Source organism: Rhineura floridana, chromosome 12 (assembly GCF_030035675.1).
Source record: "Rhineura floridana isolate rRhiFlo1 chromosome 12, rRhiFlo1.hap2, whole genome shotgun sequence".
Taxonomy (NCBI): Eukaryota; Metazoa; Chordata; class Lepidosauria; order Squamata; family Rhineuridae; genus Rhineura; species Rhineura floridana.
The window spans coordinates 12,884,295-13,404,137 of NC_084491.1; the positions used below are offsets into that span (position 1 = coordinate 12,884,295).

At 44.0% G+C, this 519,843-nt stretch overlaps 5 protein-coding genes and 1 pseudogene across 26 annotated transcripts; 3 read left to right on the forward strand and 3 right to left on the reverse strand.

Annotated features, from left to right (window-relative positions):
- Positions 1-17,350: 17,350 nt before the first annotated feature.
- PDLIM2 (PDZ and LIM domain 2) lies at positions 17,351-113,330 on the forward strand. 2 transcript variants are annotated; one of them, XM_061593038.1, is made up of 10 exons: positions 17,351-17,668; positions 46,775-46,913; positions 60,951-61,102; positions 78,049-78,118; positions 82,213-82,406; positions 85,620-85,701; positions 96,337-96,491; positions 101,467-101,612; positions 105,829-105,949; positions 112,359-113,330. In XM_061593038.1, exons 2-10 carry the CDS (start codon positions 46,821-46,823, stop codon positions 112,552-112,554), a joined length of 1,209 nt encoding a protein of 402 aa, XP_061449022.1. In that variant the 5' UTR covers positions 17,351-17,668; positions 46,775-46,820; the 3' UTR covers positions 112,555-113,330. The 2 variants fall into 2 exon arrangements, with proteins under 2 accessions (XP_061449022.1, XP_061449023.1); XM_061593039.1 differs by lacking the exon at positions 17,351-17,668 and adding an exon at positions 44,128-44,221.
- Positions 113,331-141,274: 27,944 nt separating this feature from the next.
- C12H8orf58 (chromosome 12 C8orf58 homolog) lies at positions 141,275-180,997 on the forward strand. Of its 6 annotated transcripts, none has more exons than XM_061592992.1 (7): positions 141,275-141,344; positions 157,268-157,929; positions 162,719-162,895; positions 169,402-169,594; positions 172,589-172,701; positions 174,456-174,574; positions 179,698-180,996. In XM_061592992.1, exons 1-7 carry the CDS (start codon positions 141,290-141,292, stop codon positions 179,798-179,800), a joined length of 1,422 nt encoding a protein of 473 aa, XP_061448976.1. In that variant the 5' UTR covers positions 141,275-141,289; the 3' UTR covers positions 179,801-180,996. The 6 variants fall into 6 exon arrangements, with proteins under 6 accessions (XP_061448976.1, XP_061448977.1, XP_061448974.1 ...); XM_061592993.1 differs by lacking the exon at positions 141,275-141,344 and adding an exon at positions 141,747-142,041; XM_061592990.1 differs by lacking the exon at positions 141,275-141,344 and adding an exon at positions 147,872-147,980 and having other exon boundaries at positions 179,698-180,997.
- Positions 180,998-191,863: 10,866 nt separating this feature from the next.
- On the forward strand, positions 191,864-233,918 carry CCAR2 (cell cycle and apoptosis regulator 2). 5 transcript variants are annotated; one of them, XM_061593404.1, is made up of 22 exons: positions 191,865-192,033; positions 192,596-192,722; positions 192,904-192,986; positions 193,459-193,550; positions 195,816-195,907; positions 196,483-196,597; positions 199,057-199,183; positions 199,600-199,696; positions 201,166-201,282; positions 207,380-207,614; positions 215,554-215,667; positions 216,947-217,110; positions 223,526-223,700; positions 224,334-224,597; positions 225,387-225,617; positions 226,082-226,262; positions 226,674-226,753; positions 227,817-227,963; positions 228,112-228,223; positions 228,763-228,960; positions 230,321-230,526; positions 232,790-233,918. In XM_061593404.1, the coding sequence occupies exons 3-22, from the start codon at positions 192,920-192,922 to the stop codon at positions 232,844-232,846; spliced, it is 2,871 nt and encodes a 956-aa protein (XP_061449388.1). In that variant the 5' UTR covers positions 191,865-192,033; positions 192,596-192,722; positions 192,904-192,919; the 3' UTR covers positions 232,847-233,918. The 5 variants fall into 5 exon arrangements, with proteins under 5 accessions (XP_061449393.1, XP_061449388.1, XP_061449390.1 ...); XM_061593405.1 differs by lacking the exon at positions 191,865-192,033 and adding an exon at positions 192,066-192,365; XM_061593406.1 differs by lacking the exon at positions 192,596-192,722.
- Positions 233,667-407,607, reverse strand: BIN3 (bridging integrator 3). 11 transcript variants are annotated; one of them, XR_009758752.1, is made up of 11 exons: positions 382,293-382,431; positions 355,074-355,122; positions 349,285-349,446; positions 322,228-322,268; positions 317,191-317,252; positions 305,780-305,916; positions 305,003-305,043; positions 259,175-259,316; positions 256,681-256,815; positions 244,863-244,991; positions 235,623-235,706 (listed from the first exon to the last, which is right to left on the reverse strand). XR_009758752.1 is itself a non-coding variant. In XM_061593412.1 (10 exons), the coding sequence occupies exons 1-10, from the start codon at positions 407,522-407,524 to the stop codon at positions 235,560-235,562; spliced, it is 924 nt and encodes a 307-aa protein (XP_061449396.1). In that variant the 5' UTR covers positions 407,525-407,607; the 3' UTR covers positions 233,667-235,559. The 11 variants fall into 11 exon arrangements, 9 of the variants coding, with proteins under 9 accessions (XP_061449396.1, XP_061449401.1, XP_061449395.1 ...); XM_061593412.1 differs by lacking the exons at positions 244,863-244,991; positions 382,293-382,431 and adding an exon at positions 407,517-407,607 and having other exon boundaries at positions 233,667-235,706; XM_061593417.1 differs by lacking the exons at positions 244,863-244,991; positions 382,293-382,431 and adding an exon at positions 407,494-407,603 and having other exon boundaries at positions 233,667-235,706.
- Positions 407,608-433,412: 25,805 nt separating this feature from the next.
- LOC133368850 (5S ribosomal RNA) lies at positions 433,413-433,530 on the reverse strand (annotated as a pseudogene).
- A 24,102-nt stretch (positions 433,531-457,632) lies between these two features.
- Positions 457,633-464,226, reverse strand: EGR3 (early growth response 3). Of its 2 annotated transcripts, XM_061593100.1 has the most exons (3): positions 463,468-463,558; positions 462,239-462,372; positions 457,633-461,232 (listed from the first exon to the last, which is right to left on the reverse strand). In XM_061593100.1, the coding sequence occupies exon 3, from the start codon at positions 461,222-461,224 to the stop codon at positions 460,169-460,171; it is 1,056 nt and encodes a 351-aa protein (XP_061449084.1). In that variant the 5' UTR covers positions 461,225-461,232; positions 462,239-462,372; positions 463,468-463,558; the 3' UTR covers positions 457,633-460,168. The 2 variants fall into 2 exon arrangements, with proteins under 2 accessions (XP_061449084.1, XP_061449083.1); XM_061593099.1 differs by lacking the exon at positions 462,239-462,372 and having other exon boundaries at positions 463,468-464,226.
- Positions 464,227-519,843: the final 55,617 nt, after the last annotated feature.

Below are 519,843 nucleotides of genomic sequence, written 5' to 3' on the forward strand. Positions count from 1 at the left end.
AATGACCCTTTTTATGGGGGATATTACTCAGACATGGCTGCATGATGAGTTTTAAATTCTGTATGTTTTACATTTATAACTATTTACGTTGGTGCCCAGTGACTTTCAACATAATTACAAAAACCCTGCCCCTACCAGAGTGGTGGAGTGGTCAAAGTCTTGGGTCACATCTGCACTACACATTGAAAGCACTATGATACTACATTAAACAGTCATGGCTTCCCCCGGAGCATCTTGGGAACTGTACATAAGAGAAGTCTGCTAGATCAGGCCAGTGGCCCATCTAGTCCATCATTCTGTTCTCACAGTGGCCAACCAGAAGCCTATAGGAAACTCGCAAGCTGGACTTGAGTGTAACAGTGCTCTCCCCACTTGTGATTCCAAGCAACAAATGTTCAGAGGCATATTGCTTTTGACACTGGGGATAGAATGTAGCCATTGTGGGTAGTAGCCACTGATGACCTTATCGTCCATGAATTTGTTTAATCTTCTAAAGCCATCCAAGCTGGTAGCCATAACTACATTTTGTGAGAATGAATCCCATAGTTTAATTATGCACTGTGCAAAGAAGTATTTCTTTTTGTCTGTCCTGAACCTTCCAACATTCATCTTTATTGGATGGCCCCACTGGGTTCTAGTGTTATGAGAATGAGAGAAAGAGAGAGAGAGATTCCTGCATTGAGCAGGGGGTTGGACTCAATGGCCTTGTTGGCCCCTTCCAACTCTACTATTCTATGATTTTATGAAACTTCCCCTTACTCACTTGCTCTGCACCATGCATAATTTTATACACTTCTAACACTAACCTACCTCGCAGAGTTGTTGTGAGGATAAAATGGAGAGGGGGAAAGCATGTTTGGCACCTTAAGCTTCTTGGAGGAAAGGTGGAATATAAATGTAATAATAAAATAAAATAAAATAAATGTCTCAATAATGTCTTCTCTTATTTGTCTTTTTTCCTTCTAAACTAAAAAGCCCAAAATGAAACCTTTTGTCATAGGGGAGTTTCAACCCCTTGATCAAGTTCTACAATATCCTGTTTGAGGTGTAACACCCTGGACTGTACACAGCATTCCATGAGTTTTCTCACATAGATTAGAATCCTATGCCTGTTTACTCAGAAGTACACCCCACTGTATTCAATGGGACTAAAAGTGGATAAGGTTGGTAGCTTTAAACATGTGCGCACGCATGCACCCATTGGAACACTCCTTTGTCACTCTTCAAAGTCAGCCTCCCCCCCATTAGTATTTTTTCCTCCTCTCTCCCTAGCTTTTGTGCTCTTAAAGCAGCCAAAATTAAGCAGGTAAAGTTTTTTTCCCCTGGAATGCAGGTGCTATGATGGGAACAGCTTGACTTGCCTAATTTCCATGCAGCGTGCTGCTGTTACATGCATGTGAACAGAGCCAAAAAAAAAGCCAAGATGTCAACCTCACCCCCATGGGTGCTATTTAATATGGCCTAATTATTTTGCTTTTGGTCTTCACCCAAGTCAACACCATGTTCCTGAGTCTGTCAACCAGAGGCAGAATTTCTCTGAAATGCAAACTGGAGCTTGGCTCAAAAGTTTCCCTAGAGAGGGACATGGCAACAGGACAGGCTTGGTTCTTTTAACTGGTGGGTAGGCCAGCTAGCCACAATAGCCAATGAAAGAGATTTATCTTCTATATACCTCCTCACACATGCTGCTGGTTTTGTCTGATGATTGGGGAGGGAGATAAAACTCCTTGGCTTTAATTCCTGTGCAGCCTGCTGAAGTGGAAATTCTTGTCTGTGGTGAGAGAAAGAATAGGGAGGGTGGGTGGCTGGGCCTTAGCAGCCCTGCAGGCATACTACTGGAAACTCTCCCCAGTGGTAGAGGTGCTCCACACAGGAAGGATTATACCTTGACACTTAGTGGAAGGTGATCCGTTAGGGAGAATGAGGCACTGCCTCATCAACCTCAGTCTACCCTGTTGTTGTTGTTGTTGTTACTACCCATCCTTCACCAATAGGTCCCAGGGCAAGTCACAACCATATAAAATACACTAATCTCAGTCTTATATTTGTAGAACTCAGTAGGGAGTACAGTGAGGTACAAAACCAGAATTAGTTGGCTCTGCCTCTCATTGCCTCTGGTTCCATCTGCTGTTGGCTTCTCTGCCTTCCGCCTTACCAGTCCCAATGGGCACCAGCCACCACTGTTGACACTTCTTGCCAACAATTCCTGCAAATCTGTGGCCACCAAGATGGGATGCTGGTGGCGTACCTGGTTCTCTCCCTCTCTGTTTTATCCTCACAGCAACCCTGTGAAGTAGGTTTGGCTGAGAGATAGTAAGGTCACCCAGCAAGCTTCATGGCTGAGTAGGGATTTGATCCATGTTTCCCAGATCCTATTACGAGGCCACATCCATGCTATACATTTAAAGCACTGTAATACCACTTTAACAGTCACAGCTTCCTCCAAAGAATCCTGGGAACAATAATTTGTTAAGGGCTCTGAGAGTCATTAGGAGACCCCTATGCCTCTCACAGAACTATGGTTTCCATAGTGGCTTAAGCAATCCCCTCTTCTCAGGGAACTCTGCGAATTGCAGCTCTGTGAGGGGAATAGGGTGTCTCCTAACAAAACTCAGCACCCTTAATAAACTACAAATAAAACTGCCAATATCATAATACCATTATATAAATCTATGGCGCAACGCTATTTGGAGTACAGTTTTGGTCACCTGACCTCAAAAAGAGTATTATAGAGTTGGGAAAGGTTCAGGAAAAGTCAACGAGGAAAGGTTGCAGCATTTAGAGCATTTTATCTTAGTGAAAAGACGAGTCAGAGGTGTCATGATAGACATGGATAAAATTATACATGGCATGGAGAAAGTGGATAAACGTTTTTCTCCTCTCATAACACTAGAATTCTTTGACGTCCAATGAAGATGAATGTTGGAAGATTCAGGGCAGACAAAATAAAGTATTTCTTCACACAGCACATAGTTGAGCTGTGGAATTTGCTCCCAGAGGAGGCAGTGATGGCCACCAACTTGGAGGGCTTTAAAAGAGGATTAGACAAATTCATGGAGGAGAAGGCTATCCATGGCTACTAGCACTGATGACTATGCTGTGCCTCCATAGTAGGAGGCAGCATACCTCTGAACACCAGTTGCTGGAAACCACAGGAGGGGACAGTGTTCTTGCACTCATGTCCTGCTTGCAGGCTTCCCATGGGCATGTGCTTGGCCACAGTGAGAACAGGATGCTGGACTAGATGGGCCACTGGTCTGATCCAGCAGGCTCTTCTTATGTACTAGATGTGACCCAACACTTTGACCACTCCACCACTCTATGCTGCAGGGGCAGTATTGGCTTCAGATTTTGGAGTCTGCCTCCTCACTGCAATTACTGTGCCTCCTCTTCCTCATTGTTGATACCACCTTCTTATTTGCCTGGCAGAGGTCCGGTAAGCCAGCAGGCAGTGGCTTTTACTATTACTCCTCCCCATCATACAACTGGGGCAGAGCAAGAGGAGGGTGAATAAGCAGAAGAGGTGGAGTGGGCTCTTGTCTATGGGCCTGCAGCAGGGGTGTGGGACCTTTAGCAGATGCCCAAATATGCCAACACTGGATGCTGGCTTTGCGCAGGGATTGGTTTAGATTAACATGAGCTCAATCAGAGGCTTTTCTACATTTCTGTTTCTAGGCCCACTGCTGATGGCTATCCTGTCCTAGCACTCTGAGCAGCTGGGTCTTGCTGCCATCTTATTTTCCCCCAAAGCCCCCCAATGTAGCATTTCAATGGCGGGCCTCCACCTCCAAGGCCTGCTTGGAGCACTGTTGCCAGGTAAGCCTGTCAGGATCTACTAACACAGCAGGAACCCGCTATAGGGCTCTGGGCCCTGGAACCAGCCCTAGCTTCTGGGATGGGGCTTCAGGGTCCTGTCAGAAGAAAGAGCTTTTCAGCAATTTGTGTGTGGCAATAATGCTAGGACTGGCTCCAGGTTCAAGGAGGCTGTTGGCCAAATGCTGTCTTGTATGCCCCTTCCTTTGTCCTTGGGCTCCTGAGGGCTTACTTAGTAGTGACAGTAATGCTGTGATTAGGACCTGGCAGGAACCACCATTTTATTTCCCACAATGCCGTTGATGTCACATTACTCCAGGACATTGTGGGAAATTAAAATGGCAGCTCCTGGACCCAGCCATGGAGGGCTCATCTACACAATAGTTTACTGTGTGTTTGGTGCTACTCACATCTTTTAATTTGCATGGTTCACATGAATTTACCAGCAAACACAAGCTATCATGCAGTTTCCCCCCTGTAAATCTGTACTAACCCAATCTGCTGATATTAGGACAAGTGGAGGAAAAACCATATCCACTGTGCTGCGCTCCTCCTTGCAGATGCTTTGCTCCAATGCTTTTAGGTGGGTGTGTCAATTGTTCCCCTCTCCATGCCCACTATCTCCTCCTCTCTTCTTTCATTTTGATTCCTGTGGGCTGACAAGCAACTTCCAGCTGCTCTCCTCCATTCTGCTGGCCTTTTTTATGATACAGCAAATGGTGCTGTTATTTTTCTTTCCCCCAAAACTTGTGTGCAAAAGCATAACACTGCTCAAAGATTTGTATTTCACCTGTATTGTACCAATAAAAATATATATAATCACACTTCTAGTTGTTGTTTTTAATGGAACCTACTGCAGCTGATAGAACAAAGTGAGTATGCTCGGTTGCCAAACAACCAGAGGGATCGGAAATGTTAAATTAGAGGGTGTGGTCATTAGGAAACTATGTAAGTGATCCTTCCCCTCAGTGTAAACAGAAAACATCGTGTTTGCAGCCAGCATTGATCCTTTACTGTGGACGGTGCAAACAGAAAATGGAGGTAAAAACAGTGTCTTTAGTATGAGGTAATGCTCCCATGTGGATAAGCCCCTGGTGTGCAATCAGGGCCTGCACCAGGCATGACTGGGCCCTTGGGCACCAGCTTGCCCCGGCCCTGTCGCACTGTAGCCCAACACCCCCCAATACAGGTGGCTTGGGGATAATAAGCCCGCCCTACATCCCACCTACCTGTTGTATTGTGTGAATGACATGCACGCATAGTGCAAATGCCTGCCATCAATCAAGATGGTGGCAGGGGCATTATGCATGGTATTCACATTGATGGGAGAAGTAGGTGGGGCATGTGTGTGGGCTTATTGAAGCCCGCATCTTCTGTATTGGAGAGGGTGCCTGGGAGCTTCTTCTTCGTGATAAGGTTGGGTTGCAGGACCCAATGCTGCTGTGGATCACAGAACGGGAGCACCACTCTAAGAAGGGGCCCTTCAGGAGCCCCTCGGCCAGGGCCCATCCTGGCCACCCTCTGGCGCCAGCCCTGTGTGCAATGCCCAGGGCAGACAGCAGTCCCAGTGGCTCTGCCACCATGCTGGAACCCTGGCAGCTGCCCAAAGGTGCCCAATACTGGCACCAGCCAAGAGTAACTCTTGAACTCTGCCATCTGCTTTGCTATCTAGTTTAAATAATTTTTCATGCCCTTTAGCCAAACAAGCTCCCAGAATGACTTAACAAAGATTAATAGTAAGGCCATCTCTGCCCTCAGGCTTACTATGTAGTATATGACACACAAGGGAAAGGGATTGGGGAGGGAGGAGGATATAAAACAAGCTCAGGCACAAGTTTTTAAAGTTACAGGTCAGGTGGTCTACCCTATCCCCTGCCTTTGGAAGTCTTTTAAGAAGTTGCTGCAGGAGAGAGTGTATGAGTAGTATCATGGGAGGGGTGTTTCTAGGACCAAGATGAAACTGTCAGACTCCATTGTTAAGTTTCCTGTTGCCAGGAGGTGTAAGGTTGTAACTTATATAGTATTTAAATGCTGCCTTTCTGTGCTGTTATATTTGCTTTGATGTTGCTGTTTTATTATTCCTGTTATTGTGAAATTGTTCTATTGTTGATTATGAGATGTATTGGTGTAAACCACTCTTTGCTGTAAACCACTATGAGCATGGTGTGTGTGTAAAGATGGCATACAAACAAAATTATGATGATGAGTCTCATCTGGTTATCCACATTGCAGGATGGTCTTGTGAAAAGGCCAAACTACCTGATAAGTGGCCTGTTTCACTTCAGTCTGCCCATGTGCTGAGGTCATCCTTGGAGACCTTCTTTCAGGTCCCTGCACCATCATAAATATGGTGGGCTGCAAACAATGGAAGGACCTTCTCATTGATGGTGCCCCATTGTAAAATACTCTCCCCAGGGAGGTTTGCTTGATGCCTGCTCAGATGTCTTTTCAGTGCTAAGTGAAGACCTTTTAATTCTCTGGTGCATTTTGAATTTTATGCTTGTTAATGGACTTTTATGTTGCTCTGCCATCTGCTTTTTTAAGATTTTGTTGTTTTTTGTTCAATACCTTTTTATTAATTTTCTTTGCTCCTTAAGAAGCCCTTCTTGGACCCACAGCGCTGTGACAACGACTACCCAGTTGCAAATGTCCCTTCCTTAAGGATGGTGTTCAAACAGATAGTGACCAATTAGCTCCAGGTGCTCTTGAAGAAAACATATTATCTGGACCCATTTCAGTCTGGGTTCGGGACCAAAATGGTCTGATTAATTACCTTCACCAGGAGGGGGCAGAAGGAGTGTGACTCTGTTAGATCTTCTTGATCTCTCAGCAGCTTTTGATATCATGGTATGCTACTTGACCAGCTTTGCAGGTTGGGATTCAGAGGCATGGTGATACAATGGTTCCACTCCTGCTTGCAGGACTAGTTCCAGAAAATAGCATTGGGGGACTATCGCTCAGCCCCGCAGCACTTGAACTATTAGGTCCCACAAGACTCTGCCTCATCTTGCATCCTGTTGAACATCTACATGAAGCATTGGGTTATTTCATCAGGGGATTTGGAGCAAGCTGCCATTCATATGCTGATGGTACCCATTTTTATTTCTCATCTAAGTCAGATGAGGCTGTGCTGATCCTGGACTTGTGTCTGGATGCAGTGGTGGACTGGGTGAGGGCCAATAAACTGAAATGCATCCCTGACAGGAAGGAGATCCTTTGGGTAGATAGCTGTCAGGTCTGGGGAATTAGGTAGATGAGCTCTTCTATATGGGGCTGTGTTCCCCTTGAAAGAGCAGAGATGAAGTGTGGGGGTACTCCTAGATCTAGCACTGTCTTTGCAGGTGCAACAGACCTCAGTAGCAATGAGCACCTTTTGCCAGCTTCAAATGTTCTATCAGCTACAGCTGTTTCTGGATAGGGGGATCACCTTGTCACAGTGACCCATGCTGTGGTAACCTCCCAGTTGGATTACTGTGATGTGCTCTCTGTGGATCTGCCCTTGAAAATGGTCTGGAAGCTAGTGCACGGTGTAGTAGCAAGGCTGTTGAGTGGCCAGCCCAGGCTTTTGGGCTACAGCTCCCATGATCCCTTGACCAATGGCTAAGCTGGCTGGGAATGATGGGAGTTGTAGTCCAAGAACATCTGGGGACCCAAGGTTGAAGAACAGTGGTGTAGTAGCCTACCAGGATATGGTGTAGCACCAGTTCTGAAACAGCTGCCTGCCAACGTGCTATTGAGCCAAATTAAAGGTGCAGGTAGTGATCTGCAAAGCACTACACAGCTTAGGCCCTACATACCTGAAAAAGCATCTCCTCCCATATTGACTGTGTGTTGACCTCATTGGAGGAGGCCCTTTTTGGTTGTACTGCAGCCATCTACAGGGCTGTCCCAAGACATTTTGCTACCTCAAGCAAAGGACAAAATGGCACCCTCTCCCAATTCCATAGACGGAAGTTGACTGGCAAGTGAATCTTACTTACTTCAACACTAGCAATCAGACAGAGTCCTCCGGCGAACTAAAGGGCATCAGGCTAATTTAGGAGGTGTATGATTGGCCTATGGTGCACACAGCTCTGATCTCCAAGAGAGGGGAATAGCCATGGATGCAGTGGGAACCGCTGGAGGAGCTGCCACTCCTGCCTCCCAGCCTCTGCCATCTGAAATGACTCACTCACTCTGCCTAATGGTAGGGCTGGCCTGGCCAGGTGAGATCTATAATGGTGGTGCTAGTGGTTACATAGGAAAGGGCCTCCTCAGTGGTGGCATCCCATTTAGGGAATGTTCTCCCTTCTGAGATATCTCTTTGGTGCTGAATCTTCTCTGTTTTTGTCACTAGCTGAAGATCTGCTTATTTGTCCAGGCTTTTTCAGGGTATTAGTGCCTTGTCTGGGTTTGATACTGTTGTTGCAGTACTGGTTGCTGTTTTGATATGTTCTTTTATGATTACTGTTTGTACTGTGTTTCATTTTAATTGTTCCCTACCCTGAGATCCCTTTGCAATGGAAGGCAGGCTAAAAATATTTTTTAATAAATCCAATATTTTAAATTTTATTTATTTCTATTTTTTATTGTAAAACCCCATTCTGGCTGGAATAACTTTAATTACTATGTAATCCTCTTCATGCCTACTCAGTCGTAAGCCCTACTGAGTTCAGTGGGACTTACTCCCTGGTAAGTGTAGCCTTAAATAACTAAAACTGAATACAAATCCTGTTGGGTTCCCTTGCCAGTTGCGATCCCGCCTGCCCTTCAAACATAAATCTAGAAATTATGCAAGTGCTTAACATACGCACAGTGATCACTTTAGCACACATCCTATGATAGGTAATATTCTCCCAGTGTTCACATAGAAATGCTGCTGCATTAATTTTTGAACTGGACCACATACCTATCCATGGTGGACTGTCTACCTATGAACTGAAGCTACAATCCAATGCACTCTTACGTGGGATGACATGAGCTCCATTAAACACAGAGGGACTGGCCTGAGAGTTAATATTTACCTGATCCACATTCCTTCCCATTTTGAAATTTCTAATTATTATTTGATTTATTTATTGATTCCCAACCCTACCTTACCCCGCCCTAGGGAAAAAAACCTTCCCAATGTGGCCTCCAAACAGATAAAAAGAAAGCAGTACAAAGAATACAGTTCATAGAGTATGTGGGGATTTAGGAATACTGAGTCAGACCCTTGGTCCATATAACTCATCATTGCCCACACTGGCTGGCAGCAGCTACCCAGGGTTTCAGACTGGGGACATTCCCAGCTCTGTCTGGAGATGCTGAGGACTGAAGTAGTATGGGTCGCACTGTTGTAGCCCCTTTAATGCAGAATTACCTACCATTTAAGGCATCCTCTAACAATCTACTCGTCCCAATGCATGGTTAAGATCTTTTTTTCTGCCTGATGTTTTTAATTACGGCTTGCTGATCATCTTTGGTGTTATACTGTTATTTTATCTGTATTATTATTGGTGTGTAATTTAAACTTATTTCTGAGGCTGAGTGTCCACCATTCTGATAATTTATGTAGTGTGAGGGGTAGTCTTATTAAACGTTTAAAATAATAAAACAAATCTGGGTCCTGAAGTCTGTGCTAAGCCACATCCTTCCCTTAAGCACTGGAAACAAAGCATATTTGCTTTTGTTCCACTATTGCTAGGCTGAAATGCAACAAAATATTTATTTCTTTAAAAAATGTTTTTAGTAATTAAAGTAAGCTTTTTTCAGAGAGGTTTGCTAAAATCCTTTCATAGCATATGCCTCAGACAATGAAATGAGAGAGATTATGTAGCTAGTACTAAAAATCTTGTTATTCTAAACCCTTTTTAGGGGGATAAATTATAAGATAAAATTATAAGAATGGAGCCTGAATACTTCTCATCTTGCCTTCTATAATTTAAGACAATCCTGTTTTTTCCTGCTTAAAACTTGAAAGTATGGGACCAACACAATGAGATCTGCATTTTCATTTATAGCACAAATATTCTTACTGGGATAAGTGATTAAATTTGGTGGGAGTAAGACATTCCCCAACTCACCTCTGTTTTGATTTCACTTTTTTGAGGTCAGTTATCTAAGGCTACATGGCTAAATTCATGCTTAGTAGTGAGGAACCAAGTCCCATTGAACTAAATGGAGCTTACTTCTGAATAAACGTACATAGGATTATTTTAACTAAAATACGGTGCCAAAAGTCTCCCAAGGCAAATTCAAACTTTGCTGAACTAGAAAGGGCAGAGGAAAGAAGACCAGTGTGGCGTGAGTTCGTTCATTTTTATGTGGAAGTAAGCTCCACTGGGGGCAATGGGACAGTGGTGCTGCCAGGACCGGACTTTGGGGCAGAAGTCCAGGGCTCCACTTACCAGCATGAACAAGGGGCCCCCAAAAGGGGGCAGGGCTGGCTTGACACATTTTGAAGTAAGTGATGTAGTATACATTACTATTTAAAGAAAGGAAGACCATTAAGTCCAAAGCCTGAAATGAACCGGCTGTTCACTCCCAAGTAACTGCAGACAGGACCTGGGCTAGTGCTAGGGGCTGGTATGATCAGGCAACTGTCGAGGTCCAAGTTCCAGCAAAGGGCCCGCTGCCAATTCCTAGAGCACCCTGACTGCTCCTGCTGCTTGCTTTCTCTGCCTGGGGTGGGGAACCTCAGACCCGGGGGCCAAATACTGCCCCCTCCAGGCCTCTACATCTGGCCCTCGGGACCCCTCCCAGGACACACCCCTCCCCAGGCCAAACCCCTCCTGTCCAGTGGAGGCTGATCCATTAGGGCAAATGGCATGCTGCCCCACCAACCTCAGTCTTGATTCCTCCAAGCTGGTCTGCTTCCTAACTTCCCACCAGTCCAGAGGATGGCCCTGGCTGTTCTCTTCCTCTTCTGTAGTATCCCTTTTGTCCTTGTGGAACTTGGCAGGGCAAAACAAGGTCAGCTGTGACTATCCTGGGCTCTTGCTCTGCCTACTGCTTGGGCTCTCTGCATTCTGCCCTGCCGATCCCAATGGGCATCAGCCACCATTGCCTGTATCCCTCCCCAGGCTATATCCCTCTCTGGTTCTGCTCCCAGCAGTGTTGTGGCAAATTCAGAAGTGCAGGGTCCCTTCATATTAGTCACAGTAAAACACACCCTTGCCTTTTTTGTTGTGGGGTTGAGAATGAGATCCTTGTTAATGCCTTCTCCCACAACAACAGACATCCCTAGGAGCCAATAAGCATTAAAAAGGAGAGTGTTAGCTGTTGAGAAGACTCCTCCTAGTAGCTAAGTAATCTCCTTTCACTCTGATTGGTTCCAACCTGCAGGAAAGCACAAGGAAACATGTTAGAAGACTCTGGCCACCACACTCCCATTTCATGCTGATTGGTTCATAGGATGCTGAAGACATAGGGACCCTGCTGGGACTCTGCTCCCAAAAAAGTAAGGGGTCTAAGAAGACTACACCCCTGCCTGCTCCCTATACTCTTTGAGTGCTTTTGCCTGGCTGGAACATGTCCTTGAACTATGGTGCCTCTTGTTTGACTGGATGGAGGACAGAGAAAAGTGTGTGTCCCTCTCTGCTGGTGTGGGTGCAATAGGAGCACATCTCTCCACATGTGGTGGGACAATCATCATCTGCACAATGATGCTGTGGTGAGGGAGATTAGTCTTATTGTTGGGCAGGAAATGAGGGTGGGCTCTAGATTATGCCTTCTGTCAATTTTTGCTGATCAAAATAGTGATTTACCCTGCTGCACATTTGATTATTGCTCAAGGATGGAAAAATGCCTTACCATCTGGACAATTGGTTAAAAACCCCTCTCTGTCCTGCTGTCTCAGAGAAAGTGACTCACTACCTTTGGGTGATCAGGGCTGCTGCAGACCCATTGGACTTTACTGCTATTTGGTGGATCTATGTGACATACATTAATGAACAGACTCATGGTTGGTGAATCCCATCTAAATATGATTTGGGGGGGCATTTTTAGAACCAGTGTAATATTAATTTGCCCCACAAATATTCACTTCACTTTTCTCTTTGCTTCCTCCCTATGCGTGATTGTTATTCTTATGCATTTGTACTCATTTTTCTCCCTGCTGTTCCTGCTTCTTATCTGATGCCTTTTCTGTTTCTTTATCTTTGCAATATGGTCTTTGGATGTAATAAATTTTAAAACAACAACAAAAGATGTGTGCGTGTAGAAACCTCTGCTTATTCCTCTCCAAAGGAAAGAGTTGCACCTGTTGCTGTGCCCAGTTTTGCCTCTGGCCCTGCTCACCACTGGTATGAGGTCCTCAGAAGGTTTCCCATGAAGGAATGTGGCCCTTGGCCTGAAGAAAGTTCCCCACCCCTCTTCTAGGCCCAGAGTGGGTCCAGAGGAGAGAGAGGAAGTGAACCGGAAGGGGTGACCACAGCAAGAAGAGGGAGAAGGTCACAGAGGAGATTCCTTTGAGAGAGTCTTGCTCCAAATCTGGACTGGCCAGTGTAAAGGACTCCAGCCTCACAAACAGTGGTACAGTTAGGTGCAGGGATGGCTGGTGCCCTTTGGAACTGGTGGGGCAGAGGTCAAGGAGCCCAATAGTAGGTGGAGCCAGAACCAGTGACAGGCACTGCAGAGCCAACTAATTCTGGTTTTATCCCCATCCTCCTCCCTGCTGAGTTCTACAAGGGCAACACTAAGACTAAGGAGCAGGAGGAAGATGGCAAGCAGTGCCGCCCTGGACTGGTTGTAAGTAAGGAGGTAGGCAGGTGGGCGCTGGCTGAGGGCAGGCTGAGCTTGGTGGGGCGGTGCTCCACTTCCTCTAACAGGAACATAGGAAGCTGCCTTATACTGAGTCAGACCATTGGTCTAGCTCAGTGCTGTTTGTGCTGACTGGCAGCGGCCCTCTAAGGTTTCAAACAGGGGTCTCTCCCAGTCCTACCTGGAGATGCTGGGGATTATTGGACCTGGGACCTTCTGCATGTAAGGCACATGCTCTGCCACTGAACTGTGGCACTTTCCCACTAATACTACTAGACTCTGTTCTTGCAGTGGGGAATTCTGTAGATGGTGATGTCTGTTACGTCACATTTCAAAATGTGGTAAGTCAGCTCTTCTGTGTTTGGGGCTCTCGTTTGCCATACTGAGTGGGGCCCCAAACTCCTGTCCTGACCAGAGCTTGGAAGTAATTTGTTACAAGTAACAAACTACTTGTAATTCATTACTTTTTTGAGGAACGAGTGGGTAATTCCTTTACATTTTGATTGTAATAGAACTAGGAGTAATTTTATTACTTTTGTGGAGTAACTGTAATATTTCCAGCATTACCTTTGGGCATTACTTTTTTGGCGGGGAGCAAGGGAAGTCTTCTGCTCCTCTGCTTTGTGGATGAAAATCATGTGCCTCAAACTGGGCTTCTGTGCAGCGTTGCTCTTCCCTCATGCTCTGTGGGTGGGTAGGAGGCGACAAGGGAGGAGGTGGAGAGTGAGACGGGGTGGAGTGGAGAAAACAGTTGTTTTAAAAAATAGATGGTGGTGGTGAATGGAGTGGAGGGGAAAAGCAGCTGGAGGGCAAGAGAATGGATAAAGGAGAAGGAGGCAGCAGCAGAATGGACATAAAGAACTGTGGAGATGAAAGATGATGTTTGTGTGTGTGTGTGTGTTTGCACTTGGCACACAAAGTGGCCTCCACCACCCTCTCTGGCTACTGTGCTACATTTGCAGTATTTTAACTTTTTTTGCATCTCAAGGGAAAATGTTTGCTTGGGTGAGTGTCCCTTAGTTGGTGGCAGGGCAGGGTTTGGGAGGTGGTTAAGTGAGAGAGATTATGCTGGCTGGCTGAGTGGGGGTTGCACTTGGCTTGATGTGCAAAGATCTGAGTAATGGCCTCTGCCTCCCTCCCCACCTTCCTTACCAGCTGAGAGACCACCACTGCTATCTTACGGATAAAAAGAATTATTCTACTACCTCTGTATGTGTGTGTTTATTTTTAATGTTGTTTTAGGCTACTTAGATGTGCAGCAGCCAAGGCCAGCACCTTGTAGATGTTATTTTTTATTAGTTACAAATGTAATTGTAGTGATTACTTTTGAGAAAAAGTAATCAGTTACTTTTAGAGCAATTGCAATTGTAACAGTAATTACTACTATTTTGGGCCATGTAATTGTAACTGTAATTTATTACTTTTAAAAAGTAATCTTCCAAGCTCTGGTTCTGATGGCACCACTGCTTGCCATGCAACCCAATGCTATGCGCATGTACTGAGAAGTGAGACCCACTGTGTACAAGGGGTGTTTACTCCCACAAACATATTTTTAGGATTGCAGCTTTAGCTGATTTGCTCAGATATTGAGCTGAACTGTTATTGGAGAACAGGTGCAACTTGGGAGAGCTCTTGCCTTCACCTTAGGGGTGGAGCCTGTCCTCTTCTAGATGTTGTTGGACTCCTGGCTTGCATCATCCCCAGCCCACATACCTAGTGGTCAGGGATAGTGAGTACATTAACATGGGGAGGGCCACAAGGTTCTTCATCATTATGGGCTTTTTGGAAATATCTAGCTCAAGGCTTGACTTCCGGGAAGGGTGACTTAGCCTGTGCCTGCTTTTGAGACGGGCTCCTGCCTCAAAAGAAGCTTATTCAGATATATCAGTCAGATTTTTTCTTTTTTTGACTGATTAAACTTCTCCCGGGTAGGGAGAAACGAAGAGATTAACCTCAAAGCCTATTTTTGTTGGGACGACCAGATCTCATTAATTTATGGGACGAGGTCCAGCCGACGAAGGTGGGACGGATTTTTAACAACAAGCTCTATCTGGAAAAGCGAACGTTCATCTTATCTTCTAAGAGAGAACGCACTAACAGGCAAGCACCCTTCTTTCTATATTTTTCTTTTACTTGACTTAAATTGTTGCTGTTTAAAAGAGATTTGCCAGATTGATCGGTTTTTGACATCTCACTGGGGAGCCATAACTTCTCTCTGCTACTCACTAATTAATAGCTTATCTCTGTTTTTGTTGCAAAAAGCTGTCCTGGATTTGCATTCTAAAGATATACACAGAAGAGGGATTTCTATTCCAGATTTTTATTTTGAAGAATATTATATTGTCTGAGACTACTCTCTTTTTGGTTTATTTTATTTTGACGAATCTGTTTTCTGACGACCGCCATTAATTGTTTCGATCCTGGGAACTGCATTTTGTTTACTTTAGCATGGAGAGATAAGGCTGTCTGCTCTGTTTATACTGTGATGTCACCAAGTTTGGAGTATTAACCCAATTGTTGCTGAAATAAGAAGTGGTTTTCCTATATTTTTCTTTTAAAATGGCAATTAAGAAAGTGGCTGAGAAGCTGGAAATAACTATGTTTCAGAAAATAATGGATGAGATTGAGATAACGAAACAAAACCTGCGACAGGGTTGTAAGGAGCTGAAAATTGAATTGAGTAAAATGAAGCAGGAGATTAAAGATATAGGGGTCCCTGTGAGAGAGGTGACCCTGGAAGGGGTCCCTGTGAGAGAGGAGACCCCGGAGATTGGAACAAACGTGGAACAGGAAAAAGATTTGGAGTCTATGGACTTTAGAAACAAAATTTATTGTTTGGAGACACAGGAGATTAAAGACATAGGGGTCCTTGTGAGAGAGGAGACCCTGGAGACTGGAACAGGGGTCCCTGTGAGAGAGGAGACCCTGGAGACTGGAACAGGGGTCCCTGTGAGAGAGGAGATCCCGGAGATTGGAACAAACGTGGAACAGGAACAAGATTTGGAGTCTATGGACTTTAGAAATAAAATCTATTGTTTGGAACTCAATGTTATCTCTGAAGAAATTAATGAAGATTCTAGAGATAAAGTTATCAATGGCATGGATAATCTTCTGGACTGGAATGATGTGATGGAGCCCAATATAGAGAAAATCTATGGAATTAACTGCAGCCATGTGACAATGGAAAAACTTTCAAGAGATGACCCAGTGTATTTTGAAAAAAAGAACAGAGATATGATTTTACAGCAGTATTTCAGCAACCTATTCAGAATGGATGGCAAGAAAATATTTGGGATAGAGGTAATTCCCATCAGACTCTTACTATATGACTATGGCTTTGACAGCAAGATTATTATGGAATACTGATAATGGAAGATTGGATACTGAAATTACTGGACTTAACAAGACTACTGAAGATGGAAGATGGAAAATGGAACTAATAGGGATAATAGAACAATGGCTACTGAAATTATTGAACCTAACAGATTCTGATGTGATGGATTAATTGAAATGTTTATTTTGACTATGGTTATGACAACAAGATTATCATAATTAGTAATGAGATGGATTAATCGATATGCTTATCTGGAAAAAAAAATTGATAGATATATTTCTTAAAGAATTGAAACCTCTCTTTGACTTTTTGTGGAAAGAATAAAGTAATGTTTATGAGATTTGATGATTAAGTAAGATAACTACTGGAGGAAAGTGATTTTATAATATGACTTAAGAGACAGGATTGTTATATATTATAGACTTATAACTGATTTGATCTTTGACAAATGGGAAGTCAATATTTTACTCTTTATTTTTTATTTTTGTTTTTTTTTTTCTTTTTTTCTTTTTGTTTAACTATTTTTGATTTTGTTTTTTGTCTTTGAATGTTTTATGATTTTGTCTTGTATGTTTTATGAAAATCTGAATAAAAATTATTGAAAAAAAAAAAAAAAAGAAATATCTAGCTCAAGGCTGAGGAACCTTTGGCCCTCCAGATCCTGCTGGACTACAATTCCCATCATCCCTAAACATTGGTTATGCTGGCTGGGCCAAAGGTCCCCCAGAGCTGGATCTAGCTGGCAACTGTTGGAAATAACTTGTTGGACTAGGCAGCTCAGGATTCTGAGCCAGCAAAGCCAGTATGGCTAAGTGGTTAGAATGTTGGACTAGGACCTTAGTGACTTGGGTTCAAATCTTCACACTGCCATGAAGCTCACTGGGCAACCTTGGGCCAATCACTGTAGCTCTCAGCCTAACCTACCTCACAGGGTTGTTGTGAGGATAAAATGGAGGCAGGAAGAACTATGTATGCCACCTCTAGCTCCTTGAAGGAAAGGTGGGTTTTAAATGCTGTAATGATGATGATCATGATGCTAGTCATGCCCTTAAGAGTGTTGGACTAGAGTTAGAGAGAGCCAGGTTCAAAGCCCCACTCACGACTCAGCGATGAAGTTCGCTGGATGAACTTTAGCCAGGCACTACCTTTCAGCCTAACCTACCGCACAGAGTTGTTGTGAGAGGGAAAAAATGGGGAGGGGGCACAGCCATGCTCTCCGCTTTGAACTCCTTGGGGTTGGGGATATGGGTGTAATAAATAAATGCTATTGTGTCCTCCAGCAAGGGAAAAACACAGCAGCAGAGGGGGGGAATTTTTCCTCTCCGTCTGACTGTCTCATTGCCTCGGGGCGTGGTAACAAATAACAATGGAAAAGCCTATCTTTTCCGGAGCCTGCAAGGTCGCGGCTGCGCCTGGAGGCGGCGCTCGCGTCCGCTGCCTTCCTCAAACTTGCCCATGCCGTTTTAATCTCGTCCAATTAGGGAGCAGCCCGCCCGCCAGCCCCTTGGCTGTGGGTGAAGTGGAAGACGCGCCGCGGCCGCAAGAGTGCCTCCTGTTCCCCCGCGGCCAGCTTTTTTCTTCGTCTTCTTGGGCATCGAGCTCCGGCTGCTCTCCGTAGCCGCGCTGACTTCTCCGCTTTACCAGCCCCGGGATCTCCTGTGCGCCTCTTCCAGCATCTCCTCCTTCCCTCCCTCCCTCCCTCCGGCACCATCGGAGTGCCAAACAGCAAAGAGCGGCAGATTCTGGACAGGCGAGGGTTCTTTTGCAAGCTAGAAGTTCTTGGTCCGGGGGAGAATCAGGGTAAGGATGCTTGCTTCCGGGGTAAAGCGCCGCTTCTGTTCCGAAGTGGGGTCACTTGACAGCGCGACCCTGTGACCTGTCTGCTCAGTGAATTAAAGCCCACTGAGTGCCTTAGGCCTGAAGGCTTAGGAATCTTTGTCTCCTCTCCTTTCTCCCTGGATAGTTAGGAACAGAGGAAGCTGCCTTATACCGAGTCAGACCGTGGCTCCCTTTAGTTGCAATATTGGCTACACTGACTGGCAAGCGGCCCTCTGGGGTTTCAGGCAGGGGTCTTTCCCGGCCCTGCGTGGAGAAGCCGGGGATTGAACTTGGGACTTTCTGCATGGAAAGGGGTTGCTCTATCACTGAGCGACGGCCTTTCCCCCAGTTCCCGGTAGCCCGTCTCCTCCCGGGGTGGGCGAACTCGAACAAGTAACGAGAGAGGAAGTTCTAAGCTTAATGGACAATATAAAAACTGACAAATCACCGGGCCAGGATGGCATCCATCCGAGAGTTCTCAAAGAACTCAAAGGTGAAATTGCTGATCTGCTAACTAAAATATGTAACTTGTCCCTTGGGTCCTCCTCCGTGCCTGAGGACTGGAAAGTGGCAAATGTAACGCCAATCTTCAAAAAGGGATCCAGAGGGGATCCCGGAAATTACAGGCCAGTTAGCTTAACTTCTGTCCCTGGAAAACTGGTAGAAAGTATAATTAAAGCTAGATTAACTAAGCACATAGAAGAACAAGCCTTGCTGAAGCAGAGCCAGCATGGCTTCTGCAAGGGAAAGTCCTGTCTCAGTAACCTATTAGAATTCTTTGAGAGTGTCAACAAGCATATAGATAGAGGTGATCCAGTGGACATAGTGTACTTAGACTTTCAAAAAGCGTTTGACAAGGTACCTCACCAAAGGCTTCTGAGGAAGCTTAGCAGTCATGGAATAAGAGGAGAGGTCCTCTTGTGGATAAGGAATTGGTTAAGAAGCAGAAAGCAGAGAGTAGGAATAAACGGACAGTTCTCCCAATGGAGGGCTGTAGAAAGTGGAGTCCCTCAAGGATCGGTATTGGGACCTGTACTTTTCAACTTGTTCATTAATGACCTAGAATTAGGAGTGAGCAGTGAAGTGGCCAAGTTTGCTGACGACACTAAATTGTTCAGGGTTGTTAAAACAAAAAGGGATTGCGAAGAGCTCCAAAAAGACCTCTCCAAACTGAGTGAATGGGCGGAAAAATGGCAAATGCAGTTCAATATAAACAAGTGTAAAATTATGCATATTGGAGCAAAAAATCTGAATTTCACATATACACTCATGGGGTCTGAACTGGCGGTGACCGACCAGGAGAGAGACCTCGGGGTTGTAGTGGACAGCACGATGAAAATGTCGACCCAGTGTGCGGCAGCTGTGAAAAAGGCAAATTCCATGCTAGGGATAATTAGGAAAGGTATTGAAAATAAAACAGCCGATATCATAATGCCGTTGTATAAATCTATGGTGCGGCCGCATTTGGAATACTGTGTACAGTTCTGGTCGCCTCATCTCAAAAAGGATATTATAGAGTTGGAAAAGGTTCAGAAGAGGGCAACCAGAATGATCAAGGGGATGGAGCGACTCCCTTACGAGGGAAGGTTGCAGCATTTGGGGCTTTTTAGTTTAGAGAAAAGGCGGGTCAGAGGAGACATGATAGAAGTGTATAAAATTATGCATGGCATTGAGAAAGTGGATAGAGGAAAGTTCTTCTCCCTCTCTCATAATACTAGAACTCGTGGACATTCAAAGAAGCTGAATGTTGGAAGATTCAGGACAGACAAAAGGAAGTACTTCTTTACTCAGCGCATAGTTAAACTATGGAATTTGCTCCCACAAGATGCAGTAATGGCCACCAGCTTGGATGGCTTTAAAAGAAGATTAGACAAATTCATGGAGGACAGGGCTATCAATGGCTACTAGCCATGATGGCTGTGCTCTGCCACCCTAGTCAGAGGCAGCATGCTCTGAAAACCAGTTGCCGGAAGCCTCAGGAGGGGAGAGTGTTCTTGCACTCAGGTCCTGCTTGCGGGCTTCCCCCAGGCACCTGGTTGGCCACTGTGAGAACAGGATGCTGGACTAGATGGGCCACTGGCCCGATCCAGCAGGCTCTTCTTATGTTCTTATGTTCTTAAGTAGCGAATGGCAGTGCGTCTGTGCGTGCGTTATCGCTACCCCCCGCCCTTTGCAAAAAACAATAATAAAATAAATAAAAATGGTAGTAATCAAATGAGATCCCTGCGTTACTTCTCCTTGAAGGTTTGGCGCGCAACATGCAATCTTTTTCCTTTCTGTATTTGGGGGAAAGCGAACACTTAAATATTCCGTTTTCACCTTCAGCAATTCAATTCCTCACGTTCTTTTTTGCTGCCGGTTTGCTTATTCTGGAGAGGACTGTTGGTTTTAATTACTCTGTTCTTGCTGTTGTGGGGTTAGGCTTTTTTTGCTTTTTTATGTTTAGACTTGAATTTTAATAGTGCTGTTTTGGGGAGGGGGAGGAGGTAAAGTTGCTGCAAATGAGAGGTCTGTAAAGAAGAGTCAACAACTGAGTAGGGTGGCTGCTTAGAAGTTCAAAGATGAGACACATCCTGGCATTTCAGGGGACATCTGCAGTGCTTTACAATGCTGTGGACTGGGTGAAATGGGCTGTCTTTAAGGAGACATCTGGTGGGAAGAAGGTGCTTAATCTTTTCTCTGCACTCAGTCTGCTAATCTGTGCTCTCCCTTTCTGTAATGTAAGTGGTCCTTGTCTTAAATTTGCTACAGGGAATGCAACTGAGGAACGAAGGAAGATGGAAGGCAGAGGTGAACAGGTGTGCCCGTGTTAGTTGCACATGTATATAGTATGGAGATTAGCAGGGTTTAAGGACACTCCCCTTAAATCAGGAACCTGTGGCCCTCCAGCTATCTATCCACCTTAGCTAGTATGGCTGATGGGGATCGTGGGGGCTGGTGCCCATTCAGGCCAGTAGGGCGGAAAGCCAGGAGCCCAAACAGTTGGCAGAACCAGAGCCAATGACAGGCTGAGCCAGCTCATGCTAGTTTTGTCCTCATCCGCCTCTCTGCTGAGTCTACAAGGACATCACTGAGGAGGAGGAAGCTTCACAGGCAAGGCCACCCCCTGGACTGGATGTGAGTAAGCAGGCAGGCAGGCAGGGGCTGGCAGACTGAGGTTGGTGGGGCAGTGCCCCAGGTGCCCTAACAGACCAACCTCTGCTGGTCGTGAATAATGGGAATTGTAGCCCAGCAACATCTGGAGGGCCACAGGTTCCCCTGCTCCTGACTGGCTTGCAGAATGAAGCCCTTTGGTACAGTTCCGGTGTGACAAGATTATACTGTACTGGGATGGGGACAGAGGAGCAATCCTGATTTCCCCCTTGGGTATGTATGCAAAAGAGCAGTTGTGTGGCACCTCAAATGCTAACAGATTACAATCAACTTCAACAGATACATAAAAGCTTATGCCACAATTAAACTTGTTAGTCTTTAAGGGGGTGAAAGGATCCCTTTTTGTTCTGCTTTTTTGCTGTAAGAGTCTTTAGAATCTGGTCATCTTGTCTGGGTGTTGTCTCTGAGAGTGTCCAAGGAGGCCAGTCTCTGGTGGGCTTGCTGATTCAGTTGCTCCTGCCAAGGGTTTGCCCTTGAAGCTGTCCTCATTATCAGGTCCCAGCCTCGTAACACAATAAAGAATAGCGTGTCCTTGAGCACACGTAGAGTGACTTCCTCTTGCTCCATTGAATAACTACATAGCCAGCAGCCCCCACGTATTTGAGAGAAGTAAGATCGTAAGAAGAGCCCTGCCAGATCAGACCACAGTCCCATCTAGTGTCCAGCATCCTGTTCTCACGGTAGCCAACCAGTTGCCTGTTGGATTATGATTGTTTTAATATGTGTATGTATTTTATATTGTTGTACGTCGCCTAGAGTGTCCGTTAACTCGGACAGATAGGCGACCCACAAATAAAATTATTATTATTATTATTATTATTATTATTATTATTATTGGTAGCCCACAAGCAGATCTGGACGCAACAGCGCTCTCCCCACTTTTGATTCCAAGTAACTGGTGTATAGAGGCATATTGCCTCTGACAGTGGAGGCAGAACAGAGCTGCTGTGGCTTGTATCCATTGATTGCCTTCTCCATGAATTTGTCTAGTCTTCTTCTGAAGCCATTCAAGTTGGTGGCCATCGCTACATCTTGTTGGAGTGAATTCTAAAGTTTCGCTATGCGCTGTGTGAAGAACTTCCTTTTGTCTGTCCTGGATCTCACAACGTTTGGTTTATTGGATGATCCCACAATCTAATATTATGAGAGAGGGAGAAAATCCTGTATCTTAAGTAACAAAAAATAAGTTTCTGGGCCAGAGGGCAGGCCATCCAGACACACTTGAGCATCCCTAATTTTAGCATTCAAGCCTGTCTCCCGCACCCCACATTTCCAGGCTCTGACCTGTGTGTTTGCTGTGCCAAAGACTTGGCAAGCTCACACTAATCTTTATGGCTGCATGGTAATGACATAGGCCCTGGAGTGACTTGGCTGGGTGCTGCGTATCAGCAGGGGGGGGGCAGGAGGTAGAGCCAGCATCAGGAGCTATTTTTGGTTGAGTGAGAGAAAACCTCCTGGGAGCCTCCTGTTCCCTCTTCTCATTGGGGTTTTGCTCTAGGACTTTTCTGATCCTCCTGTATCGGTCACATTTTTGCATGCATTCTGTGAGTGCTTACAGTCTGATTCAGAACCTGCAGAGTTTCCCAGTTGCAGGGCCTTGTGGCATCTGTGCTTGTTTGCTCACATTTTTTTCCCACAAGTTTGGAGCAGGTAAGGCTAAGAGTGTAGAGCTTTCTTGCCAAGCCACAAAAAGGCCCATCTATTCTAGCATTCTAATTAGAACAGCAACCACCCAGGTGCCTCCAAGACCCTCCCAAGGAAGTTTTCCTCTTTGGTATTCTGTCCCCAGTGGTATACTGCCTTTGGACATGGAGGCTTCATTTCCCTGTTAGAAATCTAAATATTTTCGTGAATGTAACCCTTGAATCCCTTAAGGCTGCAAAGATAGACTTGAAAGTTACTGAAGATGCAGGGTGAAATCTTAGGAGACCAAGCCGGCTTTCCAGAAGTCAAAAGGTGAGGCTTCAGAGCACCACAAAATTCCTTGCCCCTCCCTGTGTTTAGTAAAAGCAGCATGAAGTGTGCAAAATAAGCAAACTGAATCCAAATTTGCTTATATTGATTTGCACAGTTCTCAGAGTTAATTTTCTTAGGCAGAGAATTTACATCATATACGTCATAAATAATGTAACATTTAGTTCAGAGAATATTTATTGCTTTCCTGTCTTCCATTGATCTGTTCAGTATCTGTCCCCCCACCCTTGTGTTTTGGAGGAAGCTGTGCCGCAGGGGATTGGGGAGAGATTTTACTTTGGATCAGCTGCCAAGCGCTGTGCAAATCCACCCCACCATTTGATCCAGCCCAACAGGGGAAGCAGTAAACTCAGTCCCACTGCAATTATACATAGTGCCAAGGTTTGTGGCTGGGCTGCTCTAAACCCAATTCTCCTTCCTTCTTTCTTTCCAGATGAAGTGTTAACTATTTGCTCACAGTGTCTATTGCTATTTTTCAGTGCTAAGATAACCTATTGTCAAGATAGATCTGGCCAAACTATGGGTTGCATTCAGACTGCGTTAATGTAGGGAGTTCAGGAGCTTTTCCTATCCTAGCTATTGAGAAGTGTTGGGGACTGGGGACTGTGCTTCTGGGAAGCCATGTGAATAACAGACTTGTGTGGACTGCTGATTCTCTGCAATGAGTGTAGGGGTGTCAAGAGGGAAAATTCAGCCTTTCTGTAGGACACTTGGCTCAATTGGAGGCTGTTGTTGCTGTCTAGACATGCCTAAAATAGCCAGTATTATAAGGTATGAGCCTCTCTCATAAATAAGACTCCACCTGCCACTTGTTTGCTGCTGTCCTTCCCTCTGGGTTCTTTTTGATCTCTGTAAAATCTATTGGCTAATATGGTTCAATGCAGCTTTTCTTGTTTTAGTCATTTAAAAAGGCCAAGAAAACTTACATTGCAACCACATGATAGTTAACTTAAAATACACCCAGACTTCTGTGCATTCCATAGCTTGATGTCTGCATGTTGGAAACTACGCTTGGCTTTCTGGAGTACGTAGGCTGTCAATCTAGTTAGAGACCTTCCATGATCAGAATTCCTGATTGGGTGGAGAGCTTCCACCTGTATGCACTTGTGCTGTTCTTTAAAGCAGGGGTGGGGAACCTGTGGTCCTCCAGGCTATTACTATAGGAAAAGCCAAAGCTCAGTGGTAGAGCATCTGCTTTGCATGTAGAGGGTCTCAGGTTCAGTCCCTGATATCTCCAGGTAGGGCCCCGGGAAGTCCCTGGACTAAAACCATGGAGAGGTGCTGCCAGTTAGTATCAGCCATACTGAACTAGACAGACCAGTGGTCTGACTCGGTCATCATTCATTGGCGATCACTTGTGGCCGAGTAAGTTTGTCTTCCAAGATAAGGTCTTTAATGGTGGGTCCATAAGTGACTGTGGAGGCCAATTCTGGATCCACACAGCCTCCCACAGTTTCCAGATGGAAGATGGTTGTGATGAGGATTTGTTTGACGTGCCTTCTGCTTAGCTCGTTTGTCCTGTTCGCCCTGTATTCATGCTTCTTCGAAGTCCATAGCACCTTTGATAATACCTGACCTCCATTTGGGATGTTCATAGGCCAAGACTTCCTAGTTCTCGATGTTCATGTAGATTTGCTTTAAGAACATCTTTAAACCTCTTTTGCTGTCCACCGATATTCCATTTTCCATCCTTAAGTTGGGAGTAAAGTAGCTGCTTTGGAATACTGTGATCAGACATTCAAATAACATGGCTGGTCCAGCGAAGTTGATGTTGAAGGATCATTGTTTCAACACTGGTGGTCTTTGCTTCTTCCAAAATGCTAACATTAGGCCGTCTGTCTTCCTAAGTAATTTGCAGAATTTTCTGGAGGCGGTGTTGGTGGAATCTTTCAAGAAGTTGGGAGTGGCATTTATAGATGGTCCATGTTTCACAGGCGTACAGTAAGGTCGGTAGTACAATGGCTTTGTAAATAAGCATTTTGATCTCCCTGCAAATATCCTGATCCTCGAAAACTACGCTTCATTCGGGAGAATGTGGCACTCGCAGAGCTCAAACGATGTTGAATTTCAGCATCGATGTCAGCTTTTACAGAGAGATTGCTGCCAAGATAGGGGAAATGATCAACATTCTCCAGCATCACACCATTAAGCTGGATTGATGGTGCTACATAGGGACTAGTTCCCACCTGTTGATGAAGCACTTTGGTTTTTTTAATATTAAGTGGGAACTCAAGCTTTCCATATGCTTCTGCAAAGACATTTAGGATACAGTAGGGTCCTGCTTTTCAGCGTTCTGCTAATACAGCTACGCCAGGGGGCAATAGGCTGTAGCGTGGGGAGCTCGCGTGCTCCAGCTGATCGTGCGCTACAGCTGATAGCGATCAGCTGTAGCGTACAAGATCACTGCACTCCAGCTGATTGCACGCTACAGCTCATCACTGTCAGCTGGAGTGCGGTAGCTGGAATACAGTAAGGCCCCACTTTCCAGCGGTTTTCACTTTTCAGCGGGGGCCTGGAACGTAACCCTGCCATATGAGTGGGGCCCTACTGTAGTTTGAAGATCTTTCTCTGACTGTGCGGAGACTACATTATCATCGGCATATTGAAGTTCTATGATAGAGGTTGACATTACCTTACTTTATGCTTTCAGCCTACTGAGATTAAAAAGCTTTCCATCTGTTCGATATATGATTTCCACACCAGTAGAGAATTCCCCTCAAAAAGGTGTAGAATCATAGCAATGAAAATAGCAAATAAGTTTGGAGCAATGACACATCCCTGTTTTACGCCTGATTCGACTGTAAATGGATCACTCTGAAAGCCATAGTTATCCAAAATTGTCACTGTCATGTTGTCATGAAGGAGTCGCAAATATTCACAAATTTATTAGGGCATCCAGTTTTCAGAAGGATGGTCCAGAGAGCGGTTCGAATCACAGTATCAAAGGCCTTAGTCAGATCAATAAACACCATAAATAAAGGTCGATTCTGTTCCCAGCATTTTTCTTGACAATGTTGTGCAGTGAAGATCATGTCCCCTTGGAAGGGCAGAAGCCATTTTGAGATTTGGGGAGGACATCCTCTGAGATAGGTAGGAGGCGATTTGCGAGGATCCTTGCAAGGATTTTACCTGCGGTAGTAAGAAGAGAGATATCTCGATCATCCCCACAATCTGTTCTATCACCCTTCTTTAAAAAGGTGATAATTATGGAGTCCCTAAAGTCTTCCGGGATCTCCTCCCTCATTCAGATTTTTTCGATGAGCTTATGAAGTTGTTGTGTAGGTGCAGACCCACTTTCTTTAAAGACTTCAGCAGGAATCCCATCAGGTCCACTAGCTTTGTTGTTCTTCATTTGATTGATGGCTTTACTGACTTCATCCAAATTAGGGGATACTGCAAGCTCGTTTCTACTTGGTTGTTGTGGAATTTGCCTACGTTCTTAGAAATTGCTGTACTACAGCTTCCATCATCTTTGACCATTGACTGTGCTGGCTGGGGTTGATGGGAGCTGGAGTCCAATGACATCTGCAGGGCTGTAGGCTCCCAATCCCTGCTTTAAAGCCTTGGACTTAATGGACAAACATTGGAAGGAGGGCAACACTGGAGGTAGAGCCCAGAGCCTGGTCACACTGTCCCTCCATGCATTAGATATATATGCCTGCACAGAAATACAGGAAGATGAGCTTGGTAGCTCCACCGAGAGTATCTGGACTAAAATAAATGGGGCAAGTAATAAAAGGAATGTGGTGGTTGGAGTCTACTACCAACCACCCAATCAAGGAGAAGATGAGAATGTAACTTTTGAAAAGCAAATTGCCAATGTTTTGAGGAGTCATGATGTAGTAGTAATGGGGGACTTCAATTATCCCGATATCTGTTGGGAGACAAATTCTGCCGAACACAGCCCCTCCAAGAAATTTCTGACTTGTATTGGAGATAACTTTCTCCTACAGAAAGTAGAGGATGCAACCAGAGGATCAGCTATCCTGGACTTGATTCTAACCAATAGAGATGATTTGGTGGATGAAGTGGCAGTTATGGGAACTCTGGGGGAAGTGACCACACCGTACTGGAATTCTTGATTTTAACAGAAGCAAAAGCTGAGAGTAGCCATACGTGCACCCTGGACTTCAGGAAAGCTGAATTTAATAAACTCAGAACAATTGTTAGTACAGTTCCATGGCAAGCCACCTTAATGAGAAAAGGAGTCGAAGATGGGTGGGAGTTTCTAAAAAAGGAAATTCTAAAAGCGCAATGGCAAGCAATTCCAACAAGGAAAAAAAGGAGGGAAACAGCAGAAGAAGCCAATGTGGCTTCACAAAAAGCTTAGAGATGACCTGAAAATAAAAAAGGACACATACAGGAAGTGGAAAGAAGGCCAGGCCACAAAGGAAGAGTACAGGCAGGTATCATGGAAGTGCAGGGACGGTGTCAGGAAGGCTAAAGCTGAGAACAAGCTGAGGCTAGCGAGGGATGCTAAAAGCAACAAAAAAGCTTTCTTCAGGTACATCCATAGTAAAAGACAGAGAAAAGAAATGGTTGCACAGCTACTCAATGAGGATGGCAAAATGATATCAGATGACAAAGATAAGGCAGAAGTGCTCAATTCCTACTTTGGCTCAGTCTTCTCCCAAAAAAGGGTCTATGACCCTCCCAGGAAACATGAAGTAGAAGGGTCAGGATTGGAGCTTGAGCTTGACAGACAAACGGTCAAGGAATACCTTATCACTTTGAACGAGTTCAAATCGGCAGGGCCCGAGAAACTGCATCCTAGAGTATTGAAGGAACTGGCTGAAGAACTCTCAGAACTGCTGTCTATTATCTTGGCAAAATCATGGAGGACTAGTGAAGTGCTGGATGATTGGAGGAGAGCTAATGTTGTCTTCAAAAACGACAAAAAGGAGGAACCTGGGAACTACAGACCAGTCAGTCTAACATCAATCCCTGGAAAAATTCTGGAGCAGATTATAAAGCAGTCAATCTGTAAGCACCTTGAAAGCAATGCAGTGATTACGAGGAGCCAACATGGATTTATGAAGAACAAATCCTGCCAAACTAATCTCATTTTTTGATTGGGTAACCTCCCTTGTAGACTGTGGGAATGCTGTGGACATAATATATCTCAACTTCAGCAAAGCTTTTGACAAAGTGCCTCATGATATTCTGATTAGCAAGTTAGCTAAATGTGGACTGGATGAAACAACTATCAGATGGATCCACAGTTGGCTCCAGAATCGTACTCAAAGAGTGCTTATCAATGGTTCCTTCTCAAACTGGGTGGAAGTAACTAGTGGGGTACCACAGGGCTCGGTCCTGGGCCCAGTGCTCTTCAACATTTTTATTAACAACTTGGATGAGGAGGTACAAAGCATGCTTATCATATTTGCAGATGATACAAAGTTGGGGGGCATACCTAATACCGTGGAACACAGAAACAAAATTCAAAGGAACCTTGATAGGCTAGTGAGGGATGCATTGGGCTGAAAACAACAGAATGAAATTCAACAGGGATAAATGCAAAGTTCTACACTTAGGAAAAAGAAACCAAATTCACAGTTATAAGATGAGGGATACTTGGCTCAGCAGTACAACATGTGAGAAGGATCTTGGAATTGTCGTTGATCACAAGCTGAATATGAGCCAACAGTGTGATGTGGCTGCAAAAAAGGCAAATGCTATATTAGGCTGCATTAACAGAAGTATAGTTTCCAGATCGAGTGAAGTACTAGTTCCCCTCTATTCAGCACTGGTTAGGCCTCATCTTGAATACTGCGTCCAGTTCTGGTCTCCGCACTTCAAGAAGGATGCAGACAAACTGGAACGGGTTCAGAGGAGGGCAACAAGAATGAACAGGAGACTGGAAACAAAGCCCTATGAGGAGAGACTGAAAGAACTGGGCATATTTAGCCTGGAGAAGAGAAGACTGAGGGGAGATATGATAGCACTCTTCAAGTACATGAAAGGTTGTCACATAGAGGAGGGCCGGGATCTCTTCTCAATCATCCCAGAGTGCAGGACACGGAATAATGGGCTGAAGTTGCAGGAAGCCAGATTTCGACTGGACATCAGGAAAAACTTCCTGTTAGAGAAATACTACAATGGAACCAATTACCTAGAGAGGTAGTGGGCTCTCCTACACTGGAGACATTCAAGAGGCAGCTGGACAACCATCTGTCGGGAATGCTTTGATTTGGATTCCTGCATTGTGCAGGGGTTGGACTCGATGGCTTTATAGGCCCCTTCCAACTCTACTATTCTATGATTCTAAGGAAGGGTAATTTAAACACCCCTTTAGTGAGCAATTGGGAAATAATATGGCCTACACACTTTCCCCTTATTATATCTCACTAAGTAGAAGGACTAGAAGATCCTCTGTGGCGCAGAGTGGTAAGCGGCGGTAACGCAGCCGAAAGCTCTGCTCACGGCCGGAGTTCGATTCCAACGAAAGGAGGAAGTCGAATCTCTGGTAAAAGGGGTCGAGGTCCACTCAGGCTTCCATCCAGCTGTGGTCGGTAGAATGAGTAACCGGCATATGCTGGGGGGTAAAGAAAGGCCTGGGACGGAACTGGCAATCCCACCCCATATATACAGTCTGCCTAGTAAACGTCGCAAGACATCACCCTAAGAGTTGGAAACGACTTGCACTACAAGTGCGGGGACACCTTTACCTTTACTTTAGAAGGACTAGAGCCATTTGTAGTAGTCACCTTTATGAATGAATCTTTGAGTAGAGACTCACATAACTGTTCTGCCGGTTCCAGTGCATCTCCACCTCTCTTTTCTGAAAACAGGAGCACACAATGCAAGTCAAATCCTTTTTATTGTAAAACCTGGTGGGATCAGCTCAAGTGCTGTTTTTTTAAAAAAGATTCAGCTTTAGACAGATTTCTCAACTGATTGGCAGATCAACCTGTTGCCCCTCCAAGTGTAACCAATGGAAACACTTTGCTGTAGGCGACTAGGGTGCTCACAGCCTTTTACTCTAAGCATAGTAACTGAGGGTGCACACCAGCAAATTCAGGTTGTGCAATTAAACTGGATTTGTCACTTTTGTACAACAGACCCACCTCACCCACCTCCCAATTGGACTTATGAAATAACGTTTGCTTGGCTGACAACATCCTATAACCTTCCCATAAACAAATCAGAGTGAATGCTCAATAAACCACCACTGTCATGTAATCTCCCTTCAAACTTTGTGCAAACAAATCAGAATGAATGCTCAATAAACAGGTTGTGTGCAAGCGACCTTAGATGCTTCCATGTCCTTAAATTGCAGTGGTGGCAGCTGGTGCTCATTGGGGGTAGTAGGGCAGAAGGCAGGGAGGCCAACAGTAGGTGGAGCCAGAGCCAGTGGTAGGCAGAGCCGAGTGATTCTAGTTTTGTCTCTTTCATCCTCCCTACTGAGTTCTGAAAGGACTAAGGAGGAGGAAGCTGACAGGCAAGGCCACCCCCTGGGCTGGCTATGAGTAAGGAGGCAGTTGGGGGCTAGCTGAAAAGATGGGGTAGTGCCCCATTCACCCACGTAGACCCACCTCCACTGATTTACAGACCTCTCTTTCTGTCTCCCTAAACCGATGCTTTCCCCATATCTTTTGAGAAATCGTGGTGATCTTTCTTTTGAGGAAGTATCTGTCTTTCCCTCCTCCATCCAATATTTGTGGTTTTGGAGTAAAGAATGCATCAGAAACTCCTAGTCCTTTCCAACACAATCTCTCTTCCCCCGTCACTCATATCTAATATCTCACAATTTCCACCTTGGATTAGTTTCTTTCTTGCTTTCGTTAATATCCCACATTTCCTCCAAATGGCTCAAAGTGGCATATGTGGTCCTCCATGCTCTGCCCCGTATTCTGTCCTCGCAACAACTCTGTGAGGTAGGTTAGGTTGAAAAATAGTGACTGGCCCAAGCTCACTTAGTGAACATCATGGCTGAGTGAGGATTCAAATCCTGGCCTGTCAAGTTTGACAGTCTAACCACTACATCACCCTGGATCTCATCTGATCGCTTTATTCTCTTTTTGGTGGTAGGTTAGTTCTGGCCTCCAGGCTGACCGACAGAGCTGTTAACCAACTTTTCAGTTACTGCATTCTCTGAGGGGATGCGCGATGGCCCTGGTGACAGTTGCCCCCGCAGATCACCACTTGGTGTTGATATGTATGTCTGAGCTAGTCCCCCAGAGACATAAAAATCACATGGGGGGCTCCTTTTGCAGTAGGCCTGGAATGTGGCCCTCCAGCCCTCACTATGTGGCCCTCAGGACTCTTCCAGGTCATGCTCCTCACTGGTTTGCTCCTCTCCCTCTTGCTTTATTTTGCCTGCCTTGGGTGTGTCCTTGAACAGTAATAAGGACCCTTACTTTCTTGAATGGAGCGATGTGCTTGTGTAGAAACCATGAACCTTTGTGTGACTGGAAGTGTAGCCTACCGTAAAAAGATAAGAGTCACATCCGTTGCCCACCCACCGCTGGTATGTGAGTCCCGGGAGGTTGCCTATGAAGAATGCAGCCCTCGGGCTGAAAAAGGTGCCCCATCCCACCCCTGCTTTCAGTGTTATCTTTAGGATTTCAACCACCTTGACCGACTGAACTTAAGTTGTGCACATTTCTATTCTTTTGTTTTGACAAATTTGTAAACTGTTTAATAAAAAACATCCTTTAGTGTGCATAAAACAATATTAAAAAATTATCAATACCATATAAAATAAAGCCATTAAAATTTAAGAACAGTTATGCAAAACTAAATTATATTCCTGGATAGGCTTGCTGAAATGAAAACATTTTAGCAGACGTCTGAAATGGCTTGTGGCAGGGACCTGCCTAATGCTCATTAGGCAGGGAATTCCAAAGCACAGGTGACTAAAAGCCTGACTGGCAGAAATAGCACACGGCACTTGTAAAAGTGCAGGTTCTGCAGATTAAAGTGGTTGAAACAGTGTGTAGTGGGCAAGGTTCCAAGCTGTTGAGGGCTTTATATACTAATAGTAAGACCTTGAACCTGGTCTGGTAGCAAATTGGCAGCCAGTGCAGATCCTTGAGCAGAGGTATCATATGCAGCTGGATCTAACTCCTGTCAGCAGTTGTGCTGCAACATTCTGTGCTAGCTGCAACTTCCAGAAAACTACAAGGGGAGCCCTCCCATGTGGTTTTTATAGCCCTGGGGGACTAGTTCAGACATGTATCAACACCAGGTGGTGATCTGCAGGTGCCACTGGGGCCATCACAGATTTAATCCCACAGATGCACTTCCATAATTCTCTCCTCTTCAAGTGCAGTGCTTTACCGTGGTGTCAGGTCACACATTCAGCTGCCAGTTGTTGAGTGTGCACAAATCAAGATGGATGTTGAGTGTGCAGAAATCAAGGTGGACAGTTGTTGAGTGTGCAGAAATCAAGGCAGACACACAGCGTATTACCACAGGGGTCACAGTAGGTTCTTCATCTGAACTGAGCCCAACTTTCCCACCAGCCTTGCACACGTTATTCATGGCAAAATGAATGCTGGCTGAGCCACCAGTCTTATCCTGCCACTCATCCTTCAGACAGTGGCCACCTTAGAAAAATGAAAGTGGCACCTGTACATGATTGATTGCATTTATAATCCTCCCTTCAACAGGAAGGTTTCCAGGGCAGTTACAACATTTGATTAAGATATAATACAGTGAACTTAACATTAAAAAAAATCAATCGACATCATCAGCATCCTAAAGCAATGAATACAGTAAGGCAGCAGCGAAGGAACTGATTCTTAAATCAGTTATCTTTCTAGGCTTAAATAAAACAGTACAACTGTCTTAAATAGATGTCTAAGAGTTGTTACTGCTAGGAGGGAATTCCACATCTAGAGTGCCATGACAAAGAAGGCTCTGTCTTGTGTGTTCTTCATTCATTTTTTAAAGTAAATATTAAAAACAAAAGCAGTTACAAAACTTGCTCCAGGGATTGGGAAAGGTTGTGTCACATGCACTAGCTAATTGGCACTGTCTGTAGTAACTTCTCCCTCCGTTCAGACTGAAAAGCTGTGGAACGCTTTCACATACTCTCAAGAACTTGCCTTGAGAGAGGTATGTTTGGACTGAATGTAGTGAAAGCTCTTCCACATCAGCCCATGGTTCTACAGATGTTATGTGTCTCTGTGTCCTGAGTGATGCCTACATGCATGCACAAACTACCCATGAGGGTGCATTTGTATGAACAAAAGCACCCCCTTAACTATGCTTGCCAGGGTTTGCATTTTCAAACCAGTCTCTAGCACTACACAGGAACATAGGGAGCTGCCTTACACTGAATCAGACTGTCTGTCCATCTAGCTCAGTATTGTCTTCGCTGACCGGCAGCAGCTCTTCAGTCTTTCAGGCAGGAACTCTCTCCCAGCCATACCTGAAGATGGCGTTAGGGATTGAACCTGGGACCTTATGTATGCAAAGCAGATGCTCTGCCACTAAGCTGTGGCCCATCCCGCACTACCTGCCACCAGACATTTTGTTGCATGAGGCTACAAGACAAGATGGATCCCCCCTCCCGCCCATTCTGTCTGCAGAAGCTGACTGGCCTGGCAGATGAATCCTTCTTCAATACTGGCAGCAGCATAGCATCCTTCACAACTCCTAAGGACAGCAAGTTAGTTCAGGCTGCCTGCCATTCACAGTTATTTCCTCCAATAGGGGGAACATGTGGGAGCACAGGGGGAAAAGGTGGGGGCTGTGACCATTGTCCTCCTACATCTGCCATCTGAGGCTCTTGTTGCACTCTGTCTAATGGTAGAGCCAGCCCTTCCTGCTGCATCTAAATGGGTAAGAAGTCATGGGGGAAGTTTTCCTTGAAAGAAGAATGTGTTCACTTCCCGAGGAACTGCCTTTCATGGGTGCAAAAGCAGGATGAAAGCAATTCAGAACTGATGTTTGTGACCACTTAGTACACCTGCATGATCCTGTCCTGATGCTAATAGAGGTCTTCTTCCTAACCATCCCACAATGTGTGTGTGTGTGTTGAAAATTTTATAAGCAGCAGTAACGCAGCCGAAGCTCTGCTCACGGCCGGAGTTTGATTCCAACGGAAGGAGGAAGTCGAATCTCTGGCAAAAGGGGTCGAGGTCCACTCAGCCTTCCATCCATCCGTGTTCGGTAAAATGAGTACCCGGCATATGCTGGGGGGTAAAGAAAGGCCGGGGAAGGAACTGGCAATCCCACCCCATATATACGGTCTGCCTAGTAAACGTCGCAAGACGTCACCCTAAGAGTCGGAAACGACTCGCACTACAAGTGTGGGGACACTTTTACTTTTTTAAAGTTTAAAAGATTACAAATTGGTGTACAAAAGATAAGAACCCTGCATAATAACATAGTATAAAAACGTAATATACAATAATTTCACATGCACCTACAATAACCAGCAATATACTTTATTTATTAAATTTATATCTCGGCCTTCTTCCCAAAAGGATCCCAGGGCGGCAAACAGGTGATAAAACACTAAAAAAAATCTATAAACTATCTTTAAAAATAAAAAAAAACTTTTAAAAAACATATTTGAAAACAATTCCAACATAGATACAGACTGAGATAAGGTCTCTACTTAAAAGGTTTGACCTGCAGGCTAATCTCAGATAGTCTGGGTGAATAAAGAGAGACGTTTTTAGCTTATGCCAAGAGCACATAATTGCTGGCGTCTCCCTCGCCCCCATCAGAAGGTTTTGTGGTAGAAAATCTCTCCCTACCTCAGCAAGTGACAGAAGCTATTTGTACTGCTGGCATAAAACATGTAAATGCAGGAAATTCTTCCCCTGAAGACTTCCTTTGTATGTCAGAGGCTGGGGGGGGGGTTCTTGGCTGTTCATGGTGAAGGTGTTGGGTCTGGAAAGTAACTACCACAAAGACAAAGTGGACAAAGTGGAAATTTTCTACGTGCACAATATGCCATTAAAGCACATTCATTAAAGCAGATTCCTCCCCCCCCCGCAGCTGCCCAGAATCCTGGGAACTGTAGTTTGTTAATGGTGCTGGAAATTTCAGCTCTCTGAGGGGTACACTCTGCCAATGCGGTGTAGTGGTTGGAGAGTTGGACTGGGACCTGGGAGACCAGGGTTCAAATCTAAGGAGGCTGCACTTGCCCCATATTATGGAGGACAGTCCTCTGTTTCAAGGGCTCTCAAAGGTTAGTCTTCTATTTGAAGGCTCCCTCTGTTTTAGGGGTGGAGAAATGTGTCCCCCCATATGTAGCTGGACAGCATCTCCCGTCATCTGACTATTGGCTATACTGTCTGCAGCTGATGGGAGCCCAACAACATCTGGAGGGTCTTTGGGTCCCCATCCCTGCTGTATTTGAATGGTTGTCTGGTCCAAAGATTTTAAAAAAGAGTAATCAGAGTTAGCACTTGGACAGCAGAATGAGCAGATGGAAGTCACGGTCTCTGCACTATGGTGAGATTACTATGTTTCTATTTAAATTATAGTAATTATTTCTAAATTTGCATTTAATACTTAAAAATTAGGACATGCAAATATTAAGCAAACCTCTCTCCTTTTGGGGCGGGTGGCTGAGAAATGCATTTTTCTCTCTTTGGGTGATGTATTATAAGTGATGCCCACCATTGTACCAGCATCTGTGATTTGTGTCACAGAGCAGATATGAGTGTGGTAATGGTGGGGGAGCGTCTGAGGGTGGTCTCTCTTGTATAGAAGAGCATCTGGACTACCCGAGGAACAAATGCAAAAAGTGAAAGCAGCTTTCTTCTTCTCTTTTCCTCCCTGGCTGTCTTCCCTCACCCTCCCACCCTAAAAAAGCCACAATAGAGAGACTTGGGACGGGAGAAATTCGATACAGTTCACATTTAAAGGCAAATCTACGTAACCTTTGTTTCTGTTTTGTTTTGAGATTGTGGTGTACTGTATGTTTTTATTTTAGTGCTGATGTAGTGACTGTAATGAATTGAATTGTAATCCTCACTTTTTGAATCAATAAGCACACCAAAACATAGCCATCCTTCAAAATTTGCACTTCTCCAGATTTTGCAATACAGTCAGTAGTGTAGTGGCAAATTCAAAAGTGCAGGGTCCCTTCATGATAGTCATGCCACAGCCATGCCCCCCTTTCCACGTTCTCTCATCTCCTTGTCTCCCTTTCTCTCCCTGTTGTCTTGTGATTCCACACTCCACTACAACAGACGCCCCTAGAAGCCAATCAGCATGAAAAGGGAGGCAGCGTGTTAGCTGTTGAGAAGGGTATTCTCAATGGCTGGCTGACCTCCTTTAACTCCGATTGGCTCCAATCAGCAGGAAAAAAGAAGAACTGTTCTCAGTGGCTAACACATTCTCCTATCATGCTGATTGGCTTATACATAGGGATCTGCCTGGGACTCTGCTCCCACAAAAGCAAGGGGTCTATGACCCCCTGCGACCCTGGATGACTACACACCTGAATACAGTTGCAAGTGTGCATATATATTAGTGAAAATGGCATACAAAAATGCATTGTATTAGGGAAAATATAAATAATAGGGAAGTTATGCTTTGCAAAAATTTGTATATTAGGCAGTTTCATCCAAATGTGTGTATTTTAGGAGATTTTCACACTAAAATGCTGATGAATTTTCAGGAGGACTTTTTTTTTAATGCAAACTGATGTGGAAATGTGGAAAAATGAAGGTGGGAAAAATGAGATACCAGAATTGACTCATTTGCCCACCTTTGCCCCTAGAGACATCACTTGGGCTCTGGGCCTTTGCCAGCAAGGTCTGTCTTTCCCTCCCCCACCACGCTGCACTGTTGCAGGAACAGGTGGCAGCATGCTGAGTGAGGTGCCAGCCCAGCATCCTCTCCTGGGGGACTTTTGCTGAGCTGCAAATCTTCCAGCTTCGACCGCAAAACATATGAATCAGGCCTGTGGCTGTGAGCTTCCTGCCCAATCTCCTGGTGCTTTTTGCCTCGCTTCTACTCCTCCCACTCCTCACCTTGCCCATCCCCTGGCCCAGCCCAGCCTCCCCATTCCTCCTTCCTGATCAGAGGGAAGCAGTGTGATGTGGCCTACGGCACCAAATGTCTGATGCTGACAATTGCTCACGTGTCTGGGGACTCCCTTCCTCTCCCAGATCGAGGATCCCCTCCCAGCCCCTAATGAGCCCCTTCTTGCTCCTCAAGGCAAAGGGACCATCTGCTTTGCTGTCTCTCTCAATTCTTGCTCCATGGCATAGTCAAGGGGGAAGATGGGAAGACCTTCTCCCCTTACAAGCATGTTCTGCCTCCTTCCTGCTGCTTCATTCACACACCCCTCCCGTCCCCTGCCCTTGACACTTCTCCATCCCTGTCTTCAAGCAGCAAGGCACAACCTGGCTGGGGAATATGACGTCTCGACCATCTTTTGAAGAAAGACAAAGAGGCCAGCAGAAAGAGGGGTGAAGAAATATATATGTTAAAAAATTGCAGTGGCTCCCAAACTTTTTTTCCTATGGACCACTTCAAAATTGCTGAAAGTCTTGACCATTTTTTTTTGGTCTCTTGTAGCAATTGTAAAGCGCTGTGCAAGATGCTGTATTTTTTAAATGGTATTATTATTGCTTCTTTTATTTCTTAGGTATTGCATTTTATTGAATTCACTAACAGGCAAAAAACCTTGTGGTTTAAGAATGTACCTATAGCCCACAGATATTTCTATCAAACTTTAAAAAGCAGGGAAATTGGGCAGCTATAGTGAATGTACCAGGGGAGCAGGAGACCTGAACTCCTCTCTGAGATATTGGACTGCCCTACAAAGTTGTCAAAATGCAAACACAATTTGGGTTGGTCTTTCACCATCCAATCCACTTGTTCAAGTTCGTCCTGCTTGTTTCCCATGCTCTGCGCATTAGTACACAGACATCGAAGACCATGTGATTTATGGCTTGGCTTCCTTACTACATTTTTCTGAGGACTGTTACTGGGCCCTATTAGAGCCGATCTCCCTGTTCCCATTACTGTGCACAAGCCTTCATCAGTCGTTACCACCAAGTTTATGTCTCCCTCCCTCTTAGGATTCACTTTAAAGCCCTCCTGATGAATTTCTCCATGCAATGGCCAGTGTATCTCCAATGCATCACCAGTTCCCTCAAAGCAACAGCAAACCCTGTTTGTCTCCCACATGGCTCCTCCTTGCCCACAGGCTATAAAAAGCTTGACTTCTGTCTCCTTTTGCAGGCTGCATTCAAAAGTCCCAAATGGTTTCCTTCAGCTTCCACCTAGGCAAGTGAGATGCTGCTGTTAGTTTGATGCCAGCCATCAAGCTGTACAAAAGCCTGGAAAAATGGGTACCTCGCCACTTGACACGAAAGAGTGGCATTCCCCATTTCATCCGATTGGTGCCTTTTTGTCCTGGTCCTACTATGTTCCTGACTCTGAAGCCCACCCAGCTTGGCTTTAAGGACGTAGAAAGCTGCCTTATACCAAGTCAGACCCATTGGTCCATCTAGCACAGGATTGTCTACACCAGTGGTTCCCAAACTGCGGCCCATGGATGATTCCTGGTCCACGTGCTTCATTCAAGTGGTCCAGAGAGTGTCTGTAAAAATACACTTGAAAATCATACAGCATGTAGCACAATGGCACTGCAATTGCTACAACAGGCACAAAAATCATTAAAAGGTCAGCCAAGACCCTCAGCAATATTATACTAGTCCAGGGGGAGTGGGATTTGGGAACCACTGGTCTACACTGATGGTCAGTGGCTTTCAGACAGGACAATTCCTAGCCTAGCCTGGAGCTGCTAAGGATTGAATTTGAGACTTTCTGCATGCAAAGCAGATGCTCTACCACTGAACTATGGCTTTTCCCCAAATGATTAAAAACTGCTTTATACAGGAATACCTTGCATTAACATACTCAATGGGACCAGAGCGAGAACGTAAACCAAAAATGTCCTTAAAGTGAAGCACTACCTTTTTAAACTTTTTTAACCTCTCCTTCATGCGGAGCCTCAAAGCCCTGCGCTAAAGCCTCTGCTGCCACGCGCCTCTCAGCTGATCACGACCGCGCCTCCCAGCTGATTTGCGGTGGCGTGATCGCGTCTTTTTCCACCCCCACGCACCGTTAAGTGTCCGTAAGTGTGAAGCAAGCATACGTAAACAGGGGCATAGTGGAGTATGGGGTATGTCTGTAAAAGTGAGTGTACGTTAAGTGAAGGTCCGTATAGTGGGGTATTCCTGTACTGTGTCGGGACATTGGTCCATCTAGTTCAGTATTGTACTAGTACACTAACTGGCAGCGGCTCTCCAGGGTTTCAGGCAGTGGATATTCCCAGCATTACGTGGATATGGCTGGGATCGAACTTGGGGCCTTTGCGTGCAGAGTAAATGCTCTACCATTGGCCTGTTCCCCTTTCTGTTGGCATTAGCTAGTCCAGCACCTGCTGACCATCTGTGCCTCCCTAGTTACTTACTCACACATTTCATTCCCATTTTGTCTTTGGCTTCCTGCTGCCGTGCCATAACTGACCTAAATATGACTACTTAGCATGGAAGATTTGTGGCCAAATTGGAAGTCACATGGAAGTCTTGGGGCTCCTTGATGGCATGTTTTGTCGAGAAAGAAAAACCACATTGCATCAGTATGGTTTCTCCTCCATGGATAAAAGTAGCTTCAGGAGGAGGAGATTTGCATTTTGGAATTTTAGGGATGTCAGAGAATTCCAACAGAAACGGAAGTGGAAATTGTGTCCCTTGATTGCAGAACAGAAATCACACCTGTGAATATGATTGATATTTGCTGTTGATGTTGCTTTCAGTCTGCAAACATGGCATAACTGCTTATGGGTCACCCCCACACGCTCATTAGTATTGTGTTTCCTTTGCATGAAATGAATGTTGTGGAATAGAATGACAATGTAACTTACATCTTTTATGTAATTTCACCACAGCACACAGTCAAATAATGTAGCTTTTGGTGCAAGGCTAACTGCAGTCGAAGGGAAACAATGCTGCACTCAACGCATATAGGGCAGACTGAAAAATGATGCCATCTTACATCCCTAGGGAATTGGCACAAGGAGAGGAAAGGTTAACCCTTCTGTGTCACAACTCCAATCCAAGGTTGCTTTTTGAACAAGAAAAAGATGTGGGAAGCTTCAGTAATGGAATTCCGACATCACACAGGCCCAGCGTGGGCAATACAATACCCTTTGGCACCTTGGGGCCCCTTCCAGATAGGTTTTGCCCTGGTGCATTCTGATTGTATCAGGCGATTGGCTTTGTCCACTGTTTTAGTTTCCCAGTGCAGCATCACATCAATGCAGTTTCAGGGATCGCAGTTTAAATTTCCTTGCATGCCCCAGAGCACTGTTTTGGTTTGGTTAAAAAAATGAGGTGCTAGTACTCAAACCTTGCTAAAAATGCTGTGATTGCCAGCACAAAATGGTTGCCATGGGCAGCAAAAAAAAGACATGGCAGAAATCCGTACTGTTCACAAACACAAATCCGTTCCATCACAAGAAAAGCACCGTCCCAGAATGATGCTACATCAGGGGCATTGTGAAAAATTTAAATGGCTGACAGACCCAGCTGCCCAGTGGTGCTTACGGTGCTTCTGATTCTTGCTGCTCTTGCCAGATAAAGCTATAGAAGGGAACCCAGCAGAGGGAACATTGCCAAACCTGGAGTTGGCTCTGCATCACATATAGTATGGTCCTTAGCCTATGTTGGGAGCAGCAGCAGGCCTTGTGGCTTCTTGGGACTGGTTCATGTATGCATGCCACATCAAGTGGTGACATGCATGTGTGAACAGCTACCTACAGATGTGAGAGAATGGATGAGATGACACCACAGAGAGGTGCTGGTATGACCTCAAGTACAATGTGCATCAATTAGGGATGAGCTAGAATTCAACCCAATTTGGATTTAGTACCAAATTTTCCGTTAATTTGCTTATTCTCAATCACCAAGGATTCGATTTTAATGTAGCGGATTTCTGCAGCTATTTTTAAGTAAACAGACTTTTTTAAAAAAAATCCACCTCCAAAACATTGATTGTAAGAATAATTTATCGATCTTTTAAAATATTGATATTAATATCAATATTTTTTCCGAATGGAAAAAAGTCACGGATTGGTATAAGCAGCGGCTAGTGGATACAGAACGAACTTGAATTCATCCTAGTCTGTTAGGTTGACGTAATGCCTTAGAACTGGCACCAGCCAATGGATTCCATCCTAGTGTCAATGGAGTTGGTTCATACACTTACAGCACAATCCTAGGCATGTCTGCTCAGAAGTAAGCCCCTCTGAGTTCAGTGGAACTTAATTCCAGGAAACTGTGTGTAGGATTACAGCCTCAGCTGCCATATTGTAGCTTAGAGCAGCCTTCACCAGCCTGGGACCCTCCTCCAGATGTTTTGGCCTACAATTTCCATTTCTCCCATCCAACCTGGCCATGCTTGCTTCAGCCCCAGCTTCATATGACTGAGCTGCCAGGGGCTGATAGCAAATACAGTCCAAAACATCTGGAGGGTGCCAGTTGGGGGTGGCTGCCCTAGAGAAACCAAGTGGCAATAATGAATGTATGAACCAGTTTTTTGTGTTTCCCGAGATGTCTTGTAAAGCAGACTATTTAACAACATATTTTATTGGTGTCCACTTATTCAGCCTTTATGTGCAGGGCTGGGAATATGTTACTGTTGTTGCATGTTTAGCAATTTTGATTGTCATTTCTTGTTGGTTTTCTATGGTCACTATTGTTGTTCCTTTTTTACAGCTGGGAATCATGCTTAGGAGTTAACATGCCCAAGGCAAAGCACAGCTAATAAACCATCATCCTGACTGTAAGGGAAAGCGGAAAACAAAAGTCAGATTTAGAACTCTTATTACAGTACTGTGATGTTTACTTATAACAGGGGTGGGCAAACTTTTTCAGCCCAAGGGCCACATTACCTTCTGGGCAACCTTCTGAGGGCCACATAACAGTGGTGGGCAGGGCCAGAGAGAAATGTGGGCAGAGCAATTAATCTCCATTTTACCTTTTTTAACAGCAGGTTACTTTCCAAACACAATCACACACCCCTCTCTGTCCTCCATTCAGATAAGCAAGAGTCATTATCAGAGGTCAAGGACATTTTCCAGCCAGGCAAAAACTCATAAGAAGGATTCAAACCAGGGCCAGTGAGGAGTATGGCCTCGTGAGAGTTCCAAGGGCCAGACAGAGAGGCCTGGAGGGCCGCATTCAACTCCCAGGCCTGAGGTTCCCCACCCCTAATATGATCTATACCTAGTATGGACAAGAGGCCTTTTGCCCTTATTTATTCTTTGCTGGCACCAGTTCAATATATTTATCGTTGTTAGACCTGTTACCTGATTAAATCAATCTGTTTTTTGTTTTGCTATGTTCATTTTTATGTAGTGTTACTTAATAATAAAAATGATTTAAATAAATAAATCTTCATCAATTAACTGATTAATGTCACCTATGAGAACCATATTTCTCTCTAAAAAAAAGATTTTGGGCATGTCCACACCATACATTTAAAGCACATCTGATCCACATTTAAAGCACATGACTTCCCCCAAAGAATCCTGGGAACTGTAATTAAGGGTGCTGGAAATTTGTAGCTCTTTGAGGGGAAAACCACAGTTCCCGGGATTCTTTTTTTTGGGGGGGGGAAGTCATGTGCTTTAAATGTATGGTGTGGATCTATCCTTTGTTTTAGGATAATCAATGCATATGTGTTTGGTGTATAACACTGTGATTTTTCTTACGAGTTGAGGGTCTATAAATAAAATAAATAAAAGCACAAATGGCATTATCCTAAAATAGGGATGGGGACCTGTGGCCCTTGAGATGTTGTTGGGCTCTAGCTCTTATCAGACCCAGCCAGCATGTCCAATGGTCAGGGATGGTGAACCTAGAAGGCCATAGGTTCTTCATCCCTGTCAGAAAAGCCCCCTTCTCACTTGCACACAGAGGAAGGCATTTTGTCTTCAATTTATAAACAAGTATTTGCAGTTTTAAAATATTAATAAAATAATCAGGGCATCTTTTAAAATCTCTTAATCTAACTGATTGAGGTTGCAGGCCTGTTTATCTAGTGCTAAACCCCATTGACTTCAGCAGGACTTACTTCTGAGTAGATATGGTTAGGATTGAGCTTTAAAAATATGTCTATTTCTAAAATGAACATGTCATATTACTAGCACATATCACTGCAGGCTCTTTAAGTGGCCCAGTAAAACTGAGAACCAAAAAGAATATCATTTCAGTAAAATATTATTAATCCAGCATAAAACATCCAGAATTGAGAAATAGAAAAAGGAGAACTAAATAAAGCCAATGTCAGTTGTGTCCTCCTTGCCCAGGGAGCAGGGGGAGAGTGTATGTGGAGAGGATAACAATTCTTATATACTGTAGGCTCATTTGTGAATGCATTTCCTGACATTTCACACGGGTTCAGGGACGGTAACAATAGATTGGGATGCAGTGGTAAATTCTAAAGTGCAGGTGCTCTCTGTGGTGTCCCCAATAGCCATGCTTCTAAAATTATGCAACAAAATTGGACTTTTGAACAATGCAAATCAAGGATCCCACCTGGGTCACCTTTTGGAAATAGCTGGATTATTATGCCCAGGTTTTAGCCCTGTGCGTCAATACCAGGGATAGATGAATTTGTCCATTTTGGTTCTCTACGGTTCTAATTTTGCCAGTCTTAAATTCAGTTCTTCTTATTTCCATAACAATTTGTGATTTAAAAAAAAATCCTAATGTAAATTAATCAGCCTTTCTTCTAATAAACACATCTGTGTGTAGTTTTGATTACACTTTTGCAAGCAGTTTCCCCTCATATAATGCATTTTATGTCATTTTCAATTGTATGTGTTTTTATGCACATTTCAGCCTAATTTTTTAATAAACATTTTCCCTAATATGTCAATTTTTGTACATATTGTTTGGTTGGAGAACTATATCCCAAAATTTGCAGATGTGCTAGTTTCAAAGGATAACTCTGTTTTGGTTTGCATATTGGTTTGAGAAGTGCACATTAGATAGTTTCTCATTCAAGTGCAAACAAAATAGTATTTCTCCTCCATCCTTAGTCAATGCCCCGTAGGATATTGTCCAGATTGCCTCAGATGGAGAGCATCTCTGTGGATACTCCTGCAGGTGACTTATGCGGTTAGGTCTGCAAGTTGTTCTGTGCCCTTCTCTGCTTAGTGCTCCTTTCCTCATCAGGTGCTTGCGGTTGGCAAGGAGGAACTTGCAGGCTGAGTGGGGTGGCGGATGTGAGTTCTGTGACAGGAAGGCAAATGTCAGTCACACTATGTGGTGGAGGAACCAACTAATTTTCAGCCTTCTAGTTCCCCTTCTGGGGAGAGAGTGTGCAGACTATGCCTGAAAGAAGCAGGACCTTGGAATGTGTTAAATGGTCTCTTTGAGGACAGTTGCTGCACCTCAGTTTGGAAAAGAGGTAGGTCTGGGAATTGGGGTCTTTTGAAATGTGTGTGAACTGCAATTGCATGGAGAGTTTCATGGGTTGGGGGGGGTCCACTCCTGACAAAAACTGGGAAGTGGGCTTCTAGAGTGTTTGAGTGTACAGCCTCGATATTATAGATTCAGGATTGTATTTCTGCCTCTGCTAGGGAAATTACAACAGAGACACTATTTTGTGGAAATTTCTCAGAATATAATGTTGTTTTTCCCCTTCATTTTATAAAATGTTTTAATAGAGAAAATAATATAACATACAAGATAAACAGGAAAAACAATTAAATGTAAGAACAATAACATTGACAATGTTCTCAATCCATTGAGTTGAGTGCGAATCAAATAAAGGGGAGGAAGAACCACTCAGAGGGGATTCTAAGAGGTGAGAGATCCGAAAAATAGAACTATGGAGGAGAGGGAGAAAAGACATCCAAGTGTGTGTGTGTGTGTGTGTGTGTGTGTGTTTTATAAACTGTGCCAAATAAAATCTTGGTTAACAGGGATCAGGGTATGGAGAGGGCGATCATCAACATAGGTTATAAAAGGCACCAAACTGTGGCATAATCATCTGGTTTGGCTTTGCTCTGTAAAACCTTAAGAAGGTGAGCAAGTTTTTCCGATAAAGCTATATAGAATAATTTCTTGTACCAACATTCTAATGTGAAATTTGAAGCATCATTGCATCCTTGGGATATAACCAACCTGGTGGCCTATTGTATTAAAGACTTTAAATTGAGATCCAACAATAAACAAAGAGCAGGATCTAAGCCTATTGCTTGACCTGTAATAGCACTGATTGCAGATATTACTGAAGACCAAAATTGATGAGCTTGGGGAGAAAAGAATATTCTGATGTACTGTATAAAAACATTGTTTTGGGAGGATTCCCATTGAACTGTTGGGAAATTTCACCATTGCCCTGGCAAATATGTGGTGAAATTTCCTTCTTGTGTGCAATTTCATGAATAAGATGGAGAACTGTAAGCACAACTCTGAATTCAGTTTTGTTGTTATTTTCATATTATTGAATGCAGCAATGGACTGGTCCCCTACTGCTTCCAGTCTTCCTCTCTTAGCCTGCTGCTTCCTTTATCCAGCTGTATGAACCAACAATACAGTTTAATTTGATAGCAACTCAGCTGAAATTTCTCAGAAGATACTTTTCTTAGAATTTTCTTCTCACTCTCCCCATAAACTGTTGGAAAATTTCTGTCCTCCCAGCAGAGAATATTTGGCAAAATGGAGGTGGTGAAACTGAGGCGGCCAAGTAGGACAGAGAACTGGGGGTGGGGATTTCGCTCTGTGGCACCTGTAAGCACAGCTAGATGTCAAATGTTTGTTATATTTGTTTTGCAAATGTTCTTTTTGTTGTTTATTCATATGGTCATCTTGTTTTCAAATTCAGTCCCACTTCTGATACTTACCATGATTGTTCACTCATGGAGCTCCTTCCAGGAAGAATGAATGAATGAATGAATGAATGAATAAATAAGGATTTGATTGCATGCACTGGCAACTTGCTAGATCCAGTGACAACAGCCTCTGCCATCAGCAAAGCCACCTTTGGGTTTCTGAGGAGTTGGTGTGCCTGATGTCTGTGGCTCCCCAGCCTCAAAAAAAAGCCACACTGCATATCTGAACCTGATGCCAATTGTCACCTAGTGGTAGCCGTTCCATCAAGCTGCAGGGCAGGGAGAAACAAGGGGTGCAGGGCTATTCCATTTCCTCTGCTGAGAGACCAGCTGCCTTTGGCCCACTCTCTACTGTCGACTGTTTCCATCCCGGCCAGTCATTTACAAGAACTGTTACTGGTGCCTGAGTTTGCTTTCCCCCCCTCCTCCCTCCACATGACTTTTTCTTCATGTGTTATGTCTTTCTAGTTTTTTTAAAGAAAGTTGATTTATCTTATGTAACTTATGTTACAAAAACTTTATATTACAGAAAAATTGAAGGGGGGAAGAATAAAAAAAATGAAATAAAGAAAAAAAAACTCTGAAAGGAACAAATGTGTATGTTGTTGTTTTTTACTTTCATGTGTCATGTCTTTTAGATTTATAAGACTGAAGGCAGGGATTATATTTCTATTGATCTTTGTAAGTCACTTTGGGAGCCTTTTCACCTAAACAGCATGGTAAAAAAAATGCTTCACATAACTAAATAGTGCACGAATGATTGAATAGATTACTCCCTGCAATTCAGGAAGGGTCGCAGGCCAATGGTAGAGCAACTGCTTTGCATGCAGAAGACCCCAGGTTCAATCACCGGCATATCTAGGTAGGGTTGGAAGGGATCTCTGCCTGAAACCCTGGAGAACCACTGCCAGTCAGTGTAGAAAATACTGAGCTAGATGGATCAATCGGTCCACCTTGGCACACAACAGCTTCCTGTGTTCTTGGGCCAAAAAGCTTCCTTGTCTTCTCCTTCCTGCAACTTGCAGGCACCCATTCATACTATTAATCAGCATTTCTGTTGTGTGCTCTTCATAGAATTCTTATCCTTCCGCAACGACTCATGCCACCGTCTTTTTGTTTTTCAGGCCCACCAGGTGCCGTGGTTGCCTTCTCACTGCTAGTGGAACTGCCATGTCGGTGACTGTGAACCTTATTGGCCTGGCTCCCTGGGGCTTCCGCATAACAGGGGGCAGGGACTTCAGGAAGCCCATCATAGTATCTAAGGTGGGTATCCCTGTCTCCTATCACTTCCACTGACTGCCTGTATAGTGTAGCAGAGTTCATCTTATGGCCTGTGCACTACGTGATGCATGTCATTGGTAGGGGAGAGGCTTACATGGAAAGTGATCTGCTGCTTCTTAATAATTTCTTGGAAAATTGCACAGTGGGAGAGTCATGCACAAGAAGGATTCTTGAGGCCCCTTCAGACGTCCTTTTAATTATGCATGCATGCATGATTTGTGCTCATGAGCCAGTAATACACAATCCCACTTTCAGTAGTGATTCCACCTGCAAATGTTTCAGATAGACATACTGCTTTGTTTCCAGTCACTGCATGTCCCATAGCTTCCTACTGAAATCCTGTAACTTTCTATACCATAAATGTTCTGTGTTGTGTTGTTGTCATCGTCCCACTGTTGTTATGCCATTGCACAATTGTGTCTCTCCAGACAGCAACAATGTGGTAACATTAGAGAAGCATCATAGAATAACCAATAATGTGGAATGATGTGTGGATACTCCATTGTAAATCCACCACTAATGCACTCTTGTGTCAGACTTCTTGCAGAATACACCTGCCCTCCCCAAACAAAACCTAGTATGGAGGGTCCCTTAGACTCCAAGAAAACATTGTGAGTGGTGTTTAGCAACTGGCTGATTTATGTCTGGCTTCTTGAAAGGAACAATCTGCTCCCCAGTTGCCAACCCAAAGGCAAAAAGAGTGTGGGTAGAGCAGCAAATGGAACATTCTCCAGACCTCCATGAAGTTGGCCTCTACACCCCATGTTGCTTCTCAAATTGATCAGTCCTTATTGAACTGTTTTTGTGATGGGAGGGCTTGGGTGGACACACTGGTGGTACCCACTCTCCATTATATTAAACTCTAGGCTTTCTTTATCGATTTCCATAGCCAAATCACAGTTTATTATTTATTTATTTATTATTTGATTTATATCCAGCCTTTGCTTATAGCAGGAGCCCAGGGTGGCAAACAAAAGCACTAAAAACACTTTAAAACATCATAAAAAGAGATTTTAAAATACATTAAAACAAAACATATTTAAAAACATTTTTTTAAAGCTTTCAAAACATTTTTTTTTAAAAAAAATGAGGTTTAAAAACATATTAAAAAGCAATTCCAACGCAGATGCAGACTGGGATAAGGTCTCAACTTAAAAGGCTTGTTGAAAGAGGAAGGTCTTCAATAGGCGCTGAAAAGGTAACAGAGATGGCGCCTGTCTAATATTTAAGGGGAGGGAATTCCACAGGGTAGGTGCAGCCACACTAAAGGTCCATTTCTTACGTTGTGCAGAATGGACCTCCTGATAAGATGGTATTTGCAGGAGGCCCTCACCTGCAGAGCACAATGATTGACTGGGCATATAAGGAATAAGTCGGTCTTTCAGGTATCCTGGTCCCAAGCTATATAGGGCTTTGTATACCAAAAGTAGAACCTTGAAATTGACCCGGTAGCAAATGGGCAGTGGGGTGACACGTTGGCGATACCCTGCTGCAGTGAGCAGTCTCGCCGTCACATTCTGCACCAGCTGCAGCTTCCAGACCAACCTCAAGGGCAGCCCCACATAGAGCGTATTACAGTAATCCAGCCTGGAGGTTACCAGTGCATAGACAACAGTGGTCAGGTTATCCCAGTCCAGGAATGGCCACAGCTGTCTTACGAGCCAAAGCTGATAAAAGGCACTCCTAGCCACTGAGGTCACCTAGGCTTCTAGTAACAAAGAAGGATCCAGGAGCACCCCCGGACTACGGACCTGCTGTTTCAGAGGCAGTACAACCCCATCCAAAGCAGGCAACTGACCAATTATCTGAACTCAGGAACCACCAACCCACAGCTCCTCCGTCTTGCTAGGATTCAGACTCAGTTTATTCAGTTGCATCCTTAGAGACATTTAAAAATAGCTTCTCAATGTGGACCAGGAAAGGACCTAACCAAACACTGAGAGACTTCTCTGTATTATTATTTTTATCTGTATATCTCTTCCAGACATTCTGTTCCATCACCCTCCTACCTTGTGTTCAGTGGTTTTTCCTTCCAATAGTCGGTCAGCATTCTGTGGGTACTGAGTATGTGCCATTCTCACTGAGCTGTTCTTAGGATCCTCCATTAACTTTTTCTAAAGATTTTCTTTTTGTGCTTCTGCAAACTTTGGATTTACATCTTTGCGTGTTTTGGCACATTAGCAGCCAATGCCATTAGTAGAGGGCTAGATGCACTGGACTAGATCACAGCTGGAAGCTACAACAGGCTCTTGAACAAGGTAGCACATTGCATTCCCACTAAATATGCTCTATTTCACTGAAAGCTTTGCTCTCTGTGGAATTTCCTATGGAGAGGCTGGAGTGTAGAAATTGGTTGGCCTGGCTGTTCCTGCATTGAATGTCTGTGGAGTCTTGCAGGACATCCTGGAATGCTGAGCATTTTTATTTTTTTTGGTGCTGCCTTAGAGGGCTCTGAAGTTGCTTGGGACAGAGGCTCTAAAGGAAGCTGCCTGTTTTTCTGGGTGGGGTGGTGAGCTAAGTGTGACCCTTTCAGTCTATAATGAGGCAGACAGATCCTGTTTACCATTTTTTCTAGAGACCTATTCCCTGGGAACTTACTCTAAGCCCCAGTCGTGCTGCACGCACAGACTACAAGAGGTAGGGATCTAATATACTTCTTCCTGATTCTAGTCTCTGGTGTTGATCGAGGGAATTTCCCTGCTTTCCATCCCTGCTCGGTTAGAAGGAAGCAGGATGTGTTCTGCCTGTGCAGCTTGCCCTACTGCTGGCCAGATTGGAATTACAGTGGAGTGTATTGCATAGCATTGCTACAGAAATACAAATTTCTTGAAATAAAATAACAACTATTGCCAGAATCTATTAAAGTCACATGATGTAGTGAGCAACCTTGCTGAATAGGATGGCCACTTGACCACAAATGAGAGGAAAAACATAATCAAAAAAGAAGAACTCTGCATAAAGTCTACATAAACTAATTTATACGTATTGATGCAGTTGTAGAAATAATTACTGTAATTTAACTAAACAACTACAATGAGTGGTATTTGATGCTAATCCTACTCAGACTAGACCCACTGACATTAATAGACAACTACATAACTACGATTCGATTATTTATTGTTACGGTCAATAACCAGTGTAAAACTCTAATATACAAGTACTCTTGGATGAAACAGGTTCAGGCCTGATTATGGTTCCAGCCACCTTGAAAGAGGTGGTGATTTGACCGATCCTGAAAAAGCCCACTCTGGACTCATTGTGACACCTACCGACTGGTCGCAAACACCCCCTTTTTAGGGAATGTGATTGACAGGGTTGTGGCACAGCAATTGCAAGTACTCTTGGATGAAACAGATTATCTTGACCCATGCCAGTCTGGGTTCAGGCCTGGTTATGGGACTGAATCATCCTTGGTCGCCCTGATGGATGACCTTTACTGGGAGGACAGGGGGAGTGTGACCCTGTTATTCTTACTTGATCTCTCAGTGGCTTTTGATACCATTAACCATGGTATCCTCCTTGGCCGACTTGGTGAGATAGGTATTGGAGGCAGTGTTTTACAGTGGTTCTGATCCTATCTCCAAGGTCGCTCTCAGAAAATAGCATTGGGTGACTGTCTTTCAGCCCCCTGACAGTTGCGCTGTGGGGTGCCACAGGGTACCATCTTGTTCCCCATGCTGTTTAACATCTATATGAAGCCCTTGGGAGCAGTCGTCAGAAGCTTTGGGGTGAGGTGTCAGCAGTATGCTGATGATACTCAGCTCTATTTCTCTGTAACATCTGAATCAGGATTACTGTAATGCGCTCTTTGAGGTGGGACTGCCTTTGAGGACTGCCTTTGAGGTTGGTTCGGAAGTTGCAGCTGGTGCAAAATGTGGCAGTGAGACTGCTCACTGGGGCAGGGTTTTGCCAACATGTCATCCCACTGCTGAAAGAATTGCACTGGCTGCCCATTTGCTACCAGGCCAAGTTCAAGGTTCTAGTTTTAGTGTACAAAGCCCTATACAGCTTGGGACCAGGATACCTGAAAGACTGTCTTACCCCTTATATACCCAGTCGATCACTAGGCTCTGTAGGTGCGGGTCTCCTTCAGATACCATCTTATCAGGAGGTTCATTCTGCACAATATAGGAAACGAACCTTTAGTGTGGCGGCACCTACCCTGTGGAATTCCCTCCCCTTGAATATTAGGCAGGTGCCATCTCTGCTATCTTTTCGGCGCCTTTTGAAGACTTTCCTCTTTCAACAAACCTTTTAAGTTGAGACATATCCCAGTCTGCATCTGTGTTTAAATTGCTTGTTAATATGTTTTTTTAATAATTAACCCTTTTTTAAAAGATATTTTAAAAGTTTTTTTAAAACAATTGTTTTCAATGTTGTTTTGTTTTAATGTATTTTAAGGTCGGCTACTAGCCATGATGGCTGTGCTCTGCCACCCGAGTCAGAGGCAGCATGCTTCTGAAAACCAGTTGCCGGAAGCCTCAGGAGGGGAGAGTGTTCTTGTACTCGGGTCCTGCTTGCGGGCTTCCCCCAGGCACCTGGTTGGCCACTGTGAGAACAGGATGCTGGACTAGATGGGCCACTGGCCTGATCCAGCAGGCTCTTCTTATGTTCTTATGTTCTTATGATGTTTTAAAGTGTTTTTAGCGCTTCTGTTTGCCCCCTGGGCTCCTGCTGGGAGGAAGGGCTGAATATTAAATAAATAAATAAATAAATAAATAAATAAATAAATAAGAACATAAGACTCTCAAAAGTGAAGATTATCCAAATATACAGAAGAATAAAATGCAGTAACACAGGATAAAATAAAATAAGAACAAATTGTTAGAGCATCAATTATAAAATTCCAAGAGGAAAAATTTACAAGATGTCTAGTATTAATTCCTGGCGAGTTTGGCTCACTGCAGCACAAAATTTGGCAACACTAAGAGTAGTAGAGAACAGCTGCAGCACTAGGGGACTGAAGAAGACCTGCCCTGGGAGTGAGTACCTGAGCATCTGGGTGCTTGCTGCTTGCTCCTTTGGGATGCTGTCCCTTGAGACAGCTGAAGTCCCTGGTAAGTGCTGCAAGGACTGGGACACCCTGCCTGACCCTGGCTCCAGAGAGAGGCTGCAGTCAATCTTGCAGCCTCTTGCATCAGCTGCTGGCTGGGGCAGGAGGCATAAAAGCCCAGCTGCCCTTGGGCGGTGGGGTTGCCACTGAAGGGGTGACACCAGTCCTGAGGGTGAGGGTGCTACCCCCCTTCTATTACTTTTTTAAAAAATTGTTTTATTATTTTTCTGTTAAACCAATCTAGAGGAGATTGATGGTGGGAAGGTTGTGGGGTGAGAGTCTGTGCAGTGAACTGAATGATAGGAGAAAGTCGCCAGATGCCTACAGAGTGAGAGTCTGTAACTGGCAGAAGGCTGGCCCTCCCTGGGTGTGAGACAGGAGGGGAGTAGATGGGCCCGGTGGGAAAAAGTTTGAATGGGTATGACTGTTCCCAATTATCTCAGAGGCCTACTGGGTTAATTGGCTCAAGCAGGTGTTGTTGGTGGGCTTGTCTTGGGTCCGTATCAGGTATTTAAGAGGAGTCTTGGTACAGAGAAACATGGGTGATGCCACCCCAATTTCAGTGATCACGGGTAGAGGGAAATATAGCCATGGGGATGTGGTGAATTATCACAGAAGACTGGAAAAAAATTTGTCCCATGTTACAGCCTGTGTTGCATGTTATCATGTACATGTAAGGAGAGATGCATGCACCCATTTCTCCATTACATATTTAGGATCCTTGTCTAGAGATGTAAAATTTCCAGAAATTTTGAAGCGCTCTACGTTGGGCTGCCCTTGAAGATAGTTCGGAAACTACAGCTAGTCCAGAATGCAGCGGCCAGACTACTGACGCGGACCAGAAGGTCCGCTCATATAACACCTGTTCTGGCCCGTCTGCACTGGCTTCCTATTTGTTTCCTGGCTAAATTCAAACTGCTGGTTTTGACCTATAAAGCCCTACACGGCATGGGGCCGCAATACCTGGTGGAACGCCTCTCCCAATACGAACCTACCCGTACACTGCGCTCGACATCTAAGGCCCTCCTCCGAGTCCCATCCCATCGAGAAGCTCGGAGGGTGGTGACCAGAACCAGGGCCTTCTCAGTGGTGGCCCCCGAATTGTGGAATAGTCTCCCCGATGAGGTACGCCTGGCGCCGATGCTGCTATCTTTTTGGCGCCAGGTGAAAACCTTTTTATTCTCCCAGGCATTTTAAAATGTATTTTAATAATTGTTTTTATAGTGTATTTTAAACAGTATCTTATTATTGTTATATTTTGATGTTGCTTGGTTTTTGTTCCTTTTGATTTTTGATTTTGTTATATTTACTGTATTTATATATTTTGCTTGTTTTATCTTTTATGTACACTGCCCAGAGAGCCTTTTTGGCTTAGGGCGGTATATAAATTAAATAAAAATAAAAAAATAAATATCTGCGTCTTGTTCCTTGCTGCTACTCCTGTCATGGATGGGTTCCTCGTTGCTCATCTGCTGTGTCCACTGGCCTGTATGTGTTGTTGTTTAATGCCAGATCGGTAACAATAAGACCACTCTCATCCGTGATTTGATTGTGGATGAAGGTGCCAGTTTGGTGTGCATTGCCAAAACGTAGGTGGGAGGAGTTGATCTGACCCAGCTTTGCCCACCTGGATCAGTGCAACACCAGCACAGGCTGCAGGATGGGGCGGAGGAGTTGCTGCGGTCTTCAGAACGTCCATCTCTGTCACCAGGAAACCACTTTGTCTTGGAACTGGCTGTGAGGACCTGTATCTGGTGTCGGGCCAAGGACACAGTAGGCTAGGGTTGCTGCTGGTGTACCGTCCACCCTGCTGCCCAGCAACTTCTCTGACCGAGCTGGCGGAGGCCGTCTCAGCTGTGGTGTTGGAGAAGCCCAGAACGATAGTGCTGGGTGATTTCAATGTCCATGTGGAGGCTGCCTCTAGTGTTCCAGTTTGGGACTTCATGGCCTCCATGATGACCATGGGGCTGTCTCAAGTTGTCACTGGCCCGACTCATAGGGCAGGGCACACCCTCAACTTTGTTTTTGCTCCAGATGGAGGAAGGGGTGGTCTGGAGATGGGGGGTTGTGGATGTCACCCTATTGTCATGGTCAGACCACTTCCTGGTAAAGTTTAGACTTATGTCTCCAATCCTTCCCTGCAGGGGGGTGGACAGATTAAGATGGTCTGCCCCTGGAGCCTAATGGAATCCACAGGATTCCTGAATGCCTTGGGGGAATTTCCAGTAGATAGAGCAGGTGACCCTGTTGAAGCCCTTGTCACACTGTGGAACAGCGAGGCCCGTTGGGCTCTTGACACAGTTGCCCCCGAGTGCCCTCTCCGGCATTGTGGAGCCTGGTTTGCACCTTGGTACACCAGTGAGCTACGGGCAATGAAACAGGCTGGATGAAGGCTAGAGCGCAAGTGGTGAAAGACGTGCTATGAGGCTGATCAGGCACAAGTACAACATCATAACCGTGCCTACTGTGTGGCGATGAGGGTGGCAAAGAAGGCCCACTTCTCTGCCTCCATCACATCCTCAAGTAGCTGTCCAGTGGAGCTTTTCCGTATTATCGGGTCTGTTGACATCAACTCCAGGAAATGGTGTTTTAGACCCTTTGGAGGCCCAACGTGAATTGTTTGCAAGGCATTTTGAAGTTAAAGTTGCTCGCCTCCATAGCAGTCTTGATGCCCCCTCCACATCTACTGTAGTCCCCAATGAGGTGTCCAGTGCAATGTCTGCTGCAACTTCTTGGGAACGGTTTCAGTTGATGCGCCCTAATGATGCAGACAAGATGCTTACATTGAAGTGGCCAGCAACATGTTGTCTCGACCCTTGCCCTTCTTGGCTTATTAAAGGTTGCCGAGGAGGTTTGACCCAGTGGATCCCTCATTGCGGGAGGGAGTGGTTCCAGCCACCTTGAAAGAGGCAGTGATCTGACCAATCCTGAAAAAGCCCACTCTGGACCCATTGGCTTGTGACACCTACTGACTGGTCGCAAATACCCCCTTTTTAGGGAAGGTGATTGAGAGGGTTGTGGCGCAGCAATTGCAAGTACTCTTGGATGAAACAGATTATCTTGACCCATGCCAGTCTGGGTTCAGGCCTGGTTATGGGACTGAATCGTCCTTGGTTGCCCTGATGGATGACCTTTATCAGGAGGAGGACAGGGGGAGTGTGACCCTGTTATTCTTACTTGATCTCTCAGTGGCTTTTGATACCATTAACCATGGTATCTTCCTAGGCTGACTTGGTGAGATAGGTATTGGAGGCACTGTTTTACAGTGGTTCTGATCCTATCTCCAAGGTCGCTCTCAGAGAATAGCATTGGGTGACTGTCTTTCAGCCCCCTGGCAGTTGTGCTGTGGGGTGCCGCAGGGTACCATCTTGTTCCCAGTGCTATTTAACATCTACAGGAAGCCCTTGGGAGTGGTCATCAGGAAATTTGGGGTGAGGTCTCAGCAGTATGCTGATGATACCCAGCTCTATTTCTCCGTAACATCTGAATCGGGAGAGGCCATGCAAGCCCTTGACTGCTGCCTGGACTTGGTGGTGGGCTGGATGAGGGCCAATAAACTGAGTCTGAATCCTAGCAAGATGGAGGCACTGTGTGTTGGTGGTTCCTGAGTTCGGATAATTAGTCAGTTCCCTGCTTTGAATGGGGTCGCATGCCCTCTGAAATAGCAGGTTGGTAGCCTGGGGGTGTTCCTGGATCCATCTTTGTCACTAGAGGCCCAGGTGACCTCCGTGGCTAGGAGTGCCTTTTACCAGCTTTGGCTGGTAAGATAGCTGTGGCTGTTTCTGGACCGGAATAACCTGACCACTGTTGTCCATGCACTGGTAACCTCCAGGCTGGATTACTGTAATACGCTCTATGTGGGGCTGCCCTTGAAGTTGGTTCAGAAGTTGCAGCTGGTGCAAAATGCGGTGGCAAGACTGCTCACTGGGGCAGGGTATCGCCAACATGTCACCCCGCTGCTGAAAGAATTGCTCTGGCTGCCCATTTGCTACCGGGCCAAGTTCAATGTTCTAGTTTTGGTGTACAAAGCCCTATACAGCTTGGGACCAGGATACCTGAAAGACCGTCTTATCCCTTATATACCCAGTCGATCACTGCGCTCTGCAGGTGAGGGCCTCCTGCAAATACCATCTTATCAGGAGGTCCGTTCTGCACACATAGGAAACGGACCTTTAGTGTGGCGTCACCTACCCTGTGGAATTCCCTCCCCTTAAATATTAGACAGGCGCCATCTCTGTTACCTTTTCAGCGCCTACTGAAGCCCTTCCTCTTTCAACAAGCCTTTAAAATTGAGACCTTATCCCAGTCTGCTTCTGTGTTGGAATTGCTTTTTAATATATTTTAAAAATATAAAATATTTTAAATATTTTAAAATATAAAATGTTTAATATATTTTAATATATTTTAAAAACTTTTTTAAAAAACCAATTTTTTAAAAAAAGTCTTGAAATCTTTTTAAAAAAATGTTTTTAAAAATGTTTTAATGTATTTTAAAGTCTGTTTTTATGATGTTTTAAAGTGTTTTTAGTGCTTTTGTTTGCTGCCCTGGGCTCCTGCTCGGAGGATGGGCGGGATATAAATCAAATAATAAATATATTAAATAAATATATTAAATAAATAAATAAATAAATAAATAAAGTGTTTTGGTCAGCTTAACGTAGGTTCATTAGTATCAATGCGCCTATTCTGAGTAGGATTTAGTTGAATATAGCCTAGTACATTTCCTCCTAATGTGGAATACTGTGGCCAGGTGAGCTGTGCACCTGCTAGGGAGGAGATCTGTTGGCTGGTGCCAGTTCGAAAGCATTCTGTCAAATTAACAAGCTGGTATTGATTCGAGTTCATTCTTTGTCTGCAAGCCGCTGCTTTTACAACCCATGTTTTTTCCCCTCAGAAAACATATTGATATTAATATTAATATTTTGAAAAGAAGTACTGATATTTTGAAAGGAAATGTAGATAGATGGAATCAGTAAATTGGAGGAAGTATTAATAAAATATCAATATCAAAATTTTAGGCAGATTTTTTTAAAAAAAATCAATTTCTGAAAAGAGCTGCGGAAAATCACCATAGAAAATCACTACACCCCTTTAAAGGGCTCCGTCATATATATCACTAAATGCAGCCATTATATCACTAAATGCAATACAAAGAATTGCATCGTACACAAAAGCGTGAAATACATACAGATTAGTATAAAAAACTGAATTTACGATTAAAAATATTTTTTAAAAATACATAGTGGCTAGAATAAAATATTTAACCAAGATCCATTACCATTTTCCTACATTTGATAGCTGCCGTGCAAAATCTGGCTACATTCCTAGTGACCCATGGGATTTTATCCGCTAACAGAAAGGAGGGATAATCAGATTCCGAAACCAGAGGGAATGCTTGTAAGATTGGGGTGATGAAAGCAAGGCAGATGTCCCTGTAAAAGGAACAATGTAAGAGGACATGCCCAATTGACTCCACCTCCCCGTTATCACATGGGCAGACTCGATCACCAAGGGGGACTCCGTTGTATCTTCCCTCCAGGAGAGCAGAAGGCAAGACATTGTGCCTGGCTAGGGTAAATGCCTTTCTATATTTTACAACAGTTAAATCTGCAAGGTAATTTGCTGGTAGAAATACCCTTCGGGTCAGGCCTGGATTAGGGTATGCCGCCAGCAAACTCAGGTTAGTTTGAAGTTCAATGTCCTTTACCCGTTGGGAGATAAGCAGTTTGGCCTTAGTTAGCCCGAATTTAATAAGCGTCTCCGGAGAGAAACCTAAGGCGTATATTTTCTTATACACCATCCGCTTCCATTTTGACTGGAAGGGATCTTCTAGTGTGAGAGGGGCTAGTCCCCCAGGGGTAAAGATCAGCTTTAGCCAATAATTGATCCTGAGGGTCCACACCCGAGACTCTATCAGAGGAAGTCCGACCTCTAGACGGCAGGCCACATTAGGAATACAAGGGGGGAGCCCCAAAATGGCTCTAAGAAATTTGGCTTGTATAGCTTCCAGACACCCGAAATTACTGTAGGCGCAAAATTGTGCTCCATATATCAGTTGTGCTATTATCTTGGCGCTGAATACCTGTAGCGCGGCGGGGATGTATTGTCCCCCTTTGCTATAAGGAGAGCAATGCCCTCTATAATGTAGGATACCCTATTGCTGCAGCTTTATTAGATTTGGGAACTGGTTAGTGCCTGGATGGGTGACCACCTGAGGATCCCATATGCTGCCTTGGGTTCTATGGAAGAAATCTGGGATGTAATTACATAAATTGGCTGTAATGGTTGTGTGGATTAATCATTTGGAACACGACCTGTGGCCATGCTACCCCAACACATGCTTTTTTTCTGCTGGACTTTATAGGGACTTGTTTACATCATCAGGACTGCTTCAGATAGTTTCAGAGGTTGCTATTTCCCCAAATCATCCAACCCATTTGCATTGCGAATAAGTTTTTGAGTAGTTCAGCCTCACCTCTTGGGGTCACTGTGTGAATAGGGAACTCTGTATACCCTCCCTCTAGGTGTGGATAAAGAGAGCCCTGCTTTTCTTACACAGCCTTGTGTGGTTATGTATCTGGGAGAACTTGAGCAAGCAAGGTGAGTCAAGGCCTACATGTTTTCATTAGGGTCACTTTTCTCACTTGCTATTCACTTTAGTCTTTGGTGCATGCGACTTGTGCATTTGGAAATGAGTTAAAGATTGAAATGAGTTTAGGAATGGGCCAGTATGTCAATTTTGGTTTCTCTCAATTTCTTATTCTTCCAGTCTTAAGTTTGGTTCTCCACATTTCCACATCAGTTCACGGTTTTTATTTTTGAAAGTCCTCAGAAAAAGTTATCAGCATTTTAGTGTGAATTTCTCCTAATATACACATTTTTGGAAAGCCATTTCCCTTAATATAATGCATTTTTGTATGTTGTTCTCAGGAATATATGCATTTTTGTACACATTACTTGGCTGAAGAACTGCACTGCAAAATTCAGAGAAGTGCAAATTTTGAAGGATGGCTGCCTTTTGGTTTTGGTTTGTGCATTCTTTTGGAAAATTAGAATTCTGTAAGTTCGCCTTTGTATGCGAACTGAATTGAATTTCTCCCCCATTCGTAGTTAAGACTGACTTGCTGCAGGCCAACCAACTGTGTAAACAAGCTCCTGTCTTGTGGCTTGCAGGCCGGTCTTTGTGGATCCATGTTAAGAAACAGAGCCCTGTCTTAACTCTAGGGAAATATATCCTCTTGCTCCCTGGGGCTACCAGGTGAACATCTTCGCCTTGGCAACAGCCTTATTAATTCCCTAAATTATAAACAAAATATTAATTGCCGTTTTCTGGGAGGAAAAAGTCAGAAGGGTGAGCAAACTTAGTATAAGATACTTGATTGCTGATAGTGGCTTGATTGATAATTGTGTTTTACTGCAAACAAATTAACTAGGAGTTACAGATGTTGTAAGGCAGATGTGGGAAACCTTTGGCTCTGGATGTTGCTAGACTACAGCTCCCAGTAGGCATAGCAAATGGCCAGGCTGATGGGAATTGTACTTCAGCAACATTTGAAGGGCCAAAGGTTCTCCGCACCTGTGGTAAGGGATCAGGGTTTTTTGTCTCTTTATTGGTATTTCAACTGAGTGGTATGTCACAATAATGAATTTTAAACATCCAGATGCTTCTGGAATACAGTACAACTCTAGTGTTGAGAGTGAATCTTTAACAGAAACTGCAGTTGGAGTACAAAGATGTTTAAAATATTATGATATATTTTATCTACATTATATAATTGTTTGCAATAATTAATAAAAAGTAACTCCAACATTGCTTGAAACTTTAGTGCTATCTCCTTCCTTCTATAGGTTTTCCCATTTCTACAAGTTTTCCAAATGTTGCTAAACCAGTCACTAGCCCGGCACCAGAAATACCAGCAGCATATGCCATTCAGAGGCCATCAAAATCTTTGTGGCTGTCAAAAGGTTTTATATAAAGAGTGTGCCACCCCTTCGTTTTCAGAATTATCAATAACACCCCAACAGTGTTAGTTTTGGATTGAAGGGGATATCGTAATTACATAATAAACTCAGTTGCATAAACAATTTCTAACCGTCCCAAGTAAGCATTCATTTCTGGACAAATGGATTTTGCTGTTCCATAAATCGGGGGTATTTGAAGTAGGGAATAAGCGCTTTTTTATTTTAAGCTCTTTTTCAAAGTGACTAGTATTATACAGTAGAGAGATCTTTTCTGAGGAGTTCTGTGTAATTTTGTAGCTGGCATTTCCCCTTCCCTCGATAGCATTGTTAAAAAGATACTGATTGTCTTGCCAATTTTATATTTTGCTTTTTTTTTACCATAATGGCAGTAACTTGATTATTCCATAATAAGGTGTTTTAGCATAAATGCATAGCAGGTTAATTTTTTTCCTCTCCAATTTCTGAATGTATGTGGTGAAGACAGTACATTAGAAAAGTTAATGTCACAGTACACTTATTAGCCTTTATTGTGCAACAGTAATCTTTTGATGTTTTTGCTATAGCAGATTTAACTCTGTCACTCTTCTGGAAAGCCTTCAGTCGGGTTTAATTAACTTTTTCTTTTAAGCATAACACGTTGGAAATCCACTTTTAATCTTCAATATGGGCGGTGCTCTTAATAGGGGTTAATTTAGCCCATGTTATTATCTAATCCAGATAAATCCTTTGTGCACAGATGTTTGGATGTAAAGATACAGGTAGTGCAGACAAACTGTACAAATGCCACAGCATGCCTTCACCACTTCCAAAGGAATGTATGTAAACTGCTTAGAGATTTTATTACACTACGTGGTATATAAATGTTAAATAAAGGAGCTAGTGGCATAGAATACCTGCTCTTCATCTTCCCCAGTGCCGTCTTAGCTTTGGTGCAGTTGAAGATCGGTTGTTGCAGGCAATCATATTAAAGTCTGATGTCTCTTCATTTCTCCTTATGGGCCCAGGTGACTGAGCATGGCAAAGCAGCCCAAGGTGACCTTCGACCTGGTGATGTCATAATCTCCATCAATGGAGAGAGCACTGCTGAGATGCTCAACGTGGAGGCACAGAACAAGATTAAGCAGAGCTCTGGGCATCTGCAGCTGCTGGTGGACAGGTGATGTTGCTGAATTAATCATAGACAATTTTAGCAAGCCCAATCAGAGTATCCGTTCCTTCATGGCGCCTTTAATCATGGCAATCTTGAAAGTAAAATAAAGTAATAGCTAACAGTAACAGATTAGCGAGGAACAAAACAGGAATGAGCAATGTCAATAGTAGTTTGGTGCATTGAATGGTCATTACAGTCCTTCTCTCCATTTTCATTTGTTTTGGCTGTTGTGCGAGGCTGTCAGTCTTAAACCCTGCTGCTTTGGGAAGCACCAGCAGTTGCTCTCATGTCTTGGTTGGGGCAGGCTTGGTTGGTCTGCTGACTTTTAAGAACTGCTGTTTTAGCTGTTTTAATGCTATTGGAGTATGGACAATGCAGGTAGGAAGGGTCCTTTTAGCTCTTGTGCCTTAGTTCTGCTGCAGATGGCTGTCTTCTTTCACTGGTAGCAGATGGCAAGTGTGGCACTCTCTACCAGCTGCTTGGTTCTTCCTCCAAAATGTCTTTTAATCCAAGGTCTTAAATCCACAGTTTGTTTCAAGAAGTCATGGTTGGTTTCAAGGAACTGCATTTCAATGTTGAGCAAAGTGTCATGGATGCGCCTACATTTAAAGTGAGGGATATTATACAGAGGGGAGAAGGAGGAACTAATCCCATTAAAAGGGTGAATTGTGCTGACAGACACGCATAGGATGCTTTCACAGGAAAGGCTGTAGCTTCTGTTTACAGTAAACTCTTTCAAAATACAGGTATCCATGAAGGGCCAGGTTGAATAATAGTAGGGCAGAAGACTGGAATAGCAACAGCTTAAAAGGCTTCTCACCTCCATCACTGAATTAGACTGCTAAAACATTTGGGGAAGGGAGAAACCTCCCCAATTTGGGGTGTGACTGTGATCTCAGCTCCGGTATTGAAAACAAATTCATGAGTTTAACATGTGCTTGGAAGCATTTTGTTCCTTAATCCTAAGTGAATCCTTCCCACCCTACTGGCTTGCGTCTGGATTTGATTGGTAGGTTCAAAACAAAACAAAACAAAAACAAACAAAGCAAACAACAAAGCAGGTTGTGCAAGTCTGAAGTTTACCCACTCTGGAGATAAGGGACTTCGTTTAAGACATGAAGAGTAAATGGATGAGATGCTGATCCAAAGTGAAAACTGACTGTTTGGTCTAAGGGGGATGGGTATAGCATGGAACCTTCAGTCTGGGAGGTGTCCTGAGGTTCCAGTCTGTCCACTCATATTCTGTTCTGGGTGGGGCTTGGAGGGGTTACAGCCTCCTTACATTAATTCCTGGCCCATTCTGTTAATATTCTTCTGAAGTAGAATAAGAGAAGTAAGGCTATTGTATAACACACCATACATTTAAAGCACATGGCTTTCCCCAAAGAACCCTGGGAACTGTAGATTACCCCTCACAGAGCTACAATTCTCTGCACCCTTAACAAAACAATAGTTCCCAGGATTCTTTGGGGGAAGTAATATTCTTCAAATGAAATACAGTAGGGCCCCACTCATACGGCAGGTTACGTTATGGACCCCCGCTGAAAAGAAAAAAACCGCTGAAAAGTGGAACTAATTGAATAGAATGGTGCGCGATGCCCGAAAACCGCTGTAAAAGCGGAACAAGCGCCGTATGAGTGGGGCTTTAGTCTAATTGCATCTAATTGAGACCGCCGCATTAGTGAAGCGCTATAAAGCGGGGCGCTACTGTAACCCAGTCCCAAGTTCTCAGGCCAGTTAGTGCTATCAAACTGGGATGATAGATAAGCACTAGGTCCTTTTATATTTTAAGAACACTTAATTTTAAAAAGTGTGTATTAAAAATTATGTGTATTTAGATGTTTGCTGTTTTATATTAACTTGTGACATTTCCCCGTTCTTGGGACCCCACCCTCCACCTTTGCTATGAAATTGCTGGGTATGGGCCTGCTTGCCATATGTTGGGACTGCAGGGATCAGAAACTCTGAAATGGTGCAACTGTGATCCATAAAACTAAAAACATCTCCCTGGCAGTCCCCTTGAAGGTCCAGGGAGAAACAGCTAAAATCACTGATCATATGTGGGTGCGTATATACAGTGGCGATGTGTGCGCATAAGACATGAGGCTAATTTCTGAATGCAGATAAACTGCCTAGGCTTGTGGGTTATGAGAAAAGTTAGGGTTTGGTTTGCCAGAGTTGACGAAGCCTACTAACACAGTAGTCACCTACCCCAAAGGGTTTCTATTGGCCACACCTGGAGGGAAAACAGGTTAATCTGCCAATCAGTTGCAAAATCTCTTTGAAGCTGAATTTTTAAAACACACAATGAAGCTGTCACCAGGTTTTACAATAAAGCTGCAACCTGCCACCAGGTTTTACAATAAAAAGGGGAGGGGTTTGACTAGCATTGTGTGTCCCTGTTTTCAGAAGAGATGCACTGGAACTGGCAGAGCAAGGAGTGTGTTTCTACCCTGACTATTGGTTTCTCTTCCACTGTGTTCAGGAGCTGTGTTTTTGCTTCTGAGATCCTACTGGTGATTTGGAAAGCAGCACGTAATGAAGCTAGGGTGGGTTAGTGGGAAAGAGAAGCAGCTTGGACTGTTGTTCCCCTGCTGTCCAGGTCTGACTGGTTCTAGAGCCTGCAGCTCTTTCTTCTTTGGGGGAGGGGAAACAAGAGGAAGGGAGCAGTGTTAGATTGCATGTTCTGTGCCAAAGGGAACTTGGGAAGCGTAGCTTGGTAAGCCCTACAGATGAGGGCAGTCTTATGTTAGTGGGTCAAACCCAGCTTCTTAGTACTGCTCTGGTTCTGTTTTATTTCTGCTTGCATATGTGCATGCACACATTCTTTCTGTGTCAAGGAAGCCCAAATTTTACCATAAGAATCATTACACAAATCTAATCTGCAAAATGAATGTTTATTGCAGTGCAGATTTTTCCTCCCTTGTAGAATGGATTTTTTGGATTCAACACAGACTTGGCAGATGCCAAGGCAAGGGGAGAGGCTTTTAGGGAGGGAAGGGGCAGCAGAGGAATGAGAACAGAAATTTAGCCTACAGAGGAGGGAAATAATTTAAAAAACCCTTACACTTAAGTAGCTGCAAGATTTGCATGAAACTAGCTCTGCTAGAGTATCTGCATGGTTTCAAACTTCTTTGTTGACTGACCATGAGAACTAGAAAGTCTGCCAAGAACACACATTTTCCTGTTGCGAGGGGGGAGGGTAGCCATTTCTCCTAAATTGGACTGGGGGAGAGAGAAATAAAAAAAAAACTAACTTGCTTTCATGTGTGCACATTTTCAATAGCCTCATTGACTAGCATAGAGAGGGCTCAAAAAATAATGGGTAATCAAGGCTACCTTTTCCAAGCCCCCACCACACCCCCAATTATCAAGGCATGGCAAATTAAAACTCCTTGCTGGCTGGCCTGGTAGACAGAGGGGAGCAACAGAGCACATATGACTTTCTTGGCCATGAGTGAGAGCCTCTCTCACCAGGATGGGGTGTGTCCTTCTGGGAAACTTGTTGAGCAAGGCTTTTTACAGAGCCACAGGCCAGATGTGTGTTGAAAACAGCTCACTGGCACTCTGGGTGCTAATCCTGAATGTTCTTTTCAAACTCTTAATGGCGGCAGTTGATACTTGTTTGGAAGGAAGGCCTAAAAAAGCCAACTGTCTGCACACACAGGTTCCCCTCCTTACAAAGGGCCTGTGCAAGTGAAGAAAGCTAGAAGAACTCTGCTCTAAGGAGTGTGAGATGGCTGCTGGAATTTTCCTGGGTTCTGTTGCATAAGCCCAGTTGGGTCTATAATACTCTCACATGAGCCTGCGTGTGACTGGAAAGCTAGTGAGCTGTGAAGTAGCCTTTGGGGCACTGCACATGAGGCCGAGGCCAAGGCTGGCAGCATTGCCCAGGGTGGGGAAACGAGTAGCAGTCTTTGTCTTCGGTGATTCAGATTCTGTGACAGGCGAAACTTGTACTTGTCTTGTGGGGGGAGGGAAAGAAGCAGACTATTGCATTATATAAAACCACTCAACAGCAGGCCGCTGTCTAGGGTGTGGTCTTCTGCTGGCATGACTCAGAGATTCTCTTACCCCATCCTGTGCTGGCTGATACTGGAGTTTGGCCTGCTGCCTCAGGTGCAGCACAGCAGAGTCCAGATAATCCCTAGCTCAGGTTCCTCAAGTTCCTCTCTGGTGCCCCATCCACACTATACATTTAAAGCAGTGTTATACCACTTTTTAAACAGTCATGGCTTCTCCCAGAGAATCCTGGGACTTATATTCCCCTCACAGAGCTAGAGTTCCCAGAGTTTCTTGGGAAGAGGGACTGATTGTTAAACCACTTTGAGAATTAGAACTCTGTAAGGGAACTTGAGATTTCCTAACAACTCTCAGTGCCCTTAACAAACTGTTGTTCCCAGGATTCTTTGGAGGAAGCCATGACAGTGGCATAATACTGCTTTAACTATACAGCGCAGGTGGAACTTGGCTGTTGGTATTTAAGCTGAACTGTCCCACTGAACACCTGCCGTGTGAGCTTTGGTGGGGCCTTTTCACACCCCTCCTGGCTTGCATGCTTTGGCTTGCATGCTCACAGTGCTGTGGCATGTATGCATGAATATTCTGTGGAGCAGCTGGGCAGAGTATGGCAATGTGCCTGCACCACCTAGCTGGGCAACTCTCAGGCATCTCCTGTTGTCCTGGCCTCTTTGTTCACTGGTGTGTCCGTTTTCTTTGTTCTGCTTTTGACATGCGATGGATGCTAGATGAGAGTTGGAAGGTCTTTTAATGGCATCTAGGCACCGCCCCAAAACTGACAAACCAAACTGAAGCAGCTTCAGGAGGCAGCATTCCTCTCATTCCGAGGCCTTTGGCTCATCCTTTTCTCTTCCTTCTCCACCCTCCCCTGAGCATGCTGCTTCTCTCCTACCCCCCCTCACCCCACAGTTGTCCTGGGGCGCTTGGATCTCTTTGCATTACCTCAGTGCATTGCTGGCTGCCTTTTTGGCTCTCTTTCCATGCAACGTAGAGTATCTTTGGGGTAAATATTGGGGTGCAGAATTCTCCATGCCAGAAACCTTGGTTTATGCTGTTTTGTAAGCATACTTCTATCCTCATACCAAATGCTGAGGTTTTTCTCTCTGAGGTCACATCCACAGCATATATTTAAAGTACTCTTACACCACTTTAAGAGTTATGGAGAATCCTGTAAACTAGTTTGGTAAGGATGCTGACTAACAAGGCTATAGTCCTCAGCACCCTTAGCAAGCTATAGTTCCCAGAATTCTCCATGACTCTTAAAGTGGTGTAAGAGTCCTTTTAATATATGCTGTGGATGTAGTTTCTAAGGCCACATTCACACCATACATTTCTTTCACTGTTATTCAACTTTAAACAGCCATAGCTTCCCCCGAAGAATAATGGGAAGTGTAGTTTGTGAAGGGTGCCAAGAGCTGTTAGGAGACTTCTATTCTCCTCCCAGAGTTACAGTTCCCAGAGTGGTTTAATAGCCAGTGCCTCTTCACAGACAGTTCTGGGAATGTGAGGGGAATACAGTAGAGGTCTCCTAACATCTCTCAGCACCCTTCACAAACTACAACTCCCATGAATCTTTGCAGGAAGCCATGACTTTTGAAAGTGGAATAAATGTATGGTGTGAATGTGGCCTAACTGTTCTTCACAGAGTCCAACAAAAGGTCCTTCCTTCCCTTCAGCATAACCACTAGCAGCCAGTTGAGGATTTGTGCCTGTGTGAAGTTCATTGCTGCCATTGTTCTCTGACAACATGGAGTCAGTGCCTATGCAAAGGCCTCTGTCCCTGTTAGGTTTCAGAAATCCATGGCTTTTTCCGTTAAAAAAGTAGGAGTTTTCCGACATGCCTTGAAGGTTCCCCCCCATAAGGATTCCCTCTATCCTTTTCCCTCCTTGTGTATGGGTGCCCAGGATGCCCACGCAAGGGACACCCAATTTAATAAGAGGAGGAGTTATTTTTATCGGGGAAGGGCTGTCGTTCAGTGGTAGAACATCTGCTTTGCATGCAGAAGGTCCCAGGTGCAATCCCTGGCATCAATCCCCAGGAGTGTCCCCTGCCTAAAACCCTGAAGAGCCACGGCTAGTCAGTGTAGACCATACTGAGCTAGACAGACCAATGGTTTGACTTGGTGTAAGGCAGCTTCCTATATGTAATGTTTCAGACATATGTCCCAAATGCTTCATACGCATTCTTCTGGCCAGTAACCCTGTAGGGTAGGCCAATGGCGTTTTCTCCAAATTGCAAATGGGGATCTGTCAGAGAGAACATTGAGTTAGATGCCTAAGGCCACCTAGAATACAGTATTTGTGGCTAAGGTAAAGTTTGAACTGGGGCTTTCTTGTCTTGCACTTCTAACCGCTATTCTACACCAGTGTTTGAAACTTATTCTTCAAATAAAACATAGGGCAGAAGGGATTTTTTGTTTTGTTTTGAAGGCTTAGGTTCTCTGTTTTTCTGAGAAGTTGCCACCAAATCCTGTGCTTCTTGGTGCAATGCCATTTGTGGTCATGCAAGTTCTCAGGCCGGCCTACCTCCCCTTCTCCTATTTGCTCTTCTACAAGCTTTTCAGCTTTATTTTTCAGACCTTCTTGAAGGGCTTGGCACTCTCCATCTGAAACTCCCTGGCTGAAATTACCTCAGTGATTAAATAAGATTAGCCTCCCTCTGTCCCACCCAGATTTTACTGGCTTGGTAGCTGGGCCTTTACATTGCTGGTGTTGAGCCCCAGCTATCCCAGGATGATCAGGGTGGGGAGACGGTCAAGCCTCAGTTTCCCCAGTTAGAGCAGGAAGAGGAATCAGAGGCAGATGAGGCTGTCGAGGACAATGAGGGAGAGGGTGTAGTTGACAGTCTGCCAGTTCCCAGGGACAGTTATCCCGCCGAAGCAGACCTTGCTCCACCTACAGACACCCCAATAGAGCCGTGGGGGGAATGACCTGGTGTATGTGCCAACTCCATCTCCTCAGGACTCCCCGCCTAGCACTTCAAACACTTCCCCGCCTCCTGAAGCCGAGCCAGCACCTATCGAGCCTGTACTGCCAGATGAGCTGGTGGAGGCTTGCCCCCCCCCCATGTGAGACACCGTGAGAAGTGGGTCGGTCAGAAGGTGGAACTTTGGAGGAGTCAGAGATTACAGGCAAAGACCTTCCCTACTTAAGGCGGCTTCCCCCTGATTGGGGTGCTGAGTCAACTTTCTTCACACGCTGCAGAGTATGCCTAGATAGCTTAGTTAGGGAAAGTAGTGAGTTAGCATAGTTAAGTCTATGAAGCGCACTGCCTTTGATGTAACCGTCACTCTAATAAAACAAGAATTAATTCCAGTCTCGCCTCCGTCTCGTGTCTCACACTCTGGGCAGGACAGCTGGGCCAGTTCTGCCGCCTCCTGCATGTGGGTGAGGTATAGAGACTGGGGTCCAGGAGAAGGTTCTGTCACACTCTTGTTTTTTTATGATGGCCACAAGCCACAAAAGAAATCCAAAAATGTGTCACGTGAAATGATTAATAGAACCTATGTCTTAAAGAGGATTTCCTCCCCAACCTTTTTGGATTTGTGGACATATTTGGAAATCTAAGAAGCTGTTGTGGGCACCACAGAATACCAGCTTCACAGAAGAAAACTGGCAATGCTTAGACCCCCTCCCGCAAACCCCAGGCAAATCATCTCCATACTCCAAAACAGACCAAAAAAAGTAGGTGACAACCTCCTCAAAAAAGGCTACCCCAATCAAACAGTCAGATAAAGGGGAAAAGGACCCCCTCAGTTGAAAAAATAACAATTGGAAGGTGCAGGGGCCTTGGTGGGAATCATGGGAGGGGACTGAGGGTGCTGTTGTGCCCATAGGTGCCACATTGGGGTCTTCAGCTTTGGAGAAAGGACAAGAGCTCAGTGATAGTGCACATGCTTCGCACGCAAAAGGTCCCAGGTTCAGTCCCTGGCATGTCTTGATAGGTCTGGGAATGTTCCGTCTGAAACCCTGGATGGCTGCTGCCAATCAGTGTTGGTGAGATTGAGCTGGATGGACCTACTTTCTTGATTGTTGTTGATTCATACTCCAAATGGTTAGAATTGGTTCTGGTATCGTCAATGACATCTCGTATTGTTATCAAGACTTTACGCAGGCTTTTCACGACACATGGGTTGCCAACACCATTGTCTCAGACAATGGGGTCCAGTTCACATCTGTGGAATTCCGCACATTCCTGGATAATGGACTGATTCGGCATGTCACTTCAGCCACTTTTCATCCAGCAACCAATGGCCAGGCCGAGAGGATGGTCAGGACAACAAAGATGCATTGGAATGGATTGTTGAAGGTGATTGGGACCGATGTCTTGCAAGTTTCCTCCTGACACGTCACACCTTGTGCCACAACTGGAAGGAGCCCAGCCAAGCTATTAATGAACAGACGACTAACGACTCTGCTTGATTGGTTGCATCCTGACTTGACTGAGGACCTACCAAGGAAGTGTGTTGCAGTTCAAGAACCTGCATGGGTGTTCACCCCAGGTGACCCTGTGTATGTCAGGAACTATGGTGCTAGTGAAATGTGGATTCCTGCCACTGTGACCCAAGCCATGGGCCTAGGGCTGATTCTAAAGGGTGGCCAGGTTGGGCACTGGCCTGAGGGCCCCGGAGCTACAGGAGCCCCTGAGGGGCCCTTCGCTCTCCTTCCGCGAAATGCACCCCCACGCCCCCCACTTACCTGTCAGCTGGCTTTTTAGCACTGCCCTTAATGAAGATGGCGGCCGCAGCTTCCCTAAGGTACTGAAGTCGCTTCCATCATCTTAGTTGATGGCAGAGATGTGCGCATGTAGCACACACGTGTGCCATCAACAAAGATGGCGGCGGAGGCTTCATTCCCCTTAGGGAAACCGCGGCCACCATCTTCATTAAAGGCAATGGTAAAGACTAGACAGGTAGGGGGGCCATGGGGGGCGTGTGGGGAGGCCGCGTGTGTGTGCGTACACACCCACCCACCGGGGGGCCGAGGCAAGCTGATGCCCAAGGGCCCCCGCATGCCTGGAGCTGGCCCTGCATGGGCCCATTGTCTTACAGGGCTCAAGCAGCAGACAGCCATGTGTTATGTTGACTTGTGGACCAGATGAGAGGATGAAGCCCATCTCCATCAATTCTCTCTGAGGATGCTGGAAATACTCAAGTGAAAAGAGAAAATGAGCCAGTGGCTGCTCCTGATGCCGGACCCTGAAGTGGACCAGCATCAACCAGAGCCAAATGGGAACTAAGGGATGCACTATCAACTTCAATGCAAAATTGTCATTGATTGACTCGCAGCAGGGCTTGTCCCAAGTATCTTCAAGACTATGAGATCTAGGAGGGAAGGGTGTAGTGTATTGGCCCTCCAGGCTTGCCATACCAGGAACTGCTGAGTCAGCCTCAGACTGTGGCAGTTTCAGTTCCAGGCCTGCCTTACAAGCAGCACTGTGCTGTGGGCCTTGTTCTCTGTATATAATTAGTTATAGTAAAGTTCTTGTTATCTTCCTTCATGATACTTTTCTATTATTATTATTACTATTATTATTATTCAGACAGGAACTTGATTTCTTTCTCCAGCTTTACTGTTGTTTCTTGCTGTTTTCTTCTTACAATGGCGTTTAGCATTTGTAACTGTATGCCACTGGGTGCATTTTGTATATAGAAAAGCAGGATAAAAATAAGATGAAGGAAATAAACATGTAGTGCTAGACTTGCACACAGAGCCCAGCTTGCAAGTGTACTTTGGGTGCAATTGTGTGTGTGTATCCCAGGTCACAAGTGACAACTGCCTGTAGAAAATAATGGAGAAATCCAGGATTTTAGCATAGCTATGACTGAGTAGCAGTACATTCATTTCCACATACAAATACAGCAAACACAGGAGTTCATGCTTTTTCTAACTTTGGTCTTATTTTGTGTTGGAAAGGGTTAAAAAATAAGCTTTTAAAAAGTGCAACATGACTACATTGGGCTGGGAGGAGCCAATTGATCAGTAGATGGACCTTTGCAGCAATCTGAGGGATGTTTTGTCTGGAGGGGAGGTTTGACTAGAGGTCCAGAGTTGCCTCAGTCACACCTTTAACCCCCCATATTAATCATCAGCTACATTGCAGAATTGTTGTAAGCTGTTCTGAGCTACACCACTCTCCCCACAACTTGCAATATGGGGATATTGGCAGTGGTAGGGCAATTTCTTAACAAGTTTTAAAACTTTGTTAAAAACACTCTGTCATACAAAATAAAACCAGCGCTGAGAGCACAGGCATTGTTGCTATCTTTTGCGTGGATTTCAGCATTGTTTTCTGTGGGCAGCTGTCAATTCTGCCGTAAGGGAGGGGAAAAATAATGTCAAAGGGATCCAGTTGATAGGATTGCATTTAAGCTTTTTCTATTTCTATGGTACTTCTTTAAGCTGTAACAATGGGGGGGTGTCCAGGGGCGATGGTTTAATATGTATATATTTTTCTTCTTTCAGCTGAAGTATCACTGGTGTTTTTTTTTTTAACTTTTGGTACATCTATGATCTGAAGCTAGCTTTTTACAGCTGTGCTGATTTTTCTGCTATAGCCTCTTGCTTTGGGGCTTGCCTACAACTGACAATTGCTTAGAAACCATTGCAATGCCTTCTTAATAAGGAAATCAATGCAGACATTTCATGCTGTCCTCTTCTTCCTTCCTAAAGAGTACAACTGTTTGCACAACAAATTTCCTTGACAGCGGCATGGCATTCTCTTTCCTTGTCAATAGATATGAATGCCTTGTTCTCCCGGTTGCTGTTATATGCCTTCAAGTCGATTTCGACATGGTGACCCTATGAATCAACGACCTCCAATAGCATCTGATTAGATCTTGTAAGATCAAGCCTGTGGCTTCCTCTGTGGAATCAATCCATCTCCTGTTTGGCCTTCCTCTTTTTCTACTCCCTTCTGTTCCCAGCATTATTGTCTTTTCTAGTCAATCATGTCTTCTCATTATGTATCCAAAATATGATAACCTCAGTTTCATCATTTTAGCTTCTAATTATAGTTCTGGTTTAATTTGTTCTAACACCCAATTATTTGTCTTTTTCACAGTCCGTGGTAATCGCAAAGCTCTCCTTCACCACATTTCAAATGAGTTGATTTTTCTTTTATCACTGTCCAGCTTTCACATGCATACATAGAGATCAGGAATACCACAGTCTGAATGATCCTGACTTTAGTGTTCAGTGATACATCTTTGCATTTGAGGACCGTTTCTAGTTCTCTCATAGCTGCCCTCCCCAGTCCTACCCTTCTTCTGATTTCTTGACTTTTGTCTCCATTTTGGTTAATGACTGTGCCAAGGTATTGATAATCCTTGACAAGTTCAATGTCCTCATTGTCAGCTTTAAAGTTACATAAAACTTCTGTTGTCATTACATTAGTCTTCTTGATGTTCAGCTGTAGTCCTGTTTTTGTGCTTTCCTCTTTAACTTTCATCAGCATTCGTTTCAAATCATTACAGTTTCTGCAAGTAGTATGGTATTGTCTACATATCTTACATTATTGATATTTCTCCCTCCAGTTTTCACACCTCCTTCATCTTGGTCCAATTCTGCTTTCCGTATGATATGTTCTGCATATAGATTAAACAAATAGGGTGATAAAATACACCTCAGTCTCAAACCCATTCCAATTGGGAACCAATTGGTTTCTCCATATTCTGTCCTTACAGTAACCTCTTGTCCAGAGTATAGGTTGCGCATCAGCACAATGCAATGCTGTGGCACCCCCATTTCTTTTTAAAGCATTCCATAGTTTTTCATGATCTGCACTATCAAAGGCTTTGCTGTAATCTATAAAGCATTTTCTTCTGAAATTCCTTGGTCTGTTCCATTATCCAACGTATGTTTGCGATATGATCTCTGGTACCTCTTCCCTTTCTAAATCCAGCTTATCAAATGGAGATGCTCTCATTTAGTTGAAAAACAATCCAAATATTCCCCCTTTGTGTGCCTTTTGTTTTTTTCTTTTAAGTTTTGTCCCTCACTTAAAAGTTTAGGAACAACATATTAAGGTTGTCATGGTAATGGTATCAGAGGTACTTCTCCTGCCCTGCTGCCTGTTACTTATTCCACATAAAGATGGGCTCCATAGATGGCCATCATACTGGCAGCTTTCAAGCTTAATCTGTTCCCCGCTTGAGGCAGTTGTATGTGTCCTTGGGGGCCCTACCAAAATGTTATCAGGGTATAGTGTAAAGCAGGTGTGGGCAGGCTTGCAGGCTTGTTTTTGTTTTAACTCTGACCTTGAGGTCCAACATCCAAAGCCAGGTGCAAAATGGCAGCTCAGGGAGTTGAGCTAATTGCCTACTGTACTTCATGATGCATGGCCAGTATATAAAAGTACAAAACTACATTTAAGTTGCTATGCCTGCGTTACTACTGTTATGTACTAAATCTACATCAGCCTCAAGGGAGGAGCCTTTTTGTTGTTGATGCTTTAAAATAATCGGGAGTCAAAAAGCTTGCCAGTCTTCCACAAATTGTCCAGTGATCTACCACAGATGCAGATGTAGTTCTATAGTTCAGTGGCTAGAGCAGATGCTTTGCATGTAAAAGGCTTTAAAAGTTCCTGGCATCTCCTGGTAGGGCTGCAAAAAGCTCCTTTCTGTAACCATGGAGAGCCATTGCCCATCCCCCTGTAGAGTCAACAAGGCTGAACTAAATGGACCAATGATCTGACTTTGATATAAGGCAGCTTCCTATATATCTTCTGCCCACCCCTGATATAAAGCATACCCAAAATTTCACTCTTAAGGATAGAAAAGCTGTTTTCTAGCTGTGAGAAATGGGAGATTCCATGCCTTAATGTTGCATCTTACTCTCTTCATTTTAAGCGTAACATGTGGGAGTTATCAGTCTGCATGCCCTATTCACCTTCATAACTGGGAAACTCCCATTCCTAGCTGATGCCAACTTTATGGAGTCCTTGCAAGGAAGTGTGGCTTTCTTTTTTGTGGCAAAAAAATCCCTCTAGGCTTGGACTACTCTCTGGAAAATCCCCCCCCCCGCCACTGCCAAAGACTATAGAATATTCTTGAAGCTTGCTTACCATAACGATGTGGCTCTGTAGACCATGCCATAACCCATATTTTTGGCATCCTCTTATTTCTCCTCATTCTGCCCTCTTTTCCATCTCGCTGCACTGCCTCCCCCCCACTCCATGATTTAATTCCCTTTAATGAATTCCAGCTACCTCAAAGCCCCAAATACATTCCTGTTAAGAAAATATAAAGGAAGCTGCTTTCCCCCGTTCCTCCCTGCCCATTTCAGAGTCTGGGGTTGGAGGTATCCAACCCCTCTTGTTCTGTAGCTGAAGCCAGCACCTCCTCTGATGAAGTTTAGTTGGGGGTAGTACAAGGCTGCTTTGATCCATGTATGGGAAGGCAGCTCTGTGTTCACCTTGGTGGGGGGTAACAGTATTAGGGTAGCTCTTCAGCGTGCCATCTGTGCCTCATTTGAAAGGCATATAGCAAGCACCCTTGTGGAAGAGGCAAGCTGTCCCTCTCTTTAAGAAAGCTGAGTTTTTATGGGAAGAAGTGCAAGATGATGGAGTAACTAAGACTCCTCAAAGGTTCACACAGGGATTTATTGTGTACACCAGACCAGAAATATTACACATTTTGAAATCTGCATGTATCAAAATAAAAACCAGTCTCTGGTTTCTCAGATTTGAGTAGAAACTGGTCACACATTTTCACTGTTTCTTGGTAGTTGTGTTTGCAACCTATGATCAGGTCACACAATAAAAGGTATACTACTGTAATCGTAAGAGCTAGGAACACAATTTTTAGATGCCATTTAAAAAATAAAGGCACAAGATTGTGTGTTAAATTTCTGTTTTTAATTTTGGTGTGTATTATAGATTTATATGTTACAGCAAAGCATTACAGTATAAATGGGTAAGTATGTTGGCCTCTGCAAACTTACTCTGGATTATGCGCGCATCCCATAATTTGCTATTAATTATGAAGCTTCCTAGGTGTTCAGAGAACTCTGAATCCTGTGGATGCACTTTCTTCAGGAGGGCATTGCAGTATAGGCGGGGACTTGGGGGCAGTACTCCCTCTCATGGCTTGGGATAATTGAAGCCTTAAAAATGATTATTTTACCAAAATTCATTTTTTTATTTCAAATGTTACCAATACATATACAAATATATAAATTATTGTCTTGGCAAAACAATATTCCTGACATTACTCATTTGGGGGAAAAACAAAGTTGTCAAAAGTCATGCTATATAAATCTACAAAGAAAGGTTGCCTAGGTATACCCAGTATTCAAATATATCACGCTTCACACATTAGAATTCTGTTTCCTATACTGCAAGGAGATACAGAAAGAATTTGGGTAACCATGGAAAGGTCTGGAGAACCAATGCAATCTGTTAGAGATCTTCCCTACTTGATTAATTTTCTTTATAAATTGGAGTCAATATCCAATCCTTTTCTGAAACAAGATTTGACAATATGGAACAAATGGCCTAAAACTTTAATACCATCACTTTCACCACTAACGCTTGACATAGTTGCCCCATGAGTGCCCTCTCCGGCATTGTGGAGCCTGTTTTGCACCTTGGTATACCATTGAAAAGGGCAATGAAATGGCTGGACTATGGCTAGCAGCAAAAGATGATGCTCAGATCCATTTCTCTGTAACATCTGAAATAGGAAAGGCCATGCAAGCCCTGAACCAGTGCCTGAATTCGGTGGTGGGCTGGATGAGGGTCAAGAAACTGACTCTGAATCCTTCCTAGCAAGACAGAGACATTATGGGTAGGTAGTTCCCTTGTCTGGATAAGTGGTCAATTGCCTGCTTTGGGTGGGGCTGTACACCTTTGAAAAAGCAGGTTTGTAGACTGGGGGTGCCCCTGGAACCCTATTTGTCACTAGAGGCCCAGATGTCCTCAGTGAGTAAGAGCGCCTTTTACCAGCTTGAGCTGGTGAAACCACTTTGGCAGTTTCTGGACCAGGATAGCCTGACTACTTTTGTCTGTGCACTGGTAACCTCCAGGCTGGTTTACTGTAATGCGCTTTCTGTGGGGCTGCCCTTCAGGTTGGTCAGGAAGCTGCAGCAGGTGCGAAATGCAGCAGCGTGACTGCTTAGTGGTGCAGGATATCATCAATATGTTACCTCATTGCGGAAAGAATTGCACTGGCTGCTGATTAGCTGCCAGGCCAAGTACAAGGTTCTAGTTTTGGCTTACAAAGCCCTAAACAGCTTGGGACCAAGAAACCTAAAACACCATCTTACCCCTTAAATACTCAGTCAATCACTGCACTCTGCAGGCGAGGGCCTCCTGGAGATACAATTTTATCAGGAGGTCTATTCTGCACAACATAGGAAGTAGACCTTTAGTGCTGTGGCACCTATCCTTTGGAATGCCTTCCCCTTAAATATTAGACAGGCACCATCTCTGTTATCTTTTCAGCGCCTACTGAACCCCTTCCTCTTTCAACAAGCCTTTTAAGTAGAGACCTTATCCCAGTTTGCGTCTAAGATACTTTGCATCTTAATTGCTTTTGAAGATCTTTTTAAAGATGTTTTTAAAAGATTTTTAAGATGTTTATTTAAAAAATGTTTTAAAGATGTTTTGTTTTTGGAATGTTTTAAGATATTTGTTGTGTTTTGTTCTGGACGGGAAAGAAGTTTAATAACAATAACAATAATAAAAACCCATTCTAAACTACCCATTCTTCTATGAAAAGAATAGATTCAAAATACTTAAAAGACCAGTAAAAGAAAGATCGATATCATATGATATATTTTTATATTTATAATCAACCAAAGCCTGGTGACCAACTTAAAATTAGGTCTTGCAGGTCAAAATTATAATTGATTCCAAATACTTCAAGAGACATACCTAATTACCATCCCTGAGACAGTGATCCAAACAACAAAACCTCTCATTGCATTGGAAAATCTGATAGACATGATAGGACATAACACTAAAAGTATTCTTTCTAATATATACGAGGTTTAAACTGAGGAAACATCAGGATCATATGATAGTTTGAAATCCTTATGGGAACAAGATCTGCAATCTACAATTGATGCAGATAAGTTGAATGCTTTATGGTCAAAATCACCACTCAGATTGGTCTTGGTGAGAATAAAAGAAAACTGAATTAAAATTATAGTGGTATTTCAGCCCTGCTAAGTTATATAGAACCAATTCAACTATATCTCGTATGTGTTGGCAAAATTGTGGGGAGAGGGAAACATTTTTCCACATGTGGTGGGCTTGCCAAAAAACGTTTCATTTCTGGACAACTGCTTTTGCTGAAATTACCAAAATTACTGGTAAAAATGTACCATCAGATCCATACATAGCTTTGTTAATGCTTTGGCAATACATCCAGATCTTTAGCCTGTATTTAATTGTTAGGTTGGTTATACCTGCTACATTTGTACTTGCCAAGCATTGGAAAACATCACATCTTAATCTTTTAGAGTTTTGGTATAGAGAAGTCTGGCAAACTGCTTTGATGAAAAATCTTACTTATTGAGTTAAAGCACAATGAATGGGAATGGAATCAGATAAGTTTCATAATGTTTGGTATGTTTATTGAATATGATTCATTGTCAAGAGATACATGCAATCCACCTTCAATACACAGAACTCTATAAAGAACTGTACTTGGTTAACAAATGCAATTTGAGTGTTTCTGGACCAGAATCTAAACCCGAGTGGACTTGACTAACACTTTGAGAACCTTGGCTGTGTATGTTGCTGTTTGTTTATTTTTAATCTGAAAAAGAAAAACCACTAAAAATATGTTTTAAAAAATTGGAGGGGAAACATCCTTGCAAGGTCTTGTTAGTTGTTTGCTTAAGAGTACTACAGAGGTAAAGGTAGTTGCTAGCTCACTGATTGCTCAGGATTCTCTTGTTCTCAATCCCCTTCCTCTGTTTTCCAGGTCTCAACAATTTTCTCCCAGTCAGACGAATGGTGAAAGTTCCCCAGAGATGTTATCCATACGGTTTCAGGTGAGCACCATCACATTGCTGGATTAAAGTACATGGCAGAGAATCCTGAACCATATATTTTATTGATTCATTTATTGTCAATAATTTACAACCTGGCTTTCTGTCAAAAGAATTAAAGTGGCTAACAGAGATTTAAAAGCATCAATAAAAACAATTAAAATATTTTAACAAGATAGGAATATAAAACACTGCAACATATAAACATTATAAATAGCACTTAGGGTGTAAACCCCATTGAATTCCATTGGCTTTTACATTTGCATAGAACTACACTGCATAATGTTTCACTAAGATAGTTAATGTTTTAATTGGAATAAAATAGTTTTTATTGCCTTCCGGAAAGCAAGAAAAGATGAACCAAAGCAGACCGCCCTTGGGCCTTGGTGCCGCAACAAAAAAGATCCAGCTCCCTATAAGCCATATGCTATATTTTTTCATCTCTCTACATACAAAAGGGCAGCTGGGCTTCGTTGCCTTGACCCATTAATCCAGGGTTGGGGAGCGCAGCCCTGCAGGCCTCTTTATTTGGCCCTCAGAACTTTCCACAGGCCACACCACCTGTGAAGGCCACACCCCTGCTCCACCCCTTCCTCCACTTTTTTTTGCCTGGCTGGAATGTGTTCTTGAACTCTTGGGTGGCCTCTTCGTTGCCTGGATGGAAAGATGTATGTGTAGAACTTACAACTTTCGTGTGGCTGGACCAGTAGCTTACTGAACAAAGATAAGAATCTCATCCGTTGCCCCAAATACCATTGGAATGTAACCCTTGGAATTACCCCTTAGGGAATGTGACCCTTGGAGTAAAAAAGGTGCCCCACTGCTGCATTAATCTTGCACCTCAGATCAGCCATACTATAGAGATCAAGGCTGTAATTTTTCTTTTCAGGTTATTTTTATTAAAAGACAACATTAGAAATAGGCAAAATATGAATAAGCACAAAGAAAACCATTAGACAATAAAAATGTTGATCCAATGGCAGCTCTTCACAGTTACATATTCCAACAATCCTTATTCCTGACCCATTTAAATGTTGTGATAATGTGCTTCTTTCTTTGTGTGTATAATTTATGTAAGTTTTTCCACTTCATCAGTATTGACAATCTGCCTAAAGTAACCATTCTACAATAGACAGAACAGTGCTTATTTTCCAGTATCTCACCCAAACAATTTTAGCTGCAATTATTACATTTGCCAAAATGGTTTTTTCTGTTGTTGATAGTAAGCCATCAAGTACTTTCAATCACAAATGCAAAGGATCTATTTTTTTAAAAAAACCAAATCAACCATTCAGATCACTTTCAAGTACTGCTTTGCTTTCAAACAATTCCAATACAAATTGGGGAAAGCAGCTCTATCAGCCTGATATTTTCAATATTTGAAACAAACATTGTATGATAAATCCTATTAAGTTTAGCCAGAATGAAGATGTAACTAGACATACCTTTCTCAGTGTGCTGCCTGGGGCTGATGGCAGTGGTAGTCCAAAACATCTGGACTACACCAGGTTTTCGAAGACTGCTGTATGAGATCTGTGATTAAGATGTCTTATGGTTTAAAATAAAACAGCAGAAAGAGACTAACATTAGAAATGTATTCAAAAGGCATATGCTATGATATGTTATCGCATATCACTGCCAGGATATGAATATAGATCAGTAATTCCCAACTTTTCCCCCAAGGACCTCTAGAAAATTGCTGAATGTCTAGGTGGATCAGTGGATGATGTTTCTTCCTATTCTAGCAATTGTAATTCCATAGAATTCAAATGTAATGTAATAAAATATAAGAAAGGAAAAAGCAATAAAAATACAATTTAAATCAGTGTGAATATTCAGTACCACTGAATATTCTTCAGCCACAAATTGACAGACATGCTGCGGGTCACCTGAATAAAGCTTGTGGTCCATTGGTGGTCCATGGACCAGTCAGGGAAACCCTGATATAGATGATAAATTAGAACTGTATCTTTTCATCTCAGTTTGTTGTCAGCTCTCTCACAAACTCTCTGGTGCTTATGGATCATGTACCTATGCTTGTCTTTGTTGTTATATGTCTGTCTCCATGAAGTCTGAACCTTAAGATGTTTATGTTGAGAGCTTCTACCGCTCTGTGCAGTTTTGCCATATGGCACTTTTCTCATGTCTTTCCATGGTATCTTTGCTGATCAGAGAGAACACTTAATAGTTTTCTCTCTGATTGGCAGAGGCACCCAGTGAAAGGCCCTTCTCTGGCAATAGTTTATACTAGAATGTACTTCTGCTTCCACATCATTTCAGCTGTTGTCAGGTATTGAAAGCTTATCAATGAAAGGAGTGACACCCTGTTAGCATATTACACTTTTGCTCAGAGATCTGCACTGGCTGTCAATTTGTTACCAGGCCATATTCAAGGTGCTGCTACTGGTTTACTTGAACCTTACCCCATTTGTGCCCAATTGACCACTTCGATCTGTGGAACTAGCACTTGTACAAGTACCACATAATGTTTGTTACGCACTTGCAAGGAATTGATCTTTTAACGTGGCAGCACCTATTCACTGGAACTCCCTGCCTCTTAATATTAGGTGTGTACTTTTGTATTTTATTTAATAATTTATATGCTACATAACGCCAAAATAGACATTAGGTGTTGCTTGCTTAAAGCCTTTTGGCACCTGCTAAAAAAAATTTTCATTTAGGCAAGCCCACACAGACATGTAATTTAATTATGAACATTTGTTTTAAAACTGCTGATTTTATATGTTTATAAATGTTATGTCTCCTTGTTTTTAAAGTTTAACTTGATTGATATCTTCTTATGTATATATTATTTTATGTAAACCACTTAGAGGTTTTTGTTGATTAAGTGGTATATAAATCTTGTTTTAAAAATAAATTTATAACCTGAGGAAACTGTTGACATAAACATAGTTTGAGGGCTGTGGAACCCTTATTGGGGTGGGCAGGTAACACCTGCTCTTACAAGCCCAATCTATATGTTACCTGAATGGTGCAGGAGCCACTGAGGCATAGCTGTTCCCACACGATTCCAGTAACATTAAAAAGGAAGCCGTTCTGCAGACAGGCCCTGACAAGTGATTGCTTCTCTGCCAGTATTGTCCTATTCCAGCAGCCAGCTACTCTGACCTGGATAGTAACCGCATTGTTGTTATTGTTGTTGTTGTTAATTAAATTAAATTTATATCCAGTCTTTTTAAAAATTGCTGGTCCTGCCCACAGAACTGCTTTTCCCCCCAAACTTTACTAACCCTGCATGGGAAGAAGTCTGTACTGAGTAAGGCTGGCACTATCACTGGAGAGGAAAACTACCTTATGCATCACATTTTCATAGAATCATAGAACAGTAGAGCTGGAAGGGGCTTACAAGGCCATTAAGTCCAACCCCCTGCTCAATGCAGGAATCCAAATCAAAGCATTCCCAACAGATGGCCGTCCAGCTGCCTCTTGAATGCCTATTTTGGGATAGTGAGTGTTGATTATTTATTATGGGGCTATGGGTAGTGGCACCTGGATTTTCTTTGCATGCAGAAGGTTCCCAGTTTCAGTTCCTGGCATCTCCAGGCAGAGCTGGGAGAGGACCCTGCCTGAAACTCTGGAGAGCTGCTGTCATTCTGTGCAGGCAGTACTGAGCTAGATGGACTAATGGTCTGCCTTGGGCCAGATCCACATCATCCATTTAGAACCCTATGATTCCACTTCAACAATCATGGCCCCCTTGCCCACAAAGAATTCTAGGAACTGTGGTTTGTTAAATGTGCTGAGAGCAGAGCTTGGAAAAGTTACTTTTTTGAACTACAACTCCCATCAGCCCAACCCAGTCGCCATGCTGGCTGGGGCTGATGGGAGTTGTAGTTCAAAAAAGTAACTTTTCCAAGCTCTGGCTGAGAGTTGTTAGGAGATGTCTCACAGAGCTACAGTTCCCAGCACCTTTAACAAACTACAGTTTCAAGGATTCTTTGGGGAAGCCATGACTAAAGTGGTATAAGAGTGCTTTAAATGTATGGTATAGATGTGGCCTTAGCATAAGGCAGCTTCCTATGTCTCTGTGCAGCCCATCTGTCTTGATACTGTGTTTTTATGGCCTCCTCCTGTAGGATGTTGTAAGAACCAGAGATGATGGTCAGAGCTCGCTGAGATCTTCGTATTCCAGCCCAGCCTCCATCAGTCCACGGCCCAGCAGTCCCTATTCTCCTTCATCTCCTGGATACCGACCTGGTAGCCCATACAGTCTCCAGAGGCCCAACCTACCCAATGAGGGCAGAGGGGAACATGTGGTGAACAGCCGTAGGTATGTAATAACCCTGGTGAGTCAGACCAAGGGGCCATCTAATCCAGCGTCCTGTTTCCTGTGGACAGCCAGATGCCCTCATGCTTTGTGGGTTTCTTCCTGGTAAGAGTCCTACTCCGTTTGCCCACTGAACACTGGGATCCAAAGTACTGTCTCTGTTAAATGGGATCTCCATGTCAAGTCATAGCAATTAGCTGTTGATAGAATATGCTGCAACCCCCTTTTAATGCTGACTTAAGTCAGTGCTGCATCTTACTGTAATAAATTCCACAAGTTAATTGTGCATTGTGTAAAATATTGTCTTTTGTCTGACCTAAATCCTCTTTCAATCAATGTCATTTGATAATCTCCAACTCTTATATATTTTTAAATTTTTATTTATTATCCCAGTCTGTGTCTGTGTTGGAATAGCATTTTAAGATGTTTTGAAAGCTTTTTAAAAACAATTTTAAAAGATGTTTTGTTTTAATATGTTTTTAAAGATGTTTTGTTTTAGTATATTTTAAAGTCTTTTGTTTTTAAAATGTTTTAGAGTGGTTTCAGTGTTTTTGTTTATTGTCCTGGCTCCTTCTGGGAGGAAGGGTGGGATGTAAATTTAATAAATAAAATAATAACAATTATTATTGTATTAATATCCCTCCTTTTTTTACAAGGAATTTAAGGGTGGCATACATGGCTCTTCTCTCCCCCCCCCCGGTATTATCCTTATAACAACCCTGTGAGTTAGGTTAAGCTGAGAGAAATTGTGACTACCCAAGGTCATGGCACCTGGTTGGCCACTGTGAGAACAGGATGCTGGACTAGATGGGCCACTGGCCTGATCCAGCAGGCTCTTCTTATGTTCTTATGTTCTTATGGCTGAGTGGGGACTTGAACGCTGGTCTCCTAGTGCAACACACTACCCACTACATCAGGCTGCCTGGCTCTCTCGCTGTCTCTCAATCATTCATAATTTTGTTGACTTCTATCATATCACCTTTTAGTCATCTTTAAATTAAAAAGCTCCAGATGCTTCATCCTCTTTACATTTCCATTTTCTCTCAGCCTAACCTAACCTCTGATGCTCTTTGTTAGAGGGGGTGACCAAAACTGTGTCAACAGTTTTCCAAATGTACCATGGAGTTATATAAAAACATTGTAATACTGTTTTGTTTTATTTTCAATCCCTTTTCTGATATGTACTTTATCTTTCTCACTTTTGCTGTACATTAAGTTGATGTCTTCATTTAACTGTCCATCACAGCTCCAAGATCTTTTTCTGTTTGGTCAGAGTGTATTCAGATCCCAGTGCATCCCTTTACCTATCCTGAACCTCATTTGATATTTTGTTGTTCTTTCACCCAGTGTGGAGAGATCTTTTTGGGGCTGTTCATAGTTAGAATGGGTTTTTGCTCTCGTAAAAGGGTATGTTTTCTCCTATCATTGTGTGTGTGTGTGTGTGTGTGTTAACACTATCAAAAGAATTCTAGAAGGTTGGCAGTGCAGAACCTGGCTTTGCAGAGGCCACATTTTTTCTTCTACATGTTTAATATTTCTAGCTATTAATAATGCTTCCACCATTTCCCATCCCCAGTGTAGACATTAGGCTACTACCAGGTCTGTGGGTGATACTTTTTAAAATATTGGTGTACTTTAACAACTTTCCAATCTGCTAGAAAGATGATTTTAGTGAAAAGTTACATACATTGATCCTCCAACAATTTTTTTTTACATTTGAACTCATCAAGTACTCCTGGATGTATGCTGTCTAAATCTGATGACTTGTTCATTTGTAATTTCTCTTGTCTCCTCTATTTCGCTTACTTCTTCAGATGCCCTTTCTTCAGAAAGTGGTTCAGGCCCAAGCATCTGACAACTATTGCAGTCAGAACCAACACAAAGAATTCATTCAGTTTCTCTGCAATTTTCTATTATAGCTGTTTTAAATAACCTCCAATTGTTCTGAAGAGATTTGACCTTCTTAACTCTTCCTTTCAGCTTCCTTTTAACTAATCCCCTAATTTTTCAGAAGATAGCCCTATCAGGCCACTGTAGGAGGTGAGAGTGGTTGGGAGGTTTGCAAATTATCCTGTATTGCTCATTTGCCTCAGAGGCTCTTATTAATCCATATAAAGTGGTGAGTTGTGTTTGCTTCCAAGATCACCATTGCTTGGGATCTGAAAGCATAGTTGATCCTATTTCAGCATCTAAGACCTAGGAAAGAGGACATAATTGCCTCCCCCACTAAACCTTCATTAGCCACCCCCCCCTCCCTGTAATTGGAAGAGCCAGGAGCTGCAAACTGCACAGCTTCCCATATAAGGAGATGCCCTATCCTCAAGGAGACTAAAATATCTGGTACTATCTGCCCCTGGGTTGCTAGGTAGCTCGTAAGGGGTAAAGGGAGCTATTGTCCTATATGGCCCCCAGGAAACCTTCAGAGAGCAGTGATTGAAACAGGCACACTGATAGTAATATGTAAGGTCTGTTGTTGTTGTTGATCACGACTTATGGCAACCCTATGAATCAGCAACCTCCAGTAGCATCTGTCATGAACCACCCTGTTCAGGTCTTGTATGTTCAGGTCTGTGGCTTCCTTTATAGATCCATCTCTTGTTTGGCCTTCCTCTTTTTCTACTCCCTTCTATTTTTCCCAGCATTATTGTCTTTTCTAGTGAATCATGTGTTCACATTATGTGTCCAAAGTAGGGTAACCTCAGTTTCATCATTTTAGCTTCTAGTGATAGTTCTGGTTTAATGTGTTCTAACACCCAATTATTTGTCTTTTTTGCAGTCTGTGATATGCACAAAGCTCTCCTCCAACATCACATTTCAAATGAGTTGGTTTTTCTCTTATCCGCTTTTTTCACTGTTCAACTTTCACATCCATACATAGAGATCGGGAATATCACAGTCTGAAGGATCCTGACTTTAGTGTTCAGTGATAGATCTTTGCATTTGAGGACCTTTTCTAGTTCTCCCATAGCTGCCCTCCCCAGTCCTAGCCTTCTTCTGATTTCTTGGCTATTGTGTCCGTAAGGTCTGAAGAGAGGAAATTTGCCATCATTGCTGCCTGCCCCTTAACTCATCACTCCCTTTTATTATAATAATAACAATATAATAGCTGCTGTTGTTGTGTTCTGTAGGTTCCCCATTCCTGATATAAATAACTATTTGCTGTTTCTTCCCTATAATATGCAGATAAGCCTCCATGTGTCTGTGTTCTCTTTCCAGCTTCCAGTCTCTGGAGAATTCATTGGGAATTTCTGACGAACACTCTTCACCTTATGGGCAGCAGCGTTCACACATCAAGAGGGTAAAGATTTTTAAAAGCCCAGGCTGCTCATGGGACTCCTTAGAACCCTGTAGATGATATCTGCATAGCACCATCAAAGTTTCCATGCTGCTATATGCTTGAGGGGAAACCTGTCCTAGAAGCCTCTGCTGCCCCCTTTAGGCTATGTCCTCAATCACTGACTTTTCCCTGCTTTGATGCACATGTCCCTGCAGGTTAGCAGCACACCTGGCTTGGGATGTTTGCTTGTTCCTACCTGGTGTCTCCAAGCAACAGCTGGGAGCTGGGGAAGCAGAGCCAGTTTGGGGAGGCACTGTTTGACACAAGAGGCAGGGTGCTGGGAGGTGATGCAGCCTCCTAAACGTTCCGCTTGCCTCTCCTTACTCTTGGGATCTATTAAAGAGTGTATTCAAAGCAATCCCCCTGACTGCCCTGGCAAAAGGGACCTGTTTGTGTTGGGAGCTTGAGTTCTATGGCAACCCTCAGTCGTGAGTTATCTTTGCAGTGGGGCTTGGAGAAGCTGTAACACTGTTCAGCTCAGCCACTCCTGTTATGTTAGCAGCTGGTGTGGGGCTTATAGCTCTCAAGAATTGCTCAGGGCATAGATCAGGTGTGGGGAACCTTTGGTTCTCCAGATGTTGCTAAAGTACAGCTCCCATCAGCCCCAGCAAACATGGCCAATGGTCAGGGATTATGGGAGTTATAGTCCAGCAACATCTGATTTAGATATTGTTGAATTTTCACTTGCAACTGCATCAGAGTGAGAGACATTCATGGGATTCGTTTGCCATCTAGCTTTGTTTTCTTTCTTTTTTTAGATTTTTTTTCCAGTTGCTGTTTCAGAAGGAATTGTGAGCCTTCTCTCTGTTCAGCAAAGAGAGGCCGGAAATGGCATGTGCTTTCATTTTGTTTTTAGTAGGGGTGGGAGTTCAACAGGCTGTAGGTGTGCCAGAGGATGCATGACTGTGAAAGTACATTGGGTATATATGAGAGAGAGCGCACTTCCAATGCAGAATATGGGTGAAAACTACAGAATCTGCATAGTTCTAGTTTTTATAACAAGCACATCAACCTCCTAATCCCTATATAGTACTAAGAACTCGAAAGCATGTGGGCAGGTCTCTACTTTTTAAATGCTTAGAAACCAGAAGAGCCTTGATGACTAGGCTGTTTGTGGTATCTTCAGTAAGAATGTTTTCTCCCCCCCCCATGTCCTTTTATCCCCTCCCTCTTCGTCTTACACAAATATTTTCTCTTTCCTGGGTCGTTTTTTGTGAATAGGATGGGAGTGACAAAAAGGTTTAACATGGTTCTATATTGTGCAATGACATAAAGCATGTAAATTAAACCCAGTAAAGCAAGTCTGCATTATTTGCAGAATTTAAATTGCAGAATTTTGCTTTTGGGCAGTAGAGTTTATTTGTTCACTTAATCAATAGCCTGCCCTGATTTGGGCAGCTGACAAAAGCGAAAATAGCACTCCACCCCATCAAAACAGAACCTAACAAAAACAGTTTTAAAATATAAAATTTCCCCCCACTCTTGGCCAATTTAATCCAGAGCATAAAAGGTTAAGACCAGGCAGGCTGGTCTTAATGCCTCTGAATAGTGCTCAGGTTAGACTTTGGCAAATCTTAAATCAAAGGGAATTTCATGCTAGCAAAGCCCTGCTTTGCACCCTTACAGTCAGAACCAGTTATCATTGGGATGCTATAGGGAGCATGGTAGCTAAGAGTCTGAGCCATGAATCAGGAAATCCATGGTTCAAATTTCTCCTCTGTCATGAACTTTCTGTGTCTGTACTGGGGAACCTTTGGCCAGATATTGTTGAACTACAGTTCTCATCAGCCCTAGCAAGCATGGCCAATGGCCAGGGAAGGTGGGAGTTGTATTTCAGCAACTTTGGAAGAGCCAAAGGTTCCTCACACCTGCACTAGGTGATCATAGCCAAGCCACTCTCTCTGTCTCCCCTATCTGCAACATGGAATTAATAATACCAATTTACCTGTAAGGTTGTTATATGGATTGCACCTAGTTAATGCATTTGAAACTCCACGAACACTTGAAAGTACTAGACAAATGTTGAGTTGTTGTGCACCCTAGATACACTTTGCTGCAGTTGGTAAAACCTTTCTGGGCCTGGCAAGTGCCAGTTTCCTAGGGTGATTCTGCTGGAATGCCCTTGTCCTCCTCCCAAGAAATCTGTTCCTCTCTTCTTATGGACTTTGTTGAGCCTCTTGATTCCTCACCCATTTGACCTGGCATCTCCCTCTCCTGTTGCTGTTGGGTTGGATGCTGTTGTTTGCTTGCTTTGGCTCCAGGGGCTGGCCCTCTCTCTTTTTGCTATGTTCTGGGTCTGTTTTTCAAGCCCAAATTGGGAAGGGAGGTGGGCCTCAGAGCACAGTGCTTGCCAGCTGGCACCTTGCTTGCCCCAGCCCCTCAACCCCTTGGCTTCTCTGTCATGTTTTTCTTTCCTTCTTAGCATTTATTTGCTTTAGCTCTTGGCTGTGTTGGCCGGCCTCCTTCCTACCCAGCGGTTGCATGTATCAGTGGTTGGGGCTGAGATTTGAGTGTTGGAGGGTGGTTAGCTGGGGCTTAGACCTCGTTGGTTCTCTCTTATCTTATTTCCCCCAGAAAAATTCCTTAGCCATGCAATTCTTCAGATGGGGAGAGCAGCAATTAACCTAAAAGAGTGCGACTTCTAATGTGAGCTCCAAATCAAGGAGGAACCTGCCCCCAGCTGTCATGTCTGTTCTTTTTCTTCCTAATATCCAGAATCAGAGAGTTTGGGTGCAAAGAGAGGTTAATACGTGGCAGGTGCACATTCAGGCATGTGGCTTGGACAGAGAACAGATCAGTGGACCATAACATGAAACAAGCCAGAGCCCTGCTATAATAAAACCATTTGACTATTTGTCAAAAAGGGCACAAAATCAATAGCTATCTCCCATTGTTACTCTCCAGCAACTCTCATTCAGAGGCAGACTGTAGTGAAAAATGGAGGTTCCATTGAGCCATCATGTCTAATAGCCATTGACAGCCCACTATCTCCTCCATGATTTGCCTAATCCCGTTTTAAAGCCATCTAAACTTGGTGAGGTGGCCATTGTGCATCTTGTGGCAGTGAACTCTGTACACTACAGGTAGAGGCATACTTAGTTGGTTCCAGTGCATCTCCACCTCTCTTTTCTGAAAACGGGTGCATGACACTAGTCAAACTCAATCCCTTTTTACTCTAAAATCCTGGTCAGATCAGCTCCAGTGCCTTTTTAAAATTCAGGTTCAGGCAGATTTTGCAACTGATTGGTAGATCAACCTGTTTGTCTTCCAGATGTGGCCAATGGAAACACTCAGGCAGTAGGCTCAGGCAGAGACAGTGATTGGCCCAACACTTTGCTATGGGCGATCCTGAAAGGTCTGAAGGCAGCAACAGGGAAGGGAGGTGTGGCCAGCAGAGGGCCAAGTCACTTCAAAATGCAGCCAGAAAAACCATATTGCCTGCTTTTGAAGCTGCTAGTGTGCCAGTATGGTGTAGTGGTTAAGGTGTTGGACTACGGTTCGAATCCCCACATAGCCATGAAGGTCACTGGGTGACTTTGGGCCAGTCACTGCCTCTCAGCCTCATGAAAACCCTATTCATAGGGTCACCATAAGTTGAAATCGACTTGAAGGCAGTACATTTACATTTAGTGCGCCCACAGCCTACTTATGCATTGGAAGGATTATTTTGAATCTACAGCCAATTGCTTGTCTTTGTGATGCTGCATTGTAGTATTATGGGTTAGAGAGAACAAATTCTTTATCCACTCTCTGTGCAGTATTCATAATTTTCTAAATTTCTGTTAGTCACCTTTTCTTTTAATCTAGCCCCAAATGTTTTAGCCTATCCTCATAGGGAACGTGTCTCTTTGATGATTTTGGTTGCCCCTTTGTGTACTTCTTCCGGTTCTGATACTCTTGTTTTTAAGATGAGGTGGCTAGAACTGGAACATGTTATTGCAAATATGCAAGCATTGCTGTATTGGCATTTCCCACTCTCTCTTTCCTAATAAACCCTAGCATGACTGATCAAAACATGGTAAGCTGCTTAGAATTGGTAACCAACCTCTCTCTTGTGGGTCTGACCAGTAGAGCTGTCTTATGTTAAGTATTGATATCTGAAAAGGGCGCGCAGTAAACTAGAGAGTCTGTTTTATCTCTTCTCCCCGGTTGTCCTAACTCTGCCACCAGTCTACCAGGCTCTGCCTGAGGATGGGGGTTTTGGAGGTAGAGAGAGGGGGGGGGAATCTTGTGTGCTGAAGAATGTGTATTTGGTATGTCTCCAGAACTGCAAAGTCAGGCAGATTGAGTCATTTAGCAAAGCCCCATAGAGTAACATGAAGTCTTAGGTGGAATATCTTTGAGGGTTTCATTATCCCTTGGAACCAGCTGTGTCTGTGTGTGCAAGATGGGTGGGCACTCTTCAGCCAAGGAATCAAGTCTTTGCTTGGAGGGCAAAGGAGGTGTGGTGAGGTCCAGCTAGAATCTCATTTGAGCTAGGCAGCATAGAAGGCAATTTCCCCCCTTTGAGGTATCCCTTTGTTGGGTGGTGATGGATCTGAGAATAGAGATCATGTACAATGCTGATTAGTGTGTTTCTATCCAGTCTCTTGTGCTCTGCTGCTCCCAGAAACATTTGCTTCTTGTTAGGAAGGGATTTCTCCTTTCTTCCATCTCCAAGTCCTTTAAACAGGAGCAGATGCAGTAGAAAAGGGTTTTTTATTATTGGACTAGCAGCAATACTCTGCCTTCCAAATATCAAGCAACCTGGGGATGGGGAAAGTCGGGTAAAAGACACACAGGAGAGGAGAGAAGGCAAAAGAGCATTGGGAGGTGGGGCCTGAGGTTCTCAGTCCCTGATCTAACCCAACATTGTCAGCTGTGATTAGCTGTGGTGCTTTCTAGGGAACTGGGCAAAAGGTTTAACTAAAGATGCCAAAAATTGAGCAAGGCGCCTCATATGCTAAGTATATGCTAACTCTTAAATACTAGGCAGGCACCATCTCTGTTATCTTTTTGGCACCTATTGAAGACCTTCCTTTTTCAACAAGCCTTTTAAGTTGAGACCTATCCCAGTCTACGTCTGTGTTGGAATTGCTTTTTAATATGTTCTTAAACTTTTTTTAAAAAATGTTGTAAATCTTAGATGATGTTTTGAAAGCTTTTTTTAAGAAACGTTTTTAAAGATGTTTTGTTTTAATGTTTTAAAGTTTGTTTTTATGATGTTTTAAAGTTTTTAGTGCTTTTGTTTGCCACCCTGGGCTCCTGCTGGGAGGAAGGGCGGGATATAAATCAATAATAAATGTTATTCCCTTATTAGCAGCTGTGAAATGCACTCTTGAAGACTTGGGGCTCCCCCTTGTGGTCAAGGCATGCCCTGAAACGAACTGATGTGAGGGTTGTGAAATGGACAACTTTTGGACATGTCACCCCATTGGGCAATCAAATGTGTCCACCCAAAGGCTTTAAGCATTGATTGTTAGGATGAGTATGAGCACAAGAATGTGCAAACTCCAGCTCTTCTTCTCTCCCTGCTTCTCCCTGTACCCTTGCAGGAAATGAGTTCAATGTGGGCTTTAACCTGCTTAACTTTAGCCCCATTCAAGAGCTAGTCTGCAGATGACTGTCCCACTGTATCCCGAGAACAAGCTGCTTCCTCATTGCCATGCTGTAATGTATAGTGCAGCTTGCCATGGAGACTCTCACAACTGCATGGAGAGTTTTCCTTACGATGAGGTAACTTTTGGATGGTCTGTAAAAGCCATGAGACTACATGGGAGGACTATTCCAGCAATTAATTTTGTCGTGCTGCTGCTTTCCCCCATAATTTCTGACTTCACCAAATGGTTCCAGTCTTTATAGAAGATACCTGCTGCAAATGTTTCGGTGCCACCAGGCTCATCAAGGCAATGAAGAAGATACATTTCTGCAATAGTTAATGATTTCTGATTTTAAATGTTTACATGGTTTTTTGCAAGGGAAGCCACCATTGTTCCCATTCCACAAGCGTAACTGAGGCTGAAAAAGGGACTTGGCAAGAATACACAAAGCATCTGTGGCAAAAATGGGACTAGAAGCGAGGCCTCCCAGACAAGACAAACTCTCATCTTCTGGATCGCATTGACTCTGAAGTAGCAGTGCAAAGTTCCATGAGATTCCACAATTTGAGCTGTACAGGATTCCCAGGATTTTCCTGTCCCTGTGGCTAGCACAATAAATTTTACAAAATAATTCAGCACAAGCAATTGTACATAGTTAAAAGAACTCAGCTTTTCTTCAGTTCAGGTGGCAATATATTAATTGCTATTTTTTGTAATATACAGCCTTGATTATGACCTCCCTCTGCTACAACATGACCAAGGATGGGAAGGCATTTTTCTTGTCTTGGTATTTTCATGCCCACCCAAAAGATCTGTTCCACACACATTGGCACTTTGTTGCCAGCACTTTGAAATCAAGTTTTTTTGCAGGGTGACTTGAGGTAGGTTAGAGAGTGACTGGCCCAAGGTCACCCAGTGAGCTTCATGGCTGAGTGGGGATTTGAACTTGGGTATCCTCCCTATTTCTGGTCCAACACTCCTAACAACACAGATAGATTTCTGACCCTCATGGTTGCAAAAACATGTTTGAAAGGTTGCTGGTAATTGCCTGCTGGGACCTCAAAGGCCAGCAAGTTGTCTGATTAGATTTCTATGGTTAGGGGTGAAGCTTCTTGCTCTTTCCCTGTGATTTATTGGTCTCATTTCTCCTTTTCCCCAATGGCTTATTTTCCAGATTTGTATAATTTTTACAGGTTGCCAAATTCAGGATTTCCTGGGTGCAGAGTTTGGATTGTTTGGTTACACTCAACCCCTCAGGGTATGCATATGAATCCTATGTCAGTTGCATTCCGACTGACTTGGGGCTCATCCAAACGGAGCGGGATAATCTACGTTTTCCATATCTGATTCGTCATCTGACAGTCCTCACTTTGCCTGCTTGTTCGCTCTTTCCTGATTAAAAAAAAAACCCTTTTTTTGCGCCCGCACACACAGCGGGAGGACCTGTACTTCTTCTCGCTTTTTCCCAGCTCCTCCCATAACACTCCCCCTATCAGCCAAGTGGTCCGCAAAATATGATGTATGCTCCTCTCCCCTTTGCAACGAAGCACAATATCGCACATGCGCTTGACTGTAACAGCGCAAAGTTTGAATTTCCTATGGATGTAATGGAGTTCCTTGCCGCTCGCCACTCTGGAGCAGAGCCGGCAGGTTGTGTGTGCTGATATGCCAATAATTCCTGTATTTCTGTGTGCTTGTATTTGCGATATAACACAAAAACTAATGTATGTGTTTTTGCCTTTATGCATAGTAAACATTCTGGAGATACACAGGGCTGGCAAGTCTCAATCAGCAGAGAGAGCGGAAGGCTGCAGGCAAGAATGAAATCCTGGCCTGGAGCCAAGGGTTCCTAGCCAATGGATGCTGAATGCACTCTGGGCGACTGGCATCCCTTCCTTCTCCATTGCCTGCTGCCCCTTTTGCTCGGTGCCTTGCCTGGCAGCACCTCCTGCCAGTTGCTGCCGGCCCGCCTGAGCTCTCCTCCCCTTTTCGCCACTCTGGCTGGCTTCTCTCTGATCCACCCCTGGGCTTCCAGGGTGCTCTAGCCCACCACTTCGCTCTACAAGCGGCTGGAGCGAAGGGGCAGCAAAAACGCTCTCCCGAGGAGGGGGTCAAGGGCTCCAGGGGCTTTGTGGGGGATGGGGCACCCTCCGAGAGCCCTCGCCACCCCCCATCTCCTCCTCCACCGCCACCTCCTCCCCAACAACCAGGCTTGCACTGCAACCGCCTGCTTCCTTCCTTTGCTCTCTCTTTCTCTGATCCGGTTGCTCCATGTTAGGCAGCCGTTCCCCCCCCTTGCCAAGCCGCCGATCAGCTGGGCTGACAGCTGAGCCATCAGAGCGCCCCACAGCTGATTCGGCAGCCCCCTTCCCTCGCCGCTTGACGCCCAGCTCTCCCTCAGGCTGGCGAACATAGCTTCAAGCAGCCTGTAGGAGAGAGGCTCCTGTGAGGAAAGGGGTTGCCTGGGAGCCTCCCTGGGGTCTCCCCCCACGTGGGGGTGGCCGGGCATCACTGCCCGCTCTTTCCCCAGCTGGCCCTCGCCACCAGCGACCCCTTCCTCCGCTCTCCTTACAGAGCCTCCTTAGATGGTTGCGGGTGGCCATCTAGCAAACCACTTATATGCCAATGATTCCTGTGGGTTTTTTGGTTGTATTCGCGATATTTAGCAAAAACAACTGTATGCTTTTCTGCCTTTATGCATATTAATGTTTCTGGAGATACACACGGCTGGCAATTCCACTTATTTCTCCAGAATAGCTCCTCCCCATTCTCTCTCTCACTCTGCCTGCCTCTCCCTCTCCGCGTAGGCAGCGTTGGCGGTGGCAGCGTCAGGGAAGAGCTACTGAGAGAGGCTTCCCAACCACTTCGGGCAAAACTTGATGCTCCATTGCCTTCACCCCCCTCCTTCTCCCTTTTCTTCCCGTGGCCCTGTACAAAGCGCCAGGCTCTCGCTTATCTCTGCTGTGTGTGCCTGTGCGTGTCTGTCTGTCTCTGAGCGAGGAGGAAAGAGCAAAGCGAGCTCCCTGCACCAACCAGCCACACTTGAGTGAGACCAGCCAGGAAAAGGGGGGCTTTACAAACAACCACAATTGCCACCCAGTTCGCACGCTGGCTAAAAATTAACGGCTGTTTCTGCTTCTGCGCAAATGCGCTTTTTTGCATCTGCGCAGTAGAAGTTGCAGAGCCCCCCCAACACCACCGCATTGCTCTGATTGGTTCAGTTTTCCTGGGCTTTTCCTGGTCATTTTCGAACATGTGCAAAAGTTGAAATACCTGATTGGCTGTGAATGAGAGAAGAGGTATGGGGAAACGCCCAAGCACCGCCCACGGAACACCTCCTGCTCTAAAGTCCATGGTATTGCATCCTAGCGCCTGAAGGTACAGCGGATGATTCCCGGTTTAAAAAAGCAAATAGCATTTTTTGCTGTAACGGCAAAGCGGATTTAACAGCGAGAAAGTCCGCTTTAACAGGTGACGTCGTATGAACCATGGAAAATTAATGAACACACAAAGCGATCATATTGCAGATTATACAGTCATCTGGATGAGCCCTTGGACTCCTCATTAATTAGAGTTGTGCCAGATGTCCCCGAGGCCTCCTCTGTTCAGTTTTCTATGGATAGTTTTCAGCTTGTAAAGCCTGAGGATGTGGACAGGATTCTGGGAGAAATGAGGGCCACTACCTGCTCTCTTGACCATTAGCCCTGGATTAGCCCATCCTGGCTAATTAAATCTGCCGGATTGGGAGTGGCTGGCTGGTTGGCACATTTGATTAATATTTTCTGAAGGGAAGGTTTTATGCCAACATTGTTAAAGGAGTCTGTGATAAGACCCTTGTTAAAGAAGCCTTCCTTAGATCCTGTGGATCTTAATAACTTCCGCTCAGTCACTAATCTCCCTTTTCTTGGCAAGGTGATTGAGAGGGTGATTCTCTTGGATCCTGCCCTGCTGCTTGAATCTCAGGTGGCTGCAGTGGCTAGGAGTACTTTTGGCCATCTCAGAATGGTCTACCAGCTGTGTCCATTCCTGGAAGCAGTTCTTGGCTACAGTGATATGCTTTGGTGACATCAAGGCTTGACTACTGTAATGCACTCTACATAGGGCTGTCTTTGAAAACGGTTCGAAACTACAGTTGGTTCAAAATGCTGCAACCAGAACATTAACTGGAGCACAGCGCAGGGAGCATATTACCCCTGTGCTTTATCGACTCCACTGGCTCCCAATTTGTTTCCAGGCCCAATTCAAAGTGCTGGTTTTGACCTTTAAAGCCCTAAAGGGCCTTGAACCAGTGAATCTGAGGGACCACTTGCATCCATATACTCCTGCCCTGGATTTAAGATCGTCTGCCTCTGGTCTCCTCTGCATGCCTCGAATTAAAGATGTCAGACTGACAGGCACACATGTGAGAGAGCTCCTAGGCTTTGGAATTCACTGCCTCAAGAAGCCCGTTCTGCTCCCTCCCTGATGGTTTTCCGGAAACTTGTAAAAACTATCTTATTCCGGAGAGCCTTTGAGAGAGCCTGACGGGTGAGTCTGACACTGTCTTTGTTTTTTATTTTTTATTTTATTTTTTCATTTTTGTCTTATGTTTTTACTATTATTTCCCCATATATGTACTTATATATATACATGTAGGTTTCTCGGTTTGTTTGGATATATATGCTTATTGTATTTTATTGTATTTTATGTATTTTAAATAATTGTATTTTATGTATTTTAACTTACTCTTTTGTCTTGTGCTTTTATTGTGTATAATTTTATTATGTATGTGTGTGATTTTATTGTAAGCCGCCCTGAGTGCCCCATTGTGGAGTAGGAGGGCGGGATAGAAATATTTTAAATAAATAGATAAATATTTCAGGAAGACAGTGTGAAGCAACTGCTTATTTGCATGGGCAGAGTCCTACAATGTGTGGTGATCACTAAATCTCTTCCTGAGGTTGAGATAGCATTGTGCTGCTCCTTTCCTGCAGAATGTCTTTACACCTTTCCTTCTGTCTTTTTGTGTTAACTGCAGGAACAAAGAAGTATCAGCTACTCTAGCAGATCTCCAGTTGCAGTTCTGCCTCCATTAAATGGTTCTCCATCCCCTGGAGCATATTCATTCTCCAGCCCATGGGAGATCAGGAAAGACCAGAACAGGAGCCCCTCTTCCTACCAGCGCCGTTACAGGTGATACATCTAGTCTAGCTTGCCTGGTGTTGCCAAGTGGCCAAGGGCACTTCCAGACTGTTCCTATCTTTCGAGTGGGAGTCAATCACATACCAGCAAATTCAGGCTGCACAATTAAAGCTGATTTGGAGCTCTTGTGCAACGTAGCCACTTCCACAAAAGATCGGATTTCTTGCAATAAGGAAAGTGATAGGAAAATGTAGTGGAAAGTGTGGGGTAACTCTTGCTTTGATGCAACAAACAAATCGGAGTGAATACTCATTAAATAGCCAATCGTGCCTAATCTCCCTGGAAACAAATTGGGATGAATACTCAATAAATGGAATGTCTGGAAGTGACATCTGTGTAAGAGCGTAGAGTTCCTGGTTCAAAGAACAGTAGAGGAATCATCTCACTAGGTGCCTTCAGCAAGTTGCTCTTTGCTCATTTTCCTCCTCCAGCCCCTACCTGCAATATGGAGAGAGTAAGACTGGCTTACCCTATGGACCGGTTGTAAAGATTATACATTTTTATTGCTGTAAGCTGCTTTGAGTCCTAGATAGTGGGAAAAGTGGGATATGAATTTTAATTAATAAAGATTACTAAAATCATGCATGTGAAGCTGCCAGACCGAAATGCCATGAAAGATCCCATGATCAAATCTCCCAACATCATTCATTCATTCATTCATTCATTCATGAGATTTATTAGTCACCCATCTGCTGGGACTGGCTGATTTGGTCAGGGAAATTGCCACACACACACAAAGGCTGCTGTTAACCCTTTTGGAAGTGAAGTACAGACATCATGTGTTACTTGTGCTTCCCCCTCTTCCCTGGCAGAGCTTAAGAGAATTGGGCATGGCGGCAGGTTTAGAGTAAGAGAATAGAGGGAAGGGTTAAACACTTCCTCTTCCCCAGTGCCATTTTTCCTGTAAAATTCACACATTCTTCCCCCAGATCCTTTGGAAGTAAAGAAAAATATGTCCAGAGATTAAATTAAGGATCTTCTGCATCCCATCCAACCTGGCCTTTGGAATGAGAGTGCTGGTCTTAAGAACATAAGAAATGCTTGCTGGATCAGACCAAAGTTTTATCTAGTCCCACATCTTGTTCTCACAGAGGCCAACCAGATGCCCATGGGAAGCCCACAAGCAGAGCCTGAGCACAACAGCACTGTCCCCATCTAGCTCAGTATAGAACAGTCTGACTGGAAGCAGTCTTGTCTCTCCCACTCCAAGACCTTTTGATTGTGGGCACCAGGGATTGATCGAACATCTGCTTAGTCATTCAGCTATGGGCCTCCTCAATGGTTTTGAGCACTTGTAATATGTATGGAGTTGCATCACAGCAGTGCAGGGAGGTAATCTGTATGTAAAAATTTCCCAAGGCAAAGCTGTCAATTTGGGGATTAAAGGAGTTGTTCTGAGACTGAAGAAACAAGGGAGGAAGCACATTCTGGATTTTTGCTGCTCGCCAGAACCACTAAGAGGTTGCTCCCAAGAAGAACACCAACCTGGTCCCATCCATTGGCCCAAGAAGCAGCAGCTGTAAGGAGCTTGCTCCCTCTCTTCCTGCCAGGAAGAGCAATTGGCTCCAACTGCTAGTTGCCCTGGAATTGCAGAGCTCTGCCTTTCCCCAACTGGATGCCTGTTAAGTGGGTGCTTCCAGACTGTTGCTATTTTAGGGTGGGATTCAGTCACATAACAGCAAGTTCAGATTGTGAAGCTATAAATGATTGGGAGGTCTTGTGAAACAAACCCACTTCCTCAAATCATTCTATTTTTTGCTAAAAAGAAAGTAATGGGAAAATGGACTTCAAAGTGTGAGGTAACAGTTGCTTTGATGCAACATCATCTAACTTCCCACAAACAAATCAGAATGGATGCTCATTAAATAACTAATCTTGTCTAATCCCTCTGCAGCAAATCAGAATGAATGCTCAGTAAGCAGGTCTGTCTGGAAGTGCCCTTTGTTCTGGCAGCATCAAATTGATGTCCCTTTTTTTAACCCACATTTCTCTTCCCCCTTGTATGCCTTGCCTTTCTCTTCCTCTGTTTTGTGTGTTAGTTTATAAGCCTGAGGGGAAGGTCCTGTGTGTGTCACTTCTTGATTAACAGGAACCACTTTGGGAGACTAGATACAAAGGATAATGGCAGAGTTTGGTAGTGAAAGCCTTGAACCACACTATTGATGGAAACTTCAGGTTAAATCTGTGGAGTATTTCTATAGCTGCAGCTGGAGAAAGGCACGCAGGGTTGTCATTGCCCAACCCAGAAATAGCACCTGTCCCTTTTAAGGGTGTGTCCAGATGGTAGCTTGTCATGTATTCAGTTCAGTGCTTATGTAATTAATCCAAAAGATGGAGAGCTAGCAAAGCATGTACTTCTCAAAACACAGGGACCTTGTTTGTGTTATTATAGTGTGACTCCTGCCATGCAAGCCTCATGAACTATATTGGTTCCAGTAGTGTACTGGCAAATTCAGAGATGCAGGGTCCCTCCATATTAGTCAGAGCCACGCCCTTCCCCCCTTTTTTGATGTTAGGTTGAGAATGAGATGCTTGTTAATGCCTTCTCTCAAAACAACAGACATCCCTAAGAGCCAATCGACATGAAAGGGGAGAGTGTTAGCTACTGAGAAGAGTCTTCTCAGTGGCTAACTCACCTCCTTTCACTCTGATTGGCTCCAATCAGCAGGAAAAGGCAAGGAAACATGCTAGAAGAGTCTTCTCAGTGTCTAACACATTTCCTTCCATGCTGGTTGGCTCATAGGATGCTGACGACATAGGGTCGTCCCTTGCTGGGACCCTGTTCCCAAAAAACTAAGACCCACGGAGACCCCAGATGGCTACACCCCTGATTGGTTCTTACACTACAGGGCTCCTGTGGTATGATGTTGGCCAGACAGGAGTGGGTAGTTTCAAGGACAGCAGCAATGCATGGGTACTATTAAAGAAACACATCTCTTTGTCTTTGCCACCAAGCATTTGTAGAATATGCCCTGTTTTTTATTTATCAATTTTAGTTAGAGTATTTATATCTGCTTTTTAGCCCTGAGAGGTTCCCAAAGCGGCTTACAAAAGTTTCTCAAAATAAAATTGCACTCAAATCTGGGGCAGGAACAAAAATTACATGGTGAGCCTATATAGATCAGGCACTTGCCCTTGTTCTTTGAGGTGTCATACTTCACACAAAAAATCCTCTGAGGCAAAGGATTGGGGTGAGCTATTGTATCTTCCTCAGCCCACGATGGAAGCAGTCTTCCCTTGTTGGCAGTTAGCAACTGCCAGGCAACAGCTCACTCCGAGGTCCTCTGAGGCAAGGGAGTACGGTTGAGCAGCTGGAACATGATGGAAGCAGTCTACAGAGGATAGTCTGAAGGGCTGTCCAGTCCAAATCTGGTTTAAAGTCTTTAAAAAAAAAAACTAAGAAGGAAGGACAGGGACAGCCTCAAAGTTGCCCATCAGCAGCACCTGGGCAGCAGACTAAGCAGGGCCAGGTACATAGGTCACCTGGGGAGTCTTCCTGGCTATGAGGAGATTGGCTACACCTGGAGTTGGTTGATCTACCAATCAATTGCAAAATCTGTCTGAAGGTGAAGATTTTTTTAAAAAAAAACATGCTTGAGCTGATCTGAAGATTTAAAAAAAACATATTTTAGCTGATCTGGTCCAACCAGATTTTAGAGAAAAAAGGGGTGGAGTTTGACTAGTGTTGTGTGCCCCCGTTTTCAGAAAATAGAGGTGGAGACACACTAGAACTGTCCCAACAGTAAGTGTGTCTCTACCCTTAGAGACACCATCCTACATTTAAAGCACACAACCTCCCCCAAAGAATCCTGGGAACTGTAGGATGGTAGGAATTGTAGGGGTAAACTACAGTTCCCAGAATTCTTTGGGGAAAGTCATGTGCTTTAAATGTACAGTGTGTCTGCTAAAGAAAGGGAGAAGACATGAAGAGGAAAATCTCAGAAAAACACCACTACCAAGGGCTCAACCTGAGAGTTTGGGGCAGACATTTCAGCCCCAAACCTCCCTGAAGTTACCTCTTCTCTTTGGGGGTGAGGAGCCAAAATGTCTCCCCCCCCCCCCAAAAAAAAGGCAAATATCTGGGAGATTCAGTGCAGCCCTGGTCAGTGCAGTTTGAGTCACCAAGCAGCGAACATAGCCAGAATGTTAGGGTTGGGTCCTGTTTTCCCTGTCCTAGAATATGAATTCTGCTAATTCCCTCAGAGATGCTAACTACTGTTTTCAGGCTATTTCCTTAGGTGGAGACTGGCAGAGAGGCATATCTCTTGTGTTCCTGGAGGAAGGGTGTTGGCCCGCTTTGCTGTGGAGGGGAAAGGTTAAGCTTTTGCTTCAAGGCTGGGCAGGGTGAGGGTTAATTTAAAGTAGCTGACAAGCCTACAGGCTGTGTGTGCCTGGGTGTCATAGGCAAGGTGTGTTCTACCTGCACTCTCTCGGAGAGAGTGAGAGACTGATGGTGGGAGTTGTAGTCCAAAACGTCTGGAGGGCACCAGGTTGGCAAAGGCTGCCCTAGGACTGGAGCTGATAGGCAACCCCACAACTAGGATTCCATTTATGTGCTTCTTCTGGAATTAGAAATCCTAATTACTAAGTGTTGTTCTTTAATGGGATAGAGGCGTGAAGGACTAGGAGATCCTTGTTTATAAATGTTTATAAATGAGAAGCAGGTGTGAGGCTTCTCTGGGTTTGTGGAGGGATAATTTACACTTTCTGAAGTCCTGGTCTACATGGAGCAAGTGAAGTCTCGTCTCAGTGCCTTGCTCCTGTTTTTCCTACTCACTCTGCCTCATGACAAGCCCCTGGGATCTTTTCTGGGTCTCTCCTAGTCCCACCTCTTCCTCCAAGCTCTGCAGAATGATACTGGTGATGGAAGACTGGTTTGTCCTGTCCTCCTGGATATGAAAAGCTTGAGGTATTTTTCCTCTTCCCAAGACTTACACTTGTTTTCTCTCTCTCTCTTTCTCTCTAGTCTGGATACAGAGCCAGCCATGCATCGTTTGGAAGGGGACTCTGAGGTCTACAAGATGATGCAAGAAAACCGCGAAACTAGGGCCCAACCTCGACAATCCAGCACTTTCCGCTTGCTCCAGGTGGCTCTGGAGTTGGATGAAAAAGGTGGGGTGGAAGGAGAAGTGGCTGGGAAGGGCAGGAAGAACATTGTGTCTCTGTGTGCATACATGTACTTGGGACCATGAAGCACGTCAGTGTGCAGTGCTCCTCATGCTTCTGGTCTGCTCTGTCTTCCTGCCCTCTTCTGTTTGCTTAAAACCTTTTCTGACCTGGCAGGAACACAAGTGCCACCGTAGTAGTTGTATGTGAGTCAGTGAGAATACTTCTGCAGTTGGAGGCAAAGAAGGAACTCTGAAGAGCAAGGGACGTATAGCCCAAGTCTTCTGGACATGGCTACAACTTTGAATGAGCAGGTTAATAAACTAAAAGTTAGAAACATAGGAAGCTGTCTAAACTTAGTCCACCTAGCTCATTATTGTCTACACTGACTGGCAGTGGCTCTCCAGGATTTCAGACAAAGGTCTCTCTCAACCTTACCTGGCGATGCCAGGAATTGAACCTGGGTCCTTCTTCATGCAAAGCCAGATGCTCTACCATGAATGTTGGCCATCTGCACAACTTGGTGATTGCAGACTTTATTGGGTAATTCTATGGATGAATGATTGTTTGGGATGGAATCAATTTTGGTGCTGGTTGTTGTTATGTGCCTTCAAGTTGATTATGACTTTTGATGACCCTATGAATCAGCGACCTCCAAGCATCTGTTATAAACGGCCCTGTTCAGATCTTGTAAGTTCAGGTCTGTGGCTTCCTTTATGGAACCAATCCATCTCTTGTTTGGCCTTCCTCTTTTTCTACTCCCTTCTGTTTTTCCCAGCATTCTTGTCTTTTCTAGTGAATCATGTCATCTCATTATGTGTCCAAAGTATGATAACTTTCATTTCATCATTTTAGCTTCTAATTATAGTTCTTGTTTAATTTGTTCTAACACCCAGTTATTTGTCTTTTTCGCTGTCCGTGGTATCTGCATAGCTCTCCTCCAACACCACACTTCAAAGGAGTTGATTTTTCCCTTATCAACTTTTTCAACTCTCACATCCATCCATCCTTGGGAATACCATGGTCTGAATGATCGTGACTTTAGTGTTCAGTGATACATCTTTGCATTTGAGGGCCTTTTCTACTTCTCTCATAGCTGCCCTTCCCAGTCCTAGCCTTCTCCTGATTTCTTGACTATTGTTTCAGTATTGGTTAATGAGTGTGCCAAGGTATTGATAATCCTTGACAAGTTCAATGTCCTCATTGTCAACTAAAGTTGTATAAATCTTCTGTTATTACTTTAGTCTTCTTGACGCTAGTCCTTCTTTTGTGCTTTCTTCTTTAACTTTCAACAGCACTAGTTTCAAATCATTACTGGTTTCTGCTAGTAGTATGGTATCATCTGCATATCTTAAATTTTTGATATTTCTCCCTCCAATTTTCACACCTCCATCTTGGTCCAATCCCACTTTCCGCATGATATGTTCTGCATATAGATTGAACAAATAGGGTGATAAAATACACCCTGTCTCACACCCTTTCCGATGTGAACCAATTGGTTTCTCCATATTCTGTCCTTACAGTAGCCTCTTGTCCAGAGTATAGGGTGCGCATCAGGACAATCGGATGCTGTGGCACCCCCATTTTTTTTAAAGCATTCCATAGTTTTTCATGATCTACACAGTCAAAGGCTTTGCTGTAATCTATAATGCAAAGGGTGATTTTCTTCTGAAATTCCTTGGTCTGTTCCATTATCCAACGTCTGTTTGCGATATAATCTCTGGTACCTCTTCTTTTTCTAAATCTGGCTTGGACATCTGGATTTCTCGCTCCATATATGGTAACAGCCCTTGTTGTAGAATCTTGAGCATTACTTTACTCGCATGGGATATTAAGGCGATGGTTAAATAATTACTGCATTCCCTGGGATCCCCTTTCTTTGGAATTGGGATATATATTGAACACTTCCAGTCTGTGGGCCATTGTTTAGTTTTCCATATTTATTGATGATTTTTTGTCAAAATTTGGACAGATTCAGTCTCAGTAGCTTGTAGCAACTCTATTGGTATGCCATCTGTTTCTGATTATTTGTTTCTTCCAAGTATTTTAAGAGCAACTTTCATCTCACATTCTAAAATTCTTGGTTCTTCATTATATGGTTCTTCCGTGAATGAATCTGTCATCCTTGCATCTCTTTTATATTCTCCAGTGTATTGCTTCCATCTTCCTTTTATTTCATCTTGGTCAGTCAGTGTGTTCTGTTGATTATTCAACATCCCTACTCTTAGTTTAAATTTCCCTTTAATTTCTCTTATTTTGGAATAGGGCTCTTGTTCTACCTTTTTTGTTGTCCTATTTCTATACAATAACTTTTGTAATAGTTCTCTTTGTCCCTACATACGTGTTGTGGTATTATTGCATTTAGGGTTCTGACTGTGCTTCATCTTCTTTTGCTTTCCTTCTTTCTTTAACCATTTTAAGAGTTTCGTCAGTCATCCATTGAGGTGTTTCTCTCTTTTTAACTAGAGGTATTGTCTTTTCGCATTCTTCCCTGATAATGTCTCTGACTTCACTCCATAGTTCTTCTGGTTCTCTGTCAACTAAGTTTAAAGCCTCAAATCTGTTCCTTATTTGATCTCTATATTCTTCTGGGATGTTACGTAAATTGTATTTTGGCATTATGATTGCTTTGTTCTTCTTTAGCTTTACTCTGATTTTTTATATGACCAGTTCATGATCTGTACCGCAGTCTGCTCCTGGTCTTGTTTTTGCAGAAAGTATGGAACTTCTTCATGTGTTTTAAATTGTTTTAAATCTTTAAATTGTGTTTTAAATTGTTTTTAAAAGATGTGTTTTTAAATTTGTATATTTGTTTTAATGGTTTTAGTTACTGTAAACCGCCCAGAGAGCTTCGGCAATGGGGCGGTATATAAGTACAATAAATAAATAAATAAATCTTCTGCTACCAATTATATAATCAATTTGATTTCTATATTGACGATTTGACGATGTCCACATGTACAGTTGTCTTTTCGATTGCTCAAAAGATGTGTTTGCAAGAAACAACTTACTGGCTTCACAGAATTCAATAAGTCTCCTGCTTCATTTCTATCTCCTAAGCCCCATTTTCCCACAATTTCTAGGTCTTCTCTGTTCACTACTTTTGCATTCCAGTCCCCCATGATTATCAATTTCTTCCTGTACTTCTGCATAAAATCTCTCCAATTCCTCTTCTTCTGTTTGCCGTTAGAGCATAGACTTGAATGATGGTTATGTTAATAGGTTTCCCATTTAATCTCATTGATACCACTTAATCAGACCTTGCATTATAGCTCCTAATTGCTTTTGCTATATCACTTCCCACTATTAAAGCAACCCCATTTCTTCTTAATTTCTTATTTCCTGCATAAAATATTTTGTAGTTGCCTGATTGAAAATGTCCCATTCCCGTCCATTTTAATTCACTCACACCAAGTATTGTAATGTTGATGTGTTCCATTTCTTGCTTGACAATTTCTAACTTACCCTGGTTCATGCTCCATGTTCCTATTGTGTATGTCATACAACTCTGGACTCTCACATCTGTGCACATCAGCCTCTGGGCTTCCTTTCGGCTTTGACCTGGCTGCGTCATTAGTCACAGTGCTACTCATGCTTGTCTGTTGTTCTTCCCCAGTAGCTCGATGAGTGCCATCTGACCTGGGGGTCTCATCTTCCAGCACTATCTCGTGTTGCATTGTGGATACTCTGTTCATAGGGTTTTTGTGGTAAGAGGTATTCAGAGGTGGTTTACCATTGCCTTCCTCTGAGTTTGGATGCATCTTAGTCTGGTGTTTCTGCTTTGACCATTCTGCCTTGGGTGCCTCTGCTAGGAGTCTAGCCTCTTGGTCTAGACTCCTGACGGCATTGCTCTCAGCTTCTTCGACATTCTCAACCCCCCTTACCACGTTAAGGTGTGCATCCTAGAGGAGCCGGTATGAAAGAAAATATAAACAATATTAACATTACAATTTCCTTCTAACCACATGTAGGTGGTTATGGCTTAAATGGCAAGCTACTTTAGTACTTCTTAAAAGGCAGTATTGAGGGGCTTCTGGTAATATAAATGTTTTGTTTCACTGAAATGGATTAAGGCTGCAATCCTATTGCTTGCCTGGGAATTAGTCTCATTGAATTCAATAGGACTTACTTCTGAGTAGACTACATAGGGTTCCATGTTGTTTATAATCTGCTGATAGCCCTGCTTCTGAATCCTAACATGCCCTCTTTGTTGCTTTGGCAGAGGGCTCTGTGACTCACTTTCCTAGCCAGCTGTCTCCTAGCACACACAAGCCAGTCAGCAGTTTCGTGGCAGGCGGCACCCAGAAGCTGCACATGTGTGAAAAATGTGGCAGCAGCATCATGTGAGTGTTGCTAATCCATGGGATACAGTTGATGTTGGAGGGGATGTAAGCGGAATGGGATGTATGTTTCTCTTAAGGGTGATGCTGTTGCTCTGGATTGATAAGAGGTTGGCTGTGGAACTTGGCTCTGGGGCATAAAGAGAGGAATTTCTTGCCACTGTACACTTTGACAGTATAACCCAGGTAGGTGAAGATTGTGTATTGCCATCTGCTGGGCAGGAAACAACTGCAATTCAGGGCTTTTCAATTTCCTGTTTGCAGTGTGGGAATTTGCAATAGCAGTGGGCTCCATTGCTGCAAAAATCAGATTTGCTATCGGATTAATTATTATTTCTGATATTCTCTATCTTTGTTGAGATAATTTTGAAGTAGCAACTCTCCACACCTGGTTTCTCATTCATTTTAATTTTTTCTGATTTTTTTTATCTCACTTTGAAATCATCGATAGTGGGAGTGATACTTTTGCTGATCTACTTTCTATGAGACCTCTTCAAATGTGTGTTCCCTTTCACTGATGTCAAAGAAGTGTTGATTGTAACTGACAGACAGAAAGAAAGAAGCAGGGGGAAATGAGGTGTTGATTGTAAGTGGGGGGGGGGAAGACACTGACTTATCTGTCTTAATCTGTTCCTCAATGCACTTACTAATTTATTTATTATTTGATTTATATCCCACCCTTCCTCCCAGCAGGAGCCCAGGGCGGCAAACAGAAACGCTAAAAACACTTTAAAACATAATAAAAGACCTTGTTGTTGTTGTTATGTGCCTCCAAGTCGACTACGACTTATGGCGACCCTATGAATCAGTGACCTTCAAGAGCATCTGTCATGAACCACCCTGTTCAGATCTTGTAAGTTCAGGTCTGTGGCTTCCTTTATGGAATCAATCCATCTCTTGTTTGGCCTTCCTCTTTTTCTACTCCCTTCTGCTTTTCCCAGCATTATTATCTTTTCTAATGAATCATGTCTTCTCATTATGTGTCCAAAGTATGATAACCTCAATTTCATCATTTTAGCTTCTAGTGATAGTTCTGGTATAATTTGTTCCAACACCCAATTATTTGTCTTTTTCGCAGTCAATGGTATGTGCAAAGCTCTTCTCCAACACCACATTTCAAATGAGTTGATTTTTCTCTTATCTGCTTTTTTCACTGTCCAACTTTCACATCCATAGATACAAATTGGAAATACCATGGTCTGAATAATCCTGACTTTAGTGTTCAGTGATACATCTTTACATTTGACGACTCACAGCTGCCCTCCCCAGTCCTAGTCTTCTTCTGATTTCTTGACTATTGTCTCAATTTTGGTTAATGACTGTGCCAAGGTATTGACAAGTTCAATGTCCTTATTGTCAACTTTAAAGTTACATAAATCTTCTGTTGTCATTACTTTAGTCTTTTTGACGTTCAGCTGTACTCCTGCTTTTGTTCTTTCCTCTTTAACTTTCATCAGCATTCTTTTCAAATCATTACTGGTTTCTGCTAATAGTATGGTATCATCTACATATCTTAAATTATTAATATTTCTCCCTCCAATTTTCACACCTCCTTCATCTTGTTCCAATCCTGCTTTCCATATGATATGTTCTGCGTATAGATTAAATAAAGTCTGTCTCACACCCTTTCTGATGGGGAACCAATCGGTTTCTCCATATTCTGTCCTTACAGTAGCCTCTTGTCCACAGTATAGGTTGCGCATCAGGACAGTCAGATGCTGTGGCACCCCCATTTCTTTTAAAGCTCCATAGTTTTTCATGATCTACACAGTCAAAGGCTTTGCTGTAATCTATAAAGCACAGGGTGATTTTCTTTTGAAATTCCTTGCTCCATTCCATTATCCAACGTATGTTTGCGATATGATCTCTGGTACCTCCTCCCTTTCTAAATACAGCTTGGACGTCTGGCATTTCTCGCTCCATATATGGTAAGAGCCTTTGTTGTAAAATCTTGAGCATTACTTTACTTGCATGGGATATTAAGGCGATAGTTCGATAATTACTGCATTCCCTGGGATCCCGTTTCTTTGTAATTGGGATGTATATGGAATGCTTCCAGTCTGTGGGCCATTGTTTAGTTTTCCATATTCCTTGACAAATGTTTGTGAAAATTTGGACAGATTCAGTCTCAGTAGCTTGTAGCAGCTCTATTGGTATGCCATCTATTCCTGGTGAGTTGTCTCTTCCAAGTATTTTAAGAGCAGCTTTCACCTCGCATTCTAAAATTTCTGGTTCTTCATTCCTCCGTGAATGAATCTATCATCCTGGCATCTCTTTTGTAGAGTTCTTCAGTGTATTGCTTCCATCTTCCTTTTATTTCATCTCTGTCAGTCAGTGTGTTCCCCTGTTGATTATTCAACATCCCTACTCTTAGTTTAAATTTGCCTTTCATTTCTCTAATCTTTTGGAATAGGGCTCTTGTTCTACGCTTTTTGTTGTCCTCTTCTATTTCTATACAGTAACTATTGTAATAGTTCTCTTTGTCCCTACATACTAGTTGCTGTATTGTTGCTTTTAGGATTCTGACTGTGTTTCTATGTCCTTTTGCTTTTGCTGTCCTTCTCTCTTTAACCATTTTAAGAGTTTCTTCAGTCATCCATTGAAGTCTTTCTCTCTTTTTAACTAGAGGTATTGTCTTTTTGCATTCTTCCCTGATAACGTCTCTTAACTTCATTCCATAGTTCTTCTGGTTCTCTGTCAACTAAGTATAAAGCCTCAAACCTGTTCCTTATTTGATCTTTATATGCTTCTGGGATGTTACTTAAATTGTATTTTGGCATTATGATTGCTTTGTTGGTCTTCTTTAACTTTACTCTGATTTTCGATACGACCAGTTCATGATTTGTACTGCAGTCTGCTCCTGGTCTTGTTTTCGCAGAAAGTATGGAACTTCTCCATCTTCTGCTACCAATTATATAATCAATTTGATTCCTATACTGACCATTTGGTGACTTCCATGTGTACAGTTGTCTTTTCGGTTGCTCAAAAAATGTGTTCAGAAGAAACAAATTATTGGCTTCACAGAATTCAATAAGTCTTTCTCCTGCTTCATTTCTGTCTCCTAGGCCCCATTTTCCCACAATTCCTAATTCTTCTCTGTTCCCTACTTTTGCATTCCAATCCCCCATGATTATCAGCACATCTTGTTTTGGTGTGTGATCAATTTCTTGTACTTCTGCATAAAATCTCTCCAATTCCTCTTCTTCTGCATTTGCCATCGAAGCATCGACTTGGATGATGGTTATGTTGATAGGTTTCCCATTTAATCTCATCGATATAACTCGCTCAGACCTTGCATTGTAGCTCCTAATTGCTTTTGCTACATCACTTCTCACTATTAAAGCAACCCCATTCCTTCATAATTTCTCATTTCCTGCATAAAATATTTTGTAGTTTGCTGATTGAAAATGTCCCATTCCCGTCCATTTTAGTTCGCTCACACCAAGTATTGTAATGTTGATGTGTTCCATTTCTTGCTTGACAATTTCTAACTTTCCCTGGTTCATGCTTCTCACATTCCATGTTCCTATTGTGTGTGTCATACAACTCCGGACTCTCCTTTTGCATCTGTGCACATCAGCCTCTGGGCTTCCTTTCGGCTTTGACCCAGCTGCGTCATTAGTCACAGCGCTACTCGTACTTGTCCTTTGTTCTTCCCCAGTAGCTCGGTGAGTGCCTTCTGACCTGGGGGTCTCATCTTCCAGCACTATCTTGTGTTGCATTTTGGATACTCTGTTCATAGGATTTTCATGGTAAGAGATATTCAGAGGTGGTTTACCATTGCCTTCCTCTGAGTTTGGATGCATCTTAGTCTGGTGTTTCTGCTTTGACCATTCTGCCTTGGGTGCCCCTGCTAGGAGTCTAGCCTCTTGGTCTAGACTCCTGATGGCATTGCTCTCAGCTTCTTCAACACTCTCAAACCCCCTCACCACGTTAAGGTGTGCATCCAAGCTACACTAAAATACACTAAGATACACTAAAATACTTAAAATACACTAAAACAAAACATCTTTAAAAACATTCTTTTAAAGCTTTGAAGACATCTTTTAAAAAAAGGTAAAATATATTGTTTTTTTAAAAAGGTTTAAAAACATATTAAAAAGCAATTCCAACACAGAAGCAGACTGGGATAGGTCTCAACTTAAAAGGCTTGTTGAAAGAGGCAAGTTTTCAAAAGGCGCTGAAAAGATAGCAGAGATGGCACCTGCCTAATATTTAAGGGGGGGGAATTCCACAGGGTAAGTGCCTCCACACTAAAGGTCCATTTCCTGTATTGTGCAGAATGAACCTCCTGATAAGATAGTATCTGAAGGAGGTCCTCACCTGCAGAGCACAGTGATCGACTGGGTATATAAGGAATAAGTCTTTCAGGTATCCTGGTCCCAAGCTGTAGAGGGCTAATATAATATAATATAATATAATATAATATAATATAATATAATATAATATAATATAATATAATATAATATAATATAATATAATATAATATAATATAATATAATATAATAAAAAATAAAATAAAATAAAATAAAAAATAAAATAAAATAAAATAAAATAAAATAAAATAAAATAAAAAATAAAAAATAAAATAAAAAATAAAATAAAATAATAAATATAATATAATTAATATAATATAATATAATTAATATAATATAATAAATAGTATAATAACAAATTAAATTTCTTACCTGCCCTTCACCAGGATCCAGGGTGGATTACAACAATATAAAAATACAATATTGGAATCAGTTTAAACAATTTACAGTCAAAAGACTGTAATGAGAAAAATAGGGTAGGTCTGAAAAATATATCTCTGGGGTGTCAAAGGCTAGGGTAAAAAGGAGTGCCTTTATCATATAGTGGAAGCTATACAATGATGATACTAGACAGATCCCTCTGGGGAGGGAGTTCCACAATTTAGGGGCTGCCACAGAGAAAGCCATATTGGAGATTTATGGGGTTGGGATTTATTTTATTTTGTTACTACAGTGGGGATACAGTAGAAGTTTTTTCAGTAACAAAATCATCTGCCATTAACTCTGTCACCCTAGGCAAACATGGTTACTATTACCTTTGATTTTTATATTGATTGCATTTGTATCCCACCCTTTCTCTAAGAAGCTCAAGGCAGCATATGTGGGTTTTCCTACACATTATCCTTGAAAGAACCATGTCAGATAGTTAGATTGAGAGATAGCAACAGATCCCATGTTGCTGAATAAATGTTTGTGTCTGAGCAAGGTCTAAAACTGACCCAAAGCAAACACTCTGTCCATTATGCTATGGGGTCCAAATGGTTAGGGTGCTTGATTACACTTCCAAAGGTTGGTTTGCTTGCTTATTTATTTTTAGCTTGCCCTTCATCATGTGATCCCAGGGCAGGCTACAATACAGCTAAAACACAAAACAAATTCTAAAAAAAATTAAAAGGCAGGCAAAAATATAACACATCTATAAAAAATCAGTAATGACCCGCCCCACCTAATGGCACCACATGTGGCTCTTAATTGCAGTGGCAGACTGATACTAGTATCCCACAAAAGTTCAGGCAAACAGATTGGTATTGTTAGAGGGAGGGCATTTCATAGCTGGGCTACCATCATGGAAAAGTGATGAGGTCTGAGTCTCCCTTGGTTTTGCAATGGGTAGTTGCCTTTTAAACAGTGGCTTGAAATGGCAACTGGACCTTCTGGCCTGGTTTGCACATAATGCTAAACCATGGTTTGTTTGTTTGCTTGTTTGATTTATATTCCACCCTTCCAGAAGCGCTTAACTATAGTTTGTTTACTGGCAAAACCAACCATACACAATTACAAAACTTGGTTTGTTTTAACTATGGCTTAGTGTTACCTGTTAACCCAGCATCCTTCGTAAGCCATAGTTAGTCTGACCACCCCACTCGGGATGCTCACCAAACTGCAATGGCACAAGGCAAGATCATCCAGAAAACAAACCAAACTGGTGAACAGAAGGCATGGTTTGTTTGATTATCTGCAGGACAACTTGTGATTTACTCATGGCTTAGTGTAAACTAGGCCTCTGGAATTGGAAAATGCATAGATATGTGTATGGCACATGCAGCTGGTTCAAGTATGGGTATCTGAAATTAGACACAAAGGTTATTCTGAAATTCTGAAGGCTTTGCTTTTTTAAAAATATCCAAACTCATGGAGGTTGTAATGTGGAAGTATGTGCTATGTTCAAAGCCTCAGAGACGAAAGGAGGATTGGGCAGTAGTTTGAATAATCGATAGACTTTTAGTGCAGGTGGAAGCTGTTTAATCCAACCTCCCTGCAATTGCAAATCTTTACCCTCTGCTATTCCTGTTAGTGTCCCCTCAATTTTTGGACTCTTTGAAGTTGAATATACTATGAAACGAGTGTGACTGAATCTCCTGTTGTGTCTCCAACAGAACCCAGGCAGTGAGAATCCAAGAGAACCGCTACCGCCACCCCTCCTGCTATATCTGCACCGACTGTGGTCTCAACCTGAAGATGCGCGGCCACTTCTGGGTTGGCGAAGAGATGTACTGTGAGAAGCATGCCCGCCAGCGTTACCAGGGGGCAGCAGGGAGCAGCCCTGCCCCAGCAGTTTATTCCCAGTCCTAAACAGTGTCATCTGAGCACATGGGGCTGAGCAAGAATGAAGCTGGCATTGCCACCACCCTGGTGGCTTCCTCCCAATATCTAATCTGTGTGACTCCCAGAGGCTTCCCTGGGTCTATTTCAATTGGCTACTGGGCCTTTCTTTTCCTGCACCATATCAGCCAAGCAGGATTCAGACAGTTTCTACTTAAACAGGAAGAGGAAGCTTCCAGTGAAAAGCAAAACTATACAGTGAAAGAAGGGCTCAGGAATCGTGGGAACAGGGAATGGACCTCCTCAAGGGAAATGGCATTTTCAATTATCTTGGCAACTTTTTAGCCTATTTCTTAGAAGGCAAATGTTTTCAAAGCACAAGCTTAGTCAGATTTGGCACTAAGCGGCTTCAGAGGGGATGATTTGTGGGGATAGCCTAAAGTTTCCAGTCTGCCAAGCTGTGCCTGCACAGGGTCTATATGGGGCACACCATGGAATGTGATGGTGTTACCCATGCTATCCCTGTTCTATGGGCAGGGGAAGCCAAACCCAGTTGGCTCTTGCTATTTCCAGGGTAACTAAAGCCATGTTGTCCCCTTCTGTGTCGATAGCGCCTCTTTCTCGCTACTGCTGCCAACATCTGCTTTGTCAGTGTAGAAATGGAAGAGGAAAGGAAGATTCGCTAAAGCACTAGGTACTGGAATGGCATGGATGCAGCTTTGAATATTGACTCTCTGCAAAGCTTCTATAAAATATTAAGCCACATCTCTATGAGAAATATAATATATATGTATGTCTGTATAAAATACTTGTCTGTGCCTGCATTTGCTCAGTGGAGGGTTGTGGTGGTCATCGTGGGTAGAGAGAGGAGCCATTTTTCACTCTACAATTACATTTTAAGGTTTATGAGAGCATGGCATTCTCCCCTCAGCAGTCACACACAGTACAGGAGTCTCTCTTTTTGGAGAGAGCACACTAAGGGGAGGTCCTTGTCATAAGAAATGCCCTTTCAGTTTAGATAGAGGTTCCTTCAAGGCTCTTGGAAGTGGTCTTTCTGTAATTCTTCAAGATATTTCTGTGGAGAGAGTGTGCAATGGATCACAATACCACTGAAGACTTAGGTTATTGACATGAATGCAAAACAGTTACTGTTATTAAGTGACTGATAATAGAGAGGCACAGCAAAATGTGAAACTAACAGTTTGCATTAGAGTCTGATCTGCTCCAGTTGTTCCAGTCCGAGTCTGGTTGGAAAGTTGTTTGTCTGTCAGCTCTCTGCGCATTTGGACACCTCTTAAGATATCATAATCATATTTTGTATGATGATTCCTGAGATCAAGGAGCAGGTTCCCCCCACCCTATATTTGGATATAATTGGAAACCATTTTGAATCAAGCTGGTGAACTGAACCTTTAAAAACTACACTGATTTTAACCACTGATTTCAAAGCTGCACTGATTTCTTGGTTTCTTAGAATTTTTGAGCGACACCAGGTATCAGGCTGCTAGTGTGTTATAACAGAGCGCTGCCCTGTTCATGTCCTCAGCAAACAAAGAAAATACAACTAATCTACTTCTGAATCACTGACAAGTGACTGGTCTGATAATATAGGATGGCAGTACAAGCCTTGCATCTTATAGACAGTGAAACACAGCTGGGATGGCAGCAAAATATTTGCATTCTTGCAGAGAGCATACCATAGCCGTGATGCTGCACCAGCTTCAAAAACAACACAAAACTCATTTTTAAATGAAATGAATATCCTAAGGGTTTTTCTGCATGATCATAAGAACCTAAGAGTTGCTGAATCAGACAAAGGGTCTGTCTATAGTCTGGTGTTCTGTTTCCAACAGCAGCCGGACAGCTATCCCAAGAGAAGCTTGCTTGCAGAGCATTCTTCTTGATTGTAGTGTAGCTAGCTAGCCAGTAGAGGGCACCAGCTAACCTTGAACAAAAGGTACTATCCCCCTAGAGCTCTCTAGTTTGTAGCTAGCAGTGCCTGGAAGACCAACTTCCTGTGGCCTTGGATTTTGGTTAAAGGGTAGAGGAGATGGTACTTGCTGATGTTATGCATACTTATATCTCTTTAGGGATGGTTTAAAGAGAAGCAGAGGCAACAAGGAGCAGTTGGATATGTCTTTTTGTAACCTGCTTAGAATAGGACCACCCTGTTCCTCTGTGGGCGTTGTTTGCAAGGTGCTGGGTTTCTCAGCCTGGTTAATGGAACATGGAGAGTTCAGAGTGCATTGGAGATTCAAATAAGTTAACAACCTTCCTGTGCTGCATTCTGCCTCAGTCTTATTTCTGATTTGTGTAATCTTGAATTCCAGAGTTCACCTGCAAGATATTAGTTCCCAGGCCATGTAGTCCAGGTACAGACACACTGAGATATGCTGTCTGTCCATTTTCTCTATCACAGTAAGGAAAGGTATTGTAGCTAGTAGTGGAGCTTATGTGCAGAAACTCCATGCTTAATTGTCTGGCATCTCTAGTTTAAATGATTTTTGTTATTAAGCACACAGTTGCGAAAGGACTCTTCCTGAAACCTTGGAAAGGCATTGGCAGTTGCAGTAAGAACTAGGATACATGGGATGGTGGTCTGACTCAGTTAAAAGGCATATTTGTATAATCATCCACATCGCTCTAACCAAGGACTTCCTAGAGAAAAAACCAAAGATCTGTGTGTGTACCTTGTACTGTTGTAGCCCATGCCCTCATCCATTTTATCAGCTTTGCCAACAAGCCTGTCCACTCAAAAGCCTCCTGTTGCAGGAATTCTACAGCTTTCCTGGCTAGCTTGTCCTAAAAGCTTTTCCAGAGGGGGATATTATGTTTATGCCTAATGCAGTCTGGCAAATCCATGACTGTGTTAAATTTTGAGGATGGCTTTCCTATATTTGTCCAGTGCTCTATCCACTGGACCACACTAGTGAATCGTTAAGGTGAGCCTTGAGGATGCATCCTGTACCTGAAACCTGGAGCTTGCCAACTTTGAAATTGCACAAGCTTGGGACCAAACTGCACATTATGACAAACATGCTTTAAAATATGTGTGCTTAAACCGGCTCACTTTTATTTTGAAGAAAAGTCCATTGTGAAGTCCTGATCCAAATGAGGGCCTGGGACTAGTTTCCTGCTGAACCACCCCCCTTGCTGTTTTTGTCTCCACAGATTCTATTTACTGCAAGGGTGGCTTGCCCTTAGCCTTCCAGATCCCATCATCTACAGCCAATAGCACAGCCAATAGTCAGGGATGCTGAAAGTTAATTTGTTGTTGTTGCATGCCTTCAAGTCAATTTTGACTTATGGTGACCCTATGAATCAGTGACCTCCAAGAGCATCTGTCATGAACCACCCTGTTCAGATCTTGTAAGTTCAGGTCTGTGGCTTCCTTCAATCCATCTCTTGTTTGGCCTTCCTCTTTTTCTACTCCCTTCTGTTTTTCCCAGCATAATTGTCTTTTCTAGAGAATTATGTGTCCAAAGTGTGATAACCTCAGTTTCATCATTTTAGCTAGTCCTGCAATATCTGGAGAGCCACAGGTTACCCAGCCCTGATTCTCAAGGAGAAAGAAATACCAGTTTCTGAAGGGATTCTTAGGAGAAAAAGCACAGCAGCAGGCCCTAGGTTTGATCCCTTGCATCTCCAAGTCAGGCATGGAGAGACCCCTGTCTGAAATTCTGGACAACTGCTGCCAGTCAGGGTTGACAATACAGAGCTAAATGGACCAATGGTCAGTCTCAGTATAAGGTAGCTTCTTAGGGCATTATAGCTGCTAAGGTTAGCCCTCATGTTAAGCAGAACAAAGGTGCTAGCATATTGTGGTCACCATTCAAGAATGGTGCATTCTTTTATTTGCAGATCCATTTGGTATTCCAGCATGCCATTTCTTTCCTGTTCCTTCCCTGCTGAATCCTGGGAAGTGTGGGTCTATGCTGAAAAATAGATGTATTTTACTGGGGGTGGTTATCTAGGGCAAAGGCAAGAAACCTACACAGCCCCCCAGATGTTGCTGGACTGCATCCTTGATCATTGCTCATGCTGGCTGGGTCTGATGGGAGTTTAGAGTCCAGCAACATCTGGAAGGGCACAGGTTCCTCATCCCTGGTCTGGGGGGTATACGGTCTGGACATGAGCCTGTCCTTCCCCCCCCCCCCGCTTTCTCTAAAATGTGAGTTCTTTGGCATGCCTGGAATGCTTTAGGAGTGTGGGTTTCGTGAGAGTTTGGTGGGAGTTGTTGCTCCATGGAGAAACACAAAGGAGGGGTGTCAGTCCTCCTTAAGCAGTGCAAACAAAGGCCCGTGCCAAAGGCTTGGAAAGGCATTCTGGGTACCGCCCTGCTTCCTGTTCTGAACAGCATTCCTGCCATGAAGTCACCACAGAAACAGCCGGCCCAACATGTTCTGGAATGCAGCCCATGCATTCCCCACATTCATGGACCGCAAGCAAAGGGAGAGGCGAGAACCAAGAAAGCAGCATCTGAACAAAGGCTTCTCTTTGTTTGCACAAGTAGTCTTCAACTCTTACCAGGGATGAAGAACTTGTGGCCCCTCCAATGTTGTCGGACTCCCATCAGCCCCAGCCATCATGCTCAAGAATGATGGAGAGTTGTATTCCTGTAATATCTGGAAGGCCACAGATTCCCCAACCTTACCTTTCAACTTCGGGCATATCTATGCCTACAGCCTTTGTATCAATTTGATATCAAAGCAATTGGCATGACTTACTATAGTTAATACTGGGAATTCTCGTTGATGAGCATTGTCTATTCTCTGTAACAGATTTTGTGTCTGTGCACATAAACAGTAGATCTACAGTTCGCTGGTGGAGAAAGGACAATTATTAAATTGGCTGCCAAGCAGATGTCCAGAAACAGGAAATGAATTCATTATGACTGTGGTTCTGAATATGGGCAGAGTATGTGTCACCACTAAGTAACTGATAAAACTCTTCTTTTCTGGGATCAGGACCAATATTGAGGAGGATCTCCAGGTACACTTGGGCTTTGATGGCTGTCACTGCCTCAACATCGGGCTGGTGACTATGGCTAGAATGGCTTCAGTATAGAATTGAGTGTAGTTCAGGCCCAGTGTCAAGGGTTGGTACTTTTGGGCAGTTGCTGATGCCCCCTGAGCCCTTGGGAGGGTCCACCACCTGCCATGCCACCAACCCAAAATGCCAACTTGCAGCCACCTGCACCCAGTGACCCTCTCAGTGCTGGTACCTGGGTGGCTGTGGCTGGTGCCTGTCATTTTAATTCTTCCAGGATGTCTCTGGGAACATGACATAGTGTTGCTCCAGAACAGCAGTACATTGGAGCACTAGGGACATGGTGAGGGGATTGCAGTGGCAGTTACCTGCAGCAGCACTTGCTAGGTAGACTGGCCTTTTTATGCTGCTGCTGCCACCATATCCACATACCATCACCATCAATATGAGGGGAGGATTCATACTCTGGAGGGGGGCCAAGGGTCATGCCAAACTTGGTGCCAGCCTTGCTTCTACTGTATTGGTCTCCTTCTATTGCTCAAAAACTGTGGTGCAGAGGCCCCAATAAAGAATATTATACCACTGTAAACAGTCATGGCTTCCCTCAAAGAATACTGGGAACTGTGGTCTTCTAAGGGTACTGAGAGTTGTTCGGAAACCCCTATTCCTTTTGGAGAGCTCCAGTTCTCAGAATGGTTTATCAATCAATCCCTTTTCTCAGGGAACTCTACAACCCGTAGTTGTGTGAGGGGAGTAAATCTCTCCTAACCACTCTCAGCACCCTTAACAAGCTACAAGTTCCCAAAACTATTTAAAGTAGCATAATATCGCTTTGAGAGCCAGCGTGGCATAGCAGTTAAGAGTGTTGGACTATGACCTGGGAGACCAGGGTTCAAATCCCCACACAGCCATGAAGCTCACTGGGTGACCTTGGGCCAGTCACAGTCTCTCAGCCTCAGAGGAAGGCAATGGTAAACTACCTCTGAATACCTCTTACCATGAAAACCCTATTCATAGGGTCGCCATAGGTCAGGATCGACTGGAAGGCAGTCCATTTCCATTTTAATATGGCTTTAAATGTATAGTACAGATGTGGCCAGAGAGAGCAAGATGAAGCAGGCCAAAAAATATCTGGACACAGCTTTAGGCAGGGGATGAGTGGAATCTATTTTTGTTCCCTGAGATGCTTGAAACTCTTCCTGGCTCAACGGTTAGCAACCCGGCCAGAGCAATTATCCAAAGCAATGATTTGGAACTGCTCTTGGGAAATGTTTTTGCTCATAATCTGAGGGAAGCCATGGAGGTTGAAACTGAGAAGGATTTCTTCCCCTCCTTAAATTCCCCATTGGGTGCTTTTATGTGATTAGTAGGTTTGGATTTGGTGTGTATCAGCAACCCTGTGTGTCTAATGGGAAACAGGTAATATCAAGTACAGCTGGAGGCTATGCGATCTCTCTCTGACAGTAGTGTAGTGGCAAATTCAGAAGTGCAGCTTCTCTTCGTGATAGTCATAGCCATGCCACCTCACAGCTACACCCCTTCTAAGAATATACAACCTTGTAAGGTTATAATCTTAACAGATATGAATACTGCTTTCTTCTTCTCTATCCTTGTTAATGCCTTCTCCCACAACAACAGACATCACTAGGAGCTAATCAGCATGAAAAGGGAGTGTGTTAGCTACTGAGAAGAGTCTTCTCAGTGGCTGGCTTACCTCCTTTAACTCTGATTGGCTCCACTCAGCAGGAAAGGACAAACAAGCATGTTAGAAGTCTCTCTTCAGTGTCCAACACACTCTCCTTTTATGCTGATTGGCTCCCAGGATGCTTGAACATAGGGACCTACTGAGACCTGGCTCCCAAAAAAGTAAAGGGTCTAAGAGCCCCTGAGAACCTGGACGACTATTCCCCCGCCCTCTGATAATTGCCCCAGAGGCAAGCTCCAGGTTTCAGGTATTTGTACAGTTTAGTAGTCCCACGGATTGCACCTGGATAATCTGAAGGAGCTTTTGATGGTGGGAACCTCCTTAAGAGGTGGTGATTATCCCTCAGGGCTGATGGTATTGTGCCGGCTACACTCCCAGGCCCCTGCCATGTGCTTCTCTTTTTGTCCCCTTCCGGGAGGTGTTAATGGGGATCTTTTTGGTTTGTATTAAGGAGGAGGGAGGAGGATTTGCTATTTTGAGGATAAAGAAGATTCCTTTACCCTATGATGTCTTGAGCATAGCCCTCATCCTATTTACAGTGGAGTTATTGAGGGGAGGGGTGCCCATTTATTTATTTCAATAATGTTTATACTGCTTAATATATAAAAATATTTGTAAGCAATTTACAGAAAATGAAAACAGTCAACTTAACCAATGTTACATAAACAAGTGTTACATGAATACAAATCACTAATAAATATAAACCAATATCAATTCCATTAATCTTGAGGCCTTTGGCCTCTCTATACTCCCCCCTCCGGCCGTTATTAATTGTTTTGTACATATGTCTCAATTTACAAATTATGATTTACAAATACACCATACAAGTGGCTTTAAAAAAGATTTTAAAAACAGGACAAAAAAGCAGCTGCAAAACAATCAGAAATGAAGAGCATGAAAAGACAGAGACCTTTTAATCCAGCTGGAAAAGCTTATTGAAACAGAAGTGTCTGCAATTGTTTTCAGAAAGTACAGAGAGTGGGGCACCTGTCATATTTCAACAGGGATGCTGTTCCACAGAAGGGAGGCAGCCACAGTGAAAGACCTGCTCTGAGTTACTATAGAGTGGGCTTCTGATATTTTGGGGACTTAAACAGAAACTCTCCCTGCCAGGCTGTTTTCAGTAGAGGGACCTATGCATAAGCCTTCTCCATTTGATAAAATAAAATAAAATGGAGCTCATGTTATGTGGTGTAGTGGCTAAGAGGCTGAACTAAAACTCAGGAAGCCCCAGTTCAAATGTCACCTCTGTCACAATGAACACACTAGGTGGCCTTCATTATGGGGGTCATAATACTGACTTTCATCACTGGGTTGTTGAAATGCTTCAAAGTGCTATACAAATGTTTATCATCCAGCTTTTTTTTCTTTTTTGCATGACAAGGATAAAAAAGGATGAGACACCTCAGGGATAAAAACCAAATGAGTCCACCCCATTCATAATGCCAAAATGTTCTGAAGTATAAATGGGAAAAATGTTTATTTCATTTATATTCCATCTTTGCACTAAGGACCTTAATGCAGCCTGTATGGGCTCTCTTGGCCCTCCCCATTTTGTCCTCACAACAACCCTAGCAGGCAGGGTAGGCTGAGGGATAGCAACTGACCCAAGCTCACTCAGGGAGCATGATGGCTGAGTGGAATTTGAACCTGGGTATCCTAGTCTGACACTCTAACCACCACATCACACTACATATGTATTTCACTATAAGCTGGAAGCTAGGCTTTTGCTTTTGGATTTCATACATTGCAATTCTTAATTTTTACCCTGCCCCCTACTCGTAAACACTAAAACAGTCCAAAATTGCAACATGTGACACATCAACATCCAATGGGAGGTCCAGTTACTAATGTAGGCCTCATAGCCACAACCATTTAAAAATATTTTTGATTTTTTTAAATATAAAAGATATAACACGAGTGCTGCAATGCATAGCTGATCAGGTTCCAGTGACTTGGCATTTACACCACCTCTAGTGCTTAATTTAGCTTTCCCTAACCTGGTACCCTCCAGAGGTTTTGGACTGTATCTCCCATCAGCCCCAGCCAGCACAGTGGGTGATGGCAGTTGTAGCACAAAATATCTGGAGGGCACCATGTTACAACAGAGTGTGCTCTGTTGATTGTCTGGCATTCTCTAGGGTCATTGGTGGTAATACATATTGTGAATCAGACAAAGTGATAAGCACCAGCCACCTCATTCTGCTGTAAGTATATATCAGTCCCACACAGAAAGGGATTCACCTAAAATCCTACTTCATCATATATCTGGGGTTCAGAAGGTTGTAACCAAAAGTTTAATGGCAATGAGACTGAAGAGCACAGAACTTCAGGGGTTACTGCAAAATGCTAAGAGCTTCACTACAAGTACTTCCAACAAGTTCACATTTTAAAATAATTAAATAATGTTAATGTAAACCGGTTAAACCACCTTCTTGAAAGTTCTGACTAAAACCCAGAGCAGATTCCACCATCCTACTGATATGGAGCCACCAGCCTCCACTGTACTGAGCAACTTGACTTCCAAAAACAGGTAGGTAAGGAGGTCATCACGACAGGTAAAGGCACTGTCCTCCCCATCTCCAGCTCCTTGTAATTCAAGTTCTGGTTGTGGGTTCTAGACATTTGCTTTAGCTAAACAAATCTTGCATCCAATGCACGTACACACAGTGTACCTGTGTGCTAGTCAGAACATGACTCATTTTTTAAAAGAGTATTATGGCACCTTTAACAAACCTAGGGGGCAAGCCTAATTTTGGCTGCTGCCCGGTGGGGCTGAACAGAGCAGGGGAGGGGCACTAATGCATCTTCAACATGGTGGCCGGGCTGCAAAATGGAAGCAGGGTGTGAGGGCACTCTGTCAAATTGCTCCTGTTGCTCCTCTCAGCAGAAATGGGAGCGAGAAACCGCATGCTTGCCAACCCTTGGCTTTAGATCATGGGTTTGTTTGCAGAGAAGCAAATCATGAGCATTGGTTCAGACATCACAATAAGCCAAGGCTCAAATGAGGGAAGGAGTGCAGCAGGAGTGATTTGAGAGCATGCATTAACATGCTACTTGTTCACAGTAAGCCCTGCCATGCCAAACCTGGTCCCACAGGCTTCCCAATTTGGACTGCAAGGCCGTTTCCCCCAAGCTATGCCCACCTGCCCCATACCTGATGTCATAAACTTGGCTGCAGAAAGCAGGACTGAACCCACCTGTCGATCACCTGATGCCATTATGATGTCAGAAGACTGACGGGTGGGTGGTTCTGACCACCTGTTCAAGTTGGCCTGTGGGAGAGAGAAATTGTAATGTAGCTGGGAATGCAAATTGTTTTGAACTGTTTTTAATATTGTATTTTATATTGTTGTGACCTGCCCTGGGACCATCTGGTGAATGGCAGCTGCTGCTGCTGCTGATGATAAATTTCTGACCTGCTGGGCCAAAAATGTTCTCCATCCCTGACAGTATCCCAGCCCAGGTAAGCATTCGGCCATCTGAGCACGAGTGGCCATTCCCAACTGCAGCAATTGGCAAAAAAATTACATCATTCCATGCTTCAGATGGGAGCTGTGCTATGAAGCCAGATGGAGGCTTGTCCTTCCAAACACCTGAGCATGAAGACTTGACGTTTTGCCTCCTACTGTTCCCTCCGACCTTTGCTAAAGCATAGCCCACCTTTTTCGACCTCTTCTTCTGCCCTGGGCTGGTTCGTGTTTGTCAGTGTTAGCAAGGAAAGGAGAGTAGGTGAATTCCTGCACGTCCTTGGCAAGGGGAGGGGACTCTTATCTTCCTTATCAAGTCTGTCTGCCTCCCTTCTTCCTTCAGCTTCTCTTACTAAAACAAGAGGGTGGGATAAAAAGCTTTGTTGTTGTTGTTATGCTGATGCCTGGTACTCTCCATGAGTCTGGTTTTACTTCTTACTGAGCTGCATGCTCATCCCTTTGCTTTGCCTAAAGGGCAGGTTTTGTGTTACCTCAGTCTTAATGGTAGCCACAGTTAGGGCTAATGAGATTTCCCCTTAACTATGGAAGCAGCCTTGGATCCTGCTTTCAGATCTTGGTGAAGAGTGAACCTTGCTTAAGGCTGGTAAAAGAAATTGGGAGCCAGAGGAAGGGAAGGAGAACGCGCCGTTTGGCTCCCAATCTTTTGTTGCAGAGTCTGCTTTAAAAACTGCTGTTTGTTTTTAACTGTTGTTGGTTTTGCTTGTTGTTTTGTTTTTAAGGTTGCATTTTGTCTTCTTTCAGCTTGCACTTTTATGCACTGTGTCAGTTCTGTATAAGCCCCCTTGTGTAGTTTTATTTTTATTATTTAATTGATTACATTTATATCCTGCCGAACCTCCAAGGAGCTCTGGGAAACTACCAGCATAAAAAGGAGATTGGAGCCTGAATACAGATACCAAGTTACACACCTAGAATTCGAGGATAAGGAAGCAATGCCTGCTCTCCATTTCTGATAAATTAATGTCTGGCTTGTAACCCAGATGCGTGTAACTTACAAGTGTGCTTCTAGGACATCTTTTCTAGCTCAGTTAAGGTGTTGGACTACGACCTGGGAGACCAGGGTTCGAATCCCCACACAGCCATGAAGCTGACTGGGTGACCTTGGGCAAGTCACTGCCCCTCAGCCTCAGAGGAAGGCAATGGTAAACCCCCTCTGAATACCGCTTACCATGAAAACCCTATTCATAGGGTCGCCCATAAGTCGGAATCAACTGGAAGGCAGTCCATTTCATTTTCAAATTGTGGTAGCATCTAATTTGCCCTGCTTCTTACTCTAGCTGCGAAAAGCCTCTACTCCAATTCTGAGAACGTTCATGAGGTTCCTTCAGATGTTTCTCTGTATAAGGCAGCCTTAGCCAACCTGGTGCCCTGCCAACGTTTTGGACTACAACTCCCATCAGCCCCAGCCAGCACTGTGTTAGAACTCAGTGGTGCAAGAAAGACAGGAATTAAAGGAATGTGAATGACAAGGGACATTCTTAAGACCAGTTGTACTGTGTTTGGAAGAACTCCTGAAACTCGCAGGGGTGTCAACGGCAACACGAGTTTTCTAGGTGTGTCCTTGGAACAATACTCTGGGGCTGACGTGAGTTGTAGTCCAAATCAGCTGCAGGGTCCCCAGTTGGCCAAGGATGTTAGAACAAGATGCTCCCTCAACCCTCTTATTGCAATGCCACCCTTTTATTGCACAATGGATCTTGGCTCTTGGTAGCTGCGTTAGCATGGAAATCTACCCCACCTTCCTCCCCCTCCAAGACACCATACAGGTGTTGCCAAACCAAGGGGACAAAACCTTTAATATGTCAAGAGGGTGGCTGTGACCTAGTCAGGATGGAATCAAGACTGTCATTGGAGGCACCAATTCAAAAAGGCTTCAGGAAACAATTGCTATGGGAAGGAAATGTTTCCCTTGCTGTCTCAAACTGCTCCTTGTTTCCATCTGCAAGCGCTCTCCTTCTCATTTGCAACTGCTTTGGCTGGCTAATTTATCTATTTTTATTTATTTAAAACATTTCTATGCCGCTCTATCTTTGAAGAAGCTCAGAGCGGCGAACAATTCCGTGATAAAAAATACAATGTAAAAACAACAGTAGCAGCTAAGAATACCCATTTAAAACAACGTTAGATAGTAAGCCCTATACAATAAAATGATCCTAATCATCTCATAGGTAAAAGATTTCCTAATCCTTAATCCGGGTTAAAAGCAAGACGAAAAAGATATGTTTTAACCTGGCGACGAAATGCAGGGAGTGAGGAGGTTAACCGTGCCTCTATAGGCAGGGAGTTCCAGAGTCTCGGGGCGATAACTGAGAACGCCCTGTCTCTGGTTCCTACCAGATGAACTTGGGTGGAAGAGGGTATCTTAAGGAGGGAGTTATTGGAGGACCTAAGAAAACGGGGAGGGTTATAAAAAGACAGCCGGTCGGATAGATAGACAGGGCCCAAGCCATAAAGGGCTTTAAATGTCAACATCAGCACCTTGAATTGAGTCCGGAAGCAGATCGGCAACCAATGCAGATGTTGCAACAGAGGAGTTGTGTGAGCACGAATATAGGCTCCTGTTAGCATTCTTACAGCTGCACGTTGGACTAGTTTAAGCTTCCGAACTGTCTTCAAAGGCAGCCCCACGTAGAGTGCGTTGCAGTAGTCGAGCCGGGATGTAACTAAGGCATGAGTTACCCTCGTCAAATCAGATAACTCTAAAAATGGGCGCAGTTGGCGGACCAGTCTTAGCTGGGCAAAAGCGCTCCTGGGCTTCTTTGCCCTTTTGCACCCCTTCCCCTCTCCTTCCTCCGCTCAGTCACTGCAGTTCAGGATCGCATTCCAGAGGTTGATTTAATCGGGCAGGGAAGGTTTTTTTGGCCCAGCGGGCCAGACCTTTTATTTCCCTCTGTTGGACAACTTTGACAGGCACCCACATGCAGTATCAATCATCGGATGCCATGATAACATCAAGGGACTCAGGCAGGCTGTCCCACCCACCTGTCAAAATTGTCCTGCGGGGTGGGAGGGGTCTCCTTTGCCAGCAGGCTCCCAGCACTCAGCAGGATTGGACTCTCCACTCACCAGCTAATGAGCAGAGGGCTTCTGCTCTCTGCAGGGGTCTGCTTTGCCACTACACTCCCTGCAGGGAAAATGGAAATGGACTCCCTTCAAGTGAATCCTGACATGGCAACCCTAGGAATAGGGTTTTCATGGTAAGCGGCATTCAGAGGGGTTTTTACCATTGCCTTCCTCTGAGGCTGAGAGGTAGTGACTGGCCCAAGGTCACCCAGTGAGCTTCATGGCTGTGTGGGGAGTCGAACCCTGGTCTCCCAGGTCGTAGTCCAGCACTCTAACCACTACACCACACTGGGAACTTGTTGGCAAAACAGCACCCAGAAGGATTTAACCCTGCCCCCCACTGACATCACCTAGTGATGATTGACAGGTGGGCATGGTTTTGGGGAAATGGTCTGGGAGGCCAAATTGGACCAGGGTGGAGGAGACTGGTTTGCTGGCCTAAGGTGCCACACCCCTGATGTAAACCTAGGACTGCTGGATAACCAACTAGAATCAGGCTGTTTGGAACTGTGGAAAAGATTGTACTGCAGCAAAGAAAATGAGCTACTTAGGGTGTTCTTTAGTTTGGATCTCCACTTTGCTGTGCATCCATCAGGCAAGCAGTTCTTTCTTAGAATCGCAGAATAGTAGAGTTGGAAGGGGCCTATAAGGCCATCAAGTCCAACCCCCTGCTCAATGCAGGAATCCAAATCAAAGCATTCCCAACAGATGGCTGTCTAGCTGCCTCTTGAATGCCTCTAGTTTCGGAGAGCCCACTACCCCTCTAGGTAATTGGTTCCATTGTCGTATGGCTCTAACAGTTAGGAAGCTTTCCTGATGTCCAGTTGAAATCTGGCTTCCTGCAACTTGAGCCTATTATTCCGTGTCCCGCACCCTGGGATGATTGAGAAGAGATCCCGGCCCTCCTCTGTGTGACAACCTTTCATGTATTTGATATGTACATATCTCCCCTCAGTCTTCTCTTCTCCAGGCTAAACATGCCCAGTTCTTTCAGTCTCTCCTCATAGGGCTTGGTTTCCAGTCCCCTGATCCTTGTTGCCCTCCTCCGAACCTGTTACAGTTTGTCTGCATCCTTCTTGAAGTGTGGAGACCAGAACTGGATGCAGTATTCAAGATGAGGCCTAACCAGTGCTGAATAGAGGGGAACTAATACTTCAAGCGATTTGGAAACTATACTTCTGTAAATGCAGCCTAATATAGCATTTGCCTTTTTTGCAGCCACATTGCACTGTTGGCTCATTCAGCTTGTAATCAACGACAACTTCAAGATCCTTCTCGCATGTCATATTGCTGAGCAACGTATCCCCCATCTTATAACTGTGCATTTGGTTTCTTTTTCCTAAGTGTAGAACTTTGCATTTATCCCTGTTGAATTTCATTCTGTTGTTTTCAGCCCAATGCTCCAGTCTATCAAGGTCCCTTTGAATTTTGTTTCTGTCTTCCACAGTATTAGCTATGCCCCCCAATTTTGTATCATCTGCAAATTTGATAAGCATGCTTTGTACCTCCTCATCCAAGTCGTTAATAAAAATGTTGAAGAGCACTGGGCCCAGGACCGAGCCCTGTGGTACCCCACTCATTACTTCCGCCCAGTTTGAGAAGAAACCATTGAGAAGCACTCTTTGAGTACAATTCTGGAGCCAGCTGTGGATCCACCTGATAGTTGTTCCATCCAGCCCACTTTAAACTAGCTTGCTAATCAGAATATCATGGGGCACTTTGTCAAAAACTTTGCTGAGATCGAGATATATTATGTCCACAGCATTCCCACAGTCTACAAGGGAGGTTACCCAATCAAAAAATGAAATAAGATTAGTTTGGCAGGATTTGTTCCTCATAAATCCATGTTGGCTCCTCGTAATCACTGTATTGCTTTCAAGGTGCTTAAAGATTGACTGCTTTATAATCTGCTCCAGGGTTTTTCCAGGGATTGATGCTAGGCTGACTGGTCTGTAGTTCCCCGGTTCCTCCTTTTTGCCCTTTTTGAAGATAGGGACAACATGAACTCTCCTCCAGTCATCCTGCACTTCACCAGTCCTCCATGATTTCGCAAAGATAATAGAAAGCGGTTCTGAGAGTTCTTCAGCCAGTTCCTTCAACTTCAGTTCCTGTAGTTTATCGGGCCCTAACAATTTGAACTTGTTTCCTGGGAGGGTCATAGACCCTTTTTTGGGAGAAGACTGAGCCAAAGTAGGAATTGAGCACTTCTGCCTTTTCTTTGTCATTTGTTCTCATTTTGCCATCCTCATTGAATAGCTGTGCCACCATTTCTTTTCTCTGTCTTTTACTATGGATGTACCTGAAGAAAGCTTTTTTGTTGCTTTTAGCATCCCTCACTAGCTCATTTTCAGCTTTAGCCTTCCTGACACCATCCCTGCAATTCCGTGATACCTGCCTGTACTCTTCCTTTGTGGCCGCTGCCTTCTTTCCACTTCCTGTATGTGTCCTTTTTTGTTTTCAGGTCATCTCTAAGCTTTTTGTGAAGCCACATTGGCTTCTTCTGCTGTTCCCCCCCTTTTTTCCTTGTTGGAATTGCTTGCCATTGCACTTTTAGAATTTCCTTTTTTAGAAACTCCCACCCATCTTGGACTCCTTTTCTCATTAGAGTGGCTTGCCATGGAACCGTACTCACAATTGTTCTGAGTTTATTAAAATCAGCTTTCCTGAAGTCCAGGGTGCACGTATAGCTACTCTTAGCTTTTGCTTCTGTTAAAATCAAGAATTCAAGTATGGTGTGGTCACTTTCCCCCAGAGTTCCCATAACTGCCACTTCATCCACCAAATCATCTCTATTGGTTAGAATCAAGTCCAGGATAGCTGATCCTCTGGTTGCTTCCTCCACTTTCTGTAGGAGAAAGTTATCTCCAATACAAGTCAGAAATTTCTTGGAGGGGCCGTGTTTGGCAGAATTTGTCTCCCAACAGATATCGGGATAATTGAAGTCCCCCATTACTACTACATCATGCCTCCTCGAAACATTGGCAATTTGCTTTTCAAAAGTTACATTCTCATCTTCTCCTCATCTTCTTATCCTTGTCTCCCTCTGCAATATTGGGATCAAGACACCTGCTTACCTTGCAGGGTTGTTGTAATGCAGAGATAGGCAATGTGGTACACTCCAGATGCTCTTGGAGTCCAACTCCAGGGTGGCATAGTGGTTAGAGAGTCAGACTGGGACCGGGAAGACCAGGGTTCAAATCCCCACTTGGCCATGAAGCTCACTAGGTGACTTTGGGCCAATCATTGCCTTTCAGCCTAAACCAATCTCATAGGGTTGTTGTGAGGAGGGAGAATAATGTTTGTACACAGCCTTGAGCTCCTTGGAGGAAAGATGGAATACAAATATAATAAATAAGTAAATAAGCAATAAACAGACTCCTGCACTGCTAGCGGCCAGCAATGATAGGAGTTCTAGTTCAGCAACATCTGGAGGGTGCCAGGTTGGATTGCAACAAGATAATGTTTATAGAAATGCCAAGTATGATTATTCAGGAAGGTTGAGAGAGGAAGTGGCACGGGCAGCCTAGCCATTAAGAGCATTTAGCCAAGCTTTGAAGGGATAATGCCAAAACAGCCAGAGATCATGGCTCTGTGGCAGAGCCCCTGCTTTACATGCAAAAGGCCCTTGGTTCATTCTCTGGCAGCATCTCCAGGCAGGACTGGGAATGTCCCCTGTCTGAAACCCTGGAGAGCTGCTGCCTGTCAGTGTAGCCAGTACAGAGCTGGATTGACAAACGGACTGACTTGGTATAAGGCAGCTTCCTATGTTTATAAAGGGAAGGAATTTGTCCTTGGCATAGTAGGGACGCGATAAGAGAGAGTGTATTAGGAAGCCACAATACAGAAATTACAATACACCACACACACACGCACAAGAACCTTGGGAAGCCATGGCGTCATCAAGACAGCTGTACTTTTGCTTCTGTGTTTACAACAGTGGATACAGAATAGTTTCTGAATGAAGGCTAGTCTCAAAGCATGACACATGCCATCCTCACACTCGCCCACGTGATGCCTGATGGGAAAACATTTGTACAATAAAGGACAGTAGATATGCTTAGGGAGGGGTCATCATGGCTCAATGGAAGACCACATTCTTTGCACATGGAAAGCCTAAGGCCTGGTCCATGGAATCTCCAGTTTAAAGCAGCCACATGATCAAGGGTCTGGACCAACCCTGCTATAAGAAAAGGTCAAGTTGTTTGGAGCTTTTGAGCTTTGGGGGCCGGAATGCAAGTAAGGGGAAGAGCATGACAGAGGTGTGTAAAATTATGCATGGTGAGGCAGAGCTTTTGTTGTTGGTCTACACTAGAGTGTCAAACTTTAATCAGGAAGGAACGGGTTAAATTGCTTTAAAGGTGCAATGCACTTAAAGGGATCATCTCTAGACAGATTGTGGTTGTTTAAATGATTAACAGTATTTGCCTCAATTAGGTAAGGAAGGTAAGGTAAGGAAGAGACATACCTCCAGCTATATCCACATTCTACTGGATGGCTAATCCTATTAGCCAAAGTGGCATTGTTGGCTTGATCTAATGACGTCTGCCAATCCTTTCGGAGGATCTTACAACCTGCTGCCTAAGGCTCTTCCTAAGACTCTTTTTATATATATAATAATATACATATATTTTATAAAGAGCCTTAGATTTCCCGTAAGGCAGTAGATTTTTAGCAGCAGCAGCAGCAGCAGCAGCAGCAGCCTATCTCTCTTATTTCAGCCACTGGGGCATTAAATAGGATAAGGGACAATGGGACTGTACTAGCAATTTTGTGCTGGTATACTTATTTAATTACTCTCTTATTTAACGTATTTCTATACTGCCATAGCATAAATATTAAGGCAGTGTACAACAATAAAACAAAGCCCCATTAAAAATAATACAAAAAACCATGGAAGCGTCTGGCAAAGTCCCAGTATAAAAAGGTCTTTAAGAAATGCCCGAAAGTCAAAAGCGAGGATCCCTGCAGCATCTGCTGGAAGAGTGTTCCACAGCATGGGACCAGTGACTCTAAACGCCCAACTTCTGGGGAAGGCCAGTTGGGCGTCTGTACCACGGGGGAAACTAACAGCACTCCTCCTGCTAGAGGTACTGTTAAAACAATACAAATTGCTGAGGAGTTTGGATTTTCCCAGGTGTAGATAGATGCTAATCTGATGTAATGATTGTTGGAGGATCCAGAAACAGTTCTGAGCATGCCAAGGAAGAGTGCAGCACTGCAGTGCTAGTTTGCTGTTGGCTTGGCATTATGTATGACTATGAACCCAACTCCCTTCCCTAGCAAAGGTTTGTTGGACCACCCTGTCCTAGATGCTCACCAAACTAAAAAAGCTTGAGGCAAGAGCAGCTGGGAAAGAAACCAAATAAAGAAACAAGCCAAGGTTTGTTGGGTCATCTGTGGGACAACCTGCAGTTAACTTACTCAAACCCCTATTCATAATTAAATGGAAGCAAGCTCTATTTAACACTGCAAAGCTTAGTCCACCAGTGTGGATGGAACACACACACCAATGCTAAACCAACCTGCCAAAGTGTGTAAAGTCAGTTGCAATTCAGTGTGCAGCTTAGTTTACGACAGAACAATACTGCCTGGGATAGCTCTGGAGGTACCATTACTTCTGTGAAAACATGCACAGGCTCAGATCCCAAATCAGTAGTTGTCAATCTTTTCCGATCCAGGATTCTTTAACCTTGTCACAAACCATAGCTCCCACTTTTATTTTGTGTTTACTGTATGTCTGCTGTTTCTCCTCCTCTCAACTCAATCTAGAGTTGCCGATGGGTGAGAAATAAGCCAGCCTGGCCTGCTCATGTGTCTTAAAGGTAGGCTTGACAAGTAGCAGTCATTCAAGTGAAGCTTTTCCAGGTAAGGGACTACATTTGATTCACTGGTAATTTCTACTGCTGTTAGAAAGACAGCTGTAAGAGTAATTAAAAAAAACCACCTCTAAGTGATATACATAAAGCAGGAGAAAACAATTATCAGTAATACATAGATAAAAACCAGCGGATATTACAAACAAATTTACGTAACTAAATTATGTCTCTGGAAAGGCTTGCTGAAATAATAAAAGGCATCTAAAATGGCACATTAACGTTGCTAGAGGGAGTTTCATAGTGCTGGCGCTGCCACACTGAAAGACAGACTGTTAACAGTTGCAGAACAAACATTATATGACATCTGTAAAAGTGCAAGTTCTACAGACTGAAGCAGTTTCAGGTTGGCACGTATGGGGCAAGACGATCCTTGTAAACTGAACCTAAGCTGTTATGAATATGAACAACATTGAATATAACCCTGTGACTTCAAACATGGATCTTTCCTGGTCCCATATAACAAAGGAGCAGGTGAAGATGTGATTTAAACCTTAAAAGGGGGGTTATGCCATTGTGGGGAGAGGTACTGAACCTTCCTTTATGGATATTTGTGCTGCACAGCTGAACCACTGATTCTACCACTGGGCCCAACTGCGTGTATGTATGTGTTTCATCTTGTATTTCACCCTATTCATCTTGCCAAATTGCATTCGACTCTCCACTTTACATATGACTGGAACAGGCACTATTTAAACACAGGAGTCTGGCTGCCCACTTTGAGAAGAGGATGCTGGACTAGATGGGCTTTCGGTCTGACCCAGCAGGGCTCTTCCTATGTTCTTAATATGGATTTAGGATCACACTGCAATTCTCAGCAATTTAGGTAGAAGTGAATGCCATTGAGGGGATTTGCATATATGTTAATGGCTGAGCATGTAGGCCTAAACTTTAAGCTGCATCTAATAGTTGGAGCAGCTCTGTGAAAATGAACATGATCATTAGGGTTGCCAGGTTCATGGCCTGAGACTGATCCTGTATCTTTAGGAGAAGAGAAAGTCAGCCAAGTGCAGGTGTTCTTGCAACACTATAATGGGAAAAACCACAAGGTGGAATTCTCCCCTCCCCCTGCCCAACTTTTAAAGATACAGAAGACCTCTCGGAACAGGTCTTGGGAGGCTGGAGAATTCCACCTTGTGGTTTATCCCATTATAGTGTTGCAAGAACAACTGCACTTGGCTGACTTTCTCTTTTCCTAAAGATACAGGATCAGTCTCAGGCCATGAACCTAGCAACCCTAAGATCACATATTACATAGATCTCTCCCCCTTGCAGAAAAGGCCATACAGATGTGAATAAAACACCAACAACTTGTTTAACTTTCCCTAATCTAGGTTTGATGATACTACAGATTACATCTGGTAACCTCTGGCTGTTTCCTAGTCTTGGACAGGCACAGTAGAAACAAACTGATGCAAAAAAACACAAAGCCAAGGAAGGTAAAAACTTGCAGATAATTCTGTTTATAAGCATGTGGGTGTTCCAGGTGTGCTAATCTGATGAATGCAAGGCCACAGAGAGAAGGGTGACAATTTGTCATACAGATAATGATGTATGCCAGTATGAGAGATTTCCCTTTTGGAAAGGGAACCCCTTTGGAGGTCCAAAGTCTAGATATATAACCAAAGGGCTACCTTTGTGACCACATGTAGTTGAGTTCTCTGTGCAAATTTGTTTATAGCCTGATTAGGCCAGGATGAAAGCTGTAGGCCTGCTAAAAAGAATTTGGGTTTCTAATCTCCGTTTATCTTTACATGGCCATGTGTGAGCTGCTCTGAATTCCGGTTTTTCAAAGCAATAGCAGATGTCCTCATTTCCATCAAAGAGCTTGTCTTCCTTTTACAGGTACAATAATCCCCCTTCCAGCCATTGTCCCTTTCCTGCTGGTCACTTGGTAGGAGGAGACGCTATAATTTCAGTGTGGAGAGCTATTGGACTGGGAAGATACAGAGTGACTTGATTCCCAAATGACAACCATTCACTTTCCTTGCAAACTTTGGTCAATCTATTGGGAGGAGGTGGAGAGAGAAAAAAACCTGATAGTAGCCTAAGTACTTGCACCTACTCCCTTTGGTCAGTGGATACTCTCTGTGGGCAATCCTGTGTACATTTACTTGAAGCAAGCCCCATTGAACACAATAGGATTTGCTTCTAAGTAAACACTGCATTGTCTGTCTGTTTGCTGTGGCTCAAGGCTTGCTCAGCCATACAGGCAGACAAGGCAGCTGCCTAAAATGCTACAAATCAAAGAGAGTCTGCCATGCCAAAAACTTCAAACAGTTCTTGAGCCACAGGAAGCTATGAAGTTGCCTTTTTCTGAGTCAGACCATTTTATTAATTTTATTATTTGATTTATATCCCATCCTTCCTCCCAGCAGGAGCCCAGGGCAGCAAACAAAAGCAGTAAAAACACTTTAAAACATCATAAAAACAGACCTTTAAAATACATTAAAACAAAACAACGTTAAAAACATTATTTAAAAAAGCTTTAAAAACATCTTAAATAAAAAGGTTTTAAAAAAAACATATCAAAAGCAATTCCAACACATACGCAGACTGAGATAGGTCTTAACTTAAAAGGCTTGTTGAAAGAGGAAAGTCCTCAACAGGCTCCAAAAAGATAGCAGAGATGGCGCCTGCCTAATATTTAAGGGGAGGGAATTCCACAGGGTAGGTAAAGGTAAAGGTGTCCCCGCACTTATAGTGGGAGTCGTTTCCGACTTTTAGGGTGACATGACGTTTACTAGGCAGACCGTATATATGGGGTGGGTTTTGGCAGTTCCTTCCCCGGCCTTTCTTTACCCCCAATGTATGCCGGGTACTCATTTTACCGACCACGGATGGATGGAAGGCTGAGTGGACCTCGACTCCTTTTACCGGAGATTCGACTTCCTCCTTCCGTTGGAATCGAATTCCGGCCCTGAGCAGAGCTTCGGCTGCGTTACCGCCGCTTACCACTCTGCGCCACGGAGAGTACTGCCACACTAAAGCTCCGTTTCCTATGTTGTGTGCAGCGGACCTCCTGATAAGATGGTATGTGCAGGAGGTCCTCACCTACAGAGCGCAGTGATCGACTGGATATTAGGGTTGCCAGGCTCAGGGCCTGATCCTGATCCTGTATCTTTAGGAGAAGAGAAAGTCAGCCAAGTCCAGGTGTTCTTGTCACACTGTAATGGGAAAAACCACAAGGTGGAATTCTCCCTTCCCCCTGCACAACTTTTAAAGATACAGAAGACCACCTTGTGGTTTTTCCCATTGCAGTGTTGCAAGAACAACTGCACTTGGCTGACTTTCTGTTCTCCTAAAGATACAGGATCAGTCTCAGGCCCTGAACATGGCAACCCTACTGGGTATATAAGGGGTAACATGGTTTTTCAGGTATCCTGGTCCCGAGCTGTATAGGGCTTTGTACACCAGAACTAGAACCTTGAACTTGGCCTTTTAGCAAATGGGCAGCCAGTGCAATTCTTTCAGCAGCGGGGTGACATGTTGGCGATACTCTGCCCCAGTGAGCAGTCTCGCCACCGCATTTTGCGCCAGCTGCAAATTCCGAACCAACCTCAAGGGCAGCCCCACATAGAGCGCATTACAGTCATCCAGCCTGGAGGTTACCAGTGAATGGACAACAGTGCTCAGGCTATCCCGGTCCAGAAACAGCCGCAGCAGTCTCATCAAGCCGAAGCTGGTAAAAGGCACTCCTAGCCACGGAGGTCACCTGGGCCTCTAGTGACAAAGATGGATCCAGGAGCACTCCGAGGCTACGGACCTGCTCTTTCAGAGGGAGTACGACCCCGTCCAAAGCAGGCAACTGACCAATTATCCAAAGTGGGGAACCACCAACCCACAGCGCCTCCTTCTTGCTAGGATTCAGACTCAGTTTATTGGCCCTCATCCAGCCCACCACAAAGTCCAGGCACTGGTCCAGGGCTTGCATGGCCTCTCCCAATTCAGATGTTATGGAGAAATAGAGCTGGGTATCGTCAGCATACTGCTGACACCTCGCCCCAAAGCTCCTGATGACTGCTCCCAAGGGCTTCATATAGATGTTAAACAACATGGGGGACAAGATGGTACCCTGCAGCACCCCACAGCACTATTGCCAGGGGGCCGAAAGACAGTCACCCAATGCTATTCTCTGAGAGCGACCTTGGAGAAGGATCAGAACCACTGTAAAACAGTGCCTCAAATACCCATCTCACCAAGTCAGCCCAAAGGGGTACCATGGTCAATGGTATCAAAAGTCGCTGAGAGATCAAGTAAGAATAACAGGGTCACAATCCCCCTGTCCTTCTCCTGATAAAGGTCATTCATCAGGGCGACCAAGGCCGATTCATTCCCATAACCAGGCCTGAACCCAGACTGGGATGGGTCAAGATAATCTGTTTCATCCAAGAGTACTTGCAATTGCTGCGCCACAACCCTCTCAATCACCTTCCCTAAAAAGGGGGTATTTGCAACCAGTCGGTAGTTGTCACAAACCAATGGGTCCAGGGTAGTTTTTTTCAGGAGTGGTCAGATCACCGCCTCTTTCAAGGCAGCTGGAACCACTCCCTCCCGCAATGATGCATTCACCACACCCTGGAACCACTCTGTCAAACCTCCTCGGCAAGCTTTAATAAGCCAAGAAGGGCAAGGGTTGAGACAACACGTTGCTGGCTGCATCATCGCAAGCACCTTGTCTATGTCATCAGGCTGCATCAACTGAAACCATTCCCAAAAGGTTGCAGCAGACACTGGACACCTCATTGGGGACTACAGTAGATGTGGAGGGGGCATCAAGACTGGAGGCGAGCAACTTTACCCTCAAAGTGCCTTGCAAACAATTCACTGTGGGCCTCCAAAGGGTCTAAAACTCCATTTCCTGGAGTTGGTGTCAACAGACTCCTGACAATACAGAAAAGATGCGATTGAGGCACTGAAGTGGGCCTTCTTCGCCGCCCTCACCATTACACAGTAGGCACGGTTATAGGTTATAAAGTTTTACTTGTGCCTGATCAGCCTCACAGCACGTCTTTCACCACTTGCGCTCTAGCTGTCATCCAGCCTGTTTCATTGCCCTTAGCTCACTGGTGTACCAAGGTGCAAACTGGGCTCCACAATGCCAGAGAGGGCGCTCGGGGGCAACTGTGTCAAGAGCCCGACGCGCCTCACTGTTCCACAGCGTGACAAGGGCTTCAACAGGGCCACCTGCTCTTTCTACTGGGAAGTCCCCCAAGGCATTCAGGAATCCTGTGGATTCCATTAGGCTCCGGGGGCAGACCATCTTAATCTGTCCACCACTCCCTTGCAGGGAAGAATTGGAGACATAACTCTAAACTTCACCAGGAAGTGATCTGACCATGACAATGGGGTGACATCCACCACCCCCATCTCCAAACCACCCCTTCCTCCTTCTGGAACAAAAACCAAATCGATGGTGTGCCCTGCCCTATGTGTTGCGCCAGTGACAACTTCAGACAGTCCCATGGTCGTCATTGAGGCCATGAAGTCTGGAGCTGGAACACTAGAGGCAGCCCCAGCTTGGACACTGAAATCAACCAGGACTATTAGGGTTGGCCCCAGACATTCCGGGACCCTTGGGCATCAACTTGCCCTGGGTCCTGGTGTGTGCACTTGTGTGAGTTTGCATGCCTCTGCCCCCCATGAGCCCCTGCCTCCCATGTGCCCCTGCTCCCTCATGCTCCCCCACCTACCTGTCTCCTGTCTTTTAGCATTGCCATTAACCAAGATGGCAGCCACAGTTTCTCTAACGGGATGAAGCCTCCACCACCATTTTGGTTGATGGCATGTCTTCGTGCTATGTGTGCGCATCTCTGCCATCAACCAAGATGGCGGTAGGGGCTTCAGCACCTTAGGGAAACCTCAGCTGCCATCTTCATGAAGGGCAATGCTGCGGATCGCAGAAGGGGAGCGGAGGGACTCCTCAGGGTCCCCTGTAGTCCCAGGGGCCCTTGGCCAGGGCCCCACCTGGTCGCCCTTTACAATCGGCCCTGAGGACTATCATTCTGGGCTCCTCCAATACCACAGCTGAGATGGCCTTCGCCAGCTCAGTCAGGGAAGTTGTGGGGCAGAAGAGTGGACGGTACACCAGCAGCAACTCTAGTTTACTGTCTCCTCGGCCCAACACTTGTACTTGTGTTTGGTTGTAAGTCGCCCAGAGTGGCAGATTAACCTCTGCCAGATGGGCATCTAACAAATCTCATAAATAAATAAATAAACACCAGGTGCAGGCCCTCACAGCCAGCTTCATGGAGCTCAGTATTGTCTACTCTGAGTGCTAGCAGTTATTTGGGGTTTCAGTCAGTAGCTTTTCCCAGCCTGGGGATTGAATCTGGGGCCTTTTACATTCAAGGCAGATGTCCTACCACTGAGGTAAACGCCCCAGAATCAAGATGACCAACAAAACCCCACACAACCCAAACCCACTGCGCTGCCCCACTTGTTCCTTAACTATGAAAAAACCACTTCCAACTTTCTCCCAAAACCTTTTTTTACATTTACAGAGGGATGCCAATAGCAACCTGCAAGTCAATTGCCTTGCTTACAGACTCATGCAATGGTTGTACAATGATAATAAAAAAGGGATGTGTCCAAACATCCTCCCTTCCCATCCTGAAGGCTTAAATCCCTGTGATCCACTAGAGTAGGTCATCTTCATCGTTCTACGGCAGTGGGGACTACAATTATTTATTATATTATAATTATTATTTATTAATAATAAAGGAGGAAGGAGCCCAGGGCAGCATTGTATTTTATTTTATTCTCTCAACACCCTGTGAGGTAGGTTAGGTTGAAAGGTGGCAACCACCTTATGTGAGAGTTTCATGGCTGAGTGGTGATTTCAACCCAGGTCTCACCTCTCCAATACTCATAGCCACTTGCTCCCATACCAAGCAGACTCAAGGTGATTTTACACAAGAGAAGGATTGAGACCAGAGCCTGCCTTTCTATACAAGCAAGTCAGGCAGCTATTTCAATGGACGGTACTTCAGAGATGGGTAGAAGTAGTGTTGCTAGCGGACCAGAAAAACAGCAGCTGTGCCTGGCATGCCTTTAATGAGACAGTGGCTATGCAGAAATCAGCAGGTGAAACTTTTAATGGCACACAGCTAACCATCATCCTCTGCTGCAACTCAAACACAGGAGCTGGCTGCCCTAAAATGAAGCAACTGGCAGTCCAAAAGGTGCTTCCTGGAGCCCTGTGCAATGTGGCAGAGGTGCAATGCAAATGTTTCCAGAAGGGTAGCCCTTTTAGTCTGTTGTGGGAGAAAAGAACACCATAACAGCTCAACGTAAGATTCTGTATCCCTCTAAGCAAAGTGGGTGGGGTTTGGGGACAGCAAAATGGTGTGCTTGAGGCAGTTATTATGCATGCATTGCCACTGAAATAGGAACCATTCAATTCGAGGAAGAATGGAGGTGTGTCCAAATATGCTATGTATTGTTCACAGGATATGCCCTCACAGGGCTTGTTTAGGAGAGCAAGGACTGATTGATTGAGTTTATTTATATGCCACCTTTCTGCAGCTAGCAGCTTATAAGAAACATTCAAAATATCAAAATACAAAGCATTGGTGTGGGGGAAAGAAATTACTTGCAAAAAAGTAGCTGCAAAATAAAGTGGCTGCAAAAAAGGCAAATGCTATATCAGGCTGCATTAACAGAAGTATAGTTTCCAAATCGTTTGAAGTATTAGTTCCCCTCTATTCAGCACTGGTTAGGCCTCATCTTGAATACTGCATCCAGTTCTGGTCTCCGCACTTCAAGAAGGATGCAGACAACTGGAACAGGTTCAGAGGAGAGCAACAAGGATGATCAGGGGACTAGAAAGAAAACCCTATGAGGAGAGACTGAAAGAACTGGGCATGTTTAGCCTGGAGAAGAGAAGACTGAGGGGAGATATGATCGCACTCTTCAAGTACATGAAAGGTTGTCACATAGAGGAGGGCTGGGATCTCTTCTCCATCGTCCCAGAGTGCAGGACACGGAATAATTGGCTCAAGTTGCAGGAAGCCAGATTTCGACTGGACATCAGGAAAAACTTCCTAACTGTTAGAGCCATATGACAAAGGAACCAATTACCTAGAGAAGTAGTGGGCTCTCCCACACTGGGGGCATCCAAGAGGCAGTTAGACAGCCATCTATCGGGAATGCTTTGATTTGGATTCCTGCATTGAGCAAGGGGTTGGACTTAATGGCCTTATAGGCCCCTTTCAACTCCACTATTCTATGATTCTACTTTAAAAAATAAATAAATGCAAGTAAGACAAAAATAAACAATTTAGCAAATACAGAATAAATCATATTAGAAAAGACACAGACTAGACTTAAATACCAACAGAATACCAGGTGTAGGGTTTATTGTATTCCGAGCAGCATCTGCAGAACCTGGCCATAAGTACAGGGGGGGGTTCCTCCCCCCTCCCCCCCCCCCCCGGCTTGATGGCTTACAGCTGGCTCCTTTTTCTCTCCTGTAGAGGAGAAAGGGAAATGCTAGGGAGGGCAATGATGGTGAGTCCCCTTCCCAGTCTCTTAGAAGTTCTAACTGCTGGTGCAGGTCTTATTACACACCAGCTGATTTGTATCCAAGGCTAGTTCCACTCAGAGCAGGCCCAATGAAATGTGGCTAACCTTGGGTCCATTCATTTGAATGGGTCTGTTCTGAGTAGAAGTTAAAGAGGTCCTGAAGGCTGCAATCCTATCCATGTCTACTCAGAAACCCAATTGAGTTCCATGGGGCTTACTCTCAGGTAAGTATGCATAGGGTTGCAGTACTGCCCTTACCTGGAACCCTACTTCTGAGTAGACATGTATAGGATTGTGCTGTAAAAATCACAGTTCTATACTCACCTGGCAATAAGTCACACTGGAGCTTACATCTGAGTAGGCATGCCTAGAATTGGACTCACCCCATTCAAATATAGGACTTTTAAGATGGAACTCTACAGCAGCCTTCACCAACCTGGTGCCCTCCACATGTTTTATACTACAACTCCCACCAGCCTAGCCAGCACAACACAGCCTAGTCAAAACATCTGGAGGGCACCAGTTTGGTGAAGGCTACTCTAGAGGCCAAACAACACAAAAACAAGAAAGTTAATTGCGTTCCGTGAGGGAAACCAGTTATGTCTGTGGTTTGCTCATTGTATTACCATCGAACTGGGAGACTTGGAAATACAATTTTTTCAAGAAACGTTCACGCAGATACAGTCTTATTATGGTGCAAATCCTGTGCATGTTTACTTAGAAGTAAGTTCTACTGTGTTTAATGGGGCTTACTCTCAGGGAAAGTGTTCACAGAATTGCAGCCTTACTCCTACTCCTGATGAGTAAAGCTGCATAGTGATGCAGTTTATAGAAGGGTAGCCCTTTAAGTATCTTGCAGCAAAATCAAGAGTCTTGTGGCACCTTAAAGCACGCATACATTCACATTGATCCAGCTACGTTGATGTACTAAATTGATCTACTGACTGGTGGTGTATTTGTACCTGCTTATGAATGTAACAAGACAGGATGGTCATAGGAAATTATCTTATACTGGCTCAGTACTGTCTACACTGACTGGCAGCAATGCTCCAGGAATTCCAACAGGATTCTCTCCCAGCCCTTCAAGAAGATGAAAGCTTGAACCTGGGCCCTTCTGCATGCAAAGCAGATGTGTTGCCACTGAGCTTGGCACCAAGTTTTTAGCGGAGTGGGGTAGGACTTATCCTTACTGTATTGTTGGTTGACCATTTTGGGGATTTTGTATTGCACTGAATCATTTTTAACCGAGCTTTTAAGAATCCATTGACCTCTTTTTTCCTTTAATGTCAGCGGTACAGAAACTTTTGCAAATAAATAAATTAAAATAAAATAATGGCTAACATATTTTATCGGGGTAGAAGCCCTTGGGGATGACGGTCCACTTCATCAGATGCACGACGGACTCTCGTCTGCAAAAGCTTCAGCCACAATATCGATTTCGATTAGTTTGTCACAAGATCCTGCGCGGATTTTACCGCGTAAAACGGAGAGCAGCCGGCGCTCAGAGTCGCGCCGTTTCCTGAAATCAAAAAGAGAGTCTCCTCTTTTCTGGGGAGACCCTCCTGCCCAGCGCAGGGTCTCCCCCACAGATCCATACCGCCTTGTGCTTTCTCCCCTCCCTCGGGGGATGGGATGGCGGGGAGGGGTCCTCGCTGGCCCTGGGAGTGTCCCAGGCGGCGTCATGCCGATCGCTCCCTGTATAAAGCCCTCGAGCGACCGAGCCGGGCATCGCTCGCCCTGCACCTTCTCTGCGTCCCTCGCGCCGTGAGGTAGAAGCGCTTGGAAGCGGCTGATCGCACCCGAGGCGCCCCCTTCCGGGAGATGCTCCGAAGGCGGCGAGTCTTCTTGATGGAACCTCGGTGGCGTCGAGGTGAGTGTCTGCCCCGCCACCGCCACTGCCACTTCCTCCCTTCCATAGCCGCTGAGCGGCTGCGGTGCATAAATAGCAGACCGCTGGTGGCTGCGACCCCGCCGGCTCTCCAGCCCTTCTTGGCGACTCTGGAGACGCACGGCCCCTGCTAGAAGAGCTGGGAAGGCCTCGCTGTGGGCTTTCGCGCCTGCGCCTGGTACCGGTTCCATTTAAAGCGTTTTCACACGTGACGCGAAAAAGCGTGTCTGATTATTCCTGTACCTTACACCTTGGCTAGGTACCGCTTGTGCAGGCCGTAATCTAGAGCAAGGCTTCCCAAACTGTGGCCGACCCCCTGTGGTCCATGGCGCGGCCGCATTAAAAATTCGTCTTGATTTTTAATGTGTGTTTGTATTGCTTCCTTTGTTGCTCACATTGTATTTTACTGCATTATTAACTGAATTATTGGTTTTATTTCTTATATTGTGCTTTATTTCTCATACGGTATTTTATTGTGTTATAGTTTGCATTCTGTGGCATTCAGATTGTAATGCGATAGAAAACAATAAGTGAAATGAAAGAAGCAAGAAAAATGCAATTTAAAAATCATATTTCAATTTTCAAGTGGTCCATGGGCGAAAATGTTTGTGGACCATTGAGTTAGAGCCCTTTCCTGAGATGATGCAAAAGAGGCTTTCTCTTATACTGTGCTGCGTGTGAATGCTGTAAACAGTGCCATCCTATGAACGCTTAGTCAAAAGGAAGCCCAAAGCGTTCAGTGAGGCTTACCAGGAGCAAGTGTACATAGACTTACTGAAACAAAAAACACCAAATGGCTGTTGGGATTGCATGCTGGCCCGTGGCCATGCAGCAGGGGTCTGCAAGCATGTCCACGTTAAATGTTCATACTGATTTTTAATTCCATTTTAGTGCTGCTTTTCTTTCTTATACTGCATTTTTTAAAATTCTGTGGAATGCAATGAAATACAACATAAGAAATCAAAGAAGCAATAAAAACACAACTAAAAGTCAGCGACTAGCGCAGCGCATTACAATTGCTGCTACAAAGAGGCAGAAAAAAATCATTAAGCAGTCCACCAAGACCCTCAGCAATTTTCAACTGGTCCGTGGGGAAATACAGTTTGGGAACCACTGCTGTACAGGGTAATACTTCTTGGTATGTCCCACTCTAGGGACTCTTACAGGGAGTAAGGCACACTGAACCTGGAGGTGTCTGCACACTGAGAAAACATGCACAGGATATATTTGTTCTTTGTACTGAACTTTAAAAAAAACAAACCAATAGCAACCACCACCATTGTAGAAGCAGTACTTCAAAAAATAATATTGCTTGTGCTGTAGTTCTGATAAATAGAAAAGCAACACCTATATTTATTTATTTAAAACATTTATATGCTGTTTATAATCATTTGCATTTCTAAGCAGTGAACATAAAAACAAACCAAATATAAACTAAACAATAGAAGAATAAAATCATCAGAACCATACATTGACTTAAAATGCCTGCTGGAAGAAGAACGTTTTAGTCATATGCCTGAAGTTCAATCTCAACTGATCGAGATTAGGAAGGAGTTCCACACCCTGAGACCATTATGCTGAAAGCAGGCCTGAGCCATGGGGGACTGCCAACAGCGACTAACCCAAAGATCTCAGTGACTGGACCAGGATATAAGGGATCAGGTAGTCCTTAAAATATTCTGGACCCAAGTCGTTAACAGCATTGTCAATTAATTCAAGAACCTTGAACCTGGCCTGGTAACATATGGGCAGCCAATGCAAAGTTTTAAGCGCTGAAGTTATGTGTCGTGCCCATCAACAGCACTTTGTACCAGCTTGGAGCTTCTGGTCCAGCTGCAAGGGTTGCCCCACATAGAGTACATTGCAATAATAAACTCTTACAGTTAATAATACAATATATATATATCATTTTTAAATTGTGTATATTTCTGCCAAACTTGGGTTTTTGTATGTATGCTGTAGGATGCAGAAAAGACAAAAAAGAAAAAAGTCATATGGGGGTGTGTGCTGTCTAAATGGGCTTTCTTTGCTTTCTCTGAGAGCCAGCGTGGCGTAGCAGTTAGAGTGTTGGACTACGACCTGGGAGACCAGGATTCGAATCCCCACATAGCCATGAGCTCACTGGGTGCCCTTGGGCCAGTCACTGCCTCTCAGCCTCAGAGGAAGGCAATCGTAAACCGCCTCTGAATATAGCTTACCATGAAAAGCCTATTCATAGGATCGCCATAAGTTGGAATTGACTTGAAGGCAGTCCATTTCCATTTCCGTTTCGCTTTCTCTATTGCATTTAATGATATTCATGTTTGCACAATTGTGCAAGGAGGCTCAAAGGTGCATTTAATGCCTTTGGTGAAGAAAAGGGGTGTATATGTGTGCATGTAAGGACCTTGAAATAATTTGGCCCAGGGTAGCTGGCAAACTGCTCCTGGGCTGTTGTGTTTTATTTTCAGTACGTTATTCTCATTATTTTGAAACACAACTACCTTGCAAAATGTGTCTCTTGTTTTCTGGGAGGAAAAGTTGCAGAAGATATGAAATTACAAGCTGCGGACCAGATTTAGAAGAAGAGCTTCATTCCAATGTTTGAATGCTTACCTCCAGACCATAGGAGGACTTTCTCTTTGTTTAACTTTGGTGGTTTAATTGGTAGAGTCTCAGGCTCTGGGCTGGAGAGGTTTGGGTTCAAATTCCCATTTCAGTCATAAAGCTAAGGGGGACTGGGCCAAGGTCACCATTTCTCAGCCGAACTGATCTTGCGGGGTTAAAACAAGATAAACACCATGAATGCCACCCTGAGCTGCTTGGAGGAAGGGTGGGGTATGAATATGATTAATACAATTTTAAATAACATTTGGCCTTAGATTAGGGGGTCCCAAACTGTAGTCCACAGACCACCAGTGGTCCATGAGCTTCATTCAGGTGGTTCATGGCATATCTGTAAAACTACAATTTAAAATCATACAGTATCTAGCACAGCACATTATAATTGCTGCAACAGGAAAATATTTAGTGGTCTGTGAGGAGGGCCTTTTTTCCACCACATTTAAGTCCCCCTACCTTGGAAGATGCTATCATTCTAAAAATGGAGGGCTAATACCCATCCATACAACAGGTTGCATGGATGATTTAGACTTCAATCCTGTGTACCCTTTCTTGGGAGTAATCTCCACTGAATATAGTAGGTCTATCTTGTGCTTAAACATAGGGCTACTCTGTTATTTGTTTACTGACAAGCAAATCTGAATGTGTGCTTGATGTGGCAGACTTACTCTCCTGTCCAGTTTTTTCAGAGCTGGTTTGGCTTTGCACTCAAGAAGGAGCAGAACTGGACTGTTGTCTTTGCTAAGTTTGCAAAAAGCTTCTATTTAATATACCGAAATTCATTTGGTTGAACCACATTGCGACTGGTCCTGTGAAGAGGACTTGGGCCTTTGCTGGTCTGCATCTGTTCCATTGTCTACAGGTTTGTTATGCAAACATGGTATGGTATACAGCATTTGTTATGCAAGCATGGTATGGTATACAACATTTGGAATCTTGGGAATTTTGGCTTTGATAAAAGTTTCTAGTCCTCATGGCTGTAGAGAAAAGGTTGTGTGATGAACCTTTGACAAAGGCTCAGATTAGAGGCTTCAGTGATCCATGGCCTTTATCTGTTAATGTTATTGGCCATCTAACTTCAGTGTCCCAGTTCTTTGCACATCACTCTGCAAATACAGTCACACCTCAGTTAACAAAGCAGATGCGCTCCTGGACCTTATTTCTTTAAAAGAAACTTTGGTACAAGAGGTAGGAATAACATGGAAAGAATAGGGTTCCTACACCCACTCATAGATGATGGGGCCAGCTTCAACAGGGGCTTTAAAGGTTTTCTTCTCCTCTGAATCTTATTGGATCCTTACCTCCCCAGCCCTGGGAGAAAGCAAGAGATCTCTTTCATGCAAAGCAAACATACTGACTTGTCAGTTTCCCCTAGCAAAGCAAAGGTACAGGTTTATCAGTTTATTGATAGCAAAGCAAAGAAATACAGCATGCTGGTCAGTTTCACCTTAAAGCAAAGACACCAGCCTGAAAGTTTATCCATAGCAAGCAGATCAGTTTCACCTTTAAAAGAAAAAAAGCCTTCCTTAAAAGGAACTTCATTCCTGGAGGATTCCTTAACTGAGGTTTTACTGTGCATTCCAAGAATGGGAGAAATAGTTAATTTGATCTCGCACCACTTCTAAGAGACAAGGTCCATCTGTTGTAGCGCTGGACTAGGACCTGGGTTCAGATCCTTGCTCAGCCATGAAGCTCATTGGATGGCCTTGCACCAGTTGCTCTCTCCTCTTAGCCTACCTGCCAGGTGGTTGACTGGATAAAATGGGATAATTCTCCTCTCCCAGATGAATACTGATCTGCTGTCCTTGGACAAAAGGTTGAATACAAATGTACCACTATTCTAGAGGTGATGTCTGTCTCATAAAACAGGAACTATGTTGATATAAAACCAGTGCACAGAATAGTGGACAATGGCAATGGCAGAAAAAAAAATCTGGGGCACAGAATGGACAAAGTGCATTTTCATGATTGGGTGAGCTTTGTCCCAAATGTTAAGATCTCTGAAAGAGTCATAACAGTATATTTCACTTGAACTCTCATATACTAAACCTATTTTCTCTGAAGGTCTATCAATTTTGGTAGAAGTTAAATATTTTTCAAGTGATCATGTTTAGGATTTCCAGAGGGATAGTTTTTTTGTGGCAAAACCACCATGGAGTCTTGTGGCACTTTAAATGTACCCGTCTTTGAGGTGCCACAAATGGTTTAGGATTGCAGGCTGTTGTTTTTCCAGCTTCCAGCTCATGATTCAGTTATAATTTGCATGTGAGAATAGCCTTTTCCTCAGGTTACCATGAGGGTTGGGAGATATTTGGGTGAGTGCTTGACACCCCCCCCCCCAAATCCCCATTTCTGGCTGGCTGTGTGAGCAGACAGTTGGTTCCTGAACTGGACCACCTCTTATTTTAGAAGAGGCAGTTGCAGGTTTTAATGCTTGCATTTGGGGGGGGAGTATTCAAGGAGAGAGAGGCTCAGTTCATCTCCTTGACATGCCCATTTTCTGTTTGCATGGGATTTGGGTTCTTTGTGTATGGAGGAGCATTCAAACAAGCACATACACACACCCCTCTATAGCCTGAAGTAGTATATTCCAGGAACACTTCTATCCTGTGATTCTGTTCACTCTGAGCTGGTCCGGAGATGAAATTAAACCACATGAGTTCTTGGACTAGATTATCAAGGCCTAAATTTCCTTTGACCCTATTTTTAAAATACAATGGATGTGACAGACTAGCTTGACCACATTGCAAATCACAGGAGACTGTCTGCAGTCCAACATATTTACCTGGGAGCAGAGTTTGGAAGTAACTAGTTACAAATAACGAATTACTTGTAATTTATTGCTTTTTTGAGTAACGAGTGGCTAACTTCATTACATTTTGCTGGTAATAGAACAAATAGTAACTTCATTACTTTTGAACTGTAACTGTAACATTTCCAGAGTTACTTTTGGGCGTTACTTTGGGGGGGGGGAGCCAGAGAAGTCTTCTGCTCCTCTGATTTGTGGATAAAAATCATGCTTCAAATTGGGCTTCTGTGCAGCGTTGCTCTTCCCTCGTGTTCTATGGGTGCTTAGGAGGTGACGAGGGAGGAGGTGGAGAGCGAGATGGGGTGGAAAAAACAATTGTTTAAAATGGACAGGTGGGAGAAAAGAGCTGGAGGGCAAGGAGGCAGCAGAAAAATGGATATGAAGAACTGGCTGCGGACGTGAGAGAAGACGACGGGTATGTGTGTGTGGCACACAAAGCTCGAGGTGGCTTCTGTCTCCCACCCTACCTCTCCTCTCTTACTAGCAGAGAGACGCAAACCACAGCTTCAGGGTGAGTGAGGGGCAGGCAGAAGTTGCAGCAGCAAGCAGCCAGGGTCCTGAAGAACTGCTGCTTCCAGTTTTCTTTCCTGCCCTTCCTTTCTTTCTAACAAGTAGTATGCATCTTTGTCTTATGAGGCAGATATTCCCTGGAAGCTCATTTGTGCAAATCCTCCTCCCCATGGCAAATGCAAAGAGTTTCAAACAGGTACTTGTCCAGGCACTTGTTAAAAATGATTGTATAGCTGACTTAAAAAGGTAAAGGTGTCCCCGCACTTATAGTGCGAGTCGTTTCTGACTCTTAGGGTGACGTCTTGTGACGTTTACTAGGCAGACCGTATATATGGGGTGGGATTGCCAGTTCCTTCCCCGGCCTTTCTTTACCCCCCAGCATATGCCGGGTACTCATTTTACCGACCACAGATGGATGGAAGGCTGAGTAGACCTCGACCCCTTTTACCGGAGATTCGACTTCTTCCGTTGGAATCGAATTCCGGCCGTGAGCAGAGCTTCGGCTGCGTTACCGCCGCTTACCACTCTGCGCCACGGAGGATATTTTTTTAACTGACTTACAGTACAACATATACAAGTCTACACAGAAGTAAGTCTCTTTATGTTTAATGGAGCTTACTGCCAGGTAAATAAAATTGGGTATAGGATATAATTAGGCAAGATAAGCACTGGTTGAAGCTGTACCAATTAGTGGGTGGGGGGAGAGAAAAAATATGACCCTTTATAGTACAAAGATGCATCAGTCTGGTTAAGGCAAGTAAAACTTGGTTCATGTAATACAAACTTGCAATCCAGTACTTGTCTACTCAGAAGTAAGTTCCATTGGGTTTAATGGGACTTACTCCCAGGCCAGTGTGTATTGTGTACACACCTGGGAGTAAGTCCTATTGAACCCAATAAAGCTTACTTCTGAGTAGATATGTATTGCATTGCAGCCTTAGTTTCCTTCTTTCTCATTTTAATTCTGCCTTCTATATCTTCACAACAGCCCTGTGAGGTAGGTTAGCCTGAGAGTTAGGGACTGGTCCAAGGCAATAAATAAGCAAAACCAATGATGAGTAAAAATTTAAAATGTGAAAATACTCATGCTCAGAGTATTTTTGTCTCTCTTTGTCAAGGTTTAGTGTGTGGGTTTTATGTCTACTGTCTCATAAGTTCCTTTTGTCTGAAAATGTCGTATTTCATAGTTACAGATGTTCTTTTTTTTTTAAAAAAATGCCCAAATTCTGTGGTTGTTGTTTTTTTACTTGCGTTCTTTGCATGGTTTAGGGGTGGCATTGCAGGAGATCAGGCTCTTATGGACAGCTGTGGGGCAGGTAGGAATTAAATGGAATAAGCCTTTTTTGTATGAAAATACAATTATGGGGAAAGCTTCACCTGTTAACATTCTATCTGGCAGACATCTTATTACTAGTGAGTGCCCCCTTCCCTAGATTTATTCTGATTTGTGAATGCCATGACCATTGCCATTCCCTCCCCCCGTTTATCTTTGCAACAACCCTGTGAGGTAGCTTAGGCCGATACAATATATGTACATAAGTGGCAGTTGGTAGTTGTAGTTGGTACAGCATTAATAAAGTATAGCCCCTGAAATGCTGAAGTGTAGTTCCCAGTTCCTTATTTGTTTGAAAGTTAAAAGCACTAAAAAAAGAAAAGTTCACAGCTACAGTAACTCCAAGCCAAAGTCAACATGTCTCTGAACACCAAAATATATGTTGGGGTACCCTGTATCATATATTGCTGTGATCTGGGGAGTCTCCCCACCAAGAATAACAACAAATTTATTCATTCAAAATTATCAGGCTTCTGAAATGCTCATAGATGCATAATGATGTCATAAAATCATAAAAAATAACAGTGTTCTGGGCCAGGACAACTCATACACCCCAGGAAAGGGGAATGTGCCCTCTACAAGATGCCAGTGCATCCTGCCTGGCCCAGAGCTTTTGCTGGGTGCAGGGCAGGGATAAGGGCATCTCTGCACAACCCAAAGCAACAAAAATATGTAGAAAACAATAAGAAACTGGGGGTGCCCATCCAGAAATCTGCACTGTGCCAGTCAGTAGTGTAGTGGTAAATTCAGAAGTGCAGGGTCCCTTCATGATAGTCTCAGCCACAGCCAGACTCCCCTCCCCCCTTATTTTCCTCCTGGGTTGAGAATGAGGTCCTTGTTAATGCCTTCTTCCACAACAACTGATGTCCCTAGGAGACTATCAATATGAAAGGGGAGAGTATTAGCTACTGAAAAGAGTCTTCTCAGTGGGTGACTCACCTCCTTTCACTCTGATTGGCTCCAATCAGCAGAAGAGGACAAGGAAGCATATTAGAAGCCTCTTCTCAGTGGTTAACACACACCCCTTTCATGCTGATCAGCTCATATGATGCTGGAGACATAGGGACCCTGCGCCCAAAAAAGTAAGGGGTCTAGGACTCCCTGAGCCCCTGGATAGCGACACCCCTGCTGCCAGGACAAATCATACATCCCAGGGAGGGGGAGGGTGGCCTCTACAAGATGCCAGTACTTCCCACCTGCCCTATAGTTTCTGCTGGGCGCAGGGCACTCATAAGGTCATCTGTGCAGGGCCACAAGTTAGTCAGCTATTATTTGATTGATATCCTGCCCTTCGTCCCAGCAGGAGCCCGCAGAATTATCCTTGTTAATATGCCTTCTTGCTTCCCATGTGTACTTAGAAAGCTCGACTTCTCCTGTAAGAGCCTGCCCATATATTGAGATAATCTGTTGAGCCCTATCTTAAACTGCCTCAACTTTCAGAGATGGGCCTGTCCCCAACAGTGCAGTGCCCTCCACAAAGAAAGATGTTTTTGAGTGCTTTTGGTGCCTTTGCTGCCCTGGGCTCCTTCTGGGAGAAAGGGCAGGATATAAATGTAATAAATAAATAATCAATAAACGCTGTTCTTTTTCAAATGTTAGGTGAAAACTGTTTTATTTATTAAAGCCAACAGCAGTTTTTAATTGTGGATGGCTGCTTTTAAAAAAAATCTGATTAGTGCAGCTATTTTTAAAATTTATATGTGGATTGTGAATTAATTTTGCTCCAGTCTTGGCACTCTGTGTGAGTTTTCATAAACTGCCTTAAACTGGAGTTTGATGGAAAGCCGTGATTAAAAATATAGGGCAGTATCCAATTAAACAGTTTGCTAGGGCAAGGAGTTTTAGCTTCATAATGGAACATCCCCTAAAATCTGTTCTGGGATTTCCCCCAATCTTCCAGAGCAGATTTACAGGGTGTGCAGGGGGATGCAAGAAGCTAAGAGGGCAGGGAAGTTCCAGAGCACAGCTTAAACTCCTTACACTAGTGGAACTTCTTTAGCTGGATCTTGCTGATACAGTTTAAAATGTGTTTTCCAGAATTTCAAAGCACAATACACTGCAGGCAAAAATTGAGACCTGTTTCCCAAATATTGGAAGTAAGTCCGATTTTAATGTAGCGTCCTCCCAGATCAGTGTAGTTGGGACTGCAGCTTAGCTGGAATTTCATTGCTCATGAGTTGTCAGTACTGATATTCAGAAAGCAGGTACTGGTATTACCAAATAGGTACAGTAGGAGAGAGAGGACATGAATTTTGGGTCCATGCCACCTGGAGAGCTTTCAGGCCTTGCAGATCAAACAGCTCATCTCTAATTTCTTCAGAGTCCTGGTCTCTTCTCTCTCTCTTTCTCCCTTCTCTCCCACTGAGAGCATTTGGCTGACCGAAGAGAGTGGAGGTCTCTCTAGCAGGACCAATAGGGATGACAGCTCTTGATGGAACTGTGCTGGTCTCGCTGGTTGCAATTACGATGCCCCAAATTGCAAGGTGATGGCAGATGGACTCCTGCTGTTGGCTTTTCCTTCCGTAAATAGCTTTGCAGCCAACCCAGCTGTGTCCCTGCAGGGCTCTCTTTGGGTAGTGCATTCTTCTCCACTTGAGTGGAATTGCAAGGTCCAGCCAGGCTGATAAAAAACTAAGATAGGCTTGTGTTTATGTTCTCAGGATGCTAAAAACAAAGGAGGAGAAGCAATAATGTTATTGTTATTGGACTCTGCATGTCTGGGAACCGTGTGTGTGCATAGGATAGAACTAGCAACTACATAGGGCCCTTCCCAGTAGAGACCTGATGCAATGTTGATCTTGTGTAGCACTGAATTATTGGCCGCATCTGCACCACATGTTTAAAGCACTATTATGCCACTTTAAACAGCCATGGCTTCCCCCACAGTATCCTGGAAACTGTAGTTTGTTAAGGGTGCTGAGAGTTGTTAGGAGACCCCTCACAGAGCTACAATTCCCAGCACCCTTAACAAACTGCAGCTCCCCAGGATTCTTTGGGGAAGGCATGATAGTTTAAAGTGCTATAAAAATGCTTTAAATGTAGAGTGTGGATGTGGCCATTATTATTTGTTTATAGAGTATCATCAGGGCGCATGACCAGGGCCAGCTCCAGACATGCCAGGGCCCTTGGGCACCAGCTTGCTCCGGGCCCTGGCATGCGTGTGTGTGTGCGCGCGCCTGCCTACCTGTCTCTCGCAGGGAGGGAGCTTTTTCCATCTGCCCGTTTGCTGGCTCCGTCTTTCCTGTCTTTTGCGGCTGCGCAGGCTACTACGTGCGCTCATTGCTGGCATCAATCAAGATGGCGCCAGAGGCTTCAGCCTCTTATTTATTTATTTAATTTGTATGCCACCCCATAGCTGAAGCTCTCTGGGTGGTTTACAACAATTAAAAACATTAAAAACATTAAAAACAAATATTAAAAACATTAAAAACACATTTCCTTAGGGAAACCTTGGCCGCCATCTTGGTTAATGGCAGTCCTGTGCGTGCAGCCTGCGCAGCCTCAAAAGATAGGAGAGACGGGCGGGTGGAAGAAGCTCCCTCTCTGCGATCCATGGCAACTACTCTGCTGTGGATCGCGGAAAAGGAGCGCTACTCCTCCCCCATCCTATTGAGAGGTCCTTCAGGGGCGTCTGTGGCTCCAGGGGCCCTTGGCCAGGGCCCAACCTGGCCGCCCTTTGGGACCGGCCCTACACATGGTGCTTTACAGACTACAAGATGGCAGGTCCCTGCTCTGAGGAGCTTACTATCTAAAAGTCAATGTAAGAGACAATGGAGGAAAGGTTTTAAATAGAGAAATAATATGTGATTGTTTCAGTTTTAAAGGAATTTGGTTTTTTGGCAGGCCAGGGATAGATATAAATATACCCCTTGTTTCTCTCTCTCTCTCTCTCTCTCTCTCTCTCTCTCTCTCTCTCCCCCCCCCCCCCAGTAGTTTGGAATGGTGTGGGTTGAGCACCATGCACTCATTCTGTCTGTGGGCATGGAGCTGATGTTTGTATGGACAGACAGGAGTACGATTGCTGTATGCCAATGGGCTCTTGGTGCACATGGACACTTGATTGGGGAGCAATACTTTATTATTGGGCTCCTCCTGGGAGGAAGGGCAGGATATAAATCTAATAAAATAAATAAATAAATGTTATTATGAATTGGTTGCATTTTTGCATTCGTGCCCCAAAGCAACTTACACAGTAAAATAAAACAGACATTAACAGCAGATAAAACAACGGTGCATAGAAATGAAAATCTCATCCAACAATGTATTTAGAAGGAACACGTTCTGTCCCCACCCCACTTAAAGTATGAGCACAACAAAGGCCACTGACATATCTAACTACCCTCCCAGTTAAAAGCCAAAAGTCTCGGCAAATAAGTATGTTTTTGCACGGCGCCTACAAACAAGACAGAGATGGCACCAGGTGTGCTTCCCTGTGCAAGTGGTGCAGTACATGAGTTCTTGTTACAGAGATGTCACCCAGAGACTGAGGTCTTAACTTCTGCATTTAAGGCCTATGTCAGCTTGTAGCTAAAAATGGAGGGAGGTCCTGCTAAAATTCAGCCCCCTCCTCTCTGTTAACTAGTACACAGGGTATAGACCTGTCAAAAGCATTGCACCTTATATATGCTGGAATCTGTTGCAGCCAACGGAATCCTGGGATTCTCAACATAATTTCTTTTCTAAAACAGTCAAGTTTCTAGACCTCATTGTCTTTTGGGGACAGGGATCTGTGTCCTCCATTTTTATGTTTTGCTTATGCCACATACAGTTAGTACTATATGTATTAATAACTTGAAAGCCTGCCCTAACATGCTGTGCAAATCCTTTTCCCGTGGCCACAATTGGCAAAAATGGACACACTGTTTGAATAGGGTCTGGGTTATTATCTTACTTAACAGATTCTGTTTGCAGAAGTTGGGTTTGATGCAGAAAACTAAAATTCCTATGCCAGCCCCCACCCCGCCCCTCAATTGGGCCTCCTCTACCATATCTGATTCAGACTACAAGTTTGAGGGCACACTGCTGCAGTCCAGGGAGACCTCTAAATTTAAGGGAGCTCACCTGTATTTCTGGAGACTGTGGCCCTGATTCTGGATCCCGTGTCTATGAATGCCTGGGTTACTGTGAGGCTCCTTTAGATAAGGACTGTAAAATAGGCTTGCGTGCTAGCAGTGCTATGGAAGTAATACTGACTGTGGCTAAGTGTTCCATCGCTGACCTGGGTGACCCCACAACCTGGAATGCAAGGAGGTGGGAGTGAAGAAACACCTAATGCAAAAATGGGGTGTAGTCACTTTAAGGCAGGGGAAGGCAGAAGATAGGTCTCTGGATGATCTGCAGTAGTTTCAGACTCCGAGTTATTCAACGACAGAACAAAATCTCATTTTTTCTCTCATCTAAATTAGGTCTCTGAACTGAAGAAACCTTTGGAGGAAAATTAGGTGTTATTTACTGATTGATTTTTATTTTTATCCCACCCTTCGTCCCAAAGGAGCCCAGGGTGGCAAGCAACAAAACAGTAAAAACAATGAAATATAAAGCAAAATTTAAAAACACACTGAATTGTCACGCTGCAAAAGTGCGTGTGTGGTCCAATACAACACCAAAAGCAGGTTCAGGTATAGAAAAGATCCAGTCACAGGCAATGATTTCTTTTAAGAGTCTTTACTGAGACATTTAGAGTTACAACCAGCTTCTTCCACATAAACGCTACACCCCCACGTACTTTCGGTTTCTCTCCAGCCTTATGTAGATAAGAGTGCCCTTGTGATGGCACAGCTGCCATCGACGGCCTTGGCACCCTTCCCAACCGACTTAACCCCATAAGAGCAGGTTTGTCCGTTGCTTTCCTCTCTGTGAGGAACACACACATAACCTGAGAGCCCAACATGAATATCCTCATAACTAACTTTCAGTGTATCTCTATGTCCGTGCCAGTCAGTAAGTGTCAAAAATAAAAACCGTCCATGTTGTTGTACACAAAAAGGCTTAGGAATGGCCTTTTTTTGGCTTACGTTGCATATATGGGTGGAGGAGAGTCCTGTTTCTGGAGAGGCAGAGCTCAGAAAGGAACATTCCAATGATGCAAGTGACATATCTTGTATGTAGCTGGAGTGGTCTAAAGACATGCAGTGCAGCCACCTAGCTGAAGTTAAGCAGGTCTGGGTCTGGTCAGTGCTGGGATGGGAGACTGGTGGGGGGGTGGATGGGGAAACGTGTATGTGTGCACCACTGCCTGCAGTTCATAACAGGAAGGAGGGACAGAAAAGTAACTATTTAATTGATTAACTCTGAAAGAAAAGATAACTTATAAGTGGCCTAACTACCCCCAAATTTTCCCATGGGGTGGGGAGAATGAACTTCTGCCATCTTTTTTTCTTCCTGGGCCCTCACACTTCCCTCACAGAAGAGGGAATTTTAGCAGGATCAGCTTCTCCCTCCTTTTCCCCCTTTTAATCTGGTACCACTGGCGGGCCCTGGTACCCCTGTTGAAATATACGTTTTGTCATTTGTCATCTGTTGCATGTCAGGTTTAAGATGCCAGATCGCAACTTAAAGATGTTCTTGTGTCTTTTAAATGTTCCAAGAATCCTAGGAGATAATAAGGCCATTGTACTTCCTTCCTCCCTTCTGTGTCCCCTTGCCTACCTTCCTCCGCCCCCCCCACTTACTGTGGGATAAAAGGGGGGGTCTTGCTCGCCACACCAGAGGGGACCAAAAGTGCAGCAACCACTCTGTTAAATTCTGCATCTCCTGATGGCAAATTGGCAACCCTCGTTGCATCTACTTCTCTGTTAGCAGGGCTAAATTAGCAATACCAGAGGTGTTGAAAACCTTTGCATAGTGGTTGCAGGAGTAAGCTGCGAAACAGGAAATCTCTGGTTCAGATCTCTCTTGTTTGCCAAGAGCTTCTTGGGTAATCTTAGGCAAGCTGCATTCTCCAAGCCTCCGGTCTGCACTAATTCTGGATAATATTCCTTGCCTTACAGGGCTGTTTGTAAGGATTACTGAAACAATGTCTGTGAATGACTCTGACCGCTCTTTAAAAGTCCTGTGTAGTATCGGTTTTCTGTGACCACCTCCTTTTGAACACAGTGCAGTGTTTTGCAGAGGAAATGTAGGAAGCTGCATTATACTGAGTCAGACCATTGGTCTGTCTATGTCAGTATTGTCTACACTGACTGGCAGTGGCTGTCCAAGGTTTCAGACAGGGGACATTCCCAGCCCTACTTGGAGATGCCAGGGATTGAACCTGGGATCTTCTGCATGCAAAGCAGATGCTCTACCAGTGAGCTACGGACCTTCCCCTTTTCTCCCCCCCCTTCACACTCTGGACTCTCCCCACTCAGCCTGAAATGAGGCTGAGGCCACAGATTGCCTATCCCTACTTTTTACAGGCTAATAAGAAGAAAACTGGCCCTTGCCCCAAGGAAGTTACAAAACCACTTTCTTTGGCAGAAACATGTATCTCAATCACCAGACTAAGTAAAATGTCTATGGGAGGAAAGACTGTCAGGAAAGGGAAGTGTGAAGGTTGCTTGGGGTGTAACGTTTGCAAAAAAAGTCTCTCTGCCTCATAGCCCCAATTATATTTTTTTAACAAACTACTGAGAGAAAAAAGACCAGTGGGTGGTACGTACAATTACAGGCCCATGTGTAGTTTTTCTTTTGCAAAAGCTGTTTTCCACAGATTCCTTTCTGCAACGTTTCCAACTCCTCCTCCTCTGCCACCCCTTGTCTGAAGGGAAAGCCAGCTCCTGCCTGAATCACATGTATGAGGAACATTCTTGGAATGCATATGTTGCAAGCAAGCGTATTTCCTTGGGACCTGGATGTCCTAAGGAGCTGGGGAGGGGAGCGGCTGGGGAGGAGTTATCTGCTGGGTAGGCATTATATTTACCTGGATCCAGATGTTGCAGTTTTCATTATGATGCATGCTTCCTTCTCAATTTCAGACAGTACCTGGAGCCCGACAGAGAGCTGTGTGGTGTTAACCTCAATCAGCATGTCCCAGAGGCTGCAAAATCTTCAACCGCAGTGGCCCCTCAACCTGGATGGCAAGAGAAGCAACCAGGAGGATAGATGGGGTGAGGCAGGATCCCTCAGAGAAGCCATTCCTCACGAGCTGGGCTTTTTGCCCACGAGTGGGAGGCTCCTCAAATCCGAATCGGAGGACTCTGGCGTTGAAATGGCCAGCAATGATCACTCTCCCTCCACCCCAGTGGGTTCAGAGAAAAACTTCTCCTTGGACTGTCTTGATGGCTTCCAGCCTTCAGTAGAAGACTCTCCTCCTCCTCCTCCTCTCCTCCAGAGCTGCCCCAAAGGCAAAGAGCCAGAGGACCTCAGTTTCATCCAGGATCGTGCCTACTGCCAGAATCTCTCAGTCAGTAAGAAGTTGGCTCAGGTGGTCCAGCGGTCTCAGAAGCTCTGTTTGCCTGGCCAAGCCTCCAGGCAGCTGCATCAGAGGCCCCAGAGCCTGGTGGACTTGGAGGGGCTGATGTCCTATCGCTTACACCGGCTGGCGAGTATGGACAGGAATGTGGATGCTGCTGCTGGAGAATTAATTCATGTGGTCTCTGGTCACAGCACCCCAGAGGAACGGAACCCAGAAGGAGAGGTAAGTGGAAAAAAGTTCTGGCTGCTCTGCTGTTTTAAGCCTGGCCAAATGCAGGTCTTGCTATTCCCAGGATCCTTTGCATTGGGTCTCCCAGGATCCTTTGCAGCAGGTGTTTCTTTTCTTCCAGGATTGCCTCCTATTTGGGGAAGGAGGAGTCTAAAATGGGCTGAAAATGTAGCTTTTGTTGACTAGCTGGCAGATGACAGTATAGAGAAAGTGGATAGAGATGCTAGAACTCATGGACATCCAAAAGCTACATGTTGGTAGATTCAGGACAGACAAAAGAAAGTACTTCTTCATACAGCGCACAGTTAAAGCATGGAGCTCACTCCCACAAGAAGCAGTGACAGCCACCAAGCTGGATGGCTTTAAAAAGAGGATTAGAGAAATTCATGCAGGATAAACCTATGAATAGCTACTAACTGTGATGGTTATGCTCTACCTCCATTGTTGGAGGTAGGATGCTTCCAAATATCAGTTACTGGAAATGGCAGGAGGAGAGAGTGCTCTTGTGCTCAGGTCCTGCTTGTGGGCTTCCCTAAGTGGCCACTGTGAGAACAGGATGCTGGACTAGATGGGCCCCTGGCCTGATCTAGCAGGCTCTTCTTATATTCTTATGAGAGTGCTAGGCATGCTCTCTTGGTGTGTCCTAATCTCTCTTCCCACTAGCTAGGTGGGGCAGTTTCGTATGGGAAATGCTCTCCATTCCACCCGATGACGATATCTTGTGTAATTGACTCTTGCTGGAATGTGTCGATGTCCTTGCCCTCTAATAACACACACGTATATACATACAGACATACAGACACTCTCTCCTGACCTGGTAGGAGGGCGGTGCTGAGACTGAAATCTCATTTGGAATTCAGGGCTTGATTCATCTGGGTTTGCATTAGCTATGTTTTTTTTTTAAATAGAATTTATTGACTTATGTAGACCATATCAAAAGAAAACAACATAAAATAAATCTAAACTCTACACCAAAGTACAAAAAAACACAGTACAGTAGGGCCCTGCTTCCCGGTGCTTTGCTTCCCGGCATTCTGCTAATGCAACGGCTTTGATTTCAATTTTTAAAAGCTGATTTTTCCGTTTTGTGACATTTTGCGACATTTTTGTGCGATGGCACCATTATATTCAATGGGGTTCCGCTTTACGGTGATTTCTGCTTTATGGCGGGGGTCCAGAACAGAACCCGCCGTATAAGCGGGGCCCGCCTGTATTTTGTTGTAGTTTTTCCTTAAACTACTAAAAATGAAACAATAGGGGAGATAATGTCAGAATAAATTTATACCCTTAAAAACAGGATCTCTACCACATTTGACTGAAATGGATTCCAAGGGTTGTATCCAATGCTAATTATACTCAAGAGTAGGGATGTTGTAGTGAGACCTCTTTTAAAGAAACCTTCCTTAGACCCAGATAACTTGAACAATTATAGACCGGTGGCGAATGTCCCCTTTTTGGGCAAGGTTCTGGAGCGGGTGGTCGCCGGTCAACTCCAGGTGCTCTTGGATGAGACCGATTATCTGGATCCGTTTCAATCCGGTTTTAGGCCTGGTTTTGGCACTGAAACAGCCTTGGTCGCCCTGTATGATGACCTTTGTCGGGAGAGGGACAGAGGGAGTGTGACTCTGTTGATTCTCCTTGATCTCTCAGCGGCGTTTGATACCATCGACCATGGTATCCTTCTGGGGAGACTCGCAGAGTTGGGAGTTGGAGGCACTGCTTGGCAGTGGTTCCGCTCCTACTTGGCGGATCGTCGCCAGAAGGTAGCACTTGGGGAACATTGCTCGACACCTTGGACTCTCCATTGTGGAGTCCCTCAGGGGTCGGTTTTGTCCCCCATGCTTTTTAACATCTACATGCAGCCTCTGGGTGCCGTCATCAGGAGTTTTGGAGTGCGTTGCCACCAGTACGCTGATGACACGCAGCTCTATTTCTCCTTTTCATCTTCTACAGGTGAGTCTGTGGATGTGCTGAATCACTGCCTGACTGCGATAATGGACTGGATGAGAGCTAATAAACTGAGACTCAATCCAGACAAGACTGAGACACTGTTGGTGAATGCCTTCCCTGCCCAGATGGTGGATGTTTACCCTGTTCTAGATGGGGTTACACTCCCCTTGAAGGAACAGGTTCGTAGTCTTGGGGTTCTTTTCGATCCTTCCTTGTCTCTTGAGGCGCAAGTGGCCACGGTGGCAAGGAATGCGTTCTACCACCTTCGGTTGGTAGCCCAGCTACGCCCCTATCTGGACAGGGATGACCTCGCCTCAGTTGTTCATGCTCTGGTAACTTCTAGGTTGGATTACTGTAATGCGCTCTACGTAGGGCTGCCCTTGAAGACAGTTCGGAAGCTTCAGCTAGTGCAAAACGCAGCAGCCAGACTGCTGACGAGGACCAGCAGGTCAGCGCATATAACACCTGTTCTGGCCCGTTTGCACTGGCTACCTATTTGTTTCCGAGCCAGATTCAAGGTGCTGGTTTTGACCTATAAAGCCTTACACGGCGTGGGACCGCAGTATCTTGTGGAACGCCTCTCCCGCTATGAACCGACCCGGTCACTTCGCTCAGCATCTAAGGCCCTCCTCCGGGTACCAACCCATCAGGAAGCCCGGAGGACAGTTACTCGATCTAGGGCCTTTTCTGTAGTGGCCCCCGAACTGTGGAATAGCCTCCCCGAAGAAGTACGCCTGGCGCCGACGCTTCTATCTTTTCGGCGCCAGGTTAAGACCTGGCTATGCTCCCAGGCATTTTAATGCGTTTAATGTTACAATTTTAAATCTCTTTGTTTACTGTTATTTATTGTGATATTTTGTATTTTTGTATTTTTAAACTTTTGTACACCGCCCAGAGAGCTACTCGCTATGGGCGGTTTAAAAATGAAACAAATAAATAAATAAAATAAATGTTGGAGAACTCCAAGGAAAACAGGAATGGGAATCGCCAGTGTTTGCTTATTTGTCCCGTGTCCGGAATGGAAAATCAATCCAGGGAACACCATCGGTATTCACTGTTGTTGCTTTCAGTCCACAAACCATATGTAATTGATGATGCTTTCCCCTTATTTGCATCCAGTTTCTTTTGCATTGAAATGAATGGGGTAGAATAATATAATGATGACATAATCCCGTAATTAATAATGTAAGTTACATCACTTTGCCACAGCAGGCAGTGAGACAAACAATGTAGTTTTTGGCAGGAAACAAACTGCAGTGGAATGGAAACAGTGCTGCATGTGACAAATACAAGGCAGAAAGGAAAACGATGTCGTCTTATATCCCTACTCAAGAGTAGATCCATTGAAATTAACAGACATGGCTAGCTTAGGTCAATTAATGTCAGTTAGAAGTAGAAGTTAAGTAGAAGTTAGTTGGATACAACCCTAAATATCTTTTTCCTGAGGCTGGGGGCCTTTACTGCAAAAGAGGCTACCTTCAAAGTCGCATACCAATTCATTCCTCGTAAAAGGTTATTTTTCTTACACTCTTTTGTGTTTCATATTCGTTAGTAAGGGCTCTAGATAAGTGTTCAGTAATAGGAATAAAGCTGGCATTCAAGAATATAGGCCCCATCTGTACTATACATTTGAAGCACTCTTCCCCCAAAGAATCCTGGGAAGTGTAGTTTGTTAAAGGTGCTGATGGCTATCAAATTGGATGGCTTTCAAAGGGAATTACACAAATTCACATAGGATATGGCTATTAGTGGCTAATATGTTTGCCTCTAAATGCCAGTTGCTGGAAATCACAAGCAGCGAGAGGTTCTGTTTGCAGGCTTCCTAGAGGCCTCTGGCTGGCCACTGTGAGAACAGAATGCTGGACTAGGTAGGCCTTTGGCAGGGCTTTTTTATGCTAATTCATACAGGACACTTTTTGCAAGGGACTGACCTGATCTAATGGTTCCGAACTTGCTTTGGATAAGGCCATCATTGGTGGCTAGCCATGATAGGTATGTTCTGCTTCCATTGTTATAAGTGATATGTCTCTGAATTCCAGTTGTTGGGAATCAGAAACGAGAGAGTACTGTTGTAGTCGGGTCCTGGTTGCAAGCTTCTCAGAGGCATCCAGATGACCACTGTGAGAACAGAATCCTAGATAAGATAGGCCTTGGTTGAATCCAGTGGGGCTATTACATTCTCAGTCACTGTTGTGAAGAATAGGTGCCTGAAGGCACCCACAGAGCAAACTGAGATGTTTCGGACTTGACGTAGTTTGCAGGATGCAAACTACTTCAAAGGTTTTTGAAGAATGATTATATTGTAGCTCCTGTACCACACCAGCTGACAGCCTGATCCTATGCATATTTATTAAGAAATAAGCCCACTGAACTCATTGGAGTTCATTCTTGGGTAATTGTGCGTTGGACTGAAGTCTGTAAGTCCCATTTCAGAACTTGCCTTAACTGAATTTGAATGGGGCAACTTTTCTTTATCTCTCTCTGCACAGTTGTTTGTACTTGGCACACTTTTGGGCTACTGAAAGTCGTAAGGCTATGTTTTGTCTCTACTGTCAGGCAGCATGCCTCTGAATTCCAGTTGCTGGGAATCGCAAGTAGAGTGCTATTACACTCCTGCTTGCGAGCTTCCTGTAGGCATTTGTTTAGTCACTGTGAGAACAAGATGCTGGACTTGATGGACCACTGGCCTAATCCAGCAGAGCGCTCCTTTATGTTCCTTAGACTGCTTTGGGGACTGCTCCCACCTCTCCACTTCAGACTGCTTCTCTCCTAGGGCGCTGTTTGCTGTATATTTATGCAAATAAGCATATATCCCTCATGCCTCTTTCTCTAGGTGCACTATGAGACTTCACTGACCATGCCAGGACAGGGCTTGCGGTACCTGGAGCACATCTGTCAGATGCTGGAGAAGATTGCTCACCTGCAGCGGGCCAACCTTCGACTCCAGCATCAGCATCATGTCATGGAGTGCCAGATTCGGGTCCAGGAATCTGAGAATGTAAGACAGCAGGTAGAGAGGTCTGCAATCCTCTAAACATGTTGATTAGAGAGTAGATCCCATTGAAGCAAGTTGGTCTTGATTCTGAATTGATCTCTTGTAGAGAGAAGAAGGGAATATGGGAATCGACTAGTAAGCGGGTCAGCAGCAATAATGCAGGGCAGAAATTTTTCTGGGGCTTTATTTTTCTGTGGAAAATTTTCCATTTGTTAGTAATGATGAATGGATGTCCATTGCAAATACAATATTAGGCAAACTTGGTAGTTTCAACATTTTGGGCTTTGTTTACTGAATGCATGCAAAATAAACATGCTAAATTAGAACACTCTATGGCATCATAAAAATTTTTGATGCAAACGGAAAGTTTCCAGAAAATTTTCCTATCCAATTTTTTTTGGAAAACCCATGTCACAGATCAGCAGTATTCACAAACAGTCCTGAGGAGCTGGAAGGGCTAATGCCTGTCGGAAGGCAGAGCTGGGGTCCCAATCCCGGGGAGCTGGATCCCGGAGAGTTGGGAGAAGAGTATTCGGATGGATGGCAGAGGGAAGGGGGAGGAACTTCCCCCCTTTGGAGCGAAGACGAAACAGAGGAACTGCCAGTGATAAGGTCGCTTAGCAATGGGGAGCCTGAGCCCTCCCTGGACATTCTCACGCCTCCCCCTCTTTCAGGCTCAGAGCAAGAGGGGAAAGAGGGAGGGCTGCTCACAGCCGAAAAGCGGGGAGGCAGTTTACCATCAGCCCCTCCCCTATCCCCCATCCTGGAATCGGAAACTTCAGAAGAGGAGGGGGTGATGCTTCCCCCCTCACCGCGCACACGCAGACAGCTGAAAAGACAGGAGAGAAGGGGGGGAAGGCAGGCAGTACCTGAGGGGCAGTTAAGAAGGAGCGAAAGATTGCGCGCCCGTTTGGCCCCTTCTTAAAGAACAGGCGGGAAGAAGTCCCTTGCTCTGTCAACTTTCTCCCAATGCCGCAGGACCTGTATCCCTGTATTGCTTCATGAGAAAACGCAGTCTTTGTTTGGACATTACCCTAATAAAACACGAATTAACTACAGCCGTTGGTCTGGTTCCTGAGTCACATCCTGGGCCTGACAGCTTGACAGAGCCACCTAAATCACCCTCAACGCTCTCTTCACTTGACTGGGACAAGATGTCAAAGGGAGCAGCGGGGGGGACGAACCCCACTTCTGAGACGGAAAAGTGGAACTCTTGAGGACTAAGGTAGCTGATTTGCAGACGGATGTTCAAGCCCTGCTAGCAGCAGTCAAGGCGCTGAAGACGGATAATCAAACCTTGAAGGCCACGATAGACCAGATGCGAACAGCCCCTCCAGCTGCCGTAGTAAAGGTTCCCATTGGATTGCCCCCAAAATACGCGGGACAAAGTGATCAGTTGGCAACCTTCGTGGCTCAATGTGAGTTATATCTGGATGTCAGGCACACGGAATTTCCAGACGATGGGGCTTAAGTAGCTTTCGTGATTAGCCTCCTGGAGGGAGAAGCTGGAAAATGGGTGACTCCGTATCTCGTGAGAAAGGATACTGTCTTAGGAAGGTACAGAGGATTTATACAGGAGATGACCGAGATGTTTCAAGACCCGCAAAGGGCTGAAACAGTAGCGCGGCAACTAGGCGCTCTGAAGCAAGCTAAAGGGACTGTTTCCGAGTACACTAACGCTTTTAAAATTCTGTCCCAGGAAACTGGTTACAATGACGCCGCCCTGATGTTTATGTACCGGAGTGGATTAAATGCTGAAATCCTGGATGAGTTGGCCAGGACCTCCCCCCCCGCTGACCTACCAGGGCTCATCCGGCTATGCCTACAGATAGATCACCGGATCGAAGGAAGGCGCCTGGAAAGGAAGCAGGAGGTCCTGAGATACTCAGCCTCGGCGTCCCGCAACAAGACCCTTCCCACTGCAGGGATGGCAGGTAATGCAACTGAGGGACAGGGAGGGGCTAGGCCAAGACTGTCAGAAGAAGAAAAGGAAAGACGACGCCGGGAACGTTTATGCTTTTATTGTTCAAAGCCGGGCCATGTGGCCAGAGACTGTGGACTGAAAGGGGGGAAAGCCGAGCCGTCGGGAAACTAGAACACCCAGTCCACGTGCAGGCCGGTGGACTGGGGGCAGCGTTGTATAAAGGCCCCCCAACGATCCAACCTCCCTCAAAGGGGGTGTTGGTCTTGCCTATTCGGATTACAACTTCCAGAGGAGTGGTGTTTAATTCCACTGCCTTAATTGACAGTGGAGCCTCCACAAATTTTATTGATGCAAAGTTAGTCAAGCGTCATGGAATTTCCCGGTGGAAACTGGACGCTCCCCTAGCTGTGGAGACTATCGATGGGAGAGCCCTGAAGTCAGGAGGGGTGACACAAGCCACGGAGGAAGTGAAACTTCAAATCCCTGGGCACGAAGAGTTCATTTCGCTATACGTGTCAGATCTCTCGAACTTTGAGGTGATTCTGGGAATGCCCTGGCTGGCAAAGCATGAACCCAAAATAAGTTGGAAGGAGGCGGTGGTGTGGTTCACCTCACAGTATTGCCAGGAGAACTGTCAACCTGAAGGAATCAAGAACACCTTAGCGGGGGCAGTGCAAGAGATCGAGCAAGTGACCCTGCCGCCAAAGTATGAAGAATTCAAAGATGTGTTTGATGAAAAAGAGGCAGAGACTTTACCCCCCCACCGCCCTTTCGACTGTGCGATTGACCTAGTGCCAGGAGCCAGCATCCCATCAGGGAGAATCTACTCTCTCACAGAGAATGAGAGGGAGGCCCTGAAGGAATTCCTGGATAAAAACCTGAGGCGAGGATTCATACGCCCCTCACAATCCCCTGCTGGAGCACCACTATTGTTTGTGAAAAAGAAGGGGGGGGAACTCAGACCCTGTAACGACTATCGCGCATTGAACCAGATCACCATCCCCAACAGCTACCCGCTGCCCCTGATCTCAGAGTTGCTGGACCGACTGCGCTCTGCAAAAATCTTCACGAAGTTGGATTTGAGAGGAGCGTACAATCTGATCAGAATGAAGGAGGGAGATGAATGGAAAACAGGATTCTTGACCGCTTACAGACAGTATGAATACCTGGTCATGCCGTTCGGGCTTTGTGGAAGTCCAGGAATTTTTCAAAAATTCATGAACGACGTGTTTAGAGACTTGTTGGACACGTATGTAATCTGTTACTTAGATGATATCCTGGTGTTCTCAAAGAACCAGGAAGACCACGACCAGCATGTGAAGACGGTGTTGAAGAGACTGAGAGAAAATCACCTGTATGCTAAATTAGAGAAATGTGGATTTGACCTCAAGTCTCTAGACTTCCTTGGATATCGAATCTCAGTGGAAGGCGTGGCGATGGACCCAGGGAAAGTAAGCTGCATATTGGACTGGGGCCAACCTGTCACCAAAAAGGATGTACAACGGTTTTTCGGGTTTGCCAATTATTACAGAAAGTTCATTCCAGGGTTTTCCAAATTAACAGCTCCTCTGACTGACTGTTTAAGGGGGAAGAAGAAGTTTCAATGGACAGAGAACGCCACCGAGGCCTTTGAGGAGTTGAAGAGAAGGTTTGCTACTGAGCCCATTCTGCGCTTTGCTGATCCGAACCGCCCTTTCATCGTGGAAGCAGATGCTTCAGATTTTGCCATCGGGGGGGTCCTGCTACAATTAGACCAAGAAGGGAAGGAGCTGCACCCCTGTGCGTACTTCTCTCGGAAGTTAAAGCCTGCAGAGAAGAACTACACAGTTTGGGAGAAGGAGCTGCTGGCCATCAAGGACTCTTTTGAAAACTGGAGACAATACCTAGAGGGGACCTCTCATCGAATTGAAGTGCGCTCCGACCACAAGAATCTTGAAAGCCTCCAAACAGCCAGAAAGCTGAACCAGAGACAGATAAGATGGTCCCAGTTCTTCACTAGGTTTAACTTCCAGATTACTTACCATGCCCAAGCCAAAAACCAGAGAGCGGATGCCTTATCCAGACAGCCACAATACAAAGAAAGTGAATCCGAGGACCAGCCTCAGTACGTAATCCCGCCAGAGAAATTAACGTTGGGAGTATGCCAGCCTTCATGGGAAGAGGAACTCAAAAAGGCACAACAAGAAGATGCAGACATGCTAAAATATCAGCAGGAGACGGGACAAGGTCAAGACTCAGAAGTAACCTTTCACTGGAGAAATGGACTGTTATGGTTCAAAACCGCCAGATATGTGCCAGAAGGGGAATTAAGGCTCAGAATCCTACGCCAGTGTCATGATTCCAGCACAGCGGGACACTTTGGGATTTACAAGACCATTCAGAACGTGGCCAAGGACTTCTGGTGGCCTAAAATGCGTCGGGATATTGAGAGTTATGTAAAGTCCTGCTCCGTCTGTCTGCGGACAAAAACACAAACAGGGACACCAGCAGGACTGTTACAACCGTTGCCTGTCCCACACGAACCCTGGAAGGACCTCTCCATGGATTTTATAACTGATCTACCCAAGTCCCAAGGAATGACAGCCATCTTAGTAGTGGTGGATCTACTTACCAAAATGGCACACTTTCTTCCTTGTGCAGGGGCCTTAGAGGCTAAAGAAACGGCCAAGTTATTCATCAAAGAAGTCTACCGGCTGCATGGATTGCCAAACAGCGTAGTCTCAGACCGAGGAACTCAGTTCACAGCCAAATTTTGGAGAGCAATGTGGAAACAGTTGCAGACGGAATTAAAACTCTCCTCCGCCCATCACCCCCAGACAGATGGGCAGACGGAACGCTTGAACGCCGTTTTGGAAAGATATTTACGAAGTTATGTGTCCTATCAACAGACTGACTGGGTATCATATTTGCATTTTGCAGAGTTCGCCTACAACAATTCTCTGCACTCCAGCACTCAACAAACCCCGTTCTTCGCTAATTATGGATTCCATCCTAAAGTCTTTCCAAGCAGCTCAGAAGGAATGCTGGTACCGGCAGCTGAGAACTTCCTTAAGGAATTGCAAGCGGCGCAACAGACACTGAAACAGCAGTTAAATGAAGCCAAAACGGAGTACAAGCGAGTTGCTGACCTGCACAGGAAGGAGGGCCCCCCCTTCAACCGGGAGACCAGGTATGGCTGTCCACCCGCTTCCTCCAGATGCTGGGCAAATGTAGAAAATTACAAGACAAGAGGGTGGGTCCTTTCGAAATAGAAACTCAAATCAATCCCGTGGCGTACCGACTGAAGCTGCCTGACACGTTTAAAATACATCCTGTGTTCCATCGATCCCTCTTAACGAAAGCTGCCCCTCCCAGTGAGTTACGGCCGGAGGAACCTCCCAGAGCTCCACTCCTAGTAAATGAGCAGCTTGAGTTTGAAGTTGAGGAGATCTTAGATTCCAGGATCAGACGCCACAAGCTGCAGTACTTGATTCACTGGAAAGGCTATGGGGTGGCTGACAGATCATGGGAAGATGCAGCTGATGTGCATGCTCCAGAATTGGTAAAACTTTTCCATCAACGTTTTCCCCACTGTCCCAAGCCAGACAAGGGGAGGGGGGCACAGCCTGGGAGGGGGGATGGTGTCGGAAGGCAGAGCTGGGGTCCCAATCCCGGGGAGCTGGATCCCGGAGAGTTGGGAGAAGAGTATTCGGATGGATGGCAGAGGGAAGGGGGAGGAACTTCCCCCCTTTGGAGCGAAGATGAAACAGAGGAACTGCCAGTGATAAGGTCGCTTAGCAACAGGGAGCCTGAGCCCTCCCTGGACATTCTCACGCCTCCCCCTCTTTCAGGCTCAGAGCAAGAGGGGAAAGAGGGAGGGCTGCTCACAGCCGAAAAGCGGGGAGGCAGTTTTCCATCAGCCCCTCCCCTATCCCCCATCCTGGAATCGGAAACTTCAGAAGAGGAGGGGGTGATGCTTCCCCCCTCACCGCGTACACGCAGACAGCTGAAAAGACAGGAGAGAAGGGGGGGAAGGCGGGCAGTACCTGAGGGGCAGTTAAGGAGGAGCGAAAGATTGCGCGCCCGTTTGGCCCCTTCTTAAAGAACAGGCGGGAAGAAGTCCCTTGCTCTGTCAACTTTCTCCCAATGCCGCAGGACCTGTATCCCTGTATTGCTTCATGAGAAGACGCAGTCTTTGCTTGGACATTACCCTAATAAAACACGAATTACTTACAACCTGTGGTCTGGTTCCTGAGTCTCATCCTGGGCCTGACAATGCCATTTAATTAATTACGTTTTAATCGCTGCCTTCCTCCAAGGTGCTGAAAGCAACATTCATGGTTATTTTCTCTTATTCCTCATGACAAACTGGTGAGGTAGGTTAGGCTGAGAGGGACAGGCCCAAGGTCAGCCCGTGAGCGTCATGGGGATTGCGTCTCAGGTCCTAGTATTGCCCTCTAAACACTGTGCAAAGCAGGCTGTTTGCAGTTTGATCCACAATTCCTCTTCAAATTCTTCACTCTTGGCCCCTTTTCAACTTTTAGGTTGTGTTTCCCAGGCCTCCTCAGTTCCTGGCATTATTTTTCATTGCAACTCTTGATACCATTTTGTCTGACAGGAAGGCTTTTCTGAAGAAGCACCAGAAGACCCTAGGCTGACAAGAGTTGAACCTCAAGCTGACGATCCAGCAGCCACAGAAATGGAGGAGGAAGAGGAGGATCCCAAATTGACAGACTCCTGGCACCCCCACCATTTCCGGGCACGCTCTGCCTCGGACACGCGTGTACTACGGAGCCCAGCCCGTAATCTGGGTGAGTTGCCAAATCTTAGTTTGAAAGGCAAGGCAAACCATCTGTCCCTCTTTGTGGTTCCAACTATGTCTTGTGTGAATTGGTCCCTGTACAAACCGCCCAACCAGGCCCATACATTTAAGGCACTATTATCCATGTTAAACAGTCATGCCCCCCCCCAAGATTCCTGGGTGCTGTAGTTTGTGAAGGGTGCTGAGTGTTTTTAGGAGAGCCCTATTCCCCTCACAGAGCTACAATTCCCAGAGTGGTTTAACAATCAATCCTTCCCAGGGAACTCTGAAAATTGTACCTCTATGAGGGGAATAGATGTCTCCTAACAATGCTCAGCACCCTTAATAAACTACAGTTCTCAGGAATCTTTGGGGGGGAAGCCATGACTGTGTAAAGTGGTATGATAGTGCTCTAAATGTATAATATGGATGTGTCCTAGACCCTTAGGGCAGGCAATGAGACTTTGAACTCACCACTGCTTTTCCCTTTAGCTGTAGAAGTCCAAGGCAGTGGCACTGCCTGTTCGGTGCCAATAAGGGCTTATGCTTAGGTAGGTATTTTGGGGGGGCCTCTATGAAGCAAGATGGCTGCTGTTGTGCGCTCATTAGAATGCCTGAAAAAACTCCTCCATCACCAGATGGGTGACTACATAACTCTCTGGAAAAGGGTCTTCTCTGCAGTGGTGCCCCAGTAGTGGACCTTCTCCTCTTGGAGACATAGACGGTTATAACAATGATGGGGCTCTACTGTGTGATAAAAAATATTTGTTTTCTCTTTTGGAGAAAATTATGTTTAGATTGAATTCAGATTTGAGCCCGTTCTATGATATTTTGTGGTGTTATTTATTAATACTGTTGAAGGTTTTTATGATGATGTTCTGCATTGTTTTTATTGTATTATTCTTGCTATGGGAGCCGCTTTGAGGTTACCTGGTGATGAAAAGCGGCATACAAATATACTAAATAAACAAATACTGGCTCCAGTCCCAGTTAGCTGTCTTTATATTGGGGATGGGGAACCGCTGCTCCTTCAGATGTTGCTAAACTCCTATCAACCCAGCCAGCACATCCTATGGTGTCAGGCATGATGGGAGCTGGAGACCAGTGACATCTGGAGGGCCACAGGTTGCCCATCCTTCCTTATGTAGGTATGGGGGAGAAATTTGATTCAGTTTACATTTGAAGCTAAATATATCAAGTTTGCACTTTCTGAAACAATATGAGAACTGAAACGCAACCAGTCTTTTGAAATTTGCGCTTCTCCGGATTTTGGGATGCAGTTCTCCCAACTTAACCAATGCCTGCAAAAGTGCACCTACTAGGGAAAGTGTGCATAAAATCAATATAATATTGAAATAACATATACAATGCCTTGTATTAGGAGAAATTGCTTGCAAAATGTGTGCTTTAGTCAAAATGGCATATAAAATGTGTTTATTAGGATAAATTCACACTAAAATAATAAAAATTATGTTTTTTTAAATTGTAAATGTCTAAATCGTAAAATTGGGAAAAATGAGAAACTGATAGAACTGAAATTGACAGATCCTTCCATCCCATGTCTTACATTAATAATAATCTTGAGAGTTCTAATCTTTTTTACAGGGCTAAACTGCCTGTGGTCCAAATCCTGCATGCTTTTTATTTTTGTTATTTTCTTATTTTAAAATAATAAATCATGCTTAAACAATTTACCTGGGACATCAGATAAAGTAAGAAAAGGGGGAAAGATCAATCTTAGCAAAGTAATAAGCAATACAAAATGGATAAAGAAGCACATTGTCCCAATGAAACATTTTACTCCAATAGAAAAGGATTACTGGTTGCTGAGTTCTGTCCAGTGTTCTACTCAAGTTTAAAACCTTTTGCAATCACTCTCAAAACAGTGCTATGAAATCCTTGTTGCACCGGAAACATTAAAAAAAAGCTTTTTAAGCTTGGCTAATGATGTTGTAGTGTCTACTCAGAAGTAAGCTCTATTGAGCTTAATAGGATCTACGTCCAGATAATCCTGTGTAGGATTGCAGCTTAAATTGCATAATTTTGTACACAATTCTCTCTGTTTCAGAGTATGTGAAAGCAGTCCTGTAGTGAGCAGCTGGGATATTCGGATGCTGTCATCATATGATGTATTAGGCTTTACCTTTAAGACACTTTTCCTCTTTAGAAATTGTAATAAAACACTTCTGGATCCCATTTTAGTCTATCTCCAAGAATATTGTAAAAAGGTTTAAAATAAGTTGTCAAAATGTGTGGGCTTTAATGTAAAACCACAAAAATTGAACAAAGTCACTTTTTTCTTTTCCATGTATACGCAAACAACTCCTATTAAATGTTTGGTAATTTAGCTGGAGTTTGATAAATTCTAAATTCTCATTTTGAAACCATTTTCAGAAGGGAAGCAAGAATGTATTTACTTACATGAGGAAGAGCTGAAAGCTTCACAAGTACTGTAAGCTGAAAAGGATTAAAAGCTGTGATGTGGAGTGGAAAATTCTCAGAAAATTTTCTGCTAATTTTTTCCTGTGGAAAAGTTTTTTTTCCTGTTCCTAAAAATGCATTATTTCATAAAAGTAATTAGTAATGAAGGGATACAATACCAGCTGAGCTGGGTCGCTTCAAAATTGCAATTAACTTTTTCAGATGACATATATATCTGGTGCTCAGCTCCTTGGATGTGCCAAAATTAGTATAAGAAGAGCTTTTAGTTCCTTAATTTTTATTCTTGCAGTTTTAACACAAAGGTAAGCAAACTGCCACATTCTAATATAATTTAGAACTATTGGCTAAATAAAAATTAAAAAATATAGGTAAAGCTATGAATTGTGTGTTTGAATATAACATTTAAACTACATTAAATGTGCTTTAGGCTGCAATCCTATGCACACAGATTCCTGGGAGTAAACACCACTGAACTCAATTGACAGTCGATCTGATTTTGTATGTAAGACACTTTCCAAAATGCAGGATTATGTTGTGCTAACAAACTCTTCCACTGCCACAGGGAACAAGGCTGATTGCGCCAGGACATCTGCAGCCCACTCTGCCAGTGTGCCCAGCCTGTTGGATCAGCCAGATGGGGGCTCACATACCTTGCCACCAGGCATGAAGCTCAAGGTAGGTAAAGCCAGGTGGGGTGAGGTATTCCATGATTAGGCATTTTTAAAAGAGTGCATGAAACTAGGCTACATTTAAAAAACAAACTTCCCACGGGTAGGATTTGAATTAAACCTGGAGTGTGTACCTAATGTCATATAGAGGCAGTGTGGTATAGTGGCCACATTCACGCTATACATTTATTTCACTATTCCACTTTTAAACAGTCATAGGTTCCCCCAAAGAATCCTGGCAAGTGAAGAGTGCTGAGAGTTGTTAGGAGACTCCCCTCTACCTCACGGAGCTACAATTCCCAGAGTTCCCTGGATTGTTTATCATCAGGATTGATTGTTAAACCACTCTGGGAATTGCAGCTCTGTGAGGGAACGGGGGGGTCTCCTAACAATTCTCAGCACCCTTCACAAACTACACTTCCCAGAATTCTTTGGGGGAAGCCATGACTCTAGTGTTGGGGGAAGCCATGACTCTGGTGCCCTCCAGAAGTTGTTGGACTCCCAACTCCCATCAGCCTCAGCCAGTGTGATGGTCAGGCATATGATAGGCGTTGTAGCCTACCAATATCCGTAGAGCAGCACTTTGGCTATCCCTGGGTTAGAGTGCTGTACCTCCATGGAGAGACCTGGGTTTGAGTCCTCTCTCAGCCCCATGAAACTCACTGGGTGATCTTATGTGCATGGCTTGGCCTACCTCCCAGCCTTGAGACCTGGATGAAAGTGGTGCAGCAGGGAGACAATAATGTCTGCCACCTTGAGCTTCCCTAAGGAAGGGTGGGGTATAAATGTCTGAAATATAAATAATATAAGCAAGATTCCTTATTGTTGTACAGTGCTTTTAAGTACTATGATAGGAAAGTATTTTTAAAGAAATAAATTGTAGTCATACCCTGTGGTAATTTTAATTGAGGGGGGGAACTGTGGGTTGCCTTCAATTATGTTCTACTTAGAGTAGACACATTCGTGTAAAGCCCTCCCCAGTGAGGTGCCTCTGTCTCCATCACTACTGCCTCTCAGGAGGAATTTGAAAACACTTCTGTTTACCCAGGCGTTTAATGGCTGAAGGGGACTGTTCCTGGCAACCTGGAGATCACTGATGAAATAACGTTTTTAATTGTGTTTTAGAATATTTTAAGCGGTTGTTAGAATGCATTTGTTTTTGTTAAATTGTTTCGTTTATATGTTTGCTGGCCTGAGCTCCTTTGGGAGGAAGAGCAGGATATAAATTTAATTAATAATAATCATAATTTAAATTAATGAACCTAAGTGAGTCATGTCCATTAACTTTAGTGGGTCTACTCTGAGTAGAACTACTAGCATTGAATACAACCCACAGCCATCAAATGGCCTGGGTGAACTGAAATGTTTTTAAATTCTTTCTGAATGTTGTTTATGAGGGTGGCAGACACACCTCGCTGGGGAAGGCATTCCACAAATGGGGAGTTGCCACCAAAAAGGCCCTGTCGCATGGGTCAATGCCAACTTAGCATCGCCCAGATCACCCACAGATGAGCTAGAATATAATTTTCTTGATACCATACATGAGAGTGAATGCATCCTTCCCTTCAATAAAACAGCAAACAAGGAATCGAAGATTGGCTTCATCTCTGCCATGTAGAAATTGTGTTTAGGATACATGTTATGCATCCTGTGGGAGGTTGATTATGTCTTTGCATGGCTTTTAGGAGAAGAAATTCAAAACGCCTGCTTCTCTTCTCTGTGTGGCCATTCTCCCCTCATCATTCACTCTTTCTCTCTCAGAATGACCACTCGCATTGGGGCAGAGTCAGAGGACTCATCAGCAGGATTACAAGGAAGTCTCTGCGGGCCAATGAAGCATCCCCATCTGGCCAGCCTGCCTCCAGCAGCAGTCAGTGTAGGTAAGGTGCTGCTTTTGGGGTGTGGCTCTAGGGACTTCCCAGAGTCAGGTTTGATTAAACTGTGAGGCTTCCCCTGACCAGGTAAGAAAGTACAGGAAATAAATGGATGATACTGGGTCCTTTGTGGGTCATTCAAGTCTCTTCTTTTGAGAGAGAATGCTATTGACATGGGTGGCAGAATGTTGACCCACAACTGATACATCAGAAGTGGTTGTATGCCCCCCACTCTTGCCATGTTGACTGTTGGAGCTGGATGACTATGGGGCAACTCCCAGTTTTGTTAGGGTTTTAATTTTTTGCTTGCTGACCTATGTTTTTGGGCTGCCAAGTTGCAATCTGAGAGTGGCTCCTTTTAAGTCAGTTACTGAATTTGGGAGATCAGTCGCTGCTCTTCTTTCTTCCTCTAACCCTGTTTTAAAAACAAATCTCAGTACTTTTGTCCATCTACTGTGAAGAGTGCTGGGAGACCCCATTCCCCTCATAGAGCTACAACCCCAGAGTTCTCTGGGAAGAGGGACTGGTAATTGTACCTCTGTGAGGGGAATAGAGTTCTCCTAACAACTCTCAGCACCCTTAAAAAAACTACGCTTCCCAGGGTTCTTTGGGGAAAGCCATGGCTGTTTGAAGTGGAATAATAGTGGAATAAATGTATGGTGTGAATGTGGCCCTAAAGTCCTGAGCACTACAGCAGGCTAGAGTACACAAAAAGGATGATGGCATATGGGAGGAGCCGTGTCTGCCTAATTTTCTGCATCTCTTTAATTGCAACACTGTCTGCATTCCTTGTCGCGCGTGTGTGTGTGTGTGTGTGTGTGTGTGTGTGTGTGTGTGTGTGTGTGTGTGTGTGTGTGTGTGTGTGTGTGTGTGTGTGTGTGTGTGTGTGTGCGCACTTAAGTTTTTTGGAAAGCTTGATTGATTGTTTGATTTATTTTAAAACATTGATACCCCACGTTTAAACTCAGCAAGCTTTCACAGTGGCTCATAACAAACCTATATCTTATTTATTTGTGATTTGTTTGGACCCTTATATCCCACTTTTCTATGCTAACAATCAAACTTGAAGTGGCTTGAAAGATAAAATCTGAAATGGCAACAAACCTAGAAACAGAACAATAAAATATACATGCTCTGCTAGGGGACTGCCATTAAAGACACTTCAGTTGGTGTAGAATAGTGGCAGCTCACATGTTTGTGGGTGCTGGGTGCTGGGCACTTGCATCTTGTTGCATCTATTCTGTACCAGTTACACATTCTGTTGAATATGTTAAGCTGCCTTGTGAGGATATGTACCCTGAAAGGGAGGGTTAAAAAATCTCTGAAATAATATCAAGCAGTACTAAAACCAGTATCATATATTTAAAAATGCCTGTTTAAATGGAATAGTCTCAAGAGACCAGTTTAAAAGCAGGCAAAGAGGGGGTCAGGGAAACTTTGTTTTTTAAGAGGCTATTTCAGGGGCAGCTAACCTGTGGCTCAGCAAATTATGGCCCTCCTATCATTTCTGACCATTGGCCAGGCTGGCTGGGTTTGATTGGCATCCCAACAACACCTGAAGGGCTACAGATTATCCCCTTCTGAGCTACTAATTGCATAGTCTAGGTGCCACAATTGAGAAGGCCCTCCTTGCTATTGTCCCCACCTGGTTCTGCTGGTGAAGAAGCAATGAGAAGGGCCTCACACTGAGTGCAGATCATGAGCAGATTCAAAGGGGAGGAACCAATACTTAATAATACTATTATGGGGGCTTGGTTCCTTCCTTTTCTTGTTTGGTTTCCCTGGCCTTGGTAGAGGGATAAAAAAAGAAAACATGCGCCAGCTGGATATTGTTCCTTGTTGTATAGAGAGAGACCTTGAATTAACTTCCTACTTGCTCTAGGAAGGCAATAATCTGTTGCAATAATCCTTATTTCTATGTATATCTTTTAATGTATTTCTTTCACACTTCATCAAAAGAATTTGAGGCTGCTTACACTGTAAAACATCAAAAATACACATTCGTTTTTTAAAAAAGAACATCAACAGCATCCAACCTAAAAGCAAGCAAACTCATGCAACAATTGCTGCAGCTATAAAAATTGATCTTAAAAAGCAACAACCGGGGAAACGGGTGGGGAGCCAGCATGGGAAGATAGGAGTTGTAGTCCAACATCTGAAGGGGCTACAGGTTCCCCATCCCTGCAGTAAAACAATAAAGCTGTGTACAGAGTTAAAAGTGCCTTGGCAAATAAATATGTGTTTACCTGGTGCCTGAAATATTGGAAGGGGGCAACATTAAGCAGATGGGGGAGCCCTTAAAAAGTGCTGTAATCCTGTCCCCACCCATCCAACCTCAGCAGGAGGGAGAACTGGGAGAAGGCCGTCCCCAGATCTTTGGGCACTTGCAGATTTCTATAGGAGCGGGCAGCCCCTGAGATACCCTGGTCGCAATGTCGTAAAGAGTTTTTTAGGTTAAAATCAATGCTTTAAACTGTCATCAGCAATGCATGTGAAGCCAATGGAGTGGAAATGCTGGAATCCTCTACTTAACTGCATTTTGAACTAGTTGAAGTTTCTGAGAGGTCTTCAAAAGAGAATAATTTAATTGTTGTAAGCCGCCCTTAATTGTTGTAAATAAAATTGTAAATAAATCAAACAATCAACCCTTCGGCTATGGGGCAGTATACAAATGCAATCAATCAATCAATAATGGGATTCCCTTTTGAATCAGCTAGTTCATTGCCGTTCATTGCAGGAGGGCCTTCAGCTAGTTCGTTGCAGTCATCAAGCCTAGACATTAACTACGACATAAATACTTGTGACAAAACCACCTCTGTCCAGGATGGTGTCTGTTGGCTCACCAGCCTAAGCTGATGAAAGCATCTTGTGCCTCTGATACCAATTGAGTTTCCTTAGGGTTATGTTGGGGCTTTTGTTTAGTTATGTTCATGTGGCCCTGACTTTGGTGTAGTGCAAAGGCTGGCGAACTCTGTCTGCCCAAAGGTGGGCAGAGCCAGGGGCAAAGATAGATGGAGCAACAAATGTAAATGTTTACCTTTGTACAGTAGGCTAGCATCTACACACACTTGCACACCCGTCTCTATCCAGGCAAGTCAAAGTCATCATAAGATTTCAAGGGCACATTCCAGCCTGGTTAAAAAAAACAAAAACCAGGTGATGAAGCAGGGCCATGAGGGGCATGGCCTGGGGAGAGTTCTAAGGGCCAGGTAGGTAGGCCTGGAGGGCCACATTCAGCCCTTGTGGCCTGGGTTTCTTCACCCCTGGTGCAGTGGGATTGGCATGGGGCCTGTGTTCAGTCTTCCGGTGGATCCCATATATAATACTGAGTGAATGTGGGCCACATTCAAACTGTACATTTATTTCACTATGATTCCATGTAGTTTAACAGTTAGTCTCTTTTCCCAGAGAACTCTGGGAATTGTAGCTCTGTGAGGGGAAGAGGGGTCTCCTAACAACTCTCAGCACCTTTCACAAATGACACTTCCCAGCATTCTTTGGGGGAAGTCATGATTTGGAATAATAGGAATAAATGTATGGTGTGAATGTGGCCATATTTGTCAGAAGTGGAGCTTGCATTGAATATGTAGGGAAATAAACTCAGCTAGTAGCTGGCAGGTTGGATCAGAGCTTGGAAGATTACTTTTAAAAAGTAATAAATTACAGTTACATGGTCCCAAAAAGTAGTAATTACCGTTACAATAATAATAATAAAATAAAAATAATAAAATTTTATTTCTAGGCCGCCTATCTGGCCGAATTAACGGCCACTCTAGGCGGCGTACATAGACTAAAATATAACATAGAGTAAAATATAACATATAATACAAAACAAAACCCCAGTAGTCTATAGACATCCCGAGCAGCAGGTTCACGCACACATACACACACATGGTCTCTGGCCCCTTCAGCAGTTGCTGCTTTTGTAGCTGGAGAGAGACAGGGCCCCGCCCCTCCAGGCCAGGTGGAAATCAGCCAGAAATGCCGGGAGCAGGTCTTGCAGAAACTCACACAGGTAGATGGTCTACAATTACAATTGCTCCGAAAGTAACTGATTACTTTACTTTTCCTCCAAAGTAATCACTACAATTACATTTCAGTTACTTTTTTTAAAAAATGCCTACAAGGTGCTGGCCTTGGCTGCTGCACATCTAAGTAGCCTAAAACAACATTAAAAATAAACAGGTAGTAGAATAATTATTTTTATTCATAAGATAGCAATGGTGGTCTCTCCGCTGGTAAGGGTGGTGGGGAGGGAGGCTGAGGCCACTAATCAGATCTTTGCACGCCAAACCAAGTGCAACCCCCCCACTCAGCCAGCCAGCATAATCTCTCTCACTTAACCATCTCCCAGACCCTGCCCTGCCACCAACTAAGGGACACTCACGCAAGCAAACATTTTCCCCTGAGATGCAAAAAGGTTAAAATACTGCAAATGCAGCACAGTAGGCAGAGAGGGTGGTGGAGGCCACTTTGTGTGCCAAGTGCAAACACAGGATTCTCTCTCTCTCTCTCTCTCTCTCTCTCTCTCTCTCTCTCTCACACACACACACACGTCATCTTTCACCTCCACAGTTCTTTATCTCCATTCCTGCTGCCTCCTTCTCCTCCTTTATCCATGTTTTTGACCTCTGGATCCTTTTTCCCTCCACTCCATTCTTCACCACCACTATCCATTTTTTAAAATAATTGTTTTCTCCACTCCACCCCGTCTCACTCTCCGCCTCCTCCCTTGTCTCCTCCTACCCATCCACAGAGCATGAGGAAAGAGTGACAGAAGCCCAGTTTGAGGCACATGATTTTCATCCACAAATCAGAGGAGCAGAAGACTTCCCCTGCTCCCCCTCCCCAAGTAATGCCCAAAAGTAATTCTGGAAACGTTACAATTACTCCACAAAAGTAGTAAAATTACTCCTAGTTCTATTACAATCAAAATGTAAAGGAATTACCCACTCGTTACTCAAAAAAGTAATGAATTACAAGTAATTCGTTACTTGTAACTAGTTACTTCCAAGCTCTGGGTTGGATTATTGTAGTGACCTGTGTTGCAAAAATCCCAAAGAGTGGATGCCTCCCACTTGAAGTCTTTAGTCTGTTCTGCTTCATCCCTTTTCCATTTCCCCTTACAGAACGGACACCATAGCAGATAAAGAAGAATCCCACCTCAGGCGGCGTTTTCTGCCCACTCTTGGGGCAAAGAAACAAAGATTAAAACACCTCTCCATGCGGTGAACTATAGGTTCTCTTGGGGTCATAACAGGTCTGTGAACCCCAAGTCAGCACCACTGAGCGCAAAGACTGTCCTTCCTTTCCTCATGTGCCCATCGGTAGCCAACATTCTCCACCAGCTTCAGTGACGGTGGTGGGATTTGATTCCCTTCCACTGGAAGAGAGAAGAGGACTTTCAGATAAAGACTTGTGAGATGCACAACACTCACCTTCTGTGGTTAAGAAAGAATTGACTTGGGATCCACAGTCCTTTTACCCTAGCACAAGGAGGAAAAATGTCTTAACTGGATTCTCTTCTGTGGAACCTCTTCAACCCAGTGTAGACATAACATTTCACTCTCTACTAGCCATGGTTGGCAGTTTGGGAGCCACCCTTGTCCGCACGTACTTCCTCCTCTGCACTCTGGAGCAATGTCCCCCCTTTCCTGTTTTAACATGTTTGTCACATTTATATATGCACCAGTGCTATAATGTAAACCATGTTTCAACATGGGTTTTGTAAACTATGCTTATGAGGCAACCTGGTTTGAATTTACCATAGTTTATATCAATACACATGCTTTCTGGTGCTGGGTCCCAATTTGCAAACTATAGTTTGCAGGGAGCCAGTTTTACATTGGCACAGAGCCTTATTGTTTAGTCTGCACTTTTTTATGCACTGTGTTTGGGATGGATCTCCGTAAGGCTGGCCCTCTGGAGAAAACTGGTTTTAGGCCTGTCCCAAACATGTCACTGAAGGAAATCCATGTATTCTGTGGTATAAACATAGAACCTTTCCCATCATTACCCAGCTCTCCTAAGATTTGAGGCTGCCTTTTCATTGGTTAGGAGTGTGGGCATAAAATGCTCATGTGAGCCGTTACTAGGCGAGGCTGAGAGGGGAGATGAGAGATCTCCAAATTTTCTGTTGCCTCATCTCCACCAGGAAATCCCTGCATTGCAGAATGTGAAATAACTTATTGATCTGCCTTTAATTATTATTACTTTTTCCTTATTAAACAAATGACTGACAGTTCCCTGATATTTTTTGGGGTGTGCGCACATGCGCTTCACATATGGAGTGAACCCTGTTTATATTTATATGGCCTAATGGTCACACGTGTATGTGTATATAGATGGACATTGATAATAATCACAAGGTTATCTCAAAGAAAGTGGAAAATAAAAACTGTTTTGCAGGCTTTTTTTTTACATTCTGCCTTTGAAATGACGTTAGAGGGAAGCTGTCTGAAAGCCAAATCCATACATTCAGCAGAATGTAGTGGTAAAGCGTTCCTGGACTGTACCACTGCTGGCTGGGGAGGGGGAGGTTGCGTCTTTGAAAGTTTCTTCTTGGATGGTAGAGGAGGAATTTCCTATACATGGCACATCAGAAGAACATAAGTGAAGATCAGACCCAAGGCCCTTCTAGTCCAGCATCCTGTATGCCAGGCTGATACCTCCAGGAATCCTACCAGCAGGACCTGCGGGCAATCACCCTGCTCGGCTGCTGGTATTCAGTAACATGCTTCCTCTGCTGATTCTGTTTAGCCATCGTAACTAACAGCCATTGATAGATCACCTCCTCCATGAATTTGTCTACACTTTTTAAAGCCATCTCAGCTACTGGTCATTAGTGGTTGTGAATTGCACAAATCAAACCATGCCTTGTTGAAGAAGTACTTTCTGTCTTAATATGTCCTAACTCTTCCCTATCCATTTAAATGGAGGACCCCAAATTCTAGTATTTTGAAAGAGGGAGAAATACTCTCCTAGATTAGAAGGGTTCCACCCAGTGTTCTTGGGCTCACGTGCACTGTGCTTCTCTCTCACGCACACTAATTTCTTAACTGGTTTCTGGCTTCTTGGCAAACCATAGCTTGCTGTGTGTATTCAAAAGCACTGGAATGTAGAAAGCTGTCTTGTACGGAGGCAGACTATGGTATTGTTGGTATTGGCCTAGCTTGGTATTGTTTCAATTAACTTGCAATGGCTACCCTGGATTTCAGGCAGGAATTTTTCTTTATCAAACCTGGAGATGCAGAGGATTGAATGCAAGACTTCTGACAGATGAAGTCAGAATTGTACTCAGGTATAGTTCTTCTCTTTGAGTGTTGTGAACTGTGGTTTGCTCAGACCAGCTTGCCTGCTAACCAGAATCACAAATCAGGGATTGACCATGTATATGCAAGTCATAAAAGCTTCTGAGCAGTATTTGAGTTAGAGGTAGCTGAAAAAGTTATCTGTAGCTAACTTTGTTGGGCAATGGATGCATTTTGCATGCTATATGGAGTGGAAGGTGGCCCCCTTCAGCCAAATGAGATTCTGAAGGTTTCAGGGTCAATCCCTGGCATCTCTAGATAGGGCTGGGGAAAACTCCTGCCCTGAAACCCTGGCCTGGAGAGCTGTTGCCATTCAGTGTATACAATATGAACCTTGCTAGACTGACTCAGTATATTGGAAAACTGGTAGAAAGTATTATTAAAGCTAGATTAACTAAGCACATAGAAGAACAAGCTTTGCTGAAGCAGAGCCAGCATGGCTTCTGCAAGGGAAAGTCCTGTCTCAGTAACCTATTAGAATTCTTTGAGAGTGTCAACAAGCATATAGATAGAGGTGATCCAGTGGACATAGTATACTTAGACTTTCAAAAAGCGTTTGACAAGGTACCTCACCAAAGACTTCTGAGGAAGCTTAGCAGTCATGCAATAAGAGGAGAGATCCTCTTGTGGATAAGGAATTGGTTAAGAAGCAGAAAGCAGAGAGTAGGAATAAATGGACAGTTCTCCCAATGGAGGGCTCTAGAAAGTGGAGTCCCTCAAGGATCAGTATTGGGACCGGTACTTTTCAACTTGTTCATTAATGACCTAGAATTAGGAGTGAACAGTGAAGTGGCCAAGTTTGCTGATGACACTAAATTGTTCAGGGTTGTTAAAACAAAAAGGGATTGCGAAGAGCTCCAAAAAGACCTCTCCAAACTGAGTGAATGGGCGGAAAAATGGCAAATGCAATTCAATATAAACAAGTGTAAAATTACGCATATTGGAACAATCTTAATTTCACATATACGCTCATGGGGTCTGAACTGGCGGTGACCGACCAGGAGACAGACCTCGGGGTTGTAGTGGACAGCACGATGAAAATGTCGACCCAGTGTACGGCAGCTGTGAAAAAGGCAAATTCCATGCTAGCAATAATTAGGAAAGGTACTGAAAATAAAACAGCCAATATCATAATGCCATTGTATAAATCTATGGTGCGGCCGCATTTGGAATACTGTGTACAGTTCTGGTCGCCTCATCTCAAAAAGGATATTATAGAGTTGGAAAAGGTTCAGAAGAGGGCAACCAGAATGATCAAGGGGATGGAGCAACTCCCTTATGAGGGAAGGTTGCAGCATTTGGGACTTTTTAGTTTAGAGAAAAGGCGGGTCAGAGGAGTGTATAGAAGTGTATAAAATTATGCATGGCATTGAGAAAGTGGATAGAGAAAAGTTTTTCTCCCTCTCTCATAATACTAGAACTCGTGGACATTCAAAGAAGCTGAATGTTGGAAGATTCAGGCCAGACAAAAGGAAGTACTTCTTTACTCAGCGCATAGTTAAACTATGGAATTTGCTCCCACAAGATGCAGTAATGGCCACCAGCTTGGATGGCTTTAAAAGAAGATTAGACAAATTCATGGAGGACAGGGCTATCAATGGCTACTAGCCATGATGGCTGTGCTCTGCCAGCCTAGTCAGAGGCAGCATGCTTCTGAAAACCAGTTGCCGGAAGCCTCAGGAGGGGAGAGTGTTCTTGCACTCAGGTCCTGCTTGCGGGCTTCCCCCAGGCACCTGGTTGGCCACTGTGAGAACAGGATGCTGGATTATATGGGCCACTGGCCTGATCCAGCAGGCTCTTCTTATGTTCTTATTGTGGGATCAGAATAACATAGACCTGAATCTTAGGTGAAACAAGAGAAGCTTCATTATTCTGGACCCTCCTGCCTCAAAGCTCAGCATCTGGCATTGTAATATCTAAGAACTGAATGCCTGGAACAGGATTAGGTGAGGAGTTTTAATTTTGAAGTTCTTTGTGATCAGTGCTTTGTATCTGAGCGCTGGCAGCAAGCAAGCTCACACCATTTGGGATTTGGCTAGAGAAGGATCCATGCAGGTAACAATTTTCTTCTCTTCCTCCCCCTCCTGCTGTTTTCCCTTTGATGTGACAATAAACAACAGCTTGTTGGATTTATCCTCCTGTGACTAGAGCTAGACGTGGCCTGCTAGATCAAAGGCTTTTCAAAAACAAAGAGAAACAGTGCACATCTGTGGACTTCAAGGGGCTGCAGAGTCCTCCATTAAAGTCTCATTTCATTCCATTAGGCTGTAGTGCTCTGTAATGGTGTTAAAAGTAAGAAACTGCAAGGGAGTTATGGAGTGCAATTGGTAGGGTTTGATCAAGATAATCAGCCCAGGGGTTCCTGGGGTTTCTGAGCATGTGAGCTTTAGTTTTACAGATACGGTTTTACAGATACGGTTTAAAAACCTTAATCCGATGTTGAGGGGAAAATAACACTAATGGTTTTCTACCCCAGTGAGATTTTCAATGTATGGTGAGCTGAAATCTTTACTCCAGATAACATTTGTGTATGTGGGGTCAGAAGAACTATGCTTGACAATACCCAAACACCCAGAGCCAGAGAACACTTATTCAGAGGAGGCAGAATGTTTCTGTACATTTGACACCAGTGCTTTTTGTTGACCTGTCCCTGGTCATTTTTCTCTGAAAACACGATGAGGTGTTTTTACTACACCAAACTGCTAAAATTGGCTGGGGTAGTAAATATACCCCAATTAATTTTTGGAACATTTTATGCCCCAGGTGTGTTTTTGTTTTAAGAAGGAAAATGGAAAGTGGTAACTGGCTGAAATTTGGGGACGTTGTACGGGTGACAATTTGTGCCAATGACCTAAATGATGACCCTGCAGATCTACTTATGTGTAAACTGCACAATGAAAACTGTCGGGGTAGGATATACCCACACCTAGTACAGCATATTACAATTTCTACAGCAGACAGAGAAATCATTAAATGGTCTGCCAAAATTTTCAAGTGATTTGTGGGGGAAAAGGTTTGAGAAGTGCTGGTTGGCATAGTAATGTAAAAGGGTAGTTAGGAACTTAGGATGTTGCTTGTACTGAGCTGGACCATTGCTGCATACACTGATTGGCAGTGGCCCTCCAGCATTTCAGGTGGGGTTCTCTGCCGATTGAACTCAAGATCTTCTGTATGCTCTACCACTGAGCTGTGGCCCTTCCCCAGTTCTCAGCTGGCAAGAGCTGGGACTTGCCTGGAACCTTGACCTGCAATGTGGGACCTAACTCAAGGAGCCCCTGCAATTGGGGAGAGAGCCCCATGGTAAAGGGGCAAAGTCGATGGACGGAGGGGGGGAATCTAGTGGTAAACTGGCAATGCTCATCCTCTGGAGATGGAGCCAAGGAGTGAGGAGGGTAGAGTCCAGGCACCCAAGGGAGAATGGAAATATTAAGTATTGTTCTGTTCCCCCTGTCAGCAAGCAATATGGCCATACATGATGCCACCTAAACTGGGGTGGCCAGCACCCTTCAGATGTTGGACTCTGAACTCCCATCAGCCCCAGTCAGCATAGCTAAAGTCAGGGATGATGTGGGTCTGGTTGGCTACCCTGGATCTCCGCCACTGCCAACCATCCTTTTGTGATTCAGGTGATCTGGTTGTGTCAAAGCTGCAGGGTCAAGAGTGTGCTGCCTTTCCCATTTGGAAGCCCAACCCCCTTCCCACTTCTAGCCAAGAGAAGGTATGGGAGCCAGGGGACTTGAGCTGGACTCTAGCAGGAAAAGAAGGGAGCAGTCAGGGCTGGTGAGCAGAGAAGGTGCTTTGCAGCAAGGCAGGAAGACAAGAGTGAGTTGGGAGGGCAGCCGCAATGTGTGGAGGAAGAAGGGATTTGCAAATCAGGAAGGCTGCTCTTGAGTACAAAATGTCTGGAGAGAAGATTGCAGAGCTGGTGCAGTGAAGAGGGGTGTGGTGCATGCATCTTTTTAATTTTTTTTTTTACATTTATATCCCAGCTTTCCTCCAAGGAGTTCAAGGAGATATGCATGGTTCTCCTGCTCCCCATTTTATAGTTACAACAACCCTGTGAGGTAGACTAGGCTGAGAGGCTGTGACTGGCCCAAGGTCACCCAGGAGTGGAGATTTGAACCCTGGTCTCCAACACCAACTGCTACACCACACTGGCTCTCTTTTGCTCCCCAGTTCAAAAGGGGATCCCAGGTAGGCACCTCTTTCTTGCAGTGGCTTGGCTTATCACTTTTGCCTGCTTGCCTCCCCTACTTGCCTGGCATCACAATGTCATGTATAGGAAAGAAGAGCCCTAGCTGCAGTCTCTGACTGACCTCACAGCTAAGTGCTGCTGGCCTGTTGCTGCTCCCTCCCTCTTCTTGTGATCTGGAGCCAAAGCCAGGTGGACCACAAAGAGCTTCAAAAGGATCTTTCCAAACTGGATGAACAGACAACAACATGACAAATGAGGTTCAAAGTAAGTGTTAAGTGTTGGCAATAGTAAAGTGAAGGCAAAATGGCAAATGAAGTTTGATGTAAGTGTAAAGTGGTGCCCATTGAGGCAACCCCTCCTTTCACTTTATACACTGATGGGGTGTGAGCTAATGATGACTAACCAGGACAGAGATCTTGAGGTGGTGGTAGACAGAGCAATAGTTTAAGGTTGTGGAAAAGGCAAGTTTCATGCTAGGGATTGATTATTTATTTATGTATTTATTTATTAAATGTATATCCCGCCCTTCCAGGGCAGCAAACAAAAACACTAAAACATTTTTAAAACAAAAGACGTTAAAATATAGTAAAACAAAACCTCTTTAAACATATATTAAAGCATATTTAAAAACATATTAAAACAAAGCATATTTTACAAAAAGCTTTAAAAGCATCTTAAAAAGTAATTGCAACACAGACAGAAACTGGGATAAGGTCTCTACTTAAAAGACGTTGACAGAGGAAGTTCTTCAATAGCTGCCGAAAACATGACAGAGATGGTGCCTGTCTAACATTTAGGGGAAAGGAATTCCAAAGGGTAGGTGCCACAACACCAAAGATCCACTTCCTATGTTGTGCGGAATGGACTTCCTGATGGTATCTGCAGGAGGCCCTCACCTGCAAAGTGTAGTGATTGGCTGGGTATATAAAGGGTAAGACGATGTTTCAGATATCCTAGTCCCAAGCATATGATGAAGAACCAGAAATTTTAGAATGTGCTGCTCTTAAAATACTTGGAAGAAACAAATCACCAGGAATAGATGGCATACCAATAGAGCTGCTACAAGCTACTGAGACTGAATCTGTCCAAATTTTGACAAAAATCTGTCAAGAAATATGGAAAACTAAACAATGGCCCACAGACTGGAAGTGTTCAATATACATCCCAATTCCAAAGAAAGGGGATCCCAGGGAATGCAGTAATTATCGAACTATTCCCTTAATATCCCATGCAAGCAAAGTAATGCTCAAGATTCTACAACAAAGGCTTTTACCATATATGGAGCAAGAAATGCCAGACGTCCAAGCTGAATTTAGAAAGGAAAGAGGCACCAGAGATCATATTACAGACATACATTGGATAATGGAACGGAGCAAGGAATTTCAAAAGAAAATCACCCTGTACTTTATAGATTACAGCAAAGCCTTTGACTGTATAGATCATGAAAAACTATGGAATGCTTTAAAAGAAATGGGGGTGCCACAGCATCTGATTGTCCTGATGCACAACCTATACTCTGGACACTGTAAGGACAGAATACGGAGAAACCAACTGGTTCCCAATCAGAAAGGGTGTGAGACAGGGGTGTATTTTAAGAACATAAGAAGAGCCTGCCATTCAAACACTCAGCCAATCATCATCCAACATTCTCCAGCATTCTAGCCCATGTACTCCCCCCTCTCACTCAGTCACTTACCATATATCACTTAACAAACCTGCACTTACCATATTTACAGTTATCAAACTATAGGGACATCACAGAAATATCAATAATTTAAGATATGCAGACGATACCATACTACTTGCAGAAACCAGTAATGATTTGCAACAAATGCAGATGAAAGTTAAAGAGGAAAGCACAAAAGCAGGACTACCGCTGAACGTCAAAAAGACTAAAGTAATGGCAACAGAAGATTTATGTAACTTTACAGTTGACAATGAGGACATTGAACTTGTCAAGGATTATCAATACCTTGGCACAGTCATTAACCAAAATGGAGACAATAGTCAAGAAATCAGAAGAAGGGTAGGACTGGGGAGGGCCGCTATGAGAGAACTAGAAATGGTCCTTAAATGCAAAGATGTATCACTGAACACTAAAGTCGAGATCATTCAGACCATGGTATTCCCGATCTCTATGTATGGATGTGAAAGTTGGACAGTGAAAAAAGCGGATAAGAGAAAAATCAACTCCTTTGAAATGTGGTGTTGGAGGAGAGCTTTGCGCATACCATAGACTGTGAAAAAGACAAATAATTGGGTGTTAGAACAAATTAAACCATAACCGTCGCTAGAAGCCAAAATGATGAAACTGAGGTTACCATACTTTGGACACATCATGAGAAGACATGATTCACTAGAGAAGACATAATTCTGGGAAAAACAGAAGGAAGTAGAAAAAGAGGAAGGCCAAACAAGAGATGGATTGATTCCATAAAGGAAACCACAGACTTGAACTTACAAGATCTGAACAGGGTGGTTCATGACAGATGCTTTTGGAGGTCACTGATTCATAGGGTCGCCATAAGTCGTAAACGATTTGAAGGCACGTAACAACAACAACAAAGTCCCAAGCTGCATAGGGCTTTGTACACCAAAACCAAAACTTTTAACTTGGCCCAGTAGCTAATGGACAGCCATGAAAGGGATTGAAAATGTAACTGTTGGTATTATAATGCTTTTATAGAAATATATACTTTGTGCACTGACCTTTGGAATACTATGTGCTCTGGTCACTCCATCTCAATTATAATATGTAAGAGCTGGAAAAGGTACATAAAAAAGCAACGAGGATTGGCGCTCCTTCTCTATAAGAAAAAAGGTTAAAGTTTTTGGGGGCAGTCTAGAAAAAGGGTGATGTAAAGTGGTGGTGGTGGGGAGATTTCTACAATTATGTTTGGCATGAAGAGAGAACTTTCCCTTTGATAATATTAGAACTCTTATGTAATAAACTTGATTGGCAGAAGGTTCAGAAGAGATAAAAATTCAGTTTATGGGAACTGGTTGCCACAAGATGTGATGACCCTCCACCCCCGGTTTAGACTGCTTAAAGGGGGATTTAGAGGAGGGGTGGGAATTCTTGACCACCAGCCACACTGGCTGGGGCAGCTAGGAATTGGTGTTCAGCAACTTCTCTAGAGGGTCACAAGTTAGCCACCTCTGCTATAACTAAACACAGTATCCATTGTTGTAGTGATGGAGCAGCAGCAGAAAGCTGTTGTATTCAAGAGCTGCTTGTGAGTTTCCTGCTGGCACCTAATTGTCCACAGTGTGAAGCAGGGGGTGGGACTAGATTAGCCTTCCCCAACCTGATGCCCTCCAGATGTTGTTGGACCCCAACTCTCATCACCCTCAGCCAGCATGGCTAATGGTCAGGTATGATGGGAGCTGTAGTACAGGAACATTTAAATGAGTCACAAGTTAGCTACCCCTGGTTTACACTGACTGGCAGCAACTCCCCAGGGTTTCAGACAGGTCTCTTTCTTGGCCCTAGGGATTGAACCTGGGACCTTCTGTTCTTACGACTCCCCTTCTGTGTCCTTTTCCCCAGTGAATTCAAGGGGGAGGTGATGGGTGTGACCTCCCCACCTTTAGCTCCACCTGTCAGTTTCCCACCTGCTTGTGGCTACTGCCTTTCACTAGGCACCACTTCAGGACACCACCAGTCAGGATCGTCATTTTTATTTTTTCTCACTCCGCTCTAGCACAGATCTCTCAAGATCCCACTGCCAGGCAGCAGCACCACCACCCACTCCCTGTAAACGATACTGCTGGAGACTTCGCCTGAGTCTCCCTATGACTTATTGTTACTTTGTGTCTGGGTGCCCTTGCTGTCCACAACCCCCCTGTATCTTTGTCTATAAAGCATACAATCCTGGGTTGCTCTGGATACTTAACGATGTTACAATTTCTTCCTTCACTGCTACCACCATTAGATACAGTTTCCCTTCAGCCTTGGTAATTACCCTGCCCTCCCTTCTGGTCTGTATATCCCCAGCCAAGGATCAGGCTTTTGGTAAACCAATAAAAGTATTTATTTGATAACACTAGGAAATAACAAGATTACTTTAGGAATGTTTAACAAGCGTATGGTTTCATATAGTGTCACTCTTTATGTTTCTGGTCATATATATACTGTCTAAATATCAGCCAAATATAATCCAACCCTCCTTCAGAACTCTGCCAACCAACCCATCCAAATAACTCTCCACTAGTGGCTCTCCAACAACTCTCACCAACCGACCTCCCCAACTCAACTGTCATCCTCTCATTTATACCTTCAGCCATTCAAACACTCAGCCAATCGTCATCCAACATTCTCCTGCATTCTAGCCCATGTACTCCCCCCTTACTCAATTCACTTACCATATATCCCTATATAAACCAGCACTTACCATATTTACAGTTTTTAACATATAAGGAGATCACAATGGGCTCTCCTTCTCTAGAGATATTTAGGCAATAAGCTGGACAACCATCTGTCAGGTATGCTGTAATTGCCAAATTCCTGCACTTAGCAGGGGGTAGGACTGGTCCTTTCTGACTTGAAGGGTGGTATGGAAAATTTCCAAATAAACAACTATGTAAATGTAAATGTACTGCCCTCAAGTCTATTCCAACTTATGGTGACCCTATGAATAGGGTTTTCATGAGGCTGAGAGGCAGTGACTGGTCCAAGGTCACCCAGTGAGCTTCATGGCTATGTGGGGATTCGAATCCTGGTCCATCACCTTAACCACTACACCACACTGGCTCTCTAAACAACTATACAATTCTATGATCCATGATCCAGTTGCACCAGATGCAGAGACAGGCCAGAGTCATCCATTCTGATTGGGAGGAGCTGAGACCAGAGCAGTAACTTTCATAGAGAGAACAGGCAGCCCTCCACTGTGGACTCCCATTTATTTCTTATGACTTGTGATTTGGGAATTACCGTATTACAAGTTTTACACTGAGTGAGCAAGTAGAATAGATCATTCTTGCCTGGTCGGTGAAGACAGTGGGCCTACACTGCTTAATCAAAAGGAGTTAAACAACCAGCTTAGGGCTCTGTACATACTACCCAAATTGGCCCCAGGGTGGCAGCAACATCCCTGTTGTAATAATACTCCAGGCCACTTGATCTCTTGGGTATATCTGATGAGTTACACCTTTTCATCTGGTATCTCTTCTCCACTAACACAGCTGCAAGGGTGTGATGGACTCTCCCCCACTTTTAAAATTCATTTAATAAATCTCTGTGAAGGGTAGGGTTTTGAATTAACAGCATGCTGACAGGAGATGACTTCAATGAGTGAGCCCTAGGGGGTTCTTGATGACACTAAGGCCCAAGTCCGTGTTCCACTGGCTTTGAGAACTAAGGTAGGCTGGAATCTACTGGGAGATCTGGTGATTTGAAGTAAATTGGCCAAGATTTGTAACTCCTTAATTATTTAATTATGGCAAACAGCAAAATGATTCCTGACCCCCAAAATATACTGTTGAATTGAAGAAAGCTGTGTGTCCGTGTTTAATCAGGAATGGATTTGTCCATGGAAGCTCAATTTGATTCTGGTATTCAAATTCCTGGGCGGAGAATTCTTTAATTTCGAGTGTCTTTTCCATCTGGCTCCAGTTGGCATACCTTCAGGTTCTAGAAAAAAAAATGACACCAAGACTCGGAAAGGAGACGTGCGTGCGTTGCTCTCCCCTCTTCCTTTCTCTATGAGCTCGCGCCCGATGCCCTTTCTTCTCCTTCCCGACCAAAAAGCACATTCGCTTCCGGGTGGAGCTTCACTTCTGGCAGAAGCACTTCCGGCGCCTCGAAGGCGCGGTGGGCAGGGCTGGTGGGCGGGAGGCGTTGCCGTTGAGGCGCACATCCGGGCGGTGTTTCCGGGTTCCTTTGTCCCTGGTGTCGCAACCCAGCTCCTTTCTTCCCCTGCCCCCCTTCATTCCCTCCGGCTCATCTTCGCCCTCAGGTGGGTTCGAACCCGCTCCGTCCCGGCCTCTCCTGATCGACGGGGGAGGGGGGCGTTCGGTCAGTCAACGTTCCTTTGCTCCCTTTGTCCCATCTTGGGACCGTTGTCAGTTCCCCGAGCCCGGCGTAGAAGGGAGGGGGGAGAAGGAGGAGGAGGAATAGGGGAAACCTCTCAGAGTCGCCCAGCTCGGCGTTGGCCTCCTCATCCTCCTCGGCCCCGCTTCCCTCAGTGCCCGTTAGCAGTGGCCTTCCTGGGCACCTTTTCGAAGAGATGCGATTGTGCAACTTCCCACAGCCTGTCGTTGCAGGATGTGCCTCTCCTGAAGCTGACTGGTGTGTACGATCGATGACCCTGCAGTGTAGCCCAGTATTTCTGTTATTGTTAGTATTAATAGTAATAATAATAATCTCTCCCCTCCCAAAAAGTCTAGGACCTTTTGCCCCAGTGCTCAGGCACTTCTCCTTTCAGAACCCTGGCTGGTTTTTGCTCACCTGCCCCCTCCACAATTTTGTTCTCTTCCCCACAGATAGCCTTATAGCACTTATTTGTGTTTCTCTTCCAGTGAAATATGAGTTATTTTGCCACTGGATAGAAATTTGGGCACCAACAGAGAATCCCTGTTTTCCAGCCTGGCTGGGTCTGGGGGAGTGAGAATCCTAGTGTCCCCCTTGCTGTGGAAATCTGGCACTGTGAGTTACTGAGTAGTTACTGAGTTGTTTCTTTGGGAAAGTTGCATAGCTTTAAGCAGAGCATGGTTGGCTTGTCAGTGTGGTTCTGACAGGAATTCATCTCTTTCCCCCCATCCCTTGTGTTAATTTTCACATGGAATATCTCTGTAACTTCTGTGCATCTCTTTTTGCGCTCTTCCAGAAAATAACTGTTCACAATGGCACAGTTCAAGCGTCAGAAGCAACTGCGAGCCAGTAATCTTCAGGGAGCTAGGCCATTCTCAGGTTAGTCAGAAGGAGAGGTCATACAGTTTGCCTCTGGTCTACCTGTTTGTAGCTTAAGCTGTTGGGGTGGGTGAAGTGACTGCTGCCCCTTTATGTCTTATTTTTTGAGGGATATGTGTTTTTTCCTGACGGTTCTTTAAAGTTATATATTTCTGCTTTACTGTTTTTTGTTGATGTTTGGTGCTGTGTGCATTTATTTGATGAAAATGTGGGTATGACTTCTGTTCAGATCTAGCTGTGGACTTATTCAGTACCCTAGTCTAATCCTTGTTACCACATTTCAGTTACTCTAATCATTAGAGTCTAATGGGAATAATAAGGAGCTTATCTCCTGGTTGAAATGAAATGAATGCAGTAAAAATGTTGCTAAGTGCCATCTGTCTAATTAATAAAATTGCACATAAATGTATTACTTCTATTTGATTTCTGTAGAATTTTCTAGGGATTAAAACTGTTTGATTCTTTTCACTAGGAACCCAACCAGCCTCTTTATTGGGACCTGCACCTGGCCTATTAAATCCTCCTGTCTCAGCAGATATTATTCAGGCGGCACGCCATCTTCAGGTCTGTGGCAGATGAGTGGATTTTCCTAGTGTGTGTTTTAGCTATTGGGCAGTGAAATTCATTTTTTCATCGGGAGAACAGTTTAGGGATTCTACCTCCGCTGGAGAACACTTTGAACTATTCCAAGTTTCAAGGCAGTTCTGGTTGTCTCCCTGCGACTGCAAGGAAATATCTATACTAGAGGCAGAACAGCAGTTCACAAAATGTTCCAGATTGAATCTCAGCCAGAGGTCAGGTGAAGAAGGTCTGTTTGACTCTCTTGATGTCTTAGGCATGTGGTTTCGAACTCCCTTTGCATTTGATGTAAACAGAGTCACATGAATGGTGCCAGTTTGACTCAAAGCAGTTGGAGGAAGGGTTAAAAAGTTATATATCAGATGCTTGAAGACAGCAAGTGTATGTGAGGGTGTGTGATGTCCTCTTCCCTCCAACCATCATGTCATGCAAAGCTCCTCAGTTGTCATACTTCTAATTGCAGCAATGATGTTTATCATGTGGAGTAGGAAGGCTAAAAATTTGAAAAATAAAATAAGAAGTTGAGAAAAAGTAAAGATTCGTAGGAAGGTACACTTCTTAAGAGCCCATATTAAATGTTGTGCAGTGTGAATGGAAGTCATAAAGAAAGGAGCCTTGACTGAGATCTGCCTGGCACAGAGTTTCTAGTTTGCTTGTAATCAGTTTGCTGATCTAAGAAAAGTGATCATTAATTAGTCTGTCCCACCCTCTTCTCAATTTTTCCACCATGAAGTATACGTTGTGGATGACTTTAGAATCATAAGGTGACTCTTCTCTGGTCTTCTTAAATTAATCCCCCAGGTATAGAATTTCCTACACCCACAGTGCCATAGATCAACTCATTCATCCTAGACTACAGTTTGCCTTTGCTGGAGGGCAGGTGCACAGGATATCAGTGTGTACCATGTGACTACCACTGCAAACTGTTACGGTTGTCTGTATTTATATCCTGTCTTTTGATGTAAAGATCCCCAAGACAGCTTACATATCATACCCCAAAAGCCACACTCAAAAATGTGGCCCTAACCAATAGATGGGGCCATGGATGCTTCCTCTCAATTCCTAGGGGAACTAGCAGTTAGAACAGAATGTTCTTTCTGGCTGGGAGGGGGTGAGAATGGTCTTGTCAGGGCCAGCAACCTCCTAGTGGCCCCTAGTCCTGTGGCTGATGCGTGGAGCGAAAGAATTATTATTTATTTATTATTTATTTTATTACATTTTTAGACCGCCCTATAGCAATAAGCTCCCAGGGCGGTGTACAGCATGATAAAACAGGTTAAAATACAAAAACACAATAAAACATAATTAAACATTTTCAATTTTAAATTCAAATTTTTAAATTTTTAAAATGCCTGGGCGAAGAGGTAGGTCTTTACCTGGCGCCGAAAAGATAGCAAAGAAGGCGCCAGGCGTATCTCATCAGGGAGGGCGTTCCATAGTTCGGGGGCCACCACTGAGAAGGCCCTAGCTCTAGTTATCGTTCTCCGTGCCTCCCTATGCGTTGGGACACGGAGAAGGGCCTTCTTTACGGTTTGCAGACCAACTGGCAATTACTTGAGTAGAGCGGTCAAACCCACAATGTTCTGGGGTCACAGTGGCAACTACTTAGATGGGTTTACTTCAAATGTTAGTGGGCCTGATAATCTCTTGTGCAATGGAAATGGATGTCATGATCATTTGCATGTCATCATATGAGGTAAGTAATCTATGTACAAGTGCATGCCCCATTTGCCCGTGGATGCCCGAGTCACTTGTGGCTTCCTTCCTGTTCTGAGCTCAGATCCTACCCTCCATCGGTGCTCATAGTATTACCAAACAACTTTTCAGTGTTCAGTTGAATTAGGAAAGAAAGAATAGGCCTCCTGGGCTAAATTGTTCAAAAGTGAGCTAGTTAGTGCAGTTACTGCCTGACATCAATCAGTGATATTGGATCCAGTGTTATAGAGAGAGGGCACAGAGTGACTTAGAGATTACTAAATGGCAAAATTCCTCCTTTGACAGGTGAAAGAGCTTGAGAGTAGCTAAGGCTTAAGATGGTCTCAGCCTAAAAAATATTTTGAACAGTCTAGAAGTCCTGCAGCTGACAAAGCAAGTGGATTAGGTGGCTTGTGAATAGGCAACATCTGCAGTATGTTATGATTATATCTGTGACTGAGCCTAGGGACTGTGTATGCAGATGTGTGGCACTGGTGCTCAGTGCAGCCTTTCATTATGTTATTATAGTGATTTCCCTGGGCCTTTGCTTTTCAGGGGGGAGAGAAGCAACGTGTTTTTACTGGAATAGTCACCAGCCTCCACGATTACTTTGGCGTGGTTGATGATGAAGTTTTCTTCCAATTAAGGTGAGTAGAGGACTGCTGGGATGGCACCAGAGACAGGTAGGCAGGAAGTGGCAGCTAATGGCATTGCACCCTTGCCACCCAGCAGGCTGTCATTTCCTTCAGTCTTGTTGGATTGCGACCACAGCCTGAACTGCACTTGTGGATAATGAGGTGGTGGAATCCTGAGGAGATGTAGTCCGTTCTGCCACTTCAGTTTGGTGTTGAAGGATCCTCTTTTTGAATGCTCCCCCCAATTATACAACAAACAAACCCACCCTGCAAGTAAAACAACAGCACATCAGGAAGAAAGTCTTCTAGCCAAGTCCTTTCCTTGCTGTTCTTGTTTTCTATTTGGAGGGATTTTTTTGAAATGCAACAGATCATTAAAAAAAGACTTGCTGTCTTTAGCGGAGGGAACATAGCTCAGTGGTGGAAGTACACAGCTTGCCTGCAGAAAGTCCCATGTTTAATCCCCAGGATCTTTGTTTAAGATCCTACAGAGCTGCCCTCAGTTATGAACTTTTGAGTTGCCCATTTAGAAACTCTGCACCAGCAGAACTAACACATGTATTACGCTGCCTTCTACTTTGTTTCAGTGTTGTCAAAGGCCGAATCCCACAGATTGGTGAAAAGGTGCTGGTGAAAGCTGTCTACAACCCGAGCCAGTCAGTGCCATGGAATGCCTTGAAGGTTCAGACATTGTCAAATCAGGTACTACAGTGTTTCGTCCTCCAAGCATGTAAGGAGGATTGAGTATGAGCTACTTTGCTGGTGTTTGCTTTGATCTCCTCATATAACAAGATCCTTTTTTCTATTAAGGTGATAAGTTGGTGCATGTGGGCCTTCTATTTAGTGCCATTTCATATCTTACAATGATCCACACATAAGATGAAAAGTGGGTCTCCCCTCATATTGACAGCAGTGAGGCCCAGATAGCTTCTGGATCTCCTGAATGTCACTGCAAGTCAAAGCTGAGAGACTTGCTTTGCACATACCCATAAAAGTGATTTATGCTTTGCTTTTCCCTGCTGCTTTGTCATGCAGGTGGCAAAATGGAGTATTATCTTAGACACCAATATCTGTTGCTTTTCTAATAAACTATTCCAAATAATTTACAGTGTGAAATGTGGCAATCCCCCCAACATATCGCTCTATCCTTAAAAAGGGGGAAAGAAAACTATATAATAAAGTCACATGTTTGCATTGGCTTCAGAACATCCAAATTTCAAACCAGTCATAGCCTTGAATCTTCTAGTATAATGACTCTGGCCTATGCGTTCTCTTTAGAAATCTGTGTTGCCTTACATTGGATGTCCCTTGCATTGTAAGCCAAAATTAGGTGAGCTCTCAGTGTCCTTTCCTGGCTTGTCTATGCTAGTGGGAAACAGCTTTATCCCACATAGCTAGATTGGAGTCTTTTCTTTATTTATACAGAGAGAATCCCAAGCTTTCTGTAAACAATAAGGACTTTCTCCATTGCAAAAAAATGGGATGGAATCTGAAAAGTTTGTGGTAAGCCAGACACAGGAAATGGGAAACAGCCACATTTCACTGCCTCTTACCTGACATTAGTGTTTTTAGGGACACTGGGTTACCTAGTGCATATTGGTAACTGTGGTAACCGTATTGGGTCTTTTCTGGTCTCCTAACAGTATCAAATGCTACAAAATAAGTGTAAATCAGCCTGAGGCTGTTAAGCATCAAATACTTGGCAGTTTAAGGTAACATGAGGCTGTCAATGTGCTGAACCGTTGCCTGGCTGCGATAATGGACTGGATGAGAGCTAACAAACTGAGGCTCAATCCAGACAAGACAGATGCTGTTGGTGGGAGGTTTCTCTGATCAGATGGTGGATGTCCACCCTGTTCTGGACGGGGTTACACTCCCCCTGAAGGAGCGGGTTCGTAGTTTGGGAGTATTTTTAGATCCTTCCCTGTCACTCGAGGCTCAAGTAGCCTCGGTGGCACGGAATGCGTTCTACCAACGGCGCAGGACCACAATACCTGCTGGAACGCCTCTCTCGATATGAACCTGCCGGTACACTACGTTCCACATCGAAGGCTCTCCTCCGAGTTCCGACTCACAGGGAAGCTCGGAGGATGATAACAAGAACTAGGGTCTTCTCAGTGGTGGCCCCCGAACTGTGGAATAGTCTTCCGATGAGGTGCGCTTGGCGCCGACGTTGCTATCTTTTCGGCGCCAAGTTAAAACCTTCCTCTTTTCTCAGGCATTTTAGTCTATTTTAGTCTTTTAAATATGTTTAACTGATTTTAGATTTGTGGATGCCTACATACATGTTCCTTGCACTGAATTATTGGATTTTACTGTGTATATTTATATTTCTCTGTTGTACACCACCCAGAGAGCTATGCTAGTTGGGCGGTATAGAAATTCAACAAATAAATAAATAAATAAACATATCGCTCCCTCTAATTTCCCTCTAATTTCAAATTCAGCTGGTGATTGCCAATAGGATTGTAGAAAATGGGCCACTGGGAAATGAGGTAGTGTCATACTTGGGGTAACCCCAACATCTGCAGAAGTATGAAAGAATTCTTTAGGAGGAACAAAACCCAAATAGCCCCCAAACAGCTCAGTGAAGACTGAGCATGCTCTTGAGGGCACAGAATTCTGAGTATCTGTTAGTAGGGTGTGTGGGGTGAGGGAATGGAGTATCTTGGAAGACAGTATCTTGTTTCAGGTCCCACTTGTGGAAGTCTAATAAATACCAAATTGGAAAGAGGATGGAGACATTAGTAGGGTCTGTTGATCCTTTTGTTGATCCTTTAGATTTCTGGGCACTGTAGATTTGGAAAAAACATTGCTTTTCATCCAAGGCAGGATGCATCTTGGAATGATAGATGTGCACTAAGTCCATAGTGTAGCTTTTCTGTAGCTGTTGATGTAAAATAAAATGATGCACAGTCAGTTTTTTCCTTGGTTGGGCCATCTTGCATTCTGTCTTCTAGCATAATAATCCTTCCCTTTCTCTTCTGCTGCATTGCATGTACAGTTGGCATTGGGGGGAAATTGGTACTTCCCTACTGATTCCTGACAGACATTTCTTTCTGGATGAGGTCTGTGTTCTTAAATATGGGAACTTGTAGGGTACAAAGAGTTGTCTTTCTGTTACATAAGTTCCTGGTTAATCGTATCCTGTTGTTCCGCAGCCTCTTCTGAAGCCCCCCACCCCTCTGCTGCATGTGGCTTCTTTGGGGCAGAAGCAAGGCATCCTGGGAGCCCAACCACAGCTACTGTTTCAGCCTCACCGTATCCCACCTCTCTTTCCCCAGAAGCGTAAGTGTTGCTGCGTATTGTGTTGGGAGTATTTGCCTGCTGGTGGAGAAATGGAACGGTAAGGGATATTAAGCATTACAGATCTACACTTTGGGGGAAACTGCCTGATGGGGGAATTTCCTTTGGAAACCAGGGCAAAAACCCAGGGAAGATAGTTTTTGTCCTACCGTTTTCGTAGCATGGAGGACAAGTCTTTGATAAGCACCTTTCTTCCCTGGGTGTAATGATCTTGATGAGGGAAGGCTGGGCAGGAGCTCTAGGATGGCATTTTCATGGTGTGTGGGTGGCCTGGTTTTTCAGCATAAGGTGGAAATAATGTGTGTATTGGAATGAGCTGATGACAGCAATCATGGGTGATCTTGGGGCAATGGATTGTTTGAGGGGTAGAAATAAGACTGAGTCTCTTTCTTCCTCAGCAATGAGCCTCTTCCAGACATCTCCATCACTCCACTTGAGTCATCTTGGCAGATACACTGGTCGGGGTCCAAAAGGCAGGCCAGAGTCGGGCAGATGGTAAGAACTGTAGGCATCCTCTGTGCTGGCACAAAGTCCTCCTCCGCACTTTCTTCTCCTCTTCGGGTGGTAGATAGTGCAATGTTCCAAGGGGAGCTTTCCCAAAGAGTATTTGACCCTTGTGTTTGTTTTTCCCATAACAGGAAGGCACAGATCTATTCTGCCAGCATCTCTCCATGATCACCCACCCCTTTAGAGATTTAGGCCACATCTGCACTTTATATTATATTATATTATTATTATACCACTTTAATAGTAATGTCTTCCCCCAGAGAATCCGGGAACTGTAATTTCTTAAAGGTGCTGAGAGTTGTTAGGAGACCCCTATTTCCCTCACAGAGCTACAGTTCCCAGAGTGGTTTAACAATCCATCCCTCCTCCCAGGGAACTCTGGGGATTGTAGCTCTGTGAGGAGAATAGGGGGTACCATTAACAAACTGCAGTTCCTAGGATTCTTTTGGGGAACCCATGACTGTTACAATGGTATCATAGTGCTTTAAAGGTATGGTGTGGATGTGGCCTTACTCTTTCTATTGCACACACTACCCCTCACTGCTCAGTAAAAAGGCTGCTGATGCCATACATAGGAAGCTGCCTTATGCCAGATCAGACTGTTTGTCCCTAATAGTGTCTGCGCTATTCAGTCCTTTTTGACTAGAGATGGCTGGTATTGGACCTGGGATGTTCCGCATGCAGAGCATCTGCTCTACCACTGATGGTCCCTCTGTGCTTCACCTGGATATGCTCCAGGACTTTCCCTTTCATTTCTGGGTTGCTGCTTTTACATTCAACAAGGCTTGTTGTATTACATGAAGGTCAGGATGGCATCTCAAAATTCTTGCATGCTTTCTCCTGCCATTAGGGGTTCTTGTGCCCCATTTAGCCATAATCGCTAAATAGAATAATTCAGAGGCAGTATCCCACAGGAGTATATGATGCTGGTGGCAAGAGTAAGGGGGCTCTTGTTGCCTTTATGCGCTGCTTGTGGAATTCCCAGAAAAAATCAGGAGGCTGCTGTTGGAAATAGGATGCTGGATAAGATGGACCTCTTTTTATATTCTCATTTTGGGAAATCTGGGTTAAATGAATACACACTTCTTAATGCTATCCCGCTACAGGCCAGTAACTAAGTAAAATTTAGCCTGACTGCCTCTTTAATGGGGGAATCCATTGGTGCAGTGACTCTCAGGCCAGAGAAACCCTGGCACCTTTTGATAAAATGCATAGCTATCAATTTGAGTGACAGCAGTAATAACAGGTCCCACACGACTTCTTTCAGAGTTGGGGTGCCAGTTTATTCACTAAATCATAATTTGGTTTTGCTGTTTCATGCTTTCTGTCTTCCCTAACTGTTGCCCTAGCAGGGCCATGTCCTGCTAAGAACTGCAGCTTGGAGGGGACAACATCTCAGTTGGCCAGGTGCAACAAAACTGTTGTCTCAACAGCTGCTGTGCTGCCATGTTTTTTAGGGATGACTTTGATTCCAAGAAGCGGAAGCAGAAGGGTAATGAGCCATGTGCAGTGAAAAAGCCACGACATGAACCTCCCCAGTACCGGGTCCAGTTGGCCTGCTATGCTGTGAACAGGTAAAAAGAGGAGACCAAGGGGCTCCCTCAGATGGAAGAGCTGAATGAACCCTCCAGTGCAAAGGGTCAGAGCTTTGCATTCTCAGCAACTAACTGCCTTGACAGTAACACAGTATATAAATGCAAAAGTATTTATTGCTAGCAGCCTTGTCCCTGGCATTGCTTGGGAATTCTAATAAACAAATAAATCAGGGCAGGGTTAAAATCAGTACAGTTTTGAGAGGTTCAGCTTGCCATCGAAATGGTGTCCAGTTGTATCCAAACACAGATGAAAACCTGTTCCTTGATCTTGGGAGCCATCGTGCAAAATTTGGGTATGAATGCATAGCAAACAGGCAAACAACTGCAAAATAGAGAGTAGTTCAGTATAGCACCATTAGTAGTGCCATCGATATGTATTGATGCTTTACAAAGTATAAGAGGATGGGTCCCTGGCTTAAAATTTTACAATCTAAAATTTTGCAGTCTAAAATGGGAGATAACAGAGGAAACGGAGAGGAATTAAGGCAGGGTAAAGGTGGTGGTGGGAGAATATGGTGGTGGTGGGATAAATTTTGGTGGTCTTAAGGGTGGGTGGCCTGCCTGAGTTGTGGAAGCTAGTGTCAGGGGCATGTGTCAATCAGAGGGGAGTGATGGGGGAAGGGGGGGAGGCCAATATATAACGAAGCTGGGAGGCAGATGCTGGTGGAGTGCTAGGGGCAGGCCACGTCAGGTAGGAGGAACTAAGGAGAGATGCGTAATATCTGTCCCCTGTTCCGGGCCTGTCCAGAGCTGAAAGATAGCTGGGGGATGCTTGACTCCATACTCTGGCCTTCGATTGCTGCTGTGCAATGCCAGGTCTGTTGTCCAGAAAACATCTCTCATCCATGATATGATATTGGATGAGGGTGCGGACCTGGCATGTATTATGGAAACCTGGCTGGATGAGGCTGCTGCTGCTATTCTCGCGGCCATGTGTCCAGCTGGGTTCTTGTATGCACAGCAGCTGAGGATCAGTAGTCGGGGAGGGGGAGTGGCGGTTATTTACTGAAGGTCCCTGGTTCTCACCAGGCCTCCTCTCCGTGAGACCAAGGTTGTTGACTGCATGTACTGGAGGTTGGGCCCAAAGGGCAGTCTAGGAATTCTGCTCTTGGGACTTCCGGGAAGGGTGACTTCGCTTGTGCCTGCTTTTGAGACGGGCTCCCGCCTCAAAAGAAGCTTATTCAGATATAAATCAGTCAGAACATTTTTTTTTTGACTGATGAAATTTCTCCCGGGCAGGGAGAAACGTAGAGATCAACCTCAAAAGCCTGTTTTTGTTGGGAGGACTGGATTTCATTAATTTATGAGAAAAGGTCCAGCCAGCAATGCCAGACGGACTTCCGAACAAGCTCTATCTGATTAATGCGATACGTTTATCTTTTCTTCAAAGAGAAAACGGACTAACAGGCAAGCGCCCTTCTTTCTATTAGTTTTTTTACTTGGTTTAAATTGTTGCAGCAAAAAGAGATTTGTCAAATGAATCAGCTTTAAAGAACTTCTGGATGAGCTATAACTCTTCTCTGTTATTCACGAAATTAACAGCTTATCTCTGTTTCTATTGCAAAAAGCTGTGCTGGAAGTGCATTCTAAAGATATAAACAGAAGAGGGATTTCTATTCCTGATTTCTATTCCGAGGAACATTATATTGCCTGGGACTATTCTCTTTTTGGTCTATTTTATTTTGATGAATCTGCTTCTTCACGACGCCACTAACTGTTTTGATGCTGGGAACTAAATTTGTTTTGTATTCTTGATAAGGCAGGCTGTTCTGTTTATACTGTGATGTCATCAAGCCTGGAATATTAACCCAATTGTTGCTGAAATAAGAAGTGGTTCTTCCTTATTTTTGTTTTGTTTTGTTTTTGTGGTTTTAAAAATGGCAATCAAGAAAGTGGCTGAGAATCTGGAAGTAATTATGTTTCAGAAAATAATGGATGAGATTGAGATAACGAAACAAACCCTGCGACAGGGCAGTAAGGAGCTGAAAATTGAACTGAGCAAAATGACTCAGGAGCTTAAAGAAATAGGGGATCCTGTGAGAGAGGAGAATGAGATCAGAGATGAGAAAAGAAAAAATAAAGGGAAGATACAAGCCCTGGAGATTGGAACAAATGTGGAATTGGAAAAAGATCTGGAGTTTATGGATATTAGAAATAAAATCTACTGTTTGGAATTTAACGTTATCTCTGAAGAAATTAATGAAGATATTAGAGATAAAGTTATCAATGGCTTGGATAATCTTCTGGACTGGAATGACGTGATGGAGCTTGATATAGAGAAAATCTATGGAATTAACTGCAGCCATGTGACAATGGAAAAACTCTCAAGAGATGAGCCAGTGCATTTTGTAAAAAAGAAGAACACAGATATGACTTTACAACAATATTTCAGCAACTTATTCAGAATTGATGGCAAGAAAATATTTGGGATAGAGGAAATTCCCATCAGACTCTTATTATATGACTATGGCTATGACAGCAAGATTATTATGGAATACTGATAATGGAAGATTGGACACTGAAATTACTGGACTTAACAGGACTATTGAAGATGGAAGATGGAATTAATAGGGATAATGGAATAATGGCTATTGAAATTATTGGACCTAACAGATTTTGATGAGATGGATTAATCGATATGTTTATTTGGACTATGGTTATGACAATAAGATTATTATTATTATTAACGAGATGGATTAATCGACATGTTTATTTGGAGAAAAATTGATAGATATATTTCTTAAAGAATTGAAACCTCTCTTTGACTTTTTGTGGAAAGAATAAAGTAATGTTTATGAGATTTGATGATTAATTAAGATAACTACTGGAGGAAAGTGATTTTATAATATAATTTAAGAGACAGGATTGTTATATATTGTAGACCTACAACTGATTTGATCTGCGACAAATGGGAAGTCAACATTTTATTTTTTTGTTTAATCATTTTTGTTTTGTTTTGTTTTTTGTCTTTGAATGTTTTATGATTTTGTTTTGTATGTTTTATGAAAATTTGAATAAAAAATTATTGTAAAAAGAAAAAGGAATTCTGCTCTTGTACCGTCCACACCGCTGCACGACAGACTCCCTGGCCGAGGTACTGGAGGTGGTCTCGGATGCGCGTGCGCAGTCCCCAAACCTGTTGGTATTGGGAGACTTTAATGTACATTCGGAGGCCATCCTCACAGGGGTGCCTCAGGACTTCATGGATACCATGGCTTCCTGGGAGCTGCACCTTATTCCAACAGGGCCCACCCATGTAGCTGGTCATGCACTCAACCTTGTGTTTGTCTCGGGAGAGGAGGGGAGTGATCTGAAAATTGGGGGTACATCCATCAGCCCCTTGTCATGGTCAGATGACTACTTGGTGAGGGTGGACTTCTTGGTGCCACAAATCCTCCGTGGGGGTGGAGGACCCATTAGGATGGTCCACCCCAGATGTCTGATGGATCCAGATGGATTCCTGAATGTGCTTGGGGATTCTTTGGAGTGTGCACATGGGCACTCGGTTGAGACCCTGGTGGAGGGGTGGAATGCTGCAATCACCGGGGCATTAGACCGGGTGGCTCCAAAATGCCCTCTTCCGCTGAATAGAGCTCAGGTGGCACCGTGGTATACTCCACAGTTGCAAACTCTGAGGCGGGAGGTGAGTCACCTAGAGCACTGGTGGCGGAAATCTCGCTCTGACGATCGGACACGGGTTAGAGCGGCTGCGGCAGCCTACCATGTGGCAATGAGGGCAGCAAAAAAGGATTTTTATGCTGCCTCTATTGCATCAGCAGAGTGCTGTCCCAGGAGGCTGTTCCAAGTGGTCTGGAGCCTGGTCGGTCCAGTTGCCCTGGAACCGATGGAACATGCTAAGGCCTCCTGTGATGAGTTTGCAAAGCACTTTACGGAGAAAACCGATCGTATTAAGAGTGCTATTCCATGCGCTGTGGACACAGTGAGCGAGCCAGAGGCAGCCAGTGGTGCTCCGGTGGTGTGGGATCGGTTCCAGCCACTTCCTTCTGATGGACAAGGTGCTTTCAACCTTAAAGCCAACCACTTGCATACTCAACCCTTGCCCGTCGTGGCTCATTATGAGCTGCAAGGACAGACTGGGCGAGGGGATCAAGATGGTGGTAAATACGTCCCTGGAAGAGGGAGTAATGCCATCAGCTCTCAAGGAAGCAGTAATACAATCAATTCTAAAGAAGCCCTCCTTGGATCCCTAAGATCTGAACAACTTTCGCCCAGTCTCAAATCTGACAAGGCGGTTGAGCGGGTGGTGGCGAAGCAGTTGCAAGTGCATTTGGAGGAATTGGATTATCTGGATCCATTTCAATCAGGCTTCAGTCCTGGACATGGGACTGAAACGGCCTTGGTCGCCTTGGTGGATGACATGATGAGGGCGTTGGATAGGGGCGAATGCACCTTCCTTGTCCTCCTGGATCTCTCAGCGGCTTTTGATACTGTTGACCACAGTATCCTTCTGGACCACCTGAAGAGGTTAGGCATAAGGGGCACTGTATTGCAGTGGTTCTGTTCCTTCCTCTCTGGTAGGTACCAGAGAGTGGCATTGGGGGATGAGGTTTCGGATCCTTGGCCTCTCACTTGTGGGGTGCCACAGGGCTCCATCCTCTCCCCGATGCTGTTCAACATCTATATAAAGCCGCTGGGGGCTATCATCAGAAGATTTGGGCTGCAGTGTCACCAGTATGCGGATGACACGCAGCTCTATCTCTCATTCAAATCTTCACCGAGGTTGGCTGTAGAAACCCTGTCCAAGTGCCTGGAGTCGGTGAGTGGCTGGATGGGAAGGAATAAGCTGAAGCTGAACCCTGACAAAACCGAGGTACTGTTTGTGGGAGACAAGGGAAGGTTAGGGGATGTTGACCTGGTGCTCAATGGGGTACAATTGCCCCTGAAAGACCAGGTCCGCAGCCTGGGGGTCAGACTTCTCCCAGCTGTCCATGGAGGCTCAGGTCTCGGCTGTGAGCCAGGCGGCGCTGTATCAATCCATCTGATATGGAGGCTGCGCCCCTACCTTCCCAACCATCTGCTCCCATCTGTGGTACATGCCCTGGTCTCCTCTCGCCTAGACTACTGTAATGCGCTCTACGTGGGGTTACCTTTGAAAACGGTCTGGAAGCTGTAACTGGTACAGAATGCGGCGGCTCGCCTGATTAAAGGCAGCCGCCGGTGAGATCACATCACTCCAGTGCTGAAGGAGTTGCACTGGTTACCGGTTGTTTTCCAGGCCCAATTCAAGGTGTTGGTTCAGACCTTTAAAACCCTATATGGTTTTGGCCCAGTCTATCTGAAGGAGCGCCTCCAGCATCATCAGGGATGCCGCTCAACAAGATCAGCCTCAAAAGGCCTTCTCTCTATCCCACCAGTTAAAACAGCTAGACTGGTGAGGACTAGGGAGAGGGCTTTTTCTATTGTGGCTCCCACTCTGTGGAATTCCCTCCCAAACAGTCTCCGTCACGCCCCCGCTATGATGAGCTTCTGCCGGGCCTTGAAGACCTGGCTGTTCAGGCAGGCTTTTGGGGTGGGTTAGATTTTATTATTATTGTTGAGATTTTTAATGTTTTAATGTATTTGTATGTTTTTATTTTGTACATTGCCCAGAGTGGCTGGACGGACAGCCAGCCAGATGGGCGACTAATAAATTTAATAAATAAATAAATAAAATAAAATAAATATGCGCTCATTTCAATTATGGGCTCTTAGGCTTGATTGCGTTAGGGCATGTAAATAAGTAGTCAGCCAGCTCTGGCTCTTTGTAAAAGGCAGTCTGGCTGTGCTATTGGGCAAATGCTTAGCAAATGCAACAGCACTGTTTGCTTTAGATAGAGAATAATTAGCATTGGGTATGGTGAGTCAGTGTTGGTTTGAAATGTTTTTGCTTTGCACCTGCATTAATGGGCAAACCTGGTCTTCTCCCTGATCAGAATCAAGGGACACTAGACATGTTGGCCAGAGCCTTAGATTCACCATGAACTAGCAGCATTTTGTGTAATTTGGTTGGTTTATTCTTGCAAATTCTGATTTTTTGGGGGGTGGTAGTGATGGCATTTGTCTGTGTTTTCCCCAGTCCCTTCTGCGATGCCATGGAAATCTTGAGGCGTTACTGCAGTATCCAGCTGCCCAAGGAGTTCTATGATGTGCGTCTGTGTTGGTTGGACACCTTCCCGCTCACTCAGCCACTGACCCTTCGGCACCCCAGCCGTATCCAGGTGGCCAATCCTGCTGAAGAGGTGCCTCAGGTTGATGAGGACACCATGCAGGATACCCAACCAGAAGACATCAATCCTGCATACAGTGCCAAGGTGAAAATTTGGTGGCTAGCCTGTTAATGCAAAAAAATGGGGTCTGAACCAACCACTGGCAGGTGCAGAAGATAAAAACCAGCTGGTACAAATGAACTTGAGGCAAGCTGAAAGTCAAGCTTAGAATCAGAACAGTAGAGTTGGAAGGGGCCTACAAGGCCATCGAATCCAACCCCCTGCTCAATGCAGGAATCCAAATCAAAGCATTCCTGACAGATGGCTGTCCAGCTGCCTCTTGAATGCCTCCAGTGTTGGAGAGCCCACTACCTCTCTAGGTAATTGGTTCCATTGGCGTATGGCTCTAACAGTTAGGAAGTTTTTCCTGATGTCCAGTGGAAATCTGGCTTCTTGCAACTTGAGCCCATTATTCCGTGTCCTGCACTCTGGGATGATCGAGAAGAGATCCCAGCCCTCCTCTATGTGACAACCTTTCGTGTACTTGAAGAGTGCTATCATATCTCCCCTCAGTCTTCTCTTCTGCAGGCTAAACATGCCCAGTTCTTTCAGTCTCTCCTCATAGGGCTTGTTTTCCAGTCCCCTGATCATCTCTGTTGCCCTCCTCTGAATCTGTTCCAGTTTGTCTGCATCCTTCTTGAAGTGTGGAGGCCAGAACTGGATGCAGTATTCAAGATGAGGACTAACCAGTGCGGAATAGAGGGGAACTAGTACTTCACGCGATTTGGAAACTATACTTCTGTAAATGCAGCCTAATATAGCATTTGCCTTTTTTGCAGCCACATCACACTGTTGGCTCATATTCAGCTTGTGATCAACGACAATTCCAAGATCCTTCTCACATGTCGTACTGCTGAGTCAAGTATCCCCCATATTATAACTGTGCATTTGGTTTCTTTTTCCTAAGTGTAGAACTTTGCATTTATCCCTGTTGAATGTCAATCTGTTGTTTTCAGCGCAATGCTCCAGCCTATCAAGGTTCCTTTGAATTTTCTTTCTGTCTTCCATGGTATTAGCTATGCCCCTCAACTTTGTATCATCTGCAAATATGATAAGCGTGCTTTGTACCTCCTTATCCAAGTTGTTAATAAAAATGTTAGAGCACTGGGCCCAGGACCAAGCCCTGTGGTACCCCACTTGTTACTTCTGCCCAGTTTGAGAAGGAACCATTGATAAGCACTCTTTGAGTATGATTCTGGAGCCAACTGTGGATCCATCTGATAGTTGTTTCATCCAGCCCACATTTAGCTATCTTGCTAATCAGAATATCATGGGGCACTTTGTCAAAAGCTTTGCTGAAATCAAGATATATTATGTCCACAGCATTCCCACAGTCTACAAGGGAGGTTACCCGATCAAAAAATGAGATAAAATTAGTTTGGCACGATTTGTTCTTCATAAATCCATGTTGGCTCCTAGTAATCACTGCATTGTTTTCAAGGTGCTTACAGATTGACTGCTTTATAATCTGCTCCAGAGTTTTTCCAGGGATTGATGTTAGGCTGACTGGTCTGTAGTTCCCCGGTTCCTCCTTCTTGCCCTTTTTGAAGATTGGGACAACATTAGCTCTCCTCCAGTCATCCGGTACTTCACCAGTCCTCCATGATTTTGCAAAGATAATAGAGAGCAGTTCTGAGAGTTCTTCAGCCAGTTCCTTCAATACTCTAGGATGCAGTTTATCAGGCCCTGCCAATTTGAACTCATTCAAAGTGATTAGGTATTCCTTGACCATTTGTCTATCAATCTCAAGGTCAAATCGTGACCCTTGCACTTCATGATTCCCGGGAGGGTCATAGGCCCTTTTTTGGGAGAAGACTGGGCACTTTGCCTTTTCTTTGTCATTTTGCCATCCTCATTGAGTAGCTGTGCCACCATTTCTTTTCTCTGTCTTTTACTGCTGAAGAAAGTTTTTTTATTGCTTTTAACAGAAATGAGCCTCAGCTCATTCTCAGCTTTAGCCTTCCTGACACCATCCCAGGAATTCCGTGATACCTGCCTGTACTCTTCCTTTGTGGCCGCTGCCTTCTTTCCACCTCCTGTATGTGTCCTTTTTTGTTTTCAGGTCACCTCTAAGCTTTTTGTGAAGCCACATTGGCTTCTTCTGCTGTTTTCCCCCTTTTTTTCCTTGTTGGAATTGCTTGCCATTGTGCTTTTAGAATTTCCTTTTTTAGAAACTCCCACCCATCTTGGACTCCTTTTCTCATTAGGGTGGCTTGCCATGGAACCGTACTTACAATTGTTCTGAGTTCATTAAAATCAGCTTCCCTGAAGTCCAGGGTGTGCGTATGGCTACTCTCAGCTTTTGCTTCTGTTAAAATCAAGAATTCAAGTATGGTGTGGTCACTTTCCCCCAGAGTTCCCGTAACTGCCACTTCATCCACCAAATCATCTCTGTTGGTTAGAATGAAGTCCATGATAGCTGATCCTCTGGTTGCTTCCTCCACTTTCTGTAGGAGGAAGTTATCTGCAACACAAGTCAGAAATTTCTTGGAGGGGCCGTGTTTGGCAGAATTTGTCTCCTAATATTTTATTTATTTATTTATTTTATTCAATTTTTTATACCACCTGAAGCCAGAGGCTCTCTGGGCGGTGCACAGCATAGCATAAATACGATGCAATAAAAATACATTAAAATGACAATAGTAACACTAAGCATATGTGTTAAACAATTAACAGCCTGGTCTATGTAACAACAAAAATTTAAGATATTTAAAAAGCCTGGGAAAATAAAAAGGGTTTAACCTGGCACCGAAAAGATAGAAGTGTAGGCGCCAGGTGAACCTCGTCGGGGAGACTATTCCATAGTTCGGGGGCCACCACTGAAAAGGCCCTAGATCTCGTTACAACCCTCCGAGTCTTTCTGTGAGTCGGAACTCGGAGGAGGGCCTTTGATGTTGAACGTAGTGAACAGGTAGGTTCATATCGGGAGAGGTGTTCCGCTAGGTATTGTGGTCCCGCACCATGTAAGGGTTTATAAGTCAAAACTAGCACTTTGAATTTGGCCCGGAAACCGATAGGTAACCAGTGCAAACGCGCCAGAACAGGTGTTGTATGTGTGGACCGTCTGGTCCTAGTCAACAGTCTGGCTGCTGCGTTTTGCACTAGCTGTAGTTTCCGAACTGTTTTCAAAGGCAGCCACATGTAGAGTGCATTGCAATAGTCCAATCTAGAGGTTACCAGAGCATGCACAACTGAGGCGAGGTCGTCGCTGTCCAGATAGGGACGTAGCTGGGCTACCAACCGAAGGTGGTAGAACGCATTCCGTGCCACCGAGGCTACCTGAGCCTCAAGAGACAGGAATGGATCAAACAAAACCCCCAAGCTACGAACCTGTTCCTTCAAGAGGAGTGTAACCCCATCCAGAACAGGTTGAACATCTACCATCTGGGCCAAGAAGGCACTCACCAACAGCGTCTCAGTCTTGTCAGGATTGAGCCTCAGTTTGTTAGCTCTCATCCAGTCCGTTATCGCGGCCAGGCAACGGTTCAGCACATCAACAGCCTCTCCTGAGGAAGATGAAAAGGAGAAATAGAGTTGCGTGTCATCAGCATACTGGTGACAACGCACTCCAAAACTCCTGATGACCGCGCCCAGCGGCTTCATGTAGATATTAAAAAGCATGGGGGACAGAACCGATTCCTGTGGGACTCCACAAGGGAGAGTCCAGGGTATCGAGCAGTGCTCCCCAAGCCCTACCTTCTGGAGGCGGCCCACCAAGTAGGAGCAGAGCCACTGCCACGCAGTACCTCCAACTCCCAACTCCGTGAGTCTCCCCAGAAGGATACCATGGTCGATGGTATCAAAAGCCGCTGAGACATCAAGGAGAATCAACAGAGTTACACTCCCCCTGTCTCTCTCCCGACATAGGTCATCATAGATATCGGGATAATTGGAATTCCCATTACTACTACACCAGTAGTAGACTCCAAGCACCACATTCCTTTGTTACTTGCCCCATTAATTTGGTGGAGCTACCAAGCTCATCTTCCTGTATTTCTGTGCAGGGACATAGCGGAACTCCACCTCCCTTTATATTCCTTGTGTTCTTCTTGAACAAGTTGTATCCTTCAGTTGCTGTATTCCAGTCATGGGAGTCATCCCACCAAGTTTCAGTTATACCTATCAAGTCGTAATTGCCCACCTGTATTAAGAGTTCAAGTTCGTCCTACTTGTTTCCCATGCTCTACGCATTAGTATACAGACATCAAAGACCATGTGATTTATGGCTTGGCTTCCTTACTACATTTTTCTGAGGGCTGTTACTGGGCCCTATTAGAGCTAATCTCTTTGCTACTGTGCATAAGCGTTCATCAGTCGTTCCCACCAAGTTTACGTCTCCCTCCCCTTTAGGATTCAGTTTAAAGCCCTCCTGATGAAATTCTCCATGCTGTGGCCAAACACATTCTTCCCAGTCCTTGTGAGATGCAACCCATCACTTGCCAGCAGTCCATCTTCCAGGAACCATAGCCCATGGTCCCAGAATCCAAATCTCTCATGGGTGCACCACCTTCATAGCCATTCATTCACACGGAGTATTTTTCTTTCCCTTTCTACTCCTAAGTACTGGAAGGATGGATGAAAAAACTATCTGGGCCCAAAGTCCTTGAGTTTCCTTCCCAGAGCTTCAAAGTCTGATGTGATTTCTTCATAGCTCCGTTTGACAGTCTCATTTGTGAGGAGAAAGGGATACCTGTCGGTGGGACTGATGAGTGATGGCAACCCTTCTGTCACATTTCTAATCCGTCCTCCTGGTAGACAGCATACCTGGCGAGTCCACGGATCTTCTCGGCATACTTGAGTTTCGATCCCACGCAGTAGGGAGTCTCCCACTACTAGTACTCTTCTCTTCTTGTTGTGGGGCGTGGTTTCATTGTCCCTGCTTGATTGAGCTTCAGCCTCTTGCTCGTTGTCGCACGGGGTCTCCTGCAATTCTTCCACCACAGGCTGTCCTCCAGTCTCATCCTCAAGTGGTTGAAAGCGGTTCCATAGTTCCACTGGTGAAGGGTGTCTTCTAGCTCTTCTGCTCCTAACTGTCACCCTTTCCCACGGAGTTTCCTCCACTTCATTGTTCCTTTCCAAAGCAGTCTCCTCTTCTGCTACCTCATGCTGTTGCTCTTCCACCTCCACTTCTCTTTGCTGCTGCTGTTCCAGCGTTCTTTCTAAGAACTCTTCATCTTCTCTTATAGTCCTCAGTGTGGCCACCCGCCGTTCCAGGCCTCTCACTTTTTCTTCCAACAGTGCCATGAGCTTGCACTTGTTGCAGGTGTATGCCATGTTGTTCTCAGGCAAGAAAACAAACATGGCACACACCTTGCAGGTCACAACCACTGGAGTATCCTTCCCGTTCATACTCTCTTCTACCTTTTGTTTCTTTCTAACTACTTGTTTTGGAGTGTCCTGTGCTTCAGGGTAAACTTGAGAGTCCCACTAGTATGCAGTGTGCTGTACAAGGAGAATTAGTAATTTGTTTGGGGTTTTTTTATGGACCTCCCCTTTGACCTTCCCTGTCGAACTCCTTTGTCAAACTGCTGTTCGCTCCTGCCTGTTTGCTCGCTCTCTGAAAGCTGGCTTGCTTATATGTCCTCACCTGTAGATCAACTGAGACAGCTCCCTCTGCTCTGCTCCGCTCTGTTAGGAGTCAAGAAGCAGAATGAGAGTCCCAGCACACACAGGTGCTGCTTGTTGCTCTCAGCAGTTCTCAGGCCACGCCCTTAAGCCAATAGCTATCAGGCCACACCTCTTATTTACTAACCTGTTCAGCTTCACCTCCTCTGTTACTAATGCTTCATCCCATCACGCTAGTGGGAGTCCAGTCTAGGCATCAGTCTGCTTTCCCTTTACAGATATAGCTAAAGCCCAGTGCTGCCTTGGGCATGTTATCTATGTTGAACACACCACTTCACAGATTCATCTGAGGTTGGCTGGGTGTCCTGGGATTAACTGACTTCCTCTTTGCCCATACATGGCTGGTGCCAAAACTAAATGGAATTGGAGAGTTGTCAAAGGAGTCATTTCCATTGTATCAGTTCTGTTACCAAAAAACTCTCAACTTCTACAATATGGGTAATGCTGGATAATAATAGTAATAGCAATATTATTATTAAGTAATGCCTTTCTCCAAAGAAACTTATGGCATCATAAAAACAATCAATCAATCAGTTTAAACCAACTTTAACCTAAAACCAGAGAGCATTAGTTAAAACCCAAAAGCAGTACAAGAGTGCCTAATCATCTGCTAAAAGCTTGGTGAGAGAGAAACATTTTTACCATGATGGAGTTTTACAGTGTTGGCTTCCTAGGGCCAGTGAGATTAGTGATATTTTTTTGTGCTGAAATCATTGAATTTTCTTGTGCTTCAAATAGATGAGCTCTGAAAAGTTATATCTAATAGGCAGAGCTCTTTGAACTTCAGTATTTGATTAAGGGGAAAAATAAAATGGGTTTTAAAATGACATATTCAAACAATTTCAAAGGTTTCTTTGAAATTTATTTTTATTGGAATACTGGTAAATATTGTAAGACATGATGATTCAATAGCATGTATTTTCCTTTATGTAAATTTAATGGGGGGGGGGAAGGAAGTCACTGAGTATTTGAATTTAAGTGTGCCAAGAGAGCTGTATGCTTATATTAAATAAGCATGTATGCTTGCAAGAGAAAGTCACTTGAAAAAATTCTAATTACAATCGTGAAACAGCTCAGTTTGACTGGCATTGTATCCAATGCATTTTTTTCAAAATGAGCTTTCCCCCCAGGAAAAATATAGCAGTGGAAAATTTTCTCCACCATATATCACTGTAATGAGGTTGCAACCACCAAAAAGGCCCCGTTTCTCTTTCTTAACCTCATAAGCTAAGGGTCTCATTTCATGAGATTCATTTGGGGAAGGTGTCCCCTTAAGGGATAAATAGAAGCAGACTTTGCCCATCTTTGCACGCTTGCCTGTCTTTGCACATCTGTCTGTTTCCACCAGCCTTTTAGAGGCACGAACTCAAAGCTATGTGTACTATCGTATTCCCTGCTTAACCTTCCTTGGGATTGTGCCATTTCAGAAGGCAGTGCTCTCATGCATTCACACTTAAACAACAGAACTTTTCTTTCTCTGCTGGTGTTTTAAAGAAGGAAAGCTTAGAGAGACTATCAGGATGATGACTTTTCTGTCGTATATCAAATTCTGCATGTGTGTCTGTTGGAGGTCACAGGCACATGGAACCCATCAGATGTCAACACAAAACTTGCTTCACCTACCCTTCAGTTTGTATCCTCTTCCAGACATAATTCTGTAGACAGGATCTGTAGAGCTGTGCTCTGTGATTGAATTTAGGGGAAGATATGGGCCCTTCCTCTCCTACCACTTTCTCTGTATTCTATGTATCCATCTTTCTAAGAGGTTTATATCCCATCTTTCTTTTTAAACATTTTAAATTTAATTTTAAACGTAATATGGATTTTAATTTATAAACTCAATGGCAATTCTATTTCGGATTTTTATCATGTTATATTTTTCACACTTGCTGATATTTTAATTGTGATTTTATTTGTTGTACACCGCCCTGAGAGCTTTCTGCTATAGGGCGGTCTAGAAATGTAATTAAATAAATAAATAAAATAAATAAATTTCTATTAAAGTGTTCCAAGGTGGCTTAGATTTTTTTTTTTAATCATCTAAATAATACAAGGCAACAACAGATAAAAACCAGTATTGGGGAATGTAACATTATGAATATTTTAAATATACTGCCCTTGTGCACTGTTTTGCTAATTCCCTTTTCAGTATGAACAGTGCAATATCCTGCGTGCATTGGGGGTGGAGGATGGGGAGAGGTCACTCCCATACCTGTGAAGCTGTATTATACTCTGTATTAAGCTGTCCAAGTCCCTGGACAGAGATATTCCCTATTTGAGATGCCAGTGACTGAACGTGGGACATCCTGCATGCCATGCTTTTTCCTTGTCACTAAGTTGTGGCCTCTCACCAATGTAGGTTTTGCTGCTCTCGTCTCCGGGCATTGAAGAATTTTATCGCAATTGTTTGCTATATATTGAAGATCCCAGTGACCAGCGGGAGAGTCCTAACCACCCAACAAAGCAAATTAAGGTGAGAATCCTCTGGTTCAAGAGAGGGCAATGCAGAGGAATGCTAGACTTGACCTTGTGCAAGAAGTAGGGAGGACCAGGGTACTTGAATCACTGGGAGGAGTTCCAAGACATGAGAAGAGCTAAGATAATAAGCTGGAGTTAGACTTGTATGGGATTAGGCTGGAGACTGGAAGAGCGATTGGGGAGAAAAAACTCATGGACACCTTCCATATTATGGTGACCTGTGGTTTAAAACAATATATTTAGATTGATTTAATACTTATGAATGAGAGCTAGTGTGGCGTAGTGGTTAGAATGTTGGACTACGACCTGGGAGACCAGGGTTCGAATCCCCACACAGCCATGAAGCTCACTGGGTGACCTTGGGCCAATCACTGTCTCTCAACCTCAGAGGAAGGCAATGGTAAACCACCTCTTACCATGAAAACCCTATTCATAGGGTGACTGTAAGTGACTGGAAGGCAGTCCATTTCCATTTTCAATACTTATGAACAGTATATTGTGATTTCTGTTCCAGTGGGATATAGAATGGCTTTCCTCTCACATGAAAGGGTTTTGATTTCCCCCCTTTCATCAGTGGTACCAGGAGTTCCCACATCTAGAGACATTGGATGATATAGGTGTTGCACATTAAAAACTTATTTTTGGAAGCATATATTTGGAGTCAGCAACAACCTTACCCACAGGTTAGGTGGACTACAAACTGTTGTGAGAGGTTGGTTGCCTTTTATAGGAACATAAGAACATACTTAAGATTTTTTAGTAGCATAATGTGCAAAGTGTCTTACATCTCTTATTTAATTTGCCCTGCACCAAGCTAGATCGGCTGCTGCTATTCCCCTTTTATAGCTTGAAAGCGGAGGCTGACAGTGGCATGTCTACAGCTACTCTGAGTTCATAGTCAAGCAGAAATGCAAATTCAGATCTTCTGCCCAGCACACCGTTTGCTGACCCACACTGCCTTTCCTTTTGGAGTTGTTTACTCTGCAAGCCCTTTTTGATTATGCCCTTCCTCTCCCCTGCTTGTGGCTCGTTGAATTTTGGATTGGACAGGTTGTGGCTGGTCTAGCATTAGGTTTGATTACTGGTCTCCCAGTTTTCTGTTGGGAAAGAGATGTGCTGATCAGGTCTGATTGGGGGCCACGGGCAGCATTGACACATGCTTACAAAGTGCAGGAGTTTAAGGCAATTAAGGCTTTGACCTGAGCTTCAACCCCCTTCCAAGATCTGGGTGTGGAGCTGACTAGTTTGTGTACTCACCATTTCTCTTTCCTTAGTTCTTGCTGGGAAAGAAAGTGGATGAAGCAGTGCTGATTGGAGGGGAGTGGTCCCCATCTCTGGATGGTCCTGACCCAGCTGCAAACCCCATGGTTCTGATTCGCACAGCCATTCGTTGCACCAAAGCACAGACTGGTTTGGACTTGAGTGGCTGCACTAAATGGTGAGTGTTGCTTTTGTGCTGCTGAGATGGGCCTTCTTTTTCCTTGTTGGAATTGGAGACTGTGGGTCTCTTTAGGGCTGGGGTGGGGAACCCTTTTCAGCCTAAGGTTTGCGTTCCCTTTTGGGTCACCTTACTGGGGCTCCAAGCCGGCGGTGGGTGGGCAGAGGCAAAGATGGGATGAACCAATCGATGCGACTTTTGCTTTTCTGCAGTAGGCTACATTCCACACCTCGTCAAGGAATCAAGAGGTATTATCACAGTTCAAGGATAAATTCCAGTCAGGCCAAAAAGCATTCAAGGAGGGTGTAGAGCATGGCTGTTAGCGGGCAAGGCCTACAGGGGAGTCCTGAGGGCTACATTCTTCTCTCATGTCTGAGTTTCCCCTGGTTTAGAGAGAGTGTTTGTGTGTGTGTGTGTGTGTGTGTGTATAATACAATTATAGAATAGTAGAGTTGGAAGGGGCCAATAAGGCCATCAAGTCCAACCTCCTGCTCAATGCAGGAATCCAAATTGAAGCATTCCTGACAGTTGGCTGTCCAGCTGCCCCTCCAGTGTTGAAGAGCCCACTACCTCTCTAGGTAATTGGTTCCATTGTCGTATGGCTCTAATAGTTAGGAAGTCTTTCCTGATGTTCAGTCGAAATCTGGCTTCCTGCAACTTGAGCCTATTATTCTGTGTCCTGCACTCTGGGACGATCGAGAAGAGATCCCAGCCCTCCTCTGTGTGATAACTTTTCATGTACTTGAAGAGTGCTATCAGTCTTCTCTTCTGCAGGCTAAACATGCCCAGTTCTTTCATAGGGCTTTGCTTCCAGTTCCCTGATCATCCTTGTTGCCCTCCTCTGAACCTGTTCCAGTTTGTCCGCATCCTTCTTGTACTCAAGATGAGGCCTAACTGAATAGGGGGGAACTAATACTTCACGCGATTTGGAAACTATACTTCTGTTAATGCAGTCTAATATAGCATTTGCCTTTTTTGCAGCCACATCACACTGTTGGCTCATTCAGCTTGTAATCAACAACAATTTCAAGATCCTTCTCGCATATCGTATTGCTGAGCGACGTATCCCACATCTTATAACTGTGCATTTGGTTTCTTTTTCCTAAGTGTAGAACTTTGCATTTATCCCTGTTGAATTTCATTCTGTTGTTTTCACCCCAATGCTCCAGCCTATCAAGGTCCCTTTGAATTTTCTTTCTGTCTTCCATGGTATTAGCTGTGCCCCCCAATTTTGTATCATCTACAAATTTGATAAGCATGCTCTGTACCTCCTCATCCAAGTCGTTAATAAAAATGTTGAGGAGCACTGGGCTCAGGACTGAGCCCTGTGGTACCCCACTTGTTACTTCTGCCCAGTTTGAGAAGGAACCATTGATAAGCACTCTTTGAGTACGATTCTGGAGCCAGCTGTGGATCCACCTGATAGTTGTTCCATCCAGCCCACATTTAGCTAGCTTTCTAATCAGAATATTATGGGGCACTTTGTCAAAAGCTTTGCTGAAGTTGAGATATATTATGTCCACAGCATTCCCACAGTCCACAAGGGAGGTTACCCGATCAAAAAACGAGATAAGATTAGTTTGGCAGGATTTGTTCTTCATAAATCCATGCTGGCTCCTAGTAATCACTGCATTGTTTTCAAGGTGCTTACAGATTGACTGCTTTATATTCTGCTCCAGAGTTTTTCCAGGGATTGATGTTAGGCTGGCTGGTCTGTAGTTCCCCTGTTCCTCCTTTTTGAAGATAGGAACAGTCATCTGGTTCTGAGAGTTCTTCAGCCAGTTCCTTCAATACTCTAGGATACAGTTTCTCGGGCCCTGCCGATTTGAACTCGTTCAAAGTGATAAGGTATTCCTTGACCGTTTGTCTGTCAAGCTCAAGCTCCAATCCTGCCCCTTCTCCTTCATGTTTCCTGGGAGGGTCATAGACCCTTTTTTGGGAGAAGACTGAACCAAAGTAGGAATTGAGGACTTCTGCCTTTCCCCCCACTTTTTAAATGTTGCTGTTATGTTTATTTTTATTGCTTGCCATCTTTATTTTTTATTGTTAATTATTGATTGTTGATTTGTTAAGGGGTTTACATAAGTTTCCTTTGTCACCAAATGAATATAGGCAGGATATAAATGCCCAACATGAAAACTGGACATTAGAAATTTAAAACAGTTAATGTGGCCTGATGACGTGGACAAGGTGCTTGCGATGATGTGGCCAGCAACGTGTCCTCTCGACCCTTGCCCTTTTTGGCTTATTAAAGTTTGCCGAGGGGGTCTGACTGAGTGGATCCAGGGTGTGGTCAGCGCATCAATGAAGGAGGGAGTGGTTCCAGCCATCTTGAAAGAGGCGGTGATCCAACCACTCCTGAAAAAGCCCACCCTGGACCCATTGGTTTGTGACAACTACCGACCGGTTGCAAATACCCCCTTTTTAGGGAAGGTGATTGACAGGGTTGTGGCGCAGCAATTGCAAGTACTCTTGGATGAAACAGATTATCTTGACCCATCCCAGTCTGGGTTCAGGCCTGGTTATGGGAATGAATCAGCCTTGGTCGCCCTGATCAGGACAGGGGGAGTGCGACCCTGTTCAAGTAAGAACTTGATCTCTCAGCGGCTTTTGATACCATTGACTTCTGGGTCCACTTGGTGAGATGGGTATTGGAGGGTCGCATTGGGTAACTTTCGGCCCTCTGGCTTCTTTGTGATTTACATGCATAGTTCATGCTAGTGTGCAGCAGGAGTCTCTGTGATATGAAGCATTGAACAGATTGTAGGGGATAGGGAGAGCCTAGGAACAACTGCACGTGAGCTGGAGCCCAAGATCATCATTTCTGAGGCAAGCTATTCAAATACCCACTAGTCATGTTAATGTGTTACAGCAAACTAAACAAAAAATAAAGTTATGTGGCGCCTCACAGACTGACTTTCTTGTACTGGAGCCCTGTTTATGCATCTGATGGTGGGCTCTAGTCCACGAGCACTGATGTCACAATAAATCTGTTTGTCTTTAAGATGCTGCAGGACTCTGTCTCTCTGTTTTATCGTTCAGGAGCACAGTGGCATGCTGTTGTTGTTTGGCTAGCTTGACCACTAGGTGGCTGCCTTTTGTAATGAGTTTCATGTTAGCAAGTTGGTCTGTTACATTGAGTCTTATTTTTATGCACATGCTGTTCAAAAAAAGTACGTCAGTTGTGTTCTGAAATACATTGTTGGAATGTGAGGGAGGCTGTTGGGGTGAGATCTTGAAAGTTTATTTTTCTGTATTTTTCAGAAGTGCCCAGCAGCAGTGAGCTGGACTAATGAGAATCTTTTCTGTTCAGCCGGCTAGATCCTAGTCTCCTGCAGGCTGCCCACATGTCTGTCACCTGACATCATTGTAATAACAGGCAACAATGTCAAAAGGGCTTGCTGTCAGCAGTGATCAGCTGATTAGTGCTGACAGTGAGCCCTGCTTGGTTCATTTGCAGGTGTAGCATGGATTCAAATTGTGTCTGCAAACTAACTTTTTTCCTCTGCAGACCAGCAAACCTGTCTCTTCTACAAAAGAAAAATGTCTGTGTGCAGTTTGACTCCAAACCATGCCTGCAAACAGACAACTTCTCAGGGACTCATCAGTGAACCCTGTTTGCCAAGAAGCAATGGGGATCACACTTCAATCTCCCAATGGTTGCTTTGCAGCCACATCGTTACCTGTCCAACATCTAACATCAAGTGTGGGACAAGTGGGTGTGGTTTGGAAACAATGGCCTCATGGGCCAAATTAGGACCCCTTCTGGGCCTAATTTGGTCTGCAGGCTGTAGATTCCCCATGCCTGATATGGGAATGTCTGAAATTTTAACTCTAGAAAATGCCCTATTTTCCACATTCCCTCCTACCTTTGTAAAGCTAATTTGATGAGAGATAGTGTGTATTTTAACTTAACCCATGAACCAAAGGCTCAGCCATATTCTGTAATTGGTGATAGAAGCTGTTTCTGCTTCCTCTTATCTGTAGCAGTAGAGTAAAGGCAGCCTCATTCTGAGATGTCACTAGGAGAGAAGAGACTTCTCTGTGGTTAGGAAGCACCAATGCATGGAATAGGTGAATATGCAGAAGGCATGGATGGATATGGGTCCCGCCAGGAAGGCTACCCAGACACAAGGGCTTTTGCCCAGTCTGTCAGGGTGAGTGTCCTTGGGGCGATACTCCAGGAAAAAGCCTGTTGGTGATGCCATCCTACCCAAGAGCTGTGTGCTGCTGGTTCCCTAGAAGTCCTGCAGATGCTTTTGCACGTGAGCTCTTTGGAGTCAGTGAAGACTTCATAAGATCAGACCTCCAGCCAATCAACACTGAGGGAACAAGCCAGTATTTGGAGCACATTGGTTTGGTTGGTAGCAGCATGGCTATATATAGATCCCTTGTGCTGGGTAACCATGGCAACGGATCTTATTTTGCTTAAACCTGGCTGCACATGTGACTTGTTTGGGAAGTAACAGATGCGGGAAGATGGGAGCTTCTGGGCCTCTGAAGCTTTACCACCTGTTGAATTCAGTCTTGGAATTCAGTCTTGGAGGACTTTTTCATCAGAAACTGGCTTCTTCTGTTCTGTAGTGCTGAACAAAGCTGAGCCTGTTTTGGGATAAAGTCCAGTGCCATGGGCAACTGCAGTAGATGAAGTTGGTGGAATGAATGACTCTGAAGATCAGGATTATGGAACCGTGCTAGGCCAGGAAGCACCAGAGAGCTACTGCTAGGTTCTTGGTTAATCACTGGATTCTGTGGAAGGAATGGGTGGTGGACCAGTATTCTTTGGGCAAATGTCACCAGCTGGGTTGGGGTGTAGAGCTTTTTGCTAGGTAATTTATTTATAAAATTTATGTACTGCTCCTTTTTTTAGGTGTACGCTGAAAATGTTTTGTATGTTAACTTAAAACATGCAAAGTGTGAATGCTCAGAACACAGAGAGTGGCCTGTCCAGAAGGTGGGATTATCTCCTCTTGAGTACACATTGAGCACCAAACCCACGCCTGCTGTTGCATAATGAGCAAAATAGCCTATGATGCAAATTGTTCAGATTCCCCGGATATATCTGAGACTCAAAAGATCTGGAAATCACTTCAAAATTCAACTTAACAACTTGTGGCAACATGTAGGAGGGGGAAAAGAGATCCGTTTTTGAAAGATTTCCCCCAAAGCAAGAGAAGAACATTTGTGTGAGGAAGTCAAATCCGCATCTGTATTCTTGTAACAGGGTTGCTGAGGCTCTCTAGGCCAGCCTTTCCAAACTAGTGTGCCTCCAGATGTTGTGGGACCACAACTCCCATCAGCCAGCATTGCCAATGGTCAGGAAGATGGGAATTGTGGTCCAACAACATCTGGAGGCACACTGGTTGGGAAAGGCTGCTCTAGGCAATGGAGTCAAGGAAAGTGTGCAAGCTCCTTTGCATTGTCAGGTGATTTGAACAAGTGAGCCCAGCCACACAGCCAGGGCAGGGAACCTTTTTTGGGTTGCGAGTCTCATTTCCTCAGGGCTAATATGTCGGGGGGGCCTGGTGCCTAAAGTGGGTGGAGCACCCCTTTCTATCTGCCACCCCAATTTTTCCAACTTGTCACCAGCTTGAAATTAGGCTCAGAGAGAGAGAGAGAGGCAAAGAAGTCCCTGCATCCCTGTCTGCTGTGACTCAATATCCCAGGAGTCCCATTTCCTCCTCCCCTCCACTGTTAATCTGTATTCTGTCAGTTCTTTTTTTTCAAAAAGGGGAAATGCAAATAGCATCACATACACAGATTACAAGTGTATACTAATTATCTAATTTGCATAGCTTAATTCCATTGCAGAGATGGGGTTTAATTAAATGTCTGAGGGCCCTCTCGTGCCTTTAAAGTAGAAATCCTTCACTGCACTTACCGGTTTGTTGTTGTGACATAACTCCTGTTTTTCAGAAATCATTCTGTGTTTTGGTTATTTTTTAGTAGCTTCTCTAGAAATGAGGCACCTCCCCCTGGCAGTCTTGCATCCCTTGTCATTTGTCTTGATGAAATTCTGAGTTCTGTGAAGCTCAAAGCTTACACACTTCCCTCATTTGTTGGTGCAATAACTCTATCCCTGCTCTACTTCTCCTGGAATTTAGAGCAATCTGTCCAGGAGGCTGATGCTGATGGTGTTTGAGCTTGATACATGGACAGGACTGAGAGTGTTTTGAGTTCAGTGACTCTTCTGCCAAGACTGTCCAGCCCAAGCAAGCACCTCCCAGAGTGCTGTAACTGGCCTGGGATGCACCCAGTGTATTCCTTTTGAGACTACTAAGGGAGGGATAGACCTGCATACAGCCCTCATCCAACTCCAGCAAAACTGTGCTTTGTGGGACTGCACTCCAAACTTTGGCATCTTGCTGCCTCTCTCTTTAGCTTGTTCCTCTCTCCCCCCCCAAAAAAAAATCAGGTTCCAGTTTGCTGAGTTCAGATACCTTCGCGAGGGAAGCCCATCTCATCAGGAGCGGACAATGGTCTTCCTGCCAGATATTTGGAGCTGTATGCCATCTCTTGAAGAATGGGAAGCCTTGTGCAAGCAGAAAGCAGAAAAAGCTCCTCCACCGTCAGAAGAGAAAGCCAAGATGGTAAGAATGGGTTGGAATTGGACAGAAAGTTAGCCAGGACAGGAAATGGCCAGACATACCTGGTAGCCTACAGCACTGTTGTTCAACCTTGGGCCCCCAGATGTTGTTGGACTGCAACTCCCACCATTCTTAGCCATTGGCTAAACTGGCTGGGGTTGATGGGAGTTGTAATCCAACAACATCTGGGGACCCTAGGTTGAAGAACAGCGGCTTACAGCATGACAGGTAAAAGGGAAAGGATCTTAGCTCCAAATCCACCTTCAATCTGGTCCAGAAGGACCAGGGTTGCAGCTTGGAGGAAGGACTGTGTTACAGCATCTGCTTTATGTGCGAAATGTCCCAGATTCAATTTCTGGCATCTCCAGGTGGGGCTGGAAGAGACCCCTGCCTGAAACCCTAGAGAGCTGCCATATAGATGGTATGAAATACATAGGCTAACTTAGTATAAGGCAGCTTCCTATGTTCCTATGACTTGAGTCATGGGTCAGTCTCCTTTGCTTTGTGGGAGTTGAAGTAGATAGTTAGAATGGGTCTTGGCTTTGCTTTCCAGTTGAAACTAGCCATTAGTCTCGGCTCATGAGTACATACTTCATCCCAGATAGGGGTTGTTGCATCCATTCTGCTCCTAAACAGGAAGAGGAAACTGTACAGACCTCCGAATCATGCTCTGAGCAGGAGATGGAGACCAGCGAACAGGAAGTAGACTCCAGAAAACCTGCCCCTGAGCCAGCTGTTGAGACCCCGGCACCTGAAGCAGAGGCCCCAACTCCTCCCTTGGAGCCTGCCATTGTTGCCCATCTGCAGCCAGCACTGCAGGGTGGGCAGCCCAGCTGCACCAACATCTCTTTTTGCACCCTGCTGGAGTACAGGCGACAGCGGGAGAAACTCTCCTTTGAGGTAGGCTTCATTTCTTTGGGATCTGGCTTCTATTTGGGAGGCTTGTATGCTGAGCTGCCTCTCTTCTCCTGACTCCTGTTGCCACTTCCTCTCCAAGTAACCTTCCCTGCAGCTGAGTACTGAGGTCTGCCTCTTAGGCTCTGAGGGTGCATGCACATCTCGAGCAAGCTGTCCTACACTTGTGGTCAAACCAGCTCAGCAGCCTCTTGTGGTGTAGGTAGTTCAAAGAATCCAGCAGAAGTTACTGCGGAAGCCTTCTGTGTTTAGGATTTTCTGCTGCTTCTCCTGGTCCAGCCACAAGCTTGTGTCAGGGGTGCTTGGGAGGAGAGGATGCTAGGGGAAGTGGTGAAGCATCGGGTGCCAAGTTCAGGTAGGGCTGGGAGTGCCCCATCTGAGACTCTGGAGACCCACTGCCAGTTAGTGTAGGCAGTACTGAGGTACATGGACCCATGAGCAGCTTCCTGTTGTCCCTATCAGAAATGGTCAGTGGGGCCATCAGAAGATGTCTTCCTGGAGTGGAGGTGGGGATGGGTGGGTGGATGGATGAGCCTTTGCAGGTGGAGGGAGCAGAGCCAAAAGTAGATGAGGCTTTGTGGGGATAGGTTCAGCGCCGGGTGGATTGCAGCTCTTGCCCTTTGGAAGGTTTTCATATTTGGTATGTTCACCGTTAAGGTGTTTGTGCAGACATGCACGCACCTGCCCATTTCTGTGGTGTACTTCTGTAGGCCTCAAGCTCTTTCCTTGTATTTTGCTCACTGCTCTGCCTCTTTCGCTCTCTCCACCCCTGAGGTGGCAGTGGTGGCAGAGTTCTTCCAGGAGATGCTCCAACGAGATTTTGGCTATAAGCTCTACAAGGCATTACTGGCCTTGCCGGAGAAGGACGAGCCAGTGGAGGCAAAGAACCCCGAGCAGGAGAAAGCAGCCGACTCGGAGAAGGAGGGAGAGAATGAGCTAAAAGAAGAGCCTCAAGAGAATCTGGGGGCAGAGGGAGGACCCGAAAATAGCCAGAAGGAAGCTCAGGCGAGTGCTTTCAGGTGTCTTTGCATTAGATGGGCCATTTTCCTTATCCAGCAGTCAGGCTCTTCTTATGATCTTATGCGTCTGGCTCCATTTGCTTGGGCCATAGAGGTCTGTCTCGCTGTCATATTGGAACTAAGAGCACCCAGCGGCTTTTGAAAGCATACATGGAGGGATTGGTGTGCAGGGCTGCAAATATCTAGCCCTCGTGACCATACCTGTTGAAATCTCAGAAGCCAGAGGGGGTGGCTAATTTAAATTCCTAGTGATCATGGACAGTGTCTCAGCTGCTGCTTTTGGAGGCGTCTCCAATGGGCCTTTTCCATTATGCAAAAACAAGATTGTACAAATTATGAAAATTGAGTATATTTACATAAACTGCAGCATTTGGAATTGTTTTTTTTTAAAAAAACAAACAAACTGGTGCAGTGTACAAAGTCCTGTTTATGCTCTCTTCACTCCTGTAGAAGGAGGCGGCTGGGGATCCTGAGCAGAAGCCTGCAGGTCAAGACGGAGCCAGTTCAGCGAAGGAGAAGGACAGCAGGAATGCCAAAGCAGAACTGAAGGATTCCCCAGATGAGCTCTGTGAGCTGAGCTTAGAGGATGACCTGCTGCTGCTGAGAGAGGAGGAGGAGGAGGAGGATTTTGGTAGGTAATGTAGAAATTCTACAGTGTGAAGTTAGGGTATAGCTACCCGCACTGAGGGTGTAAACGGGGAGTGCGCGTGCGTGCGTGAGAGAGAGAGAGAGAGAGAGAGAGAGAGCGCGCCATGATTCTGCCTACAGACACTGTACCTACCAACATGTTTAATTGTAGGGAAGATGCAAGTTAAAAGAGGCATGTCCATTGGCTCTCCTTAGCCCTAGTAGGGAAGATTAAGGTCCAAGGGTTCCTTTCTCATGGCCTATTATCTGCTTCAGGCAAGTCAGTGGTATCTCCACAGAGGACGATCTACGGTTGAGGTTGTTTGGGAGACACTCTGCTATACACTCGAGTCTCTTGTGGTGAGCACTTAGCAGAAGTCAGCATCTGAAGCCAATCATGCTGCCTTTCCCACAGGTGTCAAGTTGGAAGATGCTGAAGTGAGATCAGTTGCATCAAACCAATCAGAGATGGAGTTCTCCTCACTTCACGATGTGGTCAGTGACCATCCCCTCCTCTACTTTGGACTCTGTAGGTTAGAAATTCTAGGAATTGTATTAGGGTCTGTCTTGTCCCATGTCAGAATCGTGGAGGTTAATATTAGCTGCCCTGGAAACACACTGAGTTACTGATTTAGTGATCCTGTCGAATTTTGAGTCATTTGAGAGAAACAGCAGTCTGTTTCAAAATTATGAACAGAAAATTACTTAACCCAGATCCATATTTTAGGCAAATTTGCATGAACTTACTAAGCCATGAATGCACAGTTTTATGGCTGGCAGAACTTGGAATTTTTCCATCCCAAGTTTTGGCCATGATCTGGGTAAGGAAATTGAGGAAGAGGAGCAGGAACTCTGGTTGGGGTTGAGTTCCTGATAAAAAGATCCTGATTTTTAAGTATTGTGCAGAAGTGGTCCCTTTTGCCTTGAGGTCTTTTTTATACCCGGGTGGACTAGAAACATGTGGCTTGTAAAAAGGAATGTTGGGCTCCCAGGATTCCATAGGAGCTGCTAGACTTTTCCATGGCTCTGCATTCCATGGTTTGGGATGAGACATCCTGGTGGATTTCTCTTCCTCAAAATCCTGGAGCTTGCTGTCTCAGGTTTCTTTTCCATAGCAGGAAGGGAGAGGAAGAGCACTCTTGATCTTTCCTGAGGTGCCTGTCTTCCTTATTACCAGTTTTAGATCAGTCCATGCTGCCCCTAAGGTTTCTTGACACTTAATGGCTGATTGGATCTCATTCTGGTCCAACTTTCTGTATGCAGCAGAGACTATCTGATATACAGCGGGATTCTTGAGTGCTCTAGTAAAGGGGCTGAACTCTGGGATCTGATATCTCCTAGTTGCTGATGCTAAATTGGCAATTTATAATAAGCTGATCTCACAAATGTGTCTCGAGTCTGCTGTGAATATGCGGCAGATGCCTGTCTTTGGTCGTGGGAAAGTTCAGTCCTTAACAATCGGCTATTCAAGGCATATAGTGAAAGCAAGTGGGATGATCTGTGGAAGGGAACAGCGGCACCTTGACAGGTTGAACAGCCTTTGTCTTTTTCTTCGTAGCCCAGAGACCTAGACCCAAGTGCTGTGTTGCCGTTGGATGCCCTTCTAGCCTTCATTTACTTTGACTTGAATTCCTGTGGCTACCTGCACAGGAGGGATATGGAAAAGATCCTTCTCACCTTGGGGCTGCATCTCTGCAAAGAGCAGGTGAGCACCAGCGTGATTTTGTCCACTGCTTTTGCTGGAGGTTTGCATCACTCTGAGACTTTCTTGATTAGCTCTGAGGGTACGAGGATCTGTTTGCGGCCTTTTCCAGTGCCATTCATGGAAGGGGGGGTGTCTCATCTGGTGGCAGGTGAAGCGCCTGGTGAACAGGGTGGTGACGCAGTTCATGTGCCGTTACCGAAGCCTCCGCTACAGCCGACAGGAAGGGACTGAGCCAGGCCCTGAGGAGGAGGAGCCATTGGGTAGGTACCCAGCACAGGATTGGAAAGGACTGTTCATTTGTATAGAGCTTCATGAATGTCTTGTATTTTTCCTTCTGAGCTAGAATTCTACCGTTTTTGGATGCAGCTTAGTTCTTATGCACGATCAATAACGTCTGGTCATCTTTACTGATCATCCAGTTACGTGTCGTCCTGCTAGGAAGCAGTCCTGACACTCTTCTGCCCCACCTTGAGATTCCTATGCACACTTGGTGGTGTACACATTGCCACTGGTGATTCTGCAGTGAGACCGAGAGCACAGCTGCTTCAAGTGTGTGGGAAGGGTTCTTTCCCATGGAATCTCTTTCAGTTCATCTGTGAGAAACATGCTCAGCTTTGGGACGGTGGTATCTGTGTGTGGTTGGAGGAAGGTGAGAATGGAGCTTCCTCTATGGGAGCGACTGGCAAGTGATCCACAATAGCTGTTTGAACATTTTTTCCCTGCCCTTGTTTCCCCAGTCCCTGTCTCTGAATTCTCTATCCCCAAACCAAGCAGAATGAATGTTGTTTTGTCCTCGTAGGCAACCTCGCTCTACTGTGCTCATCAACCTCTGTGACTGAGGGTCCTACCAAGTCTATTCCACAGACTCCATCTGGCAACCTTATTTTGTACAATGGGGCTGTCCTCAATGTAGGCAAACTGCTGGAAAAGGCGGAGCAGACAGAAAACAGCCGACTCTATTTAGAGAACAAAATCCACATGCTGGAGCTCAAATTGGGTGAGCGACCCATGTTCAGGCTTGCAGTGATGCTGTACACCAGGGGTGGGGAACCTCTAGCCTGTGGGCCTAATTGAGCCCACCACGCCTCATTTGGCGTGTGAGGCCATTTTGGCCGAGCCACACCCACTTGCCCTACACCTGACTTTGAGTATGATGTCAGCTGTGGGGCAGGTAAAGACTTGGTTCGGCCCAAAAGAGGGGCACCTGGAAAGCCCTATGCAAAGGGCTTTACAACACCTGGCAATCAGCTGATTATTTGATCTTGAAAGGCCCCTTGCAAAGGGCTCCAAAAGATAATGCCTTGCAAACTGCTCTGCAAGACCCATGCAAGCAAAAAAGTCACCTGATGCCTGGTAATTGACAAGTGTGTGACCCTGCACACCTGTCAGACTTGGCCCACAAGGGGTGGGGAAGATAATGCTATAGCTAGATCCAGTCCTCTACCCCAACAAGCTGCACCAAGATAGAATTCAAGTGAAAGTACCTGCCTTCCTTTAGCCTCTCAACAACGTTGAGCAGATCATTGCCTGCCCCATTGGGAGCACTTTCATACCTGAAAACCCCTTTGACCAGAATATATTGGACAAATGAAACCCAACAGGAATTGGATGCAGGAGCTAAGATGGCACCCAGAGCTATTGGGGCTGCAGTGATTCAAGGCAAATGTTCCTCGTCTGTTCTAGGCCACTTTCACCTTCTTAAGTTCCCAAGAATTTGAACTGGAGGCAGACAGTGGGCTAAACTGGATTCTCCTGGTGACTAACAGGAGTTGGGTCCATATACTTGAAAGGCCTCATTTGCATGACATGGTAAACCATCGTTAATGGTTTACTGTGTATGTGCCAGTCTCATTTCTCTCATGCACTCTAGCCAAGGTTTGTTCGGAGCAAAATAACCACAAGCAATCGTGATTTGTTGCCCTGCTTGTGCTAGGGGAGGAGCAAAACAGAAATTTATTTATTTATTATTTGATTTATATTCTGCCCTTCCTCCCAGTAGGGAGGATAAACTGTTCACAATAAACTATGGTTTACCGAGATGTGTGAACCAGGCCAAAGTGTTATCCAGCCATAGGGATTCTGCAAGCATGAGTGACTGCAGAGTTGCTAAAGCCAAAGGACACGCCTGTGGGCTCTTCCCTCAGTTTATACATCATGACCATGTATAAATAATTTCATTTCCAACTTGGCTTTTTGAGATACCTTGAATCTCTGCTCTTGCCCTAACTTGACACATGCTGTGTGAGTTCAGCACCATGACTTCTGTTCCTCTTGCTAGCTGGGAAATGGTGCTGCTCTGTTCTCAGCCTCTTGTGTTACTGCCTGGAATCTGATTTTCATCCTCATCATGCTTACAGAAGAAACCCAGATGCGCTTCTCAGCAACAGAGACGTCCAACAAGGCCCTGACATTGGAGGTGCAAGAGCTGCAGAAGCGCCTCACAGAGATGGAGGAGCAGTCCAAAGGGAACGAGAGGCAAAAGTCTTATTTCCAGAGGCTGCTGCAGGAGAATAAGAAGCGCCTGATCCCACTGCAGCTGGAAATCCAGAAAATAATTGAGAAGGTAATCAGGAACCTGAGGAGTATTTTGGTTGGGACAGAGCCTGTCTGGTGTCATGATGGTTTTTCAAGTGAGCTTCCCCACAGCTCTGTAAGCAATGAATTCTGGTGACGACATAAGGAGGAGCTGCAGACTGAGAGGTGCTGCTGCAGGGGTGAGACTGTGCTGGGACCATCCAGCGGCAAGCTTTTCCACTTGCTTTGCCCCCTCACCCATGCTCTTAGTGACATTTTTCTGGGGACTGTCCTTTACCCGGAAGATGAATGCTTTTAGTTAACTGTTGTTGCTTCTTAGAAATGCTAGGATTTTGTTAGCTTGATTTTTTGTAAATTGTATTATTTTTATTTGTATTTGTGTTTTTCTATTTGTGTGTAAGCCACCTTGGGGGCCTTTTTGGCCAAAAGGCGGCCTAGAAATAAACCATAACATAACGACGACTTGGAGAAGCTAGAAATGTCCATGTGTCCACAGCAACTCTGCTGTGCTGCAGCCATGCCATGTTGTCATAGCACAACAGAAGGCAGAGATGGGGGCAAGTGCCTTCATGGTCATACTTGGGTGAACCTGCTGTGAAGCCACTTGGGAATCTTTTCTGGCCGTGACTTTTGTCTCAAGAACAGGTTGTCAAAAGTATGCTGCTTGATTCTATATACACTTGCTTGGAAGTGAGTCCCATTAACTTCAGTGGGATTTACCCCAGTAGAGAGCCAGTGTGGCGTAGTGGTTAAGGTGTTGGACTACGACCTGGGAGTCCAGGGTTCGAATCCTCACATAGCCATGAAGCGCACTGGGTGACCTTGGGCCAGTCACTGCCTCTCAGCCTCATGAAAACCCTCTTCATAGGGTCACCATATGTCGGAATCGACTTGAAGGCAGTACATGTACGTTACAGGTGTGCTTAAGGCTGTAGACAGTGTAAAGTGCATGGCTTGATACAAATTGGGTCTACCCTCCCTGGAGTGTGCCTCTGACGTTGGTGTTGGGGGGGGGGAATGCTGTTTTACTCTTTGTCACTGGACCAAGCTGGTTTATTTCTGCCTGCAAATTTGGTCTAGGAAGGAAGAGGCAAGCTGAGGCCCTTGTCATCCAAGTCCTGCCATGTCTCTACTGTTGGGATGGGGAACCTGTGGCCCTCCAGATCTTGTTGTGCTCCTAACACCCATCATCCCCAGCTAACATGAAAATAGTCAGGGGTGGGTGGGAGTTGTAGTCCAGTAACATCTGGAGGGCCACTGGTTCCCCAGCCCTGTTCTACTTCTTAATTGCCTCTCATCACCATACCCCTTTCCACAGTGTTGGATGATGTCCTTTTTAAATTAGTTATATGGTAATCTCTGCAAATGCAGCTTAGCTCCAGAGTGAAATTTTGGATTTTGTTATGGCTTAGTACTGAAGAATAATTTAAGGGTTTCATCTGCAGTTGCTTGTCTGGTTCTAAAGTTCTTTACCCATCAATCTTGTTACACAAGAGATGCTCCCCTCCGCTTGGCATTTTCTTCTCTCCCCTCCACCAAAGCATCTTTTCTAGGGCTGATCTACACAGAGGAGTGATGTAGGGCAGCCTTCCTGGAACTGTACAACTTCAGACTGCAAGTGGGAGATTAAATACTTCAAAACAAAAAACCCACCACTACCTTTGTTCACAAGAAAGCAGAATCTTGACAAGATTGGATCCATTTTATCTTTCCATGGGCTTTCCAGTTTAAATGTATGTTTCTCCCCCTGCTGTGGTTTTTTTTTTAACATGAGGCAGTCCCGGAAGCCTACACTGTGTGACTTCTGTGTATGCATAGATCAGCTGTTAGACGTTTGCAAGACAAGCGTCTACGGTGACATCCATGCCATACATTTAAAACTCATGGCTTCCCCTAAAGAATCCTTGGGAACTGTAAGCCTCTGAGGGGTAAACTACACTTCTTTGGGGAGAACTATAAAAGTGATCCTAACTGCATGAAGTCAGTAAACTGCATAAAAGCGATCCCTAGGGCAAGGGTAAAAAGGTATTATCCCACAATGTTGTTCACAACTGTAATTGTGGCAATATCGTAATCCTGGAAATCCATCATAGTTTCTGCACCATACCTAAAAGCCATACATCACTTGTTCAGAGCTGACTTAACGGCTAGGGCTGTTTTTTATTTGATATTTCATTTGGCTTTTATTGTTGAACATAGGCCAAATCTTAGAGCTGGCAAGGGGTAGGAGTGAAATAAACTAAATGTTCACTTCTCTTATTGCTGTGCTTCTTTGTCTTTGCCTCTTCCAGACCAATAATTGCTTAGAAAAGAAGGAACCGACACCTACAGCAGTTTCCAGCAACTGACATTCTCTGGAGAAGCAGCTCAGCAAGGAAGATCTGTACCCTGGTTTGATATTTTTGGGCTGTGGGTTTGTGGTTGGGGTAAGCCTTTGAAACCTTCAACCCTTTTGCTGTCACATGAAAGGCTGGAGCTGGTGTTCATCCTAAACCATCACCACCACTCTCCGGCTTGGGGGTGGGGTGGGGTGAAGACCACTTAGCCTAAACTTGGCTTGAATTCACAGTTCATATGCTGGAGCCGCCATTATTGTTTAATGGATACCACTTAGGTAGGAGTTTTGATGGTCTTTTGTGTGAGTGGAGAAGCTACAATGCAGGTATTCTAAGGCAGCAGCGGCAAGTATCAGAAGGGAAATTCTTTGCCTAATACTGAACCTGAGGCAGTGGGAAATGGACAACAGGTGTCAATCGCACCAGAGGCGTAGGGCATGGCTAGCCTCTTTGTGCTGCATGGAGACTTTTTTCTTTTAAGCCCCCTCTCCATCCCCCCCCCGCTTTTGCTCAAGGAAGTGGCATTAAAAGGTCCTGTTGGAAGGCTGCAACATTGGCAGGACTTGAAACCATCAGACAGAACCATGCAGTGTCTCTTGACTTTATGTCCTATTGCTGGTACTGTGGGTTGGCGTTTGGACCCTTATACATTCATTACAGCATACTAGCCCTTCTAAGGAAAGTAATGCCATTTGATTCCCTCTAGGCCAGTTTTGAGTCACTCATTTGCAAGATGTAACTTTAAAGGCTCAGCAATCTGCTGTGTTTTTGCCAGCCTTCGAATGCAAGTGAAGTTCTGCAGTGCATTTAACTTCCATTTTGGGGAAGTAGCAGGAGGGCTGTGGTAGGTAGCTGATTGGGTCCCTGTGGTAGTGAGTAGTGAAGTAGCGGGGAGGGGGTGGCGGTCCAAAGCCATGGCTGGGCATGGGCTCTCCTGCATTAGGTACTGGTTACATCTACTGTGGCCACCTGTTCCCCCACCCTCAGGTGGTCTGTCTCTTCTGGATGTGTTGTTTTTAGTCTGTAACAACTTGTATTCACCTGGCCAGGTTCCCTTTTATAAAAGTCTCTTCCCCACTTGGAAGTCTGTGCTGCCTTATTTCCTTTTTAGGTCCTTTGCTTATGAGGTGAAACTCATCCCATTGACGGTTAAGGTGAAGTAAAGCACAAACTGTAGAGTTCCTGCAAGTACCTTCATCCTTGTTGCTTGCAAGGGGCAAGGAGGGCATTCATGATGTGGTGGCAATACCTCGTGTGGTTTGGTGGAGAAGCTGTTTTGGGGATGGTATTTCTGGCTGAAAGTTTTGTCAACAAATGAGGTCCTTCACCTAATTCCATAATAGTATTTTTAATACTTGCTAGTTGGATTTTAAATATCTAGTTACAGTTATAAAGGGAACCCATGCAGGTTATGATATAACCAGTATCTAAATGACAGTCTCCTCCCATGGTCTAAACAGGGATTGAGTGAGAAGGGACCATTTCATACTTACTACACTCTTAATAAAAATGTTGGACTACTACAGCAGGCCCTGTCAAGACTCATCTCATCTCTGTTCTAGCAAAATTAACTTTGTTCTCATGCAACAGGTGCATAGTGCTTGAATGTGGCATTTTCAAGCAGTAGAGGGCAGCATTGTGCATATCACCAGTTAGACAGAAAAATGGCCAAGAACAGGGTTTTTTTCTTTTTTTGCAGAAATAACATTAGAATCACTGGTTACAGAAGCACCTAACTCATGTCCTGATTACTTTGCAAGTACATGGGAAAGATTGCAGCAGGAAAAGCATCTCTGCTGGTTAAAGGGGGGAGAAACTCAAGAACCTCTCTTCCAGAGACACTTCTCCTAAGAGAGGCATGGGGAACCTCTGACTCTCCAAATATTTCTGAAAAACAGAAATGGCCGTCCTTGCTAGGGCTGATGTAACTTGTAGTTCAGCAGCATCTGGAGGGCCAGAGGTTCCTCATGGCTGCCTTAAGACTCATGACTGCCTTACTTCTCTGTGATTAGCTTAAGCTCTTGACTACAATACAGATAATCTTCACGGATTAAATGTAGTTAACGTGGCACAAGAAAACAGGTCACCTATTCAAGTGGTCACTTCTATAACTCTACATACAGCAGCTGTACAGGACCTAGTGGAGAATACATGTGGATGGCAGCCTCCCTTTGGGAGCAGAACACGCTTGAGAGTAATGTTAATACTGTACCTCAGTATAAATTTTTAAAGACCATCTTCTACTCAACAAAGACATACAAACCAAACAGTGTCACCTCTAGAAAAATGGCTCAAGTGTGATGACAAAATGTCTCTTAAAGGCACCAAGGCTTGATCCTGTGTTAAATGTGGTTAAGCACCAGGTCCCCCATTGCTACATTAACTGAGCTTCCAGAGACATGCCGTTTTGCTTATGCTGTGAAAGAAAGCATCATCATTTTAGAAGCTTGTAAATGATAGCAGTGTCTTATGGCAATTATCTGCTGTTGCCTAGTGCCAGCCACAGGCGCTAGAGCTACAAACATCCCTTACACAGTCCTCAGCAGTAACAATCCTGACACATCCAATCTTTGGAGGGTTGCAGATATGCCTTTTTATCTGGAGGAGTGCACTGCAAGGGGTATAAAGTTAGAGAGGATCAGGTTTTCAGAGAACGAGCAAAAAGGAGTCTCCACTCTTCCCACATAGCAGCAGCAGCGAGCTTGGAGGTTCTCCGAGTTGGAGTTCAGTCATCAGCCACAATAGAAAGGGCCCTCAGTTCATTAAGCTTGGCTTCGTTCTCCTTCTCCCTCTGCTCATCTGTCAGGCCAGGCTCATCAATCTGTTCTGTTAAATCACCAAAGATTTTGTACATTTCAGTGTAGTACACAACCTAGCGGGAAAAATAAGGAGTCCTGTTAGAAGCAGATCACCTCAGTAGTTGACAATCTAAACGACAGTCTCCTCCCGTGGATTAAAACTACTACCCATCCTCAGCACTCCTAAGAAAATACAGATGACGTGTATTGCAGCGATCGAAATCATTTCTAAATGCCATTTTAGAGCCAGCAACAGCTTGTGGCTGTCACTTGGTTAAAAAAATCATGATTGATGGATATTATGATTTTTAGTTGTAATTAAAGTTGTACAAAATTAGCATGTAAAAAGCCAAAGACAATAAATTTCCTTTGCTTTGTGTGTAGAATCTTAGAGGCACCCCCCCACACACACACACACTTTCCCTCCCATTGGAGGAAAGACCTCTTGACATCCCTTGACAGACTTGCTATCTGCAGTTTTACGAACCCTTTTATTAAAAAAAACACCCTTAATTTAAAAATCTGCTCACATTATTTGGCAGGAGCATCACTTTGGTCAAGTGATGTTGAGGCAAACGAACAACAAAACCAGGCAGGTTGGAGCTTTTGAGCAAGGCTTATGTATTTACCATAAAAATCAGGGGGGAAAAGGAAAGAACATCTTGCAATAAACAGCATTGTATATACCAAGGGGAAAAACTCTCATCAAGGCATGAAAAAGCTGGCATCATTGCAGCTGTGCCCGCAAAAAAAATCACCAGGTAGCCACATTGTTTTAAATATAAGGTCTGCAACATCTAGTCACTTCATTGGTTACATTAACTGATTTTAAGTATTTTGAAGTATTTTTTGGTATGTGTGTGTGTGTGGGTGGGTACTTTATAAATACTGCAGATGACAAGCACCATCTTAGAAATATTTTCATCTAGTGTGAGAGAAATGGGGAAATGTCTCTTTTAAACTGATGACTGCTTTTAGATGATATGCGCATCTGTTGCAACAAAGAAAACTGTTTTCCTTAGAAATATTTTTTCCTTGTGCAGATTTCTACAGATTACCAATTAAATGATCAACAAGTTTTTTTATTTTTAAATCACATGACAGTCCTTTAAACAGAGAGGACAGGTCCATGTCCAAGAAAGTGAGTTTAGTACCCCAGAGCACCAGGTGACTACAGAGAAACAAGATACACAGATATACTGTGCAAGTTTCAAAGCAGCTATGAGAAACCTTATGTGGGAGACAAGTCCTGAGAATGTATTCGTGTATGAGAAAAAGAAGGACCTTAACATTGCAAAGCCAGAAAGGCAACCTCTGAAAGCTTGTGTGTTCCTCCTTTCTTCTCCATCTTTTTCTTAAGTTGGATGAGGAAGGCCCCTGCTTGATCCCAGCTGCCATGACTACATCTTCACCTCTGAAAGGGATTGGTTTGCTTGGTCGTGATTAGGCAGTGACAAAACCCCTCTTCCTACACAGCCGTCTGGAGTCTTGCAGAGGAGGCAACAGGAGTGAGTCATGAACTCTGACCTTTCTAGCTCACAGTTAGGGGAAAATGGTGTTTCCTGCTCTCCTTCTGTAAGGTTGCATAAAAATGGTTTTAAAGTCATAGGAGAGAGGGACACGCACAGGTAAGGCCTAGCAGCTTAACACTTTCTTCCTTGGAAACATTTTATGGGCAGACCAAGCAGTGACAGGAAGCTGACTAATCCTTCCAACCCCCTCACAAAGTAGCTATTCTTATCCCCACATCCTAGACAGGTGCCCAAAGGGTGCTCCCTTCAAACAAGCAAGTTAAGAAGATTTACAGCTGAAAGGTGCTAAGCAGCATTTGCCTTGTGCTTAGCCCACTAGATGATACTGCCCTCTGTTGCTGTTACTGTCCCTTTTTTGCATGATCACCATAGCAACAGAAGCTGATGGGAGTAAGTAAGAAAGCTCAGAATCCCAGCTTTTCCATCACTGCTCCTGGTGCCCTGCAATTATTATGCAGGCTGCAGATTGCACGGTTGTTCCCATCTGTAAGCCACCATGAAGGAGCTTTAAAAAACGGGGAGGGGGGGGGCTTTTATCAGCTCAACATTTGACAAACAATGTGGCCTTAGCTCAAGTGGTCATTTTTTGCAGGAAGACATCAGACAAGCTGTTCCTCCAGATGAGTGCTGTCACCTATCCACAGTTGGGCTTCTGGTTTTAATTTCCAGCTTTGTCAGCAGGATAGTTTAGTCTCCTTTTATGCCTCCTCTCACTAGACCTATTGGTCTGGTAATTGTCCTCAAGTCACTGTACAATCCACTTTGCAGGGAGTCTTGGGCTAGAGCACCTCACAAGTGCTGCCACCCTTGCTTTAGTCAGGCTGTGGTCTGAAGTCTGTGTTGGAATGGGAGACCAACTGGGACCCCCACTTTTGAGTCCCATCAAATAAAGCTTGCCAAACCTTCCATCAAATGCTTCCAGCTGGGTATTGAGATTGTTGCTCTGCAAAGGACCCCATCCAAGAACTTCACCTGCCCCTAGCAAGGGAGTCCTCTGGTCCCTATGAAAACAACCTACACACTAGAGTTCACATGCCAGAAGGCAGCAGGAAATTAGCAGTAGTACCAACCCAACAAATCTGTCCTCAGCTATGGCATGTGACAGGAATAATGCAAAGACAGGTCTTGGGTTAGACAGGCCCCTCTGCTAAGCTGCAGCCCCCACCCAAATGGATCTCATCAGTTTAAGAGCAAATGGTTTGGGTACAGATATAAACACTATCTCCATGGAGACAGCCTCTCCCCCTCATCATTGCAGTGCATCGCCATTTTATTTTGACGGGAAGGCGGCTGCCTCTCCTTGGAACACCTAAATCTCAGCAAACTGTCAAGAGGCTGCACCCCTGCTCTTTAGTCTGATCAATTAGCAGCTTGGAGTGGCGAGTGATGGGCACCATCAGGAAACTCAAGTACTGAGATTTGTAGCCTTGCTTTCCCTCCTGCTCACCAGGTAACAGAGCTGTGCTTTCTGGTGATTCAGCAGGACTGCTGGTTTACACAATGACTAATGAAATCAAATCAGCAACAGCAGAACAACCAAAATAGGAAGAGCCAAAGCACTAGGGGCTGAGTGGGTAAATTGTATGCTATGCCATTATACTGCTTGGCTCTAAGAAACATATTGGGGGGGGGCTCTTATACTACATACCATATTAGTCAAATCACTGTTCCTTTCTCCCACCTCTCCAGAAGCTCAACAATAAATTTTTCTCTATACCTCTGCTAAACAGGACATAAACAGACTATTGTCTGAGCTGGGGGTTGGTGCTAATGCAATTAACCAGACTGGTGCACACATACACTACATGCGCTGATGCACAGGAAGAAGCCACAACCTCACACACCTTTCTCAGCATACAAGAACATTTTGTAAGACTAGTATCAATAATCTTCAGAAAACCACACATGATAGGCACCATCATGGTAAATGGCGGGATTGCCATAGGGGATGAAAATCCCAGCTGTCCCCAGTGCATGCACAGGCATGCGTGGAAGCAACACACCACAACGTAATGCATAAGAGGCATGTGCAAATCTCCCAGATTCCCCATTTAGCCCTCCCACTCCACATACTGAAAGTTACTGACATCTGAATCCCAAGTATCTTGAACAGCATGGAGGGAGAATGCTGCTCTCCAGTGAGGACGTGTGCAAAGCTGCTTCCACATTAACTCAGGGAGTGAGAGAAAGGATGGAAGAAAGCAGGGCCCTCTGTGTGCACACCACCACTATGGCCTTACACCTAAGTAAGCAAACTACTAGCAGGACTGAAATGATACACCAAACAGGGAAAATTGGGTATCCTGACTTGTGCACCTGCTTCCCACTAGTGCAAAGCCACCACTGGCTAAAACCACAGAGTGAATTGGCAATGATGCTGCCATTGTCTGTATAAACAAATCTGTAGCAGCTACAACTGGAGAAAACAATTGGACAGGTTAGAGGAGAAGGAATTCTAATGCAACCTCATTCCATCGTCCCCAAGAGACACCGGATGTTTTTTCAGTTCAGCTGACAGCCTGAACTGGTCAGGCTGCATACAAAGATGCCCTCACATGGCAAAGCATGGCTGTGGGGGCAGTGTGCACCCACACTTCCCCAACCAAGAATAATTACAGGAGAGCCAACAGGTGCACCTTCTCTCTCTCTCTGGCAGAGGAAAGACTAAAGCAAAAGCCCAGAGGAGGCATACTTAAACTCTGAGGTAAGAGCGCCTTTTGGGAAGATGCGTGGTCTCAAGACTGCCTTCTGCTCCCAATCAAGGGATGGGCAATAATTGAATTAGCAGGGACAGAAAAGGAGCCTATTGGCTTCCCAGAGCAGTGGAGCACTGGTTCAAGGGAGGAGACCAACTACCAAGTCTGCCACCCATGTGGTTAGAACACCAGGGATAGCCCTCCCATGATGCAACATGAGGATGCCACCTCAGTCAGCAGTGCAGAAAGTGAGGCATAGCTGAGTGATGAAACACAGAGTCTCCCATTCGTTTCAATGAGACTGCAAAGAAAAATTTCCCAGAAGACCGGTTTAAATTAGGGTGTGTATGGATGGATATTCACTAGAAAAGACAATAATGCTGGGAAAAACAGAAGGGAGTAGAAAAAGAGGAAGAGATGGATTGATTCCATAAAGGAAGCCACAGACTTGAACTTACAAGCTCTGAACAGGGTGGTTATAACAGATGCTATTGGAGGTCACTGATTCATAGGGTCACCGTAAGTTGAAATTGATTTGAAGGCACATAACAATGGATGGATACTCCTATCTGAGGGGAGACCCTTTCTGTTGGAGCACCCAGTCTGCGTGAACTCATCCTCCCCACCCCAGGGAAGCTCACCTGATTCCCACCAAGGATTTTTAAAAAAAATCCTGGACTTTCCAGAGGGGGTTTTCTCATGCCATTTTTACTGCTGCTTTCATCCTGCTGCCTTGATGTTTTGCTGATGTATATCTAAGAATTTTAACTTTTATAGGTCACCCTGCTATTTGCATATTGAAGGGCAGTGTAAAATCTTGCTAAATAACTAAAATTTGATTAAATTGGGGGCAGGGGGTGGAACTACTTGGACACTCCTCCCCCAAACACCAAAAACATCTTGCTTAGATGATACAGGACGTGACATACAAGAGAGCATTTCTTGTTTGGAGATGGGTATTTGGTGATAATGATTAATAAAACCTTGAGACAAACTAGCTATTATTCTTCCCCAGAAGCAAATATTTATGCACGTTTACTACAGCTTTCCTCACAGAGGGCAGTTGCCCCAACAGACTCCTTTTGCCTCAGTGGCAGAACTCTACATAGTCTGGATAGTGGAAGTATAATTCCCAATTGCTCACCAAATTTGTTCTATGTTTTTAACAAATATCAAGCCAGTAGCAAGCAAAAGAAACCAGTAGCCCTCTGCGTCTTTGAGAATCAGACTCAAGGTAGAGACACACTAGTGCGCTCACAGCCTCAGTATAGTTTTGCATTAGGAATGTGAAAGGAACTCCACAAGGGCCAACTATCTGTACAATAGTCACATCACATCCTCAAGGGGGAGGGGGCTGTCATGATTAGCAGCACTAACCAAGTAAGTCCACTTGAGGGCACCACACTCCACAAATTGGACATCATCTGCTGATGATTTAAGAACAAACAGTTATGCAGAAAACTCAAAACATTCACAAAGATTAAAAAAAAGAAAAAACAGTTTAACACACCAACACCCAACAAACATTATTTAAAATCCACTTTGGAAATTCCATGTTCCTGGGTAATGCTGATTTGTAACCAGACCTCCCATTCACCCACTATAAGTCTGACAGTTCCGTTTGGTCACGGGAGGTGTTCTGCAAGTTAAGAAAACCCTGAATTCTATGAGTCAAGTCAAAATGAATTATGTGCTGCCACCCCACCCCCAAATTTCTATGCAAATAAAACACTATTAATAAAATGAAAGGGTGCCATTTAATATCAAATCATGCAAATTTCTGTATGTTTCTGTATTGTGTATATTTTGAACAATATTTAAATCTTAAAAGCAGCAAGCATTAAAATATGTAAAGTTACGGGGGTCTGCACATCAAAGCAAAGCTTGCACTTAGAAATAAAGGCCACAAATGTGCTAATTACATACAGCACAGATTTTACTCAGAATAAATTATGCTAATTTGAATATTTTGCGGATCTCTTAATTTGCTTGCTTTCATTCAAAACTCATTGTCTGAGTTCTTGTAGAATTTGGAATCTTGAATTTTTAATTTGCAATGAGCAATACTGTATGGCAAGAAAAAAAGGTAGAAATAAAACAGAAACAGACTAGAAGAAGGGAGGAAGTAACAGAGAAAATGTGCTCCCTAAGCATAAGAAATGTATTTTTTTCAAACATACACGCCAAATCTTATGGGTGAGAAAATCTGTTTGATAAAATGAATGCATTCTGCCCCAGTGAAGAGGACTCTCAATTCCACATGCACAAAGAATGAATTTTGGTCACCCTTTCACATGACCAGTCCTCTGCCTGGAAATTTACAACGTAATCTTTGGTATCGCACAGAAATAAAACCTTCCACTTAGGAAACACAGGAGGGCCTCAAAGGCATAAAACGCCAATACCTATGTACCTCCTCCCAAAACCCAGACTTCCTACCCTTCCACCAACATGGTGTGTGCGCCTAGCTACATATTTGACGTGATATGTGGGCTTTAATATTCCTGTGTGTTCCTAGCATGTCTCCAAGACACTCCTTCACTCCTGTCTCAGGGCACTAGTATTCAAATAAAAAAGCCATACAAATTACAGCATGACCTGAAACCACCCAGTTTTCAAGTTACACAGACTAATGTAGCATATCTGTTCTTGGTGAATTGTTCTATGCAAGCAGAACACTTCCTCACCTTTCTATAGTACCAATGAGGGAGTGGACCAACTACAAGGCAGCACAACGTTACAGAACATGGCAGCATGCTAGCATTGTGGGGAGAAGACAATGGCACAGATGCTTCCCATCTGGGTGGAGACGGCTCCTTTTGCTTACATTAAGAGCAGTCACTCACACATGACACTGATCCCCAAGAGCTGGCAAAACTACACTTGATGCACCTGTTGGGAGCAAATATGTGCAAGTACATGCGACATGTATACATACACCTCCCCCTGCCGGCACGCACACATTTTCCAACTCCAGACATCTTAAAAATTCAGGAATGACTATTTCTAAAATCAGAAACTGATAAGAACAAGAAGAGAAGGATATGTTCTTCACAGGCCCCCATCAACGAGGGAGCACAAACTCTTTTCCTTTCATCTTCGTGTGGGAACTTCAAAGCCTATGACTGGGGAAATGCTAGGCTCCAAAAAGTCATATGAAGCTTCTGGGTGGGCAGAAGTATTTAGTGTTAAAACATTACCCTCAATATTCACCAGGGGAAAGGAGAAAGTTGCATCAGCCCTTGGCATCGGGTAAGATGGGTGCCGCAGAGCAAGTAGGTTTTCCCAAAATCCTTTGCAAAGCTGCAACACTTAAACTTTATACACGGGAGCAGCTGCCACCTATTTGCTGCATCTTGTTTCTCTCTCTGATTGAAGCACCATGGGCAGGAGGCATAGAAAACACTAAGGCAGCTTTCTCACAAGTGTACATTATACAACTAAGGTTGCATTGCAAGGGAGTTAAGCTGTTCTGCTAAACTATGGTTTAGCATTGCAAGAGCCTCAGGGTTCACACACCGCTCTCCCCTCTTCCTCTTGACATGGCCAGAAGGACACTGGAGGCATTGGCATCTGTTTTCACCTAACTGTGGTTGCTTCTATCTAAACCCAGAGTAACTGTAGTTAATCTTAACTGCATGTAGGAAAACAAGACATGGTTTACCAATCCTGGAATGCTTCCTTAAATCGTGGACATTATTATTATTCCTTTCAGGAGCTCAAGGTGGCAAATATGGTCCCCCCTCCCATTTTTTCTCTATAACAAACTTGTGAGGTAGGTTAAACAGAGAGAGAGAGACCCTGGCCCAGAGGCACTCAGTGAGTTTTATGGTTGAGTGAAGATTTGAACCCAGATCTTTCTGGTACTAATCTGACATTCTAACCACTACACCACATTGGGTCTCTGAAAATGGAAGCAAAACCTTCTTAGCTCTCCTTTGTGGTCAGAGGTTTTCTCAGGCTCATTGCTGTAGCTCTACACCATCCTTGAAATTTTAAACACTCCATGTAGCTTTCTTTCTGGGCTCTATTCCCTCTGAGGTATTTTTTTTTAAACTAAATATAATTTCCCCCACATCCGACATTTATGCAACACGAAGTGGGAAGGTTTTGAGGGAAGAGCAGCACAGGAAGAGCCCTTGTTTTGCTTTCTACATGATTAAGTCCATACATGTGCAACTGCAGCACGAAGAGAGTTTATGCTACGTTTCCTTGCCAGTTGGGAGTGCCAAGTGAAAAGGCAGTCAAGAAGAGCAGCCCCAAATTCCCTACTTTACTTTCCATAGTTCTTAGGACCTGGAACAGCTGAGTCAGTCAGCCTATTTTATGGAATAATGATAAAACAATTACAAAACTATATATGGAAAAATTAAGACCACACTGTTGAAGAGAGACTTTGACCACAACACTGTTTGTCGCTCACATTTCTCAGTTGCTAAGAAATAAAAGAGGTATCTTGGAGGGTGGCAAGGGAGGAGACCCTCTGGGCAGGAATCCCTAAACAATCTTGGACCTGTTAATAATCTACTAATGGAAACACAGGAAGCAGCCTTATACTGAGTCAGACCACTGGTCCATATACTGTAGCTCAGTACTGTCTATACTGACTGGCAGTAGCTCTCCACGGTTTCAGACAAGGGTCTCTTCCAGCCTTACCTGGGGATGCAGAATCGAACCTGGAACCTTCTACATGGAAAACAGTTGCTCTATGGCCCTTCCCTGTGAAGATCCTCCAGCAAGCCCTAAATTTAAGCTATACTTTTGTTTAGCACTTCTTCTAGGTGCTCAAAATGCATTAATACATTGGGTGGTAGCTAATGTTAATCCTACTCAGAGTAGGCCCATTGAAGTTAATAGACATGACTTAGCTCCATTAATTTCAACAGTTGTGCTCTGAGTATGACTTACCTGAATACAACCCATTATCTCAACACCCCCCTCAAAAGCCCTCTAAGGTAGGCCAACGGGGATGGGGGGGAGGTTGAAAAGAAAAGTCGCTTACCTCAAGCCACTGGGTAAATTCGTGACCCAGATGCCATTTCCCACAGGGTCTCGCCAGCTCCTTGTGAATTCTCTTAGTGGCTATACCACACTAACCTCAGAGATGGGAGAGCCAAGGATCCAAATTCAGCTATGGATAAATGTAACAAAACTTTGCGTACAGGACTGCCTTATTTTATTTTTCTAGCTGGTTCTGATTCTATGCAACCTGACATTAAAAAAAATCAAAATAGGTGAAGCGTTTGCTGGTAAGGAGGTAAGGGAAAAAAAGGTCACCTGCTTCATTTCTGTATCTTAGGGTGCTGCTATAGGCACAGAGGCAGTAAACAAACACTAGGAAGCACTCCGCTTTTTAGAAATCTGCACACTTTAAACAGTTTCCTAAAAGAACAGGGTCTCTCTCTCTCTCTCTCACTCTCTCTCTCTCACTCACTCTCACTCACTCACTCTCTCTCACACTCACTCACTCTCACACTCACTCACTCTCTCTCACACTCACTCTCTCTCACTCTCACTCACTCTCTCTCTCTCTCTCTCTCTCTCTCTCACTCACTCTCTCTCTCTCTCTCTCTCTCTCTCTCTCTCACGCACGCTCTCTCTCACTCTCTCTCTCTCTCTCACGCACGCTCTCTCACTCTCTCACTCTCTCTCTCTCTCTCACTCTCTCTCTCTCTCACTCTCTCACTCACTCACTCACTCACTCACTCACTCACTCACTCACTCACTCACTCACTCACTCACTCACTCACTCACTCACTCACTCACTCACTCACTCACTCACTCACTCTCTCTCACTCTCACACTCTCACTCTCTCACTCTCTCTCTCTCTCTCTCTCTCTCACTCACTCTCTCTCTCTCTCTCTCACACACACACACACACTCTCTCTCTCTCTCTCTCTCTCTCTCTCTCTCACACACACACACACACACACACACACACCTGTCCACAATGAGAGCAATAGGCAGAGAAACGGAGAATTCTGAAATTCCCTCAGAGAAACTGTCTAATTACTGCCCTCCTTGTGGGGAAAAATGGGGAATGTAGAGGGTGTGAATGTAGGTCATATCCCTGACCCTGAATAACTCCTTAAAATGTGCTGCTTGCCTATTCTAGAAAGTACCCCACAGTGGCTCTCAGGGTCAGTGCCCCATGCTCATTAACCTCCAAGGCTGGAAACACTGACAAGGTCTCCAATCCAAGAATCAAGGAAGCTCACTGGCCTAAGCCACCGGTAATGGGTGGGATTAAAAACAGTTAGGATGCAGCTGCTTCTAGTTTCATTCAGAAAACTAAGACATCTGCCCATTTCATTCAGAAAACTAAGACACCTGCCATGCACGTGCCCCTCCAATAAAAAAGGTTGCAATCCAGTGAGTGATTTTGACTCTTAACAAGGTACATGAAGAGAGGAGAACAGAAATAAGTTGTACAACACTGTAAAAAATCAAATAAACTTAATGAGGCATGGTTGGAAAGAGAGACCCTGTAAAGAATACTGGCTGGATAAATGAGCTGGCTGGAGGTGGCGCTCAGTCCATTTACAACTCGCATGTTTCTGGGCCTGAGCTCATTGCCGCTCTGATCTTAAAAGAGTGGGGGATGATCTGACAGGGGTGGGTTCCGGCTGCAGGCTAGGAAGGAGGGATTATGCACAGTTCTTTATTTAAGCAAACCCAAAAAAGGTAATGTGGTCTATTGTTTGCAGCACTAAGTTAGGACTCCTACGAGTTCTAGCTCATTTTCTTTGGGCAAGTTGTTTCTCCTCTGAGTTTGCGCCTCGTCTACAAAGGGTCCAGAAATCTGTACAGCCACAACACAGAGAATCTGAACTCATTTGGGGCTAAAATCCTACATGCCCTTACCTGGGAGAAAGTTCCATTAAATTCAGTGAGTTGTATTCAACTAAGTCCTACTCAAGTTAGTAAGGTCTAATAACTTTCATGGGTCTACTCTGAGTAGGATTAGCACTGAATGCCACCCAGTGGAACTGACTTCTAAGTAGACATGCATAAGGATTGCATTGTCAATCAAGTGGTAAATCTGAGCCTTCCATTTATTTATTTAAAAAGTCAGGTTTACAGTTCTCAAGTATAGTAGGAAAGAAGACCTATAGCATACTGGGTGATTTTTGTTGAAGAGTCTCAAAAATGGAGCAGCCTCTCTCAGACTTGGCCAGCAAGAATACCATCTCCCATACAGCCTGTTTCTCCCCACCCTGCCACCGCCATGGAAAATTCCGGGTTCTGCACTGGAAATTTTTTTCCAGCCAAAGTAATAATAAATAAATATTAAATTCTAGTATTAACAGTCAGCATAAATCACAAACTGGGCTTTGTTGGTTGCCGAAGTCTAGGCCTCTTGCTTAACAATCCCTCAAATAAATGCTCAGGTATCCAGCCTACAGCTTTGCTGGCGCATGTCAAGCCCCAGGTCTTTCAGGGGAATCAAGGAAGGGGGCTGGAGGAGCTTCAGCCCCCTCAGCTAGAGCAGCAAGGGGCAGAGCCAGAGGAATTTGAGACTTTTGAGGACACTGTGCCAATTCCCACGGACAGTCCTCCTGATGAAGAAGACGCGTCAACAGAACTGTTGGGGGAATCTCTGGCGCATGTGCCAATTCCAATCCCCCTGGATCCTCCACTTGACACTTCAAATGCTTCCCCACCTCCTGACCTCCAGCCTGCACCTATCCAGTCGGTATTGTCAGATGAGCCGTTGGAGGTGTGCCCTTGTGATGTTCCTATATTAATGTATATATGGTAAGTGTTGGTTGTTTAGAAGATACATGGTAAGTGGAGTGAAAGAGGGGGAGTGAATGGGCAGTAGAATGCGAGATGATTGGCTGAGTGTTTAAAATGGCTGAATGTATAAAAGGAAGAGTGAGAGTGGAATCTGGGGGGGAGAAGAGAACTGAGTGGGTTGCTTGGTGGGGTTTAGAGAGTTGTTTGCCAGGAGGGAGGTGGAGTTCGGATTAGTATTGAGTAAAACCATATGCTTATGTGCCTTAAGAAGAAATCTTGTTAATCTTGTTAGCTTTGTTATCTGTAATAAATACTTAATTTGGTTTACCAAAGGCCTGATCCTTGGCTGGGGTTTCACAGACCAGAAGGGAGGGTAAGGTAATGACCAAGGCTGAAGGGGAACTGTAACAAATGGTGGCAGCGGTGAAGAGAATAACAATACCAGTATTCAGAGTCTCTGGGAATACTAGTATTGGGACGTTACTGGTGGTTGCCTAGCAGGGGGATCTGTTAAGATCTGTGCTAGAGCGGGGAGAGAAAAAATAAAAAAGGACAGTCCGGACTGGTGGAGTCCCTGGTGGTGCCTAGTGACAGGCAGTAACCACGAGCAGGTAGGAACCTGACAGGGAGAGCCAGGGAAGGACGCCTCACACGTGGTGGCAGTAGCGGTGGGATACGAACAACAGAGAATCCAGATACAAACCAAAGAGAGTCCCAAAGAGACGTGGTGACAAAGGAGACTACGTCACAGGTGTTGGCTGTAGCAGTGAGATACGAATACTAGACAATCCCTAATAGTTGTGTGGCAAACAGAAATAACAAAACAAGATTACTTGTGAGAGTGACTGGCAAAGAGTGTGTGGCAAAGAGTGAGTGAACTCAAACACCATGGCTGAATACATAAAAATGAAAAGAGAGGAGCTGGTGGAGAAGTGCATAACATTCAATTTACCTCACGAGGGTAAAGGGGTAGATGAATTGAGGGTAGCACTTATAGGATTTGCTACTGCCCAGCAAAAACAACCGGTCAGGGAAGAGACCCCAGAAGGATATTTAAGCAATCCCGCTTATATAGAGTACTTGAGAGAGAAGTTGAAGATGGAAACTGAGAGATTGAGGATGGAAGGTGCAGAGAAGGAAAAACAGAGAGAGTTGGAAGCTAAGAGATTGAGGATGGAGGCTGAGGAAAAAGACAAGCAGAGGGAGTTGGAAACTGAGAGATTGAGGATGGAAACTGAGAGAATGAGAGTGGATGCGGAGATACAAGGGGAAAGATTAAAATTGGAAAGAGAGAAGTTTCATTCTGATGAAACAAGAAAGGACAGAGATGGAGCAAAAATAAAAATTACTCCAAAGGACTTTGCTGTCTATGAGCCTGGTCATAGCACCTTTGAAAAAGCAGCTCAGTTGTGGGGGCTACCTGAAGATAAATACATGCAGTATTTATCAAACCTGATCAAAGGGGAATTGGCTGAGGTATACCAATATTTCCCCTCAGACAGGCCCGTCACCTATGCTGAATTCAAAGAAGCAGTGTTTAAAAGATTCAGACTGGGGCCTGATTATTTTAGAAAGCTTTTCAGAAACTGCCAGATACAGACAGGGAGGTCTTTCGTGGAGCTGGGGGCAAAACTGATGGACATATTTGGGAAATGGCTGACAAGTGCAAAAGCTCAGTCTGTGGAGGAGGTGAAAAACCTCATGATACTGGATCAATTATACCATAAGTTACCACCAGAAATAAGGCTCCTGGTCAAAGACCGTTCCCCTACATCGGTGCAGGAGGCCGCAGAGATGGCGGATCACTTTGCCTCCAACAGAACTGGCTGGGTGGGGAAAACATCAAGAGATTTTAAACCCAGACCATATAACGCTGGCAGAAGGGATGTGGTACCACAGAGAGTGAGTCCTCCAGTAAAATCTGAAGGGCACAGGACACCCCAGAGTGGATCTGTGTACCCTAAAAGTGAGGAGAAATTATGCTACAAATGTGGTAGACCGGGGCACCTACGTTTTCAACGTGAGGTTGCCAACCCCATTAGTAATCCTGCTCAGACAAGGGCAGTGAAAACAGAGCCCAAGGCTTTAGAAACAGCAAAAAAGGTTCAGTTCTGCCAGATAAACTGGACAGAAGTAACAGACCTTGATTCAAGTCTGAGAGAGGAAGTGAGTGTACAAGGGGCAAATTATTGGGCATTGCTTGATACTGGTGCCGCTCAGACATTACTGAGGCCAGATTTAATAAAATCTGAGGTAATATTACCTCAGGAAACTGTGACTATCCAAGGAGTGAGGGGTCAACCAGAAAGTTTGCCTGTGGCCCTGGTGGATATGACTTGGAGAGGCCGAGAGGGCCGATATAAAGTAGGCATTAATGCCCAGCAACAAGAACCAGTAATACTGGGAAGGGATGTAATGGGCGCCCAAGGAAAGATCTATGTAGTGACCAGACAGCAAATTGGCAGAGAAAAAGAAGCCATATTAAGGGGGGCTGAAACAAACAGGGTGGAATCTGTTAACCAGCCTCAGGTCACCATAGCAACCACTAGCAGGCCTGCTGAAGGAGACAAACTGTATCAAGTGGTCTCTGATAATGATGAGGCAGATCAATTCAGGGAAGAGCTACAAAAAGATATAAATTTGAAGCAGATAAAGGAACAAGCTCTGACCCAACAGATTCCTTTCACTGACAAACTGAGGAATCAAGTTGTGTGTGAGAATGGGATTTTATATAGACTGTGGATGCCTGCTGAAAGAAAGGATGAATGTGAACCAGTGAAGCAATTACTAGTACCTAGCAAATACAGAACCAGATTGCTAGAGGTAGCCCACGATGTCCCATGTGCAGGACATCTGGGAATAAAAAAGACCAAGAGGAGATTGGCTGCACACTATTATTGGCCAAACATCTCCAAAGATGTAAAACAACATTGTCTATCTTGTGGAATATGCCAAAAGGTGGGAAAAAGTGGAGTAAAGACTAAGGCACCCTTAAAGCCCCTTCCTATAATTGGACAACCCTTTTATAGAGTGGGAATAGATTTGGTGGGCCCTTTTTCCAAACCCACAAGGCATGGCAAGAAATATCTATTGGTGGTGGTGGATTTTGCCACCAGGTACCCAGACGCAGAAGCACTAAGATCCGTGGAAGCCCCTGTAGTGGCAGAGGCTTTATTAAAAATCTTTATGAGGCTGGGTTTCCCTCATGAAGTGCTGACGGATCAAGGCAGTGTATTCATGGGAGAAGTGATGCAATGTATGTGGAAATGTTGTGGTCTAAAACATCTAAAGACCACTACTTACCATCCCACCACTAATGGGTTAACAGAGAGATTCAATGGCGTTTTGAAGGGCATGATCAGAAGCTATGTTCAAGATCACCCACAAGACCGGGATGAACGGTTGGGATGCTTCTTATTTGCATACAGAGAAGTCCCTCAGGAGTCAACAGGCTTCTCACCCTTTGAACTCATGTTCACTAGAAAAGTGAGGGGACCTTTGGAACTATTAAAAAATTCATGGGAAGGAACCCTGGGAGAGTACAAAACATCTGTAGTAGATTTTGTATTGGAATTCCGCAATAAATTAACATCAATGATGGAGGTGGTGGAAAAGAATTTGAGTCAAGCACAGGAGAAGCAATGTTACTGGTATGACAGAACAGCCAGGGAACGTGTGTATGATGTGGGAGATATGGTTATGGCGTTCATACCCAAGAAACATGACAAATTACAGGCTAACTGGGAAGGACCATATACCATCAGAGAAAGTCTTGACACAGTGACCTATGTAATTACCACAGACCAATTAAACAAAAGCAAAGTGGTTCATGTAAATATGTTGAAGCCTTACCATACCAGGGATGCACAGGTGTTGCAAGTTACCTTATTCCCTGAGGGAAGTGGGCCTGAACTTCCAGATTTGGTACAGGAAAGCAAAGACAAAGGAGGGGTAGATCAAGTGGAATGGTCAGAGGAGGTGAAGGAGGAAGTAAAAGAGGAGATTCTGAGAGTTTTGAAAACCTATAGGAATCTCTTTAGCAACAAACCTGGCCGAACCAGTATAGTTATACATTCCATTGATACTGGAGATCATGCCCCAATCAGATCTGTTCCGTACCATGTGAATGGGAAAGTTTTGAATGAGATCAAAAAGGAGGTGGAAGATATGCTGGAATTAGGAGTGATCAGGGAATCCATCAGTCCCTGGGCCTCAAGTATTGTCCTAGTTCCGAAAAAAGATGGAACAACAAGGTTTTGCATTGATTATCGGCTAATCAATAAAATTACTGTCCCAGATGCGTATCCTATGCCTAGGGTAGACGCAATGTTACAAGTTATTGGGGGCAGCAACCATTATCTCTACACTAGATCTCTGTAAAGGATTTTGGCAAATGGAACTAGACGAGCGATCCAGAGCCAAAACTGCCTTCAGTACACCAGATGGGTTATATGAGTTTGTGACCTTACCCATGGGACTAAGGAACTCACCAAGTTCGTTTCAGAGGCTAATCAATACTGTGTTGCGAGGCATGTCAGATTTTGCAGTGGCCTATATCGATGACGTGGCCATTTTTAGCAAGTCGGTGCCTGAGCATGTCCAACACCTGACAACAGTATTGGAGGCCTTAAGAAAAGCAGGCCTCACAATAAAAGCTAAGAAATGCCAGTTTGGACTAAAGGAAGTAATCTATTTAGGACATAAGGTGGGGAGTGGGAAAATCACCCCCTTATGGAGCAAGGTGGAGGCAATACAAGCGTGGCCGATCCCCTTAACCAAAAAACAAGTAAGGGCATTTCTGGGTGTGGCTGGATTTTATAGGAAGTTTGTGAGAAATTTTGGGGAAATAGCAACCCCCTTGCATGAATTAACAAAGGAGAAGTGTTCTGAGCGTGTGGTATGGACGGATGAATGTCAGAAGGCTTTTGATCTACTGAAGCAAGCCTTGTGCGAAGGACCCATATTAATAGCACCAGACTATGAGAAACCATTCATCGTGGCTACAGATGCGTCGGACCTGGCGCTGGGAGTCGTCTTGCTGCAGGAGAGAGAGGGCACCAGACATCCAGTGGCGTACCTGAGTCGCAAGCTGACGCCGAGGGAGAAAAACTATTCGTCGGTCCAGAAGGAGTGCCTAGCGGTCGTGTGGGGACTGAACAAGTTGCGCCCATACGTGTGGGGACGAAGATTCACAGTGACTACAGATCATCGGGCCTTGTTATGGTTGCAGACTATGAAAAACCATAACACTATGCTGCAGAGGTGGTCCTGGGCCCTACAGGACTATCAAGTGGACTTCCAGTTCATAAAAGGCAAGGACAATGTACTGGCCGATGGACTTTCCAGGCAAGTGGCTGGGACTGCAGTGATGTGACCAGACAGAGGAACAAAGAAAGACATTTTCCCCATAGAGACTTTTATTTGTTAACGCGACGTATAAATCCTGGAACAGGAATAATACTCTGCTGTTGTTTAGGGGGGGGGGAAATGTGATGTTCCTATATTAATGTATATATGGTAAGTGTTGGTTGTTTAGAAGATACATGGTAAGTGGAGTGAAAGAGGGGGAGTGAATGGGCAGTAGAATGCGAGATGATTGGCTGAGTGTTTAAAATGGCTGAATGTATAAAAGGAAGAGTGAGAGTGGAATCTGGGGGGGAGAAGAGAACTGAGTGGGTTGCTTGGTGGGGTTTAGAGAGTTGTTTGCCAGGAGGGAGGTGGAGTTCGGATTAGTATTGAGTAAAACCATATGCTTATGTGCCTTAAGAAGAAATCTTGTTAATCTTGTTAGCTTTGTTATCTGTAATAAATACTTAATTTGGTTTACCAAAGGCCTGATCCTTGGCTGGGGTTTCACAGACCAGAAGGGAGGGTAAGGTAATGACCAAGGCTGAAGGGGAACTGTAACAAATGGTGGCAGTGGTGAAGAGAATAACAATACCAGTATTCAGAGTCTCTGGGAATACTAGTATTGGGACGTTACTGGTGGTTGCCTAGCAGGGGGATCTGTTGAGATCTGTGCTAGAGCGGGGAGAGAAAAAATAAAAAAGGACAGTCCGGACTGGTGGAGTCCCTGGTGGTGCCTAGTGACAGGCAGTAACCACGAGCAGGTAGGAACCTGACAGGGAGAGCCAGGGAAGGACGCCTCACAGCCCTCTTTCACCCCGCACCAGACATTGCGCCGGTCACAGGGAGGTTCTTCGAAGGAGTGAGAGATTACAGGCGAAGACCTTTCCTATTTAAGGTTGCGCCCCCCTGACCGGGGTGCTGAGTCAACTTCCTTCATATGCTGCAGAGTATGCTTAGGAGCTTAGTTAGGGAATGCAGTGAGTTAGTTTAGTCAAGTTAATGAAGCGTGCTGCCTTTGATGTTTCAGTTACCCCAATAAAACAAGAACTGCTTTCATCCTTGTCTCCTCGTGCCTCACACTCTGGGCAGGACAGCGCACAGGACAGAGACCCATTCCAAAAGGGGCTGATGAAGGTTCATTCCTACAAGGAGCCATGACCCCATTTCTCTGCTCTTTCCAAAATTCACATTAGTTTGCCGTATGTCAAACTATTGTTAGTTTGCCATATGTCAGACTGCTGTTTTTGGTCTGGGCAAACCACCATTTCTTAAGACCTGCTGGTCTTAAGTCAGCCAGACACACACAGATAGCGGTCATGGGGTTAGCTTTTTCCTTTTTACATTGGTTGTTCCTTTTTTTATTTCTCCTCCCATTGGCCAGCTCTAGGGCTACTGTACTTTTTTGCCCATTATGTTGGGGGAACAAGTGACTTGTGGATCCAGCAGGTCTGAGGCCTACCCCATTCTGCCCCCACCACTGGAGCAGTGGAGATTTCTGTCACTGTAACAAAAAAGCCTCTGGTAGCAAGAAGTTCTGCAGCATATCTCTGGGAACTAAGGACTGCTCTCTTAAAGTCCTAAATTGCTTGGGGCCAAGGCACCTGAAAAAGACTGCCTGCTCCTGTATGAACTTGCCCAACCCCTAATGCCTTCTTTAGAGATCCTGCTCTGGATACCTCCCCCACTCTCTTCAGAAGTCAGATGGATGATGAACCAAGCCTTCATGGTTCCCATCCTTGCAATGCTTCATTTAAGGAACAATTTTAGTTTCTCCTCACAAACAAGCCATTCATATTTTTATTCTCTCAAGCTTTTAATGATTAATGCAGCTTCTTGCTTTTTCTCTTGCTTTGATGGTTTTAAAATATTGTTGTGAGCCACCCTGATAGCTTTTTAAATGGAAAAACAACGTTGACATTTCTTAACCCTCCATCAATAGGTGGGAAACACACCACATCAGCACTGAAAAATTCATAAAAATTCTGTGTCTGTCTTATATGACTCCATGCTCTGCAGTCTTTCGGTCCCTGGTTGTTGCTGGACTACAGTTCCCATAATTCTTGACCGTTGGCCATGCTGGCTGGGGCTGATGGGAGTTGTAGTTCTGCAACATCTAGGAAGGTGGGAAAAGGCTGCTCTCAATATTCCTTAACTATGATAGGGTGTTTATTGCTGTATTCATTACCAGTGGAAAAATCAATGCTTTAGAACTATATGTGTGTTTGTGTGTGAGTGAGTGAGTGAGGGAGAGAGGGAGGGAGGGAGGGAGGGAGGGAGAGAGGGAGGGACAGAGGGAGGGACAGAGGGAGGGAGGGAGAGAGGGAGGGAGGGAGGGAGGGAGGGAGGGAGGGAGGGAGGGAGGGAGAGAGGGAGAGAGAGTTCTGAGTTCTTATAGCTTGGGGGCTCAATTTCAGGGAAAACTGAACACAAACACATATGGTTCTACGGGTCAAAGTGACCCTGCAAAGGAATTTAAACAGCATTTAGTTACTCTTGATGTCTACAGAAGCTTAACCCAGAACCTGTTCCTTCCATTACTTGTAAGAAATGAGCATAGAGAGTGAAAACACTATTTTGGTTCTTTTCATAATAGGTAAATGACTCAGTTTCGTTAAAATCCCTACCACTTATAACAGGGGTTACTAGTCCCTTGCAGGTTTACAAAACCCCTTTACAAGCCTAAATTTTTAAAACAATCCCCTCCCACAGTTTTAACCTTTCCTGTAACCCACCACAACTGATTTTTTCCCCCATCATGGCTAGCATTTTGCACAATACTTACTAATTCAGCTTTTGGGGTCACTGTGACCCCAACTGCATCTGCAAATGTTTACAAGCAACTTTCCTACACCTTTGCCTCTGCAGGTAGCCAGACTTAATGGCAACTGTCAATCAAGGGCTCTTAGATGACCATTTTTCTCTGTTCACAAAACAATCTCTACAAAATGTGTTGTTGAGGGTTGCCCTTAGGCATCAATGTAACCACCCAGCTTCAGCTGCTCAAAATGTAAGCTAAATAGTGGCTGAGAAACTCGCACCACATAGACTAGTAGAGTTGGAAGGGGCCTGTAAGACCACTGAGTCTAACTCCCTGTCCAGTAATAACTGGTAACTTTTCCCCCAGTGTGCCACTAGCAGGGTATTAGGTAAGACCCACCAGACTTGGCTCAGTGAAAAAGAAACAAGAAATTCAGCACCATCCCCACTCCTAAGTTCCATGGCCACAAATCCAGAAGCGTCAACAGCACTGGCTTTTGCTTTTCAAGAAGATTTGATATGTGTGACCAGATGATAGTCAATCAGACACACACTTCAAAATGCAAGATCAAATGATAGTCAATGGCGCGTGTGTTGTTTTTTAAATGTCGTATACATTGCCTGCTTAAATGCCTCTATTGTTTGGTAGCTGAACAAGCCATGATGAAGAGAGAACAACTCAAAAGATGCCTTTTCCTAATAGACCTGGGCTTGGAGTTGATCAAACCTGGGGTAAGTGTAGATTCTAGCTTGCTCTCATAAGTTTATCCTTGGAGGCCCTTCTCTGGATGCCCCTTGCCTGTGGAGCTTCAGTCTAGCTACCACAGAGAATGCTTTTTGTACCCCAACTGTAGAATTCTCTCCGAAGGTAGATATGCTTATCATCTTTGCTATCATCTTTTAGGACCACAGCCTAGGATGCATTAAGGAAAATAAAGTGACTTCTAATACAACAGCTGGCCCCAAGTCATACCTGAGCCCGGATCAGAGATTCAAAACTTGGTTTGAAGTAATCAATGCGGCTGCTGTAGAATTTTGGCATCTCCTCCAGGAGCTGCTTGTTCTTAGCCTCAAATTCGTCTTTCACTGGCCTCAGTTCTTCCCGTGCCTGGGAGAACAGAAGAAGGTGGTGGAAGAAGACAATCACAAAATATCATCCTTCACTTCCTCCAACAGTCTATCATTCCTTCCGAGCTCAGTACCAAATGCAGTTTGTCCAAGCTAGGTCCTCTTAATCCTTATCATGTGCAATGGCCTTCACAGACATTTAGAAGCATTTCCAGAGGAAAGATGTGTGCTAGCAATCATTATGGCTAGGCCAAATATTGGCCTCTTTCCAATTTTGGGATGAAAGGAGTGCTTTTGGGGTCTTCCAAAAATATTTTCCCCAAAATTTCCTTAGTGCTAAGAATGTTTTATCCCTTTTGTTAATGTTCACCTGAGTTCACACCCATTTCCGCTGTTGGCTAGGGCTTATTTTCTTCATACAGTGATTTTAGCCAGACATGACTACATCACAGTGTTCTACAACCAATCAGATTTAGTTATAGGCTGACATAAAGGAGGGCAAGCAAACCTTATTTAGAATGCCTATGCTTCCTGCACTGGTCACATGGGTGATCCAAGCCAATCAGGACTGCGAGGGAAAAGAAGCTTATTCAGGGCAATGCCCTCTAATCAGGAGAACTCATTCATCCTTTTCACAATGATTGTCTCCAAAATTGGCCAAGGACATATATGCTTAAGTGTATGTGTATGTGTATGCACTTTCGACCCAGATGAAAATATTTGTTAAAACTGTCCCCATCCACTTCCTTTTTGGCACAGCCCTACTAGAAATCCCTTAGGGGAAAACACCCTCCCTGCTTAGTCATCAGGACAAAATGCAGCTCACTTTCTCAAATCCTTAGGTTTATGCATTCCAAGCTTCTTTACTGTTAAGCTTGAATTGTTTTTTCTTAATGTTGACATGGTAATTCTTTAACACAATGCCCAATTTATAGGGTTATAAAAAAACCGCATTCTTCAGTGCATGTCAATCTCTTAGAGGTTTCAAGCATCCACAGGAAAGTGAGTTAGCAACATTAGATTCAGAACTGCTTCACCATTTATGTGGCTGTTTATTCACCATTGAAACACTACATGCTTATTGTCAAAAACAATTGTGAAAAGCAAGTACATACACTTAAGCATTTGGGGATTGGCTGTAGCTCCCCATAGCTCTTTCCCCTGAGTGCTTAGGAGTGCACATCTGCTCTTCTCCAGGATACCAATGTAGCCACAGCAAATATAATAGCCACATAAAAATGTGAAGTAGCCCTTGGTGAGTTAAAAAACTAAAACTGCAATCCTACATTCAATTACCATCTTAATGGGAAAACTCTTTGACTTTAGCCTTAGCCCCACTTTCAAAACTTTGTTATTTTTTAGCATGGGAGCCATTCCACAAGATATGCCAATATCTCAGCATACTTTGCTGGATTATTTCACAAACAAATGTGCTGTGGAAGCCATTCTATGATGCCTACAGCTCTGAGCTAAGTACGAATACTTGCAGGATATTTAAAGGCACAGTAGTGACTATTATTTTAAAAACTATCAGGAGTACAGAAAAAACTCATAGGTACTGGGGGATGGAGACAGATGGCATAAACATGAAATGAAAAAAAGTTTTTTGTCTTTGGGGGTGGGTTGCACCAGAAAAAGAAATTGCAGCAGCAACCAAGATACAAATGTGATCTAATGGACACATGCAGTTCTAAAGGTCGTCCTACAGAGCTGATTTTCTCTTACACCATGAACCACAGTTAGAGAAATTAGCCTGTGCTCAAAGATGTGTGTGGTTGCAGACAGCACAAGCACTCCCCTTTTGTTTCTCCCTTCCCAGAGCAAGGAAACAATCCACAGAGTGGCTGGCTTAGTGAGCACATGTGAACCAGCGCTCGAGGTTAGTTTCTCCCCAGACAAACCACAACTGAAAGCTCAAGTTTGTTCTTGGATTCCCATTCATGGTTTGGTTGGAGAGAAACAAATCAGGAGTTCTGGGGCACATGATAACGCTAAGGCTGCTGTTCCATGATAGCTTTATGGGCACAGGCTAGTTTCCCTGAAGCTGGTTTATGGCCAGCATTGCATCCGAAAGCAGCCTCTATTTGAAAGCTAGATTTCTCTCCATGTAAGCTATTCACACTAAAATACAACAGAACGCTCTAGAAAGTTGATTGTATTCACCCAGCTTCCAATTCGGAACTAAAAATTAAAGGCACCAAAAGAACAAACACATCAGGGAGGTTCCTTGATCACCGCTAATGGACTGTTGCTAGCTCTCCCCTTGCATTCTTCCTTTGATAAGCACATGAATCCTTTGTGAAAAAAGTCCCAGGGCAACCACAAAAATGATACCTGAGAAACCTCCAAATCCTTTTTGACAATCAGGCTATGAGCACCCTTCTCTCTTGGCTCAGTACCTGGTGCAGCTTGGTCAGGATGGGTCCTGTCTTCTCCTTCTCTTCATACTTCTCCACCTTAGATTGCAGCCTCTTGTAATCTTGCAGAGCTTGTTCACGCCGCTTCACCGCCATATTCAAGCTGGGAAAAACACCACTGAATCTGTAGGGAACAAAGGGAATCATGTAGGGAATCATGATTGGGATGTCCCCACTAAACTTAGCCTGAATGTCCATTGAGAGCTTAGACATGTGAAGAACAGAAGCTGGATGCTTTGAAAGCTGGAGGCAGGAATGTTTTCCCAGCGTGACTTCCTTATATTTTGTTTTGTCTTTCCTCTAAAGTGCTCAGGGCGGTGAACAGAGTTTCCCCATTTTATCTGCATAACAACCTTAAAATCATGGAGTTCAAAGGGATCCGGGGGTCATCCAGTCGAACCCCTTGCTCAATGCTGGATGCAACTACAGCATCCCTGCAAGATGGCCTGTGGAGGCTGGTGGCTCCAGTCAGTAGAGCAGTGGAATCTGCTCTGGGTTTTAGTCTGAACTTTCAAGGAGCTGAAGCACCTTGGAGCGCTTCTTGAAAGTTCAGACTAAAATCTGGAGCAGATGCCACTGCCCCACGAACATGGAGCCACCAGCCGCTACTGGAAATGGCTCTCTATCATCTGCTTAAAACACCTCTGGCAAAGCAGAGTCCCTCACCTCTTGGGGCAGACTGTTTCACAGTCAAACAGCATTTACCCTTAAGAATCTTCTATTGTTTAGCTGAAGTCTGCTTCCCTGCAGTTTCCACCCATTGTTTCTATTGCTGCCCTCTGGAGCAACAGAGAGGAAGGTTAGGCTAAGAGACAGTGGCTGATAACCTTGGTAGATGAGCAGTGATTTCAAACTGGGTCTCCTCAAACTGAGTCCAACACTCTACTGAGCCTATCACTACAGCACACTAAACCTCAAGAAAATGAAGATCTGGGCGAAAGTAATGGTGAGCACCACCACAATGAAGTGCAAAATCATATATTATAATCACTCAGTGCACAATTAAAAACAAGTTCATCTGGATGCAATGGTGGTGGAAATGTCAGAATGCTTTACCACCATTGCCAGCATGGAATAGGCTCTAAGGCAAGCCATGTTTGCTAAGATTCATCAAGAGTTTCTCTCCATCTGTGCTTGAATTGCCAACCTGTCTGTTTCTTTGCCTTAGGCCTGGGGCAGCCAGCATGGTGCCATACAGATGCTGTTGGTCAGGGATGATGGGAGTTCAAGAGCATTTGGGGGGCACCATGTTAGCTACCCCTGCCTTAGGCACACGTCCTTTCACTAAACAAACCATGGAAAAGCCTGAGCTCCAACTAGTGAGAAATAATACCAAGAATTTGGATAGAAAGGTGCCAATAAATGTCCCCTAACACAAGTTAGAGCCAGTTGCTATGTGGGGTGGGTCCAATTAACTGTCCTACTATTCTGTGGAGGTTAAGAAAACTTGCAAAACCACAGCCCATCTCCCTCCAGCCTCAAGAGAAACTCAGATTAAGAGTATGATCTGCCAGGTATCTTGGGCCAGAAGTACTCTGGGACAGCCACATGGTAGTCATGATGGCCCTGGACTGCACCTTTTGAAAGGGCATGGAAACTGAAGTGGCTCAACTTAGGAGGCTCCAACTGCACCTCCAAGGCTACCAGTGTCAGCTCAGTCAGTTGAGGGGCAGTAAGGCAGTCAAAGCACAAGAGAATCTACAATCTGTCTCAAGATTGTTTTCAGCCAACATGAACCGTATTTTGGACAGGGAGCCTGGTGAGGGTAACAGCACCCTTACAGATCATAGCAATACCAACGTTTTTCCAGCCAGGTCTTCATTACACAGATCAACTCAGCTCTCTTCCTCCATAATCCATAAAAAAAACCCAAAACAAACAAACCCTATACCCCATATTGCACAGTTGCAGCCAAAAGTGACAGGACTTCTAGGATCAGACTGTTGGGAGGATTACCACTGAAAGGGGGTAAAGCTTCCCTCTTAACACTGAATCCTCCCTATGGTACAGTCACTATTATGAGAAAAGTGACTAATATTATTACTTCTACAGTTCTTTCCCACACACAAGATACATTTAAAAGTCTTATTAACATCATATCTACCCTGTGAGATATACTAAGAGAGACCCAACTTGCTCAACCACCCCAAACTACTTTATACATTATCTCCCCCCCCCCCCGGATGCTGCCTGATTCATGTCCTTATAGATGGTGGCCTGTTCTACAGATTATTTAGCCTGGGGCTTCTTCCAGTCATGGACGTGACTCCTAAGAGTACACTCACATCTTTAAAAAGTAATGTGAGAACTAATCCTACATCTAAATTAATTTTTAGCTCTTCCCATCCTGAAGGCTTAAAAAGTGTAATGACAGATTATATATATATATATTAAATATCCAGTTTAAGTTCAAGTCTTGCAAGATGCATAAATTGCTAATCAAGAGAAAGATGCTAGCAAAGAACAAAATTACACTCCGTTGACTTTGGCAATGTTTTTTTAGCAGTGTCCAATAACTTTAAAATTGCTGGTATCACACAAAACTAGTAAAAAGTAGTGGAAAGACACCCACCTGCCCCCCAGGGCCCCAACATCTATTTCAATTATAGAATCAAATCTCTCATGCTTTCAAACAAAATTTTACTTCATGGTATGACTCGGTTCAAACATCTTGACAACAATGATTTGCAGTAATTATACAATCAGTTCAGACATAACTTTCCCAATCCTGATCAGCAAATCATGCTCTAATTCCCTCCTCGATTTCCTGGGTTGATCAAACTGTAGCTTGCTGTTACATCTCAACTGGCAAACTATGGTTTGCACTTGCCCCCCAAAGCTGAATTGTAAATCACAGCTTGATTGTGTTTATTTCAATGTAGTACCAATGATCATCGGATCAAGCCAGAAAACCACAAAGGGAAATTGGAATGTGTCAGCCCATGCTCCCTACCCTACAAACTGTACTTTGGAGGATTGACAATGTTACATCTGTACCGACCTATAATTTCGGCTTCCAAATGTACAAGCAACTACATTTTTAAAAAAACTGTGTTTGTTCAAATTATATTCCACTTTTATAATGGTGCTCAGGATGGCAAACAATAAAGTAAAATACATAATATCACAAGCATGAAAACAAAGCAGGTAAAAATACGTCAGTGGGGCCAAAGATCTATCTGAACAAAAATGCATTTGCCTACCAGTGGAAGGTCATCAGAGAACCAATTATTTAGAGTGGTGGTGATCTCACCCTTACTAGAGGTTTTCAAATAGAGGCTGGACACCATCTATTGGGGATGCTCTAGCTTTGGATTTCATGCATCAAGCAGAGGGTTGGGCTAGATGGCCCACAAGTCCCTTTTCAGCCCTATGATTGTATGAGAAGAGGCTAGATAGGCCTTCCTTAGCAAGACATTGGAGCAGCCAAAGAGAAGACCCTCTCTCCTTTAGAGTTCCTGCAAACATGCTTCAGATATAGGGAGGACAGAAAGAAAGCCTCTGCTGAAGATGGGAGAATACAGTATTTCAGATAATAATGGACCCAAGTTATGTGTGCTTTGTAGGTCATAGCTAGCACTTTGAATTGTGCCTGGAAATGGACCAATAGCCAGTAAAATTTTTGAAACATGCAAGTCACATGCTTCTTATTTTTGTACTTTTTTGTTCTTTAAAATGTCAAAATATAACAAAATATAAATAACAGAATGTGTGACATTACTGTTCAAAGTATACAGAACAATACAGTGCAGCCCCATTGGCATTGTATTATATTTTGTGTTACATTTGTTACGGGTTACCGTACCGGATTGGAGAAGGAACAGTTTGTTCTTACCGTGAAAGGTGTTTCTTCATGGATGACAACAAGTCTCCAAGCGGGTTGTGTAGCTCCTCCTGCAGCTCAGAGACAGGAAACGCCTCAGCAAGTACTTTGCTCCTCCCCTTCTGCTGAGGCTCAATTCCTTTCTTGCAAAACTCTAGACATCAGCCTCAAGCACAACTCAGAAAGGAAAAACATAGAACCACAATACAAACTTGATAACAGAGAACAAAGGATGCTAACACAAGGTCAAGTGACCCAGAGAAAACAAGCAGAAAGGAGTCATGGCACTTAATGACTCAGTCCCATCCACCATACGATTTACTGCATGGGTGGGCCTTGGAGACCTCTTATCATCCATGAAGAAACGCCATTTACAGTAAGAACAAACTGTTCCTTCTCTCATGGATGACAGAGGTCTCCAAGCGGGATGTACTACAGCTGCAGACCTAGGGCGGGCCTCAGGAGGTAAGACCTGTTGTAAAACCCTACGTACAAATGAGGCCTCAGCCGAGGCCAGAAGGTCAATTTTATAGTGCCTTGTGAACGTACTAGGCGTAGACCACGCCACTGCTCTGCAAATATCTAATATGGGGGCATTCGTGGAATAAGCTGCCAATGTGGCTGTAGATCTAGTGGAGTGTGCCATAATGCGTAAAGGGGACGGCACATGAAGCGCCTCATAGGCTAATGATATGCATGCCTTAATCCATCAAGCTATGGTTGCACTTGACACTTTTCCCCCCATAGTGGCTGGGTGGAATGATACAAATAGGGAATCAGATTGCCTAAATGGTTTAGTTCTATTGATGTACACTTTTAGTGCTCGTCTGACATCTAAAGAGTGCCATGCCTTCTCCCTCGCGTAGGAAGGGTTAGGGCAGAAAGTAGGTAAGACTATTTCTTGATTTCTGTGAAAGACAGTGTGGACCTTAGGAATGAAGTCCGGTCTAGTCCGCAGCACTACTCTGTTCTTGTGAAAGGTGCAAAGCTGCTTTTGAACCAATAAGGCCAGCAGTTTGGACACCCGACGTGCCGTTGTGATGGCCACCAAGCACACCGTCTTGAACGAGAGCATTTTTAAAGAGATGGATCCTAGTGGCTCAAATGGTGCTTTTTGAAGAGCAGAAAGAATGTAGTGTAGACTCCACATAGGAAAACAGTGAAGAACTGGTGAACTAATTAGAGTGGCGCCTTGAAGGAACCGTTTAACTAGGGGATGTGAAGCCAGGGAGACGGAACCTGGTACTGATAGTATTGATGACAATGCTGACGTCTGCCTTTTCAACGTGGCAGGGTGCAGACTCATCTGCAGGCCTTCTTGTAGGAAAAGCAGCACATCTGGTAGCGCAGCTACTTCTGGACCCGTTTCTCATTTGGCACACCACTGTGAAAAAACGTTCCATGTGCTTTGGTAAGGCCATGTGGAAGGCCTTCCAGTGGCCAAAATGGTGTCCACCACTGCCACGGACACTCCTGATCTTAGCAGTCGTGTGCGTTCAATTTCCATGTGGCCAGATGTAGCCACTGGGGGTCAGGGTGAAACAGAGGTCTCTGGTAGATCAGGTCCTGATGCATCGGGAGATGGAAAGGCTGAGACTTGGTCAACTGTATGATGTCCGAGAAACAGGAATGTCTTGGACAGTATGGGGCTACCAGCACCACCCTGGCTTTTTCCAACTGTATTTTCTTTAGGACCCTGGATAGCAGCGGAGTTGGGGGAAATGCATTTAACCCCTTCGGCCAGGGGCCTTTTGACTCAGAAAACGAGAGAAGAAGCGGCGTAACTGATGGTTTGTCTCTGATGCGAAGAGATCTACCTTGCACCTGCCGAATCTTACCTGTAGCATGTGAAACATGTCCTTGTTGAGAGCCCATTCTCCTGGGAATATCTGCTGCCGACTTAACCAGTCTGCTGCTACATTTAAATTGCCTTGAATGTATTCTGCCATGAGTGACATTACATGGTGTTTTGCCCAGGACAGCATCACCATCACCTCTGAATGCAGCTTCAATGAGCGTGTGCCTCCCTGCTTGTTCAAATGAGCCTGGACCGTGTGTTGTCGGTCCATATCAGCACATCCTGGTCGGAGAAATGGCAGAGAGCCAGATGAGCAGCCCTTAGTTCCAGCCAATTGATGCTCTCATGTGTTTCCCTGTACATCCATGTCCCCTGAACATGGTAACCCTGACAATGTGCCCCCCATCCTATGAGGCTTGCATCTGTGGTGATCGATCAGGGGAGATCTTGTAATGGAACGCCCCTCTGCAAATGTAGCAGACTTGCCCACCATCGCAATGAGTCCTTTACTTGGCCTGGAGAACAAGTTGGTGCTTGCAGTGTGCTATGTCCTGCTGGAATCGGAGGAGGAGCCACTGCAGTGGTCGAGAATGAAGACGTGCCCAAGGTACAATGCCTATAGCCGATGCCATCATATCAAGTAGTTTGGCAAGGACCATGATGTCTGCCAACCGACTGTGGAACATCACGGCAGCCAGGCTCACAATCTCCTCTCACCCAACAAGTAAATGAATTGTTTGATCGTATCCAGCGTTGCCCCCAGGTGTTGAATCTTCTGCGATGGGTTGAGTTGGCTCTTTTGAATGTTTACTAAAAACCCGTGGTCTTTTAGGTGAGCCAACACGATCTGGACGTCTTCCCAAGCTTGATGAGCTGAACTAGAACGTATAACAAGATAATCCAGATAAGGATAAACAAGTAGTCCTTTGCAGCCTGAGGCTGGCCACTACCATCACCGTGATCTTGGTAAACACTCTGGGGGCTGATAATAGTCCGAAAGGCAGCGCCTTGAACTGATAGTGAAGGCCATTGAAATGAAAACGAAGAAGCCGGCGATGTGCAGAGAATATCGGCACACGTAGATAGGCCTCCTTGATCGACGACAAAGTCTCCATCCTGAATTTGTGTGGGGTCACAAATTGATTTAGAAATTTCAGGTCGACTACCATGCACCAGGATCCATCCTTCTTCCCCACTAAGAATACCGAGTAGAACCCTGAGAAATGCTCGTCTAAAAGCACTTCTTCTATCGCTGACATGTCTAGCAAGTGGCGAATCTCATTTGACACTGCCAAGAACTTCACAGTGGAACTGGGTACTGGAGAAGGAAGGAACCTGGCCAGTGGATACTGCAATAGTCCTATCTTGTAACCATCTTGGACCACTCGCAGAACCCATTTGTCCTGAGCGGTGTCTCTCCACTGGTGGGAAAACTGGTTTAACCTTCCTCCCACTGGTGGTAGCCAAACTGAGTCAGAAATGTTGCTGATTTTGATGTTCTGGGCGCCCTTGACTGGAAAAAGGTGCGGGAGAATGAGGATTGTGGAGATTTTTGTGGGAATCTTGATCTATTCTATGAAGGACGGTAATTTCTGAAATCGCATCCTCTCCCACTAGATCTGAAAGCACGAAAATTATGTGGAGACTGGAATGAACCGGGGGGCGCCTATATAAGCACCTGTCATCCCTCCGTTGCAATGTATGGTCTTTTTCTTGTCCTTAGACTCTACTAAGATCTCCTTTAACGCTGCATCCCCAAATAGTTTCGAACCAGAAAAAGGGACTGAAGCCAAATTTGCCCAAGAGGAGGCATCAACATCCCAGTGTGAAAGCCATAGGTGCCTACAAGCAACTACCACTGCCACCATGGCCATGCATGAAAACTGGGTGGAATCCATAGTAGCATCTGCAATGAACATTAAGGATCTAGAAACTTTCAGCAAAGTTTTCCTCAGCCTAACTGGGTCTTGGTTGGCATTGTCTAACAGATCCTCCACCCACAACAGGGTCAGTCTGGCAAAAACAGATGCAGACACAGACGCTCTGATCGCCAGTGCATTAGCATAATGTGATCTTCTAAGGGCTAAGTCAGACCTACGTTCACTAGGGTTCTTCAGTTGCGAGTCCCCGTCCCAGGGTAGCAAAGCCCATGAAATCAGAGCAGAAATAGGGCCATCCACTGCTAGAGTGTGAAGTTGTTCCGTAACATCCGCTTCCAAAAGATCATAGAATAATAGAGTTGGAAGGGGCCTACAAGTCCAACCCCCTGCTCAATGCAGGAATCCAAATCAAAGCATTCCCGACAGATGGCTGTCCAGCTGCCTCTTGAAGGCCTCCAGTGTGTGAGAGCCCACTACCTCTCCAGGTAATTGGTTCCATTGTCGTATGACTCTAACACTTAGGAAGCTTTCCTGATGTCCAGTTGAAATCTGGCTTCCTGCAACTTGAGCCCATTATTCCGTGTCCTGTACTCTGGGACGATCGAGACAACATTTCATGTACTTGAAGAGTGCTATCATATCTCCCCTCAGTCTTCTCTTCTCCAGGCTAAACATGCCCAGTTCTTTCAGTCTCTCCTCATAGGGCTTTGTTTCCAGTCCCCTGATCATCTTTGTTGCCCTCCTCTGAACCTGTTCCAGTTTGTCTGCATCCTTCTTGAAGTGTGGAGACCAGAACTGGACGCAGTATTCAAGATGAGGACTAACCAGTGCTGAATAGAGGGGAACTAGTACTTCACGCGATTTGGAAACTATACTTCTGTTATGCAGCCTAATATAGCATTTGCCTTTTTTGCAGCCACATCACACTGTTGGCTCATATTCAGCTTGTAATCAACGACAATTCCAAGATCCTTCTCACATGTCGTATTGCTGAGCCAAGTATCCCCCATCTTATAACTGTGCATTTGGTTTCTTTTTCCTAAGTGTAGAACTTTGCATTTATCCCTGTTGAATTTTATTCTGTTGTTTTCAGCCCAATGCTCCAGCCTATCAAGGTCACTTTGAATTTTGTTTCTGTCTTCCATGGTATTAGCTATGCCCCCCAATTTTGTATCATCTGCAGATTTGATAAATATGCTTTGTACCTCCTCATGCAAGTCAATAAAAATGTGGAAGAGCACTGGGCCCAGGACCGAGCCCTGTGATACCCCACTTGTTACTTCCACCTGATAGTTGTTCCATCCAACCCACATTTAGCTAGCTTGCTAATCAGAATATCATGGGGCACTTTGTCAAAAGCTTTGTTGAAGTTGAGATATATTATGTCCACAGCATTCCCACAGTCTACAAGGGAGGTTACCCGATCAAAAAATGAGATAAAATTAGTTTGGCACGATTTGTTCTTCATAAATCCATGTTGGCTCCTAGTAATCACTGCATTGCTTTCAAGGTGCTTACAGATTGACTGCTTTATAATCTGCTCCACAGTTTTTCCAGGGATTGATGTTAGGCTGACTGGTCTGTAGTTCCCCGGTTCCTTCTTTTTGCCCTTTTTGAAGATAGGGACAACATTAGTTCTCCTCCAGTCATCCGGTACTTCACCGGTCCTCCATGATTTCGCAAAGATAACAGAGAGTGGTTCTGAGAGTTCTTCAGCCAGTTCCTTCAATACTCTAGGATGCAGTTTATCAGGCCCTGCCAATTTGAACTCATTCAAAGTGATTAGGTATTCCTTGACCATTTGTCTATCAATCTCAAGGTCCAATCCTGACCCTTCTACTTCATGTTTCCCAGGAGGGTCATAGGCCCTTTTTTGGGAGAAGACTGAGCCAAAGTAAGAATTGAGCACTTCTGCCTTTTCTTTGTCATCTGTTATCATTTTGCCATCCTCATTGAGTAGCTGTGCCACCATTTCTTTTCTCTGTCTTTTACTATGGACATACCTGAAGAAAGCTTTTTTGTTGCTTTTAACAGAAATGAGCCTCAGCTCATTCTCAGCTTTAGTCTTCCTGACACCATCCCGGCAATTCCGTGATACCTGCCTGTACTCTTCCTTTGTGGCCTGACCTTCTTTCCACTTCCTGTCTGTGTCCTTTTTTGTTTTCAGATCATCTCTAAGCTTTTTGTGAAGCCACACTGGCTTCTTCTGCTGTTTCCCCCCTTTTTTCCTTGTTGGAATTGCTTGCCATTGTGCTTTTAGAATTTCCTTTTTTAGAAACTCCCACCCATCTTCGACTCCTTTTCTCATTAAGGTGGCTTGCCACAGAACGGTACTTACAATTGTTCTAAGTTTATTAAAATCAGCTTTCCTGAAGTCCAGGGTGCGTGTATGGTTACTCTCAGTTTTTGCTTCTGTTAAAATCAAGAATTCAAGTATGGTGTGATCACTTTCCCCCAGAGTTCCCGTAACTGCCACTTCATCCACCAAATCATCTCTATTGGTTAGAATCAAGTCCAGGATAGCTGATCATCTGGTTGCTTCCTCCACTTTCTGTAGGAGGAAGTTATCTGCAACACAAGTCAGACATTTCTTGGAGGGGCTGTGTTTGGCAGAATTTGTCTCCCAATAGATATCAGGATAATTGAAGTCCCCCATTACTACTACATCATGCCTCCTCGAAACATTGACAATTTGCTTTTCAAAAGTTACATTCTCATCTTCTCCTTGATTGGGTGGTTGGTAGTAGACTCCAACCACCACATTCCTTTTATTACTTGCTCCATTTATTTTAGTCCAGATACTCTCGGTGGAGCTACCAAGCTCATCTTCCTGTATTTCTGTGCAGGGATATATATTTTTAACATATAGCGCAACTCCACCTCCCTTTTTATTCCTTCTGTTCTTCTTGAACAAGTTGTATCCTTCAATTGCTGTATTCCAGTCATGGGAGTCATCCCACCAAGTTAAAGATAAAACTTGTTTGCAGAATTGATACCCTTTTTGCATTGGAGCAGAGTGCCCCATTTGGATTTCATTAATGCTTTAACTGAGACTGGTAAAGGAATACACCTACTTGCCCTCGTAGTAGCAGGTAAGACCATAGCACTCTTAGAAGGAGGTTGCTGTAGCTGCTATTGATCAGGTGCCAAATTAAGCACAGCCAACACGTTGGCACACACGTTGGAAAGTATTGGTCTATAAACCGTCTAGAGGAAACCAAGTCCTCACGACCTGAGCCCTCACTCCATTCACCTTTGTCCCATAAATGTTCTCCTTCCGCATCAGGGAGCTGGGAATCATCTTGGAGGGAATCGTCTAGGAGGCGTAGCAGAGCACAGCCCTCTGGCAGCTCTAAAAGGACCTGGTGATGCTGTAGCGTCTTGCTACTGTCCTCCTGCAAGTCTCTTTGCTAAGGAGGAATTTGGGTGCCTATCACCCTGACCAGGAGAATGAGGACGTTTTAAAGGTTCCGCTCTGGCTAGTTCAGCAGCCAAATCACCTATCATGGCGTTATTGAGCTGCTGAATTACCTCAGGCGTAAAAAGCCCAGATAGCAGGTTTTGCAGGTGTGGTTGCTGCAAGAGCAAATTGGGGGGTGCAGAAAGACCCAGATGTACTGCCCCATCATCTCCTCAGAGGATAGGGATTCCACATTTTGAACAATGCTTGAAGTCAAGTGTGGAGGATCTGGGGAGTGAGCCCGAGTGCTCGCTTCCAACAGTCCTATTGCAGGGGCTACCTCATCCCTTTGGGATAAAAACATGGCTTGTGTTTCAGAGTGTTGACTAATGGTGGGGGCTATCACTCCCCTATCAGCACCGTGTTGTACGATGGTGGGGGCTACTGCTCCCCTACTGACAGTTATAGTGGCTAAATTCACCTCAGGGCGGAAGGAAACTACCACTTCCCTATGCCTGGCTGCTGCAGTGGCATTCACTTCCTTAGTTAGGGCCAGATCCACGGAGGCTACTGCCTCCCTATGCCTGGCCATGGCAGTGGCTTCTACTGCCTGAGTTAAGGATCGATCCACGGAGGCTACCGCTCCCCGATCTCCAGAGCTAGAGGGTAATGGTCCGTTGAGTCCAAAATGGTAGGCGCTGTGGACAGCAAAGCTTCCAAAATGGCAGGCGCTGCTGAAGAGCCACTCACCACAGCTCACCTCAGATCTGTAACACTCACTTGTTCCGATAATGACATTGCTGCCGTGGCCTCACCTGAGCACAGACGGTTGACTGCCCCATAGCTAGAAGAAACCCCTTGAGCGGTCTCTTCAGCAACTGAAGAGGTTTGATGATGAGATTTCAGAGAACGCTTTGAAGAGTGGGCACTGGTCACGGCTACCGCCGAGCCGTGGCCTGACTTTTTAAAGTACTTCTTCTTTACAGACCTCTCCATATTAAACTCTAATAATTTTTTAAAAACAGGTAACGAATGGAAATAAAGAGAGGCACAGAACAACTAAGTGACTAAGCAACAAAGGTAAGAGCTATGAACAAATAACAAAGGTAAGAACTATGATCAAAGGCAGCTGCTGGCGAGATCACATCACTCCAGTGCTGAAGGAGTTGCACTGGTTGCCGGTTATTTTCCGGGGCCAATTCAAGGTGTTGGCTTTGATCTTTAAAACCCTATACGGTCTCGGCCCAGTTTATCTGAAACAGCGCCTCCAGCCTCATCAAGGATGCCGTGCAACAAGATCAGCCTCAAAGGGCCTTCTCTCTATCCCACCAGTTAAAACAGCTAGACTGGTGAGGACTAGGGAGAGGGCTTTTTCTATTGTGGCTCCCACTCTGTGGAATTCCCTCCCAAACAATCTCACACCCCCGCTATGATGAGCTTCTGCCGGGCCTTGAAGACCTGGCTCTTCAGGCAGGCTTTTGGGGTGGGTTAGGTTTATTATATTGTTGAGATGTTAATGTTTTAATGTATTTGTATGTTTTTATTCTGTACGTCACCCAGAGTGGCTGGACAACCAGCCAGATGGGCGACTAATAAATCTAATAAATAAACAAACAAATAAATAAATAAATAAATAACAACAGTACAGAAAAAGAGATCTCATGAAAGGATGTACTCTGAGCTGCGCCTCAGCACAAGGGGAGGAGCAAAGTGTTTGCTGAGACATTTCCTGTCTCTGAGCACTTCAAACGCTTTCCCACCTCCTGAGGCCAAGCCAGCACCTATCGAGCCTGTACTGTCAGATGAGCCAGCAGAGGCTCGCCCCCTTCACCCCGCGCAAGACGCTGCAAGAAGGTGGGACTTCGATGGAGTCAGAGACCTTCCCTACTTAAGGCAGCACCCCCTGACTCAGTTGCTGAGTCAACTTTCTTCACATGCTGCACAGTATGCCCAGGTAGCTTAGTTAGGGATTGTAGTGAGTTAGCATAGCTAAGTCTATGAAGCGCACTGCCTTTAATGTAAAAGTTACTCTAATAAAACAGGAATTAATTCCAGTCTCGCCTCTGTCTCGTGTCTTGCACTCTGGGCAGGACAGCTTGATTCAGCCACCATCCCTCTTCTCCGACGACTCCATGACCGAGAACATGGAGGCTAGCGGCAGTGCCGAAGGGGGAATCCCAGTGACTCTTGAGACCTTATACACCGAGCTCCAGAACCTCTGAGCCATGACCCAGAACCTCCAGTTAGAGAACCAGAATCTCCGTGCCTTGATTGCCCAGGGAGGCACGGTGCCCGCCAGAATCAAGTCTCCCGTGGGGATGCCCTCCCACTATGGTGGCCAGAGCAACCAGTTCTCCATGTTCCGTGCCCAGTGTGAATTGTACATGCGTGTATGGGAAGCCGAGTTTCCAACAGAGGACTCGAAGGTGGCATTTCTCATCAGTCTGCTAGAAAGGGAGGCTGCCAAGTGGGCCACCCTGTATCTGATCCAAAACGACCCTGCCCTGGGGCAATACAATGTTTTCATCGCAGCCATGGAAGAGATTTTTCGAGATCTACAATGGAAGGAGACGCTAGCCCGCCAACTAGGAACCCTGAAGCAAGGGAGAGGATCCGTGGGGGTCTATACTAACACCTTCCGTGTCTTGGCCCAAGAAAGTGAATACAACAACCCGGCCCTGATGTATTTCTATTGAAGTGGTTTGAATCCCGAGGTGTTAGATGAACTGGCACATACCTCCCCACCAGGCACCTTGGCCAAGCTAATCCAGTTGTGTCTGTAGATAGTTGGAGCGCAGAGTGGAGCCGATCCGTTCCCAGGCACCTCTACCTCTCCCACACATTTGTCACCTGCCTAGCGTGGGAACCTCAACCTTGTCAGGGGAGGAGCCCATGCAAATTGGCAGGGCCCAATCACGCTTGTCAGAGGAGGAAAAAGAGAAGCGCAAGAGGGAGAGGCTATACCTGTACTGCGGGAAAGGAGGACATCTAGCCCGGGGTTGCCCCTGCAAGGCCAAGAAGACTTCAGTGCTGGAAAACTCCAAATCCCAGCTCTTGTAGAGGCCCAAGAGTTGGGAGCCAAGTTAACAAAGCAGTCTCATCAACAGCCCCTGCCATCGCAGGTCCAACTGAGACTGCCCACCAGACATAATTTCCAAGTCAAAGCCATGATTGACAGCGGGGCATTGTCAAGTTTCATGGACTGGAATTTCACCCACGAGCATGGCGTTCCCATTCAGACGCTGGAGCAGCCCTTGTCCGTCGAGACCATTGATAGGCAGCCTCTAAAGTCGGGAACTGTGACTAGAGCGACCGAGTTGCTGGGAATGAAGACTGGAACATGTGGAGGAGCTGTCATTCTATGTGGCTTCTCTGCCTTGCTTCCCAGTGGTGTTAGGGATGCCTTGGTTGGTCCAGCATAACCCGACCATTTTCTGGGACGAGGCCGTGGTGGCGTTCGCCTGGAAGTACTGCCAACAACACTGTCAGCCACAGGGCAAGTCTGGACCTGAGGTAGTAGCCAGCACAATATTGCAAGAGGAAGTTTCTCTACCCGAGAAATATATGGAATACCGGGATGTGTTTGACAAGGGAGAAGCTGACCAACTGTCCCCCCACCGACCATATGATTGCACCATCAATCTGATGCTGGGAGCGCCCATCCCGTCTGGGCTTATTTATTCCCTGTCAGAGCCAGAGCTGGCGGCGCTGAGGGAGTTTCTGGACACAAACCTGAAGAGAGGTTTCATCCAACCCTCTCAGTCCCCGGCTGGGGCACCTCTGCTGTTCATTAAGAAGAAGAATGGAGAGCTATGTCCGTGTAATGACTACAAAGAGCTAAATCAGATCATCATCCCCAACAGCTACCCCCTGCCTCTCATCACAGAAATGCTGGAACGTTTGCGCTGGGCCAAGGTCTATACCAAGCTCGATCTGAGAGGGGCTTACAACCTGGTGCAAATAAAGGAGGGAGACAAATGGAAGACCACTTTTAAGACCCGTTATGGACAGTTTGAGTATCTAGTGATGCCCTTTGAATTGTCCGGGGCCCCAGGGGTCTTCCAAAATTTCATGAATGACATCTTTAGAGACTATTTGGACCGATTCATGACTGTGTATTTGGATGATATCCTGATGTATTTGAACTCCCCCAAGGAGCACGAAGAACATGTGAAAGCGGTGTTGCAGCGTCTCCGAGAATATCGCCTCTATGCTAAGTTGGAGAAGTGCGGGTTTGATGTGACCATGTTGGACTTCTTAGGGTACCGTATCTCACCAGGTGGGATAGAGATAGACCCAGGCAAGGTCCATTGCGTTCTCACATGGCAATCTCCTCGCACCAAGAAGGATTTACAGTGTTTCCTGGGGTTTGCTAATTACTACCACTGGTTCATCGCAAATTACTCTGACAAAACAGTGCCTCTCAGGGACTGCCTAAAGGGTCCAGGTCCTTTTTGCTGGACAGAAGCCGCGCAGTAAGCTTTCAAAGAGTTGAAGAGGCGGTTTGCTTCAGAGCCCATCCTACAGCATGTGGACCCCACACCACCCTTTGTGGTGGAGTGAGACACATCGGACGTCGCCATCGGAGTGGTGCTTTCACAACCAGCACAAAAAGTGTGTGAGACATTGTGCCTATTTCTCGTGGAAGTTGACCAGTTCTGAGCAAAACTACACCATGTGGGAAAAGGAGTTGTCGGCCATCCGGAATGCCTTTGAAACTTGGAGGCATCATCTAGAGGGAGCGCAGCAAGAGACTGAGGTGCGCACCAACCACTGGAATTTGGAGAGCTTGCAGACCGCTCACAAACTAAACGAGAGACAGATGCGCTGGGCACAGTTCTTCACTCGCTTCCATTTCAAAATCCACTACATTCCACAAGCGCAGAACAAACGAGCAGATGCGTTGTCCCACAAGCCAGAATACCTAGAGAACCCGCTCCCGAAACTGATCATCCTCCCCGAAAAGATATTGGTGGGGGCATGTCAAGAATCCTGGGTGACAGAGCTACAAGCAGCACAACAGCAGGAAGCCTTTGCCAAAGAGAAGTGCTCTGAGCTGGCAACACAGGCTGCCGAGAGTAGCGAAGGGTTCACGCTGAGAGATGGGGTGCTATATCGGCATGAGGCCATGTATGTGCCGCCCAGGGAGGTGAGAGCCAAGGTGCTGTGTCAGTGTCATGACTCCCCCACTGTGGGGCATTTTGGAGTCTACAAAACTCTACAAGTCGTCGCCAGGGATTTCTGGTGGCCTCGGATGAAACGAGAAGTGAAGCACTACATCCGATCCTGTCCCACTTGCACCCGGGCCAAGCATACTACTGGGTGATCCGTGGGGCTTCTGGAACCCCTTCCAAGGCCCCTGGCGAATGGTCACTATGGACTTTGTCACTAATCTGCCTCACAGGGCAAGACCACAGTGTTGGTAGTGGTAGATGCCTTTACGAAAATGGCACACTTCATTCCGTGCTCAGGACTTCCAAATGCTCAAGAGACTATGTGCATCATGTGTACTGCTTGCATGGACTCCCAGACAGCCTAGTCTCCTACCGAGGAACACAATTCAAAGCCCGTTTTTGCTGAGCTATGTGGCAAATTCTGCAAAGTGAACTGCGACTCTCCTCTTCCCACCATCCACAGACAGATGGGCAGAAAGAGAGGGTTAATGCCATGTTAGAGCAATACCTGCATTGTTACGTTAACTACCAGCAGGACAACTGGGTGTCTTTCCTACCCCTGGCGGAGTTCGCTTATAACAATGCTGCACACGTTCACACGCAACAGACTCCTTTCTTCGCCAACCTCGGATATCATCCTAGAGCTTTTGCTGTCCATTGAGCCAACCCTTCCTTCCCGGTGGCAGAGGAGTTCATACAAGAGCTTCAAGCAATGCAATAACTGCTGAAAGAGCAGTTGGATCGGGCCAAGGAGGATTACAAAAGGGCAACAGACCAGCATTGCCAGGAGGACCCCTCCATAAGTGTGGGACAGAGTGTGGCTGTCTACACACTACTTGCCTATGCAGGGGCGCTGCCACAAGTTGGAGGATCGGAGGGTGGGACCCTTCAAAGTGGAGGCACAAATCAACCCAGTGGCCTTCCGCTTGAAGCTGCCTCCCACCTTCAGAATACACCCCATATTTCACAGCTCCCTGCTGATGTTAGAACATTCCCCCGACCCTCACCGGGTGCCAGTGGAGCCGACTGCCCCCTCACAGTAAACGGGCAGGAGGAGTATGAAGTGGAACATATCCTAGACTCATGGAAGTGCCGGGGTCGACGCCAGTATTTAATACACTGGAAGGGGTATGATCCGTCAGAATATTATTGGGAAACAGAGGAGGACGTTCATGTACCGGACTTGGTGAGAGAATTCAATGAAGCCTACCCGAGCAAGCCCAGACCTCGGCGGTGGAGGGGAATGGTGCATGGGGGGGGGATGATGTTGAGCCCCAGCTCTCCCAGGAGGATCAGGGAGGGGAGCCGGCCAAGCCCCAGCCTCCTCAGATACAGCAGGGGGAGGAATGAGAGGTAGGTGAGGCTTTTGAGGACAATGAGGGAGGAGGAGAAGTTGACAGTCTGCCAGTTCCCACAGACAGTTCTCCTGCCGAAGCAGACCTCGCTCTACCTACAGATGCCCCAACAGAGACGTTGGGGGATGACTGGGCGAGCACGCCAGCTCCATCCCCCCAAGATTCCCCGCCTGGCACTTCAAACGCTTTCCCGCCTCCTGAGGCCAAGCCGGCACCTATCGAGCCTGTACTGTCAGATGAGCCGGCGGAGGCTCGCACCCCTTCACGAGAGATGCCATGAGAAGGTGGGACTTCGAAGGAGTCAGAGATTATGGGTGAAGACCTTCCCTACTTAAGGTGGCACCCCCCTGATTCGGTTGCTGAGTCAACTTTCTTCACATGCTGCAGAGTATGCCCAGGTAGCTTAGTTAGGGATTGTAGTGAGTTAGCATAGCTAAGTCTATGAAGCGCACTGCCTTTAATGTAAAAGTTACTCTAATTAAACAGGAATTAATTCCAACCTCCGTCTCATGTCTTGCACTCTGGGCAGGACACTATGAACAAATCTGATGTCATCACAAATGGGTACAGATTCTTTCTTTCTTTCTTTCTTTCTTTCTTTCTTTCTTTCTTTCTTTCTTTCTTTCTTTCTTTCTTTCTTTCTTTCTTTCTTTCTTTCTTTCTTTCTTTCTTTCTTTCTTTCTTTCTTTCTTTCTTTCCCCCAAGGAACTCAGGGTGGTGTACATGATACCCCCTCTCTCCATTTCATCCTCACAACAATCCTGTGAGGCAGGTTAAGCTGAGAGACTATGACTTGACCAAGGTCACCTACTGAGCTTCATGGCTGAATGAGGATTTTGACTAACCTTAGCTGTACAAAAGTACTCTTGGCTGTGGCTGAAACCCGGGCATCCAAATTCAATCCAAGAGTAAACACAAACAGCAAACCTGAGTCCTCAGGGGAAATGCAGCCCCACCTATACAGACTGAACCTTTATTCTTTAATCTCTCTCTCTACAAAGAGCACCTCTGTCTTGACTGGATTAAGCTTCAATTTGTTTGCATTCATCCACTACATTACTGACATCAGACAGTGATTCAGAATTTGAGAACAACTTGCTTGAATTTAGATAGAAAGGAGAGACAGATTTGGATGTCAGCAGCATAATGCTTACAGCAAACTCCTGAGCGATATCACCCAGTGGTTCCTTGTAGATGTGATACAAAAGGGGGGATAAGGTGGAATCCCAATGGACACCATATGCCAGGGTAGCCAACAAGGTGTCCTCCACATGTTGTTTCTCTATAACATGCATCATCTCTGACAATTGGCCATGCTGGCTAGGGCTGATGGGAGCTGGAATCTGACCTCATCTGGAGGGCACAATAAGGGCTACCCTTGCCATATGCCAATGGCCAAGGCACTGAACAGGAGTTCACCAGCAGCACATTACCAAACCGACCCTCCAAGAAGCACCAGAACCACTACAAAACAAAGCCTACAAGTTTCATCTCAGCCAAATAGTCCAGAAGGATGGTTGAAGATACTGAAAACCACAAAGTGGTATGCACTCCTCCCATCCAGTGACTGGCACAGATAGTCCATCAAAAGTAACCTAAGTTGCCTCCCCAACATAACCAGTATTGAAGCTGGAAAGAAACAGATACATATATATATAATATGCCTTATCCAGAAACACCTGAATGGTTTACAAGTGCTTATTTCAAGTTTAGCAAACAATGATTTAAATTTGCTCGGCTACTTTCACTTTCCACCTGCTCAGTACTTATATGGCACAGGGGCCTCTGGAAACGGAGGAAAGTAACTATATCATGTCAATTCAAATATAGTGTCAATTCATTGTTAGCACAAATCAAGGCGGCAAAACTAGTTCAAATCATGTTTTCCAATACTGGTTTGCTAGCTGATCACAAACCGTGGTTCGCCAACAGAGACATCACACTAAACCACAATTTAAACATCATTAACCACAGTTTAGCAGATGTCTGAATTGAGCCTATGTTCTAAAAGAAATAAAAACATAATCAAAATGGAGCTAAGAACCAGTCTACAAATAAGGGACTGGATTCAAAGAAATGAATGCATACCTTATAGCAGCCTTTCCCAACCACTGTGCCTCCAGATGTTGTTGGGCCACAACTCCCATCAGCCTCAGCCAGCATTGCCAATGGTCAGGAAAGATGGGAATTGTGGTCCAACAACATCTGGAGGCACACTGGTTGGGAAAGGCTGCCTTATAGGAACCACTAAATTTACAAAGACAGGACAAACCAAACCCCCAAAACATCCATTTTTTTGCTTTCCTTCCAGCCATCTAAAATATTCAAAGTTTGATGGAATGGAGTGGTGCTCTCTTATCTTGAAATGTGTTCTACAACAACACGGACCCACAGCACCATAATATTATTCAAATACAAAAGGATTTTAAAAACGGATGCAACTTTGCTAGGAACTCTTATTGTTTTCTATGCCAGCCAAGTAATGTGCAAAAAAAGATGAAAACAGCCATGGAAGGGGAAGTAATAGCTACAATTTCTTAGGGTCCATTATCTATTGTTGTACTAATATTCTGGGAGAAATCTGCATGCTAAGTATCCATTCCTTAATGGTGCATCTTTAACCTTAAGTCCTAGTAGCTTGTGTCTGCTCATTACAAATTATTTCTGGAAGAAATGTAGAACTATGGATTTATATTCTATGCAGTTGATACTACAGTAGGGCCCCACTCACATGGCAGGTTAGGTTCCAGACCCTCGCCGAAAAGCAAAACCCGCCAAAACCTAACCTGCTGATTGTGCCAGAGGAGGAGAAAATCAGCTGTAGCGTGCTACAGCTGATCTTCCCCTCCTCTGCCGCGATCAGCTGGAGTGTGGGAGTCTGATCACCCCGAGGAGAAGATCAGTTGTAGCGTGCTACAGCTGATCTTCTTCTCCTCCTCTAGCTGATCACCTTGCTGGCGCCGTATTAGCAGAACGCCGAGAAGCGGGGTGCCGAGAGGTGGGGCCCTACTGTATTAGAGTTTTGGCAAACCTTTCTCCCTACTGTGTTGCACATTTCATGCATGTCCAACATTCAACTTCTAGTTATTCAACAGATATAAACTGATATGGGATGATCTGATTCCTCAGCACAGAGGGCTGGATTATATGATCTTCAGGTGTACCATCTAGCACTTATGATTCTGCAGTGGGAATCAACTATCATGAAACATTGAAGAGAGATGGCAAACATTTATTGGGTGAGCAGTGCAAGAATGTTTTTAGTAGGGGTTTGCGGTGACCACAAGATTTGGTTCGGATGCCAATTCACTGCTTCAGAAAACTGCCAGATTCAGCTTGGACCAGTTCAGAGGCTCAGTCCAAATCTGAATCCTAATTTGGGGGGGGGAAGCTTTGTGCATCCCCATTCATTATTTTGGAGAAATTAAGAAATGGCTATAACTTGTTCTTCCTTTGACAGAACTGGATTAAATTTGCAAGCTTTAGTAGCCCCTCATGCTACTGCCAAATTACAAATAAATATGTGCAGGCGGTTTTGTGCTGGTCACTTTTAAAATAAGATTTTGATTGTTTTAAAGGAACCATCTATAACACTTTTTATTATTTTTATTTCGACAGAATTGGATGAAATGTGCAGGCATGGTCACTTTTCTGAGAGGATGAATACTGTAGTTGCAGTGGTTTCCTGCAAGGGCCTCTTTTTCCAGTTTTGGGGTGGATAAAAAAGGATTCACAAAATCTTCTCTACGGTTTTGTGGGCAATGTATATGTTGATATGCACAAATCAGAGAGATGCCCATAGGCAAGAATCCTGTCAGATTTCAGAAGGATAAATGCAAGGGGTTTTACACTAGGAGCCTTTAAAACTGATTTGGGGGAAAGAACTAAAAGGCATTCACTTCCCTTCTGAGGTTTTGTGGGCAATGATTTCAGTATGAAAATATCCTATGTTGTAAAAATGCCCCTAGAAAATTTCAGAAAGACAGATGTAGGAACTAGGGAGTTGTGATGACTAGTAAAAACAGCTTCAGGCTTGTGTTCTTTTCACTTGACACCAAGACTCACAGAAACTAAGAGCAAGCTCATTTGATAGGAGTAGATGTGTGGGCATGTGGCACAGAAGCAGGACTTTAATGCCCAGCATTTTTCAAGAAAGACCCACTAGCATAATTAGCAAAGAGCCCAGGTGACAAGAACATCCCTCCTACAAAGTGACTGGAAAGCCCCTGTTAAAATCATTCCCTCTAACAAGAATCTAGACCTGCCAGTTGCCAAAGAGTTCTCCCTCATCCCACTCTAACATTTTCTTGATATGCTTGTTTCAATTTTTGATAGCACACTTTATGTACAGGTCTTTTTAAGTGTCTAAATTGCTTCAGAGGCTCCTGATTCAGTCTGGGAAGATTTGGAAGGAATGTGCTTCAGCTGAGACAAGTTCCAAATCTTTCTGAAACAGGCCATTCAGCTTGGGATTCAGTTCTGAATCCAATGTAAACCTCTGGTTTTTTGTACCATGATGAAGCTGAAAATCTACATGATAAATTCTCGAGTCCTTAGTCCTCTCACTCTATAAGGGACACCAACATCTCAGAAACACACAGAGATGCTAAAACAGGAGTAAATCTGTTCACACAATGCTTGCCCTCCTGCATCTATAATCTCCTGGTAAATGTAGTCACAATTCTGTACAGAACTTCAGAATCAAACCACAATTATTAAGGCTGTTAGATCTCCATACTGTAGAGAAGTGTTACATACAAGGAACAGTCCCCCTCCCTCCCCCTCAAGCCTTTATGCCAGTACACCACATTGTGCTCTTAGATATTTCAGATGCCGCTGCGCCATCAAATCTAATCTATAAAACCTACTCACCTGTAATAGCCTGTACGAAAGACATAACAGCAGGAAAGGTATTGAGGTATTATTTAAAACATAACAGCAATTGACATTTGCTTCTATACTTAGATTTCTACATTGTCAGGAAGGACTTAAGAGCCTCAAAATAATTGTGGTGTTGATTTAAAGGACTAACTATACAATCCTAGCCATGCCACAGTTGCTATAGATTTACACAGTGAAAGTATGAAAGCTGGGTGTCCTGCTGGATATACACAAAAAACTCCAGGGACTTGCTTTTGTGTTTAATTACATGTAAGATGAAATTTTAATAATGAATGCAGATTACATCTGAGATGGTAGACCTGTGTCAGGGCTGTACCACTTCAGACTGCAGGGGGAGCTCACAAGGCTAAAAACTCCTCCATACAAATTATATATGATGTGTGTGTGTGTGTATCTATATTTATATACTGTATTTTATGTTTATTTATTGGATTTCTAGACCGCCCGACTAGCAAAAGCTCTCTGGGCGGTGAACAACAGAAAATACAAATATCTCCCTTGCACACAGAAAACAAGTATATCAGTAACAAAGATTCTAGTCTATTCTTCGTCCCCCCGACATATTTTTCTATATTCTGAGAATTTATTTTTATGGAGGAGCATATCATCATGTATGTGAATCTATTTCCAATTTATTCATGTGGCAGAATAGCCCTTACCCTGCAGTCTGGAGTTGTATAGATCAGACACAAGCTAAACACAGTCAGATCTAGGCAATAAACTACATATATCAAAAACAATTATGAGAGCAGTGGTTTACAAAGACCATCTACCACAGAAGACCATTTTGAGAAGGAAATGCAGAGATGGTAGGTCAAGGTCCACCAACACAGCTGGACATTCTAAACCCCCCTCTTTCACCTCTGAATTGGCAAGCATATGGGTGCACATACAGATTTGGTTCAGGGGATGCCAGTGCTGCCCCTAATCTAGGAACATTAAGAGCAGCCAAAGGCTTATTTAAGCCAGCATCCTGTTTCTCACCATGGCGAAGAAGGGACCTTTGGGAAGTCCACAAACAGACCGTGGGTTGTATCCAACTAAGACTTACTCAGAGTACACCCACTGAAATTAATGAACCTATGTCAGCCATGTCTATTAACTTCAAAAACTCTACTCTGAGTAGGACAAGCATTGGATACTACCCCTTGAGAGCAATAGTTCTCTCCCCCTGCTGCTGCTGAGCAACTTGTATTCAGATGCATTCCACTGCATCTGAGCCTAGAAAGACAGTCTCTAGTCCTGTTCAAAAGCTCCCAAGAAACTTGGAAATATGTTGCTTTGCTTCTGCCAACACATTTCATTAGTGAAATGTGGGTTGGTTCTATGGTTGTGTTAAAGCAAACAATGTGAAATGATATGTGGGCTGGATCTATGGTTTCAATGAAAGCAAACAACTCCATATGCTGCATACAAAACTTATCAGTGAGCAGGCTCTTCCCTAGGATCTTTCTTCCATGCAGCTGGCCACATCTGCATCAAATACTGTTGCAACTACAAGATTTGTTTTTCATGGTAGATGGCGCAGCAGGGCTTGTTTTTGTGTTTAAATATGGCAAAAGCTAGGAGGATGCCTCTTGCTGCCCCTACCTACAAAGAACTCCTAAAATCACCATCACTGGCTTTGGGGGAAATGTCTCACTCTTAAAGGTCCACGCTAAATGGAACAACCAAATAAACAGCAATCCTAGTGGGGACACTAAAATGTCAGAGAAAAGGGAGGGCAGAAAAATCCTGGGCCGTTGTATGCTGTGTGGTTAATCATGCCCAAGAAGCCACTCCATTTTAATTCTGTGACAATTTGACTAAATTTATAAAGTTTCAGGTTTTGCAATGAAACAGACTCTCAGAAAGGGTCAATGGAAGGCAGAAGCAGAGACAGTATGCTGCTGGAAACCACAAGGAGGGGAGAGTCCTATTGCATTCAGGTTCTGCTTGCAGGCTTCCCATAGGCATCTGGGTTGGCCGCTGTGTGAACAGGATGCTGGACTAGATGGGCCACTGGCCTAATCCAGCAGGCTCTTATGGTTCTTGTTATTATGTGGATGGTATTTTTGATGTTCACATTTGTTACTAAGTATTGAAATATTCAAGAGATTATTAGTGGGACACAGCTATTTCAATTTTGAGTTAAACTATATGTGAAGCGTAGGATAAAAGCAGGTATGAATGAATGAATGAAAATTTTATTACGGTCATGTGACCAGTATAAATAAAATAGGAAAATGTTAATGACTAAGAGAATGGTTAAATAAGCATTGCTCCATCTTTACAGGCCTTCAAATTGTGTTTCCCTAAAATAGATTAAGACCCTCCGTGGAGCAGAGAGGTAAGCGGCGGTAACGCAGCTGAAGCTCTGCTCACGGCTGGAGTTCGATTCCAATGGAAGGAGGAAGTCAAATCTCCGGTAAAAGGGGTCGAGGTCTACTCAGCCTTCCATCCATCCGTGGTTGGTAAAATGAGTACCCGGCATATGGTGGGGGGTAAAGAAAGGCCGGGGAAGGAACTGGCAATCCCACCCCATAAAAAAAAGTCTACCTAGTAAACGTCGCAAGACATCACCCTAAGAGTTGGAAACGACTCGCACTATAAGTGCGGGGACACCTTTACCTTTAAAATAGATTATGCTGCTAATTGGATTTTAATCATCATATGCTGAGTTCAGTGCTGCTCTTACTGCTATTTTAATTGTTATGGATTCTTATTGCTGTTTTTATGGTGATTTTTGATATATTGTAGAAGTTTTGATTATGTATTTTTTGTCTTTATATGTATGGAAGCTGCCTTTGTGAGGAGTTGGCTCTAAAAAGCAGTCTAAAATATATTAAATAAATAAAAATTAATTCATTAAATCAGATATATTTAAAACAATATTCAATATTTCTCTAACTGTATTATCATAGCTGAGGTATTAACAGTGAATGGCGGGGACAGGTAAAGGTGACTTTGTTTATTTCTGGGAAAAAAACAAGGAAATGTCACCATATAATAATTGGCCACCACATGGCAATACATAAATACAAGCAATGTAAGCAACACCACTTTTCTATAAAATATATTTAAAAGGATTCTCTGGACACTGCAACTAACAGGGGGAAAACTCCAGGGACTTATCTCACAGTAAGTTTGCAAACTAACATCTGGAGTTGCTCACAATCAAGCAATCAAATGTTTACTATGGTCAACAACCATTAAAGTAGTACAAAACTTTTTTTTTAATCAGAGCCTCAGAAGTGTAAAGGTAACAAGTTAGTAATTAACAATCCTAGCCAGTCTAAGAAATGACAACAATCAGATATTTTGTCACCGGTTCAGTAATCAATTTGTTAGACCAGCAGTCCACCAACTTATTTCAAGTGGACCACTTAAAAATTGCTTAGGGTCTTGGAGGACCATTTAATGATTTTTCTGCCTATTGTCATGATCTGTGCTAGATGTGCAGGATGTGCTGTATGACTTTTAACTGTGGCCACATTCACACCAGACATTTATTCCACTATTAATCCACTTTAAATACTCATGGCTTCCCCCAAAGACTCCTGGGAAGTGTGGTTTGTGAAGAGGGCTGAGAGTTGTTAGGAGGCTCCTATTTTCCTCAGAGAGCTACAATTCCCTGAGTGGTTTAACAGTCAATCCCTCTTCCCAGGGGACTCTGGGCTGGAACAGTTGGCTGGGCCAAGGAAGTGATTAATGCCTCTTTACGAGAGGGAGTGGTCCCTGGCTGTCTGAAAGAGGCGGCAGTGAGACCACTCCTGAAAAAACCTTCCTTGGACCCAGAGGATGTCAGCAGCTACAGACCAGTAGCCAATGTTCCGTTCCTGGGCAAGATCCTGGAACGTGTGGTTGCTGACCAGCTCCAGGCGCTATTGGATGAAACCGATTATCTAGATCCATTTCAATCGGGGTTCAGGCCTGGTTTTGGCACTGAGACTGCCTTGGTCGCCCTGTTTGATGACCTATGTCGGGAGAGAGACAGAGGGAGTGTAACTCTGTTGATTCTCCTTGACCTCTCAGCGGCTTTTGATACCATTGACCATGGTATCCTTCTGGAGAGGCTTGCGGAATTGGGAGTTGGAGGCACTGCTTGGCAGTGGTTCCGCTCCTACTTAGCGGGCCGTCTCCAGAAGATAGTGCTTGGGGAACATTGCTCGACACTGTGGGTTCTCCAATGTGGGGTCCCGCAGGGTTCGGTTCTGTCTCCCATGCTTTTTAACATTTATATGAAGCCACTGGGGGCGGTCATCAGGAGTTTTGGAGTGCGTTGTCATCAGTATGCTGATGACACGCAGCTCTACTTCTCCTTTACATCTTCTTCAGGTGAGGCAGTCGACGTGCTGAACCGTTGCCTGGCTGCGACAATGGACTGGATGAGAACTAACAAACTGAGACTCAATCCTGACAAGACTGAGATGCTGTTGGTGGATGGTTTCTCTGATCGGATGGTGGATATATACCCTGTCCTGGATGGGGTTACACTCCCCCTAAAGGAACAGGTGCGTAGTCTGGGAGTCATCTTAGACTCTTCCCTCACACTTGAGGCTCATGTAGCCTCGGTGGCCCGGAATGCGTTCTACCAACTTCGGTTGGTAGCCCAGCTACGTCCCTATCTGAGTAAGGAGGACCTCTCATCAGTGGTACATGCTATGGTAACCTCGCGTCTGGACTACTGCAATGCGCTTTACGTAGGGCTACCTTTGAAGACGATTCGGAAGCTACAGCTAGTGCAAAATGCGGCAGCCAGACTGCTAACAAGAACTAAGCGGTCTGAGCATATAACACCTGTGCTAGCCCGTTTGCACTGGCTTCCAATATGCTTCCGGGCCAGATTCAAAGTGTTGGTACTTACCTATAAAGCCTTATACGGCGCGGGACCACGATATCTGTCGGAACGCCTCTCCCGATATGAACCGGCCCGTACACTACGGTCTACTACGAAGGCCCTCCTCCGGGTTCCGACTCATAGGGAAGCCCGGAGAGTGGTGACAAGATCTAGGGCCTTCTCAGTGGTGGCCCCCGAACTATGGAATGGTCTCCCCGAGGAGGTGCGCCTGGCGCCGACACTATCATCTTTTCGGCGCCAGGTTAAAACCTTTCTCTTCTCTGAGGCATTTTAATTACTGTTAATTGTAAATTATTATATTTTGATTTTAGACTGTACAGTTTTGTGTACAGTTTTGTGTTATTTTTATTGTATTTTTAATGTTCACCGCCCAGAGAGCTGTTGCTAGTCGGGCGGTATATAAGCTTAATTAAATAAATAATAAATAAATAATACACTTCCCAGGATTCTTTGGGGGAAGTCATGACTGTTTAAAGTGGAATAATAATGGAATAAATGTACAGTGTGAATGCAGCAGCCTGTATTTCTATGGACATGCCATGAGCCACCTGAATGAAGCTCATGGACCACTGGTGGTCCACACACCATGGTTTGGGAATCCCTATATTAGACCCCTCAAGGAAGATACTCAAAAGGGTCTTTAAGGGTCCACTAGGAAACCGCCTCACACGGGGCTAAATTATGCATTCTTTCACCCCTTGATAAAATCTACAGCAGAAAAACACACGATAGATTGTTTTGAGCTCTAAATGTCTGCAAAAGACCACACCTAGCCTTGAAGGGAATTTTAGAAAATCTGCTATCTAGGATCTTGAACTGCTCACAATATAAAATGGCAGTGGGCAAGTTTGCCAAGATAGTGCCAAAACAGTGGACATTATGAGGGACAGACCCCAAGTCATTTTTGCATAGAGCTCATGGCTGCACACATGTACATACAGATACACACACACACAGACAGAGATTATGGAAATGCAATGAAAATAATGTTATCAGTAAAATTATGGTTTATCAGTTTTTAGCTTGCAGGAATCTCAGAGTTGTGAACTGATTTTCACATTTGTGTGTAATGATTTTGAAGAACACTACAGGAGAAAATGTGCCATATGCCTGACTAACCTGCAATGTATTAAAAATGATACATTAATTATAATTTTTAATTTTAATTATAATGTATTAATTATACATTAATTAGACGTAACTTCCATAAGCCAGTGAGTTGTAGTTCCTCCAGCTCATTATATACTTCTAATACATTTCTCAGTGCTGAATGAGATATGCCTACACCGATTGAACATTTTCCCTCCAGTTGTAACAGTTCAGTGCCTCCCCCTGATCCCACAAAGAATAAAACAGCCAGCACAACTATTTGCCTCAAGGTCTTATTGCTCCTTAAGCACATTTATTTTATGTACAATTCTTATGGAAGATCTTTGTGGCTCAACTCTGTGAGATGAGGAGCCACAATTTATCAGCACCAGAGGTGGTGTGAAAGCACAGAAATTAATTGCATGATTAGCTGCATTTCTACAGATGGGTTGAACTCAGGACTCTGAACCTATGCACTCTTTCCTAGCTTTTTACTGTGCATGCGGATATGTGTGTGTGTGCACGTGTATATATATATATATATATATATATATATATATATATATATATATATATATATATAATCTCAATTCTAGATATTGCAATCAATAGTAATACATACAATTTATAAAGTACTTTAGAGCATTCAAGGTGTTTCACGCATATCATTCCAGAAATGCTCACAACGGCCCTGCAGTACTTATTCTTCAGTACTTATTCTTCCTTCACTGCAGCTGAGGGGTTGAGGCTAAAACTGCGTACACACCATAAATTTAAAGCATCCCCCCAAATACTGGGAACCGTAGTTTGTTAACAATGCTGGGAACTGTAGTTCTGTGAGGGGTAAACCAGTTTCCAGGATTCTTGGGGGGAGGGGGTTAAATGTAAGGTATGTATGCAGCTTAAGAGAATGTAGGCAAAATATTATTTATGTAAATGTACAGGGAGCTACTATAGCACAGTGACTAAGGATCTGAACTGTGAACAAGAAGGTCCCTGGTTCAGTTTGCATCTGTGCCACTAACCTGGGTTGGGTGGCCTTAAGATAAGGAAGTTGCATTCACTTAGCCTCATCCTCTCAGCTACGATACATGGAGATTTCAATCCTGACTGAACTTGCAGGGCTGCTGTGAGCCTACTTGAAATGGTCCAGTAGCACTGTTTATGCAAATAGCCTTTTGCTCACATTCCCTGACATATTCAGTATCCTGGTTGCATAATTTTGCTTGGGCAACTTCAAGTGGGAGAATTTCCTGTCCAAGATTGGGAAATTTGAGATTTACTGATTGCAAGGAGATGATGGGTGTCTAGAGTTTGTGTGTATACAGTAAATACTATACATCTTTGAATGTGTGTGCCTTCTTTGCATAGCTGGAAAAATGAAAGCATTCCTATGACTGCTTCTGCACCTGACTGTGCTTTCTATTTACTTAGTTCACTTGGTGGTTTTCAGGAAGTCCATGTTAGTGAGCAGCAAAACTGAAGTACCAAGTATTCCTGTGGAATCACAGAGTTAGAGAGAGCAGTAAAGGCCATCAAGCCCAACCCCCTGCTCAATTAAGGGCAGGAACATCCCAACAGATGGACATCTAGCTTCTGCTTGAAGACTTCTAGCGAGAGGCCATTCCCCAGGTAAGTGGGTCCTGAGAATTGAATTATCTGTGAATCCTTTTAATTAACCCCTTAGTCTTCACCCAACCAAAATGAAACTCAAGTATTTCCCCCCAGTTTTCATTAACAGAAATGCTCAAGGCACTTTATAATCTAACCAGCATATTTATTTATTTACTCCCATTTCTATCCTGCCTTTCCTCAAGTGGGCTCAAGGAAACATACACAGTTCTCTCCCACCTCATTTTATGCATACAACAATCCTGATGAGGTAGGTTGAAAGATACTAACTGGCCCAAAGTCATCCATTGAGCTTCATGGTTGAATATTGTTTTGTTAAAACAATCAAAACACAAAATAATAAACATTAGCTCTCATTTATCTCCTGTTGACCTTATTTCCTTGGGCAGGGACCTTTCTTTTTTGGGGGCTGAGGGATGTAGGTTACTCTGTTAAATAACGTGTATTAACAGTGCCATATAAATAATTAATTTATCAGATATGAGAAATTACAAAAGCTTATAAAAATCAGATAAGTATGGCCATAAGCTTAAAAACATAGATTCTGCTTTCACTTGAGTTAAAATCTGTTCCTAAAAACTAATTAGCATGTCTGTTTATTTTTCCTTATAGCATTCTTGTGGCCTTGCTTTAACAAAGTGATGTTTTTTCCAGACACTAATGGAGGGACACAGCGCAACAGATTGCTTTAAAAATAGCAACAGTACAGGGACTGAGGCAGTAGCTACTTTGCACACACAACAACTGCTGTCTCATAAGGACTTCTAATGCATGGATCATGCACTTTCCTGGGAGGGGTGGGCAGAAAATATCCAAATTCTGCAAGCTGCTGCTACTCACTCTGCTATGCAGGTTCCATGCTGTTGGGATCACTTGAACAGTTCAGCCTGAAACACAAAAGAACAGCTAGCGCCAGCCAAGCTAGAATGGATGCACTGATTCTGTAACACTAAGGATGTGCAAAGGTGAAGGCTGGTATGCCATTCAATGATGTCCAAGCTGGTGGAATTTAGAATCATGGAAAGAATGCATGCATGAGGAGGCTGCAGGACTCACTCTGCCATGTGCCACACTGGCTCTGTTAAGAGCCCCAATGCATGTACCAATGTACAAACATAAATCATCTCTATATAAGAGTGTTTCCCCTTGTAGAACTCTAGAGCAGTGTTTCCCAACCTTTATGAGTACGGGACCCCCTTTGTAAACTCAAAAAATTTTGTGACCCCCACATGCTAATTGTTGTAATTTTAGTCTCTGTTAATTGAAAATAATACACAATGAAGTGTTAAGTAATGTCATTTTGTTATTCATCTCAACAACAAATATGATGATATTTATTTGATTATATTTATTATCTGCCCTTCTCCAGAAAGTCCAAGGGCAGATTACAGAATATAAACAACTTCTAACAAATTTTGAAGGATAGTCAACTTACTAGGTAACTAGGGACCTCACGCACCAACCCCATACACATACATACACACACACACACCCAAACATGCACACACACATCCCAGAGCTCCCAAAACACACACATCCACCCCCAACACCCACCCCCAGGGATGCGCGCACACACAGAGGGACTCCAGAACAGGCCCCTCCCAAAATGAATCTGCTCAGATGAAACTCACAATGTGAAGAAGAGTGAAACCAGGCCACATTCACACCATGCACTGATTCCGTTATTATTCCACTTAAATAATCATGGTTTCCCCCAAAGAAGCCTGGGAAGTGTAGTTTGTGAAGTGTGCTGAGAAGAGGCTCCTACAGTTCCCTGAGTGGTTTTAACATTCCAGCCCTGCTCCCAGGAAACTCTGGGAATTGTAATCTGTGAGGGGAACAAGGGTCTCGTAACAACTCTCACCACCCTTAAGAAACTACATACTTTGGGGGAAGCCATGACTGTTTCAAGTGGAATAATAGTGGTATAAATGTACAGTGAATGCAGCCCAAGAGCGTTCAGGTGACCCAATGATTTAACTGTTGACAGGTTCTTAAAATCAGGCTCATACATCCATGGTATAACTGAGTTAATGAGAAGGCTGGTGCTGTTTTGCAACTGTCAGAGATTGGAAGTCTGGTTGAAGCGATGTAAGTTTCAACCTTAAATCTGGTTCCACATCTAACTTGTTTCGATATTTTGATTTCAATGCAACAAGTGCATTGGCTTCTCCCCCCCCTTTCTCCCCCCCCCCAGCAAGAAAAGGGATTCCTCTTACTTTTCAAGAAGCTACCATGCTGGGAGGGAAGAAGAAACATGCCTTCTGACTTTTTCAGCCCAGCGCTGCTCCCCCTTCATCAGAGAGGAGAAAAGCCTTGGTAAAAGCTGCTCCTGCCTCCACTCCCTTTTCCCTTTACTGCAGGTTTTCAATCTGGGCTGGCTTCCTCCTGCACTCCGTGTTTGGCAGGAAGATGTGCAGTGTAGGCACTCTAGAATGGGAGTGATCCAGATTGCATGTGTAGTGGCTGCCTGGCAGAAAATTACCAGATACAGAATGTATGTTGAGTAGTTTTAAGCTGTGCAACCACTATGCATACAAGCTGAATCACTTCTGTTCAAAAGAGCTTGCAGTACACACCTTCCTGTTCAGCCCGAACCATCCAGTTCAGGAGGAAGGCGGCTAGTAGGTGGCGGTGCAGCAGCGTTATGTCTGGGACTGGGGAAGAAGCGTTTCGCACCCTTAACTAACATGCAGCTGCAGTGCCTTTAGTTTTGAACTTGTTTCAGGATTTCTCACAAAATTCCCTAGAATGACATCACAAACACACACACACTGAGCCTCAGCTGCTGCCCACCCAGGAAAGATAAGGTGCCTGAAAGCCTATCTGTGGGCATGAGATTTTACACAGGTGTTGACTTGGGGGGGGGGAGGTATCTTACCTGATTTTCCTTATATAATTCTATGAGGCACCGTATGCATTTGAGAGCATAACACTAACACCACCCTGGGAGTAATCTCGCCTCCGTGTAGCTTCCTGTTGCTCCAGAGACCTCCCACCCTCCATGCCCTCACCTGCCGCCAGCCTCAGCCCTGCACTGACCATTCTGCCCTCCGAGGAAAACCACCTTGAACTTGCGCAGCAAGTTGCCTGCTGGCTCCTCCCGGTGCCAACATGACAGGCAAGCAGGGCTGGAAGCGGGGGCTGGGGTGGAGGAGGAGGAAGAAAGGAAGGAAGAGGACCCAGCCAGGGAGAAGGGAGGGAAAGGCGGCCGAGTAGCTGGGCTGGGCTGACCAGAAAAAGACACCGCTCCAGCGGAGCTCCAGCCGCCTCACAGCCAATTGTGTTACTTCCACTCTGCAACTACGCTCCCCCTTCGTGGATTTAGGCAGGAAGGGTGAACTCATCCAGTGCCGTGGGAGGCGACAATGGGAGCATCATGAGAGCAACGTCATGAGTGGGAAAGGTTACACTGCTGGCAGCGGGGTAGGACCATAGAGATAGAAAAGGAGTAGAGCCAACACTCCACCCGTGGCTTACCATTATTTGCAGTTCCTTTTTAAAAAAAACACTGTCATCTTCGCGAGCCCTTTCTGATTGTTTTGCGAACCCCTTGGGGGCCGTGGCCCCCAGGCTGGGAATCACTGCTCTAGAGGGAGGAGGATGGAGACAAAAACAAACTTAGTTGGCTCAGCTTGTCATTGGCTCTGGCTCCACCTACTGTTGGTCTCTCTGCTTTCCACCCTGCCAGTCCAATGAGCACCAGCCACCACTGGATGACAATTATATAATAAGAATAATACGGTGGTCATGGTGATGGTAGGCCTGCGACCTATCCAGTTAAACACCAATGCTGTTAGGCATGACTTGACACCAAAAAGACAGAAAATATACCCAGTACATGGAGGCACAAATTTTCTAATCATGGATAGGCCACAAATAATAATACATACTCACTTTTCTGGCAAGGAAAAAGGAAAGGAGAAACAAGGCCACACAAGGGTGGGTGCTAAGGAAGCAAAGCCTATTCAAAGTGAAGGCTGCCATAAAGGCCCTTGACCCTAATGATTAATGCAAGGGATGGGCCACATGCAGGTCTCCTACAGAACACTGAGTGGGAAAAAGAAAGGGAAACACTGACTCCTAATCCGATCAAGATACATGCCAGAGGGATTCATCCTCTCCCAGGCAGTGTCTTTGCTTTCCTCAAGGCAGCTCATTTTGTGAGAACCACAACAACAGAGTGTAGAATCTGGGAGGGGAAAACAGCTCAATAAGGTGTTCTTGTCCAATCTTTAACAACAATGGGTGGGGCACAGGAGGTGGGTTCTAAGGAAGATGGAAGCCAAGAAACAACATGTCAGGCAGGGATGTGAAAGGGCTTTTTAAACATCAAGACGAATGGAATGCAGTTCAAACACAGAGGAACAGAAGGCAGGGTGAGATATGTACCAAGATATGACCCAGGTTGAGAGGTAAGACAACAAAACAATCTAGCAGATTAACTGGAAGCTAGAGAGAGTAGCAGTAAAAACACACCAGAGTTTGGAAAAATGGGTGATCAAAGTTAAGATTTAGCCCAATAGTTGCCAAGGCTGACCCTTAATCTAGGAATTTAAGAGCAGCTCTGCTGTATCAGACTAAAGGCTGACTTAATCCATCATCCTGCTCTCACAAGGTCCAAGCAGGTATCAGTAGGAAACTTACAAGTAGGACATGAGCACAACAGCACTCTCCCCCCCCCGAGCAACTGATATTCATAGATTCACTAATAGGCAAAAAAACCTTGCGGTTTAAGAATGTACATATAGCCAACAGATATTTCTATCAAACTTTAAAAAGCAGGGAAATTGGGCAGCTATAGTGAATGCACCAGGGGAGCAGGAGACCTGACCTCTGCTCTGAGATATTGGACTGCCCTAGAAATTTGTCAAAATGCAAACACAATTTGGGTTGGTCTTTCACTGGAAGAATTTGGTAACATGCTTCTGAGCATATGGTGAGTGGTGGCAACACCTGCAATCAGCCCAAATAACAGAATCAAGACATGTGCTGTGCTGATGGGGTGGGGCGGGAGGAAATGCCAGACTTTAGGAGATACTCTGAATTATAAATAGTATTGCCACTTCTTTTTGCGTCCGCAGCCTCCCTTCAGCTTCCCATTATTAAAGGATGAGGACTGAGAGACAGTGCCCTGAAAAGACAAAAGCAGCATCAGGAATCCCACCACTGCTGTGTTTTACCGTTATTAACTAGTCAACCTGCCTGACACGTCTGATACTTGCAAATGGAAACCCACTCTCTCTTTCTCCAGCTGTGACACAGTGACTGAAACAGACCCATTACTACCCAGGCTGTGCTGCCAGGAGCTGCTAACAGGAGTGGGAGGCAGTGAGTACAGACAAAGGCTCACCACACCTGTGCCATGTGTCCCACAGGAGGTTGGAGAGGAGTAAGTTGGGAAGATCCCTGGAATTAGGGCCGTGGCCTGACTAAAGAATCTTACAGTGCAACCTGAGCCATGTCTACTCAGAAATCCTATTGAATTTAATGGGGCTTACTCATAGGGTCTCCATAAGTCATCATCGACTTGAAGGCACATAACAACAACAAATTCCCAGATAAGCGGCATTAGGATTGCACCTTAATCAATTAAGGCTGCATTCCAACATATGTCTACTCAGAAGTAAGCTCTATTAGGTTCAATGGGATTTCTTCCTAGGTAAGTGTGTATTGGATTGCCGCCTACGTTGACATATAAGTAAGGCGATAGTGCTGACGCAAAATGCATGTTTTGTTTTTAGACAATGTGTTATAGTAGGCATCATTTTAGAAGAGGCAATTCCCCTGTGTGTGAGAGAAGATGGAATGCCTCTTCTCCACTTTCAATTTTTAGAACAACTTGCTTATAAATGTTGTAGCCCTACCAGAAGTTAAATGAAGAGCAATAACAAATTCTCCAATTGTGCACTTGCATGTTTGTTTACCTTAGGGGAGAGGTAGCCTCCAGCTGTTGTCACAGCCAGCACGGCCCACAGTAAGAGAAGATGGGAGTTGTAATCCAACCACATTTTGAAGGCACCACTTTGGCTACTCCTGCCTTGGGGCAAAACTGCCCACCACTACTAAACACAGAAGTGCTTGTCTATACCAAAGAAAGTTGAGTTCTGCACACTAGTAACTATGGCCGCTAGTTTTTTAGTTCATTAATTGTCTGCTTTTAATTATTTGATTGAATTGAAATAGATTTGCATATTGTCTAAACCTCACTAAATGTACTGCCTTCAAGTCGATCCCGACTTATGGCGACCCTATGAACAGGGTTTTCATGGTAAGCGGTATTCAGAGGGGGTTTACCATTGCCTTCCTCTGAGGTTGAGAGGCAGTGACTGGCCCAAGGTCACCCACAGAGCATCATGGCTGTGTGGGGATTCGAACCCTGGTCTCCCAGGTCGTAGTCCAGCACCTTAACCACTACACCACACTGGCTCTCACTAAACCTCACTACGAATGTCTTTTTGGAGATAATGAGGGAAGCCTGAGGTAACTTACAATTTAAAAAACAAACCTAACTTATATTGTTGGAAGGAAAGGTCATCCTTAATCCCCCCATTACCCATTATAGTAAAGTACCAGAACCAAAATATATGTATAGAAAATCATTCCCCCTTAACTCTCAACACTGACAGTTAAAAACTGACTTCACAATTCAAATTAGCTCCCACAGAGTAATCAACTTACATTGTTGATTTATCTGTCTGACACTTACGGTATCCCTAGCATATAAAAAAATACTAAGAGATATTTGTAGTTCACTGACACATTATTTAATTGTTACATTTTTTATCCCACCTATTATGTAATTCAAGGCAGGTTTATTTATTATTTATTTATTACATATATACCCCGCCTTGCTTTTCATGATAGAAACCCAAGGCGGCTTCCATATGGTTCCCAGGCAGTCTCCCATCCAGGCACTGACCAGACCTGACCCTGCTTAGTTTCACAGGGTGCTGGCCTCATGTGCCTTCAGCCCATAGCCTGGGACCAAGCATGTTACATGGGTCTTCCAAGAGATCACCCATCCAGGCACTGACCAGACACAGCTTGCTTAACTTCAGCAACGAGGCTGAATCATGTGCCCTTAGACTACTGGAAACGATGGATATAGATATGCTCGTAAGTAAACATTCAGGCACCTTAAGAAGCAACTGATTTTGTTTCAAGAAGTTCAATATACCTGGAAGTCAAAGGACAAAATGAAAAGATATTCAGGCACTTCCAGAAGAGTTTGCCTCTTCTGACTGCCTACTCAGAAATATAATTCAGCCACCCATTCTGGAGTGCATCTTCAATGCAGGTCAGCCCTTTCTGTTAAGTTTGAATTTGCATGTGTTAAATTCTCTATCCTGTGCACAAATCTCAAGCTTGCTCTGCCCTCACAATCTTTTTTTATACAATTTTATTTTAAGGAAAACTGAAATCATTTACATTTTTAGAAACAACAACAAGAAGAAATTCACCCTTGCCACCCCAGTGACCACAAGCCATCTTTTAGAAGCACTAGTTGAGGGTCTGAGACCATGGTGTACCACGCTGACAACCACTTCACCATGCAAGCTTTTAAGTCGAGCTGCAGAAAATTGGGTATGGATATCACAATAACATGGCAAGATGTGGTTTCCTGGAATATGATGCAAAGTTCCTTTTGCCGTTCTGTGCCAAGAGAGCAATTTGCGCTCCTAGCACAAACAGGCTGAGCTCAACTCTCAGCTGTACAGGTAATGTTTTAAAAAGGGGTGAGATCTTCCCAGAAGAAGACAAGGTTTGATGATAAAACAAGAGCCTTACTGGCTAGCCAGGCTCAGCTTTTGCTACTTGTTCAGAAGGGACTTTGCCACAGTTTTCCATACAGAAGGAACAGGTTCAATCCCTGGGTTCTCCACAACGGATCTCAGGTAGCATAGTTGGAAAACGGCTGAAGATCCCAGAAGAACGTTACCAGTCAGTGCAGACAATAGTAGATTTGATGGATCAATGGTTTGCATAAGTTTCATATTTGTATCGCTGAATATGTGTATGTATTGATGGACATGTGTGATGCTGAAGACACACAGATTGGGATGTGCTAGAATCTGCCTCAAGCATCATATTAAAGTATATGGTAAATAAAAAGAAAAGTCTGGAACCACTGCTAGCCAGATTTGCTAAACGACATCTGGCAATGTGTTCCCTTGCCTTTAAAAAATGGGAATGAAAACTGCTAAAGCATAAGTGGGCAATCTGAAGTGCTGCCTAACCATCTCTTGATGCTTTCAAAACATAAGGGACTGAGTCAATGTTAAGTACCGTCATTATTAAGTACCATCATTATCTTAGCATACTCCAAGTGGCCTCCCCACTCTACTCAAATCCCTCCTTGACAACAATCTACCCTCCCCAAGAAACATTTTGTCAATGATTCTTCCAAGCTGTCTGTGGCAGGTTTGAGACTGTGCTGTCAAGCTGCATATTGTATATATGAAATGTGGCTTGTGCTGTTGTGCAGCTGTGAGAGGCTGGGGACAACGTGCCAGACACTGTTTCCCATTATGATCATGTAAATTCAAAGTCTCTCCACTAAAAGTTCAGGAAGCCATTCAAGCAGTGACACCTGGTCAAAGCAAAGAATGGAATCTGGCTGGGTTGGTTTTGAGTAAGCTTGAAGATTAAAAGACAAAAAGTTTCATTTGTACAGCCAATGTACCATATTTTTTTCTGTGATGGCCAAAAATAAAATTCTTATCACTTCTGAGCAATATGTAAATAAAAGAATATAAAAGAACACATTATTAATGTGATAATCACCTTTTCAAAGCAGAGATATCAATCAGATGAACCACTGTCAGGTAGAAGCAGACAACTCTTTCAGCTTTTAGCAGCAGCCCAAACAAAACTGGCTACTGTCCCATTGTTCCCACAGGCCAAAAAGAAGCCAATCTTCTGTAATACTGCTTCCCCTTCAAATATGTACCATGTTGTTGCTTTTTTTTTTTTTTTAAATGGGCTGATAATGAAATGGTGCAATAATATATATACTGGTGGACATAATAAGCTTGAGCAGCATCAGGCCTCCTGAGGGAGAAGCAAGGAAGTGTGTCCCTTGAAAGACAACTAAAGGGAACCAGAGAGAAGGACAATGGAAAGGCGGAGAAAAGCAGGATTTGGAAAGAGAAGAGGGTGGAAATGAAAAGAAGAGAAAAAATAGTAACTAAGCCGGAAAAGGCAATGGGGAGAAGAAAAAAAGAAACAACAGGAGAGGCAGGGGTGTGACTGAGACAGACTGGTGCAGATCTAGGCCAAAGCACTTGGGCTCTGTTCAGGAATGCCTGCCATTCCACAATCAGTGCCCACACGTCCGTCGCAGGCTTGTCCACCCACCAGGAAGGGGAAATTAAAACCATCTTTTCCGACTACAGCAAAAAGCAATAGAAAAGAAGATGACACTTAAACCAAAGGGAACAAGGGATTAAGTCTAAGAGCCCCCAGATGAGGGAGGGTGCACAAATGGGGGTGGGTGGGTGGAGGCAAGGCCATGTGGCTAGCTTTGTGTATGAAATCCTCATTAGAGGCCTATAAGGACATGAAAGCGGATTTTGTCGTTTCCGGCCCCCAGTTCCCCCCGGGAGCTGTAAGGCTGGGTTATCTCCTTTCACTGTCAGAGAAAGATTCACAGACCAATACCGTGTGATTAATGGATGAGATTTATGGGGTTAGAAGGGGCAGAGGGGAGGTAGGATACACACTGTATATGAGCAGGCACAAACTGCAATCCTTACTAAAGGCTAGGCACTGCTACTGGCAATGTAGCCTATTGCAGCTGGTTGGCCTGGAAAAGCAAGAGTTGGATGAAGCTGGTCACCCAAGCGGTGGGCCTCTGGACTGGGGAAGTGGGGATTTTTGACACCCACCTCTGGTTTCCAGCTGTACATGAAACCCTGCCAAGAAACTCCTTCATGAGCAGATATAGTTCAGCTTATGTAACATGCTGGTTAGGGATGGGCGAGAAATTTGATTCTGTTCACATATCAAGGCGAATCTATTAAATTCACAATTTCCAAAACAATATGAGCCACCCTTTGAAACTTGCAATTTGAAATTTGCAATGCAGTTCGCCAGCCAATGTTTACAAAAGTGCATATGTTAGAGGAAAGTGTGCATAAAAATGAATATACAAATGAAAATATCTAAAAATGCATTATATGATGAGAAATTGCTTGCAAAAATGTGCACATCAGTCAAAACTGACTTTTAGGTTGTTTTTAATGCTGTCTTTTAAAATTGCTGTAACCCACTCTAATTTAAAAAAAATGCAAATCACTACAGAAATATGGAGAACTAAATTTAAGAATGGAAAAAACAAGAAACAGAGAACCAAACTGACAGATCCTTCCATCCCTAACGCTGGGCTTCCTGGTTCAAACCACTGAGATGGGAGGAAGCTAAGTTTTCACTCTACAGACAAAGCACCAGAAAGAAGTGTGGAGAGAGGCAACATCTCTGGCTCTTTCAAATGAAACTCAGACTCTGTGCACAGCCCACATAGCCATTTATTCTTGGTCCTGAGGACTCCTATTTGGGTCTGTCACATCTTCACCTGGATTCAAAACATCTCTATACATTGTGTTGGTCTTCACAAAGGTTAACTGAACAACAAAAGATATTCTTATTTTAAGCTTTTCATTTTTGTCTGCCACTGGACTGGCAATCCAGCCTCAGGCCTAGTATAAATTCTGCCCACATATAGGCACAGCTCTGAATCTCCAGGGAAAAGCTGCCAACTGTGTTAAGTAGTTAGTTATTTTGGCCCCTTCCTCACTGTATTTATGCCAGGAGAGTCAACCTATTACACCTACCCTACTGTGGAAAGGAGTTCTCCTTGAACCTTTAATTCTATCCAGTGCCTCAGGGGCAATATAGCCTGGAAGCAGGCTCCTTTCAGTGCATTTGGGGACCATTACTCCGTGGCGCAGAGTGGTAAGCAGCGGTAACGCAGCCGAAAGCTCTGCTCACGGCCGGAGTTCGATTCCAACGGAAGGAGGAAATCGAATCTCCAGTAAAAGGGGACAAGGTCCACTCAGCCTTCCATTCATCTATGGTCGGTAAAATGAGTACCCGGCATATGCTGGGGGGTAAAGAAAGGCCGGGGAAGGAACTGGCAATCCCACCCCATATTTACAGTCTGCCTAGTAAACGTCGCAAGACGTCACCCTAAGAGTCGAAAACGACTCGCACTACAAGTGCAGGGACACCTTTACCTTTACTCCAAGCAACTGCGAAAGCACCCTGGAAAACAATGTAAGTTGCCTTGAGCATGCTTTGGTTTGAGAGTTATGGGCCAAGCTCTGAATTCATTTTAAGACATGGTAGTATATACAGCCTGCCACAGTCCATTCACAGGCACCAGAATATAGACTGAGCATAGACAGCTGTTGGGATTTTTGTCTCCAGAAAATACAAGGTATCTTCCCTTGTCCATGGACCTCTCTGCTGATACTTATGTCCACGATAATTGTAAGCTTGGCAGAACTGGAAGCAAGGGTCTTGGGCAGCCCACAAGACTTGGTAAGTCTGGGGAACCTAAACTGTAAGGTTGGAAAAAGCTCCCATTTATTTTGTGCCAGTGGCATTCTAGTAGCTTAATGAGACTCAGTGCAGTGAGATTAGGACCAAGACTTCTAGGTATGACAGACATTAGCCCTCTTTAGGCATTCTGAAAGAGAGCTTGTTCAGCATGCAAATTGGGAGGGCAGGGCTCTAAAGTGCAGAGGGAACCTCTGGAAGTATAGGAGGCTCCCCACTTCATATACTTGTCATCCAATTTGTGGACAGCAATACAAAGGGAAATGAGGAGGGTGGAGTTCATGTGCTCCTCCCCGCCACTTCCACTCTTGTGTTGAGCAAACTCACTTTCGAAATGCCTGAAGAAAGCAATTGTGTGAATGAGCTGCCAAATGCAGTATCTCAGCTTATTCAATTGTTCCCTTTCCTTATTCTAATACTTAACATAATGTGCTGCCACCAGGATCAAAGCACAAAATGTGGCATCCACAACGAGTGCAGCTAATGCAGGGTACATTTTACCAATCCCATCCTGCGATAAGGGAGCAGCTGGCAGGTGGAAGCTAGCAGGCAGCTGACTTTTAATTGAACTGGATCTGGGGTGAATTTTCCAACCTCACGCCTTCATCGTCTGCCCAACCCATATAGTGAAGAACACAACATTCTCACTTAAAAACTTAAATGAACTGAAATTAACCCTCTTCCACACCCACCAAGGGACTATATGAAAGAAAGAAAGAAAATAAAACATTTGATCCTAGTAACCTAGGGAAGATGTGCCTGCCCCCTTGAGTCGGTTGCTGCTTTTGCAGAGAAGTGATTACATTCAGCAGAGTGGCTAAACATCTCCCGGAGCTTGGTATGGCTGCACTAGAGAATAGAGTTTTATACTGCATGTGACTCTGATTACAATATATTGCCACTAATGATAATTGCCTGGATTGAATTTATGTATGTCTTTAGTTAATAAATTGTAAGGACCACCACTGAAGGGAGTAATGAAGCACAGCTGTTAGAATAAAAACCCATTTTTAGGTCAAGGCGAGTCTGGGAGAGGCTAGGGAGGATGATCTCCTCTGGGTAAGGAATACCTAACAGGAAACAAGTGAAAGAATCCCAAGGTAGTTTGCATAAATCTCCTAGACGTGTTACCAGAGCACTCCTAAATCAGAATGCGAGGAGGGCACAAGCTTGAAAGCCTATGGTGCCTCTCATTAATACTCAGATGGATCTCACAGCTCTTTAAAAAACTGTACTAGAATCACAAATGCATATATTGTTGTTGATTCCCTATTTCACACACACGGATATAGCGAGGGGAAGGAAATCATCCACCCTAAAGTGCAGCCAGTTCATTGTGAAACTGGGGGTGGGAAGAGAAGCACTTAAAATACAAGTTGGAACTGCACTCAACTTGCCAAACTGTAAAGAGAAGTAAACGTGAGGGTACCAGAAATGGGAAAACTCAAAAACAAAAATATGGGGAGGGCAGAAAAGCTGCTTCTAAGTAGGGGATGCAAGAAATGGGTCTGGCCCCGCAAGTGATAAGTGATCGAGATCTACATTTCAGAGATAAGTGTTTCCAGAGTCCACTGGGTAAACAATTAGTGGGAGACCAACTTGTGTGTGTATTTAACTCTCAGATCAGCCAAGAGGTCACTTCAGATTAACAGCCTCAGTTACCCATGGGAATAAAATGAAAAACAAAAACAAATCCCAGGTAAGTTACCTCATCTAGTTGTGAAGTTGCATGGCATGAGCAAATATGTGTTCCCAAATCTGTCAAGTAATACCAATGTGTTGGTGGGTATTTGCAGGAGAGATTTGGTAGGTGGGGTGTGTATGCGCTTAACCCTTCCCCACCAACTGCTTTCTCCTTGCAACCTCTTCCCAATTTCTCTCTCTCCCTCTCCCCTCTCCTCCATCTGAGCTTATTTTAGGTCTCGGAAACTGAAAAGAGAGAAAATAGACGAGGGGTCAAGATGGCTGCTCCCCACTTCCTGGGTTTCCCTTGCAAATGTCCCACACCACTGCCATTTAGTGTTATTAATTGAATACAACCATTAGCCTGCAAGCATTCTGATTCTAAACTTTTGCACCATCATAATGCCCCTGCAATGCTAGTGTCATGCTCCATTTCAAGTATGCATCTGTCAGTGAAACATGTTTTTTGATTAGGCTGTTAGGTTGCACAGCTGTACAGGTTTACAACTCACTGGGTACATGGCGCAGATTTTTTTTTACTATGTGTACATAAAGTGGGGGTGGGGGACACATTTGTGTGATGAATAGGACAAAGTTTAAACAGAACAAAGTCCGAAGACAAATGTAATGTATTTGCTGTAATTTTGTAATACAATTTTCACAGCGAGCATTTAATACTTTTTTCTTAACCGAAAGCTAGTATAGCGATCATACAGACTGGAAAAGTCAAATTTCCCACTCAATACAAAATATCCGAGGAAACTGCAGAACTTTCCCTTTTGAGATATTGTGGGCCCTAACTGGCTCCCAACTTGCCTTTCCAATTAGTGGGAAGCCATGTACAAATGCCTTTTTTGATCAGAGGTCAGCACAAGCCCTGAACATTCTATCAGCCAGAAACCTGATAGCCAGAACCTTTCTTGTCCAGACCTGCTTTCAGTCATGCACTCCCATCATTCCTTCCCTTCCTTCGCCAATCATTCTCATCTTTCTTTCCCATATGCTGACCCCTGTTTTAGCCTATATATCACAGTAATCCCTCATTCCTAAAACACAATGTGAAGGATTCAAATTCTGCCCTTTAGACAGATATATGGCATGTTGCATACTTTGCATGAGCCTGGTCAGTCTTTAGGCCTTCCCGTATCTAGGTCTAAGCTGATGGAGAATTAAAATACTCAGGGGAGGAGGAAAGGCAGACAAATGAGGGCAGTAGGAGCAAAAGAAGAACATGACTGGAGGCCATAAAAAAATAAACAGAGCACCATACACATCTGTTCCACCCTCTTAATCCTGGAGCCTTCAGGAAACTTGCTAGATAAAGAGTTTTGCAAACATCCATGGTTTAAAGAAAATAGGGTAGAAGAGAGAGAGAAAGCAAGCAAGCAGAGTTTCAGCAGAATCCAAATTCTGCAGTTGCTTTGCTTGTGATATAAGCACAGGGCAACCACGTTAACAGCACAGACACTTGTGCTTGGGATGAGAGACAACAAGAATGTCAGGTGTAAACTAAAGTTGTTATTGAGCAATTTACCTCACTCACTGCCTTATTAAAGTCACTTTAGTCTCTCTTGCACTATTTCCCAGTGATAAAGAAGAGAATCTAAAGATTTCTGAAGTCATTTGCTTGCAGTAACTGAAATTCTCCTTAAACTCATTTAAGGAGTCTCTGATGCTTACTTATAGCCCTAGTAAATGCTAATGAGACTTAATACATTGGAAAAACGCTCACACGTTTGCAAGGATAAAAGTATGTCTACAGGGTTAGATGTGTTGCTGGGTGAGGATGAAATTTTAAATAGAACACCTTTACATTTTATCAGCCTTGGAAGGGAAAGTGCTACTTCCAATGTAAAGATGGCAGAACCCATACAGTTCATAGACTCATAGAGATGTAAGGGTCTAAAAAACTAACCCCTTGACCAAGAGATAAGGTCCATCTACCCACCAACCTAACAACCAAAACAATCCTGAACAGAGTGGGCTGGTTTGTACATAACACCAAGCCATGGTTTGGCAGTACATGCTTGAGCTGAAATGAGTCCAAGTGAAACCACAGGCTCACACATTTCTGTCTCCTTCTCTTGGCCTGAAGGACCAAGTGTTTACCTTTGGATTTGAGGAATCCTGGATTGTGGATACCTACAAACTAGAGATTGTGGTTTAAAGCAAACTCTGGTTAGTTAAACCAATGTCTGGTTCATATATAACAAGCCAGGGTTCTGTAAAAGTGAAAATAAACAATAGTGAAGCACTTTTCTGAGAGAAGGAGAGGGGGAGGGCATGGGCACAAAGCCTTTTAGGGGCTCATTCTAGCTTGTGCAGATCTGCTCCAGGATTACCCACATTTTATGATTTGTTGGCTAAATTCCTCATTTAATGTAAATTATGCACATTAAGTAAATATGACCACATTTCTATTGTTCTGGTTCTTTATTTTATATATTGGCTTCTAATGTTTTAGAATGGTTGCTCCACATTTTTAACCTTCTCTTATGAAGGCTTGGGATTGTTTCTTCCCTAAATGTAAGCTGGGATTTGATAAGCCTTTATGGCCTTCACCAAAGTTCCCTAAAGTAGGGCTGTGTTGCTCACCCCCATCTTAAATCATGTTCCTCTGTAAGAATTGCAAACGCACCTGGTGTTGCTTGCATGGAAATATTGCTACTTACTTTTTCAAGGGCTCAATTACTGTCTTTTGGATCTGGTTCACCTGTTGGAAGAAGAAAAATGGACAAAAAGAACTGATGAGAAAGATCATGTGAATTACAAGCTGGACTCCTACAACAAAACATTGCAGTGTGTCCTAAAAGGATTGTTCACATTCAGGATTTCAGCCAGGCTGTCATGCCCTTCTCTAGGATACACTCACCCTGTGTCTTCTGTTCTTCATTTCAAGCTGACACTCAGACGAACATGCTCAGTCCACAATGTGCTGCTTTCGGGGGGTTTAAAATAAAACTTAAGATTTGTTTGTACTCCTGCAAGCTTCATGCCAAGGGAAGGACTTTAGCTTAGTCGTAGAGCACATGCTTTGCATACAGAGGGTGACAAGTGCAATCCCTAGCATCTCCAGGTAGGGCTGGAAATATCCCTTGTCTGAAACCCTGAAGAGCCACTCCTAGTCAGTCTAGGAAATACAGAGCTAGATGGACTGATGGTCTGACTTGGTATAAGACAGTTTCTTATTATCAATACAAAACAAAACCCTCCAATTCTAAGAGTCCTGAGGGATGCATCATGGCTGGATACCAGATTCTGCAATTTACAGTATGATCCCAGTCATGCACACTTGCACCTATCTAAATCCAGAAAATTCTGGTACAAATACATGGAAGTCTGGCAGGCTATTATCAGATAAGCAAAAGGTGCAGATGGAGTTGAAGGACACACTTTCACTCTCTCCTCTCCTCAGATAGTCTCTTTCTCTCTCTCTCTCTGAAATTTACCTTTTCTTGGTTAAAAGAATCCATTCTCTTCATAGCTGTGTCCAAAGCCATCACCATTTCAAGAAATTTGGGGTCTTGCTCACAGAGCGGGTTGGACAGTAAGTCAGATGAGATTTTCACAGCTGACTTTGACATTGCTGTAGTTGGGAGAGAATCCAGGAAAAGATGTCTGTTAATGACCAAGACCGGCACAACTGAAAAGACTCAAAGTAGTACACAACTATCAACAGGTGCGAGCTCACAAAGGCTGTAACTGCATAGAGGGGTAGGAACCTTGGTGAATTCCAAGTGTTCCCTAACTCCCCCCCCCATGGACCACTTGAAAGTTGCAGAGGGTGTTAGCAAGTTACTTAAAAAAATTCTGCCTGTTGTAGCCATTAAACAGTGCGGTGCTAGATGTTGTGTGATTTCTAATTTTATTGTATTAAGAACATAAGAACATAAGAAGAGCCTGCTGGATCAGGCCAGTGGCCCATCTAGTGCAGCATCCTGTTCTCACAGTGGCCAACCAGGTGCCTGGGGAAAGCCCGCAAGCAGGACCTGAGTGCAAGAACACTCTCCCCTCCTGAGGCTTCCGGCAACTGGTTTTCAGAAGCATGCTGCCTCTGACTAGGCTGGCAGAGCACAGCAATCATGGCTAGTAGCCATTGATAGCCCTGTCCTCCATGAATTTGTCTAATCTTCTTTTAAAGCCATCCAAACTGGTGGCCATTACTGCATCTTGTGGGAGCAAATTCCATAGTTTAACTATGCGCTTAGTAAAGAAGTACTTCCTTTTGTCTGGCCTGAATCTTCCAACATTCAGCTTCTTTGAATGTCCACAAGTTCTAGTATTATGAAAGAGGGAGAAGAACTTTTCTCTATCCACTTTCTCAATGCCATGCATAATGTTATACACTTCTATCATGTCTCCTCTGACCCGCCTTTTCTCTAAACTAAAAAGTCCCAAATGCTGCAACCTTTCCTCGTAAGGGAGTCGCTCCATCCCCTTGATCATACTGATTGCCCTCTTCTGAACCTTTTCCAACTCTGTAATATCCTTTTTGAGATGAGGCGACCAGAACTGTACACAGTATTCCAAATACGGCCACACCATAGATTTATACAACTGCATTATGATGTCGGCTGTTTTATTTTCAATACCTTTCCTAATTATCGGAATTTGCCTTTTTCACAGCTACCGCACACTGGGTTGACATTTTCATCGTGCTGTCCACTACAACCCCAAGGTCTCTCTCCTGGTCGGTCACCGCCAGTTATGTGAAATTAAGATTTTTTGCTCCAATATGCATAATTTTACACTGTTTATATTGAATTGCATTTGCCATTTTTCTGCCCATTCACTCAGTTTGGAGAGGTCTTTTTGGAGCTCTTCGCAATCCCTTTTTGTTTTAACAACCCTGAACAATTTAGTGTCGTCAGCAAACTTGGCCACTTCACTGCTCACTCCTAATTCTAGGTCATTAATGAACAAGTTGAAAAGTACAGGTCCCAATACTGATCCTTGAGGGACTCCACTTTCTACAGCCCTACATTGGGAGAACCGTCCATTTATTCCTACTCTCTGCTTTCTGCTTCTTAACCAATTCCTTATCCACAAGAGGACCTCTCCTCTTATTCCATGACTGCTACGCTTCCTCAGAAGTCTTTGGTGAGGTACCTTGTCAAACGCTTTTTGAAAGTCTAAGTACACTATGTCCACTGGATCACCTCTATCTATATGCTTGTTGATACTCTCAAAGAATTCTAATAGGTTACTGAGACAGGACTTTCCCTTGCAGAAGCCATGCTGGCTCTGCTTCAGCAAGGCTTATTCTTCTATGTGCTTAGTTAATCTAACTTTAAAAATACTTTCTACCAGTTTTCCAGGGACAGAAGTTAAGCTAACTGGCCTGTAATTTCCAGGATCCCCTCTGGATACCTTTTTGAAGATTGGCGTTACATTTGCCGCTTTCCAGTCCTCAGGCACGGAGGAGGACCCGAGGGACAAGTTACATATTTTAGTTAGCAGATCAGCAATTTCACATTTGAGTTCTTTGAGAACTCTCGGGTGGATGTCATCCGGGCCTGGTGATTTGTCAGTTTTTATATTGTCCATTAAGCCTAGAACTTCCTCTCTCGTTACCACTATTTGTCTCAGTTCCTCAGAATCCCTTCCTGCAAATGTTAGTTCAGGTTCAAGGATCTGCCCTATATCTTCCACTGTGAAGACAGATGCAAAGAATTCATTTAGCTTCTCTGCAATCTCCTTATCGTTCTTTAGTACACCTTTGACTCCCTTATCATCCAAGGGTCCAATCGCCTCCCTAGATGGTCTCCTGCTTTGAATGTATTTATAGAATTTTATGTTCTTAGCAATGTGCTCCTCAAATTCTTTTTTAGCATCCCTTATAGTCTTCTTGCATTTCTTTTGCCAGAGTTTGTGTTCTTTTTTATTTTCTTCATTCAGACAAGACTTCCATTTTCTGAAGGAAGACTTTTGCCTCTAAGAGCTTCCTTGACTTTGCTCATTAACCATGCTGGCATTTTCTTGGCCCTGGCGGTACCTTTTCTGATCTGCGGTATGCACTCCAGTTGAGCTTCTAATATAGTGTTTTTAAACAACTTCCAAGCATTTTCGAGTGATGTGACCCTCTGGACTTTGTTTTTCAGCTTTCTTTTTACCAATCCCCTCATTTTTGTGAAGTGTCCTCTTTTGAAGTCAAATGTGACCGTGTTGGATTTTCTAGGCAATTGGCCATTTACATGTATGTTTAATTTAATAGCACTATGGTCACTGCTCCCAATCGGTTCAACAACACATCTCGCACCAGGTCCGGGTCCCCACTGAGGATTAAGTCCAGGGTTGCCGTCCCTCTGGTCAGTTCCATGACCAACTGGTCTAGGGAATAGTCATTTAGAATATCTAGAAATTTTGCTTCTTTGTCATGACTGGAACACATATGCGGCCAGTCTATGTCTGGGTAGTTGAAGTCACCCATTACTACTACATTTCCTAGTTTGGATGCTTCCTCAATTTCATATCTCATCTCAAGGTCTCCCTGAGCATTTTGATCAGGGGGACGATAGATCATTCCCAGTATTAAATCCCTCCTGGGGCATGGTATCACCACCCACAACGATTCTGTGGAGGAGTCCGCCTCTTTTGGGGTTTCGAGCTTGCTGGATTCAATGCCTTCTTTCACGTATAGAGCGACTCCGCCGCCAATACGCCCTTCCCCGTCCTTCCAATATAGTTATATCCAGGGATAACCGTATCCCACTGGTTTTCTCCATTCCACCAGGTCTCTGTTATGCTCACTATATCAATGCTCTTCTCTAAGACCAAGCACTCCAGTTCTCCCATCTTGGTTCGGAGGCTCCTAGCATTAGCGTACAGACACTTGTAAGCAGTGTCTCTCTTCAACTGTCTTTGGCACTTGTGGTTTGGCCTGTGGTAATTTTGCCCTTCTGAATTTATATCCTGTGCCCCTGCTCTCACAATGCCTACTCCTAGGCCTACCTCTTTTAAAATTTCATCATTCCTTTGGTCTTTATCCCAGGGGGGAGGTTTATCCGAACCAGACCTTCCTCAGCTCCTGTTGGGTTTTCCCCCACAGTTAGTTTAAAAGCTGCTGTGTCACCTTTTTAATTTTAAGTGCCAGCAGTCTGGTTCCATTCTGGTTCAAGTGGAGCCCGTCCCTTTTGTACAGGCCCAGCCTGTCCCAAAATGTTCCCCAGTGCCTAACAAATCCAAACCCTTCCACCCGACACCATCGTCTCATCCACACATTGAGACTGCAAAGCTGGGCCTGTCTGGCTGGTCCTGCGCGTGGAACCGGTAGCATTTCAGAGAAAGCCACCTTGGAGGTCCTGGCTTTCAGCATCCTACCTAGCAACCTCAATTTTACTTCCAGGACCTCACGGCTGCATTTCCCCATGTCGTTGGTGCCAACGTGCACCATGACCACTGACTCCTTCCCAGCACTGTCTACCAAACTATCTAAATGACGGGCGATATCCGTAACCTTCGCACCAGGCAGGCAAAACACCTTGCAGTCTGCACTCCCATCACATACCCCACTGTCTATGTTCCTAATGATCGAATCACCCACTACAAGGATCCCTCCACCCCCTGGAGATATATCCTCGGCACGAGAGGATAGCTGCTCATCCCCCAAGGAATGGGTCCCTTCTAAGGGATCGTTTCCCTCTTCCTCAGCTGGATGCTCTCCTTCCCTGAGACCATCGTTGTCCATGATAGCAGAAGAGCTATCATCCTTGGAGTGGGACACAGCCATAACGTCCCTGAAGGCCTCCTCCACACACCTCTCTGTCTCTCTCAGCTTTTCCAGGTCAGCCACCTTGGCCTCAAGGAAATGAAGTCGTACCCAGAGAACCAGGAGCTCACTGCACCGAGAGCACACCCACGACTTCTGTCCAACAGGCAGATAGTCGTACATGCTGCAGGCAGTGCAAAACACTGGAAAGCCCCCACACCCCTGCTGGCTTCTTACCTGCATAGTTTTGTTTAAGGTTTATTACGTCAATGGGTTGGAAACTGCGGTTTAGTTGAGGTCAGGGAACAGACAGGCAGAGTGGTGGGGGCCTGGCCTCCTCGCCCTGCTGCTTAACTCACCTTGACGCTTTGTCAGCTGGGGGCTCCCTCTAGCTCATGGAGGAGGCTCCCTCGCTAGGGTGCTCTGAATTTATATGTGTGGCTGGTCCCTTCCAGCTACTGCTGCCAGCCAATGATGTGTTAATTGAGGCTGATGGCTCAACTATCAGCTGGGGCTTAACTCTTTAGGATTATCTCAGGCTTCCTTCCTTGGAAGGCAGGAAGGCAGGCTTCCTTCCTTAGCGAGGGGCGGGGCTGTTTAAGGACTTTGACTAGTGGTACTAAGAAAGGTTAACTAGCTTTTACTCTATTTTTATTTTATTTGCTGACAACAACCACTTTTATCAGTGCAAGTTCCCCTGTAGTTTTAAGTGGTGCCCTGCACTCTGGCCTGGACAAACTAGACTAGCTTTTGGCTGCTTTTAATGTAAGCAAGGGGCTGTGACTTCCAGTCGAGTCTTTTTTTGTTTGTTGTTTTCCCACCTAGAACAGCCCGACCTTTCTTTAATCTAGGGAAACAGAGCTTGTGGTTGTGTTTAAGGATGGTTAAAGCTGCCCTTTTCAGCAAAGACTGAGCTGACTCTCTCCCTGAATGTATTGATGGAGTTTCCTTTTTCCCCTTCTCTCCGACTGGAATTTAGCCTTGTTTACAGTGTCCCCTGAAGCTTTCCTGCTAGGGTGGTGTTGAAAACTAGCTTTCTATAGGCTTCCTTCTCCTAGGATCTGTCTCCTAAGATATAGGTCCTTTCAGGATTTGGCTCCTAGCTCAGGGTGACCTTAGGCTGCCCTTATTACTTATTGCTCTGAGCTGCTTTAATTCAATTAAATAATGAAATAAATGGGAGCTACTTACCCTCTTTTATTTCTTCTTTTATTTCTTGTATTTTATGGTATTCCATAAAATTCAAATTATAATACAACAAAATTATAATACAACAAGAAATAAAAGCAAAAAAATACAATAAAAATCAATATGAATATTTAATGTGATGAATGTGCCATCTCCCATTTTAAACCACAAAATCCACAGACATGCTGCAGACCACCAGAATGAAGATCACGGGCCACAGGTGGTCCATGGAACACAGTATGGCAACCCGTGGTATAGACTACAATTTCCATCATCCCTGATCATCGGACATGTTGGCTAGTGCTGCTGGGGACCCTTGGGAGAACACCACTAGGTTGCCTACCCCTCAAGTTGTAGTCCAGCATACTTGGAGAACACTAGGTTGTCTACCACATTGTCTAATGAATATATACTTTCCCACTTGATTGATTGCTGATTTGTTTGCATCACACATAGCTACTGTTGAGTGTGTTTGAATGCTGCCAAGTCCCTAGAGAAGATATTACTTTGTTCTGCATGTTGTACTTCTAACTTGGGGCATGATGAACTGTCTTGGTGGGAATGGCAAGCTATAAAAGAAGCCTGCCGTATGGAAGCAGACTTAGCATGTCTGTGGGCAAAATTTGACATCTGATCATCATATCAACAACACAACAGCATTTGCATAATGCTTATATTTATTACATTTGCAGTCAACAAGGTTCAGAGTATTTGACACACATCACCTTGTCGTAACCCTTACAATCGCCCTATAAAGGATATCTGCATGATTATACTCATAACACAGATGCAGGACTGAGACTAAAAAACAAAAAAAGAATGACTTGCCTAAGACCACCTACTACATTCATGGCACAATCTGAACTGGGGACTTCTTGATCCATAGCAGGGGGTCTCAGTCAGCGTGCTGCATAAATAACCCTCTCACTTTATAACCTTTTTCAGTATGCAAATTGTTGTGTTCATTCATTCATTCTCACAGCCACCCTGGGAGATAAGTTGTTAGTAAGTGCTCCCATTTGCCTAATGCGGAACTAAGGCTGAGACATCATTACTTGCCTAGAGCCACCATGAGAGCTGGTACTCGAACCCAGATCTCATTGTTCCAAGGCTGGTACTGTCAAATACACTCTGGCAGTGGGTCAAGTGCTTCATAATCCAGCTTTCCAGGAACTCATTCATTATTTTGCATCTACAGAATAAACTGAAACACAAAGAACAGACACTCCAGAGTGCCTAAAATGCTAATGGGAAACCTTCCAGGAACACTAACTGATGGCTTGGAAGAAGAGCTATTAATGAATTTGTGTAAACGCCGAGATAATAGCTTATATGTAAAGTCCATACCATTTAAATGCAGCATTTATAATACTCAGAAATAAGGCTCTCTTCAAAATAGACATGGGCTGGCTAGACGCTCAGAGCCTGCCTTTTTCTCAAAGGCTGTTAAGCACTGCTTAGTTTCACTACAGCTTTTTCAAAATGAAACAAATCGCAGCCTATTAAGCTTTCGCAGCTTCCCAGTAGTTTTACAAAAATTATCCATTGGCAGCTGTGACAAGATAATGAAAGTAAAGCAAAGGTTTCTATGCACACTCACCTGGGAGTAAGCCCCACTGAACACAGTGGGATTTTACTTCCAATAAAAATATGTGTAGTACTGTACAATTTAAGTAGATCCAGTTGTGGGGAAAGGACCAGACTAAGGGCAGGAGAATGTCTCCTTCCAGAAGTAGACAGAGAAGCAGCAGTGAAGTTACCTGAACTTGGGTTCAATTCCCAGTTGTAGTTATTTCTACATGGGAACACAGGAAGCTGCCTTATACTGAGTCAGACCATTGGTACTATCCAAACTGACTGGCAGCAGCTCTCCAGGGTTTCAGGCAGGAACTCTCCCCCAGCCCTACCTGGAGATGCCAGGGACTGAACCTAGGAGTTTCTGCATGCAAAGCAGATGCTCTATCCACTGAGGTATGGCCCTTCCCTTACTGATGTCAGCTGGTTTGTGTAAGCATCCTTCACAGGAAGTTAATTTAATTTCCCATGCTGAGCGATGCCACACTGACTCCACGTGGTGCATGTTTAATGATAACTTTTTTGCACTCCTAGCAAACCCACACCCAGTGTTTTCTAGTGCAGGGAGGGGCACATCTCCAAAAAGGAAATGCAGACTCTTGAGATAAAGATGGCAACTGATGACAGCAAATAGTTTTTAAGACCTAGTCTGTTCAGAGAGAGAACCATGTGACTACATCACTCTAATTACATCTCATTCTAATTTAACAACCACATTTTTAGAATTATCATTTTAAGTTTACATCTGTCATCAACCATATTTAGTAACAGTCAGTGTGGCATGGTGGTCAAAGCAGGAGTGGCTAACCTGAGGCTCTCCAGATGTTGTTGAACTCCATCACCCTTCCACTCCAACTAGCAGGGTCAATGGTCATGGATGATGGGAGTTGTGTCCAACATCATCTGGAGGGCCACAGGTTAGCCATTCCTGGGTTAGAGTTTGGACTAGGACTGGAGAGATCTAGGTTCAAATCCCCACTCTGTCTGAGTGACCTTGGGCCATTCATGCCCTGTTAGTGTAACCTATCCCATAGAGTTGTTATAAGGGTAAAAAAAAGGAGGATGGAAGAGGAGAAACATGAGCTCCATGGAGAAAAAGCAGAATATAAATGCAATAAAATAAATATAAACTGTGCCTCTATAGTGTATCTAATCAGGATGGCAATGCACAGTGCTACTATACACTAATAAGGCCTACAAAGTGCTTTTCCTTGAGAGGTTAAGACATTTTTTGTTCCATCAGGCATTTAAGGAGGGGTGAGCTGAGGTCTGTTTTTGCCTATATATTTTGCAGTTACACTGTTTTATGGTTTTAATACATATGATACAAGATACTGTATTTCAATGGCTGGTGCACATTACCCAGGGATCCTCTTGGTGTGAAGGGCTCATTAAAATATAATTAAAAATACATATATAACATCACCATCAAGGTAAAAATGTCCTTTCACAGCCACTGTTTCAGCAAGTAAAAATAACACTGGCTTTTAATAGAATGTCTAGAAAGACATAAGGAGCATACAGAAAGTGGGCTGAATCCTCCGCTCTTTGTAACTACAACTAACAGGGTGGAGGAAGAAAGATTTCTGCAATGAACTTTGAAACCTGTAAATTATATGTAAGAATTAGCTTTTTTTTAAAAACAAGAGTAGTAGGAAATTAAGAGCTAAAGAAGGAAGATAACCAAAGGAACTAGGAGAAAGGATGAAAGAACTGCAGAAGAGATGTTTGAAAGTGCCACTGGCTGATTTGGAAAACAAAAAGGAATTTGTGCAAAAGCACTAAAGCTTTGGAGACCATCTCTACACACAGGCACAACACAGAGTTCGTTTCTCAAATTCACAGATCACTTCGCAGCAATGGTGTTCCTTCATGTGTGTGCTGCTAGTGAAGTATATGCCAATCTAACTGCAGAAGTATATGCTACTTCTTATGCACACAATACCTATTCAGCATGGAGGAACAAATCTACTTGTAGCAGAAGCTGGAGTTCTGACCCAAAGCTGAAGAAGTCCAACATGACAGCACTGGTGGAGTAAACAATCACACAGTAGAAAAACGACAGCACTGGAGGTGGTGGTGAGGAACAGAACACAGCTGATACTTTGCCAGGCTTATGATGGACCTAGGAAAGGTGCATCAGTAGTTCAATCCAACTAAATATCAGCACTCACAGTTACTGGGGGATGGAGGCAGGATCCTCCAGAGGGCCTGAATGTGTAATTAAATTTGCCAAACAGCATCCAACCAGGGCTGGGTTTGTCCCAGCTTCCACTCACCAGTAGGAGGGACAGGCAAAACAAAGAAATAGGTACCCTCAAGTCCATAATTCAGGATGACATGCCTTAAAATGCAAAATCATCTCTTGCTATCTAGACAGAGCATGAGCTAATTTGTGATGATGCCACAAAGCTGAAGGGGGAGGGGAAAAGAGAGAAAGAGAGAGTCCTCCCACAGATCCTCTGGGGCTTGAAGTGATCCATATAAAACGCCCACTGAAAGGGAGAGGAGAGGAATTCTCTGCAAGGAAAATCTTACTAGAAGAATCTTAACAATGGGGACTTTTTTTAAAAAAAGGTTTGAATTGATCTGGACCATTTGTGCTTTGTGTGCATGGGCATGCCTCTGCACATATGAACACTGCAAGCATAAAGAATTAAATTTTGAGTTACTTCCAAATTAAAACACTATGCAGATAGGACTAAACGTGTAGGGCAGGAGTGGCTAGCCTGTGCCCCTACAAATACCCTTGACCATTGGCCATGAGCAGATGGGAGTTGTAGTGCAGCAACTTCTGGAGAGGCACAGTTTAGCCACCCTTGGTGTAGTACCTATGAGTGATGGGGATTGTGACTTCCCTGGACTCCTAGAGCATGCCTGCCCCAAACCACCTGATGTTGGGGCGTTTGATGCAGACAGAGCCCAAAAATTGCAGCTTCAGTCTAAATAATCATACTGGGGTACGCTCAAGCAACTGGTTCTATGTACTCTGAGATGTATTTGTTTGGGGTCCTCTATTGTAATGTGATCTGTAAACGTCAGACTAGGACAGAGCAAGTTTGATTCTCCCAGCCCATCTGTAAGCTCTACACACTTAGAACCATCCTTGTGTAAGTCAGGTATGAAGGAACCTGTGACCCTCCAGATGTTACTGGAGTCCAACTCCTACAAGCCGGGAAAGCATGGCCAATGGTCTTGGATGATGGGAGTAGTCTAGTGACCTTTGGTGGCCCACAGGTTCACCTATTCCTGGTATATGACATCATCATCATCATCATCATTATATATGACTTAGCTCTGCTGCTCTTACCACTGCTTAAGGATATTCAAAGGCAAAAGGAAATCCAAATTCTATACTATGCAAACATGAATTCTGTATTGAGAAAAAAATATGAATAAAAATTATATAAATTATAAGATTCATCCCTGTTGCATAGTTGCAAGCAGAGAGAGAGAGAGAGAGAGAGAGAGAGAGATCTTACCTTTCAGACCATTAGCTGCCCCTTGGGACTGAATGCTGCACTTGCCAGGCATTTTATAACTCTGCTATTCACATTCAGATAACAGGTAGATTACAGATTAAGACCATTTAGCCAACCACAAATCTGTTATTTTTTCTTCCCAGAAAACTTTCAGATTTTCACAGTTTCAGTCTTCAGGAAACCTGTTATTTTCTGCATGAGGGCCACTGTTTCCCAAAGAGCGGGGGTGGTGAACTGAGGATTTAGGGGTTCATAGGAATGAGAAGCCTCATTTTTGTTCCTATAAACAGCAGCCATGGCAAAATATCCACTGTTGTCTTAGTCATTCTGAGACTACTTGACCATGCTCTATGATAAGTAATTTCATTTCCCACAAGCCTCTACCTTCAGCTTGCTTAGTCTCCTTTTCTTACCCATGTTTGTCTGAATTCAGTGTTGGATATGTGGTTGAATGGGGTTCCTACTAAAGACATCATAGGAGTACAGATGCAAGGGGCCAATGCACAGAAAATGAATATCTGGAGGCCAGATGTTTCTCTCTGAAATCTCAGAAGCAAAACAGCTGTGTCAGTAACAGCTGTGTGTGTGAGAGAGAGATCCAGCTTGCTCACTGCTTCCTACGCTTATCACTTTGTCCCTGGCCAAGCCAAACAAAGCTGAGCATCAGCAAGGAACACCCTTAATAATTTTTCCTTACAGCCAAACAAAAAGGATTTGCTATACATTCATACTAGTTCATTGGTAGAACACAGCTTACAGAATCTTTATGTAAAAGGAAACATTCTGACTACTGAGAAAAGTCAAGGGACTGCAGATAAGTTTACAGCTCCACAATGTATGTCCAGCATAAAACCTAGAAAAAGATCCCTGTAGGCTTAGCTCCAGTTAATGCTTTCACATTACCTACCTAGGTCTGCATCTGTACTTTTCTTCATGTCCTTCTGCAGCTTCTTAGTCTGATCTTCCAGCCTAAAATAGTAAATTGAGTTTTGGTTTGACTCTTGTGTGTGATGAGAGACTATAGGACAACCTGCAGATGACTTGGAAGGAGTAGGGATGGAAACAGTGGGGGCAGTGGTTGATTCCAGCCTGCAACACAGAAGAGCTGACGGGGGCCAATAAAGAAGGCTAGCTAGTGGGGAAAAGATATAGGGGAAGTCATGCTTGCCAGCTGACATTTATTGGCCGCCTGTTTTAAGTACGAATCATCTCTGAGCAGCCAAGCACATTAGTGTTTATAAAAAGGGAAGTCTGTCCTTTTCATCCTTTTTTTTTTAATCAAAGAGCCAGAAAAGATTAACATAGGTTAGCAACAATTTGTACGGGGCTAGTAACTTTTGTGGATTTAATTACCAAGCTTGAGTAAGTTTAAAAACAGGGAGAAGCAGACATGATTAAAGAGTCTGATGGATGATACAGCACACTTCTAAGTTATCAAGGAGATGAGGATGTCAAGGGGATGTCAGGCTGTGCTGTAGATCCAGGAATCTTAGGAAGCTGTATTTATTTATTTATTTATTTATTTATTTAATTTAATTTAATTTATATACCGCCCTAAGCCCAAGGGCTCTCTGGGCGGTGTACATAACAATAAAACAATCAGAAAATATATACATACAATAATACAATGGAATCAAACCAAACAGACGTAAACAAAAATCAAAACAGCAGCAAAATACATCAATAAATATTAATAGTACACATTAAAATGCCTGGGAATATAAAAAGGTTTTCACCTGGCGCCAAAAAGATTGCAGCGTCGGCGCCAGGCGCACCTCATCGGGGAGACTGTTCCACAATTCGGGGGCCACAACCGAAAAGGCCCTAGTTCTAGTCACCACCCTCCGAGCTTCTCGATGGGATGGTACTCGGAGGAGGGCCTTAGATGTTGAGCGCAGTGTACGGGTAGTTTCATATTGGGAGAGGCGCTCCACCAGGTATTGCGGTCCCATGCCGTGTAAGGCTTTATAGGTCAAAACCAGCACTTTGAATTTAGCCCGGAAACAAATAGGAAGCCAGTGCAGACGGGCCAGAACAGGTGTTATATGAGCGGAACTTCTGGTCCGCGTCAACAATCTGGCCGGTGCATTCTGGACTAACTGTAGTTTCCGAACTGTCTTCAAGGGCAGCCCAACGCAGAGCGCATTGCAATAGTCCAATCTAGAAGTTACCAGAGCATGAACGACTGAGACGAGGTCGTCACTGTCCAGATAGGGACGTAGCTGGGCTACCAATCAAAGATGGTAGAAAGCATTCCGTGCCACTGAGGCTACCTGAGCCTCAAGAGACAGGGAAGGGTCGAAAAGAACTCCCAAGCTACGAACCTGTTCTTTCAAGGGGAGTGTAACCCCATCCAGAACAGGGTGAACATCCACCATCTGGGCAGAGAAGGCACTCACTAACAGCGTCTCGGTCTTGTCTGGATTAAGCTTCAGTCTGTTAGCTCCCATCCAATCCATTATCGCGGCCAGGCAACGGTTTAGTACGTTAACAGCCTCACCTGAGGAAGATGAAAAGGAGAAATAAAGTTGCGTGTCATCAGCGTACTGGTGACAACGCACTCCAAAACTCCTGATGACCGCACCCAGCGGCTTCATATAGATGTATCCAAAATAACTCTAAGGATCTGCGCAAGGATTTCCAATTGTGCAATGGGACTCCCCCTTTCTCCCTCCATGCCCAATCTAAATATGTTCTAGGGGTTCCCCCACCTCTGGAGCAGATTTGAGGAGGGCACAGGAGGAGGGAAGAAGTCACACTGTGCAAGTGGAAATCCTTGCGCTGACAGGGCACATTCATTGGACACTGCCCTCAGCCAATGCCTCTTTCTCCCCCCACCCTTTCCTCCACCTTTCTTCACTCTTTTAGCTACTGAAAACATAAGAGCAACCCTGCTAGATTAGATCAAAGGTCCATCTAGACCAGCATCTTGTTCTCACTGTGGCCAGCTTGATGCTTAATAGGAAAACCTGGAAGGAGGATCCAAGTGACTAGTGACTGATATTCAGAGACATTCCCAGGCCTTCCCATTTTGCCAGCAAGGCCATTTTTTCTGAAACCACACTCAGCTGCTCCACATCTGGTCATATGTAACATCAAGTACGGGGCAAGTAGAGACACAGCTGCAGAAAGCAGGACTGAACTCCTGCTGACATGCTCAACCCTACAGAAAGCAGGACTGAAACCCCTGTGCATCAGCTGGTACATGGGGAGTTCAATTCCGCTTGGTTACAGAGCGGCAGACCCTTATTTATTTATTTATTTATTTATACCACCCATTCATGCAATATAACATGACGGTGTACAGCAGCATATACAACCAAATATAAAACATATATAAAAATGATTAAGATGACTGACACCAACTCCATATGACATCAGATAATTGACAGATAGGTGTTCCTGCCCACCTGTTAAAGTTGGCCTGGTGGGGTGGATAAGAAAAAGATTTGGCCCAACAAGGTTCCCCATCCCTGGGACAGAGTCACAGACTAGCAAGAGTCTGACATAGTAGTGAAATAAAATCCCTCATGAGAGAGACCATGATTCCGTTCAGGCCAGGCCAAGCTAGGAGAAAACTATCTAAAGTGTAAAAGAAGCAAGAGAGCTCCCAGTTTAGTTAGATCAGGTGTGGGGAGCCTTTGACCCTCCAGATGTCAACTCCCATCATGTCTGGTCATTGGCAATACTTGCTGAGGCTGACAGGAGTTGTAGTTCAGCAACATCTGGAAGGCTAACAGTTCCCCACACCTGATTTAAACCATTATCTTCTAATGCTCTTAGCAAGCTGGCCAGTTTGGGGTGACCAGAGAGTGAGGGGACTGCGCAGAGTGTGTTTTGTCCTCCTTCCTGTCAATCAAGCTGGAAACCTCCCTTGCCGTCTCCCTCAATTATTTAGGCAGCTCCTCTGCCTCACCTTGGCATTGTGCAAAGTAGGACACTAAGTGTGCATTTAGCAGCACACTTAGCAATGCATTTGGGGACACACTTAAGATGCCCCAGCCCATATTATTTGGTGCACACCCTCTTTAGAACTGAGATCTGAAAGAACAAACTGAATATTGAAGTTGGAATTATATGAGATTACTGAGAGGTCATGGAGGATGTCGGAACACCTGATGCTGTTAATCCACTATCAAACAAGGAAGGACTAGGACTTAATTTGGCTGAGTCTCTTTAAGAGATGGGACTTTCAAATGGAGTAATAACGTTGGACATCACAGTGTGGGACCACATTTTCCTTGAACCAACTTTCTTCACATTTTTGATTATCTATGCTTACAATGGCACTGAAGCTTATTTGTATGTCAGAGACCACTTAAAAACAGTAAATGATTTTCATCTTTGATATGGAAAGGGGCTTGAGCCGAATAATGGGCAATGGAAACAAGTATATCCTTTGTCTTACACACAGACAGGCTTTCTTGTACCAGAGAATGAGACACACAAACATCAGGATTTGGAAAGCTCAGGTGGGAGATGGTTTCTGCCATGGCCACTATTTGATTGTTCCTTGCTTGGTCTGGTGTTTTTCCTTCCTGCTGCTCAAACATGATGGAAGCAAATAAAACTGCTGCCAACTACTTGCAAAACACCTGGGGGGCAGATGAGAGATTGCAGGATTGAGACTGCAGGGGAGGAGTGCCTTTGCAGGAGTAACAATTTAGAAGACAATTCCAGAAAGGTCAGCCAAGGTGAAATGACTCACCAAAAGGGCAAACCAATTTCAAGTCCAAAAGCCAATCAGAGGTTAAACTGCAAGGAACTCTGAGCTGCTTCATGTTACAAAACTCCTACACAGAAGGCATTTGTCTTATGTAGGTTTTAGCATGTTTGTGTACAACTAACCATAAACCACCGCATGAACATGTGTTACAGAGGGGAAGCTGTACAGAATTGTAGCTTCCCAGAGAGTGCATGTGCAGAGGTGGGAAAATGGATCCAGCAGATAGGCCAGATCCTTATCTCCTCCAGCCCGTGAGCCAACTTTGACAAATGAGCAGGACCACTCACCTGTCAACCATTTGATATCATAATTACTTCAGATTACTAACACCTGCCAAAGTTCAAAAGGAGGTCTCTGTAGTCACCAACCAGTGATTACAACAACCTTCTGTGAATACATGCTTTCAGTGCCAATCAGCTGATTGATGCTGGGAGCATGCCTTCAAAGGGGATTTCTGTAATAAATCATCAGCTGATCATCAGATACCGGGAGCACCTTTGAAATCTCTGCAGAGGGGGCAATGCTCCTAAAATTGGAGCATTTTCCCTTCTGCAGAGAAAGCAGTTTGTATTTCAAAGTGCTGGAGGAAGTTTGAATACAGATTGCTTTTTCTGCAGAGAAAAAAAATGCTCCACTTTAAAATATCATTTTTTAAAAGAAATTCCTCAGAAAACAGCTTGGATTTAAAGTACTTTGAATCCAAGGTGCTTCCTTCAGCCCCCTGGGTTGCACTGTGGAGTTTCTGGGAGGCAACTTCCTAGTGCAGCTGATTATCAGGGCTCCAGCTGTGCAGGGTCTCTTCAAGCACCAATAATCAGCTGATTGCCAGTGCTTGTAGACAGCCCTGTGCTGTGCTCTGAAGCCCTGACCATCAGCTGATAGCCGGGGCTTCAAAGCTCAGCTACAAACCAATACGCTGTAAACCCAGTTGCAACTTTACCTGCCCCTTACAGGCCAAATGGAGAGGTGTGATGGGCTTAATTAGGCCTGTAGGCTGGGGGTTTCCCACCCTTGCTTCATAAACATGCAAAATTCAAGTGTAACTACCTATATGGAAATCACTCTTTCATGACTTCTGTGTAGGAATTTTGCCATTTGTGAAATGGGCCTTAGTGTAATAATAAACCAACGCAGGCAAGTGTAAAGAAGAAAACAGGGCAAGAATGGAGCCTAGGAAGGGGCACACCCACTGCAACAAGCTGGGTTAAGAACACTTACTGCTGAAGCTTTCCATACTCCCGTTCAAAATCTCTCTCGACCTGTGAAAAGGAACAGAAGCCAAATCAGCTAAAAACATTGGGAGAATAACTAAAACAAAACAAAAAACACTCCACCCAATGCAATCAGCACTCCATCTTTCCAAGTGCAAAGCCCAAGAATAGACTATTTGTAGAATAGCAATAAATAAAGCACACCAAAATTCCACTCAAGAATCTTACTTGCTAAGGACGCCCCCCATAATCTGCAGAAAACGTATCACCCACGGTTGGCATAAAAGGGGCTTTAGGTCCTCAGAACCAAGGCTAGAAATTGAAAACAAGAAATCTAATATTTAAATGATTCCCCCCTCCTACATGTGATTTTATTTTCAGAGACTCAATAGCAATGGCATGATGGGAAGTTCAGTACTGAATGATTTGCAGAGCAATTCAAACAAACATTCCACCCTTTTTTGATATTCCACTTACAGAAGACCCATTACAAAAACATTATTTAAAACAACAACAACAAGCAAAATGCTTATAAAGGACCCTGGAATGCAGATATTGGCAGAACAGACAGAAGAAAGCCTTCAGGGTGACTTTGGTTTGAGTGGTCTTTTTATATATTTTTCCTTCTCAATAAGGATTGCTCACTTTGATCCAGCTGTGAGGCTGTCCATTCAATAGAATCTTTGATAGATCACCTTGTTTGAAAGCTGTTTCTTAAACAAAAGAAAACACACATTCATATATTTACGGCGGTCACCCCAATCCTTCCTGAATCTTGGGTCTCTCTCTTTCGCACCATCTTTGGAAGCACTTCATCCTCATTCCCAGTTTTACCCGGTGACACCCCCTCCTTTCCACCTTGGTCCCCTGTAACCAGCTCGGACATAGGGGAGTTAATTTCGTCGCTTCGCCCCGGCAAGGCCCCAGGTGAAGACATGATTCCTCCTGAGGTTTTCCTCCTAGACGGCAACTGGTGGGCTCCAGTCTTAGCTATTTTATTCACACATATTAACTCCACTGGTGACATCCCGCCAGGTTGGCGTTCCAGCATCGTTGTGCCCGTATTTAAGAAAGGAGATGCATCAGATCCACGCAATTACAGATCTATTAGCCTCCTAGATGTGACATCTAAGCTCTACGGGCGTTATCTCTTAAACAAACTCCTCACATGGGACTCCAGCCACTCCATTCTCCATGAGGAACAAGCTGGGTTCAGGAAGAGTAGGAGCACTGTCGATCATGCATTTGTCCTGCAGCACCTAATACACAAAACTACCAAGGGCCCAAATAAGTCTCTGTTTGCGGCCTTTGTAGATTTCACCTCTGCTTTCGACTTAATTGATAGGGACCTGTTATGGCACAAATTGGGCCAGACAAATATTGATAAAAGGCTGCTCTGGCTTATTCAGTCTCTCCACCAGGCCAACACCCTACAGGTCCGAATGGGACTGCAAGGCACCCTAACTCGTCCCATCCAGATCGTGAGAGGAGTGAAACAAGGCTGCATCCTGGCCCCTTTTCTATTTAATTTTTACATTAACGATATCATCCCCGAGATGGCTTCCCCCTCCTTTTTTTTGCCTTCGGTTGGGAACCGCAAGATCTCATTATTGCTTTATGCTGATGACCTGGTCTTACTATCCCTGAACAAAACTGGCCTCAAAAGGATGCTAGCCCACCTTGGTAACTTTTGTAAAGAGCAGCATCTGACTGTCAACTACTCCAAAACTAAGATCATGATTTTTGGTAAGAAGAGGCCTCATTCCAACTGGGTCCTCAATGGGCACCAACTGGAACAGGTTCATTCATTTAAATATTTGGGCCTGTGCTTCAGCGAGAAACTTTCATGGAAATACCAGCTTGAGGCAACCAAACTTTCATATGCCAGATCAACAGGCCAAATTAGAAGGTTTTTTTATACTAGAGGGGGGCAATTAGTTAACCCTGTGCTTAAGGTCTTTGTGGCTAAAACTTTAGCCCAAATCCTCTACCGGGCAAACTGTGGGGGGAATCGGCAAAACATGCAATAGAAGTCCTTCAAAATAAGTTCATGAGACAGGTATTGGGGCTGCCTCATGGGGCTCCTTCAGCCCACCTCAGAGCGGAGCTTGGCCTTCTATCCCTTTCAGCAAGATACTGGCGGAGACTATCTAGGATGGATGACTACTCCCTTCCCAAACTCTGTTGGTCTGAGCAACACAGGATCGGGGGATGGGCCCACCTGTGCCAAGCAAAATTAGAGATTTATAATCTTTCTATGGGGAAATATTTAAGCTTCAGCCCACATGCACTCAGGAACTGGATCTTTGACCACGACACATGTCAAGATCGGGCAGCAATTGCAGTAGCCCCCTTCTCTACCTGGTTCCCCCTATTCAAGGTTAATCATGCCAGACCACATTATTTCGAGGTTTTGACACATGCCCAACTGCGTAGGGCATTTACGGAACTTAGGTTCCAAATGATGCCCTCGGCATACCTCGATGGGAGATATCTGGGAATTCCAGCCAAAGAACGGAGACGTATTTTTGGGTGTAACCGGATAGAGGACATCACCCATTACCTGTTACACTGCCCCTTGTACGAGGATCCTAGAAGGAAATTTGTGGCCCAAAATATTAGTTCGCACCTAGAGACAAGCTCCCGGGAGTTCATAGTCAATCTTTTAGCCGACAACTTCAAACAAATAACAGTCACAGTGGCCAACTTTGCCTTGGCAGCTAGGAAGCTGCGAGCAAGACATATCAAGACCTACAATGTCCTGTGATGGTTTTTTTAAATCTGGACTAATTTTAGCCCTCCTGATGTCTTATTTGCCCATCTATTTTAAATTTCTTTTGTACCTTGCAAAGGCCTATGGCTACATGAAATAAAGTTTTGTTGTTGTTGACATTCATATATTTCTGACCTATTAATCAAGGTCGATAGAAGAGGGTCTTCTAGCACAGCAACCTTGCAAACTGCAGCTCACTTTGGGCACCTGAGTGGCAAAGTGTGGTACTGTACACACACATGCACACCCACACACACCCACACACCCAATAGTCTTAAACCACTACAAGCCCCAGACTACAAATAGGGAAGCAGGAAGGGAGCAGCTCAGTACTGAAATGCATTTATCATACAGCTCAAACGCGTACCCATCATACCTCCTCACAACTGTATGAGGCTGTCTTTGCAATCTATCTCTTCTGCTTTAGGGGCCACTGGTTATTTAAGGCAGAATGAAGTCAGCAGGCTGCACACGTCTAGAATGGCTTGCAGCAGAACAATCTCCACCACCACTTCTGTTGGGCTCCCAGGACAGTGCTTGGCTTCCTACTGCAAGGGAAATCCAAGTGTAGGGCCCAGGTACACACCGCCACTTAATAAAATAAAATATATATTATATATTTATCCTGCCTTTATTCCAAAGAGCTCAGAGCATTAGTTTAACCTCCCAACTGTGAGGGAAGTGAAAGGATGATTTGTCCAATGCTATCAATCCAGTGGACTACATGTCTGAACAGGGATTTGAACCTAGCTCCCCACATCCAAACACAAGAATTGAGCCTGTCACTTTCCTTGGCACACCAAGTGTAAGAGGAGTGGTGTTGATGGTTGTGGAGGTGGCAACTGTCCATCTTATGCTATACAAGGACGACGGAGCATACAGCCATCACATTATTAGCAATGAACAGTGACCTCACATGTTAAGCTATAGTGATTTTATTTCCTGACTCCTTATTGGCTTTCTGATTAGAAAGCAGAGAGGAAACTGCAACAGAGCACTATAGCAGCTGTCTGTCCCACAGGAGGAGAGGGCACTCCTGGAGTTGGTGACCATATATGGAACACAGAACCTCCTTTATACCAAGTCCATTTAGCTTATTATTGTCTAACTGGCAGCAACTTTCCAGGGTTTCAGGCAAAGGAAGGACTGTAGCTCAGTGGTGCTGCAGGTGCTTTGCATGCAAAAAATCCCAGGTTCAGTCCCTAGGATCTCCAGGTAAGGCTGGGAAAAGATTCCTGTCCTAAACTCTGGAGAACTACTGCCAGTTAGTGTAGACAATACTGAGCTAAATGGACCAATAATTCCAAAATCCTACTTGGAGATGCCAAGGACTGAACCTGGGATGGTGTATGCAAAGCATGTGCTCTACCACTGATTTACAGCTTTTCATCAATACAGCCCTTCTTCAGTCCTGAGGAATGAATCAGAAAGAAACAATGGGTTGAAAGGGTAGCTTAAGAAATGAAAACTGGAAGGTCTAGCTTGCCAATAATATTTCACCTTGAAAAATGTTACTATTGGGCCCATTTCTGACATGCAAGCAACTAATTTACACTATTATAAAAATTGTCAAGACTTCATCCAAAAAAATCCAGGAGATTGAAGTGCTGGTGAGGCTACTGAGCCACTCACTAAATTACAGAGTTCCTCGGGGGAAGTTAATAATCAATCTTATGCACGTTTAGCCTGAAAGTAAGTCCCACTGAATGTAGAACAGGAGTGAGCAGCCCCAGTCTACAGGCTGTATGCCAACCACAACCAGAATTCATCAGCTTCTGGGGTCATCTTCCAACCATCTGCTATACCGCAGGGAGCAGCTGAGAAGGAAAGGGGCTTTGATGTTGTACAAAGTATGCAATTGTAGTTCCTTCCTTTGCAATAAGATGTGTAGCAAGATGATCAAAGCAGAAGGAAAAATGTTTTAGCAAACTTGTGTTCCTTATAAATATGCAAAAAGTAGTCCACACATTTTGCAACTGCATGCATGCAATTTTGTGGGTGCAATTACATTTTGAAGCTGTACGACAGGGCTTACAGTTCAACTGCCTGCTGACCTTATTTGCATTATTTTGTTGGAATTGCTGAGGGTTTTCGCCTTTTGTGCAGTCAGGTCCGATAAAGGGTGATTGAGAAGTTTTTTAAAAAAATAAATAAACAGTCTATAGAGAAAACCAATGGGAAATTTAAGTGGAGTTACTAAGAATTAAATATGTGTCCCAGTTTTCATGGGAAACAGTTTTGTGTTTCTGTGCATCTACCCCCATCCACTTCCCACCAAGTTAACGTGAGTCTCAGGCAGAAAAAAAAATCCCCATCCCTGCAGTACAACTAGCTTCTGAGTAAACATGCATAAGATTACACAGAATACCAACTTAATTCTGTAATATGGTATGTTTAGGATGGAGAATAGTAACTACCATGTCAGTATGTCATGACATTAGGTTGGTGAGAACTTTAAGTAACAGAATGACATTACACATCAGTGTGGTTTGCAAACATGATGCGCTTGGGTTAAGTATCCATACAATTGCTTAGGGCTACAGCGTCCATTGCTCTAGTCTTGGTTTAGCCTTTGTAAGATTAAGCTGAGAATCTTTTCCTGTCTCAAAGCATCTTTTGCTGCTGTTAACTGATGCATTAGAAGTACTAAGCTGGGAAACAAGAATGCCACTTTAATTTTGGAAATCAGAGTTGCTCATTATAACTGAGCAATTTCCAACAATTTCCGTTGCAAGGAAAATGCTTTAAATCTAGGGAATCTTAAGAGAAACAAACAGAAAATTGCACTGGAAAAAAATCCAAGCAGTTTGAACTTTGTATTAGGAAATGTAGTTCTTGCTCGTTTAAAAAATGTGCAAGTGACACATTTTCTTTCATTCCTTCCACCCCAACCCTGGTCTTTAGGGTATTTCCATGTGCTTAACAGATTCAGCATTTGCCACCCACACCTCAACAACAATGAATGCTGAATATTATATTTTTGTTATATGATTTCCTAGGATACCCTTATCACTACAACTTTACTCAAGATTGCCATCAGTAAAAGTTTCCAAACCTAAAGACATAATTCAAAATAAATACAACTACATAATCTATTTGCAGGTTATATCTCCAAGTCTTAGCAAGGAATTGTGTAATTTTCATATTTTATAGTTTTCAGAGTTTTCATATTTTAAAAGTGAGAGTGTAATCTAGTCTGATGTCCTCTTAAGCAAGGCTTATTGTTACCAAACTCCAAAGCCTGGATAAGGGATGAAGTCTTAACCCTGACTGAAGTTGATGCCATGTACCGTACCCATGATAAAAGAAGGTGACATTCTCTCTAGGGAGGGGCCTATGTCTATCACATCTGGCTCCTGCTCTCTTAATAGAGTGGCTAGAGTGTCACACTAGGACCAAGAAGACCAGTTGGAATCAATACTTGGCTATGATTCTAGGTGACCTTGGACTAGTCACTATTTCTCAGCCTTAGCCTACCTCATAGGATTGCTGTAAGGATAAAATTGGGAGGGGTTCATCACACACACCACCCTGAGCTCCCTTGTAGAAAGGTGGGCCAAACATGTGCCACCGTGGGCTCCTGCTGGGAGAAAGGGCGGGATATAAATCTAATAAATAGATAAATAAATGTAATAAATATTAACATAAAATTACAGTTAAGTGAGAGTATGTTACATCTGCATTGACCCCAGGAGGCTACACAATCTGCATTGTTGAGCAATCATTCCTTCCACCTATGTGGTTGGATGGAGGACCTGCACAAGCTGGAACTTTCAGCACTCTAATCAAAGTGCTGTACAGTAGACAAAAGGAGCTGTACGGATTTGATGAGCTAGGCAAGTACATTTGATCCATGAAATAAGCACTGTGCAAATAACACACTCTTAAGAGACTACAACAGGTTATGGTAGGGGGCAGTCTCCTCAGAGGTAAGAAACGTATTGCAAATACATGGACGAAAGTGAAAGGAATGGGTGGCTTTATTGTCACAAGATCAAAAGATGGATAAGTCAGCATGCCATGCAAAATAGGGAAATGTTACATGCTCCTATAACTAGAATACTAAAATAGAGAGGGGACCCCAGCACACACACAGTGCTCTAGGCATTCATGAACCAAAAGAGATACCTAAAGAAATTCTAATACTTCACATTAAAATCCCCACATGGTTTTAATTAACACTGCTACAAGGCCACCACCATTTCAAAGCAAAGCCCTGCAGATGTAAATAGTCTCCTGGTTTTATGGCAATCTCCATGAAAAATCATCTCAGTTTTGCAAATCCAAGTCTATCCAGAGGCACCTCAGTCTGATGGCTATTTGGGTTGTGTTGGCTAGTATACAGTTTGTGATGCCCTACCTATTCTGTGTCTACTACTACAAAAACAAAACTGCTACTGGTATCTATGTTGAAAGACTATGTACAAGCAACTATATTTGCTCACTACCAAAAATGGTCTTCCCAGGAACTGGGGCTGGATCAGTGCGTAGGATGTTTGCACTGCCACTGCCTGTGTTGCAGGCTTGCCAAAATCCACAGCAGCTGATGCCTTCAGGTCAGGTAACAAGCACAAAAAATAAAGCCACCCTACGTTTCTATGGGTGTTCCGGTGGTAAAAATAGCTGCTGAATTGTTGCTTCTATTTATATGTCCATGTGTGAACTGTCCTGGTTGCCTTAGAAGGCAGGGTGTCAGAGGTTTCCATATCGGCACCAACTCGGAGTTGCTACCACAATTTTTTTTATCACACAAAGATGCCTATTTAACACAGACAAAGAAGATCTGGGCCTGACATTAAGCCTATGCAATATTTTCTATTTTAACATAGGCTGTTTTCTAAGCTTACTTTTTCACCCAGTTCAATCACTTTTTCTCCTTCTTTCACACATGTGCACACACACACAGCATCAAACCATTAATTTCCTCTGATCCTAAAGGATTAAAAAAAAAAAAAAACCCTCTGGACATAGCAAAAATAATGACTATTATGTACCACTAATATTAGGCCAAGAGCTTTCTGGAGGACAGGCCATAACTTAGCGGTAGAGCACCTGTTTTGCATGCAGAAGATCCCAGGTTTCATTTCTACATCACCAACTAAAAGAACCCAGGTAGCAGGCGATGGGAAAGTCTCTGGAAAGCCACTGCCAGTCAGAATAACAGACAATTCTGGACTTAACTCAACAAAGTCTGGACCTGGTACAAGGCAGCTTTCTATGTTCCTAGGCTGCTGGTAAAGCTAAGACATTAACCAGCAGGGCAGCACATGAACAGAAAGATGGAAATACTACTAGTATTGACCATTTATTAAGCACTCACAGCGGGGATAGAGGAACCTGTAGCCCTCCAGATGTTGTTGGAGCCAACTGCCACCAGGCTCAGCCAGCACAGTCAAAGATCAGGGATGATGGGCATTGGGTGTCCAATAACAACTGGAAGGCCACAAGTTCCCCATCCCTCATCTACATTTAAAGCAAAGCACTAAACTGGGAAAACACATCTTGTTTGGCCTTCCTCTTTTTCTACTCCCTTCTGTTTTTACCAGCATTATTGTCTTTTCTAGTGAATCATGTCTTCTCATTATGTGTCCAAAGTATGATAACTTTCGTTTCATCATTTTAGCTTCTAATTATAGTTGTTGTTTAATTTGTTCTAACACCCAGTTATTTGTCTTTTTCGCTGTCCGTGCAAAGCTCTCCTCCAACACCACACTTCAAAGGATTCTCACTATTAAAGCAACCCTGTTTCTTCTTAATTCCTCATTGCCTGCATAAAGTATTTTGTAATTGCCCGATTGAAAATGTCCCATTCCCGTCCACTTTAATTCACTCACACCAAGTGTTGTAATGTTGACACGCTCCATTTCTTGCTTGACAATTTGTAACTTTCCCTGGTTCATGCTTCTCACATTCCATGTTCCTATTGTGTGCGTCGCACAACTCTGGACTCTCCTTTCGCATCTGTGAGCATCAGCCTCTGGGCTTCTTTTCAGCTTTGACCCGGCTGCGTCATTAGTCACAGCGCTACTCGTACTTGTCCTTTGTTCTTCCCCAGTAGCTCGATGAGTGCCTTCTGACCTGGGGGTGTCATCTTCCAGCACTATCTCGTGTTCCATTTTGGATACTCTGTTCATAGGGTTTTCATGGTAAGAGGTATTCAGAGGTGGTTTACCATTGCCTTCCTCTGAGTTTGGATGCATCTTAGTCTGGTGTCTCAGCTTTGACCATTCCACCTTGGATGACCCTGCTAGGAGTTTAACCTCTTGGTCTAGACTCCTGACAGCATTTTTCTCAGCTTCTTCAACACTCTCAACCCCCCTTACCATGTTAAGGTGTGCATCCTAGAGGGGGTCACTCAGCTGTGCCCCTCTAAATTGTATCTGCTGGAAGTTGCTATTTTAGCCCTGTGTATTCATTATCTTGCATTGTGCCATTTTTTTTGAAAAAAATACTTTTAACTGTAAGCTATCCAGGGAACACTGTAGTGTTGAAGGAATGAGATTTAAATATAGCAAACAGCTCAGTGGCCAAGCACATGCTTTATGGAAAGTCCAAGTCTCAGCATTCCCACTTAAAAAGACATCTCAAGTAGCAGGGCCAGGAAAGACCTGTGCCTGAGATCTTGGACAGACAGTACTGAGCTAGGTAGCTAGACCAATGATCTGAGAATAGGAGGCAGGTTCACAGGACAATAGGAGGCAGAACATACTAGAGACGAAGACTTATTTATTTGTATTTATTAGGATCTGCATACCACTCAGTCATAAAAACCTGTAAATAGTTTACATAAAATCAAACATATCATATATTTTCATGTAACCCATTTAATGTAATCACAGTTAAAAATAAGTTTACCTAAAAGTTTTTCAAAATATACATTCAGGAATTCAGCAGATTATTTACATATAAGTGGAACCAAATAGTCCTTAAGATAGCAGAGCTGGCCTACAGAGCAACTCATGCAACCAAGCACCCTCTCCAGACTGTACCAGCAAATGCCATCTATAAATTTATTTATTTAATTTAATTTATATACCGCCCTAAGCCCGAAGGCTCTCTGGGCGGTGTACATAAAAGATAAAACAAGCACAGTGTATAAGTACAATAAATACAATAAATCAAGAACCAAAAACAAACAAACAATAAAAGAACCAAACAACGTCCAAAATACAAGATAATAGTGAAATACTGTTAAAATACACTTTAAAATGCCTGGGAGTATAAAAAGGTTTTCACCTGGCGCCGAAAAGATAGTAGCGTCAGCGCCAGGCGCACCTCATCGGGGAGACTGTTCCACAGTTCGGGGGCCACCACTGAAAAGGCCCTAGTTCTAGTCACCACCCTCCGAGCTTCTCGATGGGATGGCACTCGGAGGAGGGCCTTAGATGCTGAGCGCAGTGTACGGGTAGGTTCATATTGGGAGAGGCATTCCGCCAGGTATTGCGGTCCCATGCCGTGTAGGGCTTTATAGGTCAAAACCAGCACTTTGAATCTAGCCCGGAAACAAATAGGAAGCCAGTGCAGACGGGCCAGAACAGGTGTTATGTGAGCGGACCTTCTGGTCCGCGTCAGCAATCTGGCCGCTGCATTCTGGACTAGCTGTAGTTTCCGAACAGTCTTCAAGGGCAGCCCAACGTAGAGCGCATTGCAGTAGTCCAATCTAGAAGTTACCAGAGCATGAACGACTGAGGCGAGGTCGTCAATATCCAGATAGGGACGTAGCTGGGCTACCAATCGAAGATGGTAAAAAGCATTCCGTGCCACCGAGGCCACCTGGGCCTCAAGAGACAAGGAAGGATCGAAAAGAACTCCCAAGCTACGAACCTGTTCCTTCAAGGGGAGTGTAACCCCATCAAGAACAGGATGAACATCCACCATCTGGGCAGAGAAGGCACTCACCAACAGCGTCTCAGTCTTGTCTGGATTGAACTCTGAGTTCGCTCACTCTGACCACTTTGGCTGCACTCACTCTCTCTCACACACACACATTCATTCATTCATTGGCGATCACTCGTGGCTGAGTAAGATTGTCTTCCAAGATAAGGTCTTTAACAGTGGGTCCGTAAGTGACTGTGGAGGCCAATTCTGGATCCACACAGCCTCCCACAGTGAGGACATAGGTTTCCAGATGGAAGATGGTCAGATGAGGATTTGCTTGACGTGCCTTCCGCTTAGCTCGTTTGTCCCTTGTGCTTCTTCAAAGTCCATAGCACCTTTGATAATGGCCGACCTCCAATTGGGACGCTCATGGACCAAGGCTTCCCAGTTCTCGACGCTTATGTTACATTTTTTTAGATTAGCTTTGAGAACATCTTTAAACCTCTTTTGCTGTTCACTGATATTCCGTTTTCCATCCTTAAGTTGGGAGTAAAGTAGCTGCTTTGGAAGACGGTGATCAGGCATTCAAACAACATGGCCGGTCCAGCGAAGTTGATGTTGGAGGATCATTGTTTCAACACTGGTGGTTTTTGCTTCTTCCAATACGCTAACATTAGTCCGCCTATCTTCCCAAGTAACTTGCAGAATTTTCCAGAGGCAGCATTGGTGGAATCTTTCAAGACGTTGGGAGTGGCGTTTATAGATGGTCCATGTTTCACAGGCGTACAGTAAGGTCAGTAGCACAATGGCTTTGTCAATAAGCATTTTGGTCTCCCTGCGAATATCCCGATCATCGAATACTCTATGCTTCATTCAGGAGAATGCGGCACTCGCAGAGCTCAGACGATGCTGAATTTCAGCGTCGATGTCCGCTTTTACAGAGAGATGGCTGTCAAGATAAGAAAAGTGATCGACATTCTCCAGCGTTGCACCATTAAGCAATCACAACCATACACAATCACAATCTGCCAACACCCTTCTCAGACTCCAGCCCTGCAAGTGAATCGTCCATTGAGGGACCATTGACAGTCATTGTGAAATAATCATACATCTGATAAAGGCCCTGACCACCATTTATGGTCACCAAGACAGAAGAAACTCATAAATATATGCCAAGTATACAGCTGCTCCCAAGGTGCTTACACTGCTCAGCTGGCTGTCATGGGCAAACCTGCTCATCCCTAGACTGGATATTTGCCTCTCTACGGAATATGTTACTTTGTACTCTTAACGTAATATAGGATGTGCACTGCCCTCAAAATACACTTCAAAGATTCTTGGCAGGCAATGGCATTTGAGTGAACAAATGGGAGGTGGAGGAAAATGGAAGATGGGGAACAGCCCATATCCTAAGCACATGCTGAAGGAGTTGTTACATATTAATACACATAAAGTAGCAGTTAATAATTCCCATAATTTGTTATAATATATAATTGCATTCAGATATTTTGATAACCTACACCACAGAACAATAACCTCATGTATGGCAACATAAACAACCACTTAATTGGCATAACTGATCCAGGAGCAGATTGTGGGGTTTCTTGAGATGCCAAATATAATCTAAACATGGTGTCAACAATAACTTCTAGCATTCATTTAACACTTTGAACTCTCAAAAAGTGCTTAACCTGAATTGGCTGCATTCAGATGTTACAATAAATTCATGGTTTATCATGATGGGAATAAGCCTAAGCAAGCCTGAGGTGTGAATGCTCCTCCTCCATTTTCCTCCTCCAACACAACCTACAAGAAGCAGTTGGGAAGCTCTCACTTTCATTTTTTATTAATTACCGTTTCTAGTGTCATCTCCACCCAATAAAATGTGGCTTATCTTAACTAGTTTGCTTTAAACAAGCCAACTTCAAAATCATGGTTATGAAAACTAGCTTGTTTCAAACAAACTGTTTGATTAATTACAATTTAGATTTCAGACATAACCAGAGCCGCATTAAGACATGCTGAGGCTCTAAATTGTGTCAAGATTCAGAGGCCCCATCCCATAAAGAATAAAGAGAAGAAAAGTGGTGGGAAAGTGACAAGGAGGTAATTAGCGGAAATGATGCCTGGTATGGAACAGGACTTTAGAATGCATTGGTAGGCCAGCTCCCATTGCCTCCTCTTGAAGTCTGAGGTAAGGTTGGGCAACCTGTGGATGATGCGAGTAGTCCAGCAGCCCTGGAAGGAAAGTTGATCGGACTGGGTGTGGATTGGGATGGGGAGGTCAGGGTTCCAAATTTTGGTGGTGGATTTTATATGAAAGGTTATTTAAGCAAAAACAATTTTAATTAAAATAAAACTTCTTAGTTATCTCCAAAATATTTAGAAGTCCCTCATAATGTGAGCCCCTAAGGCATGGCTTACTTGACTTGTTCCTGTCCTGTTCAGAGCAGGATTCAGGAGGCTGAGACACAGGTGAAATTAAATCTTGTTTTATTAAAGTAATGAATACATCAAAAGCAGTGCGCTTCATAGAAACCTCTAAGCTAGCTCCCTAGAATTCCCTAACTGCACTCTAGACATGCTCTGCAATGTGTGAAGAAAGTTGACTCAGCAGCTCAACCCAGAGAGCTGCAGTCTTAAGTAGGGAAAGTTTTAGATCATAATCTCTGACTCCTTCGCAAGTCCTGCCTCTGTCCTGTCCGCTTCTCGTAGCGTCGAGAGCGGGGTGACAGGGGCGTGCTTCCAACGGCTCATCCGAAAGAACCGTCTCCTTAGCAACAAGCTGGAGGTCATGGGGCGGTGATGCACTTGAAACATCCCGAGAGCCGCTTGGTAAAGGGGGAGTCAATGTGCCCTCCGAAACATTTTCCAACGGCTTATACGACTTGTCTGGGGGTGGTGCGCTCTCCTCTTCGGAGACCGTGCCATCCGTGGGAACTGGCCCGGACTCAACCTCACTCCCCCTCCCAAGGTCTTGCTGAGACTCAACAACTCCTGGGTCTTCTGCGCCTTCTGACAGCTGGGAAACCTGAAACTCATGTCTTCCCCCTCCCTGGCCCTTGTGGGGGAGCAGAAATCTGGCACTGGAGATAAGATGAAATTGCGCAGCACTAAATTAATTGGAAGAAAAGATTTTCAGTCTCCTCCTTGTGGCCACGTCAGAGGAGGAGCAAGATGTGAGCCCAAGGTTTGTACCAGACACAATAAATCAGAGTTTATTGTCTTGACCGAACCCAGCCATCATCTCAGTAATACTTACAATACCACACCAACACCGCCGTTAACTACATTTGAATCCACTCTTCCTCCAAGGGGCAGAGGGTGACTTATATGGTTCTTTCCATATGGAAGGAAGGTCAACATTATATAGCTCCATAGTGGACGGGGAGGGGGAGGCACTGGGAGAGAGAGGTATGCCTAAAGCAGTAAATTCATGCCAGAGGTGAGATCTGAACTGCCTCTGGATCTTAGTTACTCTGCCACACTTGTTCAAATAGTATGTTGTATTAGATACAGACCCCCTCTAGGATGCACATCTTGACGTGGTGAGGGGGTTTGAGAGTGCTGAAGAAGCTGACAGCAATGTCATCAGGAGTCTAGACCAAGAGGCTACACTCCTACCAGGGGCACCCACGGTGGAATGGTCAAAGTTGAGACACCAGACTAAGATGCATCCAAACTCAGAGGAAGGCAATGGTAAACCACCTCTGAATACCTCTTACCATGAAAACCCTATGAACAGAGTATCCAAAATGCAACATGAGATAGTGCTGGAAGATGACACCCCTAGGTCAGAAAGGACTCAAAGAGCTACTGGGGAAGAACAAAGGACAAGTACGAGTAGCACTGTGACTAATGACGCAGCTGGGTCAAAGCTAAAAGGAAGCCCAGAGGCTGATGCGCACAGATGTGAAAGGAGAGTCCAGAGTTGTGCGACGCACACAATAGGAACATGGAATGTGAGAAGCATGAACCAGGGAAAGTTACAAATTGTCAAGCAAGAAATGGAGCGTGTCAACATTACAACACTTGGTGTGAGTGAATTAAAGTGGACGGGAATGGGACATTTTCAATCGGGCAATTACAAAATACTTTATGCAGGAAATGAGGAATTAAGAAGAAACGGGGTTGCTTTAATAGTGAGAAGTGATGTAGCAAAAGCAATTAGAAGCTACAACGCAAGGTCTGAGCGAGTGATATCAATGAGATTAAATGGGAAATCTATTAACATAACCATCATCCAAGTCTAAGCTCCAAAGTCAAACACAGAAGAAGAATTGGAGAGATATTACGCAGAAGTACAGGAGGAAATTGATCACACACCAAAACAAGATATGATGATAATCATGGGGGACTGGAATGCAAAAGTAGGGAACAGAGAAGAACTAGGAATTGTGGGGAAATGGGGCTTAGGTGACAGAAATGAAGCAGGAGAAAGTCTTATTGAATTCTGTGAAGCCAAGAATTTGTTTCTTGAAAACACATTTTTTGAACAACCGAAAAGACAACTGTACATGTGGACATCACCAGATGGTCAACATAGGAATCAAATTGATTATATAATGGGCAACGGAAGATGAAGAAGTTCCATACTTTTTGCAAAAACAAGGCCAGGAGCAGACTGCGGTACAGACCATGAACTGGTCGTATCGAAAATCAGAGTAAAGCTAAAGAAGAACAACAAAGCAATCATAATGCCAAAATACAATTTAAATAACATCCCAGAAGAATATAAAGATCAAATAAGGAACAGATTTGAGGCTTTAAACTTAGTTGACAGAGAACCAGAAGAACTATGGAGTGAAGTGAGAGAGATGATCAGGAAAGAATGCAAAAAGACAATACCTCTAGTTAAAAAGAGAGAAAGACCTCAATGGATGCCTGAAGAAACTCTTAAACTGGTTAAAGAGAGAAGGAAAGCAAAAGCAAAAGGAGATAGAAACACAGTCAGAACCCTAAATGCAACAATACAGCAACTAGTACGTAGAGACAAAGAAAACTATTACAATAGTTATTGCATAGAAATAGAAGAGGACAACAAAAAGGGTAGAACAAGAGCTCTATTCCAAAAGATTAGAGAAATTAAAGGGAAATTTAAACCACGAGTAGGGATGTTAAATAATCAACATGTCATGGCCCCCTCAGAGGACTCCTCCGATGAGGACGACTCGGGAGTAACAGCAGTAGACCCAGGAGCAGCAGACCCAGAAGGAGACACGGAAGAGACTCCTGAGAATCCAGCTCCTTCTCCCCCTCAGCTGCAGAGCACCCCAGATACAGCGGAGGCCCTGCAGCCAGACGCAGACAGTGAACAGGATACTCCCCCCTCACCTGCAGAACGTAGACAGCAGAAGGTCAGGCAGAAGAGAGGCAGGCCTGTCCCCTTAAGGCCCAAACGCTGAGGGCTCACACCTGCTGTCAACCCTGCTCTTTATAAGGCACACCTTGGCTGCAGCTTGTTGCTGACTGCAACGTCAGGCGTGGCTTCGTGTATTCCCAGTTTCCCTGCAGTATCTCTTGGACTGACCCCTTGGCAATTGATCCCGGACCTCTACTGACCTCGCTTCTGGACTTGTGACTTGGCAAGTAAGCTTCAGACAGGCCTGGGCCTTATCAGGTTCCCTCCTCGTTGGCCTGGCAGATTTACAACCAGTCTGCCGGCTAAGGACTTCCCTTCCCTGCTAACGACCCAGGAATTTCCAACCCCCACTGCTGACTCAGTGCAGAGCTGACACAACAGGGGAACACATTGACCGACTGAGATGAAATAAAAGGAAGGTGGAAGCAATACACTGAATAACTATCAAAAAGATGCAAGGATTCATTCACGGAGGAACCATATAATGAAGAACCAGAAATTTTAGAATGCGAGGTGAAAGCTGCTCTTAAAATACTTGGAAGAAACAACTCACCGGGAACAGATGGCATACCAATACAGTTGCTACAAGCTACTGAGACTGAATCTGTCCAAAATTTGACAAAAATTTGTCAAGAAATATGGAAAACTAAACAATGGCCCACAGACTGGAAGCATTCAATATATATCCCAATTCCAAATAAAGGGGATCCCAGGGAATGCAGTAATTATCAAACTAGCCTTAATATCCCATGCAAGTAAAGTAATGCTCAAGATTCTACAACAAAGGCTCTTACCATATATGGAGCGAGAAATGCCAGACGTCCAAGCTGGATTTAGAAAGGGAAGAGGCACCAGAGATCATATTGCAAACATATGTTGGATAATGGAACGGAGCAAGAAATTCCAGAAGAAAATCACCCTGTGCTTTATAGATTACAGCAAAGCCTTTGTGTAGATCATAAAAAACTATGGAATGCTTTAAAAGAAATGGGGGGCCACAGCATCTGTTTATCCTGATGCGCAACCTATACTCTGGACAAGAGGCTACTGTAAGGACACAATATGGAGAAACTGTTTGGTTCCCCATTGGAAAGGCTGTGAGACAGGGATGTATTTTATCACCCTATTTGTTTAATCTATACGCAGAACATATCATACGGAAAGCGGGATTGGACCAAGATGAAGGAGGTGTGAAGATTGGAGGGAGAAATATAAATAATTTAAGATATACAGATGATACCATACTATTAGCAGAAACCAGTAATGATTTGAAACGAATGCTGATGAAAGTTAAAGAGGAAAGCACAAAAGCAGGACTACAGCTGAACGTCAAAACGACTAAAGTAATGACAACAGAAGATTTATGTAGCTTTAAAGTTGACAATGAGGACATTGAACTTGTCAAGGATTATCAATACCTCGGCACAGTCGTTAACCAAAATGGAGAACAGTCAAGAAATCAGAAGAAGGCTAGGACTGGGCAGGGCAGCTATGAGAGAACTAGAAAAGGTCCTCAAATGCAAAGATGTATCACTGAACACCAAAGTCAGGATCATTCAGATCATGGTATTCCCGATTTCTATGTATGGATGTGAAAGTTGGACAGTGAAAAAAGCAGATAAGAGAAAAATAATGTGATGTTGGCGGAGAGCTTTGCACATACCAAGGACGGCGAAAAAGACAAATAATTGGGTGTTAGAACAAATTAAACCAGAGCTGTCACTAGAAGCTAAAATGATGAAACTGAGATGATCATACTTTGGACACATAATGAAAAGACATAATTCACTAGAAAAGACAATAATGCTGGGAAAAACAGAAGGGAGTAGAAAAAGAGGAAGACTAAAGAAGAGATGGATTGATTCCATAAAGGAAGCCACAGACCTGAATTTACAAGATCTGAACAGGGTGGTTCATGACAGATGCTCTTGGAGGTCACTGATTCATGGGGTCGCCATAAGTTGTGGTCGACTTGAAGGTACATAACAACAACAACATTAGATACACAACATACTTATCCTATATATGAAAACCTAACCCAATAAGAATCTAAAAGATCTGTTGGATCAGATCCAAAAGCACATCTATTTGAACATTTTGTTCCCACAGTGGCCAATCAGATGACTATGGAAAATGTGTGTTCTATGAGTCTCTGTCCTTGTAGAGGCAAATGGCACTCTCCATATGAAAGAGGGGAAGTATCAGCAGGGTCGAAGACATCTCAAGCTTTGAAGGAGTCTCATTTTCTGTTCACCTCTCTTTGCAATGACTACACGACCCTTGTCTTCTGCTGGGAGACTACATTCTTTGCAGATTCATACTTTGTATATAAAAATTAGAAAAATGCACCAATCACATTAAAGCCCAGAGTTCACATAAAAATGCCAATTACTATATATATCTACTACTTTCTAATATTCTCCAGAGCTTGGAAAAGTTACTTTTTTGAACTACAACTCCCATCAGCCCAATCCAGTGGCCATGCTGGCTGGGGCTGATGGGAGTTGTAGTTCAAAAAAGTAACTTTTCCAAGCTCTGAACACATTCTTAATTAGCATTTCAATCTAACTGTATAAATCTCATGTTTTCTATTTTGTTCTATTTCCTCTAAGACACATAAAGTAAGTAAGCTTTAAATCAGGGGTTCTCAAACAGTGGTCCGTGAGCTTCATTCAGGTGATCTTCAGCATGACTATAAAAACGCAACTGAAATCAGACTGTATCTAGCACACTGCATTACAGTTGCTACAACAGGAAGAAAAATCATTAAGTGGTCCACCAAGACCTTCAACAATTTTCAAGTGGTTCATGGAGAAAAAAGTTTGGGAACTACTACTTTAAGCAGTTCAGTAGGGATCAACATTTCACTTATTCATTATTTATTTATTAAATTTATATCTCACCCTTCCACACAGTAGGAGCCCAGGGCGGCAAACAAAAACACTAAAAACACTCTAAAACGTAAAAAGAGACTTTAAAATATATTAAAACATCTTTCAAAACATATTTTTTAAAAAGCTTTAAAAACATATTAAAAAACAATTCCAACATAGATGCAGACTGAGATAAAGTCTCTACTTAAAAGGCTTGTTGAAAGAGGAAGGTCTTCAGTAGACACTGAAAAGATAACAAAGATGGTGACTGTCTAATATTTAAGGGGAGGGAATTCCAAAGGGTAACTGCTACTACCCTAAAGGTCTGCTTCCTATGTTGTACAGAACAGAATATAGTGATCGATAGGGTATATAAGGGGTAAGACAATCTTTAAGGTATTTTGGTCCTAAGTAGTATAGGGCTTTGTAGGTAATGGGCAACCAGTACAATTCTTTCAGCAGCAGGCTGACATGTTGGCGATAACCTGCCCCAGTGAGCAGTCGCACTGCTGCACCAGCTGCAGCTTCTGGACCAACCTCAAGGAGTACATTACAGTAATCCAGCCTGGAGATTACCAGTGCATGGACAACAGTGGTCAGGCTATCCCAGTCCAGAAACGGCCACAGCTGTCTTACCAGCTGAAACTGGTAAAAGGCACTCCTAACCACTGAGGTCACCTGGGCCTCTCGCAACAAAGATGGATCAGGAGCACCCCCAGACTATGAACCTGCTTGTTCAGAGGGAGTACAACCCCATCCAAATCAGGCAACTGAACAATTATCCGAACTCGGGAATCACCAAACCACAATGCCTCAGTCTTGCTAGGATTCAGTTTATTGGCCCTCATCCAGCCCACCACTGAATCCAGGCATCAGTCTAAGGCTTGCACCCTGGATCCACCTGGCCTCTCCTGATTCAGATGTTACAGAGAAATGGAGCTGGGTATCATCAGCATTCTGCTGACACCTCACCCCAAATCTCCTGATGACAGCTCTCAAGGGCTTCATATATGTTAAACAGCATTGGAGACAAGATGGTACCCTGTGGCACCCAGAGCACAACTGCCAGGGGGCTGAAAGACAATCACCCAATGCTATTCTCTGAAAACAAACCTGGAGATAGGATCAGAACCACTGTAAAACACTGCCTCCAACACCCATCTCACCAAGTCTGCCCAGAAAGATTCCATGGTCAATGGTATTAAAAGCCGCCAAGAGATAAAGTAAGAGTAACAGGGTCGCACTCCCCGTCCTTCTCCCGATAAAGGTCATCCATCAGGGTGACCAAGGCCAACTCAGAACCATAACCAGGCCTGAATCCAGATTGGAACGGGTCAAGATAATCTGTTTCATCCAAGAGTACTTGCAATTGCTGTGCCACAACACTCTCAGTCACCTTCCCTAAAAAGTGGGTATTTGTGACTGGGCAGTAGTTGTCACAGACTAATGAGTCCAGGGAGGGCTTTTTCAGGAGTGGTGGATCACCGTCTCTTTCAGGGTGGCTGGAACTACTCCCACAACAACGTGCTGACCATACCCTGGATCCACTCGGTCACACACCCCCGGCAAGCTTTAATAAGACAAGAAGGTCAAGGCTTGAGAGGACATATTGCTGGCCACATCTTTGGAAGCATCTTGTCCATGTCATCAGGCTGCATCAGCTGAAACCGATCCCAAGAGGTTGCAGCAGACATTGCACTGGACACCTCTCATTATATTATGGATGCTGACTCTGTTTTGTTCCAGTGCTGAGCAATTAGAATCCTTGATCCTTCAATAAATATGTCTGTCCAATTCCTTGTTTTGAGCCCAACTCCCTCAAGACAACAGTCCTAAGATGACAATCAATGCATCAGATAGAATTCTAATACATACTGTCTGTAAAATCTTATTGAAGATTTGGGGAAAAAAACTCCTGTATTTTAGGGCACTTCCACCATACATCCATTAAATCCACTTTATTGGAGTAACATTGCCAGCAATAGGAAGAGACAGTAGAATAAATCTCAGCCTTTAAAACAGCTGCATTGCTCGCCAGTCTGTTTCTGGGTTCAATTTAGGGTGTTTACCCTAGTGTTTATAGCCCAAAATGGCTTAGGCCCCAAATATCTGAAGGACCACTTCCTTCCCTACAGACCCTCTTGGGTGTTGAGATCAACAGTGGGGCCCTCTTGGTAGTTTCAATGCCCTCAGAAGGTTGTGGAGGTGGCTCGGGAGACAGCATTCTCTAAGGCAGCCCCTAAGTTGTGGAATTCCCTTTCCACAGAGGTATATCTAGCACCTTCATTATACAGCTTTCATTGCATGCTGAAAAAGCCCCTCTTCACCCTGGCCTTTGACACTTGAGATATATATTTTAAGAACTCTCTCTAGCTGTGAATGTAATCAGGTTTCGATTTTTTAAAATATTGTATTTTATACTGTTCTGTTCTTCCTGTGGCTGTTATGGGGGTTGTTTTGTTCTGTTTTTATGGTATTGTGGATTTATATTTATGTTTTAAATGTATTAGTTTAAGTTGCAAGAAGAGTTTTGAGTAACAGGCAACTAAACAAGTCTAAATAATAACAACCATATCCTGAACCCAATGGCTCAATTTCTATATATATTCACATTTTTTAAAACTAGCTAGAAAAAATTAACCCATAGAGGCTACTACATGTTTAGGTATTTTCAGTTTAAAAAACGGGCAACTGTTTGCCTTTGTGACGGAAGTTTACAACATTGTGCTTAGTGCTGAGAAAGCAGGTATGTTTTCTCCCTCTTTCATAAAGCTAGAATTCCAGGTCATGCTGTGCTGATTGGCAGCACGAAGGACTCCTTTAAACAAGGCCTGATTAACATATGGAATTAGCTGACACAGGATGTGGCAGTGGCCACTAGCTTTAGAAAGGGATTAGACAAGATCACAGATAAGACTATCAATTACTACCCCTCATGATGGCTAAATGGAACATGCATTTTCAGAGTCTGTAAATCAGTAAATACCAGTTGATGGGGACAGCAGGGGGAACAGCAGAAAAGGGCTTGTGACTTCATGCACTGTGTGTGACTTTCCCAGGGGTGTCTGGTTGGACACTGTGGGAAACCAGATGATATTAACCCTTGGCTTTTTCTATACTTATAATGAAGTTGTCCCCAGACAAACCCTATTGATTCACAATGATTTGTATGGTGCTAGCCAAATACTAAATTTTCTTTTTCTTCTTTTTTTTAAAGCTCAATTCCAAACTCAGGAGAGACCACCCAATAAAATTTCTAACATTTGATTCTTTTGTACTTATTTCATTTGCCTAAGGTAAGTATTTAGGATATTTTCTAATGCCGACTTGCTCAAATGCAAATGCGTACTGGGTTATATTATAATTCTCTCTTTTCAAGCCTAAAAATGCCTCAATCTATGCTGCCTTCCTAGAAGCATTTCCATGCATCTGGGCAAATGCAGACTCCCACTAGGAAGCAATCTTCTTCCTTCCCCATAGTTCAGCTCTGAACTGTTTAGATAACTTGAAATGTAATCAGTTGCCCCCTGTGGTCATCCCGTGGTCACTTGTTTTACCTGAACTAAAAGTTCTCTTATGTGTGGTTTTGACTTTGTGTCCTCTTCTGGTGTCTTGAATGAGTAAGCAAAGAGAGTATTTGAGAGAACATGCTATTTTGTGAGTTTTGCTTCCTATACACTTGATTTTCTGTTCACTTCTGTTTTCCATGAATAAATGTTTTCTTGACTTTGAAATACAACATCATTCTGGAGTTTTGCCATACGGCAGTTTGAAGACATGATACACCAATTTTGCTGAAGTGAAAAAAGCCAGGTCTGGTTAGTACTTGGATGCGAACTCTAGATAATCCTAGGTACGTTGCTTTGAAGGTCCATCATGAAGTACATCAACGCAATAAATAAAATTCTGGGTAAAACTCACATGCACCTCAACCAGCTTAGTTCTAAGCCCTATTCAGGCATTCAGTATGTGTTGATACCAAATGCATGAAGGGGTAGTGAGACCAAGCAGGCTAACCCTGTCAGCCTGAAAGAGGCTAGAGCAGGCTACCCTTCAGTCCAGCACTGACATTGCAGGGGCAAGGATGTGAGGCCAGAGCATGTGTTGGCATCTGGGAGTGAGGCAAGCCTGCTCAGTCTCACTACCTCTTTCATGCATTCCACATACCTCAGTAGGACTCTAGTCTACTTAGTTAGGAGACTGGATTCTGGTGTTAGAAAGCCTATGGTTAAACAAGTTTCAGTGGTGTGTGTATATATCTACCTACCAGATACGCTTACCTTCAGGACCTATGTAAGTAGTGGCGGCAGTCTGGATTGAAGTGCCAGTGTTCAAGTTGGTTAACTTGCTCCTGGTTCTTATGCACTCATCGTCACCTCAGAACTGAATATGAGAAGTGTGTCACCTCCCCTACATCAGTCCCTTGATCTGAAGCCCTGCTGTTGCTCTCATTCTGGCACAGGCTACGCAAAGCCTTGAAAGAAACATACAATGCCTTTCCAAAGGCTGCTTTGTAATGCAAGATGCCCTCACTTCCTTTGTCAAGGCTCAGGAAAAGGGGACCACTCTTCATAACCCACCTGGTAGCAGGTAGGAGGCTCTTCCCCAGGCTTGAAGGTCTTTGGGCACAAGGTGGAGGAGTAAGCAGTTCCTTCCTTTTCAAGCATCTGCTGACTCTGATAACCCAGTCCCCACTGAAGAGCATGACATCACCACAGGGTAAACTAGATGCCTTTCAGTCAGCTAGGCCTGCAATGCCGCTTGAAATAGAGTTAGAATCCCATCCAAGCTCCGACTCAGGCATGTCCGTACAGAAGGTTCCTGCACTCCCACTTCTAGGCAAATGAAGGAAAAATGTGGCACTGGATTTCTTGTACCAGCATTGCTCCTTCCCACATGTGGCATTCAGTACCTGAATTTCCTGCACCTGCCATGCCGACTGCCTGCAATTATGTGCCATCTACGTTCTGATCCACAAGTGCTTTGAAATAGTATGCGCAAAATTGGGGGAAATCTAGAGTGATGTTTGCAGGTGCCTATGGAGATATCCTCATCTGTTTATTTTAAATATTTTTGTCCCGCCTTTCCACAAGTGTCCAAGGCAACTTATATAAGAAACAAAACTATCCAGTAGAACATATCTGAAATCCATTTAATAAAAAAAAAATCAGCAAAGAAAGCAGCAGCAGCAAAAAAATAAAGGCAGTGGCTTGTATCCAACTAAGTTTTACTCAGAGTAGACCTACTGAAATTAATGAACATAAGTTAATAATGTATAATAATTAACCTAAGTTAATAGGTATAATAATTTTATAATATAAAATTATAAGTATAATATAAACTTATTAACCTAAGTTAATAAGTATAATTAATAACTTTGAGTAAGACTAGCATTGAATTTTACATTTAAAATTGAATTTTTCCTTTTACTCTTTTACTAGTTGCCTGAAAGAATAAGAATGATTATACCAATCAGAGATTCTGGGAAGGGAATTTCAGAGGTGGGGTGTCACCAAGAAAAATAGTCTGTCTCTCTCTCTCTCTAGAAGCCACCTGCCTAACTTCTAGAGGTGGGGCACCTAGAGCCTCTGATGATGTCCTTTGCAGGCAGGCAGATTCAAATAGAAGAAAGTGGTCCTTGCATTATAAAAGGTGAAAAACAACACTCTGAAGTATGCCAAAAAAAGTATAGGCAACCTATGGAATTTTTTTTTTTAGGTTAAATATCAGTCCCTGATAATACCTCACCACCAGATGAGATGTACAAGCACTTTTCAAAAGGCTGCCCCATGTACAACACATTGCAGTAATCCAAGACATTACAAGAGCAGGGATCACCATGAAAACGTCATCCTTTATCCAGGAAAAGGCACAAATGAAGTAGCTACCTCCTCTGTTAGTGAATGGTTTCAACTGTAAGGTCTGAAGATCAAACATTCTATGTCCAGAAAGCCACATTGTCGAAATATTATTTGCATATCAGGGTCCTGAGCCAAGCTGAGCACTACAATTCTCCCAAATTCAGATTTGGCCATGACAAGATGGACATCAGAAAGAAATGAGATACCATAATTAAACCAGGGGACAGGAGAGAACCTTTAATTCCCCGGCAAAATTAGTATTTATCAAAAGCTGTTTAAAAAATGACTGCTACACCCAAAAAGGCAAATATTCAGAAAATATATACAATTTCCCTGAGTGAAGCTGTAAAAGAATCTGAAGACCAAGATACATTACAATCATATTAGAAATTGCAGATCCATGTGGGTAACACTTTTGGTCTCTGCCTAGAAATCACAAGAGCAGCTCCCATCCATCACAAGCAACAGCTTGATGATTTTACAAACTCAGTGTCCATTTAACAATCAAAGCATCAACAAAAGTGATTTCTTGGACTCATGTTTCAAACACAAGGGTGTATGAGACAATGACCACATAAAAGCCAAGTAGCGTCTGGCACTTCTTGCAGCTTTCCAAGATGGTGAAATGGAAATGGACTGTCTTCAAGTCGATCCCAACTTAAGGCGACCCTATGAATAGGGTTTTCATGGTAAGCGGTATTCAGAGGTGGTTTACGATTGCCTTCCTCTGAGGCTGAGAGGCAGTGATGGGCCCAAGGTCACCCAGTGAGCTTCATGGCTGTGTGGAGATTCACACCCTGGTCTCCCAAATCGTAGTCCAGCACTCTAACCACTACACCACACCAGCTCTCATGGTTATTAAAACTTAATTTCCAACAGGTACAGGGCTTAACCGAGCTGGAAGAAAGCTGTAACAACCAAAATACACATTTATTCTGGGGAGATCCAATTGTGAATCTCACATAGTCCTTGCAATTATGGAGGAAGTACGTGATAGCTTCACTGCATTAGAGTGGCTCCTTGGTTAAATCCCCGTAGATATCAATATCATCATCACTCTTCTGTTGCACTTTCCAGAAGCAGATACCTAAGAACAAAGTGTATAATACAAAACAGCCTGTTGTATCTGGGTATTTCTAGATTACTCAAAACAAGTGATCCAAGCCACACCCTACAACAGGGATGTGGGGAACCAAAAGGCCTCTATCCAGTCAACAGGGTCATCTACAGGATGTCTAAGTCTGAATGAATGAAAGCTATCAGTTTTTCAGTGGTGAGGAGTAGGTTGCAGTACAAGTTGGTTGAATTTTTCCTACTTTTAGGGGCATGATGTACCTGTGCAATTGATTAGGCACATGGTGAAGCAGATCTTACTATACTGCAGCACCAGAAAAAAAAGTTCTTGAGCTGAGTTAGCAGAGTAAAACAGTCACAAGATACTTAGGTAGTGCTGGTTCCAGATTTTGGTGGGCCGTTAGATAAGAGTGCACCCACTTCGTCTTGGTCACTGTTTTTTGTCTAATTCATTTTCATTAATATTTTTTCAGAAAGAAAATATACAACAACACTAAAGGAGCATCACACAGACTCGGAACACTCCTACAAGATATATCACATACAGGTAAAGATTTAATGCAATTAAATTCCTCATTCAGATTTCAAAACCAAAATCCCTCCCTGGTATCCTCATATAATAACAAATAAAAAACCATAAAGAACTATAGAACAAAACAAAGGAAGCCTTTCTGGTAAGTATTCAGGAAAGTAGCAGCGGTGGTAACTGCACTGTAGTAAATACTGCGTTATATGTTGGGGAGCTGGGCTGTCTTATGTCTTGAACTATTAGATGAAATGTACTAAGAAAACCCACTTTATATGACCTAAAACACCTCCTGTTAGGAATTAATTCAAAATTGTTACAATACATGTCAGGTATTCCATATCTGTACATTCTGAATTGGGGAGCCATATTATTAGTTCTGTCATTTACAAAGCAAATAAAATCATACCATTCCCCTATAAAACAGTAATTGCTTGCTTGACCCCGTAACACCTTTAATTGTAGGTAATTTTTTCTGTCACGGCCAATTGCCACATTTTCTTGTACTTGGTCACTGTTGACAGTGCCCATTTGTTTGCTGCTTCCTCTAGGCCAAATCTGCACCACCTCCCAGAGAGAGAGGACAGGTGTGCAGAAGTTACAAATCCTTCTTGCTCAAGAAAAACTCTGCAACTTTTTGGCCACATGAACACTGCTCTATTCACTATAATTACTAAATGGGCTTCCCTATCACCTTGGATAACATATGGCATACCCATTAATTTCACATTTTATGCATCCCTTATATTTCCTACCAAAATAGAATTCCCATGATACCTGACCACTGGTGATGCCAGCTGGGGATAATGGGAGTTGGAGTCCAACCACATCTGGGAGGTACAAGTTGCTTGCTTCATCCTTTGTCCCATTTCTAATTTCGGCAGTACCTAAGCAATAAGGTTTTCTGGCAAAGGTTGAACTGGAAAATCTTTTGCTGCCCTAAATTGAAGAGACCACTGATTTGGCAGGTTTGACTTATCTTTAGTAAACAAAACTAAAAATAAATGCTACATTGATTTTATGTGCTGTATAAATATCTGAAAGGTTTTTTTCCAATTGCCCCTAACAGTTGAACTGAAATATTTGATTAGAACAAAAATGTGCACTTGGTGTTGTTTAAGCACCACATTAAAACAAATTCAAAATTTACTTGAAAACTATTTTACTGTAATATTTGTGCATTTCTTGCAATTTAGAACTGTAAATTATAAATATTTGAACCCAATATACTTGTCTTACATTTAGATTTTAAGGAACATTTCTTACAGGTGCATCCCATCTTTCTTCCACCATGAAATCTCAGGTGGCATACATGTTATTATAACATTTTATATCCTGCCTTTCTTTTAATGTGTTCAAGGTGGCGCTCATAATTCTCCTCGCTATTTTATCCTCATAACAACCCTTTGAAGTAGGTTACGCTGAGAGGCAGTAATTGGCCCAAGGTCACCCAGCAAGCTGAGTAGAGATTTGAACAATGGTGTCCCAGGTTCTAGGTCAAGACTACACTACACTGTCTCTCATACATATGGCTCCCAGAAGATCTCCCAGACATTGACCAGACCTGCTTAGCTTCAAACAAAGGCAGTGGCCTCATAATAATTTAGTACGCCTGTATACATAGGGATGTATCCAACTAAGTCCTACCCAGGGTAATAATAATAATGTACTGCCTTCAAGTCAATTCCGACTTATGGCGACCCTCTGAATAGGGTTTTCATGAGGCTGAGAGGCAGTGACTGGCCCAAGGTCACCCAGTGAGCTTCATGGCTATGTGGGGATTTGAACCCTGGTCTCCCAGGTTGTAGTCCAACACCTTAACCACTACACCACACTGGTAGACCCAATGAAATTAATGAACCTGTTAGTCATGGCCATTAACGTCAATGGGTCTAGCCTGAATAAGACTAGTGTTGAATACCACCCATAAATGTTTGTGCTTCCTATCGACAGGCAGCTGAATAAAAGTTTTGATTTCAGATTTGACTGGTTTTGTATCCATTCTTATTGCCCAATTTGACTCTTATTGTGTTCATTCTTTCTTCCTACTAATTTTATGAAACAATGCATTTTTTAAAAACTGAATGTTTTCTGTGGAAAAATATAGTATAAAAATATAGTAGAAGACTTTCCACCTATAACTTTATAATGTTCTCATGGCTCACGAGAACAGCTGTTTCCAAAACTTCCCATCTTCAGGGAACCCTTTTCATATTTGGGGGCAATCCCCAGGAAAGCACAACCAGTTTGTACAGAGCACAGATCAGACCTATGTGGCCTCGTTATTGCCCTGGGTACTGGCTAGAACATATCCAGCACTCTCCTGCGGCTATGCGTTGCAGGGGAAGATCAGTAAAGATTTGCAAGCCGTCTTTCAGACTGATCTTCTTATTGTAAAAAACTCTTGATAAGTTTCCCAGGAATCCCGGGGAGCCCTAGAACACAGTTGGAAAACCACTGCAGAAGAAGTAGGTTCCAGGAGGATTAACAGATGCTCACATGCTCCCCATTCAGACACCACAGGTAAAAATACATGCCAAATTCATTCCTTTATTTGTCTGCTCTGCCTCTGTACCAACCGAGTGACAGCTGTTCTTTTCAGGGGAGGGAGAGATTATTCTGTCCAGAATTGGATTTGGCCAGGTTATGGTGAAAGCATCACTGTGATGGGTCTGAAGGGCTGGAGATCAAATCAGTTCAGTTCTCTGCCAAGTATCTGGTATAGAAGTTTACTCTGACCATGAAGTACTAAACTACAGTTGACACTGCCCTTCCTAGCAGCAAGCAGGCACACAGAAGTATGACTAACATCTCCCTGCAGCTGAATCCAGTCATCTTCTAGAACAACTGCTACTAAACCACATTTGTATTAGAAGGGTTTTTTCCCCATCTGAAAAAGCCTGGTGAGCCGAGTCTCTACACTAGAGATAGTCAGTAGCTACTCTCCAGTCCATAAAGGTCTCTCTCCCCCTGCACGCACACACACACTCTGTATGTATGTGTTTGTGATCTATAGTTGCGAGTGGGAGAGCTTCTCTGACAAACAACTTCCCCCTCTGATCAACATTGGATTCAGATCTAGAGATGCCTCACCTTCCCCACTTCCTGAAGCAAACTCCAGAGACCAATATCTGGAATGCAACAGCAAAGTGAAAATGATTCTCCACCCTGCTCCTGCAGTTCCCAGAGAGCCTGCCCAGATGGAATACTCCACAATAGGCAGGAAAACTAGGAGATCTGAGCTGTAAAGTTACAAAGCAGCCATATACCTTTTCATAATCTAAAACCAATGGCAAAATGACATCTGAAAAGCAAATGGTTTCCTGACACTTGTTTGCTTTTGAAGATATGAACTTTTTATGATGACTGTACTTAAGAATAAAGAATAACCTTTCTGGATTACTCTATCATTTCATTTCCAACAGTAGCCACCCAGATATCCCTTTGAAGCTCACCATTTCCCAATGTGTATCCTCAGTGTCCAGGTGGAGGTCCCATTTAGCATTCATAGCCACTGACAGACGTACCTTCCATAAAACTGTTTAAATCCTTTAAGAAGCACCTATAGAAGTGGCCATCACCACATCTTGTGGGAGTGCATTCTACAAGTTAATTATGCATTACAGAAAGAAGTTATTTCATCTGCCCTGAATTTAAGGCAAATCAACGTCATTGGTTGACTCCAATTTATTTATTCATTTCAACTAATTTATATACCATTTTTATTATTTATTATTTTATTATTAATATGACCTCTAAGCAGTGTACAAAAACCTCAACATGGTAAAAATAAAAATCAATTAAAATTATAAAATCAAAATTCAGTTAAAATGCCTGCTGGAATAAACAACTCTTCAGTAGGCACCAGAAGTTTCAACAAGGATGAGGTTTGTCTGACCTCAACTGGAAGGCAATTCCATAAAATTGGGCTCATAATACTAAACACACAACTCCTGGTAGATATGGAGCCATGTATCCAAGCCATGAGAGACCAATTAAAGTGACTTCCCGAACCATCTCAGTGATTGGGCAGGGATATAAGGGATCAGATAGTCCCTGAGGTATCCTGGACCCAAGTTGTTAAGGGCCCTGTAAAGAACCTTGAACTTGTCTGGTAGCGTATGGGCAACCAGTGCAAGCTTTTCAGCACCGGAGTTGCTAATTATTATTATTACATGAGTGGAGGGGGAAATCTCCCCCTCCACCATTCATAGCTTTATAAATCTCTAGTACATGCTAAACATAATTCAGCTGCTGTGTATAGACAATGAGGCCTTTTCCACTGGCCTGCCTGGGGCAAACATAGCTCTTCCATTCCAGAAATCTCTCCACCTGTGGTTATCCCTGCGATCATTATGTAACTACAACATCCCTGAATCCTTCAGTGGCAAATGGGGAAATCTTCCCCACATTACAGAAAACAAGTAGAGACCTACAACAAAATGCTAGTCAGCCATGCTCTTTCAGAGAATATTCTATTACAAACCCGCATTTCTGTCCCCTCCCACAGTCAGTCAGAATTCTGTGCCCCCAAGCTCAGTTCTCACTGGGCTGTTTTGAAAGGATTTTGCTCCTTATGGTTTTTCTGAACAGCTTTTTTTCTCTTTGTTCTGCAAATTTTAGGATTTCCCCAAGCCTACGGATAGATCCCTCTTCTGTGTGAATGGTGTCACTGAGGTTATACACAGCACCCACACTGCAAAAAAAGAAGAAAAAAAAGAAACTGCTATTTAGGATAATAAAGGCAGGGAAGGAGGGCTGATCAGAATTTTTTTCTTTTTTTTAGTTCTTCCTCTGGAGATTATTTGGAGATATCGCCTCCCCAATATCTGTGAATTCTGGGTGCAATGTGGATCCAGTTTCAATATTTTAAGAGGGAAACCTGTGTTAGCCTCTTGTAGCAATAACAAAGACCCATATTACATCTAATAGACTATGATATGTATTCACTAATAAGCAAAAAACCCTTGTGGTTTAAGAACATACCTACAGCCAACAGATATTTGTACCAAACTTTAAAAAGCAGGGAAACTGGGCAGCTATAGTGAATGCACCAGGGGAGCAGGAGACCTGACCTCCTCTTTGAGATATTGTACTGCCCTATAAATTTGTCAAAATGCAAACACAATTTGGGTTGGTCATTCACAGTTCAATCCACTTCCTGTGTAGTTAATGTGATCAAATGAGATCCAGCATAAAATTAAACCACACAATTGAAAAAAATATGCAAACTCCAAACATGTAATTGCGTAACATCAAAACCAGAGCAGCAGCTAAAGAATTGGACTAAGACTGGAAAGACCTGGGTTCAAACCCCCAACTCAGCCTGTAACTCAGTGGGTGATGGGCCAGTTACTCTTTTTCTCAGCCTTATCTACCTCATAGGGTTGTTGTGATGATGAAATGGTGAAGGGGAAAAGAACTATGTAAACACCTGAGCTCCTTGGAGAAAGCGCTGGCGGTATAAATGTAATAAACAGATATATTATACTGACTCTTAGCACTAAAGGACAGTAGATATAAAGGTACATAGGCATTGTCTTAGACCATGTAAGACTTTGTCCAAACAATCCAGTATTGTCTGCTTTGAGTGGCAGCAGGCCTCCATGGTCTCAAGAAGAAAGGGACTTCCTATCATCAGCTATCTGATATTTTTAACTGGAGATAGCAGAAACTGAACCTATGACCTTCTGCACGCAAAGCAGGTGCTCTATCACTGAGTTTGTCCAACTTTTTGATGCATAAAACACACAATCCATTTGTTAGCATCAGACTTCAGACAATGCAGAACTAGCCACCTTTGCTTTGAACAAATTCATCCGATTTTAGCTGTCACACCAGCGTTCAGGGACACTAACAGTAAAGGTAGGTAAAAGCAGGTTATTTTGGAGATTACCCGCATGACCCACAACACTCTGCATTGCACAAAGATATCCTGTTGAGGAAAGGCTATACTATGGCCAGCTGAAAACAAAAAAACAAAAAACAGTGCTTTAGGACAGGAAATTCAGACTTGCCAGAAAGTGAAAATGCATTTGTGTGTTTTAAAATACCTTTTAAAGCAAATGCTCTGCAGCCCAAAATTAATTCACGCCCGGGCACTAAGCATTTCAGCTTCCTCCAATAAGCCTTCCTTTGGAAATGGTTATATTCAGCAATATGAACCACTCCCCCTCCTCCATCTGCTCAGAAAAGATGAACAAACAAGCCATTGCTGAAGGAAGGAAGGAAGCATGTTCAGCCATCTCCTAGGAAAACCATGCCAGAGTGAGAAGAGCCCCTCCTCCTGCCACACACACACAACAAAAGGGGGGGGGTAAAAAAGGGAGAAGGGGGGGAACACAGATCCCAGATACCAAAATAATCCACTCAAGTACTGAGACTCCCCCTCACTCATAGGAACCGAGTGGTGGTCAAAGACAGAAGCAATTTCAGCTCACTCATGTTTTTCCCACCCACACACACAAACAACATATTAAAAACTGAGACCAGTTAATATGCTGGCTTGAGTCATCAGCCATATGATCAAAGACTGGATCTAAAAAAGGGGGAATTGGTTTACTCACTGTCTTGGGTACAATCTGTTTCTTAGGCTGCCCAATCTTGAACGGAATCCTGGATTTGGGGGGGGGGGGAGAGAGAGAGAAGGGGGGGGAGAACAGCAGAGATAAGAACTCATGTAAACAAGCCAGGATAGCTGCTATCAGAATCTATGTCATGTCAAACAAATATCTTCCTCCAGCCTCTTTTTCACAGGAAGGAGCTGGATGGAAAGAAGGTGCCATTTGTGCAACCGTTTACGAAGGAGAGAGATGTAAACAGTCACCCATTTCTGCGCACAGTGGGCTAACTGATTTCTACTCAGAGGAGACCTATTGAAATTAATGGAGCCAAGTGAGCCATACCTATTAATTTCAATGGATCTGCTCTGAGTAGGACTGGCACAGGATACAACCCATGCATTTATTCCTTCCCCCCCAGCACCATGGCCCCCAACGGCAGAGTTTTCTCATGCTGTGAGTAGATCAGGGAGGGGCTGTTAACACAAAATATGAATGCTGCAGGCCTGAGGCACTTTTGGCAGACGGATTTCTGCCAATTTCTAAACAATTTAAGTTGAAAAGCAAATTGCAGGAGCAAGGAAATAAAACCACCACAAATGTTTTTGATAGGGAAGGAAACGGGAAAGAGGAAGAATATATCTGTGAATAGCTTCAAGTAGGCTTTTGGATACAGCATTGGCTCATCTGACATATCTTACAGAGTAGGTGACCTGATTCCATCTCCTCTCATGAGCTACCTGCAAGGCGAAGACAGCTCTCTGTATAGTGATGTCTAGAGTGGTTCTTAAACCTCGTATTTCTCCAGCAAGCACAGTGCTTTGGCAAGTGAACAGGACAACCTATGTGCTTGGAGTGCCACCATGCCAGATGCCAGCAAGCCAAACATTTTCTCTCTTTTTTTACCTTTATATCCCAGCTGTTCTCCAAGAAGTTCAAGATGCACACATGATTCTCCCTCCCATGTTCTAACAACAACAGTGACAAAACTTAAAACAGTCCTGAATATCTTCTCACGTAGTGCAGTATTTGCATTATACACAATCATCATATGGAATAAACTGGTTACTGGTCACATGCAAGCACCCCTCTACCAACATCCACTAAATGAACTGCTGTGATGTCACAAATGTCCACAAAGATTCGAACTACTCTGGGGAAGGTTCAGACAAAGAATGTTAATACTGCAGCAGGCACTTCAAACAGTTATCTTGAACACACATGGCTGCCTTGTACTAAGTCAGACCATTACTGATCCACTTGGCTCAATACTGTCTCTTCTGACTGGCAGCACCTCTCAAGGAGTTAGGACAGCGATCTCTTCCAACTTGGCATCAGACATGCTTTCAACTGGAGATGCCAGGGACTGAACCTGTGATGTTGTACTTGATCACTGTGTTATGTAAAAAGCCTGACATTTGCTAAGAATGGAAAGGGGGTTAGAAAGCAGGAGTGGCTTACGCCCAAGGAGGTCAAAGAGGTAGGAAGGCATACAAAGACAGACTCAAAGGTCTGGTTGATGATCCCTGTTTCATTGCTACAGAGATAGAGGTGAAATTCTATTACTGGCAAGGTACCCATGTCTTTAATCGTTGTGTAGAAGGGACAACTGCATAAGAAAACACTCCAACAGTTTTCTGTCCTCAGAGCAGCTAATAATAGCATAAATTGCACTTGCAGCACAACGCCAGGAGAAGCTGCACCTCCTGAAATTCTCATTTCTACACAACACTAAACATATATGTTATGAAATCTAACAGATCTGGACATCGCTTTGTCAGGAACCCAGATTGCTCCTTTTGAATATAAGCTGCACTCAACGACACAGGTGCACGCTCCCTCACACAAGAAAGTATGTTAATGCTTTGTCATACACTCCCCACTCCAAGAGAGAAATGTTCCCCTTACCACCATGAGTAGCAGTCTAGTTGTTTAAGCCAAAACCTGCTTACCTTCATTATACAAATATATAAAAACTACACACAATTCAGTCTTATACACATCTTCCCAGAAGCAAATCTCATTGGGTTTAATGGGGCTTACTCCCAGGTGAGTGTACAGAATTTGCAGCCTTAGTAGTTCAAGCCTGTAGAATTGGGCGTCTGATGAAATGCAGGGTGTGGCCAAAGAAGAGGCATGGAGAAACTGAAAGGAGTCAGCCACAGAAGTCGGATACCTGATCTGGCTTAGAAGGGAGATTTTCTGCTCCATTGGTTTGGAAAGCAGAGAGGGGGCTTGTCCAATTCATTTATTTATTCTTGTTTGCATCTTCCTTTCCTGTAAGGATCTCAGAGTGGTGTTTTATCTCTACAACAGCCCTGTAAGGCAGGCTTGGCTGAGATAAAGTGACTGGTGCAAAAATTATCTTCATAGCCCAGAAGAAACATGAACATACGGTGTCCATACCCAAACTACCTGCCAGCCACTCTTTTGTCTGTAGGCGCAATTCCACAAATACCACACCACAGGAGACAGCTCTCAACACTTGACCACTATATAATCTGGGCCGGAGGGAAGGAAGGCAGGGATAGAAGCAATGCCTCTTTCATTCTCCTCCCAGCCAAGTTGCCACCATTGTTTTCTAACCAAGGGTATAATTTTGCCACCAATAATAAACCTGGCCTGCAAACCATACCCTTCCGAACCGAGCGTGGAACTCAAGCCAGCCCTTAGTCACAAATATATAAATTTAATTTCTGAAGCGCTTCCTGTTTATTGTTCTACAGCAAGGCTGATGCAATTTCAGTCTATTAACCCTTTCTAGCTTTGCTGGTACTCTTAATAGCGATGAATCACACGTCTTCCATAAACAAGCAATTGTCTGGCATATAATTACACTGTCAATAACAACTGGTGTGCCTTGGAAGAAAAATGAAGACAATAAGGGTGCCCCCCCCACTTTTCTCTACATGGACAAAAACATGAAACTGATGTAGTTCCACTGTTATTCTTACAGGCACCTGCTAGTTAACTTAAAATAGTATGGAAAGAGTTGCCTATTCTCTGGAACTCCTCACCCATGGGATTACACTGTGTACCTGATGTGGGAATTTGACAGAATCTCAGCATATGCATGCAAAGTTCTCGGCCCTTTTAGTTTTACAACAGAAGGGATTCTCTGACCCACATGCCAAATTTCTCACAGAATGAAAACCCCTTATTTTCCTTCTCCACTCATTCCTTGAAGATATTCTGTGCAAGAGAGTCTGCTACAAAAGAGCTATGATAGAAGCTGGGAGTCCAAAACGTTGACAGGGGACCAGATTGGGAAGGGCTGATCTATGGCATTAAAAGCCCTTGGATAGTTAGAGAAGAAGAACAAGAGAACATTTGCCTTTAAGCAAGAATGTAACATTTCTGGGGCTGCCTTTGAGGTTGGTCCAGAAGCTGCAGCTGGTGCAAAAAGTGGCAGCACAACCACTCACCAGGAAAGGGTATTGCCAACAAGTCATCCCATTGCTGAAATAATTGCACTGGTTGCCCATTAGCTGCTGGGCCAAGTTCAAGGTTCTGGTTTGGGTGTACAAAGTCCTATACAGCTTGGGACAAGGATACATGAAAGATCATCTTACCTCTTTATATACCCAGTTGATCATTGTGCTCTGCAGCTGAGGGCCTCCTGCAGATACCATCTCATCAGGAGGTCCATTCCACACAACCAAGGAAGTGGACCTTTAGCATTGTGGCACTAGTCTTTGGAATTCCCTTCCCTTAGATATTAGACAGAAGCCATCTCTGTTATCTTTTTGGTGCCTACTGAAGACCTTCCTGTTTCAACAAGCCTTTTAAGTAGAGCCCTTATCCCAGTCTGCGTCTATGTTGGATTTGCTTTTTTAGATGATTTTAAAGCTTTTTTAAAAAGATGCTTTGTTTTAATATGTTTTTAAAGCTGTTTTGTTTTAATATATTTTGAAGTCTGTTTTTAAGATGTTTTTAATGTTTTTGTTTGCCGGCCTTGGCTCCTCCTGGAAAGAAGGGTGGAATATAAATTTAATAAATAAATAAATTTGTGGGGTGCCACCACAGAGAAGGCCTCCTCCTCCAGTATGATATCTACTTCACTTCTGCAAGTTGTGGAGGAAACTGAGAGAAGAGGTTCAGAACAGCATCTCAATTCCTTGGCAGATTCATCATGGTCCTGGTTTTCTGCAATATGTCTTATACTTGAATGTATCTACTCTGACATCACATTAAATTCCTGCATGTCTTTACACAAAAACATGCAGGGAAGGGCAATATTACGTTTAGGAAGTTGCAGAAAAGGATGCCCACCCTATTTGTAAACTATTTGAACGCATTCCTCAATATTCCAGTTGCATAATACTTTCAATTTTTGTTACCGCTCAAAGAATTTACAATCTCTTTCAAATAAAGTCCCACATCTTACCCAAGATGAGAGCAATGAAGACTTGCTACTTCTATAGTGTTGTAATTTCATGTCTGTTAATGCAAAAGCAAATATAGAATTTAAACTAGAATCTTAAACACACCGAAGAGCAAGGTCTCTGTTCTGAAGAAGCTGCCATAAGCAAAATGATTCAAGATAGACTGCCAGTTGAGCAACAGCAGCCTGAGGATAGCATTCATAAGCAAGAGAGGCAGCCAGATATGCACAGTCACTGACTGTCAAATAGTGCATTAGTCTGCATTCTTCACAGGTGCAAACTACCAGGTAAAACATCTTCTGAAGGGATCGGAGCCTTCCTTCTTATAATGAGACAACCTGGCTTGGCATGTGCATTAATCACTTTGCTGAAGGCGCCCATGTTTTGCAACTACAAGTCTCAAGGTCTGGATTTCTGTGCCCTAGGTTACAAATTCAAAACTGGAGTTTCAAGACAGTTTTCCAACAGGGAGCCCCTTGGTGTCAGGAAGAGAAGGGAGAAAGATGGGGCATGACAGGAAGAGAGGTGGCATGGTCAGAACACAGGGATGAAAAGCATGCAAAGGAAACATGTTCTTGAACATGGATTGCTCTTCCGTATGTGCAAAATGTTACTGAGAGCTGGAATTTTACAGCCAGGCACAAGTCAGCAAGTCTCTGCAACCAGAGACTCTAGAACAGCCTTTCCCAACCAGTGTGCCTCCAGATGTTGTTGGATCACAATTCCCATCTTTCCTGACCACTGGCAATGCTGGCTGAGGCTGATGGGAGTTGTGGTCCAACAGCATCTGGAGGCACACTGGTTGGGAAAGGCTGCTCTAGAAGCAGAACCCAGATGATTTCCTCTCTGAGCCCCTGAAGTGGGCTGTACATTAACAAAAAATGGGGAGGGGCCATAACACAGCAGTACAGCACATATTTCTCATGCAGAATTTCCAAGTTCAATCCCTGGCATCTCCAATTAAAAGGAGATCACACAGAAGGGTGTGAAAGAATTCTGTCTGAAAATGTGGGAGAGCTGCTGCCAGTAGGACTAGACAATACTGGGCTAGATGGGCCAATGGTCTGAGTCAGGTAAAAGGCAGCTTCAGATGGATATCCAGCCATGGCAGCTTGCCAGACAAAGGAGCTACTGGATTGTTCTCAACACTGCTACAGCAATACCACTGCAGGTGGTCAGAGGGTGGTAATGCCGTTTCCAGTTTGGCAGGGATTAAAGGTGACACAAGCAGTTGATGGGGTGGTCCTGCTAACTCTGGCTTGACTCATCAATTTGAGCAAACTGTTGATCTAGCATAGGCTACACTTAAGACTGCGAATCTCCAGACCACCAGGACTGGAGAATGTGCACATGCAAAGATGCTGAGCCACAGGTATATCATTCAGCAAGTGATTAACGCTGTCAACTCTAACAACACCGGTCACGAGTCTGGGGGGGTGGAGGGACCGGAATCCAGACCCCAGGCACCTGGTTGGCCACTGTGAGAACAGGATGCTGGACTAGATGGGCCACTGGCCTGATCCAGCAGGCTCTTCTTATGTTCTTATGTTCTTAACAATATGCAGTAGGAGAGATCCTTGTGTGCCAACAGTGGATTGTTGCTGCCTGAATAAAAGGATCTCTAGATCAGGGTCAAGGACAGGATAGCTTCAATGCTTGCACTGCGATTACAAGGACTAGAAACTTGCATTTGAAAATGAAAATGTATGGGTTTGTGTATATACATGGCTAGAGAGGAAGAACAAAGTTTCTAATTAATCCAATATTAAATTAAACATAACGGTAATCTTCTAATCACATGAAGGGACTTTCAGGAGGGGCAACTCCTGATAAACAATTATTGCCATCCAAAAGTGAAGAAATACAAAGTCGCCATTAATGTCATGCCAGCAGCAAATAACTCTAGCAATAAGTGGGAGGTATGTTTGAAACTCATCATTCTCTAGAATTAGGAAAAATAGTTTTCCAAGACCGTAGCATTTCATATCCATCAAGACCAAGAGCTTTCCACTGGCACCTTCCTTAATCACTGCAGAAGAGATCTCAAGATTATTTTAAGTTTTCAATAGCTCTTGAGCAGCTTTAGTTCAGCTTACATTGTACTGCTCCTTCAGCCTATCCTCCATCACATGGCTCATTTTGTTTACACGATTCCATGGCCTACCAGGAACAAGTAAGCATAGTGATTACATGCTGCTCAAACTATAGCTGCTGGGAAGAAACAAACCAACATGCTGGCTTAGCACTATGTGCAAACACTTCTGGTTTGTTTCTCTCAAAAGAAAACCCACAAGAAGCAGCCAAGCATAAACCATGGTTTGTTTGGAGAGAAGCAAATGATGAGCGCTGTTTCAGGAGTGGGGAGCCTGGGGCCCTCCAGATGTTATTGGACTCTCAAATCCCATCAGCCTAAGCTATGATGAACAATGGTCAGGGACAATTGTATTATCATTATTATTAGATTCATATGCCACTTATAGGCCATAATGGCTTGTGGGTGACAGTATAACAATATCTGGGGGCTAAAGGCTCACATCTGTGACATATATGAATGGAAAAGTGGTCCAAGGACATGAAGAGCCTAGTATTTCAAACACATTTTATGTTGAAAGGGGAATAAAAAGATACAAGATTCTCGTCCTCAAAATGTTTTTTGGAACAAAAGAACAAGAGCTATTGAGCTCAGCAGAGCTACAAGAATACTCTGAAGGGTTCTTTCAACAGCAGCCTCTCCTGTTTGCACTGGGATCCCAATGTTTTACTCTGCTTTATTCTTGTTATAAAAAAAACAACCCTCTGTGAGACGTTTAAATAAAAGCCTATTTTAAAAAGTATTTAATCATTTGGAGTCCATTTTCCAGATTCAAAACTCTGGCATATCATGGATCACTGAAAGGCATGTCGCACACAATTAATTTTAACAGAATTTCTGAACATAATGAATGGGTATTTCAAACAGTTTCCAAACAGGGCCTCAAGAAACTGCTGAGAAATGCTTATCTCGTCCCTCTTTCTAAATCAACATAGGAAATTTTGAGACCTGTTCTACTACTTGCTATTCTTGTTTTGTTTACTCAAGACAAATATCCTATCAAATCAAGACAAAGTGCTTAAAGAGAAAAACCTAAAAACTTTATAAACTTCTTTGCTTTTGCTTTTCTTTAAAGTATCTGTCTCAAAGCACCTATAGCTTCTATCATATTCATGAAAAAGGAAAAAGACATAATGATGAAGCTCAGCCATTTAATACTGTTTTTATACAGCATGATGAAAGCTGTTTCCGGGCTTTAAAAAAAAGGGAAACTGCTGAGAACTGAAATAGTCTGTGGAAGCCAGCAGTATTATTATAGGCCCTCTTTCACGATCTAAAGTGCCACTGTAGCCAGACACGCAGGCTATCCTTTCACCAACTGTACAACCCATCACAACCAGACTGGGACCATGGATGGCTACACCTGATTTCAGACTCAGACTTGATGATTCTCAGTCCAGGTTTGCTATAGAATCAGAGGTGGAGCTTAAAGTGCAGCACAAAGACAATAGTAATCAATTTATTAGGTAAGGGTAATTTATATCAGGCCTGACAAACTCAAAAACTGCATGTTTGCTGACAAATTGGAGGAGCATATATCTAGGACATCCCTATTCATATGCTTAGATCAGTCTTCCCCAACCCCTATTTGATTGGCTTAGATCAGTCTTTCCCAACCTGGTGGCCTCCATATATTTTGGATGCCCAGCTCCCATCAGCTTCAGCTACCATGGCCAATGGTCAGCGAAGATGGGAGCTATTGTCCGAAACATCCAGAGGGCATTAGATTGAGGAAGGCTGGTTTAGATGGCTTTAAACAGTGATTAGACAAGAGATCTCAGGGGTCCCTGTGCTCATCCAGGGTTTGGTTTCCTTTGGGAAGAAGGTCAGCGGAGACTACAGTGTCTTTATGAAATATGGTTTATTTATTTATTTACACACATTCCAACCTGAGCTTAGGATGGAGGAATTCAAGGCATCAGCAGTCCAATATCCAGTTTTCCCATCAGTGTTATAGGAGGCACCCCAAATGCCATGGTGCAGAAAGCCAGCTTCTCTGCCTGCCTCCAGTTCCCTGCAATTCTTGGACACAACTAAAAACACAAGCCTCTCCTAGGCCCCCCCTGCGGGGGGGGGAAGGCTCTCCTGAAGAGTTTCAATGACAATGGCCCATTCACCAGTTGCTGGGCCCATTATCCAAATCCAAATCTAAGTCCTGCCACAAGTCTTTATCTGGGGGTATCTTCTTCAAGATTAGCTGGCCTAGCCCACCCAGGTTGGCAGAAAGAAATCTTCTCTGTTCTCCCTCACAATCTCCAGTATGAAACATGGGCCCAAACAGAGGCAGGTAACCCTCCCAGTGTCTCTTGCCCTCCAAACTCACAGCGTGCTGGGTGCGTCTCACTGCTGGAATTTGCCCAGGGACTGCACCCATCATAGGAGCTGCATCCCACCCTATAAGACCATTATGGGGCACCCAAGGGGCAAAGTCACTTGGGGATTTTATCTCACCCATCTCTCCAGGCACTGGCAGCTCCTCTCGCACACACGCCTCCAACTTTTCCTCCTGCACTTTCTCTTCCACAGCTGGTACACACGGGGCGAAGAAATCCATTAACAGCTGTTCTTCTCCAGCCTCTAGTTCACCTTTCTCAAAGGCCTTTTCTTCCTCCTGCACTACTTCTTTAGCAGCAGGCTCACATGGAGCGGAGACATCTATTAGCAGCATCTCTTCTCCAGCCTCTACCCCACTTTCTTCCGAGGCATCTTCCTCTTCATTTTCCAGCCTGTCCTCCTTCAACGCTTGGGGCTTTACTTCCAGCTTTCTGCTGTCTTCCCCCCTGGCAGGCTCCTGGACAATCACAGCTTCTTCCTTCTCCGCTACTGACTGCAACTCCTCATAGTCCAATCCCTCCAGCTGCCTATCCACTTTCTGGATCTCTTTAGCCACCCCAGTCTGGGTGCTCTGCAGCTGGACTCCCGGGTCACTCTGGACCCCTTGTAGCGGCTGATCAGGCAGGGCTCTCACCTCCTCACATGGGGTCTCCTTTTCCCCTCCAAAGGTGTTTCCCAATATCTCCCTCATTCGTTGCCAGTGCTCCCGTTCCTCTTGGCACTCTTGTTGCCTTTGCTGCTGGTCCTCCTGGCGCTCTCGTTCTCTTTGCTCCTGTTCCTCCTGGCACTCTCGCTGTCTTTGCTGCTGGTCCTCCTGGCTATACTGCTGGAACATCAATTTAATCTGTTCCAGGAGGATTGCTGTTCTCCCCTCCATCTTGACTCAGGCACACCTTGCTCTCAATGCTTCTTCTAGGAAACTCAATCCCACTTCTGACACCAGTGACACGCGCCTCCCCAATCTCTGAGCGGTGAGATCTCAGAAAAAAATTATAACCAGCTGGACACCATCTTATCAGAGATACCTAAGGAAGATAAAATTATCCTCTTGGGTGATTTCAATGCAAGAGTTGGATGTGATTTCGATTTATGGCCAGAAACCTTTGGGAAAGAAGGAGTTGGCAATAGCAACCTGAATGGAATTCTACTTCTGACTAAATGTGCAGAGCATAATCTTGTTATTACAAACACACTCTTTCATCAGAAAAATAAAATTAAAACATCATGGAAGTTCCCTCGGTCAAAACACTGGCATCTCCTGGATTACATAATTGTCTGTGCCAGAGATCGCCATGATATAGTCCTCACTAGGGCCATGACGAGCACTGATGACTGCTGAACAGATCACCGATTAATTCGATCCACTACGGCCATTAATATTGTTCTTCAACGTAGGCTCCAAGGAAGAAAACCAAGGTGTAAAATGAGCATCCATGCCCTGCAAGATCCTATTAAGCAAGCCTGCTTTCAAACAACTCTCAAGAAACATCTACCAACAGAACTCCCTGAAAACGTTGAGGAACACTGGATTAAACTGGACATCCATTATTGCAACATGTGAACAAACGATTGGATACTAAACTAAGAAACATCAGGATTGGTTTGATGAGAATGATAGTGATATTGAACATATCGACAAGAAAAGGAAAGCCTTCCAGATATGGCAGAAAGACATTAACTGTGTTGGTAAGAAAAAAATCTATGCCAATGCAAAGGTTGAGGTCCAAAGATGAACTAGAGAACTTAAGAACCCCTGGTGGGTAAAGAAAGCTCAAGAAATCCAGCACTTTGCAGATGATCACGATGCACAGGGCTTTTTTAATGCCACAAAGGCCATCTATAGACCAACAAATTATGGTACAAATCCCTTACGTTCAATGGATGGTAACAAACTTCTTAAGGATAAACAGTCTATTGCACTGCACTGGAAAGAGCATTACCACGACCTCCTTAATCGTAACTCTATTGTGGCTGCTGAGGTCTTCTCTCAAATTCCACAACAAACTAGAGACAAGCTTGCAGTATCCCCTAATTTGGATGAAGTCAGTAAAGCCATCAATCAAATGGAATCTGCATGTTCAGAATAATGTTGCATCGAATACCAGTCGCTGGTGGGATAACTGGGGGTGGGTACTATGGCTTTCATTCTTAGGTTGTGGGATTACGAAGAGCATCTGGTAGGCCACTATGTGGGCTAGATGGATTTTTTGTCTGTTCTAGGAGGATTCTCTTTTTCTTTTATCTGCCTGAAGAGGGCTCTGAGGCCTGAGCACTGATAATTCTAAATAGCTCACTAGATAACTCACTAGATAGAATTAAGCTTCAGCTCATGCTGCCCTGGAGTCCATGATACAACCCATCTTTTTCTCAATAGTCACTTTACAAAGCACTGCTCAGGTTGCATCACAGCTGTGAATTAAATCCAGAGAAACAGTGGTTAAACCTGCACAGCCTTGAAGAATAAATCTTAGGCTCTCTCTTAGAACATACCAGGATTACATTTGGAGTGCGAAATCGTTTGAAATAATGTTCTTAGTGTGCATAAAATGGAGTGTGGCCATCACACAGAATGAGTGTATTTCTACTCTCAAAAGTTGCCTTATGAAATAAAAACGATTTTATCCAAGTGACCAGCGGTAGCACAATGAAGATTCCTGGCTTTGCTCCCCAGGTTGGCAGAGGAATTCCTGAAAGGGAAGCTTGGCCAAAAATGGGACCATCAAATCAGTTCTGTAGCGGCCTTGCCAGCAAGTTCAAGAACAATGAAGGATTTTAAAAAAGGAAGTGTCTCCTTTGCCTTCTTCCAAAAGCAAGTGCCTTGCCAGGCTGCAGAGACCAAGCAAGCATTACCAGACTTCAAGGACACATCAGCCAAGCAAAAACACTCAGCGAGAGTGTAAAGCAGGGCTGGGGGGGGGGGGGGCAGGTGAAAGAGACCTGGAGGGCAACATTGGGCTGTTGGGCTTGAGGGGCTTACAAAAGGCCCCGATACAACTCAGAAAAGCATCTGGGGAACTGTAAGAATCCAACCCTTTTGTACAACAGCCTTTTCGAGGTTACAGGCAAGTCTTGTAAACAGGCAAGTCTTTTTGTTCCTTTGGAAAAGCCCATCGCTTTGCATGCTGCCCAAGAAGCAAGGAAAAGTTCTAGCCTCTGCCTATACAGGTGCACGGACTGGAAACACAAGGCACAATCGGAAATCATACACCCCATCAACTCTGGGTTTCTTGCTGCTGTGCTACACTGTGTCCATGGAAACTGCATGAACCATCCCACCCAACTCCCCTTCCTTATATAGCAACCACTCCAAACAGAACACCAGAAGAAAGAATTATTCAAATGCATCACAAACAGCTTATGCTGACAGAGTTGCCATTCCAAATTCTCCACTTAACTTCAGACTTATGTAACTCTGAGGAGAGAAAAAAATTCAGCTGCAATGCTAAAAAGCATGCAGCATCACAATTTGATAATGGACAAGGAGGACCTGCAACAAAATATTGCAGAGTTCAGTATTGTTCAGTATTCCAGCCAGCAAGCCATGCTCTCTCCATTCCAACCCCTCTCCCTCCACCCCCATCAGACAGTCAGCATTCCATGTGCACTGGACATATCTGTCCTCATCTGCAAAGCTTGGGGTTCCAAGCCTACAGAAACTCTCCTCTTATGCAAGGCTGGGGCTATTTTGGATATACAAGAATCCACAAGTGGAGAATGAGTTTGTCAATCATATAAGGAGAAGGGGTGCTTATCCCTGGAGTCTATCTTAGACCCTATTCCAACTTCCCATCCCTAGTCCATCTTCCCGATGAAACTTGCAGGGCAGGCAAGAAAGGAGGGGGGCATGCAACTGAATCTTAGCATAATTCCCAAGAAAGTTATTATGGCATACATAGTACCACTATGGCACTTGATAAGGAAAAAGCCAGGGTCCTGTCAATATGGTGGAGCAGAGAGGCGGAAAGAGACAACAGGGGAGAGAAGGAGAAGACACGATAACTAGAGATGAAACATACGGAGCTGCATTTGGTGTTTTCCCCAGTTGGGGATGGCAGCTAAAGAGGTGAAGCTACAAGCTTCACAGTAAAGGTAGATTTTGAGCTAGGACTTCAGAGAAAGTTGCAGGAGCATAATGGCACATTCAGAAGTGCAGGAAGGATCCCTTCATGATAGTCACAGCCATGCCCCCCTTTTTTGCTGTGGAATCAAGAATGAGATCCTTGTTAATGCCTTCTCCCACAACAACAGACATCCCTATGAGCCAATAAGCATGAAAGCCAGGACCTCCAAGGTGGCTTTCTCTGAAATGCTACCGGTTCCACGCACAGGACCAGCCAGACAGGCACAGCTTTGCAGTCTCAATGCGTGGATGAGACGATGGTGTCGGGTGGAAGGGTTTGGATTTGTTAGGCACTGGGGAACATTTTGGGACAAGCTGGGCCTGTACAAAAGGGACAGGCTCCACTTGAACCAGAATGGAACCAGACTGCTGGCACTTAAAATTAAAAAGGTGGCAGAGCAGCTTTTAAACTGACTGAGGGGGGAAACCCGACAGGAGCTGAGGAAGGTCCGGTTCGGAATAAACCTCCCCCCTGGGATAAAGACCAAAAAATGATGAAATTTTAAATGGGGTAGGCCTAGAAGTAGGCATTGTGAGAGCAGGGGCACAGGATATAAATTCAGAAGGGCAAAATTACCACAGGCCAAACCACAAGTGCCAAAGACAGTTGAAGAGAGACACTGCTTACAAGTGTCTGTACGCTAATGCTAGGAGTCTCCGAACCTAGAAGGGAGAACTGGAGTGCTTGGTCTTAGAGAAGAGCATTGATATAGTGAGCATAATGGAAACCTGGTGGAATGGAGAAAACCAGTGGGATACGGTTATCCCTGGATATAAACTATATCGGAAGGACAGGGAAGGACGTATAGGTGGCGGAGTCGTTCTATACGTGAAAGAAGGCATTGAATCCAGCAAGCTCGAAACCCCAAAAGAGGCGGACTCCTCCACAGAATCGTTGTGGGTGGTGATACCATGCCCCAGGAGGGATTTAATACTGGGAACGATCTATCGTCCCCCTGATCAAAATGCTCAGGGAGACCTTGAGATGAGATATGAAATTGAGAAAGCATCCAAACTAGGAAATGTAGTAGTAATGGGTGACTTCAACTACCCGGACATAGACTGGCCGCACATGTGTTCCAGTCATGACAAAGAAGCAAAATTTCTAGATATTCTAAATGACTATTCCCTAGACCAGTTGGTCATGGAACCGACCAGAGGGACGGCAACCCTGGACTTAATCCTCAGTGGGGACCGGGACCTGGTGCGAGATGTAAGTGTTGTTGAACCGATTGGGAGCAGTGACCATAGTGCTATTAAATTAAACATACATGTGAATGGCCAATTGCCAAGAAAATCCAACACGGTCACATTTCACTTCAAAAGAAGAAACTTCACAAAAATGAGGGAATTGGTAAAAAGAAAGCTGAGAAACAAAGTCCAGAGGGTCACATTACTCGAAAATGCTTGGAAGTTGTTTAAAAACACTATATTAGAACCTCAACTGGAGTGCATACTGCAGATCAGAAAAGGTACCACCAGGGACAAGAAGATGCCAGCACGGTTAATGAGCAAAGTCAAGGAAGCTCTTAGAGGCAAAAAGTCTTCCTTCAGAAAATGGAAGTCCTGTCCGAATGAAGAAAATAAAAAGGAACACAAACTCTGGCAAAAGAAATGCAAGAAGTCAATAAGGGATGCTAAAAAGAATTTGAGGAGCACATTGCTAAGAACATAAAAACCAACAACAACAACTTCTATAAATACATTCAAAGCAGGAGACCATCTAGGGAGGCGATTGGACCCTTGGATGATAAGGGAGTCAAAGGTGTACTAAAGAACGATAAGGAGATTGCAGAGAAGCTAAATGAATTCTTTGCATCTGTCTTCACAGTGGAAGATATAGGGCAGATCCCTGAACCTGAACTAACATTTGCAGGAAGGGATTCTGAGGAACTGAGACAAATAGTAGTAACGAGAGAGGAAGTTCTAGGCTTAACGAACAATATAAAAACTGGCAAATCACCAGGCCCGGATGGCATCCACCCGAGAGTTCTCAAAGAACTCAAATGTGAAATTGCTGATCTGCTAACTAAAATATGTAACTTGTCCCTCGGGTCCTCCTCCATGCCTGAGGACTGGAAAGTGGCAAATGTAACACCAATCTTCAAAAAGGGATCCAGAGGGGATCCCGGAAATTACAGGCCAGTTAGCTTAACTTCTGTCCCTGGAAAACTGGTAGAAAGTATTATTAAAGCTAGATTAACTAAGCACATAGAAGAACAAGCTTTGCTGAAGCAGAGCCAGCATGGCTTCTGCAAGGGAAAGTCCTGTCTCAGTAACCTATTCGAATACTTTGAGAGTGTCAACAAGCATATAGATAGAGGTGATCCAGTGGACATAGTATACTTAGACTTTCAAAAAGCGTTTGACAAGGTACCTCACCAAAGACTTCTGAGGAAGTGTAGCAGTCATGGAATAAGAGGAGAGGTCCTCTTGTGGATAAGGAATTGGTTAAGAAGCAGAAAGCAGAGAGTAGGAATAAACAGACGGTTCTCCCAATGGAGGGCTGTAGAAAGTGGAGTCCCTCAAAGATCAGTATTGGGACCGGTACTTTTCAACTTGTTCATTAATGACCTAGAATTAGGAGTGAGCAGTGAAGTGGCCAAGTTTGCTGACGACACTAAATTGTTCAGGGTTGTTAAAACAAAAAGGGATTGCGAAGAGCTCCAAAAAGACCTCTCCAAACTGAGTGAATGGGCAGAAAAATGGCAAATGCAATTCAATATAAACAGTGTAAAATTATGCATATTGGAGCAAAAAATCTGAATTTCACATATACGCTCATGGGGTCTGAACTGGCGGTGACCGACCAGGAGAGAGACCTCGGGGTTGTAGTGGACAGCACGATGAAGATGTTGACCCAGTGTGCGGCAGTTGTGAAAAAGGCAAATTCCATGCTAGCAATAATTAGGAAAGGTATTGAAAATAAAACAGAAAAGTCCATCTCCCTCTCTTATAATACTAGAACTCGTGGACATTCAAAGAAGCTGAATGTTGGAAGATTCAGGACAGACAAAAGGAAGTACTTCTTTACTCAGCACATAGTTAAACTATGGAATTTGCTCCCACAAGATGCAGTAATGGCCACCAGCTTGGATGGCTTTAAAAGAAGATTACACAAATTCATGGAGGACAGGGCTATCAATGGCTACTAGCCATGATGGCTGTGCTGTGCCACCCTAGTCAGAGGCAGCATGCTTCTGAAAACCAGTTGCCGGAAGCCTCAGGAGGGGAGAGTGTTCTTGCACTTGGGTCCTGCTTGCAGGCTTCCCCCAGGCACCTGGTTGGCCACTGTGAGAACAGGATGCTGGACTAGATGGGCCACTGGCCTGATCCAGCAGGCTCTTCTTATGTTCTTAAAGGGAAGAGTGTTAGCTACTGAAAAGAGTCTTCTATGTGGCTGATTCACCTCCCTTCACTCTGATTGGTTCCAATCAGCAAGAAAGGACAAGGAAGCATGTTAGACCATTCTTCTCAGTGGCTAACACTTTCCCCTTGAATGCTGATTGGCTCGTGGGATGCTAGAGACATTGGGACCCTTCTCCCAAAAAAGTAAGGGGTCTAAGACCCCCCGAGACCCCGGACCACTACACCCCTGGACAGTTGGCACAATAGAGGCATTCTGAGTTCCTGCCAAGGACAATGAGCGGAGTCTTATCAGAAAATGAAATCATTGGGTAGCTCATGATGGTGCATGATGGTTAACATGGGATGTAACAAGACAGGAGAGCACAAAGATAAGGGGTCAAAACCATGGAGAATTTTCAAGGTGCTATTGCAAGAAGTTTGTGCTGAATTCAGAAGTGATGTGAAAATGAAATGCACTTTGGAAAAATGCCCTTTTATATTCATGGGTGGGAGGTGTTGGCTTTTAATCCTGCTCTCAGGTTAATCAGTGGGCACAAGTTGTGTGCAAGCTCTTTGGGATGGAGACCATTTCTCTTGCCTTGCAAAGAGAACATACAAACATCTTATCAGTGCTTTGTGAATAAGCAACCAAGTCAGAGTCTTCTAACCATTGCAAGATGATAATTAAGGGAAAAACCTAATGATATTTTATTCGCCCATCAAAAGAAAATTACTCACTCTGGGCACGTGGGCGAGCAAATCTCTGCAAGGCTGTTTTAGTGACTACACTACAAAAATAACCATGTTAAAGCAGGCTTGCAAAACATAGCTGGCACTCAACGGTGTAATAACATTGTTTGTAGCTGCCTGTTTGGAAACAAGAAAGCGCCGTGATGACCACGCTAGGGAAACTGAGATTTAGCTGCAGAAAAGATGACAGTCATATGTCCTTTATTCACCTTCGTAGGTGAGGGAACTATATGGCCCCAACCCAGCCTGGCATCAGTAGCATAAAGGGGCAACTAGTCGGGCCCACAACAGCTGATGCCAGCTCCCTCCCCCTTTTATTTTTATTTTTTTGTACAGTTCAGCACAGTGAAGTGCTGGGGCAGGCAACTGTGGCCACCATCTTCTTTATCCACATGCCTTTGCCCCCCACCCCAATGAATGAATCAGAGGCAGGGCCCAGAAGCCCAGGGAGGTAAGTGGCAGCAGCTGCAGATGCCTTGCTCAGTGCTTCTCTTTAAAGCCCTGAGCTGATGACAAAACTGCTTTTCAGCACTGCTGCCTGTTCCCATCCACACCCTGCTAAGCTTTGGGGGGAGCACAAGGGAGGTGCTGGGGGTCCGCCAGAAGGCACCTTGCCCTGGGTTCAGCAAAATTGCTGTCCTGTGTATAAGACAGTGTACAGTGGAATTGGTACAACACCTCACATCATCTGGAGGGCCACAGATTCCTCTGGCCTGCCCCAAGCCAACAAGGAATGTAGCCCAATCCCACACGTGTTTCCTCAGAAATAAGTCCCACTAAATTCAGTGAGACTTCCTTCCTGGTGAATATGCTTAGGATCTCTTAGCTTCAACTGCTCCTGCCAAAATCACAGCAGCAAAAAGAACAGGTTTCAACAACAAAACAAAATGTAATGGGAGTTCCAGCTGTGCCATATCCTCCTGAATCAAAATACTTCTCTTGAAGGTGCTTAGCAATCTGACTGGCCTTCCTAGGCAAATCTTCTATATAGGACCATCTATCGCTGATGCTTTTCATGCAGGAGGCCCCACATTTAATCTCTAGCAGACCCAGTCAAAAAAAGTTTGGGTAGCAGATCTGGGAAAGCATAATCTGAGTCCCTGCAGAGTGGGCTAGATGGACAAACAGGCTGACTTATTGGCCTAGTTCACGTGTAACACTAAGCCATGGTTTGTTTAAATTAACTGTGGTTTGTTTGTACATCACCTGCCCATGGTGCATTTGTGGCCAATATACCAGAATATAAAACCATGGTTTAAAGCTGGCTTACGAATCTCAGTTTGTGTTAACTGTGGCTTCTCATTACATCCAAGCCCACTATACTGACTTCATCCCAGATTGTTTCAGTCACCACCCTAGACCCTTGCCTGACTACAGAGATGTGAGGCAACAACCATTAGAAAACAAACAACATCAGGCAAAACAAGTTGTGGTTACTCTGCTGATCTGTGTATCTGATCCTAGTTTGGTTTCTTGTTCAACAAACCACGGCTTAGCAGTATGTGCAAATTCAGTTAGCATAAAGTAAGTTCAAAGCAATCTCCCTGTGTAGATTTGTTTGAGAAAACATATTTATATAGAAGAAGAAAAGAAACCTATTCAGATCAAAACTAGTTCAGGGCTTCTAAATGCCACTGTTAAAAGAACTCACTTTAAAAAAAACCACTCCTGATCTTAAAATTAATGCCAAGCACTCAAGCCAGTTAATGTAAGTACTTGCCAGCTGGTCTCTGATATAAAAGCCTAGTCAAAGCTAGAGAACACGAAAGCCAATTACTGATTAATGAAGTAAGTGAACATGGCCCTCCTAATGCTGCTACATTCTCAGTGAGCACTTCAGGCTTTTATTCTCAAAGGAAATACAGCAGCCGCTGTGGCAGCACAAAAATCCCCATCGCTGTGCTTAAAATCTCTTCTAGTCTCCATTTTTTGGTGTGATCCCTGCTGCCTCTTTGAAGGAAAAAAATGGCTCTTTGCCCACTAGAACTAGAAAATTACCAGTTAATCCAGGTTGAACATTTGCTTTCAAAACACAGCTGAACTTGGTTTTATGCACTCTGGGAAGCTGAAATTGCTTTACGCTGTGATTAGATGCTTGTAGAGCAAGTGACTGAAGCAGCAATGGGAGAAGCCACTTACGCTTCGGGGGGGGAGGGGGAAACACCTCACACAATAGAACTGATAGTATTTCCTACAGCTTCCTAAAGATCATAGCTCTTCATGTTTAACCTGCAACCAGTACTCTGAGTTAATCAAAGGAGATCACATTCAGGCTGCTCTGCTGTGTCTTGCTTGGAAATAAGTGTTTAGGATTAAAGACTCTGGAGGCTTCTCCAAGGCAAAAGGGGCACTGCACCACCAAGCTCAGTCTGTCTCCAGCTAGCCTCCACCTGCCTGCCCTCTGTCTTATGTCAGTCCAAGAGGCAGCACTGGCTGTCAGCCACCTACTCCCTATCTTAGTGTTGCCCTCATAGAACTCAGAATTAGCTGCCTCTGGTGTGTCAGCAGTTCTAGTCTGGCTCCACCTACAGTTGGTCTCCCTGCATTCTGCCCTACCAGTCCCCAATGGACACCAGCTACCACCACTGGCTGGAAGAGTAAGAGGGCAGGGACCAACCCATGTAAATAAAAGACAAGACCCTTTCACCCACTTGCCAGACATCAACCTGTGTAATCCAGACTAATAAATGTATTAAACAAAATAATAATATATAAAAGATAATTTCTGCCACAAGTAAACAAAGATGGCCAAACTTCAAAAAAACCTCCCAAGTCCTCAAGAAAGCATGACAAGCCACACGCTACAGATCAGCAACTAGTGGGATGGTAATTCAACTACTGGGATGCAACTAAAGGACCACATTTCAAATAATATTATCCCTCCCTAATACTGAGATACAGGAATCCTGGAGTGTCTGTCCACATTCTAATTCATGATTTCAAAAGAATCCCCCATTGCACTAGTTGAACTGCAGAGACTGCTGAACTAGCATTTACTCTTAAAACACAGGTTTACACCACAAATGTCCACTCAAAGCTGCCAATTTGCCTTGGTGGACATTCTAGACACATCATGAAATCAAGTAATGTTCTCCACATGGTGAGTTTATTTTCCATCCTGATGACAAAGCAAACATCCAACAAACGTCCGGACTCCTGCTGGGAGGAAGGGCAGAATATAAATCAAATAATAAATAAACAAACAAATAAATAAGACAACATGGCTTTGTTATGGACTGAAATTAAGGGCACGTGTTGTAAAAGGCAACCTTAGGGCCATTTCACTCACTGCAGGGGTTGCCCTCCAAATCATAGAATCATAGAATAATAGAGTTGGAAGGGGCCTATAAGGCCATCAAGTCCAACCACCTGCTCAGTGCAGGAATCCAAATCAAAGCATTCCCGACAGATGGCTCTCCAGCTGCCTCTTGAAGGCCTCCGGTGTCGGAGAGCCCACTACCCCTCTAGGCAATTGGTTCCATTGTCATATGGCTCTAACAGTTAAGGAAGGTTTTCCTGATGTTCAGTCGAAATCTGGCTTCCTGCAACTTGAGCCCATTATTCCGTGTCCTGCACTCTGGGATGACCGAGAAGAGATCCCGGGCCTCCTCTATGTGACAACCTTTCATGTACTTGAAGAGTGCTATCATGTCTCCCCTCAGTCTTCTCTTCTCCAGGCTAAACATGCCCAGTTCTTTCAGTCTCTCCTCATAGGACTTTGTTTCCAGTCCCCTGATCATCCTTGTTGCCTTCCTCTGAACCTGTTCCAGTTTGTCTGCATCCTTCTTGAAGTGCAGACACCAGAACTGGACACAGTACTCAAGATGAGGCCTAACCAGTGCTGAACAGAGGGGAACTAATACTTCACGCGATTTGGAAACTATACTTCTGTTAATGCAGCCTAATATAGCATTTGCCTTTTTTGCAGCCACATCATATTCAGCTTGCGATCAACGACAATTCCAAGATCCTTCACACATGTCGTATTGCTGAGCCAAGTATCCCACATCTTATAGCTGTGCATTTGGTTTCTTTTTCCTAAGTGTAGAACTTTGCATTTATCCCTCTTGAATTTCATTCTGTTGTTTTCAGCCCAATGCTCCAGACTATCAAGGTTCCTTTGAATTTTCTTTCTGTCTTCCACGGTATTAGCTATGCCCCCCAATTTTGTATCATCTGCAAATTTGATAAGCATGCTCTGTACCTCCTCATCCAAGTCGTTAATAAAAATGTTGAAGAGCACTGGGCCCAGGACCGAGCCCTGTGGTACCCCACTCGTTACTTCTGCCCAGTTTGAGAAGGAACCATTGATAAGCACTCTTTGAGTATGATTCTGAAGCCAACTGTGGCTCCACCTGATAGTTGTTCCATCCAACCCACATTTAGCTAGCTTGCTAATCAGAATATCATGGGGCACTTTGTCAAAAGCTTTGCTGAAGTCGAGGTATATTATGTCCACAGCATTCCCACAGTCTACAAGGAAGGTTACCCGGTCAAAAAATGAGATAAGATTAGTTTGGCAGGAAATGTACACTCATGAGGGAGAGAGAGCTAATTATTGCCTTTGTGCCTAGCATACCCAAGAACAGAAGAAGAGCCCTGCTGGATCAGGGCAAAGCCCCATCTAGTCCAACACTGTGCTGTTCTCACAGTGGCCAAACAGTTGCCTATGGGAAGCCCACAAGCAAGACATAAGAAACTCTCTTAAATTGAGTCAGACCCACTGGGCCATTAGCGCAGTATTGTCTGCATTGACAGGCAGCAGCTCTCCAGTTTCTGACAGGAAGTTTTTCCCAGCCCTATTTGGAGATGTCAAGGACTCAACCTGGGATCTTCTGCATGCAAGGCTTTACCACTGAGCAATGGCCCTTCCTTGAGTGCCACAACAGTTTCCATACTGCAATTGGTATTCAGAGGCATGTGGTCTCCAACAACGGAGGCAGAACAAAGTCATCATGGCTAGTAGCCATGTATGGGCTAGTACCTGTGTGATAAATGCTTGCATTTATGTTACACTGTTTAGTGTACACTTAAGACATGATGTGCAAAGAGGGCTCCTAAGTCTCACACCCTGATCAGAGTATGCACATTTACTTCCACGAGAAAGCCTGTGAATTGTCAGACAGTGAAACTGCTATGACCTTAAAAGATTTTGAGCACAGCCCATGATACATACTGGCATAAAATTTGCATATGTTAATTTATATGTATGGATGCAAATGTAGGCCAACTTTCAGAGGGAAAACTGCCCTGTAAGCGAAGTACAAAAATCATAAAAAGGGGAAGGATGAGGGGAAGAAGAGCTGTTGCTACAGCCCTCTAGGACACTACCTAGCAATACCCCTGTTGTGGGACAATTTCCAAGTCACGCTTTTAACCAAGAGCTACAACTTACATCTACCACAAGCAGAAACAAGTCTAGAAAAAATGGGAATTCTCTGAAATAGTGGTGTCCTGAATTTTTTTATTTTCTTGCTCATGTATCATCAGACACAGGTCTGAACTCTCAAACCAGGTATAACAGAGACAGAGAAAAGGTTCCAAAACTTCTTACACAAGCTCACCGCAACCTTAACTCAAGGGTGCCCTCAGATCACATCAAAGGAATAGTTATGGACTCAAGAGTGGAGAAGTGGACAAATTGGCTTGTCTCAAAGACAGGTCCTGCTCATACAACAATGAAGACGCCCTTCTGCACAATGGAAACACCAATGGACCCTTTGTGAGCATGAATGTGATGCAAGCAAGCAATACTTTTTTGGGGAAAGGTGATCCAGGAGGAGGAAAGATCAGCATCTCACATCAGCTATACCCATCCTCTAATTGCAATCAAGTGCTGTTGTAGGCATTAATTAAATGTACAAAACACCCATGTGAGGAAATCCCCGTTTTATAAATGAATACACTGAGCAGCAGGCAGCTTAGAGAGGCAGCAAGGCTGGGGCAAATTTAGGAACGCAATCCAGACTCTTGGTGCACTCCAACACAGTCACATTTGACTTCAAGAGAGGAAGCATCACAAAAATGAGCAGAATACAGTAGGGCCCCGCTTTACGGCGCTTCGCTTTACAGTGATTAGCTAACACAGAGGTCTCAATTAGACACAATTAGACTAAAGCCCCACTCATACAGTGCTTGTTCCACTTTTACGGCGGTTTTGGGGCATCGCATGCCATTCTATACAATGAGTTCCACTTTACAGTGGGGGTCCGGAACATAACCCGCCATATGAGTGGGGCCCTACTGTAGTAAAAAGAAAGCGGAAAGGCAAAGTCAAGGGGGCCAAATCTTTCCAGAATTCCTGTGAATTTTTCAAAACCACAATGATTGAAGCTCAGTTAGAATGCAATACTGACTAGAGGATGCCAGCATGGTTAATGAGCGGAGTGAAGGAAGCCATTAAAGGCAAAAAGGCTTTCTTCAGAAAACAGAAATCTTGTCCAAATGAGAACGAAAAGGAACACAAATCCCCACCCCCAAAAGCAAGCAGACAGCAATGGATAATTTGAGTACATTGCTAAAAACATAAAGACCAACAACAACAACAATTGTTCAAATATGTTAGAAGCAGAAAACCAGCTAGGAAAGCGGCTGGACCTTTGGATGACAAAAAACTCAGGTGTGCCAAAGGAGGAAAAGAAGATTGCAGAGAAGCTGAATGAATAATTTGCATCTGTCCACAGTAGAAGATGTAGGGCACATCCCTGTGTCTGAACTAACTTTCATGAGCCTGAGGAACTGAGGAAAAAGTGGTGATAAGAGACAAAGTTCTAGGTCTTACTGACAACCTAAAAGCTGACAGATTATTGGTCAGGACAGCATCCACCTAAGAGGTCTTCAAGAAATCAAAAGTGAAATTGCTGATCTTTTAATAAAAATATGTAATGTCCCTAATATCAGCCTCCATGCCTAAGGACTGGAGAATGACCAAAGTAACAAATTCTTAAACAAGGATCCACAGCTGATCTGGGAAATTACAGGCCAGTTAGCTTAGCATCTTTTCCTGGAAAACTGGTGGAGAGCATTATTAAAGACAGAATTACCAAGCAGATAGAAAAACAAGTCTTGCTGAAGTAGAACCAGCATGGCTTTTGTAAGGGTAAGTCTGTCTCACTACCCTGTTAGACTTCTTTGAGAATGTCAACAAGCATACAGATAGAGGTGATCAAGTTAACACTACTTAGACCAGGTGTAGGGAACCTCTGGCTCTTGAGACGTTGCTGAACTACAACTCCCATCAACCACAGCAAGCATGGTCAATGGCCAGGAATGATGGGAGTTATAGTTCAGCAACATCTGGAGGGCCAAAGATTCCCCACACCTCACTTAGACTTTCAAAAAGCTTTTGGCAAAGTACTTCACTAGAGTAAGCTTGGCAGTCATGGGATAAGAGAAAATGTCCTCTTGTGGATCATTAAGTAACTAGATAAGGAACAGGAAATAGAAGGCAGAAATAAATGCACAGTTCTCCCAATAGAGGGATGTAGAAAATGGAGCCCCCCAAGGATCAGTACTGGAATCTGTGTTTCATAACTTAGGGTGAGCAATGAGGTAGCCAAGTTTTCTGATGACACCAAATTATTCAGGCTGGTTGAAACAAAAAGGGATGGGGTGATATTTAATGCTAGTCCTACTTAGAGTAAACCCATTGGAGTTAATGGACATTAGTAACTTAGATTCAATGGGTCTACTCTGAGTAGAACTTAGTTGGTACAACCCACTGTGAGGAGCTCCAAAAGAGGGGGTGGATTCTAATTTCACATATATGCTAATGGGGTCTGAACTGGCAGTGATCGACCAGGAACGAGACCTCAGGGTCATAATGATTAGCTTGATTAAGATGTTAACCCAGTGTGCAGTAGCTGTAAAAAGGGTGAGTGCCACATCTGGGATCTTTACGAAAGGGACAAAGTCAAACTGCCAATATCATAGTGCTATTATACAAATCTATGGGTGACCATACTTTGATACTCTATACCAGCCTTTCCCAACCAGCGTGCCTCCAGATGTTGTTGGACCACAACTCCCATCAGCCTCAGACAGCATTGCCAATGGTCAGGAAGATGGGAGTTGTGGTCCAACAACATCTGGAGGCACACTGGTTGGGAAAGGCTGCTCTATACAGTTCTAGTCATCTCATTTCAAAAAAGATATTGTAGAGCTAGAAAAGGTTCAGAAAATCCAACCCAAATGATAAAGGGACTAGAGCAATTTCCCCTTGGAGGAAAGGTTACCACACTTGAGTCTTTTTAGCTTAGAAAAAAGATGAGCAAGAGGAGATATGATAGCAGTGTAAAAGACTATGCAAGGTGTGAAGTAAGTGATAGCGAGAAGTATTTTCTGCTCTCACATAATTAGAACTCGGGAACATCCAATGAAGCTGAATGTGGGAAGATTCAGAGAGACTAAGGAAAGTACTTCTCCATGCAATGCATAGTTAAACTATGGAATTTGCCCCCACAAGAGGCACTGGTGATCACTAAGATGGATTTACAACAGAATTAGACAAATTCATGGATGATAAGGCTACCAATGGCTATTAGCCATGATGGTTATGTTCTGCCTCCATTGCTGGAGGCAATATGTCTCTGTGCATAAGCTACTAGGAATCACAAGTGGGGAGTGGCACTCAGGTCCTGCTTGTGGGCTTCCCATAGTCCTCTAATCGGTCACTGTGAGAACAGAATGTTAGACTAGATGGGCCTTTGGCCTGATCCAGCCAAGCTCTTCTCATCTTCACTGTATCCCAATTCTCTTGTTAGATGCTGAAGCTCAAGACACTAAGCTAAAGCAGGACCATTGTCAGGGGGAAAGGCGGCACGCGCAAATTGAATTAACCAGTGGCAGATCCTCTGCACAAAGAAAACACTCAGAACTGAATGTTAGAAATAAAGTTCATTCCCTTTTTATGCAGGACTCCCAGAAAACAAAGTGATACAAAAGCAAGGCATATTTTACACTGACATTTGGGAAGTGGGATGGGAGCCCCTCAACAACAGATTCTCCCTCCCCAGTCATGCATGCTTTAACTGTCTTGTTCATTTCAGAGTTTGTTGCAGCTTCAATGAATGAGCCTGACCTCCCACAGCCTAGTCTGCGCGTCATTGAGACCCTTTACGTCTTCGGAGAGAGAAAACGTACGGCATTCCGGCGCTCCATGAATAACCCAATTCATTCAAGAAGCAGCAGCACAAACTCACCCTGGCCTTCTCGGCATGAATTAGCAACTATTACAGTCAATGTGGTCTCTGCCAGCTATTGACCAACTGAACTGAGGGTGATTGTTTGCTTTTACACACAGACAAATCTCTAGAGTTTGATCCCTCTGGCATTCACATGTAAAAATGAGGCCACCATATGCACAAGAACTGACGCGCAATTTGCTGCTAAGAGAAACAGGAATTACAGATTTCTGAAAAAGTAACCATCTTGACAATGACCCCTTATTTCTCAATGAAATAGATTTTCTGAAATTCAGCAGTTCCTCACTCTTTGCTAGAACATAGTGCTTAATAATGTGGGTAATATGTACTCAAAGGCCCAGGAAACTTAAGGTTACCACCAGTTCTCTACCTGATCATATGAAGTTGCCTTATACAGAATAATATTGGCCACCTAACCAAGTATTGTGCGTCTGGGACCTTATGGATGCAAAGCATTTGCCCTACCACTGAGTTATGGACCCACCCCTAAAAAGAAAGTCACAAGCCTCTCATCCAATCCAAAATGACCAGCATGGGGATTGAACCTGCAGCTTTACAACTTCCTCATGCCCTCTACTTTGAGTTTATTTTGCCATGTTCTCAGACCCATCTTTCATAGAGCATGGCAGCCAAGCACACAGTTTTAAGGAGGGTCTCAGTGAGCTCTGTTCAAGGAGAGCTTCTTGCAGGAGATGAAAGCAACATGCAAAACCAGAAATGCCTCAGCTGACCTGTACCCAGAAGCAATTTACAGTTGTTTCACCGTAGATCCCAACAGAGTCTGTTCTGAGAGATTTATAAAGTTTTTCTACCGCTTAACAAAAATGACTAAGTCCTTTGTTCAATAAGATTTCATAAAAATTAGATTAAAAACAAAATGCAGCTATTTATCACAACTAAAACAGAGCAGCCTGCAAAAAAAATTAATACTCTTGAGTCTAGAAAAACTTGGATAAACGCGTAAGTTTAGTGTTAAAAGGCTGCATGAATTACTTGAGGGACAGCATTCTTTTTTTGTTGAAGGAGGTACCAGATGGGAGCCTAGGCTTTGGTTTAGGGCTGGCATTGATGAAAAGCAGGGTTCTTCTGTCTTTAACAGCTGTGTGGCAGGCAGAAATTCAACAAGTCAAGCCTTTTCTAGTATGGAAATATAATTATGGGAAAAGTTAGCTTAGATTGTGTCCAAAACAGAGGTCCTAAACAAACAATGCTTAGCTACTAAACAAGCCTAACTTGGCAGAAATCCTCCTCCAAGCCACACAGGAGGAAGAGAGGAGCTGCAAGAGCCCAGCACTCCACTCAGGCTCATCTACGGCTAAAACACAGCTTGGTATTACATGCTAATGCAGTCTGTGTGGGAAAATGTGCATATCACCTTTCTTTGTAGGATACATTCCTGTGTGACAGTGATGTGTAGTCTTGGGTCCGAAGCAGATTTAAAATGGGAAATGTGCCCCCCTCAAATCATAAAAGAGTCACCATTCCTTAAAGTATGTTTTTTAAAAAAAAGTTAAAATAAGTGTTGTTGCTTCAAGATTAATATATAAAGAGTTCTTCCCAAGCCCCAGTTAATTTATCTTCAAAACCATCCTGTGAAGGAAGTCAGCACTATTCCCATTTTACAGATTGATCAAATTAATCCAGCACAACTGAGCACTGAAACAAAGTTCCATTCATACCAGGCAATGTCTTATCATATCATACTGTATCATGTGAGTATGATATTAAGTAGGACTAGAAAGATTAAAGATTTCAAGGTTAGGCTGTCTCTATTTCTGTTGATCAGATCTACAAAAAGGTCGTTTTCTCTTTTCACTTCATTAATATACCTGGAAAAGGCTTAAGAGTCAAACGAGGTCCTCATTGGTTTGCATATAATAGCCAGCTTGATATTCTGCAAGCCAAATGTGTCGATATTCTGCAAGCCAAATGTTTCCCCTTAGTTACACCTGTACTGTGTTGTTTTTCAAAAGCAATGCAAAACTGTAACGGGGGGACACTTGTAAGAGGCACTGTGCTAACTGTTGCTTGAGATACAAATGCAGCATTCTTCTCTAGTTTCATTAGGTGTTGAATGTCCCCAAAAAAGACAATGGTGGATACAGGTTTCAGATCCTGGTGCTGCTTTTATAAAGCTGACTTCTGAGGGTTTGGTTTTTTTTAAGGTCAACAGAGAATGCACTAATTTTGCACACTTGATCCTTGCCAATCACAAGACACTCATGCACAGCCCACAAGGCTTCCCAGTGTGAACTGTGAACAGCTGGTGAAGGCCAAATAGGACAGAGTTACCAATCTGGTGATTTTCGCTGTACTTTTAAATTTGCCATTACCTTAGGAGGCAAGACTGTGGAGACTTTGACAGTCCATTTTCTTCTGTGAGGAACATATATAGAAAGACCAAAGGATTGAGGAGAAAACCAGGCAGAAGACGCTTAATGCCTTAAGCAGCAGCAAGGTTAACAGGGCAGGGGAAACGTTTGGTTTGTAGCCCAGTAATCCAAAGTGTTATTGATACACATAAGCTTCATGCTGCATTATACCTGCTAAAAGAAAGCATTTGATAAATGTTTCTGAGGCCACACCAAGTTCACTTACATACAAAGAACACCCTGCGAATGATCTTTCCCAACTTCAATCCTTAATTAGTATACAAAAAATAACTCCTTCTATTGCTCTCATCAACTTGGGGGAATATTTTTTTTCCACTCAACATTGTGCGAAATGCATAAGCAGAACATTTGTCAGTTTTTAAGTTTTCCCCACACCCGCATCATTATTATAGGGTTTTCCCCCCCTCCTTGAAAAAGCTCAGAATTATTACATCAATGTGTCATGCTGTGGATTTTGAATGCAATTTTGTTTTATAATATCAGTTTCTAGATTCTATCAGTGGGCTTTTAGCAAGTTCTGATTTAAACACGAAGGGGGTTCTTAAAATAAGTAAGAGCCCTTTAGGGAGTTCATTTTCCAAGGATAAGATAACACTCAGTTCTATTTTGTAAAAGATTTAATTCACATCTTCTTGTTTTGAACTAAAGAGCATGCAAATAATATCTCTGCCAAACACATTCACCCTGAAGAGCATCCTGCTTATTACATAGCTGAGGCAAAACCTTACAAGAGTGCTAAGAATGCTGCCAAAGTTGGTTAGTTTATATCTTGCATTGATGTTGGGGCTGGCCCAAGACCTTGTGCTGCCTGAGGCAAAGGACAAGATGGCACCTCCTCTCCACTCCATCTACAGAAGCCAAAGGGACGGGTAGTTGACTCTTACTTAGCACTTACCTAGCAGCAGCCTAGCTTAAGTGGCACCTTGGTACCGCTCCCTGCCAACTGAGGTGGCGACTTCACTCTCCCTAATGGCAAGGCTGGCCCTGGCTGGTGTGCTAATGTAAGGGCAGCAAACATAGTGTCCTCTGGATGCTGTTGGACTACAACTCCCATAAATCCTGACCATTGGTTATGACTGCTTGGGGAATGTAGATGTCTGGAGGGCACCAAGTCAGCTGTCCCTGTACTATTACATGAGAACATGGTTATGAAATTATCACAGTAACATAATCACATTTCTCAAAGCAGGTTCCTCACACCCCCAGTGGAGAGCTAGAGCTGTCCAGCTTTCTTGGAGCACCATAAATGTGGCTGAACATACACAGATGGGATAGACAATGCCAATATAAAGGGGGGGGGAAGCACTGCCATGCATGGGTAGCAGATGACACACACAATGAAGATACAGCAGGAAATTCTACCTCATGGCTTGGAAGGTGGGGAGGACAGAGGCTGGAATTTGAACCTTTGAGGAGGGCTTTAGGAATTTCTAATCTAGCTAGAATAAAACCCAAAAAGCACAAAGCACCATCAATTCACTGCTTCATATTTCCATTTCTGCAATACTAAGCAGATTCTGTGTTTTCTGTGTGTACCAAATTAGGTCCAAGCTTTCATTAAATAAAAAATGGTAGATTTCTAACCCATAGCTGTAGGGGCAAGCTTGGAAGCACACAAGAAAAAACAATGGAAAGCAATTGTTTATAGAAGCTTACGTTAATTCTAAATGCAATTATTGATTCTAAGCGTTTAAAGTCTTGTGTACAGAAATGTCTTTCCTAACTATTTGCCCAATGCTGTGCTGCACTGGATGGGATGAGAAGGGGGTAAGGATGGTACACCACAGAGCTCCTGTTGCCATTTTCCCAACAGAAGTTCCCTTCTGCTTTTTGAGCAAGTGCCATGGCCTGCAAACTGATTGCTCCCTCCCCAGGAAATGGCTCTAGAAGAAATAAGGCAGAAGAAGATCTAATCATTGTTCAGTTGTGTGCTATACTGCAGAGGGAAAGGGGCCTTTTGCTGAAATTGCGAAGGAAAAAAGGATGCTGGAAAATACAAAACATGACTGGTTCTCGTCTAAGTTCATGTCTGCATGTGGCAATAAGTATTGAAAATGTGTGTGCCTGTTCAATAAACATATTGCTTGTGCTTTGGAGTAGTCAGTGTATGCAGCAAACCTTCTCATACCATAGAGCACCCTATTACTGACTGCCAGCCTTGAAATGTATGGCTTATAATCGGAACAAACTGAATGCACAACTGACAGACTTTGCTGGCATTGTGCCCAGGTGACAGAGATGCTGACTTTACTAATGCAGAGAAGTTTATATTAATCCTGAAGAGCTTCGACAGAAAGCAGAAAATTCCAGTGCACCTAATCCAACAAGACAACTGTCAACTTCACTTGTTAGCTGAAAATCTTTATTACTCCAAATAACAGGGGGAGGCAATGAGAACGGAGATGAATTCTTCCAATGCACAAGATGAATCTGCAGAGCTGGCAGCCAAGATAAGGGGGGAAATCAAACATTTGACTTGTAAACCAAGCACAGTTGAACCAAAACTGCTGAGAAAGGATAAACAAGGAATCTAATGATCACATACAGTACATAAACAGCAAATGTCTGTGCTTCCATTAAAAAGTTCCAAATCCGTTCAACTGTTCTGCACCAAAAAGGTACGGTTTAAAGTATAAGCATCTGTACAAGGAGTTTAATTAAATGTTGCTTACAGACTTTGAATTCAAGGGTCTTCCAAGTCCACCTTAGCGCTCAGCTGCCTAGTCCAAGGCTATCAAGATCCTTGGTAGAATGCCAAAAGCTAAGCTCAAGGCAGCTAGAAGGGTCTTCCCCCACCCTTTTCCAGAAGAGGCCTACTGTGCCATAAGAGCACATCAACCAACAGCATCAAGAGTGACAGGGTAGGCAGAGAAGTAAGTGGCTGAGTAAGAGAACAGAGGGCAAAAGGGGCAGCATGTGAGACAGCCCACATGATATCTGTGGATAACAGCAATGTTCTCAATTTCTAGATTTCTAAAATGTTCTAAATTTCAGCAATACTTGTAAGGCTCAATTAGCTAATTCTTTGGAGCCAACAACACTGGCCTAGTTCACACATAACACTAAGCTGTGCTTTGTTTAACAAACCATTAGTTGGTCACAGGTTGTCTCTTAGAGAAATAAATCATGGTTTGTTTCTCCAGAGTTTGGTTTTCTTTCCAGCTGCTCTTGCCTCATGCCTTTGTAGCTTGGCAAGTGTCTGAGGTGGGTTGGCCCAACAAACCATTGTTAAGAGCAGAGTGTCAGGTTTACATGTGACATCAAGCCATAGTGAAAATAAACCTAGGTTTATAAGCCAATAAACCATGGCAGTAAACAAACCATAGTTAACATGCTGGACAGGTTTTGGATAATCAGATACACTATACTTTATTAAAACATAGCTTAGCACCATGTGTGAATGAGGTGATTAATTTTATAAGCATTCAGTGCTATTGTCTATGTAAAAGGGACAACACCAAAAAGATCAACACAAATCCCGATCAATTCTGCACATCCTGATCAATTCTGATGCTAACAGAAGCTTCAAACTAAAAAAGGGCATTCAGATTTTATGGGAAGGAGGGGCAGGTCATTAGTGCAGTCCCATGGTGGGGGGCAGCATCCAATGCCTAGGCACAACAATCAAGTATTTAGCAAAGAGTTGAAAAATATCCGCACCCAGCATTTTTCCAGTCCTACAGACACAGAATCATTCCGTTTTGGTTTCAGAGAGTAGATTGGCTGGTATTTAATTGCTGCAGGAACTATATTTCAAACTGAGAGAGGGAACATTATTTTATTTATTTATTTATTTATTATTTGATTTATATCCCGCCCTTCCTCCCAGTAGGAGCCCAGGGCAGCAAACAAAAGCACTAAAAACACTTTAAAACATCATAAAAACAGACTTTAAAATATATTAAACCAAAACATGTTTAAAAACATTTTTAAAGAGCTTTAAAGACATCTTTTTAAAAAACTTTTAAAACATCTATTTTTTAAAAACGAAGGTTTAAAAACATATTAAAAAGCAATTCCAAAACAGAAGCAGGCTGGGATAAGGGCTCAACTTAAAAGGATTGTTGAAAGAGGAAGGTCTTCAGTACACACCGAAAAGATAACAGAGATGGAACCTGTCTAATATTTGAAAAATGGAAATGGACTGCTTTCAAGTCGATTCTGACTTATGGCAATGCTATGAATAGGGTTTTCATGGTAAGCGGTATTCAGAGGGGGTTTACCATTGCCTTCCTCTGAGGCTGAGCGGCAGTCACTGGTCCAAGGTCACCCAGTGAGCTTCATGGCTATGTGGGGATTCTAACCCTGGTCTCCCAGGTCCAGCACTTTAACCACTACATCAGACTGGCTCTCTATCTAATATTTAAGGGAAGCGAATTCCAAAGGATAGGTGCCACTACACTAAAGGTCCATTTCCTATGTTGTGAAGAACAGACCCCTTGATAAGATGGTATCTGCATCTTGTGATGCCCCTGTAGTGTTTGTATAATATTTATGGTAAGTACCGATTTTGTAGGTTAAATATGGTAAGTAGAGTGAGTTGGGGGGGGAGTACAGGTGATGGAATGTTAAGGAATGTTGTGTTGTGACTGGCTGAGTGTCTGGGTGGTTGAATGTATACATGGGAGAATGACAGTGGGGGTTCAGTTCTGGTTTTGGGTTGAAGAGGGTGAGGGGTGGATGTGTATTTAGACAGGTAGTGAGGCAGGTTTAGGACTAAAGTATATGACATAAGAGAAACTATAATATGTTGATGATCATTTATACGTAACCACACGCATGACAACTGAATTCAAAGTAATCTTGTTTATTCCCAGTATTATTTAATAAATCTGTTTGGTTTAATAACACACCTGATCCTTGGCTGGGTTCATAAAGAGGAGAAGGGTGGGCAGAGCAAAAACCAAAGCTGGAACCAGTATCTATGGTGAAAGCGGTTAATGTATCAGCAGCAAGTATCCAAAGGCAACCCAGGGCTGTAGCCTTTAAGAAAGAGAAAGAGGGGTTGTGGCCTGAAAATGTACCTAGACACTTAATAGCAATATGTTAAAGGAGGAGACTAAGGCAAAGTCTCACAGCAGCATTGTGTTCCAGTGTCAGGTAGTGATGTCTAATGGTGGGATCATGAGAGATCAGTGTCGGGGCCAGCGCAAGAGAGGAGGTCTGACAGCCCTCATTTTAGACCTTAGAACATTAGACTCTGGTCACAGATATCTGATCAGTCTTAAGTCATTCTTTTTTCAACCTCAGTTTATCACATTTAAAAATTCTGTACATGTAACACATTCTGTAACACATTCTGTTTCCTGACTCCTAACTGAGCAGAGCAGAGGCAGCTGTCTCAGTTGGTCCACAGGTGAGGAGATATAGGCAAGCCAGCTTTCAGAGAGTGAGCAAACAGAGCGAGTGAACAGAGAGAGCAAACAGGAGTTTGACAAAGGAGTTCGACAGGGGAGGTCAAGGGGAAGGTCCCTAAAAAAATAAATAATAATAATTAATTCTCCTTCTCCAGTGCACCGCATACCAGTGGGACTCCCCTGCTTCTGTATGCGGACGACGCTGCCCTCCTTTCCCTTTCCAAGGTGGGCCTTAAACGTTTACTGCGAGCTTTCAATTAACCATAAACTATTCTAAAACTAAAATATTAGTATTTTCTAGACGTAAAATTTCCGATACATGGACAGTGAATGGACAACAAATAGATTTGGTTTCGCAATACAAATATTTAGGCATCTCCTTCCACTCAACGTTAAACTGGGCCACCCATATACGGATTGCTGTTTGGAAGGCCCGAAACACTGTAAAAAACGTCCTTCGTTATTTTTTCTACAAAGGGGGGCGTTACGTACCTACAGCAATCCAGGTGTTCCAAGCACAAATTATTCCACAGTTACTTTTTGGTGTGCCACTGTGGATTCATGCTTTTAATTCATCAGCTGAAGCTGTTCTTTCTCTTTTCTTACGTCGAATATTGGGGGCATTAAGATGTGCTCCGGCAGCAGCTCTGAGATTAGAATGTAGTCTGCCTTCCATTGAATGCCAAGCGTGGCTGATGACCACAAACTATTGGGCTAGACTATCCTATGAAAAACCTCCGGGATATTTAATATATCTCTGGAGAGATTCATTCAATTCAAATTGGAATATAAAACTTAAGAGCAAACTTTCCTTGATAGGCCTTTCAATTGAACATTTAGCAACACATACCCCTACTTCAGCTAAAAGTGTAATACGGTCCCGCCTCAAAGACATAGATTTACAAAATGCCGTATGTATGGCTACAAAAACATGCTCGCCCATTCATTTTAATCTAAAATTCGAGCCCTTCATCTACGCCTCTTACCTGGATTTCCTTACGGTTCCAAAATTATGTCTGGCTTTTACTAAGGCCAGATTTAACTCTCTTCAGTCTGCATTACTGACAGGGAGGTATCAAGGAATTCCCTATGAACACCGCTTGTGCCCTTGTGGGAAGGGTAACATTGAAACACTTACCCATGTTTTGATTAATTGCCCTATTTATGAGCACATACGATGCAAGTTTCTATCTGCCATAATGGAAAGCAGCCCTTTGCTGGCTCCGGATAATGTGGTTCGCTATTTTTTATCAGGAACAAATAGAGCACTTACTCTTAAGGTTGCTAAATTTATATACGCTGCGCAATTGGTACGAACCGAAGTGCTGTCCAGTTAATTTGTATTTATATGTATATCAAAACCCTAACAGACAAAATGCATTGTTTTTATCCTCTATTGTTTTTACTTTTATTTTATTTGGCTTGTATTATATGCCCATAACAGGACGGGTCTTTGACCGCAATAAACATACTACTACAGTGGGACTCAAGTTTACCCTGAAGTAGGGCACAACAAAGCACAGGTCACTCCAAAACAAGTAGTCAGAAACAAAAGGTAGAAGAGAGTATGAACAGGAAGGATACTCCAGTGGTTGTGACCTAAAAGGTGTGTGCCATGTTTGTTTTCTTGCCTGAGAACATGGCATACACATGCAACAAGTGCAAGCTCGTGGCACTGTTGGAAGAAAAAGTGAGAGGCCTGGAAAGGCCGGTGGCCACACTGAGCACTATAAAAGGTAAAGGTGTCCCCGCACTTGTAGTGCAAGTCGTTTCCAACTCTTACGGTGACGTCTTGCGACATTTACTAGGCAGACCATATATATGGGGTAGGATTGCCAGTTACGTCCACGGCCTTTCTTTACTCCCCAGCATATGCCGGGTACTCATTTTACCGACCACAGATAGATGGAACGCTGAGTGGACCTCGACCCCTTTTACCGGATATTCGACTTCCTCCTTTTGTTGGAATCAAACTCCGGTCGTGAGCAGAGCTTCGGCTGCATTACCTCCGCTTACCACTCTGCGCCACGGAGGATCACACTGAGGACTATACAAGAAGATTAAGAGTTCTTAGACAGAACGCTGAAAGAACAGCAGCAAAGAGAAGTGGAGGTGGAAGTACAACAGCATATTGTAGCAGAAGAGGAGACTGCTTTCGAGAGGAGCAACAAAGTGAAGGAAACTCCGTGGGAAAGGGTGATAGTTAGGAGCAGAAGAGCTAGAAGACACCCTTCACCAATGGAACTATGGAACCGCTTTCAACCACTCGAGGAGGAGACTGGAGGACAGCCTGTGGTGGAAGAATTGCAGGAGACCCCATGTGACCACGAGCAAGAGGCTGAAGCTCAATCAAGCAAGGGCAATGAAACCACGCCCCACAACAAGAAGAGAAGAGTACTAGTAGTGGGAGACTCCCTACTGCATGGGATTGAAACCCAAGTATGCCGAGAAAATCTGTGGATTTGCCAAGTATGCTGTCTACCAGGAGGACGGATTAGAGATGTGACGGAAGGGTTGCCATCACTCATCAAGCCCACCGACAGGTATCCCTTTCTCCACATCCATGTAGAAACAAATGATACTGCCAAACAAAGCTATGAAGAAATCACATCAGACTTTGAAGCTCTGGGAAGGAGACTCAAGGACTTTGGGGCCCAGATACTTTTTTCATCCTTCCTTCCAGTATGTTGGAGTAGAAAGGGGGGGGGAATACTCTGTGTGAATGAATGGCTACGAAGGGGTGCCGACATCAGAGATTTGGATTCTGGGACCATGGGCTATGCTTCCTTGAAGATGGACTGCTGGCAAGTGATGGGTTGCATCTCACAAGGACTGGGAATAATGTGTTTGGCCACAGCATGGAGAAGTTCATCAGGAGGGCTTTAAACCGAATCCTAAGAGGGAGGGAGACGTAAACGTGGTGGTAACGTCTGATGAAAGCTTGTGCACAGTAACGGGAACAGAGAGATCAGCTCTAATAGGGCCCAGTAACAGTCCTCAGAAAAATGTAGTAAGGAAGCCAAGCCATAAATCACATGGTCTTCGATGTCTGTATACTAATGCGCAGAGCATGGAAACAAGCAGGACAAACTTGAACTCTTAGTACAGGAGGGTAATTACGACTTGATAGGTATAACTGGGTATGTTTAGTCTGGAGAAGAGAAGATTGAGGGGAGATATGATAGCACTCTTCAAGTACATGAAAGGTTGTCACACACAGGAGGGCTGGGATCTCTTCTCGGTCATCTCAGAGTGCAGGACACGCAATAATGGGCTCAAGTTGCAGGAAGCCAGATTTTGACTGAACATCAGGAAAAACTTCCTAACTGTTAGAGTCATACAACAATGGAATCAATTGGTAGTGCGCTCTCTGACACTGAAGACATTCAAGAGGCAGCTGGACAGCCATCTCTCGGGAATGCTTTGATTTGGATTCCTGCATTGAGCAGGGGGTTGGACTTGATGGCCTTATAGGCCCCTTCCAACTCTACTATTCTATGATTCTATGAATCAGAACAAAGCAAATTTAGATAGAATCACTTTGACTCTGAGATCTATTAGCAAATGAACTTCTTAGCTGTTCTGTATATGCCGAACACACTTTCAGATATGATAACTTTTAAAGTTTTTCTGCTCTCGATGGTGAGTACGTCACCTATTTCTGAAAATGATATGCAGAATTCAGTCAGACAAAGCTGGCCCAAATCCTAAAGCAATTGACCTCCAGGCCATTCCGCTTCCACTCCCACATTCCAGCGTAGTTCTGTTCTTTGAATGTCATGTAATCCAAATTCCCACAAAGTGACATGCAAATTGCCATTTGTGGCTCCTTTGGAACAATTTCTAAAAGCAGCAGCATTCAAATAATGGAAACTGCATTCTTAAAAGCCATTTGAGATTCAAAACACAATAATGCTGGTTCTGAAAATGTAATCTCAACACAGTTTGGACACAGTGCCTTAAGGAGGAGTTTGGATAATTTTGCTTCAGTTTTTGGTTAACCAGTTTGCTGTGTCATCTGAACTTCTCCAATATTGTGGTTAATCTTAAGGCTGGTTACTGGAAACAAGCCAAATCATCGTTTATGAAGCTCACTCTTTTCCACTAATTGTTGTTGTTGTTATGTGCCTTCAAGTCGACTGCGACTTATGGCGACCCTATGACTCAGCAACCTCCAAGAGCATCTGTCATGAACCACCCTGTTCAGATCTTGTAAGTTCAGGTCTGTGGCTTCCTTTATGGAATCAACCCATCTCTTGTTTGGTCTTCCTCTTTTTCTACTCCCTTCTGTTTTTACCAGCATTATTATCTTTTCTAGTGAATCATGTCTTCTCATGATGTGTCCAAAGTATGATGACCTCAGTTTCATCATTTTAGCTTCTAGTGATAGTTCTGGTTTAATTTGTTCTGACACCCAATTATTTGTCTTTTTCGCAGTCCATGGTATATGCAAAGCTCTCCTCCAGCACCACATTTCTTTTTTTTTTTCAATAATTTTTATTCAGATTTTCATAAAACATACAAGACAAAATCATAAAACATTCAAAGACAAAAAACAAAATCAAAAATAGTTAAACAAAAAGAAAAAAAGAAAAAAAAAACAAAAATAAAAAATAAAGAGTAAAATATTGACTTCCCATTTGTCAAAGATCAAATCAGTTATAAGTCTATAATATATAACAATCCTGTCTCTTAAGTCATATTATAAAATCACTTTCCTCCAGTAGTTATCTTACTTAATCATCAAATCTCATAAACATTACTTTATTCTTTCCACAAAAAGTCAAAGAGAGGTTTCAATTCTTTAAGAAATATATCTATCAATTTTTTTTTCCAGATAAGCATATCGATTAATCCATCTCATTACTAATTATGATAATCTTATTGTCATAACCATAGTCAAAATAAACATTTCAATTAATCCATCACATCAGAATCTGTTAGGTTCAATAATTTCAGTAGCCATTGTTCTATTATCTCTATTAGTTCCATTTTCCATCTTCCATCTTCAGTAGTCTTGTTAAGTCCAGTAATTTCAATATCCAATCTTCCATTATCAGTATTCCATAATAATCTTGCTGTCAAAGCCATAGTCATATAGTAAGAGTCTGATGGGAATTACCTCTATCCCAAATATTTTCTTGCCATCCATTCTGAATAGGTTGCTGAAATACTGCTGTAAAATCATATCTCTGTTCTTTTTTTCAAAATACACTGGGTCATCTCTTAAAAGTTTTTCCATTGTCACATGGCTGCAGTTAATTCCATAGATTTTCTCTATATTGGGCTCCATCACATCATTCCAGTCCAGAAGATTATCCATGCCATTGATAACTTTATCTCTAGAATCTTCATTCATTTCTTCAGAGATAACATTGAGTTCCAAACAATAGATTTTATTTCTAAAGTCCATAGACTCCAAATCTTGTTCCTGTTCCACGTTGGTTCCAATCTCCGGGATCTCCTCTCTCACAGGGACCCCTATTCCAGTCTCCAGGGTCTCCTCTCTCACAGGGACCCCTGTTCCAATCTCCGGGGTCTCCTCTCTCACAGGGACCCCTTCCAGGGTCACCTCTCTCACAGGGACCCTTATATCTTTAATCTCCTGCTTCATTTTACTCAATTCAATTTTCATTATCTCAATCTCATCCATTATTTTCTGAAACATAGTTATTTCCAGATTTTCAGCCACTTTCTTAATTGCCATTTTAAAAGAAAAATATAGGAAAACCACTTCTTATTTCAGCAACAATTGGGTTAATTCTCCAAACTTGGTGACATCACAGTATAAACAGAGCAGACAGCCTTATCTCTCCAATAGTTAAGTAAACAAAATGCAGTTCCCAGGATCGAAACAATTAATGGCAATCGTCAAGAAACAGATTCGTCAAAATAAAATAGACCAAAAAGAGAGTAGTCTCAAAACAGTATAATATTTTTCAAAATAAAAATCTGGAATAGAAATCCCTCTTCTGTGTATATCTTTAGAATGCAAATCCAGGACAGCTTTTTGCAACAAAAACAGAGATAAGCTATTAATTAGTGCGTAGCAGAGAGAAGTTACGGCTCCCCAGTGAGATGTCAAAAACTGATCAATCTGGCAAATCTCTTTTAAACAGCAACAATTTAAGTCAAGTAAAAGAAAAATATAGAAAGAAGGGTGCTTGCCTGTTAGTGCGTTCTCTCTTAGAAGATAAGATGAACGTTCGCTTTAACAGATAGAGCTTGCTGTTGAAAATCCGTCCCACCTTCGTCGGCTGGACCTCGTCCCATAAATTAATGAGATCTGGTCGTCCCAACAAAAATAGGCTTTGAGGTTAATCTCTTCGTTTCTCCCTACCCGGGAGAAGTTTAATCAGTCAAAAAAAAAAGAAAAAACTGACTGATATATCTGAATAAGCTTCTTTTGAGGCAGGAGCCCGTCTCAAAAGCAGGCACAGGCTAAGTCACCCTTCCCGGAAGTCCCCCTCCAGCACCACATTTCAAAGGAGTTGATTCTTCTCTTATCCGCTTTTTTCCCTATCCAACTTTCACATCATGACATAGAGATCGGAAATACCATGGTCTGAATAATCCTGACTTTAGTGTACAGTGATACATCTTTGCATTTGAGGACCTTTTCTAGTTCTCTCACAGCTGCCCTCCCCAGTCCTAGCCTTCTTCTGATTTCTTGACTATTGTCTCCATTTTAGTTAATGACTGTGCCAAGGTATTGATAATCCTTGACAAGTTCAATGTCCTCATTGTCAACTGTAAAGTTACATAAATCTTCTGTTGTCATTACTTTAGTCTTTTTGACGTCCAGCTGTAGTCCTGCTTTTGTGCTTTCCAGGAGAGAGTGTTATGTCCAGTAGTGGAAAATTCAGAAGTGCAGGGGCCCTTCATGATAGTCATAGGCACACACACCCCCTTTTGCTGCTGGGTTGAGAATGAGATACTTGTTAATGCCTTCTTCCACACCCCAAAAGCCAAGAAGCATGAAAGGGGGGAATGTTAGCTACTTAAAAAAAGTCTTCTCACTGGATGACTCACCTCCTTTTACTGATTGGCTCCAATCAGTAGGAAAGGTCAAGGAAGCATGTTAGAAGACTCTTCTCAGTAACAAACATACTCCTCTTTCATGCTGATTGGCTCATAGGGTGCTGGAGACATAGGGATCCTGCTGGGACCCTATTCCCATAAAAGTAAGGGGTGTAAGACCCCCCCAAGGCCCCAGATGACTATACCCCTGGTTATGTCAAAACATAGTTTCTCTCTTATATACCCAGACATTTGATGGCTGAAAGGGACTGTTAGTGGCAACCTGAACATGACTCATAAAAGAATGTTTTTACCTGCGTTTTAGAATGTTTTTAATCGTAACTGTGTTTTTGAATGTTTTAAGTGTTTTTAGTATGGATTTTCTTTTTCTTCTTAAATTGTTTTGTTTGTTTGCTGCCTTGGGCTCCTTCAGGAGGAAGGGCAGGATATAAATAAATAAATATGGAAAATATAAAGCAAGTGGGAGCCAAATCTTCTCCCACTCTACTTTTCTATCCAAACAATGTGTGTGTTTATTTTTGGCATTCATTCATTGCCCATTTAACAAGGTCCTCTGGGCAGTTTACAAAACAACTTTAAAAAGCTATTCCACCCCTCACCAACAAAATATAGGACACAGCGCCAGGGCTGCGGAGTCGGAGTTGTGGAGTTGGAGTCGGAAGCAATTTTGGATGGAGTTGGAGTCGGTAGAAATGTACCAGCTCCGACTCCGGCTTCAAAATAAAAACTTTCATAGGAATTTAGGAAAGTTTTCTTGTTCAGAAATTTTAATCAAATAAATATACAGTATTTTATGTTCTATCAATCTAGCCTGATGATTCACGTGGTGGTGATGAAATGCCTTGTGCTACCATTTTACTACAGTAAATTTGTTATTACTAGTTAATATATATTTGCCATTTATGAAGGAGTCGGACAGTAGAAAAATAGAGGAGTCGGAGTCGAAGGTTTGGCGTACCGACTCCACAACCCTGCACAGAGCTCCACTGGGAGAAAAACTGCTTTTAAAAAGCAATTTCAGGAGTGGGGGTAGAGTACAGGGCTTTATAGCTTACCCTCCCACTCATGCTGCATTTTATTTAATACCCACCTACTAACCAACAGTTCTCAAGGTAGCTTACAATATAAAAAAAATACAATATAAACCTAGTATATTGGAGCAAGAAGAGTGAGATCCTAAGCAAAAATAGCAATTTTAAATAGCACCAAATTCCTGAGTGAACAGCAGTAAAACTCAGCAGAAAAAGTGCCAAAAAATGTAAGGGGAGTTCCAGATATGAGGGGTTACCACAGAGAAGTATCTGGCTATGGTAGCCATCTACTTCATCAAAGAAAGTGGAGCCATTAATATACAGCCCCCAATGAAGATATCAATGACTGGGGCAGTTTCATACAGAAGCAGGGGGCCCTTCAGATCCTAAACTGTTTAGGACTTTATCTCTCCCTAACACACTAACACCCCTGCTGCTTTGTAGCTTTGGAGGCAAACCAATTCTTCACACACATCTGCCACTGTCAAATCTGGTGTGTCCCAGAGTGTTAAAGCTAGGAACTGTTGCATAAGATTTTAAAAGGTTTCCAGGAAATAAGGAAATAAAAAGTAGTTAATTCTTTAGAATTTTGCCACACTTTTTTAAAAGTCTCTTGATTATTGTGTATGTGGCAGAGATCTCCTGTGATATCCTAACACAATTTCTCAGTATCCAAACTCAGGAAGAAATCACAAAATACATACTTACTGTATGTAACTGAAACCAATGGGTTGTATCTAATCCTAGTCCTACGAAGTGTAAACCCACTGAAGTTAATGGACATGACTAACTTTCACTAATTTCAGTGGAGTAGGACTAGCATTCAAGACAACTCTACAGGGCTTAAAACTCAATGAGATTCCAGAGTGCTTCATTTTGACTGGAAAATGACTACAATAAAACAACAACAAACCATGGTTTCAACTTGGCTAGAAATCATGACTTGTAAGGGAGAAACAAACTACAATCTTTGATTCAGAAGTAACATGGGGTGAAGGCTTCCTGTTTTGATTATCTGGCTCACACCAAAATGGGAGTGACTGTGCAGTAAACCATGGTCAGCCAGAACATCTGGGTTTTTGTGATATGCAAACAGTCATTAACTGCATAGCAAGCCACCATCATGCAATATAAAAGTACTGTATAGTAACATGCATGATACTTTGTCTCAATAAGAAAGTACAGGTTAACTAACACCATATGAATTTAGAGATGGTATACATGAATAACTATAGTTGCAAATTGAGTTCACTGTGGGAGTTACCACAAAGTAAACACACATAGGATCAGGCTGTGTATGATTTTGTCCCAAACCGTCATGTACAGAAGAAGCCCATTTTCTTAAATCTGTATTTACTTACATTGCATAATTTATTCAGTTTGCTAAAACATGTGAATTTTTGTGGCAACGACTAAGGTGGCTAAGACTGAGAAACAAAATCTGGAACAGGCAGGGAAATGAGTAAAGAAAACAGAAAGAATCTCCATTCCTAATCATCACCGGACAATACTAGACTTCTACATATGTTCCCTGAAACCAAATGGCTAGAAACTTGCTTTTTTAAAAATATATATGAAACTATATGATTCTCTAAGTAACAAGTTCCATACCAAACACTGTTTCATGCTTATGCTGTATCCCATAGATTCACAGACACTGCTGTATCTTACTCCCCTTGCTTACAATTAATCTACTGGTAACTGATTTTGCAGGTCCCCTCTGTAGTCAGATTATTGGCCTACCTAGACAAGGTCTGTCTATTCTAACTGGCAGCGGCTCTGTAAGGTTCTCAACTGGAGGCCTTCTTTGTGCATTGAGTACCAAACTTTCGTATGGCAAAGCATGTGCTCTACCACTGAGTAATGGTCCCTCCCCTAAAATATAAGAAGCAGCTTGAGGGTCAGCAGCTGCCTTCTGCTGAATGAGACTATTGGCCATCTAGCCAAGTATCATACTATGACTGCAGCAGCAACCCAATGTCTCTAGCATAGTGAGGCATTTGCCTTCTTTTTAAAGTGAAGTACAAGGGATCAAATCTGAGAAATCTGAGTGGAAAGTGTGCCCTCGGCCACTAAGCTATGCTCCCTCTCCAATTTTAACACAGACCATTTCAACAAAAACTAAGTTTAGCTGAGGTTAAACTCAGGGGGTAGGGAAACTGTGGTCCTCCAACTTTGGCTGACATTGTTGGAGTTAAACAACATCTGGAGGGCAAAAGGTTTCCCAGACCTGGTTTAAACTATAAAAATTAAGTCAATACCTACAGGTTTAAAAAACAGTCTGAAGGCTGTAATACAGTTCTGTTGCTGAGCCTAAGTAGTTTTGTCCCTGTCAGCTGCCTAGATGGGAGAGTGTCTGGGAGCCAAATGTAAGCTGTCTTGAGTTCCCTGGCAGAACAGTGGAGTAGAAGTGTAATAAATTGATAGTTTTATGATTTAATGAAAACAGTATTAGTTACCCGTCTGCTACTAGCCAGCCAGGCTGGGGTCAATTACATTTGAAAGAGAGAAAATCAAAACAAATATGCACTTCACCAAGGTCAGGAGACTTGGCTTCCACAATCTGCAAAAATGACAATTGCTAACCAAAGAAGGGTAATTCTTTTGGGGGAGAATGGAAAAAGAGACCACAGCTCACTGGTAGTGCACACAATGCTCTGCATGCAGAAAGTCCTAGATTCAAGCCTTGGTGTCCTCGGGTAGAAGGATCAGATAGCAAGTGATGGGAGTCTCTGACAAAGACCCTGGAAAGCTGCTGTCAATCAGAGGAGCCAGAGGAACAAATAATCTGACCTTGTATAAGGTCTGATCTCTGCAGGCACATTTAATGCATCAAGCTGCTTGGTATTACTGTTGTGAGGGCAGTGACAGTGATTTGCACATTTATTTCTAAGGTTGTGGAATTCTCCTGCACTGTCTTTGCCACCTCATTTTCATGGGGAGCCATTTTTGTGGAATAGATCACCTATGAAAAACAGAAACATAACCCTTATCAGGAAAATAGTTTCTTTGGTATGAGCTCCAGTTTTCCATGTGGGGTCTGCTTTTGCAAACATAGTTCCCTGTGTGAAAAAGAGATGGTAAAAATCAATTCACAAGGACTTTAGCATCTAAGAAACAAATATATCAATGGGCCCTATTTTAGACTTCTTGCAAAAGGTTAACAGCTGAAACTTTTTGGAACCTGCCTTTTGGGAACCAATATGGCAGTACCAAATGTCACTTTGTATTTGTTCAGCCACAAATCACTCCCTAAATCTGCTGCCTTTTGTTAGCACAACTTGCATATGTAAAACTAACAGCCTGACTGCAATGCATGCTTACTCATAAGTATTTCTCACGTTGGATAAAGGAACGGACCAAGGAATTTCAGAAGAAAATCACCCTGTGCCTTATAGATTACAGCAAAGCCTTTGACTGTGTAGATCATGAAAAACTACAGAATGCTTTAAAACAAATGGGGGTGCCACAGCATCTGATTGTCCTGATGCTCAACCTATACTCTGGACAAGAGGCTACTGTAAGGGCAGAATATGGAGAAACTGATTGGTTCCCCATTGGAAAGGCTGTGAGACAGGGGTGTATTTTATCACCCTATTTGTTTAATCTATACACAGAACATATCATACGGGAAGTGGGATTGGACCAAGATGAAGGAGGTGTGAAAACTGGAGAAATATCAATAATTTAAGATATACAGATGATATCATATTATTAGCAGAAACCAGTAATGATTTGAAACAAATGCTGATGAAAGTTAAAGAGGAAAGTACAAAAGCAGGACTACAGCTGAATGTCAAAAAGACAAAAGCAAAGTAATGACAACAGAAGATTTATGTAACTTTACAGTTGACAATGAGGACATTGAACTTGTCAAGGATTATCAATACCTTGGCACAGTCATTAACCAAAATGGAGACAATAGTCAAGAAATCAGAAAAAGACTAGGACTGGGGAGGGCAGCTATGAGACAACTAGAAAAGGTCCTCAAATGCAAAGATGTATCACTGAACACTAAAGTCAGGATCATTCAGACCATGGTATTCCCGATCTCTATGTATGGATGTGAAAGTTGGACAGTGAAAAAAGCGGATAAGAGAAAAATCAACTCATTTGAAATGTGGTGTTGGAGGAGAGCTTTGCGTATACCATGGACTGTGAAAAAGACAAATAATTGGGTGTTAGAACAAATTAAACCAGAACTATCACTAGAAGCTAAAATGATGAAACTGAGGTCATCATACTTTGGACACATCATGAGAAGACATGATTCACTAGAAAAGACAATAATGCTGGTAAAAACAGAAAGGAGTAGAAAAAGAGGAAGACTAAAGAAGAGATGGATTGATTCCATAAAGGAAGCCACAGACCTGAACTTACAAGATTTGAACAGGGTGGTTCATGACAGATGTTCTTGGAGGTCACTGATTCATAGGGTCGCCATAAGTCGTAATCGACTTGAAGGCACATAACAAAAACAACAAACAATAATGAAACATCCAATATCTTAATGAAAAAAAAACTCATTTTTCAGAGGTAGTAAGAGCCTTTATTTTATCCTTCAACAATTCACACCCCCCCATAAACAACACTTGCAATCTTGGTAGACTTCAATAGGATTTAAACCTTCATGTGTTTGGGATTACAGCCTAGATCAAAACCAGCTTTACCATTCTCTAATTACTCATGAAGATTTTAAGTATCTGTCAGCTACACAAAAATGTATCTCTTCTTAATGATAATTGACTGGCAAGGTAACAAAGTAATTGAAGTGTGGTGCCTTCCCCGCCCCAAGTTTAAAGCTTTCCTAACTTTTTCCCAGTCCAGACTTTTAGTTGCTCTACAATTATTTATTACACTAAGTATTTCAATTTTGGTTGATCCAAAATACTATTTCCTCCTTGATATAATTGCTTTTATATATAAATGCTTATTTAAGAGGGAGTCATTGATTTGGGGAAAACGTCTCAACAAAATATGTTTGACTGATGCCAAAGTAAAGGCCCACAGTTGGTTCAAAATGAATTTAGTAGAGCTGTACATAGGCAAGGTATATCTCTGAAATGCTACAACATAACATTCAGCCACACAACTTCCCAAAACAAATGTTTGGGAAATGAAGCAAACACACAAATGAATGAACTAAATGATAATAAGCATTTTTACACTAACTCATTAGTCAGCATCCTAGGAACTGTGAGCCTGAAACCGAACATATTCTGGACTGGAAAAAAGTAGCAATGTCTCCTAGGTCGCATGACAAGTTATACTGAAGAAAGAACTAAACAACAATCTATGAATTCTGTAGACCTGTAGGAGAATGTGGTTTTATCCCTCGATCCATTGGATTAGCTGAAGACAGGAGATGGACCCTGTTCCATGATGGGCCCTGCTATGGAAGAAGGGACCCCCTTCTTTTGTCTGGTGGGTTTTCTGGGCTGAGTGCAGCAAATACAATGTGTCATGCATTGGTCCAATATGAATGCTATGCTTCCTGGAAGATGGACTGCTGGCAAGTGATGGGTTGCATCTCACAAGGACTGGGAAGAATGTGTTTAGCCACAGCATGGAGAAGTTCATCAGGAGGGCTTTAAACTAAATCCTAAGAGGGAGGGAGATGTAAACGTGGTGGTAACGACTAATGAAGGATTGTGCACAGTAACGGGAACAGAGAAATCAGCTCTAATAGGGCCTAGTAACAGCCCTCAGAAAAATGTAGTAAGGAAGCCAAGCCATAAATCACATGGTCTTCGAAGTCTGTATACTAATGCACAGAGCATGGAAACAAGCAGGACAAACTTGAACTCTTAGTACAGGAGGGTAATTACGACTTGATAGGTATAACTGAAACTTGATAGGATGACTCCCATGACTGGAATACAGCAATTGAATGATATAACTTGTTCCAAACCAACAGAAGGAATAAAAAGGGAGGTGGAGTCACGCTGTATGTTAAAAATATATATCCCTGTACAGAAATACAAGAAGATGAGCTTGGTAGCTCCACCAAGAATATCTAGATTAACATTAATGGGGCAAGTAATGCTTGGAGTCTACTACCAACCACCCAAGCAAGGAGAAAACGAGAATGTAACTTTTGAAAAGCAAATTACCAATGTTTCGAGGAGGCATGATGTAGTCATAATGGGGGACTTCAATTTAATGGGAGATTTCAATTATCCCCATATCTGTTGGGAGACACACTCTGCCAAACATGGCCCCTCCAAGAAATTTCTGACTTGTATTGGAGATAATGTTCTCCTCCAGAAAGTGGAGGAAGCAACCAGAGGATCAGCTATCCTGGACTTGATTCTAACCCAATAGAGATGATTTGGTGGATGAAGTGGCAGTTACAGGAACTCTGGGGGAAAGTAACCACACCATAGTTGAATTCTTGCTTTTAATACAAGTAAAAGCTGAGAGTAGCCATATGCGCTACTGATTTTAATAAACTCAATTGTAAGTACGGTTCCATGGCAAGAGACCCTAATGAGAAAAGGAGACCAAGATGGGTGGGAGTTGCTAAAAAAGGAAATTCTAAAAGCTCAATGGCAAGCAATTCCAACAAGGAAAAAAGGGGGGAAACAGCAGAAGAAGCCAATGTGGCTTCACAAAAAGCTTAGAGATGACCTGAAAACAAAAAAAGACACATACAGGAAGTGGAAAGAGGGCCAGGCCACAAAGGAAGAATACAGGCGGATATCACGGAATTGCAGGGATGGTGTCAGGAAGGCTAAAGCTGAGAATGAGCTCAGGTTAGCGAGGGATGCTAAAAGCAACAAAAAAGCTTTCTTCAGGTACATACATAATAAAAGACAGAGAAAAGAAATAGTGGCACAGCTACTCAATGAGGAAGACAAAATGATAACAGATGACAAAGAAAAGGCAGAAGTGCTCAATTCCTACTTTGGCTCAGTCTTCTCCCAAAAAAGGCTCTATGACCCTCCCAGGAAACATGAAGTAGAAGGGGCAGGACTGGAGCTTGAGCTTGACAGACAAATGGTCAAGGAATACCTAATCACTTTGAATGAGCTCAAATTGGCAGGGCCCGATAAACTGCATCCTAGAGTATTGAAGGAACTGGCTGAAGAACTCTCAGAACCGCTGTCTATTATCTTGGTGAAATCGCAGAGGACTGGTGAAGTGCCGGATGACTGGAGGAGAGCTAATGTTGTCCCTATCTTCAAAAATGGCAAGAAGGAGGAAGCAGGGAACTACAGACCAGTCAGCCTAACAGCAATCCCTGGTAAAACTCTGGAGCAGATTATAAAGCAGTCAATCTGTAAGCACCTTGAAAACAATGCAGTGATTACTAGGAGCCAACATGGATTTATGGAGAACAAATCGTGCCAAACTAATTTTATCTCATTTTTTGATCGGGTAACCTCCCTTGTAGACTGTGGGAATGCTGTGGGCATAATATATCTCAACTTCAGCAAAGCTTTTGACAAAGTGCCCCATAATATTCTGATTAGCAAACTAGCTAAATGTGGGCTGGATGGAACAACTATCAGATGGATCCACAGTTGGCTTCAGAATCATACTCAAAGAGTGCTTATCAATGGTTCCTTCTCAAACTGGGGGGAAGTAATGAGTGGGGTACCACAGAGCTTGGTCCTGGGCCCAGTGCTCTTCAACATTTTTATTAACGACTTGGATAAGGAGGTACAGAGCATGCTTATCAAATTTGTAGATGATATAAAATTGTGGGGCACAGCTAACACCATGGAAGACAGAAACAAAATTCAAAGGGACCTTGATAGCCCTGAGCATTGGGCCGAAAACAACAGAATGAAATTCAGCAAGGATAAATGCAAAATTCTACATTTAGGAAAAAGAAACCAAATGCAGAGTTATAAGATGGGGATACTTGGCTCAGCAATATGACATGTGAGAAGGATCTTGGAATTGTCGTTGATCACAAGCGGAACATGAGCCAAAAGTGCCATGTAGCTGCAAAAAAGGCAAATGCTATATTAGGCTGCATTAACAGAAGTATAGTTTCCAAATTGCATGAAGTATTAGTTCTCCTCTATTCAGCACTGATTAGGCCTCATCTTGAGTACTGTGTCCAGTTCTGGTCTCCGCACTTCAAGAAGGATGCAGACAAACTGGAACAGGTTCAGAGGAGGGCAACAAGGATGATCAGGGGACTGGAAACAAAGTCCTATGAGGAGAGACTGAAAGAACTGGACATGTATAGCCTGGGGAAGAGAAGACTGAGGGGAGATATGATAGCACTCTTCAAGTACATGAAAGGTTGTCACACACAGGAGGGCTGGGATCTCTTCTCGGAATGCTTTGATTTGGATTCCTGCATTGAGCAGGGGATTGGACTTGATGGCCTTACAGGCCCCTTCCAACTCTACTATTCTATGAATATTTTTTATGTCTCATCTTGCCGAACAGGCCTTCTTATACCCCAAACCTGAATGTGCCACACACAGAGCCATCATTCTCCACTTTAAACACGTATGCTAGGACCTCACCTACAAAAAATGAGCCACAATGTTTGTTAGCTTAAAAAAAAATGTACACACAATGCCTCAAGTTTCTTGGAACTTTTGATGCAAAACAGAATGGCTATTCTTTTAAGATTACACTCAATACAGGTTTCTGTTTCATGGAGCTCTACAAAAGTTTTTTTCTCCCACAGACCACTTGAAAATTGTTGAGGGTCTTCGCAGACCACTTAATTATTTTCTGCCTGTTGTGGCAACTGTAATGCACTGTGCTAGAGGCTCTACGATTTTTAATTTAATTTTTATTGCTTCTTTTATTTCTCACATTTTATTGTATTCCATAGAATTCAAATTGTTATACAATAAAATACAATATAAAAAATAAATGATGCAATAAAAATACAATTAAAAATCAATCTGAATGAATATTTAATGCAATGGATGTGCTGTCTCTCACATATCCACAGACACGTCAAGGACCACTGGAACGTAGCTCATGAACCACAGTTTGGGAACCCCTGCTCTACAAATGTTCACATATTATAGAGGAATGATAAAGGAGGTGCTTGTTCCCTGGGACCATTAGTGTTTTTAATAAACAGAAAAATTCCCTTACTGGATCAGACCAAAAAGTCCATTTGGTCCATTATTTTGTTTCCATCTGCAGCCAAAAACGTTTACATAATCTACAGGCAGAGCATAAAGGCAACAAGTCTCCCTTGGTTTGTCCCCAATAGTTAGTTCTCAGAAGTACACTGCCTCTGAACACTGAGGTTCCCCTAGCTATCTGGCATATGAATAGTGGTCAGAAGGGGATTAGTGGTGCTTTTATAAGTAGCAAGATTACACATTATTTCCCATGGGCTGAGTAAATGCCCTAGGACATCTGCAACTGCAGCATTACCAAGCCAAGGATATATGCACCTGGTTAGTCCCTTGGCTGGAAGGCCACTGGGAATGCCCACATAAAAGCAGAATTTGAGTATAACAACTTTTTTTAGAAGAGCCAACAAGGTGTAGCAGCTGTCACAATACTAAGCCACAAAACTCACAGTCACCCTCTCTCAGCTTGGCATATCTTGTTGTAATTAGGAGGGGCACACTACATACACTACCTTGTGCTTCTTGGAGGAAAGGCAGAATATAATAAATGAATAATAACAAAAACTTAGGTATTTATTTACTGTATTTATTCATTAGATTTATATCCCACCCTTCCTCCCAGTAGGCGCCCTGGGCAGCCCAGGTAGCCCTAAAATAGAGCAGAGCAGAGGTCCTTTTCAATCTAGCACTCTGCTTCCCATGGTGACAACCGGATGCTTTAAAAAGAAACCTCGGGGAAAGAAAATCCCTCAATGGGAGAGCATATGCTTTGCATGCAGAAGATCTGATCTCCATCTACATGTATGGCTGGGACAGACCCCTCTCTGAAATCATGGGGAGCTGCTTCTGGTCATTATAGATAACGCTGAACTAGACAGACCAATGGTTTGACAGAGCATATGGCAGCTTCCTACGTTTCTAAGTTGCTCCGAAGCAAGAGGTGAAACCAGGAATCCCGCCGCCCCGCAACAACAGGTATTCAGAAATACACTGCTTGTGTATATGAGGGTTCCACTTCTCCCTCGTAGCTAATAAGCTTTCGTAGATCTAACGCCCAAAGGTTTTATCTATAACCCCTTTAAACCCTAATTGCTATTCTTCAAAACAGGTTCTGAAAAAAAGCTGATAAGGAGCAGAACTGCAATATTATACGAGACCGTCAGGAGTTGGGAGGCGGGCATCCGTGCGGAAATGAGGGTCAGGAGGGCCGTTTAGAAGCCCTGGAGGATCGACAGAACTGGGCAGGGTTCAAGAATCGGCGAGGAGGAACGGGCCGTCAGGTAACATAAGAAAGCAAGAATACCTACCCAGCCGCGCCCCCCCAACTCACCAACTCATGGTCCCCCTTCTGGTCCGAATCCTCTCCCAGAAACACCCGCTCTCCCACAGCGCAACTTCCGGAAGTGAGGTCAGGGACACACGTCGAGGGCCGCGACGTCACGCGCAATCCTGGGGGGCGGAGGCAGCGCGCGGGGAAGGGGCCTGTCTTGTGTAACCCTTTCTATGCTGTGTTCCCCGGGGATATCCCGAAAGTTCGGTCTTGGTAGAGATGCGGCGGCAATAGCAAGAGATGCAAGGGGGGAGGGAATGATGAGGATGTTCTTTTTCGAGCGGGCTGTAGTTTCTGTTGGTGTCGCGAGGGGTGGAGTTGCAGCGCATGATTCTTGCTCTCCGCCAGTAGTGTAGTGGCAAATTCAGAAGTGCAGTGTCTCTTCATGATAATCACAGCCACGCTACGCCACGACCCTCCCCCATTTTTGCTGCTGAGTTGAGAATGAGATGCTTGTTAATGCTTTCTCCTACAACAACAGATGTCCCTAGGAGCCAATAAGCATGAAAGGGAAGAATGTTAGCTACTGAAGAGAGTCTTCTCAGTGGCTGACTTGCCTTCTTTCACTCTTACTGGCTCCAATCAGCAAGAAAGGGCAAGGAAGCATGTTAGAAGACACTTTTCAGTGGCTAACACTTCCCTTTCATGTTGATTGGCTTGTAGGATGCTGGAGATGTTGGGACCCTACTCCCAAAAAGGTAAAAGGTCTAAGACACACACAGAGAGACCCTGGATGACTACACCCATGCCCTCCACCTCATCCACAAAGTTTATTTATTTATTACATTTATACTCTGCCTTTCTTTCCATGAAACCCAAGGCAGCATTTATACCCTGCTTTTCTTTGCATGAAACCCAAATCAGCTTACATATGGTTCCCAGGTAGTCTCCAGGCACTGACCAGACCTGACCGTGCTTAGCTCCAGCAGGGAGCTGGCCTTATGGGCCTTCAGACCATAGCCTGGGACCAGACTTGTGATCAAGGAAGAGATGCCCAGTGAGCAAAGGGAGGGAGTCAAGTTCAGATGTGTGCAGCAGATCTCCAGTGTTTCAAAGCAAATGTATTGCTGCATGGGGCTTACTCACAGGGTTAAGTGGACATAGGATTGCAGCGTAATGGTGCAATCCAAACACAATTGCTAGGGAGTAAGCCCCACTGAACACTATGGAACTTACTTCTAAGGAGACATGCATAGCAGGGGGGCAACATAATTTTCTTGGCCTGGTATACTGTATATGTGGATTGGGGGCCCTGCTGCACTCACAGAAGACACAACTTTGCAAACTTTATGTCATATGTAAATTTGTACCTCTTTTTGCAGGGTGGGTGAAGGAGCACCCCAAAAATAAAGCAGGGGTCACATGCAAGTAATAAGATGCCCAATAGACAGAATATCAACAGGTGAAGCCTTCTCCATAATTGTAGTTCCATACTAAAAAAAGGCTTATTCTATTTAATATCTGCCTGTCACATAGCTATTAAAGGCACGGGCCCTGCTCAATGCTAGCCTTAATCCATGCAAAGAGCTCAAGTTTCATGAAGCGGTGCAATACTACATTTGGTGCAAAACCAGGCATGGTATTCAGGTGGAGGGGGTCAAAAGTTATGTAAAATGTATAGCAATTCTTTTCAGATGCTTATGCTTGGATAAATTCAAGATTGACATTGTTAAAAAGCAAGCAATGTATTAATTTGTTGTGGTTATTTATTAATGCTTCATAATAACTACAACGTTTTTATTATTTTTGAGCAAAAAGGATTTGAAATCCCCACTCAATCATGAAGCTCACTTGGTGCCATTGGGCCAATCACCATCTCTTACCCTAACCTACCTCACAGGTTTATTATGAGGATAACATGGAAATGGGGAGAAGCATGTACACAACCTTGATCTATTTAAAAATGTAAGAGCCTGCTGAATCAGGGTCCATCTAGTCCAGCACCCTGTTTTCACAGTGACCAACCAGATGCCTATGCTGCGAAGCCCACAAGCAGGACCTGAGCATAAGAGCAGTCTCTCCTCCTACAGTTTCCAGCAACTGGTATTTAGAAGCATACTGGCTCCAGTCAGGGAGGCAGAGCATACCATGTCTAGTAGCCATTAATAGCCTTATCCTCCATGAATTTGTCTAATCCTCTTTTAAATCTAAATTGGTGGCTATCCCTGTCTCCTTTGGAAGCAAATTCCATATAACTATGCACTGTATAAAGAAGTACTTTCTTGTGTCTGACCTGAATCTTCCAGTACAGTAGGCCCCATTTTACGGCGTTCCGTTTTACGGTGTTCCGCTGATGCGGTGGCTTTCAATTAGGGGAAATTCCCCATTTTAAAGCCGATTTTGCGGCATTTTTGCGCGACGCGACCCATTATAGTCAATGGGTTCCGCTTTACGGCGATTTCTGCTTTACGGCAGGGGCCTGGTCCCTAACCCGCCGTATAAGCGGGACCCTACTGTATTTAACTTCATTTAATGTCCATGACATTAAATGTCCATGACATTAATGTCCATGACATAAGGGAGTCACTCCATCCCCCTAACCATTTTGGTTGACTTTTTAAAACTTCTTTGAACAACAATAGCATAAATTTAAGTGTTTATACCAGCAGCACCAACCCTATTTATTTTTATTTTTAGTGTTCATGTTCTTTTGACAGCAGCTGGATGTGCAGACATTTAACAGATGAACTCTTTCTTGCCATTTTAGCTCTCTGGAAAGAAAATCTTTGCTTGCTTGACTGCTGCATGACAGCCTGCTGTTAAAAGGCACATGAAAACTAGAACTTATTCTTGTATTGCTTTGATTAAAATTTCACTTATGAAGGGTTGGATCCAATTAAGTTCTACTCAGAGTAAACCCACTGACATTAATGTACCTACATTAGTCACGTTCATTAACTTCAATGGGTCTTCTCTGAGTAGGACTACCACTGCATGGTACTGCAGTACTTACTGTAAGACAAACTGAAAGCTTCACCTGCATAGGTGTTCTGCTGGTAATGTCACACCAGCACAGGGGGGGGGAGGAATGGGCATGTTTGGCAGAAGTGAATACGCCACATTCAAAGCCCCCTCATTTAGACACACCTCACGAACTGGGGTGACTCTACACCAGCCCTGAGACTGCCATGTTTAATTCCCTTTGCCCCCCGATGAAGTCAGTTGGGAATGGGGAGGGAAGCTGCCCCCTCCCACCAGCAGTGAAATGGCAGGGCAATAGTTCTGGTGGTTGCTCTGCCAGCAGATTCTCCAGACACCAGCATAAATATCAGTTAGGACTACTATGTAATAGTTTTTGCTCGTCTTGGTGATTCCTACTGTTCCTCCTCTCGCCAAAGAAGTTTCCCTCTTCTTTTGCTTTTTCATATAATGGAATTTGGCCTACTTCTGTAGAAAGTAAAAAATTCATAGCACAACTTATGCATGTCAGAAGTAAGCCCCCACTGAGTTCAGTAGGACTTACTCTCAGGCAAATGTGTGTAGGGTTGCAACATCGTTGCTGTCCATGGTGGAACCTCCACCCTGCAATGTTATCTGTAGAAGAGGAAGATAAGATCAAAGAGTGTACAACATAATGCAGTGGCATCTGAAGAACGTCATGCAGTATCAGTGATGTGTGATTTTAGGGTGACTCAAGGCTTACTTTAGGTTGCAAAACCCTAGTTCCTCATTTGTGTCTTGGCATAGGGACATCAAACACAAAACCACCTTTGGCTCCAGACAAGATGCTGGCACAGCAAGAAGGGGATTGGGGTGGCCCAAAGTTTTTCTGGGGTAGCAAAAGTGTATAAAATGCAGCTTCTTATTCAGTCTGCTCATACACATCTGTTTTGAATATGAATTGAGAAACAGGAACCAACCTGATATTATTTTACATAATTTTTTGGATTTTTGCTGAATATTTTGTGATGAACTATTTTGTGACCTTTTAATCAGTCTGAATAAGGCTCTTACTCTAGGACAAGGGTCATTCATTAGTGCCCTGGCACTCGCAAAGGCCTTCAGTGATTCCTCCGGCAGGTAGCCCAGAGTCGAGTTTTCATTTAACTTTCATTCTGATTCAGGAAAAAAAATCACACAGTTTTGGGGGTATATTTTGACCCCAATGAGATTTCCAATGGTAAGGTGGGAGGGGGGGTTATCTCCAAAAACCGGGGGTGGGGTCAGCACAAGCGTGCCTGACATTACCCAAACACCCAGACCCAGAAAATACCTTTTTAGAAGTGGAAGAATTTCTCTGAGCAGTAAACATTCACCCTTTTCCTATGCATACCAAGTAAACAAAAAAAATTCTGGTCCTTTAAAAAGCTATGTTTTTTATTTTCAATTACAAACAACAAAAACTATGCTGTAAAGTAAAAAAAAGTTAAATGTCATGGAAACACAGTTTTAAGAAACAACATTAATTTATTACAACAGAAAACTAACATTAATGGTTTTATTGGGTATTTTCTGACCCCATTAATAAACTTGTAATGCTCTCTGATGATGTTGCTGGTTGTTCTGTGGTGGACTGTTCCTGGAGATATCTTCCAAGGCCTTCCATTTCTTCCTCTGGTACGCCAAGCTAGATTGGCAAAGGGCGGAAAATACCCTACTTTGAATGTAGCCAGCCAGCCTGCCTGCAATCTGCCTGGTATGCCCAGCTAGATTGGCATAAAAATAGGGAGGGTGCTACTTTTTCCAGAACATTGGGTGAGGGGGGAGATCTTGGACAAAGAAAGAGTTTATAATTCCCACCAATTGTAAAATAAAACTTACTTTGCTTGTGGTAGCCATGTTTTCTTCTTCCAAGAGCCAAAGGTGTGTTCTTTTGCAACAATGGGAGCTTGGAGATGTGATTGCAAGTTTGTTTACTGCTTTGTCATGTGAGTGCAAGCTTGTTTGCCCTTGCAAAGGTGGAAGGGGTAATATGATTCCTGTGCACTTCGGTTACCTATCTCTGACCTTTGTTTCTATGAAAAAATAATGGGGTCTTTTTTTACCCCAATCCACTAATATTGGGGTTAAAATGGGCCCCAATGCCTACATTAAATGAATTTCTGGGGTATATTTTGACCCCAGGTGTTTTTTGTTTTTCTAGAAGGAAAACGGTAAGTGGTAACTGGCTGAAATGTGGAGAAATTGTAATGCTTACAGTTTGTGGCAATGCCCTAGAAAGTCTACCCTTTATGTCTAATGTCTAAACTGCAGGATGAAAAGTGCACCTTGAATAGGAGTTTACCCCAAGAATCAGGATTATGGTTTTTTTTTTAATTCTCTAGCCCACTTAGAAAGTTATGGAGCAAAATGTGTAGGTACCCTTCTACACAACGTATGTGAAACCAGCCAGCCAGCCTGGCTGCTCCTGCCTGTCAATGTTATTAGCAATGAGATAAGTCAGAGCTGTGATTGATAAGTGAATTGTTTAGATACCAGGCAATAGGAATCCCTGGGGTCCTAAAGAGTTCCCATTTTCCCCTCCCTTTTAGTGCATTTTCCTGCTTCTGATTTTTTTTCTAGTCCATGGAATCTTCATAGTTTGCCCTACCAACCAGGATGCATATTTCCTGTACTGGGGTCACCTGAAATCAAGTAGTGCCTAGAAATTATTTTCTGCAGATACTGATACATAGTAAGTGTGGGTGAATGTTAAAGAGTTCCCTCCTCCCAAAAAGCAAATATGAAAACTTTGCAAAGAAAACTTTGCAAAGGCATGTCTCCTACTTTGCAGGAGCTAAAGAACAGGGACTCATTAAGAAGTCACTGTATAGTTAACTTACACTACACTGGTATCATTCATTGGCAATCACTCGTGGCCGAGTAAGTTTGTCTTCCAAGATAAGGTCTTTGACGGTGGGTCCGTAAGTGACTGTGGAGGCCAATTCTAGATCCACACAGCCTCCCACAGTGAGGACATAGGTTTCCAGATGGAAGATGGTTGCAATGAGGATTTGTTTGACTTGCCTTCCGTTTAGCTCGTTTGTCCCATTCGCCCTGTATTCATGCTTTTTCAAAGTCCATACAACCTTTGATAATAGCCAACCTCCATTTGGGATGTTCATGCGCATAGTTAAACTATGGAATTTGCTCCCACAAGATGCAGTAATGGCCACCAGCTTGGACGGCTTTAAAAGAAGATTAGACAAATTCATGGAGGACAGGGCTATCAATGGCTACTAGCCATGATGGCTGTGCTGTGCCACCCTAGTCAGAGGCAGCATGCTTCTGAAAACCAGTTGCCGGAAGCCTCAGGAGGGGAGAGTGTTCTTGCACTCGGGTCCTGCTTGCGGGCTTCCCCCAGGCACCTGGTTGGCCACTGTGAGAACAAGATGCTGGCCTAGATGGGCCACTGGCCTGATCCAGCAGGCTCTTCTTATGTTCTTATGTTCTTTTCTTTTTTTAAATAATTTTTATTCAAATTTTTCAAAAGACAAACAAAACAAAGTAAAAAAACATAACAATACAACAAAAAAAATAAAAATAAAATAGTTGACTTCCGATTTGTCGCAGATCAGCTATAAGTATATAATATACATCAAACCTGTCCCTTAATGTATACATACAGGATCACTTTTCTCCATAGGCTGTCTTAGTTAATCGTCAAATCCCAATATCATCATTTTATTTTGATCTTTCAACAAAAAGTCTAAGAGAGGCTTCCATTCCTTAAGAAATGTATCTGTCGATTTTTCTCTAAGTAGACATGTCAATTTATCCATTTCTACTAAGTCCATTAATTTCAATAGCCATTCTTCCGTTGTTGGTGTTGATTCCATTTTCCACTTTTGTGCATATAATAATCTTGCTGCCGTAATCATATATAATATTATTCTTCCATATTTCTTTTCTATTTGTTTATCCATAAAACCCAATAAAAAAAATTCTGGTTTTGACTGAATATTTATCTTTAGAATTTTTTGCATCTTCCTACCTATCTGTGCCCAAAATGATTTTGCCTTTTTACACAGCCACCACATATGATAAAATGATCCTTCTTGTTGTTTACATTTCCAACAAACATTAGAAACATTACTATACATTTTTGACAACTTTTCTGGAGTCATGTACCAACGGTACATCATTTTATAGAAATTTTCTTTAAGATTATAGCATAGTGTAAATCTCAAGCCTTTTTTCCACATATTTTCCCATTGATCCATTTGTATGTTATAACCAAAATTTTTTGCCCACTTTACCATACACTCTTTTACTTGTTCTTCCTCCATATCCATTTTCAGTAAGAGTTTATACATTTTCGCAATTATATTTTCATCATTTGTACACAATCCTATTTCAAAATCAGATTTACTTATTTCAAACCCATACATTTTCTTGTCCATTTTATATCTTTCTAACAATTGTAAATAGGCAAACCATTGAAAACTATATCCTTCCTTTGTCAGTTGTTCTCTCTCTTTCATTATATATTCTCCATGTACATTTTCTAATAGTTCTTGATAAGTTAACCATTTCTCTTTTCCAGCCATTTCTCTTCTGTAAAACGCTTCTTGACTTGAGACACATAATGGTATTTTCGAATAAAACCTTGGTTTATATCTATTCCATATTTTCAACAGAGGACGTCTTATAAAATGATTATTAAAGTCTACATTTACTTTTACTTTGTCATACCATAGATACACATGCCATCCCCACTTCAAATTATGGCCCTCCAAATCCAATAGTCTTTTATTCCTCAATAAGATCCATTCCTTTATCCAGACAAGACAGCATTATGTTCTTATGTTCTTATGGGCCAAGACTTCCCAGTTCTCGATGCTCATGTTACATTTTTTTAGATTCACTTTGAGAACATCTTTAAACCTCTTTTGCTGTCCACCGATATTCCATTTTCCATCTTTAAGTTGGGAGTGGAGTAGCTGCTTTGGAAGACAGTGATCAGGCATTCGAACAACATGGCCAGTCCAGTGAAGTTGATGTTGAAGATCATTATTTCAACACTGGTAGTCTTTGCTTCTTCCACACGCTAACATTAGTCTGTCTGTCTTCCCAAGTAATTTGTAGAATTTTCCGGAAGCAGCGTTAGTGGAATCTTTTAAGAAGTTGGGAGTGGCTTTTATAGATGGTCCATGTTTCAGAGACGTACAGTAAGGTCAGTAGTACATTGGCTTTGTAAATAGCATTTTGGTCTCCCTGCGAATACACTGATCCTTAAACACTCTACGCTTCATTCGGGAGAATGCAGCACTCACAGAGCTCAGACGATGTTGAATTTCAGCGTCGATGTCAGCTTTTACAGAGAGATGGCTGCCAAGATAGGGGAAGTGATCAACTTTCTCCAGTGTCACACAATTAAGCTGGATTGATGGTGCTACAGAGGGACTAGTTCACACCTGTTGATGAAGCACTTTGGTTTTTTTTAATATTAAGTGAGAGCCCAAGCTTTCCTTATGCTTCTGCAAAGACATTTAGGATAGTTTGAAGATCTTTCTCTGAATGTGCGGAGACTACATTATCATCGGCATATTGAAGTTCTACGACAGTGGTTGACATTACCTTACTTTTTGCTTTTAGCCTACTGAGATTAAAAAGCTTTCCATCTGTTCGATATATGATTTCCACATCAGTAGGACGTTTCTCCTCAATAAGGTATAGCAATGAAGCAAATAGGAGCAATGACACATCCGTTTTACGCCTGATCTGACTCTGAATTGATAGCTCTGAAAGCCATTGTTATCCAAAATTTTTGCTGCCATGTTGTCATGAAGGAGTCGCAAAATATTCACAAATTTATCAGGGCATACAGTTTTCAGAAGAATGGTCCAGAAAGCAGTTTGATTCACAGTATCAAAGGCCTTAGTCAGATCAATAAACACCATATTTAAAGGTTGATTCTGTTCCCGGCATTTTTCTTGAAGCTGTTGTGCAGTGAAGATCATGTCCACTGTCCCCCTGGAAGGGCGGAAACCAACTGAGATTCAGGGAGGACATCCTCTGAGATTGGTAGGAGGCGATTTGCGAGGATCCTTGCAAGGATTTTACCTGAAGTAACAAGAAGAGAGATACCTCGATAGTTCCCACAATCTGTTCTATCACCCTTCTTTAAAAGAGTGATAATTATGACGTCCCTAAAGTCTTCCAGGATCTCCTCCCTTATCCAGATTTTTTCGATGAGCTTATGAAGTTGTTGTGTAAGCTCAAGCCCACCTTCTTTAAAGACTTCAGCCGGAATCCCATCTGGTCGACTAGCTTTGTAGTTCTTCATTTGATTGATGGCTTTATTGACTTCATCCAAATTAGGGGATACTGCAAGCTCGTCTCTAGTTTGTTGTTGTGGAATTTGCAAGACCTCACCAGCCACAATAGAGTTACGATTAAGGAGGTCATGGTAATGCTCTTTCCAGCACAGTGCAATAGACTCTTTATCCTTAAGAAGTTTGGTACCACCAATTGAGCATAAGGGATTTGTACCGTAATCTGTACCGTCAACAAGCCTTTTGAGACCTATCCCAGTCTGCATCTGTGTCAGAATTGTTTAATATGTTTTTAATAATGTTTTTAACCCTTTTTAAGGTTGTTTTTTAAATGTTTTTAATGCTGTTTTGTTTTAATGTATTTTAAGATCTGTTTTTATGATGTTTTAAAGTGTTTTAGTGCTTTGTTTGCCGCCCTGGGCTCCTGCTGGGAGGAAGGGCGGGATACTAATTAATTAATTAATTAAATAAATAATTTGTTGGTCCATAGATGGCCTTTGAGGCATTAAAAAGCCCCATGCATTGTGAACATCTGCAAAGTGCTGGATTTCTTGAGCTTTCTTTATCCACCAGGCATTAAGTTCTCTAGTTCTCTGTGGACCTCAGCCTTTGCACTGGCATAGATTTTTTTTCTTAGCAGCACAGTTAATGTCTTTCTGCCATATCTGGAAGGCTTTCCTTTTCTTGCCAATGATATTTTCTATCTCACTATCATTCTCACCAAACCAATCCTGATGTTTCTTAGTTTGTTCACATGCTGCAATAATGGATGTCTTCAGTTTAACCCAGTGTTCCTCGACATTTTCAGGGAGTTCCATAGGTAGATGTTTCTTGAGAGTTGTTTGAAAGCAGGCTCACTTAATAGGATCTTGAAGGGCGTGGATGTTCATTTTACGCCTTGGTTTTCTTCCTTGGAGCCTACGTTGAGGAACAATATTAATGGCCATAGTGGATCGAATTAATCGGTGATCTGTCCAGCAGTCATCGACACTCATCATGGCCCTGGTGAAGAGTACATCACAACGATCTCTGGCACAGACAATTATGTAATCCAGGAGATGCCAGTACTTCGACCGAGGGTGCTTCCATGATGTTTTAAATTTACCTTTCTGGCAAAAGAGTGTGTTTGTAATAACAAGATTATGCTGTGCACATTTAGTCAGAAGTAGAATTCCATTCAGGTTGCTACTGCCAACTCCTTCTTTTCCAATGGTTTCTGGCCATAAATTGAAATCACGTCCAACTCTTGCATTGAAATCACCCAAGAGGATAATTTTATCTTCCTTAGGTGTCTCTGATAAGATGGTGTCCAGCTGGTTATAAAAATTTTCCTTGATGTCTTCATCAGCATCTAATGTTGGTGCATAAGCACTTAGAGTAGTTGCCTGCTGGTTTTTGGCAAGTTTTAACTGGAGAGTTGAGAGTTGTTCATTAATGCCAATAGGAACTTCTCACAAAAGCTTCACAAGATTATTTTTAATAACAAAGCCTACTCCATGTATTTGTCGTTCTTGTTCAGGCAGTCCTTTCCAGAAGAAGGTATAACCTCCTTTTTCTTCCTTCAGTTGTCCTTCTCCTGCTTTTCGAGTTTCTTGGAGTGCTGCTATGTCAATATTAAAATGTCTCAACTCCCTCGCGATGATGGCAATCCCGCGTTCAGGACATTCACTATCTGTATTTTCCAGCAATATCTGTATATTCCATGTTCCAAAGTTCAATTGTCTTTTGCAACAGCTAAATGGTGACTCCACTGGATGCGGTAATCCAGTCAGGGAGAGAGATGAGGCAGACTATGTTTAGGGCACCTTTTCTAGCCCCTCCCCATACGGTGTGAGCAGAGTAGATCCTGAATAGGACTGCTCAGTCGTGGATACAGCCGCCGAACTATTCAACTGCCTCAGTCCTTGAGCCAGATGACTGAGTCTGTATCCACCGCCCATGTGCTGGTCCATGACTAGGGGCTTCCGGATTTCACAGTCCTGCCCCCATTCACCGATCGCCATGGGACTTTTGGTTTGGCTTCATTTGTTTTGGTTGGAAGACGCCTGTGCATGAATTTGTTTTATGTGGGGAGATAGGCGCACAACAAACACACAATTTTGAGAGAAAAAGGCTTTGATCCAATGGCATGGATACCACGATGATTGGAAGTCTTTTATCTGCTGCAGCCTTCATCCGCCTTCACAGCCATTGTAACATACACATTGTTATCCTCTGCCTGTTCTGCCGTTGAGGACTTTCTTGGATCGTTCTTCGTCTGGTTCCTCTCCCTTGACCTTACTGCCATGGGTGACCCTGCTGGGAGTACATGACTCCCGATGGCATTGCTCATAGGGTTCATTGGAACACACAAGCCCACTCACAAGGCGACAATCCAGCGAGGGGGCACAATGGTATACATTGCTACTGAAAAACAAGTCTTTGTGTTTAATGAGACTAACTTCCAGCTAAGCGGGTACAGGGCAGCAACCTAGGTTTTGGTTTAGGATTGGCATTGGGGAAAAACAGGGTTCTTGTGCCTTTAACAGCTGTATGGCAGGCAGAAATTCAACAGATCAAGCCCTTTATAGTATGGAAATACAATTATGGGAATACCCTTACTCTGACTACTCTCTAATTTTGTGTTATGCCACAACCCCATAGCATCATTTTGTGACTGGTGCCCCCAGCACTCTCTCAAAATTTGAAATGTGCCCTCTGGTCCAAAAAGGTTGGCAACCCCCTGCTCTAGGGGTTACTTTTAAATACATATTTTTTTTCTAATGGACCAACAGAATTATAGCTGCTGTAGATTGATTCAGGTGATTCCTGTTTTCTCTCTGAGGATGTTTGTTTATAGATTTTAGTGCTTTTTTGTATTTTTACTATATTAAAATTAGATACAATCATGAATAGAAAGAAGGCACAGTACTAGTAAAAGAAGAAGAACTGTCCCAACTGGATTGCACAGAGAGCTTTGGGCTTCACCTGAACTTCCGATTCAATGTACCTTCCCATTCTTCAAACTCTTTTGCATCAACTATGCTTATGACTCATCATCATCTTTACTAAAATAAGAGCAAAGTATTAATTAAGTATTGTGACATTGTCAGTTATCTCATGTTTTGTTCCCATCTCCTGTAAATGGTGGCCCCAAAACTTCCTGCTGTTTGTTAATCCAGTTCCATTTTGGGTTAGGCAATATTTGTGCTTCCCAGTTTCTTAGATTTTGTTTATTATACACTCTGACTTTTTTCCTAATATCTTCTTTCAGATGGTTATTCATCCACTTAAGTATAGTTTGGTTTCTTACCCATTTTCCATCCGGTTTGGTATCCAGATTATAATATGTGTGTGTGTATGTGTTACGTGTTTACTATCAGATTGTTATCACTGTAGGTTTGCCTTAAAGCAACAGCTGGCCAGAGTTCTTGACTCGACAAGGGAATGTTAATGTTTCTTTCTTTGTTTTAAATATTTATATTCTGTTTTTTACTAGCTAGGTCTCAAAGTGGCTTAAAATGATAAAAAATATACAAAATTTGAAACAGATATTAAACTTCCAAAATTTAAAACCTCAGACATTTAAAATCTCAAAAAAATTAAACCAAAGAACATCCAAAAATTGAAAACACCAGAGAAGCATTCATAATGCAAAAACATTCAGAAATAAAATGGTTTTAACCACGAGTATGAAATTCAGCAGGAATAGTGCCTGTCTAATTTCTAGTGTGAGGGAGTTCCATAGAGTTGCGCCCACAATACCAAAGGCAAGACTTTTTGTTGACATGAGTTGTGCTTCCGGCCCATGAGGGACCACTAATAGTGCTTCCCCAGATAATCTCAGTGACTGACTTGGGACATATAGGGTAAGGCAGTCCTCATGGTATCCTGTGCCTAAGCTATTCAGGGCTTTGTTCACTAGGGCAAGAACCCTGGACCTGCTACAGTAGCATATAGGAAGCCAGTTCAGGTCTTTTAACACCGGTGTCAGGTGTTGGCACTATGTCACCAGTCTAGCAGCAGCATTCTGCATTTGCTGAACCTTCTGGACCATCAGACCCAAGGGCAGCTGGGCGCATTGCAGTAATCCTGTCTTGAGGTTACCAGCGCATGAACAGCAATCAGGATATCCCTATGCAGGAACAGCCACAGCTGATGTACCAGCCAGAGCTGATAAAAGGCCACAGCTGGAAATAAAACTACTCCCCAGGCAAAGTGACTCTTGCAGGCCCTTTGGCGGAAGTAGCCATTTTCCCCACCAAACTTCTACCTGACAAGTCCTCCCTCAGTTTCAGGCCAACCTGCCTACTTTCACATGAAGAAATGTAAAGGGGCCTCTGTCTAATTTTTTAACATCTATCCAGAACTATAGATCCTAGATAGCAGATTTGCCAAAGTTCCCTTTGGTGCAGTCCTTGTAACCATTAAAAAGACTGAAATCATTTCCCATGTGTTTCACCCTAGGTTTTATCAAAGTGTTTGAGAATGCATAATTTAGCCTCTTATCGAGGTGGTTTCTTGGTCAATCCCTAGAGACCCTTTTGAGTATCTTCCTTGAGGGGAGTAATAAATCTTATTACCAAACGGATAGCAAAATATCTGATTGTTGTCATATCTCTTAAACCTGCTATGATGGTTAGTTTCTAGCTTGTCATTAATAATTGGTTCTGCTGAAGCTGTGATTTTGTATTTTATATTTTGTGCTTTGTTTATTGGTTGATGATCTGTAATAAACACAACTGATATCTGGGACTGTATGTTGAAAGCAAAACTTAATTCTTAGGCCAGTCTTACCACCACTTTTATCAATATAGGAGTACTAGCACCTCATTTGTTTTACCAAAAAAGCACTGGGTAAAACATAACTGAAACAAACTGAAGAATGATGACTTTTTCTATTTCAGTTCCCCATTCCCCCGCATCCACCAGCACTGCTTTTGGGGAACTGCACAGTACTCAGCACCTAACTATATTGGCCCACCTTAGCTTCCCGGGTAGTAGTTGGGGTCTACTTTGGTAAAACCTCCCATACCATGCTTTGCCAAGGCTATAACATGGAGCGAGATAAGATTAGTCAAAATCTACCCTTTTTAAACCAAGTATAAATGATGGCTGCATCAAGATGTGGGGGAACATCAACTGTATGTAAAATAGTGCATTTGAAAAACCCTCTATCTGTATTATTAGGGTATTATAATATTAATAATAAAAAGGAACATTCCAAAAAGAAAAGAATCTATGCAGGTTAGAGCACAAATTAATCAAAAGTTAGGTTTATTAACAAACACAAATAATATAATTATGCAGTTAAGTAAATAAATGAAGAAAATGATGGTTCCAACTTCTAATTCTTGCAGTAAAACAAGCAGGTAAGTCGCATCTTAGGTGGCAGCAAAGGAACCACAATACCAGACAGAAGGTGTGAGTTGGAAATCAAAAGTCCTCTCTGCCTTTTTGGCAAAATGGGCAGTGTGGAATCCACAGAGCATGGCTTTTTGCTAACTTCAACTGAAAAAGATTCCTGACTTGATGGTAAATGTATAGGGCTTTACCTGCAAAACTGATGCACTGGCAAGTCCTGCTTTAGGATATCGAGTCGGGGTGAAACCAACGGTTGCAACATGCACTCATGACCCTCAGGAAGAACGGTTGGGTGTTTAGGTGAAACCAGTATCAGATATAGACTTACAAATGAAATATGATTTCTGTTATTTAACATGTAGCATCCCTACAGCAAACATATTTTAACTAAAGTCTCGTAATTTTCTAATATAGTTCACCATATTAACAAAACCTGTTTTCCAAAACCTATCTTTTAAAAAATCTGACATTTTAGTTTATCCTAGTGGAGTGCTTCTTTGCTCTGAAAAGGGGAAACTATAGTTAATAGCTTGGGAACAAGCCAAGATATTAAAGCATGGTTCAATATCCTGGCTTCTTCCAAAGATGTTAACCATAGGTTCCTTGTTCAGACAAAACAGGAAACTATTATTAATTGAAGGCTTCCTGATTTGTTGACTGCCCCCCAAAGGAAGTGATGAAAGGTCTGTGAAGTCAACAAAAAGGCTTGTTCGTAGTAAGTAGGCTGAGATACTATTATCTAAACCAGGGGTAGCCAACATGGTGCTGTCCACATGTTGTTTGACTACAACTCCTATCAGCCACATCTAGCATGACCAATGGATGACAACATGTTGGCTGCCCTGGTCTAAACTCTTCCTTAATCAAAGGACACACTCAAGAAGTGTTTCCTGCTATGCCTTAACTATTTGCCACACCCAAATTGAAAGTAGTGTTGAGGGTAGCTACTTGCACATCACCAAGAATGAGAATACCAATTTGGATAAATTTTCATGGGCTAATTTATATTTATAGATGCAAATTTAGAAGTAATTGCTCTAATTTAAATAGAAGTGCAATGCATCTCACCGTAGCGGGGAAGGCAGTGACCTGGTGACCTGTGTGCTGCATTTGGGGGTTCCTGATGGGAGTTCTCAAGTGCAGTTGATCCCTGCCAAATGCCAGGCTTGCCTTGGTGCTGAATTTAAAATCAGTGCTGACTGCAAGCCCTGCTTTCAGCAGGGATCTTCCTTTGTTAGCTGGCTTGAATTCAAGATGGGCTGCAAAGGAAAAATGTTCCTATGCAGGCACAATTTGAAGCCACACCTGCAAAGGAAGAAAGGAAGGAATTGGGAAGGTACTTACAGTGCACTTCCAATTATTTCTTTTTAAGTTGGGTCACCTGACATGGTAACATCAGGTGATTGATAGATGGGTGGCTCTGCCCATCTGTCAAGGTGGCCCTCGGGGTGGGGAAGCTCAGGATCTGACCTGCCTACCTGAACCTGTTCCCCACCCCAAGACCCCAACTGGACTTGGACCGGACAACTCTTCAAATAGAGGAGTATCCTCTGTAAAGTAGAGCACACGGCCACCCTAGTAGCATCCCATAACTTTCATGAAGAAAAGGCCTTATTCACTTAAGTAACTTCTGCTGACTCTTGTTAATAACCCCTCACAAGCAAAGAAATGGCCTTGCCTAAAATTCTCCACATGTTGTTTTATGGCAAGCTGTTCCAGCTGCTGGTGGCTGTATTTCAACAGTGTTCATACTTTTCCAGCAGACGAGTGAGCAGCTATTGCTGGGTGGTGCACAAAAACTTGTCTCTTCACAGCTAATTGTGAAGCCACCATCTCATTTTTAAACTTGATTTATTTATTAGGAGAGGCTTCCCTTCAAGGGAGCCATCCCAGCTTTTACCCAAGACCCAACACGTCAAGACAGATCCTTTTCTTTTAATCAGTTAAGCGTGGACTTGCAACCAGGCTGGACAAACTGAGTAAATGTGGCACCTCTTTCCCGTTAGAGCTCAGATCCTCAGAACCCTGACAGAGTCAAGGAGTCTACTCCAAAGAAAGTGGTTTAAAGATGGCAACAGTTTTAAGGATAGCTACAGACTGAAACTACCTTAGCATTAATTCTCTCTTCTCCAAAATCCCTGGATGCATACATACCAACCCACTTGTAGCTGATAAATGTATTTTTCCCAGTCTGGAATTGTTCATGTTTATCCTCAACATGCTACTTTCAGTCTAGATTGATTCTTCATCCTACTGTCCACAAGGCTGGGTGTGATATGCATTTGAAAACCCTTCCCTTGATTAAGTTGTGTTATGTGCCTGAAAAAGTGGTGATTGTCCAACCACAACATTATTGGGCAGGTGTGGATACCTCCCCCCATTGCCAGGACTGTCTACATCTGTTTACAAATGGGCACACCTCAAGCACCAGCCCTGCAATTTTGTGTGGGCACACTGCAGGGTGTGGGCTGTTTACAAATGGGCACACTGCGGGGTAATGCTGAATCAATCTGCGATGAGCTTTTTTTCTGAATGAAACTTGTTTCTCAAGAAGCGCTTTTCAAGGGCAAAAAATGGTCAGCAGATCCAGATTGTGCGTGGGCTACATGTACTCATTCTCCATTGATTCTAGAAGAACATGACATGTGTACACAGCCCCAGTCTCCAAAGGGAACTGCAGTTTTGTGAGCAATTAGACTCTGGACTTAGTGATGTCATGCCCTCTCCCCCTAATGTGAATGCACTTGCTTGTGTAAGCCAGCCTTACTACATTTGAGGGGCCCTCCTGCTCATTCTGTTGAGTGGAGTCCTGGTCTTCTGCCCCTAAATCCTGCCCTGACAGCACCAGTGCATATGAGGGATAGGAAACTCCAGACTATAATTCTCAGAGGTCTCTGAGAGAAGACATTGACTATTAAACATATACAATCAGTATGTTTTTAGTACAGACATAGCAGAGATATTTAGAGCCATAAATCACATGAAATTAATTATGCCAGCTTTTCCCAAAAGCTGCAACTCCCAGCAGCCCCAGCAGCACAGCTGTATTGGCTGGGGCTGATGAGAGCTGTAGTTCAAAATATCTGGAGGGTACCATGTTAATAAAGGCTGCATTATATCTTTTCTACACTGAGTTCAATGCTAGGGTGAATTTGTGGCTTATGTAAAGTTGTTTACCTGGCACTTGCGTTAAGAATGCACATTTGGGATACTTGCTTTTGTGGCTATTCAGCCTTTTCTCCTGATGAAGAATTTAGTCTACAAATGCTTCCTCCATTGCTTACTGCATAGGTGCCAACAGCAACTTCCCTCTTAGCAGGTAGGAATAGCAGCTCTTTTTGTAGGAGGAGAGATAATAATTGGGACTGCATTGCAGGGAGAAAAGGCTACCCCCCCCTGTATGCCATAGTCCTAATCCTGGTTGAGGTACATCACAAATACTATTTTTAAAAAGAAGCAAAGACACATTTCATGCCCTGTCCAGCTTGGCCCTTACAGCTCAGGTGCCATAAGACTAGGAAACAAAGAGGTTGGATATCACTGGAATATATCCAAAGACTTGGCAATAGCAAAGTAACATATACTGACGGCTTATACTGAAGCAGACCATTGGTCCATCTAGCTCAGTATTGTCTACACTGACTGGCAGCAGCTCTGCAGTTTCAGACAAGGGACATGCTCAGCCCTACCTGGAGATGCCAGGGCTTGAAGCTGAGACCTTCTGCATGCAAAGCAGATGCTCTGCTACTGAGCTATGGCCCTTTTCCCATACACTCCTGCTTGTCCCTCCGGTATGGTACTGTTGCCTGCTTTCTGCTTCCAATGTCACCACTGATCTAAGCTATTATAGGAATTGCACTGGCTCCCAGTTCATTTCCAAGCACAACTGAAGGTATATATTATCCACAACGCCTAAGATGGCTTGTGACCAAGTTATTAGAAGGATATTCTCCTTCCCTTTGAGTCTGCCTGCCCCCTGCACCCACTATTGGAAGCCTTGTTCCATGTCCCTCTGCCTTCAGAGGGTTGGTAGCAGCACTGAGGTGATAGAACTCCCTCCCTCGGGAAACCCAGATGGCTCCCTCTCTCTTGGGCTACAGGAAAGCAATGGAGACGTTCCAGTCTTGCCAGCTGTTGGATTTGCTTTAATGATTCACCAGTTGCGGTGGTTTATTTGATTGTTGCTCCTGTTTCTGTTAGCTCACTCTCATTGCTTTTTAATATTGTGATTTTATTGTGTGTGCACACACGCACACACACACATGGTTGTAAGCCACCTTTAGGAGGAGAGATTTGCTGTCAAAACTCCATTGAAGGGCCATCTATGCCTCTGGTGTGGCATAATTTTCTGATATGTAAAGTTCATCCAAGCTTTGGTCTCCTTCGAGGTAGAGCCATAGCTCAGGGGATAGAACATCTGCCTTGCACGCAGAAAATCCCGGTTTCAATCCCTGGCTTCTCCAGATAGGGCTCGGAATTGTCCCATCTGAAACTCTGGAGAGTCACTGCCAGTCTGTGTAAACAACACTGAGCTAAACAGACCAATGTGTCTGACTCAGTATAGGCAGCTTCCTGGGTTCCTTTAAAATTATTTGCTTTCTATTCCTAAGTGGCCATATTTCCAGATGTAGGGAAATTTAGAGCGCTGGCCACCTAGTCATCCTATAGCTTGAACAATAGAATTAAAGAGTTGGGATACTGATGATTATCTGGTCCAACCCTCTGCTCAATACAAGAGTTGCAACTTGTACCATGGAAGATTACTGGGGAAAGATCACACTAGGTGGGCAAGACTGATTGGTGCTGTATGTACATGGCTGTAACTGTGCATGCACATCTCTCTATGGTCTATGGATCAGACAGAGTTGGTGCTTGAGGTGAAAAAATTCAAACGTCATCTCCCAACTAACATGGGGTACAATGCCCTGGAAAGTTCTCCTACACAAATATCCTTAAAATGAATTCAACAGCTCAGTGGCAGAGGATAGAGTATACGCATTGTATGCACTTGGAATATTGTACTTGGAATTCTCTGTACAGTTCTGGTCACTACATCTCAAAAAGTATATTGTAGAGCTGGAAAAGGCTCAGAAAGAGGCAACCAAAATGATAATTAGGCTACAGCAACTCTCCTATTAGGAAAGCATTTGGGGCTTTTTTGTGTAGAAACACACTGAACTGTTCTGCCGGTTCCAATGCATCTCCACCTCTTTTCGAAAAAGAGGGGCACACGATGCTAGCCAAACCCCACCACTTTTTACTATAAAACCTGGTGGGAACAGCTCATCTGTGGTTTTTTTTAAAATTCAGCTTCAAAGAGATTTTGCAACTGATCAGCAGATCAACCGGTAGCCCCTCCAGATGTAGTCAATGGAAACCTTTGCTGCTCACAGCCTTAGTTTAGACAAAAAGGCGAGTAAGGAGGAAAATGATAGAGGTGGATAACATTATGCATAGTATGGGAAAAAATGATAGAGAGAAGTTTTTCTCCCTCTCTTATAATAGTAGAATCAAGAGCCATCCAATGAAGCTGAATGTTGGAAGATTCAGGACAGACAAAAGGAAGTACTTTCCATGCAGCACAGTTAAACAATGGAATTTGCTCCCACAAAAGGTAGTGATGGCCACCAAGGGCTTTAAAAGGGGTTTAGACAAATTTATGGAAGATAAGGCTATCAACAGCTACTAGCCATGATGGGTATGTACCACCTCCACTGCTGGAGGCAATATGCCTCTGAAAACCAGCGCCTCGGAATCACAAGTGGGACAAATGCTCTTGTGCTCATGTCCTGCTTGCAGGTTTCCTATAGGCATCTGGTTAATCACTGGGAGAACAGGATGTTGGACTAGATCCAGCAGGGCACTTCTTATGTTTTTGTGTGTGCAGAAGGTTCCAGGTTCAACACCTGACATTTCCAGGTACGGCTGGAAAATATTCCTACCTGGACCTCAGGAGACCTGCTGCCAGTCAGTATGGATAATACTGAGGTAGATCAACCAATGATCTCACACAGTATAAGGCAGCTTCCTATGTTCTACTGTGCCAGACAACTTCTCAGTGGGTTTTCTGTGACCATGGAACTCATCTATTGGTCCCAGGCTATGGTTTGAAGGCACATGAGGCCAGCTCCCTGCTGAAGCTAAGCAGGGTCAGGTCTGGACTCTTAGTTACGTGGATAGTCAAGCAAATATCAAGCTGTCAAAACCAGACAAGTACACTGTGATACATATGCTGTGATCTTATGCTCTATCTTCCTTTGATTTATATCCAGTTCTTCTTGCACTGTGGTGGCCTGGGGGGCTCAGGGGGAGGCTGATTGATTGTTGTGAACTATTTCTTTATCGCATACTATAGTACTGGACTGTAAAGATGACAAGTCAACTAAATGACATACTTCAAAAATAAAGAGCTCAAGATTTAAATCACTGATGTGATCTCTGCTCTACAGGTATTTCCAGTGGACAACCAACTAGTGACATCTAGAGCCTAATATTTATAGATGCCAAGCAACGTAAGCTGTGTCAGCAGCCACTTTAATAGGTATATCCCAAAAACACCCAGCAGGGAAACACCAGGATTTGATTGACAAATTTTAAAAGGTTAATATTACTTCACTTGCTAAACTCAACCCAACTAAGCAAACTTTTTTAAAAGTTTAAGAAATTTAATTCATGTGTGAGAGACAGAAAGAGAGAGCACCTCCAAAGTGTATTTTGCAGGAGGGATTTAAGCAAATATCTGGAAATCTGAGTTTGCAGTTACCCTAGAATCCACTAAAAACCGCAAGACTTTTTGCAGTTTGGAAAGTAATGGAGAACTGCACTGCAAGGTGTGGGACAAATGATGATTAACGGGAAACCATATAAATGCCACACAAGCAAATCAGGATGAATGCAGGATAAATGTTCATTGTTATCCTACCGCCCCATCAACAGTCAGAATGAATGCTCAAGAAAGACCGACATAATAGTCTAGCCACTGCAAAAGTTTGGTGCAAGGAAATCAGGATGAATGCTGAACAGGTTGTCTAGAGGAGTGAAGCGAAGAAATGGCAGTTTGGAACAGTGACACAGAGAGTGGCAGCAGCAGAGAGAGGGGAAGAACTGTGAATTAGCAGAAGGCTGGAAGCCCCATGGGGTTCCAGGTCCTCTCTCTGGGGATCTAATGTGCAATTGCAAATCTGCTGCTTTGTAGGACTGCCTGCTCTTTGCCTCCACTTATGTTCCGCTTGTGTATTTGTAAATAGAGCAATATTATAGAAACGTTTTAAGTCTTCAGTGCTCTCTCTTCCAAAGGAAACCAAGCTAAGATTCTGCTCCCCGTACGGCTTCTCATCTCCTTGGGAATGCACAAACCGATATAATGAGTTGTAGGTGGCGGAGAGACAGTGAGTGATGGAAGCATGGAGTTGAAGAGGTCAAGGAGAAGATGGGGATAAGGGCCCAGAGACAGGAGAGGCTATGACGACGCAAGAGATTCAGTTCTGTGGGTCACGAACCCAACAAGGCATATAGGATCCACATTCTGCAAATTTCAAGAGTTGCAAAGAATTCTGCCAGCTGCAGCTTTTCCTATCACTGCAGAACATGCATGTAGGTCCAGGTTGCAACAACCCTAAACACACTAGGGAGAAAGCCCCACTGAGCACAGCTGGAGTTACCTCCAGGTAAGCAGGCAGAGCAATTGTGCTGACAGGTGGTTAAAGTCTATGCAGCTATTACAGCAGGAATAGAGAACTTGTGTCCCCCCAGGTGTTATTGGGTTTCAGTTCCCATCAGCCCAAGCTAGCATGGCTAATTGTCAGGGATGATGAGAATTGGAGTCCAACAGCATCTGGAGGGCCACAAGTTCCCTATCCCTGTATTGGAGGGGCAGGAATTTCTGAGGATGTGCCACCTCGTATGTCATACCTCAGAAGAACCCACCCATTCACAAATTGTGTGTATCTGTAGTACTGCCATGGCCACATAGAGGAGGGGCCACAGGTCAGTGGTAGAACACATGCTTTATTTATTTTTATTTATTGAACTAAATTTAGGTACCACTTGACTGTAATAAAACCTCTAACATGTTTACAAAAGTTATCACCATTTTCAATAAAACAGTTAAATGCAACAGATCAAAAACATTTAAAAGATAATTAACAGTAAGTTTAAAATAGATTAACACATCCACACATACATGTCTGGGTAGACTTGCCTGAACAAAACTGTTTTAAGCAGGCACCAAAAAGAGTACAATGAAGGTACCTGCCTGATGTCAATAGCAGCCAGTTCCAAAGTACAGGTGCTGCCACACTAAAAGACTGATTTCTTACAAGTGCAGCATGAGTATTATGTGGCACCTGTAACTGCCAATTCCGCTGATTGAAGTGATCAAGTGAGCACATACGGGGTAAGGTGATCTAGCAAATAAACTGAAATAAACTAAGTTATTAAGGGTTATATATATAAATAGTAACACTGGGAACTTGGCTCGGTAACAAATCGACAACCAGTGCAGATCACTGAGCAGAGGTGTTATATACTGAGTGTCTCACTCCTGACAGCAACTGTGCTGCAGCATTCTGCACTAACTGTCGTTTCCAGGCCAGTGCAAGGGAAGCCCCACACAGACTGCATCGCGTCAATCCTGTCTTGAAGTTATCAATGCCTGGACTAATGCAGTCAAGCTCTCCCAGTCCAGGAACAGTCATAGCTGTCATACCAGGCACAGCTGGTAAAAGGCAGTTTGCATGTAGAAGATCCCAGGAACAATCCCCAACATCTCAAGTTAAAAGGATTGGGGAGAAGGTGATGCCAATGATCTTTGTCCAAAACCCCCGAGAGCCACTGGCAGCTGTAGTACAGATATTGAGCTAGAGGACCAATGGCCTCATTCAATAGGGGGCATCTTCCTACGTACAGCATCCAGGAGCCATTTGTGCAAGAGGCTTCCATGCCGTTGAAATGAGGGCATAACAGGCATGACACATTGGATTACAACACAGCTTCACACCCCACGTCTTGCATCCAAGCGCCTCCACCCTGATTGCAGCTGTTACACCTGGCTGGCTTGCAGCTATGCTCCTCTGAGCCACCCCAGATCCCTGCTTGTGTTCCTCACCTAGTTTGGTCACCTGAGCCAATCACAAAGCTCTGTAAGGAGTCCCTTCTCATTCCAGTTGTTTGTTTTGTTTTGTTTTTGCCTGGACGAGCCTTCCTACAGTGTGGCCTGCAACCCAATGCAAAGCCAGGCATGGAGAAGAGTGAGACTTTTGGCTGTACTGGTTATTAGCCCCCAAGCAGACCTGGCCATCTCTGGTGATCACTGCAACAGTCAAATACAGGCAGATGCTTGCTAATGCTTTGGATCGAGTCACCCATTCTCTGCCGAATGACTTCTGAATGGGAATGTCAAGTTCAGTACAGAGTCCTCTAATACATCCCCAGGACAGTGGGAAAAGATGCAGAGGAAAGGGATGGAAAGAACTGGATGGGGATCATTGCCAGGCTGTAGAAGAACCTTTCAGAGAAATGCAAAACAATTGACCACCTCCTTGCATGTCCCTCCAGCGGCCCCTTATTTATCATGATGCAAATTAGCTGCCGGCTTTTACTGGCTTCGTAACATACTGCAGCTCACCTGCTCACTATACCAATTTGACGAGTACAATGCGATCTGCCTTGGGACCTTTCAGTGTGTTCTCTCTCCCCCCCCATTTTATCAATTTATTCGTATTAAATTTACACCCCACCTTTTCTCCCAACAAACTCAAGACAGTGTACATGCTTCTCCATACTATACATTTAACGCACATGGCTTCCCCAAAGTGTCCTGGGAACTGTAGTTTACCCCTCACAGAGTTGCAGTTCTCAGCACCCTTAACCAGCTACCATTCCCATGATTCTTTGCAGGAAGCCCACGTGCTTTAAATGGTCTTTAAGTGTGGATGTGTTGTCAGCAAGGTTAGGCTGAGAGACAGTGGTCCAAGTTTATCCAGTAAGCTTCCTGACTGAGTGGGGATTTCAACCTGGGTTTTCCCAGTCTGAGTCTAACATTCCAACCACTTCACCATGCTGGCTCTTTCTCAAGAAGGTTATGTGCATTTATTTCCCATTTGTAGCACCCAACCAACATGTAATTTGCCCAGGTAGTGCTCTTGTCATGGGGACATGGCAGATTTTTGAGCAATGGAAAATGCAGACCCTCTCCTCCAGTATAGCCTATTGATCACTTTTGTAATTGTGGCATGGGATTTGTGCTTGGAATCGTTACTTTGTGAGCAGAATTTGTGATGTTGCTTGTCACCAAGAACAAGACAAACTCCACCCCCACCCATTTGCTTAACCATGCCTTGATGAAATCTTAAAATGTTTTTGGATGGTTGTGTATTCATGCTAACTAATGCTGGCTGTGCACACACCATACATTTAAAGCAAATGGCTTCCCTCTCACAGAGCTACAATTCCCAGCACATTTAACAAACTACATATCCCAGGATTCTTAGGGAGAAAGTTATTTGAATGTGCTTTAAATGTATGGTGGTACGCAGTGATAATCTCAGTATTTAGAATTTGTGCAGTTAAGGGGCTCAGCCTTACAAAGGGATTGCTTAGACATGCTTCTGTGGCCTCCTTTAGAGTGTTCATGAGGTTTTCAAACACAAGTATACACCAAACTTAATCCATTTTTTTCTTGAAATCTGTAAGTATATACATGAAACAGTTTTGCACACCAGCCCAAGTGGTGGAGTGCACATCTCTGGGGATTTTGAAAAGATGGAGGGTTGTAATTCAACCACATAGACACACTGAAATTAATGAACCTAAGTGAGCCATGTCTATTAACGGCAATGGGTCTACTCTGAGTAGGGCTAGCATTGAATACCACCCAGAGGGAATGGCATGGCTATCTACATATCAAGAGAACATCCTATCCTAACTGTATACTGTGTAACAGACAAGTGACTTTCCCAGGAGTTGTAGAGCATAAGCATGCAAGAATTTCAAGGTAGGTAAAATGAGGCTGGCAATTGCTTTGGGTAACTATGCTGAGGATCCCTTATTGGCACTGAAGATTTTAGGGTATTGGGAGAAAGGTGCAGGGAGATGCAGATTTTGAAGATCAGGTTTCAAATATTATTTGCCAGGATGGACTACTAGCCCTCTTTTAGCTTATATAGGAAGATGCCTTATACTGAGTCAGACCCACTGATCCATCTAGCTCAGTATTGCCTACACTGACTGGCAGCAGTTCTCCAGGGTTTCAGGCAGAGTTCTCTCCCTGCCCTATGTGGAGATGCTGGGGACTGAACCTGGGATCTTCTGCATGCAAGACAGATGCTCTATCACTGAGTCATGGCCCTTCTCCCAAAGCCTATGGTACCCGGTATTTCCAGGTGGTCTGCATCCAAGTACTAACCAGGCCTGACCCTGTTCAGCTTCTGAGATCAGATGAGATCAGGTGTGTTCACGGTAGTATGACTGTAGATAAACAATCAGACTATAGATCCATTATTTATTACCCAAGACAAGTATATACATTTCCATCTCAAAAGTGTTGGAGGGTGTGCCTTTGGACCACAGGCCTTAGCCAAACACACTGCAAAATTATTCTGTCTCAAGTCCTGTAATGGGAGAGAAGCTTGAGTAAGAGGAGAGGGGACACTCTTTTGTTTTAGGTTGGGATAGGGAACCTGTGGCCAGATGTGGCTGGCCACAACTCTCATCATCCATGGCTATTGGTCATGTAGGCTGGGGTTGAATCCAACAATATCTGGAGGGTTACAGATGTTTCAGCACCCCTGCTCCAGATACCGACAAGACCAAATTCTTCCCTGGGCCCTTCCCTTCTACAGACGGACTCCTTGTGCTTGGAAATCTGCACTACCAGACATCTTATCCTAGGGTAAGAAACAATCTTATAGCTAGCATGCTAGAATGACAAGTCTTTTTGCACAACTAAGTTAGTATGGTGAATATGGGGGTTGAATGGATGTGGACAAATTCTGGCACATTGGTCATATCCACACCATTCATTAAAAATGCATCACTCCCCCCCCCCCGAATCCTGGGGCCTGGAGTTTGTTAAGGGTGCTGGGAATTGTAGCTCAGCGAGTGGGGAAAGACTACAATTCCCAGGATTCTTTGGGGAAAGCCATGTGCTTTAAATGTGTGGTGTACCTGTGATTCATGGGCGAAGGAGTCACATGATTATTTTGCCATACACCCAGCTCACAGCTCTACTCATTCAGCTCACCAATGCCAACCTGCTTTCGGCAGATTAAGATGTGGCTTAATCAAAATGTTGGCTTAATTAATCTGCTCTTGCTGTAGACTCCCTGGCCAAGCCATGGTCGCTCTTTTTGGCTTATTTTTCAATGCAAACAGATGTTACAGTGGAAGAATAATCTTGCTGGATGAACATGGGTATCATTCTTTCCTTTCCAGCCACCAATGACAAGCTCCAGGTCAGACTCGCTTCGTTCCCTCCATCCCACTGCCCTTTGGCCATCTTCACTCCCCAGATGCTGCTCCTTCCCCAAATTAAATGCTGCAAACATCCCAGGAAGAGCCTAAACATTCCTTGCTGAGTGCCTGGCCTGTTGCACAAGAGGGTGCTTGGGTGGTTTGCTTTCTCCTTCATCTCTGCCTGTTTAGATTGCTGCTTGCAGAATGACTAACTTTAAGGATTTTTTTTTTTAAGTGTTTTGATTACACTGCCTTTTTTGGCCAACTGGGAGCATTAGTCACAGTGTTTCTGCGCAGAGAAGCCAGGCTTTAGCACAGCATCACTCCTGTTCTCTCATACTTTCGCCCCTCCTCCACTCTTATGACATTATCAGGATCTCAAAGACAACGAAAACTGAGGAATGACAGCATGTGAGAGTCAATAGCACTGCATCTAAAGCACTGCACTGCATTGCACCAACCCCACCACAGCCAGCCTAAGGCCTTCATAGGGAAATATTAAATGCTCACTCCCACTATCCTGGGCCTGAGGTCCCTTTCTTACTCCTCCAGCAGATCAATAGGGCTTCCTTTCCTGTGCTATCCAGCTGTTCAGGAGGAAGGGCTGTCTGGTGCAATTCTCTCGTTCAACCAGCACTTGCCTGTGGTTTCCAACAGGCAGAGCTTGGAAAAGTTACTTTTTTGAACTACAACTCCCATCAGCCCTAGCCAGCATGGCCACTGGATTGGGCTGATGGGAGTTGTAGTTCAAAAAAGTAACTTTTCCAAGCTCTGCCAACAGGGCCCTCTTTCCAACACTTCTGCCCCACCTCTGTCCCCAGATACAAGAGATTCACTGACACTTTGTTGATGCTTCCAAGATCCAGTCATCTTATTCCAAAGATAATCGAAAACTGGGAAAGGACAGTTTTAAGGATCAAGAGGAAAGGCATTTGGCACTTCTGAGAAAAAGAAAAGGCAACTAACAAAGACATAATATAGAGGGGCAGGGCTGTAGCTCGGTAGTAGAGCACCTGCTTTGCATGCAGAAGGTCCCAGGTTCAATTTCTGGCATCTCTAGCTGGGAGAGACACGTTTGAAATGCTGGACAGCTGCTACCAGTCAGCATTAGGAATGGAATGAGCTGTCAGTTTTGGTTCTTTCAGTTTCTCATTTTTCCAGTCTTAAATTTGATTCTCCACATTTCTGCAGCAATTTGCCATTTTTAAAAAAAAAACCCTCATGAAAACTCTGCAGCATTTTAGTGCGAATTTCTCCTAATACATACATTTTTCTATGCTGTTTTGACTAACATTCACATTTTTGCAAACAATATCTCCTAATATAGTACATTGCTGGATGTTATTTTCACTAATATATTCATTTTTATGCACACTGTTCTCCTAATATATGCATTTTTGTAAGCATTGGTTGGTTGGAGAACTGCATCTCAAAATTCAGATTAAGTGCAAATTTCAAAGGATGGCTGTGTTTCAGTTCTCATATCGTTTCAGAAAGTGCGAATTTGATAAATTCAGCTTTAAAGGAGGGCTGAATCTAATTTCTCCCCCATCCTTAGTCATTGTAAATAATACTGAGCCACACGGACCGAAAGTATCTGACTCAGTATAAGGCAGCTTCCTATATTCCTTTAAAATTATTTGCTTTTTCCTTTTAAGTGGCCATATTTCAGATGTAGGAAATTTATGGTGATGGTAGGCTGGTCATCCTAATAAGTTGAACCACAGAATAATAATGTTGGAAAAGACCTTGGAGACTATCTAGTCCTGGTGCAGGGAGCATTTGGCCTTCCAGATGTTGTTGAACTACAACTCCAGTAAGAACCAGCAAGCATGGCCAATGGCTATGGATGTGGGAACTGTAGTTTAGAAGCATCTGGAGGGCCAAAGGTTCCCCACACCTGATCTAGACCAACCCCCTGCTCAATGCAGGATCTGCAACCTGTACCATGGAAGATTACAGATAGCTCTAGGTGGGAAAGCCTGATGTGTAAGGATTAGAGATAGGGGAGAAATTCAATTCAGCTTGCAACCAAAATACAGTCATTCTTCAAAATTCGCTCTTATCTGAATTTTGCAATGCACTTCTCCAGCCAAGCAGTGTTTACAAAAATTCATATATTAAGGGAAAGTGTGCACAAAATGAATTACTTTGGGGAAAATAACACACACAAATACATTATATTAGGATACATTGCTTGCAAAAATGTGTAATTAGTCAAAACTGTACACAAACATGTATTTACTAGGATAAATTTGCACCAAAAGGCTGAAGAATTTTCATGAAGATTTTTTTTAAAAAAATCTCAAATTGATGCAGAAATGTGGAGAACCAAATTTGAGGTTAGAAAAATGAGAAACTGAGAGAACCAATATTGACAGGACTTTTTTGTTCGCACATTATACTCTTAATGACCCATCCTAATACTCTCTGGGGTCACCCGAAGATTTGAGGTAAGTTCAGGACTCACAAAAAGTTCTTCTTCACCCACAACTCTTCCACTAGCCCAGAGTTAGCCCAAAGCTATGAAGAGGGGAGCTCTACTGCCCCAGGCAAGTCACAGTCACACATCTACATTTAAAATAATAAGACTATAAAAATGACCCTCCCCGATGAGCAAACCTGCTCTGAACACTATGATTCTGCATGAGTCACTGTTCTGGTCTATATGCCTCCTGACTGGAAAAGAAACAACCAGATCAGTGATTCATACAGGAACAGAATACGCAGCATCCCCTGAAGGAGGTAGTTCTACTCCATCTTTTACTGGGATGGGAGTGACTGAATGTTCCAGTTGCACACAAAGCAAAGACGAGGCTGACTGGAAGAATGTATGACAGGACTAAACAGCAATAGCTTAATACCATTTGGAAAAGATGATTATCTATAAGCTCACCCAATAAATGTTCTACATTAGAAACCTTTCCCCCAAATGGGATTACATGGATGCTTGGCTTCTACTGTACAAGTGGGATCTGCAACAAAATGTTGCAGCAGCTCTCCTCAGGCACTGCTGCTCATGTAATTCACATCACATGGAGAGGAACAGTGGGCCTACACATGCTAGCCCTGACCCCACCATAATGTCCCATGCTGCCCCCTAATACGGTCCACGTGTTGGGGGAAGGTCTCATGGGGGGAACTCAAACATCTTTCAGCATCTCTTAATATCTTTTGATACCGTTTTATTTTAGTGTCCAGGAATAATGGCAATTTGGCAGCCCGGCTGTGCCTCTCCACATATCTGAATCATGTGGACACTAATGTCTGCATAGACCTAGTGTGCTCCCTAAAAGGAGTGCTCCTGTTCAGAGCAGCAGCCAGCCTGGAAAAGAGCCTTATAGTCATGCTCAAGACTCATGAGGAAGGGGAAAATGCACCCTCCTTCTCTCAACCGATTCCCTGAGATTCTATGTCTCAATGGGCTCTTAGCGACAGGGTTAATCAAGAGCCAGTAGCAGCTGGTGGATCCATGTCAGTGGGGCAGTGCAATCCACTTTAGGTTTTAGTGCACCTTGGACAGCTGCTTGAAAGTTCCGACCAAAACCCAGAGCGGATTCCACTGCCTAACTGACATGGAACCACCAGCTACCACTGTCAAGAGCACAGAGGTGGGGAACTTTTTTCAGCCCGAGGGCCACATTCTCTTCTGGGCAACCTTTCAAGGACCACATTCCAGTTGTCAGTGGGACCACAGGCAAAAGTGGACAGAGCAACAAATTTAAATTTTACTTTTGTACAACAGGCTAGTTTTCTCTCTCTCACACACACACACACACCACTCTATCTGCCATCCAGGCAAACATTATCAGAGTTCAAGGATGCATGCCAGCCAGGCAAAACATGAGTGCAAAGCAGGGCCAGTGAGGGGTGTGATCTGGGGAGGAGTGTGGCCTGGGGAGAGTTCCAAGGGCCAGATGGAGAGGCTGAGGGGAGGGCGCATTCGGCCCCCAGGCCTCAGGTTCTCTACCCCTGATCAACAGGCTCTGAGCCTGCTTTTCTAGTTCCTTTGCATCAAGTGTGGGGGACGTTTGGCCCTCCAGATGTTACTGATCTACAAATCCCAGCAGCCCCAGCAGCCATGGTCTATGGCATGGGATGATGAAAGTTGTAATTCAGCAACATTTGGCAGGTGAAAGGTTCCCCATACCTTTCCCACCCCCATAGCTTCAGCTACTATCAACATTCTCTAAGTCACAAGACTTCACAGATGCTCTTGGAAGTTGCTTGGGGTTTTCCTAACGTTTATTTTTTCATTTAATTTTCAATTTTTTAATTTTCAAACACATACACTAACACATACCTAGGGAGTTCCCTGAGTATGTAGAAACTAGTAAGGTATGCAGTACCTTATTTCTGGATGGCTCCACTTCACTTCCAAACTTATAGGCACTTAACCACCTGGGTTTGCTATTAGAGGGACTTAGTGGAACCCCAACTATCCAGCTTCCAGAGGAGCTTTACTAGCCATGTTAGCAAAAACAAAAGAGTCTTGTGGGACGTAAAAGATGAATATGTATTTTAGAATGATACTTGAAGTGGACTGTAGTCCACGAAGGCTCATTCTACAAGTAAACTGCTTAGAGGTCTTTACATTCTAGTGGTATATAAATCTTGTTAAAAATAAATAAACACAACAAATCTATTAAACTATAAGGTGCCACCACAAGACTGTTTGTTGTTTCTCCTACCTCAGCAAAATAAAGCATATATCTTTAACACATTGATAGGAACCCTTTGGCCCTCCAGATGTTGCGGAACTACAATTGCCATCAGCCCCAGCAAGCATGGCCAATGGCCAGGGATGATGGGGGTTGCAGTTCAGTGACATCTAGAGGTTCCCCACCCCTGCTCTAACATGAAAAGATTCTCAATCCACACAAGCTGGCTTTAAACCAAGGCATATTGCCCTGTGCCTTTTGCATCCCTCTGCTTCACTGCTCTCCTTTGGGGCAGCTGTTTGGATTCCCCCCCCTTAAATCAGTAGTTCCTTATCTTCTTTACATTATTTATTTCTTGGAGGGCACCAACTACTCTCTAGCAGGATACCTAAGTATCCTGGCATACAGTTTGGGCAGTAGTGATGGGAGACTGATTTGGAAGCAGCTGCCCAATGGGAAATTACTTATGGCAAAGATGATGAATGATGCGTAATACAAGTTGGCACCTGAGGACATTATTCATCTATGATCCAGGTCTCTTTTTTATCCAGCATTGTGAAAGCATACCTTGCAAGAGCTAGACCGTCTCACCTCTCAAAAGATTACACAGAATGCAAATGAGAGCCAGTGTGGCGTACCAGTTAGTGTGCCCGATTAAGACTAGAGAGATCCAGGTTCAAACCCCCACTCAGGCATGGAGCTCACTGGCTGATCTTGGCCTAACGTATCCACAGATTGCTATGAGGATAAAATGGAGAGTGGGGGAAGAACTTGCCAGCCATTCTGAACTCCTTGGAGAAAGGATGCGATGAAAAGGGGGAAGGGATATAACTCGGTGGCAGAGCATCTGCTTTAAATGCAGAAGGCCGCAGATTTAATACCCGGCATCTCTAGGAAGGGCTGGAAGAAATTCATCTGAACTATAGAGAGCCTCTGCCAGTCAGTGTAGGCAATACTCACCTGGATGGACTAGTGAGGTCTGACTCAGTTTAAGGTAGCTTCTCATGTTCCTAAAATAAATAAATGGGGAAGTGAGGCAGAAAAACAGCATATGGAACACTAGCCTAACTCTCAACAAGTCAGCAGCACAATCATCAACTCTTTTAACTGTGCCCAGAAACAAACTGGCAACAAATGTAGCTGTTGCAGAAAGGTGTAATATGATTCTATGTACCAGTGCCCACTAACATATTTGCTGCTGCATTCTGGACCAAATTACGTTTCCAAAGACTCTATAAAAGTAGTTCCATGAACAGAGTATTGTAGTAATCCATCATGGATGTAACTAAGGTATGTGTCACTGTGACCAAGTCTGACCTTCCTAGGAATAGGCGCAGTTGACACACAAGCCTACACTGGGCAAGGGCACCCCCGATGTAACCACTAAACAACACTGGCTCTCATGTGTAAGCAATTTCTAGAGGGAAAACAGACACAGAACTCTGACTATTTAATGCATGAATTGAGGCTGTAATCCTATACTCAACTTATCTGAGAATAAGCCCCATTGAATTTATTTGTGAGTAGATATGTATAGGATTCACTGTGAAGGGATTAGCATCCCACCCTCCAATCAAATTGTCAGGATGGCTTACAAAATTTCAAGACGTAGTAAGTGGAACCAGCTTTTTTTAAAAAGAAAAAATATTCTAAAAGCAGTGAAATCTATAAAAGTAGCAGAACAACATAAAACACATCAGCCAATATGGCTAATGGCCATTGATAAAGGTTTTTTTCCTTTTTTTCTAACCACTTTTGGAATTCACAAGACTGTGGACAAAGATTATACTTGAAATCTATGATTATTCAGCTCTGAAGGTCTTAGGTGTGCTTTTAGAGTCTTGCTGCTGACATAAATGCCTAATAAAGGAGGTTCTCCCCTGCCTGCCTACAAGCTGGTCTTAATAGCATCCTTCGTAGCATAACTTACACCACAAACAGGGCTCCTAGAGTCTGCGCCCTTGGCTTGGGATGGCGAGAATCTGGGTTCCTCCCAAATATTTTGTAACAGCCCCATCCAGCACCCACTGACAACTGCTAACTGGCATCTCACTGGCACCGCAAGATAATGGGAGATAATTAAAGTTAATTGCTAAGCTCATTGCAACCAATTTAAAAGGGCTTGGGAAAAACACACTGGTTCTTTTTTCTTTTCTTTTTTTTACTTTTTCTTTTTTAACAGGCACAGGCTGAAGAGGTGCAAGAACTGTCAGAATCCAGATCCTTAAGAAACAGGTTACACAAAGAACAACCATGAGATGTGAAGGTGAAGAGAGGGCAGAAAGCTTCATCTTGAAGATAAAATGCTTCTAGTACTGAAAAGAGAAACTCCTGGTTATTTATCCATGAACCTTTCAGCCAAACAAAATGGAAGATTCATGGGTATGTATCTTTGCTTGGAGCTGCATTTACCTCAGACATTGAAATTATTTCACAATTACTCACTGGCAAAGTACTATATCACCCTTTCAATCAAGCTTCTCCAACCCCAAGAACAGCTCCTCTCCTCCCCTCCCCTCTTCTTCCACCTCCAATGTTCAGAGAAGTGAGCAAAGGTGCTTGTATTGCCAGAATAGCAGCATCTACACACAAAGGGGAGATATTAGCTGACTCAGGAAAACAACGTTTGAAGTATCAAAAAACTTTACAAAACACAAATGGGGATCCCCCTCCCCAAACAGCTCGGTAAGACAGAGGATACTCAGTGGCTACAGAACGTTGACTGATGGCTGGGAGAGAAAACTGAAAACCAGGAGGCAGGGAGGGAAATAGAATGAGTATCCTGAATGGAAGCATTCACACTGCAACATTTTGTTGTAGGTCCCAGTTTGTTGTCATTTTGCAGATGTGGAATCAAAGTCCCATTTCTCCATTTATGGTTTTCATTTTTAAAATGTGAGGTGCTTTTAATGGCAGCTTCGGGTAGGTGTTACATATCATGGAGGACAGTATTGATCCATGAAGCGTAAATAAGTGCAACCCACTTGGTTTATTTCATTTATATTCATGCACAGTCAAGGTGGCTAGTCATGACCACTGTCTAAAACGGTTGTAACAATTCAGTGCAAATTCATGGCAAATGCTAAGAATCACCATGTGGAAAATGATTCTTGATGGAACTGTGATCAGCTGGACTTCGGCACTGCCTTGGCTACCATCTGTAATCATGTGAGCAAGGACCGTCTTGCTTTTAATTAATGCACAGTGCTTTTAGACATCTTACAAGTTAATAATACTGTCAGTGAAAGGTCTTTCAGAGGCAGCAGCAGTAACACAAAATAGGGTTCTGCAAACTAAAAGATGAGTGTGCTGATTTCAATGACTTGCAGAATGTATTGCAAACAGGGTTAATAGCATAACCTAGACCAGCGAGTCCTAAACTTTTCCTCCCACAGTTCACCTGAAAATTGCTTAGGGTGTTGGCGGAACACTTAATGTATTTTCAGCCTGTTGCAGCAATTGTACTGTGCTAGAAGCTGTATGGTTTTTAATTGTATTTTTATTGCTTCTTGTATTTCTTATATATTGTAATGCGATAAAATTAAAAAGCAGGAATAAAAATACAATTAAAAATCAACATGAATATTTAATACAATGGATGTGCTGTGGTCTTCAACCACAAATCCACTGGCATGTTGCGGACCACCTGAATGAAGTTCATAGACCCCTAATGGGTCCATGGACCAGTTTGGGAACTCCTGGCCTAAACATTTTGTCATGGTGAAATAGACTGAGGGTATTTATTTATCAAAGCTGCTTTTTAAGCTAACCTCTCAAAGTGGATTCAATACCAACAAATGAAATAGCAATGAATAATAAAAGTACAATCAATAATAAAATGGGGGGGGAAGCAGGAGGAAAGAACAGAGCCAGGCAAAAAAAATCCAGTAAAACACATGAAGAAGTCTTGTTGAACAAAAAGATCTTCTACCTGGTGCTGAAAAGAAAACAAAGCTGGTGCCACATAAGCATCCCTGGAGAGAGAGCGTCCCAAAAGCAAGGTGTCACCATCCACCTAAGGGCTTTTAATTAGGATCTTAATATCTCAATAATTTCAAGGGTATCAGGGTGGTGGTGGTCATCAATGGGAAACTGCAAAAATCATAATATAAGTACCCTGATATATGGTTAGTGTTGGACTACGACCTGGGAGACCAGGGTTCGAATCCCCACACAGCCATGAAGCTCACTGGGTGACCTTGGGCCAGTCACTGCCTCTCAGCCTCAGAGGAAGGCAATGATAAACCCCCTCTGAATACGGCTTACCATTAGCTGGGATCGACTTGAAGGCAGTCCATTTCCATTTTCGTATTAGTTTTTTTAGGCTGTACTCCTAAGGTAGTGATTAGGGGGGGTGGAGACAAGATTCAAAGGCCATCCTATGGCCTTAACCTGTATCATGCCTGGCTCAAGCTCGCTGGGTGGAACATTTGAAGTGAAGTAGAACACTCTGGCATTCTTCCATCCATTCCCTATTTTATTTTATTTTTATGTTGAGGGAAGAAAGGCAGAGATCTAGACATTCAGATGTGTGTCTAAACTTCCCCCCAGTTTGTATGTGTGGAATCTGGATGCTAGGCCAGGATAGGGACAGGGAAGAAGTTTGAGTCAATTCGCATTTAAAGCCAAATTATCAAATTTGCATTTCCAAAGCAATATGAGAAACGAAACACAGCAATCCTTTAAAATTCACGTGTCTGAATTTTGCAATACACTTCAACAAAAGAATGTTTACAAATATGCATATATTAGGGGAAAGCGTGCATAAAAATGTATATTAGTGAAAATAATACAAAAATACATTACATTAGAAGAAACTGCTTGCAAAAATGTGTACATTATTCAAAACTGCATACAAATATTTGAGTGCGAGGAGAAATTGCTGATGAATTTTCATGAGTTTTTTTGCTTTTAAATCACAAACTGTCGCACAAGTGTGGAGAACTGAATTTAAGATTGGAAAACTGAAAAACTGAGAGAACCAAAACTGACAGATCCTTCCAACCCTAGGGCTAGGGGTGTAGAGGAGCCAGCAGCGTCTGCAAGGGTGGCTCCAACATTGGATACTCTCTGTCTCTCTGATGTTGGAGCTCTGTTTCTGATATCAGAAAGGCAGATCCAATCAAACCTATAGCTCTTGGGATGTCCCCCACCCTGTCCTAGGGACCATAGATTTGCACCTTTAATTTGTTGATAAAAATGTTAAAACAAATGGCAAGTGGACATGTCCTTGTCAGTCATCCTGGCTGCTTTGCACTCACTGGCCAAAACAAAGAGTTGCATGCAGGCTTATTTAATACTGAAGGTCTGGTCGTCTGTGCTTGTGCTTTAAAAAATATCTCCCTAAGAAAAAGAGGCTTTTGTTATTTAAAAAGGAAAATATTCAAGGAAAGGGCAATATAATACTTCCCATTACTAAGGCTCTGAGTCTTTAACATGTCCACTGTAACAATCTACTGAACAGTAAACTGAACTCTACTCTTGGAAAACCCAGGATATCTCCCTAAACCAAGGATTCCCAGACTTTGTCATGCACCTTCCTAAATGAAGGGGGGGAAACGCATCCAAACTTCCTGAATAGTAATACTGCCAATAGTCACAAGGGCAATTCCATTCCAAAGCTGGAATCAATCATCCATCATCATCATCACCAAGCCAGCATTAGCTTGAAAAACTTCTCCAAGGAATTAGAACTTTTCCTGGGAGTTTCCTAAACTGAGAGCTCACAGAGTAGTGGACCTCTCTTTAGGAAATCCTGTGCCTCCAGCTATGATAACCATCTTTCTAAAAAGGCAAATCACAGTGGGTCAGTCTATGTAGTGTGTCAGATTTATGGCAGTTCTATAAGCCTCAGGTATAAGCAAAGAAAGGTGAACAAAACAATAAGGCTGTTCTTTCTTTTGAAATGGTTATTCCTTTAAACATTTTGAAGCCATCAATATATCTACCCCACCACCTTAATCTTATTTTCTTCAAACTTTCACATTCCTTCACATGTTTTTCAACTGATATGTTACCAGTGCCCTACTGATGCATTCAGGTAAGGTGGTTACACAAAATGGGACAAGATGTAATGAAGACCATCCCATCTAATGATGTGTAGGCAAGCCTGGTTTCATCATTAACTTGTTTTTATCTTGTAAATTTTACAACTGGTTTTAGGTTTCAATTTCTGTATTGCAAGACTCACATCTGTTTTCCTGTGTTGAAATTATTATCATTTATCCGTTTCTATTCCACAAACACATATAAAAATATATGTGGCACACAGAAATTCAATTAGAAAACAAGAGAACAAATAAAATCCAGGAGAATATATTAAAGAAACAGAAACACAACAATGGGTATCTAAAGGTTATAAACACAATAAATCATTTTCATAAGGCTTGGCGAAATAATCAAGTTGACATGTGAAACTCATTACAGGCAATGCCAACTTGATTTCACTAGGAAGAGAGTCTGTAAGCCCAGTGCCCTCATACTAAAACCACAATTTTGTGTTGAGAACAATCTGATACTGCCAGGCACCATCAGATGTGCTTCAGCAGCAGATTGCAAAGATCAGGCAGTGATCCAGTGGTCACAAGTATACCAGAATGGCATTAAAGTATCATAAGTGTGTTTGCAAGATCCATGGAGACAGATCAGTTTTACTTGTGAATCGCTGAAAATATATGTGCACCTGTGTAATATACAGTAGTATATTCCACCATGTCTTTGACAAATTTAATCAATGAGACTAGCAATTTCTCCAAAGACCTTGGGACAAAATATGGGTCAATAAGGCTTTCTCTTTAGTAAAGCTGGAGAAACAAACCCCCAGATTTAAGAGAAGACAGAAAATGTAGAAGAGTGTCTTGCTGGAGCTTTTAGATATGATAGCCTGTGTTTAACTGTGTACATTAACTGTCATTAACAAGTAAAACCTATTACTGATAGAACGTCTTATTCCAAGAAATTACACAAAATGGAAGAATTCAATGAGTAAAGAAATAAAAAAAAAGTTACTGCCACATCTCTTCTCATATAAGTAAAAATCATCTTTACCTCCCTTTCTCCTGGGAATAGTCTGCTTTTCAAATCTATTGCAATTTTCCCTGAATGTCAGAATTCAGAAAAATTGTTCTTAACATCCAGGGGGAGGGAACATGGCAGGTACTTTACATTGCTTCGAAGCTTGGAAAAGCCAACTGCAATACTGAAATTTAATAACACAAAAAATAAAATCGCTAGACATCTTACTCCCAAACAAACTCAAAAAGAGTTTAAAATATTTTGAGATCGTTTAATTGCTTCCCACCTTCTTTAATAGTATTTTGGGAGGGGGAACGATTCTTACTTGAATACACTATGCATATTATGGGCTGGCAAGCAAAAGCTGGAAATGTGCTAAAAATGAGGATGAAAGCAGTTACTAGAGAGTAAGTACAGATTAACTAAACTGGGACTTTTTGCCAAGTAAGCATACATTTTATGGTTTTAATTTTTTCTTGCAAACTACACAGAGGAATTTTGTAACTGGGTGGCAAATAAATATTGGAAATAAATACATAATACATTGCACACATCTCCTCCTGTAGATACAGGTACAGCTGTGATCCTTAGTCATTCCAATAAAATCAGTGGAAATTCTCCAGAATAAGTTACTTTTGAGATATCACCTTACTCCATATATGTCCACCCAACTGCTTCAGTCTGTATCACTGACACTGTTACAGGTGCCACATAATATTCAGTTGCACTTGGAAAAAAACTGTCTTCTAATGTGGCAGCATCCGCACGTTGGAATTCCCTGCCTACTGATTTCAGGCAGGTGCCTTTGCAGTTCTCTTTTTGGTGCCAGCTAAAAACATTTTTGTTTAAGCCAGCCTATCTAGACATGTATTTATTATTATTATTATGTAGAAGCCGACATCTTTTAATGTTTTTAGCTTAGCTGTTGATTTTAATTACATTTTGATTTTTTTACTTTACCTTTCATTGACAACTTTAATGTCTGTTTTATTTTTATTTTTTTGTAAACTGCTTAGATTCTACTTACAATCAAATGGTATATATTTTGTTAAATAAAGCAAATACATTAAAACTTCCAGCCTCCTCCTGATATTCTGATGCCAAAGATTTGTGCACCTGTTACATTTTACCAGTTGACTGGTACAATGGGGGGGGATGCATTTTAACAAGGAAAGTTCCAGAGAGGTGTCCATGCGGCAAACTCACACCCCAGACTTTCTTGGGGAACCCTAAAATCTAATTGACATACACAAAAGCAGCTTTTGTGGACCAGAACCTATTTTGTCAGATTCAAGGGGTTAGTTTAAAGTAATCCACAAAAGGTAATGCCATAATAAATGTGCCCTTAAGGTGTCCTCAAACTCTTTGCTGTATTGTTGTTCACTCTAAAAGGAAAGAAGACACAGTGGGCAAGTTCTGTGACTGCATGCAGCACTTTTTTACATACCCTTTTCCAGGTGGGCTGGGGGCTCTACGTTTACAAGCAAACCAAGAGGCTAGATTTTGCTCAGGGCACCCACCTAACTTAGGTGCATTAATTTCAGTAACTCTACTCTGTGTAGGACTTAGCTGAATACAAGCCAGAATATACATTTAAATCCTATTGATTTCATCTAGCGAAATTAAAACTCGTGCTGAACTCTACTGTTGAAATCGATGGAGTTTAAGGAAGCAATCCTGAACACTTACCAGGAAATAACTCCCATTGGGACAATGTACAGGATTGCACCATAAGATAGCTTCTTTTTGACTGCATAGTACCTACAGGCACCTAATTTATCCTAAAATAAATGCTGTAAAAACGGTAAGGTGGGCACAAGCCCAGATGTTTAGGTCCAAGGCAGCTAAAAACTTATAGCACGAATCTGTTCTACTTTCTCACCGCCACCACTGGCAAAGCGAGGAATTAACGCTCTTTAAAGTTTGCGTCCGCTTAAAAAAGATAAACTCAGCAAGGCAGTGACTGCTTGAACTTTTGCTTTGCTTTGGCAACCATCTTTCCTCACACGTACAAATACCCCTTTCTGTACCGTACTGATAAACAACGGAGCTCAAGCGCTCAAGGTTTTGTAAGTCTGGGAGCCTGCTCCGTCCGTGCATCTTTCGAAAAGTTATTTCAGCACATGACTGGCTTTATTCTTAAGGAGAATGTTTTTTGCAATCGTTTGCTGGGAAAACCGGATGGAGGGGCAGGTGTAAAGCGCGTCTTTCGCTACAGAAGGATCCGATGGGGCCTCCGCATTTGCAAAAGTACAGAAAGGTTGAGAATTTTTTTTCCAGAAAAAGAACATATTTTAGGGATGGGACGAAATGAATAGATTGATCCAGCTAGTCATTCCGTTCTTGTATACCAAGGTAACTCCGGGTTTCGGAAGTGTTTGGAAGCCAACCGCCCTCTGCCCCATAAATCTTTGCCCCTTCACCCCAGATGCGTGCAGTCAGGCGCAACGGGCACTCCACACATGTTCAGAGGCACTCTCGAACTCGTGGAAGATGTGAAAGACCTGCCCTAAGAAGAACCGTTTGCAGGGCCTGGGTCCTCAAAGAAGTCCCAAGGCAGCGGAAAGTTTCTTCCGCGCAAGCCCGACCGATCTGAAGGGGAGCTGGGCAAGGAGGAAACACGGGAGGGAAGATCCCTGGCGTAAACCTCCTTACTCTGACCCGGGGCTGGTGTCCTTCCTTTGGAGTGGAGATCGCCCATGGGGAACGTCCCGTTGTGGGTTGAGACTGCCCCCAAAGAACATGGACGGGAGGAGAAAAAAAAGGAACCGAGTCACCAGGGTCGAGCCTCGCAAAGAACCAGGAGATGTGCGCGCGGAGTTGCATCTCTCCAGGCCCGGCCACAACCAAAGCCTCGGGCGTGCCTGGCCTTTCTCTTGGCCTCCTAGGGGTCCTTTCTCGGACGTGGTGTACAATCCGGTGCACACTTACGCAGTGGCGCAATTAAGTCATTTCAGATTTAGGCTGCAATCCAATGCACACTTACCCATTGAATCGAATGGAACTTACTTCTGAGTAGACATGTATTGGATTGCATCCTTCATAGTGTCATGGGCATAGCGGGGCGGGAGGGCTCTTAATATTGTCATGGGCATTACTAATAAATGTGGCGCGCCACCCTGGCTGCGTTTGGGAACTTCTTTCTTCCAGGCCTTCTCTGATAACACAACTTCCTTTCCCTGGAAGTAAGCCCTACTGAACCAAAGAATGGCTCCGCCAGAATTTTATTTAGGGTTGGGTGTGCAGAAGGCGTAAAGGGCCTTAGCGGTGTAGCAGTGGATAGAGGCGGGGGGGGCATGATCTGGGATGGGGGATGCTTGCCCCCGCCTACCCCTGGCACAGCCTGTGCACTAGTCTGCAACCACGAGGGATTTCCTTCAAGACGTAATAACACTGCGATGTCAAGCCCGTGGACTTCCCTCCGTATTTACATGTATAGGATGGGGGGGGAGCAATCTAATGTACTCTTACCCAGTTACCCAACTGTGAGCGCAGTGGAATTTCCAAATTCCGGGCAAACGCGCAGGCTCAGGCTGCAACCCTGCGGGCACTTATTTGGAAGTGAAAGTCTCATCGAGCCCAGTTATATACCCCAACATACAGTCCGAGGCTTGCACGCGCAGGTCCTGGGGGCCTCTGGGGCTCAAGGCCTCCCGGAACAAAACGGCCGAGGCCATTTGGGGAGCAGAGGGCTGGAGGCGACTTGCAAAAGTGAGTGGTCAAGGATTTGCGCGAAGCAGGCGACAATCGTTTTGTCTTTAAACAACAACCCCGTGATGGTTTGTTTACAAAGATTTCTTTATGGAGCAGCGCAAAGGGTCTCGAAGGAATTGCTACGCGTCCATTTCAGCGCCTCAAGAGCTGTTAAGATCCTTCCAGCCACTGATAAGCCTTTCGTCAAGGGAAGGGGGGGGGAAGGCCCAGCAAAGAAAAGGCAGAAAAGGAGCTGAGGCAGTAGAGGTGGAGGGCGAAGAGGCCGCCCAATCGTTCCTTGGCCAGAAGAAATGGCCCGGAGATAACAGCAGTAGCAGCAGCAAAGAAAGAAAGACAAGAAGCTTGGCCCATCCAGCTCAGTAATCTCCGGAGGTTTCAGTCAGGAATCTCGAACACGGGACCTTCCGCATGCAAAGCAGACGCTCTACCACTCGAGTTCTGTGGCCCTTACAAACTGAGAAGAGGCCTTGCCTGGCAGGCCAAGCCACAAAAGGATGCGGGCGGAAAGGCCGAAGGAAAAGCACGCACAACAAAAGGGAAGGGGGAAGCAATGAGAGAGGCTCTGGGGAAAAGTTCAGAAAGCTTCCTGGGGAAAGCGCCCAATCCCTCCAGACTGTGAACGCCAGACTCTAGAAACAAGGAGGGCCCGATCGCCTCGAGAAAGCTGCCTGTTGGGAAAAGTGTGCGTGCAACCCTGCCCAGATTTTCTAGTTACGCAGATGGTAGGCCAGGCTCACTTGCGTAAACTGGAGAAGCTTCCATTCAAGCTACGCTATGGACTTTACAGGATGGGGTGCACGGTTTGTACGTGGTTTTCTGTGAAGCTTGAAAAAGTGATCACCTCATCCCCATTTTATCATTTTCTCCTTTTGTTCCCAGTAGGAGTAGAACAAGAGGAATGCCAAACAAGAGATGGATTGATTCCTTAAAGGAAGCCACAAACCTGAACTTACAAGATCTGAACAGGGTGGTTTATAACAGATGCTACTGGAGGTTGCTGATTCATAGGGTTGCTATAAGTCGAAATCGACTTGAAGACATATACTGTAACAATTCCTACTTTTATTTCTTCTACCCACGCCCCCATATCTATAGTCCCACTCTCCTTTTACCCAACCCCTTCAATTGTATTCTGGCATTTTTTTCTCTTTTGTTTTGCTCCAAGACAGAAAGATTGTGCGAAAGGCCTGGGTTGCAGACGTCCAGAGTAAACTGGACTCGATAAATGCTTAGAGAAAATGCATGCTTGGGCAGGGGAAAACCTCATACTTGGAAATCTTAGCCAGCTTCCATATGCCTCTGTGTATTACATGTTTTCAGACCCTTGGCTTCCCTGTTACTGTGGTGGTCACTGCAAAGATATGGGTTAGATCACTATATTTGAAGCAGAAACAGCAGCTTGTTCAGTATTTCTTTGACTAGGTTTCAGGCACATTTTATTTGGAGAAACTGACTGTGTACACACTACATTTAAAGCACACGCACCATCAGAATCCTGGGAACTGTAGCTTACCTCTCACAGAGCTACAGTTCCCAGCACCCTTAACAAAATATAGTTTCCAGGATTCCTTCAGGGGTGTTCTAAATGTATGCAAAATGTGAGACTGGGCAAGTACAGTTATTTGAAAAGTGAAAAATACAGTAGAGGGCAATTTTGAAAAGATGGTATGTGTGTGTAGGAGGTGTCACAGATTGCAAAGTTTGGATCACACTAGCAGGTGGGGGGGAAGCAGGTGAGGCTGGCTAAACCTCTTACTGGGATACATGGATAGATGCAAAGCACAAAGTCAGAGGTCAAGTTTGGATGGGGACAAGGGTGTAATAGGGAATATTAACGATAACATTATGCAAAAGTAAACAAGCAAGATGCTACAAGAGAAAAAAAAATCTTTAGCAAAGAACTCTTTGAGACAGTGAAGAAACTATTCAGATAGAACTCCCAGCAGGGGCTTAGTGCAGCTTAAGGGACAAGTGTTACACAAAAAGATCAACAGAGAGTGAGCACGGGAGGTTGCAGGCATTAGAGAGTGAGCACTGGAGGTTGAATAAGGGAAGAAGCAGGAACTGCAGGAAGGTGGGGCACCTTGTGCCACTACCAGTATCAGTATTAGAGCAGGCCATAGATCAAAATCTGAAAGGAACTTGCAGGTTGCAAAAAGGTGATGAAATTGACCCGAGGGAGAAGGTGGAGGTGCACAGATCTGATGGGTTTGGACTGGTAAGAAAGCAGGTGATGCTGGTTTATCCCATTGTGGGGAGGTGGGAGGGGAGAAATTGGGGGGGGGAAGCATTTGAAAGGAAAACCTCACCTATCCTTTTCCGAGGAAATTGGGGGTAGGAAATGGGCAAGAGGCGACTAACCTCCCAGATCCACAATGCAATTAATCTTCAGTGGCTTTGGTTCCATTTAGTGCCTCCATGGACCCCAAAGTAACTCATATCTGAGCATTTGCGCACAGTTTAATTGTGGAACAGGTTGCATGTTCTTGAAATAAACAAACTAGAGGCTGACTGAACCAGAAACTAATTGTAACCCTACTCCTTTTTAAAACACACACAAACCAAAACCCAGCTATAGTATACAGAAATATTTTTGAATGGAAAAACAGTAGTGAAAACTGACAGTCAAACACCCTTTACTCTTTACTCCTTGTCTCCCCTTTTCCAAAATTCAGATGGCTCATGTTATTGGTTAAAACACCTTGTATGTTGATTACACTATGTAAAATAACCATACACAGCAAGAGATGCGAGTCGCCATCTCCCCAAAAGTCCTTGTGAGAAGGGCAAAAAGGTTCTGTTTCCTTTGAAACACTTTCTGTTCCAGAGTATTTCCTATATAGGGCACCTTTTTGGTTACACTAGCATGGTGTAGTGGTTAGAGTGCTGGGGTAGGACCTGGTAGACTAGGGTTCATATCCCCATTCAGCCATGAAGCTCCCTGGATAACCTTGGGAAGTCACTGTCTTAGCTTAACCTACCTCACAGAATTGTGAGGATAAAATGAGGAGGTGGGAACTGTATGTCAGTTTGAGCTTGGAGGAAAGGTGGGGTATAAATGTAATAATAAAAAATATAAAGTCTAAATCTCAGTGAGTTTTGTTCTAAGAAATTGATAGGATGCCTCATGAAATCTCATGTGAAAAGTTAACATAAACTGGCTTGAATGCAAGATGTCACATGGCACAAGAAAACACTATGGGAACAGAGACAAACAGCAATGGTATATGGCATTGCGCGATGACAGGGAGGTGTCCGGAAGGGATACATGCTATGACTGGCTTTATTTATTAGAAATCTAGACTGGCAGGTAAACAGCACAGTGATTACATTTGCAGATGATGCTATACTGGGAGGTGTTGCAAACAGCAGCAAGGACAAAGGATTAATGTGAAAGGATCTAGAGAGGTTAGGAACGAAGATAGATCCAGGCCGGACAAATGCAAGCAATATGCAACTCTAGAGAAATTATCTTCAAGCAAAACTTCATTGTTGGGGAGGCATTTGCAAATTAGGAATGAAGGGAGAGGGGGAAACCAAAATAAGGTTTAGAAGAGCAAATAGGTTCGCAACGTGGCTGAGTAGCAAATAAAAATACTAACAAATCAATTGAAGGCCTAAGACTCGTAAACATGTACTGAGCCAAGAGGTAACATTAAAGCCATACATGTTCTGTTTGGAACTTTGGCTAAAAAACATAGGGCAGATATCTTCTGTCTTCCTTCTGGGACAGCACAATGAACATTCCATTCCTGACTATCTCAATCTCTGTCAGGAGACAATATCAGTTTGCCCAAATCTATTCCCTTCTGGTATTCTCAGAGAATGAAAGGGCTTCAACAACAAAGACCAAAATCTAAGAATGATGCAGAGTTGAGGTAGAGAAACAATATTTAACAATAGTACAAAACATTCTGAAAGCCACCCAGGATCAAGACAGAAAAACCAGCTAAATGCCTGTTGGTTAAGTGAGCACTCTTAACTTCAGATAGTAAAAACTAATAATTACAAAGAATATTTTGCAAGGAGTTTAATAACCCTGGGCAATGCAGTGGAACTATTTAGGTGGACTCAGGAAAATCAAGATCTGACCAGTTGCTAAATAATCTCCAAAGGCACCAGCTAATCCTTTTGTAAGACAACAATGAGAAGGGCCCTCCCAGTTAAATATATAAAAATCCCCGAGAATTATGGGTTAATTCATGTGCAACACTAAGGTGGTAAGCATGGGACTAATTTCTCAAATATTGCATGAATGTCATCTTGAGCAGCCTTCTTAACCCGATGCTCTCTATATGTTTTTGATTAACTTTATCATTGGCCTTGCTGGTTGCAGCTGATATGAGCAGGAGCCCCAACATCTGAAAGGCACCAAATTGGGGAATGCTGATTTTGGGCAAGTCATTTCTTTTGTGGGCACCAAAATTTCTACCAAATGAGGGACTACAGAGTGTTTCAATTTCTCCAAAGCATGTATAAATTAGGCTGGCACAACTTTGTCTCATAAAGATTAATTAATGCACACCAGCTATGAAAGGTATTCCATCGAAGATCCAATAAATCACCTATTTTCACTGAATGCGCAGGACTGCAAAAATAGAGGACTGTCAAGCATCTGGTAGATTGTAATACATGTTTACTGGTCTGCATTTAGCTTGTTTGGTCAGTTATGCAGATCTAGTATAGATAGACGTGCAGTTGCCTGAACAGTGATCACACAGACCGAAAGTAATTAGAATTTAAGTGGGAGACTTAAATTATAATCAGAGTCTTTGATTAAAAATAACAAGGAAGGAGAAAACCAGAGTATATTGACAGAGTGATAATTTCTCTACTTAGAGTAGCTTTTGTCAAAAATTGACTCCCAAAGACAGCAAATATATTGGATTTTGTTTATGGATATGAGAAGAGTTGTTTATAAATGGAATGGCTAGATATTTTTTCTTATTGATTTCTTCAAAGATAAATTAATTGTTTTAAATTTAAATATTTTAAATTTGTTGTTTTAAATAACAAAATGGATGCTACTCAAGTCATCAACAGTCACAAGCACGTACTGATCATTCATGGAAGAGGAGCTCCCTTTTTGGAATTCTCTACTTTGGCTGCCCAGAGTTACCATGCCAGCACTAGTTTTCTCCGTGTAAAATATTCTCACTGGCTAAATCAAAATAGAATATAAACAATATTTTGTGACTTGATGCCTTGTTACCTTGAGCCCAACTGGGAGAAAGAGGTTTCAGAAGAACCGAATGAATGAATGAATTAGATATTGCATGTGTACACAACCATTAATGCACTTTTTTCTTTTCTTTTTTTACAACCAACTGTATCCAAATTCCTACTCTTCCTCAAAAAAGCAGTGAGAAATAGGCCACACATTATAAGAAAACAGGTCCAAGAGATGAGATTGAAATTGCTATAATGAGATCAAATGCCTATCTGAAAGTCAGGTTCTTTTAAGTAGATTTCCCCTGTAAAATGTGTGTTTCAAAATTGAGGCCTACATTTTTTAAAAAAATCTTTATGTTGTACAATTGGCTCACATTTACTCCTACTTTGATGCAGCATATATATGGAGAGCACCTGAGAAGTAACTTGACTGTCTACTGGGACTTATACACAAGTAAACAACAGGGGAATAGGAACATTATCAACATGCCCTGCATGCAGAAGATCCCAACCTTGATCTCAGGGTATTTTAGCCAAAAAAGGACCCTGTGCAGCAGGACTGAGAAAGACCCTACCCAAAACTCCAGAGAGCTTCCAGGAGCTAAGTCAGTCAACAGTGTGGCTGCCCCTAAAAACCTTTGTATGCCTTCACCAGACGGGAGTGGTTAACTATTTCAGAATACATACAAACAGTATAGTTCCCCAAGGCACTGAGTGGGCACCTAAATCCTGCCAGTAAGGGGGAGGGATTGGTTTCCAAGTGGTTTTTGATTTATTTCTGTTTGAATATGCATTCCTGAATCTAAGGACAAAACCCTGAGAAGCAGACTTAGTAGTCCTGATCATTGTGACAGTTGCACCATTCCATTGGCTAGTGTATGCAATCAGCAGAACACTCCATTTTTCTGGAATAGATTTACCCCTTTAGTTTGGAGATGGGAATATTGCATTTATGGGGGTGGGGGAGAAACTATCTCCATGCATGTAGACAAACTGTAACATGACGGGGAGCAGGGTTTGGCCTCAAAGTCTCCAACTGTTACTTATCTATGTGCTTGAAGGGCTGGGTTTTGTCCCCCCTCCATAATGATAGCATTCACACACACAAAATTCCTACCTCCATACTGAAAGGGTGCATTCCAGGAAAAGGCTTTTCATCACGGTTCTGCTGATTATGTAAATTGACCCTAATTCTATCCAAATAAGCACATTTCACACTCATGGTATGTCTCCATCTGACATATAAACCAGAATAAGATTTCAGCTGATCTATCCCAATTAAACAAATGACTTTAAGAGCTAACTGCTCCAAGCTTTATGGGTTTGAAGACCAAGCTATCTGCAAACGTCAGCTAAATTCATAGGCCTTAGGATTTATTCCCTCTCACTGCTCCGAAAACTATGAGGTGACAAATAAAATATTAACAAAAACACAGAAATACTACCAACATCGGTGGCAGATCAGTACACCAAATAAAATTTTGCTCTTCAATTTAACACGTTATAAGCTTGCTATATACCCCAGTAGACCAGGATAAGATAGTACACATCCTTTATGAGCCCTGTTTCTTACAATTTTCAAATGAGCATAACTTCTCCCACCTCCCTATTTCTAAAAACAGTACATATATGTTTTAAGGACACACGTGCCATGCCACAAAGGGATACTTTCTCCGGCTTTTCCTCCTCTACCTGAAGAGATGGGCCTTTGGGAAGAAGACAGAGCATTAACAGCTAAGCCATTAAGACCCTCCTTCAACTGAGCTAGTGCAAATGCTGCTTTTCTGAGCTATAAAAGTTTATCTTAAATGGAGAATGTAAACATGCAGTCATTACTTATAATTTATATGGAAGTGACCACTCAGTTTCTGGAATAAAATGGAAATGTGGATGATGCAGGTGATGCATAGTGCTGTACAGCAACAGAGTTCCTGGGCACTTACAAACTTCATTTAGACACAAGGGAGATACAACAAGGAGATGACTATTTTTATGCCCAAACTTGTGTGTTTTAGAATGGAGAAGATAAGCTAGTAAGCAACACACTGATATACAAGGAAACATTAAAAGGCAGAGCCAAAGCCCACAGATACCACCATCTAAAGTACAGGCTTAAATCTGGGAATTGGGTCCAGTTCTAAATGAAATTATTTGGAAGTTTATTTAAATGGAGCTTAATTCCAAGTAAATGTGCTTGTGATGTGCAGCTCTACTTCATGTTTACTACCATATCTGGTTCCTATGATAGAAATCATGGAGCAAAACATTTGGGACAAGACCAAGAAGGGTTAAAAGTCAAGGTGCTGCCATTCTGACCACTAAGCCCTGTATATTAACCAAGAAAGAAATGCAATTCAAACAAGATACACACTTCTAAATGGTGCCAGAACCCATTTCTAGATCAGATTGTCAAGGATTCATAATCCCTAATAACCCACTTTAAAGCAGTTTCTTTCCTTTACATAGTAGAGTTTTTTTTCCAAAGCAGAGAATACATAACATATAATGTGAACACACATTGGTATTTAAAAAGATAAAATAAAGATATTTACTACAAGGATTTGATTGTCGGCAAACACAATATATTTACTGCATTAGCATTTGCTCACAGTGCAAATGGTACAACAATACATCGGTTCAATATTTCTGATTTTTCCCCTTTAAAATGCTGTATGCATTAACTATCATATTTGCATTACAACGTGACAAATGAGCAAATGAAATGTGTGTGAAAAGTATCACTTTTTTCACAATATCAAGCATTTTAACCTTAGTATAAGGTACTATAAATCCAAGAAATAAAAACATCCACAAAATATATTACATCTGATTTGTCTTTTTTTCTAAGTACTCAACTTTATACAAAAGTCTTTCAAAAAATATCATTCCCTTAGATTTTTGTAGTTAAACCTGATTTTTGTTTCTTTCAGTTCACATAAATTAGACTGCATTTTTTTCTCTCTGAGAATGTTTTTGTTTGTTTTAATTTTTTTAAACATGCAGACATCAAACCTGGATAAAACACAACCTTTTGGCAACAGTTTTTTTTAAATAATTATCATCATTGTTTTGCTTAAATATCTGAGCAGTTTTATTAAAACAAAACAAAAGGAAAGAAAAACAAAGCAAGACATGCAATGACATGCACGTACCAGAAGGAGTAAAGGAAAAAAGGCAAACTGCTTTCTCTCCCCCCTTAGTTTCTTTTATGTAACCCCCAAATCAAAACAAAACAAAACAATAAAATCACATTATTAAAAAAGTACGCATTAAAACACTGTTTTCTGCATTTCTGGAAATAATTGTCCTTGTGCTTAAAAAAAACACACAAAACAAAACTCATTCCAAAATGATGCCCATTAGCCCTCTTTCCCAAAATGACATTCCCAGGGCGAGCTAGAATAACCTGGAAATTGCTAACCCATGCCCCATTCATTTTTAAGGGTCTTATGAGCACTTAAATAGTTCATATGAATTGACCACACACACACACACACACACACACAGTGCTTTCAAAGAAGAATTGAAGGGCAAGGGAGTGCAAAACCAAACCAAAAAGACCCTCAAAAGAGACACCCTGTGAACTCTTCTGCCTCTTGCCCTCAGGAGGAAAATAAGTAGGAATCATCAACAGTACATTCAAGTGGGGGGGGGGAGCTGAAAGCAGGCAGCCTGGTTCCCTCCAACTCCATTTTCTTGTGGGGCTCAGTACATTCAGAGCTGCCAACAGCAGATGACTGGGAGGTGGGTTTGGTGTGACAAATCAAATCCAAGGGATCGATACAGCCATATTTCCCCACCCCCCCTCCTCCTTTGGAGGAAATAAAAGTTTGGGACGCCTGTGCCAGTTTTCCCAGTCACCCCCCTCCTCTCCTTCATTCCCCACCCTCAATAATTCTTAAAGCTACATAATAAACACCCAGACTAAGTTTGGACGGGTCTCTGTAGGCATCACCCGGCCTGGACTCGGAAGCTGAGAGTGACCGGGAGGGGCCAGACACTTCCTTGGAAAGAGCGGCCCCTTCGTTCCCAAGGTGGAGGAAGAGGAAGGGGCCAAGGAAGGGCCGTGGCGGACGGGGGATGGGTGGGTGCTGGAGACCTGACCAGAGGAGTGTCTCGAGAGAGGGGGGAGGGGTCATTGGCTTTCCGATCGGTTTGGAGGGGGTTAGAATATACTTTTGAGGGAGGGCGAGAGGGGGGAGGGGGGCTTAGTTGTCCGAAAGAAAAGAGAACGAGGCCCAAACCTCTCCGTGTTAAACAGCCAGCACTGGCTCGGGCTGCTCTCCAGTTGGCTCAAAGGAGGGCAGGCGCCCGGCAAGGCGAAGTCAGAGAGAGAGAGAGAGACGGGGCGGTAGCCACTAGCAAGCAGCGCATTTCAACGGGGAACTGATTCGCCCTCAGCTGGCGCAGAGGCCACCCCATTTCTTCCAGCCCCAGGGCGATGTGACTGGGAGGGGGACAAGGGGGGCAAGGCTCTGGTGGGTGCTTCTCTCTTCAGGTGCACACAGACCCTTCAGGTAGGGTGGGGACTTCACGGATGGCTAAGAAGTTCAGCTTCAGAGGCTGACACGCGCTCACACACATATACACACACACACGCAAACACGCGAGCACACCTGGTCTCCCCGGGCAGTAGGCACAGCGCTTTGGTGCCCCCTCCATCGAGGGAGAAGACGAGGAGGAAGATCAGAGGAAAGGGTGTCTGGGAGGAAGGGGTGGTATCCAGGGAAGTTTTCCCGTGTCCGTTCGCTTCCGCCGCCGCCTCCCCCTACCCCTCTCATTCACCCATGCCAGACTGAGCGGCCCCTCCCCACGCACCCTCTTCCCAGGCCAACTCCTCAGCACCCGCTTCCCCTCCTTTCCCAAACCGCTTAGGATCAAGGCGATCCAGCGGAAAGTTCAAGGCTCCCTCCCACCACCGGCTTGCCGGCGGCGGCGGCGGCGGCGAGAGGCGTGCGCGCAAAGGCATCCCTTCAGCGGGAGCCCGGGAAAGCAAGCAGCTTCCGCCGCCGCTGCTGCTGCTGCGCGCGTTTTGCGCAAAGTCGCAACAAAAGGCAGCGATCGAGAGGCACTGGGATTCGGCGGGGCGGGAGCAGCGTCACGCGCAGGTGGTGACCACGGGGGCCAGCGAGGCGACCGCGGGCGAAGCGCCGGGCCCGGTTAGGCCGGCGGCCGCGGAGGCCGCGGAGGAGCCCTTGTCGGCCTTCTTCTCCTTCTGCTTGAGGTGGATTTTGGCGTGCCTCTTGCGCTCGTCGCTGCGCGCGAACTTGCGCCCGCAGAACTCGCAGGCGAAGGGCTTCTCGCCAGTGTGCGTGCGGATGTGGGTGGTGAGGTGGTCGCTGCGGCTGAAGCTGCGCATACAGATGCGGCACTGGAAGGGCTTGTGGCCCGTGTGGATGCGCAGATGCCGCGTCAGCTCGTCGGAGCGGGAGAAGCGGCGATCGCAGCCCTCGGCCGGGCAGGCGTGCGGCCGCTCGTGCAGGGGCGTCTTGCTCGGCCGGTTGGGGTATTTACGCGGCCGGATGGGCTTGAGAGTGAGCGGCGGCTGCTGCTGGAGGCTGCCGAAGCCCGGGTGGATCTGCTTGTCCTTGAAGGCTTTGATGGTCTCCAGGGGGGTGATGGGGGGCGGGTTGACCCGGATCGAGTCCAGGTTTTGGAAAGGTTTGTGCTCGGGGAGGCTGCCCATGTCGTTGGGGTGCCCGTGGTAGAGACTGTAGTCCGGGATCATGGGGAAGAGGTTGCTGTCCAGGCCGCCGGCGGGCTTGCCCCCCTGATAATCCTGCGCCGAGTAGGAGAGGCCGGCTGTGCTCTGCGGGTCGTGGAAGGGCACCGGCTCGCCCGAGTAAAGGTCACTGCAGGTAGAGTAAGGGGGCAACGCTGGGTACATGCCCTCCACCTCGGCCTGGCTCTGCACCTGCACCATGCTCCCCGTCGAGGCCTGCGCACTGGACGAAGGCGGCGGCGGCGGCGGCACTCCCAGGATGCCAGCGCTCATCAGGCTGATGATGTTGTCCTGGCACCAGTTGGATGGGGAGTCGAAGGCAAACTTGCCCAGGTAGGTCACCGTCTTGTTGCCCCCCGGGGCGGGCTGGAAGGAGCCCGAGTAGGACGACAGGTCTTGGCCGGGCTTGTCGTTTGCTAAGCCAATATCCATAACATTATCTGCGAAGGGCGAGAGCGGGAGACAGCAGCGGGGGGGGGGGGGGGGAGAGAAAGAAAGCGGTGAGCGATTTGGGGGGCAAGAGGAACCAAGGGGCGCGGGGAAAGGGCCCTGGTCTAGACCAGGAGGGGGGTGCTGTGGGCGGAGACCGGGACCCCCCACCCAGACCGGTTGAAAGGCCTGAATCCCCCCATGCTCGAGAAGCCAATGGGAAGACGAGGAGAGAAGCTCGGCGCTGACACCTCCAGCACATGGCCTTGCACACGAGACGGTCAGGTGCAGACGCCAGGAAGGAGCCACCACCGAGAGGCCACGAGCCGGGGAGGCGGAGCCCTGGAGGGTGAACGCCGTGGGCTTCACTGGTAGGATGCTCAAAGATAGCTATCGGAGAGGCGAGCGGCAGACAATCCCAGCTCGATGGCTGTCTCTCTTTCCTCCCCCCACCCCCCAGTGAATAGGAACTGAGGCGCTAACTTCCACGGACACGCAAGCACACCCGCTCACACATATATATGCACATGGGATACGTATGTGTCTGTAACGATTTAAACACACACACATATACACCACGCACAAAAACGCATGTATAGGCCGGTGTACATGTGTACACAGCCAAACACACGCGCACCCACTTGGAATGGCAGGAAGCAAGAGCATACAACTGTAGCACTTTGCCTTCGTACAAAACGCACACGTGTACAAACACACGCACTCAAACGAGACAACAAGACACATAGGCAAGAGAATGTCTAAGCACGCCCTCAGCAATCACGCAATCTGCACAGGCCACATCCATGGAGCCCTGGAAGGGGCACATCGAGCCCACCTCATTGTGCCATAGCCACAGGACGAGCCCCCGAGTTTCGCGCGGACTAGAGTCTCCAAGGCTTTGGGTAAAGCAGGTCGGATGTATTTACAGGTCCAGCGAGGAAATCCCGGGGAGGGAGAGGGGGATATTTTGAAAAACCGTGGGGGGGGGAGAAGGAGAGATCAGGAGGAAGCAGGTACCTGACGTTACAGGTAGGCTCACGCTGCCGAAAGCGAACTGTTCTGCCTCTCTCTGTGCTTGTCTCCAGGCGCTTTCCCACCCCACCGACACAGACGGGGACTTCCAGCAGAGCTTTACAAACTTGCCGTGATTTCTGCGTCGAGGCCAGTTATGAAAAATATAAGGGGGAGGGTGGGTTTTCTCTCTCTCTTTTAGGAGCGGTGCGGAGGGTCGAGCAACACCGTGGAGAGGAAGGTTTGGGATTTGGGGCGAAAGGCTTGGTCGTTCGGAAGAAGGGAAGGTGCGTGCGGATGGGCGAGGCAGAACCGAACCGGGTCTGCGCTTCTGGCAAGGGAGGCTCCACTCCAGACCTCTCCTTCTCGCCCCCTCCCCTGGCTGATGTCCCCCTCACTTTCTTTGGAGGTGTCCGGGAGGAGCCAGCGCAACTTCAGCGGCATCCAGAGGCTCCTGACCGTGACCCCTTCTCTTCTGCCTCACCTTTGCCCTCACCCGACTCAGTTCTTCTCTTTTCCTGGCCCCTTCTCCGGCTCCAGGAATCCTCGACTCCCAATCCTCCCCACGGTGGTAAAATAGAAATAGATCCCCCCTCCCAGCCTTCCCCACCCGCCTTGTTCCGACATGATTTCTATATACGTATCGATACAAAGAGAAAGAAAGAGGAGGGATTGTGTGTGTGTGCGCGCCTGAGGGGGTGTTGTGCCAGCGCAACGATGGCAGCCTGTGCAACAGAGAAGCCACAGCACATGGAGAGGGAGACAGACACACACGCACAAGGACGGACACACAAACACGGACACGCATATAAAGGATCTCCCCCATGGCCACAAGCGCACGCCGAAGAGCCAGGCGGCGAGCCACAGGGAGGCCTCCGAAGGGCCTTGTCCAGGGGGCACGGGGGAAGAAGGGCGGCTTCCAAGGGTCCCTGGCTCGCCTCCCCCCCCCACCTGCCGGCTCTTTCTCATCGTACCTTCCAGCTTCTCCCTCGCTGGTGGTTCCTGCCTGCACTCTCCTCTGGAGCTCGGTGGCGGCGGCAGCAGCAATGGCTCCAGCACGCAGAGAAGGAGGAGGTGGAGGGATTTGTCTGGGGGGGGGGAGTAGGGGCCGGTATACATTCCCCGCTCCGGCCTCTCTTTGCGCGTGAAGGCTTCACCACCCACCCGCCCCCATCAGAGGCACATGCTTCGCCCCCTCCCGCCCTCTCATCCGTCCTACCCCCTCGCTCCTTTACCTGTCGCCATCTGGCTATTATAGTGGGCCACCGACGCCTCTCCGTTGCTGGAGAAGATGTTCAGCGAGTTGGGGATCTCCTCTGGGTACAAATTGTCAGGCAACTGGTTCATCAAAGTGTTCATGGTCCCTGGCAGCTTGTCCACGAGTTTGCCTGTCATAGCACTAGAGGAGGAGGAGGAGAGGAGGCTGTTGTTGCGGCGGCGGGTTCAAAGTGGCTTCCAGCTCCGTTCCCGACTAGGCGGCATCCGAATGTCAAATCCGTGCGAAGGAGATCATGCGAGAGAAAAGTTGCGGCGACGAGAAGTGGGGGTACGGAGAGGGAGGAAGGCGCTGCGCGGACGGGGGAGAGCCGCTTTACGAGGGAGGGAGGGTGGGTAGGTGGTCGGTGGGGGCGCGCAATCCTTGGTGGATCCCTGAAGGTGTTTCCTGAAGGGGGAGGAGGAGGAGGAGGGAGATCCGATCTGCTTTGCAGATGTGATTGTAGAAGATGGTGGGAGTCTTTAATCCCTCCCTGCCCCCCTCCCTCCCCGGCCTCGCTTCTTCTTCCCTTCCCTGCCTTCTGCCGCTCTCGTTCAGCAGGTTCCCTCACTGCAGCCGAAATGCTCAGGCAGGGAAATCCACCAGCCTATTTATGTGAGCGACGGGAAAGCTCCGTGACGTAGCTGCCCATATATGGACAGACAAAGCCGAGCCGAAGCCGAGACGTCACAATGGAAGCTCCTCACAATGGAACGTTTAGAAAGCAGGAAGCCAGAGAGAGCCGCGGTGCTGCTGCTGCCGCTGCTGCCACCACTGGAGCTGCTGCTTCCACCACCGGCCCGGGCTGCTGCTGTGCGAGGTGCAAAGCGGGACGTTGGAGACGGCCACCTTCGCGCAGCGGTTGCATGGCGGGAAGAGTGCATCGCTGCCGCCGCTTCAGGGCCACCCTGGAGCGGTGGCTCTCAACCCCACGCGGTTGCTTGGCTTTAAAAGCATCACCAGGAGGCGGACCTGCCTGCCTCCCCAGCTGAGCGCGCGGGCTGCAGAGTGCCCCCCACCCCCGGGGTTCCTCTGACATTCTTTACCTGGTGCTAGTCTTTGGGAAGAAGGAGGGGGAAGAGGAAAAGGGGGGGATAAAGCACTCCAGCATCAGACAGGCTGGCGCGCTTCCTTGTCCTCCTTGTCGTCGTTTTCCTAGCGCCTATTGCTTAAGCAGGTCTACCCCAGCCCCTTTTGGATTTTGATCCACAGCCCCGCGCACGCCACGGGATCTGAGCCACGGAGAAGGGGCCAGCGTAAGGGGGAAGCCACTCACCTCCTCATTGCCCTTCCCGTCTGGAAGACTTAGACGGACAAACTATGGGGGTGGGGGACACACCGTGCGCGTGCGGCCAGCCCTCACCTTGCCTTAAAGGATGCAAAAGCCCCGGGTGGACCGATTGCAACCACAGCAAAGGTGCTTCTTTTGAGGCTTGCCCTGCGTGCCCTCCCCCAAAATCAACGTTAGTAACAGCTAATTAAGTTCCCCCCCTAAAAAGTCCGTGGGGCCCCTGAGTATAATATTCCACTGAGTAACAATCAACGGCAGCACAAGGGCACGTTAGTCATCTCCACCGATTTGGAGAAGGTTATGTAGATACACACACACACACACACATTTACTTCTACCCCACGATCCTCCAAATGAGCTCAAGATGGCCTAAAGCAGGAACAGGGAACCACTGGGAGCCCTCCAGATGTTGCTGGATCCCAACTCCCATCAACCCTGGGCAGCATAATCATTGGTCAGGGTTGACAGGATTTGGTCAGGGCCATCTGGAGGATCACAAGTTGTCCACTCCTGGCCTAAACAGTCCTCCCCTTTATCCTTACAACAACCCTGTGAGGTAGATTTACCTGGGTGCAGGTTAACTCTTCTGTCTAGAATGATGACAGTTATTACTTATGTTATTATAAATGAATAAGCATGTCGTAATAAAATGCTTTAGTCCAACTGCTTCCAATGGGAATGGGCCGAAGGGTTTCTAAAAAACGGAGACTTGTCGTAGACATTTGTCTTTGGTCAACCCGAGGAACAAAACGGGTTGCCAAGAAGCCTGAGCTGCTGCCTACGGTGCTTTGTGGGAGTTTAGCTAGGGTGTAAATAGGGAGCAGGAAAGGCCTCGGCGGACTCAAATTCCCCTTGTAGTTATTGGGGAAGGGGCTACAATCGTCTCCCCCCTCCCCCAATTCTCCGCTGGAAATCAGACAAACAGAACAATTTCAAGTAGGTAACACTTTGTGTGTGATTTCCAGCCCTCCCCTCCCCACTCCCCTTTAAAGTTTGGCACTTGTGAGGCGTCAGTAATTAGGTGGTTTCGTGCGAAGTGTGCCAACTGATGCTATCTTTAAATAAAACCCTCCGAGTTATGTAGCAAATGTATGAAAAAAATTATATGTTGCAATAGCTCCACTTACCCAACTCCTGCACGGCCAGCTCTGCAATGGGAGTGAAATGCACGCTGGAAGGAAACCTGAATTTTGAAAGGGGCGGGAGGGTGAGAGAAGCGAGCCTGCCGACTCGTCTTCCGCCTGGGACTGGGGACACCCGCCCGGCCAGGTGTGCAGAAGAAGGTTGTGAAGAGCATCACCCACCCATCCCCGCCTTTTCTGTAGTTATGGCACGTATGCAAACCATGATTGGGGAGTAGGTGGTGGACGAGGCTAAGTGTAACGATGCCCAATCTTTGGTGTATTTACTCGGAAGTAAGTCCTACCTTGCTCAGTGGGGGCTTAGCCCCAAAGAAGCCTGCAATCATCCCGTTTACCTGGGGTGAATGCCCAGGGAATTCAATAGTCCTTACTTCTCAGTAAGGAATGGTTAGGATTGCGCTTTAAATTACAGCGTGCACACGATCGCAACCTCAGGCGCTCTTACATGGAAGGGAGCAAGCCCCACCGAACACAGAGGGGCTTGTTCCTGAGCAGACCTGTGCAGCAGGATTGCCCTGTAAACCTGGCTTCGGGGTATTTGTTGTACGCATGCCCAGATCATTCATTTATTTTCTTGCATTTATGTTCTACCTTTTTTGAGTTCTGGAACTCATAGCCTCACACTTGGTTCCCAGGACACCCCCCCCATTCCAGGCACTGACCCGATTCGGACCTCCTTAGCTTCTGCAAAGTGGTGGCCTAGTGTACCTTCAGGCCATAGTCTGGGATGGTTTGGGAGCTTCGAACGCGTCACTGGCTAAGTTGGTGAGGAATAACTATGACACCGTCCCCCCAGCGCCCCTTATATTTTCCTTAAAAGGAGATCCTGTTGTTCAGGATTCTTCCCCTTCATAGGGGGAGAGGGGCACCATTTAACCCGAGTCCACACGAGATTATTCCCCGAAAGCACCTATTCATTATTTTTGTTACATTTATATCCCGCCTTTCCTCTCAAATATCTGGCTATGATGAAGTGTTGGAAACTAACGACAACAAATGTCAATTAAAACGTGAAAAATACACTTTGGGGGGAGACGCAAATTAATATGGAGTCTATCCATCTCAGAACAGGCCTTTTCAGCCTCGCTGTGAATCTTGCCTTCTCGCTCCCGAAACCTGAAAAGCACCACGGACTGGGAAGGGTGGAGAGAAAGAAGAAGGAGGTTGCGGACCGTATCCAGTTTTCTGTGAGGCAGAAGTCCTTTGGTAACCCCCTCCCCCCTCCCCCCGCAGATGCTGGATGAATTCGGTCCTGCTAACAAGTCAGACAGCTTCCCAGGGATCCTGAACTTCTGAACCTCAGACTCTAGGTCCCAGGCTCCTTCCTCGGATAACGGGGCATGAGCTAACTAACAGCTCCTCCCCCCCCATGCGGATGCGCGTCCCTCACCCCGAAGAAGCGTGCGCTGGGGGCGGGGAGAGAGGAGAATGTAACTCTGGGGAGGAAGGGGAGTTCAATCCGCTCCAAGCCCAGGCTCCACCTTTTGGAAGAGGACGCGTAAGGGGGGGAAGGGGCTTCCGATCCTGCGTGGAGACTTCCCGAGGGGAGCAGCAATGGCAGGGCAGCTCTCCAGCAAAGGAGCAAGGACTGGAGCCGGAGCCCTGCAGGATTGCAGCCTTCCTCCTCTCTCTTTCTCTGTACAAGGACTGCTGCAAAGGGCGAAAGGCACCTTATTCGGAACAGCAGACAGGTGCTGCGGGGAGGAGGAGGAGAAGAAGAAGGGGCGGGTGGTGGCGCATCGGCCGGGGGCCCCCCGACAGTGAGCCCTGTGTATAGGCATCGCCTCGCCGCAGCCGCGGGCTTGGCTGGGCGGCCGGCCGAGGGGAAGCTCCATACAAGGCCAGGATCCGGCCGCGCCCCGGGCTCCTTATTTGGCGGCCGGTTCCGGCTCCCGGGTGGCATTCCCCCGCCCTTTCCCTCCTCCTCCTCCGCACCCTCGATTTTGCTACAAGTGGAAAGAGAGATTGAGACGGAGCGGAACCAGCGGCCTTTCAAGGCGCCGCCCGCCCGGGGGAGGGGAGCGCGGCCCGGCCAAGAGACTGAAGGGAGGGAGCGGAGCGCGGGAGCCCTGCGGGGCCTTGGCACTGCCAGCTGGGGCTCGGCTAAGGCGTGGGCAACACCCCCGTGTGGAAATGCTCCCGAATTCCGCCCTGCAGCCAGGATTTTGTGGCGAGAAAGGAATAAAGTCTAGTCCCTGCCCGCCCCCTCTTCTAAGCGGCCTGGGAAGCTGCGGAGGAGAATGCATGCTGCCCCCCTATTTCCTCCTCTCCCCCCCACCCAGCAATGTAACCGCGTCCTCCCTCCCTCTCTTTCTCCCCCACCGCCATTTCACCTCTAGGTGTACGTTGCGTGATTGCAATCACACACACACACTTACGCAAGCTGGGAAGTGAAAACAATGGTGCGAGCCATCGCCGAAGAGAGTGGCTGTATACTATAGCCAGCCTGGATTTTTCACATTAAGCAGTGTTAAATTGAAAACACCCCCGTGCCGTTCTGATGCTTCCCATAAGCTCATTTCAAAACAAAACTTATAGTCCTGAACTCAGAAACGCTTGCTTAACAACCCTCTCAATTTTCATGGTGATAGACAAAATAGAGAGAATAGACAGTTCAAAGTCTAAAAAGAGGGGGGGCGAACCAGAGCCCTTTTGGACTTTTTTATCTGAGAGCTCATAATCTGTTGAAATTCATGAAAAATCAGCCATGTTCACACAGGACCTGTAATCCTGTTACTGACTTTGCCCCATACTCAGACCTTAATCTTCTGCAGTTTAAAAGTTAAAAAAATGCCTGGCTGATGTTTAATTAATTTAATAAATTTTGCATTGAACTGAATGATAATGTCAGGCATGCTCAATAAATACCAACTGTCAGTGTTCTAAAAGCCAGACTTACAACTGCTTGGCTTGCCTAATTAGGGGACCACACCCACACCAGACTTTGATTTCACATGAGACAGTGCTGGCTTCCCTCAGAGAATCCTGGGAAGTGTAGTTTGTGAAGGGTGCTGAGAGGACACTGCTAATTCTCCTGACAGAGGTCCAGTGGCCAGAGTGGTTTAACAGTCAGCTGCTCTGACTGAAGCTCTGTGAGGGGAACAGGGCATCCCCTCTCAGCACCTTTCACTAACTACACTTCCCAGGATTCTTTGGGAGAAGCCATGACTGTCCGAAGTGAAATAAAGGCCTAGTGTGGATGTGGCCAGGGATAGCTTTGGTTTAAATTTGGGTGGGAGCAGTGCCGGATTTAGACTTGGTGAGGCCCTAAGCTATATAAAGCTTGGAGGCCCTTTGTTAAACAATTACACCATATATATATATATATATATATATTCAGTACACATAAAATTTTAAAAGCCCCCCAAAAAAATTCTGAAATTTTTTGAGGCCCCTGCGGATTGTGAGGCCCTAAGCTGTAGCTTGTTTAGCTTATGCTTAAATCCGGCACTGGGTGGGAGGCTACATGTGCCTGCTGTAGAATAAAAAGGTGGGGGAAACGCTGAAAAGCAGTGATCACAATGTTTTCCTTTTGGAAAGGAAAGGGGCTTCCCTTCTGCCCAGTGCCCATCCATTCAATCTCCTTCCCTCCCCCTCCTCCCATCCTCCCTGCCCTCCCCCGGGTCAGTGTTGGACTACGACCTGGGAGATCAGGGTTCAAATCCCCACACAGCCATGAAGCTCACTGGGTGACCTTGGGCCAGTCACTGCCTCTCAGCCTCAGAGCAAGGCAATGGTAAAACCACCTCTGAATACAGTTTACCATGAAAAATCTATTCTTAGGGTCATCATAAGTAGGGAACGACTTGAAGGCAGTCCATTTTCATTTTCAAACATGTTTGCACAGAAATAAACTCAAAAAGTATGCAACTGATCAAACCCACCCTCCCTTCTCCTCCCTCCTATCCCCTCCCTCTTGCCCCTTTCCTCCCCCTCCCCCTCCAATCCCCTCCCTTCCCCCTCCCCCTCCCCATGGTCAGTTTTACCTATCTTAAGTGTGATTGCATGGGAGTAAATACCATTGAACTCAATAAGCATGCAAATGATCAAACCTGCTCTCCCCTGCCCCTTCCTTTGCCCCTCCCCCCTTCCTCTCCCCTCTCCCCTCCCTTTCTCCACTCTCCTCTCCCCACCCCCTGCTCCTCCCCATGGTCAGTTTTACCTATCCTAACCATGATTACATAGGAGTAAATCCCATTGAAATCAATAAACATGCAAATGATCAGACCTGGCTTTCCCCTCCTTCCCCTCTCCTCTCCCTTCTTCCTCCTCCTCTGTCCACTCCAGCTGTCCCCCCCTCCCCGGTCAGTTTTACCTATCCTCAGCATGATTCCATGGGAGTAAATCCCACTGAACTCAATAAACATGCAAATGATCAAACCTGTCCTCCTCCTCCCCTCCCCCTCCTTCCTACTCCCCTCCCCCTCCTCCCCTCCTTCCTCCTCCTCCCCTCCCCATCCCCCTGTGGCCAGTTTTACCTATCGTAAGCATGATTGCAGGGGAGTAAATCCCACTGAACTCAATAAGCATGCAAATGATCACTTCATTCTCGGCAAGCTTGCACAGAATCCCATTTCTTACCCCCCAGATTAAAAACCTATCAAATTCTTCCAAGCTACACAGGAAGTGGATTGGACTGTGAAAGACTAACCCAAATTGTGTTTGCATTTTGACAAATTTGCAGGGCAGTCCAATATCTCAGAGAGGAGGTCATGTCTCCTGCTCCCCTGGTGCATTCACTATAGCTGCCCAATTTCCCTGCTTTTTAAAGTTTGATAGAAATATCTGTTTGCTATAGGTACAGACCCTCCGTGGCACAGAGTGGTAAGCGGCAGTAACGCAGCCGAAGCTCTGCTCATGGCCGGAGTTCGATTCCAATGGAAGGAGGAAGTCGAATCTCCGGTAAAAGGGGTCAAGGTCCACTCAGCCTTCCATCCATCCGTGGTCGGTAAAATGAGTACCGCTGGGGGGTAAAGAAAGGCCGGGGAAGGAACTGGCAAACCCACCCCATATATATGGTCTGCCTAGTAAACGTCACAAGGCGTCACCCTAAGAGTCGGAAACGACTCGCACTATAAGTGCAGGGACACCTTCACCTTCATAGGTACATTCTTAAACTGCAAGTTTTTTTACCTATTAGTGAATCCTCTTCCTAACCGGAGAGGCGCATAGGTGGAGATGGATAAGATGTTGGAATATGTGGTTCAACTCAAATTTAGCTAGAGAGAAGACCTCCAGATTGCTAGGCTAATACCTATCCTTTGATCTCCTGCTGACTCTCCCTTCTTGCTAGACTGATATGCTTAGGATGTTGACCACATCTTCCGGCCTCCTTCCTTCTTCTTTCTTCTTTCTCTTGTGAGGGAGAGCAGACATTTTCTCTTTGTCTCTCCCTCTCCTCGAAGCATGAGGGCAAACTCTAGGCTTAGTGTTTGCATCTCCAACTTAGCTAGTTAGCTAGATGTAGAACTCTTTCCTATCAAGTATGTACTTCCAGAATAAAGTAGTTATTTCTTATTTTAAAGCTTAAAGTCTCTGTCTGACTAATTCCAGGGAAGGTGTAATCTTTAACAAAGATTCAAATGCACAAAGCTCACTCAGATGCTCAAATATCTAATTTCGCTGCTGTGCAACATAAGATGCTTCCCCACTGTGTACTTCAGACCAGACCATTTTTTTCTTCGGAAGCATCTGTTTGACGGAAGTTTGAACGTGTTGTTTAAATTGATAGTTATATTGCTTCTGCTTGACAGTGTATTTATTTATTTATATTACTTTTACATCCCACCTTTTCTCCAAGGAGCTCAAAGTGGTGTACATGGTTCTTCTCTCCCTCCCCATTTTAACCTCACAACTACCCTGAGAGGTAGGCTAAGCTGAGAGACAAGAGTGACTGGCCCAAGGTCACCTGATGAGCTTTGTGGCTGAGGCGGAATTTGAACCCAGCTCTCCCACCTCTACACCACTCTGATTTATAAGCTGCGTTGGGATGCCTTGGCAGAAAGGCAAATAGTGGAATAAATAGTAGGTAACAAAGAGACGCTTCTGGCCACCCTGACTCACAGGGGAATCTGCAAACCAGTCTTGCTCTGGTCTGTGGGGCTTTCCCAGTAAATATATTCAGGACCATAGCCTGAGTGATTCTTAAAAGAAGGAAAGAAGCTTACCAATGATAAGGATGAAAGAATCACATAGGTATGCCTATCAAAAGCACAAAGTCCCTATTCATGTGTATAACTCTGAGTTATATAGATACTTGCTAGAGTGATTATGATAATGATTTATTAGATTGCTATCCCACCTTTCTTTCATCATAGAACCCAAGGCAGCATAAGAACATAAGAACATAAGAAGAGCCTGCTGGATCAGGCCAGTGGCCCATCTAGTCCAGCATCCTGTTCTCACAGTGGCCAACCAGGTGCCTGGGGGAAGCCCGCAAGCAGGACCCGAGTGCAAGAACACTCTCCCCTCCTGAGGCTTCCGGCAACTGGTTTTCAGAAGCATGCTGCCTCTGACTAGGGTGGCACAGCACAGCCATCACGGCTAGTAGCCATTGATAGCCCTGTCCTCCATGAATTTGTCTAATCTTCTTTTAAAGCCGTCCAAGCTGGTGGCCATTACTGCATCTTGTGGGAGCAAATTCCGTAGTTTAACTATGCGCTGAGTAAAGAAGTACTTCCTTTTGTCTGTCCTGAATCTTCCAACATTCAGCTTCTTTGAATGTCCACGAGTTCTAGCATTATGAGAGAGGGAGAAGAACTTTTCTCTATCCACTTTCTCAATGCCATGCATAATTTTATACACTTCTATCATGTCTCCTCTGACCCGCCTTTTCTCTAAACTAAAAAGCCCCAAATGCTGCAACCTTTCCTCGTAAGGGAGTCGCTCCATCCCCTTGATCATTCTGGTTGCCCTCTTCTGAACCTTTTCCAACTCTATAATATCCTTTTTGAGATGAGGCGACCAGAACTGTACACAGTATTCCAAATGCGGCCGCACCATAGATCTATACAACGGCATTATGATATCGGCTGTTTTATTTTCAATACCTTTCCTAATTATTGCTAGCATGGAATTTGCCTTTTTCACAGCTGCCGCACACTGGGTCGACATTTTCATCGTGCTGTCCACTACAACCCCGAGGTCTCTCTCCTGGTCGGTCACCGCCAGTTCAGACCCCATTAGCGTATATGTGAAATTCAGATTTTTTGCTCCAATATGCATAATTTTACACTTGTTTATATTGAATTGCATTTGCCATTTTTCTGCCCATTCACTCAGTTTGGAGAGATCTTTTTGGAGCTCTTCGCAATCCCTTTTTGTTTTAACAACCCTGAACAATTTAGTGTCATCAGCAAACTTGGCCACTTCACTGCTCACTCCTAATTCTAGGTCATTAATGAACAAGTTGAAAAGTACAGGTCCCAATACCGATCCTTGAGGGACTCCACTTTCTACAGCCCTCCATTGGGAGAACTGTCCATTTATTCCTACTCTCTGTTTTCTGCTTCTTAACCAATTCCTTATCCACAAGAGGACCTCTCCTCTTATTCCATGACTGCTAAGCTTCCTCAGAAGCCTTTGGTGAGGTACCTTGTCAAACGCTTTTTGAAAGTCTAAGTACACTATGTCCACTGGATCACCTCTATCTATATGCTTGTTGACACTCTCAAAGAATTCTAATAGGTTACTGAGACAGGACTTTCCCTTGCAGAAGCCATGGTGGCTCTGCTTCAGCAAGGCTTGTTCTTCTATGTGCTTAGTTAATCTAGCTTTAATAATACTTTCTACCAGTTTTCCAGGGACAGAAGTTAAGCTAACTGGACTGTAATTTCCGGGATCCCCTCTGGATCCCTTTTTGAAGATTGGCGTTACATTTGCCACTTTCCAGTCCTCAGGCACGGAGGAGGACCCAAGGGACAAGTTACATATTTTAGTTAGCAGATCAGCAATTTCACCTTTGAGTTCTTTGAGAACTCTCGGGTGGATGCCATCCGGGCCTGGTGATTTGTCAGTTTTTATATTGTCCATTAAGCTTAGAACTTCCTCTCTCGTTACCACTATTTGTCTCAGTTCCTCAGAATCCCTTCCTGCAAATGTTAGTTCAGGTTCAGGGATCTGCCCTATATCTTCCACTGTGAAGACAGATGCAAAGAATTCATTTAGCTTCTCTGCAATCTCCTTATCGTTCTTTAGTACACCTTTGACTCCCTTATCATCCAAGGATCCAATCGTCTCCCTAGATGGTCTCCTGCTTTGAATGTATTTATAGAATTTTTTGTTGTTGGTTTTTATGTTCTTAGCAATGTGCTCCTCAAATTCTTTTTTAGCATCCCTTATTGTCTTCTTGCATTTCTTTTGCCAGAGTTTGTGTTCTTTTTTATTTTCTTCATTTGGACAAGACTTCCATTTTTTGAAGGAAGACTTTTTGCCTCTAAGAGCTTCCTTGACTTTGCTCGTTAACCATGCTGGCATCTTCTTGGCCCTGGCGGTACCTTTTCTGATCTGCGGTATGCACTCCAGTTGAGCTTCTAATATAGTGTTTTTAAACAACTTCCAAGCATTTTCGAGTGATGTGACCCTCTGGACTTTGTTTTTCAGCTTTCTTTTTACCAATCCCCTCATTTTTGTGAAGTTTCCTCTTTTGAAGTCAAATGTGACCGTGTTGGATTTTCTTGGCAATTGGCCAGTTACATGTATGTTTAATTTAATAGCACTGTGGTCACTGCTCCCAATCGGTTCAACAACACTTACATCTTGCACCAGGTCCCGGTCCCCACTGAGGATTAAGTCCAGGGTTGCCGTGCCTCTGGTCGGTTCCATGACCAACTGGAATAGTCATTTAGAATATCTAGAAACTTTGCTTCTTTGTCATGACTGGAACACATATGCAGCCAGTCTATGTCTGGGTAGTTGAAGTCACCCATTACTACCACATTTCCTAGTTTGGATGCTTCCTCAATTTCATATCTCATCTCAAGGTCTCCCTGAGCATTTTGATCAGGGGGACGATAGATCGTTCCCAGTATTAAGTCCCTCCTGGGGCATGGTATCACCACCCACAATGATTCTGTGGAGGAGTCCGCCTCTTTTGGGGTTTCGAGCTTGCTGGATTCAATGCCTTCTTTCACGTATAGAGCGACTCCGCCGCCAATACGCCCTTCCCCGTCCTTCCAATATAGTTATATCCAGGGATAACCGTATCCCACTGGTTTTCTCCATTCCACCAGGTCTCTGTTATGCTCACTATATCAATGCTCTTCTCTAAGACCAAGCACTCCAGTTCTCCCATCTTGGTTCAGAGGCTCCTAGCATTAGCGTACAGACACTTGTAAGCAGTATCTCTCTTCAACTGTCTTTGGCACTTGTGGTTAGGCCTGTGGTAATTTTGCTCTTCTGAATTTATATCCTGTGCCCCTGCTCTCACAATGCCTACTCCTAGGCCTACCCCTTTTAAAATTTCATCATTTCTTTGGTTTTTATCCCAGGGGGGAAGGTTTATTCCGAACCGGACCTTTCTCAGCTCCTGTCGGGTTTCCCCCCTCAGTCAGTTTAAAAGCTGCTCTGCCACCTTTTTAATTTTAAGTGCCAGCAGTCTGGTTCCATTCTGGTTCAAGTGGAGCCCGTCCCTTTTGTACAGGCCCGGCTTGTCCCAAAATGTTCCCCAGTGCCTAACAAATCCAAACCCTTCCACCCGACACCATCGTCTCATCCACGCATTGAGACTGTGAAGCTGGGCCTGTCTGGCTGGTCCTGCGCGTGGAACCGGTAGCATTTCAGAGAAAGCCACCTTGGAGGTCCTGGCTTTCAGCATCCTACCTAGCAACCTAAATTTTGCTTCCAGGACCTCACGGCTGCATTTACCCATGTCGTTGGTGCCAACGTGCACCATGACCACTGACTCCTTCCCAGCACTGTCTACCAAACTATCTAAACGACGGGCGATATCCGCAACCTTCGCACCAGGCAGGCAAATCACCTTGCGGTCTACACGCCCATCACACACCCCACTGTCTATGTTCCTAATGATCGAATCACCCACTACAAGGATCCCTCCACCCCCTGGAGATATATCCTCGGCCCAAGAGGATAGCTGCTCATCCCCCAAGGAATGGGTCCCTTCTAAGGGATCGTTTCCCTCTTCCTCAGCTGGATGCTCTCCTTCTCCGAGAAGTTCTCCATGATAGCAGAAGAGCTATCATCGTTGGAGTGGGACACAGCTATAACGTCCCTGAAGGCCTCCTCCACACACCTCTCTGCCTCTCTCAGCTTTTCCAGGTCCGCCACCTTGGCCTCAAGGAAATGAAGTCGTTCCCGGAGAGCCAGGAGCTCATTGCACCGAGAGCACACCCACGACTTCTGTCCAACAGGCGGTGCAAAACACTGGAAAGCCCCCACACCCCTGCTGGCTTCTTACCTGCATAGTTTTGTTTAAGGTTTATTACGTCAATGGGTTGGAGACTGCGGTTTAGTTGAGGTCAGGGAACAGACGGGCAGAATGGGGGGCCCTGGCCTCCTCGCCCTGCTGCTGAACTCGCTCTGCTGCTTAACTTGCCTTGACGCTTCGTCAGCTGGAGCTCCCTCTAGCTCGTGGAGCAGCATACATGTGGTTCCCATGTAGTCTCTCATCCACTGCCCAGACTCAGACCTGCTTAGCTTCATGAAGGTGGCAGCCTCATGTGCCTTCAGAGTTCAGACCGTACCCTGAGATTATGGGGTTTTCCATGAGCCAGTGTGGTGTAGTGGTTAAGTTGCTGGACTACAACCTGGGAGACCAGGGTTCAAATCCCCACATAGTCATCAAGCTCACTGGGTGAACTTGGGCCAGTCACTGCCTCTCAGCCTCAGAGGAAGGCAATGGTAAATCAACTCTGAATACTGCTTACCATGAAAACCCTAGTCATAGCATCACCATAAGTCAGAATTTACTTGAAGGCAGTCCATCAGAGTCAGTCAATGAGCAAATGAAAATAAATGCCTTGCAAATACATTTTCCTTTTATCTCATTGCATTGCAGTCCCAAGCATGTGTGCACGGAAGTAAGTCTCACTAGGTTTAATCAGACTAAACTAAAATTGCAGCATCCTTAGTCTGGAATATATCTCAAGGACCTTGCCCCCTCCCCACTCCTAAATCTCATTTGCATTCCCCTCCCCCCATATCTGGTGCTGCTTCTGCTTCTCAACAGAGGAGGAGGAATCAGTAACGTCACTGTCTGTGGAGGGCAGAGGCCAGCTGTTAGCAAGCTTGCTGGAAGTGGGCATGAGACCTTCCTGTTTTGGTTAAATGGTGGAGGTTTTTGGCTGTTTGCACCCTGTGGTCTAGTCAGTAGGCATCCAAGAGCTTGGTCAAAATAAACCTACTCTCAACAGTGAAACCACAGAGCACTCAAGCCCATCTTCACATGAAACAGGACAGATGATCTTACCCCCTCCGATCCTACCCCCTACATTTAGGCTGGGGACATAACTTGCCAGGGCATTTGATGATGTCTGTGGGGGGATCCTGACTGCACCCCACACCTCATTTAAATTAACATTCAGCACATTTGAATGAGGCTTGTGCATGTCCTGGTGAATAATTTGCTCTTCTCAGACCCTGTGCGCCTGCCTATCTTCCACCCTTTATGGCTAGGAAAATCTATTGCCTAATGCAGCCATTGCATCTTTTCCCATTATAGGGTCACCTTTGGGCATACAGTCTGCCTTGCAAACGTCGCAAGACATCACCCTAAGAGTCGGAAACGACTCGCACTATAAGTGCGGGGACACCTTTACCTTTTTTTGAGCGTAGGAGTCTGGTAACCAGTGCTGAACATCTAACAAGAGAAGTTATAAGTTCACAATAACTGTGTGAATTTAAGGCTGGCTTTACTGCAACCCACTGTCAGCGCTGTGTGTGTGAACTTTTTTTGGGGGGGGCAGTGGGTATGCAATGCGTAATCTAAGTTGTGCATCCCAACTCCTTCTGGATCAGACCAAGGGCCCACCCTGCTTCACACAGTGGCCAATCAGATGCTTCCAAGAGGCCCACAAGTAGGACATTAAGGCAATAGCCCTTCCGTGCTGTTGCCCCCGCCAACAACTGGTATTCAGAGGTATACTGCCTCTGAAGCTGGAGGTTCAGTTTAGCCATCCCAGATCATAACAGGTGTCTATCAGTTTGTGTAATCTCTTTTTAATGCCATCTAAGCTAGTGGATACCAGCACATGTTGTCATGGCAAATTCCATGCATTAATTATATGTTCTGTGAAGAAACACTTGCTTTTTGTCTGAAAGGGCTAATGAGACACATCTCTCAGGTTAAGTGGCAAATATATTGGGATTTCTGAAAGCCGTTTCCCTATATGTGAGTAGGGGAAAGTCATGAGTGAAAAGCACTCTTGGTCTTCCTGGTTGAGTAGAAAAGTGGGGTATAGTACATACTTAAAATAATCAGGTCAGACAATTAATAGGAACAATCCTTTATACTCACAGAAAACTCAGGCTACATGGACATGAGTTCCTTAAAAAATAGCCAGACTGGGGGCTGTTTGAAACAGATCTGCATCCAGCTGTACACTTCTTTATTATTTTTTTGGAATACACCCAGTCCCACTGCTGATGTCAGACCTTTTAGGACCACCCACAGCAAAGTGTTTCAATTGGAAGCACCTTGGAGTCACAACAGGTGGATAGATAGACCAAACAGATTTGAAGGTGGTGTGAAGCTGGCTTGAAGGGAAAATGCATCCAAACTGAAAAATCCCAGATTTTGGGTAAAAAGGGGCAGAGTTTAACTGATGTCGTGTGTCCCCAGCTTCACAACATAGAGGTGGAGACGTAGTTTAACCAGTATAACTGCAGGTGAGTCCATAGCCTTAGTCTCCGTTGCATCTTACATAGCCAAAACAACACCATGCACACAAGAGAGAGGAATCAGCAGATTTGGTGAAACCTCAAGGTCTGCTGAAGTACAAGAAATCTTTAGGGGAAGGAGCTGTTTTGAGCTGTAGCAAACTAAGTTCTACTCAGAGTAGACCCATTCAAATGAATGGACCTAAGTTGAAAAATGGAAATGGACTTCCTTCAAGTTGATTCTGACTTATGGTGACCCAATTAATAGGGTTTTTATGGTAAGCGGTATTCAGAGAGGGTTTACCATTGCCTTCCTCTGAGGCTGACACTGGCTCTCACAGGACCTAAGTTAGTCATGCCTATTAACTTGAATGGATCTACTCTAGCATTGGATACCACCTGTAAAAGGCAAACCCCTAAAACAGCCCAATGAGGACTAGCCATGCTGAATGGTCACAGAATGGCATGGAAAAGGGCCTGCTTGACTGGAACCCAGAACAGGAGCATTTCACACTGCAACATTTTGTTTCAGGTCCACTTTTGGGGTCCATGTAGCCTGTGCTGACCCAAGACACCCTGCTGCCACAGGCAAAACATCTAAATGTGACCCTTTCCATAGTTAAAAGGGAAATGCAATCCACTTGGGCATTCACCACCTGTGCAAGCCCCTCTGAAATGAACAAGAGTTGTGCAAAAGCACCCATAAATCAGATCTGTCTGTCTTCCTCTATGCTGCCCTTATGGCATCAAAAGCACATTTCGTCTTCTAGTGCTGCCCCTGCAAGCAATCCCTTTCTAGTCAACAGCCTCCAAGCCTTTCTAGAGCCCTGCTCCATCTTCTGACAACGGCTGCTGTCTTAAGAGTGATGTGTACCACCAAAACCCAGTTTCATTCTTATGTAACTACTGTAGGAAGCAGCCCCTCGGCAGCTGGAAGAGGCTTTTCCCTCCTTGAAGCTGCTGCTAATGAAGAGGAGATAGAAGAAAGGCAGACAGCATGACAGCTACAAAGAGGCCAGTTAATAGGCTCCCCACAGTAATGGGAGACAGTCAAGAAACCCAGGATGTCTGAGTGCAAGAGGCAGGGGTGATGTGATGTGAAATCTAGTGTGATGTTGGCTTGGGACCCCCAGTTCAAATCCCCATTTGTCAAGGAGCTCACTGGGTGACCTAAACCCAGTCCCTATCTCTTGGCCTGACCTATGTCACAGCATTGTTGTGAGGATAAAATAGGGGGTCGATATTACTAGCAGACTCCAAGAATGGATCCTTATGTAGGCAGAAGAGCACAAACAAGAGAGGGGAATCTCAGTCTTTGTAGAGGTAAAACAAATATTGGGGGACTGGGCAAAAACCAGTCCCATGGGGACTGAGCATGCTCAATGGCCATAAAATGGTGAGTGTGAGGCTTAAATGGAGAAGAATCAAATGGTATTTCTTGGCAAAGGGCATGGCTGGTTGGAACTCTGAACAGGAGCAATCGACACTGCAACATTTTGTTGCAGGTCCCATTTGTGTAATAAATAAATGTGTAGGAGGTGGCAATGCTCTCCTTTCACAGGTACACAGATAAGGAAAATCTGGAAACATGGGCTGCTGTTGCTGATATTATAGAAAAGTAGGAAGGTCCCATTGCTGTAGAGGTGATGGAGTGAAGTCAGGGTAACATTCTAATATTTTGCCTGTAGCAGCAAAGCACCTAATGCCAACCCAGTGGGGAAAAACTTTCTTCGTTGCCTTCTAAATACAGTCTGTATAGTATAATAATCCTGTGTCTTGTCTTGTTATGGCATGCAAAGTCTGAGGACATGTCGAATGATACTTCTGAATTGTCATCTTTAAAGACTTGGGGACTTCAAATTAAACTTGGCTTGAAATCCTATATAGTGAGTAAACCTCAGTGAGCTTCCTGCCAAGTAAACATGCACAGGATTGGCCTTTGCAGTTCTTAAACACAGGAGTAACAAGCTGGAGAGTACTAAGGAGTCCACTTAAGGGGAAGAGCTATAGCTCAGAGGTGGAGAATCTGCCTTGTATGCAGAGGGTCCCATGTTCACTCTGGCATCTCAAGCTAGGACTAGGAGAGACACACACCCTCCTGAAAACCTGGAGAGCTGCTGCCAGTCAGTGTAGAGTAGACAATACTGAGCTAACTATCTGACTCAGTTTTTAAGGTGTTCCAGTGCTCAGATGAGCTGCTAAATGTTAAAGGAATGACCACCTCCTCCCACGTTGTCCTTACTCTATATCCCTGAGTTTCCAGGCTTGGTTGGACAGGTCTTTTTCAGCTATGACACCCAAATTGTGTAAAATGATAAAGTCCCACCATTGCAGTATGCTGATAGTTAACTATTCTTTTATAACTGTAACGCTTTCTTCACACCGTAACATGAACACTGCCAGACACCCAAAGCAAATCACTGGTGAAAATTGGATAAACAGAACTAAGAATGTACCCATATGTCTTAAAACGCTCTTATCTGTTTTGTAAAGCATGTGTGTACGAAATTAATAAAAAATTTAAAAAAGAAAAGCAGGATATAAATATATTTACAAATAAATAGAAATACAAAGAGCATATGATGTAAAAGCACCAGAGCACAATTTGGACAATTTCTGGCAAAAATAAACTGATGCGAGTTTCAGTATGGAAAGCAACAGTAGGATGTGCAAAAGATGGTCTTTTACATTCTGTGGAGAGGGACAGAGGGTTAAATTAATGGCTCTGTTCTTTTCCACCTTCTTGGCCACACAAATTTCATGGATCAGTAATTGAATTCACTATTCCTATTTTCTTCCAAGTCACCTTGGGCAATGAAACAAGGACTTCTTTGCTATCCCCATCTTTGGACACAATGCTTGGTAGCCTGTCTTACAAAGCAGCTTGTAATAGGTACATTTTGTGGGTGTGCTTGGAACAAATCCAATTACAACGTGCCCTATATTATTTCTTCTTATGCATAGATCCCATTACAACAGCTATCATTACATTTTTTTAAATAGTAATCCTTACTGAGTATCTATAAGGAATCGTCCCTGATTTGCAGCTGGAGAAGTGAGGCTCAGAGAAGGACTAATAGTTGCGTTTCACCCCCACTCCCCACCCCCACCTCACAAAAGGAGATCAGCAAAGAGCTCTGGCTGTTCAAATGTTCAGATACATTCTGCTCTTTTGAAAAATTGGTCCAGTTATGGTTAATCTAGATCTGCAAGTGACAAGCTAGTTCCCAAGCCAATGGACTACCCTTCTTTAATGCAGGTGCTACATGGGAACACTACTCTCAAAGGAAGGTAAATCTTTCCATCCCCACTCCCCAGCCTTGGGGGACTACGATTGCACCCAAGTGAGGTGAGATGTGCAGATCAGGCCTGCTCCCTTGACTCTCGAGGCTGTGATGCCACCCCCTTCCCCATGGCCTAACCCCAAACACAGAACAATAACAATTTTTTAAAAAGTTGCTCCAGACTTTATAGTGAAGAGACTATTTGCTTTCTTCTATTGGCAGACACAGGTGAGAATTTCATTCGTAATTACAGTGCGGGAGCAAGCAGGCACTGGCCCAAGCTGTCCTCACCCTATGAGATGGTGAAAGGCAGGTTCCAGCCCTGCATCCGTTTGAGTGCCAGGAAGCCCAGCCCCAAAACTGGCATAATTCCACATGCATGGTACCAACCGATATGAACGTAGAGATTTGCCTGGGGAGGTGATGAGTCTACAGCGGGTGGAGGGGCGAAAGAGCAGGCAGTGTGTGAACACATTGCTAGTTACACCCCTTTGCCTTAGACACCTTTTGCCACCAAGTTCAGGGAAAGGGAGGTTGGGGGCAGAAATACTCCTCCTCACTAATCATCCAAACAGATGGTTTGAAAGACTATCATATGCATATTAATTAGAGGCTGAGTTGTTTGACTGATAAAGTCTCTGTCTCTCAGGATGGCAGCTCTGTTCAGAGCATAAAAGAAAATAGTTTATTAACTATTCTCACTCCACACACACATGCTACATACACACCATACCATTTAAAGCATATTTAAAACACATCCTCTCCCCCCCCCGCAAAGAATCCTGGGAAGAGCAGGTTGTTGAGTGCTCGGAATTCCAGCTCTGTGAGGGGTAAACTATAGTTCCCAGGATTCTTTGAGGGGAGAAATGAGTTTTAAATGTGCTTTAGATGTATGGCATACACAAGCCAAGGAGGAGGATAAAAGGCCCAACCCCAAACCCCTGAATTGTTCCCAGGCAGTATTGGCCTTGTCTAGCTGTCAGCTGTTTATCTGGTCTGAGGTAATTTCACACTATAAGAATGTCCTGAGGCCAAGGGATGGGGAGAAATGTTGAGGGGTGAGGCTGGAGAAAATGTGGCTTTTGCTTTTAATGTTTTGTGTAACTTTTATGAAACATGTATGGACAAACTAAGGTTGAAAATTGCAAGGCTTTAAATGTGAAATAAATTGTAATATTTCATCCTGTAATTAGGTAGTGTTAAGGTGCTAGAGTACTACAACACTAGTTGTGTCAAGCAGCCCGTGAAGACTGCTTTAGGCTAGAATTGAACACTAATTTGGTGTTTCAGATGTTTGTCCTGGCTTCCTTTTAAGGTGCTGCTATTGATTTGCAAAGCCCTCAGTGGCTTGCCTCTTGTATACTGTCTTCTCTGTGTCCCACTGTGATGTTTAAAATCAGCAGAGAGCGAGTGTTCTTAGGACCACACCTTATGTATATTTTAAAGAAGGGTGTATATGTCCTCAGTTACTGCTCCATTACTATGGAATTCACTTCCCTTTGGAGACTTGCCAAGACACGAACGTGAGCATATTCTAGACGTGCTGAAAACTCTTTCTAACCTACTGGCTTTTAAGGAGATAGAGAATGATGCTTGTTTTTTGCTTTGGGGATATTTTATATTGTGGGTAATCTTATGGATTTATATTTTGGTTGTATCAATATGACTTTAGTCTGTTGGAGCATGTGTCATTTAAAACAAAACAATCTTTGAGAATATGATCCCATACTGGAGGCAATGGGATTAAATTATTAGAGCAGAGGAAGGCTTGGTCAGAAAGCATAAAAACATAAAAGCCCTGCTGGATGAGGCCAGTGGCCCATCTACAGCATCCTGTTCTCACAGTGGCCAACCAGATGCCCGTGGGAAGCCCACAAGCAATACAAAGGCCCGAATACAACAACACCCTCCTTTTTTGTGTTTCCCAACAACTGGCATTTAGAGACATACTGCCTTGGACAGTGGAGGTACAACACAGAAAATAGGGGCCCTTAATAGCCTTTTCCATGAATGTGTCTAACCCCAAAGTCTTGGATTCTGATCACAGTTCTGTCATTGATGAGTTCATAGTATCCAATATTTCACAGGGAAAAACAGGGACCTGCTTGTAACACTGGAATTCTCATTCTAAGGATCCAGGTTCTGCTGGAGTTACAGCTGTCCTCCCAACATTGGCATTGCTGCCAATTACCTTAATGAGATGGAGGCAGGGCAGGGTGATAGCAAGGGTGGCGCCACACAGGTATACCAGTGGGAGTGCTGTGCTGGGTTGGTTCTGCTGGTGCACCTAGTAAGTGGCAGCGACACTGGTGTTGGCAAGTGGCTCTGTGGCACCGTCCCACAGTACTAACCATCCCCCAACACAGTTATACATTACTAAAGGCTGCTTTTCCTGCTGCATGCTGTATTTTGTTTATCCTTCAACAGCCTGCTGACCACTGATTTAAAAGCCAAGATGGTGATGGTTCTTTTGGATAAAGGAAGACAAGAAAAACAGAGTTGTCCTGCAGTATGAAATATACCTTGGTTGCTACATGGTGTGTTCATGTACATGCATTTATATGGAATGCAGTAGTTTTCAACCTTTTCAGACCCAACTTTTAATTCATTAGCATTTTAGTGCAAATTTCTCCTAATATATAAATTTTGTATTCAACTTTGCCTAGTAGACATAGTTTTGCAAAGCAACTTTCCCTAATAGAATACATTTTGCATTATTTTCATTAACATATGCATTTATATGCCCACAACCCTATTTTACGTATTTTTGTGTACATTACTTGGCTGGAGAACTGCACTGCAAAATTCAAAGAAGGGCAAATTTTTAAAGATGGCTTATGTTTGAGAAAATGTGGATTAGGTAAGTCCCCCTTGAAATGCGAACTGAATTTAATTTCTCCCCCATTCTTGGTCAGACCAAAACCTTCTAGATGACCAGTGCACTAGAAACAACCACATCAGCTGTTCCCACAAGAAACTAACTAGGACAGGGGTTCCAAAACGGTGGTCCATAAGCTTCATTTAGGTAGTCCACATGTCTGTGTGTTGTGGTTGAAGACGGAAGATGGCACCTCCATCGCATTAAATATTCATATTGATTTTTAAATATATTTTTATGGCTTCTCTTATTTCTTATATATTAAATACAATAGTGTGTTTTATTGAATTACAACTGGAATTCTATGGAATGCAAATTGTAATACAATAAAATACATAAGAAGAAATAAAAATACAAGCAAAAATCATATAGCACCCAGCACATTAAAATGGCTAAAACAGAAAAATAATAATTAAGTGGTCCACCATCAGCAGTTTTCACGTGGGTGGGAGAAAGGTTTGGGAACCATGCAGGGGTGTAGCAATCCAGGATCTCAGGTCCTAGACCCCCCCTTACTTTTTTAGGAGCAGGGTCCCTATAAATCTAGTATCCTACTAGGCAATCTTCATGAAAGGGGAACATGTTAACCACTGCAAAGAGTTTACTAACTTGCGTCCTTGTCCTTTCCTGCTGAATGGAGCCAATCAGAATGAGCCAGCCACTGAAAATACTCTTTTGAGTAGGTAACACTTTCATGCTGATTGGTTCCTAGGGATGAATGTTGTGGGAGAAGGAATTACCAAGGATGTCATTCTCAAGCCAGCAGCAAAAGAAAAAAAGGGGGAGGGTGTGCGGCTGTAAATATCATGAAGGGACCCTGCACTTCTGAATTTTGCCACCACATTACTGGAGCTACTGGTTGACATATAAAAAGAGACAGTTAAGAGGCCCTTTTTCATATGCTGCTTTGGGGGAATGGAGAATGGTTAGCTCTGAGCAGATCTTCTATACTGTCTTTGTATGTACTTTCTTATAAAACTAATAGTTCCCTTTTTAAAACCTCCCTCCTTGAAACTGGCCTTGTCATTTGCTGTCACGTACATCCTTTCCCCCCTGCACCTGGACTTGAAGTATATCAACCATATCCGAATCGCCTTCCTGAAGACATTCACTTGGACCTACCGGGGGAGGGGAGGGCAGCAAACTCCAAAGTCACAAGACTTTGCATGTTAGCTGATGCTGAAAACCCATGCAGTTGAGAGGACTATGTAAGCACACAAGCATGGTTGCTTGCTAATATTAATATACAAAATGTGTGGTTTCAGTGGAAGCTGGCAGTCAAACAACGTATTATTTCCCTGCCCCCACTTATTCCTGTCACTTAATGATCTCAGAGTACACTGATAATGTAACATAGTGTTGCTTTTATTACTGTTACTGCAGTTGCCTAATGTCACTCCAACTGTCCCTGTTTATGAGAAATAATGCTAGTTTAGATGTTCCCAAACATTTTTCCTATGGACCACGTGAAAATTGCTGAAGGTCTTGGTGGACCATGTCAAGTCCCCTCCTGTGTGGTCTCCACTTGTCACGATTCCACCTCAGGGTCCTGGTCTCTTAAAGGTTCTCTCACCGGCCCTAGCACAGATGTCTCAAGATCCCACTGCTAGGCACCACCACCGGACACTTTCTGTAAACCATATTGCCTTGAGACTGTGCTTTAGTCTCCTCCTGGTCTATTGCTACGTAGTGTCTGGGTGCACTTACAGGCCACAACCCCACCTGTATCTGTGTGCCTATAAATATTACAGCCCTGGGTTGTTTTGGATACCTGCTGATGTTACACTATCTCTTCACCGCTGCCACCACTGATACTGTTTCCCAACCTTGGTATATGCCCTGCCCATCCTTCTGGTCTGTGAAATTCCCAGCCAAGGATCAGGTGTTTTGGTAAACCAAGAACTATTTCTTTATTTACACAGGGAATAACAAGATTACTTAAAGGTTGAGTCAACATGCATGTGGTTTCATAAGAAAAAATGAAATGGACTGCCTTCAAGTCGATTCCGACTTACGGGCGACCCTACGAATAGGGTTTTCATGGTACGCGGTATTCAGAGGGAGTGTACCATTGCCTCCCTCTGAGGCTGAGAGGCAGTGACTGGCGCAAGGTCACTCTGTGAACTTTATGGCTCTGTGGGGATTCGAACCCTGGTCTCCCAGGTCATAGTCCAACACCTTAACCACTACACCACACTGGTTTCATAAGATATGTTACTTTTTATATTTCTTAGTCATAATAACCTGCCTCACTACCCATCTAAATCCAATCTACCCCTCCAATGCCCAGAACCAACAACTCTCCAAAAGCCCCTCTCAGACCCCTCTCTCCCAGATCCCTCAGAATTTTCCCTATCATCCTCTCATTTATACCTTCAGATACTCAGATGCTCAGCCAATCATCATACACCATTCCAACCCATGTACTCCCCCCTCTCACTCAGTCTACCTACCACCTATACTCTAATAAACCCGCACTTACCATATTTACAGTATTATGTTTACTGTATAATACAGACCACTGAATGATTTTCTGCCTATAGTAGCAATTGCAATGTGCTGTGCCATGTGATTTTTAATTGTATTTTTATTGTTTCTTATATAATGTATTTTATTGTATTACAATTTGAGTGCCATAGAATTCCAATTGTAATTCAATAAAACACACTATAAGAAATAAAAGAAGCAATAAAATACAATTAAAATAATTATGAATATTTAATGTGGACATGTTGCAGACCACCTGGATGAATCTCATGGACCACCTCAGTGTGGGAAACCCTGATATAGACAATATATAGACAAGAAGTAAGAGTGACATCTGTGTGAGTTTGAGTAAAGATGTATTTACATCAGGTAGATTGGGATCTACTGGGAGATATCCCAGCAAGGGTTTCAGTATTCTAGTGGGCCCTGGTGACCATTGGGGCTGGCAGGGTGGGATAGGGAAGGCTGAGCAGACAGAGCCAACTGATTCTAGTTTTGCCCCTGCTGAGTTAAGGGCAAGACTAAGGAGAAGGAAGCTGACATACAAGGTCACCCCCTGAACTGGTTGTAAAGCAGGCAGGGTGGGTGGGTGGGTGCTGGCTGATTGGTAGTCTAAAGGGTGCTGCCCCATTTGCCCTAACGGCCAGCCTTCCTTGCTGACTCCCAATTGTTTAACTATAGCAACATTGTATTCCTACCTAAATTAGGCTGTTGAAATGAAGTGCTTTGGATATCCAGGAGTAGACTTTTGAGTGAAAGAACCATGACCACAGTTCAGTTCTGATAAATTCCTAGGCTCGGAGGCTAGGAATTTGTATCATTTCATGCTCTTTAATTCTCAGTGTATGTCTTTTGTATCTGGCTCTGGGGTTCTTGTAAAAACTTACATAGATCCATCCAACAAACCTGAAGCCTGCCTACCTCTGATCTGCTCCACAGATGGTTTAACAATTGTTCTTTGGCCTTTTTGTGTCCAAGTAAGGATGGGCGAGAAATTTGTTTCAGTTTGCACTTCAAACCAACTTCATCAGTTCTGAAATTCAAATTTGCAAATGCCGTTTGCCAGCCAATGTCTACAAAAGAGGATCTGTTAGGAGGAAGTGTGCATATATGAATGAAAAGAACATTTAAAAAGGCATTATATTAAGAGAAATTGCTTGCAAAAATGTGTTTATTAGGAGAAATTCTCACTAAAATGCAGAATTTTCTTTTTTTTAAAAAAACTACAAATAGGTCCAAAAGGTGGAGAAAGTTTAAGACTGAAAAAATGAGAAGTGAAACGAAATTGCAAGAACTTTCAAGCTAGGTCCAAGTCAATGGTTTCATTGGCAATCTCTTCAGCTTTGATCCTTATTATTTACTCAAATGACCAAATTTATTAAGAGTTTAATGGCAACTCTGGACCAGGGTAACAAACTTATAATACTTTGCGCATGAGAAACTTATTTATTACATTTGTACCCCACACTTCCTCCAAGGAGCTAAAGGTGGTTCTCTCCTCCCCATTTTATCCTCACAACAACCCTGTAGGTAGGTTAGGCTGAGAGGCAGTGACTGGCCCAAGGTCTCCCATGGCTGAATGGAGATTTGAACCCTAGTCTCCCAGGTCATAGTCAGAACCTTGACATCTGGCAAGTCAGAACCTTGACATCTGGCAAATGTATGCATGATGATTGAGTGATACACTTGGATCCTGGCATTGTGTCTACTTTGACACAATGCCAGGATTTGTAAACTCTTTTATTGGTTCTATATTTTGTTCTGATTCATCAAGTTATATACCTAAGCCACAGACCTCATTGACAGGATGCCAAGGCTGCTGACTGCATGCCATAAGTGTAGGTGGCAGCTTTTGGTACTTAATTGCTACACAAATTCTATCTTACCCAGCTTTCTGGGGGATGCAACAGAATCTGATTCTTGTAAATCATTGGAAAATGCAATTTGGGCCAACCTTAAGTGTCTAGCCAAATGCCCTTATTTGTGGATTGGCTGCTCAACTGTGAGAAAGCAACAGGGCTGTGCCAGTAGGCCACATAATTAGTTCAGAGAAGGTAGTGAGTTCCTTGATGTTTGATGTCTGAATTTAAGAATATGCCATCTTTACATGGCTGCCTGAACTATTACAGCAGGATCTGTTTCCAATTGGAAATAACGGGACCAAAACTAAGAAAATTATAATGGCAGGCTGGCCGGAGGTGGTGTCTCATCTTGACAACAACTTGTCATATCTCTTTCCTAGTCTTTCATTGTACACCAGCCTTACGCTGGTGGTATTACAGCTGTTTTCCATTTCTTCATTACAAGCTTTCTCTACTAGATGCTCCTCACATCTATGCTACTAATTCCCCACATTTCCCACTGCATTTCAGAACAGGTGCATTGTGTCAGAACCCTTCTTCTGAGATAGAGTCTTGGTCAATCGGTATGGGTTGGTTCTCCTCAACTAGTGCCACGTGCTGGTCTGGTGTACTTCACATTTCACCGACTCACTTGCTGACATCGCTGTGGGTGGCAGCTCAGAGGCTAGACAGTCTGAAGCTCGGCAAACTTGTTAATGAGTAAGGAAATCCCACTCTGCCATTTTTAGGAGGAGGAAAAGAGGTGCGTCTAGCTTTCACCTAACTGATGGCCATTGTGAATTGTTCAGATGTCTCTTAGCCAGAGCAGCCATATACCTTCACTGTGATAGCAGATGGGCTATTCTTCAGGTTAACAATAGCTGTAAACTTTGTGAATTAGTTAGATACCAAATCAATAATAACAGCTTAGCAGCTTCTCCTTTGGTGGTGTGCCAAATCCAGATGAAAATAGAAAGTTGCTTTGTACTGGGTAAGACCACTGCTGGACCCACTAGTGTCTCTGGCAGATGTCTTTCTGAACTCTGATTGGAGATGCTGGAGACTGAATCTCTGACATTTGCAAGCAAGGGATGTGCTCTCCCATTGACCTATGGCTATTCCATAAGAAGAATCCACAAGATCATATTGCCAACCTTTGAAATTCTCACTTCTCCAAATTTTGTGATACAGTTCTCCAACCAAATAATGCATACAAAAATATATGTATTAGGGGAATGTGTGTATAAACATGCATATATTAGTGAAACTAACATACAAAATGCATTATTTAATCAATCAAACAATCGTCAATCAATCAATCCAATTAATTCATTAGATTTATATACCACCCTTCCTCCCAGTAGGAGCCCTACTGAAAATTGCTTGCAAAAATGTATATATCAGGCAAAATTGCATAGAAAAATGTGTATATTAGGATAAATTTACAGTAAAATGCCACTAAATTTCATGAGGACTTTTTAAAGACAAAATCTGCAAACAATGCAGAAATGTGGAGAACTGAAGTTAAGACTGGAAAAATGAGAAACTGAGAGAAACCATCCCTGTGAGAAAGTGACCTTATTATAAATTCAAAATTGACCAAGCTGAATCATCATGCAGTAAACTGTTGCACAGACAGCAGTAATGCTCATTGGGCTTTCTGCACAAGCACAGCATGTGATTTTTTTTAATCAAATGACCCCACTCTTACTATGGAAATGGCACATTCACCTTGTTGAGGAGATTCCCGCCTGGCAAATGGTGCAAAAACAAGAGTCTGGAGCACAGCATTGAATCATTACTGCAAAAGGGAAAAGAGCCAGTTTGTGACAAGTTTGGAAGGAGAGAAAATACACACACAGAGTCACAAAACTATGCAATAGCCCTTAGATACAGTCATGGACAAGTGTACCCACAGACAAAGGTTGCCCACTCATGGTTTCATGTGAATTTCAGCCTGACTTCCAGAGCAGTTCACAAAAACAATACTAAAAAAAATATTAAATGTAAAGAACATATTAAAAAATCATGAATAATAAGAATACATTTAAAAGCCTGGGAAAGTAAATATGCCTTTGCCCAGGGCCCAAAAGATTAACTACTCTGGCATCAAGTGAGCCTGAGAGAACTCACTGTTCTGCTGGTTCCAGTACACCTCCACCTATTTTTTCTGAGGGGCACATGACACTAGTCACACCCTGCCCCTTTTCTCTGTAAAACCTGGTGGGAGTAGCTTGAGTGTTTTTTTTTTTTTAAATCAGCTTCAAAGAGATTTTGCAACTGATTGGCAGATCAACCCTTTCCCCCTCCAGGTGTGGCCAATGGAAACACTTTGATCTGGTGACTAGCGTGTTCATAGCCTCACTGGGACGGAAATGCTACAAAGGCTGCCATCACTGAGAAGGCTTTTCTCTGGTACCGCAGATACTGGGGGGATCTGGACGAGAGCTTCTGATTATGATCTCAGTGTACAGGCAGATTGGTCTAGGACAGTGGTTCCCAACCTGGGGGCCGGGATCCCCAGGGGCCCCGCAAAGTAATCCAGAGGGGGCCGTGAACAGTAAAGAAATGAATTATTTATTAATTTTTTAAAAAAAGTCTTCACTCCCTCTACACTGTCTGCTTTCCACTGCCGCTGCAGATGACACCTCCCCCTTGCTCCAAACAAGAGGGGAGGCTTTTTGTGAAGCTCTAGAGCGTGTTTCAGGTGCACTAAGGGCAGGCGTCTGCCTATAAAATACATGGCAGATGCCAAAGGAGGCTGAGGGTGGAGCTACCAGGAAGAAGAGGGGATTACTATCACTGATTCCCGTCTCCTTGCACTGCCGCTACTGGCAACACCCTTACTTAGAATGAGAGGAGAGGGCTTCTTGTGAAGCAAAAGGAAGCAAGCCTGCAAAGAAAGGCTGCTTTCCCCCTTCCTTCCTGGCAGCCAGCCTGCCTCCCTGGGGAGAGGGGGGGTCACACTTTTTTTTCAGCTTATAAAGGGGGTCCCGTGCTCATAAATGTTGGGAACCACTGGTCTAGGAGTAGGCAATCCTTCAGAAACATGTTTAGATATAGGTTTACACTGAGTAGGTTTTATTCATGTGTATACCATATATACATGTCCCCAGTTCCATATGGTCCACTTTGTCGGCACACACAAAGTTGCAACAGTTGAAAACAAAGAGCATTCCAAGGTCACCAAATCCCTCAAAAGCAAGCTTACTGCAGTTCTCTCCTCTCCTGTACAGTGTTCAAATTATTTAATCGTCTTGTAATATTTGTTGTTGTTATGTGCCTTCAAGGTGATTACGACTTATGGCGACCCTATGAATCAGCGACCTCCAGTAGCATCTGTCATGAACCACCCTGTTCAGATCTTGTAAGTTCAGGTCTGTGGCTTCCTTTATGGGATATTTATGTATTTTTGTAATATATATGGACAGCCAATGTGGTGTAGTGGTTGTGTTGGACTATGACCTGGGAGACCAGGGTTCGAATCCCCAGATAGCCATGAAGCTCACTGGGCCACTCACTGTCTCTCAGCCTCATGAAAACCCTCTTCATAGGGTTGCCATAAGTCGGAATCGACTTGAAGGCAGTACATTTTGTATTTATAACTTAACTACAAATTTTGGAGCAGTTACTGTCCAGTGGCAGCCCAGATTTTTCTTCACAAGTCTCTCCACAAGCTGGCTGTGATTAGGTAGCTGGGAAATAGTCTAGTATGCTTCATTCTACATTTGTACCAAAATTGTTTTCATAAAATCAGTTTTTGTCTGCTTTTAATACATCACAGGTGTGAGGAACCTTTGGCCCTCCAGATGTTTCTGAACTACAACTTCCATCATGCTTGGCCATAATTGCTGATGCTGATGGGAAATGTAGTTCAGCGACATCTGGAACAGTTCTCCACATCTGTGATACCACCTCATCTTCAGAGTCAAATGTTTAGTAGATACAGTAGGGCCCTGCTTTCCGGCGCTCTGCTTCCCAGCATTTCGCTAATGCGGCAGCTTTCCTCCCCTCTTTAAAAGTTGATTTTGCGGCATTTTGGCGTGACGCACCCCATTAAAGTCAATGGGGTTCCGCCTTACGGTGATTTCTGCTTTACGGCGGGGGTCTGGAACGGAACCCGTCGTGTAAGCGGGGCCCTACTGTATCTACTAAACATTTGACTCTGAAGATGAGGTGGTATCACAGATGTGGAGAACTGTTCCAGATGTCGCTGAACTACATTTCCCATCAGCATCAGCAATCATGGCCAAGGATGATGGAAGTTGTAGTTCAGAAACATCAGCATAATGAGGTTTAATTCATCAATATCTTAAGTGATGGCATAACTAGTATTGTTTGTGAAAATAAATAGAATAGTTTGTGAAATAGTTTCACAATAGTGAAATAGTTTGGGAATAGTTTGGGAAGCTCTTAATGTCTCGGGCTAATTGGCTAACATAATTCCATATTTTTCCCTCAGCTGTCTTATGATCATAGAATTATCACTTTTGATGATGCAACAAGCAGCCTGTGTGTTTTAAGCTTCTTAACAAACAACTGCATCCATTACAAGATACCATTGCAACAAGCAGTAGGTTACTTGGCTTTGGACCTGCTTTAAATGTTCATACAAAGAAAACCAATATTAAACAAACAGAGGAAACAAGTAGGCAGATGTGTATGCATTGTCAACTGAAGCTACGGGTATGTGCAGGCAGGCAGACAATGTAACTTCAGTATCCTGTTGCTTAAATGGAATAAGTAAATGAATAAGTAGCCTCTCCTCTGTAGCTCAGCCCCCCCCTTTCTCTCCTTTGATGAATGTGGCAAAATCCACATTAAGAGCCATGGTCAAGAGAGAAGATTATTTAATTAAAACTGAGGAAGCAAAGATGTAGGGACAGAAGGCAAGGCCTGGTTTCACTTAGGAAGTGGAGGAGATGTGGGCTGTCCCATGAAAGAGTTTTTGGTCAGGAGACAGTTCTTGGTTAGTAATGCCAGGGGGCTCTTGTAATGCTGATGTCTCTCCACAGGAACATCCTGCCCTGTCCTGTCCCCCCCCTCGCATGATGAGCTGAACTAGTTTCTGATTGAGAGCGCCTCTGAAGTCTTAATGATAGCAATGCAGGGAAGTCTTCCTTTTCAACCAGACATGTGTAAACCCCAAAGGACCACAAGAAGAGGACAAAAGGGATCAAAACTGCAGTGGGTCTTCAGCTGCATCCTGTGGTTGCCCCTTTCTTGAAGCCTCAGGGATTTTACTGTTTCTGAAGAATGGGATGCAAATGATCAAGAGGTAGCTTATGTTTTGAGCTTCTTTAAATGAAAGCTTGTAATATGTCACTCCGTCACAGACCTGAGAACTGTAGTTTGGCAAAGATACTGATAATTACAGAACTACATTTCTCAGGATTTGCTGAGGTGGAATGACTATTAGAAAGGCCTGCAGTGTTTACTGGCCACCAGTCTGGCTATCTATATGCTACTGTTGTGACTTTGGGGGTTAGAATGGATAATTCCTATGAGTCCCCCTCCAGCCTCTGATTTGGAATCCTGTGCCTTGGGGAGAGATGGCCAGATTAGTTTCTTTTGTTAAGGTGGCCAGGATTGTTAATGGGTCTATCAGGTACCCAGCAACTGGAGAATGGGCCAGGAAGACCCTTTTGTCATTGAAATTCTTCTGGAGAACCTCCCCGGGGGGGGGGCTAGGAGAGGTTTGTGTTTTGAGTATGTTGGAGAATGGCTGGGGACTGGAGGCAGGCAGAGAGACTGGCTCTCTGCACCATGGCTTTAGGATGCCTCCTGTAACCCTGATGGAAAAGCTGGGTATTGGACTGCTGATGCTTTGAACCATCCTACGCTCGGGTTGAAATGTGTGTAAATAAATAACCCATATTTCATAGACACCACAGTCTCCGCTGACCTTCCCAAGGAAACCAATCCCAAGGGAAGCGCAGGGACCCCACGAAATCTCACTGCTCAGAGATTGGGGAGGCGCGCAACACTATTTTCACATTCAGAGGTGGTATGCCTCTGAATACCGGTTGCTGGAGAACAACATCAGGAGAGTGCTCTTGCTCATGTTCTCTTATGGCGAAGTGGGAGACTGTATGTGGTCATCTTCACACACACCCCGCACGTCACGTTTGACAGGTGGGTGGGACCGTCTTGTGTGGTTGACAAAAAAGTGTTCATAGCACTTTCCTACCACTGACAATCCGCTGATTGCCAACACTGAGGAAACTCTGTGTGCAGCGCTACCCAAGCACTGACAGGCAACTACCTTCAAAGCTGCTTTCCTCTAAGCCTCATACTTGACATCATATATGATCTAACGTGTAGAGCAGGTGAAATAGCTTGGTCAAATGGCCTTGTGGGCCTAGTGGGGAGACCTGATTAAGCTTATGGGTTCAGAGATTCCCCATCATTGTCTTATGGGTTTTCCAATTGGCTGGCCACTGTGCAGAGCTTGTTGCTACTGTTAGGCAGAGTGAAGTGGCTGCTTCAGGTAGATGCTGGGAGTTGGGGAGCAGTGGCAAGGTGTTTATTTATTTTATTTATTTATTTATTGGATTTCTTAGTCGCCCATCTGGCTGGCTAACCAGTCACTCTGGGCGACATACAAAATTTGAATGGTGTATGCCTGCAGTGCAGACATATCCTAAGTCTTCAGCAATACGAACACTAGCATTAAACATTTCAATTGACAGATAGTGTTGAAGGGCCAAACTGTGTGTGCTACACCCATCATACTCTGGCCCTCTAAGTTGGCCTGCGTAGGATGCTGTCCCAATCCCAGTGTGGAAGCTTTTATATTTGGGTAGGGAAGGGCTTTGTTTTGTCCTTTGCCATAGGCAATAAAATGCATTGGGTTTGCTCTGCAATTGTGAAAAGCAGGATGCTGAATTAGAAATACTTTATTCTGATCCAATATGTATTTTCTGTTATGCCTTTATGATTTAAAAAAAATGACTAAAAAGGTGTCTGATAAATTAATTTACAGATGAAACAAAATACATTTTTAAACATAACAACAGCACTATCTTAGAAGAGGTGTGTGTGTGTGTAAAAGAGAGAGTGGGGGAGCTGTTTCTTTTAGGATGTTATGTGCCTTCATGTCGATTACGACATGGCAACCCCATGAATCAACAACCTCCAAGAGCATCTGTAATAAACCACTCTGTTCAGATCTTGTAAGGTCAGGTCTATGGCTTCCTTTATGGAATCAATCGATCTCTTGCTTGGCCTTTTAATTTTTCTACTCATTTCTGGTTTCCCCCCAGCATTATTCTCTTTTCTAGTGAATAAAATCATGCAAAGTATGCTTTCTCCTTTAGAACTATTGATTTTCTTATATGTAAGTTATAACGCAATTAATTGACTGACTCTAAGCAACGTTATTTAATCAGGTGACAGCCCTAAACAAAGCCTCGAGAACTTGTTCTGAATGTGTACAGTAGGGCCCCGCTTATACGGCAGGTTCCGTTCCGGACCCCCGCCGTAAAGCGGAAATTGCTGTAAGGCAGAACCCCATTGACTTTAATGGGGTGCATCGCACGAAAATGCCGCAAAATGCTGCAAAAGCATCAAAATTGGCTTTTAAAGAGGGGAGGAAAGCCGCCGCATTAGCGGAACGCTGGGAAGCGGAGCGCCGGGAAGTGGGGCCCTACTGTACGTTACAGCCTTTGGGTCCCCAGACGTTGATGGACAATTCCCATCATTCCTGACCATTGGCCATACTGGCTGCGGCTGATAGGAGTTGCAGTTCAACAACATCTAGGGACCCAAAGGGTGGGATAGGCTGGTGTAAGAAGGCTTTGGAAGCAGAATGAGTGGATCTGTTTAGCAAGAAGTAAAGGTCATGAAGTGAAAAGATGGGAACTGAAGGCGGCAATGGAAGGAGAGAAACCATATTGTAAATGCAGAGGAGTAGAGACCTGCTCCAGATCGTGGTTTTCTGAAGACATGGGAAGACATTCCATGAACATCTTCGAAGATGACACATACAGTGATGATGAGATACCTAGAAGCAATGAACCTCCATCCACAGGGATGGTGGCTAGATCAGCAAGTTCTGCTACTGCCTCATCGGCCATACACTGAGGTAGGTGATGCATCCTTACAGATTTTATCTTCTGGCTTAATTATTTTCGGCACATGCAAAAGACTCTTTGGTTTTATTTGCTGCAGTGCTTAAGGCCCTAGAGGTCCTGGTTGATATCTGTGCCCCAGCGGGCAAACTACTACACAAGAAATCACCTTGACTCCATACAGGATAAGGCTGTATGGACAGCCAGGTTAGTAGTAATACAGAGATGGAATGATTTACTGTTCAGAGCTGTGGCATTTACAAAGCCACAAGGACCCGACTCCAGCAGGTTCGTCTAACTTCTGGATGTGGCATCTCCCATTTCCCAGGACGTCAGGTGAAAAATTCCTCACATTGGCAAACATTTATTTTCTCTCCCCGGTTCTGTGCTTTTTCGCAGACTTGAGCCCTGCCCACAGCTTCAGTCAGCTATAAATGTCAGATGAGGTGGATAAACTAGATTTTTTAAATCTAGTGGGAATATGATTGCAGACAGTTTGTAACATGTAGATCAACAAGATTCACATATTGCAAAGCTACCTAAATTTAATTTGTTTTGTGCTTAGAGAACTCAACAATTTTATAATATTTTTGCTGTTATTAGGAATGGTTATTGGATTCATCTGGTAACACAATAATCTTCTGTTGGTTATGTTTTCTTTTAAAATGCTTGTTTGCTAGCTAAAACTATCATCAGTGCTGGCTCCAGGTTTTGGGTGGCCTTAGAGTAGGGGTGCAGAATCTCAGGGCCAGAGGCCAAATGTCGTCCTTCAGGTTTTTCTATCTGGACCTCGACACTCTCTCCCAAGAGAACACTCACTTCCCAGCCACATCCTCTCTCCCCAGGCTACATTGCTCACTGGCCTTCCTTGAGTTTTTTGTCTGGGTAGAATGTGTCTGATAGAATCATGGGAGGGGTGTTCCCAGCTACCCCACCACCCCTTCACTTTGGAAGTTTGTAAGAAGTTGCTGCAAGAGACTGTATCATCATGGCAGGGGCATTTTGGGGACAAAGGTGAAACCATCAAACTTTCTTATTATTGCTATTGCCAGGAAGTGTAATGGTGCCTTTTGGGATATGTAATGTTATTACACATTTATTTGTTAAAAGTAATAACAGCTTTTTTGTTTCCTCATATTGCTATTTTATTATTCTTGTTATTATGGAATTGTTCTTGAAGTTGTTGTAAGCCGCTTTAAGCAGGTTTTTTTGTGTGTGGAAAGGTGGCATACGCATAAGATGATGATGATGATGACTTTTGCATGTCTGGATGGAAGAGAGGAGTGTGCATAGAAACTAGCCTACTGACCAAATGTAAAAATTACATTCATTGTTCTGTTCACTATTGGCTCTGGCTTCATCCACTGGCATGTGGCCCTCAGATGGTTGCTCAGAAGGGAATATGGCCCTTGGGCTGAAAAATCTTCCCCATCCCTGCCCTAGAGTAAGGTGCTCTTAGTGAGGCCTGATGCAACCCTCCTCCATGCTACTGTTACCACTGCCCATTTGTTTGCCTCTTTTTTGGGGACCTAATCTGTACCACCTGGCAGAGGGTAACACATACAGTGGCCACTGCTGTTTTCCTTGCTCCTGTATGCTATCTGGTAAAAGGATGACAATGCAGAGGAAGATCCAAAGTATTGCTGTTTTTCTATGACTCACAACATTGCTTTTTTAACATGTTGATGTAGCTCAGTATTGTCTACACTGACTGGCTGCAGCTCTGCAGGGTTTCAGTCCTAGTTGGAGATGCTGGGGGATGAAACTGGGAATTTCTGCATGCAAAACTCTACCACTGTGCCACAGGCATCTGACATCCTTGTTCCTTTGGCTTTTACTACCTGAGAATACTGCCAAAATACTCTTGATGTCCTGGAGCAATCAAATATTGTATTCAAAATAATAATACAATGTTGTGGTCCCCAGACTCTGGAATAGCCTCCCTAGAGAGGTATGCATGGATCTGTTGCTGCTTCCCTTTGTGAACTGTTAAATGGTAGGCTGCATACTCCATGGCATATTAATGTTGATTTATTTATTTAGTACGTTTATAAACTACCTTTATTCCAAGGAGCTCAAACAATGGAAGGTGCTCTATTCGGGCGAATAAGGCACTGTTCCATCACCCCCAGTCTGCCCTCAGCCAGCCCCCACCTGCTTGACTTCCTAATTACAACCTGCCCATGGGATGACTGTGCCTGTCAGCTTCCTCCTTCTTAGGGCCCCTTCACACATGGCAACTTACAGTGAGATAGGGGCTACCTGCATCCTTTTTTAATTTGCAGAGTTTAAATGACATTGCAGGCAAAGGGAAGATGTGTTGCTGCTTTTCTCTTTAAATCCAAATTAAATCAGCTCATTGAAAATGCAAAAAGTGAAGGAAAAACCATTTCTGCTTCGTAGCTCTAGTGCTTGCAGACACTTTGCTCCATGGCTCCCCTCTCAATGCCTACTCCCCCCTTCTTCTGCTGGCTCCCACTCTGCAAGCCTGCTGCAAACGGTGCTTTATTTTTTTCCCACCTGACCTGCAAAAAAGCATAACACTGTTCAAACAAATATTTGTATTTCATCTGGATTGTGAAAATACAAATAATAGCACTGCAGTTTTTTTCTTTTTTTAAAATGAAACTTACTCTGGAACACACTGAGCATCCTCGGTTGCGAGGAAGTGAAATTTTGAGCTTAAGTGGGTGTGGTCATTAGGAAGCTGCATGATTGATCCTTTTACATCCAATGTGAATGGAAAACAACTGATTGGAAGGTAGGAATGTGAATCTTGCAAATCTATTGTGATGGAAAAACTGCGTCTTTAATCTGAGGTTTAGCTCACACATGAACCAGCCCTTAATCTCAGTTACTTGTTACTCAGCAGGGACAAAAAAAATTAGAATTAGTTGCCTCTGCCTGTTATTGGCTCTGGCTCCAGTTTACTGCTGGGCTCCCTTCTTTCCGCCTACCAGTCCCAATGGGTACCAGCTGCCACTGAGCTCAAAGTATTGTAAATAGTTCACCACCCCATTTTATCCTTACAGTCACTGTAGGTTAGGCTGAGACAGTGACTGGCCTATGATCATCCAGTGAGCTTCATGGCTGAGTGGGGTTTGAGCCTGGGTCCCTCTGATTAGACTAGTTCAACACCCCACTGGCCCTTTTCATGTGTGAATCTGCATGGATGTGTATTAGTGACAAGATGCATCCACCAGCACCTCCAACTTAGAAGGCATAAAAGGCTGCTACAGAGCCATTGGTTGAGATTTTGATTATGGTAATTATTTCAGTAATTTTTAAAACAGATAATAATTACCCTGCTGATCTTTAAGCATCCAATTTTTGCACTGGTTCCCCCTGAGCTATAGCCCATTTTCAGAATATTGAGGTCCCTAAGCCTTAGATTTAATATTAGGGTCTCTCAGGTAGGACTGAAGAATGGCAAATATGGCAATTCACACACTAAAAAAAGAAGACATCCCTTTAAGACAAAAATACATGGAGTGAAGTGATTTCCAAGGACTGGAAAATGGGGACTGTCCCTGATAAATAAAATTAGTATGATTTTCTGCTTTCTTTGGATTTGGATTCATTCTGGCACAAAGTATGCACAACTCATGAGTTTTATTGCAATGACATTGCAGTTTATGTGCCTTAAAAGATATATTGTTTCTTCAGAGAGATGCTGCCTGATGGATACCTTGAAATATCCCTGTCCCCCCCCACACACACGCAGGCAGCTGCAGGGCCTAAGAGGTACAGGTGACTTTGCCTGCTTAATCGCGTTTCTAAGGTTTTCTCCTTTTGTGCAAGTGAGTATCCTCATGGTGCCCCCACCCCAGTCACATTGGAACAGCCAGGTAAAGGATACCCCAACGTAGGGAAATCACAGTGCAGGCAGTCACGAACATGAAGACATTAGAGGAAGGCATCTGAGGCTGCCCTAGAGCCATTGGTTGAGGTTTTCATTATGGTAATTATTTCAGTACTTGTTAGATAGTTATTACCCTGTTGATTTTTAGGTATCCCATTTTTGCACAGGCTTTCCCTGAACTATAGCCCAGTTTCAGAATGAAATACCTCCTGGGACCAGCCTTTGGTTACAATAAGGACACAAGATGCCACAATTGGGCTTTTTTACAAATAAGATTCCTTGAGAGTTTATCTTTTTCTCTTTTTGGGTTGTTTTGGATGCTTGCCAGTTCTTGCTATTTTTACCATAAGAACTATTCTCTCTCCCTTTCCCCCACTTTTAAGTGCATTTTAAATAATAAAGTTTAGGACCATTTTTGTGCTGCATGACTGATATCCTTTATCTTAATGTAAGACAATTCCTCGGGGGAATTAGAAATGTGCACATCACCACTAGGTAGGAATGGGCGAATATGTCAATTTTTGTTCATCAGTTTTTCATTTTTGCAATCTTAAGTTCCTTTCTGCACATTTCCACATCAGTTTGGGCATTTTTTTAAAAAGAAATCCTTCATGAAAATTCATCAGCATTTTAGTGTGAATTTCTCTTAGCATACTTTAATGTTTGTATTCAATTTTGCCAATATACACATTTTTGGAAAGCAATGTTCCCTAATATAATCCATTTAGAGGTGAGGCCCACCACATGTCTGTTAGACCCTTGCCCTTCCTGCCTTATTAAAAGTGCCAGAGGGGGCCTAGCTGAGTGGGTGAAGGAAGTGGCCAATGCCTCCCTACAACAAGGCAGAGTTCCAATGTGCCTAAAGGAGGCAGTTGTAAGGCCTTTGTTGAAAAAGCCCTCCCTGGACCCCTCTATTATGGATAATTATCGGCCAGTGTCTAATATCCCATTCCAGGGCAAGGTAATAGAGCGTGTGGTGGCCTCCCAACTACAGGGATTCCTGGATGAAACGGATTATCTAGATCCATTTCAGTCTGGTTTCAGACCTGGTTATGGGATGGAGACGGCTTTGGTTGCCTTGGTAGATGACCTACGCAGAGAACTGGATAGGGGGAGTGTGTCCCTGTTGGTTCTGTTGGACCTCTCAGCGGCTTTCGATACCATCGACCATGGTATCCTTCTGGGTCGCCTTACAGGGATGGAACTTGGGGGCACCGTTTTACGATGGCTCCGTTCCTGGAGGGTCGAACCCAGAAGGTGGTGTTGGGGGATTCCTGTTCGACTCCTTGGCCGTTGGCCTGTGGGGTCCCTTAGGGTTCAGTTTTGTCCCCCATGCTATTTAATATCTACATGAAACTGCTGGGAGAGGTTGTCCGGAGATTTGGGGTTCGGTGCCACCAGTATGCAGATGACACCCAACTCTACTTCTCCTTTCCACCTAATTCTAAGGAAACTGTCTCGGTTCTAAACCAGTGTCTGACAGCAGTGGTGGACTGGATGAGGGTGAACAAGCTGAACAAGCTGAAGCTTAATCTAGACAAGACAGAGGTGCTCCTAGTCAGTCGAAAGGCGGATCAGGGAATAGGGTTCAGCCTGTGCTGGCTGCCAGTCTGTTTCCGGACACAATTCAAAGTGCTGGTTATGACCTATAAAGCCCTATACGGCTTAGGTCCAGGCTATTTGTCAGACCGTATCTCCCTATATGAACCTGCCCGGGCCCTGAGATCTTCAGGAGAGACCCTTCTCATGATCCCAACACCTTCACAAGTGCGACTGGTGGGGACACGAGATAGGGCCTTTTCGGTGGCTGCCCCTAGGCTCTGGAACTCCCTCCCTAGGGAGGCAAGAATGGCCTCCTCTGTGCAGTCTTTCCGCTGACAGTTAAAGACTTTTTTCTTCCGGCAGGCCTTTGGAACTGAAGGTTTTAAGGGTAGTGACTGAAGAGGATGCTGTATGTTATTGTTTTACTTATATGCTCCTAAACTGGGTTGCAGTATTTTAAAAGTAATTGGTTTTAACATCTTAATAGTTTAATCCTGTTTTAATGCTGATTTTATATTTATTTATTTTATTTTATTTATTTATTTATTTATTTTAATTTTTATACCGCCCATAGCGAGGCTCTCTGGGCGGTGTACATCAAATATAATATATACAATCAATTTTAAAACCACCTAATCATCAAGACAGCAATTTAGACATACTACAAAGACAAAATAACATAATAACCCATATTAAATACAAAAAAATTAGATTCAAAAAAAGATAAAACATATAACTATCATTTATAACATTAATACAAATACTCAAATACTAAAGATTAAAATTTTAAAATATTAAAATGCCTGGGCAAAGAGGAAGGTTTTCACCTGGTGCCAAAAAGATAGTAAAGTAGGCGCCAGGCGTACCTCGTCAGGAAGGGTGTTCCATAGTTTGGGGGCCACTACCGAGAAGGCCCTCTTTCTTGTAGTCGCCTTCCGGGCATCTTTCTGGGTAGGCACCCGGAGGAGGGCCTTCGATGTTGAGCGTAGTGTATGGGTAGGTTCATATCGGGAGAGACGCTCCATCAGGTATTGTGGGCCCGTGCCATGTAAGGCTTTATAGGTTAAAACCAGCACCTTGAATCGGGCCCGGAAACATATAGGCAGCCAGTGCAAGCGGGCCAGAATCAGTATTACATGTTCCGACCGTTTGGTCCCGGTTATTAATCTGGCCGCTGCATTCTGCACAAGCTGCAGTTTCCGAATCATCTTGAAGGGCAGCCCCACGTAGAGTGTGTTGCAGTAGTCCAATCTTGAGGTTACCAGAGCATGGACAACTGAAGCAAGATGTTCCCTGTCCAGATACGGGCGTAGCTGGGCTACCAGCCTAAGATGGTAAAAAGCACTCCGTGCCACAGAGGCCACCTGCACCTCAAGTGACAAGGACGGGTCCAGAAGGACTCCCAAGCTGCGCACCTGCTCCTTCAGGGGGAGTGTAACCTCATCCAGAACAGGTAGAACATCCATCTGGTCAGGGGATCCATTTACTAACAGCATATCAGTCTTGTCTGGATTGAGCTTCAATTTGTTCGCTCTCATCCAGTCCATTATCGCGGCCAAGCATCAGTTTAGGACCTTGACAGCCTCACCTGAAGAAGATGAAAAGGAGTAGAGTTGCGTATCATCAGCATACTGATGAGAACGCACTCCAAAACTCCTGATGACAGCACTCAGCGGCTTCATATAAATGTTAAAGAGCATGGAGGACAGAACTGATCCATGCGGGACTCCATATTGGAGCACCCAGGGTATCGAGTAGTGCTCCCCAAGCACTACTTTCTGGAGACGACCTGCCAGATAGGAGCAGAACCACTGCCATGCAGTACCTCCAACTCCCAAATCTGCAAGCCTCCCCAGAAGGATACCATTGTCGATGGTATCAAAAGCCGCTGAGAGATCAAGGAGAATCAACAGAGTTACACTCCCTCTGTCTTTCTCCCGACAGAGGTCATTGTGATGTTCCTGCATTAATGTATATATGGTAAGTGCTGTTTGTATAGAAGATACATGGTAAGTGGAATGAAAGAGGAGGGGGGAGTAAATGAGCAGTAGAATGCTGGATGATTGGCTGAGTGTTTGGATGGCTGAGAGTATAAATGGAAGGATGACAGTTGAATCTGGGTGGACGTGAGTGGGTTGTTTTGGTGGAGTTTGGAGGTGGGTGTGAGTTGGGGTATGTCAGGAGAGTGTGGAGAAAGAGGGAGGTGTAGTTCGGATTAGTAATAAGTCAACTAGCACAGTAATAGATGAAACCATAAGCTTGTAGATCATTATCAAAGTTATCTTGTTATTAATGTTATTTAATAAATACTATTTTGGTTTACCGAAGGCCTGATCCTTGGCTGGGGTTTCACAGACCAGAAGGGAGGGTAAGGTAATAACCAAGGCTGAAGGGAAACAGTAACAAATGGCGGCAGCGGTGAAGAGGAGAAGATAACATTATAAGTATCCAGAGCAACCCCGAGTTATGAGTTATCTGCATTGATACAAGGGGGTTGGGAACAGCATAGGCACGCAGTCATGAATGTAACCGGATAGAGAGACTCAGGCAAGGTCTCTGGGAACATTGGTTGTAGAACGTGACTGGTGGTGCTGCCTAGCAGGGGGATCTATTGAGATCTGTGCTAGAGCAGACAGAGAAACCATAAAAAAGGACAGTCCGGACTGGTGGAGTCCCTGGTGGTGCCTAGTGAAAGGCAATAGCCATGAGCAGGTAGGAACCTGACAGGGAGAGCCAGGGAAGGGCATCACAGTCATCATACAGGGCGACCAAGGCTGTCTCTGTACCAAAACTGGGCCTGAAACCCGATTGAAATGGATCCAGATAATCGGTTTCATCCAAGAGTGCCTGGAGCTGGGATGCAACCACCCTTTCCAGAACCTTGCCCAGGAATGGCACATTTGCTACCGGCCTATAGTTATTCAAATTATCTGGGTCCAGGGAGGATTTCTTCAAGAGCGGTCTCACCACCGCTGCCTTAAGGCAGTGTGGGACCACTCCCTCACATAGTGAGGCATTAATCACTTCCCTGGCCCAACCGGCAGTGCCATCCCTGCTAGATTTTATTAGTGAAGAGGGGCAAGGGTCTAACACAGAGGTGGTTGCATGCACCTGTCCAAGCACCTTGTCAACGTCCTCAAGCTGCACCAATTGAAACTCATCCAACAAAATAAGACCAGACTGTGCTCCGGAGACCTCATTTGATTCCACTGCTATAACATTGGAGTCTAAGTCCTGACGAATGCAAGAGATTTTATTCTGGAAGTGCTTGGCAAATTTGTCACATCGAGCTTTAGAAGATTCCATCACGTCTTTAGGGCCAGAGTGTAACAGCCCTCTGACAGTTTGAAACAGCTCTGCCGGGCGGGAAATAGAGAATTGAATAGAGGCAGTGATATGTTGTTTCTTTGCTGCCCGTACCACCCCAAAATAAGCACTCACCAGTGCAAAGTTGCATTCGTCAGGAGTCCGTCTCCATCTGCACTCAAGCTGTCTCCTATATTGTTTCATCGCCCTCAGCTCCGGAGTATACCATGGAGCTGAATGAGCTCTACAAAGGAGAGGGCGCACAGGAGCGATCATGTCAGCTGACCGGTTCATTTCCGCATTCCACAGATCGACCAGGGTGTCGACATGAGCGCCAGCCTTATCAGCCGGAAAACTCCCCAGAGCTTTTTGAAAGCCTTCAGGATCCAGCAGTCTCCGGGGGCGGACCATCTTAATCGGTCCCCCACCCTTGCAGAGGGGAAAAGTTGTTGTGAGTCTAAACCTCAACAAGCAGTGATCTGTCCATGACAGAGGAGCTGATGTAAGGCTCCCTATACACAGATCACTATCATCATGTCCCGTAGCAAAAATCAGGTCCAGAGTGTGACCTGCTACATGAGTTGGGCCGGTGGTATATTGGGACAGCCCCATGGTCGTCATGGAGGCCATGAAGTCCTGAGCCGCCCCAGATAGGATGGCCTCGGCATGAATGTTGACATCCCCCAGTACCAGTAGTCTAGGGGATCTCAACAGAACCTCCGAGACCACCTCCGACAACTTAGTCAGGGAGTCTGTTAGGCAACGGGGTGGGCGGTACACTAACAGAATCCCCAATCTGTCCCTCTGGCCCAACTCGAGGTACAAACACTCAAGGCCCATAGTTACATGAACATGGTGCTTGAAGAGGGGGATGGAACTCTTATAGACCACAGCAACCCCCCCTCCCCGGCCCTCAGATCTACCGTGATGCTGCACTGAGTATCCTGGTGGGCATAGCTGGGAGAGACCAACTCCTCCCTGCTCCCCCACCCAGGTCTCAGTTATGCATGCCAGATCGGCTGCCTCATCCACAATTAGATCATGGATGAGGACGGTCTTATTATGTACTGATCTGGCATTAAAAAGCAGCATCCGGAGATCAGAGAGCTGGCTGACAGGACATCCCACATACCTGTGGCTGTGTAGAGGACCGGAACACGGGACAGCCGTCAATTGTCTGGGCCACGTTCCCCTCACCTGGCCAGTCTTCCACACAGCGTGATATCTCCCTTTACCCATCACTACGCCTATTGGGGCCCCCGCAAATTCCTCCTGACTATGATTCCTCTTTCCCAGGCACATAGTAAAACGTCACCACACACACTTACAACATACACCATGCACCACACAAACACTCAGAACATACACACTCACAATCAGCCATCACAATCATGTTTATATGTTTTATAATTTTATAGGTTCTTAATGATGTGTACTTGTTTTTATCTGGAAGCCGCCTTGAGTTCCAGTTTGGAAAAAGGGCGGGGTATAAATAAAGATAATAATAATAATAATAATAATAATAATAATAATAATAATAATAATTTGTGTTTGTTATTTTTACAAATATATGCATTTTTATATATGCTTTACCCTAGTATATGCATACACTACTGGGCTGGACTACCACACTGCAAAGTGGGAGAAGTGCAAATTTTGACAGATGACTGTGTTTTTGTTTGCTTATTGTTTCGAAAAGTGCAAATTAGGTAAATTCACCTTTAAATGCATACTGAATTGTATTTCCTCTCCCTCCAATCCCTAGTCAGGCCCAAACCCACCGGATGAAAACCAATGCAGTAGAGACAAGACACATTCACCATTAGCCATTTAAATATGAACCGAATTGAAGGCCTCCCCATCCCTAGAGACAGACGTGATACATTGTTAATAACAGGGTTTTTTAAAAAACTATTTTTTAATGCTGTTTTGTTTTAATGTATTTTAAGATCTGTTTTTATGATGTTTTGAAGTGTTTTAGTGTTTTGTTTGCCGCCCCGGGCTCCTACTGGGAGGAAGGGCAGGATACAAATTAATTAAATAAATAATAAATAAATAAAAGGGGGCAAAAAGAGGCAATGGCTGGTGACTTTGGGGGAGGGGAATTTTGTTTTCTTCTTCCTGTTTCCGAGCAGTTCCCTGCAGAAAACGCTTATAAGCCACCCATCCTTGGTCATTCATCATCATTCATTATTGGCGATCACTCGTGGCCGAGTCAGATTGTCTTCCAAGATAAGGTCTTTAACAATGGGTCCGTAAGTGACTGTGGAGGCCAATTCTGGATCCTCACAGCCTCCCACAGTGAGGACATAGGTTTCCAGATGGAAGATGGTCACGATGAGGATTTACTTGATGTGCCTTCCACTTAGCTCATTTGTCCCTTTCGCCCTGTACTCGTGCTTCTTCAAAGTCCATAGCACCTTTGATAATGGCCGACCTCCAATTGGGATGCTCATGGGCCAAGGCTTCCCAGTTCTCGATGCTTATGTTACATTTTTTTAGATTAGCTTTGAGAACATCTTTAAACCTCTTTTGCTGTTCACTGATATTCCGTTTTCAATCCTTAAGTTGGGAGTAAAGTAGCTGCTTTGGAAGACGGTGATCAGGCATTCGAACAACATGGCCGGTCCAGTGAAGTTGATGTTGAAGGATCATTGTTTCAACACTGGTGGTCTTTACTTCTTCCAATACGCTAACATTAGTCTGCCTATCTTCCCAAGTAATTTGCAGAATTTTCCGGAGGCAGTGTTGGTGGAATCTGTGAAGAAGTTGGGAGTGGCGTTTATAGATGGTCCATGTTTCACAGGCATACAGTAAGGTCGGTAGTACAATGGCTTTGTAAATAAGCATTTTGGTCTCCCTGCGAATATCCCGATCCTCGAACACTCTACGCTTCATTTGGGAGAATGCGGCACTCGCAGAGCTCAGACGATGCTGAATTTCATTGTCGATGTCAGCTTTTACAGATAGATGGCTGCCAAGTTAAGAAAAGTGATCGACATTCTCTAGTGTCGCACCATTAAACTGGATTGATGGTGCTACAGAGGGATTGGTTCGCACTTGCTGATGAAGCACTTTGGTTTTTTTGATGTTAAGCGAGAGGCCAAGCTTTTCATATGCTTCTGCAAAGACATTTAGGATAGTTTGAAGATCTTCCTCTGAATGTGCAGAGACTATATCGGCATATTGAAGTCCTATGACAGAGGTTGTAATTACCTTACTTTTTGCTTTCAGCTTACTGAGATTAAAAAGCTTTCCATCAGTTTGATATGTGATTTCCACGCCAGTGGGAAGTTTCCCCTCAACAAGGTGTAGAATCATGGCGATAAAAATAGCAAATAAGGTCTGATCAATGACACATCCCTGTTTGACGCCTGATCCCACTTTGAATGGATTACTTTGAGATCCATTGTTATCCAAAACTGTTGCCGTCATGTTGTCATGGAGGAGTCGCAAAACATTCACAAATTTATCAGGGCATCCAATTTTCAGAAGTATGGTCCAGAGAGCAGTTCGATTTACAGTATCAAAGTCAGATCAATAAATGCCATATACAGAGGTCGGTTTTGCTCCCTGCATTTTTCTTGAAGCTGTTGTGCAGTGAAGATCATGTCCACTGTCCCCTTGGAAGGGCGGAAACCATTTTGGGATTCAGGGAGGATGTCTTCTGAGACAGGTAGGAGGCGATTTGCGAGGATCCCTGCAAGGATTTTACCTGCGGTAGCAACAAAAGAGATGCCTCAGTAGTTCCCACAATCTGTTCTATCACCCTTCTTGAAAAGAGTGATAATTATGGCATCCCTAAAGTCTTCCGGGATCTCCTCCCTCATTCAGATTTTTTTGATGAGCTTATGAAGTTGTTGTGTAAGACCAGGCCCACCTTCTTTAAGGACTTCAGCAGGAATCCCATCAGGTCCACTAGCTTTGTTCTTCTTCATTTGCTTAATGGCTTTACTGACTTCATCCAAATTAGGGGATATTGCAAGCTCATCTTGAATTTGTTGTTGTGGGATTTGCGAGAAGACCTCATCAGCCACAACAGAGTTACAATTAAGGAGGTCGTGGTAATGCTCTTTCCAACACAGTGCAATACTCTTTGTCCTTTACATGTTTGGTACCATCTATTGAACGTAAGGGATTTGTACCATAATTTGTTGGTCCATAGATGGCCTTTGTGGCATTAAAAAAGCCCAGTGCATCATGAGCATCTGTAAAATGCTGGATTTCTTGAGCTTTCTTTATCCACCAGGTGTTCTTAAGTTCTCTAGTTCTTCTTTGGACCTCAGCCTTTGCATTGGCATAGATTTTTTTTCTTAGCAGCACAGTTAATGTCTTTTTGCCATATCTGGCTTTCCTTTTCTTGTCAATGATATGCTCAATCTCACTATCATTCTCATCAAACCATCCTAATGCTGCCATAATGGAAGTCTTCAGTTTAATCCAGTGTTCCTCAACGTTTGAAAGCAAGCTCGCTTAATAGGATCTTGAAGGGCATGGATGTTCATTTTATGCCTTGGTTTTCTTCCTTGGAGCCTACGTTGAGGAACAATATTAATGGCCATAGTGAATCGAATTAATCGGTGATCTGTCCAGCAGTCATTGGCACTCGTCATGGCCCTGGTGAGTACATCACGACGGCACGGACAATTACATAATCCAGGAGATGCCAGTGCTTTGACCGAGGGTGCTTTCATGATGTTTTAAATTTATCTTTCTGGCGAAAGAGTGTGTTTGTGATAACAAGATTATACTCTGCACATTTAGTCAGAAGTAGAATGCCATTCAGGTTGCTATTGCCAACTCCTTCTTTCCCAGTGGTTCCTGGCCATAAATCAAAATCACACCCAACTCTTGCATTGAAATCGCCCAGGAGGATAATTTTATCCTCCTTAGGTATCTCTGATAAGATGGTGTCCAGCTGGGTATAATTTTTTTCCATGATGTCTTCATCAGCATCTAATGTTGGTGCATAAACACTTAGAATAGTTGCCTGCTGGTTTTTGGTGAGTTTCAATTGGAGAGTTGAGAGTCGTTCATTAATGCCAGTAGGAACTTCTGACAAGAGCTTCACAAGATCATTTTTAATAGCAAAGCCTACTCCATGTATTCTTCGTTCTTGTTCAGGCAGTCCTTTCCAGAAGAAGGTGTAACCTTTTTCTTCCTTCAGTTGTCCCTCTCCTGCTCTTTGAGATTCTTGGAGTGCTCTATATATGCTTTCTTGAGTTCTTCATAGAAACATAGGAAGCTACCTTATACTTCCTGAGTCATATTTTGTACATTGTCTGGTCAATTTGGATAATGTCTATGTTGATTGGTGAATGTGGTTTTTGTACTGTCAGACTAAGATGCATCCAAACTCAGAGAAAGGCCACCTCTGAATACCTCTTACCACAAAAACCCTATGAACAGAGTATCCAAAATGCAACACGAGATAGTGCCGGAAGATGAGACACCCCCCAGGTCAGAAGGCACTCACAGAGCTACTGGGGAAGAACAAGTACAAGTAGTGCTATGATTAATGACGCAGCTGGGTCAAAGCCGAAAGGAAGCCCAGAGGCTGATGCGCACAGAAGTGAAAGGAGAGTCCGGAGTTGTACGACGTACACAATAGGAAAATAGAATGTGAGAAACATGAACCAGGGAAAGTTAGAAATTGTCAAGAAAGAAATGGAATGTATATTACAATACTTGGCATGAGTAAATTAAAATGGATGGGAATGGGACATTTTCAATCGGGCAACTACAAAATATTTTATGAAGGAAACGAGAAATTAAGAAGAAATGGGGTTGCTCTAATAGTGAGAAATGATGCAGCAAAAACAATAAGGAGCTACAATGCAAGATCTGAGTGAGTTATATCACTGAGATTTAACTGAGATTTAACGGGAAACCTGTTAACCATCATCCAAGTCTACGCTCCAACAGCAAGTACAAAAGAGGAATTTGAGAGAATTTATGCAGAAGTACAGGAAGAAATTGATCACACACCAAAGCAAACAGTCATGGGGTACTGGAATGCAAAAGTAGGGAACAGAGAAGAACTAGGAACTGTGGGGAAATGGGGCTTTGGAGATAGAAATGAAGCAGGAGAAAGACATGTGGAATTCTGTGAAGCCAATAATTTGTTTCTGGCAAACACATTTTTTGAGCAACTGAAAAGACAACTGTACATGTGGACATTACCAAATGGTCAATATAGGCATCAAGTTGATTATTTAATTGGTATCAGAAGATGGTGAAGTTCCATACTTTCTGTGAAAACAAGACCAGGAGCAGAGAGATCATGAACTGTTCGTATCGAAAACCAGAGTAAAGCTAAAGAAGAACAACAAAGCAATCATAATGACAAAATACAATCTAAATAACATCCCAGAAGAATATAAAGATCACATAAGGAACAGATGTGAGGCTTTAAACTTAGCTGACAGAACCAGAAGATCTATGGAGTGAAAAAACTATGAACATTATCAGCGAAAAATGCAAAAAGACAATACCTCTCGTTAAAAAGAGAGAAAGACCTCAAAGGATGACTGAAGAAAAATCAAACCATTGCCTTAATATCCCATGCAAGTAAAATGATGCTCAAGATTCTACAACTTCTTTATGGAGTGAGAAATGCCAGATGTCCAAGCTAGATTTAGAAAGGGAAAAGTTACCAGAGATCGTATCACAAACATACATTGGATAATGGAACAGACCAAGGATTTCAGAAGGAAATCACCCTGTGCTTTATAGATTACAGCAAAGCCTTTGGTTGTGTAGATAATTAACAACTATGGAATGCTTGGTGCCATCCCAATGAAATGGGGGTGCCACAGCATCAGAATGTCCTGATGCGCAACCTATACTCTGACAAGAGCCTGCTGTAAGGACAGAATATGGAAAAACTGATTGGTTCCCCCTCAGAAAGTGTGTGAGACAGAGGTGTATTTTATCACCCTACTTGTTTAATATATACGCAGAAAATATCATGCGGAAAGCGGGATTGGACCAAGATGAAGGAGGTGTGAAAATTGGAAGGAGAGATATCAATAATTGAAGATATGCAGACGATACCATACTGCTAGCAGAAACCAGTAATGATTTGAAACGAAAGCTGATGAAAGTTAAAGCAGGACTACAGCTGAACGTCAAGAAGACTAAAGTAATGACAACAGAAGATTTAAGGATTATTAATACCTTGGCACAGTCGTTAACCAAAATGGAGACAATAGTCAGGGACTATTGACTTAGAAGGGACTTCAGTTAATAATAATAATAATAAAATTTAATTTCTTCGTCGCCTATCTGGCCAATGGCCACTCTAGGCGACTTACAAAATTATTAAAATACAATTAATAAAATACAGTAATACAATATAAAACAATAGATCTGCAACAACAATATTAAAACTGGGCAGGAGGCATTACAATTATATCAATTAACCCTCCCCGGATACCCCGAAGGCCTGCTGAAAAAGCCAGGTCTTTAAGGCTTTCCGAAATACATTTAGGGAAGAGGCATGCCGGAGATCTTGTGGGAGGGAGTTCCAAAGAGTGGGGGCCGCCACTGAGAATGTCCTCTCTCTTGTACCCGCCAATCTGGCTGTTTTTGTTGGTGGGATTGAGAGAAGGCCCTGTGTGGCCGATCTTGTCGGGCGGCATAATTGGTGGCGTTGAAGGCGCTCCGTGAGATAAACTGGGCCGAAACCGTATAGGGATTTAAAGGTCAATACCAACACCTTGAATTGGGCTCGGAAAACAACTGGAAGCCAGTGTAGGTCGAACAATACTGGTGTGATGTGATCTCGGCGGTGACTATTCATAAGTAGTCGAGCGCATTTTGTATCAGTTGTAATTTCTGGACCGTTTTCAAGGGTAACCCCACGTAGAGCGCATTACAGTAGTCCAAACGAGAGGTGATCAGGGCGTGTACCACCAGTGGCAGCTGATGAACAGGAAGGTAGGGTTGCAGCCTTCGTATGAGGTGTAGTTGGTACCAGGCTGCCCGGCTCACTGCCGAAATCTGAGCCTCCATGGACAGCCTGGAATCAAGCACAACCCCGAGGCTGCGGACCTGGTCCTTTAGGGGTAAACTCACCCCATTGAACTTCAGGTCAATGTCACCCAACCTTCTCTTGTCCACCACAAGTAGTACCTCGGTCTTATCAGGGTTCAACTTCAGCTTGTTCCTTCCCATCCATCCACTCACGGATTCCAGGCAGTTGGACAAGGTCTCCACAGCCAACTCTGGTGAAGATTTAAACGAGAGATAGAGCTGAGTGTCATCCGCATATTGATGACACTGCAGCCCAAATCTCCTGATGATTGCTCCCAGCGGCTTCATATAGATGTTAAATAGCATGGGAGAGAGGATAGAGCCCTGTGGCACACCACAATTGAGAGGCCAAGGGTCTGAAACCTCCTCCCCCAACGCTACCTGTTGGTACCTGTCGGATAGAAAGGAATGGAACCACTGTAATACAGTGCCTCCAATTCCCAATCTCTCCAGGCGAAGCAGAAGGATACTGTGGTCGACAGTATCAAAAGCTGCTGAGAGATCGAGGAGGACAAGAAAGGTGGATTCTCCCCTATCTAATGCCCTCCTCAAATCATCAACCAGAGCGACCAAGGCTGTTTCAGTTCCGTGACCAGTCCTGAAACAACAGCAACCCAGAGGAGCAAGCAGCAAGCACCCACATGCTCAGATGCTCAGACACTCACTCCCAGGGCAGGTCTTCTTTAGTACCCCTATTGCTACATCTGTTCCCCTTTATATAATACATACACACATATATGCACAAAGGAAATGCCCTATTCCCCTACCCCCAACAGCCTGTTGTTTCTTAGTAGATAACTGTGAGAGAGAAACTTCAGTGCAGAAAATGGTTGAGCATGAAATTCAAATTGCTGGAAAATGTGCAGATTGCCAGGAGAGAAGGTGGTGCACGTGGAGTTCTGATTTCTGATGGAGTGACACAGCTCCATTATGAAATTATTACCTGGGTGGTTATGTCATTCTGACATACCACTGAAAATGTTAATAAAATGTAATTATAAATAAAAATATTGTGTTTTAAATTGTTTTTAAAATATGTTTTTAAACTGTGTGTTTGTTTTAATGGTTTTAATTGCTGTAAACCGCCCAGAGAGCTTCGGCTATGGGGCGGTATACAAGTGCAATAAATAAATAAATAAATTAAAAAATAATAATAAATGTGGTTGTCTACATCTGGAAATAATTTGGTTTGATAACCATGAGTTGTATTCATAGGTGATACTAGTGAGTGAGGAGAGCTCTCTCCCAACCAAGTGTTCTCCCATCCCTTTGCTGGACCCCTTTGATATCTTGAAGGAAAGTCTCTCTCTCGCACACAGATACACACATATAGACAAGCAGAATGATTTTCTTTATTACCTACCTACCAGAATAGTTCCCCATGGGATCATTTCTGTAAGTAATACTAATGCATTTCCACTGTGTGAGAGGCTTCCTAGTAAAAGGTCTATCCTCTGACTCCTGGGAAGGAAATTGTTAAAAAAAAAAAAAAAGCACGAGAAGAGATCGATTTTTTGTTAGGCAGAGCAGAGGACAAAACAAGTCCTCCATTTCTGCCCTCCCCTTCTTTTCTCTAATACTCCATCGCGTATCAAAAGACTCAGAAAATAGAGGGGAGGGCCAGCTTGTGTCCCCCCCCCATTTCCCAGTCAATAATTCTTACTATGTCTTAGTTTGCGCCATTTCTGTCCCTCGTTTTCAGAAAGCCTGCAGCCCAACTAAAACAGCCATTGGTTTCACTTAATTTTGTGTGTCCAAGAAAGGACAGAAGTGACTGAGACAAATTAGCTTCAGGTTTCCCTGGATGAGGAGGTAAGCCCTTTTTTTATTGCTTGCTTGAGTGTTGGCTTCCTTCTTCGCTCTTTCTTGAGGTCTGGAGGCAGTAAGGGGAGGGTCGGGGGAAGGGCGTGTGTGTTTGGTGTGCGTTGCCTTGTGTGTGTGAGGGGAGAACGGAATTCTTGACCTGTTAAATGCAAGTGGAGTTGCTTGGAGAGAGGAGAAGATTGTGTGCGCGCGTTGTGTGCTGCTTTGTGTTTTGGGAGCGGGGGGAGAGTAGTTTCCATTTGGGAAGCAAGATGCTAAATTATACAGCCACGAGAGTGGCTACTATGTTAAATTGAAAACAGCCCCCCCCCAAGCCATTCTGCTGCTTCCTAGAAGCTCATGTCAAAACAAAATATTACAAAGCTTATAGTTGTTAGGAGACCCCCTATTCCCCTGACAGAGCCCCAATGGCCAGAGTGATTTAACAGTCAGCCCCTCTTGCCATTCCGGGAAATGTAGCTCTGCAAGGGGAATAAGGGTCTCCTAACAACTCTCAGCACCTTTCACAAACTGCACTTCCCACGGTGCTTTGATGGAAGCCATGACAGTTTAATGTGTTTAATGTGTGCATGTGGCCAGGGACAGCTTTGGTTTACATTTTGGTGGGATACTATATGTGTCTGGTGGTGTATTATACAGTTTTATATTATAATTATATAATTATAGATTATATAGTTTTACAATGTTTTCCTTTTGGAAAGGGGCTTTTCCTCTGCCCAGTCTCTTCCCTTCCCTACCGCACCAACTGTCCCCTCGAACTTCCTCCCAACCTATACCCCTCCTCCCTTTCCCTCCCCCTCACATCAGTTTTACTTATCCTATGATTGCACAGGAGTAAATCCCATTGAATAATCATGCAAATGATCAAAAGTGCCCTTCCCTCCTCCTTCCCTTCTTCCCCTCTTCTCGCTTTTTCCTCCCCCTCCTCTCACCTCCTTGCCTCTCCAGCTCTCCCTCCCCCTTATCCTCTGCCCCATGGTCAGTTTCATGTTTTCTAAGCATGATTGTGCGGGAGTAAATATTACTGAACTCAAGAAGAATGCAAATTATTAAACCTGCCCTCCCCCTCCTCCCTTCTATCACCTCGCCTTCCCCCTCCTCTCCTCCTTCTCTCCCCCCTCCCATCCCCTCCCCTCCTCTCCCTGGGCAGTTTCACCTATCCCAAGCATGATTGCATGGGAGTAAAGCTCATTGAACTGAATAAGCATGCATATGATAATCCATTCTCAGCAAAATTGCACAGAATCCCATTTCTTACCTCCCAGATTAAAAAGCAGAGAAGTGCACTAATACACAAAAACCCCGTGCAGGTTTAAGAACGTACCTATAGCCAACAGATATGTGACTGTGAAAGACCAACCCAAATTGTGGTTGCATTTTGACAAATTTGTAGGGCAGTACTCAGAAAGGAGGTCAGGTCTCCTGCTCCCCTGGTGCATTCAGTATAACTTCCCAATTTCCTTGCTTTAAAAAATTTAACAGAAATATCTGTTGGCTATGGATACATTCTTAAACTGCAATTTTTTTGCGTATTAGTGTTGACCTTTGCTTGCTTGATCCAGCATTAAATTCAAAGGGATTCCAAGCCCTCTTTTAAAGAAAAGATAGCTTCTTTCTGGTTTGTTGCCTCCAGTTTTTTTTAAAGTTAGCTTGCATGTGAACATAACTCATTGCTTCATAAGCCTAAGCAAACTGTACTATGCTGAAGCACAACAGAAAAATAAGGCATTTTACCCCACTCTCCAGCCTAAAAAAGTTTCCAGAGTTGCTTACTCAGATGAGTAATACATCAGTAAAGAAGCTGAGGAATTTTCACCATTCAGCTGCCAGAGTGGCCTCCCCCTCCCCATTGTCACCACAGAGGCTTCTGCAGTAGACCCATCTTGACCTGAGAGGGAGCAGAAGAAGCAATAAGATTCTTCTTAAAAGTATGTCTCATTGAGATCAATGGGGCTTACTCTCAGGAAAGTGGGTAAGAGATTACAATGTAATGCAATTCCTGTAATGCAATTCTACACATAGCTTCTTAAAAGTATGTATCATTGAGATCAATGGGATTTACTCCCAGGAAGTGGGTAAAGGATTACAGTTTTAGTCATTTATTCCAAACTAACTGACTTTACTATAACCTATTTTCTCATTCCATTGCAAAAATACACTGTAATGGAAATTCAGACTTACTAATACCAACCATACTTCCTCTGGATGCTAAAAATGATAACTACAAGAGATAAAAGTAAATATTCTGGAGGGAATAAGTTTCAGTCTATTTCAGTGCTGACCTGTTCCATTGCAACATTGCTAAAGGCTTGTATGCTGAAGTCTAGCTTCTTCCTCCAGGATGTGACGTATTTCCTATCTATCACTGACTGATTTAGAAACAAAGTTTTCTGCATTTAGCCACATAGACAGTTAACTTCTTTTTTTTTACCTGTGAGCTAATGAAAGAATAGAAGGGTGCTGGGCTAACTGATGACTGTACTTTCCCCCCCTTTAAGTTCATTAAATAACAAAAAACTCAATATTTTCCACGAAACATTACTTTGTCAAATATTGCAGTGAGAGTTAATGGTTACGATCAAGTCAAGGTTCCTACTACTATGCAATGTATAAACTAAAATGTGTATTTGCAATGTATATTGACTAATCTGTCCTGGTACTGAATGATGAAGGTAGGTAAGAAATCTCTAATAAATTAATAAGCAAGAAAGCATGCATGCATGCACTCATCTAAGGGGTGTATTGACATGCTTTGGAGAAACCCAAGGTTCGCAGGAGTAAAACATCAATCTTGAGAAAACCCAAGATGTCAAAAGGAGCCAATCCCCCCCAAATACTCACAAAAATCAACCCAATAAGGACCGAACATTCATTGGTCACCAGGAGGAGAATGAGCTGAGCAAACAGGCTTGCTTGAGACCTTAATAGTATTCCAGAGAAAGCAGCATTGTTGTAGTAGGTCCTACTTGTTGAACACAATCTGGGAAACAACTGGACCTCCACTGCATACACACTATAATTCAAAGCACATGAAAAAACACATTTTGCCCTGCTAAAGAAACTTGGGAACTGTAGTTTACCCCAGTACCCTTAAAAAACTACACTTTTCAGGCTTCTTTATGGGGAGAAGTGCTTTTGTATGGTATGTAGCCACAGTGTCAAAAATGATACAAGGTTGTGGGATAAATGCTTTTCAAGTCACAAAAAGGCAACAACTTAGGATGGGACTCCTAAGACCATTTTTACTAAGCACCTCTTCAGTCCCACTTAAAGGAGGTGCTGAGATACTGAAACAGTATGACTGCTTATCCCAAATTGCTGTATAGTAGTTACTGCATTTAATTTCATCATACTCTGCTCACGTTTCAATTAGTCCCATTTTACAGATGGAGAATCAAAGCTGTGAGGAAGGGCTGGCAATGCAGTCCTTGCAAACCCTTCCTTTGTGGGGAAGGCTGTGTATTAGCCTGGTATTCGTTTTTCTGGATGGGAGAGGATGTCAGGGGCTCCTTTTTGGCCCTTGCTTTGTCCCCACCAGCCCATAATCTCACCCCTTTTTAAGGACAGAAAATGCATATGCCCATGAACGCCACTGTCTAATCTCCATTGTCTGTGAGAAACTTATATGCTCCATTCCTTTCCTGTTGCTCCACATGTTGCTGATTCACCTTGTTCTCCTGTCGATTGCTGATTTTGTTGTCTAGAGCTAAGCTTTTATCAAGGTGGCACAATAAATTCAAGCTAGAGATAAGATCTCAGCACAGATCTCCTGGATGCGGCCAGCTCTGTCTAATGGACTGACTACCTTATGGATCCACACTACTACCTCTTAACACTTGCAGGAGGCCAGGAGACCATTTAGAAAATGGCTTCCACTGACTTATGGACTTTGCAAAGCCACTTGTCACTAAGGTAGCCGGACTAGATAGGCCTCTTTGGTCTGATTCACAAGG

Excerpts from the sequence above, each read along its gene's own strand:
- PDLIM2 (XM_061593038.1), top strand. The coding sequence starts at position 46,821 with ATGTCGGTGACTGTGAACCTTATTGGCCTGGCTCCCTGGGGCTTCCGC. Across the intron at positions 96,492-101,466 it reads TCCTACCAGCGCCGTTACAG|TCTGGATACAGAGCCAGCCA; the intron begins GTGATACATCTA and ends CTTTCTCTCTAG. Across the intron at positions 105,950-112,358 it reads AAATGTGGCAGCAGCATCAT|AACCCAGGCAGTGAGAATCC; the intron begins GTGAGTGTTGCT and ends TGTCTCCAACAG.
- C12H8orf58 (XM_061592990.1), top strand. The coding sequence starts at position 147,887 with ATGTGTGTGTGGCACACAAAGCTCGAGGTGGCTTCTGTCTCCCACCCT. Across the intron at positions 147,981-157,267 it reads ACGCAAACCACAGCTTCAGG|ACAGTACCTGGAGCCCGACA; the intron begins GTGAGTGAGGGG and ends TCTCAATTTCAG. Across the intron at positions 174,575-179,697 it reads TCCAGCAGCAGTCAGTGTAG|AACGGACACCATAGCAGATA; the intron begins GTAAGGTGCTGC and ends TTCCCCTTACAG.
- CCAR2 (XM_061593404.1), top strand. The coding sequence starts at position 192,920 with ATGGCACAGTTCAAGCGTCAGAAGCAACTGCGAGCCAGTAATCTTCAG. Across the intron at positions 215,668-216,946 it reads ACCCAACAAAGCAAATTAAG|TTCTTGCTGGGAAAGAAAGT; the intron begins GTGAGAATCCTC and ends CTCTTTCCTTAG. Across the intron at positions 224,598-225,386 it reads GGGAGAAACTCTCCTTTGAG|GTGGCAGTGGTGGCAGAGTT; the intron begins GTAGGCTTCATT and ends TCCACCCCTGAG.
- BIN3 (XM_061593410.1), bottom strand. The coding sequence starts at position 364,755 with ATGGAGGGGAGAACAGCAATCCTCCTGGAACAGATTAAATTGATGTTC. Across the intron at positions 322,533-355,073 it reads AACAGATTGTACCCAAGACA|CCTTGGTTCTGAGGACCTAA; the intron begins GTGAGTAAACCA and ends TTCAATTTCTAG. Across the intron at positions 317,253-322,227 it reads GAGTATGGAAAGCTTCAGCA|GCTGGAAGATCAGACTAAGA; the intron begins GTAAGTGTTCTT and ends TTACTATTTTAG.
- EGR3 (XM_061593099.1), bottom strand. The coding sequence starts at position 463,627 with ATGACAGGCAAACTCGTGGACAAGCTGCCAGGGACCATGAACACTTTG. Across the intron at positions 461,233-463,467 it reads TAATAGCCAGATGGCGACAG|ATAATGTTATGGATATTGGC; the intron begins GTAAAGGAGCGA and ends CGCCCTTCGCAG.